The following is a 576,716-nucleotide window of genomic DNA, read 5'->3' as shown; positions in this document are numbered from 1 at the left end:
CCCACTGCCTTCTTTCCAGGGAGGCAGGCAGAGATAGCTTTGCTTTGTTTACTTTCTTGCTGTTATATTGCAAATTGCCACCCACCGCCAGCTCGCTGCGGGCCTCACCAAGGGCTTTGCTAATTAACGGGCTCCCTCTCCTGGCTCCTTGCAGCAGCCCTGCAAGATAAGAAGGGCTCAGGGCCCCAGGTAGCCCTGGCTGCCTCCAGTTTTGCTTCTCCTTTCAAGGGCTATGGATTTCTTGCTTCGTTTCTGATTCCTTTGAGCAGGGAATTTTAGTTTTGTTTCTGGATTGACAGCACTGGCAATGAAAGTTTTCTGCCTGTTTACAGGAGAGATGCTCCTTCCGTATCCCTGAAGACTGGCACAAAGGGTTCACCTTTTGGGTTGAGAGGCGGTTTTGTTCTTTATGGTCTATTTAGCTCTTGGCCTCTCTGCTGAGAAACTGTTAGTGAATATAGTGTAAAGTGTGGTAGTAATAGTTTTAATAATGAGGACACCTGTCTGCAGTAAAATAAGATTACATCAAGACATTTTATGCAGTTCACATGTAAGTTAGGAATTACTTTTGGTGATGCCAGCAGGGATTGCATTAGAGGACTGAACAATAAATGCAACAAATTGCCCATTAAAATTGGGAGAAATTTCTTCAAGTAATGAAACATATTTAAATGTGTGTATTATAAAGGTGAAATGGTTGAGCAGCTTCCAAACCATGTTAGGTCTGGTAAAGAGCCTGATCAGCTTAAATCTGGAAAGGAATATTTTGTGGTTTGAAGTAGAAGCAGATTTTTTCTAATTGTTTGTTATTAGTGTCAGTGTGGCAGAGTTAATGGGATGTCATCGTACAGATAAGAGGCGGCTAGAGGAGAAGGACTGTAAGTAACCCAAAGGACTTGTAATAGAAATACAGAGGCAAGACAAAGGATGGCAAGAAGCAATTGTTTTCATCCCTGTTTGTGGGAACTGTCTTACCCACAGTTGCTCAAAGACCTTTTGGGAGAACTGGAAACTTAGCCAATCTTTTGGGAATCTTAGTCAATATTCAGCTCTAAACCCATGTTTTCTTTTGGTTACCATCTATGTATATCTTTTTCAGGGAAGACTTAAATCTGTCACATTAGTCATGCTCAGTCATTCTAGTAGGCACGAAGATATTCTTAAGCTATCAGTCCAAAAACTCAAATAAAAGAGCAGTGTATTGATGCTGAAAACCAAAGAGAGCACCTAATGAGAAAGAAATTGTCCTTTTTACAACTTTGCAAATATTAAACCACTGGCCCACAAAACCAGAGCAAGTAGGAATATCCTTTCGTGTTACCTCCAGTTAATATACAGGAAAATAGGGACATAATAGGGCTGTTCTTTAACCAGCATAACACACTAAACCGGGGATAACCTTTTTAAGAATTACATATTATCAAATATAGTGTCATTGTTCAAGCCAATAAAGTGCAAAATGCAGACAGTCATGGTGTTGCATGAACTACAGTTGAGATGCTCCAAAGTGACCGTCAGCTTCTGGGACTTGCATTTTTTTGAGTAGCGGTTCAAAACACCTTTAGCAAGAGGCCTGAAAAACTGAGTCCCTAAATCACTAGCCATTTTTGAAAATGTAGGCCTAAGGTTTTTAAAATTAACTTCTAATAATTTAAAGTGTCATCCAGGGAAGTAACATTTGGGTTGAAATTTATGGGGCCAATTGAATGTGTGGTATAAATCTATATTATTCAGCAGTTACCCTGGGAGTGAATCTTGCAGAGATTTTTATCTTGACAGTAGCCCTTTAAAAGAAAAGGAACAGGAAGGCATTGAATTGGAACAACCCAGCATCTCTCTTGTGTTTGTCTTTGGTAAACACTGCAATTTATTTAAAGCACATGGAAGGGAGAAAAAATATGGCAAAGTTAAATCCCAACAAATTGTTTTATATTTACAAATGAATTAGATTATTTGCATTTGTTGTGTTTTTGGGTTTCTTTGAAACTGCAAATTAATGAGAAAAAATTATTTCCGAATCTTATTTTACTTAAAGGCGAGTTTAGCGAAGGCAATTTGCATGTAAATCAACGTTTACCTGATGCATGCAATTTCCACAGTTAGATAAACCATAACATGAAACAGATGAAAGACATGGGAACTGTATAAAAATTCTTTGAAAGATAATAGGCGGCAGTTTGCAATAAATATTCATTAAGTGAGAGGGTGCCCTGTTCTCTCTCTAAGCTGCTCTCCGTACAGCGCTCACCTCTTTCCGACAGCCTCCTTGTTACATATCTTTGCTCTCCTATTTCTTCCTTATTTAATCTGTCTTCTTTCTTACAGTGTAGCATGGGTCACTTTCATTATGGGATGCTCTGTGCATTTCCCCCATCAGCCTGTTCTTGTGTGATTTATAATGCAGACCAGGAAGGAGGCACATGAAAAATCAGCAGGGAGGTAAGAGCTAGTTCCAGGCCTGGGCAAAGCAAGTGGTTGCTGGGGGCAGTAGGCTACAGGGATAGGAGGGCGGCTGTGGCCTTGCCGTGACTCACCTGCCAGCTTTTCCTGCAGCACAGTCTCAGCAAGCCAGGCTGGCTGCATGTCCTGCTGCCCCACCACCACGGCTGAGGGAGGCTTGGGATGTAGAGCAGATGATGGTGATGGGCAAGAAACTACTCCAACAGAGGCAGCGAGCTGCGTGACCACTTGTCTTTCCAGCCCAGCCCTGTCCCTAACCCTCTCATTTTTGTGAAAAGAAAAGCTTTTTCCCACTGGTCCAGCCCTCATCCCTGGGGCAGCAGTGTTTCTTTTGGCTGATCCCAACATGTAAAGCCTTGAGCCAGCTTTCTAGGGCACAGCTGTGAATAAAGGGATGTCTGAAAGAAGTACAGACCAGAGGAAACCAGATGCCAAGTCTTGCATGCCTCGATGGTGTGGGTCACCCTTTTGATGGTTCTCACGTACACAGGTATCATCAGAGAAGTTGACAGAGTCTTTAGAAGTCTTCAGGGCTTCTGCAAGTGTTTGAGCATGCTCATCATTTCACCCAAATATCTGATACTTCAACTGAGGTAGATCAGACAATTGTCACACTGAGAATATGGCTGATGTTCTAAAACTTGCAGTTTTAAAAGCAACTGGTATGTGACCAGTTGAAAGATCCAATGTTCCGTGTTGCAGTGAATTCACACTGTATTTTATTGTATGTGTCTTCTGCTACCGTTATCATTGTAGTGTCTGATCGCGTGCCTGGAGACCCATCAAAAGCTGTGATGTATGGCCAGATTGTGGACTGGCAATATGCTGTGAAATTATAATAGCAGGAGGTTTGCAACATATCTGTGAGGGCTGTGTTCCCACTCCCCAAAATAAGCTATTTTCTCAAACGACTGATCTCATGTTTGGTAGCCAGTATGCTACTCACATGCTGCACTGCAGGATTTCCATGAGCAGCAGGATTTCCACGCTTGCTCAGGTGGCTCCTGCAGAGCAGACCTTCTTCAGGACAGACCCAGCTGAAGCCCATCGCTTCCCACTGCAGCAGGACAGTGGGCTGGTGGGACCCTACTGCCCTTACTATTGAAGTGCCGATCCCATCACTTTGTTGATTGTATGAGAGTCATTTGTCATCTTTCCTTTCTAAATTTCATCTCGTTCCATCTCGCCGGCCTGCAGGACTCCAGCCAGAACATGCCTCTAGGGCTTGGTCTGTCCTTGGGAACAGTCATCATCTTTCCTGCTGCTGCCTCCTGCACCTGTATTGTAGAGCTCTGTGACCACTTTCAGACACAAAGCCAACTCCATTCGCTCACACTCTCTATTTACATTTAATATCCCTTAAATGATTAAAGCAAACATTCCTAATTAAATGTTAACATGCTGTAAGTATCTGCAGCCAGTGTACTGGCCGGCCCTCCAATCTCATATATGTGGACATAGCACCTGGACTTAAGGAGGAAATTACTTTTTGAAAGTTTGATGGAGGAAGCACGAATAACTTACCCAGTCATTCCCGTTAAGTTTACTCTTCGCCCTTGGGAAGATCATTGTGCTGCTGGGTGCTCAGGGCTCTAAGACTGAAGTCTCTGTGTGCTCAGGGGCTCATGTGATGGCTCAGCACAGGACAGAATCAAGCCTGCACGGACTCTGTGTGCAAACCTCCGAACAGCGGGCTGAAGGAGCAAGGAGCAAATCACGTCATTATACAAATGGGAATTAGATGTGGATTGAAGTAGTTATTAAAAAAAAAAGCCATTTGCTCTTTAAAGAGACACTAGCAGGTTAGATTGTTTGCATTTCTCAGTTTGCTTTTAATTCCCATTTAACGGTAGAGTTTGGTTGGTTTCCTTTTTCCTCCAAAAAAGGTTCCTCCCCACCCTTGTTAGACTGTGCCAACACCTCTTGCGTGGTGTTTCACTGTTTACTGTGACAGCCATTGCTGTAGTCAACGTAATTACTGAGGAAGGTGTTTCCGCAGTTTCACTCCCTCTGCTGACTACTTCTGCAACACCAACATGAGCAAAGCTTAAAAGGTGGTGAGATTTGCTACAGTGCCAGCATATATGTTGGTCAGCACTGTAACTGTAATACAACCGTGTGCACCCTCTGTGATTTGCTTTCTTTCCTGTACCCCAGACCAACTCTGAGATACACAGACGTGAAACTGTTGCACTTGCCCACTTTTACCACTTTGCTTTGCCTCGGTCTTGTCTTCTACATTTTGAAGGTTGTTGGACTGTGAGGTGTTTCAGAGACACCTTTTACTTTGAGTTCACTACAGTATTTCAGAGATGCACTCCCTTTTCTTGCTTTCCTTTGTGGTGTGTGACTTTATTCTTTTGTAATTTTTGTTCCTTCAGTGTTAAAGGTCAGTCTCTTGGAAATAATTTGTTCTCTTTTTATGCAGACAAAACAGATGAGATTAAATTATGTTATTAGTCCAATATACCTTTCTCTCCAGAATTTCCTCATGCACAGTATTTTGGCTCATTCCAATTACATCAGTGTTCAATGTTTGAGGAGATGGGTGATGACTATCCACATCTTGTCTGATGAGAACACCTGAACTTGGCTTAGGAACTGAAACGGTAGACTATGTCCTCCTGTGGTTCAATTCCAGTGTGGCTCCAGTGAACTATTAATTCTGAGTCCCTCAAATTGTAGATCCTAAGGCACTGAAGTGTCAGCCATAAAAATAGTTGCAAGCCATCTCCAGATTGAATGGTTATTGAGGAAAGGCAAGGTGGCGACTGAAGTACTTTCTTCTGCTGTCAGGAAGACAGCTTCATACATGTGCTTCCTATATTGAGGTTGTCATCTAAATATTTTATCATTATGCCGGAGATTATGTTGATTTTCTTTGCTTGATGGCATAGTGTAGTTGGTTGGATTCCACTTGCCTAGGAGCTCCAGAGACACAGAAAAGGTCTCCTGAATTTGTTCAAGCCCGCTCTTTGAGGTATTTTACCTTTTATTAAAAAAGCTGTATGTGCTCATCAAGCTAGAGTAAAAGTTCATCAAGGTGGAGAAAAGAGTGTCTCTCTGTAGTCCCGTGGACATGCCAATCATCATGGTTGTAGACGTACATAAATAAATGAAGGCACCTACTAGTGGCTGACCCCGCAGAGCAGGTGAGAATCTACTCCAGGTATTAAATATGCAATAACGAACTGAATACTTGTTCGTCAAATGCTTGCTTAGTTGGCAAGGGCCTGTGGTTTCACAGCTGATGGCTCAATCTCTTAATCCCAGCTCTCCAGTTGTGTCTGTGTCCTTGTAGACAACAAACTGGATACAGTTGCCAAGGTAAATAGAAATGAGCTTGACAAAGGATAAAAGCTGTGCCTCTTGGGTGCAAAACAAGGTTTGCTTAGCTTCCCCATGGTAACACCTAGGTCCTGGGGCACTAGAAATACTATATTCATTGGTACTGAATGGCTCTTTGCTGGAACTTATTCAGGACTGTTTCAGGAAGGGTGAGCAAGTCCCCTCATGGCTTTGTTTTAGAAGGCTTACAATGCAAACTCTCAAGTCACCTTCATTCATGTCAAGTTCCCGCAGGAGAAAAAACAGCATGAAACAGAAGCTGCAGTTATAGCTTTTGTTTAAGAGGATGCTGTCAAGCCCTTTAAGTACAAATACCAAACATGTCTTCAAAGTTCTGAATTCTCCTGGGGACCATGCTCTATATTCCACTAGAGTAGTCTTGCTTTTTAAAACCAGTCCTCTGGTATTTAGTAATCTGAAGGAAATACAAGACCCTTTCAAGCAGATATAAAAAACCTGCTCACAGTTGATAGTATGGAAAGCTAGTCCAGTATTCTGGGCAGCAGGTTAACTTTCTGAGGTCTACATTCAAATCCCTGATGCACACATTTTTTTTTAACAGCAACTCCCATGCATGCTAATTTTTCCCTGCCTCAGTTCTCCATCCATAAAATGGGGTGATAGGTTTGTGAGGATAAATGCTTGCAGTGTTGTGTAGAGTTCACATCCTGAAATGACAGAGTTGTAAGCAAGCAACTAAAATTCTCCTGAGTAGAAGTCAAGGTTTCACATTGGTTCCCATGTTCTTTACTGCTGCTGAGCGTTCAGGTGATTAAAGTTAAGTATTTGCATGCTACTGTCAAGTTTTGATTAATGTAAAAATATTTACTTGCATAAGGAAATGGAGTTCAAAAGAAGCGGTATTTCATGTACTTTAGATCAGCCAGTTAGGAGACAGAAGCTGTGAACATTGCAAATCACCCCAAGTATTGAATGGTTAACTGGATGTTTCCTGCCACTAGCTCTGGAAAGGCACAGGGGCTATGTTTCAGCTACACGGGAGAAAAACAGTACTTCTGACTCGTCTGAAGAGGTCGTTTGCAAGGTACAAAAACGAAACTAGGGAGTGTGGTTTAAGGAGCTGTGAGTAGATGACCTTGATCATTTCATCCAAAGGTCATACGACACTTTCCGATAAGTCGAAAGAGAACCGTAAGTCCTTGTCTTTTTCTGAGCAGTTTACAAACCAATGCAACTGATAAGAATGTTTTTCATTGCACAGGTCATCCAATACCAGAAAATAGCACCCTTAGAAGTGTTTTTTATAAAACTATATTAAATATACTTTTACTGCATTTCATAAATTTCCAATTTTCACAATAACTGATATTTTTCATAGTCCCGCCTTAGAAGTCCTGTGATTACGGTGTAATGGGAGGTTTCTTATGTTTGAATGGAAAATAGTCTTTTTCTTCTTGTAGTTGTGAAAAATAACTGGAAAGCATGACTCATAAAGGCTCAAAACCTAAATTTCAAATTAGAAAGCCAACATGTATGTTTTCAAATCTCACGGTCTTTAAGCCAATCTGAGGATTATTTTTTTAGGCTTAGCTCATTATTTTTGGGTGTTTGGGGATGACTATTCTATAGGCGAATGTTGAAGGCTTGCCTGGTTACATTGTGCCTGTTCAGCTTTGTGTATGTATGCTACAGTAGCTGAAGTAAGGGTTGTGGTGGTGATGTTTGTGTTATTATTGTATGTCTGATATTTTCTTCACTTCACTGGGGAGTCGTATCTTTTTAAAAACAGACTTAAATGAAATGCTTAGGGTCTCTGTACCCACAGAATATTCATACTGTCTTTTAGATTGTTCTGGGATTGCGAATCACAGCCAAGGGGCAAATATTAACATATCTTTGAACCTTATGAACCTCCTGAGAAATGTTATAGCACTAACATTCAATATCCACCAAATTACTGAGAATTATATGACACCTATCAGTCACTTTGATGTTCATGGGACCTGAGCAGTCTGACTCACCTCTTGCCTTGTGACTGGTTTACCCTTGTGCAAAGTGATCCTCTCTTCCGAGCCTTCCTTGCTGATTGCAGCATATCTCTTCCTTTTTCATGAATGTGTTTCCTTGCCACTTCTATTCCCTCTCACAAAGCTGCTTCAGCCTAGACTGCCTCTGCTCCTGTGCCCTGTTCCCTTCTCCGGTTGACAATCCTGCAACCCGTGCTGGCCAGCAGAGCCCCATCACCATGACTAGCTCCAGTTACCTCAAGATGGTTGTTCTTGTCTTTTGTATTTGCAGTCCTTTTGCGCTCCATTGGGGTGGTTCCTCTTCCTTGTTGCCAATGGTAGGTTACCAGCACCATAAAGCAGCCTGCAGGTTGTGCAGCCAGGTACCCCCAGATGAGTGCAGCACTGATGTCTTCTTGGTGATTCTGCCACCTGTCAGCAATTTCTTGCTTGTGGCATCCAGAAGATTTTACTTTCTATCTAACCCAAAGTCACTAGTTCTGTAGCATGTGCAGAAGGAGAGAGTTTATTTATTTTAGGAAGTCAAATATGCCCCCACCCATATGACACTGTAATTTTTCTTCTGTAGAGAGACCCTTGGTAATATATTAGTGGGAGTCACAAAGGATTTTTTAACCTACTTGAGATTTATTTAAATCTTCATATTTCATTTTGGAAAGAATCCAACTGATTAAAATCCACAATATTTTCAGTTACAAAAGTTTTGACAGTATAAATCTAATTTTTGCATTTTCTTATATCATTAAACTGTTCTACTCTATGCTAATGCTTAGTAAAGAGGGTTATTAGCACTGAGGGCGAACCTTAAAAGGGTTGGAGGTTTGATTCATCTATGAAGCATCGACAAATTTGGATTAATTATTCAAACCTAATCCAAACCTCTCGAGTCTGCAAAATTGGGCTGGAAGTCTCAAGAGAACATGTTAGCTTGTGGGATTTCCGGTGCTGCCTGCCTAGCTTTCTGATGAGCCTACAAAACCAGTAAAACCTTTTAAATGTACCACCTTTCTAAATTATGTGTGTATTTTAGATTCAGCATTGTTCAGGTGCAGCTGGTGCTTAGGCTTTTCAGCATGGGCGAGAAATGTTCCCCTATCACAGTTCTACCTTTGCTTCGGTACAGCACCTAGCACCTCCATGGCATCAAGGGTCAGGAACTTAAAATGGCAGAGAACAGTGCTAAGATCTGCCTTGAGAAAGAGATATCCACAACCATGTTTCTTACATTGCCAGAGGTGTAAATTATCCCAAATATTTTGAGCTACTTTTTTGTTGGGGAGTGATTCTGCTGTGAAAAGGTTAGCATTCATTTAGCCTGACAAATAGCTTTGAGTTTTCTAAAGCTCACCATTTAAAACCATGTACCTACTTAATATTTGATCCTAAATCTGCTTCCAGTTAAGTCCCCTGATGATTAGATCTTCTAGGACAGTAAGAAATAGTCCTGTGTCTGGGTAGAAATATATAGCCTGTCAAGACAAAAATTATGCTCTGAGAGACAAGCACCGAGTCTAGCTTTATGTTTGCAGAGCAGCTAGCACAGCAGGGTCTCTATCTTGATTTGAGACCTCTAGGAACTACTACAAGATAAATATCAAATGATAACTCATGCCATTCTGCAAGAGGACTACAGATTTTCAAGGAACACCAGGGAGTTTTGATTTTATGACCCCAAGAGGAATAGAACAGACTTTTCTCTCCGTATAATGGACAGGGATGGCTGGACTTTCTTGCTCGGTGACAGGCCAGCAGGCAATGCCGACCTGTGCGTCCGACCTGTTATCAAAATTCCTCCAGCTTCTCAGGTACCCTGATTTCAAAGCAGTTAAAAGGAGATTCAATGGCACTCTGTAGAAGGTAGGACATTCATACTTGTTTCTGGGATGCAGGCAGAAAGCGTCACAGCTCATGAGTTTTGCAGTAAAAGGCAATTAATTATCACCTTGATGACCTCCTTTGCTATCAAATCGCTGCTTAAATGATTTTACTACTATTTATAATGAGGCCAGATCCTGACTATTTTATCCAGTGATTTCAGTGAAAGGTGATGGGTGCTCAGCACATTAGAAAACCTCCTATTTTACGGTTATGCCACCTGACTTCAGGGATCTGCTTTTATACACGTAAGTGTATTTTTATACTGCTCCTCTGCTCTGTCTGCATGTCATTTGGGAAGTATGGTGCTTAATGTGATCCAGTGAAAATAAGGCTCAGAATCTATAAGTATATTCTGACATGCTTTGTGGCTGGAGATCTGAGTAAAACCTTGCTTTTGTGCTCTCAAGCACTTCTGGAAATCAGAGAGAGGTTTGTTTGTTTTCTCATTTTCAAGAGAATGAATTATCCAGACACCCCTTGACTAAAAACGCTTGGGTGGACATCACTCTGCTGATAGTTATAGTAAAAGACATTTTCTAAAGCAGTAGTTTTTAACCAGTAAGGTTCACCTTGGTGATGAGGTGTGGGTCTGAGAGCAGCAGCTTCATGGATGCCCTTCCTCTGCCCTCTCCTTTTCTGGAGAAGAAAACAGTGGCAGAGAGGCCTGGAGCAGCTGCCCCTTCTCCCTTCCACAGTGGTTTCAGTGCTGGGTCCCAGCTCTGCGGAGCTCTGCACACCCTGGAGATCCTTTTTGCTACGGCTGCTGCTCCTACTTCTCTCACACGTCCCAAGGGCAGAAGAGTCATAAGGGAGGAGAGAGCAGGCAGGCAGATGGGGGCACCCTGTTTCTTCTCCCAAGCAGTCATTTCCTCTCTCACCAATGAGCAAGACAACTCTCTGGTGCTGTCACAGACATTTACCTTCCAAGAGACCACAGCTCCCAAAACCATTCCTGCACCTTGCTCAGCGTGATTTCAGTCCCCACAGCTGATAGTGACTCAATCCAGTGGCCCCAGTAAGATCTGAGTCCCCCTCTCCCTCTCCAGCTCCTTGGGTTGCAATGACAATAGGAAGGAGGGTGAAAAAAAGCTGTGAGAAGCCCAGGTAGGAAAGATGGGGATTCAGTGTCAAACTAAGGGAGGGGAAAAGGGATAAAAGGACAGGGAAGGGTTGGATGCAAATGACTGGTGAAGGTCGAGAAGGTAGAAAAAATAACGCTTTCCAAAAGGGATAGGAACCAAGTCTAAAGGGTCTGTGCTTGTCAATGGTATTTTGCCTGTATCTGTAGCTGAAACGAACAAGCAAACAAAAACAAGAAAACCCTAAAACCATGCATAGCCTTATTAAAATTAAGGAAGAAGGAGCACAGAGCCTCCAAGCTTCTGAAGAATGGCAGGAGGGTTCTAGTATTTTCAAGTGAGGGAAGAAAAAGAAAAGCTGTGCTATATCTGCTGTACCCGTGCTCCATTTCTATTTTAAGTACAGGTAAAACTAAGGAGAAATCAAAATTGCTTATTCTTTTCCCTTACTGAATTAGGGTCTGGAGGCAATATCTCCAGTTGTTAGTCTAGTCTGTCTTCTGGCTTCTATACTACCCATTGTGCTTCAAGGTCTACTTGTATGGTTTGGAAGGGAAGGGACGTGCCCTATTGACCATCCTTTGCCTGGAGTCATTGTTCCATGATCTGTTGAGGAAGGAGGTTTTGGGTCCAGAGCTCCTTAGGCAATTGGCAGTTAAAGAATTAACTTGTTCTTTAAGAAAACTCAAGTCTTTTATCTCCTCTTGTCTAAGGAACGGCCTTGACTTAAGGATAACTCAAGTCCCAGCATGACTTTTATACCCTTTTACTCTCCAGACCAAGTTGTCCAGCATAACTTTTTTCTATCTTCTTTAGCTAAATTGTACTGCCTGTCTGTCTTTCAGATTTTCTCAGATCCTCCAGCTGCACATGGTGGCTTTGGTAAGGCCTGGTTGGGAGGGGAAAGCACTCTCTGTGGGGAATACACATTTTTCCTTCGAAGGTGTTCTTGGTTTGCGGTTTAGGGTTGGTTTGTTTGTTTTTCCGTACTCTGTGTTTCTGAGTTGTGGTAGTGGCCCCACTAACAGCTGTCAACCCCCTCAACAGGGAGACAGGCAGAGCAACCAGAAAACAAACAACACACGAAATGAAATTCAAAATGTGTTCAGAGAAACATGCTACTTCAAAGGCAAGAATAGAGGTCCCCCCGGAGCTCATTACTGTAGTCAGTGGAGGGGAGGGGTGAGGGAGAGCGTGGAGTGTGAAACAGTGTGTATCCTTTTTCAGCAACTACAGTGAACATCGCAGCCTATGAATAAGCCCCCCATCTCCTTCTGTGGGCCCACAGACCCTGCTCTCCTCTCCATCTTAGCACCTCAGTCTCCTCAGAGATGGGCTGGTTAGGTGTACTGGGGAAAGATGCCCGCTGTCAGACACACTTACATGAATCCTCCTCCAAGTAAAGTATGCTTCACGTAGACAACCTTCATTGGGGTAGCTCTTGCCAGTGCCATGGGGGCACGCTGGAAACCTCACCACCAGGAGGTGAGGCCAGTATCTATGGCCTGTTCACTTCTTGGTCTCTCCTGGGACTGTCAACCTGGGAGGTGAGTGAAGTCCAGCTGTGGTTGTAGATGGTGTGCCCTTTGGGCATTTGGGAATTGGTTTATATAAGACCTGTCAAATTTCAGATGGACTGCTGCCTTGGGATTGTAGCCTTCCTGTGAATTCCTTTAGCCAGTGAGCTCGCGGGTTCCCCTGCAAAAATAGAGGTTATTCTGAAATGATCTGCATTTTTTCAAAACTCTACTGGCTCCTGTTTTGTAACTCTTGTCACTTCAGTCTGTTCAGCTAGTCTGTCTTTCATGACAGCTCGAAAGAAAAGCGAGAGTAAGGCAAGCAGGTAATGGATCATCTCACAAAAATTGGCCCTGATTCTTCAGTTCTTACTGAGGTAGACATCCCACAGTACACAGAGGTAATTTCACCCATGTGAGGACGCTGTGACGGAGGGATATGCATTTTATATTATATATTAAGGAGGGAAGACCTGCAGAAAGATATACTGTGCATGGATTGTGTGCCAGCACTGCAGCACGTTGCCTTCCTTCTTTGCTGGTTGCCTAGTATGCTATACAGAGACGTCTGTGAGTAGAATAATGAAATACTATTACAGGATGCCATGGAGAGGCAAAGGAATGGAGCATTGTACACAGCTTTTTTTTTACTGAGGGAGTGTTAATGGAGAGCGTCTGAGTTACTACACACAGAACTGTGTGAGCTGGTAAGACCTGTGATAGGGAAGGCGGTGTTTGTAACACACTGCGCAGATTGCATTGTGCTGGGAAAGCAAGAGCATGATAGCAGAAAAAGGCTATGGGGTCTTGCATACCTTGTGTGGAGTGGTGAGGTGGTGATAACCAGCCTGGTACGTTCAAGCCTGTCCTCAGAGCTCGCAGGGAGATTGTGTGTGTGATAACGCACATAGATGCAGAGTGTGAGAACCGCTGTGAGAAGTCAGCACGCTGGATACCACATGCAGCAGAGAGTGTGATGCTGTGTATTGGTGGAGAGAGAGTACAACAGAGCCAGCCCACGTTTCAAGGCTTCTAAGAGCATTCCCTTGACTTTGATCATTTGCCGCTCATTCTCCCCATACGGAAGCAAGACTCACTGATCTGGGGAACCGTTGCAGCTGTTGTTGTAAGCCTCCAGAAGGATCTAAAAAGCTAATTGCAACAGCCAAACCAGCTGTTAGAATAAGGACTACATTCTCAGTCCTCAGATCCCAGCATGTCCCTGTGGGATGGAGTTTCTTCTTCAGCTCTAGGAAGCTGAGGGGAGGCAGCTGGGTTCTTTGCTGAACCTCCATTAACTAGGCTGGGAGAGACTTTTCTGCCAATCAGGAGACAAAAACTAAACAGCTGCTGTCATTTCAGGCTGGAGTATGAAAGCTTTTACAAGGGACGGGGATGCTGTGTTCACTCGATGCACAGTGCAGTTTGCCTTTCTGTTTAACTGTTTCCTTTCTCAATGCAATAGAGACCGACTGGACTGAACCCCTGTGGGTTGTGCTATAGCTATCAACTTTGCCAGGAGAATGGCATTTCAGCTCCCGCCTTTCCTTCCCCTAAAATCTGGTAAGGAATTTCTGCCTGGTGCATCCTGGCCTTGCTGTAGCAAGACCAGAGAAGAACATGTGTGGTGCACATGTACATTGCCTGAGCAGGACAGTGAGGACCAGTAGAAAGCTCTTACAGGGTGATAGCAGTAATGATGGGGAGTCCGCTACCTACAGTTGCCTTAAACCGCTAGCTTGTGTATTTTTATTCAGTTCCTCCCAGGTGTGGTAACCTAGAAGTAATTTCCCCTATTTCACCTGTTACCAGGGAATGTTTTCTGTTAGAGAACAGGGCAAGAATGGTGAGCTAAGGACAGTGAAAGACAGTAGCTTTTATAATCTCCCAGTTGTGTGGGCACCTCTGACAACCAGGCAATCGCGTGCAATCGCTAGATACATACTAGCACACCTGGCTCTGCAACCTAGTTAATAAACTCACTTGGACTCAGATAGTTCTTTATGGAGGCACTGGAGTGTGTCTGCTGCGCAGTCCCTAGGATGATCCACTTACTCAAATTATCCATTTTTTCCTTGTCCTGTAGGGCATCCCTGTTATCTTCCCTTCCTATTATCCAATATAATAGAGAGCTGACTTGCAATAATGCAGTCACAATGGCTCCATAGTGTCTGAATGATTCCCATGTGATTGACATTGTGTGTCTGTCTGAAGCTTCCTGAAGAGCAATTCTCCATCAACACTTCTTTCATCAGTGGGCATTAGGCAGAACAGGATCCTATACCATAAGTGTATTAAAGCCCAAGAAGAAATCTGTTTTGCTATGACAAACAGAAGGAGATGTGAATTATACAAATTATACAAATACCAAGACACTGCTTGGAGGATCAATTTTGTGTGTTTATGTGAATTACTATAACCGTGCATCAAGATCCTATGGGACCTGGGGGTCTCAGTTTCAAGCCGCCAGGTTTCCTCAGCTATCTGGGCCCGTAAAAGAGTGCAGATAAGCAACAGAGGGAGCACAAACATCTCAAGTGTTTTTATGTCTGCCAGTAGGCAAAAGCAGACTACTCAACTGGAAATGACAAAGGGGTTTAATCCCAAACCATCATGACTCCAGTGTGGTGGTTCTTTTCAACATTAGAAGATTCTGGTCCATATCAGACAAAGCATTTAGGAAGATTTAGCCTATTCATGCTTTTGTGACTCAAGGTTTTCCTTCTCATCGTATTTGTAGTGCAAAAAGCAGCTCTGGAAGTCTGGGAGGAAGACCAGGTTGCTAGCTTGGTTTTTGTAACTCGGTGAAAATGGGTAGTAATCTCACTGAAATTCTAGTTTACCATCAGTTGAGGCTTGTGAGGTTCATCACTAGTAATCATAGCCCACTGAGGTTCATCTCAGCGGAATGATAACACTGCCTTTGTGCTGTAGGTGGACTGATGTGGGAGTGAGAGCAGGCTCTGTGTTCTTCTCCACACCTTGTTCAAAAGCAAAATATGAGTTCTGTGAGTAGCTTCAGTGTGGAAGAGGGAGCGAGCCCAAAGTCCTCCATGGTTTGCAGAGCCTAAGGACCTTCAAAGTAGCTTTTTGCTTTGCCTTGGCATCCAGAGAAACGTGAGCAACAGCCCATCTACACTGAATATCACTGTAGATGGAGATTCTCAATGAAGCTGAAAATGCAGTGAAAAGCTCAGCCCCTCATTGAGCATAAATCAAAATACTGTTGACACAGGTACACTGACTTACACTGGGAGACCTGGTGGTCTAAAATTTATTACAAAATTTATACGCTTCCTATTCAGCAAACATTTTGTGACGAGATTTTGTTTTCCAAGTAATGCTAACTTCAGTTCTCGGGCCATTGGCTGTTTTGAGGCCTTTTAGCTTTGACTGTTTCTTTGCTTTCTCATAGCATTTTGCAACCCCATACCCTCATGCTGTAGCACTCGCTGCCTAAGTAGCATGCCGTGATCTCTGTGGTATGAGTGGATGGCAGAAACTTAAAAAAATAGAAAGTGAATTATGCGCTTTCCAGAACTAATCTTGAGATGCTTGATCTGTACTGAAATGCATGAGGCTTTGGGGATTTGTGAACATTTTCATGAATAATAAGAACTTCACAAATAACAGGAGAGTGAACTTACTGATCTTATTCCCAAATCTTTTATATATATAAGAGATATGATCGGCTCTAGTTTTCAGAAGGCGTTTGGCAGCAGGTCACTTTTTTCTGATCAACAAAGAATAGGGCATGTGGGAAAGGAAAATGAACCCCATTATTTGCAGGGCTCCAACATCCATGAGTATTCTTTGACTTTTATAGATTTTCAGTAAATTAGCATAACTACATTAGCCAAGATTTCTTGCAGTTGTTTTCCCTTCCAAAGTTGATGTGACTGAGAGGGAATGCGAATGCAACAGCTTAAAAAGAAGAAGGGAGGAAATTATCATATTTAATATTGTTTATACAGAAACTGGCATACTTTATGGAGCATCATCTGATTAACTCATTTCCAGCCCTACGGCGTGTGTGTGCATGTGTGATGGCAGGGAGGAGAAATGAGAGCTAGGCCATGTTTTTTCCTGGCATGAGGAACTGTTGCTGTAACACTTGTGTGGCTGGCAGCATGAGACATAATATTACCTAGAAGAAAACCTTTAAGTGTTGGATTAATTTCCCACCATCTGCATTCTGTCTGTACTGGAAATCTAGCTCTAGAGAGAAAGACTGGGGAACAGATCTGAGTATCTGGCAATTAGGTTTGGAGAAATGAAAAATGTTTCCAGGGACTCCTTTCTAATCAGCTGTTTGGTGGCTGCAAGGGCTTAGTCAGCCGAGGAACTGGCTTTGGAAAAGGCTCTTTTGCTGAAATGGCCTGAAAAGATTGGAAGAGAGGAACAGTGCCTTATCACAGAGGTACTGCCAGTCGCAGTTAGGGACAGGTCGTTGACTGCTGGCAGCTGAGAGAGGAATGCCAACCTCTAAGAAAGCGTACAAGGAAATTGAGCTAGAAGTTATGTCCGAATTGGATTTGCTCAAAAGGGGTAGTGTTGGGTGGGGATGAAATCTCACCATGAACTAGCTGTAGATATAGGGAGAGGAAACGGTGAATGGTAGCAGATCAAAATAGAAAGCAGTGGAAGGAAGAGGGAGCAGCAGAAGGAGAGGTGAATGTCAGGCACCTGTCACTTCCTCTTTGCCTACTGCCTACATTAGCAGTGAACCATGGAGAGCAAAACCCTCAGGGGAGAAGATAAGTCGCTGAATATTCAGTGTAACTACCTTGCGCAGAGCCCAGAAAGGATGGCCCTTGTCTAGGCTGCCACCCTTGTAGCCAAAGCACAAAGAGTCCTTCCCAACCTACAGAGTGACTGGGAGGTAGGGGTCTGAGTGAAGATGGTGTAGCTGCTGGTGGGAGCTCTGTATCCTGTAACGTGCTTATGTTTGTGTGTTGTTTTCTTCTCTTCTAGGTAAGTGCATACAGTGCTTGTGAATGGTTCTATGGCACTCTGGCGGATGTTGTAGTGGGATCTCTCTGGCTTCTCCAAAGAGGAGGAAAACAGCACTCTGAAATGGTAACATCAGAACCTGTGAAGCAGATGTGCCAGTGATTACTAAGGAGTCCCCCTGTACTTCCATCTGTGAATTTGTTATTTGCATTTAGCAATAACCCACAGCCAGCCAGAAATACACTGTCTGCCTGAGCCTGGGGCTACCATCCCCAGTCCCAGGTGACAAAGTCCCCTTGATGCCATAGTGCAGCTTGTATGCCAAGTCCTGCATCCTGTTGTCTGCCACCTCTTGTTCCTGTTGTTGCCAGTCCTTCTGCGTGTGTCCCCAGAGGGTTGGTAGATATGTTCTAGAAGAACAGGTTAAATATCACCCTAGAAGTATTGTGACCTTTGTTACTCTTTTTGCCTTCAGACATTCTTGAATATTTGGCCACTGCAGAAATCCACAGAGTCACATTTCATACCTCGCCACATCAAGTGCAGGGAGCTGCCTGGATGAGGTTTTCTAAATTCCTCTTTCTCTGGCTGACTTCTGATTCACCCAGTGGGGGATTGTTTTGAGAACATAGTGACAACCGAGCAAAAGAAAATTCAGAACGACACTTGGGGCAAAGCTCCTTGGCAGTGAGATGAATTGAGCTTCTCGGGGGAAGTGCTGGGAACGCTATTGTTTGAGATGTTTAAAACTCTCTAGGTCAGAAATTGCAGGGAGCAATCCTGTGCTGGCAAATGGACATACTCTTGGAGATGATGGGTCTTTCTCCTCTCTGACAGCTTTTATTTATTATTATTATTTATTGTTTTATTAGCTTCAGATCATTGACTTCACCTCTAGTTCAGTTTTGCTGTATATACTATACAGTCCATAATAAGTGTGGTACTAAATGATATGCTTTTGTGCTGATGTGGTGCTTGTTTGTTTCCCAGTGGAGCAAGGTGATATAAGCACATACATTAAATATATTTATGACAAATTTCTCATCTATTACTTTTATTTAGAGTGGTTTTGAAGTAGAGCAGATTCTGCTGGAAAACAAACAACTTTCTAAAGGCAGACAGCAAACCCAAAAGTATATTTGCATCCTTATTCCTTTTTTTTTCTTCCCCCCCCCTGCCAAGGCAGCTACAAAGCTGCAAGGAAGAAAAAGAGTTCACCACTTTTCTTTTATACAGTCAGCATAATAGATCCTAGCTCATCTCTGCTTGCTGGAGGAGGTAGATCTTTCTCTCTTTTTAAGAACTAGAACAGAGACAAGACAGTAAGCTGAAAACATGGGCCATGTGTGTTCTTCATTTTCCTGAGTTGGAACACCTCCCGTGAGCTAGGAGATACTTTGGATCTACTCCGTCAAAGGTTTAATGCCTTATGGTCAGCAAACAATTCAGCATTCAAGCACATGGCTATCATTAAGCATGTTTTTGTATATGAAAAGCCCCTCCTTTAGTAAAGAGAAAGGAGGGAAGATGAGCATGTTCAGAGGGCAGAGAAAATCCTGTTGGGAGGGAAAGGAAGCTACCATTTGATTTCTGTGCCCTAGGAATACTGCAAATATATGTACCTGCATATGTCACCTGAGAGCCCCAGGACTGTGGATATGTGTTTTAGGGCAGTATGTCTCTGAAGTGCTTCATGAAAGGAAAATGATACTTAAATTAGATAATAATATCAAATAACATAAGAGATTTCCTCTTGAGGTTGAGTGCCTCCCTTCTTGGCAAGTCCGCTGCATCTTGTCCTGAGTTACTTCAGGGAATATTCTTGTCTCCGGCTTTTTAATCTTCACTGGTGTCCATCATTTCTCTAGCATCGTTAGGTTTTTGTAGTTGTCCTAGCCTCACAGATAGACTTCTGTGGGACTTAGCCCAGGTTTCAGCTGGGCTTATCTGGCTCAGCCAGATAAAAATGCAGCTATGGTGTCCTGCACTTGGACCATGTCTAGCAACATACCATGAAACTGAAATTCATAGGGAAGAAATGCTTTTCAGGTGGATTATTTCTTCCCGTAGAGACAGATTACCCTTATGATATGGAATCCTCTTAGACATATTCTCTTATGCTCATCTTTCGTCTCTTTTCTACTTACATTAACCATAGTTTAAAAAAAAAATGCCAAAAATTTCCTGCCACTGGAAAATTGTTAGAATACCTTGAGTACCTTTTAACGGATGTTCAGTTTTTATTTTTTATTTTTATCCTTTTCAGCCAGACCTTTTCTGCTTCTGTTGTGGTCTTTCTGAATTGAATCTGTGGTTTTTGTTGCTGTTTCTGAACTCAGTTCCCCAAAGACTCTAATTACCAGGTTTTGGGGGAATCCTAGGGCCTGCAGGAAGCCCTTCATCCTGACCTGCAACCTGCAGGAAAGTAGTTGGCATAGTAGTTTGTATCCATACATGGTATAGTCAGCTGACATTGTCTCTGATAGTCACCTTTTTTAGTGGACTGAGCTGACATATGGTGTTCATGTATCCTGTTTCGCTTTGTTTTTTTCCCTTTCAAATTCTGCACTGTACCATCCCAGATTGCACATCCTCTGGGCTCTCTAGTCTCTTGCTGAGGCTATAGAAGAGACCTGCCAGATTCTCCCAAACGCACCGAGACGAACATCATTATGTAGCCTAGTGGATGGTGATTCTTACATCTAATGATGCTGTACCCTGCAAGCAAAGCAAATAGGAAGCAGGGCTGTGAAAAAGCAGTAGTGTGGGCAGATTTTAATTGCCATGCTGAGAGGTCAGATAAGAAAGTCATGAAATGGCCTGGAAAAACGTGAACATTTATAGACCATAGTAAGACCCTAAGGCTGCAGCCATGTTTGAAAATGCTTCCAAATTTGGTTACAGAAAGAATGAGAGCATGCAGGCTATTGAGCCTTCCCTCTTCATTCCCTTGCTTCACATATACCCCACCAATTCATGTAATTTTTCCTCCTCCTTCTCTGGCATTCTTCTCTGCTTTCACAGTCTGTTCTTTCTCTGATCTTCTGCCTCAAATGCTAAGTGATTGCTCTATGTCCCGCATACTACTTCTGTGTATTTGCAATTTTTCTTAATTTATAATCAAGCTGGTGCCTGATTGTCTTTGAAAGTGGATTCTAGCTGGGTTATTTATCAGCTCTGTAGATTGCATTTCCTTAATCTAGTTAGCTATTTGGTATATAAAGACATATTGCACACAGTCAGTGGATAATGCAGTTATAAACTATGCTGCATAGAATTTCCATTTCTTGTCTGCTGTTCTGGGAACTGATGTGAAAAATTTCATCCTGATCCAGTGGATTTTGCTGTTGCTGTTTCGCTCAAGAGTGCCAGGCCCTCTTCTCCCCATGACGCTTTCTGGTTCCTAGTGCTGCTCTTCCGCTGATCAGTGTAGTTGAATCTGTGTGGATTCAATTGCGTGGATCCTCACCAAGCCACTAAGCTGAGTGCGATGCTCCTGAGAATGAAGGACTGCTTGTATTGGCAGGTAGCATCCAAACACTCATGACCAAGTGCAGTATTCTCTCTGTTTTACCCCAAATTGTAGCAGCAGGGCCTCTTTTAACACTTCTGAACTGAATTTTATTTGGCAGTTACAATCCAACTGGATCCTTCATATTTGCAAATTGTCATCTGAACCCGATAGTTATTTTGCTTAGGGCTTAACACACTAACTCACTAAGCTCCAAGATCGTATGGAGAGCTCAGGAAGAAAAGAGAAAATGTTTTGGGCTTCTTGCTACATAGCAGTCAGTTTTGTCCAGCAGTGTCAACATTACCAGTGTAATGGGCCCAACATAGGTCAAAAGGAATCTAGACTGTGGCACTGCATCAGGGCTTTTACAGGCCCCTAGAGATCGAGATGTTTTGAAACACTGGCAAGTCTCATCTGACAATGACAAGCTGCCTTTAAAAGTGCTTGTCTGCGACGGTCTGTGTCAGCTGGTGGAACAAATCCAGTCAGCAGCTCTCTCTTGGTGCTGTCCTTTCATCTGGCCATAAAACAACCGCCCACCGTGGTGCTGTTCAAGTAAAGGGGAAAAGGAACCAGAGGACAAGAGGACCTTTGATAAAAAGATGCTAAATTGAGGAGGGGGAGGGTCATTCATGTCTCCTGGGCATGGGTCCAGGTGAACATGCGTAGGTGGAGCAGAATGTAAATGTGTAAATATAAATGAGCAATGATCCGTATCTGAGAATATTTGGAGGAGGTATGTTCCAGTAGTTAAACACAGGACATTTATTTGTTGGGAGCTGACTTTGATCTTGGAACAGGACTTCTGTGAGAAGAGTTCTGCTAGGTCTTGGTCTGTTCCCAGCTGAGTGACTCCTGCATGCAAAGATGAACGAGGCTGGAGTTCAGTTTGCTTTGCAGGTGGGTGGGTGGGCGTCAGCCTGGGTCCTCTCTTTGGGATGGATTTTCCTCAGACTCAGGCTGTGCCGGACAGCGAAACTGTGCAACAGCGTAAAGAATTTTGGAACAAACCTAGAAACTGAGGATTTGCATAACTCACTGTATGGGGATAGATTCTACTTCTTTGCCTTGCAAGCCCAAGTTTCTCTCAGGAATTTATTTTTTGTAGTCTTGCATTCCCTGGTTTCTGTGGCTTGTATCCTTACGTTGGTTTCTGGGATGGGAGGAGGTGGTATCTCTTCTCACAGGCCTACTTCAAAAAAACTCTTCTACTTTATCCATCTCGTCCCTCCTGGTATGCACAGAGTTTTCCGCTCACAGATACAATATATGCCGCAGTTAAGAGTTTAGAGGGTAACACAGACCTCTAAAACTATTTCTGGGAAATTTCCCAATACTCCTCTGACCTACGTGTAATGGCTGTAACATGTGCCACACAAACTGCATTTACATGGACGACATTTAGGCTGAATGGAGATACTGCCTCGCCATTCATAAATGAATCCTCTCTCTTTCCCTGCCACTCTTCTGCCTGTCTGATTCCCCTTGCTGCTCACTTTCTCTCTCATTGCCTGCCCTTTGGACACCACTAAACAGCGTAGCACAGGACGTGGTCCTGGCTGCCTGAGCCGTGGCCATCCCAGCCTCCCTTTTTACAGATGAAGCCAGATATGCTCCACAGCATCCTAGAAATTATGAGCTTTTTTTTTTTGAGAGGTCAGGCTGTGGGAAGTACCTGCTCTTCTCTGACCTGAGCCCCTGCAAATCTTTGTGCCCACCACAATACCACCAGCGAGAACTCACAGCAAGGTCATTCCGTGCTTGCATTGTCCTCCAGGGAGATCCACATGCCGGCAGAGTTAATTACACTAACAGCCGCAGAAATTATATTGGCCCACCACTGGCCTAGTGAGATGAATATCTCCATTTCTTAGTCACAGGGGGACGTTAATGGTATTTTTATTAACTGGTGACCTGTTGACTGCTATTAGAATATAGATTGTATGCATAAACCAGGTCAGGGTACTGAAGATATGATTATAGAGCAATTACTGTGTCAGCCAGTGTGGCTTCTAATCAGAGCTGGCAAAGAGTCTTTGGAAGCCTGAAAACCGTTTTTGGAGTCCAACAAGAAGAAACAGCTTTGGATCAAAGTCTGTATTGTGCCTTTACATCTTTCTGGAATTAAATGTGTGATTTTCTATGATTAGGACGGGCAGTCAAGGCAGAAAGAAGTCTTAAGAAGGACAGCTTTTAGTGGAACACAACTGATTAGGAGAGTTCAAAGTTTGAAAACTTTTTTTTTTCTTTTTTATTATATGGTTTATGTTTATTTCACTGAGCTGGCTGAGGATGCTAATTCTGGTCTTGCCCTTTAAAATGAACTGCAAGGTCATACAGCTGAGTGTCTGGGATGTCAGTAAAAACGATTACACTAATACATGCATTTCATTTGATGAGGGCCATAGCTACAGAACCAGATTTAGAATTGCTCCACGTTTGTCAGAACTATTAAAGGAAAAAAGGAATGATAAAACCAAGAGCTGGTGTGTTAGAGAACCAGGGGCTGGCTTTCTTTTAGGTGCAGCTGTTCGTTTGGAGGTTGAATTGAATACCCTGATTCCCAAAGACTAGCTTTGTTCCAGTAACAGCACCACTGATCCCGGTGAAATGACTGGAAGAGACGGAGGAACCACTTCATATGGATGAGAGCTCAAGGCTCACGTGTGCCTCAACTGGTGCTTGTAGCCATATTTGTATTCTCTTCATTGATGGACTAGCCAACGAATGCTGTTGAGCTCACTAGCGCACCTGCCCAATACACTTGTATTTGATGTTTTTCTGTGGTGGACATTGGCTTTATTGGAGAGTAGGGCACAACACTGTTTGCATGTTTATGATTATCCTGTTCCCAAAAAAAAATGTCCTAAGTCATCTGAGATCTGAACAACTAAGTTAATCTCATGGTAATCTGAGGCAGAAGCTGGATTTGTAAATCTGGTTCTCCAGTTTATGAAAAGAACATAGTTGTTGAGATTCAGGAGGAAAAAAAATGGTTATAGATTTCATTTGCTGATTAATATATAATACATAGCTTAGAGGATAAACTCTCTCCCTTCCATTTTGGAACTGGAATTCAGCTGAAATAGGAAATAAAATTTGAATTAATGAGTCTGTTGCCAGGCTTTCTGCACTGAGAGAGTTCCATTGCATGCAAAAGCTTGATGGAGGAGGCATGTTTGTATTTTTTCCATCAGATTTTGAATTACCTCTACAGTTGCCATTGCTATCAAAGTGGTTAGTAAGTTCTGAGTATTCTTGAAAATTCATCCATTGGTCTTTTGATATTTGTTCCTATTCTGTCTGCTTTTAGCATGTGAATGAAAAGGGCATATTCTGATGGGACAGGAAGAGGGGGAAGGGAAGAGCAAGAGATGAATGTGCTTCCTGAACCAACGTCTTTGTGAGAGAGTTGGGAAAAATGTCCTTTCCCTGCCAATATGTGGTTCAATCCACCATGCAATGGTGGCAAGTCATGTCATACTTTTTATATGTGTGTCTTAAAGCTTACTTTCTGTGGCATTTTCATGAGAGTGTTTACTTCTATTTAAAAATTACCACTATTTAGGGGGAGAAAAACTTGGTGATCCGAAACATAAAACATCAAGAATCAGAATGGCACTGAAAGCCCCAATACTTATTATTATTTCAGGAGTTATGATTTTTAAGCCAATGTGATGATTCTTTGGGTTTTGACTTATTATGTTTGAATACTGAAAGATGCTACTAAGGCAAATTTTCTTTCTTAAACACTTTTTCTCTGACTAACTTCCCATTCCATCAGTCTGGCATCTATTTAATACTCTGTGTGTCAGAAATTCCCATTTCAGAGATGACTCTGTTTCCATCAAAGCTGCAGCCGTACTTCACGATTTCACTTATTAACAGCCTACTGAGATAATTGGGTCTGCCCAGCTCATTAAAAATAAAATATTGATGTTTTCTTAGGGTGGATGTAATTATCTTACCCCCACAGGGAACAGGCAGCATAAAGGAGGGAGGGTGCGGTCTAATACACATTGTGCTCTGCACCTGCTTGCTGCTCTGCAGCGAAGGAAATTAGGGACTCCTAGTGCAGTTACAATAGATAACGGTGGGAATGCAGAAGAAAAGATTTCCTTTCAAGCCTGGACAACACAAATTTACTTTTTGGGTTTTTTTAAATCTGGGTTCAACAGGAGAGTGCCACAGTGCTTCTCTCTAGCGTACGTTACTATGCTGTAGTATACTCTCTATAGTAGACAACTGCAAACATTTCATTCCGGGGAGATGTCTTCTATGACTTTGTATTGTGAGGACCAGTGATGATGCATGTTCCTCTTTACTGCCCCACCTGACGTCACTCAAGACAAAATTGCTGGAGCCAGTTCTACAAATAAAAACGTACTTACAGCTCCAGCTTGTCTTTTCTGAGATTTTTTGCAGCAATTTCTTTGGTGCCCTGTATTTCTCTCTGCAAGGCACTAAATGGGTCGCTATCAAATCCAGCTGGTACAGGTCATCAAATGTATGATTAGACAGCAATGACATCTAGCTACCACTGAATGACTGGTGAAGTAGGAGCACTGGGATACATACGTTCTTGTCCTCCCATGCCTTTAGTTACCCAGTTTGCCTTGTCCAACCGTAATTGTGAGATGTTTCAATGATGTCTACTGGTAGGGGATTTTAATTTCCCATTAGTAAAAATGGACATGGAGGGAGTAAGTATCAGAAAAAAACAGAGCCCTTTTAGGTTCCCATTTTTTCTGGTTGTTTTAAATGAGTGTTAGAAGACAGACACAGAAGAAAATCTGAAATATTAGAGAGCATTTAAATAACTTAGATGTTGCTGCTTTATTACCCTGTTTTAGGTATGTAGGACCTCAGGTCTAATTGAAAGTAAGTGCGAGGAAGGCTCCTAAGCTGTTTGGTTGCTAGTGAGAATACCTCCCACAGCTCTCATATTTGGCTAAGAAAACATAGCTGTGAACACTGTATATTATCCAAAATTGACCTTTTCAGTAGTGTTGGCTTTTGTATGCATCTTAACAACCATGTACGGGCCTCAGCCCATGGCTTTCTCATGAAAGCTGTGGTTTTCTCATGAAAGTCTCCTGTTCCGTGTGCTGTGTGGTATGTTCCAGCTGCTTCTCTCTCCTGGTTGGAACTAGCTTAAGGCACCTCACTGCTCCCATAGCATCTCCATTGAGGGTTCAAGAACTTGGCAACAGGCTGCTGGGTACTCTCACTGTTTGAAAGGCGCCTTGCACTTCCTTAGAGCTAGACCTTCTCTTTTAGTCATTTACCACAGCATCATTACAGTGGAATGTATTGAGGCACTGGTCACTAACTCTTTTGGGCAGGTACAGTGTTAAGTATAAGCAGGTGTGCAGTATTCTGACAGTATTGGTTCGTTCTGTCTTACAGGCGTTTGAGAGTACAAAGACAGACATGTAAGCCACTGAAGAAATACACCAATGTCTGCTTCCAGAAAGGACAATAGTTACTTTAGAGGGAAAAAATCCCACATGTTTCTGTTGAAAGTTTCTCTCTGAAAGCCCACAGTCTGCATTTGAGTGTGAGGCGAATAAGCATTGCTGAGTGACAGGTTTTGGTTTTGTAAAGTATTGCTCCTCTGCGCCACCTCCTGTATGTACAGCAGCCCTGATCCAGAAGACTTTGGCACTAGTAAGTATTCCAACATCCATTTCAGGATGATCTGAGAGGAAACAAACTCCTTGCAGTTTTCAAGCCTGGGGGCTGTGGTCTGGCTGTAGGGTCACATCAGTTTGCTTTGCTTCCAAGTTGAGCTATTACCAGCTTAAAAGCTGAAAAAATCCTGACGTGCACTCTCTTCTCTGTTAGCAGCACTGCTAAGGGATTTTTCTGTTTCTGAGAAAGGCTCCTATTCTGGTGTGCCACAAATGATGTATATAGCTCTGCAAAATGGCTGGAGGCAGCATTATAATTTCACACGTTTGCTTCTGCAGTCAGCTCTGAAGTGCTTTGTATGGAGGTCAATGATAGATGTCTCTTGAGCAGGAATTAGGGAAAATAGAGTAAAATCAGCAGGGCTTGTTCCACTTGTGTTTTCAGACCATGATGTCTCAGACTTGGCAAAGTTGGGGCCCTCTCACTGTTAGCGGGACTTAAAAGATCAACCACTTCCAACATGCCAGTGAAAAAACCTAGAAGATGGCCTTTAAACAGGCCGCTTCCTCCTTCGGCAGACGGTGAAATAAATGGTCACGTTTCTGAAAAATCTGGCCATGTTGTGGCTGTAACTGTCACAGTAGGAATTGCTGGGCCCTGAGCACTTTGGTATATCTGGCCTTTATTTGGATAATGGGAGCTGAGCAGTTTGGAAAAATCTGTCCCTAATTATTGGTGCAGAGCCCTTGAAAATCTGGCCCCGAGCTCTTCTCCAATAAAAATCTGGCCTCGTGGGCATGACGCTGTCAGAAGCGGTGCCTGGCATGAAGTGCTTCTTATCCTTTTCAGTGATTTCGTCCTCCTGTGAAGTTTCTAATTTATTTTAATTGCTTTAAAACTTTTTAAATGAGGCTATTTAATGGCTAGGATTTTGACTTATGGATCGAAGCTTCAGTGCACTCCGCATTAAATAGCGTGTATTTCGTTATGCCTAAATTCTATTGTTACGCCTGCCCTTTGTGCCGGCTTTTCATTTTCCAGTTTGGGGGTAGTTGCATTTCTAGGGCTCCCGTCTGTCATAATTTAGTGTTTCTTCAGCACTTTTTCTCATCTTAGGAAGCCATTCAGCATGTCCAAATATTGCTTTATGCCTGCATGGACAATGCTCGCTGTCTTTGGAGGTGTCTATTCTGTTTCACAAAGGGAAACGTTGCGGTACATCTGAGTGTGGACTGAAGGCAAAGATGTCTCTTTGAGCCACTGGGTTGTAAAGAGATGAACTCGCTGGCTGTCCTCTCTCAAAGCTTTTCAGGAGCCTGATTGTTCATGGGGGATTCTTTGCATGGACCACAATTGAGCCCAGTTCTTCCTGTGATTGCTATTTTGCAGAGGGTAGCGCTATGTAAAACTAGGCATGGAGTTTTGTTGCATTGAAATTCATGTCCCTGATACCCATTGGTTAGAGCTAAAAGGCTGAATTCACGTCTTGTTAATTAAGTCCTCCTGGCCGTGCTTTCAAGTGGGTACCATTTTGGATGGCATTACTTTTGGTTCTGTCTGCTATCTGAAGTGATATTCTTCACTGCTCTTCTTCGCTAGCGAGCAGCAGAAAGAAAGGTCCCTTTGAAACCACGTTTTCCCACAAACAGGAAAGGGGAATGGGGCCAAAGAAAACAGAGGTAAATGTGTAATGCAGTGAGTTAGAACTAGGCCACAAGACCCGTCTTACAACTCCAATCTTCGAGAAGCTCTCTAATAAGTGAGGAAGTAGGTTCTTCTGCCTCTGTGTTTCATCAGGAAGACAACACATCCAGTGACACAATATCTAAACAAAGCCAAAAGGGGGCAACATCCATTCCAGTGGCTAAGACGAGGCCAGTGCAGCCACAGAGTTTTTCCACAGAATCATGAAAGTTGGAAAAGACCTTTAAGATCATCAAGTCCAACCATCAACCAACACCACACATACTAAACCATGTCCCAGAAACATCCCTTGGCAAATTGTGTAGTCTCTGTGCCTCAGTTTCCATTTGTAGCACAGGAATCATAATGCCTGTCTGTCTCACAGAGCCACTCTGAATAATTTTTCCAGTGTTCTTTTCACTCATTTTTGTAAAAGCAAACTCCTTGCATTTGGAAAATTCACAGGGGAAATGGGGCCAGAAAGCAGCGTTGAAGGGGACTGTCAGCTTTGTGTAGAAGATAGTATGATGAGCTTAATTATTAGGGCGGTAGGGTTTCTTTAACGTAGATGATAAGTATATAGAGATCTAAGCCCAGAATTCTTTTAGCGAGAGAAGTGCCATGACCAGTGCCACTTCTTATTTACTGGCCCAGCCAAATAAGATTCCAGCATAGGTTTATGCTGCTGTATAAATCCAAGTGGTGAGCTTCTAGCTCCAGGGAAGTCAGTTGCTACATACTTCACTTTCAATAAAACTGAAATTTCAACTCAGAACTTTTAGTGAGAGATCCTTGGGGTTATATTGGCTTGGTTTTTACCTTTCTTTGATACTGCTCTAAGTCAGACCTGGAGGCTCTTTCTGGTGTGCGTTTGGTTTTTAGTGAGGCATTTTTCCCATTTTGCACAACCGTTACACCAGAAGTGGCAGCAAAGAAGAGACTCAGTAGGGACTGGGATAACAGGAATGCTTTGAAGCCAGGCAGAGGTGCACTGAAACAGTTGAGGACGACTGAGGGTTGGAAAAGTGTATGCCATTAAGTCAGGAGCACTGTGTACTTTCTGGCAATATGGCTGGTACAGAAGAGGGGTGATCTCTGCTATTTCTCACTCAGTATCTACATCTACTCACTCACATCTGTAGCAAATTTTAAATGCATTTAGCCCTGCTTCCCTTTTCCTTCAAAAAGCAAGAAACCAGAAGCAGAATATACAATCTGGAGATGTTTCTCTGCCTGTATCCTGGAAGCTTTTCTGGGAAAACAAGGTCTGTGTGCTAAGTGCTAGGTGGAATTCAGACAGATGGGTTGTCTGCAGCTTAACCGATACATTCATCTCATTCCGATGCTTTCATTTATTTATTTATTTTAAAGGCACCCTGTTTTCCCCTGGCCATTTAAATTACAAAACAATAATTAAGAGGGTCTGAAGAAGCTCCAGACGGATTAGGAATGTCTCCCAAGAGGTCAGCTGACATTTCCGCTCTCTGAAAGTCCCTGTTTAGCTGCCTCTTCAACCAGCAAACCTTGATTCTAGCGGCCATCTGATTAAACAACAAAGCATCAGCAAGTACTAAAAGTCACTTCTCTTGGGCCAGACTGCACTGACAGCAAGGGCAGAAACAGAAAATGATGAAAGGAGAGGAAGTCTTTTGGTGCAAAACATGTCTCTTGGTACTGTATAGAGAGCTGGAAGATGAAATGTTTTCCTTTGTATGATCCTGGCTGGTCTGCTGCTTGCTGTGTCCTAATAGCCTGGATCCCGGTTGTAAGTAGACAGAGGTTTGATTTGTATCCCATACACTACTGTGTGCGTATGTGAGGTTGTGTAAATAAGGGCTGTTAACTCCGTGATTAGACTCAGGTATCCAAACATCACTCCATGGGAAATGATGTTTTACAGAACTTCCTCTGCAAGACATTATCACACCTCCCTGCAGCATCCTTGCCCGCTCTGTGTATCTCTCTGGCAGCACCCCTTGCTTGTGCTCTAGTGCTCTGCCTTGGCTCGTACATGCAACCTAGCTGATGCTCATCTGCTGCAATTCCCAGCCCCCTCTGCCCTCCCAACCCAGGGTTCCCCCCACCCAGCTCTGCCCCAACCCCACAGGTCTGGTCTGCTGGTCTCTCAGGCAGTACTAGCCTTGGAAACAGGCACCGGTTAGCCGTGCTAGGGCAGCGTCACGCTAACACAGTTACGCTGCTTTCAGAACTGGGTTAGCATCCCCCTCCAAATAACAGGTGAGGGAGGCTTGGTGGGATAGAGAGCGGAAATACCTGCGTGAGTTGGTGCTTGATGTGTCTGCCCCTGCGACTCATAGGCCTAGTAATGCTGCCAATTTTAGGGCTTTTTTTCAAGAGTGGTGTTATAGTTGGTATATTTCTTAAAGCCACAGCTCTTGGTGACACGCTATTGCATGAGAATCCAACCTGCTGTTATTTTCTTTTCAAAGGAAGTTTCTAGTCTTTCTGGGTGAAAAGGTGGACAGAGGAGATATATATGAAAAGGAACAGAGAGAGGGGGGAACAGGAAAATTACAATGTGGGTTTTTTTTAAAAGAAGTAATTTTTTTAGGCAAGCATCCTGCATTTGGAGGAATGTGATAGATTTCTTTGAATATTTAAGGCCACCTTTGTTGAGGAAGATTTGATGCTTCCATCATACCCCACAATAATAATTTTTTCTGTGCTGGCCATATCCTGCAGCAACCACCACCAAAACCACGGCCATTGTTGTATTTAGTCCGTGCTGAGACTAGATGACTCTGGTTCAGGTATTCGACTGGCCTGACTTTTAGTTTTCAAACCCACACTCTTCCTCTGTGCAGGAGGCAGTTCTCAAATCACACCTGAGTCGTGACGCTTTGCTAATGGGAGAGTTATAGAATTCACCAAGGGGTCTTTAGGCAGCAGTCTGGGCAAAAATAGTTGCTCTACTCCTTGTCTCTCACATTTGCCTTTTAATTTTTGCATCTGAATTATGAAATGCCACCTCCACTAGCCACTGCCAGCAGCAAGGAGCATTAATATTGATGTTGGAAGGCCCTGCCACACAGCAGCAGGGTGATTTAAGGGTGAGAATGATCAGGGATAGTATCGGAGTAAATAAACTCAAGGTCCAATTTATTTTTTTCCTCTCATCTAGCTCTTTTTTTTTTTTTGGTCAAGGCAGAATTAATAAAATAATTTAAAAGAGAAAAAAAAGTGAATCGACAGTTTCTCTAAGCTGCTGACTTGATTAGTTTGTAACATTTCCTGCCTTGCCAGCTTCTTTCTATCCTTCCTGCCACCTATCAAGACAAAGGCAATGCAACAAAGCCCAGTGCGAATAGAGCTGTGCTATCCGGATGGCAGCAAGCCACAGCCCGTCTCTGCGTGGAAGGGAAAATATGCTGGACAGCTAGAGGTTTGGGAGAGGGGCTCGCAAGCCTGTGGTAGAGAGGGGAAAAAATGCCAAAGCCTGTCTATTGTGTTTCTTTCTCAGAAAACTGAATGAGCAGGCCTGATTCTGGACTTTATTCTTGTGGCGAAAGCTTTTATGACTACGGTTATCACCTCTTTCTGTAAATAAGTCAGAGCTAGTCTTTTAAGTTTTTAGCCGCAGCTGAGGAGACAGTGACACTGCCTTCGTGCTTTACCTGTGACGCTGAGCAAGGCAAGTTGTGCCTTGTTCTCCTGCCTGAACAGTCACCATGATCTGCTCCCAAATGTGGCCTGGGGACAGGCACAAGGCTTGGGTGTGCCAGCCATAGGAAGGGGTGGGAGGGAGAATTTATGAGCAGCTGCCAAACTGGCATTGTCTTTTTGAGGATGGGTTGTAAAGCCCCAAAGGGTGTGGAGAGTAAGAAAGTACATACTTTGGGAAGTACCAAGACGGTGGAGGCAGAAGCAGCAGCACAGCGTGTAAGCAGAGGGGCTGTCGAGAGAGGCTCCTGCGCCGCAGCCGTCCAGCTCCCCGGGCAGGGAGATCTGTCAGGCAAGCAGCTGCGCTCGCACAGGTCCCCTCACCGGGGACCTCAGCCCAGTCATCCCCTCTCCGTGGTAAGCTGAAGAGTGAACTGACGGCAGGACCCTGTGGTGCTTTCTTTTTGCAGCTAAGCGTGCAGACAGGGCAGCATAATGAGACACATTTTTGTAGAGTTAACAGCCTGTTTTGTTGCTGGTGACTGATGCCAGCCCTGGGATGCTTTGTTTCCATACAAAGGAATTCCGGCATAGATGGGGATCAGCACTGTTACAGTGCAGACTGATGTCATGCTTGTGAAATAAATATGGTGCGGGTAAGAGAGACTGGTCTTTTCTACACTGAATGCCAGTGGTGCAGTTGCCACTCACATTTTCTTCCCTTAGAAACCAGACTGCGCAACTGTAGTCTTTTAAGACCCCCCCCCTTTTCCACAGGCCATCAAACAGCAATGACTTGACCAGGCCACTTGGCAGCAATGACTGCAAATGGGTTGGAAATGGCAATTTGTGGAGGATGCAAATATGTAAACTCTTTTCCGCAGGACTGTCCAAGCTTGACATCAAGGCTGCAACAGCCTTGGGGGGGGCTTTGCCTTTTTTGCTCTTTTAAGAAAGCTGTGCTTGCTTCTCTTCTGCCTCTGGCTTCTTCCTTTCCTCTGAAGCCTCACTTTTTTTTGCCCTCCCCAGTTAGGGCATTTCTGTCTCAGATGTTGCTTTTGATGGGATTTTTTTTCCCTTACCCATCTTAGTTTCTTCTGACCCCAATTCTGTTTTTATAATGAGGCCATGCTAATTCGTGCTGAGAGCTTATGAGTTTTCTTTAAGCACAGGGAGAGGTCACTGAGAAATGGCTAGGGGTGTTTCTTTCTTCCCATGGCTGCTGTTCAGAAGGTTTGATCAATTTATTTCCCTATCACCATCAAACCATTTCCTGGCTAAATTAACAGCGGTGCCTTGTGCAGGCGTTGTGTTGGGGCGGAGGGAGGGAACAAATAAATTGACAGAGGAGATAGGGGTAGGAAGACAGGGTATGTGAGAAGATAGGGCTGGACCAGCAAAGGTCTGCCTACGCAAATGCCAGCTGCTTTGTCATTGCGTGGCAGAGGCCAGTGATTTTGCACAGTGTAACTGGTAAGGGAAAAGCAAATTAAACAGTTACTAGAGAGAGGCAATCAGTTGGTACCTTGCAGTGAGCTGTAAGCAGATCTGTCAGTCGTCTTTATTAATTGAAGACATGCCTTAGGGGGAGCCCTTTTTTAGGAAAGTTTACTTCATTACATAGAAGGTCCTGTGCCTTAGCAAGAGCCTTATTATCGTTATTAGTGGTAATACAATAATAATAGTAATAATGCTGGCAAGTATAACTTCCTCCTGAATGAATGCTCTTGGAGATTTTTTTTTTAATTATTATTATTATTATGAAAAAATCAGCCTCCTCATGCTGGGCTCTAATTACCATTTTTATGAGAACTGTATGTTCTCCTATTCATGCAAGAAGATTTGTTTATCAAGGGTTTCTCTTCCAGCGCTGCTTTTGTAGAGTTTATCTCTTCATCCTTAGCAACAAGTGTCGGGGTGGTAGGTTAAATGAAAGGCCTGAGTTACTAGGATGGGTGAAAAGGCAAAAGGATCAGATTTCCTCATCATGAGAAAAGGCAGAAGGATCAGATTCTGCGTTGGGATGAATCAGTACATATCCAGTGGAGGCTGTGATGCCATGTTGCATCTTGCCATTTGAAACTTTCACGCAAACAGAAGAGAAGAGAAGAGAGTGAAGCAGTTAGTATCTGTATAATTAAGCATTTCTCCAGACCCAGCAACATCTCATCCTGGTCTGGGAAGCAGTTTAGAAAATGGAAAATAAAATCAGCTCTTTTAGCCACCTTCTAACCTGAACTTTCTGTGCCTTGGCTCATCCAAGCACAGCAGTTCAAACCAGGACAAAATCAGAGCAAGCTCTCTTCAAAGTGGGTAACCAGAATTACATCCTCTTTCAGATGAGATCACACCAGTGTTTTTTATAATGAGATCTCCATTTCTTTGTCAATACACATGGTCACCCCATGAGGTGTTAGTGCTCCCAAGTCTGTCTGCTCCACTGTTCTTGCCAACTAATGAGCTCCCCACTTGCATGAGAAACTTTTGCTGTAGTGCCTGACCTTGCACTTTGTGCTTCTCTCATTTCTGTTTGTTCAGTCCTCAAGGTCAGGCAGTTCTTTGTTTATATGTCTCCGTCTCCCTCTTCATTGACAGTGTTTTCCAACTATGTGTCGTCGGTTCACTTCAATAGCACACTCTTACTTGTATGCTAAGATCAATCATGAAAATATTAAATAAAATTGTTCTCGGGCCTTGAGGAGCAATATTAATAAATTCCCGTTTCAACTTGACCACTTGTCATCTTTTTCATAAATTCCTTATTTGCCTTAAAATTCTTTACAAATGCCATCATCTACATCTTAACTAATAATCCCCCGTAAAAAACTGTATCCAATGTTTTACTTAAATGGTGATGGATTACTTTTTACTGCATTTCTTTTGCTTAAAAAAATCAGTTATCAGAAAAAGCAGTTGGTTTTTTTGGAGCTTTTGGAAAAGCCATACTGCATTTTATCCTATTTTCCGCTTACCTTGATGTCTTTAATTACTTCTGCATGTATTCCAAAGGATTGCATACTGCCAGGATCATATAACTAGATCTGTGGCTTCCCAGATCACTTTTTCTTTTTTTCTTACTTGTATGTTTTGTATCGGGTATTCTGCAGTCATATAATACCCTTCTATATTGATAGATGTACTGACATTCTTGCAGCTTATCCTGCAATATCCCTTATCAGTTGTTTAAACATTCTGGGGTGAAAGTTCTCTTGTTCCACCTCCTTGAGTGCGGTATGATCTTGGAGTTTACTCCACCCCAGGAATTATCATTTCCATTTTCTCATTCCCGTTAGCTATACTGCCTTTGCCCTACACTTGATATCACCACTGCTATTAAAAAATTAAGCCGAGTCTTCATTTACTTTTTGGCATTCACACAGATTATCTTCAGTCTCTACTGCATGCCCACTGCATAGCATTCTTGCTTATTTTTTCTTTGCTGCCCTTTTATTAATATGACCAAAGAGTCTTTCTACTACTTTTGATAGTAAGTATCCTTTGTAAGGTCTGGCGTATCATGACTTTTGGCAACTATCACTTTATATGTACACTTCTGGACCATGGAAAGAATATATTCCTCATTGCTCAGTTCTTTCTTCTGTTCCTGATAGGTTCTCCCGTTGCACGAACATCCTTTTTACAGGGATTTTTTGTTCCTTACTCGGGATACAGAAACTGCAAGAGAACTGTGTGCTATCATTCAAGGGTGTCATCACGTGGTGAGGGAGAACATGCAAGGTTTGCACAGCCAATACCCGAGTGCATTAAAAAAACCCACAACAACTTTCCATCAACTTTTCATTTCCTCCAGCTCATCTGTTTTAAAGAGTCTGTAAAATTCTGTATTTAAGTAAGTAAGCTTAAACGTGGGTTCAAATACAGCCTCTGCATCTGAAACTTGGACAAGCTTCCAGCAAAATCCCCAAATTTGCAGCTTGGATTTGTGTCTACTTTGAGCATGTGTTTGTGGATGGACTCAATAAGGTAGAAATAAATTTTGCCTCTGCTGCTCCAGTAATGGGTGGGTGGAGTTGTCTCATTGTGAATAACACTTCCTGGGACAGATTATAGCTATTGAGGTAGGGAAGGATCAGGAGACCTCGGGATGCGAACAGGTGAGATCAATCCAGGCTTCAGTAATACTGGCACTGTGGTGTGCTTGCTCTCCTTCCATACAAAATGAGAGCAAGCAAGGTGCCTCCCAGATTACTGCTCAGTGAAGATTAGACAAGATGGAGTTTGCTTGGATCTGAGCTTATTTGTATTCATTGGAGTCCTTGACGCCCACCTCAATTCCAGCAACCTAAAAAATAATGGTTAAGTTAAAGCTTTCCAGCAAATGCCCACAACACAGATCATTATCGTCTGAGTGACAGGAGGGAAGGAGATGAGGGGGAGGAGAGACAGGGGGAATCCGCATCCTCCTGCTGCTGCTGCCTGGATTTGCATCGTGCAACACCGCAATAGACAAGAGGGGGGGTATTTTTTTCCCCAATATAAATGCATGCATCTGCCCTAACAGTGAAAGCAGGGCACATGTGATTGCACGCAAACAAACATTCAGGTGTCCACAAACACTGAATTTAATAGAAAAGCACACAGCTACCACGGTACATGCAGCCATTGCCTGTGCAGACAGTCGTGTCTGTGGAAGCATTCATACAGACACCCTCAAGCAATAAAAAAACCAAAACCCCAAGAAGTATAACTGTATTTTCACACACACTGTCTATGGGCTACCAATTTAAAAAGCAAAAGAATACCCCAGGAACAGAAAACTGATTTAGCAGCAATACAGGGTGTATATTAGGGATCTGACCCTTGCACCTCTTTTGGCCCAAGCAGTCTTCCTTTCTGTAATTCTTCATAGCCTACGACTTTGCTCCTCCGTAACCCTTGGACTCCAGCAACTTGAGGCTGTGGATTACTTGAGGGCACGGGGTTAGTTGGAGAGATGTGCCTTTTAAATCAGTGTGGGTTATCTGAATTTTAAGCTATAGTGTGAAAAATTACCTACACAGTAGTGCGCAGAGGGATTTGAACCCACCTAGGCACGCCAGTTTCTTCTGTCCCCTCTCCCTGAGCCCAAAGCCTCATGCTATACTAGATTTAATGGTAACTATTCCCCTCTTTTCTCTTTAGGTAATGAATGATGAGTGTAGGATATTGGTGATAAAAAGCCATATTCTGGAGCTTGGTTGCCAAATGGGTCAGTACATGAGTGGTCGGTTACCTATGTACAGCTATCTAGTACTGGTTTACACTCTCTGGGTTATCGGAGATATCCACCAAAGGCCAGCACATATAACATACGGCCTGTGCTTTTCAGGACATCCAAACAGGATACCCTATGGTCCCTAAGATGGCATCAGCTGCCTATATTTAGGAAACTGAATCACAGCCTATTTGATTCACAGGAAGGTAGTATAACAGTTTAGTATTGGATCTCAACAAAACCTGAGTACTCAGCAATGAAAAATGCTTTATAGGGTGAATAGACAATATCTATGCTTGCACAGAGACAGACCTATAACTGCAATAAAAGCCACCCAAACAGACAGGACTCGAAGGCTAATTATCCAAATGCATTTTCCCCTTCTCCTTTGTTTTTATTCTCTACACTTTTTAACAGCAGAGAGAAAAACTGCACATATAGCTATTATTTTCACCAGGTTTTGCATCTTCATGATTTGAGCATGTCGGGGCTTTATGGCAATGCTATTTCATCGTCTCAAGCTTCAGTGCCAGTTTATTTGCTTTGCCACCCATTTTGAGGGGTTTTATTCTTGACCTCAGAGGCACTGTGCGTGTGTGGTTGTAGGGAACTGTAATAGGGGAATTTTTCAGCTGCCCCTTGGTGTAGCAGTGACAAGTTCATCACTACTCGATATTAGCATGTTTTGAGGAGGTTGGAGGAAGTTTATGCACATACGCATGAAATCATTTGAATGTCTTTTGGCAGTTTTGGGAATGAGAAGCCAAGGACAGTGCAGACTGCTCGGCACCACTTGTCTCACTTCAGAGGTGCCTTGGCTGACACCAGCTTCCTTTGCTTTTGCAAGGCACCGGCCCATGCAAAACGTCGTCACTGGGGCTTTTTGAATGAGAAGAACAGGCTTTTGGGGGAGTTGAGCTATCCCACCCCACCAAACATGGGGACCACTGTATAGCATCTCTGAGAAGTGCTCCTTGTCGAAGAAAAAAGGTTATGATTATGCACAGCAAACCTGTTCCTGGGGTATCCTCCAAAAGGACTGGCATCCCTTCCACTATGTAATTTCTGATGGAGGAAGGAATTCAGGTCTTTGGAGTGTTGTTTTCGTGTAGTTTTTCCAAAGAGCTCCTACTGTATCTCTTAAAAGCACTTTTCCTGTGATTGCTGTTGCTTCTGCCCACTGCCAGCAGGGTGTGGATGGTGAATAAGTGTTCTTTCATTGCTTGTTTCTAAAGAAGGTTTGTATATACTGTATCCCCAGCTGGGAAGCCATGGTTCTGCAGCTTTCTTTTTATTCCAGGAGATCCTGATTCAACCCCAATATATTGGCCATTTCACAGTAATTTTTTAAGACAAATAGATCTAGACTGTCCTGTGACTCAACTTGAACATAACTTTATAGCCCTAGAAAAAGTAAAAAATGGATTTTCCAAGCTGTGGTTCAGTAGACTGAAACATCAGGACTGAGGGCCTGACTGTAAAAATTTGAAGGGGGATTGCTTTGAACTAGATCTAGCTGTGAATTGATTATCCATTAGCAGGTGGAGGACCTATGGTGTGCATCTTATTTTCAGCAGAAAGAAATCCAGTCTGTGCACTTCTAGACAGCTCCACAGTCCAGACTCAGGGGGTGGGGATGACCTGGTGATTCACTTCAATAGCACGTTTACACTCTGAACCATAACACTAATGTGGACACACCAGAAATCACCTGCTGCCTTTTGAGATGCCCAAGGATATGCTGCCTGCTTCAGGACAGAGGAGGTCTCCCATAGATATGATGTCATATTTGCCAGCCTTGTGCGGATACCTCACATACAGTAGGGCGAATCAGATGACTTCTGTGCGGGCAACTGAACCAAGCCCAGAAAGTCTGTAGCAAGGCAGCAAAACAGAGATCCTCCGCATCCTGGGACATCTTTCCCTTCAGAAGGAGTTTTGGAATTGCTGTTGGAATTTAGACTTAGATGAGAGGTGGCTACTGGGAAGGGGAAATTCTTCAGCAGTATTGTCATTCCCATGTTGCCATTCCTGCCCGTCAGGGTACTAGGTAAATAGCTTTCTTCGTGGCTTTATAAATTCAGGTAGAGATCTCTGGTGATGACGACCAAGTTACTTGGATTGTGGAGAAGTCATAATACTTGAAAACAATGGCTCCACTGGGTTTCAATCATCAGTTTAGCGATTAGTTCTTGTTCATGACTTATCTATTTGAAAATAAGCTTGATGCAGATAATGTTGCAAAACTCTACCTAAATTTGATCAATCTGAAGTGATTCAGACCGACACCTCAAATCTAAATGCCTGTGAAATTTAGAACTTTATTTTAGGGTTTGAATAAAGAACTGCCAGATTTTGGAAGCTTTTGTTCTCTGAGCTTTTGATTGTGAACCTACGTCAGTGCATTGCTTCATAAAGTATTCACTGGGCTAGGATTGTATCTTCTCATGGCTTGGATAAGCCACTACCATAAGAATGTTAGTCATTGCAGAAAGCGGTGCAGAGATGACTCAATAAACAGTGATACTTTTTTTCCCGAGACAGTGATGCAACATACCATGGTGTGGTGAAAGGGAGTCATGCTGTTGCTTAGTGAGACAGTTCTGTGTAATATCACAAAGTAATGTGACATAAGACGGCATGCATTTCATATAAAAGTGAGATCTGGTCATGGACGGTGCCTGTTTGCAAGAATTCGATGTTAGCATTGTTCCTACTTCGTCACTGGCTGCACCCTCAGTATTGCTGAATTAAGTCTAGCTGACTTAGAGCCACATAGCACCAGAGCCACATAATGATTTTGCTCCATCTCCTTTTACAAAAACACAACAGGACTCAAGCTCTTAGTTCTTCTTGGTGGCCTTCACCAGAGCTGTCTTGTCAGGCTTAAATTAGAGGTGTTGTTTGGTAGTGCTTGGATGGCAGATAAGTGTGCTAAAGAGATGGAGTAAAACTCATTTTAAAACATGAATAAATTGCAAACCTGTTCTTTTACACTGTGTTTTCTACCACTCTAATTGCAAAACCCTGTAAAAAGACATGTTACTGTAACTTGGGATAACTACCTTACGACTGGAAGCACTGGTTTTTCGCTGCAGTCTCCTTGCAAAATTCCACCTTAGACCATTATTCCCTTGAACTCTACTAAAAATTTCAAGTAGATACAGAAGTCATCTGCACAATTTCATGTAATAAGCTTATTCCGTAACATGGTTCTTAAAAATCCACAGACATCCCACTCTAAAGATGGCTGCACTTTAGCAGCAGGTGTAAAAAAAGGCCAGTATTCTACAGGGTATATGTAAATCTTCCAAATCCTTTGCGATAAAGTGCAATATAAATGTCTGATGATAATGTGGTTTGGAAACATTGTCCTTGCTCTATACCTTGTAGTTGGTTGAATGATTTACTGACTAATTATCTGATAGGAGGCAGCAGTAACTTACCCCCAGACCATGTATTAGCAATGTTGATAAAAAAAGACAGCTGTAACTAGGGTGCTTCACCATGATATGTAGAAGGTGGGGCTCCTTTTGAAATAATAGTATGAGCTAATTTAACCCTGCAGACACCAAGGTTTCTTTAAAAACTTTCTGTGTGCTCGATGTAGGAAAATATGGGACCACTGCTGAATGAGGCAGGGACCTGGTGTCAAAAGATTTGGAAATGACCGAGGTACTTAATGCCGCCTTCACCTTGTTTTTTGCTGGGAAGATTTGCCTTCAGGAATCGCAGGCCTCTGAGAACAGTGTGAAACTCTGGCACAATGACGACTTACCCCTCGTAGAGCAGGACCAGGTTATTTAAACAAACTGGACACAAACAAGTCCGTGAGACCTGACAAGATGTATCCATGAATGCTGAGGGAGCTGGCTGATGTCGTTGAGAAGCCACTCTAGATTACTTCTGTAAGGTCTTGGCAACTTGGGGAAGTTCCTGAAGGCTGGAAGAAAGCAAGTGTCACACCTGTCTTCAAGAAGGAAGATCTAGGAACTACAGGATGTTCAACCACACCTTAGTCCCTGGGAAGGTGATGGAGCAAATAATCCTGCAAACCATTTCCAGACCCTTGAAGGACAAGAAGATGATCGGGTGTGGTCAGCATGGATTTATAATGCAATGACTAGTTCAGTGAATGAGTGTATACTGGAGATCCTGACAGGGCATATTGTTTGTTTTGACTTTAGAAAGCCTTTTGACACTGTCTCACCTTTTGACACTGTCTCACCTTTTGACAGTCTCCCATAAGATCCTCACTGACAAACTGATGAAGTACAGACTACGTAAGTGGACAGCAAAGTGGATTGAAAACTGGAGTGAAGGTACAAGAGGCAGTTGGCACAAATTGCAATAGAGAAAATTCCATTTAAATGTAAGAAAAAACCTTCTTTTACTGCAAGGGTGCTCAAACACTGGAACAGGTTGCCCAGAGAGTTATAGAGTCTTCATCCTTGGAGGCATTAAAACCTGAGCTACCTATTCTCGTTAACCTTGCTCTGAGCAGAGGGGCTGGACTAGACGATCTCCAAAGGCACTTTCCAATCTCAGCGATTGTCCTATGAATCTAGGTGCTCATGTTTGGTGTGACAATGTCTACGTTAGGTTCACAGCTCTAAGTAGAGAACAAAGGTAGAGCTGCTGGATGTACAGAGTCCTGTATGTAGAAGAAAACCTACTGAGACCCTTACTTTTCTTGTAGAAGTTCTCTTGAACTCATTTAAAAGTGTCTGAATAGCATCTCTTGGCTGTTTGCTTTTCCAGACTTCTTTGGCATGAAAGAACTGCCAGTCACAAAAACACCTTGCCTTCTGGTAAGGTTTCCTACTCTTGTAAGCATAGAATTTTATTTTTTTAAGTATCTCAGCTCCCACTTGAAAGGGAGAAAGGCAGAATTGTGTGTTCACAGAATAAACAATGAAGAGAATATGCACAAGATGCTCACTTTCCCCTTAAATCTTAGATGGAGGAATGTATATTGACCCATATGTGTGAGGCAAAAGCAGTCCAGAGAAGGAATGAAGAACGAACAATTCTTGTACTTCATGCCATCCAGATTCTTCAGAAGTATTCCATGGGTTCACTTGCATATTGAGATGATCCCCCTGATCTTACCTGGGTAACTTGCTCTTTCTTGTTTTGGAATGAAATATGCTGACTCGGGCAACAATATGAAGGTGTACAGCAGCACCAGCACTGCTATGGCAAAAGATAAAAGCTTAGGTGGAAGTAAGGGCATAGTTGGGCTGCAGATTCCTTATCATGCAAACGTTAGATGTTCGAAGAAAGAAAAAGGCCACCTTGGTCAACTCCAAAGATAAACTTCTGGCTTTGGCAGTCAGGAGAAGAATAAACATGTAACAGTTTCCTTTATAAACAGAGCATCTTTGTTGTTAAGCCACTGCAGAACAATAAACTTCCTGTCTAAATAATTGTCTATTCCCACCACAGCCCTTGTCTGCTGAAAAGATACAGGGACTCAAGGTTCTGATAGAAAATATTGATCTTTTGGTTGAGGTCAACAAGTGGTGATGAGAAGGGAAGGCAGAAGGCAGAAGGAAGTGTAAGCTCTGTTCGCATTTCTTTCCAAGAGCGTCCACTTGAAGAAACCAGAGAAAATGTCCTTGTTTCATCAGTTCATTGTAAAGATCTCCCCTCTGCAATTGAGACATTTAGCCTCTTGGGAAAGACAGCTAAACAGAAATCCATTTACCTTTCACATGTTTTTCATAATTTCCCCTGCTACTTTGGTTAATTAATTATCACCGCTATTTGTGTTTAAACAAGGGGTCTGTCTCCCTCCCTCCTCCCAAGCCCATCTGCTCCTCCATGACCTTGCTTGTGAAGTCATTGCTGTGCTGATTTTGTGAAAGCACAAACACTTCCATGGCAACAGACAGCTGTGTCACAAAGACAGGGCTGTGACCTCACGGCAGGAAGGACCAGGCTGGTTGTGGGGGAGAGATTTTCTCCCACAAACACAGAAGCTTTTGATGATAACAGAGAGGAAGGCGAGGCGTTATATCCAGAACAAATGATCTTGCTGTTTGACTGCTTCTGCTTTAGAAGTTGTCCATCACTTTAAATTCTCTTCTTCAAAGACCCTTTTTTAACTTGTATGTTTTTCATGCAAGGGGAATGGTTTCTCCCTTAGATCTCATCTCAAAAGACATCTCCAGGAAGAAGTAGGGGATGGATTTAATCACAGAGGACATGGGCCTGAGTTTCTACAAAGCCTGGGAGGTGTCCAGATCCAAATTTTCCTTTGTTCACTTTGGTCGACCAAACCTAAGTCTTGAGAGGCAGTCTGAATTTTATTCATGCATTTCTATCTTAGGCTACCCCAACCCAAATTGCCTGTCTTCAGAATGAAATCAGGTGTGGCTGTAAAGAGCAATCTAGTAATGAAAGCTTTCCTTTATAAACATTTGCATTGCTGGATGGGAAGTGGAAATCAGGTCTTATGATCACAAAGCATTTTTAATGTAGATGCAGCAAGACACATCAAAGATAAATAACACACAAGTGGTACTCCACAAGCCGTCTGCAGAAACTGCCTCTATATGTATTGATTGGGAGGCTACAGAAAATGTATCTTGATCAGTCTGTTGCTGTCTTCTTCCTTGGCTGATTGCTTGGTTGTTCCATGAAATGCCACAGTCTTCAAATCCGCACGCCTGCTTCGTTAGCTAAAAGTAGCCAGTGTTTCAGTATAAGTCATTGCTGCTTATTGCCTGAGAACAATTTATAGTGCAGTGTGCTACTGTGATAGGCTAATCGGGTCAAAGCAACTCTCTCTTTTGGATCCATTCCATGATTAAATCACGGTCGTTCAGAGCATGCATGATGGGGCTCCACTGATATGACCCACAGCAAACCATTTACTTTCTGGAGTCCATTTTCTTTCAGGTGACATGGAGGATGATATCACTTACATTACACCTTACCTTCAGCACATCTCACTCAGCCTTATAGATAGGCAGGACTCAGCAACCCCATATTGCAAACGACAATACTGGATCACAGTGAGTGGAAACAATTTCTTCAGGTTCTTGTATCTGTTGCCAAACTAGAAAAAACTAATTTTCATATTTGCACGTTTGTTATCCAAATGCCAAGCCACCACCTACCTTTTCTGATGGAGTTTTTTGGGGGGGATGGGAAGGAATAGGGAGGATGAGAAAAGAGGATTGAAAGGAGAGACTTCATTTTACGTTGGGATCTATTTACAACTCTTCGGGGAATTTAAGGGACCTAGTACAAATTTTCAAGATTTGCCTAATCAATTGTTGGAGTCTGTATCTAAGCGAAAATCAAGTCCTTTGTGTCCCGTTGAATGGCCTCACCCAAGTATCATTACATGTCTGATTTGTCCTTAGCATCCCATCCAGCTGCTGCAGCTGTTTACTTTGCATCCCATCTGATTCCCTCCTTATGTCTTACCTGGCTCACTTCTTATCTCCTGTTTGATTTTCACTAGACCTTCAACCATTTCCCATCATTTGCCAGTGTCCTGATCTCTGTGACCTCTCTTCTATACACAGACCTTCCTCTCCATGTTCTCTTTACTTGCTTGGATGTTTGGGCCTATGAACATGCATAGCACACCTGCTCCGCTCACCTGGATATACTGTAGGGTCCTCTCAGGCATTCATGCAGCTTTTTCTGGTTTGCACTAGCCATATATTTGGTTTTGTTGCATTTGGTCTTGCAGAAGTAATTTTCTTAGAGTCCTGCATCCTACATCTGTATGGAATGATTATTGCTGTCAAATCTGGAGATCCAGCAGCCTCTGATCACTGTAACAGAATAGCTGGTAGAACCCAGAAAGAAACTGGCCTTTCTGTTTTGCCATGCAGCCTGTCTGTTCCTTTGCTCTGGTGTAATATCTACTTGAGGACCATGGGGAAAGCTTGTTTTGGGACAGCAGTAGTGTTATATTTAAGTATGCTTTTAAAAAAAGAAAAAGGGCAAGAAGTTTCTTTAGTTTGGCATGTTCTATCAGAGGCAAGATAATAGGATTTCTAAACCCATTGATTTTATGGCATTAAGAATCTGCTTGATAAGTCAGTCTCTGTACACTGGTGATCACTATCTCCAGCTGTATAAGCAGTACTGTCCCCATTTCATTTTCAATAAGAAATTGAGAGAGACTTAGCTTGCCTGGAAAATATGTGGAAAATAAGTAGCATAAAATCTCTCTTCTGTTGGGGTACGGCATAGCTGTTTGTTATTAAATACTGTAGGGGTTGGAGAGAAACAAAGTTGGAAGAAGTGTGAGCAAAGAATTCTTAACGTGACTGCCAGGTTCCCCCAGTAGGCAGTGCTGGGGGGCCCATGCAGGAGCACTGCTTGTGGGGTACTCCAGCACCAGCCTTTCCAGTGGGCAGCCTCAGAGGGAACAGGCAGGGGAGCTTCATATGGGAGATGCTTATGGCTACTCTGAGATGTGTGTGAACAACCGAGGAGCAGCCGCTCTCAGCAGGAGGTGTTGCAGGGAAAGGGGCAGGAATTGGAGTGGCGGGGAGATCCCAGTTCCTTGCAGCCCTGTGGATATGAGGCACGTACAATATTGAAACACTTCTTAGTTCTGGGGAAAAAAGGATTGTACCCAATTTACGGGGTGTCTGAAGAAGAAGGGGAACAAATGATGGAAGGTGGAGTCACAAGCAGACCCGTGGTGTTGCCAGGTACCTTGGCCAGATAGATGCGCAACATCCCTTTCCAAATGCTGCCTCCCTCCATGGGGCTGTCCAAGTCTGTTTTCTACTTGGCCGGTTATGCTATTTAGTTGTGCTATTTGGAAGGATTCACATGTGACCTAAGACTGTCCTCTAGATGTCTGACTCTGTCCTCTACAACATAAATAATGCAAAAACAAACATGCCAAACAGTAACCTTCACTTGTCTCCCTGACACTGCTGGAGGGAGGGAGGAAAAGAAGGAGCGAGTGTGAGCAAGTGAATGAGCAAACTGTATGCTAGGCAGGCAGGAGACCAGCAAGGAGAGGCAAGGTGCAGGACGAGGAACCGTGAGAGCAATTAGATTCGCTTTCCACACAGTTCTGCCATTTTAGACTAGGACAGCTGCCTGCTGGGGCACTGTCCCTGACAGACAAGGCCAGGGAAGCATCCAGCCCCAGCCTGGAGCAGAGCAGCCCTGTTCCCTGGCCAGGGCGTACGGGAAGCTTCAGCAGTCTCCTGGCCATTTCTGTTCAGCATGGGCCACAGCTGGAGTCGGGTGAAGGCACTAGTACCACGCAAGTTAAAATCTTTGCTGTGCTGCTCGACTGTCCTGGTAGTCTCAAGCAAACTGGTTAAAGTTGCACACGGCTTGTTCTCTTCCCTGTGCCATCCCCCCACCCCCAAGTCTCTAAAGTGGAGAAGAGGATCCCTTTTTCCTATTGAATGTACTTGTGATGCAAGTATTCATTAATTGCGGATGCAGTTGTACGCGGCATGCGTGCTAAAGTACTGTTAGCTTTGTGTGGAAGACGAATGCATGAAGACTTAAATAGCTGAGATTTTTATCTTTCTTCTCCCAGAAAATATGCAGAAAGTTGTCCCCATCTAGGGACTTGGCAAGGAAAAAAAGATACTTCTCTATTTCTATTTTCTCTCCCTGAGATACAGTGAGGTAGGGGACTGGCCTGCATATTGATTCCAAAGAGAAGGGCTTCCCCATTCCAACAGTGGAGTGTTTCTGTCAGGTTAAAACTTGTGAGATTTTTTTCATTTTTATGTGGAAGAAAAGCAGAGACTTTTTTTCTTCTTTTTCTGTTGATCCCTTGAAACTTCACTGCGGCGATTCTAGGAGAAAGGCTAAAAAATACAGGGTTTGGACTCAGAGAAAGTAGTTTCCCTGTTTGTCGCTCTAAGATACTCTGCAGTGGGAACTGGGATGGGTGGAGTTCTGAGGTTCTCACACAGACAAGTGCAGTGACCAGCAAGTGCTTTGGCGACTGTGCAAGTACCAGGCGCCCAGGGAGGGCACGTGTCTGGAGGATCATGGAGTGGTTGGCACAAGCTTGCCTTTCAAATAAGGAGAGTGCAGTGATTCATTCCCAGAGCCAAGCTGGCATAGGCCTGAATCTGATGGATGCATGTAGGACATGTGGGATGGTATCTTGCTGCAAAGAAGCCACCTGGACAGATGGTAAAGGCCAGGCCCCAGCTCAGCTTCTGATCAGGGTCCAAGAGGTAGGCAAATAACTCTCTCCAAACCAACTGTGAGGCGTGATAGAGAGAGGATGGTGCACAGGGAAATAAGGAGAAGGACTTCAGCCTGAGAATCTTGTTGTCCAGGTGCCTGTGGAGCGGGGCTGTCCTGCTCCCAGCAGATTTCAAGCTGAAGGAAATCCAAGTTTCCGAGCTGATCAGATGTCCCAGCTTACGCATAAAACTGGAAATGTTTTGTTTTGAGGAGAGCAGAAGACAAAGCTGCAAGACCGAAGAGGGTGAGACCGTTGGTATGCAGGAATGCTGGGTAGCTTGCCACCTTGAAAGCGAGCTGGATAAGCTATTGTGGGCCGATTCCCTAGGTACTGCTGCCCCTATTCTGCCGAGCTGCGTTTGCACAGAACTCAAACAGAGCTCGTTCCAACTGTCATCTTTGCACTCAGAACCTGCCTCCCCATCTGCTCACCTGCCGTCCATCACTGCCTACACTCTGGGATTAATGTTCCCACTCCTGCATGCCAGCAGTCTGACTCCCTCAAGCTTTTGTAGCTTTCACGAGGATCGGATCAACTATTCTCCTGTCCCGCTTTTCAGCACATACCAACTCAATCTCTGTCGTACTCACACACTCTCATGCACACATACACACAACTTCAGCTAAATACCTTTTGCTTGTTGCATTGTTTACAATGTTAAGAGAGGTATTTGCTTCAGCAATGTGATTATCCCATGTGTAAGAAATTCTCTCTTCATTTTTCTTCTTTGGTTGGAGGAAGGCAGTTCTATGCAGAGCTTGCAGAAATTTGTTTGCACCTTTATTAATAGTGAGCAGAATTTTGTCTCTGGTGTGTGACAGGGAAGCCTAAGCCATTATTTTAGATTTTTATTTAAAAAGCAGCAACAGTCACAAAAAACTTACAACAGAATGTCTGCTTCTTACCTACATAGATCATCATCATCTCTTAGTTATATGCAGAATAGCCCATTTTCCCCTCAGCCCTGTGTTCCTGATGGGATTCAATTCCTAAAGAAATGGGATTTATGATTCACACAGGTTTTTAATATGCCATCAGAATGCTGCTGTGTCTGAAAAGCTATGCCACTTATTTTGGATCCCAGCAGACCTTCTCACCAATAGCGACTTGCAGATGAAAGCTACCATGTGCCTTTAAAATAAAGAAAGATGCTGAGGCTTGTCAGCACACAGTTGCAGGGCACAGGCACCTAGCCCTAGCACAGCAATGGTGGTGGCAGGGGGTTTACAAGCCTTTTACTCTGGCAGAGCATCCTCAGGGCTCCGATCCCTCCTCGAGTGTAAAGGAGCCATCTGTGAGCAGACCTGTGAGCCTGTTTGCAGGGCGGTGTCAGATGCATGTTTACGGTCAGCCATACCAGCTTGCCTTGCTCTGAACCTGTCAAGGTACAAATGAGGAAATGAAGGTTGTCGCTCTGATGACAGAGAGTTTTCTGTCACATGGGGCCTGCTTCATGAGCCTTGTCCCCATGCGTTCTGGCAGCTGTGGTTCGGGCTGCGCTTCTCCACGTGGGTCGGGCTGCGCTTACAGCATGCGTGGCATAAGCCCATGTTTTTGGCGTTTGCAGCTAGGCAGCGTGTGTGTGTTGCACTGAGCATGCAGTGTGCTGGAGTGTCGAAGTAAATAGCATTGATGGAAATTTTGGGAAGGGCTCAGACCCATGATTAAATGATCATGGATTTACTGTTGGCTGTCGTTTTCTTAGTCTCCTAGTGTACACTCTTAGCAAGTGCTGGGAGGGAGACTAGAGATATGCTGTATCAGATGGTTCTAAGCCTGATTTTTGGCATTTGCAATATTTTAATACTCCTGCCTTGGAAACAAAACACAACCTAATCCCTCTCTCTGACTTAGTGTAGGTTCAAGACAGATGTTTTTGATAAACTGTTTCCAGAGTCCAGGATGGGTTAAAAGCAGGCAAGATAATTATGGTGGGGAAATACTTGAATTGAGAAATAGTAAGGAAAAATGGGAGTCCATGTACACGTGGACTGACAGACATACGTGTCTGTGTGAGAGGATGCGAGTGCCCACTGCGCTCTCTGACTGTACCTGTGTTGTCTGCTTGGGCTAATGAGTTTCTTTCTGTGGCTTAAGAAGTCACCCAGTGCTGCGTGTCTGTGTGTGTTTTCCTGCCCTTGGTGTAATGACTTGATCCGCAGTGGTAGTTAAATTAGGCTTTAGTCCCTTGTATTTGCTAAGATCGTGCCCACGGAGTTACACAACTTCAGCTGATGGTAAAGCACAGTCAACTGATTATCTGTGTCAAAGCTATTTATTTTAGTCTTTTATCTAGTTCCTTTTTTGTTCCCATTGTTGCTACAAAGTGAAAGATGTATGAGTTTTTCAAGCTAATCACAGACAGTTGCTCCAGGACCTTTCTAACAAAGAGTAGAGGCGGGAGGAGATTGATGCTGATAGCATCCTTCCTCACAGAGGTTTGGCTGCTGGGGCTCAGAGCCAGCTTTGAGACTCTGCACGTGAGGATGGCCCCCCTTCTTTTGGTGGCCTTGGACAGAGTGTCCCAGGCAGCACTGTCAGAGGCTTCCACAGCACCAGTCTCCCTTCCCGTGGGAGCTGTTTTTAAACTGAATCTCTACAGTTCAGCCCCTGCCTGAGCTACATCACACTAAGAGTGCCAGTCTCCAGTTCAGCCACAGCCATTCCTGGCCATGCACGCTGTTAATCCGTACCCCCAACTTGCAGCTGATCTCCCAGCCTGGCCGCAGCCCTGCTCCCTCACCATGGCTCTGCCCAGCCATCACAGGGCTACGTTTGACCCTGGGTACCCTCACCAGGACTGATCCTGACTCCAGCCTCCAGGCTGATGTCCTGGCCTGGCCTCAACTCATCCCAGCCCCTTTCCCAGGGCCGTGTCCGGCCATCCCAGGGCTGTGTCTGGCCCTGGGTACACTCACCAGCCCAGATCCTGACTACCACTTCTTTTTTCATGGTGCCTGAACACAGAGCTATCAGGGCCTAAGATGCACATTGATGCTGGAACAGAAAAAAACACCCAAATATTTGATTATATATATGATGGTCAGTATGCTGAGGCAAACTCACAGCCCCGATCTTCAAATGCAGCTGTCTGTCTGGTATCTTGTTGGGTTCAGGACTTTTTAAGAGAGGTGTTGAGATAGTTTGGCTGTTTTGCCATACAAACGGGAGACAGGCTGATCATGAGCAGCCTGTGTTGCTTACTAAGGGATAAATAAGTTAATGTACAATAGACCACTGTTAGGGCTGGACAGAGGATTGACGCCCAACTGAATAAAATCATTACGAGCACAAGCCACCGTCACCTGGGCCTTTAGTCCTGTGAAATAGATAATGTTGTGGCACGGATTTCATTTAATAATGAGCTGATCATAAACACAAGGTGTCCCTTATGGGAAATACAAACATTTGAGCACTCATCTTTCTCCCAGTCAGGGCAAGTAAGTCAGCCTAAAGAAATTTGTCTTTAGATGATGAGTATTGAGGAAGACAGACTCTCAAAAATATGAAAGCATTTCACTTGCTTCAGGCTCAGTTTCTATATCTCTAAGCCTTTTCAGGGCCTCATGGAAGTTGTGACACAGGACCTACCGCATGCTTGTTCTCTCTTATGGGCTCTGCACTCCATCGGACTACTTCTTCCATAGTGCATTAGACCCTTATCTTAAGTCTGAGTTATCACAGAGAACAGTTTTATTTCATCAAAACAAAGAAAAATGTTTCAGTCAACCTTAGTGATGATTATGCAGCCAAGCACAAGGAGTATAAACAAAACAAAACATATTTTCACTACACATAGCTTTTCATTCTAGATTAAAGCAAACAACCAGAAAGAATATTGGTCTCCCATGAGAGAGCAATGTATTGGTGAATCTTCTGTAAGAAGATGCAGCAACTTTGAGAATAAAATGGCCGTTGGGGAGAATTTTTGAAACAGATTTAAAGGGGAAATATGCAGAAAGCAAAGAAGCAAGAATTTCATGCTGCTTCCACAATAATAATAATAATACTTTGCCCAGTGCGTATGCTTTACTGCTCACTGCAGCCAAGAGCGAAAATCCCTGCCCACCAAACAAAATCAGCAAAAGGCAAGACTGGCTTTGCAGGCAGGAAAACTTCACCGGTGTATCCATCAAATCCTGCAATGGGACCAGTGAAGCACATAGGCTGCAAGGCATCAGTAATGAGAACTGGAGAATAGAAAACCCTCAGCAGTACAGGCTCAATAATTAATCAAAGCTGAAAATCTTTCTAACGAAGGCAGCAGCCCAGCAAAACAGAGAGAGAGCATTTAAGGAGTTAGGGGTCTAAACAAGAAAGGAGGAGATCTCAAAAAACAAGTTATCAAGGGATGGGGAAAGAATGGCCACAGCAATTCCCTTCCTGAGGTTCTCAGGAATGCACTGAGGCCAGTACGACGATAGATAGGAATGATATTAATCCTCTTGCTTTTTCTGTGATCTGATCCGTGTAAGTGTCTCTACCAGTGGCTAGCTACTATCATAAGAAAGAGGTAATTCTACAGAAGAAATGTTCCTGCTCTGGGGGCCTGCATCCTGGAGATGCCTCTAGTTTTCAGGGTGACACCATAAATGTGTTTCTCAAAGTCCCTGTTCTAATGTATAAAGTTGTCTGGCAAAATTCCCAGATGAGTCTCAAGGCTTACTTAATTATGAATCAAAGCCTTAATGTAATACCTTGTGCTTCTACCCCTTTCAAACTGAGGACCTCAGGTTGCTTCTCACACCGAAGGGAGGAAGTGATTCACATATAGTTGGTTGTGAATGGCAGATGCACCGCAGCAGTAGCAGATGTGAAATAAGAGCCTTGTGATCCTGGCTCCCATGCACATTGTGAGCCACAGGGTTTCCAAGGCCGTGGAAAAGCAAGCTGTTAGTGACAGCAGAGTTTTGACTAAGCACTTGAAACTTTTCTGCCTTGAAGCTTGATGCTTTTTTTAAGGTATAGACCAAGATAGGATAGAGATGGTTTCTATGAAGAAACCAAATAAGTCCAGTGGGTGTGTTGGTAATAATACTTTTCCTGCGACGGTGAGCAATATTTGTCCAGATGCCTGAATTGCCCACACTGTGATTCATGGTTTTGTCATGGGTACACCATGGGGACTGCAGTTCCCCTATCTGGTAGCGAGGCCTCACAATGGAAGAAGTGCCTGTTAGTTGAGAACTTGGCAGCAAACCTGCTCAGGAAAAAAGCTGTTGAGGGACACATTACCATTATCTTCCACTCTCTTCTCCAGCTGTCCCTTGGACACATGGCCCGTTTCAAAGGCTTTGATCTGATGTTCAAAATCCTGAGATAACTGCTAACTTCTTTGTGAGACTGTATCGCTTCTGTATGTAGCTGCATTATACACTTGATCAGGTAGAGTGACACAGGTGACACAGCAGTCCCAGTGGCTTGGATCTGTATACTGGAGTTCTCCGGTGCATGAAGAAAAGGTTACTAAACCCTTGCCCCGCCAAAGGGTGGGGCCAAAGGTGGCACCTGCATCTTTGTGTGACTTCCCCGCAGTGGGAACTTTGGTCTTACTCTTACGCCTCTCACCTGAAAAACACGTTCCTTTTTTTTCCCTGTATAAGAAGAAAAGATCGTTGTCATTGTTTACACTTATGGGAAGCATGCAAATAACAATGGGGATAGGGCCAAATTAGAACTGATAGATAAAATGGATTAGGCAGATAGATAGAAACCAAATTAGCTGTGAAGCCAGTGTCAAATAGAATAGAAAATCATTTCCACCCAATAGCCAGCTGAAAGATTTAGCAAGACAAGAAGGAAATAATCAAGATTGCCTAATTGCCAAGTAACCTCTCATTCTTTCTTTTACTCCCTTTCTTCCCTGATACAATCTGTCTCAGATTTCTCTATTAAAATGGAAGAAAACATCTTTTGATCTGGTCTGCAATGTGAACTGCAAGACAGGCTCAAAGAAACCCCCTCCGAGAGAAAGGCCCTTTGTGGAAAGCTATCTCTAATGTGCCACACAGCTGCCTCACAAGATTTTTGGCTAAAGGAAATAAAAGACAACATGCTAGCAAAATCTATGTATGCTCTTCCCTTCTGGGTTGCCTCTGTTATCTAGCATGTCACATACAAAGTTTGATGTGTGAACAGTTGGTGAAGAGCTAAGTAAATAGTGGGGATATATGGGGTGCATTTTCTCTCCATGAATTGCAGATAATCCCTTCCTAGGGGTGGAAAGGGAGAGCTTTGAGGAGCTGAAGAGCAGCTTTGTAATTAGTGAGAGCCCCTGGCAACATTGAGCAATAGTTTTCAACAGCAGTGTTCTTGCAGAAAACAAAATTTATTACAGGAATTGCAGTGATGGAAATCTTTTCCTACAAGGCTTGCAAATGGGTCTAACTTGTGTTTCCATTATTTCTCAAGGACTTAAAGATATGTAAAGACTATAATATAACCTGTTGGTAGAAGAAGCAGGTAAAGAGATACATGTGTCAGGAGACTGATATTAGCCTGCTTAGATTTTCCTGCAGGTGATTTGTTCAAACCTGGAGTGGGAAAAAATTGTCAGAAGTGACTCTCAGAAGTGAGCTTACTTTTCCTTTCAGAGTGTATTGACAGTTACTGATAAAGTCCCTCAGAAGCAGGCTCTCCAGATTCCTACAACCTGCAAAGATACTGGGTGATGCTAACGAACGTCAGGCACCTAAGTAGAAGCTGGGTGCCCATACATTTTCCATGACATAAACACTTCTCTTCCTCCTGACCTGTGAGGTGGGGGGATGATGCCTGGCTTGTGGTCGCTCTGTGACGATTCGAAGAGCGTAACCCAAAAAAGCCAGTCTTGATTGCCACATGCTGAGGAGAACTGTGCATAGTGGGTAGCAGCTCCATCTGGGCAGTTTTGCTGCAATTTCCAGCTGCGATGGGGTGACCGACTGCCTGCTCTTCTTAGAGGAGCTGACTGGCCAGCGGCTCTCAGGTGGAGGAGGGGTGAGTTTGGAGCTCTTGCTGGGATTGTGCGTAAACACCAAATATTATTTTTGACTGACTGAATGCTTCCTGTGAAGTAGGAAAGAGGGCAAAATGTTATTTAGACTGGTTATTTCCCTTAAAACACCATTAGTCTGGTGTCTATGATATTTTTATTTCTTCTCCTAGATTAAAAGGGATAGAAGACTCCCTTGAGAATATCTTGGTTGCGTTCAGGGCTGAGATTAGCTTTTGTTTTTAAGTCTTCCTTCATTATCGAAAACCAAAGAATTTCCTGAGTTGACAAAAAGGTGTGATGTTACTAAATGAGGCAAGCAGAAAGTTAAAATGGAGATCTCTGTGGTTTAGACCTGAGTGCCTCTGAAAGGCAAGGAGGTAAAGAAAAAGTGCTTGACCTTTTCAGCAAAGTTGGAGCAAAGATTCTGCTATAAAAGCTTTCCAGACAGCACTGCTTTAAGTCCTGTCAGAACTGAGTCTTCAGCCACATAAGGCAGAGTGCTATCTAAGCAGGTGTTTTGCTACGATGGTTGAGTTGGCTGGGTCTTAAAGGCCTTCACCACATTTATATACCTGTTTACAGAACTGTGTGAGGATGTGTCAATTCTATAAAAATCTATAAAGCCATTTGCTCCCCACAGCCGTTACGTCAAACAAAACTAAATGAAGACTTTAATAATTTCAGTATTGTCGATTGAGCTCATGTTGATAGTGATGCAGTGCAGGGGGGAGAAGGCGATGAAGTTTTGCTAATAGAGGGAACACTGGAGTCTTGACTTGGCCTCCTTGAAATGCTGCCCCTCAGCACTTGACATGCCGTATGGGCAGTCTCCCAGTCAGTGGTGTCCTTAACCAGATTTGCCAGTGATTTCCTGTCACCACAGTCATACCACAATGCCAAATTTGCAGGGGCTGGTGGCATCGCGGTATCTGCAATGCCAGATTTTAGTCAAGTACCATGCTGTGCCACTGGGGCTGTGTCCAGCCGCCCACAGCAGGAGCAGGGAGGTGGAATGGCTGGGAGTTGGCCACGCTCAGCTTGCCCCATTGCCCTCCAGGACAGGGCCAGGAGAGAGAAGAGCTGCTACTCACAGGGCATCCATGTTTCCTGAGATTAGACTAGGTGAGGGAGGGGGCTGTGCATCGTAAAGATGAAGTCCGTGAACTAGTGCCGTGTTTCTGACAGGAGCCAGAAAAGCCTATTCTTAAAATAAGTACCTGCTCTGAGAACCTGGTTTAATTTTTGCCCCTCAGGGAGATTGCTTTGAAGAACAGAAAAGTGCTTTTACAGCAGAGTTGCAAGCAAATCCTTTCCCTTCAGTGTCATTTCCTACTTGTTGAGAAAGGGAGAGTAGTTCTGGGGAAAGGAATGTTGAAATCATCTTCTAAATCACTTTGGTTATGGATCTCTTTGGTATTGTGTGAAAACCTGGTGTAAGTACACCATTAAGAGCAGACCTGGTTGCAAACAGGCCACACATAGCCAATGTATTCAGATCAAATGGGCATAGTGAAAGCTTTAAATAAGTAGCAGATAAAGGGGGAAAATGCCTATTACATAAATAAGCACACACACAAAGACACGTACAAAGCGAGCAAGAGAAAAATCTCATGTGACCCTCATGGGAAATAATAACATTACTGTAGGAGACTAGGCAAAAAAATGAAGCTAATAAATGAGAAATATCTAGTATATCAATTCTATACACCAGCAGTGAATTGTGCTGGTTTATACTGCAACTAAGGCTCTGGATTTTATTTATTTATTAACATAAAGAATCAAAATAACTGTTGAAGATTCGGGAGGGAGGTGTGAACTGAATCCATTTCTCCAAAGCTATACTAAGACAAGTGCAAGGAGAATGGCAAGTGCTAGGGTGACTAAGACCATCAGATCTGTGGAAGACTTTTCCACCTCATACTTTCTGCCACACAGCATGACAGTAACAGGAGAAAAGCTGCCTCAGTTTTCCAAGGGTGTAGGTCTGAATGATGTAGTACCAAGGGCTGGAAGTCTAGCAGTTTCAAGGGCACCTTTGGAGGTCAGAATAACTTGTTTGTAGGAGCTTTTTTGCTGAAACCCCATTTACTGCTGATATGTTGTTTTAACTTGGTCAGGAAACAGTTATAAGTGGCAATATAATGCATCTGGTATCTGATAAGGACGCAGAATGAATGCAGTTTGCACAACACAGAGTCAAGGGAGGCAGCTAAAAAAATATCAAGAGGGTAAAAAATAGGGGAATGCTTTTTTGAACCTTATAGCCTTCTTGGGTTTTGTTTGGTTCTTGTTTTCCTGCTAGAGAGCTCATGTCACCCACCATTCATGCACATAAAAGCACAAGTATATAAATTACATCCACCTAAATGATCACTAAAGGAAATGGCAGCATTTGCCCATCTTCAGTATTTTATGGCTTAGCTTAGATGAAATCTGCAAATTAAGAATGAATATTTAGTTTTAACTCTCCTTTCCTGTACACATGCATTATAATAAAGCCCTTAAAGACAGTATAATAACATATCAATTTTCAAATAACACAACGTAAGACATTCATATTTTTCTATGAGGTTTGACAAACGTGTAAGATCTTGCAGCTGTTCAGTATTCTGGTTATTTCAGACAAACAGAGCTTAATGAAGGTTGCTTTGCTGAAAAGTATCTGAACAATGCATCATAGATGAAGAGATATTATAATGGCCATTATACTCAGAAGCGTGTATGTGCTAACGCATATGGAGTTTTGCAGAGAAATTGCAAAATGAGCTCGTTACAGACACAGGTAAAGTCTTGCTCCCCTTGCCGTCCATATTGCCGTTGGTCTTTGGTTTCAAGAAGTATGGCCATGTAACTTGGCATTGTTCTTCATATATGTATTATGTATTTCACTGTAATTTTGCTATCAGCATTTAATAAAATCAAATGCATTGGGCTTCCCTGCTTTAGCACAGCATTTCATGGCAGAAGACTGCTGTTCAAGAGGCTGGAAAACTATCTGGGTATGACTGGCCTTGTTCTAAGACTTGTTGTGTTTCTGTTCCATTTCTGATCCCTCTGGCACTTGTTCAGTCTCAAATTTCACGCATCAACCTCTTACTGCCAGAGCTGCTGATTTTACCACTATTAAACCAGGCCCTGGGATATAGTGTCCTTCATATTAGTAATGATCATTTGGAAAACCCAGGGAGTTTCAGGACTCCTTTCTGTTTGTAGTGACATCATAGCCTCTTCAAGCAAAAATGCTGTGCATTTATATGAGTGAACAAAGTATTTTGAGAAAAAAAAATGTAATTCATGAGCTGTTTATATACATATCTGTCTAACCTGAAATCACGTGTCTTGTAAGGGGCCTTTAGGAAGGCTTATTTTCTGACAGATTCTGGAGTCACAGAATCACAGAATCACTAAGGTTAGAAAAGACCTCTAAGATCATCAAGTCCAATCATCAACCAACAAACACCACCATGCCCATTAAACCATGTTCCACAATGCCTCGTCCACATGTTCCTTGAACACCTCCAGGGATGGTGACTCCACCATTTCCCTGGGCAGCCTGTTCCAGTGTCTGACAACACTTTCAGTGAAGAAATTTTTCCTAATATCCAGTCTGAATCTCCCCTGGCGCAACTTGAGGCCATTTCCTCTTGTCCTGTCACTAGTCACTTGGGAGAAGAGACCAACACCCACCTCTCTGCAACCCCCTTTCAGGCAGTTGTAGAGAGCGATGAGGTCTCCCCTCAGCCTCCTCTTCTCCAGACTGAACAACCCCAGCTCCCTCAGCCGCTCCTCATCAGACTTGTGCTCCAGACCCCTCACCAGCTTCGTCACCCTTCTCTGGACATGCTCCAGCACCTCAACGTCCTTCTTGTAATGAGGGGCCCAAAACTGGACACAGGATTTGAGGTGCGGCCTCACCAGTGCCGAGTACAGGGGCACGATCACCTCCCTACTCCTGCTGCCCACACTATTTCTGATACAGGCCAGGATGCCGTTGGCCTTCTTGGCCACCTGGGCACATTTCTGGCTCATCTTCAGCTGGCTGTTGACCAACACCCCCAGGTCCTTTTCTGCAGGGGATCTTTCCAGCCACTCATCCCCAAGCCTGTAGCGTTGCATGGGGTTGTTGTGACTGTGTTGAGTCTGTTCCTTTTATCAAGAAAATTGTCCTCCTCTTTTTGATGAACTGCATTTTGCTTTTGCTGTGATGGATCTTTCAGTGCTATAGATTTTATTATTCTTAAAGAAATTCACTAGGACCGGCATGAGTTGGGGTCAGCCAGGACCGAACATAACAGTCCTTGCATAATCCTTCAGTATTTGAGGTTAAGTCACCTCATCTGCTGTATTACCTTTCCCTTCCTGGAAACAGCAGTCTTTGAGTTAAATAGACATACACATTCAGAAAATTGTCGTAAAGTTAATCAGTTTTTCATGCAATGAGCACAAATTATTTCAGGCTACTTCAAATCTGTCATAGGCTTATTGGTTGCAATCCGTAGTACAGAGGGACCACATCTCTCTCTCCTTCTACCCCCTCGATGTCAAGAGGATGGGGGACAGGGGACAGAAACAAGGACAAGTTTTGGATTAAATTTTATTCATTTGTTGAAATTAGCAATAAGGGAAAGATTAAGGATTTTGGAAATCTCTGAATGCAGATGACCTGGGCAAAATATGTATTGAGTAACAGGGTTGAAATCTATCATCCAGGAGACACAAAGAAACAGAATATCCCCAGCAATTTAAAAAGAAATAGTTGATGCTGTTTTGCTTTGGTTTGGACGTATCATGTATGTAGAGAAACCAACTACAATTTATCTGATAACAAATTATGTGTAGCCTCAAATTAGTTTATGCTTCTGCACAAAAAGGTTGGCAAGATGTCACAAACCACGCACACTTCATACAGCTCTATGCATCTGTTACAAAGCAAATAGCTGGTGAAATTTTACAGTAATAAATTACTATTGTGAAATTCTACAGTAATAAATTACTATTCAGAAGTGTTTATAATCTCAAGGGAAAAATAAAGAAACCTAAATCTTTTGTTTAAAATATAATGCATAGTGCAGGCAAAATTATTACAATACGTACCTTAAAGAGAAGGTAATTTACTGTTAAAATCTGTCAATTATTAAAGGCAAGCCTACAAGAGTAATAAAATAAGCACACTGTCAAACATAAAAAAGAAACCCATGGAAGGGGCAGCTTACACATCTGAAGTTTTAGGAAAAAATGTCAGATAAATTTGAGAAATCATTTATGCATCTCCATCTCGGAACTCTGTACAGAGGCAGGGAGAAACATTACAATCATGTTGCAGATGGGGTAAATAGAATTGCTTACAATTACAAACTAGATCAGTGGCAGAGCCAAGAAAAGGAGCCAGATTTTCTCTTTCTTCTTAACTTTGAATCCTATGTCCAATTTAGTGAAGACTGTGGCTCTAAAGTTATATTAAATTAGTTGTCTGTTCCCCCTCTCCCCTGACCTGTATAAACATAATAGTCCAGACCCTCAGCTGCTAAAATCACTACAGCTCCATCTGGCCCATTAATGTGTGTATACATGCCAGTGGACAAGATTGCAAGTTGTTACCTACTCCCTGCCTAACAAACCTGGCAAAAAAACAAGAGTAATAAACACATAAAACTGTCATTAAAAAAACCGCCAGCTTAGGTCTCAGAGATTTCTCCCTCTGCAGCATGATGGTGAAGATAATATACAGCCAAAAATCCCCCATCTAATACTCTATCAATAAAGGACTATTCTTCCAGTGAGTGTCGAGTAGAATTCCACAAGCCTAGTATAAATAGCTTACGTACATATAATAAGATTCTTCTCTCTTTTTTGAGAGAGAGAGAGGGAAATCTGCTGGGCTTTATGCAGGTAACAGGTTCCTAATCTCATGTCTCTATAACTTTAATAATGGAATTAATGACAGGATTAGCATAGCACATCAAGATGATCTCTCACATGAAACCAACAAAATGTCATGGCAAAGGGCTGGTCAGCAGGGATGCTTGGTGATAACTTTTTTTTTTATTGGGTGTGGGAAAGCAGAGATGTACTTTCTCTAGCCTCAGTGCCTGGGATTTGGCAATATTCAGAAGTGTTTTGCCATGTGGGAAATTAAAATCTGCAAGTACAAAATTGCTTATTTAAAAACAAAGAACAGCAACAAAACCCATGTTAGTTCAATTAAAGGGTCAGTGCAGGGAATCCAAAATAGATTTTTTGTTTGCTAAGAATCAAGGGACTGGAAAAAGATACATCTACGTAGCAGGTATTTCTAATTAACCAATGAGAGCAAAGGCACTTGTTCCACTTAATCATGAAGCAACAAAATGGAAAATAGCCCATCTCATCTCAAGAATATGCCTTGGAAAATGAGCCAGGATGAAGAGAGAAGCTCATGGCATTTCAAGAATATATTTTACTCTCCCTTTTTCCCCACCTCCCCTCCACCCTCTTTGTAATCAAGGCTGCCTGAGCCTATAAGCAGGTATTTATTTTTAGTTTTGTTTTAGGCCTGGCTTAGCTGTTTGAGGTGAGCAGATGGGGATTTGATGTTACATTCTGTTTCAATTGTCTTTCAGTGAAATTAATTGCAATAATGATCCACTTTATTGATATAACTCCTGTTTCCAGAAGTGCCCTACTGTAAGAGCATTAGAATCTAAGGAATTTAGAGTCATGTATCTAAATACAGGATTAACGCTAAAGATGGTCCTTGAGCAAAATCTTGGATTCAGGCAACATGATACTTGAGAACTCAAGCAGAACTTCATGTCTTACTCTTAGGTCTTTAATTGCTGCTAAACCAGCGGAGCTATCAGGTGTCTATTTTAGGTTCAGGCGTCCCATGTTGCCCCTAAAGGTTCTTGCATTTAGGGCTCTTTTCTAGGGCTCTCCCATCTGATGTAGTCCCCATGCCCTCCTCCATGTTGCACATGCCTCCTTATCTTCCTACGCATCAAGAGAATGGAAATCTATTTCAGTTCCCATTAGGCAGGTAATTAGTTTGATGGCATATCAGAAAGGCACTGAGACTAACGTGACTGCCTCCCAAGCAGCAGGAAGCGTGAAGCTCCAGCAAGACCTTTGTTTTATATCCTGCCTCAAAACCAAACAAAGAGAACTGCTTTTTAATTCACCAGTTTTATCTCTCTGGGCTTAGTGAATTCTAGTGCTCATAAAAAGTGAGAGACAGCTACTGCAGGCTAAAGGCAAGCGCAGTGCAAGTTTCATGCATACATACAGCTCTACTAAATACACCTTAATGCTGACCCTGTGGCATGTGCTAGGCTAATAATTCTTCCTCCCCCGGTCTCCTCCACGCCCCTCACCAGTTCTTCCTTGGCATTTCTGTTGTGACTTCAACTTTCCTTTTAATGTGCGGGTTCGGGTGCCCCCTGATTAGTGACTGAAACTTAATGCTGAGCTGTGCAGCAGGTTTTGTGAAGGGTCTAGGGTGAAACCTTCTGAATTCATTGTCACTTTTGATAGAAACCAGACAGTGAACTTCAGTTTCCAGATGAGGTAATAACTTGCCAACTCATCCCCTGTGGTCCTTTCTGATTTAGGATCTTCCTCTGGGGAGATGCTCGTACATTTAGGAATGAAGTCACTTTTACAGCACTCTGTCCTGAATTGGAAATCATAGGCACAGGCCTCTCTGAGCCTGTTTTCTTTACACTAAATGGGAGTGTGTTAGCCAAATGAGAAAATTCTCTCTTCAGCAGATGTTTTTCCATGCTTTGCTTTCCTTTTTAAAAACACAGTGAAACTCTAAAGGCTGGAAAAGGTCAAATGTTTTACTGAGCTTTATTCAAGGAGGAGGAAGAGATCTATCATGAGAGAGTGTACCGAGACCCCAGAAATGTCAGATAAGCAGATTATCTGGTTACCAGAATTGGGGCAGCTGGTCTCAGGTGACAACAGCCCCACAACTTCTTAGCACCATTTCATCACTTAGCTTTAAGATTCCTTCAACTCCGTCAGTCAGACATTAAAAAAACCCAAACCGTGCTTTTTCATATCAAAGAGAATTTCAGGCAGTGAATGAAATCCTGGCCCTATTTACATCAGAAAGACCTAGCCATTGACTTCAAGGGGGCCTGGATTTCACCTGAGAACTATGATTTGTCTGTCTCATTCCATAACGTAAAATGACGCGTTCTGAAAGGCAAGTGAGAGAAGATCACAGTTCATTAAGGTGTGAGCATGGACTAGCTAGGAGATCTATATCTTGTCTGTAGGATAGATATGACAGCCATAGGTCTTAAACCATGTGGTATGGACTTGTTTTATACAGTCTATAGAGGCTAGCTCCTAATGGTAGTGGGAGTTATGTCCAAGTGCAGGGCTGTGTATTATTGATCCTCGATACAAGAAACTAAAAGGATTTAATAAATATCTACCTCTAACAAAATTTTCCCTCCATGAATCTCCAAGCACTTTGTACAGGAGGTAAGCATCATTATCCCCATTAATGGGTTTTTGAGATTTTTCCTGCAGACGTTTCTGGTTGGGTAAAGCCAAGTTGGCTGTGAGAGAAAGTGACGCTGTTAATGATTCTCTCACGCTTCGTGGAGACCTAACTGACTGATGCTGTAGGCCAAGTTACAGTGTGGGCAGGTCTCTGGCGCTTGCCTTGCCTTGCCATATGTGTAATGAAAAACAGGAAGGGACAAATCACTGTGATATTTTCATGCAGTTCCAGTAGGTTTCTCCCAGGGGTCAAGGGTTTCCACGTGCCCTTCCTTTGTCTTTGAGTCTGTGATGATGGTTTGGGGTAACTGAAATAATATGGTGGATTTTGAACACCCAATTTGCTTAGAGTAGCAGATTTAATCCTTATACTCTGCCTTGGACCTGTCTTGTTACTTCACAGCGTTGGGGTGGGTTCATACGACACAGTGCAGAAGATCCCATTAGCTGAGTGCAGCAGCACAGTGGCGTGTCTGTACTGTGCTGAGTTTCAGATCTATGTGGTGTGGAGCCTGCTTGTGCACCTCTGGGTGGGCGCTTTGCTGCCTGGTGGTGAGCACGCTTTGTATGTAGAGGAATTTTTGGTTTTTTCAGGAGTGTTTCAGCTGAGTTAGCCCACAATATTATTCCAATTTACTGCCTGGACAGCCACCTAAAGGAAAGTCTTTGCCTCCTCCTGGCAAAGGTTTCTTCATTCATTTTCCATGCTCAGTCTGTTGATATTTTGTAAATAAGATTGGTTGGCTCTAAATAGTTGGAATTTTATTTATTCCTCTGACTTCTCTAAAATTTGCAAGGTGAATGTATAAGCCTAATCCACCTCTCTCGCTATAAATACAAGAGATGAGGGTATGATGCCATGATTTTTATGTATCAGAGGCTCTCCTAGCCTGAGTTGACCATTCTCAAACATTTCGAAGGCCACACCTGGATCAAGAAGTCCTTATTAAGTGCTATTTCTCACTATAATCAACCTTCCATCCTTTCCACATTGGGGGAAAAAAGCATTGATAAGCTGTGTCTGTAAAATTCCAGTTACACGCGGACCTACAGAAATGGTGGCTTTGTCCCTTTGGTTGCTGGAAGTATACCAGCCAAGGTCCAGAATGGCTGTTCAGTGATTTTTAGTTCAAAACTGGCTGTTCATCCTGTACGTTTTTGTAGTGTGGTTATTAAGGAATGTTAATAGGGTATATGGAAATGATTTCAAGATAGGTTGTCTCCTGCTCTCAGGCCTTCTGTGATACTGGGCAACGCATTTCACTTTTGCACATCAGGTTACCATTTTGAAGATTTCTTAGTGATATTAAAATGGGTTGTCCTTTTAAACATCTAATATGCTAAAGTTCTGATGCCAGGGAGTCACGCAAATATGTCTTGTTTTCTCAGACCCTCTCTTAACATGTGAATCAGTTGTTCATGTTCCTTGCTTAAGATGGAAAGCAGCCTCCTTCCAAACCTAGTGATATGCCTACAATTAGCAAAAAGGCAGGAGATGTGGGCAGGGGAGGCATGTGCTTTGTACATGGTGGCACCAAATGGCACCCCACTGGGAAGAGTGCCTGCCTGAGAAGGACTTCATATTCCTCTGGAGCCTGCTGTCTCATATGGCCTCAAGAAGGAGAGTTAGCTGACAGTATCTGCTTTGTGTTTTTAAGATAATGTCTTTGGAGTTCAGTGATTCAGTTTCTTATAGCTGAGAGCCATGAACGCAGCAGAGAACTGTCATCGCTCATCCCCTTCTAGCTCTTTGTAGGAGACACCACTGGCCCTGGTGCCTGTCTGTTTTGCTGTCATGTGAAAATCACTCCTTTTGCCAGCCCTGGCTTGCCTGTGGCATCCCCGGAGAGCCACCACTGTACTTCCCCAGTGCGACAAAACTCTTCACGGGAGAATCTTGCTAGCTTCAGGCTCCAAGAACTCTGCCCCCTACAAGCCACCAATGGTGGTTTTTTGCTTTACTGAACAGAAAGGATAAAAGAAAAAAACACCGAAGAAACCCATGAGAGGGATAAGGACAATGACAAAGCAGAGAGGAAATCCCAGCCAAAACCACCTTCCACTTAGTGGGAGAGAAGAGGGGAAGCCTAAAGCTGCAGCACAAATACTGATTATTCCTGTCAAAGATTTGCTGCCGTTGCTAAGTTACTGGCCTCCTTGGAAAACCCTTGAAGTATGGGGTACATTAGGAGCTCATTAGGGTCCCGGGGACTTGCGCTAAATGTACGATAAGTCTCCATGCTAAACGCACTTCAGAAATAACTACAGAAACTTCCTGCCCAGACTTTAGATGCTTTTCGGTTTTATTTCTCTGCTCCCCCTTACTCCTGCATCGCTCCATTTGTTTTTTTATGACAGCTGAGCTGTTTGAAAGGATGGAAGAGGTTACCTGGAATAGATGAAGATGAGCTCCACTTCACTTTGTAAAGTTTCTGGCTTTTCATGAAAGTTCCCCTGCAGGGGAACGCAGAGAAGGAGGAAGGATGAATGGTGATGCATCTCTAATCTGTTCGGAGTGTGGGTTTAATGACACTCCAGGGAATTTGCGTCAAATTTGCGGAGTGAAGAAGTCTGAAACTTAGAAATCCAGGGGTGCAAGCTCCTCTCCAGCATGTCAGGGAGGGCACTAAGGCCCATTTAACTTTGAGTGTCAGAGCCACAGAGCAGAATCCACAGCCCAGAGCTAGCTGCCTAGGTGTGACGGAGGGACCCCAGCACGCCGACAGATGGTAGGAGGACGGATGAGTTGTCCTCAGGGGGGATCCAGGCAGCATGCCTGCATCCAGAGATACCACACGTGATCTCTACAGGGAGTTAGTAACTTGTCTGGGCTTAACAGAAAAGATGTATCTCTGCTGTTTTACATAATATTTAATGAATGATATATTAGTAGCCCCAACAGGATTTTAGTTTTATTTAATGTAATTTATAAATTAAATAGTCCAGACTGGGTGGAGAAAATTAACCAGCAGGCTCACTAGGAACAAACCACGGGTCTTAGGAACAGACAGCAACTGTATTTACATGGATCATGTGCCGTTTAGGTAACTAGGCAGGAATTAAGTGGAGGAATACTCTTTCACATTGCAGAATTAGCCATTTCCATAACTCATAAACCTGTCATCTACGTTTGAATCAGGAGCAAACCTCAGACTGTTGGTTTTGGGAGAAGTTTGGGAAAAAAAAAGGTGAAAGAGCTTTGTCTGCCCAGACCACAACAGTCACCAGTTTTCCACACTGATTTTGAGGATTTGGGGATAAAGTTAGCAGTCAAAGAGATGTCAGAGTAGCTGCGATCTTAGCATCATTAAATCTGGTGGCTGAGATGTCGAAAATATTTCTGGTTGAGAAAGCGGTAACTAGCAAAGTACCCGATGGGGAGGACGAGGCTAGACCTGTTCTGTGTCTTACACATGCAGGGCTGTGGGTTGCTGCCAGGTTTGTGATAAGGGAACTACAATGGGGGAAGCCAACATGCTTGTATGAACCCTGGATTGCTACTTTCATAGCTCGGCCATTTCAGAGGAGACCTAGGCAAGATCTCTACAGCTAGATGGGAACCATGTTCCTAAGTTGTGTTTAATATTTCTTTTACCTATAGCCTTTTTTTTTTTATGGCTCTGACCTGTAACTTGAAAGCCTGACATATTAAGTGCTGCTAAGTGAACTTTTGCTTTGACCTGAATATTAAGTTTATCCAGTGCTTAAAGGACAAGAGAGCAGTGAGTGGGGTAAACCAGACAAAGTTAAAGTGAGCAGTCTCCTTGGAGGCAGTGAGTCAGAATAAACCAATTATATGCAGCCAGTCCTCAAGGAGTGGCACCTCACAATATCTCTAATGAGCACAGGGACAGGGAGTGGTTTCCAACACAGCAAAGGAGAAGACTGATGGCTTTTTGCAAGGGAATTCCCTCTGGCTAGCAGGAACTCATGTCCCTCTGCAAAAGTCAAACAGCTAAGAATAAACATTCCCTCCTGCCCTGGTCTTGCATAAAACTGAAGCCCCATACAAATTTTCACATGTGTTGCATGGAGGAAGTTAAGGAGCTCAAAATGACATTCACCCAAAGGAGTGCGTGGAGGGATCTGCTGGGGTTAGCAACAAGGATAAGAGGGTCTTAAAACTCACTCCTGTCTTAGGGCTTTGCAAGTGTTTTTCCCTGTTGTAAGTTACTCTCTCCTGAAAGAAAATGCCTTTTCTTTAAAGGCCCTTTTGCTGTAGGGCCTTTGAAGTGGCAGGAGGTAGCCTCCACTAGTGTAGCGATTAAAGCAAACACTCAGAAAAGGAGTCTTTGTGTCTCGTACTGCTAAACAGAAGAGAGCCAGGGATCAGGCTTCATGGCATGGACCAGCTTGCATCCACACCACTTAGATGTCAGGTTAGCCGTCTCAATGGAAGTTGATTGCAGAAGGTCCTGGTTGGAGCAGTGCAAAACTCAGTGAGAGGGAGGTGGCTGTTAAATACCGTGGACAGGCAGGGCCCAGAGCTTGATTTCAGTCCTTGCTCGGGTTTTGTTTAGCAATATGAGACATCATTTTAGTCCAGTTTCCTCCCTGCATCAGATGGCTGAAGGGAACATCCCCTGCTTCTAGGCTAGGAAGGAAGGACAGCACCCAACCTTCCTGTTTTCACTTTGTATGGTTATTTGAAGATTTAGAAATACAAAGTATGCCCATTCTTGTCAAGTAGAGAAGACGTCCCTCTTTTCCTTCTTGCAGTTGCAAAGAAAACTTTCCAAGCATGAACTAAGTCCAATCAACATAATATCTGCCTGAATCAGTTTCACTGAGGGAGAGTTGATATACCTCCAGTCACATGTATGTGATCTTAACCCTGAAATCTAATCTAACTTGATTTTAATGTCAATGTTCTTTACTGTTCCCTGCCAGCAAAAAGCATGCAGGGTCAAGGTTTATCCATAACTGCTGGCTATGGTGGCTGGCAGCAAGCAAATGGACGTTGTGGAGGCTTTCTGACATGGGGGAGCTTAAATCTCTGTGCTTCAGTTTTCAAGCTGTGTTCAATAGCACCTCATTGTTAAATAGGATCATGGGACCAGAATATTTAACCATATTCTGCTGAAAATCAGCTTTTCCCATGGGTTTTCAGTGATGCAGGCCCACAGTCTCCATAAGAAAATCTATTTCATGTCAAAAAGACAAGGGCTGCAGAAAATAACTGGAATATAATGCTTATATAAATAACACAGGGAATTGAGTAGTAGTTGCAGTAATAATTATATGAATAACAAGGATATAATATTCAACTGGCATCCTTAAAAGTGCCCCTAAATCTGCTTCAGCAGTTCCCACGTGCTGCACTGGAGGTTGCTTTAACTTGGGGCTCTTCACAGAGTTTCAGTCTCATTTGCTGCAGGGGAGACAAGGCTCTGGCTCCCCTGCTTTGCTTGTAGGTTTGGGGGGACTAATTAACTGGTGTTTGAAAAGCCCTTGGAAGATAAGTAGTCGCCTTAATCAGCGATAAAGGGCCATGAAATAGCTGTGGAGGAGGACACAGCCTCTTTGCCTACCGATAAGGCATGATTTCATAAGCATCATCACAAGGTTAAACTGGATATAAGGAAAAATTTCTTTACTGAGAGAGTGGTGAAGCATTGGAACAGGCTGCCCAGGGGGGTGGTGGAGTCACCATCACTGGAGGTGTTCAAGGAACATGTAGACGTGGCACTGTGGCACATGGTTCAGTGGGCATGGTGGTGTTGGGTTGATGGTTGGACTTGATGACCTTACAGGTCTTTTCCAACCTTAATGATTCTGTGAAGGTGTCTGTCCAGCTACAATCCCCTTAAAAACCTGCAATCCCAATTGTGATACGCCTTAAAGGCCAGGATGACTTCCTTTTCATGTTTGTGTATGCTCCCATCACGGGCAGCGACAGCAACAGCCTTGAGCACTTAGGCTGTGGTGGGGACTGTAGCAGCCCTCACTTTGATGAGCATCAAATTCTCACACGGTTAAAACCAACAGACACCTTGGCGAGCCCCAGCTCTGTGATTAGTGCGGGTGAGTGAATGGATGCTGCCACCTAGCAGCTGCGACGGGCTCCTACCGGCCTCCAAGACAGCTTCTTGCCTTCGGTGCCAGGTCTCCTACCTTGAAGCAAGTTTGCTGACTATTAATTAGTTTCACAGGTGAAGGGCTTTTCTTTTTCCGTTTACATCATCATCACAGCATGTTGGGCTAAACACGTTGAGTGGTCCTTGCCGAAAACAGCAGTGTGAAGCTAGGAAGCTGTGTGTGCATCTGTGAATCCTGGCATCTGTGTGTGTTTGTATGAAGGTGTGTTTGTATGTGCGTTCAGGAGAGTTTATGTGCACCCCGCCTTCCTAGGAATGAGAGAAACCTTTCAGGGGCTGGTCACCGTAAGGCAAGAGACAGCTGCCAAGTCTAATAGGCTGGAGTTGAAAAAAGAAAGAGAGCTGACTTCTTGATTTGTGGGGGTAACACAGGATCACAGAAAATTCTGAGGGAAGATAGGTGTGTTACTAGTTTGACCTTTATAAGAGTAAATGTAGTCTCTGAAGATCAGGCTATCTGATGCAGAGTGGACACTTGACCTTCAAGCCAGGAGCTGAGAGATGTTGGTGGTGCAGGAGGAACATATTTAGCTGTATTTTTCAGAAAACTGAATGATCTCTACAAGGGTCCAGTCTCTGTTGTACTATACATGTCCCAAAACTGTGGTCTCTGCTGTAAAAGGCTATGGCCAGTGTTCTAGGATCCAGGAGGTAAGGGGCTCTAAATTTTTCAGAAAAGCATTTTGAGTGATTGGGACTAGAGTCAGAAAGTGAAATTCAGGAGTTCCCAGTTCAAGTGAAAGGCAGCCCCTAGCCCGTGAAAATGTGTGTGCATAGTCACGTATGTCAGGAATGGTATGAACTGTGCATCGCCCAAAGTTGTGTTTGTTCCTAGTCTGATAGTCTTACATCCTATTTTAATTTTGAAATGGTTTGTTCTGGGAAGGAGAGGGACACTGAGGAGATTCATGTCCTGTCTGTCCCTTCCAGTCCTGCTAGAGGTGAAGCACTTACTCGTGCTGCCCAAATTCCAAGGGGCGTAATGGCAACGCCACTCACTTTTAAGCAGGTGCCTGTAGCAATGCACTTTCTCGGCATCACTGGCACAGTGTCCCCACCTATGTATCATACACTTTCACCGCTGTCATCACTGCCATTTTGCTTTGCTTTTGGCTCTGGCTTTGTGCAGGAGATGGAGTTAATAAACACTGTTTTCCATCCTTCCAACTGAACCTTCCCCTTCTGCTTGTGTTTGCCTGCCTGTCCATTTGCACCCCACGGATGTCAGCCTCTGCTGCTGTGCTGTGCGACCTTGTGGGCAATTGTGCAGTCATCCACCTGCACCCTCTGTCTCTTCAGAAACTCCTTCTGCTTCCTTCACTGCATATCCCCACCCCGCTGCAGCGTCCCCCTCTGCTTCTCACACTTGTGCCACATGTTCATAGTCCTGCTCTTTGCCTTACCTCCTGACACCCACCCTACCGCCTCTCTACGTACCATCCCCTCTTGCCTCACCCCACTTTCCCCCTCTCACCTTCCCCCCCCCAGTCATCTTCCCATCTGATGCAACAGAGCAGAGAGACACCCTTTGCCTAACCTGCTGTGCAGCAGGGAACCAGGGGAAGAGTGTGGCTGTGGAAAGGATAAACCTCTGCAGCATCAGAGGAAAGGGAATGCTGGTCTGTCCTTGGCCTCATTTTGCTGCAGCCTGTTTCTTCCTTCTGCTGGATGGACGAACTATGCAGCTGCAAGTGGTACAGGCTCCATCCTACTTTCAGGTGATTTCTCTGCTCCTTCCACACAGAGAGCCTGTGCAAGAGGGATTTTGGTTGCACTTGTACTGAAGCTGACCAGCTGAATGACAGCCATGATATTTGTAGGTGGTGATCACAAAGCTATAATAGAAAAATCTCTTACTCCACAAGTTGCCTCTATTTGTGGTCTAACTGCTATTCTGTACCTCTGTATGCCCACAAATTGTTCGAGCAATAACATGTTTACACTTGAATTTCAATTGCTTGGAGTGCATATCTGTTTGGGGAGTGGAATTCTCCCAGGAAATGAGGGCAGAATGGTATAAGAAATTGCTCGTCTGTATCAAACTAATGGCCCATCCAGTCCAGTATTCTGTCCTAACCGTTGCCAGTGCTGGATGCTTTAGATAGACTAGTAACAACCCCCTCGTGTGCCCAGTTTTACAATGCTACGTAATAGGGAGACATTGCTTTCTGACCCCAACTTGCGATCATTTTATACCCTGAAGTGGGAAGACTAATAACCCATATGGTTTTTATTCTAGCAAGTCTAGCTGCAGATGCTATTCTTGTAAGGTCTAATCCTTTTCTGAATCTTGCTAATCTGTTTTTCTCTATAATATCCTCTGGCAACAAGTTTCACAGGTTAATTACACGTTGATTGCACAGTCTTTCCAATCATAGACACAGTTCTGTTGTACCTCATCTTATCCATGTGTTTTTAAGTCTCTTTCAGCAACCAGAAGTGCCTGCAAATTTATTTCTGTAGGAAAATAATGAAAGAAACTAACTTTATACAGAATTCTGCATGCATAGGCCTCGAGTTACTGATATTATCTCAGTTTCCTTTGAATTCAGAGCATGCTTCTTTCCAAGTAATCTATCCGGTATAGCTATAAAGAACTTCTCCCTGGGGTTCTGCCCTACAGCTCATGCCTCTAAAATTCACTCTCCCAAGTTGTCTATAACAGACCCCACTCCCAAGTCAGTGGCATGTCATCTAGCCAGACTACAGCCAAATCATGCCTTTATGTGCTCATATTCCACATTTCCTGCTTCCTGATCTTCACAAGTCCCCTGGATGCTACATACTAGGACCTTTTGCACCCCTGGAGGACAGCCAGCCACTGCCAACCAGCCCCTACTCCCTTGTGGTCCCGCTGTCTTTCAAGGGAAAGGTGGTGATTACTCCAAAGAGCATAAGTAATGCCAATAGCACATTTCTCTGTGGGAGCAGGAGGGATTCCCTGAAGTATGCGTGTCTTCTCCGTGCCCAGGTATAATGCTTTTTTCTAGAAGCTGTTGATGTACTGGCTGCACTATGTCCCCAAAACTCCTTGACTCCCCAGCTGATGTGTCATATTTGCTGTATGGGCTGCAGATCTGTGTATGTGCATGAGTGACGCACTGTTAGTATCTGTACTTCTCCCCTGTTCATGTTGCCCATGTGAATATATAACAGAAGCTGAAAGGTACTTTAATCTCCCATATTAATATCAGCCAATGCAGCATGGTTACCCAATATGGTGTGGCCTTGCACCCACCCCATTCAAACTGATGCTGGATTCTCAGTCTGTTTTTTCCAGGCTGCATGTTTCTGAACTGCGTTTTTTCTGATTGAAACAGTGGTTTCCATGGTTCTCTGCTTCTGATTTTGGCTTTGTGGTCTTTCTGATTCCTATATCTGTCTGCAGTTAGCTGTTCCATGTTATCATTTTCGTCCTGATCCAACGGGTCTTCCCTGAGCATGAGGAAGCTGTAAATGTATCTAGGCACATAGTCTTTAGGATTCCCAAGTGTATCCACTGCCTGCAGTGGAAGACAGTGCCACCGAATCTCGCTGCCTCCCTCTTGCCTGTTCCCAACAGTACTCCCACTCATGTGAGGATCAGCTGAGTGCATGTCCACTTCAGAGCTCTTTACATACTGATTACGCTTGTCAGACCAGGTAATCTTTAAAAATCTTAGCTTAACAGAATGGGAAAGTGAGGCAAAGAGAGGTGTAATGACTTGCCTGAGGTCATCTTGTTTCTCAGCCTAACATCTAGCTCTTCTCTTCTTGTCACTTATCGCAACTAGAGGGCCAGTTTTCCTCCTGACATGCAATTGAAATGCTGCTGTGACTCCCACACTTCTCTATTAAATGGCTGCTCTATAAATAAAGTTTCTATTGAAAATGGCACATTAGAAAAATGCTACTACGTAATTATATTTTTTTAATTGTGAGGTTTTTAATTCATTACAGCGAAGCCCCCCTTAAAAGTCAGCTATCTTACCCATTCCTCTTCTCACTTTGTGCTCTAGAAAGGAAGAACACTTACACCTAACAAGAGCCAAATTAAACATAGTGGTACAAACAAGAAAGTGCAGAGAGCAATCACTGAGCTAATCCTCTTGGAGCCTTGTTCAGTACAAGGTGGAAAGGTAATGTTTCCTTACCTGGTGAAGATATCTCCCCTGTAACACATGGAAGCAAACACGTGAGGAAGGGGCTATAAGAAGAACAAGACGACTGACATCTGTGTGTAAGCAGGAAAACGTAGGGCTGAGTGGGGGTAGGCTCACTGTTTTAAGTTGCATGTTGAAGTGTCTGTTGAAGTCCTTCCCTTAAGATTTCTTCCCACTATTTTCTAAAATATTGATACCTCTTCTGCCAGAAATTTTCCTTCCTTTCTATGCTGTGTTCAAAAATCCAAGCAGCTCATAAAGTCTAACTATGGTTATAAAATATATTTGAAGTTTCAAAAGAAAGTAAGACAATATTACATTGAGAGTTACAGGGTGGCTTGGAAGAAGGAAGAATATCAGCAAAGATGTTTGAGCTAGCCTTTCCCGCTTCCATTTTTACTGTGCCTCTTTTGGGGTGAATGGACACCAGCCTCATCTCCCTGTCTTCAGCATTGTCATACTGTTACATGATGGCTGTGAAGTATATTGGAGTGATGCACGTAAAGTGCTTTGTGATCCTGGGATAGGAGGGGCTAGGGAAGCACAAACTGATTTTCTAAGCTTGTTGGCAGACACCAAGGGATTCACACTTCTCTTCTCCCTCTGGTAATGAACTCCCGTAGAGAATGTACCGAGCGTAATGCCTTTCTTCAATCCATCTGCGTGGGGAGGGTTTTATGGAGCCCTCCCTGTGTCTGGGAAACAGGGAATTTAAAAGCTCTTCCCAGCAAGTCTAACCCCTTGGAAATAACACTGCCATTGCAAAAGAAGGTGGCCACCTGGTTCGCCGGCTGCCTGCTGTCAGGCGGCAAGGCCTAATGAACCTCTCAGGGGGAACATCCGCAGAGGGAGGATGATGAGTCTAATAGGCGCTTTGGTCCCTGGGGTTGGGAGGCATAAACAGCAGCAGGGATGGTGCTTGTGAGGGGGAGAGATGAAAGGCTGATGAGCGTTCTCGCCATCCTCCCTCTCAGCATTAAGCTTCCCACATATGGTGGCTGGTGGTGTGTGAAAGTGGGGACACAAAGTTGGCACAGTGGGACTCATCTCTTCGTTTTGGAACAGAGCTACTTTTCTTTCCTGCCTGCCCTCTCAGCCCAGGTGCTGACCATGCTGTTGGCTGATCAGCTGCTCAATATGTGTGTCATCAGCTTAAAAGGCGCCTCAGCAGCTGGGAGCTTGAGAAAGCTGGGGTGGCTCTTTGGAGAACCAGGGATGGTATACAGTCTGTGGAGTTTGAGGCAAAAGCTGACACTTTCTCATGATTTTGGCAAAGGCCACAGTCACCTTCCTGCCTTATAAACCAGCGAAAGGGAAAAGGAGCCCAGCATAAGAGTGTCTACTCTTGTCACACCTCTAGCCATATGTAAGCCCTTCTCTTTTAACTCATTTACTGGTTGCTGGCCTAGCTATGTCCAAAGCTCAATCAGCCAGCTAACCCTTTCAGAGGAAGACCAAGGGCTGTAGATAATGTCAAAAATAAATTATGCTTACTCCTCTGTCAGTATCTGTAGAAGATATTTAGAAGAGCTGTACTTAATGGAAGTACCTCAGTCCATGTTTACTAAAGGTCTGACATTTTCCGGTAAGACTATTTACTATATTCTAACCTGGTACTGCAAAACTACTGAATTTTGAGAGTTAGAGAAGAAACGATTGCTTGCTTTATTTTCTTGTTACATTCTGCAAAAAGGTGTGACAGTGGTTTATAATCTGAAATGAGTGTGATCAGGCCTGTTTATACCAATACAGTGATACCAAGAGTGCTTGAACAACATGATGACGGGTATTGCACAGGAAACTAGAGAACAGCATAAATACTATGATCCAGGTAAATATCCTGACTTCAAAACACAGTCGTCTAATGTGCAACATCTGCCACTATCAGGCTGAAAATTGCCTCAAGGATTTTGGAAATTAGGTCATAACAGGGAAGAAATTTCCATTCCTTGGTAGAATTGTATTGCCATATGGAATTCACGAGATACATTGCTTTTTGCTAGTGGGAAGGATTGGTGGACAAGGTTTGCAATAGAGTTTCAGACCCAAAAGCAAATGAAATGCTAGGAAAGCTAAACCTTGGCAGAAAGCCTTCAGGAACTTTTGAGCAGTCTCCCTCTGTCAAAAATGCATGTAGGTTTCTGCACAGTTTCCCATGTAAGAGGGGAAGAGGGACTTCTAAATCTCTCTTTGAACAGTCATTCTGACTCCTTCTTGCCCTGTGAGCGCTTGCAGAAAAGTCCTGATGTATGGGTCAATGGGAAATAGTGCTTTGCCACTGGGTTTCTGTTACCTTATGCTTTGCCCCTCCTTGTCCTGCTTTCCCCTCTGTGATGGGAAACTTTTGCTGGGGAATTTTGTGGGGATTTTGTCTTTTTTAAAAAAATAATAATTCAGAATGTAAAGTGAAAAACAATACCTGTGTATTTTTAGTGGTCTCGCTGTTCATGTCTCCAACACTTGAGTCAGATGAAAAATCATGAACTCAGTGTAAAACTCAGCTTTGTAGGCAGAATTTCTCCATTTACAAAGCTCCAAAGCCTCTTGTTTGTTAACAAGACCCCTTCATGCCTCCCATTACTCCCAAGGTTGAACAGAGCATGCTGCAAATGGCTTTCTTCCCCCAGAACAATTAGGAAAGCAATATGAAACACCCTTTATCTTTTAGGAGCCAAATCTTCAGCTTCCATAACCCATTCCCAAGCTAGGGGTTTTTGAACATTTCAGCTGAACTTGAATTTGCTGCAGTCTAAGAAATCCTCTTGAGAGTATCACGGCCTTATGGGTTTGGTATGCTTTGAGTGAAGACACTACCAGTCCTGCAAACAGCTGATCCCTCCTCTGTTCCTTAACTCATTTTGTTTGGAAAGTGAACTGTCTGCTCATCAAGGAGATCGTTGCGATGCTGCTTTCCAGGCATTTGTCTCCAATCCATGTTATAGATGGTATTAAAATTGCCAATATTTGAAAAGAAAATTGAAGTTCTGGCTGTGAATACATAAGGCTTCCTGCACTTGAGTACAACCTTTCTATCCAGCGGTCTGTAGATGCACAACTCACTTGCTGTATCGAAACCTCCATGAACTTTTAGGAGGCTCAGATCTGTCTTTGATGCCTATCTATAGCAAACATTTTCAACAAGATCAGGCATCTCCTTGGCCACTGCTTCAAAATGTTCTTCACACCAAATTATTTGAAAGTGATTGGACACATAGCTATTTTCAAACTGTTGAGATCCTTACAGATGTAGAATTGGGCTCAGTGAATTTTTAAGAGAATCAGTGCAAAGAGCATTAGACAATCATAAGTGTCACTCGCCCGTGTTGTCACTGTTCAAATATCTTTACATATGTGTCCCAGGGTTTCTTTCTTTAGATAAATTCTCCCAAGGGTTATGTTAAGCTTTGGTGCAAGGATGTAGTGTCAATTAGATAGGTCTTCATAACTGCTTGGATTTGCTGAAGAGAGCTCAGTTTACTGAAATTCAGCTTTGAGAGTGGGCAAATGTTCAAGAGCTCAGGAACTCTGCAAAAGCAAATACGTAATTCTGCAGCAGTGTGGATTGCATGTGTGTCCAGGTAATATGAAGGAAAGTTGTTTTTATAGCCCTTTTTTTCTTAGTTATTCCTTTCACTCCACAATTTGGTTCTTCCACCTAAATAGTCCTGTATTCTCGATTACCCCACCTGTTTTTCTATAGGTTACATAAGGGTTGCTTTCAATGCTGACATATTTGAAAAGGTAGTTTATTATATTTTTTCCTACTTATTTAGTATAGCTTACCTGACATGTGGCTGTAGTCACTAGGACCATGCAATCTTTCGCAGTCCTAAAGAAAGACTATTTGTTAACCGTTATGGGTTGTCAAGTATCCACTCAAAGAGGGCTTAAGTTTATTCACCTGATAAAAGCTGAGCATGTGGGCTCAGACATATAGAGGTTGCTTTGTAGAGAAGAAAGATGCATTAGAGTAGGATTCCAAGTGTCTGCTATAGTGAAGAAGACCCTGGCTGACAAGACAGAGTTGAATGAAATAATATCCAGTGAGACCAAACAAAAACATTTGAATGCGTGGGCTGAGAAGTTTGTGTACTACTAAGCACGATTCAGGAGCACAGACTCATTCAAACTTAAGCTGACAAGTGTTGGTCCAAGTGACTTATTTATCTATCTTCCCCACTTCATCACTGTGCAGGTTGAAAAGCTTGTGCTGAACAAGAGAGAGTGCTGATACAGGAAATGTAGCTTAGTGAGTATGAACCAGACCAGGACTAAGACAACCTGAGCTGTAGTCACAGCTCTGCCATGGACTTTCTGGGTGACCTCCAGCAAGCATCCTAAAGTATGTCTGTACTAATAAATTAAATGTACCTTGCAGCATTTCCAGGCAGTAAAGCCACCTGGCATGGAATGGCCCAGATCTATGTTAGTAAACCAATGTAATCCCCAAAAGACTGTAGCTTGATGCAACCTATCCTACTTACGAATGGTCCCTGGATCATCCATGATTGGGAATTGTTTTGGTGTAAGTGCAAGTTTTAACAGGCCAAATCTTATGCCAGCAAAATTGCTTACAGTTTATTAACATTACTGCATCTGGGAACATTCCTGGGCACATTTGAATTTACTAGGTCAACACAGCCTTAGCTGCTGTAGTCATGTCTCAACTGATGGTCTGGGAGAACATTCAAGGTCCTACTGGGGCAAGAAGTGGAACTCCACCACCTCCTCTCCCCTTTTACAGTCCTTTGTTTTGATGGGAAGGAGCCTTAGTTATATGGCCTGAAGGGAGCTGTGGGCATTCCAGCCAGGTCCCTCATTTAGACCGAGACAATCAAGGGACCAGGACAGCTTCGCAAACCACAGTGCACTACTATAAAATGAAGATAACAGAATTTCCTGACTTAGAAAATAGGATTTAAGGCAGCATGCTAACTTTTGATGTTAAAAAGAAATATTACATAATTGCTGTGTTAGTCAAGCACTGTCCTTTTTCCTTTAAATTGCTCCTGTTTGTGGAATCATCCCATATGGGCAGGTTTTTCTAAACTGTACATGGCGTGTTTCTCTAACAGTCAGTTCTCAGATACACAAAGTAATAGGATGTTGGAGATCTGTGTCTTTACTTCATCTAAGCTAATACCAGCTTGGATGGTGGCCAGATGAACCATTCACTGATCCCCCATGACAATTTCAATGCCTTGATCATTGGTAGGGATTGTATGATACTTCTGACAGCTGTAGAAAAGCAAGAAGTAGGTGTAATCCAAGGATCTAGGAGATTTTCAGGACCTTAAAATACTTGGATCCTGCCTTACTACTAACTAGGCCAAAAAAGTTTCTTCAAATTCTTCTTCCATCAGCTGCTCATACATTCACTGTGAGGCAAAAAACCCTAATGTGCCAGTCATTTTCATCTCTTACACATTCCCTGTGGGAGCACAGTGTTCAGGGTTTTCAGCATTTATCTGGTGGTGTTCACATTAGAATAGACAGATGAAACAGCCAGACTTCCCAGCAAAAAGGGAATAGGGTAAAATGTCCGTTCACTGGCTTTGGCACAGTTGGTTTTAGACCCACTGACTGAGCCTCTTTATTTTATTTTGGTCTCGTGAGCAGGTGGGTGGCTTTTTTTTTTTTTTTTCAGTGTTACTCTTTGCCTTAGTAGTTTTTGAGAAACACCCTTTGCAGAGCTGAAAGAATCTTAATGTGCACTTCATAATACAGACTTACAACTTAACTTTTGAAAAGTCAGCTCCTCCTAACATTCCCTTCTTTTGGATTATGTAGGACTGAGAGATCAGTGCATCCTGCTAAGTGGGAAATTGATGTGACCCTTCCCCAGATCTTGCACTTTCTGGCTGTCACCCTCACCCCATTTCTACCACATAGGTCAAAACCATACATTGCAGCATCTTTTAAAGGCTCTCCGATAAGGCCATAGAATGAAATTTTAAAATACAATGCTGCCACCTGAGTCACAAATGAGACTTCCAGGACCTTCACAAATTCTGTAAACCAGACTCCTAGAAAGTGGCCAATTTCTCTGGTGCTTGAAATCTTACAGATCTGAAATTCTATGGATGTAAAAGGGAGCTGCAGTGAAATTCAGTTGTAAATGTCCTTTTTCTCAGAGGCACTGCCATAGCGTGCAGAAGAACATTCTCCTATATCTTATTTAAAGGTAGCATTTTTCCACAGTAACATACGGCTCGCTCTGCCCCATCAGTTTTGGTGGCTGCTATACTTGTCTTTTCTGCTTCTTTACTGACCTCTGCCAAGGTCTTGACAACACACCCACAAGATAAAGAGTCCTGTGCTCTCTGCCATTCGTTGAGTACCCTGAATGAGCTTTTTGCTCATTTTTGCCTCCCACTAGAGCTCAGTGGTCCTTTTTCCTTGTCTGTAAGAATGGACCGCAATGAATTTGTCTAAACCTATACTGTCTGAAGGAACCAAAGCTCTACTTAAATTAGAGTAGTAATCATACCCAATGTTGATAGCAGAGGAAGTTGTATTTAGTGTAACTTCAGGTAATGCTTTCTCCTCATGACATGCAGTCATGCAATTGCGTGTATAAACTCCTATTTGTTTACACATGAAGAGCTCAGGTTTTTGTACCATTGCCACAAAAATTTCCTATCTCTTCCTGTTTCCTACCTTCAGATCAGTGATATCCTCCTTCCTCACTGGTTTATACTCCTCTAAGTCGTTAAATAAAGGTTTGCATTTCTTACATTAACATTCTGGCCCCGAAGCTCTTTATTCTTTATAATCATGTTGTCAGGGAGGTTTGCTGGAATCCCACACCATGTCAGTTCCAGCCCCAACTCAGTAATTGTGTTTCTTGGTTTTCTTCTATATCAAGCAGAACTGTTTTCCTGAGTAAACAGACCATGTTCCCACTCCCATCTCTTTATCCACACATACCTTCTTTCAAAAAGCTTCTTTGAAATCTGCATAAATGCCATGTCTTCTGTAGAAATACCTCGGTCAGAATGATGATCATTTGCATGTTAATAGCTGCATCTCCGTAGGTGGTTGTTAGTTGTTACTGGTCTTGCTTGTTATAATGAATGCAAATCCTTTTTTAGTCCGAATCTTAATTGCAAAATGATTGTATTTTTCCATAATTCCCTATATTTCAGTAGTTTTAATCTATATCAAATATGATTTCTTGACATGCTATCATCTGGTTTGTCTATTCTGCCTGGGCTCTGCACATGTTCCAATAGACTTGCTAATTATGAAAGCAATTTGGTGTTCGAACTGAAAACGGGCCCTTAGCCAATTCTTTCCCACCAAACTTTGGTGAAGAATGAAATGAGACTTGAACTTGTACTTTGTGTCTTGACTCCACTCGCTTTGCCCTTCATCCTTTCGGCTGTATCTGACAGTGAAGTGACTGACCTGGCAAAGTGCTGCTGGCACCATCATTTCCACTGTGCGGGAGTGAGGTTACTGAGGTGGAAGGTTTCCCTGTCATCATCAGTTCAACATCTGTGGCCTTTGCAGCACCAAATACTCAGTGTTTAGTACCCACAGCAACGTAGACTCTGTGTTTTAAAGGGACAGTGCTAAAGGAAACTGTTTTGTTCCTAATATTGTTGATGACCCACTGTGGGCAAGAATTTCCTCTGTGGAGGTACACCTGGCAAACTGCATAGTTCTTTCACAATGCACAGTGCTGTTAACGGCTCGGTTTGGAGGATGGCTTGGGCACTGAAAGGCTACCTAGTGTCATGCTTGCCTATGTGATGGCTTCCACCTGGAGATACCACAGTCCTGAGTTAAGTGCCCACATGCTTTTCCTCTGCTGCATAGGAAAATTTAAATGTACAGAACTGTGATTCAGGAAAGTCAGAATGCAGAGGGGAAAGCTGTCTGATGTAGTTGCTAGGAAATGCTAAGTGAAGTAGTATGGCCTTTACCCTCTTAGGGACTTAGCTATTCCTGCTCATCATTCCTGGTTTTGAACTTGAACCGTTACAGAATCATAGAAATGCTGTTTGGAGGGATCCTCTGGAGACTTCTGGCCCACCATCCTTCTTGGTTGTTCCTTTTTGGGTTTGGGAATACCAGAGGGTGCAAGGCAGTAGCACGCAGGGCAGTCTCTGAGCTGGTCTATGTTATTTCCGAAGAACAGTCAACGCTGTAGCAGTCTTTTAGATTCACCACCACTGACTTTATACCAGATCTATACAATTTCAGGGTTGACCCTCCTCAACTTCAATGGGCAGAATTACTCTTTGCTATCTCCTCTGTGTCTCCGTAGCACAAAATGACTGCCACAAAAGCATACTGTAGGTCAGGGGCCTGCTATGATAGGCTTTGTGCATGCTGTCAGGAGACTTGCTTGAGAAAAAAACCTGCTGAAAACAAATGAAAAGATGCTGGTATGATCTTAGCCAAACCTTGTAAGTCTGTGGCCCACTCATTTCACATTGCAGAGAATCCCAGGCAACATATTCATCCTCAGGGAGAAATGCCAAATTACACAGTATACTCAGATAGATCCCACAAAAAAGTGGAGTATTATTTAATCACTGCAAATTTAAAATTTTGTATGACTTCTTGAAATTGGCAGTACCAGACTCCCAAGATGATGTAAATCTGCTTTCTGACTTATCTTCCATCCAAAGCCGTAAGCCCTTTTCAGGCTGTCTTTGTATTTACCGTTGAAGGCAATATTCTTCTGAGCTGAACACAGCCAGGCACTCTAGAGGTGAGTAAGTGGGGTGTGTGTTGCGGGGTGGAGGGTGGGGTATTATGCTATAAAATAATCCTTTCTTTTTGGCTTATAGATCGCTGAATTCTTGTAGGATAATTGGGACTGGTCTTTTCCAGGGGAGTAGGAGAGATTTTTCTTGAGTGTTGTCCCATGTCTGCAAAATGGGGTTCATCTGTCTAAGGCAGAGCTTTCCAAAACACAATCTAGTTTCATGGTTCTCTCAGGGAAAGCCACCCCTCATAAACAGACATGCTTGTTGAGATCTGCAAACTTTAATGTAGACAGTAGTATATGCATCTTGTACATTTATTCTGCTTTAATATCACTTCCCAGTGTGAATCTCAAAACAGTCTGCGTCTCTCTAGTTTTCTTTAGAGCAACAGAAGGAGAAAGGCTCCTATTTGACAGCGACTTAACCTGTGAGGTAGGGAGGCTATAAGAAAGTCAACTTATCCAATATGCTTACTTGCCCTTCATACTGCAAACCCATAACATTGAACAAAATCCACGGAGCTGTTTATTTTCACATGCAACAACCTAGTGCTGGCCATCTTCCTTTCTGCCAGCCAACTGGATACATAAAGGGAAAAGTAGGTCCTCAAACTGACAGCAGCTGAAACTCACGCTTGCAACCCACCTCCCCCACCTCACTAGTAATCGTAAGGACGTGGAGTCGTCTCTGCATAACCTCTCAGTGGAACAGCACGTGTACAACTGCTTTTGTAATGGCAGCTGTGAGCTGTCTTCTCTTCCTTGTGTTGCCTGATCCAACACCCGTGTTTAAGTGCAGCTCACTCAAGTCAGTAGGTAAGACAGCCCTCTGTCCTTTGGCTCAAAGGCCTAAGGGAGATAACATCTCCCATGGACATGGGAACTCCAAGCTTCATGCCTTCCTGTGCTTCAAGGTGCTTGAACCGAATCCTTACCGCCAATCATAGCAACCTACTCACAAAGCTACACTGTCCTTTAGATCCAGCGTTCTGCCTCTGGATTTCACAAGGTAAGTGAGCCATAGTGGGAAACTCTCAGACAGTAGGAAAGGTTCCCTGCCAAGCACAAAATCTTATGGTGAAGTGGGTCATGCTTGTGTTCAGTTTCACATAGTTGTTGGAAGTAAGAGCTTCCCTTAACCTGCTGCCCACACTCTTCCTGTTGTAGCACAGTACGCCAGCTTGATATTTACATGATGAGAGCTGACTCACATTGAACTTGTCATCTCCCTCAGCCCAATGACCTGGGACTCTGTGTCTGGTTTTAGGCTAAACAATTCAAGAAGGACATTGAGAAACTGGGGAGGGTCTAGTGGAGACAACTACTAAGATGATCGGGGTGTATGATACACATCCTACGAAAAAAGGTTGAAGGATCTAGGCTTGTTTAGTGTAGTGAATAGGATGCTAAAAGGAGAGCTAGAAGCCTACAGCAGTTGAAGTACGATTGCAAAGACAACAGAACCAAACTCATCTAAATAGCAGCAGAAAGTAGAACATTGGCAACAGCAACAAGCTGTGGCTTGTGAGGTTCATATGGGACATTAGGAAAAGCTTTTCACTGGGACGGTGGTGCAGTACTGGCAGAGGTATGCTGTGAGTTGTGGAGTCTTCTGCTCAGGGGCTTTCAGGACCTTCTGACATGAGCTAGTGTGGGAACAGCCAAATAAACTTATTGGTCTCCTTTGTAGTGAGCAGGGACTGAACCTACTAGAAGGTGTAGCCTTGAGACTTGTTCTAAAAGGATTTTTTTTAATGACAGGAAGCTTATGATCTTTGTGATCATAGGTCTTTGTGAGATCATCTTTTCCTGCCTTGCCTATGCTTCTTTGGTCATCTTCTTTCCTAGAGCAGCTCCGTCTTTATTGGACAGCTATGTCTTGAGAGCAGTATCACAGTGAGCATTTTGTAGGGGGGGGGGAGGAACTGCTGTTGCTGGTTTAGTGCAGTTGTTGGGAAAGATTAGAACAGATTGGTACTGTGTGAAGCTCATGTCAAATGCTTTTATCGAATGCACTCATAGTGGGATCTAAAAGTTTTATCAGCATGAATTTGGGATGGTTGTTTCCCTTATGGCTGGGAAAGTAGAAAATGAACAGTGCACATAAAAACTTCTTTTATTCCTTCCCTAAGTCTGTCTCCGAACCTCTGGTACTCACTGAGCGTTGTTTCTGCAATCACGGAAGGCAGGCTGGAGTACACGTGATGGAAAAGGGGAATAGATCACCACTTCTTTGGAGGGTCCTTATGGAAGAGTGATGAGGCGAGAATGGAGAGGGAAAATAATCACAAAGAAATTATGCTGGGAAGAGATCAATAACCCGAAAATTACTCGCGTCACTTGATGCCAGAACAGATCTGTTTAAAAACTTTCCCTCTGTGGAGGAGTAATCTTGAAATTGACCCATTCTGCCTAGTTTATTCTTTTCATGTTAAAGCAACAAAGAAATTATTGAAAAAGCAATGCTGCTTTTTTTTCGAGCCAAAAAAGTGCAGAAAGGTCCTTTCCACCTTGTACACAGATTCCACCAACTAGAGCAGGGTTTGGAAAGACCCGCCAGTGATCTTTTTCATAGTATAAACGTTAAATACAGCTCACCCAGATGGGGAATGATCTAACAAATGAACCCCCCAGAGAGCGATTGCAGGGAACACTTCCAGAGATTAAGGCAGACAAGCACATAAAAGTGATTATGTTCTGTTACCTTGCGAGGCCTGTGGTTAACGCTGCTGTACAGATAGATTGTGACAGAAAGAGGCAAGCAGATTGGGCGAGGTGGAAATGGAGAACTACAAAACAATTCGTACGATGGGAAGCTGTGAATGGAGGTGGTGGTGTCTTTTCCACTGGAGGGTGGAGAGAGTTGTAAGAAGGGAAGGGGCATAAACTTATCGGCCCACTCAGTGTGGATCCCACACATCATCAGAGAAGTGAACAATCAGGGAAACTCTTTTTTAAAAAAATTTTGGGAGATTCTGCTTTATAATGCACCTTACACCTTTTCTGCCCTCAGTCTCTAGATGACACATTGTCCAGCAGAGCTTGGAATAGCACAAAAGGGTAAGAGAAGCCAAGGACACAAGCCAAGTGATGGTGAAGGATTGCCCTGGATTTCCAAGCTCAGCTGATGAGATGCCAGGCAGTGTTATTTTAATTCCATAACAATGAACTAGTCCCTGCTCATAGTCTCTTCTATTCTGTCTCCAGCTCATTTCTTCATGGAAGGGTAACTGAAGAGTTATATATCTAGATTTTCAGTTATCTACAGTTCCACCTGTGTTAAGCTGTTTGATTTCCTTACGTCTTTTGTTACAAATTTAAATTGATATTTATTTTGCTTATTGTAAGACAGTAAGAGGTGAATTCTGTGCACGACTAAGTGTGTAATATTTGCAAATATGTAGCTACTGTTTCTGTATGTGACACCATTCAGTTAAAGCTGGCTATATCTTGCTGGAATGCCTTTAAGGTCATGTTCTTATTCCATTCTTGGTTTTTATATAGGTCAATATTTCAGTTGTAGTTTGGTTGGAATTCTGCTGGATTCACTGTTCTTGTTTAAACAAAGCCTGTAGTTTTCAATTTCACTTCAATTCTCATTAATAAAATGTAAGGCTTTCAGCACTACTTAAAGCATAATCTAAACAGTGCCAATAGTACCCGTCTCATGGGTTTGTAGGGAATGAGAAGGATGAATTCACGAGTGGGCTGGTGAGGTCAAGCAGATCAGTTAATAGCTCTGGAATTTCTGGGTAAACTTCTTATGGTACCATTTTCTAATAAAGACAGAATTTACGCCTGTTTTTCAGGAAAGATTTGTACACTGAGGAGTGCAAATTCCTTTGATTTACGTTTCTAGTTGCTTACTTTTCTTTCTTGAAATGGGATAGAGGCCAAGGGCCAGATTTTCAAAGGTATTCAGGCATTTCATGATGCAGGTAGATACGTAGTGAAATGCTAAAAAAAAAAAAAAACCACATTAGGTTGCTCACCTTTCAATTAAACTGATAAGGATTAGACATTCATGTGCCTTTGAGAACGCTGCTTTGTGATTAGCCCCATCATTAGGCATCATTTAAGTCTTTTCAGAAGCTTTGTCTGTGCTTCCGTTTCCACTCTGTGCAATTCAGACAATAGCTTTTCTTTCCCTTGCTACCCTATTCAGAACATTGGTATGTTATAAACAGGGTCATATAAAGTCCCTTAAATGAAAGCGCAATAAAAGCCTCTCTGTAGCAGCTATGAGAATTGCCTGCTGGGCTTAAGGGTATTGCAGAGTGGAAGAGGAAAGTAGTCAATAGTATTGGATGGGGCAGCTGAAAAATGAGAAGGGACAAGCGTATTCCAGGCCATCTGTTCCTTTGGAGAACGGAGCTTGTACAGGTTAACACCTGCTCTTGTCTACCCAACACAATGCTAAACACATCTTCCATGATTTTTCACCCAGTGACATCCTGGGTTCAGTTTCTGGATATAGTGAGACATTAAAATTAAGCAAGCACTTAAATGCATTTTTCCCTCGCTTCAGCTGCAAGTAAGGAGGAGGAACCAGTAGACCTCGCGCAGGCCACCTGAATGTGGTGGTGGTTGAGAAAACCTCCTGCTGCTCCAACACAGTGGTATCCAACCAGCTTTAACCACAATGGCCCTCTGCAGACTGAAGAGGCTATTAGCACTGTCAATAGAGTTGCCAAAATGAGAGATTTTCATCACATGAAGTTGCAAAAGGAGTGCTAGTTGATATCTGAGCAGTGCTTTTAACTAGCAGACATTCTATAAATGCTCATTATTTATATAGAGAGATATTAAAAATTTAGTATTAGGTATAAGTACTAAATTTTCAACAGAGAGGGAGAGCAAATAAGAGAAGGCCAAAAACAAGTTGCAGGTATAACTTTGCTGGAAAGGATGATAAGAACAGAACAATTGATGCAGGGATATGTCATACTTGGTGGCACCATCTACATCTGGTTTCCAGGGCAACTTTTCAAAAGCTGGAGTAGATCTCTTTCACATTTTAGGTCAGAACGACCCTTTGCTCAAGTAGAACAAACTTTATAGCATCTTCACTCTAGTTGTGCTTACTTACAGCCACTTGTGAGCCTCCCTCAGAAATAAATCATCATGTTACCATATCACAGTTCCCAACACACACTGCTGATAATGAAAATTAACCCGGCTATGTGCACGTGGCTTTGGAAATGAATGATCAGCGTTCTTTCCTGGACATTGCTGCATGGTCCAAAGAGCTGTTGTAAGAGGTACAGTAAGAGTGATTAAGTCCTGCATCAACACAATTCTGGGAGAAACAGTTGTTATGAATGAACACACAAATGTGAGGCTAGGATTGGAAAGGAGTTAGGAAACTTTTTTAAAAATCTGTGCCATCTGGTACATTCCAGAGGCCAAAAATGCACTCTTCGGATGCATCTTTTTGAGTCAGGAATAAGCCAGCCCTTCCAGGGGGTTGTCTGCTGATTTTCAGAAAGGGATTAATCTCACCATCAACAGAATCATTTTGCCCTCTGTGGGTCTTGCTTCCTTACTGGTATCAGGAATTAGTGTTTGGGGGTCTTCTGAGGAGTGCTGTGGTTCTACTGTGTTAGAGAAGAGAACGAGACAAAGTAAAGTACATTGTAAAGCACCATCTCCCAAGGGAGGAGAGAGGGGGGAGTGCATTGAACTTGCAAACAAGAGGGAACATGGGAATTGAGCACTGGTATATTAAACTTCAACACTGATGAATGCATGGCTCAGTAACCAACCCATGTGAAACTTTCTGGAGGGAACTAAGATGTAAAATAATGTGGATTCTTCACACACACACATACACACCCCAAAAGAAAAAATAAAACAAGCTTTGTGGCTAAGAAATGGTCGTGGATATAACCAGCTTAATTCTGCTGGTAAAAGTGGGAAATTTTATTTTGTTTTAGGCAAGTTAGAATATGAAAACAATTATGTCCATTCCAATATATCTTGGCCACAATGAAGCATATGATTAGAGACGAGCATGAACTAACCCTTAAATCTTAAATCCTTTTATTTTTGGAAAGCTAGATCCACACCAGAACCAGCCTACTTTGCTGTTTGGCATCCTTTTAAAGTATGTGAGAAGAGCCACACCAGTGAAATTAAGCCTGAGATAGCAGTAAGCTTGCCAAAAATGTAAGTCTGCCTTTTGAGGTTTCTGGTTTTTGAAGCTGACATTTCAGGGACTGTTGTGGTATCCTTGAATTTCAACTCTAACTCTGACTGAACATTGAACTCATACACCTTCCCAATTCAAATGCTGTTTCCTTGACCTCTCCACACATTTGATCCAGGTTTGTGAGTTGTTCCTGCAGAATATAAACTCAATTGAATTACTGCAAATCACTTAGCCAAGTGTTGGTTGGTTGTCCATCTGTACCCCAGAAGTATGGAGTATTATTAAAGGTTTAGAGTCAGGTTAGGCAGTGGTGCATGGAGTCCTATGTGTATGTGCTCTAGATCTGAACGTGCTCGATGTTTTCATTAACTTTTTCACTTGAGACCGGAATGGAGAGTATGCTAATCAAATTCATATGCAACACAAAGCTGGAAGCAATTGCCAATGCATTGGAGAATAGGATTAGCCCAGAGTCCGACTATGATGAATTCAAGAGGTGAGCTGAAATCAATAAGCTGAGATTCAATAAGCACAAATGTAAAGTAGTTCACATAGGAAGGGATAATTAAATGCACAAATGGAAAATGGAGCTGTCTGTAGGCAGCTAATACAGAGGGAGAGACAAAGAGGTTTTGCTTCTTAAACCAAATCTAGGAAGACAAGGAATCATTTTTATTCCTGGTAGTGAACAGCCAAGAGCTCCAAAAATTAGCTTCATACCCAGATCCAGCTTTTAGCGCCACATGAGCTTGTCACTGATGACGCATAATTGAAGGTGAAAAAAAAAATAAAATCAAACCCAAAAGCACTAGCTCAGCCTTTTCTGTTCTACACAGAAGAAGAGGTTAGCTCATAGGTAAAGGAATTGCAAGATTTTGTTTTTCCTCTCTTCAGCTGTGATCACTTCTTTAAATCTCCCTTCATCTTTGCATTCCTCCGCACCTGATGTGGACAGTCAGAGATACAGGTATGCAAAACTGGACTGACATCTCTTTTTCCATGGACAACTCTGGTGACATGTTGTTGACATGACATGACAACCTGTCATGCATAGCCCCTCTTAGCTATTTTATTGTTTTATGTCAGGAAGAACCACACATTTTGTTACAATTTGTGGTATCTACACCTGAGTTTCTATGCTGCTGAGAGTGGTTGTCAGTCAGAAAGGGAGGTGTATGGGGGCTGCAGTGATTAAAGCTGGAATCTCAGTGTCCTGAGCTGAGGTATAGTAGGAGATCTGTGTACAGCCCTTGCAAATTGCAATAGGAAGGGATTGCGTGGGTCAGTACTCTCTGGAGAGAACTTGGGAGTAAGGATGGGATTAAGTGAATTCAGTTGCTTCACTTCAGGCAGGGTAGTGATGGAAAACATGATGAGAATACCAGTCCCTGGCTCCCCTGGTGAGGTTTGGGGTACAATGACAGATTCTCTGGTGATCATTTGCATGGCCCTTGCTCATGGTGTGCCTGTCTTGGGCCCACTTTGTCACTATCTGTCAGACACATGTCTTGCCAGAAATTCTCCTTTCTTTGTAGGAAAAATATCTGCACTATTGTTTGAAGGGAAGTCTGGGCTTTTTCATCAGTACAGTGAACTCTTTCCTCCGTTACCCTGAGTGGGCTGTCTGAGTCAAACCCAAACCTAGGCCTTATTCTCCAAAGGAGTCGTCTTCTCTTTCTGAGTGCTAATCAGAAGTAGAGTGCCGATTCATCAGGTGCTGCTGTCCGTGGAAATGACTAACTAGAGAACATCAAGAGGTTGCCTAATGTATCCATACCAAAGGTCAAAAGCTTCCTTCATTGAAACCAGAAACTGTGATCTTTTGAAAGCCATTAATGCCCATGTTCCCCTATTAAATTCAGTCAGGTTCTTCCACTGAATGCACTCTGAATACACTCTCCTCAGGCTAAGACCTGATTTTATTTTCCAGTCTCCTGATCCTTCCCCTGTTGATCTTCGACTAGAGATTTCCTTTTTGAAAGTACGCTTACTTCAAGGAATCACAGGCCTGAGCTCTTGAAAGGGCTTTTTGAGAGGCAAAAACAAAACTACACTTTATTTGTGTGCTTGAGGCTGTTAAAGAAGAGTATTTTTCTCTGTGAGGCCATGAGAGCAGCTTTAAGTCAAGTGATAGTTAAGAGACGAGGTAGAGCTGTCAGTGTGAGTGTGCTCCATGCATTTGGTGATTCCAGGGTTGCTGGTGGGGGAGGACAAATTACCCTTTACAGGTGTCAGATACTGTGGGTCACCTTGACCTAAAATCTTGAGTTCAGAATTTGTCTCAACAGAAACGTCTTTGTGGCAGAATTGCTCTGGCTGAGGGCTCTTGACACATCAAGGGAGGTTTTTGACTAGTCAAATTTGGCATTGCCTGGGTGGATAGGATGACACCATGCTTTAATCATGTCTCACATCTATGTGGTTTTTTTGTCTGTCTCCCCTCAACGCCCTCAGCTTTACCCCAGCAGTAATCAAATGGAGAGATGGTAGCAAATTGCACTGGGATGCTGTGCTCCTCCTTCCCCTATAAAATCTCATCTATGGTGTTTTTAAAGCTAAATTTTAGGAGTAACTGGCCTAGGATGATCTTTTATTAGTCTAGAGTGTATTTATCTCCAGCCATATCCTTCCCATGTAATAGCCTTGAGAGCACACTATAAAGTAGCAAAATTCAGGGCAGTCCTGAGGTTGTGCTCAGCTCTGGTGTACAATGGAGTTGGCATATAACCACTGCCAAAATCAGGAACAACAAACAATTGCTCTGGGCTTCTTTCTGCACCCAACAGTTCCTGTGAGTGGCTGGGGATATTACCGTATTGCTAAGGCGGCAGCCACAGTATGAATTCAGGTTCAGGATGCATCAAACAAATAGAACCAATACAGCAAATAATTCATAGAAAAGACATTCTTTTGCTATGATGAGCACCACTCCCTTAGGACTGCAGGCAGTGAGGAGGAAGCACGGGACACATTCATTGACGAGAATAATTTTGGCATAACTGACTTGATTGAAACCTGGTGGGGTAAAGCACTTGATTATTACATTTAAAATGTGGCTCTGGCCATTAAGGAATGAGAAAATGAATAACAGGACTGAAATGGTACTCTGCATAAAGCTGCTCTTAGCCTTTCACAGTTATCAATAAGTCAAAACTGCAGGGTCATGTATGGAAACAGCCAAGTGCTGAAGCCTAGGAGGAGGGCAACCTGTGAGAATATGTCTGTAGGAATAAACTAAGTGTTCAGGAATATTCCTGTGTACTCAGGACAGCTGTCCCAGAATAGCCATTCCCACGCTTTAAACCAGGGTAGCTGGGTGCAGCTTGCGAGTCAAGACTGGCCCTAGGAATGTTCTACTTCCCAAGCTGCACCTGAGAGTTATTTGTGAGGTTGCTTACAGAGCTGTACTGGGGCCATGCTAACTGTTTAACAGTACAGCTGATTATTTTTCTATTCCTAGGACCACCTCCAGGCACTGTTTAACTTATGAATATAGATGCACCCTGACAGCCCACCCAGTCATACCAGAAAACACTGTGACTCCCCAACATAACCTATCTGACCGCATGGGGGTTGGCAGGAAGGATATTAGTGTTGAACATTGGCTGAAGGTTTTACACAATCATTAGTATCATTTCTAAAAAAGCCCAGGTTATATGTTTTAACTTATTATAAGGCAAGAGGCAAAGGCAGACAGATGAAGAGATGAGCGGGTGAAAAGAAAAAGGGAGGTAGTATTATGGCTCAGCCTGAGAGACAGAGATGCCTAAGCACCTGAAGCCTAGCTGCCATCATTATTCCTTTGTGAGCATTGCAGTTTTAGTATAAAGAGACTTTTAAGGAGAACAATGAAGCAGCTTTGCAAAAGTTTAGCAGAGAAAGCTCAAAGGTGCTGTTGAAAACATTTCGAATCTGGGGGTGTCTGGCAGCACCGTCCATCAGACATGGGAGCTAACCTTTCAGTAGGGATTCAGAGGTGATGCTTGGAGGAGGGTAAGCTATAAAAGTCTTGACATTGAAGACAAACAGCTTGTGTTTCATGAAGTAGAAGAGGGGAAGCCAAAAGAAACAGTTAGAGAAAGGTGCAACATACTCCAAATGACAGGAAGGGAATGTGACCTTTGTCTTTCTGCACTGATTTGAGCTGGGCAAGTTTGTAGTGTTAAGGTCAGGAAAAGGATGTTGTGGTAATGAAAGGGAAGGCTGATGTGAGCCTGGGCAACCGTTTCAGCTGCAGTGAAAACGGATCAGGAATTCATCCTTGAGACGTGTTTTCTAGCAGAAGTCTCTGAGATTTATACAAAGCCCAAGTGTGAGGACTCAGAAAGAGGTCTGAATGGAAGATAATGCACGGGTTATAGGTCAGAGGGATGGCTGGCCAGGCTGATGGTATAGTCTACAGTGATGGAAAAATCATCATGGTGTTTCAGAGGGAGGTTTTCTTTTTGCCCATGTTGAACCATCGCTACCAGTTTTAAGCTCAGCAATGCATTCATTTGCATGTCTTTTGATGAAGTGCGAGAAAACTTGCATCACGTTCACGTAAAGCCAGCTTCTTCCTAGATGTTCCATATGGGGCATTTCTGTGGTGTGAAGGGAAGTTACTGGAGTGTTTCCAGGGTGGGAAGGGAAGTTAGTGGAATACACTGAAGTCCCAAACGTAGAAGAGTTTTTAGGAGCTTGTTGCAGCTGGTTTAGGCTGGAACATGGTAACTGTTCCTCCCCTATGAGGATGGCAAGGTATTTTTCAGTTTGTTAATAAAACTATGATGATATTAAGCAATGCTTACTAAGGGTAGACATTTGAAATCTATAGGCTTTGGTGATTTGTGCCAAATTGCTCACAAGAGTTGATTGAGGGGATCTCCAGCTCACAGATCATAACTTTAAATCTTTGTGGGAGAGTAACCAGAAGTATTAGAAGAATGTTAATGTTGTGTTGGATTCAAAACAAAACAACCAGGATGACTTGAGTGACAGTAGGGCAGTTATTTTGACATTGTTCCAGAATAAAAGAATGAAAATTTATTATAGAGAATCCAGCAGTTAAGAATAAGACAGTAAGAATGTCATTAGCACTAGTCAACACAGATTTAAGGAAAATAGGCTTTTTCAAACAAATCGGCTTTTTTATGTGGAATTTCAAGTCTAGTTCATAAAGATGACTTCATATTTGGACTTTTCTAACATGATATAATACCTCGTGGCATTCTGATAAAATGTTAACACTATGCAATACCAATAAAGCAGAGATTAAATGAGTTGAGAGAAAGCTAAGTGATAGACCTCAAAAAGCACTTGTCAATGGGGAATTATCATCAAATGGGAGCGTTCCAGACTGGCTTCTGAGAAATCAGTACAAAGCCCCATTTTATTCAGCATTTTCATCAATGATCTGGGAATAAGTACGCTGATAAAAAGGGTGGATGACACAGAGATTAGCAGGAGGGTACAAAAAATAATGTCAGTAAAAATCTAAGGCACGGATTGCTCAGAAAGGCTGCATCCCTTAAACGAACGTACGTAGCACACCCAAAATTAATTTGGGTATTTAGGGAGACAGAGCTGCAGATCATGCTTTCAGATGGCAGGACTATATCTGGAAAGGAGGAATAAGGTGGTGTACAAGTGGATCTCCGATTTCCAACTGATGCAATAGTAGAAAGGGGCTTAAAGACCATAGATTTATGAACACAGCAGCAATGAAATGTAATGTGAACTGGTTTTCTCTCTCATACGGCATCAGTGAGTCCAGTTTGGAAATATTGTGTCTTTTTCTGTTATCTATATTTTCAGAGCATGTTGCAGCAAGGGTCTTGAGCATGACTCTGATGGTGGAGAAAATGACTTGCAGTGAGACTTCAAGATGAGTCTAATTTATCTAAAAAGACTGAGGGGGGACCTGATTACAGAGCATAAGTATCTCCATTAAAAAAAAAATATGGGTGCTACAGAATGCTTTAATCTAGCAGAGAAAGGCATAGCAAGGACCAAGACATGGAAATTGATGTCAGACAAATTCAAATTAGGCCCAACCTTTCAACAGTGAAGGTGATCAAACACTGGAACAAACTCCCTTAGGACATGCTAACTCTTCATCACCTTCAAATCAAGACTGGATATCTTGCTAAAAAAAGGATGTATTAGCCAGGGAAAAGTCGCTGAGCTGCGTACAAGGATAGCTGGGTGAAGATTAAAGTCCTGTGACATATAGAAGGCCAGGAGGGATTGTTTAAACCTCTATTCTGACCTTAAAGCATATGAATCTACCAAACGTGGTCTCTCTTGGGAATGCTTTGCTTATCCCTTGCATTTCTCTTCTGCCGTCATATTTCTACCATAGAACTGTGTTATACAGACACTGTTAGGTATGTCAAGCAAAGAGAGAGGCAAACAACGCCATTAGATGGATTTGAAATTTCTTCACATCTGTCTTCCTCTACCTCACTGCTGCCCTTCTCCTTACCCCTTCCCATGAATGCTGATTGAGAAAAACAAAAAACAACCAAACAAAAAAGATCATGTTTCAACAACTGGAAACAGAACCATTTTGAGAAGGGGTTTGTTTACTCTGATGTACTGGTCACTACTGCCAGAAAAGCAAGAGTAGGAAGCATTTGTGCCCCAGGTGATAATCTTTGTTGCTGAGAGGAGAGTCTCTAATTGAAGATGTAAAAGTAAATGGTGGATCACATGAGGTACATCAAGCTAGCACACATGTTCCAAACCTTTAGTCAAGGCATGGCAAGTTGTCTTGAGCTTCTGTTGAACTCAGCAAGTTTAAACCTTGAGAGGAACTATAAGAGGGAAGGTGAAGTCCATGCGTCTTGTTCTCACTGTACTTTCCGAGTATGTGAGCTAACATGTGTTAACATGACACTTAAAAAGCCTAAATGTAGTATGTTCTGTGTAGGCTGAGTACCAGAGGGCATGTTTCTACACTTAAACATGAAGCAAGCTGCAAAATGGGTGATACTTAGACAAGTTCTGAGGGCTGAGGACAGGAAATCAGATCAGTGCATGTACCTCTCCTCCTAGCATTGTTGCACAGCTTATCATTTCTTCAGGACTTGAGAGCTTCCCTCTCAACGTGAACCCGCTTAAAAATTCAAAGATCTAATTCTCATTCCTTGTACCATTAAGACAGTGCCATCAGTGAGGAGGCAGCCTATTTGGGCCACTGGAATCCGTCAACTTAGCATAAGCCTCTGTGCAAATAGGAGGCTAGAGCTGTAGTTCAAAGATGATAGTCGAACAAGATTTGCAAGTCAGAGGCTTGAAATTCCACAAAGGGGAGATCAAACAGCCTCTTTCTTTTAACAAGCATTTCATTTCTTTAGGGGACTGGACAGTTTTCATCCAGAAAATAAATGCAGAAATTTCATGCAGAAATTAAATGCCATCATTGATACATATAACAAAATGTTATGCCTGACACACACATTGTCAACTGCCAGCTCATGAGCATATCTAGGAATCCATAGAGATGGTCCCTAACTAGCGGGATTCAGAGCTGTTGTCAGCAGAGATCACACTTGCACCCTGTCTGTGAAGGAGACATTCTGATTTTTATGGATAATTTTAGAAGTGGCTCCAAGCCTGTGTGTTCTCTCTTTAACAGCCCAGACTACAAACTTAGACCCATGCACCTCTGAACTCTGTCAAATTTGAATTTTGAATCTCCTTTCTGTGGCACCAGCCTGCTTCCAATGCCGATTTTAAAAAGCAACAACGACCCTTCCCCAGCCTTTTCAAAATGCGAGCAGGCTGGAGAATGATAATTCCGTATCGTGACAACTTCCGAGTTTATGAATTTTGTCGTTGATCCATGTTGGATTACACCCAAAACTTTTCAAGCATTTTAATGAAGCACAATTGTGTTAAAATATCTGCTCTGCTTTTGGAATGAAAATGTTAAGTATTTTGATTTGGGTCTCTGTCACCCCTTGGAAGCGCTCAGATAGTCTGTCCTAGACTTGAAATGTTTTGGCTTCCACTAAAGATCACATTTTGACCCAAAAATACTTAGTTGAAAATGTTCCACCAACTCTACTTGAAATTCCTCTGGTATAGTATTAGAGCTTGCAACACATCTCATTGTTAAATAAATTATATTTATTGCAACCCCCACATTACACTGAAACAAGCAAGCAAAGAGAGGCTGAGCATGGCTTCTGCCACTGCTGCTCATCCCACAATGGATGACCCATGGGGTCCTGCTGCTGTAGGCATGATGACCAAAGTAATCCCTTGCCGAACCATACTGGGCCTATTTGGCTATGTGCATGCGTTGCTGATTCGGTGTTGTAGCCTTTGTGCACAGAAGCTTTGGCTACACACATCCTGAGCATTTTGATAGTTGTTTAGCCATTGGTCTTTCACACCGTGCCAGATACAACAGTGAGCTTCTTCCAGATCATTTAAAAATGATGCTTGCTAAATTATTAACAGCTGCTATACTCAGAAATATGAGAGGACATGTTGAGTTCCTCTAAGATCCTAAAATTTCAGCGCTGATATCTCAGTCTTTGAGGTAGGGGAAGTGGGTAGGGTGGTAGAAAAATGGACAGAAGACAGGCTTTCAAGAAAAAGACTTGACATTGTAGCCTAGCTTTCTCACAAGTAAAGTAAAAGATATGTTAGATGCCTGAGGACACCTGATATAAGATTTAAAATGCCCTATGTGTCTGTTTTGAAACCCGTGCTGGTTTTGACAGTTGTATCATACAATTTCTTTCGTAACTGTATTCAGCTCCAGCTTAAAACTAATTTTAGGGTTTTCGTCCGTACTTCTCATTTGGGCAGCCTGTGTCCCAAAGGCTGAAGCATCCCAAAATGACACAATGTTTAATCAATCCGAAGCTGATTTATGGTAATGCCCTTAATATAATTTTCAACCTTTCTTAAAGGCTTCCTGTGTTCGATCTGCTCTGATGACCCATGGCTGATGTCATTGCAGAGTGAAAGCTGGTAGGGTGACTTGAACTCCCATGCACTGGGGATGACAGCGGAAAGATGTAACATGTTGGATAAACGTGTACCACGTCCCTCTCTCGTAGCTGGTGTGCAGCTGTGATAAAAGCCTCCAGCTGCAGCCAGCTAGCAGATGTTTTAGTTCAGGTAGCAGAGTCCTGCGCGGTCGGTGGTGGAGGCATGGGGACCCAGCATGTAGCAGAGCATGAGCATGCTGGTGTCAAAGGACCTCCTGTGGTGCAGGAAAGCAGAGGGAATGTTTAAGTAGTCTTCATCCAAGCTGGAGGAGTGCTGTCAAGTAGTTTTCTCAATTCTTTCACCAATTTGTCTTGATTGCATTGACACTCTCTTGGCATCCACATCCTGTGATTATTCCAGTGAGCACATTTATGATGAGGAAGGTTTGTGGAAAGAGTAGACTTCAGGTAAAGCTCACTGACAACAAATTTTGAATTCAAAATTGGCAATATCTGCACTCAAAATTAGCTTTGAGGAGTTAAAGATTCATTCAGGCAAGGGAGGGAACAAACAGCCCAGGTGACCCAGGAGTCCCATCCAAACTGCTCAAGCTTTTACATCTTGCTGGGAGGCTCCTGCATTTAAACAGTGCACTTGAAACTACTGACGGAGATCATAGGCAAATAAGTTTCAATCTGGACTAATTTTAGCTAGCATAATCTGTTTCCAGTTTGTGAGCGGAAGTATTTGATGACATATATTTGTTTCTTTCATTTTGTGCCTTTAAAAAGGAATGGAAATGAGTTTTAAAAAAACCCTAAAGTATTGTGGAATCGTTTGCAGCTGTAAGTCCGTTCAGCCTCTCCACTTTTTGCCCACATTGCTCATCTCAGGGCTAAGTAATTGTAAGTCTTTTTTTTTTTTTTTTTTCTTTCTTTTCTTTTTTTCCCCCTGTTTTTTTTATCTTTTTTTTTTCTTTTTTTTTTTTTTTTTTTTTTGGTCAAGCCATTGCAGCCTTCTCCTTCCTGCTCTCTTATGAATGTGGTTTAGGCATGACCTTTGATCCTTCAAACACAGGCAGGGGCATCATTCACAGCACCAGTTCTTTTCAGTAGAATCCACAAGAAATCATTTCCTGGCTCTCCCCTTCAGCCACGCAGACGCAGATACTTCCAGGGAAATCCCAGCACCAGCTTCTTCATTGTGGAGCATCACTTGTCCAGGGTGGATTTCAGTGATCCAGCTGTTTTGTTTCCTTTTAAAGATGAGCTTTGTCCCAGGGAAGATTTAATCCACTGTAAATTTCCTTATTTTCAAGCATGATAGATGAGCTACTGGTTAGAATGCATAGGAAGGTGAGGTGCTTTTGCCCGTTCTGTCCCAAACGGACTCATTTTTTGTGTGTCAGTCTCCTCTGTAAAATGGAGCCAAAATACACTCCGAGGCCAAAATAGAGAGTTGTTAAATTTGCTCATCACACAGGCTTAATAAATTACAATATGTGAAACACTTCAAAGTGAAAGGGGCCCCAAAAACCATAAAAGCTGTATTTTTTTTCACGCTAGCACTTTCCCTGTACAGTACCAGGAGGGAAGTGCACCCTCCGTGAGGGGCACGCCTCGCTCTTCCTTCTAATCTCATTATCGCTGATTCTGATTTAGTCAGGCTCTGTAAACTAGATGAGATGGAGTCTAGTCAGAATCGAACAGGTCCTTTCCAAGGAACCCCACACTGCCATAAGGAACTCCACAAAGAAATCCACATGACAAAACCCTGCCCTGAGCAGAGCTGGAGCAAGCATTTAAGACGGGCTTGGTTGTGAGGGGACGTCACATCACTGACAGGGCCTAGGCTGCAAATGATGATACTCTGCAGCCTTGTACAATCCCATGATAATTTATTGTGAACGAAACAATATGAACCCCTGTTCCCAACCGTGTTTCCGAGGAATGGTGTTATTTTGCTTTCCCCCATTTAGTTGAGTGCTGTATTCTTCAGGCTCCTTCCTTAATTGCTGTGGAATGCTGACACACTCCAATAAGCAGTTGCCCACTTCCAGCCCAGAGGTTGCTGCAGTTCTGGGATGAGTGGAGTGACACTCGGACGCTGGCACGTTTTTTTTAACAGAGTATTTTGGGATCTTTCTGGCTGCTAAGTGCTATATGAATGCTGTGCATCATTCTTGAGAAAATTGTGTCACCTTGTAAGTTAATTTCTACTTACACAATTACTTTATGTGGCATTAATAAAAAGTAATGTGAGATTTTTCAGCAAACTCTAATTTTAAGTAAATAATTTTTTTTGAGACCAAGTGATTTATTAAATTAATTCTTTAGTAGGCCTAATTTAGACTTCAAGCCATTTTTACTAGTGCTTCGGCATAAAATTATTACATAATTAGTAATACAGTTGTCATACTTGTAAGTAATGGTTTTACTTAGAACAAATTAAAAAGGATTAGATTTTTTTAAGAGGGTATTGGGTCTCAGGGGTAATAATAATAAAGAATAACTTACTTCATTACACCTTTCCTATGTTTGATCATCCTTTGGAAGTGTGGTTTTATAGAGGTCACCTCACCTGCTATTCTTCCCGTACAACAGCCGTTTCTGGGGTGGAACACACCACGTGTTTTTTTGCATTCACTCAGCAACTAATGAAGTTTGTGGGGTGCAAGTGGTTTCAGCTTCAAGCTTCTGCCAGATGTTACCACCCCACAGCAGGGACAGCTGAATGGCTCATGAAGCAGCCCCTTCCCAAGCACAGTTTTACAGCCAGCCTGGTAAAGTAAGCCAACATCAATTTGATTCATGCTAATCGAGTGAGCTGTAAAGTGCAGCAGCTGACCCAGGAGCTGTTTGGTTGTCCCTTATGCGGGAGCTGCAATCTCTGGGAGAGAGGTTTGATGGAGAGCTGCAGGCCATAATGCCCTCAGCCATCCCAACTTAATTTGCTGACGCGAGTACAGCAGCGCTCTCTAACCGAGCAGGCGTTTAGTGCGGGAAGAGGAGAAGAGCTTAGCCACTTAATCTGCTGAGGGAATGAAAAGAGGCAGAGCATATGGACGCTCGTTGGAATTTGTTCTTTGTTCGGGGTGCTGATGCTAACACCTATGCTTAAATATATGGGAGGGACAAAGGGAGAGGTAAAGAACCACCTGAGAAGTCAAGGTCTCTGATTTTATCTTAGCCGCAACACGGGCTTTAGCAATGTGCGCTCAAAGACATTGTGGCTCAGTGGATTTTCGCACAGCAGCCCCCTGTGCTACCCCAGCGGTCTGTTTCGGTCTGTTACTAGGTTCGGTAGCTTCACATCCTGTAATGCACGTGTAGTTCTCAGAGCTGTTGCTATTAAGTATTGATACCATGAGGCTAGGGAGGATTTCTAGGAGAGCAATGTACTACTGTAGCAGTGTCTAGTTTCTCCTCAAACGGGCTGAAAATCTTCACAGGTTCTTCCAGGTCTGAACCCTGGGTCGGTATTCATAGCAAGGCTCGCCAAGGTCAGGTCATTTACTGCTTTGGTTTTAGAAGTTAAAACTTCTTGCCTGTGGAAGTCACATACCTGAATATAAAATGCAGAGTCTGAGCAGGGAGAGAGAAACCTCTGAGCAGAATGATCCCTGGAAACCCCGCACCCCAGGAAACAGGCAGGCATCACGAGGGAAGGCTGAAGTCTGTGACTGAGCAGGTGGGGAGAGCAGGGGACATCACCTGTAGGAGCAGCCGCCTACACCTTCCCTTTTACGCCCATTGTAAATAAATTGCATTTATCATTACCTGCACCCTTTGTCTCCAGGCTTCTGAGGTGTTGAAAGCTCCAGTTAAATGGCTCGCCCAAAGAAAACACTGTCACATTTGCATAATATTTTCATAGACACTGAGCTCAACCTGAGCCTGAAGGGAGACAGGGATGTTCCCTGCATATTTGATATTCCTGTCCTCAATTCCCACCAAAGCTAACTCTAAATTGTGGCATGGATATGTGTCTAATAAAGAGAGAGAGAGATGGCTGAGAGGTCTGAATTCGTCTGGGGAATTTCCAGACACTCTTAGTTTAAGAAGCTACTTACACCCCATGGAAAACTCTGAAATAGTGCTATTTAGAAACAAATCGGCTTCCATTTCACCTCTTTCTCAGTATTCTTCTTCTCTCATTCTTCATTACTAGGGACATCTGCATGAAAACAGAGTCTTTTTTTTTTATATCTCGGGAGTTCATCTGCCTCTGCTGATTATCCCCTCCCTCCCCTCTCCTTCTGAAGTCATTATCTTCTGATTGCATTACATTTGCAGCCATCCCACCGCGGGCTCTCTTCTCATCAAGATTCTCAAGCTAAGCAGGGGAAAGAATAGGTCAGCTTGCGGAGAGGAAACCTCAAGGAAAGCCTGGCCCTGGCAGAAGGGGTGTTGGGGTCTGGTCTGTGTCACTGCCTCTCTCAGCCATGGTCATGCACAGCCACTGGTATTTCTGTAGAGGAGCAATGAACCCAGTCAAGTTTCTCCCACAGACGGTGTCAGAACAAGAGTTGGAGGAAGTCTTTTTGACAAGATGTGTATTTGCTGCAAAATGCAATGTCATTCATGTCGCCTACCCTGCAGATGTTTGCAAGCTTGAACTGAATTAAGGAAACTTATATTGCAGGAGTGGGGGGAGTAACTGGCGATGCAAAATCCTGCTCATTTCCTTGAAACCAGAACTGGGAGCCTTAATTACAACAGGGTAGCACTCAGTCTTGCTCTGGGCAAGTAATATTTGTTTAACTGAAGTGGAACAGCTTCCTTAGGAGATGTTGAGGGAGAACAAATGCGACCAAAGTTTGTATCCTTATTTTGAGTCAAAAAGTGGATTTTGCATGGGTCTACTGTGTCCTGTTACAGAAGTGGAGTTTTGCCAATCAGTCTTCCTGTGTGCTAGAAAAAAAACCTTTTTACCTATTGAAACATCTTAACAGACTTAACAAATGGTAGAACTATCTTGATGAGTATCATTTAACAGGAAAGGGCACAAAATGGTTATGGCTTAGCTAAGGGCACAAAATGAGCCAATGAAAGAGTTAAACCCAACTCCCAGGCGTTCAGTCACCCAGGGCTGCTTTTTAGGTGGCCTGTCAGACAATCTCCATCCACGATTATCCTATCCTTCATTTGGCTGAACCCATTTAGAGGTTTAAAACCAAATGCATGTGTCTGCAGTAGTTTTCATACTTCCATGCCCTTACTTCCTTCAGCCAGAAAAGAAGGTTCCAAAATACAATGATAAAATTGTATCTTAAAGGAAGAACTTCAGAGTTCTTAATGGGGCTCTGTATAGTGGAGTTGGGAAGCAGCTCTCCTAAGAAATCTTTTTCCACTTGACTCATCAGCAGAACATTGACGTTGTTCCTTACCTGCTCCTAACTACATGCAAGTGGTGTCACAAAGTCGTTGTGTTTGTTTCCATTGTTCTACCTCAGCTCCTTTTTTGAAAATATTAAAAGCAATGGGAATAGATTCCTTTTATTTCTTGTAGTGAAACCCATACATGTTCAAGACAGGAACAGGGCCACGATGGTAATGCAAAGCAAGAGGCAGAGGAATTTTTAAACAATTTTGTACGGGGTGAGAATGACAACCCTTTCTTCCCAGACAGATGCCTAAGCTGTTCTGGTTTTCCCCAGGAGGCACTGCAAAGGTAATTCTAACTAACAGCTCCAATACATGTGTACACTTTGTATTTCGGGATAGGGGATGCCAGCAAATATTGAATTTACTTCTAGAATTAAGTGACCATGCAACGGCACGTTATTGCATTTAACGCTACTTCTGCGCTGCAAAGAATATCAGTGATAGAAATCAGTTTAAATGTAGGATGATCTGATTTCCCAGTATCCCATTACAGCTGGTAGCTCTGCAGTGTTATTGCAAAGGGCTTGGCATCTCTAAGTTGATGGGTGCATGTGTCTCGGGATGTATTTGCAAAAGGATAGACAGCACAGTGGGTGGCTTGATCCTTCAGACCAAGTGTTTGTTCCTTAAGGATATGTCAAGGACAAGATCATGATCTCTCTTCTATTTTAAATCATCTGGGTGAATTAATTTCAAGCAAGTTGTGGATTTGTTTTGGGTTTTATCCCTTATGGGGATTTTCTTGGGATGGGACTAGACAGGATGACTTCTGTATGCAAAAGAGACTGCTTAACTTGCAACCATGCAGAATTAATATCCCCATGGATACTTCCCAGGGTTGATCCATACTTAAAGATGATAAGGGAGTTGGTTAGGTTACTCCCAGTTGTGTATCCTTTGGGGAGATGAGGCATAAAATAAGTCTGAGGCCAGCAACAGCACAGCATCTGGTGATCCCAGCACGTATTCTGCCTCATGTGCTATATAATATGTCTTAAAAAAAAAAAAAGGCAACAGAGAAATTCACATTGTTGAAGTTAATTGCTGGATTAAATTGCCATTTGTCAATAGCAATGTAATTTGTATTATAAATTACAGCAGCGTAACTCTCAGGCACATTTTATCAGTGTGTTTCAAATTATTTAATAACAATATTTTTCAAAAAATAAGCAAAGCCACTTGTTTTCACCCCACCCCTTTTAAAATCAGCCTATTCTGAGGGTTTCCATCAGTAATAGCGAACTCTGCAAAAATTCCTACTAAATAAATTATCACCAGGAGTCTCAAAATTCATTACCATAAACAAAGCCATTTTCCCCTCCCCAATCGATGGCCTGCTGTCTTGCTGCTAATGGGACTGTACACACATGTTGCACAGAAAGGAATTCATTTGCAGATTCGTCAGACATTTTTTGTTTGGTTTTCTTGGTGGAGCGGGGGCAGGAGAGGAATATCGTGGGAGGGTTCAGAAACTGTTTCACTGAACTCAACGTTTTTGCAGAGAATGAATCCTTCAGTCTGCAGAAAGGGGCACATTTGACTTGCATATTGGAAGAAAATTTTCTGTACTAATTCATAGCAGAAATGGGAGAAGGGCAGAAAATAGGAGGGAAACCCCAGAGAATGTGACTGCTGCCTTTGAGACATCCTTTGTGGGCAGAAAAACGTCCCCATATTCTGCTACTGGTTTACAAATGTACCCTAATTGTTTCCAGTCATACCCTTCCCTATTTCAGTCCTGCCTTCATCCTACAGTTCTGCCATCGTATGTTCAGGCTGATTCCCTGCTTCTGCAGCCCTGGGCACCCCACACCCAGTCTGCTGGTGCACCGCAGTCATTTTATTCTTTCACGTTTCCTACAAAGTGTAGTATTCTTTTTAAAAAATGAATAATCATTGATTTTTCTTCTCTTTTTCTTTTCAGGTAAGTGACCATTCCTGTTCTTATAAGACGGGTGAACAGTCAGCAAGCCTCAGTTCTCAAAAGTACTCCTTGTGGTATGGTTTCTTTCTAAGCACCTTGAAATATTTTCCTCATCCGAGTTTGTATAGCACCTCAGCAGGAGGTTTACGATAGGTGAACTGGGATTTAACCTTAACCAAACAATAATTTCTCTTCTTTGATTTCTACAGTTTAGTCTAGCCCTACTGAGGTGCCCAGAAATAAGGAGCTAAGGGTACAGTGGCGGGAGAGATTGTTCACGGATCTTCAACCGCTAAGAACAAAAACATGAAAGGCTGTTAGCACAGTGGGAGGCAGGCTGTGCAAAGCTCTTCCAAACACAGGGCCAGCTTCTACAGGTGCGCTGCCTGTTGCATATTCTGATTCCTTTCACATTATTCTCAATGGGCGCCTGTTAGAGGAACACTATGGAGACATATGCACGCACCGCAGCTGAAGTGTTCAAAATGGTTTGTACACATTTCTAAATCTGGCAGGGCTGATTGCTACCAGCAAACATCTGACTCTATCTTCTGCTGCTGCTGCTTCTCTTGGGGAGGAGACATTGCTCAATACTGCCAACCAGGACCATGGGAAAATAGTTGTTTAGGTCTCCAGAACCATACAGTTGACTTTAATAGTTGTGAAGATTTAAGTCATATACATTTACTTTTGGGGGGTTTTTTTGGTATTGGGAATCTGGATAATTTTCTTTCTTTCTTTCTTTCTTTCCCCTTCTGTAGCATGAAGGTTAATAATTTAAAATTATTAAAAAGAAAATAATGACACTATATTTATTTTCAGGAATGTAGAGATGGGTCTTTAGGGAAGAAATCTTGATGACATAAGCAGTATCAACCATTGGGGAGACTATTGACACGCCATGAGACTGATTTTACTTCAAATTCAGGGTTTTGAGGGCATTTCCATGGGAAGGAAAAAAACTAACATGAAATTGCTCAAATGCAGAGAACCCCAATTCCCTGATATTAAGACAACTTTAAAGGTCTCTGATTTGTTGCTTGATAGTCTTTGGTGCTGAATGGGCTATTATTTTCTGGTGTGACTAAACTATTGTCTCAAATGAGTTAGTTGGACACAGCTCTGAATATTACCACGAAATGAAAGTCTGGAACACATTAAATATCAATATTAATTAATGAGTCTTGGATGCATACAGGAAATTGCCTTAAACCTCCAACCTTCTGAAAATATCTTCAAGTGGGATTACTGACATAAAGGATTTGATCTAATTATCAGTGCTAATTTCCTTTATGATGGTGGTAGCAACGCTGTTGTTAAAAAGGCACAGTCAAGATTAGTCACCTACAGTATTAGTGTTAATCCCTTATCTGTATTACTAATATTTTAAAACTAAATCTTTTAGAGATTATCACCACCGGTCCTGCTTCACAATTTATTCGGTGTAGGCAATTAGATGGCTCAATTTTCTCATCCTGATGTGCTGGGGTTTGGGTTTTATTTCTTGAAGCTTTCTTCTCCTGAAATTGGCATTATTGGTTACACTTTTGCAGCCTTTGTGTGATTTGAAATGCTAGCTGTACACCATAAGAGTAGGAGGCAGGTAGATAGATTGGAATGATTTAGCAAGATTATGTGTTTTTCCCTCTGGCTTAGCTATTAGAGGTAAGCAAACTCTGTGAAATAAACAAAACCCAAGAAAATGGTGATGAGGGGGCAGGAGAGTAATGACAAAAAAAAAGGCATCTGGAAGATACAGCACCTTCATTTCCCTGATGGGAAGCAGTTGTGAGGAGGCCTGTGTCTCACAAGAAACTGAGCTCAAAGCCTGGCACTTTTTCACTGGGACAGAGCAGAGAGGTCTCATGAAGGCAATGTGAGGTGTATACTCCCCGAGCACTGCGAGGTGGTGGGAAGGAGATACTTGCTCCATTAGCTTCCTGGGGAGCAGGGACTCCTAGCCCGTCAGTCATCATGCCTTAACCGGCCAAATCACCTCAGGAAAAAAAGCCTATGAGGGCTTGGGTGCTTTGTGAGCCCCAGTATCTGCCAAAAGAGTATGTCATCTAGAGAAGGGTCCTGAAAGAGCTGCCCAGCTCAGTTCCCTCACAGCCTTCAGCCCTGGGAACAGAGAAAACTCAGCTGACAACCTGCTGCCTCCAACGCTGACAGAGAGAAATGCTACCTATTTATGCAGTTCATTATCTGGTACTTGGATCTTAGTGAATAAAGCTGCTGCTGAAGAAATCCCGTAGCCACCAATGCCATATCAGACAGCACAACATGCTATCAGCTCTTAAATGTCCAACTCATCAACACAAATTGGTTCCTCTGAACAGCAATCCCATGCAGAGATCAGTTTTCCCTTGACACTCCTTTTTCTTTTCCTCTGTCCTGGTTTTCTTTCTTATCTACTTTGAATGGCCAACTGATTTCTTCTTATATAGATCTTGAAGTATTTTAATTGGCACACAGACCTCATCTGGAAATGAATGTCTTTTATTGGTGCTTTGATTTGTTTCTAATGCTGCTTTATTGACAACTCTTTCTGGGTGATGATCCAAACCTCCACAGTGCTTTTATATAAAGATGTGATGCTTTGATAGGGAATAAGAGATTGGGAGAGGGCTGTGTAGCTGGCAGGCTTTGATTCAGCAGTTGTGCCAACAGGTACAGGACCGATCCCCTGCTCCTGAGCAGAAAGCAATTAAAAAAGTACCACTTTTTAGAGAGCTGTCTCATCACTGTGCATCAAAACAATTGAGCAATAAAGGGCAACGCACAAGATAAATGTGAGAAAATCTGGCAAATTCTTGTGTGACAGTGACACCCGCTCACAGTTCTGCAGATTAGCAAATAGAGATAATAAAAACAATAATGATAAAGAAGAGCATAGACAGTGAATCACAAAATGCACTTTATTTACTTATTTTGAAAATTGCTAATTGTCTATACCTTTCTAATGCTCTGGAGCAGATTTCATGAGATTAATAAACCTTTGGTAATATGGCACCTCTCCCCTGTAAGCGTCAATCTTTGCTGAGCAGCGCAGCAATGTTATTGTAGGCAGGGATCTTTATGTAGAGCATATTAATGTGTCTTTTACATGTAAAAAGAGGGGGGGAACACTGAAGTTTCTCCCAGTGATTCAGTTGCTATGTGCATCAGAACAGAGCGCTACGTTTGGAAGGAAATGTGGGCTGTGGAAAACAATGGAGGATGTGCACGCATGTAGTTATCTGTGATTTGGAGAAAGAAAGAATGAATGTAATGGGAGCAATCATAAATGTTCATGTCTGCATGCATATGCATACATATGCTTAATACTTGCATGCTCATATATGTGTACACAAGCACGTATCTGCATCTTTGTCACTCTATGACAAGAGACCTCAGAGGGATGAGGAAAGAGGCCTCTGTTTTATAGATCCAGAAAGCTGGGCATAACTATTTCTCAAGTCATTTGTCAAAGATCACCCAAGCAGGTGAATAGCACGCTGGTCTTTTGAATCCTTGCCCAACACAATATCCACTGAGGAATACTGCCAGCTGATCTAGGATCTCTGCAGATCAGCAAGTGAGAGAAGAGTACTCCTAGCTAGCATGGGGAAAGTATGAAGGCTTTGTCTGGGATTCCCATGCATACCTCTCTCCCACCACACCCCCTGGCCCCAGAATGAAATAAATCTCACATCTTTCTCTAAAAAAATCACTGTGTGTAAAAAAAACCTCTAGTGATCTACCTATGTTTTGAAAACTTCACAGGGAAAAAGGATTAGAAAGCTACTACTTTTTTTATTTATTTAGTGAAAGCATGAAAGCATGGTTCTTCAGGAGATGTTTGGCACCTTCTTTAAAAATCTGACACCCTCTTTTGATGTTTCTAACTCATCATTGACTCACTTCTCAAGTCTTCTTTTCGCCTTTTCAAAATCGGTCCCGTACTGCTGGAATTCACCAGGTTTTTTCAAAGAAACTACACTTGAAGCTTCTAAGACAAGCTGCTTTTGTGATAGGGTGTTGCTAAGAATCACTGAAAGCATTTTCCAATTGTTATACATCATCTAAATTTTGCTGAGTCCCATATTTCAAAAATGGCTTGTCTAAATCTGCCTGCAAAATGCTCTTCATGGATCAGGCAAACAGTTCTTTCTAGCTGCAGGCAGTGTAAGCTTCTGAACTGGAAACCACCGTGTCTGAGAAGAGAAGAGGTAAAAAGGAGCAGCCAGACTCTCTTTTAGTACAAACATGGCTGAGACTACCATTTTTCCAAGAGAATGGTAGGTCCTATTCCTTACTATCAAAATAGTACCAGTCATAGTCTTGTTCTGGGGGGGAGTGTAAATACCTTGCTCGTGGACGGCTTTGCCACAAGGGTTAGAGGTGACATGACATTTATGCAAGAAGCAAATGGGGAGGGGAGCACTGCACACCAGTTGCATCTGCAGCATCCCCGGAGCTGAAGAGTCAGACTGAAGCTCTGGCTCCCTGCAGAGATTCATTTCATATGCCGTACATTACCTGTGGACAGAGGTGCAGTCAGGATTGGTTGATTGTCTGTCTACCTGCCCGGGTTGTTTTTTTCTGCTTGAAAACCTCCCGTTTCTGACCTAGCTAGCTTGCCGGTCCCTCAGCAAACCTCTGGATAGCAGATGTTTAGCTGAGCAACATGGGCAGCATGGGAGCCTGCTGCGGATGGTCTGTAAATCAGTTTGTGCTGTGCAGTAAGGCTCTAGCTTAATGATGAGTCAGAAGAAAAATGTTATTAATATTTAATGTGCAAGCTGAATGTCTGGCGTGCTGTTATTAGTTACACGTCATGAGGGGTGCAGTATCAGCTACCAGTCAATGCAGGTTGCTTCCTCTAATGTTCTCATTCTGCAGACTTAATTCATACTGTATTTTTCCATTCACTGAGACAAATATCTGCTCCATTTAAAGAAGCTTTGTCAAAAACTTCTAGCTAAATCTTTAAATTGGTGTGCCTAGCTTTCAAGACCCCTTTCTGTGAGAATCTTGATTACTTTTGAGAGCAATTCTTCAAGCGGTAGAGCACTACCATCTTTTAAAGGGGTTCTGGGCTGCACCTCAGCCATGAGACTTCATGGGAGAAAGCACTTCAGGGTTGAGCCATAGGGAGTAAGGAGAGGAGACCTGAGCTCTTTGTTTGCCTGAATCTGTTCTTCATGAACAGTCTACTGCTTGGCTGTGCTTCAAGTGCAACTTTCAGGCCAGGGCTGTATCACTTAACCAGCAACAGAGTGCTGCTGGTGAAGGCTGCTGGATAATCCGGATTCCCGGCTGCAGGAGGCAGCAACTCAGCAGCAGATGCTATGCCACTGCTGGGTCATGCTGGAAACCAGCTGCATCCATAGCCCCATCCTGTGCTGTAGCTATGGAGAGCCAGGGGAGACAAAGTTCTTTCCCATTTGTAACCTCCTCGTCAAGCCCTTTCATCCAGTGACTACCCAAGATAGAGGATGCATGGTTGTGCTGCTGGGATTTCCAGATGCCAGTCATTGGGTGAGGAAGGATGGCTGCCCCTGACTTAGACTCTTGTCCTGTAGCAGCCATGATGCAACTCTCCTCTTCGGTGGGATGAGGTTTTATGCATGAGTATGAGCAATGTCCTCAAGGGTGAGAACAAGAGTCTAGGCCAGTACTTCGTCTGCAACCTGTGCAAAAAACCTTGTTTTTTCAGAAAAGCATCTGGCCAATTTCTGCAGTCTGTTCCCCTCGTATTCTCCCAGCATACACAGTCATTGGACTGGGGACATCAGGAGATGCATTCCTGCCTAGTTGCTTTCATATCTCTACGGCCTTGTTGTCCACCAATTCATCCTATTGTTTAACCTGCTGATACAATCTGCCCCTGCAGCCTCTAATGGCAGCAGATTCACTACATGCTATGTCAAAAGAAGAGAAAAAAAAAAAATAAAAGAAAGAAAGAGAAAGAAAAGGAAAGGAAAAGCAGCTATTGCATTGCTGGAAAAGGACATATGGTTTACAAGTAAATTATTTTCCTCTTCTTGGTTATTTAATACTGCTTGGGAGCCTTTGCAACCTCAGGAGTGGACCAGCTTCTTGTGAAGGGAGCAACACAGAGACTGACAAGGGCCCTTTCTGATTTTAAGCTGTTTTCATGCAAGGGCCTTGTCCTTTGCTTTCAGCAGTGTTACCCCTGATTCCCAGCAGCACAGCCTAGATTAGATCCAGAGCTCATGAGCTTCTGTGTCATTCATTCCTCTTGCACTAAATTGACCAACTCTTGAAGTCCTACTTGCTTGGAACCAGCACCTATAAGAAGATGAAATGAAGCAAAACAATTGTATTTATAAAGCATGTCTCTTCTTATGGCATTTAGGGAGAAGCATGTACAGTTCTCTTTTACTCTATTCTATTTACAAGATATACCCAGCTCCTGTTCATCTTGGAAAAAACGATGACAAGAAAAGCAACAAAGCTGTACACAGGTAATAACACTTTTGGAGTGGCTGCTGAAAAAAAAATAATGTATGGCTCCCAGCAGAAACAGTTGCTTTTCTGTCTGAATATTAACCCATTCCCCTCCAAACGCCTATATTTTCTCATCCCCAGCTGTTCCCACTTTTATGGTAGAGTATGTCTTCAAGGCACTTCACAGGGGCAATCTCTTAGTTATCAAATTGGGGTCAAACTTGCTGTAGGACTCCTCACTCAGCCAAGGTGCTCATCTGCACTTCACATGGGAAAAGAAAAGTTATCTTTGAAGTGAAGACTTTGAGAGTGAGTTATTTGACCTGAATAGTCTTATTTTAAGACTACTCAGTCTCTGCTTAACCAGCCTATTCTGATCACATATTATATTATTAATAGATTAAAAGTTCAGCTCCACAGTGTTGTAATTTTGTTATTTCTAAATTTTAGCAAGCATGCTGGAAGTACATCAAAGATTATAAATGTCTATACACGGCCATTTTTCCCATAAAAAAATAAACAAAAGCAATTTTGGTGCAGTAGACCAAAACCAACCCAATAAAATCATTGTGTGAGGTAGCAGGGAGGGGGATAGATAGGCACAGAGCATGTTTTGAATGAATTTATTAATGTTATTATTAATATTCTTACAAATGCCCCAGTTTTGTAAAGTTCCAGTGACATAATTCTTCAGACTGCGACCTAGTGCCCACTGGTGTCAGTGGTAACTGTCAGCAGATTAAGTATTTAAAAAAAGGTTCAAAAATGCAGTAACTCTTCTCTCAATTGAATAAAAGTGAAATGTTCTTTTGCATTGGAATTAAGGTCATGGTAGTTAAAGATCCTGGAGCATTTTTATCCACTTCAGAGCATGCCTCCTGAGAGAGAGGCAAAATTCCACTTAGGAATAATTGCATTCCATGTTCTTTTTTTTTTTTTTTCCCCATTCTATACACCCTATGGAGGTCCCTGTCCTTCCTACCCCCACAAAGTAGCTGCATTTCAGTAGATGAAGCATGTGGAGTTTGCAAAACATTCAGTGATTTCTTGGGAAGAAGTAAAAATACTGGCTCTAATATTGGTGCTAATAAGTTGTGTGCATATTTTTTTAAATCGCAGTCAGAGTATAAAGATTTTGCTGTGAATTGTAAAATTAGCCAAAGCTGCCTGGCATGTCGCTGCTGCACTTTTTCTCTTCCACATGACATATTCTTAACTAAGTCAATCATTTACATGGGCTTTAAATTTAATTTAAATGTAATGAATTTAAATTGGGCTTTGCTCTATTTCAAGGTTGTTGGGTTACTTTTCTGTAAGTTAACATTCAGCATGAGAGATTCAACTTCTGGATTTTGGTTTCAAATGCTCTCCCTCACTCTCAAACCCTCTCCTCCTTTTTCTTCCCCGTCTTTACCATCTGCCCAAATCAAATCCAGCCGCATTGCCTTTAACCGACTTGTGGCCCAGGAAGGGTGTGCAGGCAGGAAAAAGGGGGCAATACAGCTGCAAGCTGCCCGTGTTAGGATTGTGAGGATTACTGATTGGATCCAGCAACAGAAAAGCATTACAAGAAAATCCAACGGATACATTTTCGGGAGGAACCGCGTGATTCTCCCTGCACATTAGCACCTATCTCAGTAATCATTCTCTTCCTTGATCGGGAGCCCTCTTAATCCTCCACCCCATCGCCCTCCTCCATCAAATCTCCAATACTTCTGAAACAAATCAAATCAAGAATTAACCTTTCAACCGTGAAACATTCCTTTGCTATGGTACGTGTGTCCCCTGATAATCACTCTGCTGCAAAAGCATGAGGCAAAGAGTACACCGTTAGTGGCACTGGACTTCTACATTTTCTTCATTTGCCCTTGCGTGTCTTGTAAAGATCCCTACGTCCATTTCAACAGCAATCTCATGATGCCTTTCCACAGACATAGGGTTGGGAAGATACTGGTCTGTGATGGACACAACCTGGAAGAGGTTCTGTAAAGCTCTGAGTTGTCTTCCCGTATGTGACAGGCAGCCACCATCGTTGATAGGTAATCGTGCATCTTTGCAGATCATTGATGCGGCGCTGCTGGTGCATTTAGGGAAGCTTTCTATATTGCCTTTAAATAAAAGGGAGTGCAAGTAGTGCTTGTTCAAAAGAGAAGAATCAAGATGAGCAATGGGGGGAAAGAAATTCTGGGCAAAGTGAGGGCTAAGTCAGGGGACCTGAATTTGAAACAACTCGAGAAGTGAGAGAGAAGTGGGTTTTTCATACTGTACCTCACAGAGCCTGATGATCCCAGCACTGTTCTTGCAGAAGTGGAACATGTAAACAACATGCCTTGGGTATTCTGCTTATATCTGTAGTCTCATTGTTTTCTCGGTTATTTCTGCCACATCCCATGTTCCTAACCAAACTCATTCCCACACCTGCCTATGTTTCTGAAGGTGCCATTTAGCTTTATCGATATCTAGCAAGGATATAAATGTTCAGAGGATATTCACAGATTAGAGCCGCTGATTGAACTGTGACTGCTCTGAGTTGCACCTTTGTTCATTAATGTGATATTGAACCACACAAAAGATCTCTTGCATTCAGTAGCTTGAGTCCAGCAAGAGCCGAAATATTTTTCTAATACCAAAGGAGGGAAAAGAAGGCCAAGGGACCAAGGTGTGTTCAAACCAGGGTCTACTACCCACTGGCAATGTAAGCTAGAAAGTCCTCCATGCAATTAATGGGAAGGATGTGATGTCCCCTCTGCACTTCATAGTCCCCCCTCCGTGGATTCATTTCTCTCTTCCATATCAATTTCATGTTCTGTTACATTTTCTTTCTCCTAATTGGAGCTGGCATTAATTGATACCATTCTGTTTTCTCTCATCTGAATGTCATCTTCACCCTGAAATAAGGTCAATGGACTTGTAAATACTGCAGTGTGCTACGTCTCCTTTCTTCTTCAAATAAGAACTGGGGTGCTACTGCCATGAGACTTAGTATTAGCTCTATTACAGTGGCTGCAGGCTCACCGTGGGTTAACAGAATGCTGGTTGCAAAGCACAGAAAAAATACAGCAGTTCAATAGTAATGAAGTAACAATATACTAACATAGCAAAAAAATGGAGTGAAAATTATAGCATAGCTGATTCATCACTGTGTTATTCTACTTAAACCAGTAGTGAATCAGAGCCAGCAACTTGGGAGAGGTTGATAGAGTCTTTATGAAGTTTAGAGCCATTTACCAGTATACACTCAAATTCATTTTGTTTCATTATGGCCATGATAACCTTGCACATTTGGGGATAGTGACTGTTGTTTAGTTTTGTTCTGGGTCTGTATATTTTTTTGCCTCTTGAAGGACAAATCTGTGGCTGAGGTTTCTATGTGCTCCTGCCATACAAAAAACTGCTTTGGAGAAATAATAGTAATAAGAGCATAACTGTAAACCTGTAGCAGGTTTTAGCATCATGGGGTATGTACGGTAACTTTTAAAAGCAGTTTATCACTTCTATGCACTTGTAAATGCAGCAAGCCTTTCTACTCAGTGTTATTCTTGCCATATAATCAGACATACTTAGAGTCTTCTTGATCTAATATTTCTGAAAGTTAGGTAAATAATTTATAGGGTACTCTTCACAAATGGATACAATGTGAATTCAGAGCTAATCTGCTCCTCTGGAGGTACATAAAATTATCAGGCTTATACAAGAGCAAGCTAATTAGGAAGCAATCATCATCAACAACAGCTGTTCTTAGCTTACCGAAAGGTGGAGGCTTCCCTTGCACCGTCCACTCATCCATTTCCTCTCCCCAGCTTTCCATGAGGCGAGCATCTCCAGAGCTACTCCTGTGCAACCATTCCTGCCAGTCACTCTCAGCTCAGCGTTCCTGCTGTCCAAACAGGGAGTTCACTTCTGCAGCAAGTTATTGCCATTTCGCTAAGGATGGATACGTGTCTGGGGAGTGGTGGAAGGGGAAGGATGGGTGAAGTGTCCAAAGTGGTTTTTGGGTGTGTTTTGCCCCACCGCTCTAAAAATGATGAGTGCCGACTCATGTTGACTACAGTGGTTTTTATGTTTATATCAACTGTGGTATTTCAGCTGGGATGAAAACTACGGTAAATGTACAGCAGAAATATGAATTCTTTCTACAGCAGTACTGTTAAAAAGTGATGGCTGGAAATTTTGCAGTCAGTCCCCGCACTGACCTCACCTTTGTTCCTTTTAACCCCATTATAAGCAGTGCTTGGCCCATTGGGTGGGAGATGGTGTCCATCAACTTGTGCCTCAAAAGTCGGCAGTAACTCAACAACATGAAGCATGCATGAACTCAGCAGATACCCTTTTTTCTCATACTCCCATCACTTCACATAATGGAAAGCCAAGCTAGATGTTCTTTGTTGAAACCAGTATTACCTGCTCATTCAGTGTTCCTGCCTCGGTGCCCATTGAAGTGCTTTCTACCAGCAGAGTCTTTGTGTTGTGCAGATGAGACGGAGAAGTAGGAATCAGCTGTGGAAGGCCTGTGGAGAGAGAGAGACAATGAGAGAATGGACAAAGGGGTTTTCAGGATCATTGAACTCCAACTCCCTCATATTCCCTCAGTAAATGGAAGAGCCTTACCAACCGTCTCATTACAAGAAGGACATTGAGGTGTTGGAGCATGTCCAGAGAAGGGCGATGAAGCTGGTGAGGGGTCTGGAGCACAGGTCTTATGAGGAGCGGCTGAGGGAACTGGGGTTGTTCAGCCTGGAGAAGAGGAGGCTGAGGGGAGACCTTATTGCTCTCTACAACTACCTGAAAGGAGGTTGCAGAGAGGTGGGTACTGGTCTCTTCTCCCAAGTGAGTAGCAGCAGAACAAGAGGAAATGGTCTCAAGTTGTGCCATGGGAGGTTCAGGCTGGATATTAGGAAAAATTTCTTTCCTGAGAGAGTGGTGAAGTACTGGAACAGGCTGTCCAGGGAGGTGGTGGAGTCACCATCCCTGGAGGTGTTCAAGGAACGTGTCGACGTAGCATTGCAGGACATGTTGTAGGGTTGATGGTTGGACTTGATGATCTTACAGGTCTTTTCCAACCTTAGTGATTCTGTGATTCTGTGAACAAGCAGTGAAACTCTGTATGGTGAGGAGATGACATGTTCGCAACAAGGTTGGAGGAGCACATGCTTCTGGAGACAGCTTTTATCCTCAGGAATGAATGATTGAAAGGTTTTTAGAAGGACAGCGTATCTGCAAATGTTACACTGCTTTTCCACTTGTTTTCTATGTTATTTTAAGGTCACATCAAAGCAGGCTTCAGCCACCAAAGCTCTGACCCCAGAGAAGGCCAGACCCTCCCACAGAAAACTGAGAGCTGTCTGTGGCCATCTCCATTTCTTATTGCTCTCCTCTCACTGACACAAAACACAGGAAAGGTGAGGGGAAGGGAGAAGCTGACTGTCAGTGGAAATGCTTTGAGACCTTGTGAAAGGGAGGCTTCTCCTTAGAGGATGGTGTTATGTCTGTCACACCCGTGTTTGATCTTTCCCAGTGATACATGGCTGCCCAGCAAAGGACTGCTGCTGGAAGTCGACAGAGATGCCTGTGAAGGAAGTGGCCTTCTGACAACATGGAGAAGCAGGTCAATAAGCAGCGACAGAGGCAAACCACAGACCAGGGTTCCTGGTCTTCTCCTGCCTTCCATCTGCTCATGAGGAGGCAGAAGCTCCGGCACAACAGGGCACTCCCAGCTTCAGCTTCCCTCTGTAGCACCTGACAGAAGTCATATCTTTAGAGGAGGCGGAGAGGTGTCATACCGTATTCAGCCTGGTTTTCATACCTCACACGATGGCCTGCTGGTACAGAGCCAGCCGTTCACTACCACAGGATTGGGGAGAGGAGATTCAGCTCTCCCACAGACCCATGAGATGTGAAAGAGGAGACTGGGTTTGGGGCGAGGAAATATGGGTGTCAGAAGAGGAATTCAGGGTAGGCTAGGCCTGTGACAGCTTTATAGATGAAACCGCTGCCAGATGTTAATTGTTTTCTGTGTAGCTTTCAATTGATCTGTAATTTGACTGTAGATTCCAGGCTTTTATAATAAATTGTGTACAAAGCTAGCCACTTAAGGAGATAATAAAGACTCAAAGGCAGACAGAGCTATAAATTTGGACTTATCCAAGAGTAAGAGATGAGTTAGGGCCACTTTGGCAGTGCGTTTTTTCTTCTCCTTCCTCCTTTTGTTCTGTAGAGGAGCATGAGGGAACCAGAGATTCTGTGCTCTGCAGACAGAGGATGGAAGCAGAAGGTCGAATCCCAGCCGTGCTGCAGACAGGTTCCTTTTGGTGGGTGATGCCTCAGCATCCATTTAACCTGGCAAATTAAAACTCCCATTTGTTCTGATGGTGCAGGAGCCTTTTAACTGATCAGACTTTCTCCTCTGTCTTTGTTCATTTATGCGCATCCACACTCACTGGTGTGTCTGTCCATCTACTTTTTTGGCTTCTCCCTGCAACAGCTGTTGCCTTCACTTGCCATGGTAGAAACCTGCTGGATAGCAATAACCTGCAGATTGTGGCTTCAGTGTGGTCTCTTGCAGTTAATTTCAGGGGTTTTAAGATTGTGTACAAATACTTCTGTTTCGTTCTGGGGCAGCTCCTGGAAAATAAGTGTCAAGCCCTCTGTGATAAAAATAAGGATGCTTGGGTCACTTCAGGTCTTCTGCTCCTTCTATCCCTCTAAATGGGGCAGAGAGGTTTGGTCCCAAAGAATAATAATGACAGTGAGTGTATGATCATGATGTGTAGTATGCAGTGCTACTGCATGGGGTACATAGCACATGTTGGCCTCAAGCAGAATGAAAGTTTTCCCCTTGTAAATAGTTTTTTTTCCTACCAAAATGTTCTGAGAAAATCAGTGGCTTCTGTTTACATTCTTGCAGGAAAAGTGCATGACGTGAGGATTACATGGTGTTGTGAGTAGTGTCAAGGGTGTGCGTAGAACCGTGTGACATAAGAAGTTGTGTAAAACTTACCTAAGAGACTATTGAGCAGGAGTCACAATGTGAGCTCAGCTCCACTCCTGGACTCGCCACTGGTATGAAAGCCCGAGCATCAACTAATGGGAAATGGTATTGTTCTGATGGCTTCAGCAAAGCTAAACTGATTTGCATCACCTGATTGCATGGCCCTTTCCCATCGGCATTGTGGAGGCTGACAGAGCGATAATATAATTTGCAAAATGCTGAGCACAGCCACTGTGCTGTTGGACAGTTCAAAGGACTCTGCAGGAGGCAGGAGCCCCTACTGCCCTGAAATGGTGGGAAGAGAGAGCATCTGCTTTTTCTCATCTTTGCCATACACGGGCAACTCTGTGCAGCAAGCAGCTGAGAATGGCCAGTTTCTGTCCATGCTGCCCCCGGATGCTGTCAGTGTACCCTTCTCCCCAGTGCTGTCGCTTCTTTCATTCCTAGACAGCTCTGTATGGTCTTTACAGCTGCTTCCAGGTTTGTCTGCTGCTACAGTAGCCAGCACGTTTCGGTTATACTTGGAGTTTCTGCTTCGAAGCAGTGTCCAGGCCACGTGGCCACCTTAAACAGTTCTTTCTATAACTCTAGTTGGGGGTTGCTTTTGGGTAACCCCCATGTTTCAAGTTTATGCTCCTGTATGGTGATGTATCTTTCAGGGGCTGTATGAGGCTCCATGTTGATGCACAAAAGCATTTGTGCATCTGTGTCTGCCACTGAACATGTACATTGCCCTTCATTCCCGTCTGACAAAGTGTACTGCTAAATTTGCACATTTTTGGTAGCATACGAAGGAATTTCTTTTAGTGCTTTTGTGATTTGCAGTTGTGTTAGCTGAGGTCGCTGGGTGTTTAGCTGTCTGTACTGTTCAGTTCTCTGTCTGTGAACGGGACCATACACGATGTTCAGTTGTTTTTGCCAAAGCATGTAAGAAGTGTATGCGTACATTGTCTCAAATGTGTGCCCATGTGATGTTTGCACTAGGCTCTGAGAATTTTACCATCTTTCACACTCTGCCATCTCAGTGCTGCACGTGTGTGTATGTGTGCGTGGCTTTCCTGCCCTGTGATTGTAGCACCCTCTCAGAACAGGACGCCAGCCAACTGCTGGCTCATAAGGTGCTGTGCACTATCATCTATCACATGGGATTAACTTTTCTGATGTAGTTTACTATGACAAGCTCTCCTTTTGGGTGCACAGATTTGAAGCCGAACGCATGCAAAGCAGCATCATGCAAGGTGACAGGCGCTCTTTTTTGTGTGTACCTGGAGTCATGCCTGTTACCCTGTGATGCTGAGTATGAAGTCCTGTGTGAGATCACCTTAAAAAAACGTATTTGGTGAGTCTCCCTTGAGTTCCATAAAAAGTGGTGACATGAGACTTCCTACAGCACAATCAGTGATCAGCTCCCCTGCTGAAGAGGCAACTGAGAAAAGCGAGCAGCAAGAACAGTATTTAATGCCTGGAGGCACTGGTGGGGTTTGGTGCAGGGGAGCGCTCAGAACTGCGAGAGCCGGGGGGCTGCAGAGCCATGGAGGGCACTGACGGAGCTGGTGGGGAGCTCGGGGCTGGGAAAGCTGGGCGGGGGGAGGCTGCAGGATAGCTGGGAAGCACAGACAAAGCTGTTGTGGAAAAACGCCCTTTTAATTTATTCTGGTCTTCCTTTTTGTGGAGCAGTAAGTCCTCCCATCCCATAGTTAGAACATTCTGCTGACAGATAAAACAGTGAGACTAGGTCAGCCCTGTGAGCACCAATGTGTCTGGGGACAAACCCCCTCCCTTTCCCCCTCTCCTTTCCTTCGCTGGCCTGCCACAAGCGACCTATCTGTGATCCGGGAAATGGGCCGTTTAATGATCAAGATAAGCATTTCTGTAAAGGCTGAAGGACTCACAACCTGTTAGCATTTAGAGATCTGTTGGCTTTTCCCCCTTTTGAACCACAGCACCGATCTTCACCATTTGGCAATAACTCGCTATATCCATGTTTCTCTTTTCATTGTGTGATCCTCAGAAGCAGGAGGCGAGTGAGAAAGTATTGCTCAGTTTTTTCCTGTGGACACACTGGAGGTAGACAGCAAGCTGCAGTTGAGGAATCTGTCTTACCTCTGTTGCTTTTTTTTTTCTCTCTCTCTGTCTTACTCTACTCCTTCAAGGTGCCTGGAACTTGTCAACGTGTTAAGCCATTGGAGCCCTGTGTCTTCTAATAGCCCCCATAGACGGAGCAGCCCTCCCTGCCTGGGGAGTGATTGCACTGCAGAGAGCGGTGGGTTATTATCCAAAGTGAAAAGGGATGGTGTGTTGGGGTGTTTTTACTTACTTCTGCCTCTGGTGGAAATTTCTGAGAGAGAAAGCATATCTCAAGGACATCTCTTTGCCCACTTTGAAATCACTCAGCCAGCAGGAGAGGAGCTTGAAATATGTCCAGTTCAGCCGAGCCCTGTGATGGGACTTTTATTCCTGCTAACGAGACAGGTCACCGTGAAGTACCTGTTCGAGGAGTTTCAGAGATGAGTCCCCTTCCCTGCGGCGGAGATGCCTCTTACCCTCTAATCAGCTCCTCCCCCAGAGAAATTGCGCAGTCCATGCTGTCATTGGGCAAGTTGCCCTTCCCCAGAATCTGCTCCACACCCTGTTTTAATTAAACAGCCTAATCTTTAAGTGACCCTATGCCGTGACGGCTGCTAGAGGACCTGCAGTGTCCGGACAAGCATAATTACTCTCTTCAGAGATGCTGTGCTCGGCCATCCAAATGAGGATGCCTTCATCGCCCTTATGCACAGGTTCCAGTGCCTTTTCTCCTGTGGTGCCAGGTCCAGCCTCCTGCAGGTGGGACTTGCCCCAGGCTCTCCTGCCTGGCTGTCATTTAAGCTGCCTTCTGCCTGCAGTCCTTTGAGCCACACTGATGACTCCTTCCCCTTCTGCCTGCAGCAACACCGAGTTCTCCTGTGAGAGCCCACAGCTGCAGGGCAGATTTCAAGTTATTCCTCTAGTTCAGCAGGAGATTTTGAAGCCCTGGAGGGCCTGACTTTGGCCCAGCGATCCATCAGTGGAAGGTCAGCAGCCCCGGTGTTTGAGGTGCTGAGTCCTTCATGGGGGGGAAGGCAGAAGAAGGGGCTGCATGGGGATTTACCTCTCTGCTTACCCTCATCTGGGGAGAGTCGCAGGTTCCATGTGAGTGGGTTGAACTGCCGAGCCTATGTCTGTCTAAATGTTAGTTTATTATGCACTATAGCTCAAGGACATTTCAAGGACTCATTCAAAACTGAGAGAGGGAGGAGGAGCTGCCATCGTACTGTTGCTTGAGATTGTCTGATCCTTGCTGGATTCCTACTGCTTCCCTTCCGCACAGACTGGAACGTGCAGGGGAAGGGGAAAACTGCATCTTTCTAATCAGGACAGTTGAAAAGGCATAGATAAATAAATAAGCCTGTTCTCTTAATATTCTAGACTGAATCTCTATGAAGGGAAAATGAAAGGAGGAGAGTGAGAAAATCATACAGTTTGTCCTGTGCTGTGAGAGTCTGCCATCACATCCAGGCTTCTAGGTGGTGGGTTTGCACATGAAATGGCCTTATTTACTCTCCCACGCTTTTCTAAAGTGTTTTCGTTGTGCAGAGTTGAAACATTTTTTAAAAAGAGTTTGTTTCTCCCGAGTGCTCTGTAGATGGCATTTAGGTGTCCTTCTCCAGGAACGGGATCGGAGATGAACAAGTGGAGTACCATTGCCATCTGCTGGCAAAGGGGGAGGTTGTCTTTTGATGGGTTTTGAGGGTTTTTTTCTTTTTTTTTTTCCCCTGCTTGAAAGCAGCTGAAACGCTGTGAACTGCTCCATCTCGGGTGTTTGAGTGGTGGAACGTGTGTGACGTGGGTTTTCTAATTCGGATGGCTCGTTTGTGCATAGAGGTCTCATTGCCTTGGATTCTCAAGCAGGGGGTAGGGATGCAGCCCTGGCCTGGCATTAGCATAGTTGTTCCCATTCCATGGGATACGGAACGTCCTTCTCAGAGATCCGAAAGGCACCACTGTGTCCAGGTGGGACAGAAGATGTAGCCCTACAATGCTGCAGGAAAATGAGCTTTGCAACCTCATGTAAAGTATTGCAGGAGGGACTGTACTCCTCCCTGCAAAGAAGAGTTGGGGTGTGTGCATTATAAAGATCCCTCTGAAATGCTCACACACATCCCTGTCCTTAAAGAATTGAGCAGGCCTCTTCCACTATAATCCCTGTGCATCCACAATGTTAGATTAAAGGTTTTCTCTACCCAGTCACAGAGTTAGTTGCCTTTGCTCTTGCAGAAGAGTGGTGTACTGGTGCTCTGCTGTCTCTGCAGTGCTCCCAGAAGCGTGCTGACCCTTCCTCACTGCACCAGTTGCAGAAGGTGAGAAAGGATCAACCCTCACTCTTCTGACCCCAGAAAAATGAAGGTATAGTCAATGTCCTTTCTCACAATCTCCTGTCAGTCTTCATCTTTATCTTTATCTTTACCTTTGAAGGGGAAAGAGAGGTAAGGGGAGCACCCAGCATATTACAGCAATTCTTCTGTATAGCCAGGACTATGGCTCTGAGCCATCTTTTCTCATGGGCACTGTTACTCAAGTAGATCCAGGCTTTAGTCAGTGACAGCTGAGGGCACCAGGACCTCCATCCCCTCTCTTATAAACTCGTTGCATTGACCATGGATGATTACATTGGAGGCAGGTATTTGATCCTGGGCTAGAAAGAAGTAGGGTCCATGAGGCATGTGGTGGTGCATGTGGACTAGTCCTTTAGAGCTTCAAAAATGGTCATGGTGGGAGGGAGAGGTGAAATGATGAAGGGGAAGGATTGTTTAATTTCAAGGAAAATGCTTTTTGTCAAGAGCACTAGTGAAAATTTGATGAAACTTTGCTGAGAAAACTGTCTCAGATCCTGGAGGGAATTTCTGATGTAGGGAAGACAAGGAAACAGCAGACTGAATGGTGTCCTGAAAACAAAAAGCAGCATCTGTGTTCTGCTCATCCTCTCATCTCTTTCACACTGTTTTTCACAGATGTTTTCTGATAATCTTTGCTCTATTTCACAACAGCCTCAAAACACATCTCAAAACCTCCATCTTTCCCTGATACAGGATTCTTGCTTTCTACCTATTCCTAATCACCAGCCAGCCAAGACTATAGACCACCACTATAACCTGGTTCCAAGTATGTTTTCTCCCACCGAAAGCCATCCCTGCCTTCACAAGCCAGTAAACAGAGAGCAACCCAGCTGTACAACATGTGACAGCCCTCTCTAGCTATAGAGCAACTTGGGACAAAAGGCTGTAGGTGAGAAGGAGTTTGGGAGGGGAGGACATGGTGAAGGAGCCAGAAGCATCAGGAAACATCCACACTCAGCTGAGCAGGGCAGGGCAGAGCAGCACATGTGTGGGATGGCATCTGGAGCTGATGAGTCACAGCTGCAAGTGCACAGGCCCTACAGGTAAGAGTTTTCTGAAGGAGATAGCTGCTTCTTTGTGAGAAACTAACTCCCCTGTAAATAAAGACTGAACCACTATTTTTAATAGCTTCTGGCACTGAGGGACTGCATCCTCTTCCTCTGTCATCTTTTCTATCCTGGGCTCTGACCATCATTAGTCCATGAACAAATGCAGCACATTCCCAGTCAGCTCCCCATCCCCTGCCCTACCCGCATGCTTCAGGTAGAGCACTGCTAAGCAGAGATGCTATGCTGCAAGCACTGGCAATGACAGCTGAAGAGCAAGGATGTGGAAGTTACCAGGGGAAAATGGAAAAGGGAAGATAAAAAAGGGATGGGGCAGAACAGGTGGGTAGGGTAGGGGAATGGAAGTCTTGTGGTCTGGATGTCTTTTTCCTGTTTTGCACGTGATTGTGAATGTAGGGGTTTCATAGTCACCAATAGCTGAATTTTCTTTGCCCAGCTCAGAGGATAAAACTCATGCACTTTCAGTCTTGACAGCTTCACATTACAAGGTAGGAAGCTGCAGAACACTTCCCAAATACCTGTTTGTTCTGTAAATCCCTTTAAAGGGGCCACTTGAATATAAGTAACAGTAGCAGCATTTGAAACCGTAGCTGTTCCCTGTGCTGCAGCCAACAGAGAGCAGCATAGTTACACACATGCATGCACTGTCCACAATCCAACCCAGTGCACAGTGCTTCCCTGTGACTGCTTATCCACCTGCTACCGGTTTGCCTCGCCATGCTTTTGGCTGTGGGTGCCAGAATGAGCCCCAAGTGCTGCACCCACCGTCCCCTCTGTGCCAGAGTGACATGCTGGCCCCAGGCATGGGCATCTCCCAGAGAGGAATCCTGCATGGGTAGCCAGCTGCCTACTTGCTGTGGGAAGCTCTGCTACAAACAGGGGGTTTAGCTGCTTCAAGATCAGTAAAGTAAAATGAGGTAGGGGAGACACTTTTCTCTTCTTGGCTCAGGGTATATAGCTCATCCAGCAGGTTAACCTTGCTAGCGACTCCGTGCATAGCCACTGGGGATACTGTTGTCTGCATTCCCTGAGCAGACCTGTCTGATGGTCCAAGAGACTTCCCTTCTGCTGGCAGGAAGCTGTACAAGCAACACAGGGATGGGTAGGATGAGCCTGAGCCTGCCTGCAGGATTCCCAAGGCCCACAGCACCTGGATGTAAACACAACAAGAGGATCAGTCCCACAAGACGGGTTGATGGGCTGGAAACACAGGCCCTGCATTGGGGCAGCTGCTGCACAATTCCTCCTGGGGTGGCAGGGTGATGTGGCCATGATGGGGAGATGCCATGTTATTGCAGGTGCTTGGTGGGGGAACATATCCTGAATCTGATCACACTGGCAGGAGACTTTGCGAGGCTGGGTAAGAGCCACTGCAGTGTACTGCCTCAAGTGGAAAGAGAGCTCAGGAGCTTTCCGTCATGGTGGTAATGTTGGTCAAGTGGGTATAGCAGCATCGGCAGAGCGTTGTCACCTATGCCAAGTTGGGCTCGCACTAAGACTTGGGCTGGAAACAGTGATAATAAGCTTCAAAGCTTGTTTGTTGTTTTTCTTAAACAAGCTTGGCAGCAGACTCTCAAAATGTTTACTATCGCTTGTATTAGGGAGCTAAGCTAGGTTGCATGACGCTTGGGTTCATTGCTATGTTCTGCCATATATTTGCCATCTGATACAGAGAAGTCCATCTGGACTTCTAGCCCATTTGTAAAATGGGGGTGGCAGCGCTTCCCTAGCTCTCAAGAGTGTTGTGTGGATGAAGAGGTGGGAGGACGCGTACTTGCAGACTGGGGCGACTGGAAGCGGGGGAAGCACAACATAAAGGTCTAAGGAGGAAGAGGAAGAGTGCTGAGCAGAGGGCAGTGTGCTCTTTCTCAGCCTTGGTGGTAAATCGGGTCAGATCTTCTGACTCATGCCCTGTTAGGTGACATGTGGGAATTGCCATAGCAGGCTTCGGTTTTGAGGGAAAATAAGGAAAGGCAACATCTGTGTAACCAAGGGCCACAGCTTTGCAGATATATGCTCGTGACACATCTCATCTGTGGGTATTAGTGGCTAAAGCCATGCTGGTACCTCTTCCTTATCTGAAGAGGTTAGAGTGGGTAGGACCCACCTCCAAAATAGCAAATCCTTCCCTTGTGACTGCAGGCATGGCCTCGACAGGGAAGCAAGCTGTGTCTCTCTCTGCTAACATACACCCATGCACAAGCCACAGAGAATTAGCCAGATGGTTTCACTTGAAAAAATCAAAAGCACAAAGCCATCTGCTCTCCTGTCCTGGGGATCGTGAACTTGGCTTCTTCTCTACCAGTATAAATTGATTCCCGCAGAGTGCAGGCAGCATATGTATGCACCCAGTTTAGAAATCACTGGGCCTGATGGGGGCAAGAGGACTAGAAACAACCCCCCATCACTCGAGTTGCCTGTGACCAGACATTCCCCGCTTGTGTTGTGGTAACCCTTCCACTGTGAGACAAATGCCAGCTATTAATTTTGGGAAGACATCAGCTGCAAAGAGCTGCGGAGTGCCGTATGGCCACACCTGCCTGAAGCCCTTGTTTAACGGCAGAGGGAGCGCTCACATCGCTCACGGAGTGGAACATGACTGCTTCTCTTTCCAAACAGGTACAAGGGAGAGAGAGCTGCTTAGGGGATGAGATAGACATTCCTGGACAAAGTACTCCAGTCCTTGATCCTGAGATGCTCATGTATTAAACTGAGCTGACAGAGGAATGACATTGTCATGGCACGCAAAGGGACCACCCTCCAAATGAAGATAAGAGAGATGTTTGCATAGTTGGCATAGAGAGGAGGACAGTAGCTACCGATCATATATTGGGAAGACACCCAGGACAAGAACTTATTGTTTACGGCAACCCTGTATAGGGAGTAAATAGAGCTTAGGAGCCCAAATCCTTCCTCCAGCACTGGCTTGAATGTTCGATTTGGCCCTGATTCTGTTCTCCCACTTTAGAGTTTGATTTGTGTGATTATCTCAGGAAAGAATTCCCCTGGCTGGAACTGTTGTAGAAACCATGGCAGTTAATTCAGCATTGCAAATGAACGTTTAGTTTGTATTATTAGCGCATAATTGTTTAGTTAGGTGTTGCCAGCACTCATGTTTTGTTGTGAGGCTTGTAGTATTCACTGTTTCTGAAAGCCTTGCTGTTGAAGTCAAGATATTTTTTCTTTCATTGAAGCAGCGTGTTTCTGGCCCTTGTGCTTTTGACGAAGAGAACGGACCTGAAAGGTTAAAAAGCAAGTGGACTAATGAAAAGAACCCAACATTTATTACTTGGAAAAACCCAAAACCTTGTGATATTTAGCTTTGAGGGCCTGACTCCTGACGTTTTTGTACTGCTGTATTGGCAATGTGGCACTGAGAAAACATGTTGTGAATTGTGGTGGTTTCCTGGGGAGTTAAATTCTCCAGCAGATGCTTTCATCCATTCAAGAATATGCAAACTTACCACATGACTCTTGTGTTCAAGAAAGTTGTAAAATTCCAACTCACTGCTAACAAGTAAGTTGAAAAGAAAAGAGAGTTTGTAAAGAAAAAAAAAAACCCAAGATCCATCAAGACGAGCCCTGTTCAGCGAAAGCTTTAAAGCACAAGTGTACTTTTATGCAAAGAAATCATCCTGCTGACTTCAGTGGATTGTGTTGTGTTCCTACTACCCAAATGATTCTGAAGAGAAAATAGGCTGGAGGAAACGAAACTGGGAAGCGCTAGTGGACAGTTCATGAATTGGAAGAGGTAGAATTAAGCTAATAAATGATTCATTCAGGATTGTTTACCCAGCTTTAGCTAGCATCAGGAGGGAAAGAATGCAAATGGGGCTGATTATCCAGATTCACTTTGTGTCAGTGAGTTGTTCTTGGCTCGGGAACTCTTCCTACAAAGGGAAGGGTTGAACACTCCATCATTTGAGAACATTTATCACAGAGTTGGACAAAAGTCTGAGAATGCACTGCAGGAAATCCTCACGGCAGAGCAGAGAGCTGGATTCCCCAGGTGCTCTTTCCTTATCTGCCACGATGCTTTAGTGTTGGTAACCATACAGATTACTAGCAGAATTGCCTGAATGAAATTGCACTGAGGGAACTCTCCCATAAGAGTTGAACACAATAAGGGTTGCTAATAAAGGTACAGCAAAATCCTTGTCAAATAGCTAACTCTTTCTTGCAGAAAAAATAGCTAAGCTAAACTAAAAATACCTGGCTGCTTCCCTGAAAAATCTTTACCCAGCTCTGCCTCAAATGAGGATTTTGGAGCTGGATCCACCCACCAGTTCCAGCAACAAGCAGCAGGAAGCCCAAGGCAAACCCCACACACGGACACCATTTAAGACAGCTGAATTTGCTGTTCCTCAATGCCATTTAACAAGCAACCCACGCCAGGCAGTACGGAGACACAGCAGAGCATGAACGGGCCTGGCTGTTTCGTAAGCTATAGCAAACAAGGACCGCTAGCCAAATAGAGGACAGAGTAATCTCTTTGTGGATGAGATACCTTTAATTAGGTAGCCTCCCTTGAGAATTCGTTCATCTGACGGTGACATAGGACAAAGTCTGATGTGAGTCAAAATTATGAGTTGCGAGTATACAGCAACACTTATAACAGTTTCTTGGGGGTGCATTGGGGGAGAGGAGGAAAACTCCCACTTCTGTTGGAAGTGATAATGAAGTTATTTTCAGAAGCTGTTATGACATACTGGAGGAGAGGGCCTGGCGAGACATGGACTCTCCACCACTGGGAGTTTAGAAGAATAGGTTGGACAAATGGCTTTCAGGAATGATTTTAATGTAGTTGATGCTTTTGGGGGGTAGGGAATGGCTAGGCGATTCAGCAGGGGTCTTCCTGCTTTACTTTGTATGATTCTAGTAGCATAATTTGTGGGGCAAGGCTACGTAATACCCAAGGTGCCATTGACTCTCTTGTGATTGCAGATGGTCAAGAACTCTGCTTTGCAGGTGGCCCTTCTCAGCATCACTTTGGGACATGGGGACTAATGATGTTGTAGGAGGAATGACAGCCACTCACTCATGAACCTTGCTGCCTTCAGCACCTTAAGTTGTCTTTGGAGGTTTCCCATCCAAGAATCTGAATTAATGCTCGCCTGGAACGGGGAGAGGGAGAGAAGGAGATTTATGGTGGTTTGCAAGCCTGGGAGAGACACCATGACTAACAAGCTAATTAGCCCCTCAAAAGCTGGTAGACAAATGGAGAGGGAAAGAGACTCTGTCTAACCTGCAGCCTTACATTTTACACATGGTGAGAAGGCAGCTTGCCTGCAGGGGCCAGCAGAGTTTGACAGGAGAGCGACTTCCAGTGCATCTGCTTCCCTCTGACACACAGTCATCTCCTGCGGTGGCACAGAGCACTCCGCACCTCGCAGGGGCCACTGCGGTTGTGGCAATCATTCACTGGGTTTCCTTTTAAACAAGGTGTCTGAGGTGCAGGTAAGGGACTATTTGGTGCTGGAGCCAGGGTGAAGCTGGTGGAGGAGGGAGAGCTGAAGAGCACTTTGTGTCCTACATTCCTCGAGGCTTCTGCGGTGCAGGTTTTAGAGAGAGAGGGAGCAGCCCACCCCACCTCCATCTGTGTGAAATAGATGGAACATAAGAAATGTTTTAAATAATTGAATAATGAAATGAATATATTAATGCTGAGAGAGCAGGAGAGGGCTGCTGGGCTGGACTTATTCAGCCATACAGCCCCTGACAAGCCAGGCAAGAAGTAGGGTCAGCATTTATTCCTCTGGAGGGGATTGAAGGCGGGGTACTGTGTTCAGTGGCTATCCATAAAGCTTTCCTTTCTTTCTTCCATTTCTTTGTTCAGTGATTCCAACTGCTTTTCTTTCTTCAGGTGGTCTCCGCCTCACTGTCATACTTTGCTGTCTCTAGATCTTCTTTCTTCTCTCTTTCTTCTCTCTCATCATCATTCCCTTTTGCATCCCTATCTTCCCATGGCTTTATGCTGTTTAATCCTCCAAAACACAGGCAGCCTTCTCAGAGAGCATATATCCATCTCCAAGACATATGCCCACCCTAATTCTGTAGCCACTTTATTTCTTAGAAGCATTTAATTACAGGTGAGATTCATCTACTCTCCAGATACTCCACCTCTCATTCAGCAGACAAGTGTCTAACACCAAATGCAATACATTTCTAGAAACACTTGGACGGCTGACAGCTGAGGTTGGCAGTCTGAACCATCAATTTGCTTACAGAGGAACACAAGTGCAGAAGTGAGTTGGGTTTGGTAAGTCAGGCAGTAAATGGCACAGGAGGTGGTATTAAGAACGGTTGAATTATAATTCTAGTGAAAAATATGGAGTGATAGAGCTGGCCGCAAACAGCTGCTGCACATCATTTATTATACCCAGCTCTGCCAGTGCCTCCTCCCGCCTTCCAGCTCCCCCACCCCCAGCTCTCCCAACCTTGGGCTCCCCACACCAGCTCTGCAGTGTCCCCCGGCTTCCCTGCAGCCCCCTGCCCTCTCCTGCTTATTTAAGGACTTAATTCCTCTTTGTGGAGGCTGCCAATGTTGCTGATGCATGCAGCGGTTTGTCAAAACCATCATTCAATTCCAGAACATTACAGGAAAACCTGCTGATTCCCATCAGGTGTAACCTGAGTCATATTTCAGATCCTAAATCCAAAGTACTTAAGGAATCACCCAGCCATTTTTTGTTTGTAAATGTAAATGAAAATCATTCAATTAGTGGCTTTGCTCTGCTTGAATGCTTTTTTTTTTTCCTTCCCAGATCTTCCTGTTTGAATTATTTGGGCAGCAGAACCTTCAGAGATCTTGTAGCCCTGACTTTTGAAGTCAGTAGGGTCCTGTCACCTAAGCTAAGCAGAGAAGTTATGCTGTTGCTGTGTTTTACTGAATGTGCACATTTGGGAGCTTTTTGTTTGAAAGAGAGGTTAAAATGTATAAATTAGGGCAGGAATGGGTTCAGAAGTATGTGAGAAGAGAGTGATGACCTGGGAGGAGCTAGGCGCTGGAGGGGCTGTTGGACGTGTTGGAAACTTGATTTTCCTCCTAAGATCATGAGAAGACTCCACAGGTCTACATACATGGAGTAGCCTGTATAAAAACCACATAAAATATATATATCAAAATACTCATATAAAAAGTACCTATGGAAGAGGAGCCTGTGGTATAGATCACAGCAGCAGCTGGTGACGAGAGGAGATGCTGGTGGAGAGAGACAGATGATTTCTGGGTGCAGCATGCAGGGACAGGTGGGGAGGAGGAAAGCACAGGGAGTTTCAAAGTGGCAGCTCCCTCCTTCATCTGGGAAGTTATTTCTTATGCAGAGTGAGTGTAACCCTCCAATGTGTCTTCCAGTTAGTGACACCCAGGAAATGTTTTATGGATGAGGCTCCATCACCTGTTGGCATGAAGCGGGGAAGGCAGAACCACCGGTGATGGATGATCCCTTGGAAAATGCAGTGTGTCCTCTGCACCCTCCGCCTCCCTCTCCATGCCTCTTTATCATGCATCAGTGCAGTAGCATCCACCTGCGGCTGCCAGGAAACTCCCAGTTCCCAGCTTCTCTCCCTCTTAACTTCCAAGATGTTCTGCCATACTTCCCCTTCTCTGAAACTGCTATTCTGAGTCAGAGATGTCATCACCGAAATGGATGAACTGTGTGTATTTCTGTAGGTGACAGTCAGAGAGAGAATTCTTCTCTGGACACAGTGTATAGAACAGCTTGCATGTTAACCCTTGTTTACTCAGTGAGCATCAGAGGGTAAAATCTGTAAATCAGAGGGTTTTGTGGCATGCAGAAAAAGGAGCAGGATTTTCCGGTTGTTTTATTTTGGGTTATAGTGGATACGTGCTGCCAATTTGAACCTTTTGTGTGCGGTATTTTTGTTGGGGTTTGTTTGTTGGTTTGGGGTTTTTTTTCCCCAATACCCTCTTTCTCTGCATCTCTCTTCTCATTATAAAGTGCAGTTGCTAATGCCATGGGAAATGGCAGAAAATGACCACAACGGGTACTGGAAAGCCCTGGCTCCCAAACCAGATTACGGCCAGAGACCAAGTAAGGAGAGACAGAGAGTTTCAAAGGTAGCTGGCCAATCCTCCTGATAGTACTTGTTTGCTGAGCAGCCCCTTAAATTCAAGCACTTGTCAGAATCCCGTTTAATAAAAGTAATTTTTGAGATACATTTGGGAAACATAGATAGAGCCTAGGTACTGGCCACTGGTTTAGCATGCCTATTCTTGGATGGTGTGGTCTCAGTTAAACCTTCCCGTTCAATCCCCAGCCATCAGGCGCTCCCTTCTGTGACTGCCAAGCCCAGTTTGCAGAAGCAGGTCTCTGACTGTGAGCTGTGTTATTGCCATGCCAACCCTTCCTTTCTTTCTGAATCCCTGAGTCCCATCTTTGTTTTTGCTTCCTGCAGGAGGTCTTGTGTTAGTTCCACATTAATCAGTCGGCAGTTCACTTCAGTGCATCACTTAGTCTAATCGAGGTGGTACCCAAGCCTTCCCACCTTTTCTACTTCTCTGTAAACAGGAGTTTGTTTCAGTATATCGGGGTCCCAGAAAAGCACGGTAGCACTGGTACGCTGCATACAGAGAGCAAAACCCCAAGGCTGGTTCAAGCACACAATTCTGGCTCCTGGTGCGGTGGCAACAGTAGCATAGCCAGGTACCTCCAAACCACGTCTGCTATCAGACTCAAGGGCCTCCTTCCCAAGCTGTAAGTCAGAGTAGTCCAGAAGATGCTGAGGGACCCGGGACTGAGCTGTGCCTGCATTGCACCTATGGGCAGCATAATAATCCTTGGCTGAAACTGTCCTAAACGCCTGCTCCTACTCCCATCCGTTACGAGCATGGATGCAGACGTACGGTGCGCATCCAGCAGGCCTGATAGCAGTGTAAGACAAATGGCAAGGAGTGTTGCTGTGGCACTGCCCCACCACAAACACCAGCATTTGTCCTGATTGCCAGCGAGCTGGGGACACACGCTAATAATGGGTCCTCAGGAGCGACTTTTCTCCCCTGTGTAGTTTTTCCCTCCGCCCCCCTCCCCCTTTCTTCGCCTGAGTGTTTAGCTCTGAAAAGAATAATTTATCAAATCATTTTTATTCAACTTCGGAGGAGGAAGAAAAAGGATGGTGAGGAAAAAAGGGCCCTTTGCTGTTTTAATTGCTTTGCGGCGTACTTGTGAGAGCGGAGCTGGGCTTATCAAAGCTGGCGCAGCTGAGTCCCTGCCACTCGCTAATGAGAGCTGCCACGTGACCAGCCACGCTCTTCCAATGGACCAGATAGTGCCTCAAACCAGGCAGCGACTCAAACGCTTAGCAAGTTAATTTAAATGAGGAGCTATAAAGTTTCAACAGGAGGCTGAGGGAGCTTCTTTTACAAGGACTTGGGAATCAAATTAAGGGGGTTATTTATCAAAAAAAAAAGGCAAAATGAGACATACAGTCTGGGATGTTGTTTGGCTTGTTTTTTTCTGATGATTCATTTCTGAGTCAGGTATCAGGGTCCAGGAGGAAGAAGGAGGTTATTTTTTTTCTTTGACTGAATGAAACCCAAGGAACCAGCTGAATTCCTGGAGCTCATTCATTTCTCTTTGTGCCCGAGGGTGTCTTTTAAGAGCTTGGTGCTGCAGTGACTCCAGAAGGCTGCCATGGAGCGCGGTGAGACCTGGTCGCAGGGTTGTGAGCACTGTGGCTCTCGGCCAGAGAGCTGCTAGAAGTGGCGGTCGCCTGGGTGCCTGCTACATGCACTCACACCTTCAGGGAGATCTACCAGAGCTTCCAGGGGGCTGTGAAAACTGCCTGGTTTTGCACTGCACGCGCAGTGCACGCCGGCAGCCCCCCATGGCTCCTGCTGTGGGCTGCCTGTACCAGCTCTGCAGCGTCACAGGAACAATCCCCAGTGGCCACGCCTGCTGAGTCCTAATCTTTTCGTACAATTTGCTTTCACTTCCACTCAGTTTAGACCCATTGTAAGCCAAGTTCTGAAAGGTGATCACTACCAGCTGCCAATGTTCTCAGGTTATATCACAACTAGCATCCTGACCGCCAATGTTCTCAGGTTATATCACAACTAGCATCCTGACCTCCAACATCTTCAGTTATTTAGGGTATGAATCCCCACACAGCTTTGCAACTGCATTTCAGGGACGTCTTGCAGGACACCTTGTAGCTGATCTTCACATGGCTGTACCAAAAAGCCACTTTCAACACAGACACCACATCTTGAGCAACCTGAACTAACATCAGTTGGCCCTGTTTTGAGTTTGATGTTGGATCAGATGACATCCTGAGGTCCTTTTTGACTTTATTTTATGATTCCACGGTTTTGTGGCCCTGCTGTTCTGGGGATGAGTCTAGCGTAGCCCTGAATGATCCGTATCCTAGGCTGGTACACATCAATGAAGGCGACTTACCCCCAGCACAGGGTTCAGGTCAGCGACAGAAATAAAGGCAACAGAGGGTGTGAAGGAGGAGACTGATATCTCATACTTAAGTTCTTTTTTGATAAAATTGTTCATGTCCCTTCTGGCTGTCATTGCACTTAGGTTTCACATTTTTAATTAAAAACCCCATAGCTGAAATTTCTGTAATACCGTAAAAGCGAGGACTGAATTCTACCTGGTTGCTTGTCAGTTTCTTCACATGAACAATGTCAGTTCTCTAAAATATCAAACGTGAATAAAATATGTTGGGTTTTTCTTTTTTTTTTTAATCTTAACTTAAAAAAAAAATAGTTTCATAAAAAGCTCTCTTGAAAGCAATGATGGGACAATCTATTATTAAATGAAACAAATCAATATTAATGCAATCTGATGGCTGAGATTTGCTTGAGTAGTATTTTATATTCATGTGTATGCTGTTAACTCTGCCTTATTAGATATGTGCAACATGGGTGAGTTAAGGTTGCTGTGGGAACCATCATTTTTTAAATTTCCTGACTTCTACGCACGTAAAGTCAACCCCAAGCTAGCTTGCATTAATATCATGTAATTTCCTTGATTGAAGAAAGAGTGTTGGAGTATTTTTTTATTGTCTGTGCTCCTGCATTCAATTGTATGTTCAACCAAAAGGAGTTTGATTCCTAGCCCCACACTGAAGAATTAGAGCAGCAGAGCTGGAGCTTGCTTTTAGAAAACAGTTCTGAATGCCACCATAATCCACAAACTTGAAGGCTTTTTCTATCGTATGCTGCTCTCCAGGCACATGCCCTGTGACAGGTGACATACACACATGCATCCTGTCATGCAGCAGGGAACCAAGGGGTCAAAATTAGCAGTCTGGCGCTTAGTACCTTAGGCAAGCCATTTTTCCTGGTGTGTGATGTGATCCTTCCAGATGCATAGGGTTGCATGAGGAAAGGCTGAAAAGACCAACCTATATGTAGGGCAATACCACAAATTCTCCTAGTTCCCCCCCACCCCCCTACTCCTTCCTTCTTGACGTGTTCTGATACCCTGCGCGTATCACCATGCGAATGGGATGCTGGTTTGAGATTTCACCATGATCTTTGCAGTTCAGATATGTCTTCCTTCTACTATGTCTACTCAGACTATCGGACAGCTAGATAATTTCCACCTCTTGCTCAGAATGAGGGAAATTGCCTATTGCTAATTATCTACAACTTACAGCACAAATGACTATAGCCAGGTTGGCTGCAGGCTCTTTATAGTCCATGGAGAGATAGCCATGGTTAGGAAGCAGTTTATCTGATGTTTTCATCTGATGTCCACAATAGGATGGGATGATTCAGGCTTTGGAAGTCCGTATTGACCCCAGGAGTGCGGTCTAACTCAATAGGAGCCTTCTGCAGTTAAACATGACCAAATTTAGCCCTAGTATATCCACAGGTCGATAGCAATAATATGCAAATTCACCCAGTCCAGACATGAACAACCTAACTATATGCTAGCCTAAAGTACTGCTTGGCTACTTAATGCTGCAGAGAAAAAAGACTTCATGAGCCTGGCTGGAGTGCTGTATTGCTACAAAGATATTGGGTTTGGTATGAAAACTGGCTTGCAGATCTCCGCAAAGCTCTGCTTTGTGCCATAGAGACAGAGTCTCAGGACCGTCTCTTACTGAATATGGTTTGCACTCTTTGGCACATTTTCAACCACTTCTAATGAGCACGTGACATTTTAGCATGAATGTGAGTTTAGCTAAAGCTGGACTTGGCTGCTGGAGTGACTAGGGAAAATGTCAGTTCATCTGTTGTAATTGTTAGTGCTGCTGGAAAAGGACACGTAGATCTGGGAATAGATGTGGGAAGGAAGAACCTGGCACTGGTGTCCCATGTTGATCTGCTTGGGAGCTGTGGGAAATAGCAAATCAAGCCTCTCTGTGTGAGAAGCAACCGATCTTCAAGATTGTCTGGCCTCTCTTGGCTAATAATGCCAATCAAAGTGAGTGGTATGAATGGTAATGGTCCTTTTGTGCAGGAACTGAGAAGACAGCATGGATCCCAGTTTAAGGTTATATGTTACATAGCAGTAACTCTGCTTGTGCAAGGGGCCACCTGTGGCAACAATGGCTGACTGATGTCCTTCAATGAATTGTTTTAGCTGTTTAGCAGAGATAGGATCATCCGTTTCACTCGTCTTATGGAGTGTTTTAAAACTAATTTATCGTCTCGTGCCTTTGGTGGATGGTGCTGCCTTTTGCAACGTTTTGTGTTTCAGAAAGACAACTTCAGGCCAGTTCCTCTGATCTTTTCAATCCAGAGAGGGAATTTCCTTGGGGCAGAAGTAGTTAATAAAAGTTAAGTCATCCAGTAAGAGGACAGAAAAAAGTACCATGTGACTGAGATGGCCAATTAGACATCATGAATATTCAGAATTCTCTAATCGAATGAAAGCTCATTACAAACACGCAGACTGAAATTTACTCATGTAAAATATTCATTGAACAATTTTGCATAAATAAATAATAAACAATAATAAATGCATAAAAATTTGTTCATAGACCATCTATCAGCAGGGGGGAAAAAAGGACAGAATCTGCTAAATAAACTGTATGTAATGAGTAAACTTTCCACTGCTAGTTGTGAGCTCTCCCGTGGTAGGTCTGCTGTGGAGATGTGACATGAGCATCTCTCTTCTGGGAGGGACGTGAAATAGGGCTGCTTGGAGTAGATAAAGACACTGAGCTGCCCCAACCTTAAGGGACTGGGGTGTTTAAGGTTTGGATGTAGCTTGTGATAGATGTAACAGAGTCTGCGAGTTGTCTGAACATGTAAGCTGGAGAAAATGTACTGGATTTGAAGAAGATTCAAACCCATTTCCATCTAAGACCAAGAGCAGCCGCCTGTTCATCCAACCAAGGTTTACAAAACTCCTCCCAATACAAAGGACGCGCTTGGTTTCACCTGTCATCGTAGCTGGGTGCAGAAGGAGAACAAAATTAAAACTGTAGTGTGTGTCTGTGAGGTGCAAGGGAATGCATATTGCTGGACACATGCAAACAGACTGTACACAAACAGAAAAAGGTCAGAGCTGTCCCAGAGCTGCATATGAAATAACTGCAAATGACTGTGTATGCTCTGCCTACCTGTTTGGTTAATAGGGCCAGGGGAAGGGGAGGGGGAGAGAAATCGAAAGGCTGTTTCAGTAAAATGTGAAAACTGAAATCCGCTGTTGTTAGGAGAGAAATACCAGGCAGAGGGTACTAAGCTGTGATTGGAGATGGTTATGAGTGAAAAAGTCTCATGCCCAATACAGTCTCGCATCATACAGTGCTGGGGCCCGTCTGTGGAGCATCTGGTTCTTAGGACGTCTATGAGACAGCCTGACCTATTAAGCATGGGCTAGATGAGAGCTATATACCTCGGGGTAGGAACTGTCATTTTTGTTGTTTGTTTGCACAGATACCAGCAGAAAAGCACCCCATTCTCCAGCTGTGCCCCACCATAGCAGCAATGAATGGGACAGTTGTGGGGACGTCGTATATGCTTCCTGGCGGGTGGAGAATCACAGAATCACAGAATCATTAAGGTTGGAAAAGACCTGTAAGATCACCAAGTCCAACCTTCAACCAACACCACCATGCCCATTAAACCATGTCCCACAATGCCTCATTCACACATTTCTTGAACGCCTCCAGTGATGGTGACTCCACCACTTCCCTGGGCAGTTTATTCCAGTGCTTCACCACTCTCTCAGGAAAGAAATTTTTCCTAATATCCAGCCTAAACCTCCCTTGGTGCAGCTTGAGGCCATTTCCTCTAGTCCTGTCGCTAGTCACTTGGGAGAAGAGACCAACACCCACCTTTCTGCAATCCCCTCTCAGGTAGTTGTAGAGAGCGATGAGGTCTCCCCTCAGCCTCCTCTTCTCCAGACTAAACAACCCCAGTTCCCTCAGCCGCTCCTCATAAGACTTGTGCTCCGGTTGCTCCCTACTCCCATTCTGTAGAAGTCATCGCTCACCTGTGATAAACCTTTGCACACCCCCCTTCACCCACATAGTAATTACCTGAGAAGTATCCCAAGTGTCCACCCACATAGCGAATTACATGGCAAATTTCCTGTAACTACATGGTGATTACCTGGTCCTTCATGCTGCCGGTAATTAGAATCTGAAGGTGTTTTGTAAAGGTTAATTTATGTGAGACTGATCACACACCCTCTGCCTACCCTGAGCCCAGGACTTCCACTTTCACATACGGGACTCGTGCTCTTCTGTGGTGCCGCCTGTTCCCCTTTGCCCTTGGGAGGGATTTGATTCTCTGTAGATCAGGGCAGAGAAGGCAACCAAGGCTGGGTAGACTTTTATCTCCTGTCAGCCCACATGTGCCCAGTCCCCAGCAGATAAATGTGTGATGCTGCCACAACCACAGGAGTCTGATAGGCGGGTACCTGATGGCTGCGGTCCCCAGGAGTTTGGCTTAGAGCTGCTCAGGCCCCTGCCATTCTCCCTGGAGGATCCACCTCATTAAGCTACCCTCCCTGTTCTGCATTGCAGAAGTAATCACTGCTCTTCTACTGACCAGCCGGTATGGGAAAATTAATGGGAAAAGAGAGGGGGGGGGGGGGGGGGGAAAAACAAAAAGAAAAACCCTTACACCACTTTTCCCGCCCACCAGTGAAATGTCACATGGGGTTTTTCTATTAAAGCAGGTGATCATGTGTCTTTCAGCCTGGAGTTTTGAGCTTTCATGGCTGAATTTTGCTCCGTTAGAGAGAATCCCTCCTTCTTTAACTGGTTGCAAATCCCTACCCTGTTATCACAAGACAGTTAACTATCTAATCACACAGTTTTATTGCATGCTTAGCCATGAAACACCCTGTACCGCCAGATGCTATAACAGACTGTATTAGGGAAATAATAACAAGGCAATTGAGAAGGCTCGTCTCATAGCTGCTGGGTAATTTAGTGACCAGGCTGTTCTGTAATTTTGTTGTCACTGTGGCTCTGTGGATTTGGCTGGGAAGAACTATGTCAACACATGTGCCATTTGCTGTGATGGACTGCGTGTTGTACAGCAGCATTACATGGGAGGACCTGGTACATGTGACAATTAGGGGAGTCTGCTTGTTTCTGTTTATTATTAGTCAGGGTGGACCTATGCAAGGGAGCTGATCACTGGTTTCATTTCTAACTGGTTCATCGGAAAGACCAAACACAGAAAACATAGCAGAGGCTGATTCTTCTCCTTACCACCTAGAATTTGTCTCTCTGGGGGAGGGTTGATGAAGATGAACAGCGTGAGGGATAGTGGAAAATATGGGAAGGGAACTGTTTATCTGGGCAGGGCAAAAAGTTACCCCCTGGGGCTCTGGCAGATTAACACTTCTGCAAGCACCAGGATTTGTTGAAAAGAGGAAAACAGAGAATATATTAAACCATCTGTTTCCCTCTTGCAGTACACTGTAGGGCTGGAACAGAGATGAGTGTGTCTCGTTGTTCATCGCTCCTACCTAACCGTGAAAGATGGGAGATTGAGTGCTGGCAAGAGACATTTAAAGACGAGTGACATTCAGCAGGAGTCTCAGTAAATTCATATTTACTAGCAAAGGAGGAATAACAGCATACGAGAGATGTGCAAGCAAGACATTTTTGTTCCATCAGTCCTTGTCTTTGTGCTCTGTGCCTCAGCATGAGCTCAGACACGGCCATCAGCTTTCTCCAACTGTCTGGGCAGGGTTTGGGTTTGAACTATACCGCTTCTCCTCCCAACCCAGACTGTTTCATCCTCTCTTGGTAACAGCACAGCACAGACCAGGCTTGAGCAATACCGTAAGGCACTAGAAGGGGATGAGGGTAAATGGAGTGTTCAGGCTCAAGGGTGAGCTTGAGTCTTCAGCTAGCGTGATGGTATTAGTGTGCCTCCTGGGACCTGTGCAAGTGGTGTGGTGGAGAGACATACATGTAGGAAGAACAGAAAAGCAAAATGTGTGTATGACAACAGGACAGCACATCTGAGTTTGTGAGAGGGTGCGTGCATGTGATGGTATATGAGTGTGTGTGACTGGGCAGCTGTGTGAGTGATACAGGCATGGAATGGGTGTGTAAACTTGAGACTATGGAAGAGAGAGAGACTGCATGAGTCCTGGGTTTGTCTTGGGAGCCCAGGGAGTGAATCCAAAAATGCCTGTACTTCTGAGAGCTAGGGCGCATGTGTAGGTAGCGGGTACCCACCCACTGCAGTGTGGGCCTGCATGAGATGAAGATAGCATTGAGAAAACATGCAGGCTATGCTAACGGCTGATCATTCCTTGTGACTTTTATTTTCCATCTCTGACCTTCAGTGGCAGGGCAGGAGGGAGGGAGGCATCGTTGTGGAGACTGGTGTACGCCAGTAATTGTTGCATTGCGCAGTGCAAAGGAATGCAAAGCAGCCTAAGTGCGAGGTGCATGTTGCAAACAAAGCCAATAGCATCAGCTGGGACCTTTGACCAAAGGGACTATTAGGAAGAATTTTGTTCAGGCAGGTAGATGGGATGGCTTCATTAAAGATGTGAAGAGACATCTTGGGCTGCCTGGGTAAATCCACTTCACTGGGAACTGAGGTTGATGGCATAACTGCCCCTCGCTCCCCCGTTGTTCATGAAGGAAATCTAAGCTCTAATGCCTTTTATGAAAGATGTTGGTGGTTGCTTGCTTAAAAAAGAGTTATCTGGGCCTGTTCTGGCCTTTCTGCTGTCTCACCTGCTTGTGGGATGTGCCTTGGACAGTCTCCTCTTGTGGGACAAGGCCTTTTTTCTCTCATGTGAGCTGAGTGGTCCCAGCTTAGGAACAAAAAATGCCAGCCCCTCCTTGCAATGCCCTTCTCCAGAGTGTTTAGGGCAGCAGGAGAATTAACAGTGGCCAGAAACCTGCCTCCAGCCGTGCCGCTCATTCATAACCCAAGCCTCAAATGGGCTAACGGGGCCTGACTATCTAGGCTGCTAAAAGGATGAGAGAGCAGATGCCTCACCTTGTCCTCTTGCCCTGGCAGACAGCTGGGCAGGGCATCCTGGCAAGCCCTCCAAACATGCTGGTGCACACAGGCCCTGGGAAACTTGCACTTGTGAAGTCACATGTGTGTAGGATGTGAAGTATCGGGGCATGTTGGCACTGCTGCATACCAAAGGTTGCCCACCCTCTGTGACAGGCAGCGAGTGCCCCCTGCATGTCCGTGGCCCAAAGCCATGGAGGCCAGCAGGCAGGTGGCCTCTCCAGCTCGTGGCAGCACATGCTTATGCCCAGCAGCTCAGGCAGCGGCACACAGCAGTGTGCAGCAGTGGGCAGAGGCTCAACCTGGGTGCAGAAGGCAGTATGGGGCCAAAGTGATTAGCGATAAAAGGAACAGTTCCCTCAGCTTTATTGAGCTGCCCTGGAAGAAGCATCTGCTTTGCAGGACCTATTCTTCTCCCCAGATTACTATGAAGTTTATTGCTTAGTTGCATTTTTATCTCCGTTCTCACATTTTCTTCATCTGGACAAGAAGAGAAAGGAAAGGCATCAAAGCAGGCCTCCAACATTGTCCAGGTATCAGATGAGGAGTACATGTGTTCAGAGGGGCATGGATCTTTAAGGTAAATACTGGATGCCCTGGGAAGAATGGAGATTGCAGGGGGAAAGCTTCCACGTTTCACGAAGGAAATTAACTGCCTGATTGTTATGTATAAACTAGATGGGAGGTGCAGGAATGAAGAGGTGGCAATTAGGAGGCTGTTTGGCATTTGAGAGATGAAGGTTCAATTTCCTGCTGTCAGGCACAGCCTGTGTGATGTGGGACAGGTCATTTAGTCTCCTACTGCCCAAGTTCACCGTTGCAATATGGCAGTGGCATCTGCCTTACAGAAGCGTTAAGAATGCAAATACTCTACCACGAGGCACTGAGATAGCACAGAAAGAAAGCAAGAAAACACAGGTACCTAAAATGAAATATGTCCATGTAACTCACCCCAACAGTGTCAGAAACCAGCTGAAGGTCTAGCTACTAGACTGTGGGCAGTTAAACAGGAGCTGTTTCTTGCTCAGTGCTTTGACAATGCCTAGCAAATTACAGACTGTTCTTCGTTGGTTCCTAGATGTTACCATATTCTTAAATAATCACCCACTGAAATTCCTCTGATAAAAGTGAACGAGCTTAGATTTCTCTACTTCTGCTTCTGCTGCAAGGGCACAGTTCAGCATGCACTGAGAAGTGCCCCTTACAGGTGCAATGCAGCACAAATTCTGTGCGTGCACATGCACAGAGTTAAGGAATTCACACTTGTTTATTGGTGAAGCTGCTGCTTGAAGCTGGAATGAGGTGGTATGTCACCATGCCACTTTTTTATTGTGGAGATAACTATGCTTTCACTTTTGGGAGAAAACAGCTCCATTCAGAGAGCTCTGATGATCTCAGCAAGTGCTGCCACTACTGCTGGGTTTCTGCAAGCACCCACTGATTTAGGAGCTGTTTCTTCTCTGGAAAGCATGGCACAACCCATCAGCTGGTTGGCCCCATCTTGCTTCTGTGACTCTCCTTCTGCATCACGGCTCCCAGTGAGCTCAGCAGGAGCGGGGATGCCTGGTGGGCAAGTCAGTAGAAAGTTGTCTCCTGGCCAGCAGCAACCACTTTATCACAGCAGCCCATGATGTGAGCACAGCTGGGGATGTATTGCAGCTCCCTGCACCTTTCAAGGCCACATGGTGCTCCCTAGTGAATCACATGGTGATTCACTAGCCTGACGCAGTCACGGAGAGGCAAGAATGTGTAGTGTTCCCTCAATCCGTGTCTCCTGCCCCCTCAACCTGTTTCCCCTGTGCTTTCTTATTGTGGTGCTGCCACTTGCATGCGTGTCTGTTGAATCTCCTGCCCCTTTCCCTTTCAAGTCCTGCATCACGGGACCAATCTGTCACATGAATGTGGATCCAGTATGAGGTGATGAAGAGATCTGTCTTCACATCCAGAATGGGAATACGCACACTCACAAAAATATTGTGCCGTCATCATTGTACTCTCTGGTTTGAGTTATGGATGAGCAAGCCAAGACAGTGCTGCAAGGTAGGAGCTGGTGATGCTGCTAGATGGTCAGGGTAGAGAATTTTAAATCCCTGTTAGCATGCAGAGATCTGATAGGGAATCTTTTGGGAAGAATAAGAAGATGAATTTCCCTGGTTCTTTTATCTCCCCAACAGCCACTTGTAGAAGTTTTTTTATTCACATCTTGAAAGTTCTCATATGTTAGCATAAAAGAAAAAGGGGTTTGGTCTTTGGTGTAGTACTACCAAGCAACAATGAGTTCCACATGTTAGTAAGTACGCACACTATAACATATAAGTGCAATTAATACAACTACATTGAGTGCTTTCCCATTCCTCTATTTTGGGTCATTGAACAGCGGCATGTGATTCACACTTGAGGTGCTAGAGGTAGTCCTGGTTTTGAAACGGCAAATATCAAATAGCTTGTCCCCAGTGGCTTACCAATATAAAGGGATGGTATTCCCTTCTCAGACATCAGGGTATTTAAGGCTGCTTCCCTGTTATGCACCTACAGTCAGAAATAGACCTCTGTGTCTGTCGTCTTCTCCCTAGTTCCCCCCCTTCCCTCTTTATAGCTATAATAGCTTCAATGGGTTTTGAATTCAAGCTTTCAATATCCCATGACCAAACCTCTGCAGTTAGCATGGAGAATTGGTTTCCATGCCTGAGAAGCTGGTTTTCGGAGGGCATGTTGATGCATTGTGCCACGTGAGGAAATGGACGGAAGTAAAATTAACCTGGGAATATCAGCCAACTCTGGTGTTTTTGTGGAGGAAGTGAGAAGGGCTGGTGGTAGTCCTGATTAGTTACCGTGCTGGGTTTTAAACTGGTTTGTGGATTAAGAATTTACTGGGAACTGTATGTCCTGGGCTTTGTGCAAATCGATCCACAAGCTAGGCCAGCTTCAGGATTACTGGTGTGCTGAATAAATTGTGTTGCAGTGGCTGCAAGTGGGCACATAATTCTAAATGTTTGGCACCTAATTGCTAGGAACAGCAGCAACAAAACACAGCAGGAAAAAAGGAAAGAGTTTGGGATGGGTTTAAATGACACCGACTCTGTGAATTCTGGCGGCTGCATCCCGCCATGTTCACACACGCATACACACACGTGACTTTCAGCTGATGAACATGTAGCCCTGCCTGGCAAGTGAGGCAGCACGCACGTGCTCCTCATGTCTCTCCAGGTAGCTTTCCCAGCATTATTGCTTCTTCTGGCCCAGCGGGGTCCTCACCCACCCCGTTGCTGTACTTTGTGGTGGGCTGGCGCTGGGAGAGCACCCTGGAGATCATGCTGGGGGACCGCCTGGACGGATTAGCAAAGCTTTTTCCCATGGATTGCCTTGCTACAGAACCAGTCTGTATCTATGACAGGTTTACTCTACTATCAAACCCACAAGAGACTTGCGTGACCACTTAGACTATAAATCTGCTCCTTTAATACATTTAGTGCGCAGCTAGTCATTTCTCTCCTGTGATGCTTCTCATCTCTTTTCTTCAGTTCTCTGCTTCAAAGTTGCCATTAGTCCTGACTGTTTTTTTCCCCCTCTCATCTCTTTCCTTCTCCCTGTTTCCTCCTATGTTGAGAGAGTTGCCTGAGCAGTTTGATTACTGTGCTAGGGTTCTGGCCCTGCCTTTACTCCTTACCTCCTACCTCATTTTAAGATGCTTGTGCAGGCACAAAAGGGAACACCAGGACTAGACGGAAGCATTTTAAACCTATTTATTATCCAGCTTTGCTACAGCCCTCTTCTCATTTCCCTTTAAGGAATGAAATATGTGTCCATTTCTCCTTTCTACCAGCTTATCATATTTTGCATCTTTCTGAGCTCCTCGAGCGAGGTGAAGTGCCCTCATGCTGGCCTGCAGGGGCAAGGGAAGGAGGGCCAGATTAATGGCTGGGGACCAGGGAGGTGTTATGGAGAATCCTCCACAGTTAAAGCACAGGAGATGCTGGCACCTTTATGTTGCTAACAGTTTGTAATGTTTTTTTTTCCTAGAATCTGAAAATTAGGCCATACTGATAGGTTTGGAGTCCTAGAGAAAATATTTCAGCCTAGTGTCCTGTTAACTCTTCTGCCTCTTCAAAAGGCTCTGGGGATATGATTTCACAGCCTATCTACCCCCTAGGTGTCCGAGAGTCTACCTGGCAAGAGTCCAGAAATGTCTTGCTTCCTAGGGTTTGCACATTTAATCCATCTGAATAAGGGAGTTAAATTGTTGTATACATCATGTGCATGCGGCCAACAATGGGCTCATACACAGGTGCACGCACCAGTTGTGGACACAGAAACAATTAACCCTATACTAACATGAAAGTGGGGAGAAATGGTTGAAGGAGAATTACATGGTCCTAATGGGAGCCATAGAGATAAGGCGAAGAACAAAGTGTCTCATGTGCCTGCCAGTGGAGCTGATGTGGTTGGAGGAGACAGGGGAGGTGGCAGCCACATACTGTCAATGACGGTGGAGCAGCTTTCATTGAAACCAGAGCTCTGCTGGGGCTAAGTCAGCCTGAGCCGATCGAAGAATCCCTGCTGCACCATGAACCTCTCTCCTCAATGCAGGGCACTGCGTAAAGCCACCATCTGTCGTAATGCAATGTGTGTTTTTAACAGCATTAGCATCCACAGTGAATTTGTAGTGATTTTTTCATTTAATCCCCTTGGCATGGCTTGCTAGTTGTTGTTTTGCTTTCAGATAACATAGCAAAAGGAAATTTCCTCCATGTTCTCTGTTGCTGGCCCTGATCTGGATCTGACATTCACACCATTTGGAAAGGAATGAGGGAGGGAGTCATTTTCCAGTTTCACTGCTGCTCTTTTTTGCAGGCGCTGGGGGATTGCCATACCTGGATCACTGTGTTCAGGAGTGAGTTACTGGTCTAATAACACAGTCTTTGGCATTGGCCAGAGGAAGCTATTTCAGTAAAGCAGAGAATGGCAGTCATTGTACGCAGGGAAAGCAGTAAATTGCGGCATTGCTTGAAGAAAGAACAGCGAGACCTCCAGGCTGAACTGGCAGAGTAGCATTTTGCAGGAGCTGCTGTTTTTTAGCAGCAAGTCTCAGCTTTTGACTTAATGGGCCACAGGGCAGATTGTACACAGAAGAAATTGAATCTGGGATCATGGAGCCTGACGTAGTGAGCATGTCCTTTCTGGACTCCAAAGACCTGCTTTGCAAGTGTTAGTTTCTCTGTCATAGAATATTCTGCGTCTCTTTTCCTCTAGCCTTTGGGAAGCAAAAATAAATGTTATGTACATTGCACAGGGAGTGAAAAAAAAGAAGAAATCTTTTTTATATGACCCAAATGTCTTCCCCCACATCAAAATGTCTTGGCTGCAAAGTCTAATATTTTTTGTCATTCAAGCTGGGCAAAACTGCACGTCTGTCTTTCAGAATAAGATAAGGCTGTCATGTTTAGCCAGCTTGGCTAGATACATTGAGCAGATACAGATGGCTTAAATTCTGCCTAAAGTCTTGTTTTTCTCCATAGCTGGCTCTAGCCTTTGAAAAGTTCATATCCAGGAGTGATTAGCAAGGGCCCTTAGGTAGAATTGAGATGGTTCAAATTTGGCTCCCAGTCACTGAATTTTGGATCTCAAGACCATTGCAGGTACAGGTCTAAATCTTGGCTATCCCTACGTACCTGGCCAAAGTAACTAGGAAAGGGAAGGTTAGAGTGAGAGAAAGAAGCTGTTTCTGCTCCTACATTTTTCAAAAAGTTTGGAGAATACTCTAAAAATAAGGAGATACTAAAACATTGTTAACAGGGACAGCTCTTTTTTTTGAATGTCTGAAAAACACACAGTGCCTGGTGATCACTGTCATAAATTCATTATATTCTACCTCTCAGATAGTCTTTCTCATTAGTAGATCCCAGAGCTCAGCTGCAAATGTAATGCCCACATCTGTAAAAAGCTAAGCAGCCCATCTGTATTTGCAAGCTGGTATCTGCTGTTTCATCTCTGTTGCATAGCCTTGATATAGTTTCCATAGGTGGTTCCATGCCAGACTGCTGCAGCTGTGTCCAGACATCCTGGGTTCATGTATTTATAAGCTTCTCTTGGCCTGCATAGGCTGTTTGCCTCATTTATTTTTCCTCCCCCTGCCCTGTTTGGTGTACTTTTTGCTCTTTCCACAGAAGCTGGGCCTTATGCTCTGGTTCCTGCAAGCCCTGGAGCCGGTCCTCACTGCTCCATAGCCGAAGCCCACCCTTTACCAGAGCTCTGGCTTTGTAGGCAGGGTGAGTTTACAGTCTCCTTCCTCAGGGACCCATGACACTTAAAGCAAAGTTATACACGGAGATACTGTTAAGATTCAGAAATCTCAGGAACTCTTTCCCTTTACTAACAGTGGTACATGCAGGGCATGGCAAGATAATACGTGCCCTGCTACCCTTCCCTGCTGCCATCCAAGGACACTGTGATCCTGTGCCCATCACAGTAGTTGTGCAGCCTTTCTGTTTTCCCTTCTTCACCAGCCTTCCTCTCCAAAAGACCAAGGAAATACTTTTGCTTTTATAATGACTGGTTACCTCTGCAGTATGTCCCCACTGCTGCCTCACCAAGTCAGGTGCTTTGTTTCCTTCTTGCTTCCCACTTCCAGCCTTAGTTTTGACATGGAAAACTGGCTTGCCCTAGGCAGCAGCCAGTCGGTTTTCTTTTGTGCTCCATTTGAAAGGAGGCCATCAAAGCTTAACGAGCCTCTTTTGTTATCATTGTCACCTCCTGTGAATTTTAGTTCAACTTAGATGCAGAAAACCCCAAAACAGAAAATACAAAACAAATGAACAAAACAGAGAAGGTACCAGAGCCTCTCATTAAAACAAAGCTTGAAGTGTTCCACTAATACTTCAGCCCCCAGTATCAAACAGTTCACAAGCTTCACACAGACAAATTACCCAAATGGTTGCTGCAACTGGCATGTATGCACTTCATCATCCACTGACGCATGTATTACTTGATCTGGAATGCAAATACTGGTTGGCACTCCCAGAAACAGGAAAGTGTGTGCACAGTGGGTGCAAATGCAAATAGCATCCCTTGGAGAAATGACCGTGAAGCTGTCTGTGGTCATGGAAACCACTTCTGCCTTCCCTCCCCTTCCAGCACGGTGGGACTGGAACAGTTTGTTCTCGTAGTAGTTGTCTTGTGCACAATCTGAGAGCTCCTGTGAAGCCGAATGTGGCTAGCCTTTGTGCTTCGCCGTGCTTTCAGCGGCAGGCCGCATACACTTAACAGTCTTCCCCACACCCCACCAACACCCCTTCAAAGAGAAAATTAGATCAAAGTTTTATCGGTTCCCTGTGTTTGAGAGTAACACATGCCAGGATTAATAGTTCTCAATTTTTCAGAAATATTAAAATTTGCTCTCTATTGTCAGGACAATAAATCTTTCACCCTGCAAGTTCATCTTGCTCTGAGAACGACCGAGCGATTACTGACCCCAATTACACAATTAAATCTTTGAAATAATACTGTTTGATATTAAACAATTACATTTCTCATATGAAAATATCACCATTCTCTTGCCAGCTAAGAGGGTATTAATAATGCATCTACACAGATTCTATTGTGTGTTAATAATGAATGTCTACAAAACCTTATAGGATGTTAATACTGCAGGTACCTGCAAAGCTCTATAGGATGCTAATGTACACCCACAAGACCCTAGGAAATACAAATAGTGAATCCAGAGCAAGGAAAGGGTATTCCCTGTCCATTCTAGTCTCCAATATTGCATTCTGCTCCAGGCAGCAGAACATCATAGGAAGACTTGAAGGAAGTTCGGATTTGAGCAGCAGGAGCAGCCAGATGCTCAGGAGATTGATTTGAGGGACAAGGAAAGCAGACATGTTTGGCTTGTTGAGGTCCCAGATATGTGAGTGGTAACCATCAGAAGTTATGTTTGAGACCTGCTAAGAACCAGAGGATTTTGGCACTGACCTCAGTGGGATTTGGATTGGAGAGTGTGAGGATTTATAGAGGATACATGGGTCTAATCAGAGATGAAAACGGAAACGTGGAAGGTGTTGGTACGCTGAGCTAGAAAGTGGTATGAAATCCTCGACATACCTGCAAAACAGAAGTATGCCAGGCTATTTCCCTCCCTGGATGTAATAACTAGGAGCAACAAAATTGCACTGAGAAAGGAAAGATGGAAACTCTCTGGAAAAGCTCGGATACCGAGATCTGAAATATGTGCAGTAAGTCCTGAAAAGATGAAGTAGGAGTCTCATTGCTGGCAGTAGTTATAACCAGTCTGGACTAGGCTGTAGGAAAAACACTGAAGGGAATGATACGGCCCTGGCTCCGCTGGTGCTGGACTAGGAGACGTAAATTGTTACTTCTGCCTGTGCTGTCCCTGGTTATGCCATGACTGCATATGCTTACAAATCCTAGTTAGAGTGCATGCTGGTTAACCAGCATCCTCGGAACTTTCACGGTAATGTTTATCTTCCGGTTGCGCTGGGATACTGAAATAGGCGAGTCTTCATCTCTGAACTTGATTTAAAAATAAGAAACTCTGCAGCATGTTGTTGGGTGACAATGATGTGTCTCTACGGTTCCCTGCCAGAAGCTAATAATTCAAACCTACAAAGTGGAGGTTACTTGGTAATTAAGGAAATATGTCCTTTACTACTCACACTGGTTCTTGAGCACTGCAAGCAGAGAATCATCTCTCTTCAGCACCAAGCAATATGTTATGTTGCACTGAAGGAAGAATCCTGTACAAATTCAGTCTAGTCTTACAGAGCGGGCAAAAGTCTCCTGTTGCCCCAGAGTGGGGTTCATTCCCGTGAGTGAGCCTGGCTGTATGGCACTTTCTGTTCCTTGGGGTTTTCATGGCAGCACACATTGAAGCAAGCAGTGACTTGCTTGGCAGGGCATATGGTCATGCCACTTGGCATGCTCAGCAGTGACCGTAACTCTTACCCCAGTGCCCTGTGCTCGGTGGAGATTTCTGAGACGGGCTGGCAAAGGCAGCACACAAAGGCGATGTATTCAGTGTGCAGCGCTGTTTGCATGAGAGAGCGACTTACGGATAACATAACCCCTGACCAGGAGACTTGGAAAAGCAAAACAAACCAGAAAAAAACCCTAAACAAACCTTCAGACAGGTCCCCTAGGAACAGACTGGGGCACTGTGTAACAAAAGAACTATTTGCTTCAACTATAAAACACTCCTTTTGTGGTCTCTTCTGTGTGTATTGTAGTGAATATATTGACTGGCAGGAATGTTCATGGGAACAGTGAATTTTATGTAAATATTAGAGACTATTTGCAGGAAGCAAAATTTGAACTCATAAAAAGTAGTATTCTCTATGGAAGCCTGGTCCTAAAGGTTACTCGGAAAACAGAAACATTCAATGGGATTTACTGCGTATATTTAACAAAAGTATATCTAACCCAGGTCCGATTTTGAATATCGACTATCTGGGGACAGTTTGTGGACAAACAATATGCTGAGAATTATTTACTGAGACAAGTCAGCAAATAATTGCAAATGACAAATAAATTTGAGAAAATTACAAACTGCTTGTGGACAATTCATGAACAGAAGCAAGGCAAAATTAATCAGATAAATTATTCACAATGAATGAATCTCTCAGCTCTAATTAAAACTCTGTAGGGTATTAATAATACATGCCCAGAGAACCACAAACAGAATCATATAACCAAAAGGATCCATCTGTGTCTGCATCTCAGACCTTCCCATCCTATAACAGGGCGTTGCTGTTACCAACATTTCTCAGTACCTTTTTGTGTTTGAATGTTGATTCTGGCGGCAGCTGATAAAAACCCTCTTTGCACACAGTGTGTGTGTGGTTAGTGTGGTAGATTTTTCCACTGATGCTTGTGGTGCATGGGATCATTCCTTCCCTGTTTTTTTGTTGCTGCTTTTCCAGCCCTAGGGGAATTCCTGGGGAATATGCAAAGTATTACCTCGGCTTATCTGAAGTTGTTAAGGCTTTTCTTTCATGAGTGTCGCAAATGATTTTTTTCTAAGATACAGGTACCAGCAAAGACGTAGGGGTTTAATCCTGAAAATGCTCAGGAGTGGGAACCACGCTGGCTCCCCCAGCCTGGGGCTGCCCACGCCAGCTCTGCCAGTGCCCCCCCTCCCGCCCCACTGCCCCTTGTATTGCAGTTTGGGACTCCCTGCACGTAGGTCTGCCATGACCTGCTGTATGCTGCCTGTGTAGAGCAAGCCTTATCCTAAGCGGGAGTATTTTGAGGGGCTCAGTCACTGTGTGTAGCAGGAGTCCCTGCCAGAGGCAACAAGCAGAAGTGATGGCAGTAGGCTGGGCTGGGAGCTGGGTGCCTGAACATCAGTCGTGCTGCATGTTTAAAAATTCCAGCAAAAGAAGGAAATTGGCTCTTTCCCCCTCCACCTGTATAATTTAGCTCTGCTTTTAATATAACTGTGTCTTTGTACTCTCAGGAACTCCCCAAACCCATTCCCCCCTACTCTGATTCCCTGCCTGACAGACAAGACTTAGTCAATCAGAAAATTGTTTAATACTTTTCCTTTCATTCCCAAGAGATCTCCTGGCCTTCTGCGTTCCCATTCATCAGCCCCTTTTCTACCAGCCACCCCCACCCCTCATGCGTCTTTTATCTGCTTAAAACCAATCACTCTTCCCCTCTTCTTTTTTCACTTCACAAAAGGAATCAGAATTTAATAAGAGCAAGCTGCAAAATATCAGCATTAATCCCCTGGTCCTCATGGGGCTGGCGCCATGAGTCCCTGGGTCCCCTTATCGGCACCAAACTGTATTTCACCAGCTAGAACCCTTCTGATAGCATAAATACCTGCCATGCAGGTGTCTCCAGCTGACAAGATAACACATTATCAATCATACATCCCCAATTTATGCAAAAAGCCCATCTTCTTTCTGTTTATTTCATCTTGTGGTGGATGGAGCGCTGGGGAAGGGAGGGGCTGAAAAATTAAATCCCTTCTGTTCCCATACACTTGAAGAGCCAAATGACACATCTCCTGCCTATATGAAGCGAAGGCCTTTCTCTCCTGTAATTCACTTATTAGCGGTTGTGTAATGGTGTTGTTGCAGAAAAATGGGTAGGGAGTAATTGACTGTGGAATCCCATTAAGCTTTGTCATAATGCACAGTCCCAGAGTGGGCACTGCAGAAACACCTCCATCAAAATTACCTGCCGGAGGGAATGGTGAAGGGATGCTTACACCCCTTGCAGAAGGCAAAAGATACTCAGAGTACATCCTGCCCTTCACTGGCCACCTTAAGTGCCCGTTTCACTCATACACGAGGACAGGGACATGGCCTTGTCTCTGGAACCACAGGGCTAACTCAGCCCTAAATCCTCCTGTGCAAGTAGTCAAGGGACACTTTCCAAGAGGAGCTGTGTAGCGGAGTGGGGAGAGACACTTGGCTTTGACAGTGGCAAGCTTTCATCTCAGGATGATGGCAGCAGGCTGTCACAAGCTGAGGAGGGTGCCAGTGTCCTTCGAGGATGCAGCTTGTGGGAGCCTGCTGTGCCAGCAGCTTGCATTCCTCCTGCGACAGCCCTCAAATGGCTTTTGCCTGCCGAGGCTCAGCAGGACTGCAGGCTGAGGAGGATCTGCTTTAGTTCGTGACCCTTTGAGTTGCATTCTCTGACACCATCCACCACCATCAACAGGGGAGGAACAGTACAGGTTGTGCATGAAATAGCTTTATTTACTTCATTCTACAGGGTAGAGTAAATCGAAAAGGGTAATTGACACTGGAATAAGCTGCCCAGGGAAATGGTGGAGTCACCATCATTGGAGGTGTTCAAGGAACGTGTGGACGTCGCATTGTGGAACATGGTTTAATGGGCATGGTGGTGTTAGTTGATGGTTTGACTTGATGATCTTACAGGTCTTTTCCAACCTTAGTGATTCTGTGATTCTATGAGTAGGACTGGGACTGATCTTAAGTGAAGGGGATGGCAGCAGGGACATAGAGGTGCATGTAGGATCACAGGTTTTCTACAGCTTTAGTTATATTATCTAAACTCCGTAAAGTGAAAACGGTGCAGCCTCCAGGTCTATAACAGGCACTGGTATAAAGATGCCTTTAACCAGTGTAATTTCTTCTGTTCAGTTTAAGGAATGAAGCTTTAATGGTAAAAGGACCCAATACAGGTCTAACAGTTGTTTTGATCGAAATGTCTGGTTAAGATTTGACTGACTTAAACCGTCAGACCTGTACAAAGTATTGAGTTGACCAGCTTCACCTACACTCTGAAGTCTGATCTCAGTGGTAGCTGTCAAATACAGAGGACCAGTTTAAAAGACCAAACCCTGCTAAAAAAAAAAAGAAAGGATGGTACTTCGTAAGGAAAGGAATGGTGATGCAGTGCCATTTCCATTCCTGGGAGGTGGCATTTTCTCTGCTCCACAGCACCTTCGGTTCACAGAGTGGCTGATGATGTGTGGGGAGGGAAATAAGCAGCAAGAGCAAATGACCTCAGAGGCAGCAAAGAGCCTGGTTTCCATTGCAAATTCCCTTATTAGGATGGAAAAAGGTAGGAACAAAAAAAAAAAAAGAGGCGTAAAGTACAAGGCAGAAAAATGCCTAGAAAAGGTGTCTTCAGCTGCATCCACACCAGCTTCAGCTGCTCCTAAAAGGGGTTGTGGTTCCTAAAACATATATTTAACCCTATCCTCCCAAGTGTTGTTATTGCTTAATAAAGGCAGGTTTTTAAAACAACAGTGAATCCAGGTGAATCACACTGCAGTATTTACCTTGGTCTCTAATCTGTACTTGATTTGTAATGTGCTTGGAGCGGAGGCTGTATCTTTGGTCTTTGTGTGTGTAATACTTATCGTAGTAGATTTCTGTTCTGCAAATACAGCTCTCGAGTGCTGCCTCTGTACAAAAAATTAGAGATAATAATAAATCACAGTCAGGTCTGATTCTGGGAAGACCAGTCATGTGGGAGAGGAAAAGAACAGTGGTTGTTAAACCCAAATCATAGATGTTCCTGTACACTCTTAAAGTCGTCATCTCCTTTCAGTGTCTGCCCTTGCTACTTATTAAAAAGGAAAATGACTCCTTTAGGATGAAGGCTTGTTCTGCTGGTGCTGAAGATCCTAGCTTTTAAGCTCTGGGGACAGGTGTGGTATCTGCCATCACTCACAGAGCTCAGAAATCAAAATGCTTGCGCCTGTTATGTCAGTGAGAGCGTCTGCCTCACCCTGACAAAGGACTCACTTGACTGGTGGACTAGCTATAATGAATTAGCTAGCCGAGCCAGTGTCCCTTTCCTTCCTTGTCAAGAGTAATTAGCATTCTGTACCACCCCGGTCCCTCAAGCCGCAGGAGTCCCCACCTTTGCACTGAGGTGCTACGAGGAGATCAGCTCTATCCCCAGACCCTCCAATTTTCCATGTTACAACTGATGTAACTTGCCAGACCTCTACCTCTTTTTTGCCCTTGGGACCCCTCCATGAAGACACCTGTCTTATTAGATTAGGATAGTTCCCTGTGGGGACATGGAGATGTATGGATCATGTCTACCACAGTTTCCATCTCCAAACTATGACACGTCATTGATCAGCAACTTTCTGCTCTTGTGTCTCCTCTCTCAGTCATTAGTGACCTTGACGGACACCTTCGGCTGTAAAAGTGTATTGTACTGCCATGTTTATACAGCACTGAAAAACATGCCTGTGATGCCATCAGAAGCCTCCTGTTTCTTCTCCAGCTCTGAAATTTTTGCTATATCCACAGTGAAAGAGAACATTAGCATGAATGAACATGATGGAGGGCTATAAAGTTTTTATTATCGCAATTTTAGGCTGTTCATCTTATGAGTGGCAAACTAACTCCTTGGGAGGGAAGTGCTTTGGGAAGCACTCTCCAAGCAGTTTGGGGAGGAATCCCCATGGGGACAGAAGAGAGGAAGGACAAGAGAATTTGTGTTGTTCATAAAAGCAGAATAAAGGCGGCTTGCCATAATGCACCCTCAGCTACACTCAGGTAGTGTGAAATTGTTGTCTTGAACTGGCCTGCCCTGGTATAATGGAGAACAACATTTAGCCTCTTCTGCATGCTAGCTTGGGACTGGGTAATACGATGAATAAAAAGCTGCTTGCACAATACCCAGCACAGCTGCCATGGCACGTGTACATGTTCTGGACTCGTGGATGAATAGACTCTGAATGCGTAAGCACTTTTCTTGTGTTTACTCCCCCTGGCCCTCCTCCCCCTTTAAAAAAGACAATTTCTGTGCATCTTTCCCTGGCCTCTGGACTGTGACTTTCAGACAGGTTTGGATAAGTCTGTGTGGGTGTAGGTTGTTTTGTCACTTATTACCAGGGCACTGCAGAGCTCTCTGAGTTAAAATTTATGTGTTCCGGCTTTTATTGCTGTGCCACTTGGCTCTTTTGAATTATCTCAGTCACCAAATGAATTTTATAGTCCATTGGGGGCTGTCCATGCTTGTTAAGGTGATATTTCCATCTCCAGCGTGCCATGGAATCTCATCCGCCACGCAGTGATCGCTTCTACCCGCCAGCTGCCTATCGCTTCTTCAAGAAACATCTCTGCTCCTTGGAGACTCATGCAGTTATTGGATCAGTTGTGTGGGGGGGCTTCTGGAAAAACGTCCGTCTCACAGTGCTCAACAGGACATAACTTTTGCTCAAAGGTGAAATAGATGCTGTTGCAATGTTGGGTTGTGCCGGCTGTCAAGCTGGCTCTGTTTGGTGCAGAGAACCAGCAAGGTATGGCTTTTGGGTACTGTGCACCCCTGGGCCCCGCTTCAAGAGTTTCAAGTGCATCTCCCAGGAAAGAGGGATTATCAAGCAGAGGAGGTGGCTCCATGGTAGATGACTACAGAAATGGCAGGGACCTGGGCATACCCAGGGCTGCAGCTGCAGGAACCACAGAATCCACTGCGACTTGGTGTTCTGCCAATGGTGCCAAGCCAGTTCACCTGGGCCTGACTAGGCAAAAGGATGTTTGACTCTCTGTAGGGTTTCTCACGGCACAGGCCCTAAGGGCTTGGCTCTAGTGAAGACTCTGTCTTGTGCAGAGCTGCTTCCCATGCTTTTGTGGCAAGGACACCAGTACGGTGCTCCGTCATGGTGCAGACAGACATTCAGACCAGACCTGGACTTTTCTTGCTTTGTTGCTCTTCCTCCTGATGCCACCCTTTCGCTGTGCATTAAATTGACCCCTATTCCTCTTCCAGATGGGGTTCTCACATTGTGAATGGCTCCCCAATGTCGCTTTACTGAAGTTGTCAAAGTTTTGGGGGCATTTTGGAGAGAGTTCCCAATGCCCATCAGGTCTCATATTGCAGAATATCTGTGTGGTGGTAGAAGTGGGAGAGGATATGAGGAATTTATCACTCTGCAGTGAAGAGTGCTTGGGACTTGATATAGTGCTGCAGTGTGAGGAGTAGTCCAAGGACAGACCTAAGAGCTTGCACTCCTACCAGGGATCACAAAAGTCTCCCTCTGCAGCTCTGTGTCCAGAAGTCCAGCATAATCTTCCCTCTTTCCCAGGAGACCTCACCTCTTCCCAATTTTCCTCCTAGGAGCCCTACAGACACGCTTGGCATTGCTGTTTAGATGTCTCAAAACGACCGTCTCTGTCTTGGAACTTCTCACCTGTTTTGCTTGGGACTGCTACCAAAAAGCAATTTTATGCTCTTTGTGCCCCTTGCTGGCTTGGCGGGTCAGCAGCCCCTGTACTTCTGCAGTCCTGTGAGCCTGCAGCTAGAGTGGCCTGCAGCCATCACATAGGCAAGATACCAGTTGTTCTTCAGGTGATCTGGGGTTCTTACATTTTTTCCCTCTTCCCTTTAGCAGAGCTCCCATAGGAATAAACCACTGGAAGATAACTTGCGAGTTTCTTTTTCCTGTGCAAAGGGCTCCTGATAGTATTTCTCCACGAGTCTCTGCTGGACTTAATGTGATGTTGTTTCCTTTCTCTGCCTTTGTAAACTACTAATCAATGATATATTGCAGCTGTTTCCACGATTCATTTTCTTAAGCCTGTCGTAAGGCTAATTGGTTTTCAGTTTCAGTCCTGGATATTGCAAATTACTATGTGTGGGTACTTTGCAGGATCTGGGCCCCAAATTTTCATTCTCTGCTGTCATTAGCTGTGTTAGAGTCTGTGTTAATCCCTCTCCAGCTAACTGTCTTCATACAGCAATTTAACTGCTTCATATTAACCTAGCGTACCTCTTCCTGCTGGGTTGTGCTGCGTTCCTATGTCACCCTTGTGGCAGCCATTGTGTCTCTCCTACTGAGTGCAAATAAAAGCAAATTATAAACAAAATAAAGCCTAGAGCTATACATTTCCTCCTTTTCTTCCTGTTCTGCCCCTCCAAAAAAAAAAAAAAAAAAAGAGATTCCTGTAAGGAGTTATCATGTCCATCATTTAACTAAACTGTACATATCTAGCATTTTTAATCTCCCCTCGTAAATCAATCCCTCCAGGCCCTTATCTAGTTCAGCCGTCTGGAAATTAAAAAATAAAATAGAGCTCACAAAAGGAAGAAGTCTGAAATGTCTTTCTGGGGGAGGGAGAGGAGCAGGGGACAGGCTGAGTGGTAGCAAATAATACTTGGTAATTTATAACCCCTTCCTTCCAAGGATCTCAATGTACTTTGCAAACGGGAGTGAATTAAGGGTCACCATGTCCCCCGTGAGGCTGGGAAGTCTTGTCACAAACCTGTGTCAGCCAGCACTTGTCTTTATGAAGCACGTGCAGCTGTTGGAATTGCTCAGCCACTGCAGGGGTAGAAGTCATTTCTTCCTGCTGCAGGAAATTAGCTTCTACCTGTTTCAGTTGGAGGTGGAGAGGAGAGTTCCCATTAAGAGCAGAAAGCCTCTGAAAGAGACGAAAAATTCTGACCCCTTTTAATAAAGGTAACTGGACTAAATGCAAAAGCATTATAAATGCTCTGTATTTTAGAAGCAGGAAAATTCAGACAGGGAAAGACAAAGTGACATGTCCAGCATCATGCAGCAAACTAGAGGCAGAGAGAGGGAATCTTCATCAGTTGCTTTGACTGCAGAACAATCCTCCTTTCTGCAAGTAGCAGCAAGTTTTCCCTACTTGTGGCCAGCAGCATGAAATTTGGGCTATACAGCTAAGGAGTCGATTGAATGGCTTTATCAGAAACTCCAGATTTGCTTACAGGCACCAAGGGAACAGTCTTTCTCAGGAGATTTCCAGTGCTTCCTGCTTTAAGGAAGATTGTTTTCAAGGAAGGTGAGAGCAGCTGTCCTTCTGGTGGTATCTTGGCATTCCGCACTGGGTGCCCACAGCTCCGGGAAGGCACACTGGCCTGCCCTGAGATGAGATAGCAGAAGGTACCAGTTTTTTTTTCAGGTTTGGCTGAATTTCTGAATGTGGGCTTGCATTTGTTCTTCTCTTACCCTTACTGCTCCATCCCATCCCCAATAATTATCTCTCAGATTCATCCTTCCCCTCCATCCTGATTCTCCTTAACTGCTCGTTCAGATTAGGAAACATCCTTTCAGTCTCTCTCTCTCTCTTCTTTTTATTTTTTTCTTTATCTTCATCTCCTCCTTCCTAGACTGTCACTAAATTAAAAAAAAAAAAAAAAAAGAAAAAAAGCTCTTTAATGTGTTTTAAAAAATCTCTTTGAAAACGATACCGTCTGTGTCGCTTCTTTCTGTGCCTCTCTTACTGTGTGTATCTATTCATTTATTTATTTATTTATACAGACTAAACTAAAAATGGGCTTATTGATAAAAGCCAGAGTGGCTGCTGTTTGCTGATGATTAGGTGCAAAGAAGTGGCTTTTCCCTGTTAAGATGGGTAAATATGCAAAAGATGTTATTTAAATTGAAAGGACAGGCTGAGAATGTGCATTCCTCCTCCCTCCAACACCCATGTCACAGGCACAGATGTCCAGGAAAAAGACTGGACTAGAATCCAAAGATAAAAGCAGATTTTACCCACAAATGTGCACTTAACCCCAGGCACTGATTCCAGAAAATGCTGATGTCTCCAGGCCCTTGAGAAATGTTCTGGCTGCTAGCAGACTGCAAATTGCAGTATCTCAACCCTCATGGCTTCCATTAGTCAGCCCTAGATAGGAAATGGTACAGAAGAGCAGTTTCTTACCCAATGGGAGCACGAATGGGATGTTATCTTTCAAAAAGAAAAAGGAAACATGGATCCATGTGCTAGTAGATGTTAAAGTAGTCAGAAAAGACCACTAACTCATCTTGGCTCTGATCTAAATGTGTTACTACAAAATTAGCACGTCTGTCCACGCTATTGTTGCTGTAGCTATCTCAAGTACTTAAGAGGAATGAAACTGCAGCAGCCTAGGCTTCTGGGTTGGCCACGTGCATCTATACAGAGCTGTGTGCCTTTAGCAAGTAAAACTTACGCCCTTGCAGCTTTAGAGCTGTTGGCAAACAAGACGACCAGGTTGAAGGTAGCTTGCTGCAATTGTACTTCTGGTGTTGGTAATGGGGTTTGTAACTCCTGGTAGCAGAGATCCAGACCATCTGTGCAATCCAGTTTAGCCAACTCCCTGGGCACTGACATGAAAGAGCTGGGTTTGACGGCTGCAGGTAGAATCACAGAAGTGCTGGTTGGAGGGGACTGCTCATTGGACCTCTGGTCTCCAGTCCAAGCTCCTGCTTGAAGCCAGACATCTCCCAGGAGCCAGTGTGTCAAGATCAAAAGGGCTACATCTCAGTGGGTTCATTTCCCCTTCTCCCAACTTTCCCTGCCTCGTGGCTGCCATTGCCTCCTTGCCACTCTGCCAACACCAGGGCAGCCTCAGCTGCCTATCTGACTGTCATTTCCAGAGGCACACGAGGTGGCATGTTGCAGAGCCAGTGTGAATCCAGATAAACTTATTCACTTAGGGCTTTTCTGGTCACCTTTAACATGCTTGTGACTAATGAGTGAAACCTCCTTCAGCCGTTTTGGACAACTGCCGCAGAAGGCAAGGAGCAGGTCCAATGCACTATATAGTGGGGATTTCTCCAGCTCTGTGTAAAGACCCTACTGTGGAAGGTGTGCAGGCTGCTGGGAGAAAGAAGAGAGTCTCTGGATAGTTAGGAAGCATGATAAACTCTTATTCTTCCAGTCAGTCCATCATCCCCCTCCATCCACCTGCCTGGAGAGTCCATGCCACAAATAAAAGGGTACATCATGACTTTCCTGCTGGAAGACCTGGCACAGGCCCAGGAGAACATCCCTGCCCAGGGGAGGCAGTGGTGGACATCTCCTGTAAAGCATGTGCTTGAACAGGGAAAAAAGTGATTAAGTAGAAAAAGGGAAAGAAAAACTACAAATTGATAAAATCAAGAAGTCAAACAGAAAAAACGAAGTAGGGCAAAGATGGAGGACAGATGGCAGAAAGAGGAAAGTCAGTGCAAGTGCTCCTCAAGAGGTGGATCCAATCTTGGAACTGTGGTTTGCATTTTTCCACCAACTGGTAACCTGTAAGGAAGCAGCTGAGTGAATCTATAACACCATGAATAAATTTGGCTGTGTTTAATCATTGATGTGGTTTGTACTGGAAGACACTACATAATAATAGAAACTGGCATTGCTGCACAGATCCAAGGAACTCTGCAGTCCTTTTTAGTTTACCTTTCATAGTGACTAAGGCTGGGCTCTCCAACAACAGCAGCAACAAAATGTTGCTGAGAATCCAGCGAAGGTGCGCATGGAGCAGGGGAGAAGGGTTTCTGCCAGACCGGTGACCTGATTTGTGTTGGTAGTATTTTGCTCAGAGACAGAAACTGGCCTTACCTCTGTGGTGGTGCCAAACAAAGCCCAGAGCATATCCATCTGTAGTTTAAGGTGTATTATTATGAAGTTGCCTTTGGCTTTCCCATTCCTGTGATTCTGCCTTTTAGCTGCCCCTTGCTTCCTTGGTACATAAGTGAGGGCGATACCGTGTGCCTTGGTGTCTGGAGTTGCCACTCCTCAAAAAAACCATGAGGGTTAGTGATAACGTGCATCTTAACAGTAGGAACCCTTTAACGTCTTCTGTCTCAGAGACACCACAAGCATTTGCCAGACCAAACCCTGTCATCTTCCTCAGTGTTTATTCACTAATTGTTACCCACTGCTCCCGTAGAGCACTTTGTCTTTGATGACTTGTGTAAGTGGCACATTTATTCCCAAACAAGGTTTGAGAGTGAGAACAAATCTAGTTTATTCTGATAAAGTGGAAATTAAAACAGTGGGCTACACTATTGGAAACAAGAGTTATGCAAAATGAGACAGTAAAATACACTGTCAGTTATCTATGTGACACTCTCGCTCCCTTCCCAGCTCTTCCTTCAGGAGCTCTCCCAGCCTGTGGCTCCTGCAGCTCTGTGAATGCAGAGTGAACACCAGGAGTTACTCTTCCAGAGTGAATAGCGTATGTGGCATACAGCCTTCCAGGATATACCCTTTCATCATCACAGAATCACAGAACAATAGGGGTTGGAAGGGACCTCTGGAGATCATCTAGTCCAACCCACCTGCCAGAGCAGGTTCACCTAGAGCAGGTTGCACAGGAATGCGTCCAGGCGAGTTTTGAATATCTCCAGAGAAGGAGACTCCACAACCTCTCTGAGCAGCTTGTTCCAGTGCTCTGCCACCCTCAAAGGAAAGAAGTTCCTCCTCATGTTTAGATGGAACTTCCTATGACCAAGTTTGTGCCCATTCCCTCTCGTCCTGTCACTGGGCACCACTGAAAAAAGACTGGCCCCATCCTCCTGGCACCCACTCCTTAGGTATTTATAAGCATTGATAAGGTCCCCCCTCAGTCTTCTCTTCTCCAGACTAAAAAGACCAAAGTCCCTCAGCCTTTCCTCGTAAGAAAGATGTTCCAGTCCCCTCATCATCTTCATAGCCCTTTGCTGTACCCTCTCCAGCAGCTCCCTGTCCTTCTTGAACCAGGGAGCCCAGAACTGCACACAGTACTCCAGATGCGGCCTCACCAGGGCAGAGCAGAGGGGGAGGATAACCTCCCTTGCCCTGCTAGCCACACTCTTCTTGATGCACCCCAGGATGCCGTTGGCCTTCTTGGCCCCAAGGGCACATTGCTGGCTCATGGTCATCCTGTTGTCCACCAGGACTCCCAGGTCCCTTTCCACAGAGCAAGGAACCATGGAGTGAAAGGTCAAGGACCTTTCCACATGTTCAAGGAACCATGGAGTGAAAGTGCCGTTTCAAAGCAGCTCCTGACCCCACTGATCTTATTAGTTTTTTACTCAGAAAAGGAGGGTGTACACTAGTATAGTTCTTTCCCTTCCTGAGATGCTGTTCAGAGGATTTCTGTTTGGAGCATCCTGTTCAGGGTTTGATGAATTCCTGTAAGAAAGGCAAATGAATCATTTTCAGCTTTGCATCTCCAGCGCAAACAACTGGCCCTTCACTTTCTCTAATGCAGGCAGTTGGGGAGGTGGGGTCCTCTAGGGCTCACATAGATCCGAGCAGAGCTGTCGAACAGTAAGATGGTGGGATGATCACTGTTGGGCTGGAGCGTAGACAGCAGTTCTCATATGGGGGTCATGATGCCTCTGTGCCATCGCCCAGTAGAGAGGGACACCAGGAAGGACCCCTGTTGGGTTGCTCACAAAGTCATTCCAGAACAGAGGTTAAAAAACGATGGTTTTTAAGAAGGAGCACCACATCTTCCTAGACAGCTGCAGGCTCTTCCTGCTCCTGACTCTGTTGTCGGGCTTTTTGGTGAGTTGTCGCTCTTCACGCCCTTTTGCTGTCTTGCATACTCGGACGAGAGTCTCTGAGCAACCATGAGAGTCTCTTCCTCCAGGTGCTTGCATAGGACCCAGCGCTCTGGGGCCTTGCCACTACTGGGGCCTGCAAGCCTAAAAACAACCAAGCACGGAGGCTGGGATTTTGTTGGGGAGTTCAGATCACAGTGTTACGAGCAAGGGAGGTTTCCAAGCTTCCTCAGACCTGGAATGCAATCAATTAAACATGAAAAAACGTTTAATTAAACTAACATGAAAAAGCCTGATAGGGTCATGAAAACTGAAGGCGATGATGCCAGTTCCTCACAACGTATGGCAGAGCAGCCGCTCTCCCCTTGCTACAAACGCAGGACTGTCACTTCAGAGGGACGTACAGCCCTTTCATTGTGCTGGCTGTCACCATGGCAGCAGAGGGACCATCCTGGGAGCCACCATCCACACCGCCACTCTCCTCTTAAGAAAAGGAGTAGGGGCAGCCTACCATAGGGGGCCTGATTTCACCTGGGGAAGGCATACAGAGAAAAGCTACCCGTTTTTCCACTGTTGGAGCCTGGCCACTTGGCAGAGGATGGCACGATGCAGGGGCTGGCCGTGGAAGGAGAGGTGTAGAGCGTCACCTTCTGTGAGGGCCTTGGGGGGCCCTCTGCTACGTGCCACCGGGATTGAAGCACTTCATTCTTTTATCAAAGAGAATTTATATTGGGCATCTAAACTCTTCTAAAAACAGAGATGTCTTGGTGTCCTTGGTGTTCACGGCTGTTTGGTGTGGGAGCATTTCAAGGGGCAGTTGGCCCTGGTTTTCCAGCCCCACCTCGCACTGCACAAGTCTTCGGGCATGGGGGCGCAGGGGAACCCAAGGCTTGTCATGGGGAGCAGGTCTGTTTTGCAACCATCAGCTGGAGGGACAGGGAGCTCTTTGGTTGTCAGAAAGGATGAGTGATTGAGTAAAGGCTTCTTTAGATCTCTTGAAGGATCTTCATGAGCCCTTTCCCATGGGAAGACATTATGAAAGTTGGCTTCAGCGTTGAGTTAGAGAGCTTGGCTTTTATGCTTCTGTTGACGGTGATGACTCACACCCTCGGCTTAGAAAGCCTTGCTGTCCATTTGTCTGCTGCAGCTTCCCTCAGTTCAAGCAGCAGCGCATCATTCGGTATTCCTTTTTATGTACAGGTAATGTGCTCGGCTGTCCATCAGCGTGGAAGGCACAATCACAAGCTTGAAAGGCCTTGGGCTTGTAGAGCACTGTGGGAGGACCGGGAGGATGACCGAGTGTTGGTACTTCTGTTTTCCTAGTGCAAGGGGAGATTTTTAAAGGGTTACCGTGTATCACTGGGAGTCTGGTCTTAGAGTACCAGGATGTTCCAGGGTTTGGGTTTTTTTAACATGCTGGTCTTTCAGTATATTTAAGCTGTATAGGAAGAAGAAGGGAGTGGCTCTGGCAGTGCAGACTTAGGAGATGATCCCACACACTGGAGGAGGCAGGGGAAGAGGCAGTGGGACATGACTGAACGTGAAGCATGGGAAAAGCTCGAGTGTGGTTGAGAGGAAAGGAGGAGGCTGAGCTCTTAGGAGGTAAGGTCAAACAGGTGAAAAGGACAGACAGGCTGAAATTGCTGTAGGTTTTTGAAAGCGAGAAGGAGAAATTGGAACTCAATACAGTGAACACTTCAGAACCAAAGGAGGGATGAAGTGGGATAGATGTGCTACGATGGGATTTCAGGGTGAGGAAAGAGAATGCTAATGGCTATATTGTGTATGCTTTGCATGTTGGAGAAGCTGGGGAGAAGTTGTGCCGCACGGAAGTGAGCAGTAATGAGCGGCCACCATGTCTCCCAGCTGTCAGGACAAAAAAGAAGGGCTTGGGTGCTGGCTCTGTTGCAGAGCTGTCTTTATCCTGAGGGACTTCAATCTGAAAGCCTTTCCTTGGGACGTTCATTATCTCCCCTGTCTTCCCTATAGCGTCTCGTTCTCTGCACGTGCAGAAGTGGCCCCCAAACTCCAGAGACCAGGCTGCATCGTAGTGGCCTCATCCTTCCTTTCAGACCTACCAACTCCCTAAAGGCTTCTGCCTTTCTGCACTCTGTGAGGAAATTAGTTTGCTGATGAGAAAGGGCATAGTCATTGTAAAAATTATGCCAATGAAGGTGTTTAATTGCAAAGGAGGAAAGCCGTTTGTAAATTAAATGAATCACCTTGTTTACAACACAGAAAAGTAAGGAATTATCTGAGAGGAAGCTGACATTTTGGCAGTCTGAGGCACAGGAGATGCAGCTGAGTGTATCAAAGTAGCAGAGGAAGTAGTGGCTTTTAGAGCAATAGCAAGGCAATTAGCCTTGCTTTCCCTACACTTCCTTAGACGTCTGCTTGTTTTTAACTACCAAAGGGTGTCCTGTTTTCCAACTGCCTCTTCAGCCTGTGCTCTCTGCTGGGCAGCACAGGTGCTGTGGGGCTGTGCTGAGGCTGGGGCAGCGGGGAAGGGCCGATTGCTGCAGCCACAGCAGTGACCTCCTGCCAGCTGAACCACATTCCCTAATCTAGCACCTAACCAGATGGGTGGGGGAGCGGCTCCAGCTGGGGCTTCTCTGCTTGGACACAATGCAATTACATTTTGGTTTGTTGGTCTGTCTCTACATGTTGCATATGGTATCAGAGGTACAGCAGAGACTGAAGCACTCCTGAATAGTCAGGGGGTTGTGGCTGCGTGTGCTGGGCATATATAGGACAGCCTCTAGGCCTTCCTTTGAATTGCTGTGTGAGGAATGAGTGGTGAGAGACTTTCAACAAGTGGTCAGAAGGAGGTGGAATCCATGAAGCAGTCACACTTGGTAAGATACTGGCAGCAGTAGCTGTCTATGGGGTTGCTTAACTATTAAATAGCATGTCTGTACTCCCATAGGAAGTTCTGCAGTAATAATTAATAGTGATTACATAGTGATAATACAATGGTTATGCTAATAGTTCTATCAGCCTGTATGTAAAGAGAGATGAGCCAATGCTATAAATATAGTAGTAACTATGTGGAGAGCAATCTTAATGACAAGAGTATCGCATAGAGTAAATATACTGATACTGTTTATTATAAACAGTATAGTTCCTTACCTACTGTAATCAGTCTTTGCAGTTTCCCTGCAATCAACTTTCAATGTTTCAGTCCTGCTCTTCTGTTTCCCCCTCTACCCCCAGCTACACAGAAATGCTTCAGGATTCATTGTTTCCAAATCAAGCAAGAAACTGTGCTGGGCTGAGTAGATGCCCGTTAACATACATACTAAACCTTACAGCAGAGACCTAGGTGCTCAGGACAGCTACAAACTCAAGGCTTGGAGGGCTTTGCCTGGATCCCTACTTTCTTTAGTATTTCATTTCCTTGCACCATGTCCTGTGGAAATAGTGAGGAAGGTGGATGAGGGAAGGGATGAAACCTCTTAAGCTGGCTCAGTTAAGTTATGGTGTCTGTTTCATCAAGGTGCCTTGCTACTCAATGCATGCACGCTTACAGATTGACAGCCGTGGTGGGGGGAAGCCCAGCCTCCTCTGAGCAACTGAAGTGAGCACAGAGATACAGCGGTAAACCCTGGTGTGTGCTGCACGCTCATGTCTCCTGCCAGTGGCTTCAGGGAGGAACTTAGAGCTGCTCTGCATTTTTGGGGGGCTTAGTTCCCAGCTACTGATGCTTTCTTAGCAACTAAAGATGAAAGAAGGAAACCCTGAGGTTAGTGATGAAGGTTAGTGATAAGCTCTAAAAAAAAAAAAAAAAACCAGTGGAGGGAAGCAGGGGTTAATGGAAGGAAGATCTTCTGCAGCTGCACTAAGCAGGTAACCAGTTACAGCTGGGATGAAGGGCTGCTGCCAGGGAGAGTAAAGCAGTTGTTGGGGAGCTAGTTACTATTTCAAGGCTCTCCTCCTCAGCAGAAACCTAGGAAGGAGAAAACTAGATCCAGAAATCCTCTGAGGAGGGATCTGTGCTGACTGGGGAGCAGCTTGTGACCCATGGATTGCAATGCATAGAGGACATTAAGGTTTTTCTCAGGCCCGGGCGGTTATGCTCTGCAGAAGAGGACACAGCATGTGGTAAGCTGGCCGATAGGCTAGGTGTACTGGGATGATAAAAAGGGGCAAGGTGTCCTCAGAGAGAGGGAGAAACCTTCTCAGGAGTGTAACCACAGGAGAGGGATTACATAGCCTGGACCGTGCTGAAGGGTGCTCTAAGGCAGGCAGCTCTGCCTAGAAACCTGGCTTTTGTTCCTGGCCTAACAACAAGTTATACCTGTGGGGGAGCAGCAACTGCAGGCACTAACTGTGGACTTGAAACTGCTCCAGCTTTATTAAAGCTGTGGTGTGAGGCATGGCCACAGTGCTTGTCGGAGATCCAAAGAGCATCCTGACAGCACAGATCTGTATGGGCCTGGTGTCCTTTGCTATCAAATGGTGAAAGCTGCCGTACTGAGGTGTCTCAAGGATATGAGGTGTATTGGCTCTTATGCTGATGCTTCTATGGGGTGCTTTTTAAGAGTACGTACTGCTGTTATGGTTGAATTACTTGGAAGGCATTAATAGACTTCTCAGCAGAGCACTGGATTGGTAGCATGGCAGAAATAAAGACTTTTTCTCCTGGTGCTGGCTGGAGACATTGGAGGAAGTATTGCTTTTGCAAAAGATGTCTTCCTCCTTTGGGGCTTGGGAGCTTGGATCAAGTATGTTAACCCTGTGCTGAAGCAACCCAGGCAGCCCTCATACAAAACTCCTTTGTGCCAATTATTTTCCAAGTTCAATTACCTTTTGCAGTTGTTACCAAAAATAGTAACCGAGAACTCTCCAAATCAAATGATAGTTTAGAAAGCCGACATCGGTTTATTGCTGCGCTGGGCACATGGGGGGCTTCGCCTCCTAGCATGGCCACCAGGTTGAAATCATGACAAGCATTTAAAATGGTTAACAGTTAGTTATGCCTGCTGGTCCCACATCTTAAATAACTCTTGGTTAGTACCTTTCTTACTTCATCTTAAAGATATATTTCTCTTTTAATTCACTACACATGCCCAGAGAGTAGGGGGCTTATTGGGGTTGGGGGCGTTTTCTAGCTAGGAGGTGTGGTTTTCACAGGATAATGAGGCAGCTCAGCCTTAGGACACTATTTTGGCACTCTGTTTTCCTAGAAATAGTCCTTGTGCTAATCCTTACTGTTATTAGTGGAGACAGTTTTTATCTTTAATATGTCTAAATACCATGTGCATTCATTACGAAGTATCATCTTGACATTCTTTCCATTCTCTTTCACTTATTTTTGACTTTTTGTTTCAAGATGTTCTATAACACAGTCACATTATTATTACTCTGTAAAATTCTGTGTATGGCCTGCTTGGCAAAATCTTAGGAATGCTTCAGTCCTTTTTGAGGGCAGAAGTGGCCCCATGGTCTGATGGGAGGCGGATAGCTTTGGAGGAATGTATCCTCAACAGCTGTCTCTATTCTTTGAAGATCAGCATTGGGCATAGAGGGTCCAAAGTGCTGGAAATACGATGTGTGGTGGTAACCTCTAAATCAAATCTGTTTGCGTAGGAGCTGAAATGTGTTACTTCCTGGTTGCGTTCTAAAGATTTTAGCCCAGTACCCATGTCTACTTTGGAGAAGATGCCTTTATTTTTCTGGAGAGTTTACAATTCCATTGTACCTTATCTTTAAAAGATCGTCTAGCGTTCGCTGCTGGTACAGCACCAGGCCCAGCAGAGGTGGCTGTGGGTCCCCCCTAGCACCAGTGACTAATCGCCTTCATCGTAAAGCCAAAGCAGGGGGGCCTGGGATTGACAACACTGCGCAAGCAGAACGGCTAGGGATAAACCTGATGCGTGTTGGTAGCAGTATGCGCTTCCTGTGCTGTGCACAAGCAAAAGTTGATTCAGTCTTTCCCACAGCCGAGCCCTAGTGAATGGACTAAATCATGTCATAAAACCCAGAGCCTACACAAGCATAGGACAAACCTCTCCATGCCTCACTTGTTTCCATCGGGGAACCGAAGAGATGTAATGGAGCAAGTCGGGAGTAAAATGACAGCTTGATCCTACAGAAAAATAAATAAATGGAGGAGGTAGGAGAGCAGGGGACTAAAGGGAGAGAGAAGAAGAAATTGCACTCTCATTTTCTGCTCTCCTTCTCTTCCCATTTCCCATTTTTCCCTGTTTGAGACTGTGTCAAATACCTCTGTGCCTGTTCCCCTCCCCTCTCCCAAATCTCATCTCTCTTCAGAGCTTTGGCTTTAAACATGCACACATATATATGCAATTAAATGCAGGCTTTGACTTTTCGCCTGGGAAACTGGAGGGATAAGGTGAGCTAAGCTTTTAATTACGAGTACCCCTTCTGGGAGGCAGGGAATTCAAGCCGACAGTAGATGCTGCGGTGCTGCTTAATCCTGTCTTACAGGGAAGAGAAGGAAAAAAGAAAATATTTCCTGAATATATAAAGAAAATAAAGTTTCTTCTTGTTTTTCCTTTTTCACCTTCCCCTTTCCTTTATTTTGTTTCATGCCAAGTGGAAACTGAGGATTTGATTATGGCTTTTATTAAGGTGGAAATGTTAATGTGCAGCTCTGACCCCTAGGATCAAGCTCTTTGTGCAAGGGGTATTTTTGGTTTGTTTTTTATTTTCTCTTCTTCTCTCTCTCTTTTTTTGAGCAGACATAATGGGCCAGGTTCATCTGGGCTTTCTCATCCGTTGACGTGGCTGGAGTTTCACCATAGATGCCTTTGGCTCTCAGTGATTTTCTTGATGGGGAGGTGAACAGCGTAGGAGTTTAGTGGCGCTACTTCCAAAACAAGCACAGTTGGGGTTGTTTGGGGAAGAAAAGAAAAAGAAAAAAACCATGTTAGTTAATGTCCTATAAAGAAACTACTAACAAGTTTTCCAGCATTACAGGAAGAAAAAATTGTTCCCTTTTGCTCACCATGGGCCAGATATGATCCATGCTCCAATTTGATTTACACCGGTTGTTATTTTTTTCCAGTTCCTTCCAGGATTTGTCTCTGTGCCTTAGGATCAGTAAATCCTTGCCTTGCTGAGCAAATGGAAAGACAGTACAGAGGGAGGTAGGATCAGGAGAGGAAACTCTGCTAGGATAAATGGGTATGAGTCCCAGGCAAAGGCCTGCCTGCGGAAGAAAACCAGACTGCAATGTGAATTGTGCGCTCTTCTTAGATACGTAGCATCTCTGCCTAGTCACTGGAAGGCATCACCTCACCATCTCTTTCTGTCCATCTTACCCCAACCTGTGCTAGGGGTGTGTCAGTCGAAGCCTGCTCCCTCTTGCAGCTCTTCCTGTGCTTTTTTTGCAGTGTGGCTTCCTCTGACTTGTGCTAGAGCCTCTGTCTTGCCAACCTTGGTTCAGGCTGGGCTGTGGAGCTGTTCTAGTGCCCGCCGCTAGCAGCTGCGATTCCTTCCAAATTTTTCCTGCTCCCTTCTTTCTCTTTAGATTAAATAGTTAGGTGACAGTATGAAAATACTGCATTTGAGTGTGCTGGTAGAAGAGGAAGAGGGAGGTATTGCCTTCCATAAATGAGCGCCAATTATTCATAAAGGGACACTGCGAAGAAGAGCTTGTGGTACCATGCACAGGGGCATAACACTCTTAACATCCTTTAATTGTTCAAACTTAACTTTACTGAAACTTCTTTACATCCTTTAAAGAGGATGTAGTCTGGGCCAAATTTGTTAAAGCCTGTCTGAGAATGGGGTAGAGATGAGAGCTGGGAGTTCAGAGGACAAGTTAGTCAATAGTGTTATGGAGTTCTTGCTTCCGTATTTATTTCTGTGCTTCAAGGGAGCTGGGCTAAGATCAGCATTTCAAATGGGATGCTTTTTGGATTTTAATACCTCTATCTGAACGTGTTCTTACAGTTTTTGTTCTGGGTGGGTTTCTACTTGGCATCTCCTGACAGCTTTCTGCTCTGGACTGTGACTCTGTGCTGCATAATAGCTGAGGTCTTTGCATAGCCTGCTGTTAACTAGGAGACTTGTCTGTCTTACTGATATGAAAAACCTACACATTTTGCTACTGCCTCTGAATATCCTCTGTAATACCATCATGACCTCTCTGATTAGTTTCCACAATGCAGCTTTGCCAGGTAGACCTCAGTAACCTTCTAGCTGACCTCCCTAACCTGCAGTTCCTCACAGGGTTCCCACTATTAAGAGCTGAATAATCCAGCCAAACCTACCACCTTCAAACAGATTTATGGAGTGGTGTGGCCTTGACATCAACATGGGCTCCCTCTTCCAAAAATACCGCTTGCACAAAACCTTTATTTCTTGGCCTCAGCTCTTTTTAGATGCTGCTTTTCCTTCCTTTGCTTGAATTCTTCAATTTAGAAAACTGGTATTTTGTCTGGGTGGCTACAGGGTGAGTCGTCTGTGATAAAGGAAGAGTGCCGCAAACTATGTGGTGTTCAGTTTAGGATTTAAAAGTCTGTATTAGGTTCTTTGCTTTAGATAGATTCCCTGTGTGACTTTAGTCAAGCGGGAGGTGTAACGAGGAATTTGGTGGTTCCTTAATGAAACAAGATCCATAGGGATCTGGGCTGCCAACTTGTGCATATGCAGAGAAGGCACTTGAAAAACTAATATATTCTTTAGCTTAAAAAAAATAAATGTATGGGCTTCTCAAGAACACTTGAAATCCCAAAGGAGCTAGTTGAACCCTTTGTGAGTCTTTTACTGCCACTTGCTCACTAGAAAAATGCAAAGTCCCTTGGTGAATTTTGCTTTTGGTCTTCATGATTACCTTATCTTTGCCTGGCTTGTACGTCGCAGTTAACAGCAGTGCCCTGCTTCACTGAGACACGGCAAGGGGAAATGTCTGAAGTCTGTGTTTGGCTAGTGTGGTGCCTGGGAAGGGGGAAAGAGGCACTCCACAGATGAGTATTACAGGGATTCCCTATCCCTGCACAGGTACATGTGAGGGTTGGTTTTGTTGGTGGTTGTTGTGGGGAGGGTCGTCTTGTTTCTGTTTTCATCTGAGGGCTCGTTTCATATTGCCTCCTTGATAGGCACTTCAGCAGGTGGAAGGAATCTCAGCCCAGCGCAAAGTCACTTATTTCCTTTTCTCTGTTGGTTCTGCTGATCCTGAAGGAAGGGCTTTGTGAACAAACAGCAGGAATAAATGCAGTTTGTGTTGCTGCCCAGTTTTGCTTAACATTTGAATGTACTTTAAGCAGAGCTAAGGCATAGAGGGACTGTTGAGGTCTGAGGTAAGGACCTTAATCTGTTGGCTTGCTTCTTCCCTCCTTCGCCACCTCCAACTTTGGCATCTCCTTCTGAGAGACTCCTGTAAAAAAGCTCAGCACAGCCATGACAGATTAAGCACTCTGACCACTCCTGTAACCTACGTTTCAAACCACCTTCATAGCAGACAGTAGCCCTGGAGAAGGGACTCTAGTTTACATATCAAAGCGTTTTGGGGAGGGAGTGGTGGAAAGAGGGACAAGAAATGGCAGCAATGTAAAAAACACTGGAGAAGGGAGAAGCAAAAGGAAAGGGAGCGTTCGGTTTGACTTGTCAACTCAAAATACCTTGGCCATGGACTTGCCTTTAAGATGGTGTGGGAGATGTGAGGCTAACAGTGCAGTTGTTATGTCAAGAGGGTATGTCTAGGAGAAGCATTTATTTAAGACAATTGTGATCAAATATTCATCGACTCTCTTTCCCTCCATCCCACTACAGCTTCTTTCTTGCTTCTCTCAGCTGGAAAAGACTTCTGAGTCAAAGAGGGAGCAGCACTTAAATGCTTATTTATGTTGTCATTTCTAGGCATTTTATCAGGTCTCTAATGAAATAGATTTTCTCTCAAGAGGTGCATATTTTCTGAGCCAGAGGGGGAGAGCACTACGGATTGCTGAAAAGTCTGCCCACATTCAATAAATTTGTTGCATTATTAATGATGATAAAAGCAAGAGGTTATAAACATCTTCTTTTCTAAATACTAATTGCAGCTGACCTTAGCTTTTAAAAAAAAAAACGGGGAAGGGTGGGGTGTCAGGGGAAGCAAAAACAAACCCAGTGAGCCCAAAATGTTACTGTCAGGGCAAAACTCCTTTCTCGACAATCCCCAATGCTTTCACATATATCATTTCTAAGAGCACTGCCAGAGCCAAACCATTTGGGACTAGAATTATAGCAGAGATTAGCAGGATTCTGTTCCAAGAATATCTTTATGGTGATCACTTGTCACTTGTCATTACAAATAAATCCTATTGGTCTTCTTCCCTCGGCCTCATCCTTGGTTTACTTACACTTGAGAAATCATTCTTCTTATCCCCTCTTTTCCAGCAAGTGAAATCTAAGTTGCTTCTTTGAATGGCTGCTGCTTTATCCTGACTCAACACAGCCCTGGTGGAGGGGGTGAGGGGACACATACAGTAATTTTTCGTGCTTGTTTTTCATCTAGCTGCTGGTAAAAGGTGTTTTCATTGGTGTTGTCAGAATATCGGATGTTTCCGTGGTATCATGTGGGACAGCAGTGTGTACACAAAGGTTCAGGCAGGTTACCTTACATCCCATTGCCTCAAACAGAACAGGGGTGCTTTTTTTGGCTACGATTATGTATCGCAACAGCACGCAGAGCATTCCACCAAGGCAAGATTCCTGTTATGCTGCGTGTTGCTCACGTACGCGCAGCGAGAGGTCGTCGGAGTAAAACAGCAGAAAATGAGGGCATGAAGAAATAAGGCAAGTTTGTTCATATTCCTGCATCCGTTCAGTTGGGTACCTGGTAGGAGAACCCAGGCATCCCAAGTCTTGCTGTGCTGTCCCATGTAGTGAACCACATTCCTTCTCTCAGATACTAACACAAGCTGGGCTCTGGGCAGGGCTGTTAATAACGAGACCATCTGCTTCACAGATGCTGGTGGTGCTCTTGTTCAGTGCTGCATGAGGCAAATTCTGCTGGTTGAATTCACCACAGCTATAATGAAACCCACTGAGTTTTTATGGGTGATGCTGAGAGCAGGCTGAGACATCCTAGGTCTAAGCAGCAGAAATTGAATTTGAAGCAATTAAGGATGATATTGTACTGTTACATGAACAATTCAAGCCGCTTATCAATATGAACCCTTGGAAGGGGTCAGGGTTGAACGGAGCTGGCCACAGGTTTCTGTTGCTTTCTCTAGAGCTTTAAAAGAGATGCTGTGTGTTAGCATTGGAGCTTAGGCTGGCACTTGGATATGCTTTAAAAAACTGAACACGTTCACTAATATGTTGGCTTTGTTTGCAACAGAATGCCTTATTTCTATTTATTATTTCACTCATTTATTATTTATATTACAGTAACAGCTAGAGGCCTCTTTCTGCTAGGTGTCATGCAGATTCTTTGTAGGAGCAAAGTTTGTCTCCTAATACTCTGCTGGAGAGGTGGGAGTGTGTTCAAAGGAAGTAGCAAATCAGTTGCAAAACTTGGAAAAGGACCCAGCTCTCTCAAGTCCTGGCTTCTTGACTTAACCAATGCCCCTCGCAAACAGCTGTATGAAACAAAGCTATTGCTCTCGCTTTGCGTGAAGTCTTTAATTTAAACTGGTGCTGAATGGAAGCCTTTAAATATATCAAACAGCTAGTGCTCTGTTTGGATGGAAGGAAGGTCTTGCTGTAATATATTGCACATCTGAAGGGGGCTGCACTGCCCAAAGCCAGTGGCCTCTCAATTTTTCTGGAGCCTAAGCTGGCTTTTCATGTGCTTTCCACATGCAGAAAATTAGAGCTCTTGCTTAGCTTTTCTTCTTGCTACAACATATCGTCCACGTTGCACGAGGTCCCAGGGGAATCTTCCCCAGATGTGCAAGTTAAAAATGAAGGGTTTTGATGGACCCTTGTCTCCAAGTTTAAAAGCAGTCAGTCAGAAAGGGACCAAACCCTTGGGGATTCACATTTGCTTTCATTAGGATAATTAAACAGAATAAGCAGAACAGACAGACTTGCCCCTTTTAAGATGCAAATGAGGAATTCTGTGAATGGTGTTTTGGAGTCAGTTTCCCTTCATGCTTATGCAAATAAAATCCCCACCAGTTTGAAATGTAATGGGGTAGCCTGAGCATCTTGATCTAATGAGTTTTCTACCAGTGCTGGGACATAGGTGATTTCCCTGATCTTGCATACTTTTTCCAAATGGCTGTTTTTGTTGATTGTGGTCTTTTAGGCGGAGGTTTGACTTTCAGTGGAGGCTTCTGCTATGGACTGTGAGGAAAAGATGCTCCTTGGAGCCTTGGGCTCTTCTCTAGAGGCCAGCAGTGATCCAGGCAGCCCCTTTGAGACTTGTGTTCCCCCTGGTCTAAGCTAGTGACTTCTGGCCTTTTGCTATGTGTCTCTGTATTTTCTGATGCGGGCTGAGAGTTGGCATCAACTCGTGAGGACAGATCCTGTCAGAGAAGAGCGCGCAGCAGTTGCTGGGGCAGGATGTGGCTTTCCTGCAGGCAATGTGTTGGTATACGGTGACGGCAGTCATACAGGGAATGTGCCACAGCACAGCTTTCTGTGCAGGGAGCAAGCTGCTCCCCTGGTTCTAGTAATCCACGGAAGTCAGTGGAGCTATACGCACCCTGCCCTGTAGAAATGTTACTTCCTCTGTGTCCCAGTGAGGATCAGGAGAGGCTGCTGAGGTTCTCGCCTACAGGGAGCGGGCAGCTGCCAGCGTGCCCAGATGGGGCTGTGCTGGGAAAAGCACAGGAGTAGCGGCTACAGTGGATCGTACATAAACGCGTGAGACCTGATCATAAGCCTTTGAAACAATGGTACTTTTGCCTGAAGTAGACATGGTAATGAAGAGAGTAGTGGTTGTGTTTTTCAAAGGAGTGGTCTTGACATCTCCTTTTCTAATCTAGATAGTATTCTTGTCCTTTGCCAGGCAAAGCAGCAACTTCTTACCTTTGCTAATGTTCCAGTGTGTCTACACACTTATTTGTGCCATTGTTTCTGGCATCAGCCCTACTTTTTTTTTCTTCATGATACAGTTAGGCCAAATAATCATCAAACGGATGCCTTTTCCTCAGGGATGTCACTGAACTCATTTCTGACAGACAGGGTTATTTTCTTATTATTTATTTATTCATTTTCTCTGAGGAGATCTAGGCCCTTCAAAAACACTACCCGGTTTTCTTTCAGTGCACTGAAGCTGTGTGTACATGTCAGTGCCATTCCGCACACACGTGCGGTGTCTTTGTATCTGAAACAGTCAGTTCTTGTAGTAGACTTGCTCTTCTCCACTTGTTATGGTGTCGTTACGTTGGCTTCTGCCCATAGGACAGGTGCCAGAAGGCATGTGTGGGGAGACAGCGATTCCATGAAGACTACACAGAGTATAACACAAAGCAAATAACAAAGTCATTGCAGGATGCTGGCCTTCACCTCTATTTTTGTAAACACTCAAGTATTAAATATAAATGAATGTTTCAAGGCTGCGTGTTTTCTTCAGGGATGCCTGTTTACTTCATTGTTATAGGAAAGCTTGTTCCCTTGGGGTCTGGAAAGCAAGAAAGATAGTATCTTTTCATCTTTGCTCCCCCTCCCATTTCCACACTTTCCTCTTCCTTTTTTTTTCTTGTGTCCTTCACTGAGTAGTAACAGTGCAATGACCATTCCTAAGTGAGAGTGCCCTTATACACGCAACACAAGTAAAATCTTAAGCACATCATAAACCTCAGCAGCTGTTCTCTTCACGTAGGAGCTTTGCCTGACTCTGGGACGTGTTTCTTTAACCCGTGTCACTCACCTGGGTAGCTACCTTGCTCCTAGTACTTGATGACAGGCTATTAACAGGGGACAAAGGCTGAGATCAGAGCTTATGGGTCGTTGTCCATCTTCTGATACAGTTCTGTAGCAGCCTGGGTGTATGTTTTCACTAGCTTCACTTAGTTGCTTCAAACTAAAAATTTGCACCAGTGTTACTTCAGATCAGTGGTACAAATTAAATAATGTAGCTGGAGACATCACCTTCTTGTTGGCTGCTTTATTTTTATAAGGTAAGCTGCCTTGCAGTAGAAGCAAGCCATCATTGGCTGAACTGCAAGTACAAGATTATTACTGAATATATTATCTTAATTACATCACACGGGTGTCATGCCCACTGCAAAATACCAATGAGATAATCCTAAACCATACCAGCTGTCAGGAAGAGGAAAAGAGGTAGGTTAGGGATGCATTTAATTTTTGTACACTTGGCTATTTTGCATAAATAAGCCATTGCATCAGTATTAGTTTGAAAAACATGCAGATTAATTCTTGTACACTTACTAGCAAAACTATTTTTTTAACAAATTCTCTTATGGCATCCAGGATGTAACATGGCACTCATAGGTTTTTGGTTTTTTTTTTTTCCAATGAGGAGCTTACAGCTACTCCACTCATAGCTTCTTGCAGCAGGGAGCAGGCAAAAACAGCAGCTGTAGGATGCTCTGGTCCCAGATGGATGAAGCACATATGCCACAGTATGAAAGCCATGTCGCTAGGGAAGTGATCAGAGCTCTGCTATTTATAACTATTGCATTCAGTCTCCTTCTGCCTTCAAACCAGGAGTGCAGCTCTTCCCCATCCCAGCTGCTTCCAGGAGAAGGTGCTGTCAGGAACTGTAGAAAATCACTAGCACCCACAGCTAGTTCTTTCAGTCACCCTCCAGTATCTTCCAGTTTTCAGCATGTGCAGTGTCAGCAAATGCACAGCAGTTCTTCTTGCGAACGGGATTTGGCAAAATAAATGAGCTGAAACTCTGCAAGGGGATTATTCATCACAGCAGAAGCTTGAGCTGCCGCAGTGTTTGTCATCTGTAGTGCCTTTGTTATCAATTCCATCACCAAAGCCAGCGTGCCTTTTCACGTGGCGAAAGTCAAACCACTGGCCAGGGGCCTTTCCCTTCTGTTTTTGCAGCTAAGAGGAAGGGTAGAGGCGAGTAAAAACAGTTCACACTTGCACATTGTGTTTGGGATAGTGACACTGCAGCTTACGGGTGGGATTGTTTGTTTCTCTAGCATTTGCTTTAGCTATAGGGGGTGAGCTTTCTTCCTTACTACTTTGCTCCAGTGGGTAAATGAGAATTTGGGGGTTCCCCCTGCCCCCAACCTTTCTTTATTTACCCCCTCCTCTACAAAGAGAGAACTGTTGCATCAATCTTCTTGGGAAGGGGAGAAAGAGAAGAATTCAGTGAAAAGAAGGAGAGAAAGATGGGAGAGTTAGAAATTAATGGAGGACAGGCTGAATGACAGATAACCTGTCTGCCTTTCTTACATATTTCTTCTGTGCTTCTTTCCAGTCATGCTCACGTTCTCTCTCTCTCTCTCTCACTTACACAAAACCACACACAAACTGTCATCCAAACTCTCTGATTTTCCAACCCCCCCACCCTTTTCTCCTCTTTGTTCTTCTCTTCCTCATACTCACTGATCTCCTCTGTTGCATGTATTCAAGGGGAGATATAAAAATATTTGAGATTCAGTATGGCATGGGAACGTAAGAAGCCAGCAGTAATATGAGAGGGTTGGTGTGAAGGAGAAGAAGAAATTTGGACAACATGCCAAACCTTGAAAACACCATTATTTCTGGACCCTGCTGAGGGTATGTGCATGTCCTCGTACGAGGAGGAACAGCCCTACAGCTGCTCTTCCTCATAGCAACTTTCTTATGTGCTGCTTTACAGCTCTAGGTACTTTCCAGGGGATTAGTATTCTGGACACTGTCCTGCCCCAAGAAAAGCCCTGGGGGTGGTCACCTTTGCTTTAGGAGGTCACCATGGCCACGGGGGAACGAGACTTGACAGCACTGCAGGAGAGGGAGCACTTGAAGTGGCCTGTTATTTTGCATGCCTTGCGCTCTGCTCAGCATTTGAGACTAGCAAGACTTGGATTTTTCAGAATTCACTGTTCAGGACACCTCAGATTGTCCCCCTAAAGATGACCTCATCTCTTATTGCTTCTTTTCCAACAGGCACACATGGATAGACTCATTTGGAGAGTAGGGTCTGTAGAAAGAATTGTCTTTTTTTGTGGCTTTTGTAACCCTGTCTTGTCTGCCTCTAGCTCCCTCCTCCTTTCAAGTTGCTGTTTTGAAGGCTCAAGGAAAATAGAGCAAAAATAAAAAGTGCAAAAGGGATGTGCACACAGACATTTTTATCTTCACTTCCAAGGGAGGCCTGTCCTTTGTCCCCTTTTCCCAAATAACCAAAATTCATCAGCTAACCTCTTAAGACCAAGCCTAAGGCACAATCAATCTCCAAAGGAAGTAGCAATTGCTGTTGCTCAGACAGCAAGCAGAACGTGAAACCCATATCGGCTTATTAAAAGCACAGGCTTTGCCTTGCTCATCTCCAATGATGACAAGTAGCAATTATTTTTATTACATACACACGGACACACGTGGGTAAAATACAGACTGTTTTAAAGGCAGAAGCTTCCTGGGGGTGCTTGTAGTGATTCTCATCACTTCCATCGCTGAGGGCGGGTGAATCCTCTTTCTTGAGCAATGTCCTGTCTCAGCGTTTGAATCGAGTGCTCTGATTTATCTGTTTCCCTCTGGATTTTATTATCTATTCTGTTTCCTTGCTAGGGCTGAATCTAGAGGGGAAATGTATGGAGGTAAGACAAGCAAGTACTGTGGACCCACCAGCTGGGGCTCTGATGTACAGCCACAGGTTTTTAAAAATCGGTGAGATAATAGCATCCAATTGGTCCCTAAAAAGAAGTATGCTGCAAGCAGAGGTTTTCTTCTGGGCAGGCAGGAAGGCTCCTAATTACTAGAAATCAAGAGAAGAGTCAGTCAGGCATGAGATGGAAACCTCACAGTGGGGAGACAGCTCAGTAGGAAATGCCTGGTGAGCAGACAAAGTTTCTCAGCTCTTCATAAACGTAGAAAATTATTATTGCCAAACTCTTCTCCTTCTCCCTCTCTTGCTTCCTTGTGGAAAGAAAAACAAGCTCTGCCTCTCCCCTTCGGTCACTCTGGGGTCCCTGCAGTGATGCAGGGCACCCTCCCTCTGCTTCTGCCGCAGCGCTTTATGCTGGCACCCAGCAGACCCCCCCGCCGTGGTCAGCTGGGATAGGGTTAATGAGCTGGTGGAGGCTGCTCAGTACCTTTCTATTCCTTAAATTATGCTTCTCACTTCAAGTTTACCCTTCCTTTTTTTTTTTTTCTTTCCACCCCCGCATATGCATCCATGATCAACCCAGCTGCATGAGTCGATTATGTAGTGACCTGCTTTGGGCTGTTTCATAACCTGGAGGGCTTTGGCTAACTGGGAGAATCTGGTGTCAGGTGAAACCAGGATGCTTTGTCCTCACCCTGTGATAGCTGATTCCTTGGGTACACAAACTGAAGTGGAAGGCAAAGCGAATTAACTCTCTTGATAGGATTGGGGACCAGTCAGCTACTGCCTTGACAAATCTACCTTGTCTTTGGGTTTTGCTGTCCCCATTTGTCACTGTGAAGATTTCCTCCATTTTGTAGTTTCTCCCCTGTGGTTCAAGCGCAGGCTTGGGAACCAGGGACTCTGTTTTTCCTAGATCCCTCAAAATTTCATGGTCACTGATCTATTCAGGCCAAAACAGACTTGCGTGATCATCTTGTGTCACTCGCACAGGAACTGTTTTGCCTCTTCCGTGTGCCTGGCTTGGAGGGCTGTGTTTCTGCCTGTGGTCTTGACTCAAAATGCGATGCTGGGGTGCTTCGTTCTTTCATTATGCAGTACTGTTGGTCACCTAGTAAGACCAATGTCTTGTGGAGGTGAAGGGGGCCAGGTAAGGAAAGCAAGAAGGCACCTATGTTGTGTTTGGTCTCTAGGAAGTCTGATCAGAGCTTTTTGTGACTGTGGTGCCTCTTCAGACCTTTTTTTCTCTCATCTCCTCCCTGTAGCTCTCTATGCTGCTGCTGATCTTCTGCTGAGTTATTGAGAATGTGTCACTCTGTCTTTTGGCTGAGCAAATAACACCTCGCAATTGTGACTACAGCTACTGCAGTTGTACTGTTAGGCCTGTAGATCTATAGAGCAGGGGTGGACCTGACCTGACACCTTTTGCCTGGAGTAGTGTTGAGGACAGCCCTGTCTTGCTGAGTTCCTGTGACTTGTTTGGCTTGGATTGTCCCTGTTTGCTGCTTTGCCATGGGCAGCAGCCCGCTTCATGGGAAGGGACAGCCAGTTCAGGCTAGGGGAAGAAGAAAGCAAAATATACCCCTTGCTGCTTTGGGAAACTGTGAGAAATGGAGGAGGGAGACAGGTATAAAAAGCCCAGCAAGTCCTCGCTCAATCTTCCCATGAACAGTGACTCAGCCTTAGCTCTCCCTGCAAACTCTGATCACATCTCCAGAACGTGCATGGAAAGCAATGTGAGGCAGGAACGTGTAGGTCTGGGGTCACGGAATTAACAAATGGATGTTTTAGCTACAAGCGCTACAAGATGCAGTGAAAGTCCCTGCGGCTGGAGCGCAAATCACTTTGCATCTGTACAGTAAGAACAGCTCTATCACTAGCGCTTAGCTTGTAGGCTGTTTTTTAACTCCTCTGCTCCAGAGGAATGGAATTCCCCTAATCCCCATTTTATAGATGAGATGAGGAATGGGCAGGTGAAACAGAGTCAGCAACTTAGCCAGAAATACAGAATTTACCCTGGGATCTACAATACATTCACGTAGTGCCTGGTCACAATCTTAATATTATACATGATAAAATCAAGGTTGTCTTTCACTGGTAGGATGGAGAGCTGTGGGGGTCTGGGCTGGTACTTCTCCTGTGGAAATGAACGTGCCTGATCCTTTTCCAGCGATCCCTGCTATACACTGTTGCTGCCATGACTTACTGTCCACCAGGTCATGCACAGTCATCTTGTGCGCACGTGAGTCTATGCAGCTTGTTTGGGATTCTTCCAGCCTTTGAAGTTCTTCCAAAGAAAATATCCCTATAACAGTCTGTTTGTAGGAAATTATAATTGTAAGGCACAGGTATGTTAACGTAGAATAAACTTGTTCTTTATTGCATACAGCCTTCGTTGCCCCAGGAGGTCATCAAGTCAATTATTGTAAAAGGATTTCAAAAAGGTCCTGGATAATTTTATGATCACTGGTAATTATGTGTTAAGATAAGGGTAATCAAATCTTATGCTTTATGGCAGATGATAACCACAGGGACCGTGAAATGGCTCATTTTCTCTCTCATGCACCAGTTGACCATTAGGGTGGAGTTTTCACCTTCCTCTGGACCACTTTAAAGTAATTGCTGCTGAGCACAGGAGTCTGAAGGCCCTTAACCTTCTGATCTTGCCTGGCAGGATGAAAGCTGCTAGATTTTTGGCCGCCTTGTTTCTGGGGAAAGGTTAGGGGAGATGGGTCCAGTAGAAACCAGGAGTTGGCGTGGGGCGGTGGGAGCAGTACCAGGTGCCCTGAGCTTTCTGTGACAAATAGAGCTCACAGGTGAATTCCTGGTCACAGGGGCTGCAGAGTATTGGACAATGGAATAGCATCATGGCCACTTAGCACATGTTTTCTGGCCAGGACGGCACAACCAGGGCAGCTGCCACATTGCCTGGCCTCTAGGCAGCGTTTGTATAAGCAGTGTCTCTTGGCGAATTGTTGAATTGGATTTTGGATGAGGAAGAAGTCTTGCCGTTTGTTCCAGGCTTCAGCTGTAGCGCTCATCTTTAAGATGTGCATTGGACAGGGGAAGCCAGGCCAAGGGAGGCTGAGAAGGTGAGGTAATAAAATTTCTTGTTCTGTGGCTCTGCTGTGCTGGCTCCATTGTGATCCATGCCTCTCTGCTCTGTTCATTTCATAGCATGGTGAAAATGGCTGAACCTTTTCACCAAATAATGAATTGTGGCCTTGGAGGCAGCAGTCTGCATAGGTCCCTCGAACCATTTGCGACTATGAAGAAAGTGATGTTCTTGCCAGCAGCCACTCTGGCTTGTGCGGTTTCCTCATCGGCTTTCTGTGTAAAACTAATTTCAGCTTGTCTCCAGTTTCAGTCACTGTTAGACAAACTGGTTTCCTTCCTCGATCTTTTTAACCTCTTTGTTTGCAGGCAGCCAGAGACCAAAATGCAAGGTGTCTCGGATGCGGCATGGGTGAATAAAATAAAGCCAGTCAGAGGTTTTATCTAAACACTCTATTTTTAGTCCTCTGCATCTGAAAGATACTGTGTGTATGCAGCTACTTTGGGGAATCTGCCACTTCTGGGGATGGATGTGGTGGTGGCTTGTACACAGCAATGTTAATCAGTATCCTGGGGCAACAAATAAAGCAAAAGAACTCTCTGTCGAGTAAAGGAAGGTGGAAATGGTATTCCTCCATCTTAGCCAAGCTGGAAGACTGCAAACGTCTGTGCAACCGTCTGCACAACCGTCTGCGAGAGTCTCTTCAGTGCCTCTTGCTTCAGTCAGCAATGCTCTGAACTGGCAAATCCAATGCTCTGAGACGCTCTTTTGTAGTGTTATGCTGCCCATCTCTTACCAATGGGAATCCTAAATACTTGATGGAGAGAAATGAGATCAAAAGGAGAAAAACTGCAGGATGGTTGGCAAAGGAGAATAAGAATGCTGTCAGGAGAGGAGCTGAACTGAGAAGGGAAGTAAATGAGGCAGATAGATGCAAGAAGGCAGTTCAAAAGGCAGGACACACAGAGGAGAGGCTTTCAGAGCAACTGCAATGAAAGGGCTACCACGCAAGACGGTGCACAGTGAGGAGAGCAGTGGTTAGATTATCCAACAGCTCTGTAGCTCTGTCTATTTAGGTTTATGTCTTGACATCCATCAGATTCCCTCCCTTCACAAATGATGTTCCCATCTCGCTCACCCTGCTCTTTCACCTCCCTTTACCTTGCATTGTATCATGCCGCTTCCTTCCAACTCCTCAGGTTTCAGGGCTTGGAAGAGAAGCTATTGATAACTCTTCCCCAGCTGTCATAGGCTAGTCCAGATGAGGATTAGATGATCCCATGATGCTTCAAGATGGGTTTTTCTGCACCTATAGTTAAGAGGCAGTTTAGTTTTTCTAAGAAACGCTGCATCCTTCCCTTGCCTCAGCTCAGTCAGCTTGCTGGCTCTGCACCTCTTCAGTCAACGTGCATATTGTGATGTTCAATGTTCTCCTACAAATTGGGCATAGGAGTCCTTGGGTCACAGGGCTCTATGCTTTAGTGAGCTTGGTCTTCTCATTATCTGCTGTAATTGGGGAAAACTTTAACTTCATGGAACAGAAACTGTCAAAACTGGTTCTCTAATATGCCTGTAACTGCAAGAATTTGTAAATAGAGAAAGCCAGAGCAGCAAAGCACTGATTGGAGCTCACAGCAGAGTTTACCAACAACCACTAATTGCCAGCTCTGTTTGGATGAATTGTAAATGACCAAGGTAATGCAAATTAGGAAGATACTCTCTTGGCAGAATTTTAGCAGCTTCTGGGAGCTGGGGAAGTCATGCGGCTCCCTCCGTCACTGGGAGCAGAGTCCAATTTGTCGTGGCTTCTGCAATGATTCCTTAGGCTGGGAGTGAGTCAGTGGAGCCCAACTGGATTGCATGCTGCCCTCCAGGGGTTTGTTGCTAGTTAATCCCATGCAGCATTGGGGCATCCTTTTTTTTTTCTTTTTCTTTTTTCGGTCTACTCTACCTAATTTTTGTTGTGCATTTAAAAAAAAAAAGCAAAAAGGGGCAAAAAAAAAAAGCTTGTGATAAATGTCAAATCTGATGATGATAAGGTTTTAAAGTACTTTGTTAAAAGGTAGATTTTTTTTTTTACTTTTTTATGTACTGTTTTTCTTTAACCATACTCATTTTGAATTGGAAAACTCTCTGCCTGAGGGAATAGGGATAGGGATCAGCTGAGGAGGAGATTCCAGAGATACCCTTGTCCTTTTTCCCCACTCATCCTGCAGTTTTTTGAGCACCCTGATAAATGTGTGAGTGCAAGTGGAGTGGCGTATGCTCCTTGCGGGAGGGAGAAGGGGAAACCCATCTCCATCTGCTTGGCCCCTTCCAAGTTTGCTAAGCCTGCCTTCGCAGAGAGAGCCCCAGCCCCGTGCGTACTGTGCTTAGGGCAGTGGGGGAACTGTAGACTTGAACAGGCTGTGGTGCTGGTGGTCTGGTTTGGCAGGCTGTGCTTGAGGGTAGGGCAGATGTAAATCCTTCAGCTTTGATTTGTAAGTTGCTGGGCAATGTCTGCATAACTCTTGGTCCAATAACAAACAATTTGTTAGAAGGATAGGAGAGCAGCTCGAGGTCTCAGGGTGTCTTTCATGCCATCCACTCGGGGAATAAAATCAGAGGAGCAAACTGCCAGAGCAGCTACCTGTGGGCTCTGGAATTAGCTTTCTGTTGCATGTCCTCTGGTAATTGATGTTTCCAGGAACGAACGAAGAGTTTGCTCACCAGAATATTCACGGAAAGCAGCCACGTCAGGGCCATGAGCACAGCCAAAGCACAGTTGGTTTAAAAACTTCAAAAAATTATTTATCGAAAGTGTTTTGGCTTGTTTTTTTTACTGCCCACTCAGCTTTTTGGAAAAAGAAAGACTGTCTGGGAGCGTGTGTGCGCATAGGACCCCAGTGCTCATAGTGACTAGTGTGAGCACACTTGTAAGCCCTGCAGGGAGTGAGAATCCTGAGACTGGAGCAATTCTTTTGAATTTAGCTTGTTCAGAGTTAAGACTCCAAAGAAAATGAGGAAAGCCTGGAGCTGTGATGGTGGAAGAGGTGCAGAGGAAGGGCTTTGACTTTAGCAGTGGAGGAGAGTGGGTGCCCGTAGTGAAAGAACCCAGAGGCTCAAACCCTCTGTGACTCTGCTTCCCCTCACTAAGTGCCGCACTTACGTTAAGCAATCCCCATTCACAATGAAAGCCAGCGTACTTTATTTAATAGCTGTGTCGCAGGGCTCCTCTGGGAGCTGGAGTGCCAGAATTGGTTGGCTTTTTAATGGGGCCTGTCAGGGGAATTGGCTACAGATGCGGAAATGAGACATGTTCACTCATCTCTGGTTTTAACCTCCCAATGCTGGAGTAAAGGGTGGGTTTTGTTAAGTGCACTTTGTGGCTCTTTCTCCTCTGCAACAGCCAACTACTTAATGCAAAATGCTGCTTCTCAGCTTTAACTCAGCAAGGCAAAGTGTGGTGTTACAAAAGCACCGTGGGAGGGGAGAGAACAGGGAAGAAAACACGCATGTTTATTTGCTTCCCATTACAACACTGCTGCTGCGAACACAGATCGAAGCTTTCCTTCCAAAAAGCCCCTTGGCACAGGTTATTTGCACATAAATGGCCACAGGTGATTTATTTATTTGGCACAGCTGGGTTCTGCGAAAGAAACTGTGGGCTATACCTGCCAATACGCTAATACTCCTCCCTGCAGCGCTTGGGAGGGCGTGTGGAATTTGCTCTACTGCAGGAGGCCGGAGACTCAAAGACCGCGGCTGAAATTTTCAAGGCTCTGGGATAGTGTTATAGATATCCCTTACTTTTTGCTCACTTGTTTGTTTTGCTCTGACTGTGGCACAAACTAGCGTATAGGGACTTGTGTGCAGTGTTACAAGGAAAAGGATGATTATTAGGGAAGGAGTCGAAAGAAAGGCTTGCATTGCATAACCAGGCTACTGTGTTATGCTGTCGTAGGGAAAGAGGAGTCTGCACATGAGGGAGCAGCAGACACGGACTGCCGTGGGATTGTTCATTGGATAGAATTGGCAATTCAGTAACTCACTGTGTTGAATGCCACGTGGCCATAGAGTTATCCCCTATCAGGAGGTGTTTTAAACCTGTATCAGAATTATCTATATACATGGCCAAGTCTAGATCTTGATGACTGAGTTTTGTTCCTTGAGTACCACTCATACTGATTTTGTGTCCTTTAGGGCTCTCAGTGTCCACTGTTCTGTAGCCAGACATCATGGTCCATGTATTTTCATAACTCTTTAGAGAGAGAAAAGTTTATCACAAAGATCACATTCAAAACTTAAGTGCAGGGTAATGCATATTTACCCCTGCTGACTTCTAGGGTGAAAAGGACTTTCTGCATAGAGTACCTGGATTCTGGAAGTTGGATGCCCAGGAGTTGTTGGGAGAGGAGTATAGCAGGGGGGAATGTAGGGATCAGGTGATTACGTACTTCAGTGGGGTGAGCTGAGGATGCTGTGGAGAGGAACTCATTTTAGAAACCACCTTGTAAAAATTGGGGTCCTCAGAGCCATCGGTAGAGAAAGTGGTCTGAAAATCTCTCACATCTAACTTCAAAGGTGCCCGAAGACTTTCAAGTGTAAATGCTTAGAAGCTCAAACATCATCTGAGAGCGGAGAGGATGGCTTGTTTTCCCTTTCCCCGCTCTTTCTTCCCTAAGGGGATTTATCCACTCTGATAGTTCCAGAAAGGTTTTCCATAAGGGAAACCTGTCTCCATTGGCCTTTCATGCAAATATACTGTCTAAAAAGCCCCAACCCTACAGCACTGGAACCCCAAAGCACTTCTGTCTTTAGACATCTTTGTTCAAGGAAAACTTCATCTGTTCCTCCCTAGGCTGATCCATTGCCTCTGGGCTGTGACTCCTGTCATACAAAATCTTAAGATGGGAAGGCTCTCCCTTCCTCTTTCTCTTCTACCTCGCCCTCATATTTGGATTGGATTAAAATTTGACATCCACTTATGGAGCTGAAGAGAAGATACACCAAATGTTTAGGCAGCTGCTGTCACTGCCCTCTGGGTGTAAGGGTGTGCTTATACAAGACTTTGCATAGCAGGGTGGGAGAATACGGTGGTTAGGGAGTGAACTGAGATTTGGAAGACCTTGGTTCATACACTCTCGGTTAGTTCTCAGGCGAGTCCTTTAATATATATGTATTTTTTTTTAATTTTAGCTTGCTGTTTGCAAAATGGGGATTGTAACATTCTCTTAAATCAGAAGAGGTGTGCAAGTTATTGAGTCTAAGATTCTGCGGACTATGTATAAATGCATCAGTGTTTCAACCATTAAAATGAGCCAGTGAGGCTCCAGTTTGAAAGGTATGGAAGGTAGCTGGGGATTAAGTTCTGTTCTGGATTCACGCTCCTCCAAACCTTGCATGTAAGAAGTTGAAATGAGACTGCTGGAACCTGACATCCAATTCCTTCCCATTTCTAGAGAAGCAGGAAATATCATCCAGAAGGTACGCTTAGGGAGTCAGCATATGTCGATTTTTAACAGAGCTGAGGTTATTTGATCTTTGTCTGCTACTTCTATAGGAATCAAGACTTTTTTTTTTTCAATGCCATTAGAGGAAATAGGACAATTTCCCAAGTCTCTTTTTCTCTTCTTTTTATGACAAAACCCCATCTACTTAGGGTTAGCTCTATTATAAAATTTTCCTCTTAACAAATCCAATGCTACAAAAATGTCATGTGAAATGCTTCTCTCCCATTACTGAACGATAAATCTAAATGTAGAAACTGGAGTTCTCGGTGGAAAAAGGTCTAATTTTTTTCATTCTCTTTTGTTTTATCCGTGTTTCTACCCTTGGAAATAGAAATGTTCTCATGTAAAGTAAAACAGCTTCAACTTTCTTGATGATGGAGCAACTTTTTATTTATACTAATTTAAAAGTTTTGGATGCAGGACCAAAAAGTGAATGCATATAACGTTCAGCTATTTCTTAAGTGTTCATACTTTTGAACACTCAAATTCTCTGGTTGAGAGAGGGTAGGAGTCATGGTCTCACATAAAGAATGTGGAAAGGTTTACAGCACAGAAGAGGAATCAGGATCTCGCTGTGCTGGAAAACTTACAAAAGTAGGGTAATACTGTCCAAGAAAGCCACAGTCAAGCCTGCTGTGGAGGGTGGAAAAAGACCCAAATATATCCAATTTCTGTTCATGCAATGACAGCTTATTAATGTTCTTAACTATATATCCATCAGATATTCTCTGAAGCTATCCTCTTGTTCCTACTATTAGAATACCACCTTTGTGCAAGTACACTAGGCTAGTCTAGCACTCAAGGGTAGCATTTAGCTCCATATTTTGACAGAGGCTTCCTAGGTGTCCTTGGGTAAGCCACTAAGGGGGCCATGGATGCTGTAAAATCCCTTTAAAGCTTATATGTTGTCCCTCACAGTTCTTGGTCGTTTTTTAGATTGCGAAGCCATCTAGGTGATCCGCTCTTTCCCTGTTTTGTTTGTTTGGGTTTCTTTGGGTTTTGGCTCTTTTTAAGAGGGAGGATGCAGGATGGGAGAGTGGGGGACAACAGAAAGACTCTCTCTTGCTTGCCCTCTACTCCTTCCACTTGCTGAATAGCTAGGAGAGTGATTATTGGTCAGGAGGTAGGTTTGATTTTTAAATCCTTACTGCTAATTGAGCAAAGGAGGGGTTTGAAACTGGGCCTGTTCTGTCCTAGATTATGGCTTTAAGAGGGCTGCTGTGTTTGAGACAGGGTTCTCCTTACCTCCTTTGCTGAGGAAGAGGGGATGAGGAAGAAAGAAGGGATGTGTTAAGACACTAGAAACACTGTCTGTCTAAGACCCAGAAGATGAGGCAAAGAGGGAGTATCTCGCATGCAAATTCAGCCAGAGTATGGCTGTGAAGGAAGCTCTGAACATCTGTCGGCTTTAAATGGTTATACATATGCTTAATTGCAGAAATATAGGTGTCTCAATGTACGAGCATAAAGTTTACCAATAGAATTACCTTAGGTGCTGGCTAGGTTTGCGCAGAAGCCAGGTGGAGGTTTTATGAGTACCAATAGCACTACGTGTTCAAGGTCTGTTTAGGGATCTAGCAATTAGCTCTCCAGAAATGATCACTTGGCTCTGCCCTGCCTGCCAGAGATGTCATGAGGATCAATACAAAATTGCTGAGACACCAGTGGTTGAAGGTGCTTGTGAGTGCCTACAAAAATGAGACCAGGTTAGCTCCTCAGGCGTGTCTGTGAAGATGAGACTGGAACTTCATTTTTCTGAAGGAAAACAGAGCTGAAATCCTGTTAATTCTTTGCAGTAGGCTGTTGCTGGCCTGAATGGTGTATTTGAGTTCATGTGATGAAGCAGGGAATGGTGTTCATGGTGTGGCTGGAGGTAACAAAGTAGGATTTTTGACCCTGAAGCATGTTCTGCAGTCCCAGATGAAGAAACGGGCCACTTCTGTTAGGGCACAGGTGAGGCAGCGTGAGACTAGAAACGCCGCTGGGAGAAGTACAACAGGAGAAGCTGTAACCTGGCAGCAGCGAAGCTTTGCAAGATTCTCTTAGCCTTTGCATTTCAGTCAAGCCTGAAAACCTGTAAAGGTCACGGCAGATTCTGTCTTTCCCTAGAATTATGGGGAATGCTGTGTTCCTGGTGTCTTGGGGATTTTACACTTTTTTTGTTTGCTTCTCTTCCTCTCCTTGTTTGTGCACATGTGTTTTGCAGGTTATTGGGAATCAAGGGGGGTGGGGGGGGGGAGGTTTTAGTGTTAGGAAAAAATAGCCAGTGCCCCTCACACACGCATGGCTCGCACACATACTTCCTGTGTTTGACAGCAAAATCAATTAATCATTAGGAATCTCCTCCTGGTATCAGCACAGAAAGGTTTCTACTCTGCAGAAGGTAAAAAGCCTACAGAAAAAGGCAAAAAATAAAAACATTTTCCCTCTAACTGTTTTTTCTCTCTCCTGTTTCCCTTTCCTTTCACATAGTCACATGCTCACACCTGCAGATGTTGACACAGCAGTCTAGCTAGCCAGAGCTGCCAGTCAGTGCAAACATTGTGGGAAGGCAGTAAATATCACTCTGAGGAATAAATGCCCCCCTGGCAGTCCCACCTGGGAGGAATGTATTTTATAGGTCTCCTCTCTCTGCCCCTTGCTCTTTGCTTTCTTTTGAGAGAGTGTCTGTGGGACTCCCCTTGCATGTCCTGAGAGACACAAGTGCCCCTTCCTGCCCCCTGCTTCCTGCAGGGAAGGAGATCCTGCAAAAAGCTCTCGCTGAAAATGTGACCAAGATGTTTTCTCCACTGATGGAGAGTGTTAGTCCCTTCTCTGTCTTCTGGGATACTCGTCCCCTGTACCCATGTTTGCTTCTGATTTAATGCAGTGCTGAGAATGAGCTGTATTCCCACGCTGCTGCATGGAAAGAAGGGCAAATATGTCATCTCTGCTAGCTGAAATCTTCAAGGTGAGAGAAGGGATAAGCAGGAGGCGCTCTAGATGAAGGTGACCTGGCGGTAGTGGGATTTTCATTTGTTTGCAGAGAAACCCTGTGGATACGTATGTATACGGCTGTACAGAGAACAATGCCATTGCAGAACAAAAAATGGCATTCATGGTACTTGGATCCTATACACCACTAATACAGCTCCAGCACAGGTTGATCTTAGTCAAATGTGATTACCCGTAGCTGGCCAGCCACCCAGCATTTCCTGCTGGAAGTGGGCATGGCCTGGCACATCTTCCTGCTGCAGCGAGGGCCCGTTTCATGCAACCTCCCTTTTTCTAAAGAGCACTGGCAAATGGATCCCTCCCTGACAATTCTCAGCAGGCACCAAGCAAACAGGTTCTAGGTTTCTTGTCTCTTAGAAGAATGCAAAGTCATGCGGAGGAACAATGTTGAGATGAGAAAAGTTTAGGTCACAAAGGTGACTTGAGACTTCACATCTACACAGAGAGACCTCTCTTTGCTCTGTAGGCAAAATTCAAATTCACAGCAGTTCCACAGTGGTTCGTCCCACTTAACCCACACCCAACACTGCCATCACTAACTCTTCAGCCCAAGTAATGGGGGCCAGGGCCCTCTTCCTATTTGCCCAGGCAGTTAGGAGCAGGCATTTCTGCATCCTGCCCCAGGAGACAACATTGTCCATTGGGATAAAAGAGAGCACAGCTAGTCTCCCTTTTTTTCCCCTTACCTCAACTCACTCTCTGTGTCCTTAATGCTGTAACACCATTAGTTCACTAAAATGCCTAAATAAAAATACCAGTTAGCCCCCATCTTTGGAAGACTTTTTAAGTTCAAGACCCCAGTTTTTTCTTAAAAAAAAAAAAGAGACATGCTGACATGAGCATTAACATTCTGTGGCATTAACATTCTGTGGCAATAACTGCAGCATGTTTGAGTTGGAAATTATTTACTTTCTCTAATCCTCAAAATAAGCCAAATAAACCCAAACTGCCTCACTGCAAAGGTGACTCTCACTTTTTCATCTGTTCGGAGTTGGCTGTGATGATCCTCAATGTTTTTCCATGAGTGAAAGGAAATAAAATCCAGCCTTCTGTGACTGCAGCTCTGAAAGGGTTTGGTTTGTTCCAGCAGGTGCAGTGGCTTTAGTAGTTATGTAAGGCAAAGACTCTGGCTGAAAATACAACAGGGAATTAAGAAAGATGAGGCACAAGTCTGCTTCTGACTTGGTGAGGGATATCAGTCCAGTTGCGAGAACTTGGATTTTTCTCCTCTGTTCAAGCCTGAATGGCAGTCATGCTGCACAAATACAGTCATTGGTACAGATTTTCCACTCTGGCCAGAGTCTGCAGCTGAGGATGGTGTTAATAAAGAAGCTAGTGGTTGGCTCCTTGGCTTAGGAGTCAATTGTACACTAACTTCCATGTATAATTTAAAAGCAGCTTGAGGGAATACTAGCCCATCAGTTCCTTTAAATTCCATCATCTGGCCAGGACCCCAGGGCTCCTGGTGACAAACGAGCTGAGCCAAAGAGCAATAGCATTCCAGCTGCACCCCGTCTCACCTCCCATGTTCCCCTTACCCTGCAGACTGTAGAGAGAAGCCACTGACAAAGGGTTCAACTCTGCACCAGGTGGAGGCATCCCTACAAGGAGGGTTTCCTCCATCTGAGGACATTTGGCAACTCCTTGCCCTGCCAGCATGGCCTAATTCTTTTCAAGAAGAGCTTTAGATTAGAGAGATGAGAGTATGGCTATTATTTCAGATTCATTTTTCAAGTCAATGCCACAATGAAAATACTGGGGTTTGTTCTTAAACTAGTTTCTGGGGTTTTTTTTAAATATTCTTGTCTCCTGATAAATCATCTCCATTTGAATTTCAGGGAACATTATTTTTATTTTCTGTAAGTCCAAAATGTACATTTATATAAATCAGTAAAGAAAGTGCTTGATCTCTGTTCTGCTTGGTCCCCTGTAAAACTCTGTGCTCTGATTTAATACAAGAGTTGTCTGTCACTGACAATGGATGACTCTACCTAACAGAACTGTTGACGCACAAAAGTTATTTCCATCACATCTGCAAGCTTAAAGAATGTGTTTTGCAGACACAATTAATTTGAAACAAACCCTGTGTATCCTGTAGGAAAAATCAGGACACAGCAAATCCGGGCGAAAAAGAATGGCAGCTAAGCCTCTTTCCCTGTCAGAACTGCACACAGAGCAGAGGTAGTTCAGAAGCAGACACTGGGACTACTCCACCCCTAGAATTGCAAAGCCGGTTACAAAATGCAGGGGTGAGCCCTTTGCTGCATGGAATCATGTTGGTTTGGATGGGTCATTGCACCTCGGATCCCCAATCTAGTGAATAGCAACTGTAAAGGATATTACTAGGGCCTTTGGCTATAATAGCCTCTTAAAAGGTGCCTACAATGCGTGTGAAGTTGGCGGAGAGTACCCTCGTGCCAGCTGCCCTGTTTTTCACCTGGGCTGGTGCTTGGAGGAGGAAAGAAGGGAGGTGAGCTCTCCTGCTGCATCAGGACTGAGGTAGGCACCATTCCCTCCACTGCAGTTTTGGCTTATCTGATGTACAACGCTTGACACCTGAACCTTGGTGCAGAACAGAAAGAATACATCTGATGTGCTTTCTGTAGTCTGTGCCCTGTAGGAGAGCACACCTGATGTGACTGCCTGGCCTTTGGTAGCATCTTTTATTAGTATGTTTGTATTACCACAGGGAGGAGGCCAGGCAGGTGCCAGGACCACTGTGTGCTAGTCAGCGTCCAGGTACGACACAAGAAGGTGGCCCACCATCTTGCAGAACTTCAGTGCTGTTCCTCTGTTACAGTCTATTGCACTGATTATTTTTTTAATTTTTTTTTTTTCTTCCTCTCTGGGAAGGCACAAAAGCCTGATCTCATCTATGGCTTGGTCTTCATAAAGGTCAGCGAGTGTTCAGGCCTGACCAGTTTGAATGTTGGAAGTGATGCCTGACTGTTTTCATTACTTGTGTCTTGCATTACTGCAAGCCTGCATATAGGAGAGTGTTGGGGCTTAACATGTGAGGATACTTGGCAGCAAGTTCAGGCAGTGGCAGGACAAATAACAAGGTTTATTTAAATACCTGCTTGCCGTCCAGTCAACAAACTTGCCAGGCAGCATGCGGCATCCAAATAGATGCACGGGAGCTTTGAACTACCAAGGCTGGCCTCCAGCACTTGGACAAGCAGGAAAGCCTTATTAGACGTTAGTAAGAACAGGCACCATATTCTCCCTTGAGACCCAGCCATCAGCGTGCAGCACATGCGCAGTGGCAGAACAATCACACAGTGTCTATAATGCTTCATGACAACCGAATACCAAAGGTTTCCATACCAATGTGCTTACCATTAGGTTTCCTTATGCATGCTCCCACCTATCTTGGCTTCTCCCCAGAGCTGGAGTGGGAGGACACTGTCAATTATTCTATATGTGCTCTGTCTGCAATCTGAAACTCTGCCCATTATTCTAGGGAAGACAGCTGTTTTTGTTGAAATGAATGGCTGAAAACAAGTTAACAATACCGACATTTAAATTGACATAATTAGGCTTCAGAGTCAATACCCACAGAGACCTGTGAGAGGAGCTGGTATTTATCATAGCTGTTGTTTCAGTTCTTTTGTAAAGGGATAAGGTAGGGCTGCACTGGGGTATAATAAAAAAAAAAAGGGAAAAAAAACCCAAACCAAAACTGGTTTGTAACAATAAGGATTATCACTTGGCTAAATGGAGAGCTGAAGAGTCCTGTAGTCTCTGCTGGGTGTTGCTAGAAGATGTGCTCCGGTGCATTGTCAGACTGCATAAGCAGTTGACCCTTCTCCTACTTTCTGAAATATTTTCTGTGTAATCTCATGGTTTAATTGTTGTGTGGTTTTGATGTATAGCCCACTTGGCTTTGCTTTATTGCTGCTTGTTCTCTTTTTCAAATCCTGGTGCAACTCTACACATCCTAGCTTGTTGTGATGCAGAACTTTAGGTCCAGGCATGCAGCTCTGTACCTTCTTGTGCAAAATCTGCAATGGTGTCCATTTGTGCCTTTCTCTGCTCCTGTAGTGTGCACATGTAGGGCGTTATTGTGTTACTCCCTGCACACGTAGTGTTATTGACTAGTAACTTTGTTTAGAATACACTAGCTAGAACAATAAAATGAGTTATCATAGAGGAAAAGGAAAAATCTTTTTAATAAACTCTATAACCCCTTTGCTGGTTTACCTGGAAACAGCTCTGAGCAACCTGATACTAGCAGAGGTGCTTGAAGGTGGGGTTTTTTTTTTTTTGTTCCTGTGCAGCAGTTGTAGAACAGTGCAGAAGACCAAGCGCTCTACCTCCGTTTGTGTAATGAGGCCGCTGGAGGTAGAAGTTGAGATGCAGACCGAGTTGCACATGGAAGATGCTGAAATGCTCTTAAAACAGACCTTTGTAATTAAAGTATTTCACATTTTCCTGGAACACTGGCTTGTGCTATTCGTTTCCTGAGAAGGAGGTCTGTTTAATGTGTTTGATTTATGTTATTTTATTTTTTTTTAGCATTGCTGGAGCCAGAGTGTACTATATCCAGAAGCAATAGAGCTTTTATAAGAATCGGTGTCTTTTAAGCTGGCATTTGCCCTTTTGAAATGCTGAAGTCTTTACAGTGCCTAGTGAATCCCCCAGGTCAGCCACAGAAGTCTGATGGCCTACAGTGCGAGGCACGCCATAGACCCAGGCTCTCCTCCAGGACCATTGTTTGAAACCAATGAAAAGGGCTTGAGTTGCAGAAGTCAGAGAAAAATTCAGTACTCTCCAAAGACAAAAGATACCAAAGGATACTTATGTCGGGAGCTGCCCTGAAGTGAATAGCCAGGGGGTAAGGTTTGGCTTTGTCTCTTCCTATAGTTCCAGCTTGCTTGGATCCAAGCCCATGTGGTTGGCTTAGGTTCTTCCAAAAAAACTATAGAATTTATTTTCTCCCTTTTCCTTACAAAAGATAAAGCTAGAATGAAAAAAAAAAAGTTAGTGAGTGAGGAGGAGAAAAACAGTGAGGGAATGATAAAAGTGCAGTATTCAGTTTCCCTAAGGCCACTCTGGACTACAGCGATCTCCGTTGCCTCAGGCAGCTTGCCCAGAACTGAGGGAAGCTTGAAACTTCCTTTCCCGTTAGAGACGCGCTTCCCCAGAATGCCATCTCTGAGCCTCAATGCCCAGTTCCCATGGGCCAACTTCCACTTCAAGGCTATTTGCCATGTGTCTGATTAGCAAGAGTGGACTCTGCAAGTCCGCTTCTCCACTCTGGCCTCTAACGCCTCCGTGCTCAAAAGAAGGACTTGAAGTCCAAAATGGCATTTATTGCAGATTAAAGAAATCATCAAGAAAGAGAAGAAGGGAAAGAGGGCACAGCATGTTTATCTTGAGTTTCTTAACATGAGAAATGATTCCAACCTCTTGCGAATTAGCAAACCCAATTCGTAGACTAAAGGGGCTGGCTGGCTTTCAAAGAATATAGTGGAGAAAGAGCCTAGCAGAGAGAAACCATTCATTACTGCATGCTCATGAAGACAGAGTATTTTTAAGCCTCTGTCCTGTCAGTTGTTCTGTGTGGGTAGATAGGTTTTGCTAGTCCAAAATTAAAAAGGAAAAAAATTAAAAAAAAAAAAGTGAAGACTCACAGTGGCTAGGCTGGGAGGAGCTGCTCAAATTGGATTCAGACTGAGTAGTAAGCAAAGCCCTGACCTCCGAGATGAACCATGGCTTTTTCCCCACCATACTCTATATCTGAGCTTCAGAGACTTATCTGAAGCTAACTTAAAACTTTGTATAAGCTATCTTATACAAACTTCAGGCATAAAGTTAAAGTATCCCATTTAGGAGGATGGTCTTTGGAAACATCTTTGACGGTAACAGTGACATATTCATCCTGCAGTGAGTTGGTCTGTCTCCCTCTTCATTCTTGAATCATCTAAGGTGCCTAGACTCTTAGCTTATACCTCTCAGCTGAGATAAGCCTGGGTGTAAATGATAGACATCCCCTATGCTGTTGTCTTGTAGGGAAAGAGTGTGTTTTCAAATTAGCATCAAATGGATGTATCTAGAGCTCTGGTTTACTTGAGGTTATCCGAATATCATGGTTGATTGCACTAGACCTTTTAGGGATGTCTAGTCCACGTGGCTGCCCATACTAATGGCTGCTCAGGGATATTACTGGAGGACTCGCCAAGATACTTGAGTAGGAGAGTGTACACCTGCTAAATGTCTGTGTTTGGCATCTCTGTGCAATTGTTGAATGAACTCAACTGACACGTCTCCCGCTCCATTATCCTGCAGTTGAGAAACAGGTTTTTAGCTCTGAGATGACTGCACAGACAAAACCAGCTGGCTGGGACTTGAACATGAGCAAGGGGCCAGACCAAAGCTACATCTGCTCACTTAAGACTGAAAAGGCAGAGGCAACCAAATCAGCTCTGCTTTTCCTGCACAGTATCAAGTTACAATCAAGGTTTTGATATTTGTCCTGAAAGAGGAACCAATATGACTGCTGTATTGTCAAGGTGCAAGCCACGTCTCGCTTCTCCGGTTCTCGGGCAGGTTTCTTTTGCAAGTTTAGAGTTGGTTGGGGTATGAGAGTTGGTTTCTGTTAATTTGTCAACAGCCATGGGATGAATGGGTGTCACAAATCTCACAAGCTTGTATTCCAAGTGTAATATATACTTCCTCTGCCTTTCCTTCTCTGAGTATTATGTGCATGTATACAATCAGTGAAACACATAAAAGAGCTGCTAGGAAAAAAAAAACAAACCCAAAACCAAGCAACCCTCCTTCTCTACCCTCAATGTACTGCAGTTGATCTAGGAGAACAAATGAGGAGAAGAAAAAATGATGTGTGACAGATGTTAGTCCCATCATTGCCTCGCTTCTGGGAGTTGCTTTGATTTTTTTCCCAGTGAAAGGGTAGAGAAGAAACAGCACCGAATACTTTTCAACTAAAGCATATTTACACTTTAGATATTGAGTGCCTATGAGTCACATTCTGTATGCCACAGACCTAGAGGGTAAGCAGTTTTTTTGATGCAGAAGTCAAAATACTGGCTAAAAAAAAAAAGGGCGTATCAAACTATTTTCATCAGGGTTGCTTTGAACTTCATGTCATGTTTAAGAATGTCAAGTGCTTTTCAGTTTCAAACTTCTTCACGTGCACCTTTTGAATTAATTTTTTAATGGCTGTGAAAGATGAGTGAATACTATCCTCGCTTCATATTTGAGGAAGGCTAGGACTGACATGACTTGCTGGAAGCAGTGGGAGGAGTAGGTAAGCCTTCTGTTTGGACTAGATGGACTGACCTTTTTTGAAATCTTAAATGGAGCACAGGTGAATTGGATGCAAAGGCTATGTTCTATTCGTTGCCAGGATCACAATTTTGTTAGTCTGACAGCACATAACCTATCATAGAGGCTGTACTAATGGGATCCATGCTATAGATACTCTCTAAAGGGGGGTCTGGGAAGACTTAGCCTGCCAAAGCACCAGTTCTGGCATTTTGCTCAATAATATCCTTGGCTTCTTTCCACCATTTATGAATGAAAAAAAGAAGTCTGTCATTTAAAAAAAAAATAAAATAAAAATTATGAATTGTTACTGGGTAATGCTCAAGCAGACAGCAGAGGAGACCTCTTAATTCCAAGAAAAGCTGTAGTGGGACAGTGCCATATGTTTAAAACATATGGACTAATGAAATAAAATGCTTCTGGAGGGAGGGCGCTCCAAGGCATTACACCTTGCATGGCCACATTTGAAACCAAAATGTAAGGCGGCCATGGTAGGGGTGGGACAGCACTACCTGCTCCGCAGACACGTTAACAAGGCAAGTGGAGAGCTAATGGACTACTGATTAAGCACGTTTTAGACATTCACTTAACTAAAGGAAATATTATTGTGCTGTGGTTACGCAGGAGGTCAGAGATCTCACCATTTAAAGCCATAAGAAGCATCCCTGAGGGTTATTAAGCCATAACCTTTCAGATCTCCCAGGCATGAGCATTCAGCAATGTACCATTAGCCTGTGAAATCACATGGTCTTCTCACCCTCCCTTCCTCCAATTTTTGTTACATTCACCTGCTGGGTCTTGTTTTAAATAAGCGAGTGAGCTCTTTCTGGCTTGCTTTGTATTTGCGTAGAGACTAGCACAATGGGGCCCTGATACTGAATAAGGCTTTTGGATCCTGCTATAATACCACATATGGGTAATGAATAGCTAATAATAATAATAATAGTGTCTGCTTTGTGTATGAGCTTCCTTTTTTTTTTTCTTTTTCTCCTGCTTTCATTCGTGTGAGTTACTCACCCTCAGTGGCTTGAGCCCACAATTTCTTTTCTTATTTTGCTTTTGTAAATTGGAGTGTCTCTAGTCTAGCAAGTAGACTTACACTGATGTTCTGGAGAAGAGCATAGGGCCTTTATGGGAAGAAGAGGGTGCATGACAGGTAGCGATGTTCGGTCAGCTCAAATAACAGTGTTGTACCTTGGGTCTCAAGCTCCATCCAAGCTGCCTTTATAGATGTTTTGGTAGCCTTTCTCCTGCGGTTTATTCAGATTTCTTGTAACCTTTCCAGCTGTGTTTCTTGCTTCACAGTTACAAAGGGAGGATGCCAAGGGCAGCTCTACGCAGAAGCCCTTGCTATCAACAGGGATGGCTTCTCTGAGGGGAATTGCCTCTACTAAAAGAGATTTCTCTAGAAACAGATCCCCCTTTCCTCAGAAGGAAAAGACTGGCAAAGCACAGAAGGCAGCCTATGTAAAAGGAAAAACAACTTCCCACCAAAACTGTATATGTTAGAATTAAGATGTTAAGAATAGGGTACAGTTAGTCACCTGTGAGCTGCCGTGGTCTAGCACTAATTACAGCTCTGTTCAAGTGCTTGGTCACTTCTAACGGCCGCCTATTCCAGTGCTGTCTGGATTATCTAACCCTTAAAATTTGAGGGAGAGAAATATCTTTAGTGGACGGGGTTTGGTTTGTTCGGGGGTTTTTGGTGGGTTTTTTGTAGTGTTAAGGTGCATACTTAGCCTGTGTAGTTGCACACACTTTCCCTTTGAGTTATCAATTATTTTTGGATTTCTGTATTGCCTGTTGAGTTTTTTTTCTTCCCCTTATCCCTGTGAAGGTGACCCATCGCTCCTGAGCAGATACGGGTGATGAAGAGTAATGCTTTGCTTGAGCTCGTAATTCCCAGATCACGTGGAGTCCTTACAGGGAAGTCTTACACTGGAAAGGCCAGTTCTATAATGGACCTTATGTGGTCCCTTTTGCTCCTCACACCCTATCCTTGCATTGTTTTCAAGCGACTTCCCTGCTACAACACTGCTGCTTCGGGACCAAGGAGCACCCTAGCATTCCCTTAGTTAACTGTTTGAAGTGGAAGGAGAGGGAGTGGTGCCAAAAGAATACTCTGTCCCTCGTATATGCATCAGCTGTAGATCAGAATGTGATCTTGGGGAAGCCGTGTGGACCTTACGTTTGGAGAGGTGTATCCATGAGTGTGTGCCCTGTTTTAAGGGGGAGATGATGCTCTGGGAAGACTGTAGTCTCCCAGAAGAACCAAAAGCTGTGCAGTGCATTGCCGTCTCCTGTTTTCAGACATGCGTACGCTCCGTTGACTGCCTTGGTGTATATTCTGAAGATAACCATGAGTTAGTTTGCCTGTCTGTCTGAAGGGGATACAGTGTAAGGATGGGTCTTTCCCAGTATAGATTTTGGCTGGAAGGAGACTCAGAGAGGGGCGTAGAAAAGGAAAGAGATAACCCCCAGGAAAGTCAAACTATCTATTTATTTAGTTATGTGTTTTGGGTTGCGTTTAGCATTAATCGCTGCCACACACAGGAGCCCTGTAATTTATTATTGGTGATAAGTGTGGACAGTAGCTATTATTTTTGCTCCCTGTTCTAAAACGTGGCAAGCAGGGACACTTAGATTTATGGAACATGCATTATTCAAATCTCAGGGCCTGATGGCTCAGCATGAGCAATCCCAGCTATTTCCAGAACTTTTCGGTCTTTCCTCCTTTATTCCTCCTTGGTTTTCCCTTCCCTTACTTTTCCTTTTCTTGCTGTTTTGTTAGGCTGGATTAGGACAAGGAGAATTTATTTAGGCTAGGGTAGCTCCAGTGAAACTTGTGGTTCCACACCAGCGACAGGACAGGTCTCATGGGGGCTTCACAGGCTAATGCAGAGGTGCCTGATTAATGCCCATTATGCAGAGCTGGAGGAAAAGGCAGTGTGTGTTTGCACAGATATCTAACTGTTAGAAAATGCTGATGTGGTAAAATAAAAGCTGGGTGAATAGTTTCCTGGGTCAGTCTTCTTTATTTAGCTTTTAATGGATAACTTCCTCTAGAGCTGTTGTAGGGCTGGACCAAAGGCTGTATGTCTCCCTAGGCTAGTGCTCAGGGCCCTAAAGCTGCTTCACCTCTCATAGTCAGGAGTGAACCGCCTCTAGATACGCCTGAAATCACTCTCACATCTGCATTCATCGTGTTAACAGGTGCATTTCACGCTGATGATCTAGATACCTCTGCTCTCTTCTTTGGGTATAGCTGCAGGGTATAAATTGTGGGAGCTTAGGGGGTTCCCTCTAGGCAGCGCATAGATTTTGGCTAGTTTCTCCCTCTAGCTGGTTGCAACCACAGCTTAATGAATAGCAAAGAATTTCTGCAGGAAGGCAGAAGAGTTGTTTTCCAGGAAACTCCTACTTACGCAGTTAGAAGCAAAAGAAAAAAAAAATCTGGTGTGGAGCCATAGGAAAGCTAGTAAATTCTGAGGAGCCTTCAGACCAGGTGATAAAATCCAATAGTGGTAGCAAACTGAAAATGAACTCTTTATCGCTAAGATTAATGTATGGGTGCCTAAACAGGACCATAACTTGGAAAGGCAAGAATAGTCAAGGAGTAATGCTCAAAGCAGGAGAAAAATTTCAGCAAAATGAAATTGTGAGTGACTTTATCAGGGACCCAATACCACCTGGGGAAGTCTAAATAACACCTAGTCTACAGACACTCTGCTGAAGTGTTACAAGCCTCCACATGAGCACGTCTGTGCCATCTGGGCTATGTTTGTATTGGAATGCCTTCCTTTTGTGCAGGAATGGAAATGATCTGTACTTGTAAAACCTTCTTTTGTATCAATGCAGGTACATTTGCTCTGGGCTTGTAGGCTACACCTGCTACACTTTCACATGCAGAACCCTTGTGTCAAATTCCATACTGCCTTTTAAAAATGCTGTGGGAAATAAGTTGTCAGAAACCTGCAAAACATGGGAGATAGCGGAGAACTGAAGGAGAAGGCCAAGCTATGGGGATTCAGAAACCTGGAGTCTGAGGGTTTATTTCCCCTGCATTAGTTCACGTAGATTTTATCTGCCCTCCTGTTAAATTGTAGAGCAGGGAGCCAGGGGGCCCTAGTTATGCTCATGAAAATATAATATATGGATAACAGTATGCTCTCTTACCCAACATGATTGTATTTGCTCAACCTGTTGTGTACCTACTGATGAGCCCCGGTATTCTTGTTATTCCCATACTAAATAACAGCAGAAGAAAACTTTATTTTTTCTTCTTTCTATTGAGACTTCTAGGATACGCTCCCAGGGCTGAGTCTCTTTTAAAGAAATAAGTGAGGCAGAATTGAGAGGGGAAAAAAGCTAAATACACAGCAGAGTAAATGGCAATTCTGAATCAAAATGGATTGGGAAAAATCAATGGGATACCATAAATTCTGTCTCAGTGTGGGGAAAAATGTGGTAAGGTCACAGACAAGCATTCTGCATAGATTTGTGTGGGCTCTATCAAAATACCAGTTCTGATAGAGCCTTTAGGGAGACAGATTTCAGGTCTCGAAGACATAAGCACATTAACTGTTTGTCTGCCTCTGAAATACCGTGGTGAGGAGACGCTCAAAGCTGTGCTTTCTGATACTTCAGGAAGGAATTGAAATCTATACTAATTCAGAATTGGACCAAAGTTAGAAGTCCCGATTGCAAATGCCGCTGAACTTTGACACGTCATCTGGAACAGAACTTTGTGGCTTGTGCCTTTTTATAATAGGATTACTCTGAATTATCCAAACTGAAATTGAACACACGTAGCAGCAGCACATGGACTGGAGAAACAGTTTATCAGGCTCAAGCAAATGTTGTTTGTAGCAGCTAATTTCTTGAATACACAATAAGGAGTATTGGCCTCCCGTTTTAGGCACTTTGAATGTTAGTTCTGAAACAGAATATTGTATCTGGTTGGAGGGTTTTTTTTTTCCCCATCTAGAAAAAAGCCCCTACTTTTTAACATAAACAAGTATAAAAATAAAAATTAGTCACAAATCAGGATGGAAGGTTGGAAAGGCAAGAACAAACAGATGATGGGAAATTAATTTCTAGGAAAATTTCCAAGGAAATTGAGTATGATACAGTCCAAAGCTTTGAGATTGACACTTGCCTGCAGAACACCTTGATTTCCACAGACTGTCATTTTTATAGACTTTCTCCAAAAGAGGTTTTTCCAACCAGTGTTGCTTATTGTGGCTCAATCATTATGAGTGACTCGAATAGACCAAGTCTGTTGTCTCCCCAGGGGAATCACTTGAAGAGTGAAATGACACAAAACTTCAAGTAAGTAGATTATTAAAAACTCAGACGATAGTTTTAAGAGTCTAGAGGGAAAAGTAAGGATATTGAAATCCTTACTATAAATAATATACAAAGCATTGTGTTAGGATAACGCCTAGAGGTGAAATACAGTTTTTGTCCCAAATTCGGCATGTTCCAAACAGCAAAGGCTTGAAAGTGTGTTAACAGGCTGCTATCAGGTATCTGCAAAGTATTTTCTCTGTCTGTGAATAAAGGTGAGAACATGAAAATGTGTGGATATAAAAGATGTGGCAGGGAGAACAGACTAGCCAGAACACCCACAAATTTTAAATGGTCTCAAAACCTGGAACCAAATCTTGCAGGTTGTGTTTCTGTGAAAAAAGTGGGAGAAAGTGTATGATTGCCCTTGATCGTCTTGTCTTGTCTAAGTGCATCAGCAACGCCAACAGTACGTGCCAGAGTTTTTTGGCAATAGGTATAAAGGAGAGATTAATGGACCTATCAGGAAATGAGAATAATAATTAGTGATGTGTATAAAGACAATTAATGTATTATTTATAAAGTGGTTCTTCTCTGAAAAGTGTCTGAAAGATGCGTTTGTTGGTAGGTCCCAGTTGGTGTCCGTGAGGGTTGAATTTGATCCTTCCTGCTTCGGGCAGTGGGGTGCGGGGAAAGATGTGCTGTTTCCAGCAGTAGCTGGGAGACCTAGAGCTGCCCATGCAGCAATGTCGTGAGAGGCACCTTCCTTGAAAGCACAGCCCAGATTTTTAGGAATGTATTAGTTAAATCCAGCATCACCAACCTAGCTGCTGTACTCCCAAGATCTCCCAGTTAGGACTTGACTTTTAGCTTCCCTTTTTCTGTTTGTTTCTGATCTTTACATGGTATAGCTGTTCTCTTCTTTTCCAGCTATGAGTGATGTTGCTAGGTTAAGGTTTCTTTTATTTCTTCCCTACAGCCCTCTTTGTCACCTTAACTCTTATGACATTGCTAACCTAACCTAAGAGTCCCTGGTTTTGACTGGGTCCTTCAGTAGGCTAATCCAGTGGAGATGTTTGTACCCAGCAACTTCTGGTAGAGTCCAGCAGGTAGATGCTACCAGAATCTGGTAGCATCCAAGATGCAAGTGATTCGGGGCTCTACTCGGGATTCTCTGTCTCTCTTAATAGCTATGATTTGTTTCATCTATCACTGCCTCAGTTTCTCCACTTGTAAAATTACTATAATAATAAAGTCTAAGCTTACCTAGAGCAGGAGTTGGCATAGTGAGAGTCTTAAAGATATGATGCTGGCGGATGTGGAAGGAAGGACATGGTGGATGCTGGAATAAAGAATACTTAACATAATAAGTTTCTTTCAGTATGTCTCTCTGATTCCTCTAGGGATTTTCTTGTTTTAGTTCTAAACTGTGATTAGTAGAGTTCCCATATAGCACACTTAAATTTTTGCAAGCACTGGTGCCAGACATCCACTATCTCAGACAAACATTATAGCCCTTCCTGTGCTGACAACTTTTTAGAAGTTGTCAGGTAGAAGGAAGGAGAAGAGCAATCTTATTTAATTATCTGCTAATTCTCTGTTTTATTTAGGGTGCTTGCTGTTTAGATAGTTGTAGGAGGGTTGAAGAATGTCAGTGGGCTTTTCTAGAATGAAGGGAAGAGGATCAGATGCCTCTGTAACCCACAAGTTGTACATTAGTAACTTCATTGTATGTACTAAAAGCCTCTTAATGGGCAGAGGCCACTTGGTGCCTCCTTGACTGCCATTTTGCTACTCATCTATTCCATACTGAAGTTCTCCCCAGAAGGCCAGTTGTCATTTTGGGTTTTAGATACATTAGTCCCCTTTCAGGGTTCTGGTGTTGCTATTAAAAAGCATGACACTGGCACACATTTTTTGCATCTGCATGGAGTTGGGTTGGTTCCATCATTTGATCTTCAAAGTCATAGCATGGCTATCGTGTCTTATGAAACAGAAGAGGACTTAGAGCCCCTACTGTGTGTTTCTCCTACCTTATCTGCATGGGTCAAACATGGAAAAAATGGCAGATACTGCTCTGTAATTCTTACCTAAAGAGTTTCAGAGGTGCACCTTGTCCTTCCAAACTATTGAAGTTAGGTGAGCTCCCAAGAGAAATTTTAAGACGAGAGATAGAAAAACCTACGTAAGATGGATACCAACCAACTGCAGCTTATCTTTCTGCTTACTGAAAGCAACACCATAACTGTTTTTGAAATCTGCCTAGAGCTAAGCTTGAGCAAGGAGGCAGCTGCACTGCGGGAGACCATGCTCCCACAATATTGCCACCTTCAATCATCGGCAACTGCCTCCATGTTTACTTGGGCTTTTTTAGGGCACTCGAGGAAAATATTTTCCCTTACCTCCGTTGTCATGAGCAGAATAGTTTCAGTTTGGGGAATTTAACTGACTTTTACTTTATTGCCAGTTAACAGAGACTTTTAATTACTGGTTTGTATATGGAGAAACAAAGAAAGGAAACAATGAAACAAACACTGGTGGAAACTCCTTTCCTCCCCTTCCCCAGGCTCAGCTAGAGTCCAACACCTCCCCTTGCCCACTCACCTTGTTTTTGCCACACGTTGTGCTCAGTCCCTGCCAGTTCCTTAGGTGAGGCGACGGGCGGTGCAGGAGGTTGGGTTGGTGCATGATGGTTTCTTGCTGCTGTTCCTGCTTTCTTGCTTTTTTCTTCCCCTACTTTGTCCTCCTCACTTGTTCCCTTCTTGCCTTGGGTCTCTAAAGCCGTGGTCCCTTAGGGGTGTCCCTGCTTTGCTGTTGGTCCCCCCATAGTTGCAGTCACATCAGAGGTGTACCTTCTATCAATCTCCTTTTGTCTGTCTTTCTGTGTCTCCTCCTGGGCTTCCTTGAGCGTCCCCTCCAGAGCCCCCTGCCCCCGTGCTGTCACCCTCCCTTACGCTGGCCAGGACAGTGGTGCTGTTTGGAATGAATGTGGATGTGGTCGGGCTGTAAAAGTCTCAATTTAGGGCAGCTCCTTCAGCCATTTTGCTTTGTGGTTTTGGCTAGTGTCTTTAACTTTTGAATGTCTCCTTCATCTGTGTCATTATCACGACCAGTATGGAAAGATCAGGAACCTGCCTTTGCTCTGTAAAATCTACACTGAACACTTGGGGGGGTCGAGTGGTAGCCCAGGGTTGAAGACATGGCGTGACACAGGGTTCCTTCAGCTCTTCCCCCTGAGATTTGTTGGAGGAGGGCTGCACGCATCTGCTTTTGCTAGCCAGCTTGGAAGGGGCTGAAAGAAAAAGGAGTAACAAAAAAGTCAAGAAAGTTGGTGTATTTGATATTGGATGAGAAGATCTCCCCTTGAAGGTGTCCCAAGACCTGCCTGAATAACGAGGCCTGTCATGGGTAAACAGATAAAGACCAAGTGCCTGATAATGGCAGCAATAACATTTTATCATTGGTAGAAATATTCCATGAGGGGCCTGATAACATAGCCAGGGATCAGGTATGACTTATTCACCTGATGCCAGCATCTTGCCTTCAAAATAGTTGCTGTGGGCAACACAATACAGACTAGCAAAGTGTTTTGGCCCAGTCAGCAGAGCACAAGCTGGGTCTGGGTTCCCTTTACTGATGGGAGAAGGAGCAACCAGCAGCATCTCTGGGATTCCTTTCTAGTGCCAGCTGGACTTTAAAGCGAGCTGAAAAAAGAAGATGTTGTAGTACTATATAACTGAGAGCTCACTTCAGAGGTAACTCTGCAGTGAGGAATTACTTTACTTGTTTTGTCAGTGTTGTTTAAAAGAGAGGAACCTTTTTTGACATTCTGCCCTTTTCACAGTCCGTTTGTGTTTGTCAGCCTAATTTGAGCTTTTAAGAAAAAAAAAAAAAGAATTTTGCACCACCGTCAGTATCGCAGTGGGAACTAGTGGAAGCTAGACATGCTTGAGTATCTCTCAGGTAAAGGTTGTTTGCGCTTATCACCAAATGGAGCGTTGCACGGTTTGGGCTTGTTGGGTACCTCTTCTTTTTTTGGAAAAGCCTAGGACTGGGAGACCAGAGAGAGCGACATGTCAGCTCTGAGTTTCATTAGGGCAGCTCTCAGGGCCTTTTGACTAGAAGAGCAGCTGGTAGTGGAGGTAAAAGATGGCAATGCACCAGCCAGGCTGTTATTCAGAAGGGGAGTAAGAGGCATTGCAAGAAGTCCTGTTGATAGCTGAAGCAGCTACCTGAAAGCATAGAGGGACACCATCCAAAATCTAAATCTCTCTCTTTTTGATCACATTATGCATGTGGACAATATACATTTAAGATTTGATAGTACTCTTCTTTCAACTGTATTATCCTAGTTCTGTACAGTGTATTCATTTGCTTCTCTGTAATTTAAACCCCTGTGAAACGGAGCCTGTGTTTGCCCCTCAGAAATCCCTTAATTGTGGATGCTGCTTCCCTGCAGTAAATGTGGCCCTGGAACATGCCAGCATGCACATGCTGTCGTGTGCTACAGCTGGCAGATCCAGAGACCTCTTTGAGCTAAATGTGTATAGAGCTTAAATTTTTTTTTTTTTCTCTTTTACCACTGTTTTCTAATACCACTGTGAAAAATGCTTTACCGATCTGCACTGGGTGAGTATTCCACCTAATCCCATCACAGCAGTCGGGGTGAGAGCCACTATGTTCTTGACGTAAAATACAAATTACCGTTTTTCTTCCATTCAGCCCCTCTTCTGCAAGTTGATCTTTGACCATTGCAATCCAGCGATACTGTTGCTGAAGATCAGGTGCTTGTGCTAGGAATGTGCAGGCAAAGAATTTCAGTGTCTCTAACTTCCAGCTGACCATTACTGCTATTGAAATAACGTACGTTGTAATCTCTGGCATGTTTGTTTCTCTCGCTATTTGGTCAGGGCTCAAAGGTGACAGAAAAAGCAGATTGTCCTTTAGCTTAATAGGTTGCCCTGCTGTTCTCCGATGCAGAGATCTTTGGCTTAATTTACTGCCAGAATGGATTGCTTCCAAATAAGGATAATCCTCCTCATGCTGTTTCTTCACTTGGTTACTTTCCTGTTCTTTTCACTGGCAACATCAGCCTCTGCAATTCTCGTTTATTCTTGCCAGGAGACTCTTATTCATTTGCTGTATTTATTGTAGTTATGGTCCTAAACCCGCTATCTTCAGTAGGCTAAAACTTTCCTAGACAATTGCTTCAGGGGCTTGAACTTTTTGCTCATGTTTTCAACCCAAAAGTGAGTTCCAGAATAAGAATCTGCTTGGCTGTGTTGGTAGTGAGGATTTTAAAGTCATGACTTTTTTTCTGGCTAAACACATTGAAAATAATGACTTTGTGCTAGATCGACGACTCCTTGTCCAAGGGAGAGGAAGTGCCAGCAGTTTGCTATCATGAAATTCCTACGGGAAAGCTGCATACAATGCAAAGGCATCTCTCGCAGCTGCTCTTTAATAAAATGAGATGTTTAATCTGGCTTAATGAATCTCCTCCTTGGCCCCTGAGGCTGGACCCTGGCTTTCACTAGGGTGCCTGTGTCAGTAAAGAGTAAGAACAGTTTCCAAAATAAATGATTGGGTTTTAACTCCACTGCATCAAGTCCTCTCAGATCTGAAGTGGCTTTGGCACTCTCCGCTCCCTCCTGTCCCGCTGCTGCACTTCTCTGCACTCACGTGACTGCAGAAAAAAAGATACTAGAGATGAGACATGGAACTCGTCTTTCAGTATGACTGATTGCATAGCCCAGCTCAGTCTGATTTTGTTCCTCATTTCCTGCAAAGACAAAAGGAATAGTATGTGGTTGTCTCTTCCGCTCTCCAGTTTGTGGGGACTTCACATCCTTTCTTCCTCTCCCTTTCCTCTCTTTTTTTTTTTTTGAGGAGGGGAGGTGGCAAGGGAGTTGGGAGGGAAGTAGTTAGAGTTCTTGCAACATTCAGATTCAAGCAAACTTGTGGAAGTCGAACACTATGTCTCCATACAACATTTTTTCAGGTTCACAGTGTAATAGGCAATGATTCTCACCAGCAGTCTATAACTCAGTCAGTCCTGTAGCACTGGGAAAGAGCACTGTAACTTAATTTTAACTCTGTGCAAATTTAATTATCAGCAGCGGTTCATTTATGCCAGTAATTTCAACAAGAAGCTCCTCTTCCAAATAGAGGCTGAAAAGAGAGCGTGAGAATGCATTTAAGACAGAGACAACTTGCTGTCTAACCTCGAGAAACGTTCATATTCAAACACCTCATGCGCATGGAGCGTCATGCTCTCCCACAGCCTCACCTCCCTCTGCAAGGGGCCTGAGATAAGGCTGCTTTGTGAACCTTGGAAGAATGAATTTCTCAGCTCCTGCATGATTAACATCTCAGCTGGAAAGTTGCATCAACAGAGTTATTTGGTGCTAGACTAATTACTGAGTGTCGACAAGGGGGTAGATGTTTTCGCATGCTCTACCTCGGCTTATGTTCTGCTGGGCAGCAGCTGCATCAGCGTGACAGTTGGCTTTCCTGCTTTAAAACCAGTGAAGAGCGTTCTGCCTCAGACCTGCATGCTGGGTGTTGAAGGACTGATTGAAATTTGAAGTTGTGCTCTTCCTGTCTGGCCTTTTGACAGAATGGTTTTAAAATCTGAATATTGCCCTGTCACCAACGGATAATGCAAGGTTGCAACAGGTCCTGGATAAGAAAGCACTGAGGAATGGGGAGTTGACTACTCACCTGTAGTGCGAAACAACCTCATTGGTACGCAGGAGACTTCAGACTCTCTGACTTTCAATGTCTTCCACAGCATCAAACTGATATTTCAAAGAGATTAAGAACTGAAGGGAACATATGATATCCATTTAAAGCCAAGACTTCAGATTTAATGAAGGCTGTATCAGAATGAGATATGATTCAGATATCAAATTACATTTGTTTAGTCCAACACAGCTTAATAAATCACAGCAACATTTAATAAATATTTATCATCTTTTAATCACCACTTAGTGCTTTTTCTGGTCTCCCCATTCCCTTAATGGCTTACTCCTGTATTTATTAAATGTGATTTCCATTTCTGAAATAATCAATACATCTTTTTATTTTTTTATAATTTGGGCAGCTTTACTGAACTTTTGTGAGATTTAATTAAGATTAAGGTTTAATCTTTAATTTCAATATATAAATCACCCCGCATTCACTATTAAGTCATTATTTGGTAACCTCATTTGGTATGAAGCCTTGACTGGAAATGTGGCAAGCTCAACTGTAGTTACAGTACAAATGTTAATGAACTTCAGGGGAATCTTTAGATCGGGGGAGGAACTTGGCTGCAATTACATCTCTTTAGCTGATGTGGGTATGTAATTAATAATGTGAAATGGGCAATAAGGAAGGTAGGTTCTGCGTGGCTGACAAAAAGCTTTTGTTTGCATGGATATCTGGTGCAGCAGTAGGAGTCACGGTGAGGTCAGTTGGAAAACAGCAGCCTGTGGAAATGATAACGCTTGTAAATGATGACTCAGCCGCCAGCACAGTGTGCGGCATGCGGGGAGGCTGTGAGTAGGTTTGAGTCTTGCAGAGTATTTCCTATGCCACAGGTCCATCCCTGCTACAGCCATGTCAGACCCACGGATTCAGCCATGACCAGTAATCGGAGAGGAGACACCAAGGCTGGCCCAGGTGCTGCCAGTGTGAATGACTCTTCAGCTCTTGACAAGACCTTGACTGCCACCTAAATCTACTCAAAGCTGATGCTGTGCAGGTGTTCTGTGCTGTTGTCTCCATCATTATTGGCTTCCTAACTTAAAATAATCATATGCAAAGCTCCGCAGGTGGTTGTCAAAGTCTAGTTTATATTGCAGGGCCCATGCATTCTGTGGTCCTCTGCTTGTCCCAAGTGCACCGTGGGTCTTATCCGCCTGCTTGCCTCACTGTCCTTTCCATGAAAAAAAGAGTGAACTAACAAAAAAATCAAATATAGGAAAGCAAAATGGTATGTGTGTATCTTGTCACAACTTGGGCACACACCTGAATCTTAGGGGAAACTCTCAGCTTTGACAGTGCAGGTAGAGCTTATGTTCCCAAAGAGACTCTAGTAGGTAGTTCAAGTCAGACGTGTTTGAGTCAGGCCAGGAGCTCATATTGTTTCATGGCTTTAGTGTTGTTGGTTGTCTTGATGTTGGTCAAAATTTAAATGACTTTTTAACTTTATTTTTTTTCCCCTGCATGGGAAGGTTTGCATTAAGTCCCCTGCAGGGTCTCTTTATGATGTGCAGAAAACTTTCTTTGGTTTACCTACAGAACCAAGGATATAATCACTAAAAAATCCATAAGGATGCATGTAATATTTATAAAGTTAATGCACTGGTCTTTGAATATTCCATGTTTCCATAACATCTGTCACATATCAATGTAATAGTCTCTGAATTTTGTATGACTCCAGAACATCACATCTGCCATGGCCCTGTGTAGCAACCTGCTGCCTGGAATGGTCAAACTGTCCCTTTTCCCACTCCTACATCTAATATCCCCCGGGTCGGAAAAAGGCCTTCCTGACTCCAACAGGGGTGTCATTTTTGCACAAAATATTGTAGACTGATTCAGAATTTTCACTTGACTGCTGGACAAACCTTTAATCCTTGTAAGATTACCTAGACCTTAAATGCTACTCAACCAGTTTTTTAACTGGGCTTTAACTCCTTCAAGCCTTTGCTTGACATGTCGTCTTGATGTTCCCTTCTCTAGCCGCATGAATGTTGCGAGGTAAAATACATACTCAGGCACTTCACATTTCTTTTTATAGACTTCGACAGCACAGCCATTTTATATCTGGTCTGCAAAACAGCCACTGCTTTTAATTAGTGAAGGGCTGTCTCCTCTCTCTGGTTCGATCAGTGTGAGTAGTGCAACATAACTCTTTACTTAAGCTTACTTTGATTGTTGCTCCCTTTTTGGGACCATTTTCCTTCCTCTAATGTCTAGGCACAAGCACTGTTGGAAGTGGAGGAGATTATCTGAGGAACTTTGCTTTTTGGGGGATTTTTTTTTGTTTTGTTTTGTTTGTTCTTGTTAGCTGGCCACAGCCCCTGTTGGTACTGTAGAGAGACGTCCCTCAGGTTGGAAATGGGTTGAGAAGAGCAGAGTAGGACACAGGGAGGAATCCTTGGTGTTCCTACACAAGATGTTTCTGATTAATAGCATCCCAAACTACCTATTCTGCTGGCTGTTCCACCAGAAGGCAACAGTGCACCTACTGACATGAGAAAGGAGCAGGATTTGTTTCCTTTAGCTCCTCTCAGTCCTCTGGTTTGCTATCCATCACAGGTTTTGAAAATGTCTGTGATTAAATTGTCTGCAGTAGCAAGGAGCCAGACTTGATCCAGAGGTCCTTTAAAGACCAAAACTGGTTTAGACTAAGACACTGCTTTTCTAGTGTAGCCAGCAACACTGCAATCAGTAGAAAGAAAATGTATAGCTGTATCAGATTCAATAGATTAGGTGCGTTAATCCAAGACACAGAGTAATGTGTGTGTTGAATATCCAAGATAAGAGTTCTTTTCAGACTGCTTGCTGCTGCCTCCTGCATTCTTTCTGCCTTGAGACTCCTCAGTGGTGTCTTACGGGGAGTAGGGAGTTTGAAAGGCCATTGAGTTATCTCGCAAATGGCAAACTTGAGTCCCGGAGTGTGATAGTGTCTGGCTGCGAGATCCGCCTGTGGAACCATTGGTGACTGTTGCCTTGTGAAGCCCTGCGATGTGAGGAATGATATGTTGGGGCATGTTTGCTGGCTTTCCGGCTGGACATTTGGAAGTATCAAATTTAAAATATCCACACTAAAGTCCTTTTATTAATGTCACCTACCTTGTTTGTTTGAAAGAGATGCTCTGGCAAGCTTAGCGGCCTGATCTAACAACAGTGCAAGTACAGGACATGTACAAGGAACACCATCACTCTTACCTCATTGCTGACACCAAGATGCTATTTGGCTTTGGGTGAGTCTGTTGTAATCTAGTAGCATGAGCTCTGACTTACGTTTCTGTGTATTCTTGCCTTAGTTTACCTCTCTTGTGAGTCCCTGCAGTCTCGGGGATGCTAAAAGAACAATAAATTACAGCAAGGATGAATGCTCCTTTCACTAGCATCTCCCCAAATTATTAGTTCTCATCAATTTGAAAATAGGGGGCCAGGAGGTTGACATCTGTCCTCTGTCATCAGATTGCGCTATGTGATCTTAGGGAGTTTTGCTGTAGATTCTGTAGACTGAACAGTTCAGAGAAAATCCAAAAGGTTAAAGAGGAGATTGCTGCCTAAGTGGAGGAAAACACTGAAAGCAATTAATGTACAGAAAGAGTAGTTCATCAACAGCAAAGCAGGTGAGGTCCCGGCTGGCCGGCCAGCTGTCTGCATCTACCATTGCTCAGCACCTGCAGACAGACATTTTGTTGTGCATATCCTACAGCTATCCAGCACTAAGGCGAGGGTGCTTGGGGAGGAGGAGAGACAGAGAACAGCAGACACTTGAAGGGAATTTTGGATAGGTACAGGAAAAAAATCCCACCTTCTGGCAAAGCTGAAAAATGAAGTAGGAACACCAGGGACTGGGCATTGGGAAGAGTCTTCCTCCCCATTAGATCACTCGGAGGGGAAAGGAGGCAAGTGGTTGTACTGCAGGGGCATTGTCTTTCCCTTTCCCACCCCTGTGCTGGGTTAAGGGTGGATAGCCTTGTCTTCTACACCTTTTAAGGATGATTGCTGTTACGCTATGCCAGTTGCATGGCTGCCAGCCTCTTCTAATTTGCATGTAATGTATGGCAAAGCCATAATGTCATTTCATTGCATAGATCTCGCCAGAGACCACATTCAAAAGCCTGCTATGCAGTTTCTGGCTCTGACTCCACAGCATTAGTTGCCCCACCAGCTACTTTGGCATTGAGTTTCCAAAATCAAGTCCAGATGCCAGTTACCTTAATGAAGCTGCAGATTCTAAAAAGGACCCCCACACACAAACCTTGCCCTTGGCTACTGTTTCCCTGCGAGGAGGCACGGACGCTTTTGACAGGCACTTATTTTTTTGCAATGGAGCACACAAGAACATCTGGGGAACGAGAGGGACTTCACAGTTGCCTGTAGCTGAGAAGAAAAAGGCTTCTTGGCACAACTGACTTGGATGCCTTTGGCTGACAGATACCATCTGAGTTGTGCCTCGTGAAGGCAGAACAGCTTGGTGCCTTCAAAGTACACCACATCCAGAGGTATTGCTTTCCTGGATGCCCTGCTATTGTTCTGTTTCCTTCTTGTGATTAATGTTATAGCCGCAGCAGGAAAGCTGGATGTGAGATAGGGCCACAGTTAGATAACCAGCATGCCCAACCCAAACCTTTTCTAAGAGAAGGGTTCACAGCCAAGCCTGTGGCTGCCTGGAAGGAACTCAGTGTGGACTAGCCAGGATTTTGTTGTGCTAAGGCTCTACCAGAGGCAAAGCTCTCCACATGCATGCACGCAAGGGCTTAAAAATAGGCTTTTGCTGTATTTTGTGCCGCCTTCAGTTCCCACAACTATGGATCTCTCCTCTTTAAGCTGAAGGGGAAATAGCCCAGCTCGAAGGAAGTAGCTCAGCCTGTGTGCTCTTCCCTAGGTTCAATCACTGGAATGCAACATATACCCTCAACACTACAGAAAATGTACCCCAGCCATCAAGGTCCTCAAATCCGTGGGTTTTATGCCAGATAGTAACAGATCCACGCTCTCCAGGCACGATTATCATGTCAAACACAAAGGGACGCAGTCTCATCTCCATTGCAAACTTTGGGAGGGGAAATTCCTTTTTGTTCCTCTCTTTTAGTTTGTTTTGCATAGCACCTGGCACAAGAGGACCCTGGCCCATAATGACAGAGCCTGAGTGCTGCTGCAGTCCTTCTGTTGAGGTGATGACAGCGAAGTGTAAAACAAAGGAACCCCACGGAAGTCAGTGGACTTGTTTCCACTCTAATGAGATGCAGGCCAAAGTGAGAACAGGGATCAAAGTTACGCCGTGACTGCGGACCGATTCACTTCCTCTGCTTGTGCCTCAGTTTCTCCATCTGTGAACTTGTTGGTGACATACTTTCGTTATGTTACATTGTGTATTTGAGATTTCTGTATTGTCTGCAAAGGTGGTTGTAATCCCTAGATGTTGTGGGAGTGGAAAGGATTAGCATCATTATTTCTGACAGGCAGCTATAATTCATCTTTGCTTACCAGACCCCTATGGTCGTTTTATTGTGAAATGAGTAAAGGTTATTTCAGCTTGGGAATCGTGTGAGCTTATTTGTTGTTGAGCCTGGTAATAAATTGGCCCCAGACAGTGTTGCCTGAGCTGTGCGAACAGAGAAAATTTTATGATTCTTAATTTAATTTGTGTTTTCTATTTCCCACTATTTGTATTCTCTCAAAGTCTGAAAACACTTCTTCACCGTTTGATCTGGACTTTTCCCATTTGATGAATGCTGATTATTTCCTTTTCTCCTTCCCTGATTTTTTTTTTTGTATAAAGTACAAAACGATGACTTAATTAAGTCAGTCTGTCTCTTGAAAGTAAAGCTTTTTTTAGTTATTTTAAGCTCCCTCCGCTGGAGGCTTCTGCAACAGCATTGGAAAACAAAGCAACCTGGGATAAATGCAATTTGACTTGGTTTTATGCCGTTCGTTCATATAAGAAGTATGCGAAAGGGAGGCGGTGTTTATCTGTTGTCTAAGTCTAGCATTTTCTGTGAGTGGATCTTAAAGCATTTGATGTACACTAAGGGCTTAACCCTTATCACAGACCTTTGGGAAGCAAGTGGAGTGCTTTCAGAGCAATAGATATGGATCCAGTTAAGAAGCCACCTTAAGGGATGTACTGAGGAATGGGATGGGAGGAGGGATGCAGGAATATGGTGGGAGCTGCAGAGAAGGTTCTCACACCGTTCTGAATGGACAGCAGATGTAGTAGCAGAAGGGAAGAAGATATTGTCCAAACAGATAAAGCTAGGAAAGGAATCAAATGAAAGGCTCGCAGGATTGACTGAAAGCTTATAGGGTGAAAACTCTGCAAGTATTCTTCCCACCACCTTTCTTCATAAGTGTCACCACATATTCTTCTATTCCATGCCTTCTGCTCAGAACAACTTTTCTAAATCCTCTTGCCTGCTCACCACAATCAAATCACTCTCAGAAACCCACTGCTTGGAGCACTGCCTGCGGTAACATTACTGCATGCTACCCTGGCCCTCCTCACCTCAGCACGATGCCTGGGGTCTCCCCCTTATCAGGAGGCCCTGGGCACATACGTACTTTGCAAAGGCGTGGATGACGGTGCAGAGAGAAAGCTGTTTAGCATGGTGGTTTTTCCTTTATTTTTGCATACGGCTTTTTAATAGCTGTGTAATAAACCAGTATTGATGAAAGAGGTCATTTACCATCAACTTACTTGGTTTTCTGCAATGAGCTAATGTTTAATTAATGTGCAATAACTTCTGCAACCAAATGTATCCCTTTAGATTTACTATAGGGGACAGTTTGAACATCAACTTAAGCGGCCAATGACTGCAAATGTATTTATTAAGGTTTAAACACGTGTAAATGAGTTTGTGTCTATTTGCAGAGCTGTTAAACTACAGTAAATATGTTCTTTGTCAATTGGTGGTTAATTAACATCCATTAGTTCTCCATTAAGAGCACAGTTTGGTGTCTGAATTTCCTTGCTTAGTACTAACTTTGAATTAGAGCTGTATTTTTTCCTCTTTCTACACAACCGAGTTTTCGAAATCCGCATTCTCTGTAGGGTTGGAGTGCTAGAAGCAAGAAGATGTGCCAGTTCTTGGAATTTACCTTGCAAGGCAGGAGATTCGCAAAGGGGACAAGTGGAATTTTATTGCCCAGCCTTACAGCTCCTATTTATGAACTTAGCAGCTTCTTTCCTTGCACATGTCTCTGCCTCCCAGACTTTTGTAGCCAGTGCAAGTTGTGGAGTTGGCTCAGGTGTTTAATGCCTTCCTATCTCTGTGAGGGGTTTAGGATGCGTTAGTGCAAAAGCTGCTACCACCTGCATGGAGGTTGCACATTGGGCAGATCATGGAGGTCCTGTTTCACCCCAAAGGACGCTTATAAGGTTGACATTTCTGAGTGAAGGCTTTTGGGGGCGACGGGGTGAGGTACAGGGAGTATCCCCTCTCAGTTGGCCGCTATGTCAGCAAACAACCACAAGGTGACACTGTCCCAGTACATTATTTATGTTTTGACAGAGGAACCTGTATTAATACATTTCCCATAAAAGATGGTTCTGTGCATTGCCATCCGTTCCCTGCTTCTTAGCTGAGAATTAAAGGTCTGAGCCTGCCATCGTGCACGTGTTAAATCTAGAAATTAAGGAGACTTTCAAATTACCTTCAATATATGTAAGCACTGCCTTTTTACAGAGCGTATAGCCTTAAAGAGTAACAATCCTCTCCTACTTACAAAGTTGGCTGAAAACTTTATCCTGAAAAATGCCAGACCCGTCTCTGTTACTGTCCCAAGTCGTCAGAGAAGCTTTGTCTTTCTCTTCCGTTCCTTTGCAGCTATCAGCATTTGGGGTGATAGAGTATGTCGCTTACAGGTAAAGCTGGGGAGACTCAGGTTCGTTCTTCAGTTGTGCAGATGTGCAAGCAGGGAAATATAGGCATCAGAGGCCTATCACGAGCTAGGTTTTTATCCAGAAAACTCCAGAATCCTTATGTGCTAGTTAAAAGAAAAAATATATATATATATAAAAAAAATACAAGAATGCTTTGATTGTTTGCTGGAATTGGTTTTGGATGGTAACACTGAGTGAGGTGAGGCTGTGCTATGTGTGTAACTCAGGTGTGGAGTTAATAAGTACTGGTGTAGATCCGACATAGATGTAAATGGCTACTATTATAAGCATCTGGGAATGAGGTACCGTGATGTATGTCAGGTTTTACAGTCAGATACGGTATTGGAAGCATCTGGGGGAAAAACCCAAATCTGTAAAGTACACTAAAATACAGGTAAAAAGCATGTTTGTAAGGGTAGACTTTGGACCTGATTTTCCCCATGGTGATGTTTGTTTACATCTGGCCATCTTATTTTACCAGGTCAGGTTTAAAGAGTTAACTGGGTTGTCTGTGTGATTGTAGTATCAGGTTCAGCCTATTACTCATTCAGTTGCCTCCTGCTCTGTGCCTGCAAACATCTACTTTGGGTTTAGTAACGTTGGCTAAATTGGTAGCAATGTTAACTGCTTCCCCTTGATTTCTCCCTCATGAACTTGCAGTCTCCCTGCAGTTTGTTGCTCTGAAATTATTAAAGGAACAAACAAAGAAAACAACAAAAGTTTAATCAGCTCAGTCTTGTTTGATTAGTCAACAAAGTCCCCCCTTCAGTATCCTAGTAGTTGGGACCATTGAGAGAATTTGCTCCAGTGTGTTTTGGGGGAACACAAGTGAAGCGTTGAAACGCTCAGGCCAGTTCTGGAAATGGGCTTTCCTAGAAAAGCACCAGCTTGTTCAGGCTCCCTCTGGTCCTGTGCACATCTCCCACCTCCCTGGAGCGGAAGCTCTTTGCGGTACCTGATGTGGTAGTGGAGACGAGTCCTGTGCCATTGCCAGTATTAAAAATGTGCAACCTACAGAGAAGGGTGCCTATCAGTAAGCATCTGGGTGTGTAACCCGTCACAAGCTTCTGTCAAGTTAGATTAGCAGCTTTGGTTTGAGGCGAGATGTCTGTAAAGCAATCATGACTTGTCCCCTTCTTCCCCACCAATTCTAGACAGGCAGGTCCTAGAAAGAGCAAATCTGTAAGCTGCAAACAAGTGGACATGATGACCGTGTTAGTTGTGGGCATAAACGCAAGGCGGCAGCAGCAGAAACTTGCTCCTTCAGCTCCCCGGATACAGGCTTGACCTGAAAGAACTCATCCCAAAAGAGCAATAATCCAAAAAGTCAAATCTACTGTAGGATGCTTTACTGACTCATAGGAGGAGAGCCAGGCTGGCTTTTAAAGCATGAAATTGCCCGTTGGGGCTGTTGGGTTTTATCTTTACTTCCTTGCTAAATTGTCCAGCCCTCCTTGCTTCAGTCAGTGCTTCCCACTCACAAGCTCAGTAGAGGCAGTAAGGAACAGTTTGGTGATGTTTTCCTGCAGAACAGTAGGACAGGCAGGCCCTGCCTTAGGGGAGGATGGGGACAGGCGGTGCCTAACTAATAGAGCTATCAAGTTCAGTGGGGAAACTCGAACCACAGCTCCCAGGAGGCATTCCCTTCCCAGAGAGGCAGATGCAGTGTATTGCTGAGAGACTCAAACCAAAACGCACTAAATTCAGAATGGCAAAATGTTTTGGTTCTATTGAAAACACTGAAATTTCCTAATCAACCTTGGCTTTTTTTTTTTAAAGCACTGATTTTGGAAATTTTTTTTAAAAATATTTCAACTCTTCATTCTAATTTAGGATGAAAACCAGTGATGAAGTTGTTGGAATTTTCCACAAGGAAAAAATTCTGATTTGTTTTTTTTCTGAGTTCAGCTTTAAAAATTGAGGTAGCTGCACTTGTTTCTGTGAAGTGCTTTGATATCCATGGATGAAAAGAACTATAGAAGTGCTAATTATTGTCATACTGGTTTTAATTATTCTGTCATACTGACAGAGCGACTGCCAGTTTTCAGCCAGCAATGTTTTGGGGTTTGGTGTTTGTTTTTTGTTTTTTTACAATATGTTGTCCAGTCCACAGTTTTTGTAGAAACAGTCAGATACTTATTTTTAATTGTTTTAAAAGAAAGCAAAAAAGAAAATCCTCTCCATGCTCAGCAGCTGCTACAATTCTCTGATGGCAGTTCAAATCTGCCTGCATTTGTACAGGATGGTAGTATCAGGATGGGAATGAAGAGAGGAGATAGAAAGCTCCAATTGCTACCTATTAGGGAGAAAACAGTGGGAATTGCTAGCAAGGGTGAAATGCTCTGAAATTTGCTGTGTACAGTAATGTAAAAAGGAAAATGTGGTTTCAAAAAATCTGGGAAAGGTGTGATTTTTCACCTCTTTTGTTATTGCTGTTCTTGTTATTTATTTGCAGTACATTTTATTCTTTCTCTGGGAAGGGCTAAATGAAGTACTCTATTTCCAGTCAGCTCAAACCAACTCGGCTGAACTGCTTTAATTCAACAGTTCACAGATAAACTTTGTTTACCCAGCAGTATCACCGTCTCTCACGGGAGCTGTAGTTTAAAGGCCTCGGTGCACTCCTCTCTTTTCAGCCATTCTGCGTGGCTGTGCTACAACCCACCTCGGGCATCACTGCCTCATCCAAGGCCAGCGCTACCGTAGGGGAGTCCCACGGCTGCACTAGAGGTGTGTGTTTATCCCTACAAAACTACCCAGCAAAAAGCTGGGTGGTTTACATAAGGTACTCCAGCAAAGACAGAGTACCTGGTGAGACACGGCCAGAGCAGCGTAAATGCTGGCTGGAGCTTAACGCATGTCTTAAGGGAGGATTTAGGACTAAGCAAACAATATGCAGAAGCCTATTCTGTTCTCCTGGTGGAAATACCAGTGCCATGATTTCACTGAAGGAAAGGAACCAGGCAGGACCAGAAAGGACCAACTGTTAGTGACCTGAGCTATTAACCGAGTATGAACCAGGACATCTGTGGAAATGAGCTATAGTTATTCATATTACACAGCCGTCCCCCATGGGACAAGAAGTTGCCACGCAGGAGGGACATCAGTCAGTGGACATGAGTGGGTAACTCGGCTCCGCAGGTGCTGCACTTTCTGTCTGGGCAGTTGATGGGAATAAGGTGGAGCGGTGCAGAATCCTTCATAACTGCATTATGCTTTCTAGGGAAAAAGCACTTGCAGAAGACACAACTGGCATTGGTGGGTCACTCCCTCACTGTCATGGCTTTGTGTCCCCCTATGTCAGCAAACAGTTGTCTAGGGCAAGCGGTGACTCTTCAAGACTGACGTTGGGCAGTTGGTCTCCTTAAAAAGGTAACAGTGATACTTCTTTGCAGAAGAGACTTTCCCCCCTGGTCTGGCAAATGATGTGTCAGATTTTTAAAACACAGATGATTTGCTTTTTCTCCATTTGCACTCTTTGCTCACTTTCTGTTTGTTTCCAGTGAAGTACTCTAGTTCCTGAATGCCAGCATGCTTAGGTTTCCATTTGCCACATCAAAGTCTTAAACATCCAAGTCCTTCCACACATGTATTCTTTGTTTTAGGGAAAAAAAATAAATGTTATTTATGTAAAAGCCTTTGATGCAGCAAGCAGTAATGTCGGGTTTTATTAATATGAAGCAGAAAGATTTGCCCTATCACTGCAGTTACTATTCAGTTGCTGCCTAAAGATTAGGAGGCTTTTAAACAGCTAATATACAGTTATTTTTCCTGTCCTGGAGAGAGCCTGGTGTTTCTCTGTGCGAGTCAGCTATAAAGCAGAGGAAGCGCACACAGTGAGTGTGTCACCAGGGCCTCGAGAGCCTCTTTTAGACTCTGTGACGGTGATTTGTTGTTTGACAACTAGATCTGTGGACAGGTGACTGTCCTGCCTGAGCAAGGAAAAGGCCAGAAGGAAGAATATAATTTCTTCTTCAGTGAGTTGCACAGAGAAACAGCACAAGGAAAGTAAAGAATAGATGGGGACCAGCCCATACTCTGGAGGGGCAGTGGGTGTATTTAAAATGTTATTGTTCAGCAGAGGCGAGAAATTTTCTTTTGGAATCAGTGTTGAAAAACATATTTTGAGTCATGTAAAAGCAGCTTGCAGGTGTGGGGAAATCCTACCAAATGCTTTCGTTTAGGAAAGAAAAAACAGACTGCATTCACAAAGGTGCTGGGACAGGGAGTGTTTTGTCTCCCACCCTATGGTCAGAAGTCAGGAACCAAAGCAAGCCAATTCCAGAATGAACCTCAAGTTGTCTGTGTGAATTGACATGCAGCACTTGAAATTCTGCCAGCCTGCAGGCAGGCCTCCACTTTCCTGTGTCCAGGATCAGGTCCATGCTCTAAACTTCTGCTACTCTAATCATAGGCATGAAGAAACGTGACGCTGAATGTGACTCTACAAGAACCAAAGTGCAGGTGCAGCTCTCTGGCCTTGTAATCTTTGTACCAAGACTGTTTATTGGGGGAATGAAGAGGTGGGAAGTACGTTACAGCCACATCAGCAGTATGTCAACTTCAGATGGCTTTGCCAACATAGCTAAACCTTTAGATCTTTCTCACAGGAGCTTTTAGGTAAAGCTGTCTTTGGGGACATGTATTAACAGCCTAATGAAAACAAGGCAGTATGATTTTAACGTATGTTAAACATAATGGCAATAAGTAGGCTAAGGTTTAACTGATGTTTAACTGATTTTTTAATACATCATGGAAGCATACTGCCTTATTTGTGCTAAGCTGTTAATACACATTAGCTAGGTAAATACATGTTCTTTGCAGTTCCTAAATCCCTCTATGGACAGGGCAAGTAAGAGTAATTTTCTTAAAAGAATATCTAGACCAAGTTAAAATCCTAAATTCATTCCCTGATTGGAGTTTTCCTTTCTTTTGAAGAATATAAGTCTTACTGTGGGCTTCCTCTATTTCCTTTTGAGGAGGTCTGGTGAGGGAATAGTAATAAATTTTTTTTTACATTGTTTTTTCTTCTTTATTTCTCATTGCTTATATTCCAAGTGTTATTAAGGAATAATCAGAAAGCATTAATCACTTCTCTGGCTGGTCTAAGACAAAAGGAGAGAATCTACAAATAAAAAGTCCAAAACATTCAGTATTTTCTGAAATGCTACTTAGTCTTAAACTTTATTTCCCTTTACCTTAATTTTCCAAAGTTTTCTATTCTGACTTAGTATTAATGTGACTTAGTTGCTGTGGTTGCCAGATGAGTCATCAAAACAGCTTTGCATCTTTCAGGGGATGCTAGTATTTGGCATTCTCTTCCATGTTGGCAAAGTAGTCGGGGGAGATGACAGCTATAACCTGCTGGGGAAAGTTGTCCTGAACTCCTGGATTCAGGGAATCAGATAAGTTGAGCAGCTTGCACATCCTTTTTGCATTTGCCATTAGAGCTTCATTAGCTCCACAATCATATTCCAATCACAAAATACTTTATATACCCAACCCCATACAGCTATCCAAACACATGGCAGCTTTATGGAAAGGTATTACAGGAACTAGAAACAAGGGGCTCTGGCTTCACTTCATAAAAGCTCTTGGGTGTGGAGCTAAGCTAATGGTCATCTACTAGTCAATGCTAGTGACAACTTGAGTCTTTCTTACCAGTCAATACTAGTGACTTCTTGAATATTTCTGTTGGGAGTTGAATACATCTAGTAAACTAGAAGTATGTTGCATGTTCCCCAGTCATCAATACATTGACTCTATCCTGATCAAGGTGCTCAAACAGTGTGTTTAAGATTGAATCCTGGGAGTAAGGACATCTTTAAAAAGCTTGAACCATACTTGAAGTTACAAGGAAGACTTGATCTCCAGATGAAACAGGGTTTTTCTGTCTGGGCTGATTTTTTTTTTTTTTCCCCTCTCTCTTCTTTTAAGCATTATTCCCTGACAAAAAGACCACAGAGCTTAAAACTTTATCATTTTCCTATTCAGTCACTCCAGTAGGTTGGAATATCACATATGCCAGTCTCACCTCCCTTGCTCACACACACGCACGCACACCCAGAGCATGATGGTGTCATATGCCCCCTTCCACAAAGGCCTGTACCCTGCCCCTCCCTCACGAGAGTTTCTCTCCTTACGGACCTGCAGTGCCTGCTACATCACCTGCAGCTCTGTTGTGCTGTGCAAGTGGATTGGGGAGAGTTCACCCTGTGTGAAACCTAAATCCTTTGTGCAATTCTCTGTGCCAGCAAGAGCAAACCACCTTTTCGGTCCAAAGATTTAAGCTATAACACATTCCCGCTTTCCTGTGTATAAACAGAGCTTCTGCTTCATGGAGCTTTCTTATGACAAAGCTTTGAGGCACTGCAATCATGTTATAGATTGTGTTGATTTTTTTTTTTTGCAGTTTCCTTTAGATATTTTTGAGTGCTCGTGGTCTTTTTCTGCTTCAGTCAGCAGTGCTTCATTTGCACAGCGGCATAGAAAGAGCTGTCCAGTACAGAGCCCTCATCAGAGTCCGGCTTGGAAGAACATAAAAGCAGCAGGAGCCACTCAGGGGCTTTCTGTTACCTCTGTAAACATGCTGTCAGCATTCATTTACAGACATTATGTTTACCAAAATGCTTAAATTTCACTTCAACTTCAGGTGCAGTTCCCTTGACTTTGTTTTTGTGATATTAGTGCGAATTTGTTGGCATGATGGCTTTCAGTGAGTAGTCATGGGTCCTGTATTATCAGCAGTGTGACTCAATGGGCAAATATTTTTGCACAGGTATCCCTGCTACTTGCTGAACCTTGATCCTTGCTTACAGATATCTCAGTCTTTCAGCCATGGAGCAGAGGCTGAAAATTTCAGTTGGTATGAGCAATGCATCCTCAGCACCATCAGAGGTATAACGCGAACAAGGCATCGGATTTTCATGAAGTGCTCATCGAATACTTACCAACAGCGGACAGATTTGTTTCAGAAGTTCTCGAGCAATGGTGGGGGTGATCTACACGGGATACATTGCTTGTGGCTAGGAGTGTGATCAGTTTGGCTTCTTGGGGTCGTGAGTTTTATTGTTGAGTGAACGATGATGATAAGACAGAGTGGTTTGTAATTACGGCATATTCAGCTAGTGCAGGTATTTCCCAGGGAAATATTTTCGTGTGTCCGTGTTGGTCAGGGATATGCAGAGAGTTTATCTGAAGTCAGAGGAAGAAGCTTTTTCAAAAGCTTACGTTAGTGTATATACTCCATTTTGTCCTTTAGTAGTGGGGAGGAAGGGAGAGGTCTGGAATTAATCCAGACTTCTAGAGAGCTGAATCTGTTTGAACCCCAGTATCCTCTTTCCTGCTAGCTAGAAATTCCCTTTCTCCTCCCTGAGTGCTTAACAGATCTTCCTGTAAGGTTTTCATCTGCTTCTCAGCACTGGAGGATTGGCCTAACTAGTGACACGACAGAGACGAGGCATGTCAGCTTTCTCTCTGGCATTAAGTTCTCTCAGGTGGTTGCTTGGTATGTCCCAAAACCACAGTCACTACAGAAATAATTGCTGAGTTGGGGAACATCAGAACCTAGACCTAGCTGCACCCTACTTGTACTAGCAGCTGGCTTTTGCTTTTGTTACATAGTCTTTTTCCTGTCATCCCCTGGCAGTTTTATTTCACAAATACCAGCGACAACAGAGACCTAAAATATAGCTCTTTCTGTGGTATGTTACCCCATTAGAGTTGGGTCTCTTACTGCTGGCCATACAAGTGCTTTTGGGTGTTAGGAAGCATTCAGAGGTGAGTGGAGATGTCCCGCTGAACATCGTGCTTGCGATAAGAGGGGACTGCTCTGAGGTACCTGCTCTTTCTGTCATGTAATTCCCTGCAGATACCCATGGACAGAGAGATGCTGTAAGAAGATGGGCTTCCTGCTGGCATTGGTTCTTGTGTTCTCCTCTGCAGAAAGTGTTTCGTGAATAGGGACCTTAGTCTGAATGCTGCTTTCACTTTGTATTGTGTTCTAATAATATCACACAAGAGACATGAAATGGCTTTGATCATAGGGAGTAAATGCCACCAAATAGTCTTCTTCCTGCAGTCTTTTCCTTGCTACATTAAAAATTCATGGGCAATAGCAGCTTCTTCTTTTCAGGACTTAGCTACATCAGCAGATGGAGAGAGTGGGCAGGAATACCAGGGCGTGTTGATGGACAGAACAGAGGTGTCCTGACAGAGCTGGGAACGGGAGAAATTTGCACTTAATTTGCTTATGCTGGGTCTGTCTGAGACCAGTCAGATTCACTGTTTGTTCCTCACTTTGATGAGCAATGAACTTACTGGAAAACTGGTAATTCAGTTAAATGGATGTGAATTTGAAGGCATGCCATAATTTCCATGTTTGCTTTGTTCTTTGCGTTGCACTCATTTGCCAGCCAAGAGGCAGACTCAAGAGGTGAAATCGTAGCCCTGCTGAAATAGGTGGCAAAGCTCCACGCGATTCTGTCAGGGCCAGGATTCGTCCAAGGGGCCTCTGCCTGTCAAGATTGCCTTTGACATCTTGGACGCTAACAGACAGCTTCAGTGGGAAAATTCTTTGAGCTTTAGGCTCCTTCTTCCTCAGACCCTCATCAGATCAGTAGGTTGCAAGGGCTTAGTTAAGCAGGTACCTCCCTGCATTTGACAGCAGTGTTTTACCATCCCAAGCCTCTAAAAAGCTTTCCTGCCAGCTCCTTCATGCTGTATACTCACTAGCCAAAAAGTGCCTCTGGTAAACCATTTTTACCATTCATTCTCATGACTGTATGTGAAAGTGGTTGTCCTACCAAAAGCTCAGAAACAGATGCTTGAGTGACTCAAAGCCCTCCATTTCATAAATTCAGGCCCTCCCTGGATTCCCACTTATGTCTGGCAAACACAGGATGATTCCTTGCAGACAGAAAAAATAGGGTGAAAAGGTCTTACGGACAATAAGTTTGACTAAAAAGTAATCAGTGATAGATGTTCCCTGAGGACACTTGAGGTAGCCTCACCCACAACTGCTTATAGGTCTGGTATCTGGGGTTCATCTTCCAGTCCATTCCTATATCAGAGGGCAAGTAATGAAGTGTGGAAGTGCCTTACTCATAGCTCCATCTCATCATCAAAGGTCTTCCTTGGGCTTTTATTTGGTACCCTGCTCCGGTCTGATCCAACTGTAGTGATTTTTTTTTTTTTTTTTTTTTTTTTTTTTCCCCTCCACATCCCCTGCCTTTGTTCAGCCAGCTGCTGGGGTGCTCTGCCCAACCTGCTCTTAGTCCTTCCCTGCTTTTTGCCTACTGGAAGAAGCTAGCAGGCTCATTACAGTATTCAAAAAAGACTGGTGTGTTGTATAAATTAGGAAGGTAATGAGGTGTCGCTGAAGATCAGGACTACGCACAAATCCCCAGGGGTTTCACAGGAAGCAATGCTTCCGTTGCTGCTTGGGTTGCCGGCTCTTTGTTTCATAAAGCCCTGCAAGCTGCTGGATCTAACAGGTTGCTGGAGCTGAGTAAATTGTCAGTAGAAGGGATGCATTTGCTGGCACTTCAGGGCCTGAGCCTGGCTCTGACAGGTCAAGTTCCAAGCGAGACTTTATGCTGCTCCAGGAGAACACCTGCCTTATTCTTACTCTTGCCTGGAAGCTTTTATAAATGCCCTCTAGACCTCTGCTTTAGGGAGCTGTTTCAGGATGTGTGCATATCTCATCCAGCCCAGCATTAGCAACGTTGTAAGCAGGGGTTCGGAGAAGAATTTCTGTTCCGCAAGAGTTATTGCTTTGTATGATAGGTGTTGCTTCATCTGAGCAGTTTGCAATTACGTCCACACTGGAGTTGTTTTTTGCCTTATCCATGTTGATTGAAACGTGAGTTGGGATGAGACTGAATCAGGGTGGCTCTGAGACAGGGTCCTGCTGCTGTGAGCAGTGAAGCCCACAGGCCATACAGCTGCGCTGCCGCCGCACCAAGCACAGGGCTGTGCTGGAGGCTCCTTGGTCCTGTCTAACAGAACAAGCTCCTGGAATCACCTCCAGTACAACCCCTCCTCTCCCTGAGGAGCCACCTTATTCCTGCACCTCTTGGTGAGCAGGTCCTCCATCTTTCCCCCCCAACTCCAACTTCCCCCATTCCTCATGCTTAGGCTTGGACCTAAAGTTCCCACTCCTGCCCCGACTTCTGTGCTATCTGGCCTCATCCCCAGGACAGTGCTATTAATCTGGCATCTGCCAGGTCTCTTAGCAGCTGCTGAAAATACTCCGTTTCCCTCTCTGGCACCAGGTCTGGGGCATTTGTGGCAAAGTATTGGACCAGAAACAAAAGTGGTACAAAGTGAGACTCAAATAGGTACAACATAATTTTTCAAGGAGATGGTATCTAACAACAGATGACTATTTAATCTAAGCAGACAAAAGCATGATTCGATTCAGTGGCTGGATGATAAAGAAAATAACATTTGTGCTTAAAACAACATGAAAAATTCTTAACCTGAGGTGGTAATTAATCATAAAACCCACTGATGTAGGGTAGATCTTTGCAGTTGGGACTGCTTACACCAAAACTGAGAGCCTTTCTTTAACAAGGTGCTCTGGTTGAGCCGCTGGTTGTGGCTTCTTGCCAGAAGTGTGGGTGAGTTTCTGTGGCTTGAGGCAGGCAGCTGGACAGGATGATCTGAGAAGTCCCTCCTAGCTTTAAAATGTATGAATATGACTGGGCCTGACAGAAACGGGGCATGGGAGCAACCTAGGAAAGGGAGAGAAACTTGAAAATACCAGGGGGGGTGGAGTTTGCAGAAACGAGCAAAGAAGTAGTGTGGGAAAGGGGAGGAGAAAAGCTGGAACATTAGAAAGTGTATGTTGAAGGAGTAGGCAACTGCAAACACTGATGCAGAGACGTCCCTGACCTGTAGCCTGTAAGAATGGTATTAACTGAGCCTGTGTCTGTGGGACAGTTCTCCTGGCTTGTCATCTTGAAAATCTGGACATGTTAAATATGTTTTCCTCATTTTCAGACTTGAATGCAGTGAAATGATTGGAAGTATTTTCAGAAGCTTGAATTCAGGCAGGTCATAGTTTCAAAGGGACCCTTCTCCCAATTTCTGCATACAAATTTCTCTCTCATCTTGTGTATTGGGTTTGCGCAACGTTTTGGTAGCGGGGGGAGCTACAGGAGTGGCTTCTGTGAGAAGCTGCTAGAAACTTCCCCTATGTCTGATAGAGTCAATGCCAGCCGGCTCCAAGACGGACCTGCCACTGGCCAAGGCCGAGCTAATCGGCAACAGTGGTAGCGCCTCTGTGATAACATATTTAAGAAGGGGGGGGGAAACTGGGAAACGGCAGCCAGGGAAGAGAGGAGTGAGAATATGTGAGAGAAACAACTCTGCAGACACCAAGGTCAGTGAAGAAGGAGGGGAAGGAGGTGCTCCAGGCTCCAGAGCAGAGATTCCCCTGCAGCCCCTGGTGAAGACCATGGTGAGGCAGGCTGTGCCCCTGCAGCCCATGGAGGTCCACGGTGGAGCAGATATCCACCTGCAGCCCGGGGAGGACCCCATGCAGGAGCAGGTGGATGCCCGAAGGAGGCTGTGACCCCGTGGGAAGCCCGTGCTGGAGCAGGCTCCTGGCAGGACCTGTAGACCCGTGGAGAGAGGAGCCCACGCTGGGGCAGGTTTGCTGGCAGGACTTGTGACCCTGCGGGGGACCCACGCTGGAGCAGTCTGTTCCTGAAGGACTGCACCCCGTGGAAAGGACCCATGCTGGAGCAGTTCGTGGAGGACTGCAGCCTGTGGGAAGCACCTATGTTGGAGAAGTTCATGGAGAACTGTCTCCTGTGGGAGGGACCTCACGCTGGAGCAGGGGAAGAGTGTGAGGAGGAAGGAGCGGCAGAAACAACGTGTGATGAACTGACTGCAACCCCCTTTCCCCGTCCCCCTGTGCCACTCGGGGGGAAGAGGTAGAGAAAATCGGGAGAGCAGTTGAGCCTGGGAAAAAGGGAGGGGTGGGGGGAAGGTGTTTTTTAAGATTTGGGTTTATTTCTCATTACCCTACTCTGATTTTGATTGGTGATAAATTAAACTAATTTCCCCAAGTCAAGTCTGTTTTGCCCATGATGGTAATTGGTGAGTGATCTCCCTATGTCCTTGTCTCAACCTACGAGCCTTTCATCATATTTTCTCTCTCCTGTCCAGTTGAGGAAGGGGAGTGAGTGAGCGGCTGTGTGGTGATTAGTTGCTGGTTGGGACTAAACCACGACAGCCTGTTGCACGTGAGGCTTTCTGACAGTACCTGGTCTCCTGATAGCATCACAAATCTTGAGAATCTTTCTTGTCTTGCTGAAGGCTTTAGTTTGAGTTTCATAAAAGCTATGTTGGAGCTTTGGTGACGGACAAGAAAATGCGCAGCACAACAGCCTGCCGCACTCTATTCTTCACCATAAAATTAATTCTCTGGTGATGATGAATGTGTAGCATGTATCATTTCAGCAAGACTTTGGAGCTCTCTTCAGAATCATCACTGTCAGAATGATTATTCTCATCCATTAGCACCGTGTTAGGAACTCCATGCCAGAACAGGTCATCGAATATGCAGCAAGGCTCAGCAGAACGGGTTTGACCACCTCTTAGTTGTACAGAATTCCTGTCTGCAGCAATCCTAACATCCCTTGAAACTGCCAGGCAGTTGTTTTGGGGCCTGGTAATGAGTACGTTAGAAACAGATCACACCTGGCATGTTCTGTAGATTGCGTCTTGCAGGGGCTTTCTGTATTGTAGCGTCAGATCACCCTGCAGTCTTCGATGCATCATCCTTTGAATACCATTGGAAGCTAAGGGTATGTTAGGATCTCTGCTATGTAGCTGGAAACTTTGGCATGTCCTGAGAGACAGGACAATTTTAAATGGTGAAATTAGGTATCTGCTCTGAAGTTCCCTCAAGAGAAGATTATCTCTCTGAGGGCAGAGGGAGCCTAGGGAGATAAGCTTTTTACGTCTTTGTGAATGCCTCATTTAAGTGATTTACCCAAATTCACTGAGGAAATTGGGACTGGATATCTCCCAAGTCCTACTAGAACATCCCAATCTCTGGGTCATCTCTCTGCTGGTAAGTTGGGAGGGACTGTTAACTATTCTAACCTCCTTCTGTGAAGTCAATCCTAATTACTTGTGCTGAGGGCTGTAAATATTCACCAGCACTGGGAGGAAATTTTTTGGGGGATAGTAGGTCTAAGCAGACAGAGCTGTTGCCTTCCTATGGGAAGTGTATTATTTAAAGACCTGTAGGGTTGAACCCTGGCTCCGCCTGACTCATCAAGTGTTACTTGACATTGGCGAAGCAATGATTTCACTCCCAAATATAAAAAGAAAAGAGATCTTGAGGCTGTCGTCAGTGGGAGGTATGGACTGCTTGCCTAGATTTGCACGCCTAACTCCTATAGCCACGGCTGGAAAATACAGGTCAACAGAATACCTTGTCCCCATGAGAAACATCAGAACTGGGATCAGCTCTTTCCCTGCTTTCGATACCGTGAGCCAGCCTTCCTTGGGAGAACAGGTCACGCATTGCCCACTGGGGATGCTGACTCAGCTGGGAGATGGCAGGTAGCTTGGCTCTCTGCCACGCAGCAGCCGTCGCTGAGCAGCGTGGCCTCCCGCGGTTTCAAAGTGATTTGACGCCTTCTGACAAAGAGCAGCTGCAGAGCCCGGTTCTGAGGTGTCAGTAAGGAAGTCATTAATGATAGGTGACGTTTCAGGGAAAAGGCAGCGCCTTGCTCTCGATGCTACTGATTGCTTTTATGCTTGTTGCATTTGTAAGGCCAGAAGGACAATTTTTGTTTTCACTAAAAGGGAAGCGCTCTCTGTTTCTTGTTCCTCTGAAGTAGGACAGACCTGTTGCCAATGCCTTTGTAGTTCTACAAGCATTTGCTGTGGTAGCAACCAGTAATTAAGGCTACAAACCAACTGCAGTGCTAATTCTTGAACCCCACTTGGTCATATCCTGATGTAAAAAGCCATCTTCAGGCTGCTATTTTCCTCCTGCCCAAGCTTCAGATTTGGCCTTTAACTCACAGTGAAACTTTCTGAAAAGCCCGAGCACAAAATCTCTTTATCCAGTTGAACAAGGTTTTCTCTTTCAAAGGTGATAATGCAGTTTTCTACCCACGCAGCATGGAAGTAGCTGAACTTCAAAACTCAAGGCCTCGTGTTTAGCTGGTGGAAATCAGCATAGCTCTTTTGACAGTGGTGGTGATATGGCAGCTTAGAGTAATTGAGAACCTGGCCCTTGGCCTCTAAATTGTCCACACTAAGGTGATCAATTGTGAAGCCGGATCGATTGCATAGTAACAAGGTTACAAACTGGTGAAAATCAGCTATTGTTCTTGTATGGGAGGGAAGTTCTGTTACAGCTCAGTGACCGCACTTAGAAAGAGGTGTTGTGCATGCATGTTATCATCCACAGTTATGACCCGAGTGCTCTTGATGCAGTAAATCCTTCTACCTAATGAGGTCCTTACTTCAGAGAAAGCTTGGTCGTGTTGCTTGTCTGGATGTGAGTCTGAGGCCTAAGCTGGCTCTGATTTTCAGCATCAAAAGGGAGTTTAACTTATAGACTTGCAAAATGTTCATTAAAAAAACCCCATGTCTGTCTTAAAATAAAGTACATACTGGAATGGTTACTTCTCGTATTAGAGCCATCATACACATATATTTTTCTCAAACTGCAGAATTTTTCCCTTTACCCTGTCCTCCATAAGTGCCTTGGGGATATGAATAAGCGGCGTCGATGTTCCAGTCAGCACAGGATCGAGTTTGGTAGATAGCACCCTTCTTTTCAGTTGTCTCATGGAAATTATTTCTCTAGTCTTCCCAGCAGTCTCTGGCCTGGTATAGATGGAGGTCACTGCCTCGGGCAGGTGTAGCTGAAGGAATGGGCAGAGTATGGCTACGTGACCTCTCTCTTTGAGTCTGAGGAGAAGGGCATTTACCATCAAAAGCCCACCTCCTCTTCAATTTGCATCTAGTGGCGCCTGCCGCATTCGAAGAATTTTCCACCTCTTTCCTACCCCTGCCTTTCCTCCCTCTCTTCTCCTGTAGCTCCCTGAATCCCAGGGACCAAAGGAGAGTGAAATGTAGCTGCTTAATAAAATGGAGCGGGATGCTGCCCTTGCACAGCAGGGTAGAAATGTGTGCATGTAAGAGCTGCAGGCACAGGAAGGACAAGAGGAAGGAGAGATCACCCCACCCCTGCCACAGTGCCTTAATCTCCCTCCCCATGTGCTGAAACCCATTTGGCTCTTCCCTGTTCCTCTCCGTAAACTCCTCTGCCAATGCAATAAAATTGCATTTTCTCTGCATGGCTGAGAAGCTTCCAGCGGCTCTGCTGCTGAGTACAGCAGCGTATCTTGACTAAACACGTTATAGCTCACAAAACATCATATGTTTTCACTCATCATTGCAGATACCCTGAATAAAGTCCCTAGCTGCTTGGACTCTGCTGGCAGAGCAGCTATACAGTCCCCTTAAAGCAGTCATGTGGGTCATGAAAGGGCCTGGAAACTCTGTGAGCAGTTCTCTTGTATTTTTCAGAAATGTCTTTTCCCTGATTCCAGCGAAATTTGGGAACAAGTCACCATTTTTGGTGTGGTTGGTAGTGAATGAAAGTCAAGTGATAACAGTTACCAGTTTGTGGTGTGAGCCGATGAGCCTCATTTCAGCTCCTGGAGGGCGGCCATCCATATCATACAGATGGCTGTTGCAGTTGGCATTGCGTGAAGTTCCCATGGATTGCTCTTTGCTTTTAGTCACCTCAAATGCAAAAAACCTCATCCCTATTTGTGGCCAGAGTCCATGCGTTAAGCTTCTGTTGGCTCTCCGTGAAAAGCAGATGGCAATTCAGGCTTTCACAATGTCAGTCCCTGAGTATCTCTAAAACTGAGCTGCCATGCAGGTAGGCAGAGGTGACCGGAGTACCGGTCCCAGAGCATCTCAGCACCGCGTATGTCAGTGAAGGCTGCCTACCCAGGGCCAGCATGGAGGGTCTCTCCTTTGGCCAGCTTAGATGCCTAGGCTGTGATGTCTTCAACACAATTCCCTTAAAGCCAGGGAGAGTAAGGCGAGCCAGGCTGTGTCTGTTCATGCTGCCATCTTCCTTCCAGCTTGCACGCAGAGCCTTCCTGTACCCACAGCGTGGAAACACAGACACCTTCCTAAAACTGTCATCCAAGTGTTTCTGTTGTGTCTTTGGTGCCTGCGCTCATCAAAGGGTGTTGCTGTAGACCATGTTGCCTTTGAAGAGGGTGTAAGTGGTTTGCGTTGGAGGAGGCTGACGGCAGTACCTGTAGGGTTGGGCTCATTCTGCCACATCCATTGCTGAACCGCATAGTGACAAAATTTGGTCAGTCAGGCTGGCCCTACCAGCCCTGCACCTACCTGGAGTGTTGGGAAATGGCGTTATAGATGGCAATATGAATTTCTGATGTCTGCACTCCCATTGTTTACCTGAATGTTTCCTCATGTTTTTAGAAGGTAGGAAAGTTAGAAAGCAGACTTGCTGTTCCGTTATCTGCTTCCAGCAGGGGGAGATGGGTCCAGAGAGTTATTTATTCTGGGAACTCGTACAAAAATAACATTATTTATTTTACTCATAAGGTACTCTCCTAGGATTTGTGTGATTTCTGCTTGTTTGGCCTTTTATACCCAGGCAACCCCTTCCTTTTACTTCTGTACGCTTCTAAAAGCAAATAAGACCTATCAGCTTTAGGTTTTGTTTTTGTTTTATTTTTCCCAAGGTTTACGAGACCCTCAAGGGAATTTCTTCCTCGTCTCTCTGTTTATGATGATGATGATGATTAGAACCACTGTAGCATAACTATTTAATAATGAGGATTGTATAAATGTGTAAGAAGATGTAGACCTCCCCTGTACTTTAATCTCAGCAGAGAGGGACCTTTGAGTCTGCTGTGACGCACCTTGCTTTGTAGGGAGGCACGGCCATGTGCAGTCCCACCTTGAGTCAGGATGTTACTGGAGCCTGGGGACAGGATTCCTTCATTCTCCCTCCCTGAAACCCCCTCTGTCGTTCTCTGTATAAAACATATTGGTGCCACTTTCCATGAACTATATTTAACTAAGCATTAAATTTAGATTTAACTGGATAGTTATTGCCTCCTAAGTAAATACTCTGAGATAAGGAAATATTTAGCGAGCTCTAGCAGTTGGGTGGCAGATGCTTCTTGCATTGCATAATAGTTAATCTTTGACAAATATGTTTTCCTTACTCCACTGGCATTTAATTAACATACAATAGCTCTTATTAAAAGTAGATGAAACATATGTGGGAGACCCTTGTAAAAAAGATCCATGCACGGCTCTGACTTGCAAGAGGGGTGCATTTCTATCATTGGTAACTTCATATGGGAGCGGGTCTTTTAGCTATACTCAAACTCTGTCACAAGAGTGCAGAGGTTTCCTCTTGGCGATGCCCATCACCCGGGATGCCAGCAGCCCGATGGTATCTCTCTGTCCCTTGTGCTGTCCGTCACCCTAGAGTAGTGGCTGCTAGTCTGTTAGCAGCACGGTCGGTCGTCTTCAGAGCAATACCCTTGTCAGGTGAAATCTCTCTCTGCAGTAGCTTGGGAATATCCAGTGTGTGGATTAACCCCCTAGCTCCTTCTTGTTCCTCCCCATCTCTGGTGCCATCTGCGTCAAGTGTCCTGCAGGGAAACATCTGAATCAGTTCACTCCTTGGCTTGAATACAAAGCAGTCATCTCTTTTGCTGCTGCATGCATGGCACTAGAGCAGTGGTGTCATGACCTTAGCCCTTAATTTGTGGGCCTTTAACACATGCAGGGATTGTTTAAGTACTCATAGACAGTGCGGCCTTTCCATAGCAAGGCTGCAGGGGCCAATTTTGAGGGGTTCAGAAAGCAACACACATTCCTGGAAGAAGAAAATAAGTCGAGGGCCGTTAACTACAAAGACACTGCCACTGGCTGGGGACATGCCTTAGCCACAAATGACGGGAAATGAGAGAAGTGCTGTGGGGCAGTACCATTGCACTGGCCTTCTGCTTGTGCTCTGCCCCAGGCACTGGCTTTAGGCTGTGCTCAGAGACAGGACGCAGGGTTAGAGGGACTTCTGATCTCATCCCGTGTGGCCATTTGTATGATGCAATCCATTCCTTCTGTCCCTCTGGTTTGGGTCTGCTCTATCCCCATAAGGCTCCAGGAGCAGAGGTGAAGCAGGCTGCATACAAGACCTCTTTTTTCCCTTCCTGCACACACACGCAGCAGCGCTGTGACTGTGCATGACAGCAACTCACAGAGGAGTTCCCCTCAGCTTTTCTTGCACCCACTTCCCTGGACCCCCCTCAAACCACCTCTTCCCTCTTTCCTTCCCCTTCCCAGCCCCGCTGTGCCTAGGCAACAGAAGGGTTCTGCTAAGTGAAACAGCCCTGGGAGCAGCTCTCCTCATCCCTCCTGCAGGCACCAGAGAGTGGGCTGGGGGAATGGCAGGCAGGCACCAGCAGTAAAACATATGGCTCATTCACAGAATCACTAAGGTTGGAAAAGACCTGTAAGACCATCAAGTCCAACCATCAACCCAACACCACCATGCCAACTAAACCATGTCCCACAATGCCACATCCACACGCTCCTTGAACACCTCCAGGGATGGTGACTCCACCACCTCCCTGGACAGCCTGTTCCAGTGTCTGACAACACTTTCAGTGAAGAAATTTTTCCTAATATCCAGCCTAAACCTCCCCTGGCACAACTTGAGGCCATTTCCTCTTGTCCTGTCACTCGTCACTTGGGAGAAGAGACCAACACCCACCTCTCTGCAACCCCCTTTCAGGTAGTTGTAGAGAGCGATGAGGTCTCCCCTCAGCCTTCTCTTCTCCAGACTGAACAGCCCCAGCTCCCTCAGCCGCTCCTCATCAGACTTGTGCTCCAGACCCCTCACCAGCTTCATCGCCCTTCTCTGGACACGCTCCAGCACCTCAATGTCTTTCTTGTAGTGAGGGGCCCAAAACTGAACACAGTATTCGAGGTGCGGCCTCACCAGCACCGAGTACAGGGGCACGATCACCTCCCTGCTCCTGCTGGCCACACTGTTTCTGATACAGGCCAGGATTCCTCTCCAGTAATTTAATCTCCCTTCTCTTGGGTGGTGAGGGTGCCGGTGACGGTACGTGAGCTGGGGGAGCGTTCCCGGGTGGGCAGCGCTGGTGCCGGGCTCGGGGCTCAGCTGCGGGCGCTGGCAGGGGGGGAGGACAGGCCGCGCATTCACTCTGGGGCAGCTCAATACCAGCATTGTCTGCGGGCCGGCCCTCGGAGGCTGGGAAAGGCGGTGGGGGCGGGAAGGGCCGGGGGGGGGGGGGGGGGGGGCGGAGGGAGGGATGTACAACTGGGTATCTGGGAATTCTGAGGGGGACAAGGCAAGGTTTGAGGCTGCGGAGGCAGTGGCCAAGAATGCTGCCCTGTAAATGGGCTAGCTTGGGGCTTTGGGCCGCACAGCCAAGTTGTTAGCACTTTGGGCCACAGCTTCTTTGCTGCACACCCCACCGCCCGCCCCCCCCCGTGAATACGGGCCGTATCTTCCCCAGCCTCTCTGCTCCGCTCCCGCTGCCTCCCTCCCGCTCTGCCTCTCCCGGCTGCTCCTGCCTTTTCCTCTCTGCTTCCCGGTCTGCCTCTGCTTCCAGTTCCCCGCTCGCACTCCCCTTCTCCCCCTTTCCCCCATCCTTCCTTCTCCAGCCCCCTCTTCCTCTCCCATCCCCATCCCACTCTGCCTCTCCCTCCTCCCCTTTCCAGCCCCCTCTCCCTCCGCGCTTCCCCCCTCGGCCCTCCGGCTCTCTTCCCTCCCCGTACCCCCTCTCCCTGCTGCAGTGCCCCCTCCCTCCCCTTCCCAGCCGCCGTCCGGCTCCCGAAGGCCCGGCCCGGCCGCCGCCGGAGCCGTTTCCCGGCCGCCCGGGGCAGCCCCGCTCCCTGGGCGGGGGGCGGGCGGGCTGCGCCCCCGGGAGAGGGCCGGGAAGCGCCGCTTGCAGCTCCCTCCCTCCCGCGCTCGCCGCCGCCGCGGTGCCGAGCTGCCGTCTCACGAGTGAGGCTCCCTCCTCCCTCCTCGCTCGCTCCCTCCCTCCCTCGCTCCGCCTGGGAAAGTGGGTTAGGAAGGGAGCTCGGGGCTGGGAGGCTGCACAGCCGCGCACGGGAGCAGGACCAGCCACTCGCGCAGCCCGGCGGCACAGGACTCGTCTTGTTCCTTTTCCTTTTTGTCACCATCTCCATCACTCCAAACGGGTCGATTTAATTACTCTTGGGCTTTAATTATTTTGTTACCTGACTTTTTCCTCTTGCCTTTTTTTTTCTTTTTTTCCTTTTTTTTTTTTTTAATTGAAGGTTGCGCTAAGACTTTTTGTGGAAAGCCTTAAAAAAAGAAAAAGGGGGGGAAAGAAGCCAGCAAGAGACCGAAAAGAGCAAGAGAAAGTGGCAGCTAAGAAGGACTGTGAAATCACCTCCCCTTTCCGGGGCTGTCGATCAGAGCGAGAGTTGTACATTATTATTATTATTGTTGGTTTTCTTCCTACATTTGTCTATCCCCATACACACGCAGAGAGAGAGAGAGACAAGCACAGGCAGTGAAACTCGACGAGACCAGCCATGGTAGCAAGGGCTCAGCCTGATCGGAAACAATTACCGCTGGTCCTACTGAGATTGCTTTGCCTTCTCCCTACAGGGCTGCCAGTCCGCAGCGTGGATTTTACCCGAGGTACCGATAACATCACCGTGAGGCAGGGGGACACAGCCATCCTCAGGTAGGGCATCTTGCCAACTTTTCCTTTTCTACGTCTGTATCTGTATGTCTATGTACGCGACGTATACGTGTGATGCGATATGGATTCGTGCGTGTATGTCTCTGTGAAAGCGTGCGTTATTTTACCTCTCGGACTGCAGTAGCAGCAGCTGCTACAAACAAGCTCTGCGTGTGTGTTTGTGCTTTAGTATAAAAAAAAATAGCTAAGCTTTTGAAAGCCTCTTGCTACCACTCTCCTCTGTGTAGTGCTCTGGATCAAAAGAATTTCAGTGGCAAAAGATCTGTTTGTGTTAGCCAGCTCTCGTGAACGTACATTTTCCACCAGCCCTGCAGCATCAATAGAGAAATCAAAAAGGGATCCAGCTGTGCTTGCCAGATGTTCCACTGATCTTTCCATACTTCTTTTGGTACCTATGCAAAAACTTTATCCCTGGTGCTGCCAGAACTCTCGGGCAAGTTCTTTTGGGAAACTCTGGCTTTTAATTTTATTTATTTATTTTTCTGCCCCGAAGGGAGGGGAGACGGATACAGCAGTTGAAAAGGCTGGTGAAAAAATGGTGTAAGAGCTCCGACATCTATGAAGCTTGTGTCTCATTCACTGTGTTGGTTTCTTTGCAGGGCTAAGTAAATGGGTGCACGCTGTGCCTTCGCGTCTGAGTGGTTGTGATGAGGGTGTCTTTGCACATGAAGCCTTGTTCACAGGCGGTATTGAGTGTTATGGCTCTGTATTCACGGTGCAGGTTTTCTAAAGGTAGTTCTGAGGCTACTTGGGCTTTCAGTTAGGAGCATCCCAAATAGCTGAAACGCAGTTGTCTTTTTCCTGTGGGTTTCTTTTTCGAATTCTGCCTTGCTCAACTTACCTGCAGTAACTTCCCTACTGAAGGAGAATTCTGTGCGTGTGAGCGTGTGCACACACTGTGTATTACGGCTATAAAACTACTGGACGTAATTTAAAATAAGTCTGTAATCCGTACGAGGAGCTGATAGTGCACAAACCCTGAAGCATCAAGGGAGCAATTCCCTAGCAAAGCTAACAGCAGCAGCAAAGTTTTCTTTCTCTTTCTCTGAAATAAATCCTGCTAGATGTCACCAAATGGTCTGCTACATGATCCCCTGTGTCCTGCATCCCTCCCATTTAATGATAGAGGGGTACGTGAGCTAGCAAGATGGGATCAGGGAAGAAGGATGCTAGAAGAGGGATGCGTGTGTGTGTGTGTTTAGCCTATCACTTCTGTCAGCTCCCGTGTGCTGGGTTGTTTTGATCCTGGAATGTCCGTTCCGCAGCTTCCATTCCCCAGCTCTCCAGACTTGTTAACTTGCATGTAAGATTTATCCACAGGAAGTAATAGGATTTACAGGGTAATTCATCTGCTTTGCATATGCGATGGAAGGGGTTTAGATGCGACATGGTAAACACCTAACAAGGGGTGTTGCCTCTGACTCCCAGCTCCTCTCCCTTCCACTCACTAGCAATTCATATATCACATTAACCCTTTTCTAGCAGGACTCCTAGCTGACTTATCCCATTTTTAAAGGCAAATCACTTCCATCAATCATGTATTTTGGAGGGGCTGCTCAGGCAGATGTTTGCCAGCATATGTTTGGTACATACAGTAGCAGACAAGTCATTAAGCTCACTTGCCCAGCCCGGGGTCACTGGATTTCTATTTCCCACTTAACCTTGGAGCTTTTGAGTTTATCTAGACGCTGTGTGCTAAAGCTGCATTTGCAGCAGAGCGGGCTGAGCGGATGGTGGAGATGGTGCCTGCATGTGCTGCGTGTAAAGCGTTTGTCAGCAAGCTCAACGGGGCTGCATAGGAGAGTGGTTTCAGAGTTTGCATGTGCAGTGTGTGGCTTGCCAGCGTTATGTCAGGCACTAAAATAAAACACCTGAGTGAGGTGATCCAGCTGTGTCAGCCAGATGTGTGCCAAGTGACACAGTTTGCAGGAGCGGCCATGTAACTGCTTGCCCCGAGCAATACGGTGTTCCTGGCAGGCTGTGTTTCTGTCAGAAGTGCACGGGCTTTCCCTCCCTCAGCTGCCTTCCTAAGCAGATCTGGCTGGCTATATGCTTTTCATGTTTCCTTGGGAAGAGGAGCTGTATCCCCTCCCTTTCCCTGGGACCAGCCTGGGACCACGTCCCTGATTTCTGGGACATTTCAGTCCCTCCTTCAGAGGAGAGGCAGAAGCCAGGCTGTGCTGGGAGACAGGACTTCCACATGAGGCAGGAAGGGGTGAGATTTCCCTCTGTCCCCTACACTTCAGGTCCTCCGGGATGACATTTAATTCCCCCAGTTTTCAAGCAAGGGTTGGTTTGCTAGCCTCTCCTTGCTGTTTTCCCTGCCCTTCCAAAACATAATTCACTTTAAGACAGCCCTGTGTTTGAAAAACTCCCAGCACCTCGTTCTCCCTGCCTATAGATCCACTAGTGACAACGCAAGGGGAAGAGCTAGATGGGGAAAAACCATTAGATGATCTATACTAACTGTGCTCAGAGCAGATCTTTACCTCCACAGAGAGATAGGTAAGAGATTTCTATACAGAGATCGTATCGCCTATCTTTGCTATGCATCTACTTCAGAGGGAAAAGGGAGCGTGCAGTGGCGGTTTACCAGTGCCCATAAGCTCCATCCTGTAGCTTGAAGGGAAATAAAACTGTAGGATGGAGAAAAAATGATACATAGTTGGAGAGAATTAAAAGCAGTGTGCATAGTGGTAATATAACTGAAACCATTTTGTTCGTGTAAATTATGGTGCAAATCATTCAGCAAAGCACTGAGGACAGGGTATTCTGAATAATTCTTCTCCTTTGGGGCCTTATACATTTGTATATAGTGTTACACTTGTAGGTGGAAGAATGGGTGGGTGGACTGTTCTATGAAGTGGAGAAAAATAGTTTATTATAAGCTCTAATGTTCCTAAAGGAAGCCACTCCTCTGGAGCTTCATCTACAGCTTGTTACTCAGAATAGAATTATTCTGGGAAGTTTGGATATGACTTTTTAAAGCTATGGCATTTAAAATAATCCCTTGCTATGGACTTTTAAAAAATGTTCCTAACTCTGTCCTGGCTCATCTCCTAAATGGCCTGGCAGCAGATTTGATTCACTTGTTGGCCTTGCTGAAGGTTGATGACTTTTAGTGAGTATTTGGCATGGGGAAGTTAGTCAGGGAATTGCAGAGAGAGAGAATAAAAATAGCTCGTGATAGACTATCCACAGGGAAAAGGGTAATGATCCGCTCCTTAGAGCAAGGCTGAAAAGGGAGGAGGGGTCTGAAAGCTGCAACAGGTGAGAAGGGCTGAGCGGAGCTTCTGGTGTTTGACCAGCTACAACCAAGAAAAGAAAGCAGGATGTTTCAAAGATGACACTGTATATCAGAGAGCCTGTCAGACTTACTAAGGTTTCATTTTTTGACTCTGTCTTCAGCAAGTGAAGAAGGACACTGAACCTTATTTTGAGTATTGAGAGGGAACTGTGTGCCACAACTCCTGCCAATGTTTTGCTTGCAAGATCTCAGTCATAAGGTTGTCAGGTTTTGTATGCAACTTCCCTGCTTGATGTTAGGAAAAAAAAGGCTCTCCAAACAACAAACACACAAAATATCCCCCAAAGCTAATTAAAACAGGGAAAAAAACCCCAAGCCCCAACCCCAAATCTTCTTTCTGTTTACCTGCCCCCAGCATCCCCTCCCACCTCATTTTCTCTGAAAGTGTAGGGTGAGCAAAGGCGGGGACCCTGTGCTTTGTTACGGGCTTTCCGCCTAGGGAGAGGATGAGAAATAGGAGGACGTTGGCTAAGCGGGACATGTGCAGTAGTGAAGGGTAGCTATTGCAAACTGGGGAGGGAGGGAACTGTGCCTCTGTGTCATCTTTAGCCCTTAAGATGGGTTAGAAGCAAGATGGCAATGGAGTCTATGCTGTGGGATCAGGTCCCTGTACCGTGTGTCAGGGGCAAAGATCAGCTCTCTCAGGAACCATCACAGCAGCTCACCCCAAAGTGCCTTGAAAGCACTATTCTGAGGGTGTCAGTGGGACTTGTGGGTTGCCCAGGGCTTTTGGTAGTCCTGACAAGGGCAGGTTTGGCCTTTAATGGCTTCTGAAATGGAGCTCATCACTAGCTGGAACCAAAATGGGGCACACCCGCGTTTCCGTCCACTCAGCTATACCTGTACAAATCCACCAAAGCCCAAGGGCACTGCTAGAAATACCACATTTGTCCGTGGGGCAGATTCCCGGGGACTGCTAATAAAGAGGTACGAGTGACTCATACAGGGCTTAAGCTGCTGAGTGCTGCTCAGATGATGCTCAGCCCGTTGGAGAGCTGGGAACTCGCCAAGGCCAGAATTTGGCTCATTGTTCTTGAGTTTTTCCAAGCGTCAACTTTTCATCAAGAATTAAATCAATCTGGTGCTGATGCACTGATGAAAACCAACATTTAACTGAGTGTGCAATTTCCGTTTTTACCAGGTATTTTTAAATAATATGAAGTTTCAGGTTGATAGCACATTTAGGAGCTTCCATCCTAATGGGTACTTAGTTTCTTCGAGTTACATATGTCAAAGGATGGGCTAGAATCAAATTACCGGCAGTAATGGTAGCGCTGTTGGTGTAATCCTGCAATATAAGCAATTTATGCAAACTCTGTTCTTGGCCTCCCAGTATTTTGCTGATACTCTACGTGTGGAGCTATGCTAGAGGACAAATGCACCTCAGGCAATGCAGCATCACAACAAAGTTTATGCCCTATGCAGTCATTTTAAAAGAAAAGTAAAAGCTCTTCAGATTACATTTATAATTAGCATACGATTTATAACAGGGAGCACTGAGCTGAGCCCTTTGCTAGAAATGAGAATAGGCATGTTCAAAGGTATAATGCTACATAATAATACAGCCTTGGCAGTAAAATTGTAACCTTGATTATTAGTAGTATTGTTGTGGCACTTAAAGGCCACCACTAAGTTGAGGCACCCTTTGTATTAAGTGCCAGGCGAGCACAGGGTAAGAGAGATCCCCTTTGCCGCAGGGCGTGCAGGCTATTAGCTGGGAGGGGCAGAGGCTGGGGGTGGGCAGGAGGCACCCAGAGGTGAGGGGACTCGCCCAGGGTTGCACAGCAGGGCTCCGGCGCACCCAGCCTAGCAACCTATCCATTAGCTTGGGTTGCCTTTCGGCTCAGCCACGCAATGACCCAGCAAATGCGACAAATGAGGTTTCCGTAGTACGTCCTCATCTGCGCCGGTATTGACTACAAGACCCAAACGCTCTTCTTTTTCTCCGGTGTATGCAAAGCCTTCATTACCAAATCGAGTGTACATGTGTCGAGAGGGTATGTCGGGATCTGTGCAAAAGGGGCCATACTCTCCTGATACTTCCCTTTAAAAAAAAAAAAACAAAACAAAATATCCTCCCCCTCTACTCTGCCCTGGTGAGGCCGCATCTGGAGTACTGTGTCCAGTTCTGGGCTCCCCGGTTCAAGAAGGACAGGGAGCTGCTGGAGAGGGTACAGCAAAGGGCTATGAAGATGATTAGGGGACTGGAACATCTTTCTTATGAGGAAAGGCTGAGGGACTTGGGTCTTTTTAGTCTGGAGAAGAGAAGACTGAGGGGGATCTTATGAATGCTTATAAATGCTTCAGTGGTGGGTGCCAGGAGGATGGGGCCAGTCTTTTTTCAGTGGTGCCCAGTGACAGGACGAGAGGTAATAGGCACAAACTTGGTCATAGGAAATTCCATCTAAACATGAGGAGGAACTTCTTTCCTTTGAGGGTGGCAGAGCACTGGAACAAGCTGCCCAGAGAGGTTGTGGAGTCTCCTTCTCTGGAGATATTCAAAACTCGCCTGGACGCATTCCTGTGCAACCTGCTCTAGGTGACCCTGCTCTGGCAGGTGGGTTGGACTAGATGATCTCCAGAGGTCCCTTCCAACCTCTATCGTTCTGTGATTCTGTAAAAAGAAATGTATAAATGTAGCAACAGATGATGTTGCAAAACTTCCAGGTCTGGCAGCAGATGGTGCCGTTATCTGAAGGCACACATGCATACATGGTTATGTGGGTGTGTGGGCATACGTATGATAAAGGCAATCGTAGTATGTATACGGTCAGAGGCTGGTGGTTAGCATCTCTCCTTATACACGCATGCATACACACAATATTTATATATGGTGTGTCCAGTGGTGAGCGGGGCCTTTGTGATACTGCATTTTCTGCAAAGTGGGACTAACCCATCACAAGAACAGGTGGAATGGAAATTAGAAAAGGAAAGGCTCTTTCTTTGGTGAAATTATGTATGTGTAATAACACTGTATGTATAATTTGTTTTCAGAAAGGTGGAGGAGGAGAGACAGTATCAGACTGTATGGCCTTAACCTCCTCCCCTGAGTCTGTACACACACTTCAGTTTGCAGCTAAGTACCATATGTTTTCCTACTTAGTTGGCATTAAAATTTATATAGTAGTACGTGTTACCTGGAGTGTCTCAGAGTCGGTACCTCTTCCGCTCCGCTCCTCTCCCCAGCAGGTTGTGAGGAAAGACCCAGTCTTAAAATAGCTCATAGTTACTGGAATTTGCAGTCTCGTAACTATAAGTTTTTTCAAAATATATATTACACGTACCTGCCCTTTCTATCCAGACCCACAGGCATCTGCTTCTGACAGAGCTGCGGGGCCACAGCTCACTGCTGATGCAGCAGCGGAGCTTCAACAGGCTTACTGCGAGGGTGAATATAGCCATTTTCATTGAAGGTACCTAGTTTTGTTGTCCATCAAAATTCACTCTGGCTTGTGTGAACTCGTGCTCTGCTGGAGTAAGTGCAATGGAGGCCACAAAGGTGAAGTCAGGAATTTACTGAGTTTTCTTTTACTCTTCTCTCACTGAAGAAGAGACGAATGTGATTTTCAGCTGAATCTGACACCAAAGCATTTGCTTCAGGCTTCAGGTACATCTAACGTGTCTGGTTTTATGGTAAGTAATGGGAACTAATAACGATGAGTTTCACCTCTGCCTAGAAAACAGCTATTTCAAAATAATCTGAACAGCCAATCTCCCCCGTGCCTCTGCAGATTTTTATTAGGAGCAACTCGGTTGTATGGGAGAGGCGGGCTGTGACCCCAGAGTGCCCCCACTGTGCTCGGCCCCGTGCAAAGAGAGGAGAAATAGCCCTGCCGCAGCTCTATTGATTTCACTGGGGTTGGGCTTTTTGGGTCAGAGCTAACTTCATGGAATTGAGCCCGCTCAGACTGGGCTGGAGTTCAACAGATACTTTGCAATAACACATCTGTGTGAGGTTTGGGCGGGTGCGTGCTTGCGCGTTCGTGTGCGCAAGTGTGTCTTTCCCTATGTTTGTTCCTGTTTAAAAACAGAAAGTGTTTTCTTGTATGCAATTCTACAAAGTTTCATATACTTGGTACAGTTGCAAGCTTCGTATCGGTGAGAGGCAGCATTGCCCGAGGGGCGGGATAACAGGCTGCTTGCTTGGAGATCTGTGTGACTTTTTCTGACTCCTGGGCCTCGGTAACCGTCACTAGTGCTGGAAGTGTCCTTTGCTTCACCACGCCTCAGTTGCTACAGCTGTGTAGGAAAGAAGCAGCAAGCAAACAGAATATTGCTTCTTCCTCTTCTGAGGCTCAGTGGTTAACACTGTGGTAGATCTGGCCAATACCGTTCCTTTCCAGTAGCAACCTGAACCACTTTCACCACTGAAATTTCCATTTCTGTGGCAGAGGGAAGTAGTGAAAGCTTCCGAAGAGCTGGGAGGCTTGTTCTTTTGTGAGAGGTGAGACATGCCTGAGTGGTTTCTCTTCACAGGTGCTCTCTGTAGGTGCGTTCCTAGAAGAGCACTGGATTTACAAGGGAGAGGGAAAGGCCAGGAGAGCTCCAGCTCCCCAAGCACCAACCCCTGTGCTGTGCAGTTGTGAAACAAAATGGGGGTGATAACACAGCTGTGCAGCCACCTCTCTCAGGGACGTCAGGGTGACCAAGTTGTAGATGCCCCACTGTCATTGCCCCTAAAGGGATGTGACTTAGTGGATCGGTGGCGATGGTGTCTCATCAGGGGTGGTGATGGTGCTTTTCCAGTGTAGGAACCCAGGGATACTCTAAGCAGGAACCCGATGGTACCTGCATGGCAGCTACCTCAGCTGTCTTCTTTCTCACTCCCTCCATCCCAGGCTGGTTGTCCACCCTGACAGGAGGCTGCGCAAGGGAGACCATGACTTGGAGCTGCACATCCATTCGCTTTTCGTGCAAACAAAACCCATGTTGAAATCCACTGGCAGGCAGCATCCATGACTTTGAATAGTAAATACAAATCTCTCCCTCTCTGTGTCTCTCTCTCTCTCTGTTATTAAGCTGACAGGCACTTAGCCAATTATCCAGTCGTCGTCTCAGCTGTATTTATGGAGGAGGAAGAGACAACGCACACAGCTCTTGGCTTCAGGGCTTCAGCTGAGCCTCCCTTGTGAGCTGTAGCATTTTCCCTTGTGTGAGCTGCTTAGGACGCCAAGGGAAAGAAACCAATGAAGGAGATGAGTTGAGGAGAGGGAGGGGGAAGCAGAGGGGAGGAAAGGGGTCTGCTCCCCCAGACCAGGCACGCGCCAGGGCTGTCATTGTTTGCCGTCGTTTTTGTGTTTAAATTCGGCAGAGCGCACGTGCCTTTGTTGCGTAAGGTTGCAGTGGATGGGGAATGCAGTGGCCGCGAGTACTTGCAAAGTCGTTTTGGCTGTGACACGGCCAGGAGTCAGGAACTATGCAGCGGCAGACTGTGAGTCTGTGCCTTGAAGAATGGGGGCCACATGTAGTTAGGGACGTAGTGTGAATCTGTGACTTGGAGCCAAGAGGCACCCGTAATCCCTGATGCAGTATTGCACCTAGAACATATAGCCTGTGCTGGCTCAAGTGTTTACTCCAAACAGCAAAATTTAGGTAAATAGCACTGAAGTGTTCTGTGAATATTTTCATGAATGTTAAAAATGAATGCACTTTGGCTGCAGCTGTGCTTCTTTTGTGTGTGTATGCATGTGCATCTTTTTTTCTCTCCCTCTTGTGAATAATCTGAGCGAATGAGTTTTCCTTGCCCTGGCGTTCATGGACAGAACATTTTAAACAGGTTCCTAGCTGAGCAAACAAGGCTCTAGCTGCAGCTTCTGCAGCTGGAAGTCCCTGGCTCTACAGATTTGCAGGCATGTGCCCTCTATTCCCCCCCAAACCCTAACTTTGTGTGTACACCTGTGGGGCTCTTGATATGTTTTTATAGGATGCTGCTTGGGGAGCATTGGATATGGTTCTTACAACCCCTCATCAGAGCCTGGGCATAAAAGCAGCCGAACAAGTGAGACGTGGAGCTGATCGCAGCTTGAGCCACAATAATTTATGTGCATGTGACAAGAGAAAATTACCTTTAAACTCCGCACCCAACCAATCAATCTTACAGCAGCCTGTTTTTGCTAGGAAAGGTGCCTCGGGCCGAGCCTATCAAGCTCAGAAAAAGAAAGGTTAAAATGTTCTAACATCATTATCTCTTTCTTTTCCTTTGGAGGAGAGAAGCCACAGTGACAAAGCCTAGCTGACTCCTTCACATCAGTTCCTTCATAGTGAGCTCCCTTCCCACCGCCAGCCCACATTCCCAACAGGAGTCAGGAGGAATTTGTCCATGGTCAGGCCCTGTGTTCAACTTGTCAGGGAACAGAAAGGAGAGCGTGTGACAGTGGGGACCAGGCATAAATAAGCATGCTGGAATTGGAAAATGTTCAAGAGGGGAGAAAAACACCACCACTACAAGGTAGCAACCCTACTGAGTGCTGCAGGCAGCACAGGGACGTTAGGAAACTCCCGTCTGTTCCGGGGTGTCCTCTGAGCTTGGAGAAAAGTGGGATTCAGGGAGTGATTACTCCCTGAAAAATTATTGTCCTCTCTCTGCCAAATACAATCTAATGGGATCTGTAGTCTCCCTCCCTGCAGCTACAGAGCAAGAAGCCTGCGCCCACTGAGGCAGTTGTTTATTGGGGCTTTGTGGGGGAAGGGGCATTTGAGCACCCCTGCTCATATAAGCCAGGGGCACGCATGAGCCATGATTCAGTGGAGCGTGTTTGGCCCTCCAGAGCAGGCAGGTTTATTAGCAATCCCCTTCAAGTCAAAGGACGGGGGAGGTTTCAAGCTGGTGGAAGAAGATGGGGAGGGACTGTTGCAGCCCACGCTCCCCCTTTTCTCATCTGCCGCCCCCTTTGCCTTCAGTGCGCTCGTTAAACAGGGATGGTCCTTCTACAGCCCCCCGCCATTTCTCTCTCTGTCCCCCGCCTCCAGCTCCGCAGGCTGGCCCCGCAGATTTATCCTGGCTGCCCCTGCTTAGGGGGGCTCTCGTTCCTGATGCGGGGTGAGGACCTTGGAGCCCCGCATCTTCCCGGGCACCCGCAACCTTCTCCCCTGCCATGGGGACATCTCCCACCACGACCTCTTTGCTCCCTGAGCAGTAGAACCTACAGGGACCTCACAACCCCAGCACTCAACCCTGGTCACAGCAGATCACTCCTCTTCTTTTTAAGTAACCCCTTTTGGATGCACTGGCTAACTTTCCCTAGCCAGTTGCTGCTGTCACCACCCAGTTACCCCGTGCCACCGACCATCGGGGTGGCTGGCAGCACTGCAGAGAGGCAACCGGGGCTGGAGCAAACGTGAAGGAGCAAGCTGCTTTCCAGAGCCCTTCGAGACACCATGGAAAAATGATGCACACATCCGCACAGTTGCTGGCACGCATCCACCATACACCCTCACAGGCATATTTGTCTGTTTCTTGGATTACGCTGCTATTTAATTGAAATCATTCCTGGGTGTGGCGAGGCTGAGATGGGGGGCTGTGTGCTCACGCAGGCCTTACGCACACAAGCGAGTACCTTGTGAATAGCTGACTTTGGGTCCTGTGAACCACAGACCTTGTGATAAGAAACTAAGCAAATGCAGCCTGCTCGGAGTGACTTTCCCCCTCAACTTTCCCACTAATGGTGGTTGTCTGAAATGGATCAACTTGTTGATGGGGGGGTATGGATAGGGGGAGGCTCTGGGCCTCATGTATATTTAAAAAAAAAAAAAGGAAAAAAAAGATGACAACAGAAAGCGTATAGAAGCACGCATAGTCAGATTGCCTTTCTCACTTGTATGCTACATCAGGCAGCCATGGTTTTGGCCAGTAAACAGTTCGGGCAGCATATGGGGGCAGTACCCCTTTGAGTGTGCTAAATGTGGGCAGCAGTAACAGGAGATCCCATCCTAATGAGGAACAGAAAAGGAGTTACCTCCTTCACCGGCTAGACCCACTCCTTAGGGCCTGTTGTTATTATACCTCCTGCTGAGACTTGGAGTGTGCCCAAAGCCTTCGAGCTGTGCACATGCTGTACCTCATCTGCCTTCCTTCCACTGCCATCCTTGGCTGTCTCTTGCCAGCAAGGAAAGGGGAGAGTGTGTTTGCAAAGATTTGTCCACTGAGAGAGAAAGGATGGATAAGTTCATCAGAGAGACAGAGCTGAAATCTCTCTCTCCTGTCTCCGCTTTTGCAAATCACACCCAGCTCCCTCTGTTTGGCACACTCCCCCATCCAGCCTGCCACCTTGCTCGATGAAGTTGTCTGTCACATCTCTTCCTTGCCTTCTCCATCTCCTCCCTCCCTCCTTTGCTTTCTCTCTCTGTCTCAATCCATCTCCTCCTCACCCTTCACCCCTCCCCAACACATCCTTATTCCTGACTTCAGCCTTTTCCCCCTATTCCTTTTCTTTCGCTTCGCTCAACTCTGATGTCCTTTGAATTTCCCTCCCTTCTGGACCTGGGAGCAAGAATGGGGAGCTGGGGGAAAAGCAGAGAAGGATGGGGGAGTACCATAGTGACTGCAGGGCCCTGGCTCTTCTGCTGTAGATGATAGAGCAGGCTCTGAGCTCTCTTGTTGGGCATGGCCACTCAATCAGCGCTTTGTATTCAGGCTGGGCCTGCAGAGTATTCCCAGTGTATTTATTTTCCGTTCCTACACAGAATGCCTGATGCCTGTTTGTCCTGAGAGCTCATAGGAAGGGGGGTGTGTGGGAGTGCTAGTAAGAAGTGGGGGCTGCGTCATCAGTAAAGCTCTTTCTCTTCCTAGCAGGAATTAGTTAGATGCCTGTTGCATCCCAGTGATCTGCTTCTCCTGCTTTCAGTTGCAGCCCAAGTTGGAAATAGAGTGGAAGGGGAGCCCATTCATTGATGAGATGGTTGTCAGGCAAGAGCTGAGGCTGCAGGCTGGTGCGAAAGCCACCTTGCTTCTGTCAGCAGGGGAACATGTTGCAGTGCTTCCTTGGTGCATTGTGATTCTACTGCTGAAAGCTGGAAGGGGGCAGCTGGGGGCTTTTTTCCTCTCTGTCATAGCTCTTTCTTGGGTGAGAAGCTTGACGTTCCTGCACAATGCTGACATGGGTGACACAGATCAGTGCTGGGGTGCAGACCTGAGATTTTCTTGTGCAGACCTGAGATTTTCTTGTGCAGACCTGAGATTTTCTTGTGCAGATGGCAAAGGAGGCAGATGCATTTAAAAGACAGTGGTGGTGCAATGTTAGGAAAGTCCTCGGTGTTCAAAGTGTCAGACCTCTCTGACCTTGAAGAGAAGCAGCAGGTCTTCAGCTCGTGAGTTAGGATCATTTCAGCCAGATCTGCCCATTGCAGGAGGGGCTTTCCAGGAACTCTGGAGACAGCTCCACATGTTTGGCGTGCAGTCATAAGATGCTACAGAAAGCTAAAGCCAGCTGCTGGTGCTGTGGCAGGGATGTTCCTTGGTGCTGGTCACCCTTTATTATCCTCCTGTGGTACTTCCTTTTTGTGGGACTCCGAAGCCTTTGTGAAAACGCACACACCCTGGCTGCTTTTACACCTAAGGGAAACCTGAGGTTGGCATCCGTAATCAGGAGCAGAAGGTGCTGCAGTCAATCTGTCTTCCTAGCACTGCATTCAACCCATTTTAGTTCTTTCAGCTAAATATCAAATTATCTGTCCACCCACACATCCTCCCCACTGCATCAACTGTGCTTAGTGATGGGCCATCTGTAGGACCTTTACCAGGACAAGGGGGTCCACAGGGGTTCTTGCGTAACATGCTTCATGCGTATTCATTGGCCTTTAAAGTGGCATTTCTTCCCTTCCTATTCTCCTGGCTGGTCTCCAGTACTGGCGATGAGTCAGAGGCATGCAGGTCTATCCATTTCAAAAGTGTGTCCCAAGGTGGAGAAACATGTGCAGCTTTCTTCTTACCTGAGTTGGGAAGTGGTGCTTAAATGCAGGCCAGGGAGGTCAAGGACCTTGGACATAGTCAGATCAGTTAGCCTTTTAAATGCTTTTTTTTCCCCACTTGGAGCTCCAAGCGGGAGCAGCATCCGACTCCCAGAGAAGAGAGAAGGAAGGGCATGCAGCAGATTTTACAGCATCATTCAGTGTCTTACTGGATGCCATGTTGTGTTCTGCTCTAGCTGTGTCTCTGCTCTGGGGGTAGTGTTGCCTGCTTCCTGATCACTATATACACTGAAGTAGAGTCCTGTGTCTATTTGGGGTACTTCGTGTTTCTAGGGAGATGTGGACCAGTTGGAAGTAGTCCAGAAGAAGCAGTGGGAATAATCAGAAGTCTGCACAGGATAGTCAGTGAGGAGAGATGGATGGAAATGGGGCTGTTAGGCCTAAAGAAGAGAGAACTAAGTGTGAGATATGAATAACAGCGCGCAGGTACATAAGATACAAGAGAAAGGAATGATCTCTTCTGCGGGAGAAGATGAGGAGGAACAGCTGAAGACTGCAGCAAGAGAGACAAGCTGAATGTCAGTAAGAACTCTGCAGCAGTAAAGACAGCACAACATTGAATCAAATTGCCTTGGGAGGCTGTATAGCTCCATCACTGGAGGGCTTTAAGGACAGACTAGACATGTACGAGGAGTGACAGATGCCACAAATGACGAAGTAGAGCTGATCCATCCTTCACAGAGAAGAACAGACTACATGGTTCCTTTGGGTCTCTTCCACCTCTGCTTCTCAATTCTGTGCAGCCTTTCAGGCTCAGGGAATGGCAGGAGCATGGGCAAAAACACAGCTGAAAGGTTCAGAGAAGTGCCTCAGCAAGGAGCCAAGTGAGCTTGGCTGGGAGCTCCTTACCCATTTCTTCTGCTGTGGCTGCTCTTCTTCCTTCCATCCCAGGAGTGTGGTGTGCTCCCAGGAGTCTGTAGTCAGTGCCACTCTAGTCCAAGCATGTGACACTTAACCTGTCTGGCAAACAGAAGAAGGAATCGGTGTCAAGACTATCCCTAAAACCGATTTTCTTTCAGAGGGACTCGGATCGTTTTCTCATCTGCTGCCTTTGGAAGGCCACAAGACCTAGAGGATGTTTTACCACAAGTGTGATAGGAAAAACAAGTTGAAGGCTCAGTGTGTTTTATCCTGGGAAAGTTTGATGATGTTGCTGAATGTTCACCTCATGAGGCTTTGTCAGCACGTTCTGCTAATGAAAAGTCACCTCTTCCTGGTGTGGCATCACCTTGTGCATTGGGATATGAGTCCATGAGACGTAGGCTCTACCTGAGAGGTGGATGTGGTACAGTGTATGAGTGCTGTTTCGGCTTTTCACTACTGGGGAGGTGGCATGTGACATCAGACGCAAAGCCGGGCGGGCAGCGAGCCTTGCAACCACTGAGTGTCATGCCTTGAGCAGTGACTTGGGTGACTTACAGGGACATATGTAGCCACCAGAAAACTCCAGTGCAGAGAGGATGCAGGGGAGGGTAGACAAAGGATGTTTTAGGAGGGTGAGGAGCAAGTTAAGAGAGGAAAAACTATTGGGGGGGGGGGGGGGGGAGCATACAGGGGCCTGCTGTAAAGTTTGGATGCATGTGTTTGGTCTTAATCTTTCTCTAGCTGTAGTGACCCAGGCTGTTGCTAACCTGGCCAGGCAAGGTGCCAGAGGCTGTCTCCATTGCTCACCCTTCGTCCACTCTCATCCTGTCTCCGACTCATGTTTTCTTGTCAGCATTTCTCTCCCACAGATCGATTCCTCCTTGGCTCATCCCAGTGATTTTAAGCATAGAGAGAAACTTCCTCTTGGCGGTGAGAGATAATCAAGCTGAATATTACCCATCTCTGAAGTGCAGGCAGTCTGTGGGCAGAGCCAAAGTCAATATCTTGGCAGATGTTGCCTTGCATTGATTTATCTTCTCCTGGAGCAGGGTGGATGGCCTCGAAGAAGGCAGCACGGTCCCCTGGCCAAGCCCCAAAACATTTTCAGGCTACATTAGCTTGCTCGATTTGGTCTCAAGAAGCTGCTCCTCCTCAGTGTCTGGGGGGAGAAGAGCGTGGTGCCAAACTCACAAATCCCTCCTTCGCTCCTGCGTTTACATTGGTGTTACTTCTTGTGCTGGGACAGGTCCTGGGCTCAGAGTACCGTCTCACAGTGCTGAGCTAAGCCAGCCTCATTTGCTGACTTAATGGAGCAAGAAAACAATTGTCGGTGCTGGGGCAGGGGAGAGGAGCAGGAGAGCAATGCCCCAGAGGGGTCTTGGAGCATGGGGGTTTCCCCTTGCGGGGCACCTGGATGTGTCGGCCGGGGAAGCAAAGGGAGAGGAAACTTCTGCGTGAGCAGGGAGGGAGCAGCAGGAGACAAGCGAGGCCCCTCTTCAAGTCAGAGGAATGGTAGCCAAGGGGGTGCTGTGCAGGACAGGGTAGGAGGAAGCGGGGCTGCGTGCAGACAGAGGCGGGGTGGTGGAGGCAGGCCCTGGGGGAACCAGTTGCCGGGCAGGAGGACCAGGTCAGAGCGCTGCTTCTGGGCTTTGACCTGTCAGGACAAGCAGACAAAGGTGTGTGATACTACCTGTACAGAGTTCAAGTTCCCAGCTCCCCAGCATAATGCACTCTCTGTTTTCAAAGACCTCTGAGCTCTCCTCCTGCATCTGGGAGCTCCAGGTTTGGCTCCGGCAGGAAAGGGCCTCCAGCAGAGTAGGCAGGGGGCTTTTCAAAACCACAGCTAAAGAGAAACCATCTGTATGATCTCAAGTAACAGACACTCGCATGCAAAACCCATCCCTTTTGGCACCATCCCCTTCCCCTCAGCCCCCTTCCCCAGCCCCTCATCTCTCCAGCCCTGGCTGAGCCCTTCACAGCTCCTCTCTACCCACCCTGCCGCTTTCATGTTGTAGCAGCGGGCACTGCACAGAGACACATACAACATCTCTGGTTCTGCAGTCTCCCCGAGGGCCTGGACAGATGCTGATTGTCTTCATGCCCAGTTGGGGACAGCAGGAATTGTTATAAATAGCATCAATTCCTTGCCTAGCAAAGAGAAAACTTTCCCCTAGAAGTCCATCCCTCTGCTCCCAGGACTCGCCGGGAGATCTCTTAAATGTCACAGTACGTTTGCAGCAGATAGTACCTCTGGAGGCTTCCTGGGGGTTCAGGTCTTGATTTAGACAGAAAATGGAACAAGTTTGCTGAGTCTTTCCTCACAACCTAATTCTTTCTGCCTGTCCTCGTCATTTTTATGTGAACGGTACTTTCTGTTCAGAAGAGGCTTGGGACTGGAATAGGAGAAGCTGCAGAAGTGAGCACTGAAGATGCACGAGCCTGACGTGCTGGGGAAAGAAATAGGTCTAGAGCAGCGGAAGGGGTGTGGGGTGCAGGGGCAGAGCCGGTGTGGGAAGCCCCAGGTTGGGAGGGCAGGGCTGCTGTCACTGTCACACGAGACAGGCGTGTTAGGAGTGAGCAAACATTCATACAAGAAAGTAATATGCTTTTCCAGGACTAAAGGCTCCTTCTGCTCCCCTCTGGGGTGTTGATTTGCTTCTGCAGGAGTACATGCTGCATAGAGGAACCAAGAGCAACCTGTTCAGAGGCACATTTGTTCATCCCCCCCTCCCCTGCACCCTGCCCACAGGCAGAGAGTAGCATGTAACGCCTGCGGGCAGATGAAGCCCTTTTGATCTCCCTAGCTGACACCAGGGTCCCTCCTGCTGACAGCCGCCAGCCGACCCCTTCTGCAGCACCATTTCTTGCTTGCTGCTGCTGGGGCTGGTGTTTGCATCCACAAACGTTCCTTTGCTGAGGGTGTGCGACTACAGGGGCTGCGCTGTGCTTGCCAGCTGCAGATCTCCCCACAGGCATTGCAGGGAGAGGCCCTGGTGGCATGTGCACAGTGATATATAAATTAAAATTGCTCATATGAGATTCAAGGGGTGATAGAGAACAGCACCAAGACTTGGATATCCTCCACCTCACGCGTGCCTCGCAGCAGCTCCCCAGTGCCTTGCGAAGGCCCAGTTTGGGCTGCCGTTGTACCATATATTATGCTGTCGGCCTCCGTTTGTGATTTCTGCCCTGTCCTTGCTTGTTCTCTGGTTTCCTTTGTGTTTATTATTCTAATTTATTGAGTTACCTGGAGTGTTTTTGCAGACACCAAGGCTGCTTTGCAGAAATTAATGATTGTGCATTCTGCTTGGTGGTGCCTTGTGTAGACTTTGCTTTTATGTGATGGAGCCTAAAATATGCTCAGAGAAAATGAAAATGTTAACCTCTATTAAAAGCATACATAGATAAGTTGTTGTCAGATCTATGCCAGAGCACATGGAATTACTTTGAGATTATTTCGCTCAGTAGTCCCTGCCATTTCTGAATCTCAAAGTATTTTAATTAATTTCCCCTTTGAGACAGTCACTGTTAGTCTCCCCGTTTTGCAGTATGAGAAACTGAGGCTCAGAAAGGAGAGTTGTCTCAGCAAATTAGTGGCTGGACATAGGTGATCAAAATCTTTGCAGGCTGGAACCCCAGTTCATAGGTCCCGTTCGGAGCTGTGCTACCTAACTAGCTGCTGGACCAGGATATCGCATGAATGTCTCCTAACGAAAGGCAAAAGCAGGAGATGGTCTCTTCTCAGTTGTGGTCAGAAAGGCCAGAGCTGGTAGTTCCAGTTTGGTGGAAATGAAGGTGTGTGCAGGGAATGCTCAGCTTCTTTCGTGTTCCTGAGAAAATGAGTGCTCGTACTTTAGTTTCCCTCTCCGTGAAACGGAGATTCTGGTCCAGAGAATGAGCGTCCTGGTAAAGGAGGAACCTGCATTCATGTATCTCTGTGAAGGAGGCAAGAAAGTTGAGAAGAGAAGCCTACAGATAGCAGTGCAAAGCATTTTGTTGGGTTTAGATGTACTTACTTGCTTTTCTGGCAAGGAGTAAAGCAGGATATCCAAAAATGTGGTTGCAAAGTGTGTAGCAACTCAGTGGGCTCTCCTGGGAAGATCTGGATGGGGTCATAGGAAATGACAGGCCTGTAAATCTTGGAGCTATGTCTGTGGCAGGTCCTTCCAGGGACTGATATTGTAAATCTATTGAAACAAGCTGTCTGTTCCCTAAAAGTTTACTGAGAATGAGCGTGTTCCCTGATGGGTCAATGCCAGATCCAGCATTTTGTGGAGATCGCCCAGAGTCCCTAGGGGTGACATAGTGTGTGTGTGTGTGTGGGGGGCGCGGAATTTTTAGCTGCTGGGACACAAGCCATCTGGAAGGGAAATTTCTTTTCAGGTCTTCTATGAGCTCGTTAAAACGGGTAGGATGATCACTTTTCTCCCTTGCCTGAACACTTAAAAACCCTTAAGAGAGAGTGCTTTTCAAACAGACTCTTGCTTAGCATATATGAATTTCCTCACAAACAGAAGAATTTGAGAAACAGCAGATGACAGCAGAACCCTTTTACATCAGTATCTTGCATTTTTTTAATTTGCATTATATAAGAAAGTATAAAACCCTCCTAAGTGGGCAAATATACAAAATAACTTGCTGATAAGAGAAATTTCTGTGTCCTGGACAGATTGTTTCCTGCTTGTAGTCTGAAGCGAGAGGATTGATATCACTGATGTTGGGGGGAAGGGGTTGTGAGGAGGGGATTTCCCATCATGTATAAAGTGGCCATCGATATTCTTGCAGTTCACATAACTGTATTGTACTCCTTTCAGGGATAGCGTTTGGCCTGGATAATACCTTGTGGCAGTGAGTTCCACCCGTTATTGCACCCAGTAGGAAAGCAGCAAATCCTATCCAGCCTCAAATGGGGAGCGTTTCAGTTGTACAGGATGCTCCCTAGCTTTATCAGGGTGTTCGGCTTTGCTGTGCTCTCCTTTATTTTATATATCTCTATACTATCCACCCTGATTTGTTTCCTCTCTAAAGCAAAAAGTCCCAGTGCTTTCAATCTCCCTTCTTAACAGAAATTTTGCCAGGTCTCTAACTCATTGCTGTCACCTGTCCCTGAACCCCTTTCACTTCTATTGCATCTTTTGCAGATAGGGTGACCCGATGTGGGACATTGTACCGCAGTGCAGTACTGCGCCTGGCCTCCATTTCTTTTTTTGTCTTGGTGCGTCCTATCTTTATGTTTGGGGTTTTGCCCATTCTGAACAGACAATTTGAATGAGTTTGCCATACATGAATCTTCATTTCTGAATGATAACAGTTAATTTAGAAGCCAAAAACGTGACTCAGAGAATTCCTTCCAGAACGTGCATCACGTGGCATCGTGTGCCTGGTCAGTGCTCCTGCTTAAGATAGCGGATAGCCCAGCAGAATGCCTTTTTCTCCATCATTCATAAACTGAGTCAATGTGCTGCTAATTTGCGCTCTTCTTTTACAGAGTCATGCTCTGCTTTTTTTTCTTAAAATTCATTGTTTCTTAAAGCGGTCTTATTGCCTTCCTTGGAGTCTTTGAGGTGAGTCATCGCATCTGATAATGATGTAAGAACGCACCCGCGGAGCGGTCGCTGTGCTCTGCTCATCACTCAAGCACAGTCACGTCAGAGGTGGAACCCTGCAATTATTAAACGGCAAACAGCAGCAAGTTTAAGACAAGAAGTGGTGAAGAAGAAGGTATCCAGTTGGAACTGCAAAGGAATTTTGGGAAGGCAGATTGTAATTAGACTAATTGGAATTCAGACAAGATTACTGTCTTTGCACCCAACGCTTTTGAAAAGTGTTGAGCCATCTTTGATTATGAGCAGTCTTTTTGTTTATAATTTTAACATACGAAAGATGTTGCCCAAGGAATATACTGTCTCCAGTATTTAGTCCCATGAAGACAGAAGATACTAAATAGTATCTTTTAGTAGAAGAAAACCAAAGCCACCTGACAAAAGCCTTTGTGAAACCCATCCTCCTGCTGTGCCAGAGCACAGTAACATCCCCAGAACTCTGCCATTCCGCACGTCATTCAAATGAAACCCTTTTCAGTGTCTTTCAAAGGTCATTACATTATTTTTTACAGGTGAGGACGTAGGAGGAAAAGTATTCAGATGGGAAGAAATGGGAATGGAGACTGGTGAATGAAACGTAGCCATAGAAATCAGAGCTAGAAAAGGAGGAATATTAACATGCACTCCCTTAGAGCAAACTCTATTGGGCTTGCCTGTTACTTGGTTACTTGCTAGATCATTGTAATTATTTCAGTTGAACTTTATTTGAGCTATGTTATTTCATATGGAACAAGAAATCCTTCTGCCTTGTAACAACCTTCTTAAACCATGTGACTGACCTCAATTCCCAGGAGAGCCCACTGGAGAGTACAAATGTGCAAATGAAAAGCATTTGCAAAGAATACAGGAAAACAGCTTGGTGTGGTTTTGACCTGAAGTATGCTCTGATAAGGTGCTGGTAGCAAAGACTGAGATGACATGATACTCAACACAAATCCAGCAGCAAATAGTTTATTTGCTATTATTTTTCCCCTATTTAAATTAGGGACAAAAAAAAGTTGGCGTTCTAAGTCTGTGTTTCTGAAGAACAGTAAATCTAGGTATGTCTTTGTAGTAAGAACCCCTAGTGTTTTTTATCTCCTTCTAGCAGTAATTCCAACCTAGTGTGTGTTTAGTACAGCCTGTTGGGGTATGCTTTCCAAAATCTTGGGAGTGGATAGGGATATGCCTGCTATTAGGATGTGAAATACAAAATCTTCTCAATTGATAATAGCGGCAGACTTCAAGGTCTCTCTTTGACTTTCTAGGAAGAAATCAATCTTGTGTATGTCCGGTACGCTACCTCCTTCTCTTCTAGGAGCATGCAGCTGTGGAGCCAGGCAGAGCGCGAAGTCCTTTCAGATAATCAGGACTCCGGTGCATTACAAAATAAAACAGCCCTTCATAGTAACAACATCATCTCCTTCCCACATCTCCTTTCCTCCCAGAGAGCAGTTTGCCTCCCACTCTATCTCTGTAAGTTCTCTCTGTTCAATCCTCCAAAACATTTTACAACTCTCTAATTAGACACGTATCTGCAATTTACTACTGTTTAAAAGGGTAAGCAGTTAATGTCGTAAGACTGAGAATGCCTGGTAATTAATTATTAACTCCAAGGACCTGGCTATCTCTCTAACCAGTCTTGTCTCAAATAGCATCTCTCTCTCTGTTAAAACCTCTGTTCACAGTAATTAAATAGTAAGGAGGAGGAGCACCTTGGAGCCTGCCCAGCCAAGTCTGTCTGACACAAAGTGCGGCTCTGCCAGGCAGCCCTTTTTCATCTGACTGTCCGGCATGGGCATCATAGGAAAACAAATTTCCATGACCCCAGGTGCACTCCAACTTTGTCCGAAAGAGACTTCGGTAGCAGGATCCCCTCTGTGCCACTACCGTCAAAACACAAAGCCATCTGGGATCCTCCTCGTCTCTAGAAAAGCGGTATATCCTAGGAGGACTACAGGTCCTCCTAGCAGTGCTCCCACCCTGTTCCCAGAAACCAAAGCATTATAAGCTGAGGAAGTCGGTTTGTGCTGCTGCCCCTGAACACCTCTGCAGTTTGCCTCAGAGCATCCGGCGGAGCAGAGCCTAAGCGACGCTTGGCTCAGGTTCTGCTCTTTACAAGATCCTTCAGCCAAGAGCTTTGCGAGCGGAAATGTTGGTGTGTTGGTAACAGATGTTTAAGCATATACCGTGCCTTACGTGGAGATGTAGAGGAAGATGATGATTGATGGGGGAATCTGTGGTTTGCAGTGAGAACGCGCTGGAAGTTTTATCTGTGGATTTATAACCTGGGATGGATATTGGCCAGCTGGATGCGTAAGTCTCACCTCCTCACTGAAAAGTTTTAAATACAGATGTGTCCAGATGCAGTGAGAACAGAGATAATGTGGGAGATGGCATGACATGTGGGATAGCAAGCCTGGGAAACTCAGGGTTTATTCTCTGCTTTGCTTTTGACTCACTGTGTGTGGCTTTTGACACACCATTTCCCCTTCCGAGATTTCCCTTTCCTTATCTACTGTATGACAGGGATAAAGATACTTAACACCTGCAAAAAGTGCTTTGAGCTCCATGAATGAAAGGTGTTAAATAGTGCTAGGGAAAAGCAGGATTGCTTTATTGTCTCCTGGCTAAATTTCACTTTGGTTAGCTACTTAATTGCCTCTGTACTTTCAACTGGAAGAGGTATTCTTCAGAGCTTCCTTAAACTGTCGTGTGGTGCATCTGTGCACTGCTAACAAGCTCCGCTTTTCAAGTCTAAAGGGAGATGCCCTTCTGTGATGACTGAAGTGATCGTTCATTGTTCCTTCCCCATCTCCCAAAGGTGCTGCCAGGCTTTAATGAACTATTCATCAAGTGCTTTGAGATCTTTTGATGGAAGCAGTCCAGGCAAGCCCATGATTCTCATTGCGTAGTGAGAGGGTGACATCCACCCGTTTACGGATCAGCTTTATCTGCAGTGAATAGCCCCTTTCTTTGGATGGGGGAGTCCAGCAGCAAAAACACTGTTGCAGACTTTATGTGTGAAAAAAGACGAAGTTGCAATTATGTCAAGCTCCTCTTTATAATTATTTGAATTGGCTAGATCTGTGGAAAAGACAGGCAGGGTGGGTTTGGTTTGGTTTGGTTTGTTTTTTTTGGAAGTGGGGCCTGCTTTATTGTTGTTGTTGTTGTCAGCCTGATACACAGAAAAGATTGGTTTTCCAAACTGGTCAGAATCTGTTGCTCTGAGTTGGTCACAGCTGAGCTTCTGTGCGCACAGTTGTCTTCTGTGCAGTCCTTGTAATTTTACCTCTGTAGTAAAGCTCTGTGCATAGTGGGACTCAAGTGCATCTGTTCTGCCAATAAATGCTGTGGCCTCAGCGTGGTACCCCTTGTGTCTGTGTGTGGGGATGGATGGTGAAGCAAGTAGAAGATGATCGTGTCAGAGTGAGGGAGAAGTCTGAACTTCATGCGTATGTCTCCCTTGCCTGGACATACGGTTACCTGGTTTATAGTACCACATTATTTCAGAGCCATATTTTGAAAAAGTTTGAGCCTCAAAGAGGACAATTCATTTCACTCCTTCCATCACAAAAATCCTTCCCTTGCCCTGCTCCAAGCAGTCTGTTTCCATGTGCTGGAGAAGCCGTTCCCTACTCTCTGACCCCACATAGCTTGGCTCTTCTCTACTTTTTGCCTGTCTTTCTCATTTTTCCCTTTCATCTTCTATGTCCTTTGCTTTTACTTCTTTTTTTTAACATCTCCCTTATCATTCTTCCTCCATGTCTGTCTTCTCATTTATCCTACTTCTCTGCTTAGTTTCCCTCTCTCACTCTGGTGGTCTCCCCTCATCCACTTCTGTTGCTGTCCTGGCTGCAGCGAGACAGACAGCAGTCTGTTGTCTGAGCTCTCGTCCTGGTAGTGCCACTTCCCTAATCATGCCCACGCATGAGTGCCATCTTGCTGCGTTTTAGTTTTCCTCCTCGAAGCCTGGGGTTGGTGATAGCCATCTCCCTTGTAAAGTGCCTTAAGGTCTGCTTACTCCTGCTGTGGCCATGCCTGCGAGCCAGGGCTTTGAATTTGTATCCTTTTCTGCTGGGCTCTGAATATACAGAGAACAAAAAGGAGAATCCTCCTTCAGGGAGCTTATGCTCCAAGCGTCGGGGATAAAAGGTGAGTACAGACAGATAGCGAGCACATGGAAAGCAGAAGATACTGCAGGTCAGCGTAATATCGTCAGTCAGGCCCTACAGAAGTGTTAAATAATATTATTCCCCCTTCTATTTCCCTTTCTGCTCTCTTTTCTATCCTTTTAATCACTTTTGGGTCTTCTTTTTCTTCCACCTTACAGATTATAGGGCTTTGTCATTTTGTCTCCAAGAAAAGGGAAAGAGCGCAGACTGTTTTCATTAGGCCAGGGGCTGGAGGGAAGGAGCGAGCCATGGTATTTGCTAGCTTTAATCTTTATGGTAATACTTTGGTAAATATCTGCTGTTCTTTCCCTCCTGTCAGTGTGGCAGCCTGTGAATGATATGGAGCCGAGATCAGGGGAAGAAGAGGGAACTGCAGAGAGGATTAGAAGGTTAAGATAGGATTACAGGGTCAAAACGGAAAAAAAGAGAGAGAAAAGAAACAGCAAAAGAAAGGAAAAGAAAATGAAGTGTAGTGGTTGTGACAGTGGAAAGGAAGGCAAGTGTACAGGGTACCAGAGAAGATGAGACTTTTATGAATGGGTCGATGCATTCAAAGGTCCTACAGTCAATAGTCTCTCTAAAATGCTTTATTGAACAAAAATTCATTTGTTCTGTGTCACCCCACAAAAACTATTTTTTTCCCTTCATCAGTCTAGGGATGGGGTCTACGAGGGCTGAATGGAGGCATGCGCAAATGCTCCATTACCCCGGCAGCCCCGCTTGGACAGGAAGGTACGGGGGGTAGGAAATGTGGCGGCCGAGTCTCTTGGGGAGGGGTGAGAGAGCCCCGCCACAGCCGCGCAGGTGGAGGAGCCGGCAGTGGGAAAGTTGTTGCTCGACACTGACAACCTCACCCACTCCCTTGTGGTCCTGCTGCTCGGTGCCCTACTTTTCGACTGCCTCCTGCTGAGCATGACAGAAAAAGAGAACAAGGTGCGAGTGCCTGTTTCCTTGAACTCCTCTGCCTGGAGTTCAGGGAACAGCTTGTGAGGCACGTTCAGATTTGGGGCTTCGAATGTCAGGGCGGTTTCAGTCCTGCTTTCGGTTTGTGTAATCAAAAGGAAAGAACGGGGAAAGCATGTTTGGACTGAGAAGGAAGTGACCTAGACCGTTGCACGCATTTAATATATTTGGATGAATTAAATCAAACAGGTCAAATGCCTGATCTGCTGCTTCTCCTCAAAAAAGTAATGACACAAGAAAAGCTAACAAATATTCAGCATCAGGGCTTGGTAACGAAGCTGTTGGAGTCACGGAAAAATGAAAGTCTCCCTCACTCAGCGTGAACTCAGCTATACGTCCAAAGCATTCTCACATCCGGCAATGCTAGTGAAACATAAGCATTCCTCCTCTCATTACATGTCACAGAACAAAAAGGTGCGGAGGCTGTGAAATGAATTCCGATCCGTTGTCAGAGAGGGGGATGGTAAGAGGTAGCAAGGGGGGAGCTGACCATGACTTATGTACCCGTGTGGTTTCCCAAGCAGTCCATGAGGCCTGGCATATAGTCTGTTGCACAGGCTCTGCTGCTGTGTTAGCATGAGCTTTGCAGTGGGCATGAATGCCTTTCTGGAGGCAGGGATTAGGAAAAAGGAGTGCACCACTTCTGCTGCTTTAGGCTCGGTGCATTTCATGACAGGCTGCTGCCTATAGCCCTTACAGTCAAGTTATTAGCTACACCGTTGTTTGGCACCACTGGGACATGTGGCACTTATCTCTGCCTGAAGAGCAGAGTTGTGAAGGTCTCCTTCGGCCCTCTCCATGTGTGAAGATACATTCTGGCTGGTCCATGTGTAATTGGGAGGTTGCAAGGAGTATTTTTTCCTTTCCTTTGTATTTCTTTTTTCTGAAATGGCTTCTGCTCCTGTCAGGGCGTGCAGTCGCTGCTTCTCTCTCTTCCTTAAAGGAATGAAAGTTCATTATAACTTTTTTCCTTCCTTTCTTCTTGTTCCACTCACTCTTTGAGAAGCTGGAGGCAGCAAATCCTGCACTCTCCTACATCTCTGATGTAACCCAGTCATTTTGTGGAGCAGGGCAAGATGCTTGCTGTCAACCTAAGTTGGGATGCTCTTAAAAACTAGACAGCTCTTTTCTTCAAGTTACAAACCTTTTGACCATCCCTTTTGACCATCCCTTTCTCTCTATCTCTCAGCTCTCCCAGTCCTTTCTTCATTTGTACCCATGCTTTCTGAAGTCACCCTATAATCTGTATCACTCTCTTGAGATACTGCTGGCTGCAGCTCCTCTGAAGCAGGGGTTTTTGCTCTCTCAGACCATGTTCTCTTAACAAGTTAAGATCTCCAGAGCGCCTCACAGCCTTCATGTAATTTCTATCTGCATCCAGACAGCTGCATTTAATAATAAGCTGCTTTTCTTTAGGTGTAAATTGCAAATTATCAAAACCCATCAAACCTTATCCATTGAAACTAAATATATAGTCCCCAATCAAATCCAGGTTGACTGGCTGCCGAATGGTCCCAGGGCAGGACTAGAACTACTGCCGTATATAGAGGGGTGGGAATTTCTTTGATGTATTTCACTAGGGGCAACACAAGACATTTCTGATATAATGTGATTGTTCAGGCGAATGCTTAAGCTGCCTTTGCTCTGTGTATTCATCTTTAATTATTAAAATAGGACAGATAATTCATAACCCTTGAGGTCTTTGACAGTGAAATTCAATGTATGCTTGGCGAAGGGGGAGAAAGGTACATTCCAAGAGCAAGAGAACAAAGCAAGAGAAGAAGAGAGAGGATGAAGAAAAGAAAGAGAAGGATAATATTAAAATAAAAAGCATGTTGGAAATGAGGGAGAATGAGGTGTAAGTGGAGAGGAAAAGCAGAATAGCCTAATTGTTAATTGTGCATCTTTTATTGTCAGGGACTGTTCTGCGTTAATCATTGCCATGTTGCTGCTTGTTATCACACACAGCTAGATGCATTGATCTTGGTGGTCCCTTCACTTCTGTGTTTTGAGGAGGGGTCTAACGTGACCCCATTGGGATAGGCACTTTGCAGGGAGAATGAGTGATGGTCCTTGCTCCAACAATCAAGTGCATATGCATTTGCATCAACTTACCAGCAGAGCCAGTTGTCAAAAACCAGCTTCTTTAAGGGGGTGTTTTCAGAGAGTTTGGAGGACAAGGTTCAGGAGAGGTGAGGGGTGGAGAGGGGAAAATAAAAGCAGACAGAGAGGAAGAAAACACAGATAAGGAGGAGAGACTCAAATCACAAACAGGCTGCAGTAAAGTCAGAGGGAATTAAGATGGACAGACCACCAGGTAACAGCAGAAGGATAGACATCTAGATCCCAGCAAGTTGAGAGGCGGTAATGTCAATGTCCTCTTGCTAGGTCACTGTCAGTCAGTATAAACGCTGCTGTACATTCACAGCCAAAGGGGCTTAGCAAAGCTAATGAGCAGGGAAAGAATGAGGAACGGGGAAAGGAGAATTTCTCTGTTAAAACTCTGGCTGAGAGAGGATGCCTCTGTGCAAAAGGATTTGCAAGGCAAAACAGCACACGCTAGTGCGATAAATAAGCAGAGCTAGGGCGAGAGTGGCAGGAGGGAAGGGAAAAGAACAAGAAGTCAGGCTACAGTAAGGAAATGGGTGAGCCTGCTGCATTTGCCCTGTCTAAATCTGCTTGGTCCTGGTAATTAGAAAGAACATACTGAGAGCGTTTGTCAGAGTTGCAAGTTTAATGACTCAAAATTGCAGCAGCCTGACATCCATTAAGCTGAAGCACTTGTTTTGGAAGTGTCATTTTTCATGAGGGAACATTGTCAGAGCACTGCCCAGTCTTGTGCTGGCAGAACTTTCTAGTGGCAACCCAAGATTGGCATGTCCAGGAGCCACAGGGCAGGAACGAGAGGTTTTGGCAGAGCTGGGTTTGGGAAACCTGGGGCGGGGAGAGTAGGGGTGCTGCAGGGCAGGAGGAGAGCACTGGCAGGATGATGTTAAAGCATGCTGCATACCTTCCCCCACTTGTGGCATTATCGTTCCTAAGCGTTCATACACACCTGCATTTTTCCTTTATGGGAGATGCAAATTCTGCTTTGTTTCCCGGTCTGAGATGCTGGCACCCACTCCGCCATGCTTGGAGCACTGTGTGGAGACGGCTTGCTCTGAGCAAGACAGGACCTGCTTTTGTTCCTGCTAGGGGCTGCATTCCTTGCCGAGTTCAGAGGAGTTATGCCAGGAATTAACTATCAGTGTTGTCCTCTGAGTTCCCAGCTAAATGGCCACTTGCTTTCTCCCTGCCTTAGTTTCCCCCGCAGTAATATGAAGGCAGCAGGGTTTCTCTGTTTCATAGAAAGGCTCATTCATGGGCATGCATGTTAGTGAAGATCACTGTAGCAAAAATATCGCAGAAAAGCAAAGTATTATCTTTAGAACAAGTCTCTGTACTTCGAGGGACACTACTTCTAGTGGAGGTACACTTGCAGACCAGGGCAGGGAGTGAATTGTTATGATCGAAAACCAAGCCTCTTCCAAGTAGTGGGGAAGGGTGAAGAACTTACTGAGCTTCAGGTCGTGAAACAACATAGGAAAATGTATCTACATTTTTCTTCCCGATTTGTCTCAAGCGCTGAAGCATCATAAATTCAGAAAGCTACTAAAAAAACCCTTACAGGCCAGTGGCCTGTCAGCATGAACATGCAGAGCATGTTGGGCATTTCAGCAAGGATGACTCCCTGCAATAAACGTGGAAGGACACCAGGTAAACTCATTAGAAACCAGTAGGTTCATTAGTGTTATAAAAAATTGTGCTTTTAGGGCTTCACACACCCCAGCGCTGTTGGGTACTGATGATGTACAAACTGTTTAAGTGTCTATAGTAGGCGGATTTTATATATTTCTTGCTGAGTACTTCCTTTGGTACTTGGTAACAGTCCCCAAATGTACAGCAGTGTCAGTGTTTTAATACCAGCAACTACAGTAGCTCGCATCCATCTTTTATTACTTGATTATCTATTTCTGAAATACATTTCAGACTGTCAAAACTATGGACTCCAGGATTGAAATCTGAGCCAAACCTGTGAAGTAGTTTGAGTTACAGCAGTTTCGCCTCTGTCTAATGACCAGCCGCTACATGACCTAGGCCAGTAGCAGGGATACCAGGCGCAGTGACCCTGGACAGCATACATTTATGCCCTTAAGTTAGTGAGAAGGCAGGAACCAAAAGGTTTGTGTGAATTCACCTCCTACTGAGAGAGGATTCACAGTAAAATTCAGTGCCAGGTCTGAACTTTTCTGGCACATTTCTGAATATCTGAACACAGGATTTCTCAGGTCTGTTGCTGCTTAGAGTATGCTGGTACCTTGCAAATTTTGTTCTGCACGCTAAAGCTTCATGTCACTTCTCTGCTTGTATTTGATGTCTTTATGTGTGGAGCTGTTACAGCAAAAGACTCTTGACAATGCCTTAGGACAAGAAGCAACAGTGTGAACAACGAGTTTTGGGATGCCAGTAGAGGAGCTGAGGATTGGCCAGAATAGCAACCAAGCCCTCCCTGTTCGTCATCCCTTAGAAACAGTGAGTGGCTGAGAGACAGCTTCTGCATTTCAGCTGAAGAGCCCCAACCCATCAAGTCCTTTGGGATGAGGACTGTGGCATCCGACTTCACCAGTCATTCTGAACAGAGGAAGTCTGCCTGGCTCTTCCTCACTTCTTTGCTTCTTTAATCACCTTCCTGCTGAAGGTTGGCTGGTTTTGGAACAGATACAGAAGAGCCTACGTTTGAATCCCGTATTTTTTCCTCTCCGTACCATCTGTTTGCAGACTGGATTACAGTTGCTGCCAGTTAAAAAGCAGATTGCCTTGGCCCAAGGTCAGGATCGCAACCCCGGCGCCCTGCTCACCTCCCGTGGATTTACACTCGACACAGAGAGCTTGCCACCCGAGTGCTGCTTTCCCTGAAACTCCCACCTGCTATCGCGGAGGGATGCTCAGGCCCTTCCTCCTACACCACGCGCACCCTCTTGCTCCTACCCGTCCGCCTGTCCTTTGTCCTCCTGCATGCACTCCATTTGGCTCAGTTTAAAGGCCAAGGAAAGGGGGGGAGAAGGTGAAAGTACTGGCTGTCAGCCTTGATGTACCTTCAGCAACACACTGTGCTCAGACCTGTCAGCACACCGGCCTCAGCATTCATCAGCCCTGCTCGGAGGAGCGCTTCTCGCCATATCATTTTGCTGACTTCCGAGGGCCATTTGGATCCTGCTCTGCTAACTATTTTGTGGTTGACTTGTTATGAGGGATGATGATGAGGTGCTGGGAGTTAGGGTGTCCATCCCCCCCCCCCTACATTTTGCCTAAGTGGCAGAAGCAGAGAAGAATGATTTGCAATGGTCCTGCACTGCTGTACTCCGCAGGCATAGCCGTATCCTATATGGAAAAATGGAGCCAGTGCTTTTGTTTACCAGGATCCAGCAGTATCCAGAGGATCCTGATGAATAGCAGATGAATTCCTGATTAATATTCATCAGAGGAGAGAAATGGAGCATCTGGCAGGCCTACCCTTGGCCTCAGGACAGCCTGCAGTCACTTGTTCAGTGGCTCTGTGGCTAACTCGGGCCATATAGCTGGCTAGCTGTCCCATTAAGGGAATGTAAGACTCTCCAGTAATGGACTACTCATGTTTAGCATGCTGCTTCCTTCCCCTGAGCTCGAAGTTGTCTTCTCCTGACTCCCCAAGTTTGGCAGCATAGCTTCACATGAACATGGGGCTGTGCTTGAGACTAAATAGGAACCTGGTGCATCGATCTCCGCCTTTCCTTTACTTCTGAACCGATTGTATAGTCAGTCACTGCTTGATTCTTCTCTTGTTCCACCTCAGACCCTCTTTAACTTGCCCTTTGTGTTTTATGGGCAGTGTTGTGCCTCCGTCAACTTCTTTGTGGCAAATGGCAGGGGTCTCCTGGTGCGTCTTTTTTTAATGTAGCGCCTTCCCTTATTCCACTTTCTTCTTCCAATTTTGAGTCACACATAGTGTTCCGTCTGTCAGTGCCCCGTCCTCGTGAGTACTGTGGATCTCAAAGGGCTTTGTCCTTGATGTCTGATTTCTAGATGATCGCATTGCCATATCCAGGTTCAACTACCTAAAGCAACTTCTAGACATACTGCACCCTGACCTGTCACACACTGTCTCCGCAACTCTCAGTCAACAAATGCTCACAGCTCAGGCTGAATAGTGTTAAAAAGCTGCTTGTCTTTTCCTTTGAATTCTCTTCACTTCGGTCTTTTTATCACTCCTAATGATGAAAAAATCCTCCCAGTCATGTACTCATGTAATGTAGAGGCTAGTTATTTTCTCTCTTGTATTCTCCCCAACCTGTTTCTTCCACTACCAGATACAGAAAATCCATCTCTTCTTCTCTTTCTCAACACCTAGGCCCCTTGTTCATGTCTTAGCCCTCCTTAGTCTTGATTATTGTAACATCTGCCTCTCTTGCTTGAAAGCCAGCTCCCTTTCTCTGGCCAGAGAGATGAGCATAATAAAAACGCCCTTTTTCATCTGCCATGCGGAACGCATTGCCTTTCTGTTTGCATTGCTCCATCTGATGCCCTTTGGACTTGAAGTTCCTCATCCTTGCCTTCATGACCTTATACAGCCCTCCTCCTTATACAGTCCTGCTGATGTTTCTAATCCAGCTTTCACATTCCCTCCAATTCCCTACGTTTCTGTGAACTGCATTGTCCCATTCACAGAATCACAGAATGATAGGGGTTGGAAGGGACCTCTGGAGATCATCTAGTCCACCCCCCCGCCCCACCAGAGCAGGGTTACCCAGAGCAGGTTGCACAGGAATGCGTCCAGGCGAGTTTTGAATATCTCCAGAGAAGGAGACTCCACAACCTCTCTGGGCAGCTTGTTCCACTGCTCTGCCACCCTCAAAGGAAAGAAGTTCCTCCTCATGTTTAGATGGAACTTCCTATGACCAAGTTTGTGCCCGTTCCCTCTCGTCCTGTCACTGGGCACCACTGAAAAAAGACTGGTCCCCTCCTCCTGGCACCCACCCCTGAAGCATTTATAAGCATTGGTAAGATGCCCTCTCAGTCTTCTCTTCTCCAGACTAAAAAGCCCCAAGTCCCTCAGCCTCTCCTCATAAGAAAGATGTTCCAGTCCCCTAATTCATCTCCCAGCAGTATTTCTCAGATATTTCTAGCAAGACAACCCCCTTCTGAGGCTGGTCTTTCTCTGTTTTTTCTCCTGTCTGTCTAACCCTCTAAAGTGTTTACTTTCCTCTTTGCTTTCTCAGTGTCAAATGAGTGACCCTTCCTGTCTTCTTTGCTCTCTGCCTTATCTCAGCCATTTCTTTTGGCATTGAAGGGTGCTTGCTTTGCCCTCAGCTTCGCTGGGCTGCACACCCACTCAGCTGTCCTATAATCCAGCCACCCCTGCAGAAGGTTTAGCTCCCGACAGCTCAGTAACCCATCCTGCACACTGCAGCCTGCCTTGTTTTGACACGTAGCCTCAGAAAGAAGCTGGGGGAGCTGGGTGGGGTATCTCTTCTGGACATGGCTGGATTAGGGAGACCTAATCAGTTGTGTAATAGGGCTAAGAGGATTGTTTTATCTTTCCAAGCATGACTCAGCTGAAACGTATTTTGGATGTAGGTGGACAGGTGATGTGTCCCAAGAGGAAAGGGAGGGGACAGATTCCTCAGGCATAAGTCTCCTTTTTTTTTTTTTCTTTTTTCTTTTTTTTCTTGTTTAGTCTTGTTCTTGATGCCAGAAACACAGTACAGCACCTGACTTCTGCAGCAGGAACGATCCTCTTGACCTGGCCTTCCCCTGTGGCTCTCCCAGAGCATGTTTTGGACCACATTCCCTGTTAGATATCCTTGCTTATCAGTAGAAACAATCAAAGTATGGAGTGAGGGGAAGCAGGGACCCCGGCCTTTCTAATAATGAAGAGAGTCGTAAACGGGTCTGGCAGGAAGGCCTTGGAAATGACAAGGAAACATCCCTCCCAGTGTGGGGCTTGAGGAGGACCTAGAGGGGAGGAAGAGGCGCAAAGCTGGCCCCTCTTGGCATAGGGGAGTGACGGCTCTGGGCAGTGACTGGGTTATTCCCTGTGCCACCCTTCGTTAGCAGTATAGATTCAGGAAGAAGATTAAAGGCTGCCTACGGTGTACAGCCGCCGCTTTGCTCTACCTAACCCGGCCAGATTAATGAGGTGCTTCCTCTACACAGCATACGGCCCCGTGCTTGGGCGATTCAGCACAGGGCAGGTCAGCTGCCTGCTCAGAGTTAAAGAGGTTTGGATCTCTGCTGAGGGGCCGGGGCAGCAAAGGAAGGCCTGCCACTAGTTGCAGTGGGGCTATTAAAAACCAATACTCTAATGAACAAGCAATGGCACCTAATCAATGTGTGAAAAATGGGTAATTCTTGCTAATGCCCTGTTAATGTTCTCATAATGATCTGTCAGGGAATTCTGGCTAATTATTGTCACGGCAATTTGGCACAGGTTTGCCTGGGATAATGTGGCCTGAGTGAACAGGAACACGTCTTGCTACCTGTATGCCAGAGCCCTGCTGCTCTTCCCACTTCTTCCCGCTTCTCTTCTGCTATCTCCCGTTTCTGGTGGCTCTTTTAATTAGGCAATTAGTTGATTGATTAGTTAATGTTTGTACAACACTTTGAACATGTAAAGTGCTAATTCAGTGCTCTTTGTTATTCCTCCTTTGCTTCTGTCTTTTTTTCTTGCTTTTCTGATGTGGCTGAGGACCACGTGTGTTCTGTCATGTCATAGAATACTGGTGAGGTCATGATTGAGACTTCAGAATCCCCAGTGCAATACCCCCCCCTTTTCTTTATCCTTAACACTGCCACGGGGCACATGCTTTCCCCTATCCCTGACTTTGGTCTGCTGTCCCACTGCCGTCCTCCACTGCTTGGTGCATGTAAATCTGAAATCCGTGCTGAATCTGAAATTCTCGGTGAATAATTTAGGCCTAATGCACTGCAGACAGCATGGGGCCTTGCTGGGGTTCCTGTAAATCACGTGGATATGCTTTCGCGCTCAAAATTCTCTGCAGTTAATGGGTGATGTTGGGCCATTTATCCTGTTTTACTTGCCTGTGGGTTGTTGACTTTGCGTTGGGTTTTTCCTTAATTTAACTTGGGGGCGAGCTAGAGAGAGGAAAGAATACACTGTGCTCTGCTCATCCTTCTTGCCTTTGAAAGTCATGTCTTTTCCCCGCTGTGCTAAATCAGGAATATTGGCGACTTACATTTAAGCTCTTGCTACATAAGCTTGCAGCTAGCTGGAAAGGAAGTGAGTGGGAGGGCAAGTGGAGAGCGACCTATTTGCGTTAATGAACGATACGCCCCATTGTATTATGTAAAGGCCTGGTTTTGCATGTGTTTACATAGCTTTTCAAAAGGGGAAACCCAGTCACTGGGAACCCTCAAGAGGGGCATATGGCTATAGAATGGCTGTACAGTTACAGAGAAGCTTTTTACTCATAGCTGACATTTATATAGCACTTTTTAGTATCATCCAGGAGGATCCCAAACCACTTAGCTCACTGCTGAAAAACGGCCAACTCTGACGTGGAACAAAGTCACCATTCTTGCAGTGGCATTCCTGTACAGTGAAAGTTTAGGACAGGGTTTGAAATCCTTTCTGTAGTGGGACACGCTGGACCTCAGCTCAGCAGGCTAAGGGTGCAGCCAGTACCGAGCTGAAGTGAGCGTGGCATATACTTGGTGACTTCTATGGGATTTCTTAATGATAGGTCAGGGCCCTTGTCTACATCCAGTCTGAAAAACACTACCTCCCACAACCACACGCTCTCTAAAATGGTTACACAAAGTCAATTCTCAGCTTCTTCGCCATTAGAAAACCCAAAAGGCATCGCCTGCTTCCAATGAGGAAGTGGAACAAGACTCTGCGTCAGGTTGGGTCTCTGTCCTAGTGGCACAGCTCCCCTTCTGAGCAATGGCATCGCTGGTTATCTCCGTTTGCTTCCACAACAACAACTTTGCCATCCCCTGGAGACTTGGTGAAGGTGTCGCTACTGCTTAACATTAACAGCTGTGATTTTTTTTTTCCCCCCTCCTCTGACCCAGCCTGGCTCTCAAGAATGACTTGCTGTGATCTTCAGCCTTCTTCATATTTACTTGCTATATCACTTTTGTAAAGTGTGGATGCTTTTGTACTTTGGAAGCAAATGCAGAATGTAAATCTACTGAGATTTGGATAAATCCTGCCTGAATGTACCGTGGCAATAGGCAGCATCTCTGTTTCTAAAAGGCATTCCTCCTGTAAGTGACCCAGAGCTGACTCGCATTTATTTTGGTATCACTCAGCTCAAGTCTGTGAATCTGGCCCAGGGACACATTTTGTCCGTTTTTTTCCAGGATAGAGTAATCGCAAAAGATGGAGGTATTGCTTTTGTTTCACTAGTCTGAAACCCTCTGTGTTTTGTTCTAACCCTTTTAGAGGTTGTTAGCTTACTGAGCTGTGTTCCCTCCATGTTTCCAGAGTGAAGGAAAACAAGTACCCGTGTTCCAACTGTGTGAGTGGCTCGAATAACAATATGAAAAAAGAAAGCACAACAAATAGAAAAATACGCTGGTACAAGATTAGGCAGCTTAGACTTAGTACTGAAATGTGTAAGCTAGAGGGCATAGCTATATGTCTCATCTGTTTACTGATCAGTCTCCATGCCTACCCCCCCTCTCCTACTCCCTCCTGTACCTGTTTAGACATACTGGCCAGCACGGGGACCAGCATAGCTTTCCCCTCAGAATTGTGTTTCCAATTACAGGCCTTGCAGGCACTCATTCGGATGAGAGATTAGAAAGTGACTTTCCCTCTGCTGCTCATTCCCTCCCATAATTTACCTGCTCCTGTCTATGAGTATAGAAGTTTGACCTGCCGCTTCCCTTACTCTTCTGGGTCTCCCAACAGGGAGAGGTGGAATAGGCTAAACTCTATGGCTTTGAAAAGAGACAGTAAGAGGAGGGATATGATAGGTATTTACAAAATTGTGAATGTTGTGGAGAAGGTTTCACCGAGTACCCATAGTTCAAGAACTAGTAACGGGTTCAGAATGAACTGAAGAGGAGTTATTTTTTCAAACATGGGATAGTTACAGCGTAGACCACCTTCTCATAGGAGGTAGCAACCAGAAGCAGGTTCAAAAGGTCTTCTAAAAGTTGTTGGAGGACAGGACTATGGCTTGCTGCTCTTCATAGCACGTTTGCTGCTGGTGCCTTTCAAAGATGAGCATTACGCTAGCTGCTCGCTGGGTCAGGTTTGAGAGGGCAGGTCTCATCCTCTCCTGCTGTTGTCAACGCCTGATTTTCCCCAAGGCAGTCAAATGGATGGGTTTTGTGAGGAAGGTGTAGTTCTGGGGTTAAGGCTCAGTACACGGATGCTGCTTAGCCTTGTCCAATTCACTGCCTTTTTTACAAGTTAGTTTAGGCCTGTAAAATGAGAATTATGGTACCAATTAATATCTCGAATTCTTCTACAAATGACACAGCTGATTAATGACCCTTAATGCAATGCATTGTCACCCCTTATTAGCCATCAGACAATATACACAGGGGCCCCTTCTCAACATGCGCGTACATAGAAAGCCAAGTCTCATTGTTTCTGCTGCTTTGTGTGGTTCAAGTGCTTTGTCACTTGTTACTTCTTTAAACAGTTTCTGTTTTCTAAGATCTTTCCCATCGAAAAGTCTCTCCAGGACTCTAATCGTTTGCATTGTCTGTGTGTGCTTCTCTCACCCTTACTTTTAAGAAAAGCTCCAGAGCTGACCAGCCGCAGTATTCCAGCTGAAGATATGCCTTGGCGTATGCAGTCGCATTAATACTTTTCTCAGTGGGTGAGATTCACCCACCCCTGAGAGAAATGACTCACACAAGATCTGGGCACCACTTAAATCCAATGTAAGCTGTATTTTGTTGGCTTAGATGAGATTTTGCTGGAGCTTTGGCCTCGCACTGAGCCTCTGCACAGGAGTGATTTTCCACCAAGTATTATTTTTACATCTTAACGTTCCATTTACTTCTTGGCCTACTATTTAGCTACCTCAGAGAAAAGTCTTCATCGATCTGCCTACAGTAACAATAGTTTTTTTTCTTGTCTGGCCATACTTAATTTTACAACCCAGTAAGATATCTGAGGAATATGGTTTAATTTTCCCAATACATATTGCCTGTGTCAAGGTTGAACTCTTTCTGTGGTCTGTTGGGCTGCTGTGTGTCAGCTCAGCTCTGTGAGGATCCTCTGGTTCTCATAGTCCAGATTTGATCATTTTGCATTATCAGTAGATGTTGGTCTCTCACAATTCCATTCTCCTTCTCACTGTATTAGCTGATGTATTGCCTACGCAGGTCATAGCAAAATTCTCAGCAGCACCCCTGCTGTTAAGTTTTCACCATATTAAGAGAAGATCCATTATTCTTTCTTTTCTGCTTTTTGTCTTGTAGAGACATGTTCTCCATGAGAGAACTACATCTCCAACCCAGGAGTCCTTTGATTTTTGTAACAGTTTTTTAATGAAATACTCGGTCAAAGACTTCTTGAAAGGCAATTTATAAGAATATCCATGTGTGCCCATCTTTTGCTTTGGGATATAACTCAGAAATGAAAAGCACACAGAAAGGAATGAAAAGAAACCGGTTGTATACAGAACTGTTAAAGGTGGGGCTTAGTTGGAGTGTAAATACCTCCAACAACCCCTGTGGCAACGACCGCAAGAACAGAACAACCTGGACAGCTCTTCTGCGATGGCCTTAGCTGAACCCCACATACTCTGGCAATCCAGCTGACCCACTAGCTTTTTCTCTGCCCTAAAGAGGACCATAGTAGTGAGCATTCTGTACATCTCTGCAGCAGTAAAGGGCAAAGAGAATTACCAGTTATTGTTTTACAGTAATGCCAGGCCTCGAGGCTTGTTGTCACAGTGACGTTCTATCACGTGGCCGATTTCAAGCAGTATGTTATTTGCGGTCATCCTTAGCGAAACTACGAGGATAGGGGCAAGCTGGCCTTCCTTTGTTCCTTCAGGAAACATTTTTTTTTCTTCTTCTATTTCACTGTCGCATGATTAAACAGGCCTCACTTCAGGTGAAGGTGAAATCCCAGGGCAGCTGACACTGGTAGGCCTGTAAAGGACACCCGCTAAAAAGCTATCGGGGTGGTTTTTTTTTCATTCTATTTATTATTGTCCTTGAGGGCTTCAGAAGAACAAAATGTATTTTCCAAAGTCATGCATGAACCTGAGTAGCAGCTCTTAGAAGGACGTAGCCAGATACTGTACATCAGTTAAGACAGATGGAGACAAGAGCGCGTTCTGGGGACGTGGAATGAGGTGGCCCTCTGGCTTGCATTTCTCTTATGCCCTATTCCACCCCCATCATCTTTGTGCAGGTCATGCACCACAGTGTTGGTAAGAAACTGGAAATACATTTTGCTGGAGAAGAGACTTCCAGAATGAGATGAAAAGCCATCTCCCTTTTGACTTCCCCCAGTTTCGCATTCCTCCTCCTCCTCCTCTTGCCTTCCTCAAACACCCACTTGAACACGTGTATGCACACAGACACGCGCTCCTCCCCGTTCGGTAGTTGTCTCTTCAAATGAAGCGTTGATCTCTATGCGGGCAGCTCTTGGCACACCAGAGGAGCACAGATCCTGTCTGTAAGAATACCTTACGAAAAAATCCACGCACAGAGACAAGCCTCTGAGTAACAGAGTGAGTGAAACTGAGAGAAAGCTGTCTTGTTACATATAATTGAATCCCTCAGCACCCTTAAGTGACACCTTTCTTGCTTACACATACGGGAAATATACTGCACAAATGCTATTAAGCTGGAGCTAAACTAATTTAGCTGGTGGAGCGGGTGGACAGAATCCTTCTTCCTTTGAGAAATAGCGTATCACTGATTGCCTGATAAATGTGCATTAATCCCCCACTTTTTAAAGAGAATGCAAGGATTGACAAAATGTCCAGGCTCGCAGCTGGAGTAGAAAGGGGCAGCTGTTTCACAACAGACAATTACCTTACACTGGAGAAGCATATACACAACTGCTCCCCTGTAACAATGAAGGGGCGAGCTCCTGGCAGCAGAGTGCAATTATACTGCTGGAAGCTGCCGGGTATCAGCAGCTCTGAGACATCGCTCTTGCAAAATTCTTGTAGGACCTTTGGTGACAAGAAGTGGTCAGGCCCTCGTGCTTAGCTTTCACCCATAAAACTGATTTCTGTGTTTCTGCACCTGCCGAGCAGCAGATTGATCTTGTTTGATCTAGTCCATGCCTAAATCCATCAGGTTTCCATATGCAGTGGCAGACAGGCAAAACCTGAAATTTGTCATAAACGCTAGTAAAGGCAGGCAGATGGTTAGGGGCTGGTGAGCAGTGCCGTTATGGCTGCCGAGAGTCGCAAGAATGAGTTAATGGGCTGTTGCCACAAAGGCCAGTGACTGAATCCTGTTGTAGCATCTCGTGAAGAGCAGGTGAATAGAATTCAATTCTCGCCATGTCTCTGGCTAGCAGGCTGCCGAGCTCTGGTCATTCGCATGTAGAAAATTAGTGATATCCCTGTACTCTGTGGTAACCTGCCTTAGGGGCCTAGCTCTTAAAAGAGTTGATGGGGGAATGGTCCTGGTGTTGAGAGCTGGAAGTGAGGTGATGCCTCTCTCCATTAATATGAATTCGTAATGACATTATTTAATTCTTTTGGATGCTTCTAAGATCTTAACCTCAGTTATTTATGGGCAATTAGCATGTTTGTCACTAGAGCGTGACCTGTTGTGATGCCAATTAGTCCACTTACTCTGACCGTGGATGCTGGGTGTCTTACTGGGGAAACATGAGCCACACATCAGTGAGGCTAGGATTTCTGCACTGTGGCCATGAAGACCTCTTGATTTGCTTCCCCAAGGCAAGAAACTTGGGATGGGATTACCCAGCTCCCTTCCAACAACTGTATTGTCTTGAGTAGAGGAACCAGCATGTTGGCTTGTTAAAATCTGCTCTTAGGCAGGGTGATTCTCATCTTGAATTAAACTTGGGTCAGATGAGCCTATGCTGAGAGGAGGAAGACATGTTATGTGGTGGGGAATCTCCAGAGGGCCCTTGCCTGATGTGTACTTTCCAAGGAAGTTCATGTGAGGCTGGTGGTCTCATGCACTAGTTGTAGGGATCTCTTTTCTGATAGTTGTTAGTGAGCTATCTTAAGCAGATGTGTGGCCTTCATTGCCCGAGTATATGAGTACCTCTCAATCTTTTTAATGCATTGTCAGAGCACCTCAGGCATGCAAGGAAGTAAAATTACTCTATTTCACAGATGGGGAACAGGGAGATTGATGCTTAAACCCTCAGAAGGATACAGGTACCAAAGTCCCGCCCAACTGCTACTCTTGGCTCTTAAATCCAAGTCCACTTCTTCATTGATGCCCATTTCTATACAGAGAAATATATGTGCATTTCTACTGTTTACCAGCATTTCTAACAACGTGCTTGCAGCTCCGTTTCTGTCCAAGCCCAGAAGAGACCCACTCCTACTAAGACCAAGCAGCTTAGCCGCTCAGCATTAGAGCAGAGGCTGCGGACAGAGGTGGGAGTGCCTTGATCAGCAGGCTGTGCATGGTCCTTCCTTTCCCTGGCCAAGTTAATCTTTATCAGCAGCTTCAACAGGAAGAGCCTAGTATCTTCTGAACGTCAGTGGGGATTGTAGGCATTTCTCTGGGAAGTGGAAGAGGATGAACTGAACCTTCTCAGACAGAAAACAGAATTAGACCTACCTTCTTGATGAGTTTTCAAGCTGTTGAGCTATAATATGACAAGGGGGCTGGTAGCAACCACTTCTTTCTTCATCTTCTTTTTTTGGAAACAATGTTTTTTCTAGGAGAGGGCAGATTTATTTTCCAAAGTGTTTGAGCCAAAGAGACAGGTAGGATTTACCAGGCTGATATGGGCAGTATTCCTCTTTATGTACCTCACTCCATTTCCTTCAATAACGCCTCTGCAGCATCCTTTCCTAGTCACATAATACTGCTGCAGAGCTCCTTCAGAAGAGATCATGTCCAGAGACTGACTCTGCTCAGGCAAGTATGTCACCAGGTCGCAAGAGGTGGCTTCACAGTTTAGGAGGCTATGGGAAAAGTGGTGAAGCAGTTTGTAGTTTTAATGGTTGATAATTGAGGCAGATCAGTGTAGTGTGACAGGGACACCATAGCATAGTTCCTACACCAGCTGGTTATCATTCTCTCCACTCTACCTCTTTGGCTCCCTCAACATCAGAGAACTCAAAAAGGTATAGAGAAGAAGGGCAGAAAATATGATGTGAGAGGCTGAGAGTCCTGAGCTAACGGGACTGGCTAAAAATAAAAGCGAGGTCTTTATAGCCTGTGAAGATGAAGAAGAAGAAGGAGAAGCTGTTAAGAGGGGATTTAATTGAGTGTAAAATCCTAAATGGTATAGATAATGCCAAGGCATGTTCCTGTTCACAGACTGGCTCAGGGAGAGGACAGGCAGCTGCAAAGGAAATGAGTTTAGCTCAGCTTCTCTGACAGGGCTTATTCACACAAAACCTACAGGTGCCTGGGACACAGAGAAGCAAGAGGAAGGAGCTTCAGTGCAGCATAGGTAGAAGGACATCCCAAGGGGAACTGGGAACCCTGAATGTCCGAGGTAGATAGCTGAGGAGATGGGTGGTCTAGCATCAAGCAGATGATGTAGTTACAAGCTAGGAGCTTTCTGGCCTGTACCTATGGAGGTAAAGGTATAGCACAGGTAGGATTATCTGTGTTGTTTCAAGCTGGGTAAAGCTGGAGGGGGTAATGTTAAGTCCTTGCTACAACTCTAGTTAAAGTGCTGCATGATACACACTGTGAATTTTAATTCTTTAAGTGGTATTTTCAGAGTAGAAAATCTGATCTTCCCAGTGCCCCTCAAGAACAGTGGCAAATACACTCAAAGTCATGGAGAAACTGGGGCATGGAGAAAGGGCTTGACCTGTCCGCTGCTCTGTAATGAATTTGCAGGCGAATCCTATTTGCTGTGTGAAATAGAACAAATGATTCCTCCTTACATCTTACAAATGTGTGCCACATCCCACACCAGAAGCCTGCCCTGGGATTGCCTCTGCCCATCTTTTCAAACGCTTTGCCACAACGGCAAAAGAGGCAGCTAAGAAATTTGAGGCCTCTGTGGTCACTAACCAGCCATTAAAAGGCCAGGTCTGCTCCCAGTTTGCCACTCATTGCTTCCCTTAGTGAGCAAAGACCTTTGCATGTCTACATCCCAGGGAGGAGCTGCCCTTGACCCACTTACACCTGGTGAAACAGGCACCGGGACCAAGGGTGAATGGCCACGAAGTTTGCTTGAAAACCAGAGTATGCTAGAAGTTGTATGCAAGGCACTTAACCATTTATTCCCCTTTCTGGTGCTGTGTTTACTGTAGCTCTGACAGCTATCCAAAAGTAGGGTATGCTAACCCCCAATGCATGGGAGCCTCTGAGAGATGGCCACCAGCCTGATCTCAGCTCTGCCCTATTGACCTCATTACAGTGAGGACTTGGCTACCAAGGAGCAAGAGATCTGCGGTACAGGGATGGGGCAGCCAGCTATCACTCCAGACTCACACTTACACCTGGACCTCTCTAACTTTGGAAGCACTCTCTTCTCTGCCCACTTCTTCCTCTGTATTTTGACCCCAAAGTAGGAATACTGCAAACGATCGGGTTAGAAAAACTGAAACTTCAAGACAGATTGAGCTTTGCTTCTTGATATCATACAGCCTGCATTCATGATTTGGCTGACACATGGAAATTTGGGGCAGGGTCTGAGTCTGCTGCAGCTGACATGGGCAGGGAAGGAAAAGGAATGAGGATGAGAGTAGCAGTGTTGCCCACTGTCAGTACTATACTGGGTCTTATTCGATGTTCTAATTGAAGGTTGAGCATGAGGAGTATGTCCTTAGGAAGGAATCTCTAGCTCCTTCTTTAAGTTTCTGTTGTCTGTGTTTGCAGAAGAAAACTTCGAATATTAACAAAAAAATAACCGAAAGTCTCAGAAACCTCTTCCTCTTTGTTTCTTTCTCCTCCTCCTTCCTACCTTCCCCACTTACATTTTTTGGTAGTTTGAGCTGGTGGTATTGCTGATAACATTTTTTAATGTGGTCCCTGCTCTGAAGGTTACACTAAATAAGGGAAATATCATTAAAGCCAGGGTAGCGCTTCAAAGGGAAGATTTTCAGTATTAGCAGTAAGAATGAGGAGGGGAGAGGGCTATACGGGGAGCTGAGTAAGGAGGGAACATATTAAATAAGGGAGATCTATGAAACTAGTGCAGTGCCATCTCTTTGCAGTGATTAGAACAGAATCAGTTTTACAGGGGGACAATACAGTTGGTTTGCAATATCACTGAAAAATTATTTCCAAAAATGTGCTGCATTATGCACAGATTTACCAAATTCTCCATTTAAAAAAGAATAATAATAAGAATGTGGTATTTACCTAATGAGAAATGTAGACATACAAACAAAACAATCCTCAAATGCAGTTTAGCTTTTCTGTATCTCGTGGGAATTAGTGGCTGCTTTCAGTCTGATTTTACCTGCTATTGCTCTAAGCTAAACTTTCCATTTATATGAGAAAAACTGGAGTCAGGAGGATTATGAGCCCCTCTGCTTTTGATTTTTAATAAGAAGCGAACATTGACTTCTGAACAGCAGCAGTGAGAGAGGGAATTAAATCTGAGGAGAGCAGGTTGACCTTTGGGAGTGCAGGCACGTTCACACACAGAGATTCCCTGGGTCTCTCTTTGTTGCCTACTCCTTTTGCTGATGCATGCACTGCTCCGTGTGCATGCAAAGGTGCATATACATGCTTGTATTGCTATACGCTCTCATACACGTGGTTTCTCACAGGTGACCCCATATGAAGATGCATGTATGACTGTTCCGTTCGTTTGTCTTCCCACTGTGCTACATGCACACACCTCCATCCCCTTTTTTATAGCAAATGTTGTCTTAATACAAATTGTAGAGTTGTACTCAACTATTCAGATTTTTAAAATATTAAAAGGAAGCATGTATTTGAGGTCTGTCTTTTTGCTCCCTGCTTTGTTAGCGTGCATTTACAAGCTTTCATTTGAAACCACAACAGTTAGAAACTCAGTATTTGAAAGAAAAGCTGAAAGGCGTCTGGTTGATCATCCAACTTTAGAAGCTGAGATTTTTGGGGAAAACCCTACCCGTGTAGTCGTAGAGCACTGATAAAATTGCAAACGTAGGCAATATCAACAGAAACCAAGATTACAGGAGAGACGGCCAAGGACTCTCCACACTGCTGTTCCTCCCATTGTGTTTTCTAACCCTGCTCAGGGGAGAGCTTCCTGACCCAGCAGTAGGGAGAGGAAAAAATCCTCTCCCTTTCACTGAGTATTTATGCTCCTGTGGCAGCTATCAGTGGGCCTGGTAGTAAGACAGTAGTGGAGGATTTCCCAAGGAAGAATAATACAGGCGGGGCGAAAGGAGCAGATGTACGTTATTTGTATTGGCAGAAGCTGAAAAACAACCCAGCCCCCTCCCCATGAAAAAGCACACTTATAATTAAAACCCAACAGATTTATTGCCTTGACTCATTCTGGTATTTATCAAATTATAGCTGTGTGGCATAGAACTGTATGGCATGATTTACAGTGGTGGTGTGGAAAGGCACGGCAGCAATTCCCTCCCAGGAGAACAGAGGGAGCTTTGTTCCCATTGTGATAGGACCAGACGTGGTGGGAGAACCTGGGTAATGGAGTGCTTTGTCAAAGCCAACCTCTTTCCTCCTCTGTGTGTGTTTGCACAGATCTAATCACTCTCATCACATCAGATGCTCTAATCATTCTGACATTACATATGAGGGAGCAGGCATCTCAAGAGCAGGAGCCGCTTTCTTCACCACCATCATCATCATGATTGTCTAGCGGCTTTTTTTTTTTTTTTTAACCTACTGATGAAGCAAAACACACAGGAAATTGAGAGCAGGGATAATGAATTCAGGAACAGGTTATAGATGTTGGCACCAACTAGGAAACAGGTTTTCCTAAACTTCATAACTCTTGTGTTCATTTAAACAAATTAATTTATGTTTGCATGCAGTGTTCGGTAGTATATAACTTTTGCATTTGGGGAACAACAGGGGAGACCCAATGTAGGCAATAGAAGAGCGGTAAATTGCAGACACGGCAAAGAGACTGTGTTAGCTTCATCGAGGACGCAGCACTTGCCTCAAATTGTAACGACACAAAGTGAGTTCAAATCCCACTGGGGGGTCTGTTTTTATTAGAAATACTTCATATCTCTTATTCGTGGTGTCAGATGGATCACTACTCTTTCAGCACTTAATTATCTTTATCATCCAAAACTACTCTGCCTCTAATGAAAATATTTAAACAGCCCTTCCAGGAGCAAAACGTAATGCAGGGTCTCGTTGCTCAGAATGGCCTTGATTCCTATGGATGTCAGAGCGGGCGCAGAGCGGGCCGTGGCCTTACAGGCTATGGCTCCATGCGGCATGACATTGATTTTTGTGAAGGCTAACTGGCCTGGAGGATGGGCTCCCTTTCCATGTGGCTCAGCTGCCGCTAAACCCATTTTAACCAGATGTAACTTCTCCAGAGTTAGTGAAGTAACAGCAGCTTTCAGCTGGGGTAACTGAACATCAAGTTAGAGCCTTTATGCCCTGTTTTCACAGAATCACAGAATTACTAAGGTTGGAAAAGACCTGTAAGATCATCGAGTCCAACCATCAACCCAACACCACCATGCCCACTAAACCATGTCCCACAATGCCTCGTCCACATATTCCTTGAACTCCTCCAGTGATGGTGACTCCACCACTTCTCTGGGCAGCTTATTCCAGTGTCTCACCACTCTCTCAGTAAAGAAATTTTTTCTGATATCCAGCCTAAAACTCCCCTGGTGCAACCTGAGGCCATTTACTCTTGTCCTGTCACTTGGGAGAAGAGACCAACACCCACCTCTCTGCAACCCCCTTTCAGGTAGTTGTAGAGAGCAATAAAGTCTCCCTTCAGCCTCCTCTACTCCAGACTGAACAATCCCAGTTCCCTCAGCCGCTCCTCATAAGACCTGTGCTCCAGACCCCTCACCAGCTTCGTCGTCCTTCTCTGGACACGCTCCAGCACCTCAATGTCCTTCTTGTAGTGAGGGGCCCAAAATTGAACACAGGATTTGAGGTGCGGCCTCACCAGTGCTGAGTACAGGGGCGCGATCACCTCCCTGCTCCTGCTGGCCACACTGTTTGTGATACAGGCCAGGATGCCGTTGGCCTTCTTGGCCACCTGGGCACACTGCTGGCTCATATTCAGCCGGCTGTCGATCAACACCCCCAGGTCCTTTTCTGCGGGGCAGCTTTCCAGCCACTCGTCCCCAAGCCTGTAGCGTTGCATGGGGTTGTTGTGGCCAAAGTGCAGGACCTGGCACTTGGCCTTGTTGGACCTCATACAATTGGCCTCGGCCCATCAATCCAGCCTGTCTCGATCCCTCTGCAGAGCCTTCCTACCCTCGAGCAGATCAACACTCCCACCCAACTTAGTGTCATCTGCAAACTTGCTGAGGGAGCACTCGATCCCCTCATTCAGATCATCAATAAATATATTTTGTTACCCTCAACATCTTTATTACTTTCCATGTATTCCTTGGTCTGAGGGAGCAGTGAGGAAGGCCTCCTATGACTAATCTAAGGCTTGCAGTTTTTGCTTCCATTATAGAGAGGGAAAAGTCTGCTGATGTTGCTCATGTTTCACTGACATTTCTACCCGTTTGTTTCCACCCATGCAAAGTTTTCACCCATACCAGTTTTGCGTATCAGACTGCATTGGGTCTATTATATAAGGTGGGTGGAATTCTCAAAAGCATCTAAGTGGTTGAGGAGGCTTTGTCTGTAGAGGAATCACATGTGTGACTGAAGCCTGGGTAGCCTTACGTGACCTAACTTCATCTTTGGAGATACAGATAGCAGTGAGACGTCAGCACGGAAGATGTTGGCATGGGCTGGAAACAAGACTGTGAAGTGTCTCGAATGGCTAATTTTCATTGAAGGCTGTGCCGTCGTGCCTTTAGTGCTGCTGTTGGAAATGACTCTAGCTAGGTTAATACCTTTGTAGCCATGTCAGATAAATTGTAGCCCTGTCTCCCATCGCAGTGTGTACGCGCTGCTTATATGAATCCTTGAATTCCGCAAGGGAAGCAAGAAAAAAGCAGAGACCAAACATAGCAAGGTGCTTCACAATTATGGTCTTGTGGTCTGCTTGTACAGATGAGAGGGTTTATTTATTTATTGTGGTGAATGACTGTGAGCTTCGATATTGCTAACGCTCAGTAAGAGTTTATGCTTCACTTTCCAAACGGAGGCTTCCCCTCTCTGTTAAGAGCAGCACTCGTGGTAAAATAAATTATTTCTTATAGTGTAGAGTACAATAACTGCTGCCTCCATTCAGTACGGGGTACAGAGAATACCATGAATTCTCCTGCCTTCCCTTCAGAGTATTATTATTTCTTGTCACAAAACACAGAGAAAAGGGCATTTCCAGAGCAATTTTTGAATGATTTCAGTCTCACCACTGTATTACTAACACTGTTTTGTTGTTGTTTCTAAATGGTGTGGCTTTCACTTTGCTCGACAGCATTTATTTTCAAGGTTTGCATTCTGCTTATTACATGATTATATTCTGATTCTCAGATTGTACAAACATTTTCATCAAGTCATAACATAGAGGCATTATTGATACTGTTCTGCTTCAAACTGGGGATCAGATTCATTCAAAATTGTTGAAAGCCGCCTAATGAATCCGAGCAGAGTTTCAGTCCGGTGACAGACGGATGACTGAATACAGTCAGCTTATGCCTGGGTTTGCATTTTTTTGCTGCAAGCATTAAACATGGCAATAACAAAGTTCTGCTAATCCTTGATGCTAGACAAAACTGGTCAAAATGAGGATCAAACTGTTGGCAAAATATCCATATTAAAATAATACTTTTTCTTCTGCAGTTTTGGAAACTCTCAGCATTTTCCGGAGCTATTTGCTAGAAACGATTTGGCAAATTTTGGAATTTTTCAACACTATGTAGACCAGCATTGAAGTTTCTTGTCTGTTTGACATGAATTGGCAGAAAGGGCTATATTTACAGCTACCACTGAAAAATGCCAATTAAGTGGTGTGCTATTTGTTGAATAACTAAAGTGTCAGACAAGCGTACTCATTAAGCGTTCTCAGCAGCTGGCCCAAGTGGTTGTGTTAGGTGTTTGGGCACTTTTTGTGCTTGTTCACAAGATATAAACTGTCATTCTGAAAAGTATGCTCTTGTCATTGGGGCAAACGCGCTCTCAGTGTGGCCCTCAGCCTGTGTGCGTGAGCAGGGCATTCAGTTAGGCTGGGGCCACTTTCCTCATTTCCCTCTCAATTTAAGTCTTAAGCCTAGCGATAAGATAATAAACTCTAATGCCAGTAGGGATAGCAGACCCCTCCGACTAATTTTGTTGACCATCTTGCTTTTATTTGTAGTTGGAAGTGAGTAACATAGGTGTGCTTTCGCTCCTCAGGTTTGGCTTGGGAGGCATAGAAATACGCCAGGGAATTGGATGGGTGGTGACATTTCTACCTCAGGACGGTAATGTCAGATATCAGCAATGAAATCCATACAGTCCATGTACCATACGCCTGGGCCAGCCGGTTTTCTTTGTGTAGAAGGTACTGAGCACTAAGCTCCCGTGGCTGTCCAAATGCCAATAATTTCCCTCCTGCGGTGTTGTCCTTGCTCTGTTTCTCTTTATCAGTTTCCCTCATCACGCTTCTCCCTCTTCCCCTCCGCTCCCCCTACACAGCCTGCCCCATCGCTACCTATAGCCCAAAGTTTCTGCTGCGTCTTCATTTCCTCCTTGTAGATCAATTCAGCCTGTCCTGGCCAATTTGCGCTGCTGACTGGCCTCGGCAGCCTATGTCCTTGTCACTGCTTTGTTGAATTAAAAATTAAACCATGTCGGATGAGAGCAGCGGAGAGGCTTTCTACAGGTTATCAAGGGAGTCTGTTGACAGTTTCCCATCCCACTACCTCACATCCCAGCTAACAACAGCAAAAGAAACTGGGTCACTTCAACCAAAATCCTGCTAGGTCTTGTCCAGGTGTGATGCCAGGAGTGGGTTTTTTTCCTATCTGTAGGAGGATAGCAGGGCCTAGGCAGACATCAATATGCTGGGATGATGTGGGTATGCACTCATGAGCCTTTTTGGATCAGATTGCTCTGATCTCACCTGTTTTCGCTATTGCAGTTTAAGTTAGCGGAGAAATAGTCTTCAGTTTTGCTTCGTTGCAAACGATTCCTAATGTTTCTCCCTAGCTGCTTACTGCAAAGACAGATTGCTGCATGGTCGGCTCTGGTTTCGGTGCAGGTATGCATTTCTAGAATGGATGAGACTGCAGAGATATTGCAGAGACTTTCCGCTGCAGGAATTCAGGCCCCGGTAAGTTAACATGGAAAGTATCTAGCTGATGATGCGGTAAAGGGTGGCTAAGCTGAGTCAGACTGGGAGTCAGTTTTACAAACCACAGGTGAGATATGTTGGCGTAACTATTTCCTTAGTCCTTCATGCTCACACCATACGTGTTTAACACAAATCCTCCACTGCTGCGGTGACAATCAAATTCACCCTCCCAGGAAAGGAGCCCTGCAGGCCGTGAGCCTCAGAGAGGCTGGTGCCCTCGCCCGCTGCCTGCGGGTAACAAGCCTGCTGAATGATGCCCTTCCAGCAGCGCGGGGAGGCTGGGTGTTTCACCCGACTAGGAGAAACATCTCCCCACTAAGGTAGGGAACTTGCAACACTGGAGTTCAATGTCCTCAGATACCATGGCTTCTAAAAATGAAAGAAGAAAAGAAAAAGGCAGAAAGACCCAGTTTGAGGAGATAAAGATGTTTTATGTGATTTACAGTTTGACCTTAAGATGTTGTCGGTGCATCTGAGGAAAGAGCAGGTGCTTCTAGGTGGACCAAGGATTTTCTTTTTCCTTATCAGAGGGTTAAAGTAAATGCTCTTTTCCTGCTGCCCTTTTTTCTCGGGTCCACTGGCTGATAAAAGGAAGATCTGTGTTATCAGCCAAGGAGACAGGGTAATCCTCAAGGAGGAGGCAGTAGGCTAGGTGGTAGGGCAATAGAAAAGAAGGCGCTGCATGCTCTAGCAAGGAGGAGAGGGGCTGTGTCCTAGGCCTTTCTCCATGGTGTGAGACAGCACAGCCCATTAGCACAACGCAGGAGTCAGGCTCAGGTCTGCTATTCAGTTGCTGCCTCGGTCCCTTTCTCTGGACCTTGGGGGGAAGCTGCTTTGAAATGATGCAAATTCTCCTCAGCGCCTTGTGACAGCGTCCGTATGAGTGAAAAGAATGAGTAACGGGGAGGGCGCTGAGCTCAGGTTGAAAGATCGCCGGTTGAGGGACAGTGACAGCAGCCTGGCTGATGGGGAGTGTTTCTAGTAATGCACCGTAGCATGGTTTTACCTCATCCCTGGGAGTCTTCTCCGAGGGGAGTGCCTGTTTTTGCGTCTGCCTCCATCCAACCCATCTCTCAGCTCTTTCTCCCAACCGAAACCAGATTGGGAAATAATTAAATCTGAGAGGCAGGCTGGGCTCTTTACAATGGTGCTGCAGCCTCCCTAACCTGTGGTTAGGTGGAGCTTTCCTAACACTGGTACCAGCCAAACCAGCTCCCACTTCTAGAGCTCTGCTGGCTCCTTCAGGAGCATCAGGAGAAAAAAGTAGTGAATGCTTATTTTAGTCAAGAAAGTGAACAGTGCTCTCCTTGAGCAGCCCAGGGGAGCGATCGAGTGTGCAGAAAACCCACCATTCTTGCATAGTCACTTTTCCGAGTTAGAGCTGCATTTTGAGGATGCAGAGCTCTGCTCGGCGTGGGAGGAACTAAGCTTCATGCTGCTGCCTCAGCATTCGTGCCATCCGTTTGTGCCGAGCAGGGTTTTTTTTTTTCCCTCTTTTTTTTTTTTTCCCCCGGAGTGCTCTATAAGATGTTAGTGACTCTTTAATTATATCGGGAGCTCCATGAGCTATTTTGATGTGTTGTCTCTCTGGCTTTGGCGCATACTCTGGGCTGATGACACATGGTCACTGTTCTCTGTCTCTGTCTTAGTCCGTCACCACTGAATTTCGAATTTCGCCCTTGGATTTGACACTTTGGGGACTGGCCAGACTTTAAAAATCCTCTCCTGCCTTCAGATACCGGTGCAGGTAATAAAAGGGATTTATCAGCCTGCACTTTTCTGTGCCTGTGGGGATGTGCAAGGTAAATTCATACCCAGTTCTCATGAGACCCACTCGCCTCTCTTTCTCTCAAAATATTGTATAGCACAACTTTATTTTCTTGGGGATTTTTTTTTTTCCACAAATTGTACCTCAAGTGCTTACAGAGCAAAACAATTCACAACAGTGGGTAAATGAGTATATTAGAGCCTGCAGTCAAAGAGCCAAGAGCAGAGCGACAGGGAGAGGGGACTGTGAATGGCCCAGAGCCGGGGGGGAGGATGAGGTCTGAGCTGAGACGGGAAGCAGCAGATACGGCTGAGCTAGCAGCAGGGCTGTCGTACGCAGCGGGAGCTGAGGAGGAGCCGATTGCTGATCCAAGACGTGTCATTGCATGGAGGGAAAAAGAAGAGCTTGGTGTGGGGCAAGGACAAGAGAAGATGGCAGGGAGGTCATCTGGGACAAATGCAGGAGAGATTTAAAAGCAGGGGGCGGGTGGTTTTGAGAAGTGCACGCTGTTACGGAGTAGGGGTTTTTGGAACAGCTCAAGCTGCAGAGCAGCATCATACGATTTCTGATACGGAGAGTCGTAAGTAGACCTGTACAGACATACATGAGGGAAGCTGGAGGGCCGAGTTTCAGAGAAAGAAAAGACGTTTCCTCCCCACAGCCGTGAGATGCAAAAACCTTGGAGCAGCTGACTTCAGTGGCCGAGCAGGGGTGAGTTTTGGCCTGCTGTATTTCAAGTGCCCTTTGGTGGGAACCGTCCAAGGCTGTCCCCCGCTGCGCCACTCGTGCTGGGGTTTGCCAGCAGCGCTCCCAGTCTCTCAGGCATGCGACTGTTTGGCCGATCCAGAGGGATTTGGGATTTCCCAGGGCAGGACACACATAGGTGTGGCAGCCAGCCACTAGACAGTTGTTTTCTTTTACCTGTCTTTGCTAAATTGGTGTGATCAAAACATACCCAGGACCTGGGAGTCTAAATAATGGTCTTGTGCTCCCCGTGTGGAGCTCGGTAATATTTACTGAGCCCGACGGCTTCATTCTCCTCTGTGCTGACTGCATTAATGGCTGGCTGCAGGGAGGGAGGGCAGGGATGAAGGATAGCTGAGAGGGGTCCGGGCGACACGGCTAACGGATGGCCTTATTAGAGACACTTTCCTGGGGCCTAAGTGGAGCTTTTTTGTCTGAGTCTGCAAGAAGTGGGTCATTTTGCTGGGCTGTCAGGCCCCAGCTCTCGCTGGAGAGGGGAGGCTGTGACTGCAGCAGCCTGCTGGCTTCTCGCTGCCGTATTTGGCTAGCGGATGAGGTGGTGCAGGGCTGGGAGGGGAGCGAGAGAGACCGTCTCAGTAACAGCCCTTGGGGATCTCTTCCTGGAAAAAAAACCAGATCCAAACTGCTGTCTTATCCCACCCTGCCAGTGAGCAAAATTCGGAGGTCAGTAGGGAGGTAACATAGCTGATCCCCCCCAAGACACTCCCCTCTGCCCGACTTTCATTGCCGTCTCTCTCTGCGCTGTCTGCTTGTCTCTGGAGGGGCAGCGATGCCTAAGATGGTACTAGCTCGAGCTGCTATCCATCTCATCTGTCAGCAGTTTTAGAGAGCCTAGCGACAACCAGTTCTCCTTAGTCCCGCGTTGTGCCTGATCCACAGGGATCCAAGCCTGGTGCAGCTTTCCACGGGGAGTCCTGGCTCTCTGTCTTAAGCTCTTGCTGCTCATGGCTTTGGCTCTGCAGATAACCTACTCCTCTCTGTTGTATTGGCCTAAATGGGAGACTATCACATCTTTAGCCTCCCCTGCCCATCCTCCCCATCATAACTGTGTTGATAGATCATCTGGGAAAAAAAAACAGTGTGGAAAGTAAACGTGCCAGAATACGCCGCGAGGGACGGCTCTGAGGGTATTCCCAGCCCAGAAGGAAACCCAGCCTCTTAAGAATTTCTAGCTCAAGATTGCCAGAGTTGAAGTTTGAGACAGTTCACAATGAGATTTACATTTTTTTTCAGCACTTTCCCAAATGCAGCCAGTGATGTTTGTGATGCTCACCGATCCTAGGAACACAGCTTGGCTGCCAGAGGGCAATGCTGGGTTTAACCAGTTAGCCCTGGGGAGGAGCTGATCGAAACAGAGCAAATACTACGTCAGTCCTGTCCTAAAGGAGCCGAGAAATGGAGGGAATGGTTTGGGGACTACTTTTTAGTTCATAGTCAGAGAAGGGCCCACTGCTGCATTGCACTGGGTTCCCATGGGAGCTGACATTAGGCGAGGGGTAGCTGAAAAGGGCGTTACAGCCGGGGTAAAAATTTCCATGCGTATCTTTTCTGTTTCGTGAAGTGCCATTTCTCTTAGGTAGATCTGGCTCAGTGCACTGGAGAAAGGCTGCGATGAGATACTTTTGAGGGAAAATGCAGATCCAGGTGAAATGCTAACCTGAGAGACAGGAGTAAAGAGGAAGATTTGTTACAGAGGAGTCACAGGCTTGTGCTTCTTTTCTAACGGGGTGGAGGTGAAGAGAAAGCACCAGTACCTGACCTTCCCTGCTCTCCATCTTCAATAGCTTTGTTTTTTGAGATGATCTTCTGCACAGGCTAAACTGTGCTAATCCTCAGAGTAAACTCTGCAGCTTACATTCCTGTGATACAGGAGGGGATGCAGAAGGCCAGTTTAATATAGATTTATTTCTCCTATCCCCTTTTTGTACTCCCAGGAAGCATATCAGGTTCTGTGCACGCACTCTTTGGGAGGGTGTATTGGCAGGGCTATGCACCAGAAATTCAACAGAGGTAGTGGCAGAGCCATTGGCACTGCTCAGTCCTTGGTCCAACTTCTCTGTGATTTGCTGCACACAGGAACATTGGAGCTGCCAGTCTGGGTTAGACAGATGTCATATCTGGTCTCCAGGAATAGCCAAATAATTCAGAAAGGTGCAAGAAAGCCTGTACCACACCATGACGGAATTACCTGTTCGCAGGAGGCATTTTCTTTCTGACTGAATGAGGTTAATGACCATCTTATGCCTGCCAGCATGAGGGTTTAGAGTCCTTTATCAAATATAGATGATGATTCTGTTGTTGCTGTAAATGCTTTGCTCAAATTTTTTCCTATTTTTAAATCTTTTTTTTTTTTTAATATGCAACAGTAATTTCCAAAAGTTAATTTTACATAATGTGAAAAAAGCATTGTCTTTGGGCAAAAAGAATTCGTGAGCACTTTTGTCATTAGCTCTACAGTATGTCCATAAAGAGGTTACAACTGGGAAGGATAGTTATTGTTTAAAAAACAAAGAAGTCCATTATGAATGATCAATTACTTGTTCCCCCAAACAATCAGCATCCTATTGCTGATTGCCTTATCCTCGTGGCGGTAACGAATTAATGATTTCCTTTAGATTAGGTCCTTACTGCGCGCATGATGCACCGAGAGCATGGCTAAATTGGGTTGGATGTAGTAAGGATTGCTGAGTCTGTAGTCAAGCCTCCTTGGGCTGCGATCTTGTCAGAGCTCATAAGCTGAGCCAAAGAATTTGATTAGGCGGCTGGGTCTTTGGGGAAGATGTCGGGGAAGAGGGAAGAGCTTCGGCTCTTTAATAGCGAAGTTGCCAACTCATCCATACCTGATGCTGGATTCGCAGGGCAGTCAGGTCCTAGGCACCAACCTGGCAGGTGAGCCAGGGTGCGCGGCCCCTGCACAGCGGGGTGTCTGAGAAGTCTGTCCCTGCCCCTCGCAGGGGTGGTCGCTCAGTGCCAGACCACGGCTGCAGTGCTGGGCAACGAATGCTTCAAAAGGTGGCCTGGAGCTCCTCAAAACCAAACAAAATGCCTGCCCCTGAATGCAATGTGGTGCCAAATGCAGCATCTCGGGGACCAAACCAGCTGAACGGGGCTTGTCCGAATCCCCCAGAGAAAGGCTTGAATCCCAAAGAGCCAAACTGGCGGCCTCCCTTCCCAAGCCAGGGAGGCTCCCCTTGGCGACTCCACATCCAGGCACTGATCGGATCTGGCCCTTCTTAGCTTTTGACACTGACATGGTCTCTCTTCCTGGCATTAGGGCCTCAATTAGCCTCTTCTATTTCTAACGCTCTGAATTCGCATGGTGAGAGCCGGGATTAAGGACAGGCAGCTCCTATTAATAAATAAGGAAGATTAGGAGCTTTGTCAGTAAGATACTGCTTCCTCCTTCATTTAATTATTCAAAAACACTTCGTGTTTAACCCTCCACCCTCTGAATGAAGTAAATAGAAAGAAGTGAGATTATTAAAGATAAAGTTTAAATTAACATTCTATAGTGTGGGTCAGGTAAGAAAATTCTGTCTCCTGTAATTGACTGATGCTGGTGCTGGCTTTTGCAGGGGTCTGAAAAAAAATCTTCTGCTCTTTTTTTTACATACATACATTTTTATATCAGGTTGGGAATATTTCTTTATGTGTTTGGGGACTGCTGTTACCTACTTACAAAGCACAAGTAGCAGCAGGGCAAATTTCTTTCCTACCAGCAGGCCACAGTTCATCTCTAGAGGGACCACATTTGGAATTAAACAAGGAGTGCAATTTTTATGGCCCACTTTTCCTCACTGATACTGCCAGAAAGAAGGATGCCTAATGGACTTCTTGAGGTGATCTTTGGGTTGAGGTTTTCATCTCAGTGGGAATTGTACTGAGACCTTCTAACTCATTTCATAGTTGGTCATCTAAGAGGCATTAGTACCCAGTAACTAGCTACTGAGGATGCATTCAAGCTGCAGTGACCTCAAGGTAAAAAAGTACTTCATCCCATTCCTATGCAGTTAAATTCCCTCGGGATGTGTATCTCAAAGTGTGACTACAACAGTTTCCAGATGTTTCATATCTGCTCATGCTCTATAAAGAATGATGACTAAATTGCAGTTTAGTGACCTTAGAGATATAAAAAGGGGGAGGGGGAGAGGTGGATGGCTGGCAGAGAGCTTTACAGTAATGGGATCTTTGCCAGTATCATTCATGCTCGAGTCAAGGACTTTCATTTCCCCAAAAGAACTGGGGATTAGTACAGCTTCTGCAGCCTGCCCTGCAAACAGGCATGTCCTCCCCACAGATGGGGTTGTGTGTAGGCGTTCTGGGGTCACCTCTACCTGTAGTGTTAATGAACATAGCAGAGATGGGGCTGCTTAGTCTCAAAAATCCCAAAGGAAAAGATGGCAGCTATTAAGCCTAATACGATCTACTTGCCTTCCACACTTCTGGCCAAGGTGGGCTCTGCAAAGCCACCTCGTGCATGTCCTGGTACAGGCTGGAGAGCCCTGACTCAGTGCAGTATCCTTCCATCTCAAGCTCTAGGGCTGACGCCTGAATAACTACTTTGTATTAATTGTTCTAGAATTGATGGGGTTTTTTTCTCCTGTGGGGCCTTTGGACTCAATGTCATTTCTGACAGTGATCTGCACAGGGGTAGGTAGGAACTACAGTCACCGTAATTTGGCTTGGAGTTTTATTGTCATCTTCTGCTGGCTGCTCTTACCCTGTGTGCAGCATTTTGGGATATCGGAGAAGATGCTTCCCAGCTCCCTGAGCTGTTCTCAGGAGCCCGTGTAATATCTGGGCTGTTTGTTTTTTCTTGTGACCTGGGATCAATAGGTTGTGCTGTTTCCAAGCGAACTGCTGCTAAATGGCTCTCTGACTACATCTCTCGTTTTTATTCCTAAGCAGGCCTGCAAATTTCTGGGCACGTAAAGGTACATTTGCTTTGAGGAAAGCCTGCTGTACATTGCCTGTTTCAGAGCAATTTTCATCTGGGAGATTAGCAGAGCGGCACAGGGACATCTTCATGTACATACACAAACTCAGAGTTGGGTTTTCCAGGGCATCTATTCTAGTTTCCAGGTTTAGAAGGCGCTTTCAGCAAATATTCTCTACTGTTCACTTAACATTGACCGTTTCTGTAAATCTTCTCGCCAGTGAACTTATTCAGTAGAGTAGTCCCAGAAAGGGACATGGCTAGAGTGAGCTAAATACGTAATTTAAAAGACTATTTGCTAGTTTCCTTGCCCAGCATCTTCTACTGTGTTGTGTCAGTCTTATCCTTGTAATGGATTGTCTTGGTCTCCATAAAACACATGATAGGGATGTGTTTTTGCCGTTGAAAAAGCCTCCAGTGGCAGAAAGAATGAACTCCAGATGAGCAATGTACTTTCATCTCCATATTTCCTCAGCCTGTGCAAACTCTTCCTGCTGCTTTCCTCCCTGGAGCTGTGAAAGTTAGGGATGCTGAGACCTGCTCTCTATTTTGCAGTGTCAGGAGGCATCTCCCCTCCCACTGGGGGCCGTGGACCAGGTTTTTTTCCGACAGTGCTTCTCCTTGCCGCTGGCCTGCAGAGCCCTAGCACTGGGCTGTGAATTAAATGTCCTTTGTCCACAGATCAGGCCCCTTCCAGAGACCCTGCTGGGATCCCCTTTGGGAAGGGCTGGAGTTGAAATTCAGCCAAATAGCATCTTCCGCCGGGACCAGCCACGAGTCTTTGTTAAGCTCAGGGTTAAAGATCTGAGGTGTAGGGACCAAATGAGTTTAGGATGATTTCTGTAAGCCTCCATTTTGATTATATGGCCACTGAGGAACTCCTCCTTTACCGTAAACCCCCCTTGTCCCCAAGGGATTAATCAAGCCCAGCTGAAGCAAGGCAGGAATTCCCTTTGGGTGGGAAAATTATAACATTTTTAGACTTTTTTCCTGCATTTGGAGAACACAGTCAGTAGGTGGATAACAGCTATAAAAGTCATGTGGAAACTCACTTTTGGAATAACTTGAGAGTATAACAAAGAAAAGGGCTGGGAATGCTTTTTCATTTTCGCAGAAGTGTGATGATGATAGGACTGCTTGCTGTGAGCTTTCATTCTGTCCAGGATGAAACTATTAAGAGAAGCCACACACACTCAAAACCCTTTGCTCTGAAAGCTCCTGTGCTCCGTGTGTGTGCTGCTGCAGTCTGAAGGTATCATTTGTGTTTTGCTCTATTTCAAACGCATCTCCTTTTTGCTCTCTCGCTCTCTCTTTGTCTTTGGAAAATGTTAGGGCACTAAGTGGAGCGGACTGATGGTGCCAGATATCCTTTGTACGCACACACAGAGACTCAGAAATAAACATCCCTGGTGCCACCTGGAAGCTTTCTCTTCATAATAGCGTGTGGGCACACACACAGAGCGAGTGGCAAGAGGAGTCCTTAGGATGCTCTTCATACCTTTTGTTTGACGCCCAGGTTTGTGTACAGTAAATTAAGACTCATGCTTGGGGAGTGCATCTTTTTATGTAAGAGGGTCATCTTGTAAGTGGGGCAGGTCAAAGAACCTCGTGTCCCACACTAAGCAGCTTTGACCCATGTAATGCACATCAGACTATCGCTCTTAATTTGATAAACTAAACATTAGATTGATAATCCTGCCTTGTTTTTCCCCCTTCTCCTCTTTCTAAAGATACCCGTGTATCTCTGTCTCTTGTCTGCAAATGTGTTATCTACCACGCTCCGTAGATTAATCATAAATATGGATATAGCTGACAGAAGGTTAAGGGCATGGTGGGAAGGCTAAGCAACTCCGCTTCATTTATCATTGCTACAGTGGGTGTTTGGGGGGGTGCCTCACCTGTCCCAGCTTCTTTGACACTTTTCAGGCGGTGTCAAGAGCAAAAAGTATTAGAACAAATGGGTCACGAAGGGACTAATTTTAATCTTCCCTTACTGTCTGTGGTTAGCTCTGTCTGAGCAAATGACTCTCAGACCCTCTGTGCTTTCTTGAGTGAGTAGAAAAAAAAAAAGTCTGATACGTTTTAGTCAGTTTGAGTAGATTTACACTGACGCGAAGAGAGTCAGACCCCTCGATTGCTGTATATTGCCAGAATGAGCAAGGACTTTTGAAGGGGCTGGCTGATCAGTTGCTGGGAAATATTTGTAGACAATCATTCAAATCGAGGTAAGAGTTTTGGAAAATTTTTATGATGCGAGGTCGTATTCTGGGAATTAAAGACCAGGGATTTTCTTCTTTGCATTGGGCGGGCTGGATGAAATATGAATTAGAAATAGTTAAAAAACCACCAATAGTTGTGAAAGCATCAAGCTAAAGATGAACAGAAAAGTCCCTCTGTGTCACTCTGAGCCATGTGGACAGGCGTGTTATGTGCCAGGTGCAGGGGGGTCATTACTCAACCCTACCCAGCCCTAGCGCAGGCTACAGTTTGGGGCAACGCACTTTAAGGAAGATGGAAACAAGCGGGAGAGAGAGCCCAGAAGGGAGCAGCAGGCTCTCCCAGGGGCTGAGCAAACAGGACCTGCACAGGAAGGTTAAAAGAGCTAGTCATAAAAGTTTCCTTGCTCTAAATGGGGAAGACAAAGGGAAACGTAAGAGTCTTTTTTCCTATAAATTGTTCTTTTAAGGGTGGTATTGATCTGTTGTGCTGCAAATCCCCAAGGGGAGAAGTAATATGTTAAATACTAAGAAGACTTTTCTAACTCTGGGACTAGCAAAGTACTGGAAGGGGTTAGCGTAGGTGGGAGGATGTGGAGCCTCTTTCATCGGAGCTTCTTCAAGGTGTGTAGGCAGATACTCTCGAAATGGACTTGAAGGTATATTTGATCCTGTCTTGGTGTAGTGAACTAGACCAAATCACAGAATCACAGAATCACTAAGGTTGGAAAAGACCTGTAAGATCATCGAGTCCAACCACAAACCCAACACCACCATGCCCACTAAACCATGTCCCACAATGCCTCATCCACATGTTCCTCGAACACCTCCAGTGATGGTGACTCCACCACCTCCCTGGGCAGTTTATTCCAGTGCTTCACCACTCTCTCAGTAAAGAAATTTTTCCTAATATCCAGCCTAAACCTCCTCTGGTGCAACTTGAATGATGTTCTTCAGGTCCCTTCTGGTTCCACCTTGCTGTGATTTCTGTGATTTGACACGGTCAAACCAATCTGACTTCCATATAAGCTGGGTGTCTTTTTTTTCACTCGAGTCTGAAACAGATGAGATAACAGGAAGGGAGTAAATGTCATGTAAGCAAACTTTTCTAAATGCTTGTTGGGTTTGTTTCTTTACTCAGTCTCTTTTAGGAGATTATTAAGGAACAAACTTGTCACTGGATATGAGATAAAGCTGTATCATAAATAAAGTCATAAGAAAAACAAAATTTACCGAATAAAGAGAGAGGGAATATATAGCTGGTTCTCAGCATGAAAAGATGGCTCAGCTCAGTGGATATGTCACTGAGCACTATTATGTCTGGTGTTTAATATGGATTAATAACCCAAAAAAGGGAAGAATACTTAGAAGGAAAAATGTGTAGATAATACAGCAATGTTTAGGTTACCCAAACCTAGAAAACACACCGAGGAGGTCTGGCAATGAGCTCACTGAGGCAGTTTACAAGCGTCACAAAAGTAAATGAAATGCAGTATGGCAAAGGCAAGGTGATGCACTCAGGAAACAACACATTAGAATTAGTCATGCTCGTTTCTGGGTTCTAAAATAATTGTAACCACTCAAAAGAAAAGAACAAAAAAAAAAAAGGCACGGCTGTGAGCAACTCAGTGAAAACATTTGTTCAGTCTGTAGTGATGGTGAAATAAAAGCATGCAAGATGAGAGAGTGCATTAAGAAAGGGGTAGAGAATAATAGATAAAATAATACAGTACCATTATATAAATTGATGGTACGTGCTCTCCTTGTACACTCTATTCAGTTTGCTCACCCCATCTCACAAAAGGAAATAACAGAAATAGAAGAAGGACCAGAGAAAGGGAACAAAAATGACTGGAGTCTTTTAATAGCTTTTTCATAAAGAATGATTAAAAAGAGCAACACTGTTTTCTTGAGAAAAGACAAATAAGAAGCATTCTGGCAAAGGTATAGAAATAGTCACCACAGAGAAGTTCACTCAGCCATTCCTATTTACTTTTCATTTTATTAGAAGAACAATAGGGGAAGCAATTACATGAAAAAAAACCCCACTTTAAACCCATGAAGAGGAAATACTCTTTAGAAAATGCCTAATTAACATACGGAACTTGCTGCCACCAGATACCTCTGAAATCAGAAACTTAGTAAGAGCTCAATAAGATTCAAAACAGACTCCTATTTGGATACTGGTAAGATTCACAGATAAAATAGGGAAGCTGTGAAGATATGAAATATTGGAGAAGATATTAACTAAGATATGAGGATGCAAGGGTCTTGAATCTTCCCATTCCAGGGTAACAAAAAAAAAAAAAAATCACCAAATGGCTTGAGAGTAGGAGGCAATCTTCCTTTGCAACACATTGTTGCACATGTGGCCGGTATGGGGTATTTCAGTAGTTTTCCCCAGCACAAGCCTTTTGCAGAGATGGGGTGTGGAAGAGCTCAGTTGTTAGTGTCGTGGTATCTGTCTTTTGAATTATGGTATTTGAAGAGTTTGGCAATAAGGTAGCTGGTTTCCAGTTCTGATTCTGCCCCTGACTCATTTTGGGGTGTTCTACATCCTCTCTTCTGCTTCAGTTTTCCTATCTGAACATAGGGTAGATGTATTGGTGCAGCCTTGTGGCTTAGGAGGCTTCTGAGGCTTAATCGATTCCTGTTTATGAGTCACTTGAATGTGCTGAGATGAAGTGGGCTATTGATACCTGTTCAGTGATAAAGCCCAGGCAGTATGATAGGCTGCAGTGTCATGGTGTTCCTGCACTATTTTAGATGTGGCTGGCCCTTGAAAGAGGCAGTCACGTCTCCACGCAGACATGCGTTCCCCGTCCTCGTACCACCCTGTGGTCGTATGGCCATACCTATAGTGCTCAGGACCCTGCTCATGGGTCAGGATCCCCTTTGCAAGACATTATAAAAACACAGATTAAAAATGTGATGTCTTCTCCTGCCCACTTTATTTGTGCTAGCTTCCCACTTCCTATGTGCCAGTACCCTTCCTCCCCCAAATCAAGGTTGATAACCACTTGTACCAACCATGCTCAAACCCATTGCTGTGCCTGCCGTGCTGCCTTGTCTTTCCTGTCTGCATCAGTCTCAATCTAGGGCAGTTCCTTGGTATGCGTGTTGGAAGATGAACCCCATCTTCTCCTGTCTTCTATCAAGTACTGAGTCAAATCCAGCTCCTGTCTTGTAATTCATGATTTGGGAATAGACTAGGAAATACTGGTCTGATTTTTCAGGAGAAGCAAACACATGTGTTTGTTTTGGTTTTTTTCTCACACGAAACCTGCACGGAATTCACTCCTTTAGCAGAGTAAGGCAAGGGAAGCATCAACTGCATATCTGAAATCTAGGCAACTCCACCTCACCCCATCTAGATGTCAGCTGTGCAATATGCCGTGCCATGATACGCAGCTATATACATCCCTTTGTTTGTCACTGCAGCTGTGATTTCTTTACACGATGACACACGTTTCTGCGAGTGTGTGTTCCCTTCTTTCCCTGGTGTCCCATCTGGCAGGGTTTGCGGCTGCTATGGAGCGCACATTTACAATTCTCATCAGGCAAGCTTGGCCTAAAAAACAATTTAAGTATTTGAATAAATGGCTGGGGTTGAAATCTGCCCCAAGTGATAGAGGAATGTTTAGTCATCTCCTTACTAGGAAATAATCCTAGCTAGCACTTGGTTGGTACTTTATATTTCCTAAGTGCTTTACAAATATCAATTAATCCTCAGGTACCAGCACACCTCGTGCTTGGTTGTTCGCACCGGGAGTTGAACATCAACTCTCTGATCCTAGAAGCAAAAGCCTTTACTGTCAGAGCTAGCTCTGCCAACCTGCCTTCTAGGGCATCTTCAACCTCTCTGTCTCCCCACTTCATGACCAGAGAGGGCAGATTGCTGCATTATTAGTTTGTGATGCCCTCTTAATACCTACCATAAATTGGACAAGCAGTAAACCCCTCAATTTCCAGACAGAGAAAGTGCGGGAGAGTGTGTATCAGGACTGGACTTAAAGGTGCTTTCATTCCCAGTTCTGTCCTCAGTTCCGCAGGAGCACCTGCCTTACACCTAGCGAGTGACAACTTTGGTCACCAAGCAGTTTATAAAGAAAGCGAAGTATGAGAAGGAAAGGAGAGAGATGCCTCTCCCACCGCAGTGGCAGGGAACTGCCAGGGTCCAGGGAGATACTTCTCTTTCTCCCCATCTGAAAACAATGCCCCTCCTCTAGATAGGCTCCAGCTGGCAGAGAGCGAATCATGATTTAGATTTTAGATTTTTTTTCCAAAATCAATTAGACTCTTTCAGTGGTAGAAGCAATTTGTGTGTCTTCTAATCTTTTGCCAGCTCAGCCCAATCAGCACTATTTGAAGAATGTGGAGCCAATGTCTCTGCTAGTCCAGGTAAATCAGCCAGGTCTGGAGACAGACAGACAGAGGGAAGGAAGGGAAGCTATTAAAACCGAAGAAAGCTCATCTCAGGACTAAAAGGCATCAGTGAGGTGCCTGATTTATAGGAGGAGAGTTGCCTTTCAGTCATTTTTAATGGAATATTATTAAAGGAAAACCAGGAGCTGTGAAACCTTTTGTGTCTCATCTCCTAATGTATTTATTTCTGCAGCAGGGAACCCCTGTTAACCCCACCAGGTAATGTATTCCTCGGCTGGCACGGGTGGCAAGGTTGTCCCCTAGAAATTTTATTATGGAACAAACTCAGTTAAATATTTGCACATGAAAAGACTATCTCAAGGTTTCAGGGGTCTGAAATTTGTTTCCAAGGAAAACCGCCTAGCAGAGCTGCTGAATCTACCTGCGTGTGGGTATCAAATACTATCATTTTCACGTCTCTCTTGCTTTTTTTCCTTTGTCAAGGCAAATGAGTTTAGATAGATAGAGAACTAGATAGATGCTTGCCTAAGACAGCGTCAGCCTCTGGGCAAAGTTTGGGTCACACTTCTGAATTGCTTTCCCATAATTTTTCAAGCAGGCTAATAGTTGAGATTGTCGTCATTGTAAGGAAGGCGAGTTCCACGTAGCAAATGACACACAAGCCTCAATCCTACAAACACTTAAGCACCTATTTAATTTTCTGTGTTGTGAATAGTCTCGCAGCAGTTGCTGGCAATTCTCACAGATGACTGTATTGAAATGACAACCCCAAATTTCACTGATGTGAAAGACTTGGCTTTCTCGTGATACCAAGGAAGACTCTACAAGAGTGAAGATTGCTGTACTGGGTGTGTCTTTTGCTTTCTTCATTCCTGCTATCAGTCCCTTCTTATCTTCTCCTCGGTAATACTTTCAAGTGCATGCTAACATCCTTGCAAATTTGCAAAAACACTTTTTCATTGGATTTCTAATTGGATGGTACCATTTGCGTGAGAGGAGGTTCCTAGAGGTACCGACCATTTGGCTAACATAATGGTCAAGGGGCTGTGCTCAAAACTAGAAGCATTTAACTACTGTTGCATGAAATAATGAGCCATGGGCCTTCAAAGCCTCTGTGAATATAGATCGGCAGGTTGCATGTATGCGTCTTTACACTTTCCTGTAAGGCGTTTCCATCAAAAGGAATCACCCCCTAGAGCCATCAGTTTCAGCCAGAACAGGGGCACAGTGGGAAGCGTGTTTACAACAAGATGTTACCGCCTTAAAAAAAGGAGAATCGTTAAAAACAGAGTTTTGGTTTTATAGGATCAAAAAAGATAACATCCGGGTGCTTTCCTTTTATTCTGCTAGGTCTTCTAAGCAGGCTTTGTTTAAACAGCATGAAAGTAGCTATAACCTAATTAGGCAAAATCACATAGTAGCCTGATTAGGAAGGTGTAAGTCGCCTTCTTCCAGGGACTTTCATGGCATGCCTGCTGAATGAGATTCGGTACAGCTTAGCAACGTGTGCCATCGTTCCTGTGCAGGCACATTAAGAGAAACCCTACCATTACGCTTCTTTGGAGGTTTTTGTGCAGCAAAGCTGTAAATGACAACCCAAGGTAAAAGCTGGTGGAGAACTAAGACCTCAAGCAAGCCCAGAAAGCCAGGTTATGGTCTCAGTATCGCTGACATAAAGCTAACGGGAAAACAGTTATTGTAGCTTCTGAGTTTACCACTGGCGTGTCGCAGCCAGACTCTGGTCTTCTACTGGAGGGTCCACGCATGCTCACACAGGCATGGGGTTTGCAGCAGTGTGTGGACTGGCAGAGAGCAGTTTCTTTTGATACCTTGGTAATATCTCATTCTGGTTCAGGATTAATGTTTTGGTGCAACCATGACAGACACAGGTCCATTTAAATTCTCCTCAGGCTTTTCACATGCGCCTGTGTGAGCTGGAATTGTGATGCATTAGGAGCGTATGGTGAGGTCTAGAAAGAGCTGCCCTGCCAAGGGTGTATTTCATCAAATGGTGATGCAGAAGTCTTAACTGATAGTTGGGGTTTGGTGCAGTCATTTAAGGATCCCAGTTACATGGGCCACAAGAGCTCTCAGATATTCTGATGTTCTCTTTCTGGAAAGGACTTTGTGTTTTTGCTGGGCAGCGAAGCTCTGACCTAGCAAATTCAATGGAAAGTTTCCCAGTGGGCTTTGAAGAGGTGGGCTCACAGAAAGGGCTACGTTCAAACCAAGTGGAAAAGTGCATATTTTTCCCCAAATGGCAAAGTCATGATCTTGCAAAAGTTTTCCTTTAGCAAAGTTCAAATAGTCAAAAGGTTCTCCATTTTTTAGCTGGAGGGCATTTCTCCATGTGATAAGTCTTTTCTTTTTCTTTTGAGAAAAAAACCCCAGATTCTTAATTTATTCAGAAACTGAAATTTCCATTAAAAAAGTGTTTCAAAAGCCAGTTTTCAAGCAGATGCAGATCCATTCGGTCTCGAATCCAAAGACTGTGGCACACACTCATTTACAGTTGCAGTTAGCTGCTCAGCCTCTCTGCTCTACATCTCCCCCCAGGAGAGAGCACCTGAGAGTCCAGTCCCCTTCCTTAATCCCAACAAAGCTGTGTGTGCTGCAGCCGGTCCCCGAAGATTGCTGCACCACATGAAACGACTATGCGCAAAATATACTGATATACTGCGTACTTCCTTAGTAAAATATTTCCTTTACTTTAATACCCTCTCACACCCTCCTCCTCCTTCCATGCTTTCCTCCAAGGCCACGTGAGCCTTCTTAATTTTAGGTTTTCATTTTGTTTTGGTAGATTACGTTTTTGTTTATTGCTTTCTTTCCCTCTGAGGTTCCCATACAAGACTTAGCTGCATCTGGCTTTTATTTGAAGAAAGTCCAAGCTTGCCTCTCTCCTGATGTCAGTGGGTTCTCTTTTTTTTTTTGTGGTTTTGTTTTGTTCGTGTTTTTCATAGCCAGGAAGCTCTTGGGCTTCTGTGATGCCTTCTGACATGGGACGACGGTCTGTCATCTCTGGTGTGTTTTTAGAGGCGGGGAAAAATGAGGATGGAGTGTGGTGATTGTTTAATTAAAATGTGGAATGTATATATTCAGAGGTGTGTATATCATTTGTGCACATACGTATGTGTGTGCATGTATACATGTCTCGCTGCTAATTGCTCTGAGCCTCTTTCTTGTTTCCCTGTACTGGCATTCACTGTTCACTGTTTGCTACAGGGGAAAGAAAAAGCAGGGAGCACACAGAAATGTCACAGCTGAGAGGGTTTCTGTAATCCTCCAACATATGTTAAACATTAAAGCTCCTTCAGCAAGTCTGATGTGCTCACAGTCATCATGGGACCAGCAGTTAAAGCGCCCCAGTGCTGCCAGGAAAACGTTATCCCGGCCCTAATTGAGAGCGACTTAACTAATGTTTCATTTCCTAATTAGTCCTTGTCAGCCGCTGGAAGGCCACGGATGCTGCTGGTGGCACGGGGCCCATCGCTGCTGTAATTGAAGTTGTTCTGACAGTCTGGGGCTTTGGGGTGATCCATAAAGTAAGGCTGATGGTTTGGGATCAAATTGCGTGGTGTAGGAGAGAGGGTCAAGCATCAGCTGAGGCACACTGTGAGCGTGCTGTGCCAAACCTGAGTGGTCACGAATCAACTCTGAAATGACCGAGATGGCAGCATAACAGTGAGGGAATGAGAACATCGCTTCATGCCGTGCACAGTGGGAGCGCAGGTGGCTGGAGAGAGCTGGCCAGAGGGAGCTGCTAGGACTAAAATGGAGGCAGGGAGGGGAAGATCCTTTCCTGGAGAGGAGCTAGTGGGTGAGGACAGGCCAACCACGAGGAATGCTGTGCTCGTCTTCAGAGCACAGGGCACCAGGAAGTCCTCTGCCATGAACTTGCATCTCAGAGCAGAGGAAAAGGCATCTCAGTGAACAGTATCTTCCTTAAGAAGTCTTGGCCTCTCCCTGGAATTCATCCTTGTCGTTCTCTGGTGTGAGTTTGGTGGGATGAGCTCAGCCTCAGGTCCTTCAGTTTTGAGCACCGTGGCTGAGCTCTTGCTTTCCTCACCACCACTGGCTGTCCACGGTCTCTGCTGGGACGGGGCATCCACATGGTTTGGTGTTGACACACCAGCAGCAGAGCCAACACACGAGGCGGGAGCACCCTCCTGCCATGCAGGGGCTGCGGGCACCTGACACGGTGTCACATCGGCCTGGGACAGGGTGTTGGGCTACTGATTGGGAAGGAAACTTCTATAAGCCTCTTCCAAATGAAGATGGGAGAGGATGAGGATCTGAGTCTGAGATCAAATTATAACCAGGAAGAAATGATTTGTGGTTGCTCGGCAGAGGGGTGGTTCTGCCTTCACTGAAGTTGCTTGCCAAAAACCTGGGCTGGGATGGACTGGTGGATCTATCCGGTGGAGGAACCTTGCTCATCACAGAAATCCCAAGAATTGTGAAGGGGAGCACCTGGGTACCCCTGGGCTTGGCAAACACAGCTGTCAGGCATCCGAAGGACGAGTGGGCAACAGGCAGCCTGCAGGAGGAAAACACAGGCAGCGTCAGCTCTGAGGCTGGCTGGCAGTGCGTGGTCACTTGCTGGCTTCCTCCAGCCAGGCAGCCCCACCTGCTCCGCTCCGGCTCCGGGAAGTGGGGCAGGTGGGATAAAAGCATCTCCGCGGCGGGGCTGGGCTAACTGCTGGGCGTCAGGCCCCATGGCAGCGCTGGCCGCGTGCTGGGCTGTTGCAGTACCGACCGTGCCTCCAAGCAGTCATGGCCCTCATGAAGGGGCTCTGCAGGTCACAGGAACGTCACAAGAGGCACACGTGCAGTTTAGCAGGCAGCGGTAACAGGGAGACGACAGTCCCCTTAGCCCGTGATAAATCTGTGCCTCTCTTTGCTGACACTGGTGACACTTTCTTTTCTTTCTAGGGTTGCAGTTTTATCCAAGTCCACACTCAGTGCCTTTCAAGGGGGGAAAAGCTGTAGAAAACCCTCCATACTCCCAGGATAGCTGCCTTCTCTCACAGATGCTCTCTGTGGGTGAAGGTGGGAGGTGACTGGGACTACTCCGCAGAAGGCCCAGCATACAGGCCTGTAACTAGGGAGGGGCAGCGGGAAGAGCTCAGCTCAGTCCCAGCGCGCTCTTTGAATGAGGTGCCCCAGAGTCCATTGGGTGAACTGATACCGTGCGCTGCCATAGCTGCCCTGTGGGGTCCCTCTCTGTCCCCAGGCCATGGTGGAACGGCTACCTGGCCACCCCAGATCGCATAGGTTCTTCCCAGAGCGCACAGGTGGCAGGACGAATCTCCGGGTGGATGCGCAAGTACCGTGGTGGTTAAGAAAAAGCCAACAAAGCCAAATATGTCCCTGCTTAGCAAACATCTTAAGTGGTCCAGTCTGTAAAAGCAAGTATGGATTTGTAGCACAGGGTCAACTGAAAGGAGAGGGCTGGCACTTGGTGCCAGGAGGTGTATTGACATCGTGGGAGAAGGGACATTGGAGTGTGCTTGTCTGTAAGGGCAATATTCAATGTATGCATCTTCTTCCAGGGACCTTCCTGTTTCCTACCAAGAACCCATAAAGAAAAAACAGGCTTTAGGGTGCTTGTGGAGCCCCGTTGTGTATGTCATTTCCACAGCAAGCCACCCGCACTATATAGCTTGCTCCTGGTGCGTGCCCAGGTGATTTCTCCCTTCATTCCGATCAAGTTGCTAGACCTCAGTGCCCTCTGTGAAGCTGTGAACTCGAAGGTAGCATAATAAATTCCCACCTCATCCCAGGTGCCTGTCAGCCTGAAGCTCCAGCGGTAAGGTGAAGGGGGAAAGAGGGGGCTCGTGTCTCTTTACCAAAGCAGGCTGGCTCTCTAATGCCCCATTAGCATACCACACACAAGCATTCAGCTTTTAATTAGTTACGTGGTGTGATAATTAAGTAGCATTTCTCCACAATTTTCCTCTTGTGTGGAGCAGAGGGGAGGGGGACGGGGCCTGTTGGGGATGGGGGTTGAGGTTGTTTTAACGTTGTGAGTAATTGTGACCCCAAGGAGAAGCAGAAGCGAAACACGAGCTCTCCCAGGGAAAGCGGTGGAAGCCCCGAGTCGGGCTTTCTCCTGTCTCCCCTCCAATCCCACCGGCGTGGGCTTACCCTCCTTCCCCCAGCAAAGCGCTCGGTGGGTAATAACATCTCCCCTGGAGCTGAATGTATGCACCTTCAGATCCTGGTGGGCCAAAGACGTGCTAGCAGAGCTAGCCTCCTGCCTAGATTGACAGCTAATTGTACGTACAGGGCTGTTAGGGAGAGGAGAAGAGGCTGAAGAAGGAAGCTCGGGATCGGGAGAATCGCAGGCTTTTCCAGAGCTGGGGAGCTGTACACGGAGCAAAGGTGGAATAATCAAAAAGGTGTTTCGTGGTGACACGGCAGAGCAAGGTGTGAGGAGCCCAGGGCAGAGCCAGAGCTGGGGGGGAAGTCCTGCATCAAGAAGTCTGTGTCATATTTGGCTCTGCAACATGCGTGGGAGGGGGAAATGGCTTTCCTATCATCAGGAAGAGGAAGGGCTTGTGCCCAGCTGCAGCAGGGCAAGTGTGGCCTCCTCAGCAGGGAATCTCTTATTGGAGAGCAGAACAGGTATAACTGATCCATGCAAAGCAGCGGCAGAAATAAAATAAAGCCTATTACCAAAGCGGCCTGTTGGTTCAGCAGCGTGCACACTGTTGGGCTGCTTATAACAGGGAAACAGATGGTAATTCTGCGAGCCCCGCACATCCTGGCACACGTGTAGATTCAAAGAATTACTGCATCATGGAAGAGGCAGATGCAAGTTTGTTAGGATATGAAATAAAATACAATTTCATAATGAACTCGGCAGCTATACCATCCCTTAATCAGTTCAGAATTGTCTCCATTAAACGTCTCCCCGCTTCCCAATCGGAAACTCAAATGAAAATGAACCCTAAAATATGGTGGGCTTTTCTGCTCTTAGGATATGCAGAAGCAAAGATTGTCTAAAGCAAAGTATAAATCAACATCTTTGAAATAAGCTCCAGAAAAACCTTTGGAAAATTCTCCAGCAGTCCTCAGACCGACAAGGCAACATAAATCTCTTCTAGGCCTATTAGGAAATCACTGCCAAACCATGCCCTTGGGCTTTTATCTGCTAAGGTGAGGTCCAGCACACGACTTTCCTTGCTCGCCCTGGCACATCAGGCACTCCTGCCTTATCCGGGAGGGAGGGATTTATGTCCTCAAAGTGTCAAGCTCAAGGGGTGCTGAGGCACAGGTACATTTTCTCCTCCTAGAAACCTTCTTTCAGCAGACAGCAGTGTGTGCTCTATCACTGAGTATTGCTAAACTACTCATTTTCACTCCAGTCCGTTCCAAACCAGGTGAGGGGACGTCTTCTCCAGGGCAGCTCGGAATGGGAGTAGGATGTTTGTTGTAAGTGACACTGTTTTGACAGTGGTGTCATTGCTGCCGTTGGGAAAAGCTGTCTGTCCGTGGCAATGGCCAAGAGCTGCTCCAGAGGGCTGTTCTCCATGCCACGGAGAGGGGCTTTCCAGGAGGCAGTTTAACAAAGGTCGACTGCAAAAATGAAGTGTCAGGTCTTCTGTCACTGGCTTTTGGTCACTGTGTACAAGACGACAGGGGCCCTGAGTATCCATGAAACTCTCTACGGATGGGCAAGGGGGTTGAATAAAGTTGCAGAGCTGTTACGCGTCTTTGACCTTGGGGTGTCGGGGAAAGGGTTGTGAAGTTCTGCCGGTGAAAAATGGGATGCCCTTTGCCTTGATAGCAGCTCACTTTCCTGCTGTTGGGCAACTCTGAGGATGAGACCAGTGCTTGGCACCCTTCCTGATCTCCCAGCCCTGCTTCCCAGCTGGGCCGCTATCCCTCTACTCCCGCCCTGCTTTCCCAGCCCCAGACCTACTTTACCCCAAGACTATCACTCCTGCCCAAATGCTTTATGATATATGAAAGTGTCCAGTGGGAGAATCATCCGCAATTTCCAGAACACTTTTTCCATTGACGAAGCTAGGCTTGGAGTACAGGACATAAAAGACCAATAGAAGAGAGCTTGATTGATAGCTGGCATGATTGCAAAACTACAGTACCTGCATCCAGACAGCTATAAATTGTACCACGGTGCCTATCAGCCAGCTTCTCTTGAAACATTTGATTAGAGCTTCTTTCAGCCACCCTTGGCCCTCCCCAGCTGCTAGGGAAAGGGCTTTTGTGTGAGAAAGCTCGAATCACGTAAAGTTGAAATCGTGTCCGAAATATTTGGAGCGACATGAATTGAACACCCACATCTTTTTCTGTGGTGCTGAAACTGGCTACTAGAACTGCCTTGCAAAATGATTGAGTGTTCAATAGCCAAGGGATAAAAATTGCTTGCCCTCAATAGCCAAGGGATAAAAATTACTTGCCCAAAGTAAAATGACAGAAATGCCAAAAGATTATCTGCCGAAGCAAAGGATTTTTTTTTTTTTTTTTTGCTTTATTTTGTTTGTCATCTGGTCACTGGCACTGGTGTTTCGGCAGATCACAGGTTTTTATCGTATCCCCCATCCTGGCATGCCTGGGGAAAAAGGCAGCTGGTTTCCACATTGAGCTAGAACGTGGCTGCCCTCATGTCCCATCGGGAAGCGCCATAGCAGTGTCACATGGGCGCTTATAAGCTGAGGCGTGGTGCTCACTATCTTGAGCACCATGCCACGCTCACGAGGCAACGCTAGTGTCTTCACATGGCACACAGCTGTGACATACGGATACAGCAGCCCGTGCCTTCCATGGAGAGACATCTTGGGGAGGCCAAGGCTTTCAGGCATGCTGTAGCGGGACAATGAGAGTTGCCCTTTCCCCCAGAGGAGGTCATTAGCAGAACAGGGAATTGAACCCCACACAGGTTTCTGCATCTTGTCCTGCCCTTTCCCCTCTCCAGAGAGAGCTCTGGGCTGAGGAGCGCCCAAACTATGTGAATATGTGAGTCACGTTTTGCTAAGCTTGCACCTATGTGAGCGTACTACCAAGTTTAAATGACAATGGGCAGAGACCTCCCACGCAGAGCTGTCAGAGTGGCGTGTATTTATTTATTTATTCTCTTTTTGATAATTTAGTTTAAATCAATGTGACACACACTAGTATGTTTTCCAGTATAAATCAACAACAAAATGTAGTTCTGTCCTTGTTATGTGTACAGGCTGGCATATCCGTCTGCTTGGCAGAGAGGGCTCCAGGGGCCTGACAATGAAACTTCCCCGAGGGAATGCACTTTTGCATTCACTTCCCAAATTGTCTGTTGCCTCTGCAAGCACTTTTTCTTTTACTAATGAGAATAGTAAGCTTTCATGTAGAGACACTTGCAACATGTTTACTGTTGTGAAAGAATCTAGATAGAGGCTTAAAGGAAAGCAAAGTAAGGTATTGTCTATGATATCTCCTTGAGAACAATGTCAGTTTAAGCAAGGGAACTCAGGATTGTTGAGGATGCTTGAACTTGGTTGTGGCGTTCTTTTGATGGAAGCAGAAATGAAATAAAACCACTTAGCAGCTTTGAATCAAAATGCGGGCTACATTTGGCAGAAATCTGTGAATCAAATTATTCTTGTATGTGTAGCTATTAAGCAAAAGCTGAGTACATTTCTCAATACTTGATTTCTTAAAGTATTTGAATGGGAAAGAAAATAAGCGAGCCAGCAGTGTGCCCAGGTGGCCAAGAAGGCCAACGGCATCCTGGCTTGTATCAGAAACAGTGTGGCCAGCAGGAGTAGGGAGGTGATCGTGCCCCTGTACTCGGCGCTGGTGAGGCCCCACCTCGAATACTGTGTTCAGTTTTGGGCCCCTCACTACAAGAAGGACATGGAAGTGCAGGAGCATGTCCAGAGAAGGGCGATGAAGTTGGTGAGGGGTCTGGAGCACGTGTGTTATGGGGAGCGGCTGAGGGAACTGGGGTTGTTCAGCCTGGAGAAGAGGAGGCTGAGGGGAGACCTTATCGCTCTCTACAACTACCTGAAAGGGGGTTGGAGAGAGGTGGGTGTTGGTCTCTTCTCCCAAGTGACAAGTGATAGGACAAGAGGAAATGGTCTCAAGTTGTGCCAGGGGAGGTTTAGGCTGGCTATGAGGAAAAATTTCTTTCCTGAGAGAGTGGTGAGACACTGGAACAGGCTGCCCAGGGAGGTGGTGGAGTCACCATCCCTGGAGGTGTTCAAGGAATGTGTGGACATGGCATTGTGGGACATGGTTTAGTGGGCATGGTAGTGTTGGTTGATGGGTGGGCTTTATGATCTTACAGGTCTTTTCCAACCTTATTGATTCTGTGATTCTGTGACGAAGCTGGTGAGGGGTCTGCAGCACAAGTCTGATGAGGAGCGGCTGAGGGAACTGGGGTTGTTCAGTCTGGAGAAGAGGAGGCTGAGGGGAGACCTTATCGCTCTCTACAACTACCTGAAAGGGGGTTGTAGAGAGGTGAGTGTTGGTCTCTTCTCCCAAGTGATGAGTGACAGGACAAGAGGAAATGGCCTCAAGTTGCGCCAGGGGAGGTTCAGGCTGGATATTAGGAAAAACTTCTTCACTGAAAGTGTTGTCAGACATTGGAACAGGCTGCCCAGGGAGGTGGTTGAGTCACCGTCCCTGGAGGTATTTAAAAGACGCTTAGGGACATGGTTTAGTGGTGGACTTCGCAGTGTTAGGTTAATGGTTGGACTTGATGATCTTAAAGGTCTTTTCCAACCGAAACAATTCTATGACTCTATGATTCTAAGTACCACTCCACTTCCATGGAGCAGGAGTGCAGAGGAAGGGAAGGATTTTCACAAGCTGACTCCAAAGGTTGGTGTCCAGCTTGAGGCTCGCAATTCTTTTCTGTTTCCTCCTAGTTACATGTTTCCATATCAAGACCTCAAACAGGTGACATTTCAGCATGACACCCAAGCTATATGAAAGAAAAGCCCAACTGGGGAGAGCACAAGTAGTTAGAGGGGAGAATGGTGGGTCTGCCTTTTCCTCACATAACCCTTTTGCAGCCCTCGATGGATCTCTTCCAAATGGAAAGATGCAGGACCAGAAAAGGTTTGCTGGCTGTTTTTCTCACGGAAAACAGGGCTAATCAGCTGCAACCCACTGACAGCAGTGGAACAGGTGAAAGGAAAATTAGGCTTTAACAACCAGCATCTGATAGCTGCAGCTATGTCAAGGAGAGCTTTCCTCAAGGAGCTTTGGGATAATGCAGTGGGCACAGCACTGGGGGGAGAAGAAACAAACCCTAAGGAATTTGGGCTGTGGACTCTTGCCCTCATGTCCATAGGAAACAACTTGCTTAGCGCAGCTCACAACCCTGCTTTGCCTTCTAGGCACCTCAACACCAGGAAGATGCAGACAAATTGGAGAGAATCTGGAGAAGAGCGGCTAGGATGATTAAAGGGCTGAAGGATCGACTTATTAGGGAAGAAGATTAAAGGAACTAAATATGTCTAGGTTGGCTAAGTGGCAACTTAAGACGGGACATGAATGATAACAATCCACCGGCTTTTGAAGGATGCAAACAGCTAGGAAAGAGAGGGAAAAAGAGAGGAATTGACAAGTCTGGTTCAAGGGGTGAACAGTAACTGACTGAGCATATGATAATTTAGGTTGAATAACAAACAAACAAAAAAATCCCAACCAAAACCCCAGATAGCTGATGGATCTCTTAAAGGAAATAACAGGCACAGAACTGTGAGTTGCATTTAAATGGACACGTATGGTAGGAGCTGAGCCCTGCGTTCGAGTAGTCTCCTATGCCTTGGCAGTAGTCCATCAGCACTGCAGTCCTTTCTAGGTCTGTCAGTAATTGCTCCTCCTCAGATCGTGGCTGCTAACACATGTAAGCGTTGGAGTGAGAAGTCCGTGCTGGGCACTCCACATCCATCCTCGCTGAGGCCAGATCTATTAGGAGTGGAAAAGGGGGGCTGAGCTGACGACTCGGGGAGGGGAGGCTGCTCAAGAGCACTTCACATTCCCCTCCTGTCTCATTTTGGGAATCTGAAGTACTTAAATGTGCAATCATCTTTGTAACTTTATTTTGCCAGTAGGATTAGGAATCAGGTTAAAGATTTTGCCTCCTTCTCATTTCCTTCCTGCAAGTTGCATGGCCATTGCACAGCGCATGTGCTGAGCTGCCAAAAATCCTACATGTTGAGAACTTACTATAAAGACAGCGTGAAATGGAGGTGTCAGAAAGCTACATGTGGCTAATTAAGCTGGTATGCATGGAAACATAACTGTTGGCAGTATTTAATTCTGTACCGCGCCTTAAAGCTCTGTTGACGTAGCGCTCTCCTCCTGCCCTGCAGCCCCCCAGCTCTCCTCACCCAGCACTTCCCTTGCCAGCTCTGCCTGCGCCCTTGCCCCCCACCACTGCTGCGTTTCATCCTCCTGTGTACATGAACTTCCCCCCGAAATGTCCCTAGCACGTCATCTGGGGGCTCTGCGCCCCTCTGGCTTAGCAATGTCTCCGGGTGTCCCACGATGATGTTTCCAAGCCTGTCCCTGCACAGATGACAAACCTGTCTCCTGGATGGGTCCCTCCCTTTGCCACTGGTAAACCTGAGGTGGGTCCCTGGAGAAACTGAATCCGTATGTTTTGGAAGAGCTGGGCCTTGGTAGGGAAGCGCCTGGGCTGGACTGTGTTCCAAAACAAAGTGACAGAATCACAAAATCACTAAGGTTGGAAAAGACCTGTAAGATCATCAAGTCCAACCATCAACCCAACACCACCATGCCCATTAAACCATGTCCCACAATGCCACATCCACACGTTCCTCAGGCATTGTGCGCCTGCGTTCCTCAGGCGCAGCTTTCACAAGCATCTGTGGAAGTTGGGTGCAAACAGCCAAAGCATCATTTGCAAGAAAAAGGGAGATTGCAGTATTTCTGTCATCAGTAATAGGTGCTCCAAGGCCTACAGGAGGTGGCGTTCCTTGTGGGACACTTGGGTTAGCCGTCCTTCCCCAGCCCCTCTCTGTGCAGGCAGGTTCATTGGAAAGGATGATGCCGAGTCCTTTCTGCGCTGTGGAGATGGGGCTTCTTCAGGCCTGTTTCTGCTCTGCTTGCCTCTCCTCTCCTCGCTGCAGGGCAAGGTATGCGGATGCAGGCATGTCCCTCCCCTGCAGCAATGGCCTGGCACCAGCTGTGTTGCAGAGGACAGAGCTAGCTCAATCTCTTGGTGTAATTTCACAGAATCGCTAAGGTTGGAAAAGACCTGTAAGATCATCAAGTCCAACCATCGTAGGTCTACGTAGTCAACCCTCCACAAGGTACAGGTTTTACTGGAATTGGAAAGGCTGTAAAGGGACTTCCGCCACATAACCAGCCCATGTTGTATGCGCTTCCTTAGTGCGTGGTGCGGTAGAGCCCTTCCGCTGAGGTCAGGCCTTGGTGCACCTCTTGACACACACGCACAAATAGCCAATATTGCCTGTAATTCCCTGTCACTATAGATTGTCTATACGAACCACAGAGAGATGCTTGAGAGGTCGAGGCAGGCAGGTTGTAGTGCCAGCTGAATACAATATGGGGGTGTGTTCCCGTACAGTAAGTTCTGCACGATTTAAAGCCAGCCGCCCCACACACATGTGATCAAGTGTACTGCCTGCACTGTCCCCCCTCCTCCCTCTGCCCCCCTCTTTTGCACAGAGGCTGTTTTGCAGAAAACACCATGGGGAAAGCGGCTTTTGCTAAATGTTTTATAATGTGCCAGGGAACCTTTATCAAACATTTAATCCCAAACCTGGCTTTGAAGCAGGGAGGCATACAATTCCGTAATTAATTTTTTTTTACCTTCTTTTGCTAATCGCTGATAAAAAGCTTAATTCTATTAACAACTCGACTTGACAAATTGCACCGTTCAACGGAAGCGTTTAGAAATTAATTACGCATTTTATTGCATTAGATCGGATAAACAGGGGAGCGCCGGCTGAGCGAGAGAGGAGCATCAGCACAGGGCCCACTGTTGGGATGGTGGCCATTTTTTCCACCGGCTCCAAGCGTGCAGTTTACATGGCTCGAGAATCGCTGACGGGACTGTTTTCCCATTTGTTTGTTCTGGTCTCTTTGCTGATTGCAAAAGTTCCACGTAGGAGAGTTTATTTTTGTAAAGGTGAATTGCAAAGCTATGGTGAAAATTCAGCTAAGCATGAATTTCTGTGCTGAACAGCCTCCAGTGGGGATAGCCAGGCTCTGTGAGTCTGAGGGTAATGAGAATATGGGATGTCTGAATGCGCCGGGAGGTGCAGAACCAGTGAAGTGTTGTGGGGCATAATGGGCATACTGGGACAAGGGGAAGTCCAGTACGTAGGACGTACACCTGACAAGAGAACCTCTGGTTTTTTAATATGTGTATGTGCATAGATGTAGATGCGCATGTATATAAGCATGCGTAGATACGTGCACATACATGCATATATGTGTACATGCAAATATGTTCTCAGATTCCTTGGGGTAAAATTCAGAAACCGTTCATGGTTTGTTGAAGATAGTCTAAAAAAATAGGGGAGATAAGAAACCAAAATGGCACATGAGTTTTATCTACCATCCTAATATACCATACCTGTCCACAGCGAGATTTAAGGATATTATGATTCAGAATTGCATTAGTGAGTGTCTGGATTTGCAATGTGGTTTTCATTCTGGGTCCTGGTTTGAACCTTGCTGACATTTGTAAGGAGATTTGGGTTCATTCCTGTTAACCTGGAATGCGAGGATGGCATTTCTCCTTACTTCCAGCCTTGCTGCCTGTGTGCTGTTTTGTTCTCGGCTTTGTTTTTATTTCTTAGAGGCACATCAATAACCTTTCTCCTTGGCTGTAATCCATATAGTTGTGACCCTGATGAGTTTCAGTCTGAACGTGGAAAAGGCAAGGAGGAGAAAATGAACTTCATTTCTCGCGGCGGCCTCATTTTCTGTTCGTGGGCCGGGTAAATGTGGGTGCCTATAACCAGCCCTGTCAGCTGGGGAGCCTTCGCTCTGGCTCGGGCTGTGCGTGGACCAGGTTGCTTGTGTGCTCTGGGGCAGCTCCTGCGTCCTCCCTGCAGGCTCCATCCGCAGGGCGAGGACACAGGCGACGGGCCGCGAAGCCCACACGCCAGAAACAGAGATACTTCAGGCCGGCTTAAGCCTTCCCTTTATTTTCCCAGAGAGTCCAGGCACAGCCTCAGGAGAGGGAGGCAGCAGGGGTGGCCATGGCCAGGCTGCTCAGGAACAGATCCGCTCCCACGGGGAGGCAGGGAGTGACCTCCCCGCACCGCTGCGGCTGCTTGTTGTTAAAAAACAGCCTGCTCCAGCCTTCATCTTGGCCCTTTTAATTCCCCAGCAGCCCCAGCCACACTGGGCTCTGCAGTCACATCGCCTCTGTCCTCCTCTGCCTCCCTCCCTCCCTCCCTCCCTCCCAGGGTGGCACACGTAGTCTGCAGTTGGTGGCCAGAGCTCTGGAGCACCGGTCCTGCGATGCTCTCCTGGCATCTCTTTTCACAGCGCCTTGCAAAGACAGCAGTTGGGGGCTCGGCTAGTGCTGCCCCCCTTGTTGTGGGAAGCAGAGATGCGGAGGTGTGGGGAGATGGCCGAGGTGCTGGGGAATGGAGGAACATGGGAACGGGAAGGTCATTCCTGCCTCCTTGGTGCACATCTCTCTTCAGGTGGTGAATTTCCTTTACTTTGGAGGCATCAGTTCTAATTCTTCAGTTCAGGCTAAGTTTATACTTCCATTTTCAGGCTTATTTTTCGCTTTCTAACCTTTATTAGGAGAAACTAATTTGTTTGCACAGTGAGGTGTTCAAAACCAGGTAAGAGATGTCAAGGGGAGGAGGGATTTTTTCTTTTCCTCTTTTTTTTTTTCCTCTCTGAAAATGCAGAATTAAAAATACTCATGATTTAGAAAATCGTACATTGAGTTCATCATCTCTTATAGCATCTCGAGTCTTCCTGACTCAGGCGCTCTGAGCCGCTTTGGTTTGCCAGAGCTCATGGTGTCAACACTCCTCCACAGGTATTTTTCACAGGCAACAGCTGGGAAGCAGAGAGGGGAACCCAAGAAGGGGCACGGCCAGTCCTAGATGGCTTTTATTAGGTTGGGGAGTGTGTGGCGAGGGGACCGTGTGCCGAGGGGAGTCAAGGGGCTGTGGTGATGGAAGGTAGGCAGAGTATAATCTAGTTGTGGGAGCGTGAGAGGCAGAAACAGATATACAGATGGTGCACGGCAACTAAGAAAAGAAACATGGTGAAGGAGTGAAAGAAAAATAAATAAAAGTTAATAGAGCTAAGCAAAAATACTGAGAGGAAAAATATAGTGCTGCTGAAAGAGGGAACAGAATGAACTCAGAGACGGGCAACAGGGACGCTGCAGAGAAAAAAATATTAACAATAAAAGATAGATCACAGCGTGCTAGATGGCAAGAAATAAACAGCAAGTTTAGACAATTTCAAGGAAAACTATTGAGTCAAAATGTGTAGAGGGAGAAGGGAGGGAGAGGAAAGAAGGCAAGGTGGGGAAAAAGAAATTCAAAAGCGCCTTTGAAAAGAATAATTAAGTGACTAAGGCATCAGTGCCAAATTACTGTGGTACTCCAGGGGCTGAGGCATTCAGCAACGAAACCTGTAGGGATTGCTGGGGAGGGGGGCCGGACCGAGGGGGCCAGGAGCCTGGTGGCAGCCTCCCAGCCCACCCTCCCTGGGGGCTGCACAGCCCTGCGCTGCTGGTCCGGCTCCCTGCACAGCCCCAGGGACGCTCCTGGAGAGGCGAGTGGTTTAGGGAAGAGATGCCTGGGAAAAATGGGGAGAGGAGAAATGCATCCGCCTCGATGAGCCTCCCGGCTGTGGGGTCTGACCTGCTTTCGAGGCTGGATGCTTACCCTGGGCTTGCAAAGCCAAGCCCTATGTTTGAGGCACCAAGCTAGCATTATGCAAGGTAGGAACTAAGGGGGAAGATCCCATCGGTGTCCAGTGAGGCAGGAGGAATTTATTCGTATTTAAAACTAAATCAATACACTGCCTGAAAAAATGATCCTTTGCCCTGAATATTAATGTCAATTTGGCATACGATAATTTAATTCAGTTGTATAGGATTCCTTCTCAGCCCTATGCGTGAATGGACAAGTAATTTTGCAACATGACTTCATCCAGCCTTTGTGCTTGTAAAGCCTTCAAAACACATTCAGCCACAGGCCAGGATTTCCCCATCTCCTCTCTCCTCTGGTCCCCTGCTTTCCTTCCCTGCCTTCACAGCGCTAAGCTTGATGGAGCATGGCAATGTCTGATGGCAAATGTGAAAACAATAAGCAAAATATTTTCACCCCTGCAGAGCGAGCCCAGGCAAAACCACTGCTGTGTTCCTTGCTCAGGTTCCAGGAGCTATTAATAGAGGTCTGCTAAGGTTTATTAATTATGCTATTATACCAGGCCTTCTTCAATATGAATAGCATGCACATTTTGTTCCCATTTCCCCATGTCTTTTCTGTCATCTGAAAAGGCATATGTCGGTGCAAAAACTTTTCAAAAGAGAAGGAAGCATAAGCCAGGCAGGCACCTTCCAATATGTGTATCCCAGCCCCAGCGTACCCAAAAGACCTTTGTCCCAAGAGCTCAGCCTGTGCCGACGCTGCGGTTGCAGCCGGGCAAAACAGGAAAACTTGGTGTCCTCAGGGTGTCGGGCAAATCAGACTTTATTTTGAATTCTGATCTGTGCCAATTGACAGCTCCCTGAAAAACCCACCAGGTGAAACACATCCGTAAGTGTTCATTATTTACAGGCGTGACATCTGGAAGTACAGCTGAGCATCTCAGCTTCCATTAATAGAAGTCAACATGACCCGACAGGACTTTGATCTCCTGAAAATAACACCAGGTTTCTGCAGGCCAGAGGTGGGTGTAGGGCTTTGCGGGCAATTTCCAAGGGACTCTTCAGGTCCCTTCACTGAAGAGCTTAGCCTTTAAGAGCATGATCCTGTAAATCTGTGCTTAGGCAACTAGCCCATTGAGTTTAACGGGATTACTTGCACGAGCGAGGCTTTGTGAGACACAGCTGTAAGGGGTGGTGCAAATGTATGGAGTAGCAACGTTACTGTAGAGCATGAGGGAGCTGCATACAGCCCTGGGAATATATTTATTGTGCTCACAGGGACGTGGCTCCTGTCACTTGGGAGGGGGTCTAGCCATTGGATTTGCACCGCGTTGAAGTATGTTGAAGGCTAGAGGGAGCCAAAAATTATATGGGAGCAGGGCTGGTATAGATGGGGGCTGTTTGGGCAGGGAGGAGGCCAGGAAGATAATCAGACAGGTGGAGCTGAGGAAGCATGTGTGAGAGGTGGAGAAGGGGACGTGGGGAAGGGTGGCAGAGAGGTGCAGCCGCAGGCAGCGCGGAGACCATGACTGGTGGTCCCTGAGGCGGCTGAGGCACCGCCAAAGTAGGGTGGGGGGAGATTTGCAAATATTTTGTTCTGATTCAAAAGCAAGTCTTGGCTTGATGATGTTTACAGCCCTTCTGCCATTCCTCTCTGCAAGCACGGCAGCTTGGGTAGAACAAATACTCATGAAGAGGAAATTGCTACTGTGTATATTTCTGTCAAAGGCACATTTGAAATGGTCTGTTGGATGGGGAAATTTGCATTTTGTGCTGCCAGCCATTGTCCGAGTCACAGGTTTTGTTTTTTCCTGGCCCTTAATTAGCTGAGTCAAGTTGGATAAATCACACGCCGATTTACCTTTGAGTGGCCCACCCACAAGTAGGTGCCATCTCGGTCTGAGAGGGTTGCTTCCCCAGCCGCTCAGTGCATCACCCAGGCCGAGGGCTGTGCTGGGAAGCACCAGTGGGGCCGGTCTGCTTCCCACAGCCCCTCGTGTAAACTCAGCCTCGATCCATACACACACTTGCACATTTTCCAATGTTTCCGTCGGGTACCTGATTTGTGTTGTGCTGATTTTGTTAGTGATGCGGATGTTACAGTCCGGTGCTACGTAGGAGGGAATGGTGGATTTTACAGCTGACTGTAATATTCACAGTATGTGTAATGTGTCAGGAAAAGATTATTTGCTGCCAGAAAATACATCAATAATCCCGAATAATAAATGAGCATGAGAGTTGAGTATTTCCTTTGCTATCCAAAAATGCTAGCTTTCATCAGACACTTTTATTTTCTCACTCTATAACTCGTAAGTGGGTTTGGTCAGCAGTACAGCTTCCCCCTGATTCTAATGAGGAAAAAAACCCTGGATCGAGGCTTGTCCTGCAAGCTATTGCCTCTTAAGGAACCGTTTGTCATGAGTTTCAAGTGCTCTATAGCTCCAGGTTTTGTAGAGTCCTGTGATGTCTGTCCAGGAAGCCCAGTAATGTTCTCCAGATGGCATTTTCCAGAGGATGGCATTCGCTCGCCATAGATGTGATTTCTGCCTCTATGGGGACAGGCAGGGAGGAAGGATGACTTGGCATCTCCCCTTCTCTGGCATAAAGCTGCATTAAAGACATGTCCCCCGCCCGGCGCTGTACCCTGAGGGGCTGCCTCTGCACTGTCCCCAGTGAGTTTTTCACACCCGAGGATGTCCTTCCATCCCCCCGCTTTCCCTCCCCTCCGTGCTGCCCGGCTCTCCGCTGGGCTGGGGCCGTGACATCTCCCCACGTTTTGAAGCTGGCAGTATCATTTGTGTTGGAAGCGCTTCCAGGCCCCGCTGCCGCTGGGGATGGCGAGGAAACCGCAAGAGCCCCAACCAAAAGCTGGACGTTTGTACTGCCAGCCCCAAGCTGCCAAGCCTTCCTCCCCCTTTCCTTCCACCGGCCGGGGTGGTCGGCAGCCTCCTGGGCTGCCGGCTGCGGTGGCCATGGCATCCTTGAAGCTGGTGGCTCAGTGTTGATGCTCCCTGGCTGAGTGTGTGGGCCCCCGAAGGGATCTCGCAGGAAGCCGGATGCCGGCCTTGCCTGTGTGCTTGCCTCCCTGCCCGCGTGCACGCGAGCTTGCAGGGTTGGCACATGTGCTTGGGCAGGGGAGGAGAGGAGGCGTGAGAGGTGTTGGCTGTTTTTCCAGAAGCGTTCTCCCCGTGTGTATGCGCCGCTTCTTGAGGGCTCCCTGTAGACTTCCCTACAGAAGTCAGGTTGAAGCTGTCTAATGTTGGACGCCCGGCGTGAGGGCCGGGGAAAGCAGTCAGTAATAGCCGACCCGAGAGCTCATCTTCCTCTCTGAGAGAGCTAGTGCTTTTTCCTTCCTGTATATACAAGCTGGAGAGAAGCGATCCACGTGGATGAGCGATACGCAGCAGTTGGGATGGACGTGTTTGTCACCTGCGGTGTGTGGGCACCCTAGGCTTTCCGTGCTGGCATGCCTGGATTTGCACGTCTGCCTTCCCCGAGCAGTAAATCAGCCTGGCAGGGCTGGCGTGCAGGGGGGGCGCGTCCGCTTGGGCACGCACGTGGGGGGTTGTGTAGGGGGAGTGCCACTCCGTCCTCTGCGCGTGCTTGCCAGCGTGTGAAGTATGTACGCGTTCCCTGCGTCTAACTATGGGGATTGTTAATCCTGTTTATAGCCAGCAGCAAGATGGGCAGGGAGCCGCTTAACAAGAGCTGACACATGAAGAAATAAGGCTTTTGTCTCCGTTGTACATTAAACAATTCATGAGGTTTGGGGTTGAATAAGACATTTAATGAACATTGGCCTGTTCGGGCTGCCTGCAGCTGGTCATTTCTCACCAAGGGCTGGGTGCTTTCAGAGGCAGAATAAGGAGATGTGAGCTTTGAGTTATAAAATTTTAACATATAAATGGCATTTCCTACTTATCTTAAAACAGAGAAATAGAGAGGAGTGCTAATAGCTGTTTTTCCAAGTATCTGGAACAATGGCAGGTTTGTAGACGTGGTGAAAGCCCAACCAAACTGAAATGAGGATCTTCTGTGAATACCTTTATTTATTTATCACTGAAACTATTTGTTCAGTGGTGCAGCAGCAGGGCCAGAATCCCTGCTTGTTTTGCAGCAGGCACCTTGTTAATTCTCTGCTTAGATCTCCCACAAGCATGCGGGGCGGAGTAATGAGAAGGGAATGATTAGGGAACAGAGCAGACCTTGTAAGGTTGGCTAATTGGGAGTCGGAGGAAGGGGAGGCTGCTGAGAAGACTGCGAGACCTTTGCCTCTGGTTACAGGGATGCGTGGTTACCTGCAGTGGTGTCATCTTTGTTTTATATTATGCAAGATCACTTCCCTTCAGTCTAAAAGAAGAAAGAAAAAAGAGATAGACATGTTTACACACTTTAAATGTTCAGAAATAAAATTTTACAGGGCCGCTGTTATGTTGCTGTACTCCCACTTGATTCACTCCACCAGTTTCTACGGTGCCAAGAAGCAGCATCAAATTTAGCCTTCGCAGTTCTTTCTCTCTAGGGACTGTGGGGAGCTGGGGTTGGTAGCTGGAGTAGTAGGAGGCTGGGTTCACTCCTGACTCTCCTGGACTTCAGGCATTACCAGCACCGATGCAGCTCCTTGGACCCTTCATCCTTCCTGATGTCTCTCTCCTTGGCTCTTGGTAAGTGGCTTTTGGTTGAGCTCCTGGTGGGAGTTGTGGCATCCCCCAGCCCACCTCTCCACCCGGAGCTCAGGTGGGACACTCACCAGCGCCTCGGCAGAGAGGCCAAAGGCCGGCCGGACCTGCAGGCACTGGGTGCTCCCTGACCCTTGCACGTGGTCTGTGCAGATTGGAGCCCAGAGCTGAGGCAGTTGCAGGGACGGGGTGAGCTGCCATTGCCAACAAAGTACCGCAGCTTAATGCCAACGAAGTACCGCAGCTTAATTTGCTTTCAGGGGGCGTTTCTTTGCTGCTGGCATAGAGCACAGCTGCTGATTCCCCATACTGTAGGAAGCAACGAGGTTGGCTTTCCCTCCCTGGCGCACGCGGACCCCCTGTTCCAGTGCTGGGGCACAAGCTGGCAGCCCAAAACAGATGGTGCTGCTTTACACTCAGCCTGCACCGTTGCCAGAGGCAGACAGCAGGCACATGCACTCCCATCAGATAATATAGGAGACGGTATCTCAACATGATGCTTTTGTCCATCCGTTCGAAGTGGAGAGTGGCTCAGCCTTGGGACACCAGTCCAACTGGTCCCAGCAGCATGGTTCTGTTGGAAAGGCACGACTCCCTCGACTTTGAAAATCCTGTTTATAATCCCAGTCCAGCTTTCACTACAGCAGCAGGGACTTTTGTTTTGGCCTGCCTGTAATACTGAGGCATTTTGCTCCAGAACAAAGAGTCCTGTTTTAGCAACAGTCTCTATTAGTGCATATTAATGTGCTCAGTTGGTGTAATTTATTTTAGCACGTAATTTATTTTAACATTTATTTTAACACTTTATACCTCTACGCTGGATTAATAGCAATCACATCACCTATCAGTGGGAGGCAGCTATTTAGGATGTTTAACCTTATATGCTCTGGCATTTAGTTCACTCTCTAGATTGAGTGCCCTTCCGTGTGAGGGTCTTCTTTTTCTTCTTCTACAGCAGCCTGATCCAAACCTACAGCTATATAAATAGCCGTTACTACTAATGCATCTGATAAGGTATGGAAAATTGATATGAGTTTAAGAATGTTGTGAAGGAGAAAAACGCAACATGATACAGGATCTTTAATGGTCACAGAGATCATAGTATTGGTTTTACATTGCAGTTATCTTCCTCACTTCTCCAGCTCTTTGTATTCCTTAAATCACACGCTCCTCACATCAGAAGGGGGATCAGCAGTGTCGTGGCCTCAGTGGAGGAATGTAGTCCAATGGTACAAAATGCCATTTTCTTTGGATGTCTCCTGACTCAAGTTGTTACTGTAGGTCTGTATGAAGATGCCTTTGAGATCTGACCAGGTTATGCCCCAAGTGTTGGTTTTTGTTAGCTAGCCTTGGACACCAGAACTTACAGATGCAGCTTTAAAATAATCAGCTTTATAGTTGCTTCCTTTCACCAAAGAAATGCCTGCCCTCAAGCACAGGGGTGAGAAAGTAGAGCAAGGGATTACAGGGGAAGATGATATGCCATGCACAAATAGACACGGACGGCCTCAGGCTTTGACACCAAATTATTACGCTAATGCCATGCATATTGGTACAGTGATTATTTGGAAAGGCAGTGTCTTTTAGGAGTGGGTCAAAAATGTATTTGATTGTTTTCTCATAGGGCTCATCCCGTAAAACTAGAGTCATAAGCCCAGCCTGATACTTCAGATTTGTAGCCCATAACCTTGATTCCCAGAGAGGTGGGAGCTCCTTGAAGCACAACCGTGTTGGTTGATTAGATGCCCTTAGGTCCCATCACTTGGGAGCCGGCATCTGAGAAACTGGAGAGGGTATGCAGATCTGAGACCCTGGTACTGAAGCTATGCTGAGCGGTGCTGAAGTGGCCTCGACACCAAGTGGCATTCACTCAGTCAGAAAGAGACCTGCTGCTGGGCATAAGCTGAACCTGATGGCCCCAAGGAGGCTTTGCACAGTGGTAAGTGGTGGCTCAAGCCCTTCCCATGTGGAACAGGGACAGCTGTAGAGGCTTCAGTCTGTATTCTGGTGTCAAAACTGGAGAGGAGAAGACATGGCTGAACTGGTTTTCTACTTTGCTGCAGAAATCTTGGGAAACCGTTTAGCATTAAACCAGCCTTCAGACAGGAGAATCACAGCATCTTTCACTGCACGTGAGAGAGTCAGGCAGCCTGTCACTCTGTTCATCCTTTGGTGTACATTTTCTCTGTCTCTCCCCTTTCACCCCACCATATGTGGCACGTTGGATGTGCTGCCTCACCCTCCTGTTTTCTGCCCCAAGGTTGTTGTGAGCTTGAGAGTGATGTCTGGTAGCGCTCTTTATTGCACATGGTACAGAGAAATATGAGGATGGCAGCCCTGCAGGAGCAGATGGCATCCCATGCTTGGATCTGTTTCCTCAGACAAAGTAGGATACCGCAAACTGGTGTTCACTTCACTTGGTAACATCTACTTGAAATATCGGTGGGTGCTGTACCATTTGGAGAAGCAGGCGGGCTGTTACAAAGGCTTACGTGAACAGGGTGATATAGGTGATGGGAATCCTGCACGTTTCTGGTAGAGTGTCACTTTTCAAAGGAGAAGACAGGATGCCAAAAGAAAGATGTCGTAAGGAGAGGGGGATTTCTCTACACCCTACTGTGTGCCAATGCGTGCCCATCTCCAGCAAGGGTGGCCAAGAGTAAAGGGACTCGCTATTTGGGAAGAGTCAGGCACGGACTCAGCTCGGACACCTCAGGCATGGACCGCAAAGGCTCAGTTTCTCTTGAGGATGTTGGGGGGTGGAAACATACAGTAAATACTCTCTCCAGACGATTAGCATGCGCATTTGGCAGAGAGTACGACATGGCAGGGTTTGTAGCACTAGCAGGAGAAGGCCTCTGCAGGATCGTCCTCAGAGGAGCAGGCAGGAGGAAAGGTGGGGACGTAAAGAGACGAGCAAAGAGCAAGGCCGTCTCTGTGTGCGAAGAGGGCTCACCAAGGGGAGGGAAGAGGGATGAACCATTTGCAGGAGAGAAAGGATTAATTAGACCAGGGAGAAAGGGTAGATTTGCAGCTCAGGGATGTCAGAGGTGGGAGCCATTCCAGGGTGGCAGCCCCGGCAGCCCTCCCACCCCATGCCTGTGGCACCCTGTGTGACAATGCTGTCCCCTTCTGTCAGACAGGAGCCTCCATCGTTTCAGCTTGCTGGCCCACCCGCTCCATGTTAATGCATTTCTGATAATTACCATTTTTCAGAACTATTTTGACTGTTAAAAAATGCTTTTTTTAAAAAAATAAGCTGATTAAAAGAGACTACTCATTAGCATAAGCTCCTTGCCGTTCAGCCCTCTTCCTAATTAAAAGCACTCATCTGTGGAGACCTCGATTCTCCCCTGTACTCTAGGCTAGCTTTTTGGACAGTTTTCCCTGGCAGTTTGCTTTATTTTGCCTCATCTTCCTTTTTCTAGTTTCCTCTCCAGCAGCTTCCTGGCAAGGGTAGCAGAGGATTCAGGCAGGTGGAGGCTTGGGTGTTTAGTACAAGATGAAAACCAGGATGAATTTGTTGTTCCTTAAAGCATCGTCTTCTGTTTATTGCTGCTGGCTTGGGCATGTTGGCTCCCGAGTTCACGGGAGATGCACCTCCTGGGGCAGTGATCTCCTCCGGTCTAAACAGCATTAGGCCGGTGGCGTGTTTGGATGGCAGATCTATAATGCAAATCCGGGGTGCTGGTGGCTATGCAGCAGGTGATGCATCTCCTCTCATTCAGCAGTAAGCTGAGATCCCAGCAAGGGAGCAGCTGCCGCTGTGTTGCGGAGAGGGCAGCTTTCATGGCGAGCTGCAGAGGTCCCGACCACATAGAGACGTGATTGCTCTCAACATGTGTAGCCCCAGCACTTTGGAAAATTCCAGTGCAAAGAACTATTTTCTGTCTCCCTTAGTGTCCCCCCATGGTCCTAATTAAATAAAACAGCCTCCTTCATCCCTTCCCTCAGTGCTGCCCGTTTCTAAGCAGCTACTGTGTTTAGCCTTGATGTGGCAGCATTTAGGAGCCCGCTGAGGACTCTCACCCAGAGGGGCTCAGGAAACTTGCGGCAGAACTGGGGGGTCCCTGCAAATGATACTCAACACAGCGTTGTCGATGAAAACCCTGAGGCAGGAATGGTGTTTAAGCTGTCCTGCATCAGTCTTGCCCTGTAGCCAGCTTGCTGAGTAGGAGTTGACATCTGTGGGGTGGATGAGTTGCTCACTGGTGCTCTGCAAGCGCTCAGGAAGAGGGGAACTTGCTTGTCTGCATGGACCCAGCTCACCGCTGGGTGCGGAAGGAGGAGATTACTCCAGACGGTGTTGTTTAGAAGTCTGTCCACTGCTAATATCTCCCCGTGCTGTGAAATGATGGCAGACCTTGAACCACTCCAGCAACCGTTTGCTTTCCTAAAGAAAATTTCTATGGTTCACCTGTGAAATACGGCAGATGACTGCAGTCAGCAAAAATCTGGTTTCTTCATTTAAGGAGCTCTGTCCTCGGCTACAGTCACGCATCACTTGGTGCCACTAATGAGGAGGGGGTTAAAGGTTCTGCTCGCAGTGATGGCTTGGACATAAGTTTTTGCCTAAGCAGACTCGGGGCTGGCTGGCAGGGACCCTTAACCCATCACAGGAACACTAGGCGACAGCAGACCTTTTCCTTGTCCCTGTTTCCATCTCATTCCCTCTATGCCAAGGCTGAAAAAGGGTTGGAGTAATTCCAGTTCACGTGGGAGGAGTCTCCAGGTAACTGGGTCATTTGGCTTTATAGTACCTTTTTGCTCCTGGAGCACAGTGTAAGGATGAGAGCTGGGACCAGGTTTGGCTCAATATCCCCGTTCCCCATGCTTTTTCAGTGTCTTATGCTTAGCCCTGCAGGAGCTGACACAGCTACGGAGAATTGAGATTGGCGTCTAATTTGCGTCATGCCTCAGCAGCTATAGTCTGACTGCAGGCTCTTTCTTCCTGGGGTTCCTCTAAGACTCAGAAAAGAACAGCTGATTTTCAGATCCGGAAGGGGTTGGAGATAGCTGGCAGGTTAGATACGCTGGGGCTAATGGTCATCTCTTTCACATCAACTCTCCACTGGTGGAAGTCCATTGATGGTAGAGAAGTGATGCCTGATGCACCATGACAGCATCACTCTTAGTTTATTTCCTTTAGTGCTGTAAAACAAAACCCATCTGAACTGAAGGGGAGAATGCCACAGTCACGTGAGAGGCTTATTCTGGTGAAAAGAGCTGCCCTTTCACCCGGACTCTTTATACTCCAAAACCCACCCTTCGCTCCACCATCCTGCTTCCCTGTCTTCTCACACGGTACCTGTAAATCCCCTGCTGTGCTGCGTGTGCCTTTCTCCTGCAAGCTTGTGTGTGCTGCGCTGGGGCCATCAGTAGATTCGGGTGTACGTACCGGGGGATGGTGTTGGCTCTTGCTTATACCACGGCACCTCAGAAGTCACTTGACAGAAGCTTGTGGCACTGCTGCAGTCAAGCCCCAGGTATGTGTTCAGCCAAACCATGGCTGCAAAGTCACATTTAAAAGGTCAGGAACAATGTTCTCAGCTTTTGCTTTCTACCTCCACCCGGTGGATCTGCTCCACTTGCTTGACTGTCTTTTCAAAGCTGTCAGCCAGGCTAAGGTCTCGCCTGAAATTCTGAAATAACCCGAAGTGAACAGCCTGAATAGCCTGTAAAGGTCAAGGCAATGCCTTGGTTCTGGTGAAGGGCCAAAGTCACTTGTGGTTTCACTCAGTTGATTCGGTAACGTTACACTAGGATGAATATGGCTTAAGGCTGTGACTCCACCTTCTCAATCAATAATCCAGCCTCACCTATGCAAAGAGGGTGCATGCTACCATCCTGCTTTCATAGGCAGAGAAACTGAGGCAGGGAGTCCAGAGCAGGAGCAGAGTTTGCATTGAGCTCTCCAGAATGCCAAAGACTCCCTCTGGTATGTTGCTTTTCACCAGCAGAGCTCCCGGTATCCTAACAAAAGAAGAGTGAACATCGTTACGCCCATTTTACAGTTATAAAAATTGAGCCATGTTGAACTCGGTTGGGAAGGAGTTGCCAGGGCAACACAGCGTGTCCTCCAGAGCTGCCCTGATGCCACCAGGAGCTGGACCCAGCAGGCTTCAGGCTAAGGCTGTAGTACTCTCTAGCTGTGAAATCTTGTAGGGAGGACAGGTCAGCTGTCCATCCATTTGCACCAGGCAGTGGCCGCACCGCACTTACGGATAAGTAGGAGAACATGAAATGGAAGGGAGGGAAAGCTTTCACGCAGGGGAGGTGGTCTTGCTCTTCCTCAGTCCCAGCAGCTCTGTGCGCATGGCGGCTCTAGTGTCCTTCTCAAAAGTGGGGACAACGCACATGTCTTCATCCCTCTTTCCCCCGCGCGTGGGGCAGGTGTGGCAAGCGTTTTTTTAAGGGAGTGCGTTCCTGTCATGAACAGCCATGCGCAGCGCTATGCGCTCATCAGCCATGGCACAATCTGTAGCATCTTCACGGTGGGTCTTGCCGATACAACCCCAGAATTAAGAGGCGAAGGTTACGTGGGCACAAAGCCTTTCTCCTACCGCAGGAGATAGGTGGGTCCCACTGTTCGAAATGCAGCTGAATTTTGAACCGGAGACGGCAGAGGCTTTTCTGGGCAAACAGTCAGGACTTTGCTCTTGAGTTTCGCCACAGGGCCCGTCTTTGTTTCGCCGCGAAACCACGTTGATTTGACCTTACAGAGGCTGGGTGGGAGGGCCAGTCCTAAGGACTTGAGTTCTCAGAGGGTTTGCAAAAAGTCTGTAAGAGGCAATCACGGTGACGAGGTGCTCCGGAGGGGAAACGGGAGAACGAAGGGGCAGTGCTGGTGTGGAAAGCTACAGAGGTTTTTACGGATCAGGAGTTTTAAATTCAGGCCCTAGTAACATCAAAGTTATATTAGGTCTTAGTTGTTGCAGGTCTTATGAGAACTTTCCTGGTACTGCTGCTCTTTCTCGTAGCATCAACATTTCCTCCTGACCCAGGGCACTTAAATACTATAATATTAACTCTAGAACAGGCAAGTATTTGTAGTTACACAGCTCATCTAGAGAAGGAGATTTATTATTTACTGTCTAGAGTCAGCAGTCCCCATGGGCATCTGTGTATTACTCTTGGGGAGCTGTAATGGATGGAAAAGTAAGTTGCTATCTCTCTGCAGTGAGGCAGTCTGTACATGGGAAACTTCCGAAGTTCCCAAACTGAAATGATTGAAAAGTGATGGGTGCTACAGGATAGGTGGGTGTGTAGGTAGGTGCTCTTAAGCCCGTGTTTTTGGACAGCAGTTCAAGATCAGAGAAATGCAGATTGTCTGTTTCCTATTCCCTCATCTGCTAAATTTCTACGTGTTAGGAGTAAAGAATTGAGATGTGCGTAACAGTGGTAAAATTGGGAATAATTTCCAAACATGGATTTGGCCTAGATCTGAACCATTTGGGTCTGTCCAAAGTTCTCTCTCAGATTTACTTGTCATCCTTTCTGCTAACAGTTAACTCTGAGGTCTCTCCACAGAGGTGGGACTCTTTTGAGGGAGACAAAGAGCAAAGCAGCGAACAGAGAAGTCACCTGGGTAGCAAAGGAGGGAGAGGGGCTCTGATCCGCTACCCAAAGTGTGCTGCAGTTGCTAGGACCAGCTCCCAGCATCAACTTATTGAGGAGTCTGCCCTCTCTTTCAGGGATCTGGGTATTTTCCTTACTTAAGCTAGGGAAAAAAAAAAACTAGACGCAAACCAAAACAAAAAGCCTGACATCAGATCTAATTAATAATAATAGAAAAGCCAATTTCACAGCCCATTACCCCTCATAGCCAGGTGGGGGGTAGGAAGGTGAGGAGGAGGAGGGACTTGAACAAACATGGGCGGGTGTGTTTGTGGACCTCTTGAAAGAGATGGGGCGATGGTGACTCACAGTTTCCCTGCCAGACGTATAGCTTTAGGCTCCATTAACCCAGAACCCAACAGAAGGTACCATAGCCAAAGGGAGAATCTTTAAAAATGCCGACAGCATCATTTTGCTTCATTAGCAGGGCTCCTGCGTGCCGCCTTCTCTCTTCGCTACCGCCACGACCCCCTCCCCTCCATGCCCCCTCCTTTCCCTCTCTTTCCGTTTCGTTTAACTGAAGGCAATTCATCTCGTTTTAATTAATTTTTACTTGCAGCGTTATCACCCCAAGTATAAAGGCAAAAAGTTGTTTTTTTTAATTACAAAGCTAACGGCATTAATTACCAGTACAGTAAATGCATCAACGCACGGGAGCCAAGTGGCGTTCGGAGCACTGAGGCAGCGAGCGCCTGTGACAGCTGCAAAGGGTTTGGGGTTTTTTTTTCTTTCTTTCTTTTTTTTTTTTCTTTTCTGTTTAACAGCCTCACCACAGAAAAGCCTCAATTTGGAAAAAACCAGCCTGAGATTTTCTAGACCGCAAGTCAGCTCCAGTCACCCACTGGGATTACAGCATCTGGGAGGGATGCAATGGAGAATGCTTAAACCATAGGGATGGAGGGGACAGGAAGAGACCATTTAGGCCACCGCTTGCCCCAAGGCGGATGCTACTAGACCTGTTTCAATCTTGATAGATGTTTGTTAATCCACTTTGAAAGACTTAAAGAAATGCACATTTTTGCAAGTCAATGTTCCCCCCTCCTGATACGCACAGAGTCTAAGTCCAGCTGGTTGGCTAGTTCAACTTAATTTCACCCTTGTTTCCTAAATGGGTCCTTGTGGATGGAATATTTGCTGAGCAAGTGGAGATGAGTTAGGACAGGACCAGAGGGAGCTAACCTCTCTCCGGCCATGGCACATAAACCCACCTCCAGGAGGTGAAGGTGACTCTTTGCTTCAGCTCTGAATGCCCTGGAACCTGAGGACAGACCAAAAAGCATAAACCCAAGTACTTTGTGTTAAAAAGAAGGGGTGGGTGATTCTGCAAGGGTTGCATTTTCTTCTCAGATTCATGGTGGCACAGAAGAGGCATATCAGGGCTGTGACAATGGGCTTGGGCAAAAGTCGTCTTGTAAGGATAAGGTATGGGCTGCCTCAGTATCCTTGCAGAGGCGTATGGGGAGATTTGCAGGGTCGTGTGCCCTGAGGGTGAGGCTGTGATGATCGATGAAATGCTTGCAAGCCCCAGAAGTGTTTGCCTTACCTTACTTCTTTTGTCTGAGAGCTTTTCTGTTGGAAATGGGCCTCAACTGCAATGTTTGGTTCTAGCTGATAAACTGCGGTTCAGCTCATTTCTGAGATAAAGCATAGGGTACGGTAACGCTTGGAGTTTGACTCAGATGACGTGATATAAAAACGTGTTGCTTCTGACATGAAATTAAGAAATGGGGGAGGAAATCAAATAGGAACCACATCACTGCAGGGATTTTTTTTCGCTTTAAAAGCATGTTCACTTCTCAAAAAAGGATTAAAAAAAATATTCCTGAGTTTTTTGTACACTTCTTACCATATGAAGGAGCAGTTACTGACAGGGGAAGGCAGTCAAGAGAAGAAATAGCTGTGCCTCTGTCGAATGTGTGCAGACAGAAGGATTCTGGCTCGGAAAACAGGTGCCAAGGGAACCTGCTTTCTGAGAGAACTGGGCTTGGAGAGTGAGGTGTGAACAGCATTGACAGCGGTAGGAGAAGGGCTCGGCTGTCCATCTTGGGCTATTAGGAGGCATCTGGCCTGATACCTTTTATTTTCTTCTGAGTGGTCCAAGAGGAAGATGCAGAATCAACTGAGAGGAAGGGAAGGGAAAGCTTGGACGTGCCCATGTTATGGTGGTACTTGCAACATGAAGGGGGCTTTGCCTTCACCAGGCAATGAGTAACCTTTGGAGAAAAGGAAGGATGGTAAAGGAAAGACGCTCCCCTAGCTGATCGAGGCCATCAAGGGGATGTTACCGAAAACTGTAATGAAGAAAACTCTCCAAACCAAATGATAGTTTAGAAAGCCGACATTGGTTTATTGCAGCGCTGGGTGCATGGGGGATTTCTCCTCCTAACAATCACACCCGGTTAAAATCATGACAGGTATTTAAAACAATTAACAAAGTTAGTTACACCTACTTGTTCTACCCCTAAATTAACTATTGGTTAATACTTTTCTTACTTCATCTTAAAGTTATAGTTCTCTTTTAATTCACCACGCATTCTCAGAGAGTAGGGGGCTTAATTGGGTTGGGGGCTTTTCTAGCTAGAAGGTGTGTTCCTTAGCATTATAATGAGATTATAATGAGACAGGTTAACTCCAGGGCACTATTTTGGCCGTCCATTCTATTTTTCTAAGATTTGTCCTTGTGTTAATCATTATTGCTAGTTAGTAGAGAGTTAGTGAAGACAGTCTTTATCTTTAATACGTCTAAGTGCCAGGTGCATTTGTTATGAAGTATCTTCTTTACATTCTTCTTACTTGTTTTTAACACTTGTTTTTCAAGATGTTCTGTAACAGGGAGATGATGTACCACGTGAGGAGGATTGCTTCTGTTATTTCCATTATGTTAAGGATAAAAGAGCAAGTGCTGAGGAGCAGGGGGGACTGGGCCCCAAACTGAAGTTCTTAGATGGGCTTCCTGAGCCACATTTTACTTTGGCCTGTTTCTGGCTAAAACCTTGTCTGTTCCTGCCATGGTGAAGCCCCTCCACTAAGTTGTAAAAGATGTTTCATCTAACCCTCTCTGAAAGGATGGAAAGAGATGTCTTTGTATGGCCTTGCCTTTCAGTAACCTACAGTCAGAGCTTGGCTGTGGAAGGACAGTAAGGGAGTGAAAATGACCCTAATAAAGGGATGTCTATTATTTTCTTAGCCCAACCAGAAATTCTGTGGCACAGAACATCAAAAAAGGACCTTAAAAAAAAAAAAAGGAACTTAGAAACAACCTGAGGGGAAAAAGTTATGAAATTAAAACCCAAAGAACCAGCAGGGAAAGTGCTTTAAAAAATCCCTTATTAGAGTCACAGGAGGTAGCACCATACCCGCAAATGAAAATCAAAATAAAAACCTGGAAGCAAAAAAGTAAGAGAAACCGGTGCACTTAAATATCAAGTTATGTGGGTTTATTCAAGTCAGAGAAAGAATCCTTTAAAAATTGGATATTCCGTCCAAGTGATGCTAATAGGATGGAACATAAAATGCAGCACTGAGATGTAAAATAGAGATTAAGAAAAAAATGGAAGAACAAACAGCCAAAGATAACACAACCAATAATAATAAATTCTTTACATACCAAGAGTAGGCAGCCCCAGGGAGAGTCAGTTAAGGAGGTAATCAGGACGGATAGAGATTGCAGAAGAGACTTGGTCATTACTAGAGAGGAGAAGAGAACCCTGAATGCCCCAGCATGCATTTTGTAGAGAAAAGAAGATGACACTGTCCTCGGGTAATGTGTGAGTAATAACAAAACTGTGTGCAAAATGGGGCTGTAACATATCTTCAGGTTATTGCAAAGGGATTCCATGTTGGCAGGTCCCAAATGTGACTTGTGGTTCTCCGTAGAGGAATTTGTATTCCCTCAACCTCACCCCAGCGCCACCATATATTCTGTGGGAAGAAGCAACCTGAAATGAGCAGGTGTGAAATGAGAACCCATAGAACCAGCAAGGGAGACTGCAACAAGAAGACATCCCTTATTAGATTCACAGGAGGTTGTAGGATATTTCCAGATGAAAGTTAAAACCTGGAAACGAAAAGGAAATAGGAACAAGTGCAGTTAAATGCCAAATGGCGTGGGTTTATTCCCATTAAAAGAAAAAAAAAAAAGGGAAAGGAAAAAAAAAATCATCTCAGGGCATGGAGTGCCCTATTCTTTTTTTTTTTTTTTTTTTTTTGTTAATGATCAGGTCTGCATTTGTACCATCTTAATCACTTCTGGTATTCCCCTTGTCTCTGTTAGTTCTTCCCACTCTGAAACATCCATTTTTTTTGTCACTCACATTAGACTTCGGGCTGATTTGTTCTTTTCTTTTGTCATTTCCAAAACAAGGGGCATTGCTCTGTCCAGGAGCCTAGTGTGGCTTCTGCCCAGCATCCCGAAGTGCACACCACTGGGTGTGCTGGCTGCAAGTCCAATGGAGGAGCAGAAATGGGTTGGGAATACACATTACAGATGAGAGTTTGAGGAGTTGGTTCATATCACATCAACATATTACTCTCAATATTTCAAAACAGGTCTTTCTTCTCTACCTGTTCCTTCCTTTCCTAAAAGTATTTTCATGAGCACCCTTGGATTTCTGCCATACCTGACCTTACTTTCAGCTTCGTTGCTAGATCGTCCCTCCCCTCTCTCCCCTTCGCTGTCCTCCCCTCCACCTCCAGCCCGTGCCTGTGATCTGCATCCCAGTCACCTTCCCACTTCTGTTCCACGTCCTTCTCCCTTTTGCATTTATTTATTTATTTATCTTCCCCAGGGATGGAAATGGGGGAAAAATAAAAATAAATATGCAAATGAAAGAGAAAAAACGGAGAGAAATTTAATTAAAATGTGTGTGTTTCTTTCCCTTCGAGTGCTTTAGGGTGGAATAGCAAATTGTTAAAAAAGAGAGCACTCAGAATAAGGTTAAAGAGCTGAAAACTGATTACATGCAATTGAAAATGAAAGCAGGGAGGGGGTGGTGGAGATGCAGCGTGTTGAGATAGGTAAAAGGCTCAGGGAGACTCTTGCTGGAAATGGGGCATTTTTCACTGTGAGTTACAGCCAAGCAGGCATTGCACACCAGGTCTGTAACGGGGTTTCAGACACTTTGCGTCAGGAGGGAGGCAGGGAGGAAAGCATTTTACTTTGAAGAGCAATCTGGAGAGGGCACCTTGTAGATGAGAGCTGGAAAGGAAACGGGCCAGGAAGGATAGAGGGGTGGGGGAGAGCCATCCACTTCATCCCAGTCTGGATTGCATCAGGAGATCTGCCATACCCCAGGAGAGGGCAGGACTTCTAGAGTGCCTGAGGATGGGGAGGAGACAGAGAAATAAATAAAAATAGGCTCATGCTTTATGCAGGATCTGCAGTCATCGGTTCCGAGCTTGATCAAAGCCATAGGTATAAGTGCCTGCGTGTGTGAGAAGGAGAGGTTGTTGGGCTGTGGAGTTGTGCTTCAGCTTATTAAAGATGCCAGGGTGAAAGCAAAGTTTGGGGAGGGGGGTGAAGTTCCCCAGCCTCAGAGGCATATTTGGACCACAGTGGTCTGGCTAGGGCCCACTTCCGATCGACCCCTGGATGTTCACAGGGTATTCTAGCAGCTTCCTAAAAATAACAGAGCTCCTTTAGACTGTGCACAGGTCCTTCAAGTGTAAAACCCATCTTCCCTATAGACACGCTACGACAGCATCAGGACCAGCAATAGTTTTGTGCACAAGGGGTGAGAATGTGTCTATTACAGGGCACCACTTCAGAGCGGTGTTTTTCCAGTGCATCTTCTCGATTCCGCTCTCGTTCCAACGTGGGAATCATTTCTTGGCAGCCTGTTTTTGTAATTAAACACAGCCTTTGAAAGACCACGTCCCCACTTGTGCCCTACCTTGGTTCCAGCCTGCCAAAGCCTCTTCATTACTCAGAGCCCATGGGACACCTCATGAATTTAATTTTTAAACCGGTGACGTATAAGCTGCAGGCCTGGCCCACTGCAGTCACTGAAAGGGCACATTCCTAGCAGCTCTTTCTCAGGGCCATTGCTGCCCGCTGCAGGGACCGGGGAGCTTTCTCTCCGAGCCGAAGCAAAACCCAAGCCCTCCTTTTCTTGCTTTGGCTGCTAGCATGCTCATTGCAGTGTCCGTGGGAGGCACCATTTTGGTGCTGCTCCTGCGCTTCTGGGCCTTGGCTGGAAGAGGGGAGGAGGGCGCTGGAGTCGGCTGTTGAGGTTTGTACCTTACGGGCAGTTCGAATGGTGTCTGGAAAAGCTTCCATCCTAAATAGCTATCCCACCCAAGTTCCTGATCCTGACTCATCCGCACACTGTCTGAATTCTCAAGGATCTCTCCCGGAAGGAGCTTAGCGGCAAAGACAGACAGCTCCTTCCTACTCTGGCATGGCAGGGATTGATGTTGCAGCTTTTATAACCCACCAAGGGTAGCTCTCCCCTTCTGCCCACAGATATTAAGGGTCCAATTTTCCCTTCTATTTCCCATGCCTTTTAGAGTGAAAGAGAGAAAAGAAGTCTCCTTGCTATGATGCAGAGTGATTGCTGCCATTTGACATTCACATTTATCTGCTTGGTCTTTTCATTATCTCCCTCCCATTTGTTTCTGCTCATTCTCAAGTGTCTGCTGATCCTCTCCCTTCCTCTGAGACTGGCTGTTGTTAAAACTCCTCTGCTTACCTGCTCTGTATATCTCAACTTATCCGCTCGGTTCACGTCTCCATGCATTGATTTTTCATACCCAGCTGCTAAATGAGCGCTGTTTGCACCGCTTCCACAAGCATCTTCTGCTTTGCTACTGCAAATTCCTCTGTACTCCAACTAAAACAGCGTAACTTCTCATTACAAACAGCAAAGCCAGCAGGTTTCCGATTTTTCTTACTTCTGCCTGTGTGCTGGTTGTTTTTACTTCAGTCAAGAGGTCGCACCACTGCTGACTCTTACTAGAGATGTTTCCCTAACTTTGAGCCCAATTTATCAGTCAGGATACATGGCTCATTCTTCCCAGGTGCCCCAGACCAGGAATAGCCTCTGGCTGTTACATAGCTTTTCAGCAAACTGTGTCAAGAAGCAGCAAAATCCTGCCTCCGGGAACATGTTCCCTTTCTTAGTTTTATTCTGTATTGTTACGATCTCGATTAGTGTCTCAGTTACGTATAGACAGGCACAAGCTGCAAATTCAGATCAGAAGTTCATGGATGTTTGTATCCCAAGGGCTTGTCTGCCTCCATTTTTTTGTACCACAAGTATATAAATATATGAGGACTAAGTGACAAATATGTTTGTAGGAATATCACTGTGCCCCCATTTGAGGGTTATTCCGTACCATCCGAAGCTGCTTTAGTAGTGCCAAAGCTAGAAGCAGGCTGCCTCCAAAGTTAGTGTGTAACCCTAAGTTTTATGAAATTCAGCCTCCGGTACAGGCATGCACACCCACAACCAAAGTCCAACTTAGGTTTTTTATCCCATTTGTGTCCGCAGAGGTATCAATCCTACATTTCCTTTCCATGAAATCAGTGCCGTTTCTGTTAACTTTGTCATAAATCTTCAGCTTTAACTGGGCCTGCCATTTGGGAGAAGAGAGGGAATAATAAAATCACAAGACACAGCTCGTGATCTGCACAGAAATTCTGTAAGATTACACTGTGTGTTGGAACAAGGCATGGAGACATTGTGGGTACAATAAGAAGTGGCCAGAATCGATGCTGAAAATTCAGACCTCCCTGTCAGCCTGCTGCGTGTTTGCCACAGTTGGGTTTGGAAGTCTTTGAGGCTCTTGGCTTTTTGAGGTGGGAAAATGGTTTCATTGCCTTCTGCAAGTGAGGCACTTTTTTAATTTCAAAAGGGCAGGGGGTGGTTTACAGGAGGTGTCCTGTGCTTGTAACTGTGGGAACCCTGTGGTTCTGGAGGTCTTCTGAAATAGGTTGCTCTGCCGTGAGACTCCCTACATCTGCTCCCAGTCAAGATAGAAGCGTTGGGAGAGCAAACTTTCTTGAGAGCATGTAGGAAGTCCAGCATCTAATACTCACTCATGGGTGCAGAAAGGCACTGACCTGTGAAGCAGAAAATGAATCAAATCTTTAAAATATCAGGACTGGTCTGTAGAATAGGAGGTCCAAGAGGAATTGGTTTGTCCAGGCTTAGATTTTGCCGTGCTCTGCCCTCGTTCAGTTGTGATGCCCAAGGCATGCAGCATATCGTGCGTGCTTGCTTTCTCAGTTTTTGAGGGGCAGCTCGTCCAACCAGGATCCTCTGGAAGGTTCTGGACCAGACAGTCCCTGGAGAAAAAGTCTCCTGGGTAGAGAAGTACGGTTGGAAACTGCACCAGAGGGCAGCGAAAACCCTGTGTGTGTGGGTGTCCGAGGGCCACAGGGGTGGGAAAGGCTCCCCATGAGGGAGCAAGGACATGGGAGTGGGAGTGGGTGAGCCTGTGAGGCTGCTCGTCCCAGCACTGGTCCTCAGCTTTGCTTTCCCAACTGCAAAAGGCTGGCAGCGCGCATATGTCGCTCTTAATCTTCCTTTTGCATCCCTGTTTTTGCAGTTGTCAGAGCGCCGTATTATGCAAATTGGAATTAAGCAATTAAGGCGATAATGTTTCCCTTGAAGAGTTTGACAAGGCAGAAGGAACACAGACTGCTTTTCAGACAAGCTTTTGGTTGCGTATTTACCTAAAAACAAAAGCAAGAAGGAGATGGACAGCCACATACACACCCCCCCCAGCTTTGTGACCAAACCACCCGTCCTTCCCGCTGCATCCCTCCTTCTTACTTGTCCCGTAACACCATTGAGGTCATGGGGCAGAGGGGCTGCTCGCTTGCCCCCCTCAGCACAGGGGACTCGGAGGAAGGGGCTGCTGCAGTCCTGGGATGAATCTGCGTCTTAAAGGGATGTTTAAAGGTGTAGCTTAGCGCCACACTGTGCTTAGGAACAAGGGCTTTTGTCACTGACCCAGCGATTGCGCTTGCACAGATTTGCAGTGCTGGTGCGTGGGGATGAGGAGGGGCGAAGCTGCTGTCAGTCGCTGGGAGACAGAAGTTCAGAGCTGCTCTCTGTCGGGAGTTTTTTGACTTTGTGACTTTGCCAGCATCTTCTGTGAGTTCTTCCCATCTCGTCCACAGTTAAATGTCCTCTTGTTCTAAAAGAGGACTTTCCAATCTTCCTCCATTTAGGCTTGCAGTAGGTTTGTGAAAGAGGAGAGGGTTATGCTATTGAACTGTTTTGCCATGGCAGTGATTTTTACATCACAATCAAAGACAGGCTAAACTGAGGCGGCAGATCTCAATTGTCTTGGAAACTAAGGTGCTAGGAAGCTGGACTGACTTCTGGAGATTTGGGCTGGTGGTGCCTCTGCACTTTCCCTCTGTTCAGCAGGTGAGGTAGCGCCTTTGAAAGCTGTTGATTAAGATGTAAATTTTGCTTTGAACCAGTAAGTACGCTAAGGATTGAACCCTGAGATACAAATGTAGGATTCTGCAACATGGCATCGTTTGAAATAAGCTTTGTCTTGTGTTTTTTCACAAGTTGTGCTTTCTTTGTGGTTGGTCACCTCTGCTTTGAACTTGCTTAGTTCTTGACACAAGCGTAGCATTTTCTGCATTTCCTACAGGCCCCAGGAGTGGAGGGTGGGGAGTTACTGCGTCGTTGCCAGCTGAGACACAGAGGGCCTGATTCACCACTGCTCCATTACACCCAGAGAGCCACACTGGCATAGAACTATGAATCAGAGGCGATGACTCAGGCTCCAGCGCTCTAAATAGTCAGCAGAAGTGGCAAGCCAAGTCCCAAGTGGCACTAATGACTGAAAGGGAGATAAGAAAGTGTGTGGCTTAATGGGATGTATTCCCCAGCTCACACAGGCACACAGGGAAGCATTACCGGAGAGAGATAATTGGGTGATCTGGCTGTGTAACAGAGCGGTCTCATACACTGATCTATGGGAGTGCATGGGAGGATTCGATTCAGCTTAAACCCTTTCCCAAGTTGTATGAGCTAAAATGAAGGCAGGCGCGCTCAGAGCAGATTGCTGGAAGCTGAGAGGGTGTTGTGGGGATGGATAACCCCTTTACCCTAAGCAGACTTCACTGCCCATTTTCAGAAGAAGGATTAGGGAGGCCCTTGTTCCAAGCCGGCAGGGCTGATCTTAAGGGAAGTTGCTAGGTAGGACTGTAATGAGCTAATTCTGCCGGTCTGAGACCACTCTTTGCTTATATAAAGTAGTATTCACGTGGAAGCAAAGTTGTCCCCGTCGGCACCCGTGTCCAAAGCTGCTCTTTACGTCTCCATCTCTCCTGGTCACTTCCCAGCGAGGTCAGCTGAGCTTATTCTCAGTGGCAGTTGTTTGGCCTGAGTTAGCGCTCAAGGAAGCATTGGCTCAATCAATCCAGCTAACTCTATCTAGGCTTTGTTTAAATAAGGCCACAAGTTCCCGCCAGCTCTGCATCATTTATCTGCTGTGGAGTTCAGCAGCCAAGCTGTGTTTGTGGAGGTAGGATAAACAAACAAAAAGGAAAAAAAATCCCAGAACAACTAAAGGTAAATGCCCATTTCTGCTTTCATTCAGGACAGCTAGAGGAAATACTTCGTGGCTGCTGTCTAGCCTTGGTCCCCTTCATCCCTTCTCCTTGTTTGCCTTTAACTGCTCCCTGCGGCCACACTTAGTGGCTATTCCACATCGATTTGCAGTTTAACCAGCTTACCAAGCCCTGGTTTTGACTGCGATTGCTCTTTCATCCCGCTAGCTGAGGGTTGCACCACATTCCCCTCCCTCCCTCCCTCCCTCCTCAGAGAAGCTGTGGATGCTCTGCCGGATGTTTTAATGAGCTTGCATTTTTGCGAAAAGGCCAGATCTGATCGTGACTTGAATGGCAGCTGCCAAACAGACAGAGCTTTTTGTTTCAAATTCAGCAAGAAAATGGCTTTGCCTCGCATCAGAGCAGCTTGTGTGCTTCAGAGGCTCAGTCATTATGAGCAATTTCTATTAAGAGCTGGGTATCTTTCGTGTTCCTTGGGAGCAAAGGATGCTCTCAGGGTCTGCTAAACACCACTGACGATTGTGCCTTCTGTGTGTTTTGAACTAGCATCAGCAGAGATTAGACAAGCGTGCTGGGAAGAACGTGACTCCAGTTGCAGTCCCTGAAGGCTTTTTTGTTGTTCTTGTGGTTTCTGCTGGTTTGCTAGGTATTCCTCCTCCCTTATTAATACATTTATCTAACAAAAGTTGCATTTTGCATGCTCCTGAAAAGCATTTTCCATTTTCTGTATGCCTGGCAGACCTTCTCCGAGTGCTGTGCTTCCCACCATGGACTGTAAGCATACGAATGGTGAACACCACGAAGGACATGAGTTTCTTATGGGGGCTGCCAGGCTGTGTAATTGGAAGACATGAGGTGTCATTCAGAAAGAAGATATGCTAAAGTGCCCTGATGATGAGATTGGCTCGAGTCCTGGTAGTGGAGCAGGTCTCTGAGAGGAGGGAGAGAGCTCTCTTTTCACAACAACTGAAGACAAGTCAGTGGATATAATGGGATGTGACAGGGGAACCTAGTGAATGGGTGGGCCTTTTTCTGTCTCAGAGGACAGGGAAACTCAATCTGGTGCTTCTGCAACTGCCACAGCACCTGGGCACTCAGAAAGGTGAATTGGGGCGTAGTGTGAGCTCCTGGTGTAGCCCAGAAGTTAGTCTGGCAAACAGCTTTGGGAGAAGGCAGTATCAGGGAATGCTCCCAAGTATCACTGTGTCCTGGCAAGGTCCAAGGACAAGCCCAATGGATCCTCTGACTTCCGAAGAGCAGAGGTTGATTAGGATGCTGTGCTGCAGCCCAGAAGGAGCGATTTCTTCTCCATCACCCTCATGCCCCAAGTTGCACAGCTGAACCTGCGGCTTATGGCTGTCGCAGCCTGCAAAGTGACAGGAAATCAAGTAGCTGAGGGTAGGATGGGAACAAAGCCTACCAAGTTTATCCTCTGCCTTTTTAATGTGTCATGGGAAGTGCTTTCAGAGAATCACAGAATCACAGAATCACTAAGGTTGGAAAAGACCTGTAAGATCATCAAGTCCAACCGAACTTGCAGGGCTTGAGGTCTGCGATAAGGGCAAGGTGCATGTACAGAGGTGTTTCCTGCGCAAGATGCTTTACAAAGTCCTGTGTGTTGGAAAGGGTTGGAGTGGCAGGGAAGTCAGTTAAGCTGCAAGAGACATCTTCAGTAAAGAAGATGGCACTGAAAACACGAGAGAAGCACCATAAGATGAGAAGGTCGCTTCATGCTACCTTTGTATTAAACCTCAGCACAAAGCAAGCTGAGAACAAACCTTGATCTACAACTTTAGGAAACTGTGTTTTATCACAACCACCCCAAACTATCAAGCATTTGTCCCCTGCTGCAAGCAGGAGGAGAGTCTACATTGCTGTCTGTCTGCAGCGTGCCCACCAAAATCCCTGGAACAGGCGGTATGATCTATCTACAACTAACAGCATCTAAACCTCATTGAGCATGCAGGTGGCTGGCAGGTGGGTGAATACTCAGGGAAAGTATCATGCATGCTTCCTCTTCTTCTCGGCTTCCCTTGGCATCAGCTTTTGGTCACTGTGGGAGGCAAGACACAAGGCTACACAGACTATTTGTTTAACCTGTACAACAGCTTTGCTGTTCTGTGCTACATCAGGCTTTGTCTCCGTGGGCCCCTGGGAAGCAAATGGATCTTTGATGCCTGTTCACATCAATGGGGATGTCATCAATGCCCATTTTTTTTTTTTTTTTTTCCAAGGATAAAGTAACTTCCAAACACATTTGAAATCATTGAAGCTTCAAATCCGCAACCGGAGTTTTGGCTCTTTTATGACCTGGGCCATGCCTGACATCTTTCTCCACTCCAGTGTCCCATTCCTTGCACAATCATTTATCCACATTAAGGCAGTAAAATACAGATGAGGAAAACATAGCTTTCTTACACTCTTTTGGTAGCCTTTTTCACTTGGCCACAGTAAATGATGATACTGACTGAAAGACTTAAGATTTTGGTTCCTCACCTTTATTTTTGCACCTAGTCTCTGATTGCAGCTTCATCTAATCGGGCAATATAGGCAATCTCCTCTCTAGACCATTTCTCACCTTGTATGAAGTATTTACATCACCCTCTGATCCATTTTATCACCGTGCCTGAAAACTTTTAGGCCTTTGCTCTTACCGTGTCCCTGGAATAGCACAGCTCATGCTATTACTCCTGTTTTGCAAGGAAGCAACTAGAGCACAGGAACCTAATTACCCTGTCCAAGCTCATACACAAAGTCTGTAGCAGCGCCGAGCCCTGATTGTGTGGCTCCAAGGCCTACATTCGCGTTTCCCTCTTATACAAAATCCATGGGCCCTACAGCCTTCCCCAGCGTCCACTGAAGTATGCCCGCTTTCAACAGTTCCTCCAGCACAAAGCATTTGAACCCATGCTTGCATCAGGAAAGCGGAGTGGCCCCATTTATTACCATTAAAATGCAGGTGCACGCTGTTAATCTCCCTCTGGGAACAAGCCGAGAAGAGTTTTAGTGTCAGGGAAAACAGTCATAATAATAACAACAACAACAATAATAATAAGAAACCCCCCTAAGTGTCAGCTCCCCATTTTCTGGGGCCTGGTTAAGTTCTCTGGAGCGTAGCACTCCATCACTTTTCTCAGCAGGGTATAATTACTCATAACTTGAAGGTTTTATCTCTGGGCTTCCTGTACTAAAAAGGAGAAAGGAGGTAAATCTTGCATTCCACGGGAGTATAGATGTTTAATTAAGTATCACATTCAATTGTTCCAGACTCCTGCTTGACAGTCGCTGAGTTTTGAAAATTTTGCCTCCCCCCCCTTCATATTTTTAATCAGAATTGAAAAGATAAAAAATGTCTGACATGTAAATGGTGTCCATCCCGTGTCTCCCTCTGCACCTTGGAGGGACCTGTTATCCAGGACCAGTACCTGGGTCCTGCCAGCGTTTCCACTCCAGTCTTGGGGGGGACAAGTCCCTCCCTCCATTCTGCTTCCAGTGGCCCCTTCTGTCATCTTAAGTACAACCTGACTTGTGCCTGCTCTGTGGCATTGGTAGTCGGGTCTCTGCTCTTTCTTTTTTCCTCTCCCTTTTAGGACTGGGGAAAGAAGGGCAAACTGCACCTTGGAATAATAAATGTTCTGAGCCTTTCTTACACCTTCTTTCATCCAAAGGTCTCAGATCTCTTGTACCTTGCAAGAATTAGTAATATAAGGCTTGCTCTCCATCTGTGGGGCTGACCAGTTCTATTATCGTTGTAGTGAAATTAGCAGTCTCTTTGAAGTCTACTTAGTCTACTTTAGGACTGGGAGACCTTGCATACAGATCCTAAGCAACACAGCCCAGGAACTAGGAAACCAGAGAGACTGGTCTGAGGCCGGTAGCTTCAACAAAGAATCTGCCAATCCACTGATTGCACCCCAGTCCTTCCCATCTGTGTTGCTAGAGAGTCACACTTCCCCATGCTATCGGAGAGACAGAGGTGTGGTTAAAAATGGTTCACCCGGAGGCCCAGTGTTGACAGAAGTGAAGTACTTGCCTTGTGTGTGCTAACCCACTTGCCTTCACCAGTCCCCATCACGAGAGCTCCTCTGGAGAGGGAGGAGCTGGGGTTGCCCACGGGTCTCATTGCAACGTGTCCACCTCAGCCACCGCCAGCCACGCGTAATGCGCTCGCTCAGTCACTTCAACAGACTTGGCTCCGTATCCCTCTCTGTACAACAGGTCTGTGGCCTTGGGACCTCACAGGAATGTTGCTGGGGATAGGGGTCAAGTAAGTCTCAGGTTGGCAGAGGGCGAAATTTGGACTCATTGTTGTGCTCTTGAAGGGTTAATCTCTCGAAGGGGAAGAGAAGATAACTCCCCTCTAACTGTGCTTGCCAATGAGCGGTGAGACATCAGGGCTTGGCCTCTGCTGGGGCCTGAATTCCTCGTTCAGACACCACCAGAGCAAGACGTGTGTGCTGGTGTGTGAGGCTGTGCTGTGGGACCTCTGCTAGGAGAGAGCAGCCACAGCGAGGCAAGATGGCTATGGGTGGAAGTTGGGTCTGTGTAAAACTCTCCCATTTGACCAAGCCCAAGAGGCTTCAGAGGAGACAGGCCTTACATTTACGTGCACTAGGCAGAAAGAGCACAGATTATAAGCTCTGTGTGTGTGAGAGAGAGAAATGAGAACTGAGTCACTCCTGCTGAATCTCATCATAAACAGTAGCCAACAGCAGCTTCTCCGCTGGTGTTGTTTCCTGGGGCTGTCAAAACTGTGACAGAAAGAGAAGAATGTGGTGATTTGGTTTCCTTGTCTTTCTGCTCCTCTCTTGAGGATAAAAGGCAGTTCTGGGTTGCTTTCCCTCCACCTATCTTCCTATTGCAACTTCTACATACAGCACAGCAACTTTTCTGTGCTGCATTTATCCTGCCCCAGTGCCAAAATCCTCTGGAGTCCAGTCTCCCGTTGCCTGTGATTGAGTTTCTATGCCTTGTTTATAGCTCCAAGACACTGAGATGAACCAGCATCCCAGGCAGAGTGGAATACGGTGCATTTTACTCTCTTTGGAGGGTCTCACAAGGCCAGGTACCGCCATGGCTTGCTGAAGCACAGACTCCGCTGTCCTCAACAGGGCAGAGTGAGACTTTGTAATGCCACGGCCACAGCAGCCCTCCAGTTCAAATGTGAGGGGGGAACTGTGGGAGGAGACCACAACAGGAGAGGTATGATAGGAAAGCAGGTGGAGGTGAGAGAGAGAGAGAGAGAGAGACAACAGTTAAAAAAAAAAACAAAACAAAAAAACAACAGAAGGATAAAGAGTGACATGAAGACTTTACTCTTCATTTATAAAAGGCTTCATCTATCAGCTGGATTGCCTTAATGTGTCTCCTAACAAGGCTCCCCCAACACCCCCACCCCCCCTTTCCTTTGGTTTCCTTCTTTGATACTGTCACATGTTCTTCATTTTCCAGCACGTTGCATTCATTCTTTGCCTTTAAACTCCAAGGATTAAAGCAACTGGATAAAATAAATAAATAAATGAAATTTAAAGAGCTGACATTTCATGCTGTTGTCGGCAGCCTTTGATTTTCTTCCAGAACAAGATCATTACTTTTCTCTCCAGCTTTGAAAAAAAGGGATGGACAGAGTCCTCTTCTTACAAATTCATTTATCACTTGTGGGATGTTGTAGGTGTGGGGAGAAGTTGAGGAAGGAGAGATTTGTGTCTACAGTATAGGGAACTGTGAATGACTGTAAGCTTAGAGCAAGGTAGTACCAAATCTAGTTCTGGGCAGGAAATGTCCTTTGGCTGAGTTGTTCATACAAGCCCCACGAGAACAACTTCATTGTCCGGGCTGAAGCTTATAGCTGCTACCTACCATATAGTATCAATGAAGACTGGGATCATCCAGATGAAGAGCAACCTGAGCTGTGAAGCTTTGAGTCCAAGACAAGGCTTTTGCAAGCCTTCAGGAGGAGACAGGATGGCCCTTATGATTTTTGGCTCAACCCACTGTTACAAGCATGAAGCATGGGGAGTTGATTTACAAAATTTCGCACTGGATCTGAGTCTATGCAAGTTTAGAAGTCTCCAGGCCAGGAGTTTTATTGACAAAAGGTTATATCCATCCAGGAGGTTTTCCTAGGTTTGAAGTTAAACTCAAGTTTGCTGAGTCTTTGCCTCTTTGGAGCAGACTGAGCTGTAGCTCCACATGACAACTGCCGTCGGGATCAGTGAGCCTGCCATGGGCTGTTTGGGAACCCACTAAGGGCACGTTTCCCACCATGAAATTGGAGGATATGTGGCTGTTTCAGATCTAGCCTTGTTTGGGCTCTGAGCGTATCATAAATCTCTGGCACTGGGTGATGTTTTGCTGTGCAAACGAAGTCCAAGGAGAGCCTGGAGCACAGAAAACGTGTTTGCACTCTCAGTTCCAGCCTGACTGAATCACAGAGTGGCTATAAATAAGGAGAAGGAAACTGCTGCAAGGAAGCTGATTACATGAAATTGTCCATTCCCTCCATTTCCTTTCTCCAGGATGGTTCACTGCATCATCTGTATGTTTCTGACAGGACAATTTTGGTACATCCTAATGCAAAGCCTCTTACAGCTGTGGTCATATCATTGTTTTCTCAGCAATACTGCCCCACAGTTGCTATGCAATGTTGCTGAGAGGGTTTCTTGAGCTATGTCCTAACCTAAAACCCTGTATTATAGTACTGGTAGTTTCTTGTTTGTCCTGGGCAGAAGGTAGCACGAGCTGAGACAAAAGGGATGTCAAGATCTGCTCCAAGCTAACTGGTGCAAATGAGACGTATGGGACACCCTGACGTGAGTGTTGTACTCCACGCAAAAGGCTCTGTGCATGTCCTACAAATGCTAAGCATGTCACACAATGCATTAGTCAAGTCTATCTTGTATGCTCTTGGTCCTCCTCTTTTGAGGACAATGAGGTTCCTCTTGTCAGAACTTCTTATCTCAGAACGTGTGTTGACACGAAAGGGGCTCCAAGCCCCTGGTGTCTTTACAACAGGAACTCAAAGGCAAGGTATGTTTTCAAGATCACCTCCTGAAGGGCCAGAACTGAATGATGCGGTACTGCTGTCTGTGGCTCTCCACCATGTATTGCCTTTTCCAGCCAACAGGACAAGCAAGGCCTACGTATCCATGTGGCGTTCTGGGAGTTAACAGCATGTGTCACGTTCCCAGCCACCCTGGCTGCACAACCGTACCAAAATACAAATCTGGTTTCCCAGCAATTGTCCAAAGCGTGTCTCCCCGCGGTCGGCTCAGTCGTGGCTAGAGAAACAAATGCAGGACACGTCTCTTGGTTTCAGCCGTCCCCGAACTCACACGTATTGTACAGCTGTTGCCTTAACCAGATACAGAGACTTAATTAGGTTAGTGTGACCTCTGAAAGTACAGCACTTAAGAGCAAAGTTGCAGAGCAAAGCATTCTGGGTACCATTCTGCAAATAACAGTTTATTCCTGATGTTCGGCCTTGCTCTCAGAATTTGCACGTTTTGGAGCACTGCCACTCTTCCCCACCCTCTTTCCTCTTCCTCCCCACACAGGCTAAAGAATCAGCTTTTGTGTGCCAGAAATATTCAAGGGAAAGGACATTTTCAAAACCCGTGCCCACAAGTGAACAGGTTAACCTGTGCTTCACTGCAGCATTTTATGGGGAAAGGATGAGAAAAAAATCCTTCTGCATGTTCATACTTTCCCGTCACACCACCACAAGCACGTGCCATTCCTTACTCTGTGCAACTTAACCCATGCAGCGACCACACTCCACACGTTACCCTCATCAGCTTTCAATCCTGCTGCCAGTCATGGGAACACCCTTACCTGGATTTAGCGACCCTCTGGACCTGTCCGCATGCATCTTCCCATCACTACCCCGAGCACACCCAGCTGCGCTTGCTCATCATGCTTATATTCCTGCCGTTCCCCCATACCTCCACCTGTATTTGCTCGCAAGTGCTGTGCCACACAAAATCACGCGCACTATGCTCTCCCGTTCCCCAGTATTTCCTTCTGTGCACACAAGATGGCCATCCCTGGGGACTTGCTTCTGCCTTTGCCTTTGCGGTGATCACAGGCAAATTGAGGAGGATATGACAAATATTAACCTGCAGCTATTAAAATGAGCTGTTCCTGCAAGGCTCCCTACAGCAGCTGCAGGGAGAGGTGGTTCTGACGTCCTCTCTGTCACCTTTCTGAAAAGCCCCCCAAGGAGACACACAGAGCTGTGAGCCGTTTGCAGAGGTCATGCTGCAGGAAAGAGGAGGGGGCTGCCGCCCGGGCAGAGCTTTTGTTAACACGTGAGAACTTGCTGGTCCGCTCCGGTATTGGAGATGCTGGGCAAGGGCCTGTGTTTGGAGCCTCGGGAGATTAAACCCAGCTAGCTCCCATCCCGGCTTATTCCTGGTGAGGAAGATGAGCTAGCTGGCTGGGATGTAGGCTTAAACAAGGAGAAAGTCTCTGAGAGAGGAACACCAGTTGTTCTTGTGTTTGACACCAAAATTGCCCTGAACGCACAGTAAGAAGAACTCTGATTTGCTCACTACCCCAGGTTTATCACCTTCAATGGCACTTCCTTTTTCTGGGTCTGAGTGCTGTCTCCTCCTCCTCCCGCTCTGCTCTTCTGTTCCCAAAACTGGCCCATCAAAGCACCAGGTTCAGTTACTAGCCATGAAAGTGCAAAGATGTGCTTCTGACTCATTTGCTGACCAGAGCAGTTGAAGCTTAATAGCCTCCAAGGCCAGAGAAGAAGCAGTGAAACACCAGGAAAGCAACAGAGGAGTAAAGAGTAAGACTGATGTGCTGGCAGAGTGCTATAAATCGCACGCTCAAGGAGGAGCCACGGGCAAACTTAAGAAGATTCTTCTCTTGAATTCTTCCAGCTGTGGAAACACAGCAAATTGTTGTCTTCCTGCAGCTTCTGCACTGAGGGTTGTGGTCTTTCTCATTTCCCCCGCTGTTGGAGGTCGTCTCCTGAGCACGTGTCATTTGTTTCTCAAACCCCTGCCTGGATAGGAGATGAAGTATCATTCTGAGGTGGCAGTGGGACATGTAACTCCAAGTGGCTTGCTCAGCAATCCCCATGTCACATTAATTGTGTTTCATCCTGACTAGAAGAAGATCAGCAATGCCAAAGACAGAGCTCATTTCATCATCCGCGAAGACAGCAGCCAGCCGGCATCTTCCCTGTGCTACTCTCTGCCTAAACTACTCCGGTTTGATGTGAGGAGAGAGTCCAGACACTATGGCCTGTCTGACTACTTGCCTCCCTGCTGAACCTGCCTGTCTAGCAGGCCCCTGGGTCTCCAGGATGGGCCACTTCTCTCTTTAGGCACTGGCTTATACTCACAGGGTATTTCCTCTGAGGTGCTAGGCAGGTCTCACGCCGTCACCGGAATCTCAGCCATCTGGGGTTTAGACCACCGTAATTCTTCTTTTAGTCACAACAACCCCATGCAACGCTACAGGCTTGGGGACGAGTGACTGGAAAGCTGCCCTGCAGAAAAGGACCTGGGGGTGTTGGTCGACAGCCAGCTGAAGATGAGCCAGCAGTGTGCCCAGGTGGCCAAGAAGGCCAACGGCATCCTGGCCTGTATCAGAAATAGTATGGCCAGCTGGAGTAGGGAGGTGATCGTGTCCCTGTACTCGGCGCTGGTGAGGCCGCACCTCGAATCCTGTGTTCAGTTTTGGGCCCCTCACTACAAGAAGGACACTGAGGTGCTGGAGCGTGTCCAGAGAAGGGCGACGAAGCTGGTGAGGGGTCTGGAGCACAAGTCTGATGAGGAGCAGCTGAGGGAGCTGGGGTTGTTTAGCCTGGAGAAGAGGAGGCTGAGGGGAGACCTTATCGCTCTCTACAGCTACCTGAAAGGGGGTTGCAGAGAGGTGGGTGTTGGTCTCTTCTCCCAAGTGATGAGTGACAGGACAAGAGGAAATGGCCTCAAGTTGCGCCAGGGGAGGTTCAGGCTGGATAGTAGGAAAAATTTCTTCACTGAGAGAGTAGTGAAGCATTGGAACAGGCTGCCCAGGGAGGTGGTGGAGTCACCATCCCTGGAGGTGTTCAAGGAACATGTGGACGTGGCATTGTGGGACATGGTTTAGTTGGCATGGTGGTGTTGGGTTGATGGTTGGACTTGATGATCTTAGAGGTCTTTTCCAACCTTAGTGATTCTGTGATTCTGTGATTATCTGTCAGGGTACTGCCAGAGAACCGGTACTTGCCCGTATGGTGCCACAGGGGTGGGTTGGTCTCTAGGTTATTGCCTAGCTCAAACTGTATGGAGAAGACTGAGCTTCCAAAACAGTTTTTGAAGTTAGAGAGCAGATGATGTGTCCCAAAACCTGTTATGTGCCTTGCAGGACAGAATGAACATCCTTGAGAAGACATTCTCGGGGTGGTGATTTACTGCTAGCCTGAGACCTGGGACACCTGAATTAATTTCCACACTCTTGCAAGCATCCTGCATGAGCTGGGGCCTTGCTGAGATGCCCGCCTGGCCAGGCATCTGAGACAGGCTTAGCCAGGGAAGGATTTATACCAGACTCTGGCCTCCTACACAGTCATCACAGAGAATTAGGTGTTTCACTTAGGCCTTCTCATTACTCTCTGGGGACAGCCTCTTCTTTCTCTCTGACTCGGTAAAGAATCAGGCTGTGCCAGCCTTCGATACCAAGTGACCTGAGTCCCTTCAGCTGGGATGAAATAGCAAACAACTAAGCCTGCTGCGTGCAGGCAGGAGGGGTCTGAGTACAGCCGCAGTCGTTCTTCGCATCAGCACCCTGCAGCAGCCTCTTCGTACAGTGAGAGCATTTCACATCCTTCCAACGTGTTGCATGAGCATTAATTAATTATCTGCTGTTCTGTAGTTGGCCAGTTTTACTTTCTACAATTCAGGTGCAATCTGCTGCAAACCCTACCTGGCATCTCTGGTAGACAGAGTGATGTCTTGTGTGGGGTTGGGGGGTTACGGTATGAGGCATGCATGCTTTGAAAGTGAGACCTCCCAGCTTTGCAAGTAGGGCCTGGGGTAATAGCCTGCTCTCAGTGGGATGATAAAATCCCTTGGCCCATGCCCACGGGCTCACTGGCGGCTCCGTTTTAGTGTGCGCCACTTTTGTCTCTTTCTCTTCAAAGACTGGGGACATTTGTTGCCGTAGACTCCGGTGGGAGCGATGCTACTTGTGAGGCTTGATCAGTGGAGTCAAGGTAACGCGTGGACTGATTCAGTAGCATCACTGTGTCCTTACAAGCCGCTACTGACCCTCTAGCCCAGTGTTAAAGAAGCCTGAAATATTAGTTACAAATCTGATTTGTCAGGGCTAGGTTCTGCTGTTGTTACAGCGTGCAGCACTTGATACCAGGGGAAGTTTTCACTCAGAGGTGGTGCTGGTAAGGATAAGGATATGAGAAGAGCAGAGGACTGTTAGAGCGTTGTCACTGCATGATAAGCAATTTGTAAGCGGCTTCAGATTTTCTTCTAGTGTTTTAGTGCTCGATAACTGCTCGCTAAAAAGAGTAATTTTTATGCCTCCAGCTGTTCTTTACAAAATGTTTGCTTCAGTGAATCATTACTTGCTCAGTATTTGCGCTCTTTTATTGGTTAACTGAATATCATGCTAATTGTTGTCTTTCTCAACTGGGTAACTAAATTGGTCAGATTTTTTTTTTTTAAATTAAGTTGATGGGATTTTTTTTTCCATCTGAAATACTGATGTGTCAGAATGGAAACATTTTACAGAAACGTGTGTTTTTATATGCAGTGATCTTCAGCTTTTCAGGCTCAGTATTTAAATTTCTGGACAAAAGGTGAGCGAGAGACATGGTCAAAATGGCCAGTAACTTAACACGTGGGGATCTTGTTTGTGCTGTAGAAAACTCTGGCCAAACCCTTGTACAGAAACCAGGCAGAGACTTGTACCTATACCTTGGATGTACAAAGCAACTTAATGGCAAGACTGTTATCCGCTCAGGAGTGGCTCTTTCTTGCAAAAAAGAAAAAGTTTAAAAGACTGTAATAAAACATGGGAACAAATTCCAGAACTTCAAAATTTAGCACGCAATGGAATTAATTTATTTTAATTTTTTTGGCCATTCCTATGAATAACAAATAGCTTGCTGTCTGGTATGAATCAGCCTTCGTGTTACAAAGCATGACACCTTGGCAGTTCACAAATTTTCACTGACACCCAGCAAGCTGTCAGATGGTCACAAGTAACAAGTGTCACGAGTGCATGAATCCAGCCATTCAAACTCAGCTCTTGTATTTTTGAAACTGCTAAGAAATCATGAGCATTTTCTTTTACTGTTCTGTTCACCTAATACTAGCAGGTACGGTATTATCCACCAAACGAGAAGTAAAATAGGAGCCCTTGCCAACTGCAGTTGTTACCAGATTTCAGGAACCTTCCAAAACTGATGAAGATGTCACAGTAGTTGTTTGTATTTTGCTTATATGCTCTTTGTGTCTTCTCGTTGGTACTTTGGGTTCTTAACCTGGATCACCATTGGTAATTATGTTGGTAATTATGTGCTGTTGGGTTGATGGTCACGTTCTGGAGAAGTGGTGCCTGTGTATCAATCCTCTATGAGGTGGATATATTTGGATGCAATTTTGAATACTACTTAATGTAATACTTTTTTTTTTTTTTTAATGGCTAATTCTGGAGAATCTGTTGATGTCAAGTGTAGTTACAAACTGCAACCTCAGATTCCAGGAAATAATCTTTTGGGTCTTAATAAAAAAAAAGTCTTCAGACAGCTGTCCAACTCTGGGAAATAAATGGGAACAATTTGATTTTAGCCATGACAATGCACAATCTAGCATTTTTTGAATCAGAAAAACTTGGGAGTCTGGAAATTAAACTGTCAGTGTTGGAAAGCATGGGACTGTGAAGACCAAGAAGTGTTTAATCAGTGTGTTAGGCTCGTTCTCGAAAGGGGCAGGAAACAGATTGCCCTGAAAGGACAAAACTCTGCAAAACGTAATTGCAGTGTAAGGCTGGAGGAAGGTGGGTGCATGAGGGACAAGAGTTGGACAGACAGATGGAGGACAGCAGAGAAAAAAAGAGTTCGCTTTACCCACATAGCAATATATGCAGGAGAGAAAAGGCGTGCTCCCCCTAGATCCTTTGCAGACAATTGTCCTTAAACCGAACCCATAACTTCAGGGACAGAGCGGAAGCTGCCAATGCCGGTAACGTTAACAACGTGGTGCCGGTGCTGTAAATGCATAGTCGTGTAGCTCCTCGTGTGGCCAAGGGAATGAGCACCAACACGGGGTGCAAGGGCAGCAGCGGCGTTACAGTATTAAATTTCCTCACTCAGACAACCGTTAGCTCTCTGTCCTTATTTCAGTACTAATATATGCTCTGACGCTCCATTATCAAATGCAGAATTTGGGGCCTTTTCTTCCTTGTTGTTGTCCCTGATCCCAGCAGTATCCCTGCACAGGCTACAGCTGTATTCTTCATCCAAGCTCTACTGTAGCACCATCTTTGAGAGTAATGTTTGCTCCAGTCCCAGAGACAGTGATTGCATCCACTGTCTAGTATGATGCACAACATTTTCAATGAGCTGAAACCAAGCAGTTTTTCCGCAGAGATGAGTTATGTTTTGCCATATGTGCTTATAAGGTTTTTCCATCTCTATTCTCTCTGATCCTAACCCTAATGTTTCCCTTCAGTCTTGCCTTAAACAGTATAGTAGAGCACAGATTAAGATGTCTGTGACCAGAATATCGTGTTGTTATAAGGTCTGAACGTGGATGTAGTTTTCCCTCATTCTGCCCCGTTTTACGTTTTTAAAGTTTGGTGAATTTGAAGATACCAGGATGAGTTGAAGGGGAGGGGGCTGAACCTGAGCTGCTTTGCCCGTGGCTAGTTTACATGCAACTAGAACCTTAGTGATGCCCATGTCTTTGCACGCTCAATTATGTGCTGCCTCCTGACAACTTGTTAGCTGTCGGTTATGATCTTGGGGGGAGTGTCACAAACCAGTCACTCCCAAACAATGCAAACTGCAAATTTGTAGCTCCCCACATGCGTGTCTGATCAGCATCCATAATTGATGTCAGGGAGATTGTTTATGGTGCTGGGATGAGTAGCCCCCGTTTCAGGTCTGAATGAGTGACTCTGCTGTGACTTAGCTTTCCGCTCTCCTATTGTTTGTTTTATTTGTAAAGCCCTTTTCCCCCATCCTCTCCATCCCTGTCTCTTTGTTCGTAGAGAAAATAGGCAGAACTGACATGTAAAGGTGCCCTCAGAGCCAATTTGCAGCGACTGGTAAAGATCACACTGTATCCATCTAAAAATGCCTATCCGTAGGGAGCTGCCTCTGAAGCTGAATGTAGGAGAGTGTTTTAAAGAGGTAGCTAAAGCAGGAGAAGAAGCTGTTTTAAAGTGGAGAGGGGCAGATCAATTCAGAAACAGCAAGGCTGTCCTCAGACCCTCACCTAAGCCTTCTCTGAGAGCTGAGAGTTTGATTAATTTTTTTTTATTTCTATACAATTTTGCACTCCTTGGTTTTAACTCGAAGAGCAGAAGCACTGAAGTCCTACTAGACACACTGTATTAGCAGCTCCTTTGTAACCACCGAGTAGAGGCATGAACTGAAAGCTCTAGCCTATGCCTTTACAGATCCAAATCCCTTGGCATTTGGATCTCCTGTTTGCAGGTTAGAGGGCTGGTGCTTTTTTGGTTTCTTTGCTTTTTTTGGGGTTTTATTTGCTTCACCTCTTTGTAAAGCTAAGACCTATCTGCACAGTTTGGCATTAGATTTTGGCCAAAAATATTATTATTCCTTTTGCCCTATCTACCTAGCCAAACTAATTCGGAGTTTTGTTGGTTATGCCAGCTGGAAAAAGAAGTTGGCAATGAAGTTAGGTTTCTTTGGCAAAGTCTGTTTGTTCACAAGAACGTATCAAGTCTTGCTTTCTGTTGTGCGGCAGGGAGCACACAGTCAGAGCTGGTTTCCTCGTCCACTGCTCCAACTTGGTTGCAGCGAGCACCCTGATGCAAGAAACGGTCTCCCTGGCCTCTCATCTGCGGGGTCATCTTCATTGCTCTTCAGTGCTCCCCTCTCCATTAGCTTCAGCGTGCCGTCACATTTTCTACCCTCACTGTTTGGTTCCCATTTGCATATTCAGCAAGGTTTCCTTAGCAATTCCAAGCTCATGCTGACTCTAACTACTCTGGTGACAGTCTGAAGTAGCTTTTGCAGGAGCAATTAAGCCTATGAGTTTCAGCAAGGTTTAACTTGTGTATTTCCAGCCTTTGGGGCAGTTTGGGTTCATACTCTAGATCACCCCTCATGAGCATTGAGTAGGGCAAGGCATCTGCAGTCTTGTGGCTTTATGCTGGCAGGTGATGCAAGGCTCTATCAGTTGTTTAGCAAGCAAGGCGCACCTTCAAGCCATCTGTAAGGTTTTTATTGCTAAGAAAAATGATCTGATTCTCTGTTCCTTCTGCAGGCTTGTTGTCTCCCTCTCTCCCTTGCCTCTTATGTATAAATGTTGTAAAGCTATCTTTAGCTGAGCTACTGGTTAATCCAGCATTAATCGACCTCCCTAATTGTACTTTGCTATTTTCTCTCCCTTTATCCTTAAATTGGTCTACTGGGCAGGGGGTCTGGAGGGCAAACACATTCATTATGTTACCGGCAAACAAGATATGAATCGCACGGCAGGGGACAAAATTAAATTTACAGTTTCCCCTTGTAGATGTCATAAACTATTGATTTAAAACAAGAGGGGATGCAGCAGTAGAGCCAGCATATTGGCTATCTTGCGTTGTTCTCCCTGTGTTCTGCCAGGGGTACTTGCTGCCAGTCCCTGTGTGTCTTGGTGGAAAGGAGTGGCTGGTCCCCCAGGGGATGTGCAGGGCAATGGAAAGGCAGAGTGAAGGTTAGCTGTAGTTTGTTTGGTGGGTCCGTGGGTGGGTTATTTAGGGCTGTCTTCCTGGCTCTAGGTCTTAAAAGACCTCCCTTTGGCACCATTGTATTCTGTGGACAAGGGCCACATTTCAAACCTACCTTTCTTTATCCCACACATTGCCCATGCTCAACTTGCCCTGCCCATTAGGATTTTAGAAGTAGCATCTTCAGATGTTTTGAGTACCACTCCGGCTTTACCTAGGCTTCCTTTGCCATGTTGGACAGAGCATTTTGGCCCTGTTAAGCTTCCTACTTTTTCCCCATCTCATTATTTGCTTGTAGGAGGGATTGTTCTTCCCATACACGCAAAGCCTGGCATGATGAGTTTTTTAGGGACCCCATGTGGGTATCCCACTCCCAGTAACAAGGGAAGGAAGGGATTCTAGGCACTGCCTATTGAGCTTGGTGTCGATGCTTACCCTGGATGCTATGCTGAAGAGAGGAGCTAATGACTGGAAACTCCACCAAACCAAAGAGTGCCTTTGTAGTGCTCAGTTAGAGTGAGCCCTAGCGACTGGCAAGTAGCTAAAGGACAGCATTTGGCTCTGTGCCCTCTTCCCTTTTCTTATCATCTCAACTAGGCTGGAAGCACTCACGTGGTAGGAAGCCAGGAAGAGACGTGTAGTCCATTCCCACAAGAGAAACGTCCTACTCGTGATAGTGGTTGTCAACAGCGGACCCCACGCTGTGCCCCTTCACTGCTGCTAGGAATGGTTTGAATGGCAGGAGCAGGCATGGGGCCAAACGTGAACTTGATGCTTGGTGAAACGTCATCTATTACATGTTTAATGATGTTAGAGAAGAATTTAGTCCCTCCTGTGCTGGCAGCCAGTTCTTATTACCAGTTAATTGGACCTAGATGCAGTCACTGTTGAAATCTATTTTCAGGAGCAAGTTGTTACATTAGTGTGGGTGCACCCTGAGTGGGTTGCTCACATCCCCAGCCTGCATGAGAGGATCAAAGGCTGCAACTACATAAAACATTTTCCTCTTCCCATTCTTTTCTAGGGACAGCTCTGGTTAAGGTGTACCCTGGCAAGACTAATACAGCTGCTGACAAGGGATAAAACCTATACGTTGTCAAGACAGCACAGGGGTTTCAGCACCGCTCTACACCAGACATCTTGTCACTGCTCTCTGACAGCTGCCAGAAAAGTGGAAAGATCTAGGTGGAGAAGTCTTTCCTTGCCTATCTGTGCCTCCTCTAAGCTGTAGGGAATTTGTCTGGGTCCCCATGGAGAATTAGATGCGAGATTCTGCATACTACCTGCTATGGGACTTAATCTAACAAGTGGCCAAAGATAAGCAGTGGCTGCTGAGATCCGATGTGAAAAGCCATGCAGAGGGAACTGTTTGCAGTAAGGAACTTTTATTAGCTCCAGGATATTGACTACATACACTCAAGCACTGTCTTCTCTCATCTTATCTATCACTTAACTGTGTGCCTACCCACTGACCCCTCTCTTCCAGCTCGTTCCTTTAATCAGCTTGGGGATGTAGGAGAATATTTTGTCGGAGAATATTTCTGACTGCCAAACTCAGTTTATTTGTGTCTCATTGCAAAACAGACCCCAAGAGGTGGAATGCCGTAATCACCTGCATTTCTGATTCCCCAGATCACTTGCCTCTAAATAACTATGATGTGCTTTGAGGACTGGGTACGAGTTTAATGATGTTATCACAATTAAGCTGCCATCTTTTTATTTTACATTTTTTCTTTTTTTACAACTACAGAATTAGCTTTAATTTTGAGCCGAAGGCTTTGTTGTCAACAACTTTATCTGCTATTTGCCAACTCGCCACAGAATCCTTACTAGCACATAAAATGAGAAGGCACAAAACATGTTAAAACTTGAAGATATCTTTATTTGCACAACCTCCTCTGTTCGTTTTCGGAATGGTCTTGTGCACTCTGTAACATCTTACTAAAATTCCCCACTGCTGCAGAAGCCTCACCTACCCCAGACCTCATGAAGTGAGCACATCAGGTCTTCACATACTGGGTCACGTAGTGGAAGGGGAGTGTGGTACTCCTGTGGGTGTGGTGATGTTTAAGAACGGGTCAGGGAAAGGTCTTCCCTGGGATTGTTTATGCATACTTGATTCTGCTATAGAGTTGGGGAGTGCATTTGATGGCATCCTACAGTCCTTTCCACTCCCATTTTATTGATTCTGTGGGAACCTGCCATGCCCATTCTCCCTCCTTCCTTGGTATTGTGGATTTCCTAAGGCCATCAAAAACTATCTGATCAAATAAAACCCATCCAGGTGGGTTTCGTTTGCTCTGCTGCCTGGCAATACCTCTTCTAGAGCTGGCTAAGGACCATGTTAGGGCTTGCACTCCTGTGTCTTCTCCCCGTAGAGGATGTGAGTTTCTTTCAGTCCTTGATGAAGCACTCAAGCTACAGTGGTGGGTGCTTTTCAGCTCTGGGGTCCTCAGTCCCCACCCCAGTATATCAGCTAATATGGAGGCTCTCACCTACCTCTCGCCAGAAGACTCCTACTTAGAATCATAGAATGGTTCGGGTTGGAAGGGACCTTAAAGATCATCTAGTTCCAACCCCTAACTTGGTACAGTCAGCTTTGTAACAATCTCATTTCCATTGCTCCTTCAACACGATCCGTTTTTTTTCCTTCGACGGTAGTTTTACTTGCCATATTGAGAGGTTAAAGTGACTTTCCGCCCACTGTGGGCAATTTAAGCCTCTAACATGAGACAGCTAAGCTACGGTGCCATTAGTCACTCAGCCTCTACTTTTATCTTTCATATGACTTGTCTTCCCCTCCTTCCTTGCCTGTTCTTCAGCAAGGGATTTTTCTACCTTTGTCCTTCTCTACCCAAGCCCAAATATGAAGCAGAGCAGCTGTCTTCTCTCTGCCTGGCCCAGGGGCCTGAGCATCTGGATGGAAGTGCTGACTCTTCTCTTTTGTGCAGCACAGAAAATGTACCCTAACACCCTTCACTTCCAAGCAGAACTGGAGCTGGTCCAGCCCATGAAATCTGCCTAGAATCTCAATTTTCCTCTCCTTGCCTGCTGTCACCAGAGAAATCCCAGCTACATCAAGTGCTTATTCTGATCCTTGGCTTGTTGAATTGCTGGGGAAGGTGACTCAGGAGAATTTTGGGTCCCTGCCAGTCATTCACAAGCCAATAGCAGCAGAGGTAATTGTCACTCACAGCACCTGTGCCAAAATATGGGCATGGGCCCGGGAGCTTTCAGGAGCCCTTGAAATGGCATGCTATGTGGTTGTTCAGGGATTTTGGAGGGTCATCTGGTCTTTCCCTATCCACCCCATATCAGCAGGTGTTCCCTAGAAGTTACTCTTCTTTTTTTACTAAACATATGCATCTGCAGTCTGACCTAACCAGAGATGACTGGAAATCACTTCCAAGAGCCAATTTTACCCTTCTTCCTTCTCTACCGTCTATCACTGAAGAGTGGGTGCCCACGTGCAAGCCCTCCGTGAGCCTGCACTTCTGTCAGTGCCCTCCATCACGACTGTTTGTTCTGCAGAGGGTGTTGTGTATAAAGGGATTACTACAACATATGGCCAACACTCCACACTTCACATGTTATTCATCACATTAGAGAGTCCAGCCACATGTCCCTCCTGCAGCCAGGGGAAACTGCTGGCCCTGCTCCTCTCAAGGGGTCCTCCTAATCTGTCTCTCTGCAAGCAGCTTCGTGATTGTTTGCAGGCGTTGCTGAGATGTGAGGGTAGTGCCAAAAAGTTGGCAAGGGATGAAGCAATAAGGAAGCAACTTGCGGAAATCAGCTGGAAAAGGGGACAGTACAGAGGAAATTGAGGAGAGAGGAGGAGTTCAGGTTTGTGAATGGAAGAGAAAGGGAATAAAAGGAGAGTGATGACTTGAAGGAAGAAATAACGGACAGCTGTGTTTTGAAGGAGATGTAAAATCAACATTCTCTCCTCTCTCAGCTATTAAATATCTCTTTGAGTTTGTTTTAAATCCCAGATTGTTATCCCAGGAGTCAGGTCTAAATTCAGCGTGGCTAATTGCAGCCTGACCTACTTGTTGGTCCTGTTCTGGTGGCTTTAGGGTCTCACTTTCTGAACTGAAATCTGTTATATGGCTGCTGTGATCTAAACCAAAAGTGGCAGCTTCTCCACGCTAAGTGAAACGACTGTGATATAGCCTCTCTGGGTTTGGGTATGGGTACACCTGCCACAGTTTCTATATGCCCATCCCAGTTCCTTCCCAGGAAAATTCCCTGCATGTTAGAGGGGGATACCTCAACATTTTGAGAACAGCATGTACCTTCAGAGGTGCACAGAAATCCTCTGGCTGCACAAACAGATGTGTGCCTGGGAGTTTCCAGCCCATTCACAACAGCTTCCTTGGTGAGATTGTGTGGCGGAGGAGAAGGCAAGCAGCAGGGTAGAAAGAGCCAGCTCTTCTTGGGCTGCTCATTGGCCCCCTGCATACTCGGTGCTGGCAGATGGCAGAGCTCTGCCAGGAGGCTTTTAGGGACTGATGTGGGGCAACTCTCCTATTGAACCCTTCCAAATTCAGCTTTCAAACCACAGCTGTCCCAGACAGAGGAAGGAACTACAACGTCCTCTTTGAAATCACAGGAGAGTTTCAGCAGGGAAGGAGCTTTGGAGGTCTCTCATCCAACTCCCTGCTCAAAGCAGGGCTAACTTCAACATTAGATCAGGTTGCTCAGGACTTTGCTCAGTTAAATTTTGGAAATCTCCCAGGACAGTGGTTCTTCAACCTGTCTTGGTACCTGTTCCAGTGCTGACCCACCCTCATTATGAAAATATTTTTCTTTCATGTCCAGCCAAACATTCTGGGAGCCCAAAATTGCTCCAGATGCAGCCTCAGAAAGTGCTGAGTAGAAGGGAATAATAATTTACTTCAGCCTGCTGGCTACGCTCTCATCATTGTAGCCAGCTACGCGTTTAGTCTTCCTTGCTGCAAGGGCATGTTGGCAGACTGATGTTCAACTTTTGCTCACCGGGAATCTCTGGTTGTCTTCTTCAGAGCTACTCCCCAGCCAGTTAGTCCTCACCCTGTAGTGTTGCATGGAGTCATTGCAACAGGTAGAAGACTTTGCACTTGTCCTTGTTGAACTTCGTGAGATTCCTGTCATCCAATTTCTCTGGGTCATTTGAGGGCCTTTGAATGGCAGCCCTGCCCGCTGGTGAATCAGCCACTCCCCTGAATTTAGTTTCATTCCTGAAGTTGATGAGGATGTCTTCTGTCCCATCATCCAGGTTACTGATGATCAGGTGTACCCTTCTTTCTGGTCGATTGTGCAGAAGCAGCAGAGAACTTCATGATGCTTCTGTTACTGTGATTTACAGTGTGAAAAGCCAGAGGCCCTCTCCAGCCTCTGAGGTATGAAAACAGTGTGAGGCTTCTTCTACCTTGAAGAGGGTACAGGTTAAATAGACACGGCGGAGAAAGGGCAGGAAAAAAAATTGAGACTGAGGGATGTTTTGGCCTGCTTGAGTTGACATTTCAGGCAGTTTCAGTGCTGAGAAGAGAAGTGTGTTTGCCGAGTATTAGGACAAGATGATAAACATGCCCTGGGCTGCCCAGCTCACTGTGCTGTGAATGTTATCCAAGTTGCAAATAATCTTACTTTTCTCCCCCCTCCCTTCCCCTGGCTTTTTGGACCCAGAAAGCACTAGCCCCAAATAGGTGCGTCAGGGAGATGTCCAGGATTGACATTTGTCAGTCACCATCAACCCTACTCCATGGAGGGGTTATGTGTGCTAGCGCATGGGATGGCGCGGGGCTGAGAGCTGCCCTAAGGGGAGGCAGCCCTGAAGGCAGGGCCCCGTCCCAAGGAGCTCCCCATCCCGACCTGCTGACCCCTCCTCGGTGAGCGCAGAGTTTCAGCCGTTAGAGAGATTAAGGAAGTAGTAAAATCTGCTAATGCACTAACAGTAATTAATAACAATAATGGGTGCTTTTAATGTATTTTGGCATGATTTATTAGGCAGGGAGTGCTCTAGGAGAGCAGAGCACTTTGCAGGCAAGAATAAAAAGGCAAGGTGACTGGGCCCTAAAGTGCACATCTGGGCATGATTTGGAGAGGCGATTTATCGACACCATAAATGAGGGCTTTTTCAAGCAGCTTGTTTTGGTGCCTACGCGGGAAGATGTAACTCCTGATTTAGGGCTCTGTTCAGCAGTACTTACTCTCCAGGTGGGACTCCTGGGGCATCCCTCACGGCAGACAAGAGCTGGCGCTGGGCTGCTGCAAGCCCATGTGTTGACGAGGCACGGGGCATGCACGTACACTGCGCGGTGTCCCCTGGATCACCAGTCCCTGTGCGGTCCCTGTGCCCATGCTGTTGAAGGTGTGCGGTGCCCGCAGCCCGGATGGCCTCAAGGGACGCATCCCCCCTGCTTCTGTGCCACGTGCTGGGGCTGGTGCCTCTCAAAGGCAACCACACAGCTCCGCAGCCCTCCATCTCTCCTATCCTGGCAGCATGAGGGTGTGCGGCTCCGGCTCAGATCTGGCCGAAGTTGTCAAACCACCGGGAAGGATTACTCCTGCTCCTAGAAACAAGCTGTTTTTGCAGGGGTGAAATGTGAAAGGCAAGGGAGAAGAGCATCCTTCGCAGCACTTGGTTGACGTTCTCATTGATCTCAGTGATTTTGTGTCAGCGCAGTGGTAGGAGTTGGCCTCCGTGCTAGAGCCTTGCCTGGGTGAGCGGACATCTCTCAATGGGTTTTATTAATATAATTATTATTGAGCCTGCAGTGTATTAAGAGCCTGCCAGGACGCAGCACTACCTTTCTCAAGGCTTGTCGTGTCAGGGGAGATGTCGGGGAGCAGGTAGGGTGCTGCAGGCGGTAGCAGCAGGGCGCAGAGGCGTGAGTGCCGAGGACTCGGCAGCATCACGTGGGCGAGGGCAGGGGCCAGTTTGCTCCTCATTAGGGGTGACCCCACAAGGCATGCGCAGGATAGGTGAGCCTCAAACAAACAGGGCAGCAGGAAAACTCTTGAGGAGAAAGATGACGGCGAAGGCTAGGCTGAAGGGCAAAATAAATTAAAGCAAACAAACCAGAAAAACAATCCTTAAAAGCACTGGACTCAGCTTGGCTGTCATCCCTGCCTCGGCGTGTGAGGAGGATGTAGGAACACGGTGTGGAAAGGGAATGGGGAGGATCCCCAGCTGCATGGCTTTTATTAGGGCTCATCAAGCACCTTTTAATGAATGGCCAAACTACGAGGTGTCAGATGAAACAGTAGGCAAGGTGTCAATGAGAAGGAAGCTGGGGGGAGCAAGAGGCAACGGCAAGGGGGCTGTGGCCTCGCAATGCCAGGACCAGGACGAGGGGAGCCACGGGTGGGGGACGCAATTAAAGAGCTGAGCCAAAGCCAACAAGCTGTGTCTCTGGCTCATGCCGAGCTGCTTGCAGAGTCCCCAGCCCAGGCACTGAGCATCCTTCTGGGATTTTTAATTTGCCAAAGCAGAGGGACCCCATCCGCGGGCTGGGATGGGCTCATGAGGCTACTCCGCCCGAGCAGGGCTGTCCTTGCCAGGGGATGTGTGCGGGGCTCACTGAGCTTTCACTGGCAAGGGGAAAACACCCTGGATGCAGACCCTCGCTTTGAAGGGTCCATGTGCACTGGTCTTAAGGCAAAGTATTCTAAAATTGGGGCGTGGGGGACACATCTGTGTGAGGAGGCAGCTGTACCTGCAAATGGCTGACGCTCTGGTTCTTTGGAGCGGCAGCTCTTCCAGCATCGTACGCTTGTCTCTGTGCGGGTTTTTGCTGACGGGTATGATATATGCATACAAAGTATTTTGTTATTGTTATTATTACCCAAAGTTATGGATCAGCTTGAGAAACTCAAATGCAGTAAATCACTGGGACTGGGGTAGCATTAGTCTCAGGGCTCTGAAGTAAATAATGCATGAAATATACTGACAGCAGTGTCTGATGGATCCTTATAAACAGCATCTCTCTAACGAGTGCAGAGCTGCTAATAGCAGGGCCAGATTCAGGGAGAAAAACGCTGAAATCTCTCCGCGCTCAGGCGAGATGATGCAGATGGGCAAACACCGCCCCTTCCTCACCCCCGAGGACCAGCGAGTGATTTTAGAAGAGGGATGGCAGTTGAGAGGGTCAAGAACAGGGGTGGCAGCTCCGTGTCCAGCTGTGATGTGGACTTCATGGGCAGACTGCTCTCCCTTCTTGCCTGCTTGCAAGGTGAAGGTGGTGAAGGGCTGTCACCAGCCTGCTCTGCCTTCACCCTGGCACAGAGTGCTTTGAGATCTTCAGAGAGGGAGCGCTCCAGGCATGCTAAGTACTATTATTATTTTTTTAATAATCGAAAGACATCCTGGGAATTACAGATCTATGAGCTCTCTTTCAGTTCCAGCCAAGCCGATTGTGAGGCTAATTAAAGACAGACTAGTACAACGTTCGGGTAAGTATAACATGACAGGGTCAATCCAGTATGGTTTCTGGAAAAGAAAACTGTGCCTTTTTGAGCTGCAAGTGTTTTTTGGGTTTTTTTGAAGTTTAATAAAATAAGATAAAGGTGATCCCCAGCAGACATAATGTACTTTTATTTTCATAAAGCCTTTGATAAGGCCTTTCACACAAAATTATGAAGGGAAATAAATAGCCATGGGAGAAGGAGCAAGGTCTTGTCATGGATTAAAACTCAGTCGAGCGTTCGTAAGCAAAGAATAGTTGCTCCTCCGCATGGAGAGGTAGTGGGAGTCAGTACACACCACGGAAGTGTTTAGTCTGCCCTGTGTTATGTGGCTGGCATGCTGGTACTTTGGCGACGACTCCTGGTTTGACTGGTGAGAAATGCAACGGGGTTGTCAAAAGCCATAGGGGATGTTGAGAGCGGGCCCACCCCATCACATCCTCTGCGGGCTCGCTGCACGGGCCATGGAGAGGCAGCAGGACCTGCTCCCGGGGCTTGGCCTGGCTGCTCCGAGGTCTTCTCTCTGCCCCAGTGCCCCTCACCTCCGTGGAAGCTTCCCCCCATCTTGCCGACCAAAGGGTGGGCACGGGCTGCTGCCTCCGTGAGTCAGCAGGATTTAAAGGCACCGTGGGGACAGGGCAGCAGGATGACGGATGAGCTGTAACGTGGATGAGCGTATGGTAATGCAGACTGCAAAAATAGTCTCCACTTCAGCTGTACGGTGATGAGCGCTGAGCTCCCGGGCTCCGTGGAGGGAAGAGATTGGGAGTCATGGTGAGTAACTCGATAAAAGCTTCTTCAGTGAGTAGCGTCAATTCCAAAAGCGTAGAGGATGCTTGGTTGCCTTTAAGGGACAGGAAAACAATAGGGAATATGTTATAAAAAATGACATTCTCTTGAACACTGGCTACACCCTCATTTAAGACAGCGTGTAGAATTACCAGAGGGCCGTCAAGCATGGTTAGTAATCTTGCGAGATTTACCTACAAGGAGGCAGTCAGTTGGACTGAACAGGGTTTTCTTTTTCACTGTAGCAAGCTCAGAAAAACGTGCAAGCGCCATTTCCCTCCTGTAGCTCTCCCATCTCCTGTCTTGCCGCCGTGCCCTCTACCGTCCCTGAGCACGCACTGCCTCCGCTCGCTCCCGGCCCGCTCCAACGGGAGACGGCGAGCACCGGCCACCCACAGCCTCCCCCAAGAGACACACTAAAGGCTTATAATTGAGTTATTTGCACTAGTGAAGGGTGCAGTGAAAACTGATCAGTCCCTCCTTTTTCTGCCCGCCTGTAATACTAGAAGAAGCGGTGGTGTTCTCCATCTAGAACTTGGAGATGCTAATGGTGGCTTAATTTAGATTACATGAAAGGAGACACTTTTTCACACAGCAGGTAGCCAGCCTGTGAAATCCACACTGCCTCCAGAGGTCAGAGAGTCAAACGCTGCAGAAGGATTTGTGAAGTTTCTGGGTAATTTTTTGAACGATAATAACTATTATTGCTGAGGATGCAGTATCACCCCGGTGACCCCGATCAGGAGGGACCCACCGTGCATAGCGCGGTGCCTGCCCAAAGCAGGAGCCAGTGCTGGCCCCGGTTGCTCTAGTCTCAGTAGCCAAAGAAAGGTGGCATTGGTTTGGTCAGATGCTGGAGGGGTGATGGTGCAAGAGCTGCACCCACACTCAAGCCCTCTGTATTGCACTTTTCCTTATCCTGCACCAGCTCTGTAGGCTCGACGTCAAGATAGGGGTTCCTCTCCCTTGGTGTCATGAGAGCTCTGCTTTCCAGCTGTAAACCAGAGCCATTCACTCTGATTTTAAAAGAGGGAGGGCGGACAGAAAGCCCACAGCTGCCTTTGACCTGGAAGAGTCTTCCCGTGATCCGCAGTGCTCTGGGTGAAGCTTGGGTGAGCTGCCTCATGGTACAGACTCACCTGCACTTCTGACCCGTTTCCTGGGTCTCGTGAACACCATGTCTCCGGTCTGGTGGCTTTGCCACTCCTACAGTCAGATCTTGGCACGCTCCTGTTCTGCCCATGCATTGCCTGTGGCATCGTAAGCTACATAGCAAGTCCGGCTGGATGTAGGTATTGGTGGATTTTCCCTGTGGACAACATAGGCCTGTGGATTATGATAGCCTTGAGGAGCCATGAACATGTAAAGGTCTTTAAATTTACCAGCAAGAACAAAGCATAACAGAAAAGGGAAAAATACTTTCAAAGCCATGCCTGTCTCTATACCCATGTTTGTCTGACCTGCGGTCCTAGAAAGGCCTTCAGCCCCAGGAGGTTTGGGACTCAATCTGTTGTTACTACTTTTCTTCCTGTTGATAAATCCAGCTCAAGTCCTTATGTCCCTCTGTTCGCATTTTGACAGCTGGGGCTGTCTAGACTCAGTATAGAGAGCTTTGCAGGGGATTGAGCCAGGACACCAGCGCTCCTTGCATTGTCTTTTGCCTCTTTGCTGCAAAATGGCTATAAGGAATAAGCTTTTGAGTGCATTTCCTTGTAGGTAGCTGTGGAATCAACTCAGTATGTGTACAGTAAAAGTGATCATAATCCACTTGAGGGATGATCTTCAGGAACTCTCACAGGCGTCTCTCATTCTAGCATCGTCGCAGCAGCTCTCCAACTATCCCACCTGCTTTTCCCCTTCTCGCTGTTTGTTACTGCCTTGGTAGCTGGCTGTGTTTAAATATGTCAACCCGGGTTTTTTTCCCCCTCTTCTTGTTTCCTGTGTTCCTTTAACGAGCAGCTTGCAACAGAACAAACAAGCAAGGCAGGAGCGCTCCAGGCAAAAGGGGTGTTTTGTGTTTGATTTGAATACATACATATTTTTCTTGGTTAAAACTTGTGATACTCATCAAACACATACAGGAAGGCTGTGAATAAGACCTTTCTCTTTCTTCCTCTCTGACACACACACCCTGTCTCATACAAGCACCTTCTCATTTTCACTCTCGCTGTCTGATTCTCTGTGAAGCACAGTCTCTCTCGTATCCTTGCATGCATGTTCGATAGTCTCATCCTCACTCCTGCTCTGTCGTGTACACAGAACCACCTTCTTATCTCAGCAGACCCCGGCTCCAGCACACTGTCGCAGACACACGCACGGCCACCTACGCGCTCGCAAAGGCTTTATTACTAAGAGGAAAATTGCTTTCAAATATAGTGGGACTGGGTATGTAACTACGGTGGTGATGGGGAGAGAGGGGCGCGAGAAAGGGCTGGGACACTGTATAGTCTCTTTGCCCTTTGCAGACATGAAGCACTACTATGGTGGAGGGGAGAACATGGTCCCTGAGTCCTCATCCCCTCTGCCACGCACAGACAAGCACCGAGCGTCACTCATTCCCATCCCCTCATGTGCAGACTCTTACCGCTCTCCCTTAAAGTTTCTCCATCGCTCTTTCTCGTGCATCCTTCCCTCTCCTTTTTGCCTGTCTGTCAGGTCCTGATCACATCACTGTCATGGCTGCTACGATATCAGCGTTTTCTGACAGGTGTATATGCTTCTGTCACTCCCAGCAAAGCTCTTTAGCACCCAGTCTGCCTCCGCATCTGAGCCAAGGTAGCACTACTGGAAAGCACGGTCAACAATACCTCATATTTCTGAATGCAGAAGATTACAGTCCCATTAGAGCTGACTGTATGTTTTCAGGATATCTCGCTTTCAAATAAGGCCTTAAAACCCGCATTTTGTCTTTATGAGAACCGAGGTTCACTGCTGGTCAGAAAAGGGAAGAATGCTCTGGGCTTTTCTCTCATGAATGCCCAAAGGTCTTCTCCCTCTTCCTCCGAGGCAGGCTCTGTATTTGGCCTCCTGGAGCAGGCTACTGCATGGAGGGTGCTAATTTCAAAAATGACTTCAATTTTCTGCCACCCCCAAGCTTCCAGTGCACCCTGAGATGCTGAATGCTTCGTTCCCAGCTGCAAGGTGAGGATGGCCACGTGGCCTCGCCTGACGAGGCGGTAATGAAAACTTATCGGCTGCCGTGACGGGGGCCACGGATGTGCTTCAGAGCAAGCCGGTTTAGCCCCTTTGTCTGGGAAATGGCTGCGTGCCTCCGCAGGGGGTGTGAGCAGCTCGGAGGGTGCAGGATTTGGAAGAAATTTCAGGTTTTCCAATTACCGTAGCAGTGGCTGGTAACCTTCCAGCAAAGAGATGCTGGAGCACAGTGTTCCCGTGGCTCCTGCTGGGCTCAGCCGGCGCTTGTGTTTGAACTGGCACCAGGCAAGCTTGGAAGTGAAGAGATTATTAATAGGGAGCGCAAGGAAGAGGAAAGGTGTTTAAACAGTTCCCGCTTTGCATGTCTAATTCGGGAGCTGTAATTTCCAAAACCAGTGCCCAAATCCAATGGCAAACTTCTCAGAAGCATAACTCGTTAAGCTTTAGTACAATGTAAGATAAGGACCCTGCTTGTATAAGGCCATCAAGCACTGATATTGACTCTCCAGGACGTTTTTAAGGCTATTTATATCACAATAAAGCCATTTTATTAGTGTCATCAATCAAGAGAGACCGCATTTTGGCCTGGAAATATTCTGCTTGAGTTTCTAGAAAGGAGAAGGGTGAGTAATTATGGGACACATTATCTTCAATCTCACTTGAAATCTCCTAATTGAAACCACCTATGAGTGCAGTTTATTGCTTATAAAATAGATGGCAGGGGCATTGCTAATGTACCTATGGCAAGCACAACCTTCCAGTTAAGAGAGAGATAAAGACTGGTTTTTCAGTAGGTAACACGGCTATCGCAGGAGCTGTCCGTGTCCATGTCTGGGCGAGCGGCTGGTTCCTGGCACGGGCTTTTATCTGAAGCTTATGCCCCACACTGAGCTGAGCTTGGGGTACTCGGCACCTGCGGTTCATCTCAGCTGGCAGTGTCTGCCATCGGGTACCAGCCAATCCCACTGGCAGCATCAGGTGTCTTGACAGGGTGTATCTGCTCCCGCAGCGGGGCTGGGGTCTGTGTGCGGGTGGCTGAGAGCTGGTAGCTGAGTCTCGGTCAAGCGGTGTGGCAAAGCTTCCCGACTCAGGGCTTGTGCCTAGCTGGAGTCGCTGCTTAGGCTGGGGAGGGAGGTGTTTTTGCAGCTTTCCTCCAGGGTTTTGCTGGCCCCCGTGATGCGTTTCTGCTGTCAGCTCAGCGCACACGAGCAGACTTTCAGGAGCAGCGGTTACTCAGGTAAGGAGAGTGTAGCTTAACATTGCCTGTGGGAGCCTCTGAGACTGAGTAATGGCAGGGCTTGAAAGCTGTTACAGATATTTGATAATTAATTGGCTGGGAAATCAGTTTATTTTAACGACTCCAGTTAAATAAAGAAGAGAGATAAAAGGACTGCAAGTTCCTGCGGTGCTAAACTACTTTCAGGGACAGAGAAAGCCCATTACATGTCTGCTTTTATGCCAACAGGGGCTTTTAGTTCTTGCGAAGGCTCTTCTGAAGGGTGGTTGAAATCTTTATCTGAATCCCAGCAGTTTGGGTTTAAGACAAGAAGGGCTGAAGGGTGGTTTATTACCAAGGATCAAGCAGGCAGTGGGGGGACAGGGGAGTGAAGCTGCTGCTGTAACCTCATGCTTCACCTCTGGCCAGATACTTACTGCAGAGCGGTTCCAGTTGTGGTTTATCACCATTTTATACTGCTCTAGTGGGAGCAATGTATGTAGCTCGGTTAACCTCACTTGTCTTTCCTGGTACTGGCTGATCACACACACACACACACACACGAGATAGCATCATGGAGAAAAGACCTGTAATAGCCTGGCACGAATGAATAATTTTGGGTGCTCTCCCTATCTCTCAGTGGCTGTCCAGGACTGACCCTCTTTTCCCAGCCTAAGAAAGGAACGAAGTGTAAAGTCAGGGAGGGGTTGGCGTCAGGTCCATTTGCATTCGGGATCTCTTATTTTCCAGCTTATTGGAGGTGTGATTGTTCAGTGGGCAGATCTGTTCCTTGAGGAAAAACAACGCGCACCCTGGTCCTGGCCAAAGAGAGAGGGCTTGGCTGGGAGGTCAGGATGAAGGTTTTGGAGGATCCCATTGTTTTGACCTTTATATGCGTCTATAGGAAGATGTTTTGTATGTGACAGTGCGTATTAGAGACCTCAGCAGCAATGCTGAAAGAGAACAGGATCTATTCCTTGCTGCAGATTGTGCTTTGGATGTGAACTTTCATCTCAAGCCAGTGTATCTCATCCTGAGAGTTGTACGGCAAGTGTGGATATATGAACGGTGTTCCCAGTGCAGTCGTATTTGTCGGAGTCTGCAAAGAGCCTGCAACACCATCTGTTTTGGTGAGCGGATAAGGGATTAAACTGCAGGAATCACGAGATCTGTACAACACATGAGAGCAGGCCAGATGATCACAGCACAGCTTCTTTTTTCGTAAGCTAAGAATAACTTTAACATCTTCTCATTTAGGGTTTAATGTCAAAATTAACTAACATTTCACTCCTGTCTCACAAATGCGAAATGGCTCTCACTGCCCCCAGTGCTGGTGCTTGTCCTACTGCAGATTCAAATTCAGTGCAGACCCCCACCCCACCCCCACCCCCAAGTGAAAATTTAAAAGAATGAAAAAAACCCAAAATAAGCCTTTCAGTCTGGTGGAGGTACAGCAGAACCTCTCTTCTGCTGCCCTGGAGCGCTGTAAATTGAGAATCTTCACAGGAGAACTTAGGTCTAGATTGTCCCCCAAGGCTGTGAGGTCCTGTGTAAGTGTCATGCCGTGCCCAGACGCCGGGGACGCACAGGCACCCATCAGGTGGGAATGGTGTCATCTCCCCTGCATGGCTGATGAAAGCCTACCTCTAGCCAGGTGTAAACTCAGAGCAGGCTACAAATCCTCATCTTTTAAACATTCCCTGGATGTGAAACCTCCTGCCAGCTGGAGCTGCTTTTAGCTGAGCAGACTGAAGTGCTGTATTTAATGAATTCATCTGGAGTCTGATGCAAAGAAGCAGGGCTGATCCTCATCTAGTGTAAGTCTAGGCTTCCCCATTTACTTTAGTGGCGCCTTGTTGACCCTTGATTTATGCCAGCTGAAGCTGCAGTCTGGCATCTCTCTGTACAGCACTGGACTTCTGGAAATTATTTAGAGGAAGCGACCTGCCAGAAGAACAGCAGTAGGAATCCATCCTCAGACCAGCCATGGCTCACGTGAGCAGCCTTAGACACAGCCATGTCAGGAACTAAACTACCAGTTAGACAGCTGCACAGGAGGGATCTCTGGGGGGAAATGGGTTTTCTGTACTACGGATAAGCTGTGCATCGGGGAGAGGTTTTGTTTTGCAGCAGGCTCTTGGGAGAAGAGGCAGGGATGTCAGTGGATCCAGATAAGGTATCCCTGGGTAAACGCTTCCAGTAGGATTAAGCAACATTGTCTTCACTAAGAAATGAAAAAGGTTTACATTCTCTGTTCTGGCCAATTTGCGCAGCTTGTTTTGCCAGTGCCAGAAGACTGCAGGTCAGAAGGTGCAGAAGCAGTCAGAGCAGTCCCTGTGGTTATGCCTGTGCTGCTGTTGGTAGCCGGGTTGGAGTTCAGGCTCCAGAGCACAGAGCCAAATGACCCAAGCCGGTTGTCTTCAAACCACGGGGAGAAAGAGCTTGTGCTTCAGCCAGTCCTTTCTGCACTGGTTGCATGTCCCTGGGCAGATCCCAATTAGAGAGGAAGAAAAGCGTTCTCTCTCTTTTCCAGTGTCTCCATATGTGTAAAATAGCCATCATTATACTTCTCCTCCACAAAGCGCAAGAGCTTCAGTTCCGCAGTGCTCGGTCCCTTTGACAAGAGTCTCAGAGGAAAGACAGCACAAGATATCATTATGGTTCATAGGATGGCATGGAGATGAAGCTGCCGAAATTATTCCTGCCCTCCTTTCTCAATGAGTCGTACCTTCCTCCCCTTCTGTTTCCGAACATGAGGTTTTAAGCCAGCTCCCGGCTTTCATGCCGACAGCAGAAACTCCGTCAAATATATCTTGACATTTCTTTTTTTTTCACTCTTCCCTCTCTCCTCTACTGTTTATTTATTTATAAACATGTCCTCCTCTGCAAGGCATATTGTGCGTGTGGGGATAAAGGTAAGCTCAGATCAAAGCTCTTGGGGTTCTCCTTCCAAGCAGCTTCTCTTCTCTACCTTCCCTGAAAGTCTTTTCAGATGCCTCCTTGTGCAAGGCCTGATGGTGGGCAAAAGTGGTGCATTAGGGAAAGGGAAAATTTAGCAAAGCTGCAAATAAAGGAAAGAAAGTGGAGTTGAGCATTGCCTATCTGTTACAGTTTTGCTGTGGTTTCCACTTAAAGGAGTTCTTCAACACACAAGATGAATACAGCATGTGAGTCTGAAGTTTGCAGTGCTTTGTTCTATGATTGTAAAACACCTGTGGGACTGATTTTCCAAAGTATATCATTTTAGACAGCAAGAGAAGTGGCTGTATTGGTAAAGGAACTCACTGTGCAAAACACTGTTTTGAAAATTGGGTTCTTGTGTGTTACTCTGGGAGCTGGTAGCCCCGAAAGCAGTTTGACAAATCTGGTCTTAATTCCCATTCTAACCACTTTGAGAAATCAGGATTCACTTGCAACTTGTGGGTGCCTGGCAACTTTAAGTGCGGTGCATTTGCGATACGACCATATGCCAATGGCTTTTGGAAATAACAACACTTCTAATCTTTGTTTCAGTAGTTTTTAATCTGTCCACAGATGACTTCTAATAGATCCAGTTTATGAAAACAAAGCCATACCTGTGCCAGTAAACTCCAGTACGGTTATAGAGGTCTAAGGTCTTGCCGAGAAATATTTAGCGGCATGTGAAGTGAAAATAGCTAAAAAACGTTGCTTTGTCTGAAAGAAACTTGCGAGAGGAGTTGTCTTCTGCTGATATATTGCTGAACTCTGCCAGGTAGGCGGTAAAAATAGTAAGACCAGGTCACTGCGGTTTGTTCTCCCTGCAGCCACTGTGAAGCTGTTCCCCGCACAGCTTCAACGTCCTGTGGTCCTTAGCCCAACTTTGTTTTAAACGTCTGAAATACGGGCTTCCTTGCATTCCTTGGGAGACTCTTCACAAGACTAGCACTTGTAGATGACAAGAAGTTTTTCCTCAAATTCAAGCAGGCTTCTCTTCTTTTTCTGACCCACTACTCCTTTCTAGACCCCTACGCATCTTGCTAAATAATTCCTCTCTTCCCTCAGTGCTTTTAGCTTTCAAAGAGGTATAGCTTGTCAACATGTCCCTTTTAAGTCCTCTCTTAGTCAAGTTATACATATTTAATGTTTTTAAGCTTCCCTTAGATGCTGATCCCTTTCCAGCCCTTGATGGATTTTGCTGTTGCTTGCCTCTGAATTCCCTCCAATATCCCCATATCATTCTGCTTACAAGGTGCCTGAGATTGACTGCACCAGTCCAGGTGCGCTCAGTATTTGGTGGCAGTTGTTTCTGGGTGGAGTTAAAAAGAGAAGCAGCAGAAGCTCTCAAAGGGAATCTGCTTCGTGGTCTCCTCTCTGAGAGTATTATTTTACGATAGTATTTCGGGACTGGCTTTAGATATGGAAATGAGAGCGTGTGTCTTGCTCAGAAGCTGTTCTCTGCTTTCAAGTGGGAGAGAGATGGAAAAGGGGAAGAGGGGTTAAGCTCCTCAAAGGCTTTGTCTACATTAGGCTTTTTTCTTCATATTTCCTACTGTTGCTTGCACGGGTGCAGCTCAATCCACAGTGGCACCGATGACAGCTCTGGCACGGGCAGGGAAGCTAAAATGTTTCGCTACACATCGTCTCCGCAATCTCTACAAGCCCTGACTCCAGCAGCGGTGCTGCAGCAGTGGGAGCTGGAGAGGGAAAAGGTCAGCTGTAAATAATAACTAGAGTGTTTGCACAATGAGGAGGTGTCCCTCGTTGAAATGCAGCAGCTGGGAGTGAGCAGGCAGGTTGGGCCCACTTTCGCATTCATCCTGAAATGCCACCACCCTTCACAGTCAGCTGCTGGCGGCCCAAGGGCAATGCTTGGAAGGGGGGATGATAACTTGGTTGAGCCACCTCATGACCTGCAAAAAGAAGAGAAAGTTAAACCTTCTTTTCCCTAATACCACTCCCATTCCCACTCTGATCTGCCTCTCCAAAGAATTTCAAGACTGATTTCTCCTTGGTGTGGGTCCTTCCCTCCTACCTGCCCAGTACAAGGGCTAATGCTTCAGATGCGATATTCTGTTTTCCCTTTTGGAGAAGGAGCAGTATGAGATGAAATGGACGTTAGGGTCCACAAAATAGTGCATTCCTGTGTCTCCGGTAGCATGTCCCTCAGGTATTGGAAGGAAATTTTTCTTACAGTAGAAAACACAGGAGGCACCTGCCAGTTTCACATCACACTGAAATCTGATATTCATTCACAGCCAATTAATGGTTAACCGACAAAATTCTCAGCCAGAACGTATCACCAAGATGAGGATGTTAATGAGTTTAAAAAAAGAAAAAGGGGGCAGGGGGTTGAGAAATGCCTGGGGATAAGAAAGGCAGAGTACAAACTTACAAGGTGGAATGCAAGCTGTCATTCGGAGAGGAGGCCAAATTACATTTCCTTGGGGCTAGATTAATAGGCGTTTATGGCTGGGAAGGATCGTGAAATTATGTAGATGGTGATTTACATTGTCCTTCTAGGAGGTGTTCCACCTTTCTTTGAAATGTCCATCACTGATCATGGGAGGGTGGTCACTGGACCCTGTGGCTCAGACCTTGTGACACCTGTTCGTTCGCTGCTGCTACCATTCCCATTTCCTTCCCCAAACGTTCAGTTGTAGGCACGTGGGCATGTAGTTCCTCCTGCCTCCATGGAGAGGTGCCGCCACTGCAGATCTGTTGGTCACTGCCAATACCTTGGTTGCTGCCCCGGCAGGCATTGAGGCTGTTGGCCAACATCAGTCCCTGCCAAGCCTTTGGCCCTGGTCTGATTGTCTGTTTGGCTGTATTTTCCCACGTCAGAAACCTTCCCAGAGGCGGTACATGGCAGTCAGCTCTTCCCCACCCATCAAAGGCTGCTGCCAGTCCTGTGGGCATGCCCCTCGTTTGCAACAGCCCCGAGAACACATGCTGACGCTGTCACATGGCTGCATGGGATGGCACGTATTGCGCCTTGCCTTTTGGAAGTGGGGCACAGCACCACAGCATCAATCACATGGACTTTTTTGCAAGTTTGCACGTGCCTCTGTGTGTGCAACTGGGAGAGGGAGAGTTGGTGAACCTCCTTCCCACCTCTCCTCCATACAAAGTACACGAGGTGATGCCCCAAAGCTCCAGTTTTAATTATTTCCATCTAAGTTTTGTAGTCCCCTTCCCGGAGCAAACCACTGGAATCCACAAGCTGGGAAGTGCTGTTTGCATTGCTGTGTCTCTCTTCAGCTGCGAGGAGTTGATTTGCAAATCTCCCCCTGGCTCTGTGACAGCCTCTAGTGATACCTCCTGCATTTTTAGCCCATAACTGGGGTGGGAGGAAGGGACCAGAGACCACACAAAATGCTTTGAAGCTCCCTCTAGCATCACTCTCCCATTCCCTCTTGTGTTTGCACTGTCCCTCTTCCGCACTCGCACTCTCCTGACCTGCCCTCCCTCCGTTTCTTTCTCTGTTGCCCCCTCTTTCAGAGCTGCCCTTTGCATTACTAATCTGTGGCATTATCTCGTTCTCCAGTAGCTGTGCCGGCTGCCTTGATGTTTCTCGCCAGCTTCTGCCTCTCCCCCCTTCTTCCTCTCCCCCCCCTTGCCACCCCATGATGTGGCATTGCCTTTCTCCATCTGCCCGATTGTCTCTCTGCTTTTTATCTGGGTGCTGGAGCTCCAGGTGCTGTCATTCCCTGCGACAGCACAGAATGTTTCAGATTGCCTCTGCGGCTGGATAATTACCAGATACAGAGTCACGTGGACTTCCCAGCCAAACCCTGCCTCCCTTCCTGTCAGAGGAGGAGATCACATCTCTGAAACGCATTTCTTTTTTTTTTTTTTTTCCCCCAGAAGAAATCCAAGGGAAAAGTTTGGAAGTAGCCTTTCTGGAGTTACCTGGTGGTGACCACATGAAAGTCACCTACAAGGCACTGGGGGTTCAGGTAGAAGAAATAGGTGATTGCCAGTACTGAAGTTTGTGAAGGAAAATAAAGGGGATGATAATCTGTATGGGTGCCTTATTAGTGCTCCCATTCCTATTCTTGGTGTATCCCTCAACCAGAAAAAAAGTTCTAATGGTGCAGAGACTTGTCAGCAGCTGTTTGGTTTCTGGTCCTTTTACAAATTTGGTATAAAAGCCAATATCCACTTAACATAAGCGACTAATTACTGTGGTCTTTCAATGAACTTCAGTTCCTCAGTGACCACAGGTACTTTTTAAATGTCAGGCAGTGTCTTAGTGACGGCAAAAGCATGGGGTCCTTAGTGTAAGTGCAGTGCAACCAAAAGGCAAATGATCTGGCATCGTTCCCCATTGCCATTCTGCCTCATCTCTGCTATTCCCTGGTTTCCCCTTTTGACGGTGCAGGAGCCCCGTGACGCTACGGGAAGCTGCAGGCAGCAGAGCGAGGCATACGCTCCTGGTTGAACATTTCACTAAGGCTGTGTGATCAATAGCTGATTAGCATCACCTAATCACGCTGGATCAAGATCAGTGCCAGGTTTCTGGCTGGACTGAAAAGGGACACTGACGAGTCCTCGGCTAACCCAAAAGGGAAAGAGGGAGCTCAGGGTCTGTTTCCTCAGCAGTCTCATCCTCCCGACTGATCTCGGTGCAAGACCCTGATGAAAGCTGTCCGAGCACTTGGCATTTCTGCAAGTATCAGCCAGAGAGCAGTTTAGCCCCTCTGCACACACGTGGGGAGCAAGTCTCCTTTGGCAGGAGCCCTGTAACTGGAGACAGCCACTCCAGATAGGTGCCTCGGAGTGGGCAAAGAGCCATTCAAGGCTGCCTCGGAGTGGGCAAAGAGCCGTCCAAGGGTTTCCTGACTACGCTGTAATGAAATGGAGAGTTTTTCCTAGGTCTGGTGGGATTTAGGAAAACCCGGCCCTGTGGCGGTAGACCTTGGTCTGAGGCTTTTTCTGTATTTTGAAGTTTTAAACTGCTGGGATGTGGCTGGGATGGAGTTAACTTTGTTCATAGCAGCTCGAATTGGTATTATTAAGAAGGTATCTCTGCTGGGGTGGATGCGGACTGAAGTTGTTTATGCAGGTATACTGATCCCCAGAAGATGGGAAGAACAGTAAGTCATGACAGTATAAGTTCTCTTATTCTGATATAGTTAAATCCACCCTGGGAGAGTACTGGCATGACAATTACTGTAATTTTGGGCTTGATTTCTGCTTTTTTTTCCACAAACAGGAACCGATACTCTTAAATAGTCATTTTAACAGAAAGAAAACCCATGTGAGACCAGCTGTGTGTCTGCTAGTGAGAGCCCATGCAGCTAGCTGTCTTTTTAGGCTGGTGTATTTTTGGTGAATTCCCTTGGGTTTCATTTTCTGTGCGTATCACAAGGACTAAGAGACGAGGATGCTTACAGCACATGAGCAGTTCTGCACTGATAGTCTTATTCACTGGTTGCAATTCTTTTTGCTTTCATTAAAAAGAGTTGATGGGAGAGAGAGTGAGATAGGAACATTTCTGTACAAGGCACTGGGGAGTCCTCATCTAGAAAGCTGGGTACGAATTCTGGTCACGAAAGAGGAATTCAGACTGGAGCAGGTGCTGAGAAGGGCTACTGGGATGTTTAGGGCAATGGAGAGTCTATCATACAAGAAGAAACTAGGAGAGTTTGGCTTGTTGAGCCCAGCAAAATGAAGGCTGAGTGGGAATATGATTGCTCTCTGTGACCATGCTGGAAGATAAGCACCCGGGAGAGAGAACAGCTATTTAAGCTAAAGGATGGTGCTGGCGTGAGAGGGAATGGATATAAACCAACCATGAATAAATCTAGACTTAGAATGAGAAAAAAAAGTTTCTAATCAGCAGAGCAGAAAGACTTTGAACAGCCTGCCGTACGAAGCAGGGGGAGGGTACCCCTTGTCAAACGCACTAGGCTTAAGTAGGAATGAAGTACGTCTCTGAAAAAGATGATAAGGTACAGCTGGCCGTGCTGGCGGAGGCCGGGGCTCCCTGACCCGGGAAGCCCATCCTAGTCTTACGCTCCCAAAGTGGCAATTTACTGAAAAGGATGAGCAGAAGTGCAGGTGTCCTATCAGCCCCGCACTGCCCCAACAGTAGGATGGCCCGAAATTGTCACCTAAGTGCTGAGACACCCAGGGAGCTGCAGACAGGTGTGACGAGCAAGGTCACAGCGTAATACGGCTGAAAGCAAGCGTGGGCTGAACAGATGCGGCAGATTCCCTCTCCTGCCAGTTTTCCAGCGCAGGACTGGCTTTAAGCAGTAGTTTTCTAAACCCTCTGAGGGCCTGTGTTATTGTGCTGGCAGTGGTGGCTCAGGAGCTACGTATGCCACATTTTGGGAATCCATCCTGCTTCAGCACAGCATTCACTCTCAGTGACCCTGCTGTGGGTCATGGCGCATCAGGAGAGGAGCGGCAGCTGGGCCAGGCTGGGGAACGAGAGGAGCAGAGGCAGCAGGGAGAAGAAGGAGAAGTTTGAGCAACACCTCAGGCCCACTTGTATTCAAATTCGGTAAAATGAGGCTTTTGGTGCTTGGCTGAAAGGAGGTTTCAGACGCTCAGTTGATGCAGTCTGCCATCCACTTAGGGGGGCCCTTGCCTTAGCAGAGATGAAGATATGTTCAGCTGTAGCTGTCTTCGGTAGCACCTCCTGCTGAGGAGAGCCTGATCCGGAGCAGCGGGAACCACCCAGGGCCAACAGCTCCTACATCACTCCTCTGGACTATGTGCTCCCTTGTGCTCTGCCAGCGTAGTGCTCCAGTGGGGATTCTACACCAGGGGAAGGGAGCTGGCTGCTGCAGCAGCAGCGCTGCATTGCTTTTGAAATGCTGGCAGGGTCCGGCACTGCAGTGGCTTTGCGGGGCCTGGCTGGACTCTTTCCTGAGTGCCCTGCCTGGGAGGGTCAGGACTGGCATGCCCGTGGTCTGTCCTTAGCTCTCACTGCCCATGTCCTGCTGGGGCATAGCGGAGGGGTCGGGCTCTTGCTGCTCCCCCAGTTGACCATTGCTACGTTCAAGTCCTTGCTTGCCATGCAGGGAAGGGCTGAAGAGCATGAGGAGACAAGACGAAACAGCGCCAGCTTGAGTTACCCTTGAGGTTTCCTCACAAGGCTGCAAGTGGTATTGTGTTTAACCACCACATTAGCTTTCCAGGATCATACTTTGCAACACAACGGAGAATTTGTCTTGCACGTTCAGAGCTGGCAGCCGGGAGCTGACGTTGCTTTGTGCCGAACAAGCCGTTGTTTGATCCCTCTCTCTTTTCCCTCTTGCCATTTTGCTGCTGGGTGTAGAGGGCAGCAGGGGAAGTTGTTAACTGGATCCTGCGAGTGTGTGTGAAGTGAGAAGATTAGAGCCGGCTCATCACAGAGCTGAAGGGAAGGCAGGAGATCTGATCCAGGGCGGGTTGTGACATCCGCTGGCAAAAGGGGGTTGTGTTCCTCAGCGGGCGCAGTGGGGTGGGTTCCAGGTGCTTAATTGCCTGTGCCAGCAGGCCGCCGAGTTTTGGCCTGCTGCACAGAGATTGTCTTACAGAAGAGATGATCAAAGGGTTAACAGGGAAAAGATGATTAAAGAGGAGTGTGGGAATTATGACACAGAGCTGTCGCCACAATGTGCTTTGGAGAAAGAGGGCAGAAGATGCAGTCTGAAACCACGCTATTTATTTATTTTTCCCCCAAATGAGGTAAGAGCTGTGGCTTGCTGGTGAAGCAGCACGCCATATTTCATTTAAACCCAGCAGCTCACCTCTTCTCACTAGCAGGGCTCTGGCAGAGAACTGTGGGCTTGGGTCTGCTGTAAAAGAATTATTTATTTGGAATTACAAAAACAATAAAAAAACCCCAAACAATTATCCCAGGTTCAAGGCGACCCAATACATCATCAATAATGCTGTAAAATCCCTGCTATGTTAAAGTAATCATTTAAACAGCAGCTTCACCAGGTCCTACAGGGCTTCCTTCCTGCCTCTTCGTCACTGTAGGCTCTAAATACCATCCACACCTTCCAAACACCATTGAACTTACCCCGAAGAGACACACCCCCTCCCCGAAGGCGATAAAATACCCCACTCCATCTCCGTAGCCCAGAGCCGCAGCCGCTGAGCTGCTTTCTCTGAGGCCAAACGGGTAGTGCTCTGGTGAGCCCTTGGCTCTCGTGCATCCTCCTCCTCCTCACCCCATGCAGCCCCCACCCTGGCAATGGTGGATCCAGCTCGTGCTAGGGCTTTCCAACCAAAGGCCGCGTCTCAGCAGCGTGCCTGTCTGTTCGCCGGAGAGGAAGGAGGGTGGAAAGCTTAGGGGCGAGAGCTGCTGTAGTGACAGGCACAACATCAACTGCGATGAGCATTACAGCAACATGCTGGGAAATCAATGCACCGCACGGTGGTGCTTCGGCAGGAGGAGGAGCAGGTGTCGCCGGGGTTAGGAGTCAAGCACCAAGAAGGGAGCGAGGCAGAGTGGGCAGTGAGACCTCCAGCCTTGGCATTTACCAGGAGAGGAGGTGCGGGTGCCTGAGCCTCCCTCTTCTTTTCTTAGCTCGCTTTCCTACTTATCCATAGGAATAAGCCCAAATGCTTTCAAGAAGAGGAAAAATAAACATCTCCCCTACCCAGATGGCGTTCACCTCAGAGCTTACAAAGGCAGGTTTGCAGGAGCGCTGCTTTGGCCCAGCGCTGCGCAGGAGGTGTGGGAGGAGAGAGGACAAGCAGCAGGGCCCACTCCCAGCTCCTGCCCTCCCCCTGCCTGTGTACTGCCAGGTATCCCCTCCCAGCCTGAAATCCGGGGGCCAGGAATGGCAGCGGGCAGCCCTCCATCCTTTTTGAGGCGATGGTTCCTGCTGAAGGTCCCAAAGCATTCTCCTGCGGTGAAAGCGTCACCCTCTCCCCTCCCTCCTGTGGCACAGCTCGGCCCCATTGTCTGCATTTTGCGCAAGGGGAAACCGAGGCTGAGGGAGGTGCGTGAGGATGGCCCGGGTTCCTTTCTCCACGTCCAGTTTCCGACCGTCCGCTCCTGGCTGGTTGTTACGCAGTTGTTAGCCACTGTGCGAGAACTGGAAACCCGTCTGTAGCAGCTAAAAATGGTGCAGTTGCTAAAAGACCTCAGGTGCCAAACTTTGCTGTGTTTGTTTATGAGAGGGCAAGGGAGGCTAAAAGAACACGGCAGCATGACTTTTTGTCTTTCTGTGTCTATGGTTTGAATTGGTGCTAAGATCAATAGTTCCGGAGTCCCTGCAGCGATCATGCAAGGCATGACCATCACCACTAGCTGGTCCTCTCATTAGCCGCATCAGCAGATGTCAAGAAATTAAACCTGAAACCGTAAGGAAAAGCAAAATGGATGGATCGCAAATAGTTTATTAGCGTTCACTGACGCTGATGGTAATGCTTTCAATAAGCCTAATGAAAAGCGTTTGACTGTCTTTGTGAACTTGATTATTGATTATTAGTGAATGACAAGAGTCATTTGGTATCTTGCTGATGCCCTGCTCCTATTGCTTTGCAGTTAAAATGTCAGTTAACGTGCCATTTAATATTCTATTAGTATTGAATTAGCACTTATTACACCGTGAAAATCATCACCATAAATCCTTATTAAAGTGTGATCCATACAGCTGGGTGGCATCTCTGGCAGACTAAGAGGGTGCGTGTGTGCAGACGGACATACTGAGATGCATCATCCGCGCGGATGCATGTTCGGAGCGCACCAGGACTTGGAATTTCCACCTTTGTACATTGATTTTCCCTGACAGTTTGAGAGGAACAGGTATGCTGAACAGAGCTCAAATCCATTTCACGTACTCTTCCTATTTCCCTCCTTTCCCTCTCTCTCCTCACTTTATTTCGATAGCACCTGCTAACTTATTTCAGGGACACTTGCAAGGTTCTCTGACTGTAGCTATTGACCACTGTGCTAGGGCTGACCTCGGGGGGTGTAGGACAGGTTATGAGACACGTTTTCTCGTTGGCAGAGAGGAGCGAGGGTCCTCGGGTGACTGTCCCCTCGGGAGCAGGAGAACAAGGCTTTGCTCCGACTGCGCTGCTGAGCTGTTACTGACCTGAGGGACATCACAGGGGCGTCTTTGCTACCTCCAAGCAGAGGCGTGTAACGACCGGGTGCAGGGCACAGCCCCGGGGTGCTGCGCTGTATCACGTAGCACCATGGTGTAGGTCCAGAAAGAGCCTGGCGGGGCTGGTGCAGTGCGCTGGGTCTGCTGGTGCCCAGCAGCACTGATAGGTGTGCCGGGGGATTTTCAGAAGTGACTGAGAAACTTCAGCTCCCACTGACGTTAGCTTCAGCTGTTAATCTGCTTAGCTTCTCACCGCCATCCCCCTGGGTATTTTCACAAATCCAAAATGTGCAGAGAAGGGCTTTAAACACCTTTGAAAAAGACCTAACCCCTGATGCTCAGTGCCGTTACGACTCTACACAGAAATGTGTGCGCAGGAAGGCTGGTGACCCTAAGGCAGCTGGCTCTGGAGACAGTCTGGGTGTCCCTACAGGGCCACTGCTTCCAGCCCTGGGGCACGGTGCCCTCCCCCAGTCCTTGCTTCCAGCTCCCGTGGCTGGTGATTGCAGCCCAGGGTGGCCAACTCAACTGGGGCACCGTGGTGCTGGTTTCTACGTGTGAGTGCCTGCTCTTGGATTCCCCTGCCCCTTTCTTTTTTACAAAGAGCAGCTTTTTAAAAACAAAACACAGATCACAGCTGAGAGCTCACCTCAGGGCAAGTGCCTGCCTGGCTGGGAGGGTGGGCTCTGGCCTGAGGGGCAAACCCTTGCTCCCCTCCCTTGGCTGGATGGCGGCGGTGCTGGCCGGGTTCTGTTGGGCTGCTCTCTGAAGCAAATGTTTGTCGGATCAGACAGAGCTGCTTCCAGCTTGGCCAGCAGCATGGCGTGCCTCCCATAGATGCCCACGCGGCCTGGCGTTCCTCCTGCCCACAAGTAACCCTGGAACAACTCGGAGAGCATCCATGGGCGTGCCAAAAGGGAGGAGGTGAGAGGTGCCGGCCGTAATGGTAGGGTCACATCACAAGGGATGGCAGCTGTAGCGCAGCATGAATGAAGTGCATTCAAACAGAGGAACTTGGAAAATGTCTGGCCTGTGCTAAGAGGCTGTATGAAAGCCTACTGTCAAATATTTGTCTTATCTTGAAACGATAATCTTTATCCTCTCTCTTTTCTCTCTCAAATACAACACATGCGTGAACAGTGGTGGGGAGAGGTGCTGGGTTATTTGGATGCAGGGAAGCTGTGGGCAGAGCTCTGAGAGGTGAAGGAGCAACAGCTCTGGAGACTGAGCTTCCCTGTTTATCCACAGAGCGAACACGGTGTGAGCTGCTGCAGGGCAAACCCTCTCAACCTGTCTGAGCCTGGCCCTTGTGGGTATGGCTGCCAGGGTGGAAAAGGAGTTATGACCCCATGTCTTCTTCAGCCCTGGACCTCTCAAATGAGACACAGCTGAGAGCGAGCAGGATGTGCCTCCTCACTGGCACCTCCTCATCTCTGCTGTGCAAACCACTTTCTGGAGGTGGGAAGTGATCTAAAGCAGGTGTCTTAGCCAAAATACATTTGTCTTTACAGCACCTTCACCACTCTCTGTCAAGGAGCAAAATGCTTGTCGTGCAGTTGCGATAGGGTTTGTCTGTCCTCCGCCTTGCAACGGTGGGCAATCGGGGATGTGGCAGTTGCTGTTCCTGCTGCTGCTCCTGTCTGCCATCCCTAGCTGTCATTCCTCCTCTCCTGGCTCACCTGGGATGTTCACAGGACATGCTGCATGTGTCACAGGATGGCAGTGATACCCCCACAGCCTCTCCTTTTCAGCCTGAAATCTGCTCTTGCTTGCACAAGCGGGCAGACGTGCAACGGCAAGGGGTGTGTGTGTGTGTGTGTGTTAGGAGGGTGATGTTTGAGGAGTGAATCCCTCTTTCCACACAGCCATTTTTTTTCCGAGAGTTGGAGAGGGCAGATACACTATAGCTCCCTCCCCTTGTGCTGCTGAAACTGAGGGATGGAGCAGCTGTGCCCTGAGCTGACAAAGCTGGAGCCCTGAACCTTTGTCCTCCAGGCTGGTGGGGGACTGGGAATGTAACTCGCTTGTATACTTCACTTTGGAAGGTGAGGGAGAAGCATGGATAGAACTCCTGACCTTTCCCGTTGGCAGGGTTAGAAGGGATTTGGTGACCAGGATCTCTTGTAGCCTTCCAAAGTCAATTTTGGCGCAGGTGTAGGCCACAGACAAGAGGAAGAGAGAACAGGCGGCATGGCCGTACCAAATCCCGTGGTTTCATGAACCAAAGGGTTCCTGAAAATCTTCAAAAAGTCGTTGTGAAATACATGGCCATGGGACAGTGATGGTGAGGACATGCTGTGGTTCACTGGCAAGGCAGGAGTCTGCTATGGAGTTTCTGAGCAAAGTAGTAAAGAGAAGGGACGAAATGGAGATGATGGAGAGGTTTGTTAATCTCCCCCTCACCTTTCTCATCCTCTGCAGGTGTTATGTAGAAGACAGAAGCTCCAAGGTGGCCTGGTTAAACCGTTCTGGCATCATTTTTGCTGGAGAGGACAAGTGGTCCCTGGACCCTCGAGTAGAGCTGGAGAAGAGAAACCCTCTGGAATACAGCCTGCGGATCCAGAAAGTGGATGTCTATGATGAGGGGTCCTATACGTGTTCAGTGCAGACACAGCATCACCCCAAGACTTCCCAGGTTTACTTGATTGTGCAAGGTAAGCAACATGCCTGAGCAGAGAGCAAAGAGCAAAAGACACAGTGGGTGGAGGAATCTGTATCTTTCTTAGAGAAACCCCGGGGTCAGTAGCCGGTGGACCTTGCAATGGCAGCTGGGGGTGAGCAATCCCTTTAGTTTACAAAAGGAGCCGGCAGGACTGTCCCCTTCCATTGTGGCACGGCATGGCTTTACTCTGCTGGCAGTCTGTCCTTTCAAAAGCGGTGACAGAGCAGGGAACACCAATGATGCCAAGACATATTCTAGTGTAATGTGCACCTGGCTCCTGGCTCTGGTTGTTCCAGCGCTGAGGGGAAAGCATTTGTTTATAATGACACTTATCAGAACATCGTGCTTGCCTCATCTCTTTCCAGACAGCCTTCTGGTTTCTTCCCCTCCTTCTTCCACAGATTTCCTTTCTTTTTTCTTGTGTCAACAAGCTACTGTGCTGTGTTTTTCGGCCTTCCATTGTCAAGTCTTTGCAAGGCTGGGGAATTCATTTTCCTGGGTGGTTTTCTGTGCTGGGTCATTGGTTTGCAGGGTCCGGTGTCGCTAGGCACGTGTGAAACCTGGTACCTGAGGTAGCTGCCGCGTACCTTATGTTGCCCTCTCCTTTTTTAGCTACCTCCTCCTGTGTGTGTTATAGGGAACTGGAAGCTTGGCGATCTGAACCAGCATTGTGCTATCTGTCTGCCTGCATTCATGGTATAATAGAGAGTAAACACATTAAGGAGTTCACCAATTACTGGTAAGGGCATTATGGAGTTTACTTGTTCCATCCTGTCCAGACCAGAATACCAAATGAGCGAGTTTACTCAGTTTTGTTTTGCTTTGCTTTTAATCTTCACACCATTCTGTCTATCTGCCTATTTATCTAAAATATTTATGGAGCAGCTTAGATAGATAGGTATGTATGAATGTGTTTGATACATATTACAGATATGTTCGGCTTCTACATTACGATTCAGGCAGGAGTTTGTTGTTTCTGCTGGTTTGTTTAGTAACCCAAAAGGCTGTGGATTTTATTTCCCCCAGCAAGTGTTTGAATCGCTCTGGATATAAACGCGTGCATGAAGGGACTTTTCCTTTTGCTGTTATTAACTTGGTAAGCTGGGGGCTAACTAGCATGCTAAGTGTTTATCTGCAAGGTTAAGCCCGGACGTATGGTCAGAGTTGATGCTTTACGTGCGAGTGTAGTGAGACAGAAGGCTCCTTGGTTTGTCTTCTAGCGCAAAATCCTCCCCCAGCAGTGTGAAGAGCGGCCGGCGCCAGCAGGCAGAGCAGCTCTCCCAGCTTGTCCGAGCGTTTGCTGGCACGCGCCCGGCGTGAAATGCACTTGCCAGCCCGGGAGGTGCACCCTGCCTCGCCACTCGCTATAGCCGTGCACGGCTAACCGGCTGTAGGTGGTTTATTGCTGGTAAAATCTCACAGCGTACAATTTCCATTGTCAAGAAAAATATAGGCACAAATTAATTTGAGAGTCACGCACATGTATTATTAATTTTATTTGTGCTTATTAGATACGGGCCTAAGCAGCGAAATTGAGTTCTCTAGCTTAGCTTTCACCTAAATGTGTGGAAGTCCAGCTCTGAACTACTGCCATCTTTCTGAGGATGGGAAAGTTCAGGGTTTGGCACACCTAAACTCTGGATGCCTGTAAACAAGGTATCTGCGGATAATCTTTACTTAATGCCTGCCACAGATCTAGAAAAAGACCCACTGCGAGATCGTGCTTACTTTTAAAGCGCAGGGTCCTGTAATCCTGTAATTAGGTAAAACTCATAGCTTTGATTTTTCTAAAACCAAATTTCATCTGGTAAAAAAAACCCAAGTAAAATATAAATATAAAGTCCTTTACAATTTGGAAAGGTTGGACTCATCATTTTAAGCCATGTTTTTATTAGTTTAAAACTAATAAATAATTCATTTTAAATAATCTTAACTAATAAAACTCATTCATTAGAAAATAGTATATGTTAGAAAATAATCCCTTTCCTCTCTGAGTATCATTTTCTCGTATTGATTATTGTGATTCTCAGATTTGCAGGTTGTCTGCCTGAAAAATAGTCTGCTGCTAGTACAAATGAAAGGAGTTTGGATATTGAGTCATGCTAAGCTTTTTAGCTTTCCTTTTTTAATGTAGTTTATTTACTTCTCTTGGTTTTGCGTTCATAAATTTAAAAACGTGGGATATGTGAAGCTCTGGGCATCCCAAATGTAAAAATAAATAAATAAAAAGAAAATACAGCTCCTGAAAAATTAAATGACAGGGTCGTCGACTGATCTGCGTGGTAATCTGGCAAGAGGATTTCTGGAATGATGGTCAGTGAATCCCTCTGAACAAGCCCAGGGAAGCCGAAACAAGCCAGCGTCAGAGACTCCTTGCTAGCTTTGCGCACACTGGTGATGCCTAGATTTGTCAGTGAAAGATCCCGCAGTGATAGCTGCTCATGCCCTGGAAGCAATAGGCTGCCTTAGGGCCATGCCCAGGCTTCCCGTTCTGCTCAGTTAGTGCTGTCACGGGTATTTCTGCTCCCCACTGTGCTGTATACTGAAGACAAATCCTTAATCTCCCCCGGTGCAACTCCCTCATCCGTATAGCCACTGTGAAAACCCAGCCCCTATTACCCCTAGAAGCAAAGGGGATAGCTATATCGGAGACTAACAAACAGGTAGGCAGATGCCGGAGTGGTGCTGAAGGCCTTATAACTAGAGGAGACCACTTCCATGTCCACGATGCCAGCTGAAATAGATGGGCTTTGGTGTATCCTAAGGATTCACTGCGTTTGGATCACTGCAGGCTAATGCCGTTGCATTCCAGCAGCGGGTCCTTTCCTCCCTTGAGAAAATCAGCTTTCCCTGGGGTGAGGTCTGCTCGGTGAACTCTGCTGGCCAGAGCTGCAGGAGTGTATCACAGATAGAGGGACATCACCTCTCTAATGTCTGTGCCCATGTCCTTCGCTCTCTACAATTACCTGAAAGGGGGTTGCAGAGAGGTGGGTGTTGGCCTCTTCTCCCAAGTGATGAGTGACAGGACAAGAGGAAACGGCCTCAAGTTGCACCAGGGGAGGTTCAGGCTGGATATTAGGAAAAATTTCTTTACTGAGAGAGTGGTGAGACACTGGAATAAGCTGCCCATGGAAGTGGTGGAGTCACCACCCCTGGAGGTGTTCAAGGAACGTGTGGACGAGGCATTGTGGGACATAGTTTAATGGGCATGGTGGTGTTTGTTGGTTGATGGTTGGACTTGATGATCTTGTAGGTCTTTTCCAACCTTAGTGATTCTGTGATTCTATATTTCCAAGGGAAGAGCCAATTCTGCCTTGTCAGCCAGCACCAGTCTCTGCACAGACAGCTTACTCGGTCTGCTCCTTTCCTCTCTTAAGTCTGTATGTCCACTGATAGGATCACTCTTAGCTGGGGTATATTGCAGAGGTCTAAAAGGGGGGTAGTGAAACGACATTTAAGAAAAGAAATCACAACTTGATAGACAGCTAAAAGTAGAAAAAGTCCTCTTCATAAGTCTTTCCTCTTCCAACTTAAAGCCAACTCCGCTGGTAGAAGTAGACATTCACTGCCAAAAGATTCCTGAGGCTGACCGTGGCCATCTCTTCTGTCTTTCTGACCCAGGGGGGCAGCCCTGCTTGCAGGGTGGGTTGGACTGGAGGCAGCTGTCTCTGCCCAGCTCAGCTGCTACCGGATGCCAGTACTGCGCTCTCTGCACTGGGATGAATGTCTGAAGAGACTGCTCTGATCCACCACCTCACTCAAAGCATTTCCTGCTGCTTCAAAGGGGGTGTAATGGCTGCTGGTGACTCTTTCCGTTTACTACCCCAGATATTTCTGTTGGTATCTGATCAGAGGAGCAAAGAGCTGGAAGGACCCACAAGAGGTGGTCTGGTCCTTCCCCATGCAGTGAGATGAGATCAGCTACATAGTGGCTGCCCCTAAGATGTATTTTTTGAAGACACCCTCTGCCTGCATAGCCAGTGCATGTCCATTATTTCACTCTCCTTGCAGTTGGAAAGCTTTTATTAACATGATCCAAATTGATTTTGCTGCCAATTATTTCTGGTTCTTCCAAGACTCACAGTGGTAATTTCTCCTCCTCTTCCTCAAAAGTACCTTTTATCTGCTAGAAGCCCATTAATCCCTATGTCTCAGACCGCTCTAGTCCAGCTTAACAGGCTCACTGCTTCTTGCAGGTCGTATTTTCCAACTCTTTATGTTATATGTATTTCACTACTGTCTGATTTGTCTACATGTTTCCTTAAGTGTACTGTCCAAAACCAAAGCAAGACTTCCAGTTTAGGTCTCAGTCATGCGGATAAAAGTACCAGCCGTGTTTTGCATATCATGCTTCACTTACCTAACCCCAGAATGAGATGAGATTTACCTTTTCTTATAAGAGCGCCTCATTGCTTTCACTTGTTCAGTGTCTCTGCTGCTCTCTAACCCTCTGTTACTGGTCTGCAGCACAGTCTGCAGCTCATTCCCTACTTCTGAATTTTAGCGTTAATTGTTTTTCCCCCCTTCCTGAGCATAGCGCTTTGTGCTTGCTGTTGTTGGAGGCCATCTGGTTGGTTTCTCCATGGAGACCACTTCTTCGGTTTACTTACGATCCTGGTCTCCAAAGCACTTGCAACTGCCCCCAACTTGGTGTCATTGACAAAAGTCAGGTGCCTTCTTTCTGTTCCATCATGAAGGTGTTAATTAAAGTATTGAAGAGATCAGGGCACAAAAGCAACCCACTAAAACCTCCATCCCTGGTGGATAGCGATCTGTTGATTGCAGCTCTTTGAAGCATCCTGATGGTGATTTAACATCCGCCATATTCTCTTTGCTTGTTATCTTCTGAAGTCAAGATATATCACATCACCACACATACTGCTCCTGCATTACCTGCTATGCCAGATATCCTACAAAAAAAGGGAATGAGGCTGGGGTGACATGATATGTGCTTGCCAAAAGTACATTGCTTTTTTTTTTTTCCTTTGCTGTATTATTATCCTCTAGGTGCTTATAAATGGAATGTTTAATAGTTCGTTCCAGGTATGTTGAGTGACTTGTTCCAGGAGAATAAGTAGTAACAGGGATGTGGTGGCTGCCCCTTTTCCAGTGTTACCTTGGGTTCTTGTTCTTTTAGGGCTATACCTTCAAGCCCTTCTCAGGCATTAAGTATCAGTGGAGAAATCCCTATAGTCCTTACTGGTCTCATCAGGATCACAGGCACAAAGGCACAGAGATCTTAGCAGGCATGGGGCTTGAAAGTTTTTACAATAAAGACTTAAGGCCATCCAAGTCAGGCTAAAGGATAGCTCCTTCAACTGGGAGCAAACAGATGGTTGTTGTATTTGCTGTCCAGAGCCTTTACAGCAAGGCATCATTGTGAATGGAGATGGTTGGGAACTTTTCAGTGAAACTAAAACATTTCACTGGTTTTGGCTTTGATTAAAATTTCATCAGAATTTACCTGAAAGGGGATTGCAGAGAGGTGGGTGTTGGTCTCTTCTCCCAAGTGACTAGTGACAAGACAAAAGGAAACGGCCTCAAGTTGCACCAGAGGAGGTTCAGGCTGGATATTAGGAAAAATTTCTTTCCTGAGAGAGTGGTGAAGCACTGGAACAGGCTGCCCAGGAAGGTGGTGGAGTCACCATCCCTGGAGGTGTTCAAGGAACGTGTGGACGAGGCATTGTGGGACATAGTTTAATGGGCATGGTGGTGTTGGGTTGATGGTTGGACTTGATGATCTTACAGGTCTTTTCCAACCTTAGTGATTCTGTGATTTTGTGAAAATGCTCTAAATGTTAATGCTGTGAGAAAGGTCAAAATTGGGAAGAAAAAAAGGTATGGCATTGCCACAGCCTATCTAAAAGCCAAAGCATTCAGCTGAAGTATGGAGAACTTAGGTTCACGTTTTTGCTCAGAGCCTGGGACTCCTGCAGGCTCACTACCATTTCTTGCAAGTCCCAGTTATTGACTGTTCAAAGAATGTGGTCTCTCCCTTGTTTTGATGTTTATTTCATGAAAAAAAATCAAAAGGGCTTTGTCATTTTGGCAAAACAAAAACAAATTTGAAAACGTCAGCAGCAAATTTTCACAAAGAGGAATTCTTGTTTTCTGCCCAGCCCTAATCACAAACTCAAAGTCAAATGTATAACAGCTAAAGGCCAAATACTACAGTTTTCTTTCAAACTGATAGGCATTAGTGTGTGAAAAGAACCACAGGGTGTAGCCTTTCTCCATTATGCACTGCCTTTGTAGAGCTCCTTGCTCGCAAAGATTCAGACTGACCATTCATTGTTTCAAAGTGGTATATTTGTTGTTGCTGGGATTTAAGCATAGAAAATGTATTATTAACTCTCTGTGGTAGATTAGCTGTGCCCCCTCTCAGTCCATTCCCCTGAAATTAAAGGACTTTGTGTGGGTGACTGGTAAAGCACTGCAGAGAGAAGTCCTTTACCCAGAAAGGCAGCTGAAGCCAGCCAGGCTTCCCCCGTGTAAGCACGGCTCTGCCCGCAAGCCCAGCTCGGTAAGAGCTGGGTCTAGGGCTGAGGAGGGAGGGTGTTGTCCACCATCCGCTCAGCCGTTGCCCTCATTGCTGAGGACAGCAACAGGGAAAGATTTTTCTTTAGACTTTGGGACTGTGAGAAGGGTTTCTGAGCAGAACTGGAGCAGGGCACATGAGTGTGTTTTAGAGGAGCCTGAGCTCAGATATCAGGTGGAGTTAACTTCTGCTGGTCACCAGCCTGGGACCTGCCAATGAGCCAGAGTGGGGTTCATCCGACCAAATGTAGGTGTTACCACTGGAGTGGGTCACCTTGGACTCCCTTTGTCCCTAGCGAGAAGCAGGCTTTTCTCAGACACAGTCCAGCTCATCCTGAAGTAGCCATCCAAAATTCATCAGACAAATTGACCAGTGGAAATGTCAGCGACCCTCCGCTGGCTGGAGAGGGGAGGCCAGGGTGAGCAGTCCATATGGTGCCATGCATCCTTTTAGTCTTTCCAGACCCCTTTCCGTCATTCTCCACTGGAGTTTATTCCCTGCCAGAATACGGGGTTGGTGGCTGTCAGTGCTTGCGGTGGGTGGCTGGGAGACCAGAGACGGGTTGGGTTTGAGCTCAGCAGAGCTGTGGTGGGAGCCCGTCTTCCCCTGGCATGCCTGGCCTTCCCACCTCGTTGGCCAGTGCTGGAACGAGAGCGGTTTGAAGAGAGCTGAAGCTATTTTTCCTTTGCAAGCCAGACAATAAGGGTGTTGGAGTCAGATGCTGTTCTCCGAGTGATGTTTGCTTCTCTGCTTTGTGGGCGCAGAGCCCAGAATTCGGAGGGATCTTTCTGAGCACTAACACTGTAGCGTTTTCAATTCCAGGGAGTCTGCAGTAGGTAAGAACGAGCACAGACCACTTTGTCTTTTTCAGGACATAGCCCCAGTGGGAAAATGACAGCGAATTTGGCATGCTGTTGCAAAGAATAATGAGATAACATGGGAGTATGAATTTTCTGGGAGGAAAGAAAAAGATCATTTTACTGGGAGCGGTGGGGGAGAAGAAAAGATTGGAGTGAGGAGATAAATTCAGATTACTACGGGGACTGGGAGAGACAGGACCAGTGTGCTCAGAAGGAAGTGACAGCGGATCAGTTTGATGGGGAAAATAAGCTGAGAGAGCAGGGAATCGTCTTGGGGAACTAAAGCACGGTAGATCTTGGTGCCCCCCTTCTGCTGTTACCAAGGACCGTAATTTTCTACCAGCAAAATATTTCTAGAATTTCAGGCACACAGTAGTATTGGTGGCAATCTTTCTAGGTTTTCTGTACTGGTTTGTTTTGTCCAAACTCATAAATTGCAGGAAACTGCACCTGGTGTTTCACTGGTTACCAAGGAACTTCCTGCCACTCCCCATCTAATTTTTTTATGGCCTCCTCGTAGTGTCCTGATGCCTCTTAATTTCTGTTTTCCTATCTCCAGGCATGGCTGGAATGTTACTATGCAGCATAGGGTTTGGCTCTGTTACATAGGTTGGATCTCAGCACTTCTTAGCGCATAAATCAGGAGGTTTTTCTGGAAATATTTTGGTGCTTGCTTTGCAGGTGCAGGCAGGAGACAAAAACAGAATACTTCAAAAAACTGCTTACTCATTTTGGAGCAAGAAGTATTGCATAAAATACATGGAATGCTTTCCTATGGCTGGGAGGAAGGATCTTGATATGATAATCCAACTCCTTAGTGATATAAATCAGCTTAGTTTGAGTGGTCTCTTTAGAGCAGTATCAGCTGATTTTGTGTGATTTTGTCTGATCAGCTGATCCTAGATTCACACCAGTGCTGTGAAAGATTTTGCCTTGTTATTTCTGAGTCTGATTGTCTCAGTCTACTGTGCCAAGTCTTAGCCTGGACTGTAAGACGGTGGAGTAGGGACAATATTTTGCTCTCAACTCCAAACACAGCAAGAACCTACTCCCATCACCAAGTCTGCTAACCCTTGAGGGAGTGCAAATAACCATCAATCATAAAGCCAAGTCTGTCCCTGCTCCCACTGCTGAAAAAGCAGTGGCCGTGGTAGCACAACAGAGTTGCCTGGACCTCTTGTGAGCCTTGAAATTTGACTCAATTTGCTCACAACAGGATACAGCCCCTTGGTCACCCTAAGTCACAGATTCACATTGCTTGCTCCCTCCATGATGGCCAGTGTCTTGTCAGTAATGAGTGAACAATTTTTTTGCTGCATCCTCTTGAGATCTTTTTGCAGGAAGAAAGTGCTAATATAACCAGGAATAAATATCTTACTCATTTTAGATAGCAGCCCTGTAACTGCTTAGTAGCTGGAAAATGAGCAAAAATGTGTTTTTAAAAAAATTCTCAAAAAGATCTGACCTGAAGCTTTGGATTTCTAACCCAACATAATGAGAAAAGATATATAGCTAGTCTCTGCTAGAAACTTTGGGATCAGCTTGTCTTTTTACTTGCGATACGGATGAAAGCTAAGGTTAATCATGCTCCACATTTCCCTGTCTCATATCAACCTTTTCCGTAGCTTTACTGTCCATTTTATTTTCTTCCTTTCATTTGAAAGAAATACTGCCAGGTTGAGGTTAGCCAGATTTGTGGTTCGCTCAGTTGAGCTTTTATTATATCCAAACCCTAGAGATACTGGCAGTAGCTTGGTTTCCTAAGGAAACAAAGTGTGTATGGGTTTATTTGTATGGTTATGATGGTTGCTTGCCCTCCTGCTTGGCAGTCCTCTGCTCAGCTCACTCCAGCACCCCTCATACCTGCCATGACCTTGCCCCAACAAGAGCTCCTGCTCCTCAAATTCTCACTAGTGGACCCAGTCTCCTCCTGCACCCTTTACCAATGGGATGCGTAAAAGGCTGTATGGTTGCAGGTTGGTCTGGAGCCACACGCATGCCAGCTGGCAGGTGCCACCTAACTAAAACTGGTCGAGAGCTTTGAAGCTTTTCCGAGGTATGAGCCATCAGGACCTAGGACACATAGCTGTGGTAAACCAGGCCTTGCTAATTCTAGCTTTCGTGGAACAGTGTGTTCCTTTTGTCTGTTTTTCTTATTTCACTGGTGCCAGTGGAGTTGATACTGCAAATCTACCATGCTCAAAACTCCATATGGAATGAAATTCCAGATTCCTGGGGTCCACCAGCTCATGTTCTGTGTTTTTGGCTGCTGTGTTACTGTCTACACTCGTCGTAGCTGTGTGTTAGTGGATGAGAACCTGGATCAAAATCTTGATTCCACTGAAATTAAAGGGAATTTTGCTTCGTTGGAGCCAAGATTTCATCTGAAATTGGAATTGGCTAGAAACAGATTGTAAAATAAACCTAAATTGAGCCAGCAGTTCAAAAACAACATCAAAACTTGTAGAAAGAAGCAAATTTATTTCCTACTTTAAAAGCTTTCCATTTTATGATTTAATATGAATTAATTACAGAAAGAAAGAAATTGCCATTTTTGGAAAGGGAACAAGGAGACAGTATTTCTAAAATGAGACTGTCCTTTTCAAAGTGACTTGAAGATTTGAAGAGTGGGGAAAGGCAGGCAGGCATGGTCTCTGTGCTGCACCTTCCTACCGCATCCTTGTCTCTGCATGGTGCGTATTGACCCCAGCCGACCCGCGGTAACCGGGTGCTCCTACCATTTGTCTCTATCCAGTTGCTGGCCCTCACCACTCCTGAATGGGTGCATAGTCTGTCTTTTTGGTGTGTATGCATGCTATGCCTTGTAGGATAAGCCTCCAGCTGCTTTCCACAAAAACATTGAATGATAAATTGTATTAAGTAATAGGTTTTCAGAGTTTGGATTTTGATGGCTTTTTCAGAGCTCCAGCTCTTCTTTTTATCTTTAGAAACATTGGATTTGCTACCCTAGTAGCAGCTCCTTACTCACCAGAAAGTGAAGAAACATTCTGAGAAAATAATGACTTAATATCACATTTCCTGCATAGCCGCTTAAATGTCAGTAGTCAGTGCTTGGGAAAAAACCCTCCAAAATAACAGAATAGCAGCTTGGTTTAATAAAGCCTGAGATGTGATAGTTAAGGGGAAAAAATAACTTGCCAAATGCACACACACAAAAAAATAGGCAAAAAAGAAACAGATACTTAGACATATGGCTTCCATTTACAGAGTGTTCAGACAGGGAGCACTTTCTCAAAACCCAACCACAGCTTTTGAAAATGTCTTTTAAAAAACAAATATTAGGTTAAAAACTGTTAATCTCCAGCAGAAAACCGGAGAAAGGTTGTTCCTGGGAACGACACAAAGGTTGGCGTGGGCAGCCTGAGGGAGCGGGAGCACGTGGCCACTCTCATCGGCAGCGCTGTGTCTCTGCCTGTTACAGCTCAGGCTGTCAGTGGGCAGGCGTGTGGTAGGAGGAACCAAGCCCTGCCTGAGAGGTCGTAGTGGTGTGTGAAAGTCTGAGAATACGATCAAGAGATCGGTTTGTTTCTCAAAGACACGTTGGGAGTGCCATCATTTGTCTGCCTGCCTTTTGCTGAAAGATCCTTTGGAGATGTCCAAATGGGGATTGTGAGCTTTCTCGGTTTTGATATCCAAAGGCTGAGGCTGCTGAGGCTTGGGCAACGCTACTTTTAAAATTCCCTCCTTCTCCATGTTATCAGATTTCCCTTACATTGTCTATTTGATGGCATGATCTTTTACTTCTCTGGTCTTCCACAGAATCTTCTAGGAACATCCTAATTTATTATGTGGACACATATAGGAATGAGGAACAGTTCTTAAAAATTAAAATTGTTGGGGCTCCTTAAACAGGAAAGTAGACTACAACTACATTTTTTCTTCCCATTCCATGAAGGTTACCTTTAAAAAAAAATCTGTGGAGAAAAAAAATTGGTAACTAGGGAGGTCCTCTTTAATGAAATGAGAATTGGATTTTGGTGATAAGTTTTAATTTAGGGCAAATAATTTAATTGGAATGACTCATTAATTTTGGGGTGCGTAAATTGGGCCTCTGGCAGCCTATTATCTTCTTTATTCCTTTCTGAGTCTTCTCTGTCAGCAGTATAAGAAAAGCCTTTTGCCTTTAATAAGGTAGGGAGACACTCCCTTTGAATGTGTGGGGAAGGGACTCTCATGGTGCAGTGATTTTAACATCTCACCTTTGGGTGCCCTCAGCTTACGAGCCGCTCAGGCTGCAAGACCAGTGAGTTTGTTTTCACAGCATCCTGGCGTATGGATCCTCAGCTATGCAGAGGGTATGAGTGATGTGGTGGGCCTGGAGCATCTGGACACGGTTGACTTGGGCTGGAGAGGTTAGGAGCGCTCTGCCTGGAAGGGCGGTCATCAGCTGGCTGCTGGATGCATTGACAAAGTTGTTTGCAAGGAGACCAGAACTATGCACCAGAAGAAGTTGTATGTTAGGCCTAGAGTACTGTCAACTGTACTCTGAGTTAGTGGGTGAATGGGACATCTACTCATGTTTTGTTAACTGGGAGGTTCAGCTCTCAGCTTTGTGGTATGCAGCAAGTCTATCCATTACTGTGTTAAGTGCAAAGACAGGCAAAGTAGAACACACAGAGTAAAGAGCCTTTCAAAGGGAGAGAAGCCAAGAAGCAAGATCCTAAACCTGAATTCCACATGGCCCTCACACAGGTGCCGCAGCAGCAGCTGTAGTCTGGAGAGTCTCTTCAAAATGATTGTCCCCTTGTTAGACTGATGGGAATGTGACTTTTGGGTATGTTCCTGTTTTGAAGGCAAAACCAAACCAAAACAAAAAATTATTTGCGAAGAAGTAGGATAAATCTCCCCAAATAACCACGGAACAGACTTTGCAAGGTAGAAGCCTTATGACCTTGACTGTATAAATCCAGTGATGATCTTAAGGATTATGAATACATAGAGCTCCCAATTCATGGTTTTACTTGAAAGATTAATCCACTTGTTGACCTAGAGGGAAGAGGTTAAGAACAAAAGTTCATAGGGAGACCACCCCTCATTAACCTCTTTGAGGGGAGTGTTAACAGGGTGGCAGCGACTGCTTTTCCTACTGTGTTTTTAACTATTGTGAATATGTTTCACTTAATTCATGGCATGACTGTGTCCCAGGAGAGTATTTACAGCTATGCAAAGCCTGTGGGCCGCCTTTGCAATTGAGGTTGACACCTTGGTTATGCCTCTACTCCCTCTGTGGGTAGTATCAGAGAAAGCCCTGGACTCCAGGACGGATGGCATAGACTGGCTCATGTTCTTGTTACTTGATGGTACTACCTTTTGGAATGGATAGATCATGTTCATGCTGCATTGGGCACTGGTGGGGGGCCTGGTCTCCTCCATGCTGCCTGTGGTGCCCCTGTGGTCCTGAGACGTGCTTCTTTTTTGGTTGATTGATTTGTTATTTTTTCTGGTTAAAAGTGCCTGAAATAACGAGAAGGCTGGGACACAGCCTGGCAGACCCATGTTTTTATAACCTGGTGCCAAGAGTGTGTGTTACACGGAACAAGAGAACATGGAGGAATTTGAAAGCCTGTGGAGTTGGTGTTGGAGGACTTTTGCAGGTTGTGGAAGCCAAACTTGGCATTGTCTGTGTGTCTGGAGTGGGCTGTTCATGTCAGCTGTGCCTGCTCCTCCTCTGAGAGGGGATGCACTGGTTCATTCCGGAAAAGTGCCTGGGAGTGATCTCATGTTTGTGCACTCTGCTGTCCAAAGGACTGGAGCAAAACTGAGAAACTGTGGTTTGCTCTCTGGAGCAAAAGAGGACAAACCACACTGTCAGTACAGACATAGCCGTCCAAGGTCATGAAAGGTTCACATCATTTTAACAAGTCCGGAGTGTGTACATGGTTCTACTAGATAAATTGCACAGGTGTCCTATCAGAGGCAGGACTAAAATCCAGGTCCAGAGATACAAATCTCTGTCACCAGCTCCAGCACCTTCTTTTAGTCTGTAATCTGTTCTACACTGGATAATGCTTTCAGTTATAATCCCTGATATATTCACTTGGCCTCACAATGGACAGCTGCATTCCCCTCCACATCTCTTGTGTTAAGCCTGACATAAATTCATGCAAGGTCTCCCAGCAGAAGGTTGCCATCTCCTTGTCTGGATTCTCTTGCCTGCCGTTTCCCACTGAACCAAAGGGTAAGGGACTCCCCTGAGAAGATCTCTGCACTTCCTGCTCCCAGAGCCACCAGACCAGCAAAGCCCTGAGGCACAGGCTAGGTTTTTTACTAGATGAGTAATGCTATTCTAGCCCAAACTATTCTAGGCTACTCCGTTTTTCTCCTGGATTTCATGCTGCCCCTGTCTCTCTAGTCCTTGACCTCCTTTGAGACAGCACTAGTGTTAGACCCAAGTGCTTCTTCCTCTCTTCTTTCTTCTCCCTAAGGGGAAAACTATATAAGATTTCAAAAGGAAACTCTAGATGTTTTGTCACTTGTATCTGCATTTCTCAGGAGCTGCAGTGACTGTTGCGTATCAGCTCTGGGTGCTGCCATGCTTGTTTCTATCTGTGGTGCTGCAACATCCATTGCTCCCTATGGATTTCATAGTGTTACCCTCTTCTTCCTGGGGTTCAAGAGCACACTGCTGACTGGTCTCCCTTTCCACTCCCTAAAAAAAACCAAACCAAACAAAAATCCCACAAAACCCAAAAAACCTCCAATATCTCCATTTTTCTGATCTTATTGGTTTTGTGGGCACGTTTCTGCCAGCAGTTGCAGAAACTCCCGAGTCTGCACATGAACAGCAGAAACTCTCTTCTCTTTGGCTCCCAGATCAAATCAAATTGCTGTTTATTTCATTGCCCTGATAAATTTTTTATTAACTGTGTTAGAAGTCTGAGGAGGAGAGAGGAGGAAGAGAAAGAAAAAAGCTGTTCAGGAATGTAGGCTGGGCAAAGTGCCCACCATTAATGGGGTAGCGGTGACCAGCGGGTATTTGAAAATTCGCCGGTGCCAACTGCCAGGAGGTTTTTGCTGCCTGTGACAGCTGGTCATCATTATTGGACGACTGCTTCTGTGTACATCTTAGATCTGTGTCTTTGTATGTCTCTTACCAAGTCACTCTCAGTTTCTGTTTTGCAGGGACATACTGAAGCAATTAGGGCATGTTGGATGATTGCAGAGATGAGTGAACAGTGTTGGCTAAAATACAAAAAATACAATTTCTCTTCTACTTTAGCCCTAATTCCCCTATCTCAAGATGAGCTTAAACCACTGGCCCAGAGATAGGCCTCCCTCAGCATTGTATGAATTTGAATTGCAGCTTTACAGCTCTACCCAACCACTTGGTTATTCCTTATTCATCGCTGCTACAGGGCACTTGGCCTCTTCAAAGATCCTTACAGCCCATTCTGACTGATAGTCCTCTTTAAGGAAGCAAATCTCACCTTTTGATGCACCGTATATGTTGCCTAGGTGTCCGCTGGCTTAGTAATGAAAGAGTGAACACCTAATCTTGATGAAAGGTTGCAAACTTTGACAGTTTCTACTGCACAGTAGCAGCTAATGAGGGCAAACTGAGGCTGCTGACTGTGCCACCCAACCTGATGGAAAGGATCTTTAAGGGTAAATGTCTTGTATGTATCTGCCAGAAGCCCATCTAAGAGGCATCATGTCTCCTTGGGAATGCAGTAAATCCGGCAGATAGGCCAAACCACAGTAACTGCTGTAAAGAAGGACCTCGCAACAGAAGAGTTAAGCGCAATGCAGGCACATTCAGGTGGGAATGAAGTGGTGATAGCATTCATCTGTCTGCGGAGAAGTCAGGGGAGATAAAAGCCCTGTATCTATTCTCCTTGAAATTGTAGATGTGGAGCTCCCCCACAAGGGGCAATTGTTTGGCTACGCATAAGCTTTAGGTGCTTGACAACTTCGTTAGGCTCTAGAGGGGACTCAGAGGCAAAATGCACGCATGGTGCCTGACATGAAGGGAACACGTGAAACAGGAAATCGTTGTGGATGGTAATCCTCCCATTTTTTTGTAATTTCTGTTCCTCCTTGGTCTGGTGCACTCAGCCATTGGCCCGTCCTGGAAGGGGAGGCTCAGACCACTGATGGAAAAAGCTGTCCTGAGCTCTTAGATGTACAGTCACGCCTTCTCAGGAGCTTTCCAACCCAATACTATATAGCTAACAGCAAAGCGACCTGATTTTTTTTGAAAGGCGTAACTGGGGCACACTCGACACCATGCAGGGAGAGAAGGAATGTATTTTTTTTTTTTTTTGATTAATCGTTTTTTCTTTTCATGGTGGCCTCAGAAGCCTTGAATGGGAAGAAATTGTGATTCTTGGGATGGATCTGCCATTCAGTTGGAGAGGAGGCTGAAGTGGATCTTGAGGAACATAGTTCAGCCAGGGATGTTGAACTTGGGCAATAGAGAGGATAGTGAGCCCTCCAGACTAAAGCTTCTGTGAGGCACAGCACCTCAGCAGGGAGATACAATAACAGCATTGTTTATTTTCTGTAAGTACGAACAGGTATCCATGCTGTGAATATTTTTACTTTTTTTACTTCCACATCTCTGTGATAAAATGTAGTAAAAATTACTGTGCCAAAACCCAAGTATAGAGGTATTCCAGACTGTGTCCCTGTAAGTCATTGTGAGTCAGCCTATGAACCTCATGAGGCACTAGCTGGCAGAGAGAAGGAGGAACTCTTTAATTGGATCCAGAGTGTTGTAAATCAGTGGAAAAGTGTTTCTCATAACTTGACTGGTATTTTAGTTTATCATCTATTAAGGTTGCCTCTTACAAGGTCCCAAAGTATGCCACAGCTCAGGTTCTTCAGCGAATTTATTCATTAGAGGACCAATCACCCAAGTTGCCTGCCATGGTTAAACAGATATTCTTGTCATACATCAGTTTTCTTCTCCTTCCCTTTTGCTGCTAGTGTGTTCTCGCCATCCCCATCGTGTCTTCATGTCACTTGTTCACAGTGACACAAAATGTCTCCTGCCTGAGGTCAATCTCCCCATGAAAAAGTCTTCCGTAGAATGAGTCAGGCTGGAAGACAGGCAGATATCAAAAACATAAGCCTTCGGAAAACGGTGGCAAGCTGTCAGTTCCCATTAGCTAATGCTACTTGGGCAGCCTGCTGACTCTTCACCATTGTAGGTGGGAGAGATTAGTTCTAATGAGCAGCAGAGGGAGTGGAGAAGGGGAAAAAAAGAAAGTAGTTTAGACTAGAAGTGATACTTTTGGTAGTGGATGAGATACATATGTGTGTGCATGCATGTGTCCATGCTAGTGTGCAGAAGTATCGAAACAAAGTGAGCAATAACCGTGTGGCTTGCCAAGCCTTTCCAGGAACTTTGTCACGTGAGTGATTGCATCCTGGCCCTTCTTTCTTCAGTGGCTTCCTCCTGTCTGTTCTCCAGCAACATCGATCAGTAAAAGTAGAACTGTAGCGAACTGCAAAGACAAATATGCTAAAATTTAAAAGAGGGAGATCTGCGAATCCTGGTTAAATGATAATGGAGTGGAAGACGTAGTGTTTGAGAGCTGGTTTGAATCAATGCAACTTCGCTGACTTCACAGAAGTTGCTCCTGATGTATTCCAGGCTAGTGCTGGCATGTGCTGGATTGGATCTAGGTGCAAAAACACCCTGCAAACAACTATCAGACTCACCAAGTATTTAAAGATGTTGTGTACTTCTCTATGGAGGTCATAGCTTGGACTAACAAGGGCAGATCAGGAATGGGATGTATTCAGCTGTGAAATAGCCTTCCAAGGGCAAAAGTAGAAGAGTAATTTCCCAGAAACTTTAAAGACTAGTTGGCCAAAACACTATTAGATATGCAGTAGAGAACAAACCTGCCTTTCCGAATGCCCCCAGCTCTGGAAGATAGAATAAGTGTGCAAACAATTCTTCTGTCTCTAGAGTACATGAACATCTGAGATCTGAATTGCTGCAGGTCCCATTCTTCTCCCTGGCATTCGACCTACATTTAAATTCTAATTGACTTAGAGTGAAGACTCGTAAAGCTTTCTCTTTTTTGCCCGGATGCTGAATCCTCAATGAAAATATAAACTGTGTCATTAGAAGTTGGGCGGATGTTGAGCATAAAGGAGCTGGTTTAAGCTGAAAATTGCACAGCTTATTCCAATTAGTCATTCTGCATATAAAATGCTTACAGTGAGTCTACTTTTAGTGGGGAAAGACATTAGTATAACTAAATACATCCCCACTGGGTATTTTTATTAACACAAAAGTTGATGTTGGGTTAGTGTTGGAGATGTCATGTTCATTTTCTGGACAGCTCCATCATCTTCCTCCCTACTGGGAGCACTCTTACTTCTTCAGGAAATGCATTGTTTGCCAGGGCCCTGAGTGCCCTAATTAGACCTTGACCAGTCTCCCCAGGGGTATCCACCTACCCTCTGACCAAGGGGCTCCATGTAAGCTCAGGCCTGGATCTGTGTGTTAGGTGTACCTGTCTCCAGCTGTGTCTCTGGTACCATCTCTTGGATGGACCTTGGACTTATGTGGTATGTAACTTATCTCTAGCCTTGTCTCTGGCCTTGTCTTCCTGCATGGACCCTGGGTCTTGTTCACCATCTCACCATGTCTGGGACTGTTGATGAACCGTGATACCAGCACCTGGCTTTGTCCACTCTATTCAGATCCTAAGGGACTACGCCCAACTGGTGAGGACACTGCCATGGTCACTCTCAGCACATTGTCAGTACAAGCTATGTGACTGTGCAAGTTTTGGGTGGGACTTACCTCACTGAACTGTATCCTTCTAATAGGTATCTAACCTAAGGTAGTCTTGAAAATGCTTGGAATGAATGGACCTCTCAAAATATATCCCTCTTCATTGACTGTAGGATTAGGTTAAAAAATGCACTTACATTAAATGTCTTGTTTCAGGAGAGTAAATTAACTGAGGTGTATTACCACCACCACACTTACCAGCTTAAACTTGATGTGTAAGTCGTATTCCAGTTTGTTTTCTTAAAAAAATGGTGTTTACACCTCTACCGACAGCCTGATTCTAATTGTCTGTAGGAGAGCAAATAGGGTTATGTTTGTGTAAGCAGGAGGAGAACTGGATCAACATTAAAGGTTCCCAATAACCTGAGACAAAACAGCTTCTTCCTCATTACAGTCTGTCACTAATTGAGGTGCTTGTGGGCCTCCCAGTCCTTATTTGGCTGAACACTAAAAATACCTGTTCTGGTTTATGCATCAGAGGGAACCTTGTGTAGAGGTGCAGCTTGCATCATGTATTATTAAGAATTATTAGAAGCATTTTCCTCTATCTTGCTGTCTTTCCCCAAGGGTTTCCCCACTCTCCCACTGTGCGTTCACCACAGGGAAGGGAGTCTAGCATACTGCTGGGACTTGACTTAATGTTTGACCATTACGTTGCTGAAGGCCAGCGTGGAAATTATGATTGTAATTCTGTCTTTTGAGTTTAAAAGGGTTTGGGCTCTTTAGATAAGAAGAAGGATCCCCTTGCTCGAGCCAATAGAGCTTTCAGCAGCTCATGGCCAAAACAAGAGATGCATCTCAAACCTTCAGCCAAACCTTTAACTGGAGGCCCCTGCATACATTAGCATAGTGTCGGCAGTGAGTATCAGGAACCATCAGGAAGATAGCTCTCCGAGCAGCTCCTACAGCATGTTTCCACTTCCCTAGGAGATTTTGGTTTGGTAAGGCCAGACTGTCTGAGGTTTGACAATACGAGGCTCCCAGTCCTGTTTCCTTATTCTTTGGAGCTGGACTGCCTGAGAGGCTTGACTTCTTCCTTGTTTAGGGTGCAAAGGGCACACATATATTTGGGTTTGCTTTCATAACCGTTGCAGACTGACAACCAATACAAAGAAGAGAAGGAGGTAAATCTCTCCTTGTGTTAGGCTTGCCTTGATCTGTCTAGGGCCCCAAGAAGACCACTGGGGACTTCCACGTTACTGTTGACTGTTGTGGAAGATAGTCAAATACTGTGAAAGACAGCAGATTCAAAGCCTTTAAATAGGTTAAAAAAATAGGTTGCACCTCATCCACAGGGCAAAAAAAAAAAAAAAAGAGAAGAAAAAAAAGTTGCATTCTCCCTGTTCCTCCAGAGCAAGTAGGTAGTTGGCAGAGTTTCTGTGCCTGAAGGCATCACAATATAACGTGTCTCATAATGGCTGCACCACCGCCTGCTGTGAGCTGCGGGATTTGCAGAAGAGCAACCCAGGCTGGCCAGGAAAGCAGCACACGCAGCTGGCTCCCAGCTGCCGTTGTCTTCATATGACCTGGCGCTGCCTTCTCATCAAGTGTGAAGGTGAGGCCGTCCCCGGCTTGTCCCGCCACGCCAGCTGGGGGTGAGCTTCGCCTCATCACTAAGGGAGCACAGGAGCAGAGCGACCGAAACGTGTCTGACGGGCAGCGTGCAAACAGGCAGCACTCTTCCCCCTAAAATACTCAGCGGGGATCTGCAGTGGCCGCTCCCGGTACAAGGCAGTGGGAAAAAGCAAAGGCAGGCCTGACCGAGCGCTGCAAAGGAGGCAGGAGGGAAAGGAGGCTTTGCTCTCCTTTGGAGTAGAGAGGAAGGGCTTTCCAGTGTTTTGGTACCTACGGGGGGTATCTAGATCCAATCCTGTGCTGTGCATCAGGCTTTCCAAGTAGCTTTGCAGGGTGTTTTCTCTGAGCCTCAACTCTTTATTTGTAAGGCTGCGTGCAGAAGGCTTGTAGACTCAGGGCATGGGCCTTGCAGGTTATCAGAAGTGACCCCATGTTATCGCAGGCAACTGTAATGAATATACAAAGCTCTGGTGCACAGGTGGGTGGGATTTTCTGCCCTAACTGGAAGGCTGTGGCAGAAACCAAAGGTTCTGATGGCCAATCTCCTCCTGGTTTCAGCCTAAATACCACCCTCTTGTTCTTGAACCATCCTATCCTTTATCTCCGGGGAGAATCACATTGGAGGAATATCCCAGGGAAGCAGTGCTAGGGGTACTAAGGCTGTTACTTGGATGATGGGGACAGGGAAGGAGAGGCTGTGTGATGGTGTAGCTGAAGAAGGCGTAGGGGGATAGTCTGCTTTGTGCTCCAGGAAAACCCAGCCAGGGTCCCTGTCATGGGGAGGGTGTGGGGACAAGAGGCAGAACAGTCACCTTGAGGGCAGCAGGGCAGAGGAGGAAACCTCTGCATTTCACAGAGTTTAATTAAGCAGCAGGGGGATTACGTAAGAGACCCTATGATGTCACTGGTGTGCTGTAATGCTGGAGAGACTGAGGAAAAGGGAGCAGTTTGGAGGAGTGCTTTTCCCTCTCCTGCTGATGCAAACATGCCCTAGAAGACTCCTGGCTATGCAGGAATCTGCTTTTCCGGAGGAGGTTAACAAGGAGAGGCTCAGCTCTTTACCTCGCTCTGTTTCCTTTAATGAATCAGGGTCTTCCTCCACCATACACCCAGACGGAGAAACAAGGGAGCGGGTGCAATCAGTTCTCACTCAGCTAGCCAACGAGATGTGAAATAGGTTCCAGGGTGGATGATACCCTTGAACGAAGTCACACTGACTTGTTTGCCTTGATAATGTATGGATGCTTCTTCCCTTAAAGTCCCCGCGTAATTGAGCCCTTGCGCCTGGTAACTGGTAGCAAGTGAGTAAATTCTTGCTTCCTAATGGAGGTTAAATGCTGCAAGCCTTGTTCACAGCATCTTATCCAACTGTCCCAAACACTCTCCTTGCCAATGGAAACACGCACTTCAGGGAAGCCCTGAGGCAGGCAAATGTCAGAGGGATTCCTGCCTCCTCTACAGGCATCCCATATGCAGAATGTTTTCTAGTGTGGAAGTCATGGTAGGCCACTCTGGCTATTTCCCATTTAGTTTGGGGCATTTTTGCTCTGCAGCTCAGTCTGTCATTTCCATTTCTTGCTTGGCATGCACTGAAGCAGCCCTTTTTTTTCATTGACAGCTTTCCTCACTCTGTGTGCTCTCTCCTTGTCTGCCTTGCGTTTATTTCTTCCTTTTCCTTCTCTCTCTTCCTGTTGTCCATCTTTTATTTTTATTTTTTTTTCTTTTTCCCCTTTCTGCTGGAGTACAGGCAGGGGGGGCGTTGCTGCTGGGTACCCTTCCTAGTGTGTCACTCATTCATATTGCCCGTGGTAAGTCACTTCCCCCACCCTAAGTCATTAATGCCTCAATTTCTCCATGGATATATTTAGGATGATAATTAGGTGTTTCACTAGTGCAGGAATTACAGGGCTTGAACAGATGATGTTTGGAGCATGCTTTGAGGTCCTTGATACACACTGATAATGAAGCCCATGCAGTCAGGCAGTGGGAAGACACACAGTAGAATAAAGGCTGCCCCTGGCACAGCCTAAAACAACCCCCATTTTTAGTTCCCTTTCATGGTGGACTTCATAGACGTTGGTAGCCATGGTGTCCAAGTAGAGAATGTGAGAGGGAGGAACAAACCCCAGACTTTTCCTCACCTCACTGTTCTTCGAGCAGCTGCAGAAAGCTTCCTCTTGTCAGTACCAACTGGCTCTTTGGAGACCAGGCTGGGGGTTCGCATGGGCAAAACTGTCTAGACTTGGGAAATTAAGGTTAATTTACTGCCAATTAACAGAAACTTTTAATTAGCTATTTGGCTATTGAGAAACAAAGAAGAGAAACAATGAAACAAACACTGAGGGAAACGCCTTTCCAGCACCTTCCCCATGCTCAGCCTCACTCCAACACGTCCCCTCTCCCCCTCTTTTGACCACACACTACACTCAGTCCCTGCCAGTCGCTTGGGTAAGGCAACAGGCAGCGCAGGAGCTCGGGTTGGTACGTGACGGTTTCTTGCTGCTGCTCCTGGTTTCTTACTCTTTTCTTCCCCTGCTCTTTCCTTCTCACTCGTTTTCTGCTCCAGCCTGGGTCCTCCAATGGCCACAGACCCTTCAGGTGTGTCCCTGCTCCAGTGTGGGTCCCCCACAACCACAGTCCCTCCAAGGTACCCCCCAGCACAGCGTGTCTTCCTCCAAGAGCCGTTCCCAGCCCTGTCCCCAGCAATGTCTGCTTCCACATGCATTCTTCTGTATCTGCTTCTCTGTCCTCTCCTGTGTCTCCTTTTGTGCTTCCTCACGCCTCCCGCCACATCTCCTCTTGTGTCTCTTCTCACGCTTCCCCACACGTCCCCTCTGGAGCTCCCTGCCCCAGCGGTGCTGCCCTCCCCTTCCCCTGCTGGGGCAGTGGGGCTGGGGACCCTCTGACTGGCTGTGGAGTTGGGGTGCACAGGGTCAGTGCTGGCTGTTGCAGAGCCAACAGGACCAACTGGGACCAGCACGGGGCAGCCCCTGACCTCTTCCACATAGGGCACCCTGTGCCCCTCCCGGCAACCAAAACCTGACAGTTATGCCCAAAAAGGGCTCTACAGCAAAAAGAGGGGCAATCCTGCAAGGTGCCAGCCCAGCACTGTCGCCCTGATGGTGCAGATACCTGTGTGCACTGTGCAGTTGCTGGGCAAGCAAAGCAAATCCGAGTGAGTCACTGGCTAACTGTTCAGTTTTATGATTCCTCTTTCATCTCTTCCCATGTGCTTTCTGTGCCATCAGAGGATCAAAACCAGGGTGCTTTTGCAGCAGTTTGCTGGCCTGATAGCTGTTTGCCTGTTATTTACCAGGGAAGCACCCCTTTGGGGTGGGGATATCGGCTTTTATTTTCCCTTCTTGCAGCCACCCCAATCAGTGCTTTGTTAGTGGGCTGGAGTTTCTCAGCTGGCAGATGCTTGCACGAGACGGGTGGTTTTGCAAAGGGCTGTGCAGGTGTTTATGCGTCAGTCCTTCTCTAAATTGGAAGTGACATGCCTGTCCAAGTCAAGCAGAGCAAGATCCCTGGGAAGGTGTGGGAGCAGCTCTGCTAAAGTCAGCTGAGCTGTGCCAAAGCCAAAACAGTGCAAGGGAACGGAGGCTGAGACTCGCTGTGACCAAGCAGAGGTACTATACACTAGATGGGAGGTGGGGGTTTCATCTTTTCTCCCTGTGACTGACAAGCTTACCTTCATCTCTATCATCCCTATAATAGATGTTGACCTCTTCGCTCCAGCAATGGAGTTTCACTTGACAAATCCTGCCTTTCTCTCCTTCCCAGGCAGTCTGTTAGAGCAAAACAAGGCCATTTCATCAACTTTTGGCTTGTTGTTTCAAAGGAAATTAATATTGCATGGTTGTGGTGACTATCAGTCCTCTGAACCCAGAAGCCTGTTGGCTAATTTCCACCACAATTGGTGGAGTAAAAGCCTCAAGGCTATTACAGCTCCCATGTGTTTAGTGCAAAGTATGACCCAAAAGGAAAGAAAGGCTCTTTTATTACCTTCATGAAGCAAAAACATGAAAAAATGAGCTCAACCCTTTTTCAGACGTCAGCAAATCAATACACCAACTCCACCTTTCACGGAAAAGCTGTGGGAAACCAGAAATATGCTCAGAGAAACTTGTGTTATGCTCTTCATCTTTACCTTTGCTTCCACGTACACGAACAGATATAACTCCAAGTAACTCCTTTCCAAATTACGTAGAGCCCTGGTGTAGCCAGGGCGTGCTGCCAGCAGAGTCGCAGCACCTCGTACGCTGCAGAACCCACGCTGACTGCAGCGGCAGCCACTCCTGATGGGAACATTGCATTGTGGGATTTCAGCTGGGGAATTGCTTATGCAGGCTGGATTTGGATTTGAGCACATGCCTCCATATTGCTGCAGTTCCAGTAGGCAGAGGGTTTACACTGTTCCTGAGAAAGAAATAGTTGTGTAGGAGGAAAAGATGTTTTGCCACCAGCGGACAAATGAGGCTGTATCAAGTGGTGGTTCTGGTGCACACCCAGTCCTGGCCAGACTGAAATTATCAACTCTCTGACCCGTTAGTGTCAGGGGTGGTAAAAATGAACTGCATCCACTCATGGGCTGCAAAACAGCCCTGAGGAAGGTTGTGACTGTTGGTTATTGGGTTTGCTGATGTCCTGCTATCTCCCGTCTGTCCCACACTCCTAGCCAGTACCTTTCATATAGTTCCACTTCTCTGGAGGAAAAACTCATCATATCTGTACAGCTTTAAATATAGAATATTTCCAGAGCAATCTGACACCATGCTGGAGTGAGGTGAGGGAAGAAAGGTCGTTTTCTTTTTCTCTTGTCCCTTTCTTTTATCTCCGAGACCTCTAATCATAACCAAAGCAGCTGCAAACTGCAAGAATATGGAAGAATACACTTTAGCGTTCCTCGTGGGAGCTCTGGCTTTATTGCCTCTGTGCTAGTGAGGACCAGGACCTCTGTGGTATGTCTGTAAATGAAAGGGGCATGCTTGTAGCATGGGTAAGCAGGTGGAACATAAGCGACTCTTTGGTGCGAATGCTTTGAGCCAGCCAAATCCTTCCCCTTTACTCCAAGCACCTTCCAACTATTCCAGCCCTGCACAAACATCTTCTGCCTCTCATCCTTCCTCTCGCTTGTTCCAGCATCCCAAACTAGGGCCTTTGAGCTCTGCCCCTCCATCTAATCTGTGCTTCCCTGTCTAATGACATGCGCTAATATGTGCTAACAGATGTCTGAGCGAAAATTAGCTGCGGTGTCCAAATCAATTAGTCTGGAGAGGCTATGCAGGAACAATTGCTCAATAGGCTGTGGGTGTTGATTTTTTTTTTCCCCTTTCCCTTTCCTTTCTTCAGAAGAGGTGAAATTTTGCAGCCAAGCCTTTGCCTGCCTCCCTGCCTTGCAAACTCCACTTCCAAGCAGTCTACCTCTGTGCTTAATGGGTTCTGATCTGGTCTCCAGATGGAGCTGGCTCCACCAGCTGCAGGCGAAGCACAGCTGCTCTCCGAAAAGAGAGGTACACACTTCTCCAGAACCTCGCAGCATGGGTACAGCCGGCACGTCAGAGGCAGCTAAATGATCCTGGCATTTTTTATGTGTTTGCTTGCTTCGCAGGAAAAGCAAATTAGTTTTACAGGATCAACCACTTGCGGAGCAGCATCTCGCAGAGAGTTCAAAACAGGCTATGGCACAAATAGACGTGTTGGCTCGGAAGTGCTGGAAGCCATGGTTGGGACTTGCCTGGTGTAGGAAAGGTTCTCAGAGAGGCTGGGAAGCAGAGGACATGAATCCTGAAATGTAGTTCCCACATTTCTTGAGCAACAGAAGATCTGCTGCTGAGAGGCATGCTTCTTTGTAGATTTATTGTGTACTGTGATAGAAGTCTTTCTTTTCAAGAACCTCGCAGTAAAGCTCATGATAGACTGTTATGGATGCCCCATAGAAGTTTTACCTTTGTGTTTAATTAAACAGGTTTCTCATGTTGCTTATCAAAGAAATTCAGAGTCACAGGCCCAAAATCAGCAGTGTTGTTTGCAAGTGAAATGCCGAGGTGCTCATAGAGATTAGTTTAGGGGTATGTAGGAATGACTGTTGGTCTTTCCCAGCATTCACTGTCCCGTTTGGACCATCTTCCTAGTAGCTATTGCTGAATTGGTCTACCCTATAGCCATAACGCATAAAGTTGGCCAGGAAAGTCCAATTTCCATAAAAGTTAAATATTCTGGACATAAATTTGTAATTCCACAGGACTGAAAAAAAGGAATGTGTCTTGGAAAAGAAAAAAAAAAAAGTAAAGAAGCTACTTGTATTCATTTGAAGGCAGTTCAGTAGCAGTGTGTATATTCTTGCACTGCTTCAAAGACTATGGGTAATTCCAGCTGCTGCTGTGTGCTCTTGAAGGTTAAGCTGCGTTTATGAGGATGCCCAGCACCCTCTATCCAGGCTGAACTTACCTTATGCATGAAGTGCAAATGCATGACTTGCAGTCACCTGTGGAAATAAACAGCGGACTCCAGCTCTTCCTTTTGGGAGATTTGCCTAAAATCACAGAATCACTAAGGTCGGAAAAGACCTGTACGATCATTGAGTCCAACCATCAACTAACACCACCATGCCCATTAAACCATGTCCCACAATGCCTCGTCCACATGTTCCTTGAACGCCTCCAGTGACGGTGACTCCACCACTTCCCTGGGCAGCCTGTTCCGGTGCTTCACCACTCTCTCAGGAAAGAAATTTTTCCTAATATCCAGCCTGAACCTCCCCTGGCGCAACTTGAGGCTGTTTCCTCTTGTCCTGCTGCTAGTCACCTGGGAGAAGAGACCAACACCCACCTCTCTGCAACCCCCTTTCAGGTAGTTGTAGAGAGCGATAAGGTCTCCCCTCAGCCTTCTCTTCTCCACACTGAACAACCCCAGTTCCCTCACCCACTCCTCATCAGACTTGTGCTCCAGACCCCTCACCAGCTTCGTCGCCCTTCTCTGGACACACATACCGTCAATAATAATTATATACTTAAAAACAATTTCACAGAAGTCCTTCTGAATTTGTTTCTAGTTTCAGCCACCTTTCCTTTAGCTGCACCTACTTTTTGAATACAAATAGTCCTTAAGGGTCTACAGCAAAATACACCAGCTCAGTCCCCCTAGTTTTGGCACGGGTAATTCTTCGTCTCAGCTCCTGATACCCCTCCAGTGCATTTCTGTTCGCTCCTACCTCTAGTTTTTCAATACATTTCTTGTAAGGTGGTACTGCATGAGGTTGCCAGTCAGTGAACCACAGAAGCATTTACTTTAAGTGAGCACGTACATTGACCAAAGGAAGTGGCTTCAAATCATTTGTGTGCTTTGTTGAACTGTGGTCTAGGTGCATTTAGTCCCGCTCAAATCTCTTTCTCATTTCTCCTCAAGCTTGCATCTGATTTCCTACCTACTGTCTCCTTTAACTCCATTTTCCTATCACAGTCTCCTGGCTTCTCCTTCTCTCTCCCCACTCCGCACTTAATTGTCTGTGTTTCAAACGGTGTTTCTGTAGTCGTTCTAGCCCGCTTTTTCCAAACTGCATCTTGCTTTTGTTTTCCTCTTCCCATTCGTCTCTCGCTAAGCCCATTTTGCTCTCGAGTCTGTTCTACAGCACCGCGTCTTTCCTGTTCAACAGACCGCCTGCCTCTGCTCTCCCTCCTGCCTGCCTCACCCCCAGCCCCACGCTGTGCCCACCTTTTGCCCCCTTCTGTGTGTGCAGCGATGGGCTGTGAACACACACTAGTGTTGCGCTTGGTTCTGTCAGCTAAGCTTCCCAGCCACATTTGTCAAAATTATCCCACAGTTCCTTGCAGAGTCGAATATTAATAGGGTTCATTTAAAACCAAGAGTGTTGCTAATGCTTTTTTTCCTATGCCCTAAATGGGAGAAAACAAGAATTACCCAAACACGCACGCACACAGAAAGTGGGGCTGTTGGGAGTAGTTAATAAGGTAAGTGTAATTGTTGGCAGAGGGGACGCAGAACAGAGGCGGCAGGACACACATGTGCCGAGCGCCCCAGTCGTTTCCCCCAGACCTGGTGGCAAGGCTGGTGGAGTGCCCCTCCAGTGCCAAGGCTGGGCGGTTCTTCCTATCTGATGCAGCTCTGCTTCAAAGCCGGGGGAAACCTGGTGCTCCGAACTGTGTGTCGGACCCTGCATCCTACTGTTCATCAGCCTCTCCCAGCAGCCAGAACAGGCTCTTTCCAAATGCCCCAGCTCAGTTCAAAACTGAACCTCCAATGGATTTGTAATAGAGAAAGTACCCAGGATCGCACGCTGTGCTGGTGTCATGGTTTAAGCCCAGCCGGACTAATCACCACACAGCTGCTCACTCACTCCCCTTCCTCAACTGGACAGGAGAGAGAAAATATGAAGAAAAGGCTCGTAGGTTGAGATAAGGACATAAGGAGATCACTCACCAACTACCATCATGGGCAAAATAGACTTGACTTGGGGAAATTAGTTTAATTTATTACCAATCAAAATCAGAGTAGGATAATGAGAAGTAAAACCAAATCTTAAAAAAACAACACCTTCCCCCCACCCCTCCCTTCTTCCCAGGCTCAACTTCACTCCCGATTTTCTACCTCTCCCCCCGAGCGGCACAGGGGGACGGGGAATGGGGGTTGCGGTCAGTTCATCACACGTTGTTTCTGCCACTCCTTCCTCCTCACACTCTTCCCCTGCTCCAGTGTGGGGTCCCTCCCACAGGAGACAGTTCTCCACGAACTTCTCCAACGTGGGTTCTTCCCACGGGCTGCAGTTCTTCACGAACTGCTCCAGTATGGGTCCTTTCCACGGGGTGCAGTCCTTCAGGAACAGACTGCTCCAGCGTGGGTCCCCCGCGGGATCGCAAGTCCTGCCAGCAAACCTGCCCCAGCGTGGGCTCCTCTCTCCACAGCTCCACAGGTCCTGCCAGGAGCCTGCTCCAGCATGGGCTTCCCACAGGATCACAGCCTCCTTCAGGCATCCACCTGCTCTGGCGTGGGGTCCTCCACGGGCTGCAGGTGGGTATCTGCTCCACCGTGGACCTCCATGGGCTGCAGGGGCACAGCCTGCCTCACCATGGTCTTCACCACGGGCTGCAGGGGAATCTCTGCTCCGGTGCCTGGAGCCTCTCCTCCCCCTCCTTCTTCACTGACCTTGGTGTCTGCAGAGTTGGTTCTCTCACATATTCTCACTCCTCTCTTCTCCAGCTGCCGCTTCCCAGTTTTTCCCCCCTTCTTAAATATGTTATCACAGAGGCGCTACCACTGTTGCTGATTAGCTCAGCCTTAGCCAGTGGCAGGTCGTTCTTAGAGTCGGCTGGCATTGGCTCTATCAGACATAGGAGAAGCTTCTAGCAGCTTCTCACAGAAGCCACCCCTGTAGCCCCCCCTGCTACCAAAGCGCTGCCACGCAAACCCAATACAGCTGGAAAAGACTTAGCATGCTCTCACGAGTTCCCAGGGGTATGTACCATGCTGCCATCAGATTGAGAGCTACTGCATTATCTTGCCACCCACAGCAGAAGGGCGGATAGCAGCCAGCCATCAGCACCCTGTGGGGAGAGAGAGGGAGAGGAAAGAGCTGCACCTCCATGGCAATACTGAGAATTGCCCGTGCCAAGTGAGAGTTCATCCAGCACTGCTTTCTGTCCCAACATCCCATGTCACAGACCAGGCTGCTCTTTGCTCCCTGGGAGAGTTTGGGTTCAGCAACTCACCTCACTCGAGCCTCCACTATGGCTGGCCAAAGTCAGCCACAGCAGCCCCAGTCACTTGAAGAAGCAGCAGCATCTCCTATGGCTTCCAGGAGGCAGCTGCTTCTCACGTGCCCTCCCAGCTCAGAAGAGGACACATATCCTTGTGTCCTAGGGGTACCCCCAGTTTGAGAAACATCTCAGTGCCCTTTGGTGCCCTTATCTTCTCCAAGGAAGCTGGTGTCAGACACCCTGGATTTTTTTCTCTTACCTTCCCTCATCCAGGGATCAACAACCCCCAACCAGTTCATAAAGCAATCCCCTACTGTTCCTTCGCTTCGTTTCTAAATGCAGCATCCAAGCATTTGTTTAGTATTGTGATATGGAGCAGTCAGGGAACTTAACTATGTTCATGCTGCTATGGATAAGAGCAGCATTTGACCCCCTGCCTTTTGGGAATGGTCAGATTGCTGTGCCGGAGAGAGATCCCTGTGATGCTCTGCAAATCCTTCATGCTGAGCTCTCTCCTCCCTTTTTTCCTTCCTGTATTGACCTTTGCTGCTCTGCCAGCTGTCATGCTTAAAACAGCCCAAAGTGCTTTGTGGTTCTCACACGGAGATCTCCAGAGAGAGGCAACTTACGCCAACTGCTCTACCCAGGTTTTTCTTCTTTCTGTTCTGCCTAGCCTGGGGAGCTATCCCTGGCTTGGGGAAGTGGCGGATCAGAAAGAACATCTCAAGTACATAAAAGCACAGTGATCGGTACCTCTGTGCAATTAAAAAGGCTGGTCCAGCCTTTCGATGCTACGCTTTATAGTGGCTCTAGCAGTAATGAAGTCATAAAAAAGCAGGTGTAATGGGCATCAATGCAGGCCAGCTCAGTCCTGGAAAAAAGTGTTCATTCCTAGGGAAGGATAATATCAATTCTGCTGTCTCCGGCCTTTGACATATTCAGTGAGAGGAAAGGGAACAGGGACTTAGGGAATGCCAAGGAAGCCTAGAGAAAAGTGTTTGCATTTAATTAAAGATTGTGAGACAGCCAGGGCTTATGAGAGGTTGTCCCAGTCTCATAAAACCAGGAATGTCAGACCGATATGTGCTAGCGGGTAGTCCTAGGAATGAATAAAAGGGTTGGCATGAGTGGTCCAGGGGAAGATAGAATTTATTTCTGAGGGGAACAAGAGGAAGAGAAGGAAGGCAGGAAGATATAGGCTTCACAAGGGGAAACAGCAGAAGTGGTCCTTTATTACTGCTCTGAAGGTTTCTGGGGATGTGTATGTAGAGGAGGAGTGGGATGAGAAGAAACAAACAAAAAGCCTTGTGACTTCTGGAGCTTTATGGAGCAAAACCAGATCCTGAGCAGCGTTCATTTAAATTTGCAGTTTTATAGCTGTTAATGTGATTCCTGGGGAAAAAAGAGAAGGGTGTTAGCAACAGTGACAGTAAAGTAAATCACTTAAATGGGAGCAATCGTGCTCCCCAGCCTTCCTGCCCATCAGGTGGTTTGATTGCCAGTGTTTGTAAAGCGAAGGACGTGATGATTTCGATGCGCTTCGTTTCAAGCTTTCCCAACATGAAACCCCTTGTGTCTCCTTCCAAGCCACTTTCATGTAAATCTCCATCAACTCCATGGTTATGTCAGATTTGTACCTCTACAGCTAAGACCTAGTGGCCTTCTGTGCCCCTGCTCCCTCCTCCCTGTTGAGATGAGTGTTTTAGGTACGTAAAGCTACGGCTTTTAGACTCCCTTTCATAGAATACTGTTTCCAGCCAGTTTTACTCTGTTTGGGATTTTGCTAGGATTTCCGGAGGCTGTTTTGACCAAGTAGAACTTAGCGGGGGGTGGGGGTGGGGGATGGGGAACAAACAAAACGAAACACAAGACCTTTCCTGCAGAGTCGTTTCACAAGAGGACAAAATTTAATTGCAAAGTGAATTGGGGAGATCAGAGCAGCAGTGGCTGCAGGCAGTGAGGGAGAAGTTCAGTGCTAATAAATGAAATGTCCCTGATCCAAGGAGAGAAAGTAATCAGCACAGCTATAGGACAAACCTGGGACATGACACCAGGCAGCAGCACCTGTCAAATTAATAACGCCCCTTTAATTTTGTCCAGTTATCCTATTAAGCCCTTTTCCTGTAGCTGGGTGCTGTGAGCCATGCTGACTCAGGATAAGGAAGGGAGCTGGGACAAAAGAAGGAGCTCAGAGAGGAGGTTTACAGCGTGCAGAGCACTTTGAGAATCTCCTTATTGACTTGTTGTGTGCCAGGAGGAGACACTACAGGCATTCAGCCAGCCTTGGAGCTGATGCTGGGACCCGAGTATCTCAGAGCCTTCTGTCAGCAAACTCTGTGGTCCTGCTGCCTTGAGGGGAGAGTGCTCCCCAGCTACTTCTGCTGTAGTTTTGCTGTCAGAGATCTTGGGTGGTTGCACTGCTTCTTGGGAAGCCAGGTAATGCCCATTGTTCTTCTCCAGGTCACTTGCAGACAGGGAAGCTGGACTTTCAGAATGACACCATCCTTCCCATTTTCTTCCCCCCAGTTCCCCGTGGCTGATGGAAGCTGAACTCCCTGGGCTGGAGGGATGGCCATGCTGGCTGTGGAGACTAGCGCAGCGCTTCCAGCCCTCTGCGTGCCCACCCACGGTCAATCCGACATGCTTCCGGAGCAGTCGTAGCATTGGTGGCAGGCGCTGCCAATGAGGGTGGGAAGTCCAAAGGCTCTGCTTCTGGTCTGGGGAGACATGAGAGCATTCCCTGAGATACTGAGGGCTGAGACAGCCTTCTCCCGTGGGCTGTGCCTGCCCAGGTGGAACAAAACCAGGCACATAGCAGCACATGCTTTTTCCTTCCTCTTTCCCCAAAACTCCCTCTCCATTTTGTTATCTAGCACAATAAGGCTCAGAGCTCTGGCTTCAGATACCTGAGCAGGAGAAAGAAAGGACTGGAAGATTTTTTCACGCTGCGCATAACATAGCAGTAGCCTTGAGCAGACCTGGTCCGTGAGTGGGGGGCACGGGGGCAGCGGTGGGAGGGCAGGGAAGGAACAGACAGAAGGATGCTGGGCGCTGCAAGCGTAATTGCTGGCTTGCCTTTAGGTGAAAAGAGTGCTGCTGTCATTCCCACTGGGGCCAATTTGCTGTTGCTGCTCTTATCTCCGATGTTCATCAGGCTGCAGCTACAAACCTCCTTTGTCCAGGAAGTCATCTGAACCCTCTCTCGCCTCCTCCCACCCTCAGCTAGCAATGGAAAAGGGGACAATACGCGTTCGGCTGTCAGGACAAGGAGAGCTGTTCTGCTAAATTGGAAATCTAGTTTGAGAAGGAGGAGAAGAAAACCTTAGGTATGAAAACTAGCGGTCCACCTATTGCAGCCGGGTGCCCTACGGAGTGCTTGTGTACCTGAAATCCGGCCTTTTGCGTTAGGTTCTGAATTTGCTATTGGATATTCTGTGTGTGCGTGTGATAGAGCACTCAGCTCACAGCATCGCACTTTTAACGTGCAAAAACGTACTTCTTCTCAGACCTTGTGACCTTGGGATCTAAGCCCAGAATCGAAAATATGAGGCCTCCTGGCAAAAGCAATCATGTCCTTTGTGGTTTTCAGCAAGCCCCTTAAATTCACTGGGCCCCGTTGCTTCTCCCTTCTTCACCTCATCGCCTTTAAAAAGGGAACTATACTAACCTACCTCAAATAATGTTATTTTAAGCATCCTGCTTATCATTTTCTGAGGGAAAAAATACATTTCAGGCTGAGTTGCCATGTTTTATTGAAGCCCAGTTGCAATTTTTTTTAGTAAGGATTTAATATTTAATTTTGCCATTTTGCAATGAACACCATGCAGAATTAAAACCACACTTTTGCGAGGGAACTAATACTTCAGATTCCTTATTTAGCTCTTAGCTGACTAAAAAATAGACTTCTTTTTTAACTTTACATCTGGCATTTGTATGGTACAGACTAAGGAATATAATTTCATTTTGCTTATTCCAGTCAAAACTAGTGTACTGTCCGCATGTTCTAATAAATCCTTATAATGTAAGGTTGTGAACAAAGGCCGAGCGATAGTCTCTGCCTTGCAGAGTCTACAGTTAAAATGGACCAGATAAAAAAGGAGTGGTACAAAAAAAGCATTGCTACTCCCAGTGAGCTGAGGCATATGGAAACTTGCCCAAAATAAGAGCAAATGAGTGGCAGGGCCTGGCTCTGAACTGCTGTAATCAGTAGAATATTCTATTTTTGATAACTTCCTTGTCTTCTCTCTCCCTTGACACCCCCGTCCATTCAGAATTTTTTAGCATACATAAGCATACATTTTTTAGCGTACATACATTTTCTGCTTCTTTTTGCCCAGTTAAGTTTTAAATACCTTAAATTAAGGAGTTGGAGTAGGCACAAATGGACCACAGGTGATGGGAAAAAGGGACAGACAAAATTACTTACTTCTTTTCATTCCTGATAAGTTATTCTCTTTGGATTGCTTATTCTGTTTTGTCTTCCCTTAATTTTTTTTTGAAAATACAAGTAGTAAATATAAGGGAACACAGCTGCCATAGGGGTTAAGTAGTCTTTCAAGTATTGTAGTATTGTAACGGTGGTGCAAAATCGCAAGGATTCACAACCATGAAGCAATTAACACTTTGACACGCAGTCCTATGGCCATCTGCGTTTACAGTAAGGAGGGCCAATTCTGGCCAAGTTTTCAGGAGCGCAAGGGGGACACTTCAGCACTGGCTTAGCTGGGGAGTTAAATATCAAGCTCTTCTCAGGCTAACAGCAAGTGATATAGATCAGTCTCAGAGGAAGGCTTAGCCATATTGTGGAATACGGTGGAATGAGCATTGATCCAGTCCAGTCTTCGTGTTGAAGTGAGATGTTGTGCAGGAGCTGCTGTATTGTCCTCTTTTATGTTAAGATTTAGCAAGCTGAGAAATGCGCCTCCTGCTTTTTTTCATATCGTTTGGGTGCTTCAGCAGACCTGAATGACTTATTCCATTGAATATGTAATCTTAGCGACGCTAAGGAGCCCGTTAAGGAACACCCGTTCTTCCACCACATGGTGCCTTCATAATTTGTCTGAAACTTTAGTCTTCTGCCATGTAATTTGTCTAGGTCCTAGGGAGTTCGCTGTCACCTTTTACTTCTTCAGCATTACTGTTAAGCATATTGAATGCATGAATTTCAGTGTTCTCCTTCTCTCTTCTTCAGGGTGGTTTATTGGGCCTCAAATGAGGGAAGCATTATACTTGAAGCATTATTTAAGTTGATATACTTTAACCCATCTATGAAAATAGATATGGGCTGATGTGCCACACCCAGTACAGATGTATTCTAGTTTGGGCCTTAGCTAACACTTCCATCTAGTTAATAGTGTGCAAGGCTGCTTTACCATTTATTCTTGTGTTGAGTTTAGACAACCCACAGTTTTACATTTGCTTTGAGAAATCTGATCCAAAGTTGCACGCCCATTCTGTCTGAAAAGATGTGCAGGTCTCTTCATCCCCCATGATCTTGCCTAACCACGAGCTGGCTTTTTTCTCCAGTGGAGCAAATTAACTTGATTCCGTTCTTTTCTTTCTGCCCCTATGCCTAATCCCTACGTACCCCCTTATGTTCATCTGCCCTCCTGGATGTTTGCAGCTCCTCCCAGTTGAGCATCATCCACCACTTTCATTAGTAAGCCTGTTCTTCAGGCTCATTAATGAAGATGTTAAATGAAAGCAGACCTCACATGGATTCCTGCAGCACCTCACTTACACACCTGCTTACGACTTTGCTCTTACATGCCCCTTGTCATTATCCCTTGTTTATGGTTCTTCAGGCAATTGCCAATCCGTGACAGTGCTCCTAACCCAAGACAGATTGAATTAAATTTGCTAGCAGGAGTTCATGAAGCACTGTATTAAACATTGCATCCTCTGAATTCCCTTCAACCATTAATTTTAAAAACAGTCTAAAAATAGCATCACAGGCCATGCACAGAACATACTGGACCCTCACAACTTATAGAGTTGGCGTTTGAGAATACATAATAAATATTGTTAGCATGATGAATCTGGAAGACTGCCCTGGCCCAGGTCTCATCATCTCCAGAACTGACATTGCTTGTGTCGTAATGTCAGTCCTGAGCTACCTGATTTGGAAGTTTCATCTGGTTTATAAGCCATGCTGGTTTTCCCCTTTGAATTAATAATTTAATCGCTGGTATAAACAGTAAGTTAAATATGTGCTTTGCACTTATCCTTGCTCCAAAACTGGATTCCAAACCCAGTGCTACAGTGCAGGGTGAGAATTGTACCAGGGAGGCTCCCATTGTGATCTCGTTCAGGGAAAAGTCACACTTTGGTACTGATCTTTCCCTGGTGATCAATTAATTCATCATTACTATTTATTTATATTTTCTCTATTTCCTACAATCTTCTGACACTCCAAGGGCATGACTTTGAAGGAGTCCCAAGGGGTCCATATGTGAGAAGAGTAAGTCTAAGGGGAGAGAAGAGCTAGTTGATATTCCTATGACCATTTCCTAAATGGTGCAAGCCAAAATGGAAGTGGTCAGGAATATATTACTGTGAATGGTGATTCAAAATAAAATTGTGAAAGTAGTGATCAGAAAATGTGAGATAGCTTCCTATTGGAAGATCCGTTCTGTCGGCATCAAAGCGTTCTGCAGGAGTGTGGTGATGCAATAAATTTTTTTGACAGACGAGTGTCACAACAAATCATTTTAACTTTCTGGTTTCATTTCACTAATGTCAAAATGTTTAACTGCAATGAGGCAAAAAGATTTCATTTTGTCTGTACCATTACATTTAATTTTGTTTAGATTGGCACGTTAATTGTGATACTATATATTTATAGCTAATGTTGCAAATTGTTACAAAGCAATGGGAAAGAACACCCCTCTCCATACTTTTGAAATGCAGACTTCAAACATTTGCAGAGTTAAATTTTAATCAGTGACAGTGACATTCTCTCACTGGGGCAAATGTCTTACCCCATAGTGGCAAGAGGCAGCCTTCAAATATTTCTGCCAGCACTGCTTTCCTCTGAGCTCCATATACTTTTGGAGTTCTGAGTGCCTTGTCACATGTAATTAGCAGCTGTTGAGTGAATTGATCAGTTAATTTCCATCTCGCACTCACATGCATTTAATCCATTAGCTGATGATTTGCAGAGATTTTTCTCCTGCACATTTCCTCACCTGTGTTTTATCAATAGTTAAATTGATTGGGTCACCATTACTCACTGCTTGTCCAAGCCCTGTTTCTTTGTTTGCCTCCTTTCAGACCATGTGGTATTTTAACAAGCACTTGGCGCCTCAGTCATTTAAATGTCATCATGAATGTCACCTCTTTTCATTTATTTATTAATCGGCATACCTACTATTGAATGGCTTTTCCAAAGTCATTCTTCCTTTCTGTAGCCTCTAGCATGATCCCATCACTGCTTTACAATACTTTTATCTGTTCCTTGGCTAGACACAGATAAAGGCAAGCCTCCTTTGAGGTGTCTTGGGCTCCTCAGCAGTTCCAGGAGAGCAAGTTGGTCATGTTTGGTTTTAAACAGCTTTTTGAGGAAGGGAATTTTTCTGGCTAATACTGTTTCCTCTGCAAGGTATTATGTCTACAAATTAGATTTTCTAAAAATAGGCCTAGAATACAGGACTGGTCTTTGCAAAAGCACTACCCTGGTCAAACTGAAGGGCAGCGAGTTGGAAATTCTGGCTGTTGCATTTGTATCGTGACAATAACCAAAAGGCTCAAGTGAGACCCAGGCTACTGGTGTGTATGCGCACACACACACAGAGCTGGGTCAGCCCTTGGTCAAAAGACCTGGGAAAGAGAAGGGGCAGGAGAGGGAGAAAAAAGGAGGGTAAAGAGGGGTGCAACAAGTGGCTTAGAGCCTCACGATGCTCATTGCAGAGTAAGAAGCTAGCCTTCCTCACCCCCAACCCAGTGTCCTACTGATGGACCTCACAGCCACCTGCCTCAGCTGTGGTCCCCTCTGTTCCCTTGGGCAAGTCGCATCACCTCTAAGGTGCTTCATGTTCCTTTCCTGTGACACTGGGATCATGACACCAGCCCCTCTCATCAACTTTTAATGTGTGACAAGATCCCGCATTCCTTGAGGAAGAGACTGTCTGGGCATGGTCCTGAGGTGCGTGCTTCCTCAGCCTGGTGGGCTTGAGTGGAAATCACTACCAGGTGTACTTTCCATATACGTGTACCTCCTCAGCTGGACAGAGAGGCTGTCTGAAGTGAAATTTTCCTGCTTGCTTCCCAGCTTGGCACTACCCAAAGCCCTGCTTAGCTAGCAAGTGACACAGCCCTCTTACAGCCGTGAGCAGTGCCACCAGGGCCGATTCCCAGGTGCCGGGGGGACACTATTAATGGTGTAGGTGCTGTTACACCCACTTTTGGCATCCTGCCGTGCGTTCAGGGATTTACATGTGCATCCCAATGGCTTTCTTTTGTGGGAGGGAGCTAGTTCTAGGCACTGCAAAGAGTCAGTGGGGTGCCTTCAACGATGCCCATTAGGGAATGCATGCGGTTAGAAGTGACTTCTTGTTGTGGGGCAGGACGTGCCCAGTAACCTTTCAAATGTACCACAAGCCTCTACACGTGGCAAAAGACCCCCATGCCTGCGGCTTTGTGTTTCTACTCCTGTTGCTAAAGGGCCGATAATCAACTCAATACCCTTGACAGAAGAAGACTACGAACAGTGAGACTTTTTCCTTTCTCCCCCGTGGTAAGTGAAAATCCATCAGACTGCCACAGGGACATCCGAGCTCTGAAGGTTGCTGGCAGCGAGGCAGTGAATGTGGGCACGCTTTTGCAGGCTTGTGCCTCTTCTGTGGCCCTCCTTACCTGTGCCCCTATTACCGTGTTTTTCAAGAAGATCTTTTCAAGATGAATTACACAAGTACTTCTCAGTCACCTATTCGTTTCTGCCTTCCCCATGCCTTTTCCCTTTCTGCCAACCCCCAGTATCTTCTGCAGCTGTCACGACCTGTTTCTTCATCAAATATGCCTTATTCTGTCATTTCTCTCTCAAATCTGTGTGTACAACTCTGGTATGTATCAGCAAGTACTGATTCCTGGGAATTCATCACTTTCCAGCCTTTTCTCTAGGTAAATGAACCTGCTCGAAGCTCTCTGTGTCCGTCAGCTAAGGTAGTGCTGCACTGTGCAGCTTAGAATCTCTGGATGTGACAGGGCACAGGGCAGCTTGCCATCAGTTTTTATGGCTTCTCTTAGCTCATCTCATTACCAACTTTTTTCTGTAGGCAGTCTTGCTCCTCAACCCACCCTTCTAGTTCCCCATTTTCTCTGGCTGCCAATGGCATCCTAGCAGGAACCTAAGTCTGGCTTTCTCCTTCTCCCAACCCCTCTCCGCTTCAAAAAAAACCAAACAAAAGCAAAGAACCAAAAAAAACCACTCACCTTTGTGGGGAAACTGGAAGAGCAGAAGAGATGCCCTGACAGGTACCATCAGGACAGAGGAAAAGAAACTGAGATGTCAGGTGTCTGACAGAATAGAATTGACTATTTCAGTTGGAAGGGACCTACAACGATCATCTAGTCCAACTGCCTGACCACTTCAGGGCTGACGAAAAGTTATTAAGGGCATTGTTCAAATGCCTCTTAAATGCTGTCAGGCTTGGGGCATTGACCACCTCTCTAGGAAGCCTGTTCCAGTGTTTGACGACCCTCTCAGTAAAGAAATGCTTCCTAATGTCCAGTCTAAACCTCCCCTGGTGCAGCTTTGAACCGTTCCCGCGTGTCCTGTCACTGGATCCCAGGGAGAAGAGACCAGCACCTCTCTCTCCACTTCCCCTCCTCAGGAAGCTGCAGAGAGCAATGAGGTCACCCCTCAGCCTCCTTTTCTCCAAACTAGACAAGCCCAAAGTCCTTAGCTATTCGTCACAGGACATGCCTCCCAGCTTTGTTGCCCTCTTCTGGAGGCATTCAGGGGCCTTCACATCCTTCTCAAAGGTTCTGGGGCCCAGAACTGCACACAGTACTCAAGGCCAGGACGCACCAATGCTGAATACGGTGGGATAATCCCCTCTTTTGACCGGATGGTTGTACTGTGTTTGATGCACCCCAGTTGCGGTGATACCATGGGGAAGATGTGGTATTTCCCTGGAGGGAGTGTGATGGATGCGGATGGGTGTCCAGGCCTCGCAGAGCTGTGCTGCAGGCTGCTTGCAGACTCAGCTGAGCACCACGCTACCTTCTCACTCCTGGTTTCTTCACCGAGTCGTCTTCCCCCTTCAGTCTGTGACTCCCAGGAAGACTGTGGGCTTCAGGAGAACCAAACCTATTGTCAGAAGAGTTACATTCACTATACGGTGCGTGTACCTTCCCCGGGAAGTTGCAAGGTGCCGTCAGAATGAGAAAGGTTGGAAGCCACCGGTTTAGGTCATTTAAACTAAGTTACATGAACCCAAAGATCACAACTCCTGGAAGAGAAATGTCCACTTTACTCGAATGAGGGACATACCAGTAATTTCCCAGCAGGCCAAGCACAGCTTCCACTGTGCAAACGGTGAAGCAGATTAAAGCCCTCAACTTTAATACAGTGCCAGAGCCTGAGGGCACTACCGCTGATCTGATTTGGGGACCGGTCAGATCAGAATGGAGCTCAGCTCAGTGAGATCCCTGTTCTCATTTGATATCAAATTGAAGGCAGCCAACAGAGCTACACTGTACAGCTCAGGGGAACCCAGTCAGGACAGCTTTGTCGTGGCTCTTTTGCAGCTTACAAACCACCAGCCAAATGAGAGCTCTCAAAGATGCCTGGAGCGTTAGCAGCAAATGGTAGTATGTGTATATGTGCATATATGAGTATATATGTATCTATACATATATGCACATTCTAAGTGTGTATATATTTTATATGTATATACACACAGTGAGATATCCACATATGATAGTTTTATGCCGTACATATTATTTCTCTGCATGGACTTGTCAAATGCTATACATGTGTACAGACACTTCTACCCAAACTCTCCAAATGCCCTGGACAGTTCTAAGTCTTCAGTGTTTCACTCAAGCTGAAAAGAGTAGCTTCTCCACTCGTGTGGCTGAGTCAGAATTTCTCCCTGTTGGAAGGAAATACCTCCAATACTTCTGCCTGAGGGAGGAATTTGGGTTTTTTCCTTCCTCCTTCCTTCCTTCCCCTCTGTCCAAGCCTGGGACATCAGTGGAGCACGCAGCAGCAGAAGCTGTGGCAGGAATGAATCTCAGAGCAGGTGGTATCCTTCTCTTTCTTGGTGCGATGCCTGGCAGTTGGTTAAGATCAGCTCATTCCAAGGAAGGGTCAGTGGACACGTCTCGTCACATAAATGTAAACATCGTTGGGTGAGGTCACAGGGGGTCTCGGGTTGCTTTGGAAATCAACCTCTGCAGCTCCTAGGCTCTGTGGCTGATACAAGAGAGTTTTTGGCAGGAGCTGACCATCTTCCATGGTCACAGGGGCTGCAGAAGCCCCTGTGAGTTGGGGTAAAGAAGAGAAGGGAGTAAAGAGGTAGATGCATTTCTTAAACAGCTGGGGCAAATGCTGTTCAATTTTGGAAGTTTTAGTAGCAGGGGGAGAGAAAGTGTATACTTTGTCTGGGTGTATATACAAGTGTATACTTGTTTGGGTGGCTCTGGGCTCTGCGTTCTGCTGGCTGGGCAGCAGGTGAGGGCATCGTACTGTTAGTTTTCCCATTCTTCAGTCACATCCAACAGACTTCACTGGAGTTCTGGGGGATGGCAGGAGCCTGTGAGCTCCTCTTGTAAGAAGTGCTCAGGATCCTTTACCATGTGAGTGACAATCTCCTCAGCTCTGCAGGAAAGCACCTTAGTGCAGTGCTTCCCCGGTACAGCCAGCCAAAGCTGTTTGCATCTCAGTGCCCTGCTTCCACCTTCAAAGTCAGCAGAGGGCTTTATCTTCCTCCTGGCTTCCCATCACAGCACCCCTCTGTGCCAGAGCTGCGGCCTCCATCTCTGCTTTCCTTCACGTTCCCTCGGCCCTGTGATCCTGTCCGTGCTCAGGGCCCTTTGCCTCCTCTCACACCAGGGGTATTTGGCTATTTGTTCTCAACATCTTCCCACAACACCTCAAGGGATGGCCCGAGGCACACAACGCTACACAAAGGCATGCGTCTGCCCTGTTCCCCTTGGACCCCAGCGAGCCTCTCCCCTATGTTTCTCCTTCAACCAGGTTTCTGTCTCTGTCCATCTCTTTACATTCTGCAGCACGACTGGGTGGACAGCTTGAATCCAAAATGAGCTTTCCTGCCCAGCATGACAGGGAAGCACCTCTCCTTTCCCGCTGTCACTACGTCCCTCCTGAGGTAACTAATAAATTGCTCTGAGTCTTTAAATGGGCTGTTATTTCTTCCTTCCATCAGCACTCTCTCACTCTGGACTCGCAGTGCAGCTTCAGCTTCAATGAATTTGTTGTCATGACAAGGTACACAGGTGATGCCAAAGTTGACAACTTAATTCATCAACTGCTACTGTCTTTCTCTCATCTACCCTCTTCTGTCGCTCCTTTCCTCTTTCCCCCTCCTCAGCTTTCCTTTCTTTCTGTCCGTCTGTCTTTCTGTCTGTCTCTCCCTCCTTCTCCCTCTAATAGTCTCCCCAGGTGATAGTTAGCTATCTCACACTCAAGACAGTCTGTCTCTCTTGACAAACGGAGCCATCAATCAGAGGGCTCACCAGAGAGGGAAAGGAATTGGGCTTTACAGCACGTTAGCTATTGTCTTGCCTTTGCAGCATGCGTGGGGGCGGGGGTTGAGGGCAACAGTCTTAAAACCAACTTGCAGAAGCAACGTTTGCTTTGAGGTTGGTTTGGGACTCCAGAAGAGCGAGCTGTTGTGTCACAGGGACAGAAGAAAGGAGAAAAGCCCATCAACCCCAAATGTGTATAGGCAGGTAGAAATATCATTTAAGAAGAAATCCAGCATCTTGACAAAATCCCCCCAGAGGATGAAGTCTCTGTTAAACAGAGTAGCAAATGATCTCTCCTTCTTGCCCCCCCCAATCCCATAATCCTTTGTTGGCATGGCAATTGCCAAAGTATATAAAGAAAGAGACAGATCCCTCAGGTACCTGTCAGCGCTAGATAACAATCTACCCAGGACAGTGTGTGTGCGGCATTTAATCCTCCATACATCAAGCGTATGCCCAGGATATAGTGTCACACCGTATTTGCGCTGCATCCCTTGTGCCTATTTGTCATCAGTGTCTGCGCCCGATCCATTGGCAGGTTGATCCATAGTGTGATGCCATCTTGGTTACATCTTTGCTTTTCCTCAAGCGTTGGCAGAGTTTTCATCATTGCGTTCCGATGCAAAGTTTCTTTATTTTTTTTATCACTCTTTGTACTTTAAGGAAATCATTTTTGCAGACTCCAGTATATCATGACCATCAGAACAGAAAGTGTATGAGTGTATCCCTATCATCCATCAGTATCCCTAACTATATTGATTACACTTGTATTCCTTTTTCTGTTTGCACAATGTTTAGTGGGTCCTGCTTTTTCCCTTGGGTTTATGAACTGCAGGGCTGATTCTCGCCTCCTTTGCATTCCCGTTCATGTAGAAGACTATTTTATCTTTACTTTATGCCAGCAGTGAAGAATCAGGCCTGTTTTGTCTGCCTGTGGAAAGGTCTGTCTTGGGTTTGCTGTGCCAAGGAATTTTTCAGCATGATAATTCCTCATAAGAAACTCCCTTTAACAGACTAAGGCTTTGCAGATATTCCTCCCTTGCTCCTCCTACTCACCAGCTGGAGCTGTAGATGGTAAGGCATGGTACCTCTCGTGATGCCAGTTGGGTACCAGTCACTGGGCATGCCGTACAACTTGCACATAGTAGTTCCCTAAGAGTGAGAAGGGGAACTGAGCCTTAGAAAGGTGGAGTGACTTACACAAGGTTATAGCAGAAGTGTGTAGCAGAACAATCACTGTACCTGGAGTACCAGACCTACAGAGTCTTTCACAAAGTTATTGCTCCCTTCACCTTTTGATAGTGTTGCTTACCCTACTACAGGTGATACTACAGGTGCTCAGGCGTGGATCTGCTGTTACAGCAGAGACACAGGGCTTATGTTTTACGTTGGACTTAGTTTTTGATCCCCTGCTGCGGTGGGAGTATTTACAGTTCTTTATTAGTGTTCTTTGTTGATCAGCAGGGAAGATCACCTTGTTCCTGCTCTCCGGCCGGTGGCACTGGATTTATGGGGTGGGGAGTATTTGCTTGCAGAACCTTAGACAAAAGTTGTCTGTAAAGCTGTTGTCTCAATCAACGTAAAGTGCTGGAGACCTTTTCCGGATGTAACCTCATCCTCCTGAAAGGACAATGTCTACCTATTTCTTCTCAATTTGATACTCGCTATTCTGAAACTTCTTACAAAATTTTGCAGCTTCTTTCTTGTAGGCACCTGCATTTATAGCTAACCCTGGGCATCTGACAGCCAGCCTCCTCCCGACCTCTCAGAACAATTTGGGAGGGTAATCCCGCTCAGCTCCAGTGGAAATTGAGTACCCGAGGCTCTCATCCTCTGCATTTCTCTGCAATCCTAGCATATAATGTGCTAATTACCTCAGTTTGCTAACACTGAGAGACCAGCAAAAAACTTCAGTCAATTTTGAAGAGGGCAGACTTGAACCCCACTGGGGGAAGAGGGACAGCCAGTGTTTTTATGTGTCTTGATAAAGCTGCAGGCTACAAGGAATAAGTTTCATGCCTGGCAGTCTGGGAGAGATTCTCCTTTAATTGAAATGGCACCGGTAATGTGTTTACAGACCAAAGCTCTTGGAATCCATCCCTCCCCTCCGCTGCGGTTGTCTGCACGTATACAGCACATCTTTACCACACGGCAAAGCTTGGAAAAGGGAACAGTGGGAAACTTCCAAGACATCAAGGTGCTGCTGCACATGGCTGAACAAATCCAGAGCACTCTCTTTTGGCAGGGAACCTCGGACAGCAGGAACTCTCCTCCCCAGGGAACCTTGGCTCTCGGTTGGTTTGTGGGAAGGAGATCACCACAATCACATCTCGGCTCTAGCCAGCTGCTTACTTTGTTCGAAGACGCCTTTACTTCAGGAGTACTGTATTTGTTTTTTTCCTCTTTTCTGCTGGATCAGACTTGTGTAGATGAGCATTTCTGACAGAAGGGGTTCTTTGCCTTGAACTCTTTGGCTTTCCCTTCTCAGATGGCTGATGATAACACCCTGGCCTTTAGAAAATACGCTGCTGCAGCTATCGCCAAGTTCAACAATAGCTAACAATTGAAGGTCTCACAGCTGCATTTCATGACTGTGTGTGCTGGGGAAGGCCACCATCTGTGGATCCAGCAATAGTGACAATGCAGGAATGTGCTGAGCGGCCCAGGCTGAAGAAATGTGGAGTTGCACTTTCAGTCTTTTTCACATTCAAAATTTGTGATTTTTTGGAGATGGGGATTTGGTTTGGGTTCATTTTTGCTTGAATTTTTTTTTTTTTGTGAGGCTTTCAGCATCAGAAAAGGCAGCTGCTCTTTGCTAAGACGTTAGTTTTCTGATTGCTGATATGACTACACGGTGAAGCAGCTATGGTGGCTTGTGTTATACATTGTCCATCACTTGCTGAATTGGACAAAGTGAATCCTCTTGCTGGGGAAACAGCAGTGTTTTCTTACCAGGCTGCTTTCCTAGGCCCTGAGTTGAGAGTTATAGATCAAGGAGGGTGTACAGTACTTTACACTCATCTCCTAATCTGTGCACTTAACACAAGAGTGAATTTTAGCCAAAGCATGTAAAGCTCCGAGTATGGGATTATTAGCTTTGTTCTTTATACTTTTGACTGGAAGCAAAACCAGCATTTCCAAAATGCTACGCTAGCTTTCAGCTTCCCTATAAGCCTGAAAGCAACCTTGAAAGGTGGTTACAGCAAGCTGTCCCGCTCCATTTTGCTCGTTTCAATGCATAAGAAAGGAAAGCCTGCTAATAAAAGATGTTTTGCATGTACCACATGCATTTGATTTGAGCAAGAGGCTTGTCACTGGGAAGCTGATTGTCTCAGTTGAATCTGAGCCAGGTCCTTGGGTTTGTGGTATGCACAAGACACTTAGAGCGTTGTATTCGCCGCCCTGTGGCTTATTGCAGAGGCTGTGGGATAAACCACGGGCAGCCAAAGGATCTGAGAACAGGGTTTGGAGAGAGCTGTCTTGTCTTTTCAGCCCGTGTGTGGATGTCCATCAGGCGGTTCGTGAAGGCCATTCTGTTGGTTGTACTGTCTGTCCCTAATGAGCTGAACAGAAGCAACAGCATAAGATCTGAAAACAAACAAACGAAAACTTTGGCTCTGTTTCTGCTGCACGTAAAGCTATGATGGACAACCTCGTCTTCATCCAGAGTGGGGGGATTAGCTGAAATTAATTTCCTCCCCTGCTTGCCTAGTCATGAAAATCCCAGTCATCTTCCTAACCCATAGAAACCCCCTATGAACCTCTTGCCCTGGAATGACATAGGCTTTTCTCTGTGCTTTCTTCCCATACCTGGCCTGTGCTCCCTAGACTAGTTCCCAAAGAAAGAGTTAGCAGGCAGGAGCCAAGGGCTGCAGGGACTCAGATAAAAACCCATGATCTTGCTTTTTTCTCTCAACTGGCTAATAAAGCATCCCTGTTCTGGCTGCAACACTTCCTTGAAGACATCACCCATTCTTGCTGTGTAAGAATTTGTCCAAAGGCCATTAACATCAAAGGAAGAGCTCCCTGGGCTCTGAATCAAGCCCTAGAAAGGCTGTATATTAGGACTCAGCTGCATACCATGTACATCCAACATGCTTAAAGTTTCTGTGAAAAAGTTTTTCTCAACAAAATTGTCAGAGATGTCTTTGGAGGACCTGGACACCGAGGATAACTTTTCTCACAGAATTTCTCTTCCAGGATGGCTGATTATACCTGCAGAAGAAAAGATTTTGTATTATTTCAGTCCCATAAGTAAATACTTGCCAGACTTAAAAAATGTTCTAAGAGAATAGAGAAACACACTTGAAACAAAGACCAAAAGCTGTGGGCATCTGTAGTCCTTAAAGTGTTTGGGATTAGGTGGCATTCCAAAGGGTTAATCCCTGGGGATTAGCATGGCAAGCACTTCTGTTGTTGTTTACACAAGTCCTGTGAAGAAGGTCCTCTTTTTGAAGCAGGCCTCTAGGAGGGTTAGCCATGAAGTGCTTGCAGTCAGTTTTACAAGCGGAAAGAACCGGAGCAACACAAGTGGCAAATGCATAGAGCTGTCCTTTAAAGAGATGAACCACAGATAAGTGGATCACTGCAGTCCTGGCATAAATTTGATATGTTAATAGAAAAGAAAAAGAAGTTTTGTAGCAAGGAACCAATACTTCATATCCAGAGATCCAAATCTGGTGATAAGGGGATATCAGGCACGCATATTGCTTGTGCTCTGTGCTTTCCTTTACATGCTAAGCATGCAGCTGAAAAACCTCCTCTCCTGGGCTGCATCAGGATCCACAAACGTGGATTCATCACCTTGTGGGGGGACACCAAAAAGCCAGGTGTGGGGGAAATACTATCAGCATCAGGCCAAGGCTCAGCTCAGGCTTGGAGCTGGGACTGCTTTAGGGTAAAAGGCTGGGGTCTGGGTTTAAAGCTGAGGTGCTGGGTTAGGGGCAGGAGTGACACTGCTTTTATCCCTGTCCCACAACGTCGCATCCATGCACTGAAAAACAAGGTTGGCTTGAGACTTAAGCTATTTTTTTCTCGCTGTTTCTCTCATGGCTAGGAAGTGAAATAATTTCTCTGCTGACAATTTCATGGTGACAAGTTTTAAAAAAAAAATAAAATCAGTGGGAATGAGTATGAGCAATAGATCCCAGTTCTGTGCTAACTTTTCCAACAGCTCGTGGATGGGACAGTCTAACAGGTCTACACTCCATGCTGCTCTCTGCTAGGACACAACGTACTGGAAGTGTTTCCCATGCAATTTTATGTGGAAAAATAATCCGGACACTTAACTGTATATTGGATGAGGCAGAGCCTTCCTTTGGACAGAATGGTTTGGCTTGTCAGCTCTTACTCTCAAATGTGGTGAGCTCTGACACGCTACGCAGCTCAGCAAACTGGGAGGGCTTTCCACATGGCTTTGATTTACAGCATCCTGTCTGCTTCTCTGCTCCCAGTCAGTGCAATGCGTGCAGTCCCCTTCTGGATTTAAATAATTTCCTGCGTGGCGTCTCAGTGGGAGAGGCTCGGCTGCACGATGGGGGAAGCTGGCCGAGACGCAAGGCCCGAGCTAGCAGCCCCTGTGCCTCCTTCAGCCCTGCCTCTTGGCATCAGCAGCGATGCTCGGATGGAGATCTGCCACGCCAGGGCAGAGCGGTGTCGGGGCACACGTAGGTTGGGAACTGCAGATCTCTTAAGTGGTTTCCATGCTCTGGCTGGGATAGACCCTTCCCTAAAGGCCACCAGGGATAGACATGGCAAGGCACCCCCTTTCAGACAATAGAAAGAAGCCTTTTTTACAGCTTGTAAAACCACTGTAGTGTATTTTGAGAGGTTTTCGGTTCCCAGGGGATTAAAAAACAAAACCAAGCCTTCAACGTTTGCCTCTACTTCCCCAGAAGCTTTTATGACAAGAGAGGCACTGGCAGGGTGAAACAAGCCTAGCAGAGCAGAAGGATGTTTCAGAGTCCACTCTCTTTAATGAAGTTCAACAACTTCACTCCCTGCCCTTGCGGCCTGTTGACAGCTTCGTCTCCCTCTGGCTGAGGCTGCGGCATGAATCAGACCGTAAAAAACACATCTTGGGTCTCATGTCGCGTTTTGTCTGCAAAGTCTTCAGAAACGTTAGCGTGCCGCATCCCAAAGGGTGTCTGGATTTTACTTTCCAGCCCTCGGCTTGCTCCCTTTGCAGACCTAAGCAGCAACAAGCTGTTTCTTGTTAGGGCTGCAAAGACCCGTGATTAGCCTGCTGCACACAGAAGAGGGAAATTAAACCATTTAGTTGTGTTTAGCAGCTCAGTCCCTTCTTCAGACCCTCTCTCCCCACTAAACACTTTAGCTAAACAATGACTAATGAGGCCAATTTGCTGTCAATTAATTGCCCCAGGAAAGGACCCCTAATTGTGGTGAGCAAGGTGGCAGCTCTAAAGCATTCAAGGGCCATACCATGGTCAGCATCCCCCCTACCCCTGCCTTGGGGCTTATTAGCATCTTTGTTGCAAAGTGCTGTTAATTGGGAGCTGGGGACAAGGAAATGAGAACTCTTGAGGCTAATTGATAGGCACCTGCGGAGGGCTTTAGTGGCTGCAAAGTTCCTTTGACTTTGGAGAGAATTCCTGATGTTTTCTTTTTGCCCTGAAAGCCAGGGGCTCCTGTGGATTAGTGGGTGGGAGTCTTAATTTTCTCCAACAGATGGGGGTCCTACTTGCCAACAGAGAGGACGGTAAATAGGCTGGAGAAAGCAACTAACTAATGAGGATATATGGAAGGGGTTGTGGTGACTTTCTCCGTTTGTAGCCAAGGTGCCCTTCCTGGGACAAGCAGTTAGAGCACTTAAATGGAGCTTATGGGCTTTCTTATTTTCAGTACTATTTGCTTCTGTGTCTTGGAGGGATTAAATAGCTTTTGCTGTATCTTAGGTCTGTAGAGTGGGAATAAGAGCTCTATTTTTTTAATGTATTTTGTGACTTATTGACAAAATACCCGACTGCTAAGCAGTCTTGTAATTTCAGATCGGGGAGTAGCTGCCCCACAGTGTAAGACTGCATGTAAGGATCTTGGGCAAAGCTTTGTTTGCCCAAAGGGAGCCGTGAGACCATCTGACTGCGAACTTTGTGTGAGTGTGTTTAGAGGGCTCAGAGCTATCTTCCAACTAGATCTCCCCATCCCTCTCCTCGTGTTTTTCATCCTGCCGTATCCGATTCGAGTTCCCAGTCCTGTGTTTCCTGCCCTTGTCTCACAAACCCATCCTCCTCCTGCGCTGAGGTCTGCAGAGTGCAACCAATGCAGGAGCCAGCAACCACTGCCCCATGGCTGTAAGTACCACTTGCATATAGGTACTGCTTATGCTAAGTAGTGGTTCCCGTTCCTGCCACTTTGTGCCTGTGCTGCATCTAGATGCTCTCATCAAAAGACAGGTATTTGAACCATTTATGAGCTTGTTGTATGGCCAGGTCCAGTATAAACTAAGTTAGCAAAAGACCTCTCGAAACACTGCTGGTTATACCCTTCATCAAGGGTGGCCTTGATGCTTTCTTGTTCCATCCACCGTTGCACTCCTGGGACGGTACTCGGGAGCTGGCCTCCTGGATGTGAACTCACATCTCTTAACCATTCATTGGGCTGACTTGTTACTAGGACATTAGGGATGTAGCACCACTCCTTGCCTACTTCCATAGCCTTGAATGATAAAGCTGATCTAGCCTGCCCACATGATCCCAGGTAATATCTCGGAAGGAGTTTTGAGCTCTGAAGGGTTTTGGTCATAAAAGGCAAGGATAACAACAGCAGATGTTTGCGTGTTCTCTTGTTTGTGGTTTCCTCGCTGCCTCCCGTATGCGGACCCTGGTTGTAATAACGGCTGTAGCGGGTGTTTTTGAGACACGGTAATGTTTTGTGGAAACAAATCACTTGCTTTCATCTCGAGAGCAACAGTGATTGCGCTGAGGGAGCGTGCTCTATTTTTCATGTCTCAGTCTTTCTTATTATTTAAATTAATGTGAGTTGCAGTTGTCATGAAAGTGAAGGATTGACAGCAATTAACTAGAACAGGCTTGGTGCAAGCGGGTTCTGCGCAAGCCTGTCTACCTAGCTCTGTCACTGTGCCTTGCCTGGGACTTGAATTCCCACACCGGCTCTGCCCTGGCACCCCTCCTGCCCTGCAGCCCCCCCAGCTCTCCCAGCCCAGGGTGCCCTACAGCATCTCTGCCCTTGTCCCGCTCCTGCCTTGCAGGCCACCCGCTCTTCCAGTGTGAGCTTCTCAAGAATGGCTACCGGTTAATTTGGGCATTGTTATTTACCATCAGTGGCATGTAAGATGAGATGCTGAGCTGGCATCAGGCTTGTCCTGTAGCTATGAAATGTAGAATAAACAAGTATGTGAGTTTCAAGCCATTCTTCTCAGAGCTCATTTCCAGCTCTCCAGAAGCTGTCCCTGGCATGAGTAGGGTATCCTACCTCTCTGGGAATGGAGAAGTGGGGTACTATGCTGTGCTTCCTTTCATGTCCGTGACTCTGCTCCCCACCCCATCCAGGAGGATCCTAAGCACAGAGTAATGAAGACTCCATATTATATTTATGCTGAAAGGGAGGAAAAAATAGGGCGATTTTATCTTTTTCAGCAGTACCAGAGAGCCTGGCAGTGCTTTCCTGGAGTCCCTGGAGCCAAAAGGGTCCAGCAGCAGCCTGGTCTCCCCTGGAGTTGTTAGGCTGAATATGAAAACGCCTGAAAGAACTGTTTAACTGTAGTGCTTTCCCTGCTGTGGGTCTGCAGGCTGTGGTTTTGCCTGTGGTAATGGTGCAGAGAGGTCAGACACAAAAGGGTTTTCCAGTTGAGGGTCAACAAGAGATGGCTGGGCTAAAGGTGGCTGTGACACCCAGAAGATCCTGGTCCCAGGAGGTTTTATTCTCAGCAGTCCTTTTTCCAGCAGTCTGGGAACTGTGGAAACATAACACAACCCACACACGGGAAAAAAATAATAAGGTCAAAGCTTCTCATCTTAAGACTGTCCTAAAAAGGTGTGTGCAAAGTAATGACAAGTGCCAAGGAGGCAATGCTGACTTGCTGGCGCTGACAGTTTTGGCATTTTTAACACACTGGCTTGACACTCTGAAAATTAAAAGTCTCTGACTTTTTATCTGAGTGAAATTACTGTCCACTAAGATCCAGTCATTTTTAGTGCTAGCTAGCTTTGGATTTGAAGCAGACGAAACCAAACCAGGTTTTAAATTCACAGGGAAATTATTTCCTGCCCTATTTCCCCTCCTCTCAGCCTTTCCTTGCCCTCTGACCAAGGTGGCAGCTGAACGGAGCCAGCCATTATACTCCTAACAGGATTTCAGCCTTGGATGCCCTTTTCTCCCTCATCTGAAAAAGTGGCAAGCCAGATATGACCATCTGGACACATCCTCCTCCTCTTGGGCATTTGGTCTGTGTGGTCAGATCTGTTTGTATTTGCTGAGTTTACTTGATCCGCTGTGAACTAAAATGACTTGACGGCTTTGGAAAGTGGCAGGGTACACATGTCATAACTGCAGCTCTGCTGCTGGTCCCTGGTAGTGGTTTTCACTGCTCTCTCCTTGACTGTTTTGGCCATCGTCACACTGTTCTGCTAGGACCTCTGACTGGCCTACAGCTCCATCTGCTAGTCCTGCTTGAGCTTAGTCCTCCTTGGTTTGTTCCGTGGCTTTTTTTCCTGATGCAAATGTTAACCCCTTGAGGTTAAGATAAAACCCCCAAAACATGCTCTAGCCAATGGTTCTACTTACCCATGTTTGCCAGCACTCCAGAGAAGCTGCGCTGAGGACGTTCCAAAGTCACCATCCTTGTGTCCCCTGACAGAGCAGCTAGGACACAACTCTTGCAAAAATAGAAGCCTCTGGGTTTTTTTCTTCCCCAGACTAAGCCCCTCTGTCCTCTCCAGTGCGTGTTGGTCTCAGGTCTGAAACACAGTATGTACTACAGGTAGCTGTGTTGTTAGAGGACTGAGGTGGCCCTCTGAGTTGCTTTGTTCCCTGTAGTAAGAGCAACAGTTTGGATTTCTGCACCAGAACTTGCAGTGCTCTCCCAGCCTGCAGCTCTGCTGTCTGGAGCGATGGCTCTGCCTGTCCTGAGCCATGAGACAGCGGACTCCCCTCATCAGTGGGACAGAAGGGAGAGGGAGAAAGTGTTTCTGAGTCCTGCCGACTCAGCGCTGTGCCAGATCTCAGCATGGTGCTGACAGCTGCCTCTCTGCTTTCGTGTGCTGTGAAACGCGAAGCCACAAGCTTCTTTTGGAGGAGGCAGGATATTTAATTTCCCAACTGGGGTATTTCTTTTCTGCCACCCTTCATGCAGTCTCGGGGTGTTGGTTGGCAAAGGTACTTGCTCATTTTCCGAGACCACCGTGTGATTGTTCTTTTGTACTGCCAGGCATTTGCTGTGCAGAATAGGTGTGCGATAAAGGGGGAGGAGGCACAAAACGGATCGACAGTCAGTGAAACTCTCATTAACCCCTCGATATGGTGGGATCAAATTCTTTGACAGCATCAGCGTTCTCGAACAATGTTTATTTTGTTAAGTTCTGTTGCCTCCTACCTCTTCCTACGTGTGCAGACACACTGCCGATGGCTTGCAGTGAATCACCGAGGTAAAATGTAGCAGGGCTTGTGTTTGTTAGGGGATTTTGCTTTGAGAGGAAGGTGTTGATTTTCTGCTGTGCTCTGCTTTACCCAGTGTTGTGCTACTAGGGAGGTGTCCCTACTCTGAAATTCCTTCTCTCCATGGATGGGGACCCTGGTGCAGTCAGCCGTTCCCCCAACGTGTCTTCCTTCGATTGCTTCACCATGAGTTGATCAGCCATTGAGTCTAGCTCTTGAGCAGCAAACCAGCTTCCCAGGTCCCTTCTCCTTCCTTCCTGCCAATTAGAGCAGGTTGCTGAGGGCCTCATCCAGGCAAGTTCTGCATATCTCCAGGGATGGAGTTTCCACCACCTCTCTGAGGAACCTGTTCCTGTCTTTGACCTCCCCAAAGTAAAAGCTTCTTCCTCATCTTGAGTCAGAATTTTCCCCGTGTTGCAGCTCATGTCTGCTGCTTTTCGCGGTTCACAGTGCACGTCTGAGAAAAGCCTGCCTCTGTCTTGTCTGCACCTCCCCACTAGCTATTTGTAGCCAGCAAGATTTCCCCTCAGCCTTCTCTTTTTCAGGCTGAACAGACTCAGCTCTCTTAGGTTCTCCTTGTACATCAAGTGCTATAGCCCTCTGACCTTCTTGGGAGCCCTCCGGTGGACTTGCTCCAGTATATCAATGGCCTTCTTGCACTGGCGAGCCCAAAGCTGATGTAGTGCTTCAGATGCTGTCTAACAAGCACCATATAAAGGGATATAATCACTTCCCTCCACTTACGGGCTACACTCTTGCTAATAGAACCCAGGTCTTTGCTGCAAGGGCATGCTGCTAACTCATGCTGAAGCTGTTGGGCCCCCACATCTCCTGGACTGCTTGAGCCCAGCACTTTCACCCTTCCAGCAAATATCAGGGTGGCTGAAGTCCCTCACCAGGGACTGTGATGGTGAGGCTTCTTCTATCTGGCTAAAGCAGTCTTTGTCCACTGCCTCTTCTTAATCAAATGGTTGGGAGCAGACACCAACTAACAGGGGTGACACTGTGATATCCTCTGATCCTTACGCCTAAGCTCCTAGCTAGTTCACCACCCAGAGCTGGGTGCACTCCAGCCACTCCTTTGCAGAGAGCACACCTTATTTCCTGGCCTTTCCAGCCTGTCTTTCCTGAGAAGCCTGTATCCATCCCGCACAGCACTGCCAGTCCTGAGAGCTGTCCCACCACAGCTCTGTCATCCCGACGGGCTTATAGTGCTGCGAATCTGCGTGAACATCTAATTCCTCTTGTTTTTTCACCATGATACCTGCATTGGTGCACAAGGCCCCAGCTGTCTTGCTTTCACAAGGGGAGTGCAAAAGCATTCCCTGTTGTGTTGGCCCCCAGCCCAGATTATGGCAATCCTTCCCCAACGTGCCTAGCTCAAATCCCTCCTTGCCTAGGTGAATGAGCCTGTCAGCAAAGACATGTCTGCCTCACTTTGTCCAACAGGTCCTGTTCCTGCTCGGGAGCCCCTGTTCCTCCAAGGGGGTCCCATGCTTGTAGATGCTGAAGCATTGTCCATGAGTTTGGGGCCTACGGAGAAGGGCTAATGAGCTGTGGGTTGTAAACAATATTCCCATGAATCTAGTAACACAACTGGAAGTGGTGAGCTGCTCTCTTCAGGCTTCATTTCCTTTTCCCCACCTAGCTTGTAGGCAGCTTTGCCTCAAAAGGACCATCAGCCTCTCCTGCCAAGGAGGGGGAAGGGGAGGCTGCTGTCTGTTTACTCCGTGGTAAGCAAAGCAGAAAATGATGTTGTTTCATTCCTCGCTACACACAAATTCGGAAGCTGAAAATATTAAAAAGAAAAAAATATTAGAAGATTCCTTTTTAGTCAAACTCCCTTACCACTTCTGGGGTGTGAAGCGTGGAAGCAAGGCATGGATGTGAGAGGAGAGACTGCAACAGCCTGGTCTGCTTGGAGGCCGATACACCGGCATGCTCCACACCTGGAGGTACCTGTTTGGGTCCCAGTGTGGTCACTTTGGTCCCATGATGCAAACTCAGTTAGCTTGGAAGGTCTTTAAGGATCCTGAATGCTCAAGCCATGGCTGGTCTTGTGAATCTTTAAAGACCCTACCATGCTTTTGGTGCTGTGCCATGCCGTGTGAGGTGCCGTCAGCCAGAAGCTACCTATTGCGAGCACCCACAGGGGATCCCTTTTGGCTGAAAGATGTTGCAGAAACCTTCCAACTGTCGCCGTTGTGCCTTCCCTCAGCAAATTCCCATTAGCCATGGTGCACATCCCCGCTTCTCACCTCGTCATGGCAGTCACAATAGAAATGAGCTTAGCAGCTCTCCGGTTCAATTCCCAGTGAGCATTTGGTTACGTGAGCAGCAGAGCAGGGTCCCGGCTTGCAACATGGATTCTGTCTGCCCATGGGAGGTAGCAATAACTAATGCACCCTCTGAGTCAGGAGGATGTAGAACTGCGTCTGGGACTATTTGTAGTGTAAAAACTAGCTGGGACAGTGCTTGGAGCCTGACGACTCCTTCCGTGCAGCCTTGGGGCAGTCAGGCAAGTTCTTAAAGGTTATTTTATGAAGGCCTCCAAACCTGTCCAAATGCAAAGCATCACAGTTGCAGCAAAGGCCATTTCTACCTGCAGATCCTTGAAGCAGTGGTACATACCGTTCAAGGAACGTGTGGATGAAGCATTGTGGGACATGGTTTAATGGGCATGGTGGTGTTAATTGATGGTTGGACTTGATGATCTTACAGGTCTTTTCCAACCTTAGTGATTCTGTGATTCTGAGATATTATTCTGATGCAATTTCAGAAACCCAGGTAGTAATGAGGAGTGCAGCCTGTGAGAGGAGTCTGTGGCTGCCTCCGCTTAATAAGTAGGTTGGTTAATGAGTCAAATAGGCTGCCCTCCAGAAGTCTGGGTAACGAGGTCCAACTTTCTTTTGTCTTCACAGTTCCACCAAAGATCTCCAATATCTCCTCGGACATCACCGTGAATGAGGGCAGCAACGTGACCCTGGTTTGCATGGCAAATGGGCGTCCTGAGCCTGTCATCACCTGGAGGCACCTCACCCCAACAGGTAAGAGACTCAACTGGACTCGACTGCGCTGGTGATTTGTGATCTGTACCGTAGTTTCCTTCTCTTCCAACATCAATAGAAAATTTCAGTAGCAATACAGGCAGCTGCAAAAAAAGTGGCAAGAATCTTAAATGCACTGCAAGCTTGTTTTGCAGCGTGATTTCCCAGGCATGATAACCAGGTTACAAATGGGAGGCAACAAATGAAATTACTTCAGTAGATGCTTTACAGAATTGGACCTGCGATTCTAGCTTTGGTCTTCATCTAGTTCTCCAGATCTCTACTGCTGGTAATGCACAGCACAGTGGTGGAGACAAAACACTGCTGGTGCCAGAGAGAGGGGAAAGGATTTCTGTTTAGGTATTATGTAGAAGCGGTTCTTTCCGAAGACCATGGGATTTGCTTCCCGCTGATTTGCCTTAAAAGGGAGAGGCAAACGGTGGCACAGATGATTTCATATAGTCTCCACTTTGGCAGACAGTCTTCCTGTGTCTTGTGAGGTGAGTAAAGAAGGCATTTGATCTGCAAGATGAGTGAAAAGCAGGGTGGAGACAGAATAAAGTACTCACCAGCTTTGTTCTGCTATCTAACTGTGCCTTCCATGCTCAAGGACGTGGCAAGCTTGGAAGAAGAACATCCTGTCAGTAGTCAGACTCCATGGGGGTTAGCAGCTTGGGTTGCAAGGAAACCTTCACCCCCTAAAGATTTATCGGTAGGATGGGAACAAGAGCTAGGTTTCTCTTCCCCTGTATCATATCCTTTGAGGAGAGAAGAACTTTACCTGATTTCTTTTGCCGTAAGATATTATTTCATCTAAAATGCATGGGGAAAGCATTGATTAGCTCCATATGAATGGTCTTCTGTGATATTCTCATATATGTAAGGGGTTAAAGAGGGTTTGAGGTAGGCAGAGTACAAGCTTTCTGCATGTGCTACAGACAGCCAAGCTATCTACTGCAATTCAGCAGCCAGAAAAGGGGAGAGCATTGCAGAAAGAAGGTTGGAGAGAGAAAGGTAGAATGACACATTGGAACAGAGCTCAATCCAAGGGCTGCATCCAGAAGCCTCTGGATTTGGGGCCTGTGGTTCAGATTGGGGTTACTCAGATTTCCGGTCTCATCCCTTCAGCCAAATCAAAGTCCTCCTGAGCTTTCATGTATATGAAAGCCAGAAATGCAGTTTGTATTTCTGGCCCATTTCTTGCAATACCAGAAGAGGGAAGATGGGGAAAGACTGCCAGGAAGAGTTGGGGGGAGCAGAGCGTATGAGGGGAGCGCTATTCCTCTGTGGTATCATCGTCACTGCCTGACTTTCCTCTCCTGCTATTTTCAGTATTAAGCATGACTGTGCCATTTGCTTATATAGGGAAATAGAACCTATTTTTTTCACCTTTAATTATGTATATAGAATCTTCTAGCTCTGGCATCTCTCCTCTTAAGATATATTTCATATCAAATCTTCCATCTTACTGCTGCATCAGTCTTTCAGTCCTCCATCTAACTCTTTCTTGTATTCAATTAGGAGACACTCCCTACCTGTCCCGTGAGCACAGCCTAACATTGTCCAAGTTAAGGGCGTTACAAGGATGCTAGCTTAAATCTTCATGAAAACTAAGGCCTGGTACACGAGATGCATTGTTCAGAGCAGTAATAAGAAGATTCTTGTCCTGACTCATCACTTGGGCTGCATTTAGTGCTTTCTGTGTTTTTCCAGTTGTACCGCCAACTCCATGGTATTACAGAGTTCTTTTCTCCCATTTAAAAAGGCTCCTCAGAGCAAATCTTCATTCTGGCTATCCCCTCTGGTGAGCAAAAGGACTGGGGAATCCCATCCCCGCTTTGGGACTGACCCCCAGGCTCAGTTTTCCTGGGTCTGTTGTTCAGTTTCCCAGAATGCCCCTTCGTACTTTTTCTGCCGTGCTGTGTGTCTCAGAGGGGTTGCCCTGTTAGCATCCCTCAGCGCCATCTCACTGACCCCCTTGGAGTCCATCCTCAGTCCTCGCCTCTACAGTGAAGCTTGCCAAGCACCCCCTTCCTAACCAACTAGAGCCAGGGATGAAGGGCAGGCACTCCCCAGTCTGTCACCTCCATGGCTCACTGCTTGTTGTTCTCTCTCTTTTTTCCCCATCTCAATCCATCTGTTATCTTTTATGGGTACAGAGGAACTGCTTTCAGGCAGACATGAGGTCTTTGAGTAGCAAGCATATAGCCCAATAAGGCACTTGTCCCAAAATGGGGGACAGAAGGGCTTCTTTTAACTGTTTTCCTTGAGGTTGACAATTAATATTCCAAAACTATGCCAGAGCTGCTGCAGTTAGAAACATGTCTTATCTTGGAATCTCCCTTTTCCAGAACTGTAAGGCATTTTTGCTCTATTTATGCTAGTTTTGAAGACATCTGCTATGCATCAAAGAGCTATTTTAGATCATTGTAAAGGTTTCTAAAATATATCTCTTTCCTTGGATTTTTTCATGATTAAACTTGTGACTGCAGAACTGGAAGAACGAGTGTTGTTGAGCTTGTCTAGGAGGGTTTGAATGGACAGGTTGTGAAATTAAACCAGCATTGGGGGGCGAGAGGGCCAAATTACTTTTTCTTTGTGCGCTCTCCTCAAGGAGTTCATTAGCGAATTTGTCTGCTGTTTCTTTCATTCGTGGACTTCATCAATAGTGTTTGTTGGCTAATTACCTGAGTTAGAACTACAGAAATGATTTATTTCTTGTTGGCTGGGAAGTGGAAGATACAAATGCAAAGGGAAAGCGGTGTTGCTATTTAGTGCAAAGAAGGCAGGGATGCATATGATAGTTCATTTAAATGCTGCTGGGCCTCAGGAGTGATCATAGACCACTCATCTGCCTATGTGGGAAGTTAAAAAAATCGCTTTATAAAATGCTGTATCACTTCCTTTGCTGGTCCTTCAGTTGAACTAGGCATTTTTCTCACATCAACTTAAGTCTCCAAGCTCTGAAGCAATCCATAGGAAAAAAACCCCTCTCCTTACCCTGTGAGATAGCCGAAGTGTGGCTGTGGTTATTGACTGTAGCACTGACACCTGGGAGGAAGGCAGGTAAGGGGGAAAATACTTTAATAATTCTCATGGCAAATGACACTACAGATCAGCTTTAATTTAATGAAAGCAGGAATGACATTCCTTGGAAGGATGCAAGTCCCTGCTCTCCACTTCCATTCCTCTTTGGATGATTGACTGATTGGGTTTTGACCGAGCAGGTGGAAAGAGTCAGCCAGACCCTTTTCTTCCTTATCCGACAGGCTATTACGCTGTGGGACATTGGCAACCTGGTCTAACTAGTCGTGGATAGTTTAATAGGCATTGCCTGGGAGCAAAAACAGCTTCATTAGCTCTTCTCCTCCAGCCAGCAGAGCTCTCTTCTGGGATCGTTGACCTGCAGCTTCCAGCAACAGGCCAGCACCTCCCTGCTCATAGTCCGATCCCTTTCCTGTGATTCAGGACACAGCTGCAGGCTTATTAAGCTTGCCATGCCCTGTGACTTTTGCCATCCCAGCTCGTGATGGTAAACCATGGAAAAGACTGTAGCAGCCCTCTGAACTGGATTTGTCAGGAAACTGTGATTTGTTCAGTTAAGAGTGGGGATGAGTTATTGATGATTTCCTACACAGACGATGTGAGTTAGCACTTGTCAGCATTAGAAATATTTCACTAGGGGATATTCTATAGTCGCTCATTTCTTGAAAGGGACAAACCCCAGATTCTCCCCTCTGTGACTTTGTATGAGGAGTGGGTGTTATCCTGTTGTTTTCTTCTCCTTAATATTAACTCATAACCTATATGATCTGTGGCCCACAAAGGTATAGATTATTTTTTCCTTACTGAATGCAGTCCAATCAAATTTCCAGTAGTTGCACCACAGCCTGGACAAGGTCCCAGCACAGGGCCATGTATCATTTATCATGCTGACAGGTTCTGGGTGGGCCTCCTCAGGCAGCCCTCCCATCTATGGCTCATTATGTTAGGAGATGCTCTGTTTTCCCTGTACTGTGCACCAAGATAACAACTAACAGAGCCAAGAAAAGAATCCAGTAAGATAGTTTACAGGTGGTAGGCAGTGCCTGCTTTTGAGCTCATCTTAGTTTTACTTCACGTCTTTCTTGACTTATGTTTATTCAGGCTAATGCGACTTCTTCCTACCCATAAGCTGCTGAGATCACAGTCCAGAGGCTTTAACGTTTATCATTCCTCATCTCTCCATCTTATTCAGAGCCATGCTAAATGCCTGGTTGACCGAAAAAGAGCTTCCTGGGAAAAATAAAGATTCTTGTATGTTCACATTCTTATCAATAAACTCCCTCTCAACCTAAAGAGTGGCCTCTTGTGAATTGGGTTAGCAGCAATGTGAACATGGAGAGTTGTTGCAAGGTCTTTGCGTTACCGGAGATGTCACTGCCAAGCCTGTTGTCCTGGATAGGCAGAGAAACACAGAAGAAAAAGGCAGCTCCTGTCTTGAGAAGCTTGTACTCAACAGAAACAGTCCTATTCATGTTTCTGCTCCTTTCCCACAAGGCATTGGTGGTTGAAGCCTCCCCAAGGGCCTCTCTCATGGGCACTGTGGCAAGTGCCATGATATTGGTATCCATGTGTGATGGCAGCCTGAGAGGCTGTGGCAGGGAGACAAAGCTATATTGATCCCTTGGGATTGGGACTCAGCTCTAGGTCAAACAATTGAGGCTTTTACTGGTTGTGCATAACCAGCTGAGGAGCAAACAATCCAGTTTTCCTAGAGCAGTTACAGAGTGTGAAACTTGTGTAAAACTGCCAGGTATCTCATTCCCAATCCAACTTCCCCAGCCTCAGCCCAGCCAGGCCGTTTGATAGAGAAGAGAACAGTCTGGATTTTCCCAAATTCCACCTGACAGTCTAAAGATACCCACTTTTGCTCAAAAAGGAGCTCAGTTATTACAGTGGTAATCGCAGCATAAAAACCAGTCTAGAGCAAAGCAGATAAGTATTGATTGCAACACCCAAGTTTCATGTCACAGCATAAAATGAAAGGAGATGGGAAGGCTTGTCAAATATGCCAGTCTGATTCTCCCTAGAGGGTGCTAGAAATTCTCATTGAGTCTTAGAGAATTTACCATAGCCTGGGAAGTTTAGAAGGGATAGAGAATACAGAAGAGTGCCTGCATGCTCTGTGTAATTGAGATGGTATACGTATAATATGTTTATAAACAGCTGTAGAACTCATTGCCATGGAAAGTTATTTAAAGACGAGAACTTGGCACGACTCAGATATTTTGTGTGTTCCTGAGGATAATGTGAACAAATCTGGATATTCTTGTTATTCACAACAAAAATATTGAAAAGGATGTTAAACTTCATGCTTTGGGGCTCAATTACTAGCGATCAGGATGAGACGTAAACTGAAAGAGACAGATTATCTCACCCCCACTCACTTGTGTATCTTCCTTCAGTGCATGCCGGTCTCCTTGTAGGGCTGAACACTGAACGTGAGGGAAGCAGAGAGCTCTCTGAAGGCAACGAGATTCAAGATGACCGTATAGTTCACATGGGCAACTTTGATCTTTATGTCCTGTGTTTATTTGCCTCTCATTGCTGTCTAAGCCCAAAGCCTTGCCACCGCGCTTTGTGTTGCACAGAAGAAGCCAGTTTATGCCCAAAGAAGGTAACAAACAGAAAACCCTCAGCCAGAGTCACCACAAGTCAAGTCAACCCTGTAGGCACTAGTTAGTGATGAGGGGATTTTCTGGTTATCTAAACCATTTGCGTTTAGCCCAGCCCTCTGCTGCACTCTTAAAATCTCAGTAAAACAACTGTGAAGAGAAGGAGGAGTGTTGTTGGGGTGGGGGGGTGTGGTTTGGTTTTTTTGTTGGGGTTTGGTGGGGTTTTTTTGTGGTGTTACTGTGCCAGCTCTTCTCATGCCACACGCTTTCCCCCTTCTAACTGCTTTTGCCTGATCAGGAAATTTAAGATTTATGAGGTACTTGTTTGACCCTGCATTTTAGGATGCTGGGGGGCAACTGATGATTTTTAACCAGGTGTCTTTTTCCTCCTTTTTTTTCTTTTCTTGCATCCTCAAAATACACAAAAATGTAGTCTCATCTTCCACAGAGACCTCTCACTTTGCCTCTTACACACTCCCTGTTTGTTTTAGGACTTTTTCTGACATGTCTTTTTCTCTCTTGGTCTAGTCTTCATCTTATCCAACATTATAGGGAAAAAAAGAGAAAAGGATGCTGGCTCCAAAGAGCCTGGGAAACAAGCCAAAGTTTCAACTTTTCAGGGCTTCTCCGGAAGGCATCCAAAGTTGTTTCAACCTCTATTTGCTTCCCACTTCTGCTGGCTCCACATTTTTCACTTCTTTAGAAATCCCCTCTTCTTAGTGCATGGCCCCACAAGCAGCAGTCCTATAGTTACCTATAGTAAACTTAAGGCCTGAATGTGCTGTATCCCCGACATACTGGAGAGCTTTGATTTCTTCCTTCTGTGCCCAGAGAGACACATACGCTGCACAGAGATCCCTCCTGTTGTAATAGTGCCCCATTCGGCTCCTGGGGTCTGCGATGCTGTTTGAGTACAAACACAGCTGATGCATGAAACATTCATTTTCGTAACAGCTTTGATTTCTCTCTCCTCTCCCATGGCAGAGAGGGGGAGAGCAAGGCCTCGTAAGTATTTTGACATTTCTGGGGAACAGGCGAATAAGTTGACTGTAAGGAAGGATTTTGCCCTGCTGCCTTCAGCAGTGGTTGGAGGGGAACATCTGGAGTCTTCTTGTTAGTGCTTGGCTGCTCTACCTCTGGCAAGATATTCTGTGCTGTCACTGGGAAGATGTGACAGTTATGTACCAAGTTAGTGGCTTTCCAGCCACATAGAAATGCTTTTCTTTACAGCAAGTTGGAGTCTGGTAGAGTTGCCTCCGTTTTTCCTTCTCCCAGATGGGTACCACTTATAGTCAGCCATGGTGTTAGAGTCTTTTCCGTGGCATTTTAAAAGCTGAGCTGGTTTGTGTCCATATGAAAACTTTCATCCACCTACAGAAGAGCAGCATTTTTCTAGTTCATTGCATGCTGTAATATTGCTGTCTCTGCGGTGCCGTACAGTCACTGCCTCTACCTTCAAGGCTAGTGCTTCTCAGTGGAGATGTTCTTGATTAGTAGGAACATTCAGGAATAACTAGCTGCTTCTTCCTCTCCCCTCCTTCCATGAACCAGTCTTGAAGGATCCCAGAAGGCTGGAGGTGGGAGTGAAAACTGAGCACCCAAGAAGATGAGAGTTCAAAATCTTCCATAATTAATGATGACAGGAAAAGGAATTGCCATACACTACCATGAGTAGGATCTCAGCAGCAGGATAATGAATCTTACCAAATACTCTGTCATTCCCACCAGCACAAACCCATTGAAATCAGGGGACTTGCCTGTCATGACTAGGACGAAAAGAGGAAGGGTCTGCTGCCTACCATGCCTAGTGTGGTAGATGCTGTCCGTCTTGCCCTCCTTCCCTACCAGACCTCCTCGTGCTCCAAACCTGCCCTCGAGCACTTTTGTATCTTACCTATAAGAGTCAACTACAGCAAAACAAATTGTCTGGAGAGAATGTTATTGAGTGCAAGACACTGATAGTGTGTGTGTTATCGTGTCTCCCTCTAGTGATCTGAACTAAGGAGTCTGCTTTGGGTCCCTTGTGCTTGCAGCTACTTGTTTGGTGACAGCATCTCTGGGTTCACAAGGGCAAAAGGCTGATATTTTAGGACTGGGTCCCATTTCCCCTGCCATCTGGAGGTCATATTCCCCACTGGCAGCTCTGTGTTTACAGCTGTATTTCTCATCTGAAAATTTAGATATGCTTGTAAAGATACAGAGAGGTTGAGTGTGAATTAAAGAGAGAAAAAAATCACAGCATTTTAAATTTAATAGTTTCAATTCAAACATCCTTAAGAAGGCTATCCTTAAGAAGAAAATGGAGAAGCTTCATTTTTTTCCCCTTGTAGCTGTAATCTACAAGTACTTTCACTTTAGGCAAGCATATTTCTCACTCTCTCTTCCCAGTAGGAGAGACATACTAATAAAAGGGGAAAGTTAAGGTAGTAGCTTATAGCTGTCCCCTGCATTTTTTTTTTTATTTAAAGAGAGAGACTTCACCATTTTTGTCATTGTGCTGTTATGTGGCTTCAGCTGATCTCAGTGGCTTCACTGACTTCAGTGCCCGATACGATCTGCACTGGAGCCAGAGCTACTGTCTCCTCTCGTCTGAGGACCCCAGCGAGCGTGGGTGACAGCACCCACTGCAGCACACGGGTCCTGCCAGGACAGTGATGTCTGGAGGGAGGTTCCCGTAGAGCCCCAAAGCCTTCACCCCTTCTGGCTTCTCCCGCACCATCGTCTGACTGTCTGTTGTCTCTGCCTCCACCCCCACGCCAATCCCACTTATATATATAAGCTCCTTGGCTTGTATATCCCAACTCTACCAATAGCTGGAAAACAGTAAGAGAGAGAGAGAATGGAGGGGTGCGGGGAGAAGCAGGAAGGGAAACACAATTTGCAAGAATATCCTGTACAGAGATAGACCCGGTGCAAAGAAAATGCCAGCTTTGGGGGCAAGACATCCCGAACCACTTGCCATGATGAGCACAGCAAGGTCAGGTGTCATTCAGCCTCCTGCAGTGTGGAGCTTTTCTCCCAGGTCTGAATACAGTCGTAGTGGAAGCAGGAGTCTCCCAGCTGAAGGTAGTGAGCTATTTTGGTAACGCAAGGCTGCAACAGGCCCTGCTGTTGTGAACACTTGTGCTCTTTTCTCCTTCCTCAGCCTCCTTTTTGAGCATTTGAGAAATGTGTCTTTAGGACATCCTTCTCTTTCCTGTCTGAAGGAAAACATGAGAGACTGAAAACATGATTCAGGGATCATTTTTTTTTTTAGGAGGTGCATGTTCAAAAGTGTTGTTCTTATTTCTTCTTCAGCACCTGAAAAATATGACTCTTCTCATGTAGTCAATATTTTTTCATGCGCTGGCTGAACAAGTCATCCTTACTTGTAAACTTGCAATGAGCACCCACCACGGTCTTACTGCGGCACGGGAGCAAAGCGGGCAGAGGCGGGGAGGCTGGGGGGGGATGGTGAGTGCAGGCCCATGCAGGGAACTGTGAGCTGCCGTATGATGCAGCCTTTGAAGTTCACTCCCAAACTGGGAGTGAACTTCATTGAGTGGGCTCAATGACTTGAGCCATTTAAAGGATGAGCATATTCTGCCAAAGGGTCAGCACAGGCCGCCAGCAAGAAAAGTGTAACGCAGGTAAGGATGGCCTGGGAAAGGCATTGATCATGAGAGATTTCAGTTTTCGTTGTATTGACTGAGGGCCATGGCGGAGCGGAAGGGTCATGGAGTGAGGACAGGACTGTATCCATGGCACACTTTACTGGGCAGCTCATAGAGCCCACACCTTGTTCCAGCTTGTGTCCCAGGAAAGGCACCAGTGGGAGATGAGCCAGCAGTAGTCTGGGGTAGGCAGAGGGAAGAGCAATGCAGCCTCTCAGGGGGTCCCTAGGCTCCTCATAAGGGTGCCTGCGGGTCAGTGCCCCGTTGCATGTGCCTGGCTGAGAACTGCTGGCAGGGTCATCTTAGTACGTGTACCGTAACGGTCAGCATATGTCATTACCGTCACCCTTACCTGCTGTGCAGCTTGTAGATCTCTAAAAGCCACATGAGTATGCAGGTGCACACTGCTGCATGCATTATTTGTGAGCGTTTTACTGTGTGTTCATTTGTATGTTCACCATGCTGGTGTCTGTGCATGCATTTTGCTGCACAGGTAAGCTTTTTGATGTTTACCAGCTTTATGCACCGACCTCAAAGGCTTGCATTTCCTTAGAGGTAGAATTGTGAAACATAGCAGTAGGCATGAAAAAATAAAAGCAGAGGAGAAGACAGGCAGTATCCTGAGTCATATTGTACCTGCCATGCTTTAACTGTGGGGCATGGATCTGTACAGATGTTCAAAGCCTGTCTGTACAGCCTAAGCTACAGCTGCAGGAAGGAGAGAGAGAATAAGTATGTTTAGTGTCAGTCATGATAAGAGACAAAATTTCAGGAATTCCCTGAACTGCAGAAGCTCAGAAGATCAGGGTCCAAACTTTGCAGCTCCAGCCCCTTTCTGACATGCTCACTTGTACCTACTGCATTTATCTCTGCTGTACTTGGGCATCTTCCAAGCAAATAAATAATTGGTTCCTGCTCTGTCTCCCCTTCTGCCCAAGGGACTTAAAGTTAATTTGTGCTGACTGTTAGTCTTTGGGTGGAGGCTGCTATTGCAAAAGGAAGTCAGGGCATATATAGATAGATGGTCCTTGCACTGTGAAATGGTAAGTGCCCTCATTTCCTGCGGGGAGATCTACAACCACTTGACTGCTGTGAGGAGGGTTCCTTGTAGCTCTTGGGAGCTTTCCAGGGGACAACACAGGTTCCCTAGATGTTCCTTCAGCAAGCCCCAGCTCAGAAGCCTGGAGCTGCATGTACTTGGGCGAAATGCAGGCACGTGGCGAGGCAAGTCACTCCATGCAAGAGCCCGGCTTGTGCCTCAGGGAATGCCAGGATGGGTCTCGGAGTCCACGCACAGAGCAGAGGCTGTAAGGGACTTGGGGACAAAGAAAAGGCACATTTGCCATGCAGCATCTCCTGTATGAGACCCAGGGAAGATGAGGGAAGGAGACTGTTAACTCAAACAGACAAAAGTAATTAGAGGAGTAAAATAATAGATTAATGAGCAGCCAGTGTCGGGGGAACTTATTAATTATCGGTAGAGGATTTCCTTCAATGTGCAGGCTGGCTGAGGGCATGCGAGAGAGCAACCAGAACTCTAGTCCCGTTTAAGGAAGCTGCTAGGGAATTAGTGGCGCTGGGTGTCTGGAGAACGATAGCAGAGGTTGAGTTAAATGCTTCCTTTGAATCTCGGGTTATGTGTGGCTCAGGTAACGGCTGGGGAGGAGGGGGATCTGGGAAATGCTAGATTGTATCTAACTGATGTTAATAATGGCTCAATAAAAATGCTCTGATAAGAACACATTAAAGTTGCACAGTTAAGCGCTCACAAGCCAGGTCAGGTGAGATTTAAGGTTACAAATGCAACCTTAACTCTTCTCCTGCTGAGTGTACCTTAGCAGGCAGCCCCTAATTAAGGGGCATCAGGCTATTTCTCAAGTAATACATCATAACATTGGTCAATGCTCTCTTCAGCTCTGGACAGGTGCACACAGTGTCTTGTAATATTGTGGAAGCCATCCCTTCTGCTGTGTAAGTCCTTGAGTAAAAATCTCTGTCCTTCCCTGCACACCCTTATTGCAGTTGTCTTAGATTTCTCATAAGCCTCCGTCCATGTGTCTGGCAAACACAACCTGCAGCACCCCCAGCTATCCCACTGCTCCTCCTTGCAGCTACGTAGGGAGGCCAGCTTTGGTTGCATTTGAAGCAAATACTCAGTACTGTTGGACTATGAGTGTCGTCAAATCTGTTGGGCATCATGATGTGAGTTGGGGTGCAGACTTGCATGTGTGTTTGAGTGCATCTAAAGCAGTTTTGATGTCCTGAGCTTTTATTTTTTGCATTGTGGCTCACTATCCAAAGAACAGATGGGGTAGCAGGCGCGGCAAAGGCAAGGGCAGCAGTTTCAGCAGCAGCTAGAGATCTGTAGGTATTTTTAAAGGTTTCCAAATGTGTATTCGGTTGTCCCCAGCAAGGAAAAAATAGCGTTGTGAGAGCTGTGCCTTAGAGGCAGGTGCTGGGTGGTCAGCAGGGAGCAGAAGCTCATCAAGAGGGTTACGTGTGAAAAGGAAAGGTCACATAACCCCAGGTGGCCCTCCAGGAGACAGGCACTGGCTGGCCACGGAGGAGCAGAGCTTACGTGCAAGGTACGAGAGAACAACTGAGAGGAGGAAAGGTAGAGAATTTCATAGAAAGCCCCCAGCACGGCGAAATATGCTGATTAATTTCCGCAGACCTTCATGGATCTGAAGTGAGCTAAAAATTTCCTCACTCGGAGACTTTGGGGATCACTGAGCAGAGTTTGTTTAAAAGAAATGAGCTTCATCTGAGAGGTTTTGCAACTTGTGCTAATGAGAGTCTGTCTGTCAAACTTAAGTGGCATCAAGTGGCTCAGAACAAGGGCTCTTGGGCGTTAAATGGTTCCTACCAAATACCAAGCCCATTACCATGATTGGCTGTTATAGCCCTCTAAACGGCAAAAGTGATTAAATTGGTCGTTATGAAACACTAAAGATGCATAATTATGAAAAATAAGGCTTGAGTAAGAGATTTCATTTCACTCACTGCTTTGTATCTCAAGGAGGAATCAATGTAGAAATGTTTTAAAAGCAGCCAAGGGTTGCCCCTTGTCTGGTTTTCTCCTGCCAGTCTGCGAATCATGAATGTGTTTGGAAGTGAGGGTGTTTCTCCAGTCTCTAGGCTGATACATGAGCTGGAGACCGAGTGTCCCAAGTCCCCCGCTCCGCATAAGATTGTGTTTCTCCCTTGTCAGGGGGGCTTTGACTCCCTGCTGTCCCTCACTTGGTCTTGTACTCAGAGGGAAGTCATCTTTTCTTGGTAACATGCCATGGGATACATCTAACCCATCCAGCTGCGTGGAGCAATGAGGTGTGAACACGTTGGGTCCTCTCAAGAGGGAGAGCAGAGCCAGCTCTCCTGAAGCCACAGCAGAGCAGCGTATGGCAGCGTGGGTGGTCAAGGGAGGTTACACTGGGTAGGTTCAGCTCCAGCAAACTGTTGAGTGTTAAAGCAGTAACACATTGGTATATTTAGCAGGCTGGGGGTCGGACCTAAGTATTGAGGGTTTTTCAGCAGGGAACTGCTGTGGGAGGCCTTGAGATGCTACCAGTGCTGAGCTGCCTGTCTCTCTCCCTCCTATTTGCTAAGGTGAGGTCCAGCGCATGACTTTCCTTGCTCCCCCTGGCACACCAGGCACTCCTGCCTTGTCTGGGAGGGAAGGATTTACGTCCTCAGAGTCTCAAGCTCAAGCAGTGCCACAGGCATGGGCACAGGTACTTTTTCTCCTCCTAGGAAACCCTCAGCTGCTCCAGAGGGCTGTTCTCCATGCCACAGAGAGGGGCTTTCTAGGAGGCAGTTTTAACAAAGGTTGATTGCAAAAATGAAGTGTCAGGTCTTCTGTCACTGGCTTTTGGTCACTGCATACAAGAGGGCAGGGGCACTGAGTATCCATGAAACTCTGTACGGGTGGGCGAGGGGGTTGAAGAGAGTTGCAGAGCTGTTACGCGTCTTTGAGCTTAGGGCGTTGTTGGGGTGTCGGGGAAAGGGTCGTGAAGTTCTGCCGGTGAAAAATGGGAGGCCCTTTGCCTTGATAGCAGCTCACTTTCCTGTTGTTGGGCAACTCTGAGGATGAAACCAGTGCTTGGCACCCTTCCTGATCTCCCAGCCCTGCATCCCAGCTGGGCCACTACCCCTCACTGCTGCTTTGGAGCACCCCTCAAATGTTGTTCTCCCATGAAAGGGCTGGAATAGCACCAGGCACAAAGCAGAATATGTGCATGGTGGTTCTCCAGCACAGCTCAGTCAACCCAGACTTCCTAAAGCTCTAATGTTCCCCGCTTGCACAGACCTTCAGCAAAAATAGATTATTCATTTTACTTTCTTTTTAGTTCTCTCCCTCTTTGGTGCCACCCCAGCCCTAGAAGAGTTTTATAACCTCCTTAGAAAGAGTAATAGTGGTGCTGAGTTACGCGCAGCCTCAGGGGGCCCTCTGTTCTCCTTGGGTTGCTGCACTTCTCTCTAGGTGAGCACTAGCTGAGTCACTGAGCCCAAGTCCTTGTTTCTCTTGTTGAAACTAAGTGGTCACAAGGGATATGCTGGTAATTACATTCCCTTATTCCTGTGTCTGATATGTAATGTACTAGCAGATCCTACCCGAAACTCCGCTGACCATTCATCTCCCTCATCTATCTGTCTGTCTCTGCTCTCCTTCCCTTCCTTCCCTTCCTTCCCTTCCTTCCCTTCCTTCCCTTCCTTCCCTTCCTTCCCTTCCTTCCCTTCCTTCCCTTCCTTCCCTTCCTTCCCTTCCTTCCCTTCCTTCCCTCCCTCCGTTCAACAGCTGATGTTGAGTATCTTTCAGGAACTTGATTTGTTTGTAAATCAAATGCCTTTAAAAAAATCATTGGACGTTGCTTGGTATCAGAGAATGTCATTTAAGGCATTAGTCAGTTCTAAGAAAATACTCCGTGTGTGTGTGTCATTTATGGCATTATTCATATCCCAGAAGACAAGGAATGTCATCTACATATGTATGTGAGAGTGTGTGAGCCATCTAGTTGGCTGATTTGCCATATAAAATTGTCTTTTCCCCAGTACTCCCGTGGCTGCTGTAGTCAAAGTGTGCCGTGCCTTAAATGGAAAGCCAAGTATCTCTGCCTTTTGAAGAGACTGCACTCTTCACAGAGATAAGTTGTAACACACCTCTTGGCACCTACCCGTGCCTCCAAATCTAGGCTACTCAGCCAAACTTGATCTGTCTGAAAAATTGCTTGTGTTAATTTAAACTGAGTTAGAAGCATCCTGAAAAGTTTCAGACCACTCCTGAGATGTTGAACAGAGGACAGCTTGTGAAAATGGATTGATTTCATTCCTTAGATGTTTTTTTAACTTTTTTTCATGGTTTCTTGTAATTTGGACATTGTTGTTGGCTTAAATCCCCAGCTGTACTGGAAAAGATTGTTCTCTCTAAAGGTGAATGTTTTTCACGAGTTCTGGTTATGGGGATGCAGAAATATTTCGTTATTGCAGCTCTCTTCCAGAAAACACTGTGACCACTGTGAAGTTCCTTGCCCACACAGTAGCTTGTAGGCATTTAAAAAATGTCTACGTTTAAAATTGTTCCAAAGCAATGAATAAATTTGTCTTAAGACTTCCCATGTTATTGGCCTAGCTTATGCTAAAGTATAATAGGGTGGTGGTTGTCATTATCTGTGGACTTGACACTATGGGTGTGTGTATCAGGACCCAGATCACTCGAGGATTAAGCATTCTCACTTGAAACATTTCCCTGCAGAAAAAAATTAGCCCGGAGGCCTCAAAGTCCTTAATTTGTGTTCAGGGAACAGTTTTTCAGGAAAGCGTATTACAGAGCTTGGAAGAGAGAATGAATCAAAAACTGAGCTGGGTTTCGCGTGTGGAACCTTTTCCCGGCAATTTCTCATCTTATAATTTGGTCTATAAGCCCCAACTGCATTTTAATCAGTTGCTCTTGACAAGGGTGACTTTGATGACAAAAAGTGGGGTGGGGCAGGGGGGAAACTCAGTTATGTCATCAGAGTTGTTTTCATATAGTTTGGAAAGGCCTGAAGACTTCTTCAAAGTTTACAGCCTTCATGGCCAGGATGCCAGTGTCTGGAAATTGTACAGGGAATTGTACCTAAACAGGGAGGTTGCATGTTTCCAGCCTAAAAATGAATATACTGGTGGCAAACATTGCCTTGTGATCGTCATCTTACTTGTTGTGCTGATCTTTGTCACATCACCCCATGTTGCCTGTATGCTGTCTCTCCCTTTGCCAATTCTTTTTTTAATCTAGTGGTTATACAGTGTCAGTAGATCTAGGAGGCAATGTTGCAAATTCCCTGTTTCCCCCTCTCAAAGCCTAGCTTGGAAATTCACATTTAAGGTTGTCAACAGAATCCACTTAGACCCGTCTTCACATTGCTATGGCAAATGGTGTGCGTCGTCTTTAAGATGCTGGAAATCGGTTCATAAGGAGACAGCTTCGTTCAGGAGAATTGTCCAGAACAGATTTTTCTGAAAGTTACTTTAAATGTAAAAGTACCATCAAAATACAAACATTAGCAAAGACTACTCATTTAGCTGGCTAGCCTGCAAACCCAAACACCGGTCCACCTACTAGCTGTTGTTTACTAGACATCAGACTAGTAGAGGTGAGGATGTGGCAAATAACCATGTTCCAAAGCAATCCCTCTGTTACTTGACTGTGCTTTTTCTGACCGTTTGTAACGGAAGCTCTTTCCTCTCCAGAATTCCCCAGGTCAGGAAAAGAAAATGGAGTGAGGTACCCTTGTCAATAGCTCTTCCGTCAAAGCCTGCCTAATTTATTTGCAGGCAATAACTAAATGATGCCTGTGGGGAAAGGCAGCAGAGACAGGGCTGGTTGAGAAATTTTAAGCGATCCTTTCCCATATGCATTTTTCAGTGTTCTGAAGGCCATTTTAAAAGGTAGCTTTACTTGAAATTCCTGGACTTGCAGCAGTGTGAAGGAGCAGGGTGATTAAAGCCATGCAGCCCCCTGTAGGTATCTGAAAGAGAGTGCAGCTTGTACTGAGGTGTTGCGCAAGAAGATAAGAACATTTGCTGTCTCAAGATGCTGTTCCCTAGAGGGGTATGGCAGTCTCCAAAGCGTTTGCCCTATAAATGTGGTGCTCGGGACAGGAGTGTTGCTGGAGCCTCTCCTCATGCCAGGAGCTGGAAGTTTGGGGGCTATGAGAAAGGAGCGGTAGTTGGCAGAGAGCTTGGAGCAGACACCCATGGGGGGAAGAAGGATGCGCTACATGATGCCTGTCACAAGCAGGAACGCAGCATGCTGGCATTTCACAAACAGCATCCTTAAGGACACCGAGACCAAGGCTGCCCCGGCTTCTGCTTCTTTAGCTCATTAAATAAGCACGGCTGTGGGATTCAAGGCTGATCAGGCCTGAAGACTGAGCCTCCCAGCCACTGAATGTCTTCTGCACTTTGCCCTTCTCTGCTTTCCAAAGCAGGGAAGAGCAAGCCCCTTCTCTCCCTGCAAACGCAAAACATTTCCATTGATTTTGGAGCTTGTCACAGGCCATATCCCCACCATGCCACAGTGCAGTTCTCAGAGATGCTTTCCCCTCTTCCCACCACTACATGGCTCTGGGAGTTGACTCTTCTCCCCATATCAATGTCAGAAACCAACATTCATAGCCTCTTCTCTCCTTTTCCCCGCTCGGTGCTGGCAGCTGCTCTTCTACCCCCTTCCTGCGCTTGAGATACCTGCTGCAGTAATGGGATCCTCCTGCAAGCTCTTTAATTGAAAGGAATTTCTGCCCGGCCTGGAGATGTCAGGAGGCTGACGGAGACGTGTTTCTGTAAAATGAGGCTTGATCTACAGTGCAACAGGCAGCGTCTGGATCACTGAGAATCCTTCACACTCGCTGGCTGCAGCCGGCTTTTCGATGGAGGACGTTAATTAAGGTGCGGCTGTCAGGGTGTGGGTGCCGGAGACCCCTCCGGCTGGGCTGCCAGCTCTCCCTCTGCAGCAGCGGCCTGCGAGGTGCCATTGCTTCCTTTCCACTTGGCGCTTCCCCTTGCCTGCTGTGCCACTTCCATTTCTGATTCCCATCAATTTGAAACAGAGCCCTGCCGACCCTGCTGACCGCAGCTCATACATCTCCTGGCATGGTTAATAATAATGGCCTCTGTGGGAAATGATGGGCTGAGACGGAGAAGGGACATAATGATGCTTTGGCTGGGGTAGGCAGAAAGAGGAAAGTGAAGTGACAAGCAGCTAAACAGCAAGAGAGGGGTGTGATGATAAAAACAAACAAACCTGCAAATGTCTAAAAACCCACAGCAACGGCATCCCTGAAACAAATGGGGAGAGACAAGCTTGAGGCCCTGAGGGAGAGAAGAGGGGAAAAGGGAGAGAGAGAGGAAAGCGAGCAGAGAATCGGCCAATAATTGAAATGGCATTGGGGAAGAAAAGAACTGGAAAGCACAGAGGGAAAGACAGGCTTGGAATTGGCAGGTGGCAAAGAAAGAGGATGAAAGACAGAGGGAGAGAGTATGGAGGAAGGAAGACGTGGATGTAGAGAGTGAAAGGAAAAGGAGGGGGGAATGGTATGTGCGGCGCTAACCAAAGAAAATGGTCGCAGAATGGGAGACGGGGAAGCATGGAGGGGAAGAGACCCATGCATTGGCAGAGGAGGAAAAGCAGACGTCTACCAAGCCAGGGTAAAGAAAGGAGAGAAAACAAGGTATTTGGGGTTAGAAAGAGGGAGGAAAGAACAAAGCAGTGGGAGATAGAGTTAAAGAAGAGCAAGTTGAAGACGCCAAGGTCTGTGCTGTTAAAAGTTCACCAAGAAGACACAAAGAACAGGGTTTGGAAACACGGAGCACCTGATGGCACCTGCTTCACCAGTCCCCGTCAGCTGCTTGGGATCCGAGCGTAAATTCCAGGGAACTGCATTTCATTTTTGAATAAGCAGAGTTTGATTTGATGGAAAAGCTTTTGGCCCTGCACTGCAGCTCCGCCACCCATAGCACATAGCAGGCAGGTTTGTTGTAGGTATTATCTGGATAGCAATATAACGGCACCGGCAAGGAAAGCAGCAGGCATCTCTTGGTTGGGCAGATCAGCCGCTTCCCAGCTCCATGTGTGCTGGGTAACTGTCTCTAGAGCCTGCACCTGCACAGGAAGGATGTTTCCTTCTGTTGGTAAAGCAGATCAATGCTGACGTTGTGCACCGTCAGAGATTTTCATATCAGTGCAAAGAGTTGCTGCTGCCCTTGGTGCTCATCAATAAACAATTATGCGATCATCTGTGGTTTTTGGCTCACTATTTTTTACCCCCACCCAGAGGAAATCAGAGAAGATGGTTAAATTTCCTCTCTGTAATTTCTGTCCCTTGGCTGTAGCTGGGATGAAGCTGAGTGGCAGTTGTTGGAACAGGACTGCTGTCGCTGTGCCACGGGGAGGTTAGCCAAAGCGCAGGGGTGCCCAGGCAGAGGTGTGTGAGCAGCTCTTCAGCAGGGTTCATCACTCTTCTTAGCTGCTCACATGCTCAATAATTGAAGGCCATTTCGCAAGTGATCCTCAGTGGTCCTTCACTGAAACACTAGCAATCGTGTCCTGGGTTCTGTGCTCATGTCTGTCCCTGCCCTCCTGTGTAAAAGTGAGTAAGCCTAGGATCTTTCTATGCCCTCATTTTTTTCCCCAAAAATGTCTCCGTGACACCGACGATGAGAATTTTGGATTTTATGTACTCCTAAGGCACTTTTGGTCTTTTTGATGGGACAGAACAGATACGCATTTATGGTAAGGACAAAAATGTTTTAGGGTTGGGTTACAGGTGCAAATACATGTACAAATAGAGAGAGCTTGCTTACTTCAGATATTCTACAGCATTTGGCAAATGGAGTCATTGGGGCTTCTTCAGCTTAAGGCACAAGAACAAGTCTGAAAAGCAACTGCAAAAAGAGCACAAACACAAAAATGTGTTTTTTAAAAATCTGCATCAATATTCATGGAACTATTTTTTATTGCTACCTTTTCCCCAGCTTTTTTCTAACTCCTTAGAAACCATGCTTACCCCTCCCATCGTTGCCATTTCAGCTTCCACCTATCTCGTGTAGAGTGTTCAAATAAGCTCTCATTCTATGTTTTTTTTTTTTCTGGTAAAGATGAGAGTCGTTAGTATCGAATACAAGTGGTTGTGGCGTAGAGAAAGGGAGGGACCTGGGTGAGCCTCCTGGCTGGCATTCTGATGCGGAGATTTGGTTTTCAATTAGATAATGCTCTCTGAAAACAGGGCTGCTGGAGCACATGGGACAATATTGACTAAAGCACAAAACAATTCAGTGGATGACCTTCATGCTCTTGCGTAGGTAGCCAGTCAGGATGCATGGTGTGTAAATGCCACCCAATCGGTATTCATTTTGTGTGCCTCGTAACCAACCCGCACCAGGGAATGGATGAAAGGCAGCATTCAGGTATGTAATATGATTATCAGATAATATATCAGACTGCGATTCCACAAAGCCAAAGGGTCAACAAGACTGGAAAATGTATTTCGCAGCTTCTGAGAAGATGAATTTTTGAAGATTAGCCTGTTCTCAATATAAAATGAATAAATAAATACATAAAATAAATAGATGTCATGTAACATGGCTCCCACTTGTCCCTAGCCGACTGGCTGGCTCCTAGGGAAACTACTGAGTGTGTGGACACCCTTGGTCATATTTGGTCTGGCTTGTGTTTGCAGATATGGAACAAAAGCAAAGTTCTGGCCCCTTCGCCATTCTCCTCTCGAGGGGTGTAGAGAAATTGTGTGGTTCAAGCCTACTGTTTTTCTTAGCCCTTTGAGATGGTGGCCTCCCTTGCTGAGACCACAAGATACTCTCCTGTTGGCGGTCACCATGTTTGGACTCCCAGGAGTGGAGGCAAGATAGTGCCTGTCCGTCAGTCCTGGCTCCTGTCACTAGCATGCCTAGGGAGGGTTTCCTGCTGGGCATCTACGTGCTCTTTCCTTACCAGCTTGCCAAAGGTTTGAGTCAAATCACCTTTTTCTCACAGAGTAATGTGTATTTTCTCAAGAGTCAGCCTCTACTTGACCTTTGACTGGATGACCTGACTCCCTTGCATTTGGGAGGATGAGACTGGAGACTGCTATTACGAGTGGCTGAAGTTGTGGTGTTTAAAGTTTTAGCAAAACACACTCTGTTTGCTCCAGAGAGACTATAGCTGTGCTAACACTACAAATCATTAACATCAACCTATAAAATGGGTTCCCAGGCATTTGCACTGCTGCTCCTGATCTCCAGTATGAGGAATAGCCTATGATGCCAATCCCTGTTTCAAAGATCGTCTGTGTGATCTCACCGGTAGCATTGTTTAGGCTGCTCAAAACCTCTCTCATGTCAAACCACCAAGTTCAAAAAGAGGGAGACAATAGACACAGACAGAGGGGTTTCTGGTTTGTAAATGGATACAGCTGCCCAAAGAAAGCTGGGAGCCGTTCTCGCAAGGCACCGGGAATAGCTGTGCTCTAGTCAGTGAGAGCAGCTTTTAAGACAGACACTTTCTTTTCTCACGGCTCAAAGAGCGAGTAACAAAATGTAGTAAATCTCAGAGAAGAGAAATGACCTCTGAATTTTCTCAGCAAAAAAAGCTGCTCTCTTGAACTGAAAAAAAAATGTAGCTGGGCTTTGTGAAGAAGTATTCCTTACATTAAGGGAAAAAGGGAAGTATGGTAAGATTTTAGTGTAGCTAAATTTTAAGGCCAGAAGGGATCATTTAGTTTCATTTCACACATAACACAGTCCAGAGAATCTGGCATGGCAATTTCTGCGTCAAGCCCATAACATCCACTGGAACGACAGCCCATCTTTCACAAGGGTGCGGGTGGCACCGCTGTGGCCCTTCCCCATGGCCTGTGCACGCTCCTCCGGAGCGCCCGAGCACTACGTCCCCTCTCCAGAGGCTCCGCTGAAGCTGGCGTCCCAGGGGCATGGCCTCCTCCCCTTCCAAACCAGGCTTCCTTTCCATGGAAAGCTTCACACAGCCTGTGGGATGTATGGAGAAGCAAGGGAATGAAAGCTAATGAGGTAAAATATAATCATAGCTCCTTCAAACTCACAAGCTGCTCAGATCAGGTTTTGGGGACGGGCTGTCATTTGTCTTTCTTCCAAACTGGTTCGAACTGGCTCATCTTTCCCCTACTGAAATACTCACTATTTGAGTGCCTTAGGTGAGAGAAGCATAACAACTTTGCCACTCTTAGGACATCGTTGTCAAATTGAAGGACTGGGGAGGAGCCACTTCACCCAAGGAAAGTATTCAGCGACTGCTAGAGTGCAGACAGCTTCCTCTCCACGGTCTCGGAGGGGAGCAAAGCACCCTCTTGCATTTTGCCTGCTCAGGGAAATGGTTCGAATTTGAGAATGTGAACAAGGTAAAGGAGGAGGGAAGTGAGCAGGTGGTTCCCAGGAATGCACAGCTTTCTCTCCCACTGCAACCGCCCCGACGTGGAAGCTGCTCATTTTTACCATTTCTGATGTAACTCTGGAGAGAGAGAACACAAAGCACTGCAAATAGATGAGGACAGGAGATCCTAGCCCTGAGGAGTGTCCCATGTAGCAAACAGAGAACTGCATGTAACGTTTGCAATTTACAGAGGCTGTTTAAGTGAACACTAAATGGAGCCAGAGAGGGAACACTCCGAAGGGTTGCAACATCTGGTTGAGTTTGGGGCTGTTTCACTGTGTTAACATGTGGGCGTTTTTTGAGGGTCTGATTTTATATCTTGATGTATGCTAACTTTGGAGCAATGGGATCTGCTACAAACAATAAAACAGACATTGGAAAAGAAAATGCGGTTGGATGTGCGCTGTGCCCTGAAGAGCCGGCAATCAGGCAGCGCACAGGAAAATGTATCAAGCAGAAAAAGTCAAGAGCCCCATCAAGAAGGGGACAGAGAAAGGAAGACTTTGTATCAGTGGCAGAAAAATTTGATATGCGACATCTTCTGAAGAGAGGTTCTTGCCTTTTTGTGCAACTAGACGCAGTTGATACCTGCTCTGACTTGCTTAAAGAAATGGGGCAACTGAAAGGTATTTGATGCTGAAAAGTCAAAAGTGGGACTAGGTTGCCATTCTTGGGTTTATCTGTCAGAGGTGCCCAACTGTTTGCCCTCTCTGAGCCACGATCATTTGCTTTTGTTGTGGGACGGTGGAGAGCATGGTGCATCCTCTCATATACAGAAAGGTCTGAGGGATCTCCCTGTCTCACAGTAACCTGTAAAAGGGAACATTTCTTTGAAACTGTGAATTGTACTGACTTCTGAAAATCTCTACAGGTTTTCTGCTGAATCTTTGGGTGGATCACCACTAGAAGGCAGAGCAAATCGCTTGACTGGATTTCTATCATCTCACTGGATAGAAATTGCTACTGTCAGGGTTTACTGCTGATATTTTGTGCCTACCCATTTATTTGTCATCCAAGGATCTCAGAGTGGTTTACAACAGCGTGCTGTCTGGCTGTTAACCCGTGAGACAGGGAGTCATTATTTCTGATTCTATTTCCAACTCTATCCAAAATTGGAGTGTCTGTCCAACAAGCCTCTTCCTCTGTCAGTGCCTCTGCAAACAGGGACTGTGCTCTTGCATCTGTCTACAGCCCACCGAGTCCCTCAGATGGGACATGCTCCTACTACATAGCACAGCTGGTACTGAGCAAGGAGAAGCTGGAGAAGTGCTCTTTTAAAAACCCCACCTATTCTATGTATTCCCCATATCTAAATACAGCTGCCTTGGAAGCAGTATGACCAACTGAAAAGAAATGAGCAGAAGCTAATGGCTGTCCTTTGGCGCTTGAAATGCTCTGACCATGCTGCACTTGAAGCGCGTGAATGATCTCCCCATAGCCGGCATGGAGGCGTGCTTGTACTTGTATTTGTTCCCTGGGGTTGGGGAGTGCTGTGAACCTATTGGGAGGGAGCGTAGCTGGAGTTGATGAAAGCAGTTTAAGGCCTGGGGCAGCCTGACAGGACAAAGAATGAAGACACTGGAGCAAATAATTCTGGACAGGCCCAGTTGTACACAGGCACATTTAATACATGAGCTGTGTTGGCTTAAGCAGGTGCAAATCTCAGGTCATATTTTGTTATTTTTTTCCCACTGTATGACAATGCAATTTAGTGGATAGATATAATACAAAGCTGTTATCTATTTTGCAATCTTTAAGGGGTATTGGCAAATTTGGGAATTAATGTATTTTGAGGACTCCAAGCTTATTAAAATTTGGTATTGAGGATAGGCTTGTCACATGTTAGACAAATGATCTTGAAAGTCAGAAGTAGAAAAGGGTGATCAAGGAGAGATGCATGTTACCATACCAACAACCCAGAAAGCAGCTGTTGAATGTGTATATTCCCTATCTCCCAGACCTTCTTCTGACTTTGAGGGAGATGTCTGAGTGGTAAGAAATATGAGAAATTATTTGTGGGCTACAGATAATCGTACTATACCATTCACATGAAATGGGAGGAAATAGCTGAAACGTATGCGCTGATTTTGAGTAATATTTGTAGAACTGAGATTTAAAATCTGTGTCCTACAAATAGTTTTCTGTAACTGAATAGTGATGGAGAATGCTCAACAACTTGGATAGGAGAAGCCTGCCAGTATTCCCACCTGAGGTCATTTTCCCTGCTGCCTGGCCACGGATGTTCCAGCAAGATCATTTTGAACAGACCTACGAGTCCATTTGTACAGGTCTCGAGACTATTCAAGAGCATCCTGTAGGGGCCTGTCCCAAGCACCCTGGAAGAAATTGATGATTTAAAAGTATTCTCAGTGTTAGCAGAGTTACTGTGTGAGAATTAGATAAGTGAGTAATCCATCAAAGCCTAACCATGTCACCACAAGCCATTGGAAAGATAGGACAGCGTTAGAAAAACCCTCTTTGAAGCAGAGCATTTCTTTTAAATGCTCACCTTCCCTTCAGGTACCAACAATAACTTTCTAAAGCCATGGGTAGACTATAAACTCTGGTAAGTGTCAGTACCGTCCCTGGAAAACTGATTTTTATTTAGGCAGGCCTCTGAACCCTAGAGAGTCTGGGCAAATTAGGGTTTTAGTATTTGATATGGAATTTTCTATTCAAATAGATTACTTTTTTCTCACCACTTGGACTTCTACCGCTGCCTCTCCAGGAAAGCGATCAGCATTTATTTGTTGATTGATTAGGTAATGAATGAAAGTGATTTATTGGAAAAGAGAGGATGGTGGCTTTGGAGAAGGAAATGCCTTTGACAGGTGTTGAGAGAAAAGCATAAAATCTTCAATCCAGAAATAATGCATTCGATACCAAGAGAAGCAGGAGAGTAACACTTACCTAGCTTTGAGAAAGAAGCAAAATCCCAAGAGGGACTTGTAGCAGGCTGCCAGCAAGCTGAAAACAGAAACAATGCACGATGACAGATAAGTGGTGCTTATGTTTATTTTGGATTAAGAGAAATGGTAGAGGTGATTTTTTTTTTTTTTAAAAAAAAGAGGATTAATTTCTTTTCTTGGAAGCTATTTCTGGTTTGCAAAATTAAAAATGGAGCGGATTCTTTGGTTTTATAATACCTTAAAAAGGGGCTTTGAAGAATTTGTTTTCCTATACATCTTTTTTATTCCTCATCATTGAATGTGGTAAAATGATAACGCCATATGTATCCTGTGTGTGTGTTTTACGCTTTCCACTTTCTAATTTTGGGGAACATCTCCATTCTTGAATGAGCTAATAACTGTCCATTTATTATACAACAACTTCAGAAGTTAAGGAGGTTAGAAAGCTAGAACAGAAAAAGTGAGTTATAGGGAAAAGCAAAGTTGAAAAAATAGATATATATGGACTCAGCATCAAATAGAATGGGGAAATGGACAAAGGGCAAGAGAGAAATAGAAAGCTGAGATGTTCCCTTTTTTTTTTAATGAGTATTTTTAAAAATACATTTGAACTTGTAAGAAAGTTTTCTACTGAAATATTTTTCCTTGGGGAAAAAGATCATTTGAATAGTGCATCAGCTGCAAAAAGTGGGTTTTTCAGGAGTACCCTTCAGCTGGAGTATTTTGTCTGGCTGTAGAGGAGGACAACACGGGCAACGGAGCACTGTGTGTGGCCTTCCTGTCTGAGAGGCTGCAGTAATTCTGGGAACAAAATGGCTTTAAAAATGTTAAAGGACAGAAGTAGACATTATGGTTTACTTCTATATGTTCCTTCTTTAGACTACATATCTAAGCCCTTCCAGTGTGCATTAACTGTGACATGTGCCTTATGCAAAGGTACATGGTATTGAACTAGGTAACAAACCTTATCGTACCTGTCTAAATGTTGAAAATAAAGAGAAAGTGGAGTGTGGAAAAGGAGTACATCAATACAGAAATAGCCCTCCTGACTAAGGAAACCCGTACCTTAGCAGCAAGCTGGGTTTATTGTCAGCCAACAAAGTACATCTGGAGAAGGACTGCAGAAATGGCAGGACAAATCATGTTAGCATAGCCTGGTGGGGCTTGGAAGAGGAAGCTGAGAAACCTGAAGTCTGCTTTTGCATCTGGCATGGAATATATGATCCCATGTAAACAGCACCCCTTCTTCGTGCCTCAGTTTCCTTAACCATAAAATGGTATTAGTTCATCTGTCGAGCACTTTGGGCTGCATGTCTGAAAAGCCTTGTGCAAGAGCTAAGCATTATTTATCCTGAATGTCAGCACCTTGTGTTCGCTTTGCGCTTTCCTCTATTACCAGCCCTTTCTTCACTCGTAGTTTTCCTTATTTATGTCTTTGCCTCCCCATTACCTTTGCGTTAAAGCTTGCATCTGCATTGATTTTACATCACTGCACTGTACTGCAGCCATTACAAATTTACATTTCGGAGAGATCCTTTTGAATCTTTAACCCACTGCTCCAAGAGTCCTGACCACAGGATATCTATCAGCAGGTAACTCCAATTGCATTTATTGTGATGGGGGGTTAACTGGCTGGTTACTATCGAGGGAAGGGGCCAAATACACCAGTGATAACTATGTTCCTACAGCTTCTAAGTTGCTCTTCCCCAAAGCATATAAGGCTTTTCAAAGCAGGACACTGCCAATATTCTAATAAAATAAAGCACTTTTTGGAAAGCATTGTACTAACTTGGGAAGGTTGAACAGTGGTTCGTGTCATGAGGAGACTGCTACCCGTTAGGAAATATAAGTCACTTAAAAAAAATGAGCTCCCGTGCTCCGTTCTGCTGGCTGTGTGTTGTTAACTCACTGTATGTGCAGCACACTCTGGCTTTGTGCGTGCTGTGGCAGTGGTGTTTCCCGTTGACTGTGGAGGGAGCCAGGCGTGACAGCCCTGGAGGACAGGAGTTCTGGTTTGCTCACTGCTTTCCTGAACATGGATGCGCAGCACACCCTCAAGTCCACATCAGCTGTCCTGGTAGCTGGTCAGAGTATAGTTTTTTATCTTTTTCTGTCCCCATTCCTCATCTGCAAAATGTTATAAAAGCACCTCCTCACTTTATTGTGAAACAAAGTTTGGTATAGATAGTGAGTGTGTCCCTGCACAACAGGAAAAGAACGACACAGGCATACGAGATGGTTCAATAAGACACTGAAATATTTATTCATGTGCCCAAGGAAGAGTTTACCTGATGCTCTGAGTTGCTGTAAAGTGTGAGCTTGCTGTTGCGCATCGGTTAGGAGGGGTAACTAGAACCAAATAAAAGGTTCATCTCGGATCTTCACCGAAGTCCAGCATAACTCATGTGAAAGTCTTCCTTCAGCTGACAGGAGTTCTAGGGAGAAGGCCTTATCTCCATCTCTAAACACCAGCCTTACAAAGGTAAGAATAAAATGTTAGCTACTGCCTTTTTGCTTGGCAGAGGACGGCGGTGTTCCAAGAAACAGTTGAGACACATCGGTAGTCTGCTGGGATGAATTGAAAGCCTAAGTGACCTGTCAGACAGGTTCACGTTGACTAGAAAGCCCTGCAAATGATCTCATCACTTGGACAAAGCAGACCCAAGTCCCTTCACTGTAAGTGCAGGTATTAATAAGTGTTTCTATGTTTAAGTTGCTGCATAACTTCAATTGCTTTTCACAGTATACTAAAGCACAGATGTACAATGATGCTGGCACATAAGTAACTGCTTAGAGACGGCAGGTTGTACAAGCAGAGGAGCAGGTATCCTTTCATTTTTGAATTAGTTACGGGACTCACTCTCCAGGAGTCCTGACGCTGGAATTACAGTATCCTGACATTGGTGTAACTATGTACTGAATCAAACTGGGTTCCTAATAGCCTTGCTTAGCTGCCGAATACAGGGGGGTTGAGTTATTCCTCGCAGAGTAAACGGTGAGACTGGAAAATAAAAGATCCTGTGATTAATTTACTGAAGAACAGTAGAGATTCATTTTCCATGTGCTTAGTCTCGGTGTTCAAGGGAAATTGCTCATGCTCTTGTTCCATTTGAGAATATGCTCTTTAATGAGGATGAAAGCTTGGAGACCTGGAAGTTCAATCAGAGCTTGATTTGGGAAAAAGCAATTTCAAGGTCATCCAAGGACAGATGAGGTGGCAAGCCTGAGGGTATGCATTTGGATGAAATACTATGATAAAGGACACTTCCTTTAAAGTAAGTAGGTACTCCCATGTTAAGTATTAAACAAACTTATCTTTCGGTTTCCCCATCTAAGTCTGTTCTGCATTGAAACACTCACCCCTGGTAGTCCACACTGTCAGATTACTTACAGGTAGAAGCACCTGGCCAGTCTCAGAAACGGTGTGAATGATTACATGTGAATGATGCAAATATAAGTTGTACTTTGCACAGTGAGATTTTTAGTACTCACTTCTGTCCTTGGGGTTGGGGTGTGGGAGGAGTTTTTTGAATGATTGTTTTCACTTGCATTTGATTTGGTGGATTGGTTACTTTTTCATAAAAATCAACATGACTTGATCCACTGTGAGCTAAAAATTAAGAAACTGCAGGCAAGGTACAGTTTGAAGTTGCATTAGTGCATGCCAGTAACAGGATCTCTTATGATGGAAATTTTGCCCTGGGAGTTTTACATCCATGTGGGTTCCCACCGGCAGTCCCGTGTGGTGGAGAGTGCCCAGGATCAGCACAGCCCCACGGTTCTGGGTGGAGACCCTGGAGAAACTGGAGTTTCAAGAAGCGTGCAGTGTGGACTGTCTACATGAATGAGCCTTTGGCATGACGATTTGTACTCTCAGTGTGAGCAAAGATTAAAAACTGGACAGCAGGGACCAAAGAAAAGAGGCAGGTGACGTATTATCTCTCGTTTTTTGTCTACGTGTAAGGCTAACTTTGCATGGGGAGCCTACCCCCAAAGATCTGGAAATCTGGGCCTCCCTGGTAAGGGATCGCTCTGGTTTCCATTGTGCCTGCCTGCTGCTCTGGGAAAACTCAATAGAGCTGTATGATGAGGATGAAATAGCAAGTTAGTGCCTACAGCAGAGAGTGCTGCTGCCAATGAATATTTTTCAGTGCCCTGAGGCAAAACTGTTTCTAGTTGGGACAGGGGAGTGTTGATGTGCTAATTCAAAGGAAGTGCTAGGTTCTAACTGCAGTGGAGCAGGAGGAGGGTGGATGGGTTTAACAATAGATGAACCAAAAGAAGGCATGGCATTAAGGACATAGAGATAGATAAGGACCTAGATTTAAAGAAAATGGCTCCAGCCCATTCTACCAAGATGGTTCTAATTAGCTCTGTTCTGCTGGCCCTCTTCCACCTTTTCAGTGAGCACATCTGAGGCTATGCAGCTATTGTTTGTCTAAGGTAAAATCCAGCTTTCAGGGGAGCTGGTCTTGTTATTCCTGAACTCAGCATTGCGTTTCAGTTGAGACTCATACGGTTGTTTTTTCTTTTCCTGGGTTTCAGTAGACTAACGTATTTAGTCTCTACCTTGGATACGGTCAGCGGATGTGAACATAGGAACTGACTCAGAACCTGGACACAGCTGGTGATTTCAAGCACAAATTTTCTAGGAGATTTGAAAGCTCAGGGGCTAGTTTCTCTTACAATGATCACTCCTTTTTACATGCCTAGATGCTTCTTGATTTCAGATTCAACAGGGGAAGGAAGTGCCTAACTGGAAGGAAATAGACCAACCTCAAGCTATTTCTTCATCATCTCAAGCAAGAAATCCCCTTAGAGAGCTCATTCAACTGAGATTTCTAGCTCCGTTTTGCAAACTGAGGCCCCTCGCCCTTCTGGTGGAGACACGATACCGAGTAGATAGGGAGTTAAATAGTTTGTCTGATCCGGTGGCCGTGGAAAGTTACTCCTGTTCCCTGTGTGCCACTTCCTCCACCTGTAAAACACTGATAAAAATACTTACTAAATATTAGGAATAGAGGTTGAACGGGTGTCCGAAAACAGTCGAGAGTGTGTCAAACAACTAATTGCTTCTCTTCATGACCTTTTTTATTCCCTGTTTTCGATACTTATGGTATAGAAGGTTTTGCTTACATTAAGGCTGGTGTGTGATTGCTCTTTGTTCACCTACCCAAATGAGATTGGAAGCCACGGTGCAAGTGTGAACAAATATCGTCCATTCGTAATTGTCCTCATTAACGAGCTTCCCATTCTTCCACCAGGGAGGCTAAATTCTGTCCTGTGACGCAGGTCACCAGTCGCAAACCTCAAATTGCTGGGGGAAAGAGTTTCGGTGTAATCCAGTACGGTGACATTTGTTAACGTTAACTGTTCATTAAAAAAATTTGAGCAGCAGACATGTTCATAAAGCTCACAGCCTGCTCACAGATAATTCATGAGCATAATAAAAGGATTCATTATTCATGTAAGATCTTTGCCATGAAAATTAAACCAGCTCTAATACCTCACGTGCATTGGTGCATGTTGGGAAGGTTTATTTGTTGCATTTGTCTTGTGCTTTGAGATCATGGGATTAAAGTTCCTATGGAGAGATAAAGCAGTATGGACCCAGCCTTTACAGCTGTCATTAATGCCCTCATTAGTTGAGGCCTTATAAACACATAAAGTTGCACCACTTTAACTGCATAGGTGTAGTTAAAGCAGTCCAACACCACCTAATGCACGTTGTACTAAAGCAGCACTAGCAGCACAGCTGAACAGGAGCAGGAATAGACTATCCCAGTATATACACATGTATGTTCCAGACATTAACTTTATAAACATCAGGTCCAAGAGTACTGCCCCCTCTTTCATCTGTCTTTTTTTTTCTTTTTCTTTTTTTTTCCTTTTTCTTTTTTAACCATCTCCCTGCTGAAGATTGCAATTCTATATAGGCAGAGGTGGGGGTGGTATCAAACTTCTCTCATCTGCTTGGGTGTAAAGCCAAGATGAGGTTGCTGAGATTGCTGTTGGCTTTTTGCCTTAACTGGAGTGAGAGGTGCTGGCATGATGGGTGGGAGCAATAATCTCCAGCTAAGGGGTAAGAGTAAGCATGAGGAAGGGATAGTGTCTTCAGACATTGGGCCTGGAGTGAGAGCTGTCTGACCACAGCCTCTTAATCCTAATCAGACTATTGCTGTATGGATACCCAAATTAGTTGTAGTCTAGGCCTAATACCCCTAATAGATTCATTTGGATGCGAGCTAAACGATAGAAATTATACAGAAATCAATGGGTATATCTATCCAGCCTGACACTAGTGTAAACTGTCTGTTATTGCACGTTTGAAAGAGTCGTATTATACATCCTAAACAGAAAGCTATACACACTGAAAGGCATGTGCACAAATGGGCACTTGAGCTGCGAACAAAACAGACTGTTGCACGTAAATGAATGTGTGAGCATGGAGATATTCCCCTGACAGGCATCCACATGCATGCCAAGTGAAACGCGCCGGCGAGGCATTGTTGGTGATAGCAGTGGTATAATCATTTTCATAACTACAAGACCTTGAAGATCCCATGGACAGTGAAAGATGTTTAGGGGAATGGGGAAATTCTGTTACATTTATTTTTTCTTTGTGGACTTTGGCAGTGGTGAAATTGCTTTTTAACCTTTTCTTCTTATTCATCTGATGGATTTAGAGTGATAAAACCCCTTTTGCAAGCAGAGAGGTGAAGCTGCCACCGGGGAGGAGAGGAAATGTCTGCTGTAGAACATACCATTTACAAACAAATGTGTCTGCACTTGCGTACTGGGGCCGCCCTGCTAATTGTTCCCATCTTAATTTTTTTGCTTCCTTTCAGTCTGCCACCTGTAGGGATACAGCGGGAACAGGGCATGAGCAGCAGTGAGAGTAGGGTTAATATACCCCTCGCAGTCCCTGAGTAGGTAGTGTAAGAGGGGAGGTGGAACATGAAGTCAAAGGAAGGTCTAGATGAGGCAGGGACAGTCTCTGAGGCTCCTGGCCAGCACTTTTACAGAGGCATACCTACTCTGTTGTTCCCAAGATGTGGTACTGGGGAGGAGTTCCCCTGAGCAGAGACTTAACAAGAGTTTCAGGGCACTTCACTGAGGCAGGAACCAGCCGCAGAACAGAACGGATTCTGTGCAAGTACTTTAAGCACTCTTGTGTCGCTGCATCCACAGTATGTCACGCTCTGGCCCACCAAACTATTACACACTAGCCATATTGGCTTGTTTGCGACTACTACTACAAATAGTACCTTCTAGAAGGGGCCTTGCATGCATGTTTGTGGAGTGTCCTTCCTTTCTGGATGGTGAAAGGTTGCCTATCCAGCTGCAACCTCCAGCCAGTGCATGAAGCAGTCCTGCTGATTTTCCCCTCTCTTGGTTAGGGAGGGCAGAGCTAAACTGTGTTCCTGCCCCACCTGCAGAAGATGTGAAATGAAAGAGCAGAGCTCCTTGTCAGTGCCTGAGCTGAAGGCTTTGGATTTTGTCAGCTGTCACCCTGCTCCTTTATTAAATATCACCCTATTCCCACTGTGACCTTCCGGAGCGAGTGCCTAGAGAAAGTTGAGCAATGAGCTAAGTACAGCAGTGCTTAACCTCCTCCACAGTTTGTACCCCTGCATGATCAGCCTTGGGACATGGCCACGGCCAAGGTGTGACCTTGATGGGTGACCTGTTTCTAGGTGTGGATGGAGGTCAAGGCTCCATGCTGGTGCTACTTTATACGTTGGTATCCTTTGATATTATTGCTGAAAGAACTCTTTGAGCAGTGTCAGGGACCCAGCAGGAGGGGGTGGCTCTGTTCATGTTTGCTGGACAGATTGCAGCGTCAATATTGTCCCCTCCCTTTTGCTCTTTTCTGTGCACACACAAGCCCAGCGCACTGAGAGATGTGAGACGCAATGTGCTGCTTTGCCAATAACACATTGACATGGCTCAGTTCTGCATATCCTTCCCCACTGAGGCAGTCTCTGACGGCTTCACCAAGATGTTTCCCTGCCTGGAGGAAAGAAACAGATTGAAGAAGGGCTGCTACTTCCAACCAAGCACAGAGATGATGGAAGTGTTTGTGACAGGAGGGGCATACTCACTGCACAACACATCTCACCATCATTTGGGGCATCTGACTACCAACCATCAAAGCAGGCCCTCACCTGCTGGTCATGCTGACATGCTAACTCAGATCACACAAGCATCAAGGAAAATACGCTGCTATGCTCATAGAGGTGTCCATACAGTGCTTCTTGCCTTGATCAACTTCTCTTGAAGGTGAAAAACTTATGATCCAAGCAAGGAAGATACACTGCGTCAAATGTTGCTTTGTGACTTCCTGATAATTTATGTTCTTTTCTGGGTTTTTGAAGCAGTAGACCTACTCCACAAAGCAGGTCTGGGCAACCTTGTTGGGCAACACTCAATCTGTAACTACCATCTTCACATCAGAACACTCCTCCCACTTGGTAGTATAGACTCTGGTACATGGGAAGAGCAATTTTCAAGTAGCATTCAAAAGGGGAGGTACCCTTCTCTTGGAAAAGCTCCCTTGAGCAATAGCAACTCCTCCCCAGAAAAGGAAGAGGAAATAAATTGTCTGGCAGGTGGCAAGGAAGAGAAGAAGAAACTAACTCAGCAGTGAAGTTGCTCTTGAGGAGCTGGCTATTGCCAGAAGTACCTGATCGAGAAAGATGCCTTAGGAGTCACCAGGATGGATGATGGGCAGGTCCAATCTATAAATTGGACCTCGATCAAACGATACTTGGGTATTCGATGTATTTGGAAGCTGCTTTAGTTTTGTCCCCCGCAACCTGGTTGAAGGTGAGGCCTGAAAGAAGCCTCGCGTCTCAAGCCGTGTATTTTTCTGGTCTTTAAAAACGGCTGGGAAAAACACAGTTTCTCTGTTTGGTTTTGTATTGCTCAGCCATCCTCCAGCTGCATGACAAGCAGGGAGGATTTGTGCCGACTGGGGAAGCAGCATATGTGAAGAGACAGCCACCTGCCCCCTCGTTAGTGCAGCATATAACGGGAATGGCCTCTCCATGCCAGGCTTGATCACCAGGCATGCCACGTGTCAGTAGCAAAAGGGACGGGCTTGAGAGGAGGTCACATCATGGGTACGAGGGAGAACGTCACCTCTCCCCACCCAGGCTGCCCAGACAGGGGCAGGGAGGACAGGCCACGCCAACCGGGATTGTCAGCCTGGTAAGGGGAGAGGCCCGTGGCTTGCCCCGGTTAGCCCCCATCCCTGTCAACCCCCCCTGGATCTGCTGCCGCTCAGAAACAGCCCCCAGTCCTGCAGAGAGGCCCTTAAAGGGGGGGCTGGGGGCTGAGCTGCTTCCCCTGTGTGTGCACACCTTTCCAGACAGGGTGGCTTGCACTCCCGCTTTCCTTTTAACTCCTCAGCTCCCTGTCAATGATGCCAACCAGCTCATCTCATTAAGTTACAGAGAAGAAGGCCCCCGGATTGATGGCAGGCAGGTTTAACGTGGCTCTGAGCACTCAAGTGCAGCATGTAGGAGGCTGCTGGGGAGATATTCCCGCAGGCTCCAGCAGAACTGACTGATTGAAGTTGCTCTGAATTGATGGCTAATGGGGGAGCTTTCTTTGATAGCTCTTTCATTCTGGGTGCAGCTGGATAGAAAAAGATATCTCAACACGAGGGAGAGGGGTTTTATTCTCCCCCCCTTTATTAACAGATGCTTCCAGGGCACTCCAGCAGCAGAATGAGATCTGATGAAAACCTAATGATTTAAATGATTCTTAACTCTTTCTCTTTCAGCAGCTGCTCGCTTATGCACACCAACTGCATATAAGCACTGAGGGCTTAGTGGGCAGCCAGGTCAACCGGAAAGCTGGTAACTGCAAAGTGAAAAATCCCTTGGGAAAGCTTAGGCCACTGGAATAGGATGCGGCCTCTCTGTCTGTGGCTCCAAAAATGGGTTCTTGGTTTGGTGTAGATGTGGTAGCTGCAAGAAGAGCATCTAACGCCTCAGTGCGATGGGTGGTTAGATAGTGATGGAGTTAAGGCTGAGGGTCAGGGGCAGAGCTGGTATAGGGAGCCAGGGGGGCTGCAGGGCAGGAGGGAGTTGCATTAGTGGAGTCTTTAGAGAAGCTTTCACAGCACCTGCTCATGTTATGTATGGCTCAAGCTGCTCTGGCAAGAATTAGGCACACTCAGGCAGAATTATATCAAAACTGATTAACAGAAACTGGCTAATGGTGAGCTTTTTGCACCCTCCCCACGGAGGCCTCTGTTCAACAGGCTCATTGCAAGTACTTTTCCTCCTACAGTATCTAACCTTTTAATTAGATAATGGATTTCTTCCCACTGCCACAAGTTCTACAGCCCCTAAAGTTTCCGTCAGCCAGATGTCCCTGCAATCTGTGTGTATCCGTAAGCTGACATATTTGTGAGCATGCCGTTTCTCATTCACATACACAGATCAGGGCGGGTGTTAGAGAGTCCAGAAACTCCAATAATTTGATCCAGTTCGAGATCAGCAGGCCAGATTTTGGCTGATATAAATCAGTGCTGACTTGGAGCACAGTCATTTTGCTCCATTTGAGGATCTGACTCATAATTTCTAATCCAGGCCCTGGCATCTGGTTGACTCGGTGGCAGGGCACTAAAGAAGCTGTTTGCGTAGGGCTTGCTTTGCCTATTTCCAAGGCTTGACACAGCAGCCGTTTGTCTTCAGTGATGTGCACCGTGCCCCATCTTAAACTGCAGAGATAAATTTAACAGAGGCAGAAAGTAACTACACACCTACCTGGAAACCTGGCCATCACGTTGCAGTTAAAACCCCTTTGCTTTTACAAGAAAGGGCTTGGACTGCAGTGACTTTTATTTGCAGGTGATCAGAAAACACAGAGTTTTTCACCTCAGAGACAGCAGCTTCACTTTTTAATGCCATGTTGAAGAATGAGAAGCCTTCAGCTATCTCTGAAAAAAGGTGCTGCTCTCATAAACAGCACCCTGTTCTTCAAGGGCAGAGGGTTTTTTTCCCCTATTTTCATGCACAATGCATCAAAGATTGCTTGATCATCAAGTTCAGGTCATCACACAGGTGAAAATGAGTACGTCTGCTTGGTTGGGATCCCAGAGAAGACTTTGACCTGTGGTAGCTGACACTCTGACAGTAAACTACTGGACAAAGCAGGGAGGGCCCGTCCTGGCCATTTTCCTTGGTAAGATCCTGTTCCACTTTTAGCTGAAGGTGTCATGCACAACCCCAGTTACGACGAACACTAACGGTGTTATTCCTTCTCCCTTTCCCTGCCTGTAAAATGCCATCTGGGAAGGAGGGTTTCCACATATTTGCAAAGTCGCTGGCCAGCTGGGGTGATGTCCTGGGACGCGGTGTGGCTGATGCTGGAGGCAGTCCCGTAGCCCTCCATCACGGCACCAGTCCCCTGCCTGGCTAGGCTGGGGCTGAGGTGCCACAGGTGAGGAAAGCGCTTGTCCAGGTTCGCAGCAGCTTAACGTAATTGCACGCGAAGCTGCAGCCCATATGGTAACAAGGAAATCCTACACGTGTGAGTTAGATTGATGGAGTGCATTGATGTATCATTGCAATTTTAGTTGTAAGAAGTCCGGTATGCTGTTCCCCTCCTTTCCTCCTCCCTGCTGTGCCCTCACCTTCAGTGAAATGTTGGCCACTGGCAGCTGCTGGCTAGACTCTGCTGTTGTTGATACATTGTGGGTGCACAATGCTCATCTTACAGTGGATGAATGGAACAAAGGTCTGGAAGGGACCTCACAAGCTAGCTAGTCCATATCGCTGCATAACAGCAGGGTCAGCTCTTCCCAAGTCATTGCTGATAACTGTTTCTTCCAGCTCGTTTTGAAAGACGCCACACCCTCCCAGGACAATTTATGCTTGTACTTCATTATCCTTGCTGTTCTTCCTGAGGTCTAACTGAATCTTCCCTGTTGCAGTTTGAGATCATACCTTCGTGTCCTGTCTGTCGTGAATCAGATGCAATCATCTGTTACTTTCTTTGTTTTGTGGGAGCCTTACCCATGATTTCATCAGTTCTATTGTGTCCTCCTTCAGTCTTCTTTAAGCTAAGCAGGTCCCTACTGGTTTTGTCTTTCCTTGTAGCTCGTGTGTCCTAGATATCTGGTCATTCTCCTGCTCTTTTCTGGACTCTCCAGTTTGTCCACATCCTTCTTGCCCTTACTCCTCCATACACGTCCTGCTCTGGCCTTTCCAGTGGATTTCCAGTTTGTCAGATAAATGCATTAGTGATCTGTTGATTGCAACTCACAGTCTGATTGTAGGTAATGCAAATACGGGAAGGCATTCATGATCCCATCAAATCAACAGATGTCAGCTGATTGTCTGCTGATTTCCCACCCTGGGGCTTGAACCTGGAACTGGCCTGGCAGCCAGTTGCTCTCAGCTGTAGGAGGGAAACAGGTACGAAACCAGCTGTCTGCCTTTTGGCCAGGCCACAGATGGATTTATGCTACTGCCACTGCAATTCCCATCTGCCCCCCATCATCTTCAGCAGCTGTGGAAGTCAGTCCTGGCTGCTGCTCGATAGCTGAGCCATTAGGCCACAAGTGGTGGTTGTTTGAAACGGGAACAATTATTTTGCGTGGTGCCCTAGTTTTACCTTTGGTATATGGTGCTCCAGATATGATTTCAACAATGGTATACACTATTGCCACTACTTAGAAAGTGCCCCCCAAGCTGAGCCACCCAGGCTGCAGGGATTGTTGAAAATACATCGGAGAGATTTATGGCAAGCCCAGTTATCCTCTTTTTATTACAAAAAATCTCCATCTATTTCAAGGATATTCTTGGAGAAGCAAGATGAGAGGAAAAAAAAATCTCACTCCCATGTGCTCTCTCTCCCATGGGAAAACAGATCTAGTTGCAACCTTCACATGTGCACTTATCTCCTAAGTTCACCACGACACAGCTGCACTGAAGTCAGGGCATCTCATCGGTTCCTGCACAAATCGGCAGAGTTACGCAAGGGACTGATCTGGCCCTGCTGCCTGTGCTCCACACAACGCTCATATGGAACCATCTACATCCCAGCCAGCGTGGCGGCAGACCAAAGGTTAAGCTGGCACAAAAAGACCTAAGGTCTGCCTGGAGTTTGTTCACATGCACATTCTCTTGTTCTCCCCTTCCCTTTCCACCTCCTCTGACCTTCCTTCCATGAACTTTCACCAAATATTGTCTCTTCTTTCCAGAGAGAGAGGGTTTCTTATACCATTTCCCCTGCTCCTACTTCACTGTAGCCTGGTTTTAATGATCTTTGAGATTGCACCACTGAGGTGGGGACTTTGCTTTGAGAAGAAGCCTTCCATACCCCTAACTTCTTTTCTTTTGTCTTGCATTTCATCCTCCTTTCTTGCATTTGTGTTGGGGAAGTATTGACTGTTTGAACCCATATATGATGCTGTTGGAGAATAGGTTATTTTTGCATCTTGGGGAGAGAGGGAAGAAGCGTTCATTCCCTGTCTAGTGAGAGGGTCTGGCAAGCCGATTTCTTCCCATCAGTGGGATCTCACAGTTCAGTACAGGAAAGCTCAGGGGTGACAGCAGCTGAGAGAAGTCGGGGCTGGAGGTAAAGGGTGAGAGCCTGTCTGTCTGTGCTGCTGCACTGTCCGGGCAGCAAGCGATGTTGGATGCAGGAGAGAGGTGGCTGGGAAGCACGAGCACAGGCAGGCAGACCAGTCAGCTGAAAGGCTAGGAGAAGTAAGCAGCCCATTTCAGCTGGTGGCTGAGGGGTACAGTGAGTGCATATGAACCCAAAGCAATCTGCAGAATTAGCCAGGATGCTCGGGCAGAGCAGGAGCCTCGGCTCATTCAGCAGCACAGAGGGTATTTCTGGGATCCCATGCTGGGCAGAACAGAGCAGAGCAGCTGGGCCAGGCGACCATGTACCAAGCAGCATCTCCAGGGAAACCCATTAATACAGTGAGATTCCCAGCTGGTGTGAATCACAGAATCACTAAGGTTGGAAAAGACCTGTAAAATCATCAAGTCCAACCATCAACCCAACACCACCATGCCCACTAAACCATGTCCCGCAATGCCACGTCCACACGTTCCTTGAACGCCTCCAGTGATGGTGACTCCACCACTTCCCTGGGCAGCTTATTCCAGTGTTTCACCACTCTCTCAGGAAAGAAATTTTTCCTAATATCCAGCCTAAACCTCCCCTGGCACAACTCGAGGCCATTTCCTCTTGTCCTGAATTGCTCTGGCTGCCTTCAAAGCAAGCAGGGTGATGCCAGCTGGGAACGTGACCACGAGAGGAAGGTTATCTCCAAATCAGAAGGGGCTGCATTGCCCTCCTTAGACTTTCTCTGAAACAGGGGTGGTCTGTACAGATGATCTCCCTCTCTCTTGGAGAAGATTGTCCTCCCTGTTAAAAAACAAAAAAAGCGCCTTTGTTTTAATGTCTGTTTTGAGTGAAGGGGAGAAAATGCAGCTGTTCCCAGAATTTCTTGCCATAGCTCCAGTAACTGAATAACTGTCGTGGTTTAACCCCAGCCAGCAACTAAGCACCGCACATCCCCCAGTGGGATGGGGGAGAGAATCGGAGAAAAGGTAAAATTCATGGGTTGAGATATAAACAATTTAATAAGACAGAAAAGGAAGAAAATAATAGCAATAATAGCAAAAGAATATACAGAACAAGTGATGCACAATGCAGTTGCTCACCACCCACTGACCGACGCCCAGCCAGTTCCCCAGCAGTGGCCATGGCCCCCCCACCCCGGGCCAACTCCCCCTCGTTGTTTTTTTTTTTTTTGTTCAGCATGACATCATAGGGTATGGACTATTCCTTTGCCCAGTTTGGGTCAGCTGTCCTGGCCATGTCCCCTCCCAGCTTCTTGTGCACCTGGTAGGGCGGTGTGAGAAGCTTAAAGTCCTTGATTTAGTGTAAGCACTGCTCAGCAACAACTGAAACATCAGTGTGTTATCAACATTATTCTCATCCTAAATCCAGAACGCAGTACTATACCAGCTACTAGGAAGAAAATTAACTCTATCCCAGCCGAAACCAGGACAGTAACTCGTGGCTTTTCTGTTTCTTACATGATCGTTTCCCTCCTGCATGAAGAAAACCTTGATGTTCTGCTTAGGGGCAGGGGACTAAGGGAACAGCTTTAGTATGGTCTTATTCTTTGTTCTCTCTGACTCTGGCAAGCGACCTTAGTCCCTGCTTGCCTCACTTTCCCTTTCTCTATCTTCCTGGATGTCAAGGGAATGAATTCAGTAAGCACTTTCCCACCCCCGCTGCCTGGTATTGCTGTGAAGCTAGTACATGTTTTCTTGCAGCCGCTCTGCGTTGGCTGCAGTGCTGCATTTGCAGTTCAGCAGAGTCCAAGCTCCTCACTCATCACTTTTCCTCTTATCTAAGCTTTTCAGGTGCCAAAGCTGATATCTGTCCCTCCCCTTGCCCTCAGTCCTACGTTAACTTCCAGTTCCTTCTCTGGAATGAACAGGGGAAAAAATGTTGGGAAAGTCTAGGTTCCCAAGTAATTTTGGCTTTAAGACTGACAGCCCGGCAAATATACAGCAATGGGAAGGGGAGATACAGATACAGTCTGCTGGGATCATCTGTCCATCAGTCAGCAAGAATGTAGTGCTTTATTCACTTACTGCAGCTTCTCATGTCATAAAGCACAGTCCAAACGAAGGCTTGGGAAAAATGGATTTCATACTCCATAAAGAGCCCATTTCTTGCATTGCTGGGTAAGACCATGAACTTCTTCAAGTGGGCTCTGCTGTGCTGGAAATTAGAGAGACCTGAATGTCTGGCGTTAACAGTGAGCAAAACATCGTGCTGATCTAGGCCCTGCTCCTAATACCGTGTACTGAAGTACCTGGGGACGACACCACAGCCTTTGAAGGCTCTCCTTCACTTAATAATAATGGCAGGATACTTCAGATGTTGTGGACCACAGGGAAATGCATGCATGTTTTCCAAAGGAGTGTGGGATGATTTATCTAGGGAGGCTAAAACCGCTAGCTATCTTGGGCTGGAAAGTATGTCAGGATTTCATTCTGCTCATGATCCCTTAGCACAAGAAGAAAGTGGAAAAAGAGAGAGAAAAGGAAAAACATTAATAAAGAGACAATCTAAGCCAGAAGCTACATATACAGTGGTGAACTTGATGCAGGCATATGTGAGTGCTCAGAAAGTGATATGTGAGTGCTCAGAAAGCGATGAAGTGTTGCTTCACTGAAGGAGGACTTGGTGGGTGTGCATGGTGAGCAGACCTTAACTTTCAGGCTGGCAGGAATGGATCAGAAGAAGTTGTAGTGGGGAGAAAGAAAATATATCAGCTACTGCAGTTCCCCACAGCTACTGGGTTCCCTGCCCCTCTCTGCCATCGGGCCATGGCCAGAGCTATCCAGGCTGCTTGGGGATTTTGGCCACCTCTCCTGGCTGCTAACGTGTACTAGAGCATCCCTAAAGGACTGGTGTTAGCCCCTGTTACCAGCTCCAGCCCAGAGAGCTTCTGCCCTGTCCCTTCCCACTCCACCCCGCAGCGAGTGGGTTACGAAGGGGTCTGACACCACATCCACTCCCTGTAAGCTCTTCATGCACTCAGGGTGTTTCTGAGGGCTGGTCAAACTGTTTGCAGTGGTAAAAGGGTTGGAGCATTGCCTAGAACTGGAGCTCCACATGCAAGTTATGTTCCTTCAGTGCACCCAAAGAACACCAAACTCATCCTACGGACCCAGGTTTTCACCTCTTGTGGCCTTTTTCCAGCCAGTTTGTGCCTGACGTGCATCTTAGATACAGCTTATCTTGTTGCCTGAATTAGGTTCTTGTCTCAGTAGGCATGGGCCTTTATGTCACCAGCTCTGGTAAATGTTTGTCAGCTAAGATAAATGCAGCGTTATTTGGAATAGGCATCCTGGTAACAGACAGGAGGATACAGCCCTGCTCAGGAAAGAGCTCAGAGCTTAAAGACGGCTGCTCCTCCTGGCAGCCCTAGTTTTCCGGGTGGATTTCATCCCTAGTGCGTGTTGTTATTGTTCAGTAAACTTGCAAAACCTTGGATTCCACACAGCTTTCCTTCCCCTAGCTTTAGGTACGTGACTTTCATTAAAATCGACAGATGGTAAGCAGGAACTAGTCCCAGCTCAGCAAATACACTGCCGAAAGCCTGCAAGCCCAGAGCTTGCTCTTGCTCGCCTCACTGTAAACCCTTTGGGCCACATCCTGGCCTTTTGGAGATGGGTGTAATTCTAGAGTTAACACCATCGATTGTGGTAGCGTGCATCTGGCATAAGGCAGAGCCTACTCATGCTTTTGTGTTTAGAGTTACTGTGCATTGACCTTGGCTTAGGGGCGTACAGCACAAGGGTCACTTCCAAGTCCATTTCCAATCTCCCTTCCAGGTTCTGCTGTGCCGTTTTGTTCATGTACCAGCTTCACGGCCCTGATAACATACTGCCAAATCCTTGCACTCATTTGAGGATTTTATCAAAGAGGGGGCAGCCTGCACTCATCAAATTTAGCCGTTTCAATCTTTCCCATAAACTAGGGTATCCCCAGGACTGGCTGTAGAGTGTTGCAGGCTCCTCTGGCAGAAAAGGAGGTGAGTGTCAGTCTCTTTTCCCAAGTAACAAGTGATGGGATGAGAGGAAACGGCCTCAAGTTGCACCAGGGGAGGTTTAGATTGGATATTAGGGAAAATTTCTTCACCAAAAGGGTTGTCAGACACTGGAACAGGCTGCCCAGGGAGGTGGTGGAGTCACCATCCCTGGAGGTATTTAAAAAATGTGTCGATGTGGTGCTTAGGGACATGGTTTAGTGGTGGACTTGGCAGTGTTAGGTTGACGACTGGACTTGATGATCTTAAAGGTCTTTTCCAACCTAAATGATTCTATGATTCTGTGAAAGCAGAGATGCCGATAGCTGGCTGTGTACATGACAGGAGCGAGAGACTTTTGCTATAGCTTAGCTGCCAGAAAGACAGACATGACCACACTTCAGCTTAGTTTCACTGTCCAGCATCTTAGCCCAAACCCGCTATCAGCAGCGGTCCAATGCCGTAAGCAGGGACAGCCGATGCGCTGGCACATAATGCGCACATTCCTGTTGGCGCTGCCATGGGGCTGGTAATCTGCACCAGAGCAAATGCTGGAGATGATAATGTCATGGATTGTCTGAGGTAAATAGGTCATGCCAGTTCTTGTGTCAGGGCCCGAGTCTCTACAAGGAGAGCGGAAGAACCAGCCTGTATAGCTTGGCCGGCAATGGGCCCAACAGCGCTGGGGCTCAGGGGAAGTTGGGTCAATTATCTCCTCACACCACTGATGCACGGGGCAGTTCTTCCCTCTTCAGGTTGCCTCAAGAAAACTTGCTGATTTTCTGTGCTTTGGAAAAAGCTGTTGATCCTATCTTAGGTCTTTAACAGAAATGGCTTTCTTGGGCATCTTCTTCATTTTCTTTCAAATTTCTATTCCTGAATAAGTGAAGAAAGAAAAATAGCATGTGTTGAGCTGAGCTCCGTATACCTGACAGCAGAGCAGGAGCCAAAATGCTGGGAGTGGTGGAGACCACATATGTGAATGAATTTGCATGCAGATAGACTGAACTGGGAATAGTAGTGAGCGTGCGGTGGATTGTGCAAGGGTAGTGTTGGATGGAGCTAGAACAGGACCAGGGGGAGGGAGATACTCCTCTGTTTCTGTGCAAAAGAGGTTAAAAGAGGATTTGCATATGTAGCATGCTTATAGCTGAGAGTGGAACAGTAATTAGGAGTAAGTGAAGGTGAAGCTGAAAGAGGAATTTCATGTTCTGTGGAAGATCTTTCCATGTAAGCTATTGTTCAGAAAGGTTATTAGCAGGCGGCAGTACAAACTGTCCTGAGCCGCATGCTCTGCCTTTGTCTGACTACAGGATTTTTACAAGCCTTTTTTTCTTTGAGAGCTGACAGCATAATGGTCCTGGACAATGCCAAATCATCATCTGCACACTCGCTAGGGGAGCTAGGCTTTTATATGAGAGCAAGGAAGATAAAAACAGCACACTCAAAGCAGGACAGAAATGACTGAACAAGGGAGCGAGAGAAGAAGAGAGAGACTTAAATGCCGTTTGCTGGCCTGGCTGTTTTTTTCTTCCCTTTAATTTTTTCCACTCCCCTTCTCATCATATTCTAGATGTCTTGTTCCAGAAATGCTTCAGTCATTTTGTGGACCTGTGTTTGCAGGGCATGAAGGCTCTGGTTTTGAGGTAAATACCAAATAGACACTTTAAAAAATGGGAAAAAAGCCCCGTATAAGGAAAGCTTAGGACAGATGTTGCGTCTCCTTCCCCAAGCAGCATGTCTGCTCCTGACATGCAGCCCTACAGCCTGCGCCTGCAGTTGGACTCCACTAAAATGCTTCTCCAGAACTATTGCATAAGTGAGACGTTTTGGGTCAGGTCCTTAAACCCGACAAGTTTGAACTGACCAGGGCCAAGAGGATTCCCCGACCCCTCCCCGCCACCAACGTTAACCGATGTCCGCATCCCAGAGCAGACACCGCTGAGCTGCGTCCTCCCTGCTGGCGGCCAGTTTCAATCCCGAAATAGGGGCTTGGTTATGAGTACCGCCTGCTGACTAGGAGTGGATTCACATTGCAAGGCTCAGACAGAAAGCCCAACTTTTCTAACACTCAGGAGTGATAAGAAAGATCAGCACACAGATACTTTCTTTCAGACTCCCATAGGTGGACTGGGGGGCTGTATCTCTAAAGTCCACGTTCCTCCCCTCTGTTCCCTTATCGCCATTCCCCGAGGCTTCCTATGCATCCCTCACCGCTCAGTTCCTTTCGTAATATGGCAAGAGGGTGAGCAACAATCTCCTGCCTTTTTTTGTCCGCTTCCCTTACGAAGATTTACAAAGCTGTTACAGTCATTAAGACTGAAAAAACCTGCCATGAAGCATTTCTGCTGCCAGTCTGTGTTTGGTAGGGGGAGGATTTCCTTCAATCAGCGGGTCCCTAAGTTGCCCCAGATATAGAATGTGTGCTGGCAGGGATGGCATCTGGCTTTATCAGCTTTGTTGTTGAGAACAAGCTCTGTATAGTAACCCTGTCATGCAGGAATAAGGCAACATATTGCAACTTGTGTCAATAAAGCCTTTATGCTCTTGTGCGTTACTATTAAAGATATGATTGTGTCTGGCATTATGAAGTATTTTAGAAATGTTTTAGGACATTTTAGCTCACTGTACCAGTCACATTGTCTGCATGCCTCCAGCAACAAATCCAGGCGCCTTACTAATCTTAAGTCCAGCTTTACAGGGCAGGGGGAATCCTCTAAAATAATGTCATCCTCCTGCATATAAAATCATCAGAGCTTTTTGGTGGGTTTTATCTTAGACTCTTCCAAGGCTGATACAGAAGGGGGAGAAGGAATTCTGCTTCTGCCGAGGTGTGAAATATTGCAGCGTAACGATTTAACATACAGAGAACTGGAAATTCTGTCATGAGCAATGGGGTTTTGGTGGGAGGGCAAAGAGATAATTCTCTAGATAGCTGCTTTGCTTCTCCTTAGTGGTTTGAGACTGGTTGTGAGCATGGGGCTGGGGTATTAATGGATAGAGAGAGTCTGGGTGTCCTTATGTATAGCTCTACTCTTTGCCAGTATCTTTTGCCAGGCTACTAGATTAGCTACCGTGGCTGCAGTGTCAGAAGACCAATGTTAGGATCAATGTTAGGAACGTCACCCCAGTGTCTGGAGCCATTGCTGGAGATTCTTCTGGCTTCTCGTGTGCTTCCTTGGGAACAGTACACTTTGCAAAGAGCCTCAGGTTTGCTTTATTACTTGATTGCATACGAAGAGCTTATTAAAAAATGAGTAACAATAACTATGCAATTAACATTACATTTGTTATCATCTAAGTCCTGTATTGACTGCTGATGTTTGGCACAGGCACTGACATGCAATTTAAAAAAAAAAATAAAATAGACTGAATGGAAATTTAGCTTTTGGAGACTTTTTTAAGATTTCAGCAGTACAGCAAATTAGTGGTCCTGTACTAACTCTTTCTTGGGACTTAGATTGAAATCCAGAAGAAGCCAGTCAGTCTGAACACATTTTCTAAAAGGAGCTCAGGTACTGGGGCTCAGGATTTCCAGAGCAGGTCCTTTTCCTTTCAGGCTCCAAAAGAAGGAATCATTTTCCATGGCCCAAGGTGCGCTGCCCTTTTTGACCTTCTGGCCCAACCACAGCAGACACTCAGAGCGTGGGCTGCTCTTGAGAAGGTGCCCTCCTGCGTGAGCTGGGCTTTTCGAAACCTCCTCCCTGCCCCTGCCACCAAACCAGGCGGTGGGATTGAAGAGCAGAGTCAACCGAGGGAACGGAGTCTGCTGGTCTTCAGCGTGCTGCTGCAATGCACTGAACAGCAAGGTGGAGTCAGCCTATGGTACTGTGGTAGTCCTCAGTATTTTGAGAAGAGTAATTCTTGGCCGTGCTGTTACATGTGCCTCTCTGGCCTAGTGTCATGGCAATGAGGTGAAAAGGGAGTGTGAGAGCAGGACCACCAGTGTATGCCTGCGTCTTCCAGCCGTAGGCTTCACAGACATGTCTAGGAGAGACAAAGCCAAAATAAAACCCAGTTTCTGTGTCTAAAACGCAGAGAAACAGCTAGATAATTGTCCAATCAACCAACAATAGAGCAAAAATCATTTCCCTTGGGTTGCCAAAAAGGTGCTTAGGAGATGGAGAGACAGGCAGACAGGCAGCAGCAGCTTCCCAAGCATTAAACATTTTTCCTGGCCTTTCTTCTCCCGCTGCGTGGGGAGGCAGCAGCTGCAGCCTGCCTGCAGGCTGTTCCCACTGGGGCCGCTCCTTCTCCAACAGGCTGGTTCCTCACCTCAGTCTTACCCCATCACAGAATCACAGAATCACTAAGGTTGGAAAAGACCTAGAAGATCATCAAGTCCAACCATCAACCCAACACCACCATGCCCACTAAGTTGTCTTCCTCTGGGAACCCCCTTGCCGAGGCTGAAGGAGGATGCGTTCTGGATGGCATATTGGCTGAAGGGTTCCTAAGGTTTGGGGAGTGGTTTTTTCCCTCCCCCTTGCCTTCCTCCCCTCATGCTCTTGCATTACCTTTTCTCAGCCAAATGGCTCCTGCTTGCAGAAAAATGGTAGGTACTGCACACGCGACAGGCATCCCCCCAGGAAGCTGTGCCAGCTGACGTGCTATACCATCAGGAAAGAGTAGGCGAGCGCACTCTACACTCCTGCCTAAAAAATGAATTGTATAATATTTTATTTATCAAAATCCTATTTTTTTTTCTTTTCTCCCTTTTCCAATATTGCTCTCCAGCTCCTGTCATAGTCCTTTGCCAGCCCCTCCACCCTGAGTGCTCAGGTCTACTGTAAAAGTTTTCAGACCTCCCTTTTAACTGAGCAGTAGAAAAATCAAAACCTGAGGGAGTTCCCACAACCTCTCTGCAGCCTTTCTGCTGTTTGGCCTGTGACCAGAGCAGTCCCTCTCCAGAACAAGCAGAGGGGTTTTGAAGTAAGGGACAGGGGAGCTGACCCAGTTCTGTTCGTTCATTCATTTCTTTTAGCACTGCTGGGGTTCTCCTCTAGAGCAGTTCTCTTAACAGAGTGAGGGGGGTACAGAACCGTACGTGAGTGTGCATGGCACTGCAGAGAGGTCTGCCTGGCAAATATGTTCTTGCAGTACTAACCATGAGTGCCAGGAATCGTAGAAAAACAGGGAAAAAAACCCCACAAAATCTGAGGCCAGTAAATAAGAATGAAAAAAGACGCCTATTTACTGTCACCAGACTGGGGTGAAAGGAAACTGTTGCTACTGAGCCCCAAGATAAAAAGAGAGACCTTCCTACCTCACACCTCCCACTGAAAGCTTGGCTACAGATACAGGGTTTGCATTGTGCTTTCTCCACTGGCAAGCTGGGATGCTGCTGGGCTTGTCAGGGGAAAAAGGAGCCGAGATGAAGGCCCTGCTGATAACACTGGCCTGTCCTAGCCTCCCAAGTCAGCACTATCCACTGAATCAGAGAAAAGAGAGAGGCAGGCCCTGTGCTGCCCACAGTTTATACTAGAAAGGAGGAGATAAGTCAGAGATGAAAGGGAATGCACCAGTCGGTCGTAATAGCTCAAAATAAATTGCCGCGTTCTTGTCAGCAAATTACCTTTTTCTGCAACCACAGCCCCCTCCTTCTCCTGCCACCCCAGATGCCTCCCCCTCCTTCTCCCTCCATCTCTCCTGAAACCTCTTCCATGTTTGCCTGATGCTCCGTTATGTAGCAACACCTGAGCATACTGAGAAACATATGGCTGTGATTTGTGTCTCATTACTTGAAAGGCCAGGGATCAGACCCACTCCCTTGGGTGACCTATGCCATCCTGTCCAGAAAGGGGACATGCCAGCAGCTCTGCCTCCAGCACCCCTCACTCTCCCTCCCATGATGGCAATTCTGGCAAGGTTTCCAAGAGGATGGCAAGACGCTGTTGTGGGCAAAGATGGCCTTGCTGTCACCTTTTGTGCTTTCTTTGGGAACAAGTAACATTTTATCTTACATGTGCGTGCCTCCACCTTTAGTCTGTGTCTCCGCACGCTCCCCCATGCAAATCTCTCCTTCCCTCCCTACACCTCCCATGGATCCGTCTCTCAGTGCTGCGCGTCTTGTGGTGCAACTGCTCCTCTCCAAGGCCCTGGTCAGCAACCAAGCGCAATTCAGGGCCAGATAACCCAGCGTGCTGAGACACAGATGTGACCGGGAACTGAGGAAACGCTTGCCTCGAGGGTGTAATTCGTGTAGCTTCAGGAGTGTGCGCGCACACGTGTCTGGGTGCAGGGGGTCACTTTGGGGCTGCCCGTCAGAAGCACGGGAGTGCTCAGAAGGAGGAGGCTGCCTCTCCTGCACTTCCTGCTAACCATGGCTGTGGAGCGGCAAGGTCACTGACAGAGGGGTCCGAGGGCCATGGGAAAGACCGGGTGTACAAAGGACAGCGGGTAAAAAGTCAGCATGGGGTGGATTCAGACTCCCTTTAGGTCAGTCGGGGGTGTTCCTGATTGCTGGTTTGATTTTTACTTTTGAAACCCCAGGACTGGGCAGATGTCTAAGCAGCGTGTCCCGGGCTGTCACTGAATAGTTGTTCTCTAAAGCTTTCCATCACAGAAGATGCTGGAGCTGTTTTTAAAGACGGCCAAAGCCGAGCAGATACTTGCTCTGATGCAGATCCAGTCTAAGAGGAGGCAGCGTGCAGACGCCGGCTTTGAGAAGGCCAACAGAGCTGTGCTGCCCGAGCATCACCCATCAGAAAGCACCGTAGGGAGCAGCATGCTGCTGCTGACTGAGAAAAGGGCACGCAACTCCTTATTTGCCATATGCCAGTCCAAGACACTATCGGAGAGCCATCTGTGGGTCTGTGCCCAGTTAGTGCTGCCTCAGCCTCTCCAAGTAGAAAGACAGCCTAGGAGTGATGACTACAGAGAAAATAATTATAACAGGAAAGCAAACAAACCAAAAGAAACACTCAGAGCTCCTGCAGCACTACACAGTCTGTTCAGGAAGGCTATCATGTCGGAGGAGAGCAGCATTTGACCGATGGAAGCTGATCTGTGGTAGTGAAAGTACATGTAATGTCATATTGGATAATATCATCCCTTTCTCTGCATCTGGGTAAATCTCTGAGCTTTTGATTTCCCTTGGCTTATCCTGCTGTGACACTTCCCACACAGTGGCATGGGATAAGCTCCCTCACCTCTACGCTGCTTGGGGGATGATTTTTTTTTCCTTTATCAGGGCACACTCCAGAAAGGCACTGCATACTGGGCTAAATATGCCCTCTTAAGATTTTACTCAGGGGGGAAAAAAAAAAAGCTTTTAAAAAGCTTAGAGAGATAGTAGGCAAGACAGTGCAGAGCTGTGCTCCTTGGCCTTATCTCCTGGGCGTTGCTGGCTGCAGTGTAGTAGCAAACTGCAGCAGCTGTGGGAGCAGCTGCCCTCAGCCTGCAACAGTAACCCCACCATTAAAAAAACCCCAGAAATACCAGAAATTATGTTTGTGACTGTACTGCCTGTGCCAGCTGAACTGAGCTTGCCCTGCGAGGAGCCACAGGCAGCAATGGCAGCCAGCGCACGATAAGGGATGCAGAACCAAAGTCTCACTGGAAACCCATCAGAAAGGGCTATCTGCGTGGAGGAAGAAGCAGCACAGCCCTTACTGCAGCAGGGTAGGCACAGCCAGCCAAGGTGGCAGGTCACTCTGGATCAGGCCCTGAGCAGGATGAGCAGGGAGAATCACAGCTTTCCTGCTAGGAGTTTTGGGGAGCAGGTTTTGTCCAGCCTTGCTTGCAAATGTTCTCATTGCTCCTCACCAGGGAGGAGGTTTAGGCAGCCAGGGGAGCAGAGTGTGTCTGTCACCATGGGAAAGGGTGCAACCGGTAGCACCATGCTGAGCGCAAGCCCTGGGAAAGGGCTGTGAATCCGCAGTGTACGTGCAGCGAGACACAGGAGGGTATTGAGTGGTGATGCTCCCCACTGCTCAGCCACACTGCTCGTGAGCTGTTCCAGCCTGCAGCTCAGTGCCGTCAGGAAGAGAGGAGATGTGCTCTGTCTGCTCCAGACTGAGCAAGTAGTATGGCCACATCGCTGGGACGAGAAATTGTGATGGCAGCTGAGGGGGTGCAGGAGCGCATCTTGCTGTCACCCTGAGCACCACGGGGGCTGTTTCAAACATGCTGGCATTGCCTCAGCTCTGTCATCCAAGCTGGGCTCTCAGCGTGAGGCACTGGCCGAGGGGAGCCATCGTACTGGCCTGAGACTGGGATGAATGGCCCCCTGGAGCGCTTCTCCCTCTCCACTGACTGCACAGGGAGACAGGGAGAAAAGACGCCTTGCTCTGGCCAAGCATCTTTTTTGAAAGCCAGCATCAAGTGAACTGTCAGGCTCTCTGTGCTCTCCCAGATCAGGTGTTTGGGGAGCAACTGGAAGGTCACCCTGGGTAAAGGACATGGCCCCTTCCCTCTGCTGTCTGCAGTCCTTCCCCAGCATGTGACACTTCTAACTACATCCTCTTAGACTGGGTATTAGGAAAAATTTCTTTCCTGAGAGAGTGGTGAAACACTGGAACAGCCTGCCCAGGGAGGTGGTGGAGTCACCATCACTGGAGGTGTTCAAGGAACGTGCAGACGTGGCACTTGGGGATAAGGTTTAGTGGGCATGGTGGTGTTGGGTTGATGGTTGGACTTGATGATTTTACAGGTCTTTTCCAACCTTAGTGATTCTGTGATTCTGTGATTCTCTTCAGTACTAGAGCAATACCTCAGCAAAGGTACTCCGCTTAGCCTTCCCTCCTCTGCCTGCCTGACCGTCCAGCTCTTCCCTCCCCTCTGCCAGCGGTGCAGCTGGGAGATGGAGCAGCTCCTTAATGCATAGCTCGGGTAGGAATACCCACACTGCCTTTTCAGGGGCAGCTGTGAAGAAGGTGGCATGTGTCCCTCATCCTTCTCCTCTGGCGCCCCTGGCAGCAGAAGCACTGTTGCATTAAGCCAGCATTTAAGAAATAATAATAATTAAAAGCTTTCCGATGAACATGGTTAATTTCCTATTCTAAAAAGCTGCTAAGGCAGCACCTTTTGTGCATTAGCATATTTGCAAGGTTAATGTAGTGTACTTAATAAGATAAATAATGCTTGTCATGATATTTCAGGCCAATTTTAAGGGGAGGGAATAAAAAATATTTTGCTTAACATCTTAAGTTTTTGCCTGGTCAACTTTAAGTTAACTGCTGAGCTGCTGCTGAGTGTTGAGGTATGTTTTTCACTTTTCCTCTTGGCAGGTGCTCACTAGCACTTGCAGAGGGTTAAAGGAGACTGTCAAAGCACAGACGGCATGGGTGAGCTTGAAGTGGGCTCTCAGTGACTGCCGTGATAGACGTCACTTTGGGAACATGGATAGGAGGGGCATTAGGAAGGCAGCAAAGCTGAAACAGGCTGAAGGAAAAGGATATGAGATCAGGGACAACCTCTGTGACTGGGCGGGAGGCGGCGGTGGTACCGACCCGCAGGAGAGGGTCTGAGGCTACAAAAAAGGGCGGCGGGCAGATGGCAGCAGTAATAAACCAGTGACTGATGCACTGGGATCACGAGGCTGGAAGGGGTAGTGGGGGCTTTCTCACCAACTCAGAACCCTTTTTTTTTTTTTTTTTTTTTTTAATGTCCTACTTCAACCTTTAGCTTAACATTTTATTTCCCTCCGAACATCCAGGGAAGCATTTGAAAAATCCCTGTGTAAGACACTATGGGCCATGGGAGACAATCATAAACCTGCTTCCTAGCTGCCAGCCCTGGGCAAGTCTCAGGTAATGATTAGCAGAGAGCCCTTGTGTTCCTAATGGTTTCTCTTGCCTCCTCTTCTGCAGAATGATTGCTTTCTTAGGCTTTTTAATAATACACAGAAAAAGCAGCCACATCCTTATATAAATGAGGCCACAGTGGGCAAGGAAGAAAGAGGAGAGAACTTCCCAGGCAAACGATCCAGGGCACCTGGCTTGCTACTCCCACATGCCATTCCCTTCTCTCTCTGCCTCCCCCTGACCAGTAACACAGACCAACCAGCTCATTATTTTCTCATAATGATGAGGAGAGGGAGGGAGAAGCAAGCCAACAAAACTGCCAGTATTAGCTATATAGGAAATTAATAAATAGATACGCCACACAGATACACGCCATAGTGAAAGGATGGAAGAACGAGTAGATATTTAGCCAGCTCAGAAAGCTAGACCAGTATGATGAAGAAAGAGAAGGACAGTTGAAAGATGAGGGGGCAGAGAGGATGGAGGAAATAAAATAGGGAGACCATAATGCACAGTGGGGAAAGAAAGATACAGTAAAAAAGATGAAGGGGGGAGAGAGACACAGGTGAGGAATAAGGAGGATGAGTAAACAGATACAGCAAAAAGACAGGCGGATGAGTCTGGCAGAGGAAGGAAGAATAATATGTTGTTGTAGGTGTCCAAGGGGAGAGGTAGCGAAGGGGTGGAGGACCAGCTACAGTGGGTAGATTGATTTTGATGTTAGCTATATTGCAGGTCAAACGCAGTCCTCACACCACATCGACTCCACATCTGTTTCTTCTTCCACCTGCCTGTCAGCCCCCCGCTGTGTCCTAGATTTTTTCGGCTGGAGCACCTCTCGGGCTCGACACCGACTGTCTGTCAGCCCCGGGGTGGGGGGAGACCGGAGCACCAGGCGAGGCGTGTACCAGCCTGCGTGCCCCGCGGCACCAATGAACCCCGGCTCAGGGCAGCCTTCCAGAGGTACAACGTCAGGAGCGTGAGCGTGGTACCACTGGCATCCCCCCCTCTCCTGCCCCATCTCCCGGGATGGCAGGTTGGTGGCTGGAAGTCCGTCCTGCAAAGGGAAAAGGGCTTTGAGCGCAGCACCCACTGTCAGAGAGACACCGGTGTAAACCTGAGAGGCTGCCTGGCTGGGTGGATGTGGGGCCAGCCATCCCGCCCCACAGGGCACCTGTAAACTGGAGGTGGTGTCAGCCCGTCTTGCTGCTTAACATAGGGAAAGGGCTTTCACAGCAGCACTGCAGGCTTAGCCTCCCCAGGCGTCTTGTTGCTGTGGCTTTGGCCTGTGATGATCACCTTCTCAGGCCAGCAGCTGCCTGCCTCGTGCTATGGAGGGAGCCATTCCTTCAGCCTCGTCTCTGTAAACGGCATCGCTTAGCTGACGCCGCTGTGCTGTGGGGACTTCCCTCCACCCTGGGCTGCTGGACCCAGACACCAGCCTGGGGGAGCCCAGCATGGTGTAGCCGGCGTCCCCTGACAGCAGTCCTGCAGCCTGCCAGCCATGCAACGCCTGGCCGAGATGCACTCGTCCTCCTCCAGCACGGGGCAGACAGCCCTTAACGCGAGAGCCTCCTACCTCCACGCTGCTGCAGTCTATTACTGTCTCGGAGCAGCCCGTTAAAGAAGAAAACAAAACCAGCCCCCCGCCTCCGTCCCAGCTGATGGTTTCTTTCTCTCTCTGGGGTGCCCCAACCAGCAGCACTTACAACTTCAAAAGGGTTCTGCTTCCCTGCCCTGAGCCCCCGGCAGCTCTGCAGGGCTCTGGCACAGGGGTGCTCACCAAGCTGCCAGCTAAGGCAGGAGATGTCCCAGCGCATCCCGATGCCCCCGGTGCCCGGGCAGATGGAGGATTGGGATGGGCTGCCCGGGGAGTTTGGGTAGGTGGCGGTGGCAGTGTGCTGCCTCTGAAGCTGCCCGGCTGAGCACTGCTCACAGCTTTCCTGGGGGGTGCACCCCCCTCATCGCTCTGCTGATCCCAGTTGCATGGTATCTGCAACTGCACTAAGGGGTAAGCACCTCACTCAGAGCCCTCCCTGCTCTTCCCTCCTCTCCTGTCTGTTGGCACCCCTTGGTTTGCAGTCATTTGCTGACTCTTTTTGTTTCGTTTCTCTCCGTTTGCCTTCCCTCTGCCCCATCCTGTTTCTGTCCTCTGTGAATAATGCTCGGCAGGGGTGGTGTGCTGTCGTAGAGGAGTTAGAGCTGCTCCAGGCAGTTATCCACTCATCCAGGAGAGGATCCTGAAAAGAAAAGAAAGAGGAAAAATAAAGAAATGTAAATTAAAATCAGGGTCTTCTCCATTCTCTGTCTCCTTAGTGCTTTCTAGGGCTATTGGCAGAGCTGGGGGTGGAGAGCCCAGGGCTCAGGGAGCAGGGCCGCTGTGGGTGAAGCCCCAGGTGCCTTGATACAGCTTTAGGAACAAACATGTAAATAGAAGGAGGAGGAGAACTGCCAAAGCTGTACGAAGCTGAGGATTGAGATAACAGGCTGATACAGTTCAAGACTGAGCTGTGTTGTGTACAACATACTGGCTGTCCAAGCCATTCGGCCCGGTGCCATGGGCTTTGCTGTGCTCTAGGGCTCTGGATGTTGTGGACTTCACAAACCAAGGAAACCTAGAAGAAATGCGAAAGAAAATCAAATCTAACTACTTAAATTGTTCTGAGTGGAGGATGAAGAAAAGGCAGGCATATTCTTCACCTTCCCATGTAGAGCCAAGTCCTCCATCACATGCAGAAACACACACGCATCCATACGTACATACACACACAGAGCTCTCTTGCAGTACTCAGAAGAGCTTCAGGAGCATCAGAGAGCCCCACTCTGAAAGTCGTTATATATTGGGTCCTGTCCCGAAGCCTAGTTCTCAGATGCCCTTCCAGAGCATGTCGGCAAGGCTACATCAGCTGCACTGCATTGATGGGGGTGTAGCAGAGGTTAACAGTAACATCTGGGGAGGGTTTTGCCCATTCTGTGCATTGTATGATGTCAGCAGCACGCTCTGAATCTGTTTATGATGGTGAGCAGATAGCAAGAATTTGGGAGCAAAATGTCCCCCCAGAAAGCATTTGTGCAGTAGGCATGGGAATTTAGAAATGTGAATGATGGGTGAAAATCTGAGCTGGTATTACTATATATATATAATGATAGCTCTTCACTAGGAAATGAAACCCAGCAGGGGAGAAAATACTGTGTAGAGTCCAGAAGTCTTCACATGTCCATGCACTAAAGAGCATTTCTTCTCCTTCTCTTGTTCAGCCCTGACACCATGGATGCCTCAGACTTGAGCAGTCTGTTTGAACTACCTGCTGTTCAGATACCTGGAGGAGACAGCTGAAGCTCTTTGCTAACTGAAGCCTTTCTTCCAAACCTTTCAGGAGACAGATAAGAGGAGCATCCAGGCTACTTTCTGCTCCTAGGCGAGCAAACTCCCAGCTGGCTCTGGTCCCTGGTGTCCCTCAGGTGGATTAAGGCTGCTGAAATAGGGGCCCGCTGGCCTGGGGTTGTCCTGCACTGCAGCGAGGCAGTGATAAACCTAGGTTGCATGGGAGGTGGGAATTCTGTCTCTGCTTAGAAGATCCTAAAGGATTCCTATTTTATAGGAAACCCTAACAGTAGCTGGTCTGATTTTTATCCATTAATCCCTGTTTTACTATGTGAATGCACACTCACATAGCAGCATGTGTCCTTCTGTATTTGAGTCCCATCTCCTTACCTTACAGATGTAAACAACTGCTTATTTCTCTTAGCCTCACAGACCCAGTGGAACAAAAGGTGAATGAGATTTTCTTTCACCTTGTGCATCATCAGCAGAAATATCCTTCTTTCCAACAGGAGGATTATTTCTGCCAGGAATGGTGGACGAGGCAGATGGACTCTTCTCTGATGAACCTCCTGTGTTTCTGGCATTTGAGAAAAGCATCCTTTGCCTTGAAAAATGAGTGAATCACACAGGGAATCTCTTCTACCATCTCACTTTTACAGCCAGTCTTCCGTCTATAATCAGGGTTTTTGAAGGAGAGGGAATGAAGTTCCTGAGGCAGAGGTTGATGGGAATCTCTGCTCTGATAAATTTTTGGACAGGGAGATTGCAGAATAATGGAGTCGCGATGTTTGGTGTTTATTCTTGTTAAATAGACTTCAACAGCAATCACTGGAATGTAGTGGGCATATGAAGTGTGAATCAGTGAGGGAGGTCATGCTGAGGATGTCCAGAATCAGAAGAAAATCAGGATCTTGGAAACCAATCTGATACTACTGCACATAAGTAGAGGTGGTAAGCTTTCTTTTTGCACTTGTCACAGTGAAGTATTGACAGCTCTTATGAACTCTCCACTCTGGGCGTAAATAATTACAAAGGGAATTGATTTTGAATCAGATTTTATATGTAGAAACGTGCCACTTATTAAGTACAGTGCAACATATAGTATGGAGTGTGTCTACATTAGCATTTGAGTTTGAATCCCGACCGTGCTTTGGAAGCGTATCTCCCAGTCATCTCTTGGCTTTGGTAGGTCTCTGGCATATAGAATCATTGAATCATAGAATCATTTCAGTTGGAAAAGACCTTTAAGATCATCAAGTCCAACCGTAAACCTAACCCTGCTAAGTCCACCACTAAACCATGTCCCTAAGTGCCTCATCCACACGTCTTTTAACCACCTCCAGGGATGGTGACTCCACCACCTCCCTGGGCAGCGCGTTCCAGTGTCTGACAGACCTTGCGGTGAAGAAATTTTTCCTAATACCCAGTCTAAACTTCCCCTGATGCAACTTGGGGCCATTTCCTCTCGTCCTATCACTTGTTAGTTGGGAGAAGAGAGCAGCACCCACCTCTCTACAACCTCCTTTCAGGTAGCTGTAGAGTTGTCTTCCTTTCAGGTGAAGCTAAACCAGGAGATGCACAGATGGTGTTCAGCCCATGGGACCTGAATAGAGCTTGACCCAAGTGAACCTCTGCAGTGTATATAGTGTAAACAGCAGGTGTCCCGTGCCATTTCGCTCTATAAATCTGCTCCTTTTGCACCACAGTGTTGGTAACATAGACACAGCGGTTGGCTGGGCTGAACCCTGGGGGCTCAAGGACTGAACCTCTTAAAACCAAGTACTTTTTGATGCAGTTTTAGCTACCTCGAAAAATATGAACTTGCCCACATGATCATTTAATCTGATAGTTTCCTCCAGCATTGGCAAGTTCACATCATTTGGACCTGCATGTGGTTTGCACTGTGGTCTAGACTTACCACCCATTGACTGCCTGGGGTTTACGTTGATCAGGTCAAAAGTCCTTCATGTTGACCCTAGATCTGCAGTTCCCCCACTTCCCTTACACCAGCTGATAGCTGCTCTTTCCCTAGAGCACACTGGCAGAGCCCTGTGCTTTAGCTCTATTAAGTGAGAAAAGGTGACGTGAAGAGACCCCTCTTACAGCGTGCTCCAAACATGGCGAGGCTGATGCTTTTCCTGATTACCTTTCAGGGAGTTCAGTTCTTCTGTCTAGGGCTCTTCAGCAGGGGAGCTCTGCAGCGTGGCACCTTCTGCTCCCCCAGCTGGAAAACACCGCAGCCCTTGTTGTGCGGTAATGGTCACTCATCCGAGTGTCCAAACACAGCCCAGGCTTGAAAGCTCCTCAGGCATGGCCTTTTCTTCTCTGTGTCTGCCAGAAATGGTGGGTTTGTGGCCCCTAATACCATGCACTGACAGCAAGGGTCACGAGATACCCTGCGATGCATTTGTGTGTATTGCACCCACCATGCTTGCCCATTCCTATGCTGCTTCTGAAATGGTGCATCCTCTAGTTCAGAGAGTACCTGCAAATACTGGGGCAGTCGCTGCTTTTTAGCGGTACCGTTAGATGGCCATACTCTTTCTCATTTCCTTTTCCCAGTGCTGCTGAGAGCTGCTACTTAGCTGGGATTTTCCAGATCGCCTGATGGAGTTAGCCATCCAGAGCCAGTGACTTTCTGTGCATAGAGAGCATCTAATTCTCTTAAAGCCCATGGCAAATCCCAGCATTATTTCCTATGCAGATGACTGCTACAAAGAAGCAATTAGGAAGATAACCAGTATCTTCCCTTCCTCTTGTCCCTGTTTAAAGCTGCAGGCGAAAATGGCAGTATTTTGGTTAAAGATAAGTATAAACCAAACCCTAAGGTGTTGACAACTCAAAATACTTGCGTGTTTCAGTTTTGAACTAGCATCTAGATTTGTATCTTGGATACGGTCCCTGGCTTTACTTCTTTGAATAGTAAATCTTTTTCACAGTTTGAACTGTGAATATAATTTAGCATTAATATACTGTGTATGTCTTTGATACGGCCGAAAGGGACAAGTTATGTATCTGGGTTGAAGCAAAAAGACATATCACCATGTTGGCAGGATCTTTACCGCTGGAACAGTAAGTCCAGGAATCTAAACCACAGGAGACTTGTGGAATATTTAAGTCTGGAAGCATAAAGTATGTACATACATCTAGCGGTAGTTGCCCTAGATCGGTATAGAGATCGTGTGAGGTGTTTCAGACGTAGAAGTGGGATGCTGCCTTAGAGTGGTGGAGGACGCAGAAGAGCATCTGCAGCGAGAAACCGTTTTCTGCAGCTACAAGGTCTGCTCCCATTAGGGGTTCGGCAATGGGGAGATCCTGGTTCTCTTTCAAGGTTCCTTCTTGGGTAGATTATTATTTTTTTTTTTTTTCTCTTCATCTGTGGAAGAAAGAGAGACAAAAAGGTTTTCACTGTGTAAAATTGTTTATGGATAGAAAACTGAGCAGGAGTTCTCAGCATGATACAGTCTTGTTAAGTGATGGTCTGCTTTTCCTCCTGTTGCCTTACTGGAGAAAGAAGGAAAGAATTAGCACTCGCTAGATATGAAGGGTAGAATTAATTATGGCTGTGATTCATTATGGGCAAAACCAGCTAAACGTTTCTGTTATTTTTAATCTTGCATCTGAGTTGCAGAGTATATGAAACCCAAGATAGAGTCTGAATTCCTGGGAACGACTTCATTTCCAAATGTGCATGTAGGAGAATTGCCAGGAATTGGAGAAAAGATACAGGCAGACAATCCGATTTTTAAAGGATTGAAAAGTCCCTCCGTTGTTTTGCAGTTAACCTCAGCTGTTGGTGGTGCGAGGGAGGGATGCCCAAGGTCAGAACAAGCCAGATCACTGAGGTTTGGGCAAGTTTGACCTGTTGTTTTTTAATGTAGTCTGTGTTTCGCTCAAGGGCTGGCTAACTGTGCCTCTCCTTTTCATTTCTTCTTTTTTCAGGGAGGGGGGTCACTATTATTATTACTACTATTGCTATTATTACTACTAGTTTGCAGTGGGTTTTTTTAGTCATCTGTGTTCAGCTCTCTTGAGAGCAATGAAAAGAAATCAAACTGCTTTTGTGAGTTGTGGCAGAAGAGTGCAAATAGATTGATTAAAAACGCTGTTCCTTTTTTTAATTTAAACAGAGCAGAGGCTTGTGGGTAATGTGCATAATGTATGCTCAGTGGTAACAAGCCACTGTGGGGAGAGGGGAGAAAAGCGAGGGAGAGAGAAAAAAAATGGAAGTGGAGCCAGTGTTGTTCTGCCTTTAAACACAAGATTGATTTTACATTTTCCCTGTGTGTCACTTTCATTACTAGCAAATTAATCCTTCTCTCTGAGGCCTGAAACTTATTTCTGGGGTTTCTCCTAAGAAAATAGCTTTTGGTGTGCTACCTATTCTTAAAAAGGGAGCTTGGGTCTTGGCTACATGAGGAAGTTGCACCCATTCAGCCGAAGGTGCAATTTTAAAATTGACCCTGTTATAGAAGTGCACGTAGCTGGCTTATCTGGATTTTTCCTTTATTATGAATCTGCCTATACTGACAGAAACACAGCACTCTTGAAATGGTCTGAGAATGCTGACCAGAGGACAGGTAGCATCACTTTAACTAAATTGATAAAAAGTTACCCCTTCACAACTATCGCACCTTGGTCAGACAAAGAAGGCATTTACAGAGACCTGTGGCCTGAATGATCAAGCCCTGGGGAAACCCTCTCGGGATGTGAGATGTTTCTGACAACTCTGCAGCGCAGCGTCGCTTCGGAGCATGAGGGTCTGCCGGCCGCTGTAACCCTCAGGGACTTGGGGAACTTCCTGGCCTAATAAAGGGGCGGATTTATTGAACACTCATTTTAAGCCAATGATTCCAGACAATTAAATGGTTAAATCATTGTATTGCCTAAAGCTACGACTATATTGCAAGTTGAGCAAACCATTTCACCACTGCTGGGTTTCTAGCAAGGGCGTACTGCTGTTCTGTGGGACTGCTCTCTCTTCAGTCCTCAGGTCACGGTACCACCTGTAGGAATTCGGACTTGCTTTGTTTCTCTTTAAATTACCTGGCATACCTAGAGGTTGGATCACCTGTGCTCGCATTATGGAAGGGTTTGGGTTTCGTTCGTTTTTTTGCGATTTCTGCTTTTTTCAGATCCAGGAGATACACATGTTCTATCATTTCTTTACAGTCGTTGGTCAGTCAAGTCATTGGCTGGTCAACAAAACCTCCTGCTGCTTTGTCTGTTTTAATGCCTCTGATGAAGCGAGAGGGCTGTTCTGATTCAGTTCTGGCTCAGAAAGCTGGAGCGTAACCCATAGACACTTCCTTACCTAGGTTAACATTGACACTTTCATTTCTATTTAAGATGAGTAGGTGGGTCACAGCCTGCCCCACTCTTTGAGGATCACTTGCCAGGTGTGGCCCAGGTCTGTCTGGATCCAGGGTACTGTACCATAATGGGGCTGTGGTCCGAGATCTGGTGGCTGCCTAGTATCTGGGTTAATGCAGCAGCAATTTTTCATCATCAGTTGCTGTCACAGAATGTAAGCGTAAGAGTACGGTCTTTTGGGCTGACCTGAGTAGGGCCCTGCAGTCCTGTCGACAGCAGTGGCTGGTAATTAGCTCGGGAAGGGTGGGAAGAGGGGCTCCATCTTTCCCATTGAATATCAAACAGCACACAAAAATAACCGTTCGCAACCGCAGTGAAGGTTTGCTCCTATCAGTGAAAATCCAGCATGTTTTATCTGACAATAGGTCAGGTGTTTGTTTGGATTAACAAACAAAAGGGACGCCAGATGCAAGGAGGAGAGTAACTGTTTTTAAATCAAAAGGACTCTTATTTTTTCTTTTCCCTCTGAAAACTCCAGTGGCAGCGTTTCAAGATGCTTAGGCAACGTTTCAGTGAAAATGGCTGCCAACTTTTCCTTTGCTGTGCAGTGGCCAGCTCCAACGAAGGATCTGGTGTGTGATTAGGCTTCTTAAGTGGCAGGTGGGGGAGTGCATCCACTTACAGAGTTATTGTTAAAATGAGGAGCTTTTGGGACTTCTCTGTAGGAACTCTGGATCATTGGAAGCATTCCATCTGATTTCTCAAAAATGTTCACTTATAGCCTGGAAAAACTGCAGTTTATACTGCTGTGTGTTGGATTTACAAGAGCCCTGAGCAAGCCATTGGCTTCTCTTTGAGCGTGTACTGGTTTAAATAAACCCATGCAGAACAAAGGGAAAGACATGTCCAGGCCATATTCATTTCCATTCTGACTGACTTAAAGTGAAGGGTGCCTGTGAGCATCTGCGGGACTTGTTTACTGCTCAGTGGGCAAGAGCTGGTCAGAAATGTTGGGTTGATTATCTGCTATGTGAACTGTGTCTTTTATAATTGACCTCTTTACTCCTACCTTAGCAGAGGACAATCTTGGTTTTTATGGTTCAATCAATCACAGAATCACAGAATCATTAAGGTTGGAAAAAAACCTGTAAGATCATCAAGTCCAACCATCAACCCAACACCACCATGCCCACTAAACCAAGTCCCAAAGTGCCATGTCTACACGTTTTTTGAATGCCCCCAGTGATGGTGACTCCACCACCTCCCTGGGCAGCCTGTTACAATTCAGAGTGAATAGATCTTCACACTGAGACCTAAGACCCACCTCTGTTCCCTTCTGAATAATTGGCAAAAATTCCCCAAAATTATTTTCTGGGAAGAAGGAATCTTGGTTTGGATGCCTACACATAGATTGTCTGTGGCACAGTTTTAGATACCATGTGCTGCCCAAGGGACTCCTGAAAGAACATGACATTTGATGGATCTTGATCGATGCAGAAATGTCCCAGAAGCCAGCAGAAGAAAGGAGAGTGCCCATGTGGTGGTAGGCATGTGGGTATGTGCATGGGTATAGGAGTGATCTGTCTCTGACCGGGTTTGGGAGAGCAAGGACTGCTGCAGGGCAGGAGGGAGGATGCTGACAGAGCTGGAGGGCTCTGGGATTTGCCCACAGTAGCGATGTTTGTACCTGATATGGTATAAAGCTTGTCATTTCCAACTACCAAATGCGTCAACATTGTAGACTAGGGAGAAAAAATAAAGAGAGATTGGAGGGAGGGGGGCGTGGGGTGTTATGCTGGTTTGTTTATCGAGAAACAGAACTTTACTGGGACACAATACGAAGCTACAAGCATATTATCCTACTGCCTTTCCAGCTCCAGCACCAGCTCTTTTCATTTCCAGGTGAGGCATTATTGTGTTAATACTTGCAGAAGGAGGGAAGAAATGAGTCCAAATGCCCCTGTTTGAAACGTCCTATCAGTGCATAAAATATGTCTGCGGATTTGAGAATTACGCTGACTTCACAACAGTAAATTTCAGATAAATAATTTATCTCCTGCAAACACATTTCTGTGCTCTTACACATCCATTTGTTTCTGGAAAGCAGCGGGGGCGACGGGGAGGCGGAAGCAATTGGTGCTCACTGGGGAACTTCGCATGGAGCCGCCTGTAGCTTGGGTGTTGTTGGCCACTGGAGGTAGGGTTTTGTTCTCGCAGCCACCAGCTCCCACATCATAAATAAAGCCATTTTGGAAACAAGAGGCACCTTGAGCTAAAACTGGCATTCCTCACAATATTGGCAGATCAAGCCAGCAACTGTTGATTTTAAATGTTTAATGAGCAATATGTTGCTGATTCTGGTAATAATGTTGTGTTTGCCTAACCTTTCTCAGTGCGTTCCCTTCTGCTGTATCGCTGGCAAGTTTCCAAGAGAGGAGGAAGGGGAAGGAAAAAAAAACAAACCCCACCAGGAAGGGTGAAGCACGGCAGAGAGAACAGGAAAACTGAACGACTTAAGGAGAAGAGGCATAAAAGGCAGGGGTAGAACTTAATTAAAAGGAAGAGATAGCAGCAGGATATTGATGCCATGTCAGAGTATTAAACTGGGGATTGCAGAGAAAGACGACTTTTCCCTGCAGAGATATTCTTATTCATACTGAGGGAATTGGAAGAGAAAGGCTGGTTACTAGGAGGAGATGGACAGGAGGAGCTGAGTGGAGGTGAACCCCGAACCAGGGAGTCTCCTGAGACAGTTCAATCAGCTGGTTAAAAGCAGGTGAACTGAAAGAGAAGCGGCATTGTACAAATCAGTAAGATGCACAGTTGCTTCCATGTCAGGCTCATATAATGCTCACTCTAAAGGCTGTCTCCAGTATGCTGTATTTTTTCCAATTTGTTTTTGTTCAACCTCAAAACCCTGAGTAGTTCAGCATAAGCCTGTTTGACACTGGGTTGCGGGCTGGCTATAGAGAGGCTTATGAGCATGTGTAGGTGTCTCAGGATACAAAGGAGGCATCCTTGACCAGTGAAGGTAGGATCACGCAACGGAAACTAGAAGGCGGCTGCTTTTATAGTACTAAATAGCAGCTGCTTTTGCTGCTGTTCTCATCCTAGATGAGACCCTCCCTCTACCGTTGTGGGTACTGACCATTGCTTGCTGGAGAAGACCGAGCTCTTGCTTAATTTATACCATGACTTTTGTGCTAGGGAAAGCACAAGACTGAAAATACTGGAAGATGAAGTCATTTGTCTTCCGAACAGCGAGGTTTTGGCCAGCAGGGTCAAACGCTTCCCCCCCCTTCACCTTGGACCCTCCTCAATAGGAGTTATCCAGAGAGTTATTGTGCAAAAACTGTGGAAGGTTTTTGTAATGTGTTGATTGGGCTCTTGAGTGAGACCAGGCATTTTCTCATCTTTTAATCATTACCTGTTTGGCTGATGCTTAAATCAATGACTGCATGCCAAACACTCACTGCCCTATTAGGAAGCCTCTTCTTGTTTTACATAATGGCTTATTTATTGCTTCCATTGTATGTACGGCACAGTATATATTGTCCAAAAGGGAAATATAGATACTAGGTCATACTTGGTGAAGGAGGATTGTTCTCTTATTAATGAGGAGGATATCAGTTTTGCAATGCTTGTTATACTTTCATTTCCAGGCTGCTGCATACAAATTGTGTTATATAAAGTTGACCACACGCAAATATACGTATAGAAAAGTGTGTGTTGAGACACTGTGAGATAGAAGCGGAAAGCACCAGGACGTGTCTAAGAGCAGCCTTGCCAGAAAAAAGGTGGTGGTCTACCCAGGCCACTGTCTTTCCTCCAGCAATGAGAGAGGTTTAAGAAGAAGGTAGTGTCCTTTATTTATATTACTGCTTGATTTATTGTTTTTCCTTCATGGGTAACCTATCACCTCCTTGAGTTACTTGCTTCCTTGTCAACAAGTCAGAGCGAAACACAGATGTATGTTCCACACTAAATTTTCCATTTTTAAGAGGAGGTATGCATGGGATTGTTGGCTTGACCTTCTCTCTCTACGTTTTACTCCCTCTTTTACACCACCATGATATCTTCTGTTGTTTTCTTGCCTTCTTGATAAATATCCTAAGCATCAAAGCTAGTAAATGCAAAAGATTTTTAATTAGCCTTGAGCTTTCCACCAGGGTTCTCAAGTACAAATAGATACAAGCCCTTATCAGCTGAAATCAAACACATCGTCAGTGGGTCATCTTCAAGGAAATTTCCAGCAGCCCAGCTTCCATAAGTGAAGTTCTTTTTGCTGCCAACACCTCCCAGTGATCTCTCAGTAACTGTAGCATACTCCCTCAGTTGTAGGGTGGGGGTTTTTTCTTCTTTTTTTTTTCCCCCCTCTGGTTCAATTCCCTACAGCTTTGAAGTAGAAGAATGAAGTCTTTTCCAGCCATGTGCTGAGATATGGCATCGTCTCTCTTGGAGCAATTACCACATGTGTTTGCCATGTAACAGACAACGATAAAAGCAAAACAAAGCTGCAAGTGTAAGAACTCTTCTCCTAGATGTTTCTCCAATATGCTACTCCTCCACGAATGTTTTTTGTCATTGCAATAGCTCAACTGAGTTACTTTAGACAGATATATGAGTGGAAGGAGAAAACAACTGGAAGATAAAAAGGAGAATAATAGTAGAAGAGGAGGAGGGAGAGAGGGTAAGAGGAAGAAGTGAAAAGATAAAAAGAGGTATGTGAATTGAAGAAGGGAAAAAAAGGGTGAGAAACTGGAAGCAGAGGGGTGATGGGTCAAAAAGCAGGAGAGGTGATTCAGACCTCTGGGATGGCAAGGTGTGAGGCTTGTGAGCTCTTCTGGGCAGGGCAGAGCCCTGCAGAATGCAGTATAATCTCTATCAGGGCTTTTCAGTTTAGGGGCATATAAATGGAATGGGGTTTATTGCAAATTCTGGTTAATAACTTTTTCAAAGGGGAAAACTCTTGTATTCTCTTTGAAATACAATTCCTTGTCTCATAAATTGAAACAGCTGCAACTGTTCCCTCTGCACACAATTTTTTTTCATCTTTTGCCTTTTTTGCTGGGTTTTGCTTAATGATTTTTTCCCTGCAGAAGGGACCCAAAATGTGCTGCTGTATACAGGTTTGTGATCAGTGTCTTTGCACAAGCACAAGAAAAATGCCTTGGGCATTTTCTGCTTTTAGAGAGGAACAAGTGTTAGGCTATTAGTCTGAATCTAACTTAGACTGCATTTCTCCTGAGAAAACTCAGTAGGAATTTTTGCAGCCTCATTCCCTAGAAAGACTCTTGCCTAAGCTGAGATTTAATCTATCACTTAGACTCCAGTCTTGGAACTGGAAAGGCTGCTAGCACCTCCATAGCTACCATGGAGAAAGCAGAGAAGAGAATATAGGTGAACATCTCAACAGCCTGTGTTCCTGCCCCAGCTCTTAAGGCATCCCCTCCGGCACGGGGCTTGTGATGGGTACTGCAGTGCAGGCGGGGAGCGCTATTCCTGCCTGGAAAGGGAAGCGAGACCATCTCCCTCCTTATGACTATAAGCAGTGCTAGATACTCTCTGCTAGCATCAACCCATCTCTGTCTCTCTGAGGGCTCCTAAATGTCTATTCTTTCTTTTTTCCTAATTGAAAGAGCCAAGCTTGCCTTTGGGCTAGTGCAGAAATCAACCACTTTTGTGGATGACAGAGTGTACAGAAACACAGATGGGGAATCAAACCTTCCTGTCTCCAACTCACTATCTGCTCCAAGTTAAAGTGGTCAAATCCGTGAATCATTAAGCAAGTGATATATGAGTTAACATAGCATGCTGGCAGGAGCAGCACACACAAATGTCCCGAGGAGGTTCAAATACAGAGGGTTATATGTCACCTTCACCCAATTTCTGTTTGGAAAGAGCTCAGGAAGGCTTTTGGGTTAAGTGAAGAAATACCTGGATAGGTGTCTCAGTTTCTCATTCCTCCAGCTCCCTCCCGTGACTCCCTGCAAGTGCCACCAGCTGGAAGAGGAGAGGGGTGTAGAAAATGTCAGGATTTCTCAGATCTGCGTGGAGAGCTCCTCCCCCTCCTAGCAGACCTCAGCCTTCCCTTTGTATATGACAGATGAGAGCCTCTCTGGGCAAGCTGCATGTTCAGGAGATCACAGGGCAGCAAGGCCGTTTCTCATGTTGCGTTAGGAGCAGCCAGGGTCTCCAGCAGGTTGGGCTTCATCTCCATCTCCTCTTGCAGCAGCCTCCTGCCACATCCCAGCTTGCAGGTTCCCTCCCATGCATGCATCAGGCGGCCCAGCTCTGCTGCGTGACAAGCTGTTGCAGCTGGGAGATGTGAGGAGCCTTTGCCCACCAGAACAGATTTGCAACTGAGGGCACCGAAACCTCAAATGACCCCAGTGACAAGCGACTAGAGAGGCTTGCAGTCTTTCTGTCCTTCCTGAGACTCTTGGCATCCACACTGGCCTCCATGCAAACCAGGGCTTATTCACAGCAAGAGCCTAGGGGAAGAAGAGGAAAAGAAACGCATGGGAGCTCTTCCAGGGCTGCATGGAAAGTGCTGGAGATTATCTTTTAGATTTCCTGCAGTGCTGAGATTGTTTGGGGGTTGGGACTGTGGCTTCTTCCTTGTCTTTTTGATCCGTGAATCGCAGGCTGTCTCACAACATGGAACATTTCATTAACTGAGACCTTCCAGAGGACTTCTCTGTATTGGAGAAGGTAGCAATGAGAGCACTTGTATGTCTAGAAATGGGATGGTAGTTAATGGTGTATTTTATCTGCCTTTAATGAGATGAAGCAGGCAGAAAGTAAGGAGGAGGAGTCAGCACCAAACATTCCCACTCTGTCCCAAGCCCTCACTATCACAGGTCGTGGGAACCTACCTCCCTTCCTGTTTGTATGTCCTGTGCATGCATACACACCGTCTAAGTGTCTGAGACCTTCAGTGATACTGCCAACAGCCTTGTATTGCCTGTGAGCAGTGAAATTGTTTACCACAGGTCAATATAACTGTAATACACAGGAAAGACTCAGGCCTCAGTTACCCCTTGTATGTTGTATTCCCAGCCAACACTAACTACATTCCCTGCTGCTTTCCCATGGTGATTCACCTTGCTCAGAGCTCTGCTTGCTTGCCCTAACCTTCTGCATCCCCTTGCTTTTTTTTTAATCAACCTTTCACCTGTATCTCATGCTCTGTGTCTCATTTCCTTATCTATTTCCTTTTCTGTCCTTCTCCTGAAGACTTGTGTCTCACAAGCTATCTTCTTTGTGCTATTTTTTTTTAATTTTTTGTTGTCTTGCTAGTTCTTCCCCTATTCTCCATTCTCCTTCCTTCTCTCTTCTTCCCTTTCCTTCCTGCTTGTTGCATTCCCCTGTATATGCAAGCTCATACTGCTGGAAAATTATCTTAGGACCTTCTGCTCCTGAAGCAGTGAAAAAATACCGTCTGCAGGTGAATTTGCCATTTTAATGTAGTTAACATTCCTCCCCTCCTTCAGCTGTTCTGCAATTGCAGACTGCTGAGATTAGTGGCATAAAATCCCACCAGGATATTGACATAACCTATAAGCCAAGAAGTTGTTTTAATCAAACCCAGCATCCCATTCGGAATGCTGGACTTTTAGAAATACAAGGACAGCAGTTTTGAGAGCAGCTGAGAAATAAGGAAATAAGTGTTTGGGGAGAGAGGGTTTGATAACTTTTTTTGTCTGCATTATTTCAATACCTGATGGTCAGAAGTTGCAGGTTTGGGGTTTTTTTTTTTTCCACGAAGTCCTTGCCTACACAGAGCACTCAGATGGAGTACTGGTATTGGAGAGGTGATAAAAAGGAATTCGATTGGATGGCTGGATTATTAAGAGGGGGTATTATCCAGTAAAAGTGTCAGAGGACCTCAGTCCACGGGCATGGATGATTACTGTGGATGAATTCCTGGTCCTTGGAGGCCAGGTGGGAGGGCACGATTGTCATGCTTCTCCTCCACCCCCAGTAAAATTTAGAGCAGCCTTGGATGAGCCGCTCATAAAAAATGTCTGCTATGTTGCATGGAAAGGAGTGAACCAACGAAAGAATAGACGATACCGAAAACTATTTGTCAATCTCTAACTCACAAACTCCACCTCTCTCTGTTTCCCTCCATCCGCTCTTGGGTTTCTAAAGAGGCAATCTTTGTCAGCGTGTGACTGGCATCCACAGATCAGCCGGGCGAGGACAAAGTATTGACAAGCCATTGCAGATGCTTCCAGTGGCAAAGCTGATAAAGAGAAGAAGGTGCTGCAGTAAAGGAGGGGTGACTGGATGCTCTGTACTGTGGTGCCAGTCAATATGCCTGCTGTCAATACAGTCCAGTGTTACAGCACTCTAATCTGCCAGGGGAGAGAGAAGCTGCCCATTTGCAACCATGATTTGTGTGTACGGTGGTGTGAAACCCGCAGAAAGCGTGCAGTTTGTACGATACGGTGATGAGAGGCAAGGGGAGATTTCTGTCCCCAGCTGGTGATCAGTTTATTCACTGAAGTGTGAGGATTGATAGCACTTGTCACTATTAGCCCAGCTAATATAGCTGCAGATGCTACATTTAATCATACAAACTATGCGGCACAATTGCAGAACAAGGGCCTCTGGCCTGCACCACTGGAAAAGCAAGCGGAGTGGATTCCTAAAGAGCTGGTGGAGAATTGCTATTGTCCTCCTCCCTTATGACAGGAAAAAAGAGGATGTGTCCCGCTTCTGCATGGCACTCTGTGAAGGGGTATGTGTTTATGTGCATGCACGTGTATAATTTACTGAGTGCTCGTGAGAGAACAAAATGAAAGGATCTTGTGCATGAGATCAGGAGTATGTGTGGGAGAAAGCAGAGCTCCACTGCGTACAGAAGAAAGGAAAGGAGTGGTTGGGGCAGGAGGATGTGCCCAGTCCCCTTTGGCTGTCTTTCATAACACTATATTCCTGACAATTGCGTCTTGGTATCTGCAGCCAAAAGGAGAGTCGGAGCATTTGAGAAAATGTGGTGCTGCCCAGCAGCACAGCTTTGTAAAGCTGGGAGCAGCTTTCACGCAACTAAGACCAGAACCCTTCAACAAGGTGTTTGCAGTGCAATGAGGACAAGTTAGGAAAAAAAAAAGAATTTAGGAGGAAACATGCCAGCCTTTCTCCTTTGCTCGGGCAGGAGGCCACGTCACACCTGGAAGCGGTGTCCACCCGTGTCCAGGCACCAGCTTGTCCTGAACGCAGCACTAGCACTGAGAGGAGCTTCCCACCTCTCTCAGCTTTGCCTCCTCGCTGCCTGGGCTGTGGGGAAGGAAGCTGGGTCAAGAGTAGAAGCAGCAGATGAAAAGATGAGACAAAAGGGCTGAGACAGCAGGAAGGACTTTGCTGACTCTCACTGTGCCACCTGGTTATTTCTTCCCGCCTGCTATGTTGCAGGAGCCCTGACCTGTGTGCTGATCCCGGCTAGGAGTGAAGGGGAAGAACTTAGCGCTATTCCCCTGAAAGGGGAACATTCACCCACTTTTGGTTCGTTTGGTTTTGAACTGGATCGGTTCCCTTCTCAGGTGCAGAGTAGAGCCTGACAAGCACTGGGAATGTGCCCAGGTTCGGGGAGGGAAGGTCTGGAGTTTCTTAGGGCCCACGTCATCGAACGGCAGACTCACTCCTCTTTTGCTGCTTTTCAGGAGTGTTTGAAACCAGCCATTACAGGTTTTCAGCCAGAAATGAGGCCTCTTCTCTTGTTCCACCTGCCAAAAGGTGCCTTGTCAGAGGTGCACGTGGGGCTGCGTGGGTGCAAGCACCATGCAACGCTTGGGACAGCGGAGGCAAATGATACTCTGAACTGCAGCCCTTTGAAAAAGAGAGGAAACTGAGGAGCACCCGCTCCCAGGTGATGTGCAGCTCTGCTGCCCGCTCGCGAGACCGTAGGCACACCCTTGCGCTCCTCCTCTCGCCCCTCCTTCCCTGTCTGCCAGCCTTCCCCCGTGCACGTCCTCGTGTTAGTGCTCCGTCATGCTTTCAGTCCCACACCTCTGCTTCCATGTGTGTTTTTTCCAAAGCCCACACACATGCGCACAGGTGTGCAGTCTAACTGCTGTGTGCTTTTTCACCCACCCGCATTTCCCCTCGCGTCCCCACGAGCTTTCCCGCTGCTCTCCTTAGGATGCTCAGCAGTTCTTGCCCACGTGCCCAGCTGTACTCACCTGTGCTCACCACACTCTCACGTTCTCCGTCTCCGAATGCCCAGCCCCATAACCCAGCTGTTATCAGTTTGGGTCTATCCTCTGTGTGTCCCGTCAGACTCACATCTGCAGTCAAGTGCCCCCAAACAAGACTGGCATGTATCGGGGTTAAAAATTAATATGCTGGGAACATCCCTCTTCTCTAAACTCACACCCTGATAATACAGCCCCTAAGGGGAAGAGTTTGCAGTGTAAAGACAGCTAGTTTGTGGCTTTTACTGAGAGTGCGGGGGAGGAAAGTCCAGCCCAACACCTAGCCCTTCAAATGAAGTGACTTGTCAAGTATGCAACTGTGGCAGAGATCTGAGAAGCAGTAAATTTAGCAGCACTCACTTCCACTGACAGCCTGTCATGTGCTTGAAACAGAAATAGTGGTGGAGACAAATCACTGCTGTTTTCCTATTAAGCTTTGGCCCACTGGCCTCCTAGCTTGCCAGCAGCATTTCTACCTGGCCTGCCAGCGCGCCTCATCTCAGGGACGATGTGCCTCCCTGTTGCAGGCTTTGGGAGAGGCAGGAGGGGAATTATCATGCTGTTATATCCTCAGGTGTCCTTGGTGTCTGGGTGCCCGCTCATCAGCTGATGGATTTCTTGCTCAGGCCATGTGCTCCTGGCACCTCCTCCCTCCACTCAAGGTTGAGGGAACATGGACCCTCTGCCTAGAGCGCTCATGGTTTTCACCCCTGCCCTTAGTTTCTTCCACGTAGCTGGCAAGGTCATGCTGATGGAGTAAATGAGGCACTGATTTGAATAAGGGAGTAGAGGTGAAGTTTTCCAGTGCACCTGAGTGACTTGCAAGCACAAATGCCATTGAAAGCCACTGGGTCTTGTCCTGTTAAAGCGTTTAGTGGCTTTTGGAAACCCTGCTTTCAAGCATTAATTATTATATAACTATTTAATAAAACATGCCATCAGAAGCTCACATTAATCTTTACAGGGATGAGAGACATCCCTTAGTGCTCTAAATTGAGGAACCAGCAGCAAATGGACTCAGCACGTTTTCCCTTCTTCCCTCTCTCTTATCAGTTTTGATTCCTCTTCCCCTGTCTCCTCAAGCAAGATGAAATCACGCCGGTGATTAAGGTGGCCTGCTCTGTGTTGGTTTAATTAGAACGACTGCTGTTTCAGTTACAGTAAAACTCTCACTGGTGTGCAGTTGCAAAGGCACTCTAATGAAACCCCTGCCTCTTCAGGAGCTTTGAGGAAAGGAGCCAATGAGTCCTCAACATAAAATAGATGGCTTTTCATGTTTTCTCGGGTCTTTGGGCTGCTTCTGGCTCCTGTAGGAGCTAGGGGCTCATGTCAGACTGAGAGGTTTCTCTCCCCAGAGGAGACAAATTCGTCTGGGGAGGGAGGAGGGTGGGGAAGGGAGAGGTAAGTGGATTCCCGTCCATGACGATAACAGGTGGATACAAAGAAGTGAAGCCCAGTGAGACGCTTTTGATCAACGTGGTTGGCCATGGTTTCTCATGCCAGCAGTGTTAGAGTTGTTGGACTTTTTCTGTAAGCGTCACAACAAGAAAAAGAGTATAATGCAATTGGGACAAAGGCAATGAAATATCTTTTATGGTTTGTCCTCAGAACCCCTCCTAAACTTATGGGGTAACCAGTCAGAAAGGAGTTGGTTTGAAACTGTTTCTTCTACTCATCACTTTCTGCCTTCTCCCTTTCTAGTGAGCCCCCTCTTTTTCCCATATCCCTGGTGGAGAGACCCTACCTCACAGCCATGATTTGCTGCAATAGTGATGATGACCAACAGCTGTGCTTGCAATGGTAAGAGTTGCAGCTGGGAGTTAAAAGAGCTTGAAATCAGGATCTGTATTTGCTCTCTGCTTGCCTCCCCTGTAGGACTGTACAAGCTGCAATATTAGTCACTGAGCAAACGCCTTCCTCCTCCTTCGCAGTCAGTGCCTTGCAAGTTTGAGAGAGAGAGACTCCATATTCTTTGGAAAGCTAGGGAGTGGCTAACAGCATAGGAATTAAATATCCTTGACTGAAGCAATCATTTATCTGGATTGCTATCACTATGAATCAACAGCAGATACCTCAGATGATAATATCACAGGAGTCAGCCCAATTGATCAAAAGTCCCTGCAGCATGTGAGCCCAGACAATATCTTCCCAGCACACCCCACCCTGCTAAAATCCTCTGTGAGCCTTGCCTTGATACTTGGCAGTGCTTCATGCCTGCTCAATCCTAAATCCAGCCATTTAGCCTCAGCTCCTGATCCCTTGTTGTGCTCCCTGGAGAATATCCCCCTTTGCTCCTTCCAGCAGCAGCAGATACGGGGGATGGTGTTGGGCAGTCACTGTGCTGGATCTAATTGAGAAACTCTGCAGCGAGGAGAGTGGTCAACAGAAAAGCAAACAAAACGATTTTTACAGGAGCTAATCCACCTATACAAATATTGGCGCCAGGCATCACAACACACTGACATGGTTTTGAAAGGGTAAATCTTGCTGAGGGGTGGCTTAACTCTTTGACCTCATTTCCTCAGCTGAAAACTATAGCTGTGTAAAAGATCAGTGGCAAGATCCAGGCTGATACAGGTCTTTAGGTTTTAGTTGTGAGCTCGGTGTTCAGAGTAGCCTCACTGAAAGCAGGGATGAGCTACAGGAATTGCCATCTTGCAAAAGCCTGGGATATTCAGGGGCTGTGCGATCTGGCCATGAAATGTTTGGCTCCAGCTTGCAGAGAAAGAGCTGTTGCAATGTATAAGCTTCTAAGGTATTGCTCTTTCCCATTTCAAGTGAATTTGGACCAACTTGTAATTTCTCAAGCCTTCTTCCAAGTTTCAAACATAAAAGGATGGAATTCTATGGGCTAAGTTGAATCTCTGGGGGTGTTTTAATTTTTTTCTATTTTTTAAGTTAGGTTGAAGTTCTGGGTTCATTCTTACCCCCTCATCCCAAGAAGTATGAGTGGACATAAGACAGAAGGGAAGAAATCCATTATATTTAAAACCAAGGAAACATTTGAATGGATGACTATGAAAGTGAGCCACTTGATTCTTGCACAATAGTATATTGAGCATGTCTTGCTCTACAGGAGACACAAGACTCTTGTAAGGAACATAACAAGGATTTTTAAAGACGCCACCAAGCACAGACCAACCCTATAGTTCCTAGATTGACAGACTGGCACAGTCAGTACCACTGAGTGTCATCACATGATGTTTCCCTAAGGTCTGGGACTGACAGAAGGATTTGTGGAATTAAACTAGGAACTACATTGCAGTCCATCCCTGCTCTCCATTGGCAGGACAGAAACAATATGGTTCAGTCTGGCTTCTTGGGGAACTTGCCCCAAATGGGCCTTGTTGCTGTTGATCTTTTCTTTGGTCTGTAAGGAAGAACTTGTCTTCAAACTCTCTAATGATGATAGCATGAGTGCTTTGTCCAAAACGGGAGAACTTGCACGGAAAGGAGTACATGAGGCCAAACGAGAGAAAACCAGCTGACAGAGTCACCGGAGACTGTAACGGTTGACTGCTTGCTGTTGTATTTTAATTGCCTTTCATAGATTTCCATGATGTGCAAGAAAACCCAGTCCCTTACATCAGCTCTCAGCTTGCATTACCTTCCTGTGCTTAACACAGTGGGAAACAAACACCAAGCGATTTCCACCCGCCCACCCCCCCACCCCCCGCCACTGTTCCTCTTGCCACGGGCAACCGCTGGCCCATGCTTTTCTTGCAGATGGTGGAGAAAGAGGGCACAGCTCCCCGCAGAGCTGACCATACTGCTGGAAGCGAGAGATTGGTGGGCTGCCATCGATGTGTGCACGTCGAATAACCCCTGTGCCTGGGCTGCGATTCTTTGTCGGACCTCTGGTTTTCAATCTCCGTTTTATTAGCTGCTCCAGCATGGTCCCCTCAGTCCTGAGGACTTACCAACTCCTGCCTTCTTAAGACACGCAAAGATCTGGTGTCATCTCAGTGATTCATCTGGCTGATGACGCCTTTTACCTCATGTTGTTGTAAAGTAACCTCTAAAAGGCAGCAGGCAGAAACTTGGGGATGCAGAAACAGTGCAACTATTGGTTTGTTCATGTTTATATGTCGTTTTCTTGGCAGTAGAATTAAGGCTTGATGTTTGGTAGCATAGTCATGACAACTCACATTGCAGCATGCAACATTTAGGGAGTATAATATTGTAGCTGTGACATTAGATGACTTAATTTACCTCATGGTTCATAATTTACTTTACACATTGGCATCAAAGCCAAGTTTTGTTCAAGAGCAATTCATCTGTCCAAAAAATGCTGTTTGTGTTCATTAAAATAGTGTTAGCAAATTTGGGTTAAGTTCCGTAAGTAATTCTGAAAAAAAAACAGAGTAAAAAAGTGTCATTTTCTTTGACATAAAATCATTTTTTTGAACTTACATCTCAAGTTGAGACAGAACATTAATTCCTTCTTGTGGTTCAGCAAAGAGCAGAAGAAGACCACTGGTCAAACAGAAGGCTTTGACCTGAAGGAGGGTTGGATTTTTTTTTCAGGGATTGGTTCCCTTTCTTTCTTGTGTTCACATGTGGATTTTGAATGGAAAATCTAATCAGCTGCTGAGATGCAGTGGCATATTGCACACCTGCTCCGTGCCCACACTCCGGGTTGTGCGTGAGAGAGTGTGATGATCTTTAGTGGTCATTTATGAGTATGAGTGAAGGGGGAGTGGAAATTCAGAGCCGCAGCAGACCTGCTGTGGCTGCTTCAAGCAGATGGCCCCACTGACGTGCACCCATGGCCGGGATGCAAGCCGCATCTGAGCTGTCAGCTCTTGGCTTCCAGCTCCTGGGCAGAGACATCAGTGACGGCGAGTCATCCCAAGTGGTCTCTCCCGCTGGGTTTGGGCAGCGCTCTCCCTCGAGAGAGAGAGCACAGAGACGTCGTTCAGTCTGGGGGTCAGTCTGGGGAGGCTGCTCTCAACCTGGAAGGTTTTATTTGCATGCTAGATGCGTGGGGTTTGAGGAGAAAGTCCCCGTGAAAATCGCAGGCTTTCTTAACCCCGGCCGTGCCAGTAGGCGCTCGTGCTGCCCCAGCCGGGGAGCTCCTCGGGCGCAGTCCTTGGCTCGGGAGGCACGGCAGCCAGCTTTGCACGTAAGGAGAAAATGCGATCGCTGATGAGCAAGGTCCCGTGAACGCCAGGGGAAACCATGCCAGGGTGTTTCCTCCTGATCTGACTCATTCTCATTCATGAAGCCAGAGCCAGGCCAGAGCCCTCCCTGGCACTGCACTAGTTTTTTGGTTTATGTGTAATAGCTACAGACCTAAGGGCATGGGAGGCATGAGGCCAGCTTAAACAATAAATACCCTGCTGTGCCTTGCTGCTTAAACAGAGTAATTACTGCCTTACTACATGTGACCCCTCTGTTCCTGTCCCTCTGGCAGTTGTTATTTCATGGCTCCCTTTACACAAGGGATGTCTGTGCCTCTCTCCATGCCATACATCTCTCTCTTTGCCACTGTCTCGCCTCCCGTCTTTCTCAGTCGCTCCGTCTCAGTGCGTTTCTCTTTGTCAGGAGCTGACTACCATTTTCTCTTTTTCTCAGTCACTGAAGAATCTCACTTTGTTTGCATTTCTTTCTGTTTTTTCTCCATCTATTTTTCTCTCGCTCTCAAGCCTTCCCCATTTTCACCACTTCCCATGCCACGCTGGTTCTTATGCCTTCCCTCCTCACTGTAGCATTGTACCACTAGCTGTCCCTTTGCTCATCCACCATCTGCTGCTCTCCACTGATCTCTTTGCTAAAAACGAGCCTCTTCAACTAAGGGACAGAAAAAAAATGGCAAGCTCATTGGAATTTGTGATGGCTGAATAGACAGAGACTGATAAACGAAAACTTCAAAGTTTTGAATTAAAAAAAAAAAAAATCCCAGCTGGAGGTAAAACAAAAAAATTGTGTCAAAGGCTCCCTTAGCTATTTTTGTCTTTCAGAAGCCTGTTCCTAGGGAATGTAAGGTGCAGAGGGAAGGAGGAAAGTTAGGTGTGCAAAACCTTAAACAATAAATGGAGAGTGCAGAGAGAACAAAAACTGAGGTTCAGCATTGGAAGTTGCTACACACAAAAAAACTTCAAATGGCATTTATTGATTTGCAATCTTTTTTATCCCCTTGCGTCTTGTTTTAGGCAGAGGAGGGCCCAACAAAGATGCATATCCCCTTCTGCTCTCCCCTCTTCACAACTACAAAGAGGCTTGGAAGGAAAACAAACACAGAAGCAGGGTGTCTGATCTCTTTCTCCACATACTAAATGCAACAGATACTTTCAGTGGGTCTGAACTTCAGTTTAGTTTAAGACCACAAGAGTATTTAAAAAAAAAAAAAAAGAGAACTAAAGCAATTTCTGCACAAGAAGGAGCCCGGTGTTGGATGCACAAACAGGAGAGGACGGAGCAAAATGTGGCTGCCACCTCTGCAGACTAGCTTCCCCTTTGGAGTTGTAAGGAGCTAGGGCATGAAGGGAGAGGCCCCTCTGGTAGAGCAAGTGGCTGAAATCATTGCTGGTCCCTTGACTACCGGAAAGAGCTGTCTGCACACAGCAGAAGTGGGGTGTCGTCGGGGTGTGCGTCATTTCTAGAAAGGAAGAGTTTAGGCTTTGAGGGAAGAGTGATGGTGCGTGGCAGTGCAAGGGGCTATTCGGGCAGAGGTGGGAAGGACCCATAAATACATGGGGAGGGTGTAAGTCTGTGTTTCTGCACACACATTGGGATTTATATACATAAAAAAAATATAATACCTAATATATAAAATACAGAATATAATATATATTTTTGATATATGTATCTCTCGTATATACACAAGAGTATAGGCAGGTGTGCACATCAACAGGGGATGATATGCAGAGCCCATGGGGTTGTAAAAGGCTATCTGCAAAGGCGGGGGGAGCTTCTTGCCAGCAGGCTAGCATTGCCAAGCAGGTTTGCTGTTTGGGTTCATTATTTACTTTACTGGGTCTAATTAGGAAGCCAGGGGATGGGAAATGTGGCTGAGGCAAGCAGGCCTTCAAAGCCTTCCTCCTGCACACATCAAAGTCGTCTGCTGCAGATCCCTCTGCAAAAAGGGCTCTGCCAGCTCCAAGCAGCGGCAGGCGCCTGGCTCGCTCTGCTCGGGGTCATTCCCTGTTGGTTTGATTGTCAAGCCTCCCAGGCTCGTACTGTCTATCTCCAGCCTCCAGAGCAGAAAGCTCCTCTTTCTGATTTACTGGGACAGAGTTAAGGAGCTACAGCTTGGCAAGACAGCATTTAATGGGGCTGCAGCAACAAACCAAGCTAACCACGAACATGTGAAAGGCAAAAAACCTGCAGGGAATAAGGTTGCCTGGAGTCATGGGAAGGGATGCTTTGGGATGAGAAGAGCTGTGCTGCATGAGGAGTCATCCCTGTCAGGGAAGCCTGGAAGGCCCCTCACTGGGAGGGGTTGTGCTGAACCAGACAGAACAGCCAGGGGACAAACCATGTCAGCGAGGAAGGTTTGGCAAGTAGGGTCAGGATTTCATCCCTGGATAACACGCTCAAGGCAAACGTCTTCTCTTAATGGGGATGGAGTGGCTCACTTGCCAGGAGCTGGCAGTCCCTCTCTTCACCTAATAGAATATGTTCATTGTTATCGGTACCAAAGAGCATTGTCCAATCCTTCTCCCTCCCTGCTTTGATAAACTGCATAGTGACAACCATCAGCTCCCAGCCAAAGCTGGCTCCTGCATGAAACATTTGTAAATGCGCTCAGTGTGTAGAGCTCTGTTCCTGCCCCCTCCCCTTTGCCTTAGAGGTTAGAGTTGTATGACTCACCTAATCTGGCTGCCAAGGTGAATTAGTGAAAACATCTCTACAGCTCTGTGCAAGATATCACAACCTGACAGTTTTCTAACAAACCATGATACATCTTTCCTCTCCTTGATCTGTACTATGACACCTCAATTTTATATAAATGCTTTTTGTTAGAAATGGTTAACGTACTCTTAGGGGGGACAGGGCTGCAAGCAAACGGGTCTGTCTTGCAAGTGAGAGTAGCTGAGTTCTTGCAGCAAAATGTTCATGCCCAGGGTTGAAACAGGTCACTGGTGCAAGGACAGGAACAGCGCTACCACTATTTCAGCAAGAGACTGTCACAGAAACTTTCCCTGAAGCGTTATGCTCCTATCTGTGTCCTGGAGCAGGAGCTGAATGAGGAGCTGAATAGGGCTATTGATGTCTCTGGCACGCTTTCTAAAACTGTAGTCCTCCCTTTCACTCATTCCCAGAGAGCTCCACTGGGCAAACCAGCAGCTCATCATCTCCTGGGAAGTGTTGTGTGCAGCTGTGAAAGCTCTCCTGCTGTCCACCGTACACGGTTTAGACCTTAAGTGCATGTACGTATGCAGGGGAGAAGCTGAAAAACATCTTCCCTTAGGAAAGTATGTACCCTTTTAGGATACTTTGGAGCTCCACTGATGTGGTTCTCTGACAGACAGACTTAACAGCACCCTTAATGAGGGTGCCACTCCATTAGAGCTGGTTAAGTCACCCTCAACCCTCTTTTCATTACGGTGACAGTCTTGTGACAAGGGCAAATTGCAGGAGAAGCAAGTCCCACTTGGAATGAACCCTGTGTATAAACAAGGCAGAAATGCAGAGCAAATGATTTGCAAAGCTGAGGCAAATTACGTTTTAACCTTTTCTTTGTGAGTCTTTCCCTGATGTCTGATTAACTTTCCAGTCAACTGGCTGACCTACCAACTGGGAGTGCTGCTGTGAAAGGAGGGGAGTGTTGATTGTCAGCTCAAATTGGGGGTGGGATTTTCAAAGAGCATTATTAGCAGGTAGCAGTATGTGATAAGAAGATCTGGGAATTAAAGGAGTTCCCAACCAAAAATGAATCATGCCATGGCAAGAACACAAACAGTGTATTGGCTGTACAGGCAACAGCACAGCACAGAAGTTGCAATGCAATCCGTCTGCGTTCAGCCATGGTAACATCTCATCTGAAGTGCTGTGTTCGGTTTGGGGCGTTGCACTTCCAGAAAAATGTGAACTTGTCAGAGAGGTCTAAAGGGAAGGAACAAGAATGATCAAGGGTCTAAAAAACCTCACCTACAAAGGAAGGTTGACAGACCTGGCAATATTCAGCCACAAAAAAAAAAGTAAAAATGACAACTGAGGGAGGAACATAAGTGATTTAAAAGTTGATAAAAGGCTATTGCAGAGAAGAAGGGAATGATTTGTTCTTTTTGTCTATAGTGGCTAAGACAAAAATAATAGCTTTAAATTGCAGCAGGGGAGATTCAGGTCAAACTTCAGGGAACTGCTCCAGTGGTAAGGACAGCGAAGCACAGGAACAGATCGTCTGGAGCGGCTGCAGAGTCTCTGCCGTTGGAGGGCAGAGGATGGCTGTCTCCCTGCCATGACCCATGTGTCCTGCCTTGAGGTTGGGGAATGGGCTAGAAGGTGACTGAAGAGTATTGTGACTCACCTAACTGTGATCCTAGAGGAGCTGAGGTTCCCTAACATATTCATGAGTTACAGTGATAAAAAGCACCTGTGAAAACCCCACCCCGCTTCCTTCTCCACCAACTCTCCAGAGCATCAGCCCCAGTGCACAGCAGAGCACGGAGAGCCGTGTCCCGCAGCACTGGGTGGGCAGCAGGAGCCAACTTTGCCTCCCTACCTTGTAAAATATGCTGCTGCCATGCAGTAAGGCCCTTCAGCAGACTGTTACGGAATGCAAAAACCTCCATCAAAGCAGTTGTCAGCTTTAGACATAGCAATGAGATTTCCGCTCACCTGAACATCTGGTAGGAGCTGGAAAAGAGGCTGCTGGTTAGCCCCGCTGAAAGAGAGGGGAGACCTTGTCTTTGGATGAGTTTAATAGGTACACTGCTGATTTCATGCCGAGTCTCCGTGACGGGGGGTGGTTTTCCCCTAGAATGGTTCTGAAAATTGCCTGGGGAAAAAAATAAAAAAGGCAAAAATAACTGTATAAGGGACAGAGTTCTGAGCAGATTCTGAAGTTGCTGAAGTCCCTATCTCTGATGCAGAAGGGAAATGCACGCAGCTGGCATCCCCAGCGTCACCTGGCCAACACGCTGCAGCAAGCCTGTCTCTGCATGGTGGCATTCATTGCAGGTGGCTCCATGGGAACTTTAGCTCCAGGGATGGGGCTTACCCACTGCCATAGTGCCGCAGACCCAAGGACAACAGCCCCGTCCTCACAGGCACTGTTTGTACTCCATCAAACATCTTAAGCACTTAACATGAGGTGGGCAGGGTTTCAGAAGCGCTCCGCACCTATTGCGCAGAAAATGTCTTCTGGGCAGAGAGTTGCTTTGGAAAATCTGACCACTCTCTGAGGAACCTGAATGGGAGCCCTTGTGAGCTGACCTTTTTTTTTTTTTTTTTGAAATCTGGCTTTTTACCCTTTGAGGGTTGGGGGATGTGTTCTCTAAAGGTATACAGGCACGCCAACTGGGGCTGGTGGCTTTGCATGCTGCAGAGCAGTGCTTGCAGCCCTCTCAGAGGAGTGATCTCCCTTTACACGCTGCCAATGTGGTTCAGATTCTTTCTAGGAGGAGCCTTACTTTGCTTTCTGAAGAAATAGGGTAGATATACCAATCCTAATATTTCATGCTTCCCTGGCACCTTTCATCCGACGATTCTAATGTGGTTTATGTGGGTTAACCTCACCGCCCTTCTCTGACCAGGAGGTGATGGGAGAGGGGGGCTATTAGCCGCAGTTCACAGAGGGAGAGCAAGGGAGTGACACACCCAAGGTCGTACAGTAAATTAAAAGCAAGGCCACAGACCTCCCCTGATTGCTGCCCCCAGCTGTAACCCCGACGCTCAAGTCACTGCTTTCTAAACGGTGTTAGCGAGGCAGCAGGGTTTAAATATGCCATTTCGTATGTACAGTAGATCAGGGATTCGTGATGATTATTGGTCTCCGCGGATCAAATTACACTTTGTTCCTCTCAGTTTGGCTGTGTTTAACCATAGCTCCATCTGATCGATGGCACTTCAGGGTGGTGCTTGCTCTGAAAGACAGAAAGACATTTTTCACAGTTTGGCAGTGGAGAAAAGGGTGCTGACAGTACCCCACCACATCTGAGGACCCAGCTAACCCTGAACCAGCCCATCGGCCACAGGCTGACTAACCTCCCCTGGTACTCAGCCATCACACCAGTGTACTTACTCCGGTCTCACGTGGTGGAGATTTTGCTTCTCGGCCTGGACAGCCTGGGGGATGCAACACTTTGGTACCACTTCTATGCTTCCTTCCAGGTTTACAGAACCCAACGTTTCCATATCTAAATACAATGCTAGTGTCTTCCTGATATGGCTTCTGAAAAAACTTTAAAATTGCTCATGACTGTTGTTTATTTGCAGAATCCCTGTTGCGATTGTTCCTCCAGAGCAATTAAGCAGAATAATTCCCAAATTTGAATGCCTAACAGAGCCACCATCTATATTTTTCTGTCCTACCAGGCAGAGAGTTTGAAGGCGAGGAAGAGTACCTGGAAATCCTAGGGATCACGCGAGAGCAATCGGGCAAGTACGAATGCAAAGCTGCCAACGAGGTTGCTTCAGCAGACGTCAAGCAAGTCCGGGTCACTGTGAACTGTGAGTACATCGCAACTGGAACGCGTCAATGGGGACAGCTTTGCCCATGGGCAGGGGTGACTGTAGGATAAATAGAGAAGCCTTTCTGGGTTTATATTATACGATCTGAAATGGGGCGGGGGCGGGGGGGACGCGCTGAAGAAACTATCTGCAATCAGGCACATATTGCAGGGTATAGTTTGTGCTTTAAACCTGGTAATATATAAGAAAAGAAAGAAAAAGAGAGAGAGAGAAAAAGAGAGGAGCTGTGAGTTGCCCCTGTGTCTCCTCTCAGAAACGCTGGCGATGCCTTGTTTTCACTCATTGATATTCGGGAGAACAGTAGCGTGAAGAGAAGCTTCCGCAAGGCAGCAAGGAGAGATAAGGGAGGGTTCAGCTGGCTCAGAGCAAACACACGCCTGCCTGCACCCAGCCATCTCAGCGGAGCCTACATGGGTATCACGGCCCAGGGGCCTGGGGGGACATGCAGGAGAGGCATGCCCAAAACGAGAGGGTGCAAAAACTTGACTTTTGTGCTGGTTTCAGGTCATTACAGGTCTTTTCCAACCTTAGTGATTCTGTGACTCTGATTCTGTGATTAGCATAAAGCCCTCTCTAGGAGACCCTCCGTGCACCAATGCAATACAGACAGGGGCTTGACCAACGGAGACGGCAACCCACCTAAAAACACTCAGAGGCACAGTTAGCCACGTGGCTTACATCCGCAGCCCGCACCTGTATGAGTCTTCAGCAGGTGTTGCTCTAGGGAGTGGGGCATGGATCCCATCTGCTTAGACAGATGTCCACTCACTCCGCTAGCATGCTTCTCTCCCAGTGACACAAGATATTTCAGAGTGCTGTTATTCTTATAATCCCACATGTGTGCATGTCCACCTCCATATTTGTATGGCTCATGTTTGGCACCGGAGTGATTTAAAGTGAGTATCCCCATCTGCCTGCTCTGTTTCCTTGCTTGGAGGCTAATACTTCTGTAGCAGGGATGGATGAACGGGAGGTATATCCTCTCCTGACCTTCTTCAGTTTACACAGCAGAATATTAACTGAAACTGAAATTGGAGACAGTTACAGGCATGTTTCAGGGTGCATATGCATGGCCTTGATTCACAGGGAGCACTCTCGGGGAGTGGGTTAGGGCAGAGAGCTGACGACGGCAGGCAGTGTTTCAGCCCGTCCTAGTCTAATTTGCCACCACAGATGATTTTAGCACCTTTTAGTACCATTCTTGCTCTTCTTCCTTCTTTCCCTTTCAGCCATCACATCAGATCAACTTGTCTGTCTTGCTTAGAAGTCAAAGTTATAGGCTCCCTGCAGCATCTTCAGCATCCACAGAGTTTTTTATAATTCCCTTAGAAACTGGGTGGCAGTGGTTTAATATCGGCTGCTTCATGGGCCAAATTTGGCATTATTGTGAAACTGTAGTAGCAGATTATCTGCACTAAAACTGTTGAGGGTTTTTTTACTGTCAAAACCAGCTGAGTTTATAAACCTGACACATTCCATGAGAACCAATTAATATTTTCAAATATTTCTGTGAAACATAATTTCAACCATGCTTTTAATATGGTGGAAACAGATTGTTTGTATAAAGTCAGAATGTTTGAGTCTGACTTAGTTTCAACTCATAATAACTATGCTACAGTAAGATTGTAAACATTTTTACTGTTGGAATATATGAAAATATAATGTGACAGAGTATTGTAATATTATTACATGGCCTAATTTGTAATGTGAACAAATTATATCAGGACAGATCTTTTATTTTTAAAGAAAGGGAAAAAAACCTAAGAGGTCATGAGGGCCACGCACAGGAGAAAAATCAGTCCTGCTTGGAGAATGAAAGCTAGACATTTGCATACATCTTTCCTTATCTCGCTTCCTTAAACTACACCACAAGCAGCAGAAAGTGGAAAAGCTACAGTAAGTTTGAAAAATGAGACCTGCCCAACCTCAGGAGCTTCCTGGCCATCTCTTATCATCCGCTGATGCCGTGGAGCACGCAGCTTGTCAGTCCCAACTGCAGGAGAGAGCATCCTCGCCTTGCTTTGGTGGCACACTACCACCTTCAGGCTTCCCGAGTAATGGCCCTTGCACATCACAGACAGGGAAACTGAGGCCTGGGGAAGAGTTGGGGGGGAAAACAGCTGAAGGGAACCCATTCCTAGCTAACAGCTAAACACGGAGCGGCTGCTTTCTGAATACAATAGGCTGGTTTGTTCAGGGCCACCGCCTGTGCCTTCTCCTTGGAGAGCACTGCAGCAAGCAGACCGCCCTTCGCTGAGCGGGCAGCCTCGGGGCCAGCAGTGTCTTAGCAAGAGCTGGGGTATGGCCCGTCCACCCGTCTGGGCTGTGGCCTTTAAAAAGCCGAGGAGGGTGGCTAAGGCAGGGACTGCTCAGAGCAAGGGGCTGGGCTCCGTGGCAGCAGCCCCGGGGAGCACACGCCTGCCAGGGTAATTTTCTAGGCCCACGGAAAGGTGCTCGTTCATTTTGTGTCTCACCTTTTGCGCTGGATTCAGTGAAGTGGAAAAGCTTTGTCTCACGGCAGCAGCAAGAAGATACACTGCTTGAACTAAAAAATCAAAGAAGGATACTTAAAAAATCACCTTCACTATCCTTTTATTGCCCCTCCTCCTTTCCAAATTAAAATATTTACGTGAACCCACAGCCTTTGAATGTAGGATCCTATTTATGTACACTTATTAATATTTATGATGTTAGAGGGCGCACTGCAATATCCCTAAAGCTCTGCATAAAATCCCGATTAAGGTCAGGAAAGGGATCACATTGAGATGGCTAATGTGTTCACAAACAAACTTCTTTCCCTATATTTTCCAGACAGAATTATTTTTTTCTCTGACTGACACAATCCATTTTGATTCTTTTTTTGGCCTTTCAGTGCTGGGATGGATACAGCCAGTGGAGCTGTACTCCGTACACGCAGAGTGTGCTGTATGGTACCTTGAGTCTCACCAAAGCAGCCATCTGAGTTGCAGCCTCATAATCTCTGAGTATGCAGGTACTAGTGATGAGAGACAAGGCACTTATTCCCTGATCCCTCTCAGCAGCCAGGTGGAAATAATTCTGCCTTTTAACATGTAAAGCTTGTCGCTTAACATTTTGAACTTGAGGCTGGGATTGAAGATGCCAGCGCCTACCCTGTCTGGCATCCAGCCAGCACTGAGACCCAGCTCCAGTGGAGCACACCGACATGTTTCCCAACTTTTGTTTGTGCCCATGGCACAACTCTCAGGCTTCAAAGTAAGCAGAGGTGGGAGCACTGTGCTGGGCTGAGGGCAGGCTTCAGGCAGAGCAATCACGAACAAACCCTCTTGGAGCCTGTTAGAAAGTGTGATGTCCAGGAAGGCCCGGGCAGGATTTGTAGCCTTGGACACCTAAGGGAAGTGTGGAAGTGTCTCAATGAGTGGTCTGGCTTTCAAAGGTGCACCCACAGCTTCTGCTAAAGCTCTTCCCTTTTAAGCCATGAATGTATTTCTGTCTCATACATGTTGCCTCAGTCCTTTCCTTTCTTACTGTAGTTTTGACATTAGACACAGAGATTGTATGGAAAATAATTTTCACACTAGTGTTAAATTCCTACTTTCTTTCTTTTAATTCTGCTGTCTTCCTTTACCCTTGATGAAGTCTTTCTCTCATCTTCTCTCTGATAAGCCTGTGTGAACTAGAGATGCAGAGGTAAATATTCATAAATTACAGAAGTCCGTCATTAACCTTAACTCTGCCTGTGTATGCCTATGCATTTATGACAGAACTTTATTCAGTGTTGCTGAAGAGAAGCACGCGTAAGGAGTGATGCTAGTGCAGTGTATTAGGGAGAGTTCAAAGAGCAGGTATTCTCCAGAGGAGCAGGGGGGAGCATGTGCCACAGCAAGCAGCAGCCATGGGCCTCCACCAGCGCAAATGGTTTTCATGAGGAAGCCAGCCCTGACATAGTTTCACTGTTTCCTTCCACCTAGAAGTATGTGAAGTGAACATGTGTTTCCTTCCTGCAGACCCTCCCACCATCACAGAGTCCAAGAGCAATGAAGCGGCCACGGGACGACAAGCCTTACTCCGGTGCGAGGCGTCAGCAGTGCCCACGCCTGATTTCGAGTGGTACAGAGATGATACCAGGTAAGACCTTTAGCTCGCCTCTTCCCTTCTCTCCTTTTCAGTTCACTCTATAGAGGATCCTTAGAGAATCACCTATCGTCCTCCCCAACTCTTAGAATCATTGAATCACAGAATCATTCCGGTTGGAAAAGACCTTTAAGATCATCAAGTCCAGCTGTAAACCTAACCCTGCCAAGTCCACCACTAAACCATGTACCTAAGCACCTCATCCACATGTCTTTTAAATACCTCCAGTGATGGTGACTCCACCACCGCCCTGGGCAGCCTGTTCCAGTCTGACAACCCTTTTGGTGAAGAAGTTTTTCCTAATATCCAATCTGAACCTCCTCTGGCGCAACTTGAGGCCATTTCCTCTTGTCCTGTCACTTGTCACTTGGGAGAAGAGACCAGCACCCACCTCTCTGCAACCCCCTTTCAGGTAGATGTAGAGAGCGATGAGGTCTCCCCTCAGCCTCCTCTTCTCCAGGCTGAACAACCCCAGTTCCCTCAGCCGTTCCTCATAAGACTTGTGCTCCAGACCCCTCACCAGCTTCGTCGCCCTTCTCTGGACACGCTCCAGCACCTCAATGTCCTTCTTGTAGTGAGGGGCCCAAATTTCTCCTCAAACAAATTACTCTTCACAAACCATATAAGTCACAATGGTCCCATCAGCCTCAGCAGAGCCAGCGCGGTCAGGGCAGGAGAAGGCAATCCCTCTCTGTGCTGGGGACGCTGAAGGAAGTGCAGAGGATGGAGCTCTTTAAGTCTCTTTCGGGCCAATACACAATTAAGACACCAACAGTGCTTTCTTCCTGACAATGTTCATGCATTAAATAGCCCATGATACAGATAAAAAATAGGCAGTGTTAGTCTCCCAGTAGGTAATGCCACTCTAGGTGCCTTCATCTAGGGGAAGGTGCTGCTGAGGTGTAAGATTCCCCCATCTGTATGACCTGAGCCACCCGGATTTGCATATGAGAGAAAATGGGAAAAGGGATCTGTCCCTTATACCTGAGCATTTACCTGGTATTGAGAAGGTTGTGTCATTATCCTAGTTTTTAACCTAAGCCATGTGCACAGGCTCAGGAGTGACTCAGCTTTAGTATATGCACATATTGGAACACATGAATTGGTGTGTTTCACTAAAAACCTTTTATTCAAGTACGGACTAGCTCTCAGCTGGCCATGGTGTCTTCATTTCCAAATGTTAGTTGGTGCTGGGTAAAGGCTTCCTCCCTTTCCCTCAGCTTTTCTCGCTTCTCCACTGCTTCACCTGTGGCATTTCTCCCCACTGCGCTCCTTCCTTTCCTTCCCTCCTCCCGTTTTCCATCAATGCCTTCTTTGGCCTCTTTCTTCTCATGTCTCCTTCCTGCCTCCCTCCATCCTCATCTGCCAGCTGGGCTGAATGACTGGTTTACTGCCTGCCAGGCAGTGATTTCCTTCCCCAAACGCAACTACCATTGCACTACACACCTCTTCTCCTGTCTTCCCAGGATAAACAGCGCCAACGGTCTGGAGATAAAGAGCACAGGGAGCCAGTCTCTGCTGATGGTGGCCAACGTCACTGAGGAACACTACGGGAACTACACCTGCGTGGCTGCCAACAAGCTGGGAGTCACAAATGCCAGCCTATACCTTTACAGTAAGTATGGGAGAGGGTGAAGGGAGGTCCAGATCGCTCTCGCAAAGTCCGGGATGTGTAGGAAGCACATGGTGACCAAAACTCAGGAAAGCATCCGCTTGCCACCCCCAGCCCCCCCCAAATCTCCAGCCATGAACTGGCTTTCAGAGCTCTGCTTGAGACACGTACATGTTCATACTTGCCATGAAACACGAACACAGCCAAATTAAAAGGTTCACAGCCAAGTCCTTTGATTGACTTTCTTTGCTGAAGTCAGATTTTGTTAAAATAATAAAAACATGTTTGTTTTAAAGCTGGAAACAAAAAACCCTTTAGAATGACAGCCCCTTTAATAAGGCGACAGAAGGCCAGGGCTCAGAGGGTCCGTGACAGCTGAGAAATGACACGTAATTCAGAGAGATGGAGAGAACTAGCCGCTGAGCCTGAGGAGAACAAGACAGAGTCAAGAAAAAGAGAAATTAGTTTGAAAATGGAAGGGAAAGAAGTGGGAAAAGACAGAATGATTTAAAGGGGCATACCATAGGGAACATGGGGGAAAAGGTAATCAGCAGATGAAATATGGAATAAAATTCCTTGGATCTCGTTCTGCTACCTTCCAATTACTGAGTTTGTCATAGTAAGTGTAAATGGACAGAAGTTGGGACTAGACCAAACTTTAGAGCAGAATCACCTGCTAGTTCTGAATTTTGCAGCTGATCCAAACCTGACCCTAAACAGAGCCCCTGCCCCTCACCTCCTACCCACGCACATGTACAAACTGTGGCGTATTCCAAATGCAGTTCCCGATTCCAGGTCCAAAACTTGGGCTTGACTTGGACCACATGTTGTTATTGCTACCAGAAAAAGACTGCAGCAGAATGAGCCGCTCACATGAATGGACACATAGATGCAAAAGTGACTTAAGGCTATATTCCTCTGACAGTCCCAGACTGAATTAAAACGCTTAGGCCATGACCTGCATGTCCTTTTAAACAGAAAAAAGATAAGCTGTGTAAAGCAGCCTTAGCGTGCGTTGCAGTTTGGTCTAGTTTCTGCTGTGTGTGGTCAGATTAATCAAACCATCAGGAAAAAAAAATGTTTTGGTTTGGTTATTTTTTAACAGATGCAGTGCAAAAGGATAAATCCATTGGCATTCTTTGTTTACAACCTCTGGTTTTAGTTCATGGCAGTTTGAATTTTTGCAAAATGTGGGTGTATTCTGTGGATGGAAGTTTTTTTCTAAAAAACAGATATTATCATAAAAGAACATGTATTTGATTTCCTGTAGCATTGCAGCACACAAAGCAAATTCCTACTTTAAAAGTCTTTTCACCCTGGTCTTGTGACTGGCATGAGATTCAAATAAAATCCTCAGGCAGCAATCTGGAACACAATTTTCAAATACTCCAGATTTGTTCTTGCTGATATTAATATAATGCTAAGTTTAGAATCCATTATTTGTGGTTGAATTCTAAATTTGGCCCTCTCTGTTGGTTCCTGTTACACAGATGAGCTGAAATGCATCACTGGAACAAAATATAAGATGAAATTCAATAATGTAGGGATGCACATGTGATTTAAGCTGGGGGGCTGCTTTTGCTAGAAAAGCATTTTGCATGACTTCCGAACTTCACCTCAAAGGATCTCAAAGGATTTGCTAGCAATGAATATTTTAGCATCACAAGTTATTTAGAAATGGGTGAGTGTTATTAGCACCATTTTGCAGTAGAAAACTAAGGTGCGGAGTGAAGAAGTGGTTTACCCATGGTTGTGCAATGAGTGGCAGAACCTGTAAGAGACCCGGGGAGATCTTGCGAAGTTGCCGTTAACTATTCCAGGAGGAAATGTGGCAACTATTAAAGATGACTTGCAACAGCGAAGGTCCTATTTTAGCCTCCTTTTGATGTGTATGAAGAAAACTTTCCATCTTTCAAGTTGTTGGATTTTGTTTATCGTTTTTACCAAGGCTTATTTATGCTGGAAAACGCTAGAGAACCTCACAAGAGCCAGAAGAATGGAGGTGCAGGAGCTGAGAGAGATTTGATGATTTTCGGTGGACTGTTTCTAACGTTTATTTTTGTTGCTTAGTTAATCCCTATGTCTTCAGTGTGCAATTGCTTCATATTGTTCCAGGAAATATCTGTTCTCCTTCTAGTTAGTGTGGAAGAAAGAAAGAGAGAGAAAGAAAAATTCAGGCGGAGTACAGCTGGTATTTCTAAGGTTAAGAAATCAGGTGGGAAATGAGTGAAGGGAATCCAGCCTCATAAAGATAAAGAAAGCAGCTGAAAAAAACTATTAGCCCAGGTGAAAACAATGCTGTAGTGATCACACAGGAGCTGAAATAACAGGTAATGCACACTCCCAGCCACACACCCAGACAGAAAAATAAAGCAGTGCCAAGTTTTTGCAAGGTACAGCAGATACTCAAATACTTGGGAGTGTTTTTCATCCCTAGACTCTCAGAGATTTTATTTCTTTCTTTAAACAGAGAACCAGCTCACTGTAGGGCAACTTCCCACTAGGGAGGCAGATACAGCGATGGTTCATCAGTGTCCCATTGCAGCACAAAAAAAGAATGGCAGCCAGGAGTGAAGAAACAACCAGAGAGTTAATAAAAAGGTACTGGCAGCTTTGCCTGAGGTGGAGGGCAGAAGGGCAGCTAGCAAAATGACGTGAAAGAACAGTTTAGCAATAGAGAAAAATGGGTGACTACCAATCCAGGAAATCTCAGCCAGCACTGAAAAACTCTCGGAGAGACCGAGTGCCTTAGATGTCAATGCCATAGATAGAAGAGGCATTAAAATACAAAAGCAGCTCCCTTGAGCTGTATGAATAGGTAGCTAGCGATCTTCCGTAAAGAATGTAGCAGCAGGATTGCCTGCTGTAGGTGGAGAGATTTACAACCCTCACTCCTGGAGACTGAGTTTATAACAACATAAAAATGGCCATACCAAAGGTCTGTCTTACCCAGGAACCTGTCTTCAAGAGCAATATGGAATATGTTTGCAGAGAGGGTACTCGGGTACAGTTTGATGATACAACTGATCTAATAGCTTGCTGCCATCACTTTCTCCCCACTCCTTTTGCTCACCCTGCTCTCTGCCACTTGCTTTTGTTGTTTCCCTTACTCTGAAACTCAGTGGACAAGCCACTGAGCCAGTTCAACCTGCTAAACCAGTGCAAAAGTAACCTAGCTTTACCGCCCACCCCCCAAAATGCCCCCAAACGTTTTCTGTTGTCATACTCAGCTGAATGAGTTCATGGAAGGGTTCGACAAGCGCCGGAGCCCATGCAAGAGGGGAAGCCATATCACACGTTAGTGGATATGAGGCATTGGGAGGCAGGACCGTGTTTTGCAGCATTAGGTTGATTCAGCTGCGCAGAGCCTGGGAACAGGGTTTGTAACCCCCAAGCACAAAATACTGTGAGACCTAGGAAAGGGGCAGTAACACAGATCTCTGTGAAAATTACCTGACAGAGAGGCCAAGCCAGGGTTGCCATCACAGAGCACCAGAGGTGAAAAGTAGTGCCACAACTGAAGGGAAAGGTTTTTTTTTTCTTAAGTGTATTAGGAGGGAGGGAACATGTTTTCTTTTCATTCCACTCAGCTAACAGAGTGCTATGAAAAGCATTATAAGTCACAATTTGTATCTTAACCCATGCTACCCAGAAGTGTAAACGTGCATATACATACCAGATACACATCTGCTATACAAGCATATAGATACCTCGGTTTACGTGTACGTGAGTATGTAGACATACATATGCACCTGTGTGACGTATAAGCAAGCACGCACCCACTCACAGGCACACAGGAGCAGGCGCAGCACCTGGTGCATTCTAGCAAGGCAGAAAAAAGAAATGAAAGCTCTTCCAAATGAGTTGACTTCCGCCTCCCGCAGAGCTGGCCCACCCCAGAGGATAAAACAGGAGACAACAGGGCAGCGCTGCACATCCTTACGCAGTTCTGCTGGCTAAATGATCTCAATTAGAGGAGCCTGCCACCTCAGCAAGTCCCCTGCCGCATCCTCTGTGGCTGGCATCCTCTGCACCCTTCAGGGAGTAAGGAAACGCGGAGGAGAAGCAGCAGCTGGCAAGGCCGGTGACAATTAGAAGCAGTAATAGGCAGGTTCCCAGCCCTGCCTCCTCGAGAGGCTTCAGGTAGAGCTATCATTTCAGTCCAGCGGTTTTGATCCCAGCAAGAGGCACGTTCCTAAGAAGAGCTGGTGCTTGCCTCTAACTTGTCGTCATTTGTTAGCGCCCCAGCACAAGCGCTGGCTGTGTGCACACGCGTCCACCCCTTCTCCGAACTCTCTGCCCACGCTTTGTTGCGCTTGAGTATTTGCTTATGGTGGCTGCTGCTTGGACCATAACCGTGGCCAAAATCTCTCTTAGTGGCTCTTAGTGCAAACCCCATGGTTTCCCAGGGGCTGTCGACTATGGGGAGACTCAGGAGAGGAGGGAAGTGGTTAGGGTGACAGCCAGATGGGGCAAGGCTGAGACACTGCTAATGAGCCAGGGTGGAGCAATAAAGGCAGCACACAGCAGGCGAGGGGAACAGAGCTAGAGTCCTTGAATAGAAAGCAGCATGATAATGAGGCCGTAGTGCTTTGCTTTAACTGCTTATGCTGTGCAGTCTGCAGCCTGCTGTGCAGGAAGAAGGTAAAGGGGAGTTGAGTTATTTAACCAAACTAAATAACAAGGAAGTCATGTCAGCACAACAGCCTGCTTTTGCAGAACAATAGTCCCCTGTTGCTACATAAACACAGAGATCCAGGCTAGCTGTGTATTTTCTATGAAAGAGACAATCTCCCCCGGGCCTGCTGTGGATTCAAACAGCTCCATTACCACCATGAGGCCAGGAGATCTACCAGTGTCACAGGGATGGGCCTGCCTTGCTGCATCCTGGTGGGCTCCAGCCAGTCAGAAACTAGCTCCTTGCACCAAGGGTGCTGCATAAAGAGCATTGGCCTCCGAAGAGCTGGGCCTGGGTTGATCAGAGAATAATAGTAGACTACCGATGTATCCTGCCAAGATCTATGTCCATCAGCAGCAATCTTAGCACCGTCCTCACAGGTAAGCCAGGAGACAACTCATTGCACCAGGCCTATTGGCTGTTGCGTAGTGGCATATCTCTACAGCTAAATGTCTACCTACCAGTCAGTCCCTGAGTAGGGACTTGTTTGAGTTAGTATGAGGCATCCAGTAAGCTCTGAAGGTAATGAAGGGAGACCCAGTGATCAGAGTCAGACCGGGGGGGGCTTGTATTCCTGGCTCTGCCAACAGTTCAGCGTTTGACCTTGGGCAAATTGCTTCCTTGCTCTGTGCATCAACTGCACGATCTGTAAAATGGAATTAGCGCTATTGTTAGCCTCAGACTGAGGTCTCTGACACCCGTTTCCCTCAGTGTCTGTGCAACTCTTTGAGATCCTTGGGTGGAAGAAGCAAAGCGTGAAGCCAGCAGTGATGTATAACAAAGTCCTGCTGTCACGTGTAACGAGGACGCATTGTAAAAACGCTATAACCAAAACAGCAGGCTCTGCGTACAACTAGAGGTTGATGAGCCTGCAAAAACTCTGTTCCCATTGGAAGACAAAGGCTCAAAAGAAACAGAGTGCCCTTGAGGATTTGACAGGGTGACTGCTCCCATGCTCAGATCCTCAGGGGACCTGTCACTGGCAAGAAATCCATTGTGGAGAAGGTTCTGGGGAGGCAGCAACTACCCATGGAGGACTTCCACAACTTACTTCTCTGCCAAGACTAGCTTCCAGCCAGAAGTGTAGCTAAGAGGAGCTGTACTGTGATGACATGAGTGGTCTTGAAAGTCAGAGGGGAGATGTGGCCCATCACTCCAATTACCTTCACTGCAGGTGCTTAATCCCTCTTGCTGTGTGGATATTATTTGTTTAGGTTTTCAAATTACTTCTTTCTGACTTCCAGTCCCAGGGGGTGTTGATGTGTATTAGGTGTGTTGCTAGCAAACTGCTCTGTATATGAAACCTACTCTAGTTCATCTAATTTGGGGATGGACAACTCCATCAGGTTTGTATCTGCTGCTTGCTTGGTGTGAAAAGTGGCTTGTCCTTTTCTCCTGCATGTTGCTTATTGTTTTTTTTCCCCCCTTAGAACGAGTTTTACCCACACTCCCCAATCCTTTTCCAGGTCAGTATATGTTTTATGTTGAAGTAGCTCTTTAGCCGGGTCATTCTCCATCATCCTGATAAATGCTCAGAGATAGGGATGGGCAAAACAGTTGAGAAATGCAGGAAAATAAGGGCTTTCCCTTCTTGTCTACATGTCATTTGGTCCCTTCTGCTCATCTTCTTCATCCTTCCCCTTCTCCCCCTCCCTTTTCAGAAAACCAGTCAACAACCTTTGGCCAAGCCCTGAGCCATGACGTTGTGTCCTCACCCAGGTCTGGACAGTCTTCAGTGAGGTTCAATTTGTCTGCAGACCTACTCCTAATATATATTCCAGTCCTAAGCTGTCTTTGCCCACATGTTCTGATTTGGATCAAAAGCACAAGCAGACCTAAAATTTTGCAGAGATCATGGAAGGGACAAGTGAGAAACTAAAAATTAAATTGCTGCCAGGAGGCTTTTTCACTCTAGTTGTGCAAACTATTTGCGGTGAAACACTTCGTTTTCTCATTCCTCTGTCACACCCCCCCAAATCTGCCAGTCACATAGTGCTGCATTTGAGGCAGAGAGCATGAAAAGAGGCGCACGGTGAGGTGTTACTGTCTGCTTTATTCCAAGGGAAGAAGGTATGAAGGCAAAACAGGGTCTGAGTATTTTTCCTGTCTACGTACTGCCCAAGCACGCCTCAGGTCCAGGCAGCGTGGCCCCAACATCCACACGAGACTTGGGGTTTGCATGCGACCTTGAGATTCCAAAAAAGCGCGGAGACTGGGCACTTCCAGAAAGCAGGCTACAGTGTTTGAAAGCAGTGTTTGAAACTAAATCAACAATAAGGCAGCCAGTCCCCATATTCACTTAAAAAATCTTGGCCTAGGGCTCCTTAGTAGCTTCGGTTTACTGCCATATGATGAAGATGCACTCAACTCATGGGATGTTCAGAGGCCTAAATAGTTAATGTCTGTGCAGAGCTTTGGGGGAGAGTGTTATTACGAACCCATGTTGTTTTGCAATAGGGCACCTGCCCAAGTAAAGCACCTGCAGGTACTCCCATGAAAAGAACAATAAAGGCTGGGTGTTACACCAGCTCCCTTTAACTACTCTGCTGTTTTCCAATCAAGCTCTGCTCTTGGCAACTTATTCAGGCTCAGGATGTAGTCACAATTGCCTATTTAAAAGGCAAATCCACAAATACAATTAAAGAAAAGTACCTACAAAAAAAGGGGGGGGGGCGGGAGGAGAAATCAAGCTACCATTAAAATTAAATCCCAGACAGTGATTTGTAAATAATATTCAAGCAGCTGAGAAAAGGAGTAAAGTAGGCCATTGGGAACGTAGTGTGGAAAAATAAATCCAATTAAACACCATTATCGTATGTATTGTAAATGCAACTTGTGCTTGGATATGAAATTAAAGTTGCTGAGGCTGTTTGGGATGCAAGGTTTTGAGGAGTTTTCCAATTTTGGGTGTTCTTTTTTTAAGCAGCATTTTCAATGACAAATATTTTTGTCTAATGGAAAACCCAGGGCTCTTTCTTTTTATGATTATTTTTATTATATATCCTTAAATTCCACAGGCAGGCAGTGTTCATTTTTTTCATAGCCAGCCCTGTTTACAGCTGGCTTTGAATTAGTAGCCCATTAAGCTAAATGATAAAGCAAAAACTGCAAGTGAGCAAGGCCAGGATTTCCATACCAAATACCCCTCCTAATCAAGCTGCCAGGGCCATCCTGCACAGCATTAGTCAATCCTCTAAAACGCTTCCCCCTCTCTCTTTGACATTGTTATTTTTTTTCCTTTTACTGCACCCCAGTCTCCTCAGATCATCTTGAAAGACATCCTGGTGTGACATCACTTCTGTGAGGAGTCTCCAGGAATTTGTGGTGCCAAATGCTGGGATATCTCCAGTGACCCAGGACATGCAAAGAGGATTTTGCAGAGGGGGAAAGTAGAGTTTAAATACTCTGGACCTCATTTGTTTCTGAAAGCCCCTACCAGCTTCTCCAATGTGGGCGTTCAGCACAGATATTGGCACTTATCTCAACATTTGCTTTTAGTTTGCTGTTCACCTTCAAAGAAACCTTAGGCATAAAATTTTCTCATTAGACCTTTTTCTCCCTATGAGTTGATGTTCTGAGATGCAGTTCTCAGCTCTCAAATAAGTCTCTCCTCAATGACCAGAATCACAGCCTCCTCCCTCTTTCTCCCTCAATTTCCATTTCTCTTAAGCCTTGGTAACACTTCCCTGCCCTGTGGGGTTTTGAGCATTAATTTAAAAGGAAGGTGTTTTGAGATGAAGAGCACTGTAGTCATGCTAAGCATTGCTATCATTAGCTAGCTGCTGTGGAAATATCTTGCTTTCAGGCAGGCTGGAGACTCAGAAACAGCCCATTCAACAAAACACATGGGACTTGAATTTGATGAGGCAGTTTCCTAAAAGGCTGGTGGAGCCCAGCTGATTCAGCTCTCAACACAATTGTCCCTGGTAAATTTTCCAGCTCTCCTGATTTTGCAGCCGGGCACTCCAAATGCCCTGAAATGTCTTCTGGGATGATGCCACATCATCACATCTTCCTGTCTGCATTGTAACATCACATTATAACGGGATGACACAAGACCTGGCTGTCACAAAAGAGGCCTTACTGCATCGTCAGGTGGCTTTTCAAAAGCATTTTCTTTTGGAAGAGGAGAATTTGCTCATTCCACACCACACCTGCCAGCGACGGGGCAAGTGAGATCATTGTTGAACCTCAAAGGGGTCTGTCACAATTACAGCGCTAGCTCCATCTCTGTCCTCCCTTGTCTCTTGTCCTCAGCCCTTTGAACACAGACTCCCTCCGCTGTGATTAGCACCTAGTGTCCATATCAGAATGGCTTAGCCAGACTGATGGACTTCAAAACCTTGTCAGGAGATTTGTGACGAGGGCTAACCACAGATTAACCAGGGGCTTTCTCAGCATGGTTAGCTTGATGCCCTGGGAGCTCTGCAAGGGAGATGCTGTGTTTCCCAGAGAGCAGCACATCCAGAACTGCCCGCGGGGCATCAAGCGTGCCAGTCCTTGGGGCCCGATCAGACGAGTCCAGTCATGGCCATCAACAGGGTGGCAGAAGATTTATAGCAATAGTGTGTTAGAAATTGGAGGAGGGGGAGGGAAAAGGAGAATGAGGAGACCTGTCTTTCTGCCAAAACGTGCACTGATTGGAGAATGACCCTGTATGACTGTAGATCGTAGCTAGTCTGCATTTAGCTGTAGCTTGTGTAGCCTGTACTGTCACTAATGCCTTCATCAGGTGGGTGGGAGCTGGGGGAAGGGAGGAAAGAGATGTTCATTTGGGTCTGATGACCAGAGTGGGAAACAGAGAGCATCCTTTTTTCTAATACCCTCTCAGTCCTCTTCCCTCCCTGCGGAGGTCCTAGCTGTGGAGAAGAGAGCTCATCTGTTGCAGTGGTCACCTCCACCCATCCCTGCTCCCCCATCGCTTTCTCTAGGCCATGGCCCTGTCAGTCCTGCCGAGCAGGCGGTTCTCGTGTCAGTGGGGTCGGCTTTGGCAAAGGGATGAACATCTGAGTATTTCGAAGCTAAGGAGAGAAGCACGGGAGAATGCATCAGAGAGTACAGACTGTAAAGGGTTAGCACGTTATGGGGGTTTGCTGACTAGGCAGTGGTGTGGGAGCAGTCCACAGAGACCAGCCCTCCCAGTACGCTGTGGCCAGCTAAAGAACCCGTCCGCCTCTGGAGTCCTCTTCACTGAGGCCGGTGGGTGCTTTCTCAGCTGGGCTCCAAGAAGCGGTCAGTGAAAACCCAAGCCTTCGCAGCCTTTGAAACAAACTAGTTGAAACAAACTAGTTGGCAGAGCTGGGGAAACCATAGCATAAGCAGGCCAAAATAGCCAATCTTGTCCTATCGTCATCCCGACATAGAAACTTCCAGCAGGGAAAAATAATGGCCATAGGGACCAAGCGCAGGAGGCCATGTTTGGAGCCATGTGCAGTTCCGGTATTTCCATAAATTCTCAGGCATTCAGGGGCCATAGTTCAGCTGTACTTGTCACTCTGCAGTGATGTGTGCCTGACTGCTTGGCGCACGCCTCTCTCTTCCCTGAACGCTGGCTGAGCATCAGGCATCAGCACCTGATAACGCCCAGGACCCTGGGCGGGAAGCACAACTCACGTCTCTCCTTGCTTCCTGCTGGTGGTATCCAGCCGGATTTTCCAAAGAGCTCATTCTCTATTTGGTGTGTGCTGAAGGGGGTGGCTCTGCAGGGTGGATGCTCAGGCAGGCCAAGCTTCTCTTGCTGCTCGGGGTCAGTGTCCGTCCCTGCCAGGTCTGCAGGCACTGAAGGCTGGGACCGCATCTGGTGCCAAGCCTGGCGGGGTTTCAGGCCGAGGGAACAGGAAGGACAAGACAGGGTGAAGGCAGAAAGCCAACATTATCTTAATTGTTTCTTGCTATTTCATAGGTACCAGGCAAGGGGTGGCATTCTATCTTATTTTGACCATGTGGTTAAAAGTTAATAAAATCAAAGTCAGAGGTGATGATGGTGTCTTCCAAAAGGGGTAGGAGGGATGTAGCTGGAAACAGCATCTTAGGGAAAAGAGAAATGCTGAGAATTATTTCTACTACAGCTACTAGCATTACTTGATGCGTTTTTCTGGATAGCAACAGATAGATAGTTTCTGTTTGCTGAGATTGCTTAAAAAAAAATAAAAAACCAGTCTGCTTCTTCCCCAAAAAAAGCATAAAGAAAAGAAACCAGTTTTCTTAAAGAAAAAAGAGAGACACAGGGGAAGGGGAGAGAAACGGTTTTATTGCTTGATCTGTTTCTGTACTTTTTGTTCATTAATTTTAATTTAGATTGATTTATTCCAAAATGAGCCCTGGGTTGCATATATTTGCATAACCTGCTCCAGTAGCAATCCTGTGGAGAATCCAGCGAGTGAGGAAGAGCAGCAGCAGAGGGTAGGAACTGAGGCTGGAAGTCCCAGAATTACATTCCTCTGAGCTGGGCCCTTGCACTGGGATAGGGAAGGCATTTCAAGGTCTGTTTAGTCACAGGTGCGGCTTTGCATGCATGCAGAACAGCCCTGGAAAACAGAGGTCAGGCCACAGCAGTGAGGTGGGAGAGTGGAGGTTGGGTGAAACCAGTGGGGGAGAAAACACGCAACTGCACTGCAGAGATTAGAAACAAACCCATGGAAGAGCAACTGCCGTGGAAAATCAGTTGTCCGGTAGGGACAGTGATACTGTCAGCAGTGTAGCACGGACAGATTACCCTGCAGAGCAGAGCTCGGCCAGGCTATAACCCTCCTGAGACAGATATCCTCAGCCCGGAGGATACTCATAGCCTGATACCATCTGTATGTTAGATGAGTTTCTGAAGCCATCAGCTGAACTTTCCTCCTTAGAGACCATGAAGGCAACTTATACCCACTGAACAGCAGGTGTACTTAAATCCTTGCTCTCTCCCTCTTGCTCTCCTTTACTTCCCGTGTTGAGCTGCCAGCTGGGCTGACTGGGACCAGCATGTGGAGGGCAGCAAGGAGGAGGATGAAGAACAGCCACTGTTGTTGTGATTTAATCCTTATGCACACAAAAATTCCTCCCACCCTTGAGAGAAAATGACCAAAGAGTAATTCCCACCTTCATCCTCCTCCCCCCCTTCCATTTCCAGTGTTAACCACTCAAGAATTTGCCTAACAAATTGGCCTCCCCTCTGGTTATTGTCCCAAGTGAACAGTCTCTCCATTCACTAACCCATGACGGTAAGTCGGTTTGGGAAGCGGCAGGTTTATCTTCCCAGCTCAGGCACCGCACTGGGCCCGCTTGTGAACCAGTTGCCATTCAGTGTCTGCTCTGCTGTTGATAAAGCACATTACACATGGCTGGGCTTGCATGATTAATACAGCTGTCTAAGCGCTCCCTCTAAAAACAAAAACAACCGGGAGAAGGGAGGTGTGGGATTTGGGAGGGAGGGGGTGCACAGGGAAAAAGCCAACCATTCCAAAGAAATGAGGCTTGCAGAAAAAGCGGAGTGCTCCTGGCAGGCCTTCCGTCCCATGGGCGAGCAGGTCTGTCAGCAGAGCTCCGCTGCAAAAGGGAGAGGCCCAGTGGCAAGGCGAGCAAAGGGGAAATGCTCTTGGCCCGTCCCCACCATCGCCTGTATGTCCCGCTGTAATCTGGGGAACGAGTGCATGGACAGGAGCAGGGGGTCAGGCCATGGAGAAGGATGTGCTATAACCAGCATAGCTTCAGTGAGATCTGGCCGGGCAGCCTCTACGGTAGGTGTTGCAGCTATGCGTGCTCACTGATGGACGAGTACACTCCTTACGCACCGTACGCGCACACCCCATGCTCGGAGGCACATCCCACAGTCACTGAGCAATTTCCAGGCACCCTAGAACATCTAAAGGATGAACCGAAGTGGCTGCAGGCATCTTTTCTGTTGTCCCAACTCATCCAGCTGAAGGCCAGCTCAGCTGCCTATGTAAGCTGCAGCAACTTTCCCTTTTTAGTTACTGGTCTGGGAATGGGCTGTGGGAAGCCACTATGACTTTCTGCTCCAGCTTTCCCCATGCCTGGGCCAGGCATTAAAGCCATGCTCGCACTGTTAGGATGTTAAGGTGACCAGGAGTCTCACTCTGGAATTGCACACACATACACGCATCTGTACTCAGATGAGAACTACAGGTGACACAAAACAGTATTTACTTAGACCACAGGCTTTAGAGACGTACACCTGTCTGCGGATCCAGCCTGACTCCCGTAAAACCTCATAATTCACTGAAATGCTGAGAGAAGTGTACAGGCTTGTTTATAGTGTTCCCACGATACGGGTCCCATACTTCTCATTGTTCACAAGCAGCCCTTGACCAAGCCTAACTGAAACCTCCTCCTAGCTTGTTCCACTCCTGGGCAAGGAGGCATGGGGACAAGGGTTGGTTTCCACTAAGCTTACTGCAGCAACACAACTGGATTTCGGTACCAGAGCAACCTCAAGCATGCTGGTCATGCTCCACCCGGATTTAGTTCTCCTTCTGCTCCAGTCTCCTTTCCAGTCACCCCTCGGTGTGTCCCTCCCTCTTAATTTCTGCTCATAGCCACTCAAATCTTTTTCATGCCAAATATCCAGCAAAGCTTGTGGAAAATCATAGCAGGGATGAAGTGAGTAAACAGACAGACATAAAGCTGATGAAAATATTAATTTTTCAAGAGGTTCCAGAGCCTCTGATTAGCAAACCTGCTTCCTAGGGCTGTATGTGCTCTGGGTGGGTGGGGCTATGCTGTTTGTTCCCTATTGAGACACCAGACTGATCTGGCATCACCTTTGGTCTGCTGTGCCGTACACATGTGCTGGAGAGGTGAGCAGGGGAGGGATTGCTGTATCCTAGGGAAATGAAAAGCAGAAGCAGCTCAGATCTTCCCTGTGATGGACCCTGAAAAAGTCTGTGCTATGTATTTTTTGGATGTTATTGCTTGTAGGATGAGAGTCTTCAATGAATGGTTTGAAGACAAAGCGGTTTTAAGTAACTTATTTTGTATCAGTAGTTTGCCAAGTGTTTTTTAAAACAAAATCTCCTTCAACTGCTAGGGGAATGGAAATGGGGGGAGAACTATTTTTTTAGGTGTGAGAAAACCTTGGAAGTTTTTGATATCTACAGGACAGATCTGGTGATGAAAGATCTGTGTAACCTTGCAGTGTAGGTGGTTTTCTAGCCACCACCAGCCTTACTGGTCAGGATAACAGTTCCAATTCTAGACTAGGAGTACTGTAAAACAGCTCCAGGATAAATGACGTAAGCAGCCAGCTGTTGAACACCACGACCTTCTCAGAAAGACACTCAGAAATACAATTTCAGGGATATTCTTTAGACCTCAGGGAAGGATGGGTGCGCTGCATTGCAGAATGAATCTTCGCTAAGACATTAGGTATGACAGATGAGTACTTAGTACACCATGAATGAGCTCCAAAACATGGGGAAGAACTGTTCAGTGCTAAAAAAGCCTGAGCAAATTCTGAAATACATTAAACCATGTGCTAAGATTGATAGACACCAGAGACATTTCCTTAATCTTGTTGGAGAGTTGCTGGAGGGCATCCTCCCTAGTTTACACAGTGGTGCTACCACCTCTAGAAAAGCCAGCCTATTGCCACTGCAGTCACAGTCAAGTTTTAATTACAGGAGCAGAACTGGTAGTGAGAATGGGGTACACGCAAGTAATGAACAAAATACTTTCAACATTAAGAACATGGAGTGAAAAATCGTGTCTTCTTCTCAAAGGGGAGGGGGGGAACACAGGAAAGTAGTAAGAAAAAAGCCCCAAATGAACCCTAGTAAGTAGAAGCTGCTAATCCCTAAAGCCTCAGAGTAGAGTGCAAAGCCCTGGAAGAAAGAAATTAATAACTTTCAAAGTATGACCTTGAAAATGGAATTAACAGTATTCCTCCCTTTTAAGCCTTCATGATAATAAAGATTTCATCTTCTGAAGCCCTGGCAAGAGAGTCAACAGACTAGAAAAATTACTTCCTGCAGAGGAGCTCGCAAGTGTAAAACCTAAGACCCCTCCAGGCCCCAGGGAGTGAGGTGACAGCGAGAAACCTGTATGGTGCACATCCCCTTTCCCTTGCACCTCCTCCTTTAGAGGATTTTTTTCATTGCGCCCTCATTTTTGGTCCTCTTCTTTGCTCAAGAAGCAGGACTCCGGCGTTCACTGTTAAGTAGAGTCAACCTGTCAACAGCATGGAGCCCAGAGCTGCTCAGGGTGGAGAGCACTTGGAAAAAGAGCAGGCCAGCTCGCCTTGGTTTGCCATCACTCCTTTCTTCCCATCACAAACAAGTCACAGAATCACAGAATCACAGAATCACTAAGGTTGGAAAAGACCTGTAAGATCATCAAGTCCAACCTAAAAAAAAAAAACAAAACCCCAACAACACACCAAAAACCAACCCACCCAACACCACACAGCACCATGCTCATCAAGCCACATCCCACAATGCCACATCCACACGCTCCTTGAATACCTCCAGGGAGGGTGACTCTACCACCTCCCTGGGCAGCCTGTTCCAATGTTTCACTACTCTTTCAGTAAAGAACTTTTTCCTAATATCTAGCCTGAACCTCCCCTGGCGCAACTTGAGGCCATTTCCTCTAGTCCTGTCACTAGTCACTGGGGAGAAGAGACCAACACCCACCTCTCTGCAATCCCCTTTCAGGTAGTTGTAGAGAGCGATGAGGTCTCCCCTCAGCCTCCTCTTCTCCAGGCTGAACAACCCCAGCTCCCTCAGCCGTTCCTCATAAGACTTGTGTTCCAGACCCCTCACCAGCTTCGTCGCCCTTCTAAGTCCTCCTAGCCTGTCCCATGCCTCCTCCTGGCCTCGCTTCCATTTAGAAACTCATGGGGGGCTGATTTTCCGCTTACACCAGGTTTTAGCTCGTGTTCTTTGACAGACTCCCAAGGGCAGATTCCCCAAAGCAAATAAGGAGTGTGTAGCTCTCTGATGCCCTTCGAAACTTCTCTGTGAGCTCTCCTCCATCAGCACTGCAGATATGTCAAGCCCTGGAGTCTTGTTAATGTAAATATGGGAAAAACTGGCACCCGCTGTCTGTTTTCCTATTTACATTTTGGGTTACTCGGATAATGGGACCCAGGACCCTGAAGAATATTCTAGATTGGTGAATGTGGGTGTGAAACGTGTAGATGGGTGGGTGATTTTTTTTTTTCCCTTCTGGCTATGGACTAGAAATACATCTGCTTTCTGCTTGCATCTCAAATGACCCTTTCTAAAGGTCTGTGTTGGGAATCTTGAAAGGCATAGGTTCAAGCTCCGCTGGCGGTGACCATGTTACCATGTTGCTCACAGCAGTTGGAGGCATGCCTCTGGGCAACCAAGAGGACTTGTGGATTTGCTTAGAAGTCCGACCTCGTTTGCCGGTTCAGCAAGGGTTACCTGGCATGGCACAGCCTCTATCCCCCTCTCTTAGGGGTCCCTTCAGGGCTGCTATCCCTGTTGCAAAAGGGAGCTGAAGGGAGTGAGGGGAGAGAAGTACAATGTGTGGAGGAAGTATAATGGGCTGGAAACTTTATCACCACCCGCTGCAACCTCCGCTTCTTGCTACCATAGTGGGTAGATGTCTGGTTTTTGACGGGGATGACCAACCAGCAGATCAGATCTGCCCCCACCAAAGCCGTTTTACCACGGGTGCTGCTGCGTGGTGGATGTGGAGAGCTGCAGAGCGCCGGGGATCAGATTCTGTGCCGCAAAAACGTGGCCATCTTGGGCTGCCTCGGGCAAAAGTGGCTCAGAGCACGCAGAGCTGGCACCCCGTCCCGCGGGGGCTTTGCTGTGCGGAACCCCAGGGCCTTCCCGCGGGTGTGGGCAGCCGCTCACCCTGAGCCCCGGGCCCCACCGGTGCTACTCCCACCGGTGTTACTCCCATCCCGGAGGCTGCCCCGGGGTTGAGAGACGGGCGGCTGCGCGCCCGCAGTTTCCTTTTTCTTGGCCTTCGGCTGCCACCTCGCGGGGAAGAGGCGATTTGGCGCCAGCGGCGGCGGCCCCGGCCCCGGCCCCGGGTCCCGCACCCCCGCGCTGTAGCTCCTGCCGCGGGTTTGTGGCCAAACGAGGCAGGAGGGAACCGCAGCGAACGCCCCGGCCCTGCTGCTGGGCGGCAGGGATGCACAGCAGAGCCTACCGGGGCAGGGAGGGTGAGCCTTGCACGCCGCAGAGCTCGCAGCACCCCTTCGCACTGCCCAGGCCCTCGGTCATACCTGTTTGTTGGCATTTGAGCTTCACCTGGGATCACATCCATGCCTAAACAGCTCTGTACTGACTCCCTCTTCCCATAAACACCATCATTCCCCTGTACCTGCCTCTCCCCTTCCCTGCTTCCCTATAACTGATCTGGGTTTAATTTCCTGTCTTCATCTCCCCTTCTCCCAGGACCTGTTCTCATTACCTATCCAACCTGCATGCTCACATCAGCGCCTACATTTCCCCATCCTCGCCCTGGCCGACATCTCCTCCTCTTGCCCTCTTCAGCATCCTGACCAGACCGTGCCCATGTTGCCATTTCAGTTGAAGACCTTCCCTGGCATCATTTCCTGGGCTGTAGCACTGCCCTCGTATAAGTATAAGGCTCATCATACCACCACCTTATATCCCTCATCACAGCGGCCCTTTCCTATGCCTCTGACCTGATACAATCTTCCTCCCATCTTTATCACCTCTTCACGCAGCCCCCAACCCTGAATGAGCACTCCAGGCTTCGAAGGGCCGACGCCAGCCATCAGGTAGGGCATGTACAAGGCTACCGAGCAGCTTCTGGCCTTGGCCACTGCTGCCGAGGCTGTGCATCGCAGTGCCTTGTAGCACTATAAATTCAAGGCTTGAAGGCAGGGAGAAAAAAGGGCCCTTTTGTTCATCCCACAGAGGTCAGACCTCAGAAATCTGCTCCCCCCTCGGTGATCTCTGCAGCTAGCCTCCTCTCTGGAGGAGGCTAGCTCATATTCAACCACCTGGGTAGCATCCACTGAGGGCTCAGCGGTAGCTATGCCCCAGGTTTGGTGGGGAGACTTGCAGCTCTGCCATTCAGGACTTCAGCATTCAGTGGCCACCAATCTCTTGACACTGGGTAGCTGCTTTCTTAACAGTTTCCTTGACAAAAAGCTCATCTCTTTCTTTCCTAGGGAGAGCTGAACACGCCTTAGCTAATTCTTTCCACTGAGCAGTTTCCTCAGCCTGGCTCTCCTGTAGTCAGCAGAGGAGACTGCAGAGCAAGGCGTGACTGAGACAGTTTTAATCTAGCCAGTTCAGGTAGCAATTAGTAACGGGCAGCATGCCAGGCCTTCTGTTAATGCCAAGGTCCTAAAGTCACAGGAGAACGTAACACCCAGTGCGGCCATGGTATCGCTGCTGCAGTGCTCCTGAAAAGTTGAGGGAGGTTGCGGATGTTGAAGCCTTCAGGCAGTCCAGAAGTGACTGGACAAGTTCATGGAAGAAAAAATGAATCTGTCAAGGAGCCAAGGAGTCAAGGAGTGCAGCTTCCGCTGGCTCAGGCTGACTCTGAAGCACCCAAGGCAGGCCAGTCTGATGCCATGTGCTCCTGGATGGCCCCCTCCCAGCACCTGCAGGGGACAGGACCGAAGGTTAGACAAGACCCTTGGACTGACCCAATAGAGCTGGTCTTTTCTTGTGGCATGCTCCTTCTGGAGGCAGGCTGTTTTTGAGGACGAGAGCAGCTCCTGGCTTTGCAATCGTGCTGTGGTTTGCTGTGAATGTAAGCAGCACCCTGCTTTTCCCCTCTGCCTCCGCCATCTCACCCAAGCCCCACCAACCTTCTTGCCACGTCTTTTCCTACACCCTACACAGGAGTAGCAGCAGTTCATGAGCCATGACACACAAAAAAAAGAAAAGAAAAATTAAAAAGAAGCATTACAGCTATACCATGCAAACTAGCATATGTACCCAGGTCCTCTATAGTGCAACCTGGGCTGGCCCAGCTTGCAGCCCTCTGGGGTGGAGCAAGTGTAGCAAGGCCAGCGGTGCTGTGCCAGTTGTAGGGGGGGGCTTAAAACCTGTGAGCACTGACCTACTGAGGTGGTCCCAGGAAAGTCATTCAAGAGGTGTGAAGTCTGTGGGGACCCCTCCCCAAGGGTGTGAAGGCAGATACATTTGCGTAGCTATTTACCTTTTGCTGAAAGACCAAATCTCTGCACTGTTGCAAGGCTCTGAGCCAAAGCATCAGAGCAGAAGCGTGTTCTGCGGGACAGCCACTGGCTTTCTTTTCTTTATGATTAAAATAAACATTTTTCTCCTCCTCAAGTCTTGCTGTCAGGCACAGCAGAAGTATTTTGGCTGCTGCTCTTCCACTTAAAAAAAATAAAATCAGCCCAAGGCAAACACTCAGCATGGGATTGTTCCACCCACCCTGTTGATGCTGGTAAAGTGCTACGCAAACAGGGCCTTATAATGGGAAAGGTCGGGCAACCTTAGCAGTAGCGGGTGCTGCTGGTTCTGCATATGCGGCTGGTAAAGCTCTCGCAGCACTGCCGGAGCAGCACGCTGCACGAGAGCATGCAGCAACTCTTCCACTTTGTGCTGCATGGAAGGGTTTGCCTGCAGGAGGGTGAGGCACCCGGTGAAATTGCAGAAGTCCCACGCTGAAGGGCCTCGGCGCCCTTTCCACGTCCCCACGTGAAAGTATGGAGGTGTTCTCCCGGAGGTGTCAGGAAAAGACCCCTGGAGCCTCTCTGTGCGAGGCTGGTGCATGGGCCATTACACGCAGGTGGGAAGGAGCAGCGAGGTCATGGTGGCATGGCTCTGTTTTTCCCCTGGTTGATTTAAGGGCACAGCTAGGGTTACCCCTCCTTGGGGAGGGGATGGGGGCTGCATATGGTTCCCGTCAGCCCTGAGAGAACTACAGCTCTCTAAATCTCGGCCGAGGCTACCTTGTGCTGTCACACCAATGCCAAACACTGGGCTGAATGCGTGGCACGGACAAACCCTCAGCAACGTGGGGCACAGTGTCCCGTGAGCTGTTGCAGCATGGTTAGGCACCGTGGCAGGGGTCCACCTGCATTTGCACTGGGTATCTAAGTGTCTCACTATTTGGAGAGGGGAAGAAAAGTGCAATTGTTTTGCCCTTGCCGATTTTCAGTCTGTTCCTTCTTGATTTGATTAATGTGACCTGACTTGGTCAACCATTTGGGGTCTGGGGTCCCTTAAGGGTTTATTTGTGAAATGCTGCCAGATATTCGTATGATCCGATCATCATCAGAAACCCAATTTTCTTCCCTGGCTGCGGTGGAAGAAAACCCCCTTCAGAGCTATTGCATGGTGACCAACTTTGCGGTGCTGCCAAATCGCAGGGGAGTGCTTAGCCCGGCAGATTAGCTTGCAGAGGAAACTCCCAGAGCACAGGCTCAAGGTTACGAAAGTGGGAGACTGTGGGGAAAACACCGCTCCTTTCCCAAAGCCCCCCCCGTGCCCGCTGAAAGGGCCGCTGCTTGGCTTTTAGCACCGGGGAGAGCGGGCCTTGCGCAGTGCGGCGGTGGCTGAGCGCTGAGCCGAGGGCCAGGCGCGGCAGGTGGAGTCCCAGCCCAGGCCGAGCCGGGCAGGGGAGTGCAGCCGGGTCGCAGAGGGGTTCGCTGGGGCTCTCCCGGGGATGCTCGCTGGGGTGGGAGGCGCGGGCGGCACCGGGCGGCTGCGGGGGCGGCTCCGGGGGGCGGCGGCGGCCGCCAGGGGGCGGTGGAGACCGCGGCGTCGCGCGCTGCTGCTGCCGCGGCTGGAGCGGGGGGGGCGCGAGTCCTCGGTGCCTGCGGGAGGGTGCGCGGGGGATGACGGGATCACAGAAACACTGAGGGTGGAAGAGACCTGTACGATCATCGAGTCCAACCACCAACCAACCCCACCATGCCCACTAAACCATGTCCCGCAGTGCCACGTCCACACGTTTCTTGAACACCTCAGGGATGGTGACTCCACCACCTCCCTGGGCAGCTTATTCCAGTGTCTCATCACACGCTCAGTAAAGAACTTTTTCCTAATATCCAGCCTGAACCTCCCCTGGCGCAACTTGAGGCCATTCCCTCTTGTCCTGTTGCTAGTCACTTGGGAGAAGAGACCAACACCCACCTCTCTGCAACCCCCTTTCAGGCAGTTGTAGAGAGCGATGAGGTCTCCCCTCAGCCTCCTCTTCTCCAGGCTGAACAACCCCAGTTCCCTCAGCTGCTCCTCATAAGACTTGTGCTCCAGACCCCTCACCAGCTTCGTCGCCCTTCTCTGGACACGCTCCAGCACCTCAATGTCCTTCTTGTAGTGAGGGGCCCAACACTGAACACAGTATTCGAGGTGTGGCCTCACCAGCACCGAGTACAGGGGCACGATCACCTCCCTGCTCCTGCTGCCACACTGTTTCTGATACACCTGCCTGCGGGTCTGTGTGCTGGGGGGCTGGCTGTGGGTATGGGGGGCAGGGGGGTGTTTGCATGTGTGTAGGGGGTGTGTGTGAGGGTGCAGACATGCACACCCACGTGTGCATGTACATATGCCTGCATACACCTGTGAGGCTGGGTGGGTGCACTTGTGGGTGTGCACGGGTGGAGCAGAGAGTGTGCAGGTGTGGGTATGCTTGTACGCGCGCATGTGTACGTGTTCAGCACCACGTGCATGACAAACACGCTGCAGGGGGCTGGCGTGCTCCTCCCAGAGTGGACGTTCACCCATTAGCATGTGGGTGCCTCAGCTCCCAGGTCAGCAGTGCTCACAGTGCACAGCAGCAAGTGCGCTCACACACACAGAGAACAGGTCACGCAAATGTGGGCCATCACAGCCAGACAGACTGCAACGTGGCAATACCGAGGTGTGGCTGTGAAAAAGACTGAAAGTAATGGAGTCAACTGAAAATAGATACTATTTCCTGCACAAAATCTTACTCAAAGATGAATAGTTTATTTTATTCTAACATTTTCACTCTTTTTTTTTTTTTTAAGTTTTGAGCAATTAGCCCTCTCTAAAGGCTAAATTCTCAAAGTTTTCAAGATTTTATTTTGTGACTGAACTATAACCTTCCCACATTTTTATAATACACGTGACAGTAAATGTAGCATATGTGTAAGACACAAAGATTACATGCAGCCCCTAGGGTTATGCGCAGGGGCTGCAGCAGCTTTGAACCACACTGGGTCCCAGACCTCCCCGTCAGCTTAACATGCTGCCCGGCAGCTGCACAGCTACACATGGCCTGTTGGTGCAAACAACTGCTGGTACTTGCACGTGGTGGTGTGCAGAAGATGATCAGGACTGCACGTGGAGAGGCTTCTGCGGTCAGCCCCACCACCTCACTGGCTTGTGGAGGAAGCTTAGCAGGGAAACATGAGGACATGCAACTCACACCATTTTTCAGCTGTGGAAATGAGAGTCTTGGCTTGTCAGATATCCTCAAGCTTACGCACACAAGCTCAAGCAGAGCAGAAGCTGGTGTGACCCTCTCCCCAAAGTCCTTCATCACAACATGCGTTGTGTGCCCTCCCTTATACCTAGGTATTGCAGAAGCTCATCTCTTTACCATACCATACCATACCATTCCATACCATACCATACCTCTATCCTCCACCAAGCACACAAACCCCGAGCCATGCACTTACACGTATTAAGGCAGCAGTACCCAGTCAAGGCCAAACATACCCCTGCCGCTGCTGTGCTAGGTGTGCATTGCATGCCTCCATAGGTACCTATGTGTTTGCTCTGATTGCATGTGCACCCTGGAAAAGTGGCAAGGAGGGGACTGGTTGCCACAGGTACATGTTACATACAAGTCCATGTATGTGTAAGACAAATAGTATTCTAGCCAAATAGTAAAAATGTGATGGCTGAAAACTTTTTGTGGGCAACACACTCTGCCTGGTGTGTTCTTGATTATTTGCTGGGCCAGAGGAGTCACGTTTTGGGACTTCTTCACTGCCAATGTGGGATGCAAGTGGTCCCAAAGAGCCTCCCCCCAATTGTTTGACCATGAAAGATGCTTTCTCTGAAACACAGGTCAGGTAAGTGTAGTAGCTGAAGTTAAAAGTTGTTCCTGAGCCCTGAGGGGGAAATAAGTTCCTGCCTCCCGAACAAGGAGTCAAAAACTAGTGTTGTAGGATTTGTGTGACAAGCCACAAAAGATGAGCAGGGAATAACTGAAAAAAGAAGCCATAGATGGAATATAAATTTTCTACACAATTCAGCACATGCTTACCTAATAATGAAAGAATAGAATTGGGGCACAAACAGCTGATCTAGGAAGTGACGGGCTACATTAGGAAGAAAGCACAGAAATGAAAGTGCTACAGAATTTCAGGGTCTCTGGGGACATCCTTCTTGGATTTGCTGCCTTTTAGTCACCAGCTAGAGTTTAATAGTGACTGAGCTGCTGAGCAGGCCTGTGGCACCCATGCTCCAGCCAGCAGCGAGGGACTTTTTGCCTGGTAAATTCTGCAGGCTCTGAGAGGGAGCAATTGCACTTCGGTCCCATGGGGCTCTCCTGAACAGGGTGTTTTGGGGGTTGGTTTTTTTTTTTTTTGGCTCCCCCCTGCCATTAGAAATAGCTCTTCTTGGTAGTAAGCATGTCTTCCTTCTTCCACAGCAGGATCGGTCCCAACATATACTAATCTCTATCTCCACACTTCAGCATCTTCCTGCACCCCTTCTGTGTAAAACACTGCATATACATATACATAGGTGTATGTATATGTGTACACGTACGTGTACACATACATATATGTGTACATATGCATGTACCTATACATATATGTGTACATGGACATGCATGTGTACATGAGCATATACATAAAAATGTACATATACATGATGAGCATGCAGCTACAAAACCATAGCCACGTACGCCTCCCTGCCCCGTTACAAAGAAAAGGCTGCCAAGGCTTGGTATTGCAGGGTGAATTTAAAACAGCATCGCTGCCTTTAAAGCCATCCAGAAAAGGGAACCCATAAATGAGAGGATGAATGAGAAGATGTCAGGAATGTTAGCACTTAATATTCCTGGAGCGAGGCTGCATTATTTGTTGCTGCAGCACAGCACTCCTCCCTGCCCCCTCTGACAGACCCCCGTGCAGGCGCGCACATGCGCATGCAAGTTCGTTTTCCACCCTTATGAAAAAAATCAACCTCCCTGGCACACCCGGCACCCTCACCCCATAGGTGTTGTGCCACGGGGCCGTAAACACAACAGCAAAGCCTTCCTCCCCCCTGATTAAGAAATAAATAATTGCCGTGCAGCCCCTGGGAGGGGAGGCATCCGCTGGTTGGGCCCATGTTTTATTGATCGGACCGCTGTGATGAATCAGCCCCCGCGGAGCCGGTGTCTGGCTGCAGACAGGCACCGGCCAGTGCGCAGAATTACAACGAGCCCTGGCATCCCAGGGCCACCGCTGGGAAGGTGGCAGAGCGGGGAGGTGTGGGGCTGGTGGCCAGGGGTGCGCCGTGAGAAGGTGTGAGCTGTGCCTCCGCACCAGGCGGCTGGCGGCTCCCAGCCGGAGGCACTGCGAGGGATGGGATGGGATGGGATGGGATGGGATGGGATGGGATGGGATGGGATGGGATGGGATGGGATGGGGTCGGCAGCTGGGCTTGAGCCCTCCCACTTGCTCCAGGCCCTGTTTCTCCAGCCTGGGTACTGCTTAGGGAGAGCAGCATGCCATTGAAGCATTGGGCGGGAGGGGAGGATACTGAGGAGCTGGTGGGCAGGAGCCTGCAGTTGCGCTGGATGGAGGCTCACCTGAGCGGGAGGGCGGCTGTGCCCTGCAGCCTCGGCCCCCTGCTGCAGGAGCAGCCGGGGAGCAAAGCGCCATGTTCCTGTGTTACCCCTGTCTCGCCCAACCGCGTGTAACCTTGTCCTCTTTTCTCTCCCTTCTCGCACCCTGCAGGACCCGGCACAGGGAGAGTAGACAACGGCTCCATGAGTTTGGCCGTCCCACTGTGGCTGCTGGCAGCGTCCCTGTTCTGCCTACTCAGCAAATGTTAATACAAATCAGAATTAAAAATAATAATAATAATAATAATAATTAAAAATACCCAACACGACAACAACAGCAACAACACACAAAACAAAACGCGTTATACAGGAGACAGAGCGAGGAGAGGGGAGAGAGAAAAAAGAGAGGGGGGGGAGAGAGAGAGAGGACTGTTTCTTTCACAACTTTTGTGTGTTCAGGAGCGAAGAGGGGGGAGAGGAAAAATTACAGCAAAGAAGACTCAGCAACATTTAATCCAAAACCTGACAAGCCGGCTGTCAAGTCACTGACCATCTAGGAGGCAACACGATGCGAGGGAGAGAATGGGGCATCAGCAAGGATTGTGTCGCCGGAGGATGCTGCAATGTAAACAATCTAACGAAACCCGCAAAGCCAATTGAACAGAAGATCCCTTTTCTTTTTTCTCCTCCTTCCTCTTTTCCACACTCCCTCACCTTCCTTCCTTCTTCTCTTTCTTTTGCGGAAAGAGGTCTTTGCTTCGGTGTCTATAGCCACCTAACTTTTTGGATGCCCTGGGTCATTTTTGTGAGCCGATGCTCAGCCAGTTCATACTTTTGAAAACAAAACAAAAAAAAACAAAAGAAAGAAAAAAACAAAAAAAGAAGCCACAAACCAGAGCAAGTCACCTGAAGCTCTCTGCACACTGGTGTCCTGTGAAGAACTCCTTCCTCTCTTCACTTCGCCCTGCGCTCTGTGCACCCAGCCCTTGCTAAACACCTTCTTTCCTGTCCCCTCCTTCATGCAACATCGCGCTCGCTGGCCTGAACTAAAGCTGTGTCAACTCTACTGAAAACATACTTTTCTTTTCCTTTTTTTTTCAATCCTCTTCCTCTCCCCCCTCAATTCGACCAGGTGTCTTTCTCTTTCTCCCGTGTATGCCTGTGTGTGTGCGTGCATGCGTGTGTGGCTCTCGCTCCGTCTTCTCTTTCGCTCTTTCTCTTGCTCTCTCTAAGCATGCAAAAGGAACAGTCCATGTGTACATATGCTCATCCTGCTGTAGATAATGTCCTGCCTTGTAAGTGTGAGACGAGATGCTGAGAGATCACTCAGGCAGAGAAGAGGGGCGAGGAGAAAGGGGCAGCTGCAACCCAGGTTCCCATGGTGTCCCCTCTCCGGCATCCTCACTGGCTTTTTGACTCCTGGCCACCTTGCTTGCAAGAGTCAGTCTGCACCCTTGTTTAGCCTTTTTTTCTCTCCCACCTGCAACCTGTCTGGCTCTCAGCCTTCAAGTACCAGCATAGCAGCCCCTGCTACGCACGAGTGCTTGTACATGCACGTGGGGATGTGCACACGTGCATTTGTCCAAATAAGCAGAAGAAACCAGGACTGGCCCGCAGCACTACGGAGCACAGAGTGCAGATGCCCACTCCTCCTGGGGAGGAGAGGCTGGGCCAGTGGGATGTGAGTGATGAGACCTCGGACATCACCGAGCGGCCATTCCTGTAGGTATGGTGTGTGCGTAGGAACGATGTCTCAATATGAAAACCACAATCTGGTCATTCCTAACCATTTTGGTAGTCATGCAAAAATAGAGCCAATACCCTTTGTTGTTGTTCTTACTGTCTTCACTGTTATAAAAGGAAACGTATGCTGTGTAAGGGGGGGTGTGCGCGCGCGTGTGTGTTGTACACCACTACTACTACAAAGCTCACTTGGCAAATTCCACATTTGAAACAAATTGGGTCAGAAAATGTCCAGGACCTGTGAATGTAGGAAGAAAAACCAATGTCAGGTCCAAAATCCTGGGCTTATAAAGAAGGAGCTTAAAGTGGTGCAGCAAAGAAGTAGGCAGCACAATTCCCCTTGCTCTTCTCTTTTCTCATCTGAAGGGTGCTGGTCTTGCTGGAGAGGGCTGTCGCTTGCCATCACCCTTCCCATGGCAGAATCACATGCAGAGGTGCCCACAGGAGATGCTCCAGTGGCTCCTGAGTGAGGAGAAGGAAAGGGAGAGAACAGGCTGTGAGAAACAGGGTTAAGAAAATGCTGGGTGGTGGCTGGAAATTGCCGCACCAGCAACAGGTCTGCTGCAGGAGCCAGAGCGAGCAGTGGGAGAGGGGAAGGCAGCAGTCATACGCTCCGGTGGCTGCAGTGCACGTCTGCGGGCAGGGGCGGTGGGGAGCAGACTCCTGTGTTTCCCAGCCAGTCACGAGCCCTAGCATCCACAGCGGCAAAGATGGTAAAACACAGGGTTTATCAGGTAGCCACTTGTTTTTTTTGGGGGGAAGGATGTGCGGGGAGGAACTTGAGTTAGCCCACACAAGTCGAGTGACCATCCCACAACAGTACAGTGTTTTACAGGTGCTTGGCACCACTGATCTTTCAAGCACCAGCAAGCTTACTTTTCTGTCTTTGCCCTGTGAATTGGTGCAGTAGCAGCACGCTTGGCAGCCGTGCTCGCCCGCTCTTGAAGGCAAGGGGGAAACAGCTTGGGCTTGCAGCCCTGCGGTGTGCGGGAGGGGATACCCGCCAGGTGGTCCCCTGCCTGGAAGGGAAGTGGGAATTACTGTCTGTGAGCCCATCCCCGTCTTTGCATGGCTGGGGCACGCTCCGCCAAGGCCTCTCCCTGCCTCTCAGCACAGCGCTTTCACCTTGCACTGCGGCACTGCCGGTGCCTGTCTCCTCTCTGCTGAGCTCAGCTGTTTTGGGCAGCAGCAGGCAGGCAATTAAGCAGGCAGTCAAGGGCTCCTCGCACGCAGCGAGAACGAGAGAGAAAGTATTAAGAGAGAGACACAAGAGGCTGAAGTTTGGGTGATGGCGACTTGCTATAGATCTGCTGTGGTTTTGGATGGTGGTAAATTATGCTCCCCCTGCTTCTCCAGGTCCCAAAGCCATATCTGGGGGTGTCTGTGCCTTGGTGCAAGAGGGGAGAGCTGGGCAACTGGTGCTTGAAATCCGCCTAAGGCATCCAGGGCTGTCTCCCCCCTTCGGGGGAGTTGATGGGACTTGTGCATCTCCTTTGGAGACTGGTGTGCTGTGGCCCAGGAAAAAAATGCCCTGTATCCTTCAGAGCACTCAGACACCCCAGTCCTCGTGCCTACCTCTCAGGAGGGTCGTGTCATTTGGTGTCTTAGTAACAATTCCAGATTTCCTGCTGCAATAGGGCTCCTCATCCCCCTGGTACAGCCGCAACCTGATGCTGGTCCCAGAAGCCGGAGCTGGGAGCTGCACCCTCTCCAGCACACTGGCACGAGGGAAAACACCGCGTCAGTGGCATTTCTCATTCTCAGGGCTGTACCTACGCCTGGATTTATTGTCACAGGCTTGTTGCGAGAAGGTGGGCAGCCTGCAGTGACTTGCTGTCACAGGCTTTTCCTAAGGGCTAGGTCAAGCCCACCGTTTTCTTTAGGTTGAGGCTTCTCTTTGATGTAAACCTGGTTGCTGTTGTGTCCCGCGTGTTGTCCTCTGCGTGTGTTTTTGTCGCTGTGGGGTCACTCCTAGGCACGGGGTTCACACACATCAGAGCCCTACGGTGTGGTGGTGGTGGTCACAAGTCCCAGCACCTCATCGCCTCACATCTCTTTTGGTTTGAAGGAGTTTCGAGGGGATATTTTTTAGACGTCAAGGCACAGAGGCTTACGGTTAAAGGGAAATACATTACTAAAAATAGGATGCCCGTTTTTTGAAGCCATCTGCCTATTAGCTAGAGGAAACAGCCACCACCCCGGTGCTGGGATCTGGTCTTGCCTGCAGGACCTGGGCAGATCTGTGCCTCCGTTGCGTGACTGTGAAACAGGGTTAAAGCCTGTTATTTGCAGACCTGTCTGAGAAAAGCCACAAGTACCAAGTATGCCTGTTATCTGCAGCAGTGCTGGGAGCCCCGCTCCTGGCAGCGTCTGTTCCTAGCAGGGCTGGGGGAGTCATGGGTAGGCTGGAGCTTGATTTACTCTGAGAAGCTAATCCTGCGAGCTGCCGCGCGTGTCACAGGATGCTGTGAATGTCCCCCTGTTTCTCTTGAACACGAGCAGGGATCGCTAAAAGCATCTGTCAAGAGGAGAGCCCAGATGAATGTAGGAAACACAGGCAAGGTCAAATGCTTTTCCCCATGCTCTTTCTCCCCTCTGCCCTTTGACAGAGATGTTGCAAAGGGTTTTCTCATGTCTCAGGCCCTTTTCTCTGAAGCTGTTTCTCGTCCTTGCCTCTACTACTCCACGTTCATGTTGCTATTTTCCCCATCCCCTCCCAAAAAGCTGCGCTCTTGCTTCCTGCTGCCTCTCGGCCGGTTGGGGACTGGGGGAGACGGGAGTTTGGAATGGGACACCAGTTCCTTGAGCTTGTCAGTGTAATTGTGTTTGATTGATGGAGATTTAACATTTAGTGTTATAAAAAGAAACGAACAAAACAGAAAAAAAGAGAAAAAAATTTATTTCTTCTACTGGTTTGTAAATATTACAAAAGTTACATGAGATGTCTGGTAATGTCCAAGCAGAGGAACAAAGACTTAGATTTAATATATGGCCCCATACTTGCTAGCAGATTTCTAACCCTTTTCAGATGACCAAGAGGAGGGTGAAGGCAAATCTTTCTGAAAGGAACTGGACAGGGGAAATGCAGCCACCCCGAGCCACATGAACTCCATGCATGACTGTAGCATGCTGCTCGGAGCGTGTGTCTGGTCAGATGGAAAACGAAGCAGATGCCTGTCTTTGAACGGCTGGGAAGGGCGACGTGGGACGCTCCAGCCGACACCTGTATCTTGGCAGTTGTGTTCATTTTTGTTTGTTTGCAGCCCCGCAGCTTGCGGGTATGTTGCTCAGTAACGCACTCCCCTCCTCCCCGCTTCCCGCTTTCTTCACCAGTGAAGTTGTGTCGCCCCATGCTAGCACCAAGTGCATGTTAACGTGCCATTCATGAAGATTTCATTGGTGACATGCATTGTGTCGAGAGTTAGTCTTTGTCTGCACACCTTTCTCACGTCACTGACTGTTCACCGCTTGGGCAGATCTCTCATGTACTGCTGCTTGCCCCGCTTTTGGTCAAAGTATATCCAAGCCCCACCAGCTCTTCTTAGCTCCATGTGCATCCAGACCATGCCGCCAAGCCACCTGTCTGAGCAACCCCATTTTGAAAGTCCAAGCTCACAGCATGGACAAAGTCGCTGTCAATAGCCACATGGTCTCCAGGCTGAGTGGAAGCTGCACATCTGGAAGAAATTTGGGAGAGCAACAGCGAGTCCTGATGATTCAAGAGCATTTGGGGAAGAGGATCTGGGAAGTCGGAGGAGCTACTTGGAGTCCTTCACAGCCCCACCACCAGGTGATGTTTCAGCTCATCTTTGTGCAGTGCTTTACCACTTTGTCCCTTCCTGATGAGGGAATCTATGGGCACATGGCAACCACTCTTCTCCTCCCAACCCCTCTCACACCTCTGCTTTCTCTCCTGTAAGCACACTGACACAGAGCCCAAATCATCATGGTGCTTGATGTGATGTAGCAACTGACACCGAGGATGGCTAACGAAGACAGTCCTACAGAGGAGATGCTAGGGGGGTGAGCAGTTCTCTCTCTCTCTCACTTCTGATGGTGCACAATCTTCCAGCTTCTCTGACTCGAGTACACAAAACTTCTTGAGTTAGGGTTGCTGGGAGCAAACTGTCCCATGGAAAGAGCAGAACCTCAGGCAGGGAAGTGATGGAGAAACTGCATGGTAATTTCCAAGATGTGATGCTGGTGGAAAAGGGTAGGGATGAGTGCTGTTCATCGTCCACGTGCAGAACTCCCAGGTTCGCCAGCGAGGAGACCATGGCCTCTCGACGCTAGTCTTAGAGTGGCTTCATTTCCAGTGGGATGCCCAGAGGATTTTTTTTTTTAACTGCATGACTCTTGCTGACTAAGAGCTGTGTCACACCATTAAAACCTCTTTCTCTTTTCCATCTTGTAACTTGCTAGAACAATGTTCAGGCAGCTCCTACAGCCCCTCCCAAATTTTGCTTGATGGTTGGCTCCCATTAGGGCAATATGTGGTGTTTGCTTGTTGATTCACTCACCAAAACAGGAAAGCAGAAGTCACCTTGGTGAGGATAAGTTGGTATGGTCCTCCGTATCTCTGTGGCTTGGGGTGATGTGTGTGAGGCAAGGAGACCAGCCAAGGCAGGGCTTGGGAAAGAGGAGCAGCAATCCCAATCAGCCCAGAGAGGTGGCAAGCAAAGGGTCCTTCACTTGTTGCAGGCTCAGGATAGCTGGTGCCACAGCCACTCAGCCTGCCCTGCATGCCTTGTAGAAGTGCCCAGGCAGCAGAGGAGGAAGGGGCAGTGCAAGTCAGGAGGACGTGACTGCAGCACGGGTGGCAGGGCTGCGTGCACAACAGGGCTCCTTGGGCAGCACGGCTGGGGAAGGGGCAGAGATCCCATCGAAGAAGCGCCGTTCCCAGGTTGGGCAGGACCTTCCTTCCCTGCCTGTGCTCCCGGTGCATCAGGCGCTCGCCTCCTGGCCCCCTGTGGCGCACACACCATGCTGTGACGGGCCTCGGTGAGCATTGTGGTGTGAGACCGCAGTGGGTCTGGCCGTGCCCTGGGAACAGGCGTGTTGATGTTTCTTTACATAACATACGGGCTATGGATGGAGACAAGGAGCAAGACCACATAGGAGCCAGCCAGTGAGGAGACCACCTCCCAAGTGGGGCTGTCCTTCTCTGAAATGATGCCATTTGCTCCCCATTTCGGTCATGCACAGGCACACACGCACATCCCTGCGATCTCTACCGCACGCATGCTACAGTAGTCCTCAGGGCTACCATACAGGCGCTCTCCTTTCCCACGCCCTTCATCACACACGCAGCCAGACGCGCGCTCCTCCGCTTGCTCCCGGCGACGGCTCCATCTGCCCACACAGCTACGTGGTGACCTCCTGAGGAAACCAGGAGAAAGCGTGCGTGTGCCTGCTTCTGTGCTTGCAGGAGCACACGCGTGTGCCAGGAAAGGGAGGAGGGGGCAAAGAGCAGGAACCTGCCTCCATGGTGCCACCATCACCTCCCAAAATCTTTCAACTTTCCCAGCTGGAGCCAAGTTTCATCCTCTAGACCTTGAGAATGAAGGCCAGTCCCTTCTTCTTGCTACACGGTGGGGTGGTTAGAACTCTCCTCATTAACAGTGTTATATACATATAAATATATATATATATCTATATCTTTATATATATTTTTCCCCAGCACTGTAGACATGAGCTGAACTTCTCTTTAACGAAACGAGAAAACGGCCATTTTATTTTTTGCCATTGGTTTGTTTTTGGAACTAGCTCTGTGAAAGAAAATTTTAAAAGCGCAAGTGTGTGTATAAAAGAACCGATCAAAAAAACAAAACAACCCAACGAATGAACAAAACCCAGTGATGGAAAAAAAAAGAAGCTTTTTATTTTTTCTTTTCTCAATGTATTTAACTTCTGTTATCTCGTTTCTGTTTCTTTACATGTATGAATGCTCTGCTCTTCTGTGATCTTAAAAAAATACAAAAAAATACAAAAATTAAATAAACGTGAAAAGGAGGTAATGTTTCTTCATTTCCCCTCCCTTCCTTGCATACCCTGGCTTGTCTCCTCTCTGATCGTGTCTAGTGATGACTTCCCAGCCCACCCAGGTGACATGGGCCAGGCTGCGTCTTCCCTCACCTTTCTTGGCGGGGCAAGGTCGTGCAGGGTTGCAAGCAGGGCAGGGGCAAGTGGCTTGGGCTGAGGGTGCCAGCTCACCCCTAGCACCTCACTGGCCCCTGGGGTGCAGTGCCTGGGGGTGAAGGGAGCAGGCTGGCTGTAAATAGGCATGAATTGGGGATGCCAGGAAGACAGGAGGGGTGCTGTCCTTAGCTGGGTGGTGTGGGTGAAACTGCAGTGCCCAGCCCTGAAGCCAGCGCTTGCCTTCGCCTCTTGCAGATAATCACATTTTTTTAAAATTAATGATATAATTGTGTGTGTGCGTGCATGTGTGGGCAGGTACAGGTCGGGATTAGGGTTGCAGTCCCAGGAAGGGAAGAGCAAGGAAGCAGATTGAAGGGATGGGCTGAGGGTGAGCAGCACAGGCGAGCACGGGAGAGGAGCACTGAAAGACCGAGCACGATGGTGGAGATGGAGGAGGAGGCCAGTGGGGAAGGAAGCAGAAAACGCTGGTCACGAAAACAGAGGAGGACACAGCACTGGAGAGGCCAGGTTTTATACTGAGGAGGAAGAGGGGGGACAGTGAAAGGAGGGGCCCTGGGACTTGGAGCAAGGGCAGCCAGGGCAAGGGGGAGACGGGCAGGAGTCTTGTAGCATGGGCACAAGCAGGCATGAAAAGAATAGGTTAGAAGAAAGAGAGCAGAAAGGAGGGGGCAGCAGAGTAGCCAGGGCAAGTTTACAAGAAAACACAGCCAAAAGGGCGAAGAAACCAAGGAGCGGGATCCAGGGAGTCTGGTGAAAGTAGAAAGCAGCACCTGGGATATCTCAGCATGGTAAGTATGAGGGATGGAGAGCCCAGGACATCTACAGCCAAATGACTCCAGTGGCGGGATCTGTCCAGTGCGGAAGTGCCACCTGGACGTCACAGCCCTGCGACACCTTCCTTCTCCCGGTGGGAGAACCTGTATTTGCTGGCAGACCCTGGGGACACAGCTAAATGTGCTACTGCATAAGGCAGCAGTGCAGCTGGGATCCAGGCCCTGGCTGGATCCAGGGCTCGAGCATCCCAGGGTTGCAGCCCAGGGGGGAACGGAGCAGCATGTGCCTGCACCTGCGGAAAGGCAACCTGAACGCCAGAGCAGCATCACGAGGCTGCATGTGGCTGGGCTCAGCTCTTACCATGGGAGAGCCTGGCTGCAGCTCTGAGAGCAAGGTGGTCTCATCCTTGCACACTGCTGGAGCATGAAAAACCAGGGCTGCTTATTTCTGGGTCTGCTCTGCCCAGCATGTGTGGTGCCTTCACTGCCTCTGTTTCACCTTCCACCTTCTCCTCTACTGCCTATTTACAGCTTGCTGGGGCAGACTCAAGACCTATGTACAAAACAGGGGTATATTCTATGAAAAGGTTTATCTAATTTTGTTTCTGGAAAGTAACACACAGGACAATGAAAGCCTGGTTTTCAGTAGAGTACAGACTTGTTTCTTAAATTGCATGAAATTAAATAAAACCTGCTGTCAGAAGCTCAGCACAAACAGCGTGCTAAGCAGAGGTACATCAGTAAGCACTAGGTGTAAGCAGGACTCCGAACACGAACAGGGCTAGTACTTACCACACCTTTGCTATTCGAGACCGAGAAGAAGCGATGGATTATGAACCCTCCTCCATTGCCGTCATTCTCTTCCATGGTGCTGGGAGAGCCGGGGGGGTTGCGGGGCAGGGTGGGCCACAGGCAGAGCCCTGGGCTGGGGTATCAGTATGCTGCATGGATATGAAGGTCGGTACCGAGCTTTACTGGGGTGGAAACAAGCCACGCTTCCGGTGCTGTGCATGGATGTCACCAGCACAACTGGGGCTCCACCTCGATGTCTGCTGAACACACCTGGAAAAGCTGTCTGTGCCTTTTCACCTCCACCACCTTAAAGCTGAGACTAAAAAGAAAACAAGCAAAACCCTGGCAAGCACAACCTCTCTTTTCATTAACATTTTAAATGGTTATTTTTAATGGTACATTTAACTAACACTAACTTATCCATGGGAAGAGAATTTGGCTGTTAACACTGGCATCTGCTTAACAAACTGAAGCTTTGCATGTGGTGAGGCATGAGCATAACACCAATAGTATTACTTGCTAACAGCAGACTCATTAGCATTAATTGCTACGTTTACTACCACGAAGAGCTTTGTCTATCTGTAACAGCAGTTATTAGATGTACCCCATTCTCACTGGAAAAGATACATAGGAAATTATTAGCAGTGATGCAGACCTACCGGGAAATGAGGATCTAAATTCTTGGCACTTACCATAACTCAAAACTTCCAGAAGAGTAAGAAAAGTGATGAGATGTTCTGGGCACTGTGTTCTTCATCTTTCCTCGCTGGAGAACTATGTTCAAACACGGCTAAATTGCAATTGGAAATGAGTTTAAGGGTTATGGTGCTCAAAGGCCACAGGAAAATGTGCATCCATAAAAATATCTTGCAATGCAGCCAAGACTGGCTTTTGCTATCCAAAGCAGGCGTTGTCAGAACAGGCAAAGAGCTGGTTTTAGAGAGATAAACTGCGATGGATAAAACACCTGATCAGATTTGCCACAACCGTGCACTGGTTGGCACTGTTAAGATTGACAAGACTTGTCACTTGTGCCCATCAGCAGCTGGAATCCCAAGGCAGCGTGTCTGTCTTACAGACACCATATTTTGATGCTTGGGATGTGAAATAGGGTTTTCTTTTCATAAGCTTTCTCAAAATGTGACACTTCAGGCTGGGTTATAAATCAGGATGCAAATGTCACAGCTTATCACAAAATCCAGGCCCAAGCATCTCAGAAGCATGGGTGCATCTTTGAGTGGCCCTGACATGGGATACCTGTGAATGAGAGCTGGAAATTACAGTAACTTGCTTCCAGGGAGATACCTGGACCTAACACCTTGTTACTGGTCTGTCATCTGTGTTATGAACTCTGTCCCCACATGGCAGGTGTGGTGTCTGTAAAAACTGGAGCTGGAGAGTATGAGCTTCACACAACGCTTTCTGATGATTAATAATTTCATAGTACATGGTTTGTAGAATATTTACTCCTTCCTTTTCAAAAGTGGTGCCTTTCCAGTTTATCTTAAAAATAGTGCAATGACCAGGAAGCTAGAGGAATGAATGTTTGAACCATTTTTCACAGAGAGGAAGGTGCTAATTGAAATGCAGAATAGAGTGGTCATACATTCCAGTAACCTTGGTGATAAATCTGATTTTAGGTCTTCTGAAATATTACAACTAAAATGCAAAACACTGAGCAGGAATAACGCTACTCTGCCAGATGAGAGCTGCTCCAAAATTATTACAGGACTGGAGGGCAGCAAGGCACCCTTTAGGCTTGGTTTGGAAATCACACCCCTGCATTGATCTGCTGTTGCCCCTTCCTCAGGTGCTGATATTTTTATCCAGCTCTGTGCCTGGGACTTGAGGGTTGCAGTCCCCCGATGCCTGTGGTGACCGGCTGCAGTACTAGCAATGGGAGAGTTCGTGCAAGTCATTGGTGGACGTGGATGGTCCCACCTTCTTCTGCCAGCTCAACACATGGATCTGGGTTTTCCATCTCTTGGATCCCAGCCTCCAAGACTGTTTCTTTAACTTGCAACCCATTTTTCAACCCAGTCCTCCCAGCTGGAGAAATCACTCCAGGGCCTGAGCCCCTCGAGGATGCTGCCCAGACGGAGGGTCAGTGGGGATGCAAAAGGCGTTTGACATGAGTGCAGGAATCTGGCAGAGCTTCAGTCCCTCACAGGGCACCTGGCTTCCAGTCCTGGCCCTGCATTCAGCCCTACGTGATCATGTGTAGCTCTAATAGTCATGCAGCCTTGTTTCCTGTAGATACCTGAACTGAGTCGGGTTTTATTTTTGCCCTGTTGGTTGTTTTGTTGGGTTCCCCTCCCAGCACTGAAGCCATGAACTTTGTCTAGCATTGACATTTTAATGGGGAATAATGGTCTAGTCCCCACTGCAGGCAAGTGGCAGAGTCAGGATCGAAAGATGCATGTTGTTATGAGAGAAGTTGTTTTACTTTCAGGTCAAGGGATATGGCAGCACAGAAAGCAAGGGTCTTGCACCAAAGAGGGGTACTCCTTGCAACCCATCCTTCCAAGTGAACACATGGCAAGTGAGCAAGCTGAAACAGCCACAGGGAGAAGCTCTGACCCCACCTGGGCTTCCCCCATCCCCTCCCACCCAGCCATATGCCATCTCCAAACCCCCGTTCTCTCAGTGTCATGCAGGGGCAGAGGAACCATCAGGGATCCTGGCAGAGAAACAGGAGGTCCTCTTCAAGACTGCTGGTGGGAGCCCTGCCTCCACCTGCCTCTCTGGCAGCCAGCACCCTTCCGCTGCCATCCAGCAGGCAGCACACAAAGAGCTCCTAGAGGCGCCAGAGCCTGCAGCAAGTAACAGCATGAGCCAGGTCATACAAGGAGACAGCTGCGGCTCTGGGTATAAGGGTGGCACAACCATCATTACTGGAGGAGCTCTGCCTCAGGGACATACTGCTGGCTTCAGCTGGCACAAGTCGTGGAAAACACAGGCACTGCGCATTCAGCCAGAGCACTCATGAGCTGATGGCGACCTTGAGATAAGACTATGCATCCTCTCTGCAATGTGGTTTGGGAAGCCTGCTGAAATAAAGGTTGCTGTGCCTGCCTGTGGGTCCATCACCCACTTTTAGAGTGGCCTGAGAATTTCTCTGGCTGTGGAGAACCTCTCCCAGATCATCCCAGATCCCACTGCCGGGTCCTGCTCCTTGGTTACAACAACATCATGCAACGCTACAGGCTTGGGGACCAGTGGCTGGAAAGCTGTCTGGCAGAAAAGGACCTGGGGGTGTTGGTCGACAGCCGGCTGAATATGAGCCAGCAGTGTGCCCAGGTGGCCAAGAAGGCCAACGGCATCCTGGCCTGTATCAGAAACAGTGTGGGCAGCAGGAGTAGGGAGGTGATCGTGCCCCTGTACTCGGCACTGGTGAGGTCACACCTCGAATACTGTGTTCAGGTTTGGGCCCCTCGCTACAAGAAGGACATTGAGGTGCTGGAGCATGTCCAGAGAAGGGCAATGAAGCTGGTGAGGGATCTGGAGCACAAGTCTGATGAGGAGCGGCTGAGGGAACTGGGGTTGTTCGGTCTGGAGAAGAGGAGGCTGAGGGGAGACCTTACCGCTCTCTACAATTACCTGAAGGGAGGTTGCAGAGAGGTTGGTGTTGGTCTCTTCTCCCAAGTGACAAGTGACAGGACAAGAGGAAATGGCCTCAAGTTGCGCCAGGGGAGGTTCAGACTGGATATTAGGAAAAATTTCTTTCCTGAGAGAGTGGTGAAGCACTGGAACAGGCTGCCCAGGGAGGTGGTGGAGTCACCATCACTGGAGGCGTTCAAGGAACGTGTGGACGTGGCATTGTGGGACATGGTTTAGTGGGCATGGTGGTGTTGGTTGATGGTTGGACTTGATGATCTTACAGGTCTTTTCCAGCCTTTGTGATTCTGTGATTCTGTGATTCTGTGATCTCACTGGATGCTGACTTTACTGGTTTGCTTAGCAGAGCCAAGGCACCGCCCTTCCCAGCACCAGTGCTTGTGTGTCGGTTGTCTGTCTTGTGAGGGAAGGGGTGGGCTCACCATATCTTTCCATGAATGTTACTTTACCCAGCCTGAGGTCTTCCTTCCACCACAGAGCCTTGCACACCTTCAGCATAGCCTCCTGATCAAAGCTCTTCTCCATTGCACAGAAACTAAGATGTCCAGAGGATCATTGCCGAAGGCAGCTGCTAGCGATAGCCCCAGCTGCACCTCTGGTACCCCAACATGCCGTGTGGCTGAGGCAGAGCAGGGAGCTGCTGTTTCCACCCACGGTACACGGTGGGGATGAACATAGTGCCATGCTCTTGAAGCAAGTTGCTCTTGCTGGTAGTGGTTCATCGCTCTTCTGCAAGGTTTTTCCAGGGTGGTGGTTGGCACAGTGGAGCTGCTGACAGGCATCAGGGCAAGCCTCCCACGCTGCAGGATGGGGTTCCAGCTGACAGGGGCCTGGTACCCATCAGCATAAGCTGTACTGTGTGCTCTGTTAGCGGGACAGAAATGTGATCATATGCCTGAGCCCCGTCAGGCCTTTTACTGCCAAGTGATCTGGCAGCAAGTGGCTGTGGGAGGGATGGCTGTGCAAGCATGGCCTGGGGCTGCTGTCTCCTTGAGGATGATGTAGGTGGGCATCTCTCTAGGGAGCTGCACTTCTTGGTGTGCTTGGGGACCCGAAGGCTGCGGAGAGGACATGGGGATTTGTGCTGCTGGCTGCTGGCTGCAGAGAAGGATTTACTTCCCGGGGGACACAACTGAGCCTCTTTTTGCAAGGAGCCAGCAGCTGATAGCCAGCTCCTGGCTCCAAGAGGACCCTGAATCAGCATGAGGGCAAGGACCTCCAGCTCAGAGGGCATTTGCAGTGCTGTCCAAAGCCTTCCTGCTCTGGCCTTGTTACGCCCATTAGCTAATTGAAATGGAAATAAGGAAAGAGACCAAACATCTCTGGAAAGGGGCTGTAACACTTGCAAATAAAGGTTTGCAACTGCTCTAAAGCATCTCCCTGGCCCCCTGCCCCAGGAGCTGCCCTGGGCAGTGGAGGGATGGGGCATCCTGAGGCAGCCAGATAAGACTAACAGGACCCAATTGCAACTGAGTGATAGCAGAGTTAACAAACCGAGAGGCACTAAGGAGAGTGACTGAAGAAAGGGAAAAAATGACAATGGAGGCACTTTGTGCCTCTAATGATGGCTGTGGCAAATGAGGGAAAATTAGTAGCAGACAGACAAATGAAAACTCATTTCAAGAGTCACAGAACAAGACAAAATTGCAATGAGAAGCTCAGGAGATTAACTTGGTAGCAACGAACTCCCAAGGAATCCAGTGCTCCCGCACACTCCCTTGCTCACCGTCTGTTCCCTCAGAGCTCTCCCTCTCTGCCCTTTAGTGATCCCCCTCCCTCTTATATAAATACTAGAGCTGAGAAAACATTTATTCAGTGCAGGAGGGTGTATTTGTGTTGATACTGTCCTCCCTCCCACCTTTTTAAATTCATATCTGGAACAGTTTCTGTCTGCAGCAAAGGTGAACAGGCGTAGAAGTCATCACTACTCTGGTGGCCAAAAGCTGACATGCTCAGCTTCACGTGACAGTCTGAGAAACTGGAATGGCCTGATCACAGTCAGGTCAAGGAGGTTTTAGCTTGGGGCACAAGCATGGTGGCTATGTAAGATGGTTTTTGCTTGTATACCAGAAGGAATAGTCCCCTTCCTCAGCCGGTTGAGCAATTTCACTTAACGAATTGCTGAACTCTGTCCCTGTCCATCTCCAAAACACTGGCAATGCCATTGTGTTCTCCTGCTCTGTCTCTGTGACATGTGGTTGTTTTCTGTACCCTCTTGCCTGAAGAGACATAAGCTTGTCAAGGGTGGGAAGAGGCGCGTGGCATGGGGAGGGCGCCTGTGCACCGCTCTGTGCATCCTTCTGCACCTGGTGCCCACTCCAGGGTCACCCGTGACCGAGGAACAAGGCTTGACAGCAGGCCTGGGTCTGTGTGTTCAGCCAGTCAAAGCAATGTCGTAATTTAGGGAGTGGGACTCTGCTGGGACTCTTGCTGTGGTAGCAGTTTCTGCCCAACGCTTACAAACAGTAGGGATTCATAACAGAGACAGATTAGTACCTGCCTAAAGCCCTTCTTGACACCTCCTGAGCTAACTGAGCCAGACCTGCCTCATTGCACTTCAAAAGGATGGCACCAGCTTGGTGTGAAAGGCTACTCGGTAGCAAATCAGGCCTGAGTGGGTTTTGGGTTTTGCCTTATACGCTCATTACCAATGCCTGTGGGTAACTCCAAGAGCAACAGCATGATGGCACTACTTGTGCTCACCCAACCGCTCTGTCACCTGAAAAGATTACTGCGATTACTGGGCAGTTTTGGTTCTAGGCACAGACACCTCCTTTAAGGGCCAGATACTCACGTGGTGAAAACCAGCATTGGTATACTGAAACCAGTGAGTCTGCTGTGCTGGCTAGTGAGCTCCTCTCCTATGTCTGAGTTATTACACGTAGAACCTATCAAACAGGAGGTGTCATATAGTGATGGGACTCTGTGCTTGACAGGTGCCACAGAGGCAAAGGACGGGTATAACGTGTGGCATTTACTCCAGAGCCTTGAAGTCATGCTGTTACATAATGGCAATCTTGCCCTAGAAATTTAATTTGCCGGACAGCCCGTTTAGCTGAGCTGCCCTTTGTACAGCAGAGGCAGCCCTTGACGAGGGCTGTGACCGCTCTGTGCGCACCCTGTGCCGGCAGCGGCAGCCCTGGTGCCAGGCTCACTGGTCCCGCTGATGCTGGTTGCACATCTACATCTCTCCAGTGCCCGCAGATGACTGTGGGCAAAGCCATCAGAGGCATGGGCAGGGGGACCCTGCCGAGCGGGGCAGAACGGCAGAGGCTGAGTCTCACCCAGGGGCTGGAGCATGCTGGCAGGTACCAGGCTGCTCTAATAATTGCCTTGTAATGAGCAAATTAGCTAAAATCGAAGCCAGTCTTCAGATGCTTTATGAACACATAAAAGAAGTGTGGCTACATAGGGAAGTGTTTGATGGGTACTCAACTCCCTTGTTTTCTACTCTTACTCTCTTGCTTCTCCGTTATTTGCATCTCCTTTCCACCTTTATTGGTGTTAGGTAGTTGATCTCCTTGCAGGGTTAGTGTTTGTCTCTTCCATTTCTGTTTCTAGTGCATGATTTTGTTGAGCAAGCACGAGCCATTTGGCCCACATCATTGATTATTTATGAAAGTGGGAACCTTTTATCTCAGCTGCTTAGTAACTTAACAGCAGTGTAGAAAGAGGCTGTCTAGAAGTAGCTGCACGTCTTGCAGGAGCTGGGAGACAGGGAAGGAGGTTGAGGTGCTGCAGTGTCTGATAGGAAGGGAGTAGAGAAGGGAGACAAATCAGGCTGAACTCACTGTAAAGGGTGATTTATTTATTAAGCCACCAGAAAGCAGGGGTAAAATGATACCCTTGGGATTTGATAGTGCTTTGCATTCAACTTGCAGAGGTGCTAAGCAAATATCAGTAAAGATTGAGGCCCGTTATTATAATTTCCAACAAGAAGGGATGAAATTTTCAGGAATGAGTGCAATGAGAATGTTGCACCTCTTCTTGTGAGGGGTTGGAAGCTCATCCCTCACTGTGCACAGGCAGATGCTCCACAGTTGCCTCGGTGCCGGCTGTACAGCCTGACTCTACGAGCGAGGGCAGAGCCAAAGAGAACAAAGGATTTCTAGTTCAAGCCAGGCTTAGTGGGAGAGGCGTCGCAACCCTCCGGTGAGACTGCATACCGTGATTTCTGCAAAACCAGGCAAGTCACGCACTTGTAATGGGTCACTGGGACCTGCTCAGGTGGAAACAGAAAATGAGTTTCCCTCCCCAGCCCCCACCCTTTCCTAGCCCAGCATTTTGTATTTTCTCTCCTTTCGTTGCCTATCTGCTCACATTGCCCTCTACTAGTCCAGAAGATGGGAAAAGAAACACAGCTGACCAAGTGTTCACAAAGAGATCTGCAGAGGGACACCCGTGTGAAGTAACGCACCATTGAGAGGATACATTCTCAGGATCCAACACACAAATACAATGCTGGCAGCATGGAAAGGTGTTGTCCTTTTCCTATACACACAAGTATGCAGGAAGGCAAATCCATTGGATGTGGAAAACTGCGCTAGAGCAAAACAAATATGTCAACACTAAAGGACAGGAGCTGAACTGTTTTATGAATGGAGATGCTATTAGAGTGTACTGCAAACAGGATAATGGAATATCAGCTCAAATTTCACTTTGCTGTTACTACTAAATCGGAACTCTACACAGAGTTTAATATAGTTGTCCTAAAAATTCCTTGTCGCTTCTGTGCTTCCCTTCATCCAGTGACAGCTGAACCTGTCAGATTCCAATCTGTCCCACAGCTTATGAAAAAAATGTTTTATGGAAAAAATATTTTACGGGAACATAAATTTAGATGTTGCTCCCACCTCAGCACCTTTCAGACAGAAAATGGTACAGGAGCTGCCTTTGAGGTGACCAGCCAGAATACAGTAAGGTTAGTGTGAGGGAAGGAGGAGGGTGGTCTGCTCCCTTCTTTAGCTGCATGTCGTTAGGATGTCCCAGGACATTCTCTGGTGGGACGAAAACAGGACAAGGGCAGGGTGTATCTGGGAAGCATCCGCAGTCAGCCAAGGAAGTACATGCAGGCACCATGGGTCTTGAGCCTGGTTTAGCAAAGGATGGATCCCAAGGATCTCTGCCATCATTTAAAAGTATGGCTTTTCCCACTGCAAGCAAGGCAGCGGGGATATCTCCTGGGGGAGGCTGATGTCTCTGTGGTGGGGACACAGTGCCTCTACCCCAGCATAAGCTATCAGAGCCAGCTGAGAGAGGAGAAGGTACAACTCTGGGGTCCCTCTCAACTGAGCCAATACCCAAGCGCATGCACCATGAGTGGGTTCTGCTTTTGGACCAGCCAGTGAGCTGAGTGTTTCTGTGAGGCTTGCTGAACAAAAGGCAAATCTAATTTTCCCCTCCAGCAGCCTCAACAGCAGCAGAAAGCAGGGCTGATCTGTTCGGAGCAGCACAGGGATGCTTTGCTGTGGCTGCCATGCAGGCTGCGTGGCTCTCTGGCTGTCCCATCTCCAAACCCTGCAGCGCTACCGGGGTGCTGCCCCCCCGCCCTGCCTCTTCCCCAGCCTGGTGCAAGGGGTGCATCCCCAACTACCGATTAAGTAGTGCTTTGCCTTTCTTAGCCAAGGCCTCCTAAAATCCTCATTCTCCTTCCCTATCACACCAGCTACTGCGTCACCACGCAGCAAAGACTGCCCCGTTCAGGTGGCCGTGGTTGTACTGCCGGTTGAATGACAGTGGCATTTAAACCTGGATAGTAACAAAAGCGTAAGGGGTGGCTAACTGTGCTTGCTGGCAAGCGGAGGCCCATGCCCACGTGCAGTGCCAAGGCTCTGTGCACAGCTCAGCTGGCGCGGAGCGGTTACTGTTGAGGAGCTAAAAAGGTGTTTCTAGTTTAAAACCTGATCTTATAGAGCTTAAGAAAGATGAACTAAAAGAAAGCCTTAATGTACACGTGTGGACTTTTCCTGTGACTGCAGCAGGCATATTCAGAGCTGCAAGGATGGGAAGTGCTGTTCAGGGAAAGACAGAGGTAGACGGCACACTGTGCGGGTACGTGATCTCCTGAGGCATTTCACTTAGCAGAGCGTTCACCTACAGAGACGGTCCCAAGAAGCCTTTTCCCTGCTGGGTGTTTTGCTTGCAGAGGCATTCCCCAGAGATCATCTCTGGAGCCGCTTTTACCCTTCGAAGACAGCCGTCTTTATGGCATGTATTTTTAACAAGGCTTAAAGGTATATTTTATTCCCATCCTCTTCCCCGCAGAATAAATACTTCGGAGCAGAGTAGTTATTGATCTGATCTGCACGAACTCTTGAGAGACGAGCTCAGTTGTGCGCTCTGCCCCAGCCTCTTCCCATGCCCCTGGGCAAGCGGCAGAGCCCTGCTACACAACCTGGAAGTACGTATCGCAAAACGTCTTGAGGGTCTAGGCCTTCACAGCCCTGTGTTGCAATAATCGTCTTTTGCATGGCGCTCCAGGGTTTGCGAGGATAACACTGTGAGCATACTGACAGCTCCTGGCTACAGCGTGATAGAAATGACGCGACGCTAAGGCTGGCAGACTTCTGAGGTCTGGAGGCATCACCAGTGATGTGAGGCAGTCCTTTAGTCTTGGCATTGCTACCACCAAATTTGAACGGCTAGATCTGGCCAGCCATTTGGGCACCCAGACACTGCTGGAGCATCTTTTTTACTTGTGATGGCAACAAACAGCCAAGTGCCTGTGTGAGCAATGGCCTGTTCACAGGAAGGGTCTTGAATCGCTAATAAATTAGGACCTGGATGATTTGGGAAAATGATTTCTGACCATTTTAGAATTTTCTTGTAGTAACAGAGAGGAAAGGTCACACCTCTTTTGTGTAAATATGCCTGGGTGGAGAAGTGAATCTGTGCATGTGAGCTTCCTCCTTGCTTCAGATCAAAACGCTAGTTTGATCATATCTCTGTTTCAGGGCACACCTGACACCGGGGTTTGTATTTTAAATGAAGGGACACTTCTTGCCATGTGATGGCAAGCACAGTAGGGACAGAAAGGGGTTCCCTGGTTCTGCGTTCTGTAGTCCCCAAACTCCGTAAGAAAGCAAATAAGCAGAGAAGTGTGACCTTAATGGTCTTAAATGCTTCCAGTCTGTGTAATACTGTGATAGGATCATCATATGGGTTTTGGTAGTGCAATGCCACAGGGAAGGAAATGAAGACAGCTACAGTTGTGTGAAGCATCCAAACCTTGTCAGGCTAAGAGAGGCGGATGGTAACCACAGAGAGATGAGAGGAAGCCTGAATCCTTCTTCCACCCGTGCTTAGTACCTCTGTGAAATCACCTGAGAAGTTATACAAGGCATTGTTTGCTGTGAGGCTGACAGAAAATGCACTGATGGAAAGTGAAGGCATGACCACGATCTTTGCAGATGCCCACAGCCTCAGTCCAGAAGATCCTTCAGAAAAGGATCAGCCACAAATGGTGCTCTTTCTTAAGTGCTTTGCTACCTCTGAGAGTGCTTTCTTTTCTTACCTCAGCAGTGTGTTTTCTGCCTGCCTCAGCTAAACCAAGCAGTTCTTCGGTTCTTTTGCAAGTGCCTATCTGCCGAGCACCTATATGTGTCAGGGTGCAACCCATGGAAAGCGAAACTTCATCATTTGACACTTCTTGGTACTTAGATTCTTGATTTGTGCCTTTTCTACACCAAGAGTTAATTGCCACACTATGGACCTGGCATGTTCAAACCTCTGATCTGGCTTGTTTAAAACTGGGATCATTCGTATCTCTATCCTGCATGGAGAGAATGCTGCAAAAAGGTACAGAAAGCCAAGTCTCACCCTGAGATGCTCTTTGTGTCTGCTCGTGCACTGCCGCTGCTTTCCAAACTTCTCTCTCCCTGCTTGGAAATAAATAAATAAACAGGCAACCCAACAGCTCAGATGTAAGGGCTCGAGCTCTTGATCATGAGCAGTGTTTGGCAGCGGAGGAAAAACATGCAGACTCATTCATAGAGATGCTGTGTGGAGCTGCCGTGGAAGAGCCTGTGGGCGTATGATGAATGCTTAGTAATTAAGCTGATTCTGTGCATGTTGATTATCATTTCAGGGAGACGTGGAACATCCTGCAAATACTTACAGAAACATCTGATTCCCGGGGCACACGCGCACGCACGCGTGTGTGTGTACGTGAGGGAAGGGGAAGCAGCCTGATGAGTGTTTTGAAAGTAAGAATAAATAGGTGCTGTTGCATCTGTGACTTTGTTCTGGTTTTTTATCCAGCAGGGAGGGACCACAGGAATTTGTACATTTATAATCCCACTTTCTGTCTCTATCAGCCAGAGTGAACAACTCATTAGCATGAAAATTTTGCTCTTTTGGTTCATCCAAGTACTAATGCAGAGAGAAGCCAAGTGGACTTGGGAGCCCCTTGCTGAGCACCTCTTGTATTAATCTGTTTCCTTAGGGCACTATCCAGGTCCTACTGTAGTCCATGGAGTCCTCGATAAAAACTTACTTAGGACTTTAAGGTGCAAGCTGTAGGAATGTGGCTGCTGCAAAAGAGGTTTGAATCTGGAACAGAAAGTTGCGCCTCTCCCCACCCCCAAAATCTCAGAGGTATTTGGGTCTGGGA

At 46.2% G+C, this 576,716-nt stretch overlaps 1 protein-coding gene across 1 annotated transcript; it reads left to right on the top strand.

Moving 5' to 3' along the window:
• Positions 1-238,027: 238,027 nt before the first annotated feature.
• On the top strand, positions 238,028-555,290 carry LSAMP (limbic system associated membrane protein). Its single transcript, XM_059815770.1, has 8 exons — positions 238,028-238,182; positions 386,361-386,593; positions 442,332-442,457; positions 524,773-524,907; positions 528,915-529,035; positions 530,508-530,656; positions 536,762-536,797; positions 555,193-555,290. The coding sequence occupies exons 1-8, from the start codon at positions 238,028-238,030 to the stop codon at positions 555,288-555,290; spliced, it is 1,053 nt and encodes a 350-aa protein (XP_059671753.1).
• Positions 555,291-576,716: the final 21,426 nt, after the last annotated feature.

This window comes from Gavia stellata, chromosome 1, assembly GCF_030936135.1.
Source record: "Gavia stellata isolate bGavSte3 chromosome 1, bGavSte3.hap2, whole genome shotgun sequence".
Classification (NCBI taxonomy): Eukaryota; Metazoa; Chordata; class Aves; order Gaviiformes; family Gaviidae; genus Gavia; species Gavia stellata.
The sequence above is the reverse complement of the archived record's forward strand: the minus strand, read 5'-3'. Positions and strand labels throughout refer to the sequence as shown.

Bases quoted from the DNA above. Each gene is read 5' to 3' on its own strand.
- LSAMP (XM_059815770.1), top strand. From the start codon at position 238,028: ATGGTAGCAAGGGCTCAGCCTGATCGGAAACAATTACCGCTGGTCCTA. The intron at 524,908-528,914 runs GTGAGTACATCG...TCCTTCCTGCAG, and splicing joins AGTCCGGGTCACTGTGAACT to ACCCTCCCACCATCACAGAG. The intron at 530,657-536,761 runs GTAAGTATGGGA...TTCCCCCCTTAG, and splicing joins TGCCAGCCTATACCTTTACA to AACGAGTTTTACCCACACTC.